At 43.6% G+C, this 544,482-nt stretch overlaps 17 protein-coding genes across 45 annotated transcripts; 10 read left to right on the forward strand and 7 right to left on the reverse strand.

The window, feature by feature from the left end:
- Positions 1-12,234: 12,234 nt before the first annotated feature.
- ADORA2B (adenosine A2b receptor) lies at positions 12,235-34,541 on the forward strand. Its single transcript, XM_084651219.1, has 2 exons — positions 12,235-13,225; positions 29,720-34,541. Exons 1-2 carry the CDS (start codon positions 12,255-12,257, stop codon positions 30,408-30,410), a joined length of 1,662 nt encoding a protein of 553 aa, XP_084507345.1. The 5' UTR covers positions 12,235-12,254; the 3' UTR covers positions 30,411-34,541.
- ZSWIM7 (zinc finger SWIM-type containing 7) lies at positions 14,044-54,337 on the reverse strand. Of its 9 annotated transcripts, none has more exons than XM_084651225.1 (9): positions 53,716-53,866; positions 52,663-52,783; positions 52,233-52,331; positions 48,701-48,722; positions 44,730-44,900; positions 44,382-44,484; positions 36,538-36,642; positions 35,350-35,451; positions 14,044-16,812 (listed from the first exon to the last, which is right to left on the reverse strand). In XM_084651225.1, the coding sequence occupies exons 1-9, from the start codon at positions 53,836-53,838 to the stop codon at positions 16,741-16,743; spliced, it is 918 nt and encodes a 305-aa protein (XP_084507351.1). In that variant the 5' UTR covers positions 53,839-53,866; the 3' UTR covers positions 14,044-16,740. The 9 variants fall into 9 exon arrangements, with proteins under 9 accessions (XP_084507351.1, XP_084507353.1, XP_084507352.1 ...); XM_084651227.1 differs by lacking the exon at positions 53,716-53,866 and adding an exon at positions 54,011-54,337 and having other exon boundaries at positions 14,048-16,812; positions 35,350-35,526; XM_084651226.1 differs by lacking the exon at positions 53,716-53,866 and adding an exon at positions 53,894-54,019 and having other exon boundaries at positions 14,048-16,812; positions 35,350-35,526.
- Positions 54,338-54,478: 141 nt separating this feature from the next.
- On the forward strand, positions 54,479-61,042 carry TTC19 (tetratricopeptide repeat domain 19). Of its 2 annotated transcripts, none has more exons than XM_084651221.1 (10): positions 54,479-54,702; positions 55,546-55,649; positions 56,175-56,285; positions 56,671-56,709; positions 57,137-57,193; positions 57,530-57,591; positions 58,321-58,415; positions 58,978-59,129; positions 59,515-59,677; positions 60,677-61,042. In XM_084651221.1, the coding sequence occupies exons 1-10, from the start codon at positions 54,537-54,539 to the stop codon at positions 60,808-60,810; spliced, it is 1,083 nt and encodes a 360-aa protein (XP_084507347.1). In that variant the 5' UTR covers positions 54,479-54,536; the 3' UTR covers positions 60,811-61,042. The 2 variants fall into 2 exon arrangements, with proteins under 2 accessions (XP_084507347.1, XP_084507346.1); XM_084651220.1 differs by having other exon boundaries at positions 54,487-54,702; positions 58,975-59,129.
- A 2,555-nt stretch (positions 61,043-63,597) lies between these two features.
- NCOR1 (nuclear receptor corepressor 1) lies at positions 63,598-178,200 on the reverse strand. 13 transcript variants are annotated; one of them, XM_084651207.1, is made up of 48 exons: positions 178,068-178,200; positions 155,353-155,529; positions 152,285-152,424; positions 151,741-151,800; positions 149,827-150,022; positions 147,159-147,341; positions 144,906-145,019; positions 137,589-137,645; positions 136,379-136,431; positions 133,395-133,461; positions 131,414-131,586; positions 129,212-129,302; positions 128,496-128,674; positions 127,896-127,950; positions 126,989-127,090; positions 116,200-116,327; positions 115,131-115,336; positions 110,649-110,711; positions 105,984-106,123; positions 105,019-105,145; positions 101,777-102,332; positions 97,683-97,812; positions 96,784-96,979; positions 93,490-93,663; positions 92,412-92,572; positions 91,436-91,556; positions 91,246-91,347; positions 90,448-90,548; positions 89,401-89,569; positions 87,848-87,991; positions 86,547-86,630; positions 85,228-85,484; positions 84,479-84,839; positions 79,864-80,088; positions 78,747-78,956; positions 78,379-78,528; positions 77,559-77,720; positions 76,902-77,067; positions 76,144-76,643; positions 75,381-75,509; positions 73,722-73,879; positions 73,252-73,469; positions 72,593-72,730; positions 71,582-71,727; positions 69,899-69,952; positions 68,497-68,718; positions 67,038-67,220; positions 63,598-66,154 (listed from the first exon to the last, which is right to left on the reverse strand). In XM_084651207.1, the coding sequence occupies exons 2-48, from the start codon at positions 155,458-155,460 to the stop codon at positions 65,967-65,969; spliced, it is 7,647 nt and encodes a 2,548-aa protein (XP_084507333.1). In that variant the 5' UTR covers positions 155,461-155,529; positions 178,068-178,200; the 3' UTR covers positions 63,598-65,966. The 13 variants fall into 13 exon arrangements, with proteins under 13 accessions (XP_084507333.1, XP_084507336.1, XP_084507334.1 ...); XM_084651210.1 differs by having other exon boundaries at positions 76,902-77,061; positions 87,848-87,988; positions 116,200-116,330; XM_084651208.1 differs by having other exon boundaries at positions 87,848-87,988; positions 116,200-116,330.
- A 4,941-nt stretch (positions 178,201-183,141) lies between these two features.
- On the forward strand, positions 183,142-269,856 carry PIGL (phosphatidylinositol glycan anchor biosynthesis class L). The gene is made up of 7 exons (XM_084650761.1): positions 183,142-183,434; positions 188,455-188,554; positions 242,333-242,423; positions 252,001-252,068; positions 260,770-260,801; positions 267,170-267,303; positions 268,245-269,856. Exons 1-7 carry the CDS (start codon positions 183,182-183,184, stop codon positions 268,341-268,343), a joined length of 777 nt encoding a protein of 258 aa, XP_084506887.1. The 5' UTR covers positions 183,142-183,181; the 3' UTR covers positions 268,344-269,856.
- A 1,330-nt stretch (positions 269,857-271,186) lies between these two features.
- On the reverse strand, positions 271,187-277,814 carry CENPV (centromere protein V). The gene is made up of 5 exons (XM_084650696.1): positions 277,419-277,814; positions 275,070-275,168; positions 273,029-273,098; positions 271,822-271,936; positions 271,187-271,454 (listed from the first exon to the last, which is right to left on the reverse strand). Exons 1-5 carry the CDS (start codon positions 277,691-277,693, stop codon positions 271,330-271,332), a joined length of 684 nt encoding a protein of 227 aa, XP_084506822.1. The 5' UTR covers positions 277,694-277,814; the 3' UTR covers positions 271,187-271,329.
- An 11,879-nt stretch (positions 277,815-289,693) lies between these two features.
- Positions 289,694-292,403, forward strand: UBC (ubiquitin C). 2 transcript variants are annotated; one of them, XM_084650693.1, is made up of 2 exons: positions 289,694-289,842; positions 290,649-292,403. In XM_084650693.1, the coding sequence occupies exon 2, from the start codon at positions 290,655-290,657 to the stop codon at positions 292,254-292,256; it is 1,602 nt and encodes a 533-aa protein (XP_084506819.1). In that variant the 5' UTR covers positions 289,694-289,842; positions 290,649-290,654; the 3' UTR covers positions 292,257-292,403. The 2 variants fall into 2 exon arrangements, with proteins under 2 accessions (XP_084506819.1, XP_084506820.1); XM_084650694.1 differs by having other exon boundaries at positions 289,753-289,871.
- A 2,767-nt stretch (positions 292,404-295,170) lies between these two features.
- Positions 295,171-318,025, reverse strand: LOC311532331 (uncharacterized protein). Its single transcript, XM_084650695.1, has 13 exons — positions 317,943-318,025; positions 316,914-317,052; positions 316,277-316,419; positions 314,823-314,940; positions 313,986-314,114; positions 312,903-313,002; positions 312,499-312,573; positions 308,262-308,337; positions 301,486-301,514; positions 299,312-299,403; positions 297,984-298,082; positions 296,486-296,580; positions 295,171-295,681 (listed from the first exon to the last, which is right to left on the reverse strand). Exons 1-13 carry the CDS (start codon positions 318,006-318,008, stop codon positions 295,511-295,513), a joined length of 1,332 nt encoding a protein of 443 aa, XP_084506821.1. The 5' UTR covers positions 318,009-318,025; the 3' UTR covers positions 295,171-295,510.
- Positions 318,026-322,668: 4,643 nt separating this feature from the next.
- LOC311532329 (transient receptor potential cation channel subfamily V member 2-like) lies at positions 322,669-339,812 on the forward strand. Of its 2 annotated transcripts, none has more exons than XM_084650692.1 (17): positions 322,669-322,982; positions 323,377-323,544; positions 325,186-325,479; positions 325,899-326,032; positions 326,601-326,753; positions 327,590-327,730; positions 328,276-328,574; positions 329,006-329,182; positions 329,662-329,820; positions 329,949-330,044; positions 330,776-330,846; positions 331,860-332,025; positions 333,569-333,635; positions 333,723-334,030; positions 335,104-335,225; positions 338,065-338,159; positions 339,057-339,812. In XM_084650692.1, exons 3-17 carry the CDS (start codon positions 325,241-325,243, stop codon positions 339,143-339,145), a joined length of 2,316 nt encoding a protein of 771 aa, XP_084506818.1. In that variant the 5' UTR covers positions 322,669-322,982; positions 323,377-323,544; positions 325,186-325,240; the 3' UTR covers positions 339,146-339,812. The 2 variants fall into 2 exon arrangements, with proteins under 2 accessions (XP_084506818.1, XP_084506817.1); XM_084650691.1 differs by having other exon boundaries at positions 322,670-322,982; positions 325,896-326,032.
- A 25,043-nt stretch (positions 339,813-364,855) lies between these two features.
- HASPIN (histone H3 associated protein kinase) lies at positions 364,856-368,114 on the reverse strand. Its single transcript, XM_084650762.1, has one exon. It carries the CDS (start codon positions 367,952-367,954, stop codon positions 365,117-365,119), a length of 2,838 nt encoding a protein of 945 aa, XP_084506888.1. The 5' UTR covers positions 367,955-368,114; the 3' UTR covers positions 364,856-365,116.
- A 29,541-nt stretch (positions 368,115-397,655) lies between these two features.
- On the forward strand, positions 397,656-420,742 carry P2RX5 (purinergic receptor P2X 5; the record flags this gene model as incomplete). Its single annotated transcript, XM_084650766.1, has 12 exons — positions 397,656-397,792; positions 401,866-402,016; positions 405,375-405,446; positions 407,781-407,856; positions 409,731-409,827; positions 410,383-410,463; positions 411,737-411,875; positions 413,037-413,173; positions 413,933-414,026; positions 414,717-414,782; positions 416,256-416,338; positions 417,530-420,742. The coding sequence occupies 12 exons, from the start codon at positions 397,656-397,658 to the stop codon at positions 417,636-417,638; spliced, it is 1,242 nt and encodes a 413-aa protein (XP_084506892.1). The 3' UTR covers positions 417,639-420,742.
- Positions 420,743-420,890: 148 nt separating this feature from the next.
- Positions 420,891-425,478, reverse strand: EMC6 (ER membrane protein complex subunit 6). Of its 3 annotated transcripts, none has more exons than XM_084650773.1 (3): positions 425,457-425,478; positions 423,892-423,963; positions 420,891-421,839 (listed from the first exon to the last, which is right to left on the reverse strand). In XM_084650773.1, the coding sequence occupies exon 3, from the start codon at positions 421,796-421,798 to the stop codon at positions 421,466-421,468; it is 333 nt and encodes a 110-aa protein (XP_084506899.1). In that variant the 5' UTR covers positions 421,799-421,839; positions 423,892-423,963; positions 425,457-425,478; the 3' UTR covers positions 420,891-421,465. The 3 variants fall into 3 exon arrangements, with proteins under 3 accessions (XP_084506899.1, XP_084506897.1, XP_084506898.1); XM_084650771.1 differs by lacking the exon at positions 425,457-425,478 and adding an exon at positions 424,749-424,883; XM_084650772.1 differs by lacking the exon at positions 425,457-425,478 and adding an exon at positions 424,634-424,761.
- Positions 424,880-437,509, forward strand: TAX1BP3 (Tax1 binding protein 3). Its single transcript, XM_084650770.1, has 4 exons — positions 424,880-425,016; positions 429,599-429,718; positions 430,055-430,132; positions 435,856-437,509. Exons 1-4 carry the CDS (start codon positions 424,978-424,980, stop codon positions 435,991-435,993), a joined length of 375 nt encoding a protein of 124 aa, XP_084506896.1. The 5' UTR covers positions 424,880-424,977; the 3' UTR covers positions 435,994-437,509.
- On the reverse strand, positions 436,902-451,250 carry CTNS (cystinosin, lysosomal cystine transporter). 3 transcript variants are annotated; one of them, XM_084650767.1, is made up of 11 exons: positions 451,100-451,250; positions 449,910-449,992; positions 447,708-447,786; positions 446,378-446,462; positions 446,160-446,260; positions 444,899-445,030; positions 441,736-441,835; positions 441,528-441,647; positions 440,495-440,665; positions 439,929-440,046; positions 436,902-439,437 (listed from the first exon to the last, which is right to left on the reverse strand). In XM_084650767.1, the coding sequence occupies exons 2-11, from the start codon at positions 449,974-449,976 to the stop codon at positions 439,307-439,309; spliced, it is 1,104 nt and encodes a 367-aa protein (XP_084506893.1). In that variant the 5' UTR covers positions 449,977-449,992; positions 451,100-451,250; the 3' UTR covers positions 436,902-439,306. The 3 variants fall into 3 exon arrangements, with proteins under 3 accessions (XP_084506893.1, XP_084506894.1, XP_084506895.1); XM_084650768.1 differs by lacking the exon at positions 451,100-451,250 and adding an exon at positions 450,863-451,093; XM_084650769.1 differs by lacking the exons at positions 449,910-449,992; positions 451,100-451,250 and adding an exon at positions 448,799-448,858.
- A 149-nt stretch (positions 451,251-451,399) lies between these two features.
- Positions 451,400-465,383, forward strand: SHPK (sedoheptulokinase). 2 transcript variants are annotated; one of them, XM_084650765.1, is made up of 7 exons: positions 451,400-452,031; positions 453,394-453,535; positions 458,008-458,191; positions 460,299-460,451; positions 461,671-461,846; positions 462,467-462,577; positions 463,754-465,383. In XM_084650765.1, exons 1-7 carry the CDS (start codon positions 451,837-451,839, stop codon positions 464,146-464,148), a joined length of 1,356 nt encoding a protein of 451 aa, XP_084506891.1. In that variant the 5' UTR covers positions 451,400-451,836; the 3' UTR covers positions 464,149-465,383. The 2 variants fall into 2 exon arrangements, with proteins under 2 accessions (XP_084506891.1, XP_084506890.1); XM_084650764.1 differs by having other exon boundaries at positions 451,403-452,031; positions 462,467-462,667.
- A 1,313-nt stretch (positions 465,384-466,696) lies between these two features.
- LOC311532369 (transient receptor potential cation channel subfamily V member 1-like) lies at positions 466,697-486,487 on the forward strand. Its single transcript, XM_084650763.1, has 16 exons — positions 466,697-466,761; positions 474,714-475,040; positions 475,672-475,838; positions 476,172-476,324; positions 476,839-476,979; positions 477,830-478,128; positions 478,793-478,969; positions 479,615-479,779; positions 480,065-480,160; positions 481,158-481,228; positions 481,997-482,162; positions 482,692-482,758; positions 483,252-483,568; positions 484,233-484,360; positions 485,451-485,566; positions 486,141-486,487. Exons 1-16 carry the CDS (start codon positions 466,745-466,747, stop codon positions 486,290-486,292), a joined length of 2,559 nt encoding a protein of 852 aa, XP_084506889.1. The 5' UTR covers positions 466,697-466,744; the 3' UTR covers positions 486,293-486,487.
- A 26,509-nt stretch (positions 486,488-512,996) lies between these two features.
- Positions 512,997-542,017, forward strand: TRPV3 (transient receptor potential cation channel subfamily V member 3). Its single transcript, XM_084651237.1, has 19 exons — positions 512,997-513,056; positions 517,246-517,290; positions 518,998-519,120; positions 523,286-523,390; positions 525,133-525,219; positions 527,829-527,986; positions 528,669-528,845; positions 529,067-529,207; positions 530,327-530,607; positions 531,854-532,030; positions 533,048-533,206; positions 533,749-533,850; positions 534,546-534,619; positions 535,433-535,598; positions 536,254-536,320; positions 536,756-537,027; positions 538,437-538,549; positions 539,257-539,327; positions 540,448-542,017. Exons 2-19 carry the CDS (start codon positions 517,250-517,252, stop codon positions 540,540-540,542), a joined length of 2,409 nt encoding a protein of 802 aa, XP_084507363.1. The 5' UTR covers positions 512,997-513,056; positions 517,246-517,249; the 3' UTR covers positions 540,543-542,017.
- Positions 542,018-544,482: the final 2,465 nt, after the last annotated feature.

The following is a 544,482-nucleotide window of genomic DNA, read 5'->3' on the forward strand; positions in this document are numbered from 1 at the left end:
GGTGTGATGAGGCTCAGTACATTAGAGAGTCTGATGAATGCACACTATGGTGGTGAGGGCCACAATACCTAAATCAGGAAAACTCTGTGATTGTTTCTCATCTTTTGGTCCTTACCAGCATGTTGGGAAAGGAGGGACCCTCCAGACCAAAGCCTTTGGCTTCAAAGGGTCTGGGCCCCATTTGTTTGGAGAAACTCCCAAGGGATATTAATGCCATCTGTCTCCTTTAGAATTTGAACAGAATTATAAACAAACAGTACTTGGGTTGCAAAAATAATTCAAACTCCCCTCATTGCATCCATTTGAAAATCCAATTGTCACTTTTTTTCAAACACCCTTGAGTGTGGGGTACAAGCATACTTTTCTCACTGCCAGGGTGTGGCAAGGTGCAGAAATGCTTCTCTTTATTCCTGCTGTGTGGGGTGGACTGAAAATGAAGTTCTGAGTCACCTTTCTCGAGCAGGCATTCAGCTACTTTTCTTAAGGTCATGAAGTTGTAAAGGTTTTGGCCAGGAAATAGCTCTAGCTGTGAGTGAAAGGACCTCCAACTGTTTAAACTGCAAACCTAGCTGCCTAGCTCTCTATCCAGTCTTAAAAAGAAAAGGAGGACTTGTGGCACCTTAGAGACTAACCAATTTATTTGAGCATAAGCTTTCGTGAGCTACAGCTCACTTCATCAGATGCATGCCGTGGAAACTGCAGCAGACTTTATTTATACACAGAGAATATGAAAAAATACCTCCTCCCACCCCACTGTCCTGCTGGTAATAGCTTATCTAAAGTGATCATCAGGTGGGCCATTTCCAGCACAAATCCAGGTTTTCTCACCCTCCACCCCCCCCACACAAATTCACTCTCCTGCTGGTGATAGCCCATCCAAAGTGACAACTCTTTACACAATGTGCATGACAATCAAGTTGGGCTATTTCCTGCACAAATCCAGGTTTTCTCACATCCCCCCCACCCCCATACACACACAAACTCACTCTCCTGCTGGTAATAGCTCATCCAAACTGACCACTCTTCAAGTTTAAATCCAAGTTAAACCAGAACATCTGGGGGGGGGGGGTAGGAAAAAACAAGAGGAAACAGGCTACCTTGCATAATGACTTAGCCACTCCCAGTCTCTATTTAAGCCTAAATTAATAGTATCCAATTTGCAAATGAATTCCAATTCAGCAGTTTCTCGCTGGAGTCTGGATTTGAAGTTTTTTTGTTTTAAGATAGCGACCTTCATGTCTGTGATCGCGTGACCAGAGAGATTGAAGTGTTCTCCGACTGGTTTATGAATGTTATAATTCTTGACATCATACCACACAGACTATGCTGACAGCTTGTGCCACACGCTCTCAAAGAAACTGCGGAACCACCTGATCAACATCCTCTACAGCAAACAGGGAAAGATTAAGAATGAGCTCTCAGAACTGGATACTCTCATAAAAAACCAACCTTCCCCACAAGCTTCCTCGTGGCTGGATTTTATTAAAACTAGACAAGCCATTTACAACGCACACTTTGCTTCTCTACAAAAGAAAAAGGACACTAAACTTTCTAAACTACTACATGCTACAAGGGGCCACAGCAATGGTTCCCTCAACCCACCTAGCAATATTGTTAACCTATCCAACTATACTCTCAGCCCAGCAGAAGCAGCTGTTCTATCTCGGGGCCTCTCCTTCTGCCCCTCCACCCCCACGAACATGATACAGTTCTATGGTGACCTAGAATCCTATTTTCGACGTCTCCGACTCAAGGAATATTTCCAAAATACCTCTGAACAGCATACTAATCCACAGAGTTCTCCCTACCAACACTACAGAAAGAGGGATTCTAGGTGGACTCCTCCTGAAGGTCGAAACAGCAGACTGGACTTCTACATAGAGTGCTTCCGCCGACGTGCACGGGCTGAAATTGTGGAAAAGCAGCATCACTTGCCCCATAACCTCAGCCATGCGGAACGCAATGCCATCCACAGCCTCAGAAACAACTCTGACATCATAATCAAAAAGGCTGATAAAGGAGGTGCTGTTGTCATCATGAATAGGTCGGAATATGAACAAGAGGCTGCTCGGCAGCTCTCCAACACGAGTTTCTACAAGCCATTACCCTCTGATCCCACTGAGAGTTACCAAAAGCAACTACAGCATTTGCTCAAGAAACTTCCTGAAAAAGCACAAGATCAAATCCGCGCAGACACACCCCTGGAACCCCGACCTGGGATATTCTGTCTACTACCCAAGATCCATAAACCTGGAAATCCTGGGCGCCCCATCATCTCAGGCATTGGCACCCTGACAGCAGGATTGTCTGGCTATGTAGACTCCCTCCTCAGGCCCTACGCTACCAGCACTCCCAGCTACCTTCGAGACACCACTGACTTCCTGAGGAAACTTCAATCCATCAGTGATCTTCCTGATAACACCATCCTGGCCACTATGGATGTAGAAGCCCTCTACACCAACATTCCACACAAAGATGGACTACAAGCCGTCAAGAACACTATCCCCAATACTGTCACGGCTAACCTGGTAGCTGAACTTTGTGACTTTGTCCTTACCCATAACTACTTCACATTTGGGGACAATGTATACCTTCAGATCAGCGGCACTGCTATGGGTACCCGCATGGCCCCACAGTATGCCAACATTTTTATGGCTGATTTAGAACAACGCTTCCTCAGCTCTCGTCCCCTAAAGCCCCTACTCTACTTGCGCTATATTGATGACATCTTCATCATCTGGACCCATGGAAAAGAAGCCCTTGAGGAATTCCACCATGATTTCAACTATTTCCATCCCACCACCAACCTCAGCCTGGTCCAGTCCACACAAGAGATCCACTTCCTGGACACTACAGTGCTAATAAACAATGGTCACATAAACACCACCCTATACCGGAAACCTACTGACCGCTATTCCTACCTGCATGCCTCCAGCTTTCACCCTGACCACACCACACGATCCATCATCTACAGCCAAGCTCTGCGATACAACCGCATTTGCTCCAACCCCTCAGACAGAGACAAACACCTACAAGATCTCTGTCAAGCTTTCTTACAACTACAATACCCACCTGCAGAAGTAAAGAAACAGATTGATAGAGCCAGAAGAGTTCCCAGAAGTTACCTACTACAGGACAGGCCTAACAAAGAAAATAACAGAACGCCGCTAGCCGTCACCTTCAGCCCCCAACTAAAACCCCTCCAACGCATTATTAAGGATCTACAACCTATCCTAAAGGATGACCCAACACTCTCACAAATCTTGGGAGACAGGCCAGTCCTTGCCTACAGACAGCCCCGCAACCTGAAGCAAATACTCACCAACAACCACATACCACACAACAGAACCACTAACCCAGGAACTTATCCTTGCAACAAAGCCCGTTGCCAATTGTGCCCACATATCTATTCAGGGGACACCATCACAGGGCCTAATAACATCAGCCACACTATCAGAGGCTCGTTCACCTGCACATCCACCAATGTGATATATGCCATCATGTGCCAGCAATGCCCCTCTGCCATATACATTGGTCAAACTGGACAGTCTCTACGTAAAAGAATAAATGGACACAAATCAGATGTCAAGAATTATAACATTCATAAACCAGTCGGAGAACACTTCAATCTCTCTGGTCACGCAATCACAGACATGAAGGTCGCTATCTTAAAACAAAAAAACTTCAAATCCAGACTCCAGCGAGAAACTGCTGAATTGGAATTCATTTGCAAATTGGATACTATTAATTTAGGCTTAAATAGAGACTGGGAGTGGCTAAGTCATTATGCAAGGTAGCCTGTTTCCTCTTGTTTTTTCCTACCCCCCCCCCCCCAGATGTTCTGGTTTAACTTGGATTTAAACTTGGAGAGTGGTCAGTTTGGATGAGCTATTACCAGCAGGAGAGTGAGTTTGTGTGTGTATGGGGGTGGGGGGGATGTGAGAGAACCTGGATTTGTGCTGGAAATGGCCCACCTTAATTATGCACATTGTACGGAGAATGGTCACTTTGGATGAGCTATTACCAGCAGGATAGTGAGTTTGTGTGTGTGGTTTTTGGGAGGGGGGTGAGGGGGTGAGAGAACCTGGATTTGTGCAGGAAATGGCCCAACTTTATTATTATGCACATTGTGTAAAGAGTTGTCACTTTGGATGGGCTATCACCAGCAGGAGAGTGAATTTGTGTGGGGGGGTGGAGGGTGAGAAAACCTGGATTTGTGCTGGAAATGGCCTACCTGATGATCACTTTAGATAAGCTATTACCAGCAGGACAGTGGGGTGGGAGGAGGTATTTTTTCATATTCTCTGTGTATAAATAAAGTCTGCTGCAGTTTCCACGGCATGCATCCGATGAAGTGAGCTGTAGCTCACGAAAGCTCATGCTCAAATAAATTGGTTAGTCTCTAAGGTGCCACAAGTACTCCTTTTCTTTTTGCGAATACAGACTAACACGGCTGTTACTCTGAAACCTATCCAGTCTTAGAAACTTAAGTGCAGAAGAACTGCCAATGAATTTCTCTGGGGCACCAGGCTGTACCACCCAAGTCCAACAAGGGCCCTAGTTCTGTGATAGGATCTGCGAGTGAACCCTTGCCACTATCCTGAGCCGAGGGTCAGGCCTTAGCATGGTGGGACTGTATAGACCAGGTAAATCATGGCAGTTCCTCCTGCCCGAACTGAAGCTTCCATGTGAATGGCTCCTGGGAGAGAGACATGGTTCTGCAGCATGGAAGGCATCAATGTGGATCACCAAATGCAGGGAGAAGTCAAAACTTTCTTCACCGTGGTCTAAAAATTCCACCAGCATCCGCTCAGCCAAAGCTCCCTCCTTTTTAGTTAATTTCTGTGCTGGTCATGCTGTTTTTCAGTCTTGTGATGAAAGGTTTTGCTCTGATTTATGATACCACCTTTAAAATGTCACTTGCAAGTTTTTGAAATTTTCCAGAGCTTAGATAGTTGCAAGACATGCACCTTTGAGCAGTTTTGTTACGAGCTTTAAACTCCTGGAGAGCATCCATTTATCATATGCCAGTGGCGCGGGGTACTGAGAAACCAGAGCTCTGTTGCTTGTATGTATTTTGTCATCTTTCTATAGCCTTTCCTGCCTGCTGCCATCTCCCAGCCTCCCGTTCACACGCTGAAGTGTCCTCTGTGGAGATACATGCAGTAAAACCCCCATGGCTGGCCTGGGTCAGCTGATTCAGGCTGCAGGGCTATAAAATTTAAATGTAGACGTGCGGGCTCTGAGATCCTATAAGGGTCCGAGAGGCCGGGCTCCAGTCTACACTTCAGTGCAGGGAGCCTGAGCTAGCAGGCCTGGGCCTGCTGTGGGGGTGCTAGTGTAGATGTACTTGCAGTTGCCCCCACAGTCTGATGCTCTGGTCGCTTTCCCAGCTTCTGGAGAAATGCCTACAGCACTAGAACTTTACCCTTCCCCATTCACCTCCGTGATGTGCTGGCTTTGAAAGCCGATCTGGAATCGCTGACTTGCTAATGCTCAGCACACCAGTCTAGGCAACAAACGTTGGGGTGGAGTCAGAGTTCTTGTTTCTCCTGCCCACGCCCTGATTTCTCATGGAAGATTGGTGCTCCCTTCACCTGCTGTATGATGTCTGTGCTGTGCTGAACACGCTGGGGAAATCCCAGTTTAGACCAGGCTCGCATGCCTGCTGCAGGTCTCTGGGTTGTATCATGCCAGAGGCACAAACCCAGGACACAACTGTCTCTTGTCCCATGAAACAAACCAATTGTGCCACTGGGGACCCGACAGGCTCGGGGGACTCAAAACGGGGCTGAGCTAGAAGTGCTTCAGCACCGGTTCAAATCCAGCCTGGGTCAGTAGTGCATGCTGCCGGCTGCTCTGCAGTGGCCTCTGTGACGTAAACTCATGGATCTTAGTCCAGTTCCTAGTGCCTGTCACAAAAAACGCCCTCAGAGGTGGCACTAATTGTCCCCCAGCTCACACTCCCTGCAGAGAGGCTGAGGACTGGCGAGAGGTTGGGGATTGCTCTAGCCAGTGCTGAGGCATACTGGCAGAGCATGGTGGGTAAGGGCAACCCTTGCCCATTGTAGTAAACAGATCTATCTCCTGGGCTGTGTCACAACCTGCATTCCAAAACAAGACTTTCCTGCCAAGCCACCTGCACTGAGAGGAGATGGGAACTTTCCCTGCCCCCTTCCATTCCTCGGTGTGTTTTCTTATTTCCCAGCCTCCCTTCCCTGGTGGTAATTTCACCATGGAGTCTCTCCTACACCCAGTAGACAGGCTTTGTTTGGGCCCAGACAGAACAGTCTGGAGTGACAAGGCCCTTTAAGGCCACAGAGCCAATTCCAGTTTAATTGGCAGGACAATAAAGTGTTACCAAAGTCAATACATCAAGGACCTGTCAGGGCAGACGTCCTGGTGCTCCAGGTATAGGGGCCGCTGGGTCTGCTATTTCCTTTCTCCCTTTGCACTTCTGGGGCCGGGTGAGGGGGAGCTGAGATGACCTTGGCTCTCCCACTTCACTGCATGCTTCTGCCCCTCTTGCTTCATTGCATCATTCAGTGGTTAGTGCAAACTGTTGGCTTTACTATTGTTGTTTGTATCACCATAGCACCGAGGAGCCATGGTCATGGACAATGATCCCACTGTGCCGGGTGCTGTACAAACACAGAGCAACAGGCTGCCTCCATCCCAAAGTGTTCCCCTCCTTGGCAAACATGTCTGTAGCAGAGGTGACAGAGTCCCACCTCTCGTGCTTGTGCTGGGTGTTTATAGAGTGCCCCTGTTAGTGATATCTGGGTGTATATCCAAACAGCCCCTCTGCAGCACGTGGCTGGGTATCTCAGTGGAGCTCCTCGTGGGTTCTCTGCAGCTGGGGGCGAGAGTGCGGAAGGTGGCGTGCGCTGCGGCCCTGAGTTGAGGCCAGGTGAGAGGTCCATGAGAGAGTCATAGTGAGGCATGAGAAGGGGTCAGGTGCACAGAGTAGCTGAGTAAGAACCCAGAGGGGGAGAGATCACTGACAGGTGCAGACGCATGTCGCCTTGATGGCAGCAGATCTGCTTCCCCAGGGACCACAAGGACTGAAGGAACAGCATGTAGCAGCCTGGCCAACTTCTGCCAGAACGTGGACATCCAGACTGTGGCTGCACCATGCTGGCCAGAGCAGTGGTCCTGTCCCGCACTGTACTGTCACTCATATGGTGGGGCCTGTCTAATCCATTCCCCATACCACACCCCAAACAAGAGGTTACAGTGAGAATAAAGGCAGCTGGACTTCCCTGTAAGAGCAACTAGTCCCTAGCCTTGGAATAAGCATGTTGGGCCCAGTGTCAGTTCCTTTGGCGTGCGTGGGAAGCAAGTGCTTAGGGCGACATAGAATACGATCCAATAATAATAATAAAAATCCCCTTCTCTCTGTATTTGACCTCCCACCATCTGTCGTTGCTCTGAGTGCACTGATGCCCCGTACATGTTGCTGTGTTCCAGCTCTTGCATGGATTTCACAAGCAGCAAACCCGCCTTCCTAGGTAGAAATCTTCGCTCTGCTCATCTTGTGATCTCCCTGCTCCTTTGTTTCTGTAATGTACAAAGATGCACCTTGCTGAAGGCAGAGCTGATGTAACATCAGGGTCATCACCCCTGAGCAGTAAGCACAAGGACTGCAGAGGTAGCAGCTTGGCCAAAAAGAGGGCATGTTACCAGGTTAGATGTCCCTCAAGCATTACCTGCTGAGAGGTTATATACCGCTGAAACCAATGACTCCAGTTGGTATGCAGTTTGCTTGCAGGGTCTCATGTGCAGAATCCTCTGACTTAGGCAGTAGTGACTGGGATGGCCTCATGCTGGCCTCTCTGCAAGCAGCTGTTAATCTTGTTTTCTGACAGTGCTGAGCACGGTTTGCCCTTGGCTACGCTTGCAGCGAAGCTGTGTCCAGCTGCATCAGTTGCCAGCGAGAGTCTCTTTTGTAATGAAGACAAAGCTTTTAATGGCAATCGTCAAATGATGCTGTAATAAGACTGGCCTTGGCTGCCTGCTTCCTCTACGTAGTGGAAAGCGTACAGCATGCGTGGTGATTTATCACAGCTCTCACACGTGCACAGAGCTTGAAGAGACAGATGCAGAACAACTGATTTCACATCATCAGGGATCGTGGTGTTTCTGCATATCTGACTTGAGGGACCCTGTATTTCTGCTGCTGGATCAGTCCATTAAAAAGTACTCACCAAGATGGGGCCATGCAACCGATATAAGATGCATGCAGATTCTCCAGCAGCAAAATGTATCCAACCCAGAGCTAGCTCAGCCTCTTTGCACTTCCTGCTGCAACATCATCGCCATCAGAATCTATATGGAACAGCTGAGGGCTTGTCTAGACACTTGTTTGCGCTGCACCAATGAACTTGCTCCAGGACAGACCCCTAGTGAGAATTCACTGCCCTGGTTTCAAAAGGGACTTTTGCCAATGCAGCTTGCCATAGTTCCCACGTCTGCACTAGGGTTAGTGTAACGCTGACAGACCCTGCTCACCGGCAGGTGGGATCGAACCTGGGACTTCTGGGGCTTAGTGCATGAGCCTCTACCGTATGAGCTAAAAGCCAACTGGCTAGTAGCTAAGGCTGTAGAGCAGACGCATTTTTCTCTCTCTCTCTAGGTAGTCTCGGTGCCACTAGATGGGACGGATACCACACCCAGACGGTGTGGGGGTTACATTTGCACTGGTGCAGCTGCACTAGTTGAAAAGAAAAGAAAAGTGCAGGCAAGCTGTGGTGGAGAATGGTAGCCCAGACTGACCCCTGGGCTATGCTCCTGGAAGGCCCGAATGCTCATCCCAGCTCTGCCATCATGGTGGTGGGCAAGTTGCTTCACTTCTCTGAATCTGGTCTGTAAAGATAGGACTCGCCTGCCTCATGTGATTGCTGTGATCCCATCACAGCTGCAAAGCGCTCTGAAGGTGTAAAGTACTCGGCATGATTACTGAGGTTAGGGTTTTGTCACGGTTATTATTAGTAATAGTCATGGACAGGTCATGGGTGACAAACAAAAATTAATGGAAGCTTGTGACCTGTCTGACTTTTATTCAGAATCATGGGAGGAGGGCCTGACGGGGGGCTGACTGAAGCCCATGCTGGGGAAGAGAGCCTGAACCCTACTGCGGGAGGTTTGGCGGGGTCCAGCACCCCACTGCTGTGGGGGCTGACAGTTCTGGGACCCCTGCCCCAGTGTCTGGGAGCCCTTCACCATCCATGGTCGCTGAGAGCTCCAGGGTCCCCACCAACTGACAGCTCTGGCCCCGGTGCCCTGGGGCCGAAGTGGACAATGTCAGGGAGGTCTCTGAAAGTCACAAAATCTGTGACCTCTGTGACATAATCTTCTCCTTAATTCCTACTAGTCAGTTGGGGTTGGGGTGCGGTCGTGTAATTAGGGAAATGCAGAGCCATTCACCTGATAGGAGCAAGTGGCAGAGGGAGCGTTGCAGGTGCTCAGGCGTTGGCTCAGACACGCCTCACGCAGTTCCCCCGCATTAAAATGTACCATGGAAAGCAAACGTGCTTCAGGAACCTAGTCATCTTGGAGCCTGCACGGGGCAGGTGTGTCGCTGTGACCTGCAGGAGCTGGCTTCCTTTAGTATAAGTCAGGAGTTCCTCTCCCATAGAGCCTGAGCATCAGCCACTGAAGTCAAGGGGAGTGTTTCCATTGACTTCAGTGGGCTGGTTCAGGCCCACATTGCTCAGGGACACTCTCTGTTTTCATTTTATGGCCCAGTCCTGTTTTAATTTCTTATCCCCATGTCGTTTTGTCGCATAGAGCCTCCTCCCACTGCTAGTTTGATCTAGTCTACACTAGAAAAGATTTGCTGATGTAGCTATACTGGCAAACCCTACCAGTGCAAACACAATTTGTACCAGTAAAAGTATTTTTGCCACTCTATCTTACTCCAGTTCCCCAAATGAAATAAGTTACATAGCCAAAAGCAATTTTATGCCAGTATAATCACATCTACACTATGCCTTTTGCCAATATAGAAATGCCATAAAAAATAATCACACCTCTAATCTGACATTCCTATAGCTAGCTAAAGTTTTAGCATCAACCTAGTGTTAGTCTAAGAAACAATTGGAGATTTGTAGTTTCAGTTGGATACAGGAGTCCCTTTTGCTTTCTGTCTTAAGTTATTGTTTAGTGTTGCTGGGTGCTGCTAAACTGCTATCATGTTCCATCCCAGAGCTGGCTGCATTTAAGTGATGGATTAAATAGCTCCTGAACAGTGTGTAACACAGTTTGGATTAAAGATTCTTTAGAAATGTAAGTAGTTCTTAATTACAAATAATTATCTTTGGAATCTCACATTTTGAACTTCACCAGTTTTGGGAGGAATCAATCTAAGCCCATTTGCCACACACAAATTTCGGGGAAATCTTTCAGTATCAGGTTTTGGTTTAACTCCCTGGACCTAGGCTTCTCCACTGTAGCCCCATGAACCACATTCAAACAGTGTAACACAGTGTGTTCTCTAAGCGTACGTGGCATTATGCTGTTTCAGGAAATTTCATAATGTGTGATAAACATTCTTAGACCGTATGTGGTCATTACTTTGTAAAATCATTCAATTTTTTAGCCAGTGTGATCTCATTAGGGTTGATCATAAAACAAAACTGCTGTAATCTTTACAGTAATGTCCCCACATGCTGCTGTAACACACTTGTAAGCCAAAGTTGTATTAATGTAAATGAATCCAGTGTTCATTCTGTAACACAGAAAGGTTTGCAAAAAAAATTCCATTTTGCAACAATTACTGTAAACCTTCCCGGATGCCTGTGGTGTGATCTGTGATGGTAAACTAGGGTGCTTGCAGACTTTTCTACTGATACATTGCTGGCTTTGGTTTTTAAGAAAGCAAAACCATCCATTTCACACCACCGAGTCCTTCCTTTGGTAATTAAAGGGGTGTGAAAAACCTCAGTGCAAAACGAACCTGTTGAAAGTCTGAGCAACTGAGAATGGGTTAAAATAAAATTATTTCTCAGTCACTTCAAGCAAATGCTAAACTACTCAGGGACTTAAACTTGCACTTGCCCAGCAGCTATTTGCTATTTTCCCTCCGGTATCAATGCCATAAAAGCGATGCCAGCCCAAGGAGCCCCTGCAAGCCTTGGGGCCCAGTATGTCCCAGAGCAGGGAGGCTAGAATGGTCTGCAGTGTTCCCAGCTGGCACCTGTTCTGAACGTTCCCATGCCGCTCTAACCTGGGGTGGCAGTCACTGAGACACCAATACAATGGGCACTGAATTCAAATCTTGATTCCAATCAGAATCTCCTACAGATGCTTATCAGGGTTGTGTTACTATTGCTTTTCACTCTTCTGTGCCACTGTATTTCCCAGGCCCCCTCAAGATCAGAAAGGAAGGTGGTGTTGGAAAAGCTCCGAGACACAACCTTCTTTGACAGGTTTCAGAGTAGCAGCCGTGTTAGTCTGTATCCGCGAAAAGAACAGGAGGACTTGTGGCACCTTCGAGACTAACCAATTTAATTGAGCGTAAGCTTTCGTGAGCTACGGGGCTGCATCGGATGAAGTGAGCTGTAGCTCAGGGAAGCTTATGCTCCAATAAATTGGTTACCCTTCTTTGAGGGGCTTCAACTCCCCTTCCCAGGGGGTGGGTCCTATTCTTGAATGAAGGAATGTTTTTCCTCTTCAGGTGTATGTGGCTTTAAGGTGCAGGGTTCGAGAAACCAAGGGCTTGTAGGGTCCAGTATAGGTTGTGGGCATTGGTCTTCCAGTCCGTGACCAGAAAGAGGAGAAAATGCCTCTCTCGGCGTTGCTGTAGAAACCTGCTCCAGGGTAAGCGACGTGCAGCTGGTCCTGAGAGTGTGAGTTGAATGATGTGGTTGGAGCCGGGGCTCAGGATCCAGCCTGACTTCAGAGGCAATACCCGCAGCAGCTCTGCTTTGCCTTTCCCTACTCTCACTTCTAGTCTGTTCATACTTCCCTTTACTCCTTCCTTCCCCTGCCCTGGAAACCTGCTCCCCAGGCCCCAGCGCCCGGCTGGCAGGTGGGCAACTCCCTCCTCCGCCTTGGGCGGCTCTGTCCGGCCGCTGCAGCGCCCCCGAGTGTGAAATCCGAGCCGGGGGGGACTTGCAGCCTGAGCAGCCAAGGGGCCGCCGGAGAGTGTAGCCGGCTGCTGTCGCTGGTCTACGCCCGCCACCTGCGCGGGGCAGGGGTAAGCAGCCAGCGCCGCGGCGGTGCAGAGACTCCTCGGTGGGACATTACGGTAAATGCGGAGGGGTCCCCGCCCGGGTGCCGCTTCCTCCAATCCCGCGCGGCAGCCCCCGCCCCCGCCCCAATGGGCAGAAATAGCAGCCGAGCCGCCGCGGAGCCGTAAGTGGGCGCAGGAGCCGCTCGCACCGGGGCCGGCCGCGGACACACCCGCCGGAGCAGCGCCCCGGGGCCGGGCAAGAGTCGGCCGGAGAGCCGCAGCTGGCAGCCCTCGCTCAACGCGCCGGGGCGCTCGGGGAGTTCCGCGGCTCGCGGGTCCCGCGCCGCCCGGAGACCAGCCGTGCCCCGAGGGATGCCCCGGCGGGGGGAACCCCCTGCGCCCCGCCGGGCGCCGCAGCTGGGCTCCTGACTCCCTGAGCGGGGAGCCCGGAGCCCAGCTCGCCGTGGAGGGGGAGCCCCAGCGGTGGCGCTGCCAGGGGTTCTGCCTCTCCAGGGCGCGCAGCAGGTGTTTCCCAGGGGCGTTGCTGAGCCCAGCCGCAAGGGGACCATGCCCTCCCGGCGGAGCCAGGGGCGAGCTGCGCCCACCGCCCACTGACGGGCCCCTCCCTGGGAAAGACCATGGTAAGGGCTCCCAGGCCGGGGCTGCTCATCGCTGGGGACTGCCGCGCCCTGGACAGAGCCGCCTCCACATGAGCCTCCCACCCCTCATGATGGACACGGTCTACATCGTGCTGGAGCTGATCATCGCCGTGCTCTCCATCGTGGGCAACGTCCTGGTGTGCTGGGCCGTGGCCATCAACAGCACCCTGAAGAACGCCACCAACTACATCCTGGTGTCGCTGGCCGTGGCCGACATTGCCGTGGGCTTGCTGGCCATCCCCTTTGCCATCACCATCAGTGTTGGCCTCCACACGGATTTCCACAGCTGCCTCTTCTTCGCCTGCTTTGTGCTGGTGCTGACCCAGAGCTCCATCTTCAGCCTGCTGGCCGTGGCCATCGACCGGTACCTGGCTATCAAGGTCCCGCTCAGGTACGGGAGGGGATGTGGGCACTTGGCGTTGCACGGCCCAGCGCTAGCGAGCCCCGAGCCCGCTAGTGCGAAGCCAGGAGAGTGTTACAGGTGGGGGAACTGAGCAGCCAAGGACTGACTGCAGGCAGGCAGGGGCTGTGCCGGGGAAGGCGCTATGGGAAGACAGGACGCTGGACTAGATGGACCATTGGTCTGACCCGGCAGGGCCATTCTTCTGTTCTTAAATGCAGGAGGCTTTGTCTGTGGCTGCCAGGGGCCCAGGGCCAGACTTTCAAAAGAGCTCCGTTCCCGTTGGGTTGCAAATCTGCCCACCTGTTTTGAGTGCCTAAAGGGGAGCGGAGCTCTTTGGAAAATCTTCTGTGCCCAAGGCCACAAGGCCGTGGGAGAGCTGGGAATAGCTCTATCTAATCACCTCGGTATTTTTATATTCTCCATCAGTGCAGTGTCTGAGCATCTCCCAAGTAATGAAAGACAAGACCAACATCTTTCTCCTGCTTCTCCACGTATTTTAGAATAGCTCGAGTCGTTTATCATAGGTTCTTTAACAATTCTCGGCTCCCTTGGTCAGCTCAGCCCTTGCTGCCTATAGAGGTTGGAGCTGCCAGTGATCTTATAAGTGAGCTTACGAGTTACTTTTTAGTCCAACTATCACCTTCCACCTAGCTCAGAATCTCCACCTGCCCTTGAGCCCAAAATAGGCTGGTGTTTTTCGCTGTTTAGAAGGGATCTCTCTGCCCTGGGTTGAAGGGAAGGGAGAGTAAGTGTACAAATGCTGAAATCATATCTCGCTGAACACAGGTACTTCTTATGTATAATTGCTTTTTATTTAAGCAAGGAAGTGAATGTATAAATTGTAAACCCAACAAGATATCAACTCTACAAACAGAAGGCGAAATACGCAAATCACATTTCCTTAGCCCCAGCCACTAGCCCGTTCACACAATGTTCTGAGATCACCAGGCTGTTATTCCAGAACAAATATGCTTCTGCTGAAAGGCCAGCTGCCTGGGGTGCAGGGTTGCGTAGGGTCTGACTATGTGGGTTCTGTTTTTTAAAAGAAACCCACAACGCCTGAAGGAGGATTGATTGGTGTGGGTTTTGTTTTCCTCTTTTATCCCCCAATTGACCACTAAGAAACTAATCAAAATTGGATCACAAGAGACCTGAATTGGTCTCACACTAGTTCTGGGGACAGAGGAACATACTGGACAAAGCACAGTAAATATATTCTTTATCGAGGCTTCCACAATGGGTTTGTGGAGCAGCCTCCTGTCATCTGGAAAAGTGCATCCAAAACCTGGATTTTCGGGTCACAAGTGAAGCAAATCGCAGGTGTGGGATAATCTCACCCTTGCATAGGTGTCACCCTGGTTTCTGACAGAGATTGTCTTAAACTGGGAAGCACGAGGGTTAATATCCCTTCCAGAAGGTGTTAACAAGATTAAACATTTATCCGTAGAAATGCCCAGTCCCTTGCCTCAGTCTTGTGGAGGGCTCACCTGTCCCTACTGCACAACCACCGTTGCAATTGGTCTGACGGGATGAGGACCAGGAGAGCGGGGGTTGGGTCGGGCTTGCGAGGCATCGGCGGAGCTGTGTTGGGGAGTCCAGGCCTGGAATGGCAAATGGGAGCAGGAGTTCGGAGAGAAGAGCTGGGGGGAAGGGGGTCCGAGTAGGGGCGTTAGGGGATGCAGCAGGTTTGAAGTGAGGTGCGTTGGCCAAGCTCTGTGGCTCTTTTCTGCCTACACTCTGCTTGTTTCCAGTGTCTCATTTTCACGAGTAAAACATGCTCTCCGACATAACTTTAAAAGGAATAACCAGACTCGCCTTTTTCTCCCACCTTGCCGGAGAGAATCTCAGTGCACGTGACAAACATTCATGAATCATCCGGCAGGTGTGGTACAAGCCTCTCGGGAAACGGCGGACAGAGGGAGGGTGTATGTGTCGTCAGCAGATTGATTCCATGGCGTGTACTGGAGCTGGGGACAGATCTGAAGCTTTAGTACTTCTGGATAGAAGCATCTGAATCCTTGTCAGCTCATCTGAAACCGGCTAATCATTTACCTTCCAGCCACGGGGGTAATCTGAGTAAATTGGTTTTTGGCTTCAGACAATGGTTCGATGTCTGCTCCATTTATTTATTTTTTTCTAAATTGACCCAGAGCACGGGAGCAGCTGCAAGGGAGTCTGATGGCTCTTTTCAGCCAGACGGTTACTCAAACCACCCATGGCGCGCAAGGCGCTGCAGTGTGGGCTGTTCATTCTACTCGCTGTCTGTGTACCGCGACTCTTTTCTGTGGCGCTTGGCTGAGGAAGTTGAGCAGGTGTGAATACAATTGCTGCCCCAGGTGGAAGTTCAGCTGAACGTAACAGAGCAGATGTTCTTGGGGGATTATTGCGAGCCCGATCCTGGGTGTGTAGATGGAAAACATTTCTGACAACTGATGACAAGGAAAATATTTCTTCTCCCTCTTTTTGTTTGTTTGTTTTTCTTCTCTATTTGCAGCAGGTTTATGGTGCAACTCCAGGCTGGGTCAGGACTGGGTTTATGCACCTCTCTGAGCTGAGATCCAGGGGCCTTGGTTACAAGGTTTAGGGAAATCTCCTAGGCAGTGGCTCTGGGGTGAAGTGAGTGAGACCTGGTCCAAGCAGCTGTGCTAGTTAGACACACATGCTGTTTTTTGAAGGAGAGTTTTGTTGTGGAAACGGAAAGTTGGCTGTTAAATTACAGGGGAATGAACTTGCGGGGAGCTGTATTTCCAGCTAAAAGGCTTGTCCAGGGGAGTGACTCCGGAGCTCAGTGAAGTCTTTTATCTCTGGATTGGGTGCCAACCATTTCCTTAAAGGCCATCCTGTTTGGTGGATCATGTGAAATGACGCGTTCTGTCTCAGTGGACAAGTGTCCATGCCAGCAACGCAATGGGCACTACGCACCTCCCCGGTGGCAGAAGCCAAGGACTGAGTGGGCTGCAGAGTTTGGAGTTTGTCCTTTGTTCATTCGCATGGGAAGGGCGGAGGGTGCTCATCTGCTTGGTTGCTTTGCTTAAAACACGCATGGTGGCTTCTGGCAAGTGGGCTTGTTCTTCCTTCTTCCCCTTCCTGTGTGCCTGCCTGCTGTCACTGTGGGAGGGCGTCTTGTTCCTCTTTCTGCCCCAGCCTTGCTGGGTATTGCAGGAAGCACCTTTCCTCCTGAATGTCCTGAACCTAGGACATCTGGCAACAGGGGCAAGCCCAGGCTACCTAGCACCCATGCAGGTTGTGCTCTACACAAGGAGCAGGCAAGTGCGTAAAGCCCATCGGCAGGAGTTTGCTGGTTTCTGTGGGGAAGTTTGTGCCAGTCCTGTTCTTCCTCAGTGTAGATCCTAGCAGCCCTTCCCAGCTGGAATGTAGGAAGACAAGGCTCCTTGTTTGGGGTCAGCTCCACTCCCAGCAGAACATGGACACCTCATATTGATCTGATCAGGATATCTCAGTACCACGAAGTTGCTGGTCAGCCTGGTCGCTGCCCCTGGACATCACACTGTGCGTCTGCAGGCCCAGACAGCTGCACGGCGAGGAGAGGAGTCACACAGGCTGCAGGGGCAGAGCTGGGCATGAAGCACAGAAGAAATGTGTCCCCTGTGACTGCTCTGCCATGTCCCTTTTAAATCCCCAGCACAGACTTTGGGATGGTGAGAGAGCGCAGAACAGCTCGCTCTGTCAACGGCCACAGCCTCCCCCACCAAGCAGCCAGCAGGGTGCAGCAGATGTGCCAGGAATTAGCAGCCCCAGCTGTGTCTTAGAGGTGCACTCTCTTCCCTCCCCAGCCTGCTTTCCAATTCAGAGACTGGCTCAGGGGCTTTGCAAGTGCTAAAGAGCAGATTATTGCTGCTGATCCTGTTAGTGACGTCAACCCCATGGCAGGAGCCACAAATAACCTGCCAGTCCATCTTGTGGCATCTTCCCTTTGCCCCGTAATTCTGTTTGTAGGACCGCCAGGTTAATGGAGTGAACTGCACATCTAGGCCCAGAGCAGAGAAAGCCTTGCCTTCACCCAGCCACTCCCCACGCTCACATATGCAGACACTCGCATATCCGCACACATACTCCCCTGGCACAGTCACACTTGCCGGTGCATGCTGCATTCTCTGTCACGCTCACTCCCACCCCTGACAGTACCATGGATCACAGACATGTTTGAGGTAGAGTCCATCTGGGATGACTCCCACCATGTCCCTGTGGGTTCATCACAGTCATTGGGCAGCACCTGGTCACTGGCCACTTGCCATTCATTGCTCAGCTGGCCCATCAAGACAGCTTCAGGATCTGGCCCCTGCTTGGAGTCATGCCCTGGGGCACTGCAGGGTTTGAGCAATGCCAGATCTAGTCATGGGAGGGAGGTACCTGATTCCTAGGGCTTCCCCAGCCAGCTGGAATGCAAGGAGATTCCCGCTGCTAAACTGTGCCCACCTGAGGTGTAACTAGGCCGTGTGGGATGCTGGTCAGGGCTCTGTGCAGGATGGACTGGTCATGGGGCTGGCATGCAGAGGGCTGTGCTGGGAGCTAGAAGGCCCAGATGCCTGCTGTTTTTGTGGGTAGCCAGGACTAGATGAGACCTTTCCTGAGGCTTTTTAATGTGCTGTTTGACTAGATCCTCCCCTGGCTAGGGGAAGGACTTGGATTATCTATTGCTCTGGCATCCTTCTGACCACTCTGCTCCTTGCTTGGCTGTAGTGGGAAATGGTGTGTCGGCAATGTGTAGGTGCTGCACTGCCCCTTACAGGCTGGAATCAAACTCACTCAGCTGTGTATCATAATTCCCCTACTGCTAATAGCTAATGGCTGTTCCTTTCACTCAAGCAGCAGGGGATCTGTGCTGTTGTAGCAAGAAGATCTGAGTTCTTTGCATGCTGCTGTGAGGTTTGGAGTGGTTAACTCACTGCCTTGGGCACCAACTGGGCACTGAGAGTCGGTGTCTGAAGGCATCAGCAGGCCAGGGGGCAGTGAGTAGCACACTGACAGCAGTGAGGGTCATACATGGCTCTAGCCCCTTTGTTCTCGCCCCTTCCAGCCCTGCAGACTTAGACACGGTCAGCCACACAGTCGGGCTCCAGGAGTGGGAATCTTCCTAGAGCGAGAGCAAGTCAGGGAGGTCTTTTCAAAGCCTGACTAAAGGAATGGTGGTGTGCTAGCTGTATTCATAGAACTGGAAGGGACCTCGAGAGGTCATCTAGTCCAGTCCCCTGCACTCATGGCAGGACTAAGTATTATCTAAACCATCCCTGACAGGTGTTTGTCTAACCTGCTCTTAAAAGTCTCCAATGATGGAGATTCCACAACCTCCCTGGGCAATTTATTCCATGGCTTAAAACGACCCTGACAGTTAGGAAGTTTTTTCTAATGTCCAACCTAAACCTCCCTTGCTGCAATTTAAGCCCATTGCTTCTTGTCCTGTCCTCAGACATTAAGAAGAAGATTTTTTTTGTCCCTCCTCCTTGTAACAATCTTTTCTGTACTTGAAAACTGTTATCATGTCCCCTGTCAGTCTTCTCTTTTCCAGATTAAACAAACTAAATTTTTTCAATCTTCCCTCATAGGTCATGTGTTCTAGGCCTGTAATAATTTCTGTTGCTCTTCTCTGGACTTTGTCCAATTTGTCCACATCTTTCCTGAAATGCGGCGCCCAGAACTGGACACAATACTCCAGTTAAGGCCTAATCAGTGTGGAGTAGAGAGGAAGAATTACTTCTCGTGTCTTGCTTACAATGCTCCTACTAATACATCCCATAAAACGTAAGAATGGCCATACTGGGTCAGACTAAAGGTCCATCTAGCCCAGTATCCTGTCTTCTGACAGTGGCCAATGCCAGGTGCTTCAGAGGGAATGAACAGAACAGGTAATCAAGTGATCCACCCCGTTGCCCAATAGTGTTACACTGTTGACTCTCATTTAGCTTGTGGTCCTGGACCTCCAGATCACTTTTCGCAGTACTCCTTTCTAGGCAGCCTTTTCCCATTTTGTATATATGCAACTGATTGTTCCTTCCTAAGTGGAGTACTTTGCATTTGTCCCTACTGAATTTCATCCTCTTTACTTCAGACTATTTCTCCAGTTTGTCCAGGTCATTTTGAATTATAATCCTATCCTCCAAAGCACTTGCAACCCCTCCCAGCTTGGTATTGTCTGCAAACGTTGTAAGTGTATTCTCTATGCCATTATCTAAATCACCGATGAAAATATTGAACAGAACTGGACCCAGAACGGATCTCTGCGGCACCCCACTTGTTATGCCCTTCCAGCATGACTGTGAACCACTAATAACTACTCTCTGGGAACAGTTTTCCAACCAGTTTTACACCCACCTTATAGTAGCTCCATCTAGGCTGCATTTCCCTAGTTTATGAGAAGGTCACGTGAGACTGTATCAAAAGCTTTACTAAAGTCAAGACATACCACATCTATTGCTTCCCCCGAATCCACAAGGCTTGTTACCCTGTCAAAGAAAGCTATCAGGTTGGTTTGATGCAATTTGTTTTTGACAAATCCATGCTGACTGTTACTTATCTTCTAGATATTTGCGAATTGATTGCTTAATTATTTGCTCCATTATCTTTCCGGGTACAGAAGTTAAGCTGACGGGTCTGTAATTCCCCGGGCTGTCCTTATTTCTCTTTTTATAGATGGGCACTATATTTGCCTTTTTCCAGTCCTCTGGAATCTCTTCCGTCTTCCATGACTTTTCAGAGATAATTGCTAATGGCTCAAATATCTCCTCAGTCAGGTCCTTTATTCTAGGATGCATTTCATCAGGCCCTGGTGACTTGAAGATATCTAACTTGTCTAGGGCCTTGTTTACACTACAGGGGAAATTCAATCTAAGCTACGCAATTTGAGTTACGTGAATAGCGTAACTCAAATTGACGTAGCTTAGATCTACCTACCACGGGGTCCACACTACACGATGTCGACAGGAGAGCAATCTGCAGTCGATTTAGCGGGTGTTCACTGACTGATCTGACCTGTTGGTCCATCCTGGCCCAAGCACAGACAGATGGAACAGCAGTGGTGAAAAGTACATTAGATTTGTCCTATATTCCTTCGTAAGCTCAGCAGTTATTGGGGGCAATGGCAAAGTTAAACACATGGGGGCCAGATCTTTGGAGTGCCGATGGGAGCTGGGAGTGATCAGTGCACTGCTTCGCATGTGATTCTTACCTGCCCCTACTTGTTCCCATGGCGAACATTAGCTTCCGCTTCAGGCTGTGGCTTCCACTGTCTCTTTGCTTGAAAGGCTGGGTGATCTCATTCCCATGTCAGTGCCCACAGTGCCCGCCCCGTTCTTGCGCAATGGTGCTAGGAGCATGTGGGAGGGCTTGGGTGTGTTCTCTAGGCTGTCTAAGCCAGAGCTGGGGCAGGCTCTTCCATGCAGAGCCTCTGTATCTCTCAGTCCAGCTGTGCTTGACAGCATAATGCATGGTCTTGTTCCAGCTCCGTCTGCGTGTTACATCGGCTCCTATCCCCTGGTTATAAGGAATTATGGGTAAAAAGTCTTGGTCTGAGCTGCTACAGGAACTTGCGCCCAAGTGGCAGAGCCTGGGGAAATGGATCTTAATAACCATAATACTTAATGTGCTGATTGTACCTTCCATCCAAGACTCTCAAAGGCTCTTACTGCATTAGGCCTCACCTCCCACATGCAAGGCAGGGACATGTCATTGCTCCCCCGTGTGTAACATGGGGATAGAGGAGAAGTGATTTGCCCGAGATCAAACAGCAGAGCCTCCTCCCTCCTGGGTCTGTGCTTTGACCACTAGACAGTGCTTCTCCACACTCACTCCCACTTCAGATTCTTTTCCTGTTAAAAGAAAAAAGTGGCTTGTTTCCCCCCTCCAAGTTGCCACTCCTGATATCAGCGTTGGACCACATGGGCAGGGAGAGATGCTCTCAGAGGAGAGGAGAGCACTGTTTATCTCCACAGAGTTTAGTGCACCCAGGTCTATGGAGCTAGAGCAGGGCTGAGTTTGACTCCAGGGTCTGTCTTCCGTCGTTGCTGTCTCTGTGCAGCATTGTGTTCTTGAGGCTCAGCAATGTCACTTTGACAGGGACAGTCTTGTCTCCACACTGAGACGTTTGTGACTTGCTGTCTGGATTGTCAGAGACTGGAACTGCTCAGTCTAAGGTCTCGTCTGCACCGCTGGGGATTATCAGTGGGCAGCAATCAGTGTCACTCCTCCAGTGCAAACTCCTAGCACAGATCTGAAAAGCAGCGATTTCCACCAAGGAGCTCTTCTCTGCTCCAAACAGTGTTTGCTCAATGGGGCAGGTGCCTGGAGCAGACATCGGGGCAGGCTAGTTTTCCACTTGAAAAGGAAACCCTCCTACTGCAGACACCGTTCTGCTGGTAAAAACAGGGTCTGGGTATGCTGGTTCAGTGAGCGGAACCAGAAAAAGGACTTTGATGGCGATATAACTGCATTTATGCTAGGGCTTTTGCCAGTATAGATGTAAAAAAAATCATAGAGCTATACAGTAACTCCTCACTTGTCCTGGTTAACATTGTTACGTCACTGATCAATTAGAGAACATGCTCATTTAAAGTTGCGCAATGCTCCCTTATAAGGTTGTTTGTCAGCTGTATGCTTTGTCCACTGCTTGCAGGAAGAGCAGCCCGTTGGAGCGAGCTGGTGGGTGCTTGGAACCAGGGTGGGCCGGCAGCCCCCCATCAGCTCCCCTAAGTTCCCTGTGCGGCAGCCACCCAGTGTCTCCTCCCTCCATTCATGCTGCCTTGTAGAGTGTGAGGCTACATTAACAGCAACGAGTTAACCCTTGAGGGCTCAGCCGAGTGCTAGTTCATCATTGAGCAGTAAGGCATTCCCTGGGAAATATCCCCCCCTCTGACTCCACCACCTCAACCAAGCTACAGTCATCATTGCTGTGGACAGTATTAAATTGTTTGTTTAAAACTTATACTGTGTGTGTGTGAGAGAGAGAGAGAGAGAGAGACTCTTTTGTCTGGCAAAAAAAATTTCCCTGGAACCTAACCCCCCCATTTACATTAATTTTTTATGGGGAAATTGGATTCGCTTAACATCGTTTCACTTAAAGTAGCATTTTTCAGGAACATCACTGCAGCCTTAAGCAAGGAGTTAGTGTATTGGCAAAGGTTTCTAGTGTAGACTTGGGCTTAGTCAAAGCATGTAAGGGCAGGAGCCCATCCCCTTCCTGGGCCATGGATGACCCAGAGGCCAAGGCTGGAGCTGCAGGGGGTTGAGCGGGAGGCTCTGTTACTGTGGTGATTAATGAGCCTGGAACGCTCCAGCATGGTCAGGGAGAACTCGGGGTGGAACAATTAACCCGGGTACTTAAAAACGGGGCTCCATGTTCGAAAAACGAAGCAAATGTTTAAACAAATCACGTCCTCTGATGCTCTGCACCAGCACAACCTCCCCAGCTCTGCTGCCACGGCTCTTGGAACAGAGGCTGCAGGAAGACCTGATTAAAGCCAATGGCCTAAGCTAGGGTTTTTTGGAGACATCATTCCCTGGTGGAAGCTGTACCCTTGACAAGGCTCAAACCGGCTCCTGCTTTTTGTTAGGGTAGCACCCGGAGGCTCACAGTACAAACCCCTAGGAAGACCCAGCCTCCTACCCCAAGGAGTTTCAGAAATACAATAGCCAGCCCCTGCCTGGTGCTTTACAAACATTAATTTTTTTTCCTCATCACACCCACCTTACAGAAGGGGAAATGGAGGCACAGAGGCCAAGTGACTTGCTCTTGGTCGCACAGCGAGGTGGTGGTTGAGCACTATTCTCAATGCACTAGCCCAGAGTGCCTATTGGTAGTTTGGTGTGCAGGGTGTGACAGGGTTGATTAGTGCAATGCTGAGGGACCTGGGGGTGCTGGCTTAGTCACCTTCCATCCAGTCTTCCTGCTCCTGAGCATTTGGAGGGTTCTCTTTGTACAGCACCTAGCACAATGGGTCCGTTGCACAACTGGGGCTCCTGCTGCAGTAGAAATAATTAATCATCGTTCAGTGTGATGTACCAAAGCACAGCAGCCAGCTGGCAATGCAGCCTGTGCTGCTGGACAAATTAAACAATCAGACCTATTAGTCTGCCGCAGGTTCTGTCTTTGCCAATCTCAGTGTTACATACTCAGCAGATTCACTCCAAGGACATGGACAGGTGTCTTTGGCAGGACCTAGCGGTCTGTTCTGGGATAGATTCTCCTATGTGGCGTCACCAGTGGGCCCGAGCTGGTCTGTGAAAGCAAATGCACTTTGCCCCAGGGATGTGACAAAGTGAAACCGGGGCCATTTAACTGGGAAACGACTAGTGAAATAAACCGCTTTCGCCATCTGTCAGGCAGCTCCTGATGGTGTAGGAGCCATATGCAGGTGAGATGCTGGTTCCCTTATGCCACAGAGAAAATGCTCTTCACCAAACTAGGCGCTGTAGCAAAGGTGGCAGCAGTGTGAGAGGTGCCGTTACTGGTTCGAGGGCGGAGCTGAGATGCTGAATGACAGCAGGATGATCCCAGTGGCTGGGGATGGTGTTGACATGTCCAGCAATGTGTCCATATCATTGAACAGTGGCAGAGCTAATTATCTACTAATTGATTATTAAACCTACCTAGCTGCGTAAAAGGAACCAATCTATTGCCAGGTTGTTTAACCGCAATTATCACTCTTAAATAACCAGCTAATATTGACATTACAATAACTCGTTACTTCTAGGCAGAGACATCAAGTAGTTCCAATATTTGCTGTGGGTTAATTGAGCAGCTTTAGGTGAGTAAATTTACTTCTCTGTGTAATAATAGCAAACCTCAAAAAGAGAAGGGGATTTGATCGGAGCCTGTTAAAGGAGTTTTCAGAGCTTGGGACACCCCTGGCCCCTTCCTGCTTCTAGTTCTCAGAAGAAACCTCAATCCAAAATCAGTTTTCCTACAGTTATTCCCCCCCCTCCATTGTGCCTGGGTACTTGCTGGTTAGTGTGGGGTTGTGAGCATATTGGGTTGTTAGTCTAGAGTTGTTCCTGGGCAACGGGCTGCCGACAACTGTTCTGAAAGAAATAAAACACCTGTATCCTGATCTCAGGCTTGGCCTTACCTTTAAGTATGTGCTTATCTTCCACTGAAGTCACTGTCCTCAAGTGCTTTGGCCCAGACCTTCAAAGGGATTTGATCTTGGTGGGAGTTAGGTGCCTAAATACCTGTGAGGATCTAGGCCTTTGTCCAATGAGGACTGTAGAGATTTGTTTTTTTGTGGGAAATACATATCTAAAGGCTTCCTTGAAAATATGGGTGGGGGAGGGGGAGTAAATCCAGGTTAGGATTGCAACTGACCTTGCTGAGGTCCATTGAAATATCTGTCGAGTCTGTCAATTAAGACTGAACCTAGGTGATCAGTGAAAAACATTTTGACCCTGAACATTTCATGACTTTGCTTTGGCCCCATTCACGCCCTAAGTTCCCTCTAAGCTGCGCAGCCGTGGAGCAGGCTGTCAAGAGTCGTGCAGGCGCACAGCCACAGGGGCTTGGACTGGAGAGGAGAGGTAGGGGGCATGCAGGGCTGTGGTGGGGAGAGGCACCTCTCTCCCGGCCCTGGAGCTGCCATGGTGAGAGAGGGCTGGGGGGAGTCCTCTCTCCCCTCCACAGCCCCGGGGCAGTCTGAACCCCTCATCCCTGGCCGCACCTCCAGTGAGACCCCTCACACTCCTCTGCACCTCAACCCTCTGCCCCAGCCTTGAGCCCCCTCCCACACTCTGAACCCCTCGGCCCCATCCCCACCACACATCACCTCCATATTGGTGCACATAACAATATTCATTCCGCACATGGATGTAAAAAAGTAGAGGGAACACTGTAATCATGCCCTGTTTGTGTCTGCTTCTCACCAGCATCTGAATGACACAACTTCCTCGCACAAATGCTCACGGATGGCACATGTACAGTGCTGCTCCTGCAATCGGAACAGAATCAGGTTTTATCAGCCTAAACACAACAAGGCAATGCAGCAAGAACACCGTGTTACTTACAGTCAGTCCTGCACCACCCACCAGCAGAATGAAGAGTTCGCTCCAGGGGCAGAGGGCTCACCATGAGCGGCTGCCTCTGGTGTAACTGCTACCAGCTCTTTCCTGAGCCTATGCGGCCTGCAGCTGTTGGCATTGTTCTGTTCTGGCTCATGCAGTCAGTACGTTTTCCATTCTCTTCCATGCACTGGCAAGAGGGCTCTGGTTAAATCTGGTTTTGGCCACAATCGTGTTTCTCTTCTGGTTAAGAATGAGCAGCGCTCAAATAAACAAGCCATGGTTGCAACTTCTCAGCAAGATAAGCAGCTGCTTAATTCACTTTACAAACCTTTGGCAGGACTCATCTGGGGTATGTTTTCAGGAAGTGACAGTACTTAACGTCACATGCCCAGAAACAGCGTGTAGGTCAGTGGTCTCATGGCTCACTGGGTTTCAAGACCCTTTGGTTGATGGGCTATGTCTGCTTTTCATTACCCAGCCTAATTTGTTTGGAGAGAGACAAGTAGGACTTGGGGAGCGCTGTGCTGCAAACCACCCCTGACTCCCATGTTCTCTCCACCTGTACAAGCCCCATTCCCCTCGGTTATTACAATAAACCTCACAACACCCATGGGAGCTGGGTCAGAGGAGCAAACTGAGGCTAAGTGACTTGCTCAGGGTCACACAGTTGAGTAAGCAGCAGAATCAAGAACAGAACCGAGGAGCCTGCTACCTAGTGTCCTGACCACTGTATGCTCTCCCCTCGGAAGAGTGCTGAGATCTCCCCATAGAGCTGTTCCAGGTTGGAGAACAGGAATTTACACTGTGGGCTCGATCGCTTTTCATCAGACTGCTGATCCAAACAAACACAGAAAGTGCCCAGCTCTCGGAACCACAGCTGGGGTCTCCCAGTGGGGCACCACCATGACGGCACTCCGAGTTAGTGGGTACTTTTGGAAATGTTGGACATAAAGTCACTGGTCCTGTTTATTCCATCTGTGAAACGGGCAGTAATTACTGAGCCATCTGGGGTACTGGGAAGTTAGTGGGCAATACTGAGAGGAGAATCGAGCCCAGATAGCTTCATGCAGCAGAAGACATGGGTATAGTACATGGCTTGCAGTACACATTCCTTCAGCGCATGATGATCCCTTCTTTTCAATCTCTAGGCTATAGCAGAACGTTAAAGCCCACACACACCTGGGTGACACTGCTGTTTCCTGGTGGTTTGTATTTGACCTGTACACTCAGGACAAATCTGGCTGAACTGACTGTGTGTGTCTGTCTTCCACGAGGACGCAGAGCTTGCTCCTGTGCAGTTCATATGCAGCATGTACAGCTGCAGTTCTGTGGGAACACGGCCCCCTCCCTCCCAGCCAGCCAAAAATGAGAACATTTCTCTTCCGAAAGGCGGGGAGAGGAGGCCAGAGTAAACAAGAGCAAAGCGAACAGAGAGAGGGGCATATCAAGCCAGGGGGTGCTAAATTATGAATGCAGCCTAATTGGCTGTACACAGGACTCTTCTTGGCCTCTCAGATTCTTTCTTGCCTCAGGCTCCCCCCATCCCCCAATACCTCAAAAAAGCAGGCTTTCCGTAGCTCTGGGCTCAGCTTGGGGTCTGTTCTAATTCTACCCAGAGCAGCTGGCCGTTTGCTGTCTGGGTCTTCATGGGATCTGGCTGTCAAGCTAGTTCTCAGTGGGACAGAAGCGGTTCCCTAGTGGGGCAGCGGAAACGAGGCTGTGTAAAGTGCTTTCCTCCCTTGGGCCCTAGGAGGAACCAGACTCCGGTGTGGGATTGAGGTTTGTTTGCAGTAATGGGATTCCAGAGCATAGTGATAAGCCTGGGCCTGGCTAGCAAGAGAGGATTTCCCTGCCTAGTTTGAGAATCCTGCGTCAGCGCCCCTGGGGCTTCAGCTTGGGCTAGGGCTCTGAGTAGCTCTTAGCCATCCGAGCTTCGTGAATGTTGACCGGTAAAACCATAGGCGCCTAGGGGGGTTAGGCGGCAGCTAAGCAGGTGGAAGTAGAGGCCTAAATACCTTTGTGGAGCTGGGCCCGAGCAGCCTAAGTGTACGTTTACACTGCAGTCGGAGGTGTGAGTGCAGCCCATGCAGGTAGACCTGAGCTGGTGAGAATACCAGTAGCAGTGAAGTCACGGCAGCATGGGCTCCAGCACGGTTAATAGAAACCTGCCTGGACCCTGGGTACTTGAGTGGCTAGCCTGCACTCACGTCCATGGCTTCACTGTTACTGGTAATGGCTATCTAGACAAAAGCTAGTGTCTATGTGTCTACGTGAGCTGTAGTCACCCCTCCGACTGCCACGTAGACCTACCCTCAATCTCATTGAACGTCAGTGGGACTTAGGCACTCTGGAGCCTAAACTTGTCTGTCAAAATCACTTGGGCCTTGCAACAGCTTTTAAAAACTCAGGCCTTGGACTATATTCTGCAGACAGGCCCCTCTATGCTGCTCTTCCTTTGCATGTATTTACAGATGTGAGGCCACAGTCTCCGCGAGGCAGGGAGGTGACATGGCTCCTGTTCTGAGAGGTGGGGAAGCTGAGGCAAGCCCACAGGGACAAGGACCCAAATCCACATTTGTAAAACCTTCCACTCGATCCATCAACAGTCACTTCCAATTCCTGGAGTTGTGCAGCCCTTCCGGGTGTCTGTTTATCCAGCCCCAGAAACACTGTGTGGGCTGCAGCATGGTGCTCATACTCCAATGAGCCCATTGTTTGGGGTTTGCCGTTTCCATAGTTTCCACACATTTCTACTCCCTCTGTTAATTCAGCAGCTGGGCCCTAGGGAGGGATGTCACATGACTGGACGCTGTTCCATCAGACAGTGCAAAAATCCTGTATAATGGAGTTAAAAGCTGTCTGTGCCACTGCAGGTTGTCTTGGGTCCGTTCCATCCCTTGGGTCACTTCAGTGCATCCTAGGGACAGGCGTAATGAGAGACAAGGTAACACAGTTAATCCCAGAGCCCGCTGAGGCCCCCTGTCTGGGGCTGCCACTGAGACATCATAGGAACATGCTAAGATGTTGGAGGTGAGAATTAAATCAGCTCTTGTCACCTCTGCTCTATGTATCATACTAGTGACTTGATTTTGGTGCTTGGCAAATTTTGATCATGGGAGACAGGACAGACTGAAAAGACCCAGTTAGTTACTGCAGGATCGTTTCATTAGCTTAACAAGTGGCACAATTAATCTTTACAAGCGTAATGCAATCAAGTCCTGGTTATGTCTGTACAGGCCAAAAAGCAATGAAGGCTAGAAAGATGAAGATAGGCACCTAATGAGATTTTTTCAGAGTCTAACTCCCATTGAAATCAATGGGTGTCCAGTGCCAGTGAGATTTTCAGAGGTGCCCAAGGGTGCAAGTGCCTAAATACCTTTGAAGTCTGGCCCTTAGTGCTGGGCCTGCCAGATGCAACAGAGGGTGTGTCTACACTACACTCAGAGGTGAGACTGCTGCACGTGTCGGCCTACCGGAGTTAACCTTGCTACTGCTCGGGCCAGTCCCCGGATACAGAGCCGAGGTGCTGGGTGGGGCTGGACAGCTCATGCTGCTGCTGTTTAAACTCGCTGGATCAAAGCTAGCTTGGGTGTATCTACGTGTGGTGCAGTCACACCTCTGACTGCAACGCAGACAGACCCTTAGGCCTGTGGCCTGCAGGCATTTATGTAGTGACTGTGTACTTACAAAGCACCGGCATACCAACTGGATCAGACGGTGCAGCTGTCCTGTCGCCAACAGTGGGCTTCACCTGCAGGCACTAATCCACTCCTCCTTGGCATGTACAGTGTAAGGTAGGGAGATGGATGTGGTCGGGTGGGGGATGAAGAGGCCTTCCATGCAGCCTGATCTTCGTTTCCCTAAGCCCTACCCTCCTCTCAGGCACAGAGGGAGTGGCATGCTTAGGATGGGTTTAACTAGTCGCTCAGTGGGATTGGAGTCTGACTGGGGCTGCCCAGTGGGACTGCTGAAGTCATCTTGACCCACTTTCTAGGGTTCGTTTGCAGCCACAATAACTCCTGATTTTCAGGACTAAGTTGATCTTGGAAACAGGAGAGGCCAGGGGATGTGTGAAACTGTCACCATATGCATGGGAATATTGGAAGCCCTTAGCTAGGACTATCCCATGTGTTACCCCAAAGAGGTGGGATTATCCCCTAGTAATGTAGGCCAAGAATTTAGGCCTAGAAATTGTGGATACCCACCTAGACACCTGAAAAATGGGTGTGATTTTTTTTCAGAGGGTGGGTGCTCAGCACTTGCTGACAATCAGGCCCTGCAAAGGTACCCAAAATCACTACACATTTTCAAAACAGTTTCAGCTTTGGTCTACACAGGTGATCAGTTATGGGGTTTTGCTGGTTGGGAGCGGTAGAGCTGCTGTAGCCTTGTCTGGGGTTACCTTGCAATTGAAGCTTTCAGAGTTGTGACTGCTCATTTATTTCATGGAGTGATTTGGTTTTTGTTCTTGGTGTGTAGATACAAGAGTCTGGTGACCGGGAAACGGGCAAGATGGCTCATCGCTGTGCTCTGGCTCCTGTCCTTTGGGATTGGACTGACCCCACTGATGGGCTGGAACAGAGCCACTGCGGGGCTGGAACAGATTGGCTGCCCGAATTCTACTAATAGCTCACAGACCCAGCAGGGCTGCTTAATCAAATGTCTCTTTGAGAATGTGGTCACCATGAGCTACATGGTCTATTTCAACTTCTTTGGCTGTGTGCTCCTCCCACTCTTCATCATGTTGGGCATCTATGTCAAGATATTCATGGTGGCCTGCAAGCAGCTGCGGAAGATGGAGTTGATGGGTAAGTCCAGGACTACCCTCCAGAAGGAGGTCAATGCGGCCAAGTCTCTGGCCATCATCGTTGGGCTCTTTGCCTTCTGCTGGCTGCCCCTGCACATCCTGAACTGCTTCACCTACTTCCACCAGGACTTTGCGGACAAGAAGCCTGATTGGGTGATGTACATGGCTATCATCCTGTCCCACGCCAACTCGGTCATCAACCCCATTATCTACGCCTACAAGATCAGGGACTTCCGCTGCACCTTCCGCAAGATCCTTGCCAAGTACATCCTCTGCAAAACGGAGGACGTCCCCAAGGGCTCCAATGGCAACAGCCGGCACCTGACTGTCAGCAACCTCAGTTCTGCTCCTGTATTTATCTGAGCATGCCAGTCATCCTGTAGCCTGGCCCCGACCAACCCAACCCTCCCCACCCCTTGTGCCTATGTGGACAGTAGACCAGGATTCTGATGAGTCACACTATATATTTGTACAGCTGTATTTTTTTTTAATATATATTTTTTTAACCTAGCGCCTCATAGGGGAATAACATTTCTGGGGAGACAGTGCCCTGCTTACCCTGTCTCCTGACCTTCGAGTTATGGAGTGCTGGTCATTGTATTGCATTTCCTTCTAGGTCAAAGGTTGAATGTTGGAAGCCGCATGTCCTGGGATGGGTTTCCCCAGCTGGGCTGCTCATGTCAACTCCCGGCCTTTTGGATTTTATTTATTTATTTTTTTTGGCTCACTCAGAAGGATTTTTTGTTGGTGGTTCATTTTCTACATACTTGATGCCACTTTGGTAAATACCCTATTTTTTCCATCAATTATTTGATGCAGCTAGTATTCTCCCATGGGAAATAATCTTATGTAGCCCAGATGCTGGTGTAAAACTGAAGCCCTGACCCAGAGTCAGAAGGGATCTGCTGGTGTTAATGGGAAAACAAGGCAGTTAAATGGTGATCCAGCCTCATTCCTCAAAGACTGCCCTGCTCGAAGTCTGATAGTTGAGAGGAGATAGAGCAGCCTCACAATCCTGAGCTCCCCCCATTCCATAGGACTGACTACCCCCCCATGCTCCATGGAGTTTAGTATCCCAGCTCTAGCAGTGAACACCTGCTACTTGACCAAAAAGCCAAACCCTGCTGCTATTCACACTGAGGCTGAATCTGTGGCCACTGAAGTCAATAAAAAGACTTCACTGATTCATGGGCTTTGGGTCAAGTCCATAGAGCTGGTCCTGTTACCCCTGCAGTCAAGGGCAAAGCTCACGCCGCCTTCAGGCATGCAGGATCCAACTGGATGCTGCTCTGTGCGCTCAAGTGCTGCAGCTCCTGTTGGCCCTAGGTCTAACTGCTGTTCTGATGACCGTCAGCCCCCAGGGCCATGCTGCATTCCCGGTGCACTGTGGGGTGAGTTCAGGATGTTGAGAAGCCTGTCTCCTAGCTTTGGGAGGTTTATGTCTGTTTAGCTGAAGGTCGCGAGTGGGATTGAATTTGCCTGTTAAGTTAGAATGCTCTTGTGCAAACAACGGCCCCACAGAACAGCACAGCCCTTTGGAACAGGCACTGACATGAGCACAAGGTTTGTTTCTCGGGTGGTTAGACTGGGTCAAAAATTGCTACACCCACAGCGCTGGCTCAGGGGCTAATTTGCACCATCTTGGCCACTGACTGTTCTATAATTCCACTGAAGGGCAGAGAAGCCTTAATGTGCACTGAGGCTTAATAACTCTCTGTAAGCCTAGCTTTTGGGGATTTTAAATGACTAAGCCTATTTAATATGTGAACTGTGGTACATACAATGACACACAGGTGGGGAGAACTATGGGGCATTTGCTCCAAAGGGGTTGAATGTGTTGAAGCTGTCATTGAAGGTGCAAGGAGCAGTAGTGTATACCTGGTATGCCCTTCGGGGGGGCCTTTTGTTCTAAGGGGGCTCAAAAATTCCAGTAAAACTAGTCCCCCTCGCTCCCCAAAATCTGACTTTAACAGGCAGAGCCTCAAGCCTACAGCTGTGAGAGTGTATGACACTGACAGGGAGAGCACAAATGGCAAAAGGGCCGGATTTCCTACCAGACTCCAGATGGTCCATTAAAAATTATACCCAGTAACAGTGCTAATGGAAAGAAGGAACTGGCTTGTTACAAGGCAAACCACTGGCTAGGTCTGGAAACTACAGGCTTACGCAAGGGCTGGGTATCCACCTTGGTGCTGCAACCCTCTTCTAAACTGGAGCCTTAGGAGAAGGTTCTTAAAGTGCCAGTGAAGTGGCAAATTTAATCTCTGAACCACTTGGTACCTTGACATGTGACCACCAGAGAGCTGTAGTTCATACCTGTGTATTTAATATGGTCTCTGCTGGGCAGCGCTCATATGCACAGCCCATGCTCAGAGACAGGGATGGGGATGTAGGTTCTCAGAGCTGCCCCTCTGTGCCCGGGGGAGTCTGTTGGGGAGGAAGTGCTATCAACGTGAGCGGCAGAAATGGAAGCCAAAGCCCTCTCCTGCCATTCTTCGCAATGCGGTTGCTGTGAAGAGGGCAGGTATGGGAAGGCTAGAGCTGTCTGTCATTGGTACTTGAATAACACTGTAGCCAGCTTTGTTTCTCTGAGTTTATTTTGTACTGCACTGCAGGGAATAAGAAAAAATTCCCTCCTATTTCTTACACTAAGTCTCTGACCTGACAGGGTTCAATGTGGGAGGTTGCTATAGGGCAGCAGGTGTGAGACTGGGGGTTCCTGGGACTAGCGGACTCTAACCATCCGTTGTGCTAGGAGAAGGTTTAGCTGCCCTTCAGCTACAAAGGGCCAGATCCCAACCTGAGTGAATCCCAACTGTGATTTTGATGGTATTGCACCTGCTGCCATCAACTACTATCCGGTCCCAACTTTAGCTCCACTCAGCCTGTTACTCCTTCAGCCAGTATCACAAGGGTTAAATTACGGCCGGGTCTTTATCCTTCCCTTTGCAGATCATCTCTGCTGCAACTTCCTTGCTCCCTGTCTGTCCAACAGATGTGACCACTTCCTGCCTTCTCAGGAGGACTCATCTCATTTCAACTTCTCTGTTGTCTTTGGCCGTATTGCTCCTATTAATCATGGAAGGGAACAGCCAGAGTCTCACCTGTGGGTCGGGGAGGGTTGCAACCCAAATATGTGATTGCAACACAAACCATGAGTGCTGGCCTCCTTCTCCTTAAAACAAATCGCAGTCTGGAGTGCATGAAAGAGAGAGCATAATGCAAAGTACTAAAGCAGGGTACCAGCAGTTAGTTAATGACTGATCAAGGAATATCTGTAGGTGACAGTTTACACTGCAGGCCAGGATCCACGACAAGCCAGACTCACTCAGAGGGACCTTTGCCATGTGCTGATGTCACCATTTCCCTAGCTGGGATGTGTCACTGGGGGGTTCTTTTAATTAATTAAATAAGTTGTTTGAAAGAAAAAAAAAAAAACAGAGCACTGAAGATTTCTAAAAACGTGAATCCAAGTAAAATGGCAGAGGAACCCTGCACTGGCCGTGTCTGTAGCTGTTCACATGTCCCTTAACCCATGTGTTCCTGATGTATATAGGATGGATGGTATTCGCCACATGTTACTTGGGCTGTGTAGTTACAGTAACTTTGTTATTTGGATACAGAATGAATACTTACATTTACCACTGAAAACAACCTAACTCTGTGCCGTGTCATTTCTTTGGGCACACCCTTGCACGAGTGAGACATAGCCAGGTGCCCCACCCTACCGAGCTCCGGCCAACAGACCCAAAGCTCAGTGTGGAGTTGGGCTCTGGGTCATTTGGCTGTGGGATGGGACAGAGCAGTGGCTCTGTCCCTACTGTGTCACTAAGGCCTATAACTTGAAGAAACATTGTTTAATTCTGACCAAAATTGGCAGAAAGCTTCCAAATACTGTTGATAACGTGACTCTGTACTCAAAATAGGGCTGGTTGGGAACTACTTAGCCCCTGGGGAGATACTTTATGTATTTCCCAGTACTCTGCTGCCGTCACTTAAGGCAAAGTCTGTAGTCACATGACAGGATGAGCTTGTTTGCACCATGTAATACATCAAAACAGTTATTTTCAGAATGGACTTTTAGATGCCTAGAAAATCATCAGCACAATGCTGGGATCCCCAAAGCTTGAGTTAGATGCTTAGGCTTGCTCTGCGCAGGCGGGAAAGAGCTGGGCAGCTAAGACTGGGACTTCAGAAGCCAGCCCCCCAGTCAGGCAACTGCCTGAGCCAGCCATGCGGTGGGGGTGCTGAACCCTGCCATTTATAGAGCTTGGTGCCTCTCTCACTGAGGGATCCACAGCAGGAACCCTGCTCCTGGACTTGATCAGGTGAGTTTGGTGCTAAATGGGGGAGCTCCCTGGCTTTCTTTGGAGGTCTCTGCCAACAGTGTATCGTATATGCTTGTTTGGCTTAATGTCACCAGCTGAGCAGCTACCATCAAAAATATGTTTTATAATTAAGGGGTAGGAGTCTTATTATCTACATAACTTCATAAAAATAGCAGACAAAAGCATTTCTCAAATGAGTCCATTCTACAAATACTGTGAGGTATTACATGGTACAAACAAGCTCATACTTTCACGTGACTACAGACTTCTGCTTTAACTGAAGACAAAAAAGTATGGGAAAATGGATAAAATATACATGGGGGGGGGCTAAATATTTTCCCACTTTCCATACAGGACTATTTGGAGTACACACTTGCATTATCAATTGTATTTAGAAGCTTTCTGCCAATTTTGGTAAAATTAGACTGGTTCTGTGAGTTTCTGATTTTATGCCCCAAACATTTAAACATGTGATACAATAAACCTCCCACTAGGGCTGCATCTACATCCCCCTGGGAACGACCACCGGGTCTGTGCCTAACTTGAGAGCAGTGACATTTTTCTACCTGCTGGTTTACCCTTAAGAGCCCGGATGGATCTGGGCTGGTATACGTGTAAAAGGCCAGCCCCAAAAGATGTGTTGAGGCAAAGAAGCTACTGTAAGAGATCAACCCTGCACTAGGGAAGTAAGAGGAAGGGCCAAGAAACCACCATAAAAGCTGCCACTTCTGTGTTCATAGCCCTTCTCCCCCAAATCCTCGAGGCCCGCAGGAACCACAGCAGCAGGTGACATGAAGGGCACGGAAGTCACAAAAATCTCAGCCTCATGTTATGAGGCTCCGTAACATTTATTACAACACAACGGTGCATGGCTGCTAAATAATTTCCAGCCTAAATTCAGCTTGGGAGGAAAACTAACTGCCTTGATCAACGCTTGCTCGCCTTAGGGATGTTAGTAATGCTTGTCGATGTACCTCAGAGGAGCCAGGGAGGCGTTGCAGGAGAGAGGGTGTAAGCACATGGTCCAAAGTCCTTCTTCCTTCCTCCTCTTCCTCAGCCAGTAAGATGCTTGCCAGCTGCTGGTCAGAGACAGATAGCTCTTGGCATGTGCCGGTGGCCTGGCTGAGGTACATGGCAAGGATGTGCTTACACTGCAAGACACGGATGTGAGCAAATTTGCAATAAAGGTGACGCATGAATGGCAGGCTGGCTGCAAGGCTGGGGCCCAACCCCAACATGTTCCAATCCCAGCAAAGAGAACACGGGCACAAGCTAGAGAGCGTGTAAAGAATTCTACCCCAGGCAGTAGCCAGGCCCAAGTCAACTGTGTAATCAAGGCAATGTTCACCCCAAGGTTTTGGTACAGCCAGCCTGGGGCTCCTACCTGCATCAGGTCTGCTGGGTGTCTTGTGTGCAGTGTGCCCCTGGTGCTCACACAGCTGGCTGAAGGGCCCAACTCACACTGTGTCCCAGGAAAGACCCAGGCTCACTAATGCCTGGCCCGACTGCCCCACACCTGCCATAGCCAGGATCATTCCTGGTCTTTCCGTCCTTGCTTAGCTCCTGCAGGCCCTTGCCCAAGTCTTTTCAACTCAAAGCCACATGGTTCCCATATAAACACACCATGGGCCTGGCCCCTCTATTTGGAGGGCAGGAGATGGAGACAACAGGCCTCCTGCTGACTCTATCAGCTCACCGATGTGAGATGCCTTCTGCTCTAGGATATTACCCAGAGGACTGAAGGGTCTTCCCTGTGGAGAAGTGAATTATGAAGCACTGCTGTGCCCTGCACCCTAATCCCCACATCAGCCCCCACACAGACTGTTCCCCTCTCCTGTAGGCAAGTTCAGTGCAGAGGAGGCTCCCCTTTGGGATCCATTAAAGACTTGGTTATAACAAAGGCAGCCTGAGAATGAGTCCTGAGGCCACTGATCTTTACTGTCATAAATAGTAACACTTCACTGCAAACCAACACTACCCCTTGAGCCCGGCTGCTTACACACGACTCCCCACTGTCAGATCAGGGCATGGTGGCCACAGATTGCCCCAGCATTTCAACACTTGCATGTTTCTTCCCTTGCGCAACCCAGGTGTATGAAATCCAGCTCAGGGGAGTGTGTCGGTGCTTCCCCACTCCCCCTCACTCAAGGCAGGCAGCTTACCACCAGGCTGTCGCTCTTCCGCAGCACGGAGAAAGCAAATGCAGGGCACGTGCAGAAGTGGCAGGAAGCATAACAGGTGTACAGTTTGCCTGAACTCCCGAGGACCTGGAATAGACAGAGTCACAGAGTGGGCCTCAGAAACGGGGGGCTCTGCCTGCCATTTTGCTCCCGACTCCCTGGCAATCGCCAATCCTACCTTATTACCCTAGCTGCCAGGCAAACTGCATGGGGATGGGGAGCTTGGAGCAGCACATCCTGAAAGGGGCCACCTGAAATCCGGCACCTTGTGCCTGAGCTTTCCGTCTGGAACCTCGCCTCTCGCAACTGCAGGAGACAGGCTCCCCCGGCCACGCCCTGGCCTGTGCTACGCAGGGGCCGCTGGTTCAGCTCCTTCAGTGCTACCACAGGGTGCCCCTGAGGCAGACACAGCTCCCGCATTAGGGTGACGTGCACACGTCATCTCTCCCACTGGTGGAGCTGAACCCAGACCGGGACTGTTTTAAGGGAAGAGAGGCCAGTGTCAAGCCCGCCTGCCTAATGGATAACAGCACGGTGAGGCATTTGATAGTTCCGGGGGCAAAGGAGCCAGGAGAAGTGAGCCAACCTGGCCCCGATGGTCTTGAAAACTCTGTCCGACAAAGGCCAGAGACAAGGGGCTGGCTGTGCTCCATCCCCACTGCCCCAACTAACTTCCAAGCATGCCCCAAAGCAAAGATTTGTCATAATACCCTGCCTATTTATCCACAAACGTCCCCTGACTTACAACCTGTGCACTGGGGACGAGGGCTGCAAACTGGGCAGGAATGGGCCCACAGCACGCCTCTGCCCCAGCTGAGATTCTACTGCCCAGGGATGTGACTGTTTAAGAGAACTCTGCTGCTGCTGAGCACATGGTCCCTCACACACCAAACCGGAGCGAGGCTCCAATCTCTCAGTGGATGGAGAGGAGTGTAAAACTCCTCACAGTCACCCCAGGTCTTCAGACCATCCCGCAAGTTCCCAGCGGCTAGAAGGGGCGGACAAACCTCTTGCATCTTATGCCGGACAAAGGGAGTTTGTGAGCCCCGGGCCCCAAAGGACAGGGTGGGAAATAAACCAGAAGGCAGCCCTTGCTGGGGACTCTTCTCCTAGCCAGCTGCAATGGCTGGAAGCCATAAGGGGGTCTGGCTGTTTGGCTGCCACAAGCAGCTGCAGTTGTTGGATTTCAGTTTTCTTGAATAAACAAAGTTCAGGTCTCTAGAGAAGGGGCCTCACTGTTCCATCTCTGTGCTGGGACCATTTCAGGGGAAAGTCTCTGCATCCCTTTCCCAGGTGCCGCTCCTTCACTGGGGTTGGGAGACACCACTAGTGGGGATTATGCCCCACTCGGCAGAGGAGGGGCATGTTTTCCGTTCAGAGAAGCAGACAGGCAAGATGCGCTCTTGGCCACTGCTGGGACTGATGTGAATGGCCTGAAAAAGCCATCCCAGAACCTCCTACTTGTAACTTCTGGCAGGCAGGAAAACGGCTTGTAGGAGTTAATCCCATCCGGTGCTCTCCCCTGAGCCTCCTGCTCCTCTCCTCAGGTGCTGCACAGGGCGGGGAGAGAAATCTGGCTACAACAGCAGTGCCCTGGTTTCCGAGATCTGACTCCAGTCCAGCCTGCATGTGCAGCTCACAGGATGCCCAAGCGGCATCTGTCAGCCCTGCAGACACGGGCAGGGGACTTGGCCTGGCCTTAATGCCAGGGAAGTTCAATAGTTGGCCCCCTCTGGTAGCCTGTCTCTGGCCAAGCTTTCCCTGGGGAATCCCCTCCCTTAGATTTATCCAGAGCCAACTGCACAAGGTTATTTAGAGGGCCTGGGTGGGTGCGAATCTCTTACCAACCTCAGGGGTGGGCAGACAAGACTATTATTGTAGTCCATGCTTCATAGAAATCAAAACCAATCACACCTGCCTCTATCCCGATCTCCTTTAAACCCCACAGTTATTGGACTCGGGCCTGATCCCCAGCACAACTCCACTGATGTTGAAGGCCTTGTCTACCCGTACGAGGGTTAGAGTGATCCGTGCTGCAGGGTGAATGTGAAAGGCTAGAGTTATGTCGGTGTAATCCCCATGGGAATGCTCCTCTTCCAGCACGGGCCTTTTCCAGCACTGGCTTATGTTGCTTCGGAGGGGTTTAAGCTAAACCAAAAAAGCCCCACTCTTGTCCTGGACTAAGTGTGTCCACATGGGGTTTATATCAGTGCAACTTGGAAAGCTCTGCTGCGTAGATGAGCCCGAAGGAAGGGGCCCTGATTGGATCCAACGACTCCACAAACACTCTTTGCTCTAGTCCCACAGAGCAGCAGGCTTTGGCACCCCCTGGCTTAACAGTGAGCAAGCAGCAGAGACCGTCCGAATTCCGTGCACTGACACCCATCCTCAGGAAACCGCGCTCCTTCTAGCCTCCTCCTAGTGCCCACGCTATCCTCCCTCCAGATCCAGTCCTGAAAGCAGCTCTCCTAGGAACGTCTCTGCATCACAGCTCCACTTTCCCTGCACATGCTGACCGACTGACTGGGCCGGGGGCTGGCTCAATAGTTTACTTAGGAGCACTCATCTCATCTCCCCCCGTCCCCAATCTGGTTTTTGGATTGCTTCCCAGCTGGATTGGGCCTGGCGTCTGGAAAGGAGCAGAAATGGTAACTGGGGTGTGTTTACACTATGAAGAAGACTGGGCTTTGATCAGAGACTGGTTATTCACCTTGCCTGCCCTGGGCTCCCCTTCACTCCACACTCTGTGTTTGTTTCACTTGCAGTAGGTTTGTTATTCTCTGTCCCGTTTGATTGTTTGCTTGCAAGATTAAGTATTTTGATGGCAACTTTCCCTCAGCCGAGTTCAGAGGCTGCCAGCGTTGCTCTGGTTGAACATTTCCCCCGTGGTGCTGGCTGTCCCTCCCAGAAAGAACAGGCCTTTCACGTCTCTCTGATTCAGGTGGAATCTCAAATCCACGGGCCACGCAGCACTGAAATGCAGCGGACAGAACTAGAGGGTGCCCTGCTCCCCTCTGCCTGAGACGCTGTGCTGTCTCCTCCCATCGTCCTCTCCGGTCTTGGGGAAACAAGGGCTGCTTTGCAAACTCCCAGGGGGCTTGTCCATCCCCTCCTTGAAGAACTCAGGAAGATCAAAACCAACCAAAACGCAGCTTCCGGAAGGAAACCACTCTGGTGTTCCTGTGACGTACATCGAGCCAATGGCGTGAATAAGGCTGGGAGCTGGATCCTGACCTCAGAGACAGGAGCACATACCGCGCTTGCATGGCCGGTGAGCGCCAAGAGGTGGAAATCCCCAGACATGCAGCCAGGCTCTGCTGTGGGTCCCACGGTAGACAAGGCTCCTGAGCACAAAGAACCAAGGCAGATGGGTGCTAGTTTTTAAACGTCCAAACCTTCCTCTCTTACTGTGTCTGTCTGTGGCATGGATAAGACAAGATCCAGGGGAAACCAGCACAGGAGGCAGGGATAGTGCGGCGCTGGGAAACTGACTGCACAGACATTTGGGGAAAAGTCAGGTGAGTAGTTGTTCCATTCCAGCAAGTGCCGGGTTCCTCTATCATCTGGCAGCTCTCCCTGCAACCAGCGTCTGATTAACCAGCACCATATGGCTAAGCCCAGGAGCTGAGCAGACATTTCCACATGAGCATTTTAATCTGTTTACAGACAGCGTGGCAGGCTGCCATAGAGTTCTAGGAAATTAAAATGAAAATATATTTAAACAAATAATCTAATAAAGATACAGGATGTGAACGATCAACACTAAACAAACAGATCAGGCCAACAGCTGAAGGCAGAAAGGGGAAGTTAGGCAGGAGGGATGGAACAGGCCCAGTCTGAGCTTGACCTGTTGCCATGTCACCCCATTCCCGCTGGCTGGCTTCACTTCCATGGCCTGCTGAGTACCCGTCGCTGGTCATGCTGGGTGTGGCTAACCAGTGCCCAGACTGTGCAACATCAAGGGCCGTGTTGGCAATTGCCAGGATCACAAAGGTTGCATCTATATTTGCATATATTTTAAAACCCCCAAATAAAGGCTTGCAGCTCTGGCGCTGGCTGGTGCTTGTGTCTCCGCTGACCAATTATGGGAAACTGCTTATTTAGGCCACCAGCGGGTTTGAGGCATCCCCACTCCGGAGCTCCAGGGAGCTGGGTTTAGCCCACAGGCTGCAGTTCAGATGAGCACTAGGAGAGCCCTTCAGATGATGGCTAGAGTTGTAACATCAGGCCTGGAGCTGCTAGCCGCTGCGATCCCTGCACTGCTGTACTGAGCAGGAGGGGCAAAGAGCTGCTTTCATTTGAATGGGGATATTAAGCTGAGGCCAGTTTCTGCCCCATCTCGGCAGCTGGAAGGGGAAGTGACCTACGCTGCAGTATCAGGTGTGTGTCCGGGAGGAGGCTGTTTCTGAAGCAGTACCCAAGATGACGGACCATAGGCAGCACTGGGGGGTAGTATAGTCCATTAGCACTGACATCCCTTCCCATCCGTGTCCGAGCCCTGGGCTGCAGGGGCACCATTCCTGAGGGCAAGTCCAAGACTTGTTTGTCTGATAGGTGGATCTATGCATTATCTAGCCCCGCTGAGGACTTTCCCCTTGCTCCTAGCAGATCCTCTCCTCTGCTGGGAGTAAACGCTCACATCACAGGTGTGCCGCATGGAAGTCTGGCCCACTGACACGGCTCTCCTCAGTTGGTTACATCAGCACTGAGCTGTCAATGGATCCAGCCCAAGAGAGGGTAATGAGCTGTGAGAGAATGAGCTACTCCGCGGGCAGCATGCCACCTCAGTGCCATGGCTTTGACAAAGCCCCTGATCGCATTCCCGTCTCGGTTCCAGTCACAGTCCCTGGGGGGCTCTGCGCCTTGCCTCAGCACCTCAGAAATGGCAGCTACAGCTGCAAGGAGGAGTGTTGCAATGGGGCTTCAAGCCCTCAAAAAGAACAGCTCTCCACAGCAAAGACATTACAGCAGCAACAATCCCGTGCCTCAGAAAAGGAAACCAGCTGAGAAATGCACGCCTGGCCTCCAGGCTATTTATCAGCTGGGAAGATGTCCTCACTCCTCTTTGCCAAACCACTCCCATCCTCCTCTCTGATGCCGCTGGAAAGACCAGACTGCTGCTGGGAGCCCCGTGGTGCAGGGGCGAGGCTTTTTACTTACTAGCGCCTGTGGGTTGGCCACTTGGCTTGTGTGTCTAACCCTCGGATCGCTGGCCAAGACTTGCTGCTCCTTTCCCCTACAGGAACCAGCCTCCGATTCTGCCTCCTGAAGTGGGGAGGAGAGCAGCTCTGAAGTCTCTTCTTGTGAGTGGAAATTAATCCATTAATTGGGCTACGTTAGCAAATGATAATCCATAAAGGAAAATTGTAACTATTGTTTGTTCCCACTGGTGATTGTCAAAGGCAATCACATAGCAAAGAGCCTGGTCCATCTTGCCCTGAAGTCAGTGGGGTTTTACTCCACTCAATGGGAGTAGGATCTGGCCCTCAGAGGGGCAAACACATGAGAGAGCATGTGCACTAGCTAGGTAGGCGGCTGGGGTGTTTGCCTGGCCAAAGCACCCAGAAGGGTGAAGCTGCCCCTTTGTAGGACCTGGTAATTGACGATCAAGGCTGGGAGCTCTTTGGGGCAGGGACTCTCACTCTCATTGTGCACTGCCCGGCACAGTGGGCCCTGCTCTCTGCTGGGCCTTCAGCACTGGCCATAGCACAAAGAAACGCCCCAAGTCACCAAGCCAGTGAGCAGAGCTGCTCGGGTGGAGGGAGAAGGATCACCTCCAATGCAGCTGTTCCTCACAGTGGCAGCACTGGTGGCCAAGGCGGGGGAAGAGCTCTCCATCGCTGCCAGGAGACGGGAGGGCAGCAGTCAGACAGCTGGCCACGCCACACACAAGGCATTAACACCACATACAGAGCACGCATGCTCACTGCGCTGTCCAGCCACCTCTAAGCAGAAATCGGGACCAAGCCCAGCTTGTCTCCATCACTTTCCTTCAAGGGCTTCCTGAGAAGGAATGTAAACCCAGGGGCTCGGAGAGGTACAGCACGCGAAGTATCCAGCCCTGCTGGCCGCGAGGAGCTGCTGCAAGATGAGCTGAGGATGCACTGAGCCTGCATGGACAACGAGAAGCACTAAGGCCTCCCCACGGCACTGTCTCTGCTTAATGGGGGTTCACTTCAAAGGCTGACTGTAGCCACGTAAAGGAGAGGAGTCCAAACTTGGGCTCAGCGAAGGGCCCAAAGGTTGCACGGAGCTGGGATAAAATGGTGCACATTGCTGCTCCCCTCAGCCTTAATATGTAGGTACATCTGGTTAAGACTTTACATCCCAGCCTGCAATGCTCCATCTTAGCCCTAAAAACACACTGCACAGAGCTTGGGCGCTCCCAGGCTGGGCTTTTCAGGCTGGGTATTTAACAAGAGCAGCAACAAGGAAAGAAAAGCCTCAAGGCCTCCAATTAATAAAGGAGACGTCTTCCCAAAGAATCACTGGAGCCCAGAGACACCAGTGGCCTCAGAGCACTGGAAGCACCAATTAGTCCTTGTGAAACACCAACAAGCAACCGCAACCCCTCAACTCAGCCCAGAGGCCGTGTTCCTAGGCCCATGGGTTTTTGAATCAGGTCTTACAGGTGGGTCCCACTCACTCTCCAGAGTCCCCAAGAGCAGTGAAAGCTCCTCACGTGACTCAGACAGCCCCATAACATGTGACAACGATCACACCCTTATCCAGGGCAGAGGGGCGACTGGGACCACACCCTCCTCTTCTCCCCAGTTAAACAGAAGGGTCTGTGGCAACAGCACATCCCAGCCCAGCCCTGGCCGGAGGGAGAACGGGACCGTTTGCAGCTGTAGGAAGGACAGCTGGGGATGCCGCTCAGGGCTGTTCCAACACCCAGGGCACAGTTTGTCGTTCTTCAGAGGTGCATTGAGCCTGGTGCAAGGTTCAACTGGCAGTGACGGGAAGGCAGCCCTCTGTTTATCCCACAACAGACACAGTGTGGGGAGCCTCCACACATCAGCCCCTTCTGCTAATAGGTCTCAATCCTGGCCCTGGAGGACTCCACTCTGTGGGACAAGGGCACTTGGATCGCTGTGGCCCATTCAGACCTTCGCTTCTCTACCAAAGATGCCAATTTTAGGGTGGTTTTTGTGATACAGAGACTTGACCATTGTGAGCTGGACTCCGCCCCTTGATTCAATTCACACCAGTTCCCTAAATAGCTTCCAGATGCAGCAGAATCACTAGTCCATCGCCCCCAGCTAGGCAGAGAGTTACCCCCCTGTTGGTAGTACACCCTGCTAGACCCAAGAATTCAGGACACTCGGGAGACACATTGTGATGGGTAAAAATGGGATCAAGGCTTATTCTGCAGAGACGGGGCCCTGTCTGAGAGTTCCTGCTTTTTCCCAAGGGACAGAAGTGATACAGAACTTTGAGGGATATGATGAAAATTCTAAACTGAAATCAGTGATCCCCAGAAAACATCCTCCTAAGACTGGTACCCACAGGAGCACAGGGAGCTGCTAGCTCAGATCAGGCGAATGGCCTTGTCTCTGGGAGAAGCTGGATGCTTCTCGGGGAGGTGTAATGCAACAAGTGGCACCATTCTATGCTGCGGTGGTTACATTAACACTTGGCACGATGGCTCTTCTGTCCCGTTTAAGATGCGGTATGTTTCCATGTCACATCCCTCTCCACCTAAGGAGGTTCTGAAACAGTCAGTGCATTTCCTTATTCTAGGAGGCACAGGGCCACATGGGCAGACAGCAACCAAAAGGGACTAGATAACTTCAGAGTGACCCAGGAGAAAGCCTGGTCTGTACCTGGTACACAGCCCTTCCACTAGAAGACACGATTCGCGTGACTGAATGTTGATCAACCAAATCCAAGGCCGCCACAGCAGATGAGCCAAATACAAATTTCAGCCTAGAAGAGAAGAAGTCCCTGGGTTAGACTGTGTTGCAAAGGTCTGGACTGCTCCAGCTCCTCCTGAAATCAGTCGGAGTCTTGTCACTGGCTCTGATGGGAGCAAGATTTATCTCTTAAAGGCCATTGAGCCAAACAGAGCCCATGGCGCGTGTGGCCAGGGATCCCCAGGGCATCTCTAAAGGTGTTCTGCAAAAATCCCAGCACTGCATTAGTCTGCCGTGCTCAGCGCCCCCATATAAAACCTGATTAGGAGCAGCGAAGCACATTGGTCATTCTCTCTCCTTTCTTCAGGTTCTCCTACGGGACAGCCAATCCCAGCCCCAACTTCAGGAGACAACCTAGACACTGGAGACAGCTGCTGGCATGTGGGGCTGCCTCTGAAGGGGATCCGTAAGGTTTTCATATTCTCATGTCTAGGGTGGAAGATAAGAACATGAGAGAGAACTGCCCCAGTTTCCATCCCAATCACAAACAATCCCCCAAGATTTTTCAACCCCCCAACCCTGAGTAAGATTTAATTTGAAATAAATTATTTTTAAAGTTTTTTTCTTTAACGCTGACAAATAAAAGGTTCTATCTGGGGAGGCCAAGTCCCTTCTCCAGTGTTGTGACCCACAACCCAGCAGCACTGGCCAAGTGCAAGGGGCCCGGAGAGTGAAATGGTCGCCGTCTCCAACTAAAGTGAAAAAGGAGCATCAATTCCAGGCCTGGTCTTTGAACTCTGTGGACACAAGGCGCTATCAGCCACACAGGTAAGGGTTTGGCTTTAACGGGGGATTTTTAACTTGGTAGTGTCCTTTCAAGGACCACTGATTATCACAAGTGGGGCATGAGGGAAGGGGACACAGGCTTCCTTTATCCACAGCGTGTCCACAGGAGGCTCTCAGCATTGCTATCGCCAGGGCAGCCTTTGGCAGTTGCAAGAGTGGAAGCCACAGTGCAGCCAAGGCACTAGCTTTTAAACCACTGTGACACCTACCCCTGCTTCGAACGGGTCTAGATAACACCGGGGTAAAAAACACCGGCAACTGCCCTGTCTACATAAGACCTCCCAGCGGGGGAGTTGCATTACTGGCACCTGCAGCGGGACAGGTGGTAAGAAAAACGTAATGTAGGGCCCTGGAAAAGGAGCCAGGCTCCAGCCCCCCAGCAGCCAAAGTTGGCAAGAGGAAGAGCTACATACCCACCAGCTGCACTCCACTCTGACAGACAGCAGAGAGCCACCGTGTTGTCAGAACGGTTATCAGTGAGGATGCAAACAGGAGCAGCATTAGAAAAACCAAGCGTGTGGGCATGGGGAAAAGGAACTGGTGTTTCTGGCACACAGAGCAGCGTAAGTATGCACGGGGTCACTGTCCCAGGTGGGAACATTGGTCCAGTCAGTCTGGAATCCTGCTCCAGTTGTGACCAACACCTGATGCCTCACACTAAGGAGCAAATGAAGTAGTTTGTTGTGCAATAGAGGATGGGGCGAGGGGACGCCTTCCTGACCCCAGGAGAAATTAGCCCATGCCCTGAAGCATGAGATCGAATTAGCTTACAATGGCTGAGTCTCATAATTGAGGTGTAAGTCAGTGCTCTGCTTCGCCCCAAAGCAAGCTGGGAAAGTACGAAGCTGAGGGCCAGGGAGAAATACTTCACCCTCTCCCCTGCATATGGCTATGCCCATGCACAGTCTAGCATGTGATTAGTCCCCTATCTAGATGCTTCCTGCTTACATTCCAAGGACTGGAGATGACTAGAGATACTATTCCATTGTGATGGTGCACATTCATCAGCAGGGTGGATGCTCGTGACCCCCACTGGGAGACTAGAGTTTCTGTATTCCTTCTGAGGTGTTTACATTCAGCCCCCCTGCAGAAAGGCTTTTATCTGCATGTGTTAGACATCACGTAGAGGTATATGATTAACTGTGTGCCAGCTATGGATACCTGAGCCATTAACCTATTGTCCAAACCGCTCAGAGGCTTAAAAGTTATTTTGGATCTGTACATCCTGCAGATTTGACTGCGTTCCAAAGAGTTCAGAGGTAATAAAGATAAGCTTTATAGACCCTTTGTCCACAGAGAAACACCCATGCAGTCTGGATCAGTCACAAAGGTAAACAATAAACAAGGAGATGTGTGAAGGAACAGATTGCTAAAAACAAGAACAGAAGGAAGCAGAAAAGCCTCTTATTCTGGGAAGAATGTGCTTGATCCCCGTCAAGACACACAGAATCCGAGACAGATCTGTATGTTCTCAGCAGCACAACCGGCCCAAGGTCAACCCCATTGATTACATGCCGCACAGCCAGACCTACTCTTGGAGGAGAGGCAGAAATTCAAAGCAAACAGAGAGTGATTTCAACAAAGGAAAGGGTGGGAGGGTGGGGAACGATTCCCTGCATGACACATTCCTTAATGATTAGATTTACAGTTGCGGTGGGTTGATTTGAATGAATTTCAATGGCTATTGTAGAGATTTTGGAAATTTTTCCCTAAATATAGTTTTATCAATGTACATCTTTGTACTAGCAGGAAATAAATCAGCAGCCAAGTTGAAATGCAGTGACTGGAGGAGGTGAGATTCAGAACAGATTCAGGAATAGAATCAGAATATTCCTGAGCCAGAGGGCATTGGTGGCAACTAAGCGGGGCAGCGGGCGGGGGGGGGGAGGAATAGTTAATAATCAACAGTTATTAAGTTATCTATGGGATTCCACTAAGTTATCAATGGGATTCCACTAAATTTACTCAGTTTACAATGAGATTCTTTCCCCTCCTCTTCACTTTTAGATTGAGAAAGAAATCAACAGTTCTGACACCTATCAATTAACATCTAACCCTTCCAAGCCCAGTTATGGTCCATTGAGGACAGGGAGCCATGGAGTAAAAACGAATGATTCTCTCAACCTACAGAAAAGCAGTGAGACTCTTACCAGTGTAGCTGAACCAATAATTGATTTTTAAGTTTGGGGGTCAAGCCCCCCCAAAATTTGGTTCAGTTCAAGCCAAAACGGATTTTTGTTGTTTTTTCTTGCCGAAACAAAAGTGCCAAAAACTTTATTTTAGGTTGAACAAAATGTTTCATTTAGCCTCAATTTTTTTTTGTTTTGTTTTTCATTTTGTGTCATTTTTGAATGTTTTTTATCCCTGTTTAATTAGCTAAATTTCTAAACGAAATGCCCCTTCAAAATGAAAAGTCAAAATGCTTTATTTCGAAATGGCCAAAACAGACTATTTTGACTTTTTTGAATTTTCTCCATAGTTTTTCACCTGAGACTATTCACAAAAGTCAATGCCAACTTGCGAATAGTTTTGATGCCCCCCCCAAAATGCATTTTCACCAAATTTACTATTTGTCGAAAACATTTCACCCCATTCCACCTACCAGTGGTACACTGCAAACTTCATTTTCAAGGCCAAAGAGGCCTGAAAGATTCTGATCAACCCCTGCCTGTCTGAAACCACAATCAAGTCAGCATGCAGCATCACAGTGTGACCGTAACAGTGTCTTTTCCTGCATATGTTGCTTCTGAGGGGTGCGGGCTGTGTGCCATTCAGTCCCTTGGCTGTGGGCATTGCTGGGTTATGGCTGACACACTCCCAGGCTCAGCTCACAGGGATGGTATTGAAAGCCAGCCCTGGCCTTCCATTTCCGCAGGCATCTTGGCAGTAATGAGATTCTCAGCATGACCTTCAAGGTGCCAGTTATTTTGTGTGGATACATTTATAGGTTCCTTTCTCTTTCCCTCTTTTACAACCACCTGTCCCTCTGGCTCGGACACAGAGGGCAACCCGAAGATGCTGCTGTGCTCACAACGGCATAAAGGCATCAGGAGATGTGAAGTTCTGGAAGGGTGGTTTGGAAATAAAGTTTTGGTTTCACTGGAGTCAAATCTCCTTACACCTGGTCTGAATCTGGCCTTAAGACTCTGGAGAGACCTCCCAGGTCCCTGGATGTCCAATCCATCCTTGCTTAGAATGCTTTACAACAGAGCTCAGACTATGGCTGGGAGACATTGGGGAACCCAAGGATCCACGAGGAAACCCCCCATATAAGGTGTTTGTACATCCAATCCCACCACCTGTTACAAATTTAGCTACATTTCATGAGAAACGCCTGCTGGTCAAACAGAAAGACATAAGGCAGCAGAGGGAAAAAAGCAAACTATAAAGTACTTGAGAGTGCCCTCTAGGAAGGGATGAGGAGCAGAGCAGAAAGTACTTACGCCAACAGGAGATCATCAGGAACTGCAACAAAAAGACAAAGAAATTTCATTTTGCTAAAGATCCTCTGAAATCAGAGACAAAGAAGCCCTGTGGGCTCCACTTCGTCCATCCTCGTAGGTCATGCAGGGTTGTCCCCTACAGTGATCAGTCCAACCTCCCTAACCACAGAGAGACATAGGAAGCAGTGTAGTGGTTTGTTAGGGGAGAGAATTCATAATACATGACCCCAGTGATGATGGCATCAGAATCACATGTAGACACTGGTAGTGAAGAATAACCCTCCTACCTCTTAAAGCACAATAGGTAGCCCCTGTTCGCTCAGATTAAAAACTCATGGACAATGCATTGCGGGAAACTCTGTGGGGGTGCAAAAACCGATGTTGATTTTTGCTGACTCCTGGGCTCACCAATCGGGGATGCTGGGCTGGAATGGTTTCAGACTAGTCATCCACAGACCCTCATGGGAGGGAGGGGGCAACAGTCAAGTTCCTAGGTTCTAGTTGCTGCACAAGCTGCACCAGACTTGAAAAAACTGACGTGTCTTTTTGTTTCAGCAGAAGCACCCTTTGCTATTTCAGTCCTGGGTCCCTCACACACAGTTCTGCAGGTGCCCCTAAATCTTGAGCTGCAACATTCCCCACTATTCCAGTCCTGGTCCCTCTCCAGCATCAGATCTCAACCCAGATATGCACCCCTGAGCAGAAGCCAGTCACACTAAGCTGGGCTCTCCGCAGTTAATATAGCCACAAGAGTCTCCCAATGCCTTTGAAACATTTCTTTTTAAACCAACCTAACAACCAATTGCCACTCACAAACAGAACGGTGCACGTTCAATATGACTTCTTATATGTAGGACCTACATTAAGTGCAGACATTTTTAAAAATGATTCAGAGCTGCAGTGATGAATTTTAAAGAATAATATGGAGCCACAAATATATATACTTTTCTGATATCCTATATCTAAAAATTGTAAGAAAGGCCTGAAGGTTTTAACAACTTGCACTTCACATTAACAGGCTGATTCCCTTGCAATTTTACCTGGGAAACAAACTGTCACTTGATAAATTTGTGGCATATAAATTCTAGTCTTTTAACAGTGCTTTTCCTTTCCCAGTACAGTCTTGGATGTCTCTGATGTTTTGTAGCTTTTGATTTTGATTTGGTGCATAGAAAAAGGTCTCCTCTTAACAGGGGCACTTGTTAAAACAGGTAATTATATTAACAAAAAATCCTCAACCTGGTTTACTTAACAGGTTAGCCCCGATCCTGCAATCTGATCCTTTGGTTACCTCCCGTGGGATTCAGGGTGGGTGTGGGGGTCTACCCACATAGATGTCACTGAGGGATTGGGACTTTAGATCATTACAACTGTAAAGATTTTAACATTCTAATGTATTCTCCATGGCTGATGTTAGCTGACTTCCAACCTTACTCAATTTGGATAATGAAACTAGACTGGTCAGTTTCATTTTGTTCTCAGGTCCCAGTACAAAAAAATCAGCATTCCAAGGGGATATTTACATCAAAAAGCCCTTTTTGATTTTGTTGGTTTGTTTTGACATTACTTTTGTACAAAATCCTTTATAAAACAGAAATCAAACCCAGATTGTGGACCTAAACTATCCTGACAATATCCATAATGCACCCACAGTGAGCTCCATGAAGATCAGTTCAGTCACTGGAGCGGTTTCGATGCTAACCAGCCACCCTGTGCCATTCCTTTAAATAGTCAAATGGGCTTCCCCGTATTTCCGTTTCCTTTGGTTCTGGCTCAGACAGAATATATTATTTAAATAGACACTCCACTTCTGCAGGCGCCACTTGGTCTATTTGCCATATAAACACACACAACAGGACTCTTTCAGCGTGGGTTACAGAAATATCTCAGTAACGCAGCGTGCAGCAAACAGCAATTGTTCCATACTAGCTGCTCTAATTGACCAGGACCTAACTGTTGGCTCTGGCTGCTTATTGCCCTCTGAACAAGAAGCCCACCATGATCAGTAGTATAGCCCCCTCTGCTGGTTAACTGGGACAACTCTAACATTCTGTATCATGACAGGTTTCAGAGTGGCAGCCGTGTTAGTCTGTATTCGCAAAAAGAAAAGGAGGACTTGTGGCACCTTAGAGACTAACCAATTTATTTGAGCATGAGCTTTCGTGAGCTACAGCTCACTTCATCGGATGCATCCGATGAAAGCTGATGCTCAAATAAATTGGTTAGTCTCTAAGGTGCCACAAGTCCTCCTTTTCTGTATAGGTTCTGTTTTGCTGTGGCTTTGAAGTTAATGAGACTGTGAGCACACAGAACTACTGTAGCAATAGCCATGAACATGAATTCTGGGTAATGATATGCAAATTAGCACCCCCATTCACGTGTCCTATCTCCAGCACTGACACCACAAGTAGCTTTGACATTGAAGCAGAGTTGCTTTGAGCTAACCGTGGGGCCATAAATATGGATTTCAACCTCTCAGAGCAGAGGTGGGCAAACTATGGCTCGCGGGCCAGACCGTCCTGCCCAGCCCTGCCCCTGCTGTGCCCCCTCCCTTGCAGCTTCAGCACTCTGGCCCGCCGCTCCTGTCGGGGAGCGTGGCTGCAAGCTCCTGCCACTCTGAGAGGCATGGTAAGAGGGCGGGGAGCGGGGGTTGGATAAGGGGTAGCGGGTTCCGGGGGGCAGTCAGGGGACAGGGAGCAGTTGGAATGGGGCGGGGCGGTCAGGGGGCGGAGAGTGGGGGTGGGGTTGGATGGGGGTGGGGTTCCAGGGGGTGGTTGGGGTGGGGTCCTGGGAGGGGGTGGTCAGGGGACAAGGAAGAGGGGGGTGGGGTTGGATGGGTCAGGGTTCTGAGGGGGGCAGTCAGGGGGCGGGAAGTGGGAAAGGGTGGATAGGGGTCAGGCTCTTTGGGGAGGCACAGCCTTCCCTACCCGGCCCTCCATACATTTTTGCAACCCCGATGTGGCCCCCGGGCCAAAAAATTTGCCCACCCGTCTTAGAGCCTCAGAAAGTTGGCCTAGCATGGGTAAAACTGGAAGTACGGATGACCCACATGCAGTAAAGTGAGGGGGTACTGAACGAAAAAGCTTCACAATACTGGCTGTACAATGTTGCTGAAATGAGATGCTTATGAGTAACTACAAGATAGCCTATATTTTCAAAAGTGACTATGGATTTTGGGTACCTCAATTTTGGGGCCTCCCATTTGGGTCCCTTTAAAAGAGCCCCATTTTCAAAGGGCAAGAGCTCAGCATTTTCCAAAGCTCAAGTCCCTCTAAGTTCTTTGAAGGTCACATATTAGGGCCTCAGAAGAACTGAGCAAGGTTACGCTGAATGCCTGACCCACAGAAAGCTATGACATTATTGGTATTTATAAACCACAGTGGGTGGCCACGTCTCTTTACAGAGAGGGCAGGGCACCACAGGGCAGGAGTGGGTTTTTTTCCCACATAGGATCTCCAAGCTTTTCAGCGTCTTATCCAAGCTACGAGTGCACCACAAACACCCCAGTATGACTTTGCTTTTCTCCACATACCATGCGCGGTCTCCTGGAAAGCCTTTTGTATCTCTTTCAAAAGCTGCTCTGCCACTGCTGGCAAAGTGGCCTCCATCTCCCTTGACACCCAAGTGAACCCTGTAATCAAAACAGCAGAGGGCAGGGAGAAGCTGGGAAATCATTAGCGTCACCACAGATACAGTAATTAGAGATAGTTTATTCGGGTGAAGGCTGATTTCAACCCCCAGATAAGGCAAAGAGAAGGGCACTGATTATTTATCAGCATTTCTTATACAGTAAAAGCTGTTTTATCCGGCACTTCATCAACCAGAAAGCTCTATAAAGCGGCATTTCTGATCTTCATTGAAATTCTGGTTTATAATTCAATTGGCATGGGGCCGGCAGAGCTTGGGGCAGGGGATTGGGGCGCGGGAGGGGGCTCAGGATGCTGGATCTGAGCGACGCTCACCTCGGGCAGCTCCCTGCAAGCAGCGACCTGTCCTGGCTGCTCCTAGGCCGAGGCTGGAATGCTGAACTTCTCCACTGGGAGGCGGGGGAATCAAACAAAGGATTCCAGTCTTATGGAAATCCTATATAAGATGGGGGAGGAAAACAATCAAGGTCTTTAGTTCCTTTCTCCTCCACCTTCCCACCCAGAGAGATACTTGAAAACGCCTGGAAACAAAAAGACTGGAACTGGGGGGAGGGGGGGAACTGCTTACCCCAGCTGGAAAGATATCTGGCCTGTGAAGGAATCTACCTAAGACAGTATCTAAAGTGAGGAATTTTTATTTGTAACCAATTTATTTAGTGAATCAAGCTTAGTTTGCGTGCTTTGTTTTATTTACTTGGTAATCTCCTTTGTTCTGTTTGCTACCTCTTTACCACTTAAAATTCACCTTTTGTAGTTAATAAACTTATTTCTTGTTTATAATATAATCCAGTTTATGTAATTTCTAACTGGGAGGGCAAGAAGTTGTGTATATCTTCCTCCACATTGAGGGAGGGGGCAAATTTCCAACCTAGCTTTCCAGTTAAAAAACGGGCACCTGTCACCCCTAAATGGCACCCAGGCACAGAAGCCAAAACCCAGGCTGGTAGTAATCCTAGCAGAAACAGCCTAATTACTCAAGTGATTCCACCCTAGAAACCAAGGATGAGGGACTGGAGAATTAGGGCTTCACAGGACAAAGTCTCCAGCCTCAGCTATCAATAACCACTCTGTCATCGTTACTGACAGCTGGGAATTGTCCACAAAGAGGCCTTCACACTCCCATCCACCCAGAGCATCGTCTCTTTCGGCACAGCAAGTGCATCACTCTACTCCTTGCATGAGCTCGCCCTGACCTGCTTATAAGGGGGCAGGCAGAAACATCTGCTCCATTCAAGATGGACCACGGCATGCTGGGACATACCTCTCTGCAGGGCCGCACGGCATGCTGGGATAGTAGGGTTCCCAATTTTGGTTGAATGTCTGCCTGGAGGTTCCATCACATGACATAATCGTTAATTAGAGATTAACCTTGAATTGCTGGAGACTCCAGGACAATCCTGGAAGGCTGGCAGCCCTAGGGCACGTGCCTCTCTGTGTGCCCGCACGGCATGCTGGGACATGGCTCTCTTCTGTGGGGGGGCCGCACGGCATGCTGGGATAGGCTAGGTCACTGCGGGGCCGCACGGCATGCTGGGAGGGGACATACCTCTCTGTGTGGCCGCACGGCATGCTGGGACATGGCTCTCTTCTGTGGGGGCCGCACGGCATGCTGGGATAGGCTAGGTCACTGCGGGGCCGCACGGCATGCTGGGAGGGGACATACCTCTCTGTGTGGCCGCACGGCGTGCTGGGACATGGCTCTCTTCTGTGGGGGCCGCACGGCATGCTGGGATAGGCTAGGTCACTGCGGGGCCGCACGGCATGCTGGGAGGGGACATACCTCTCTGTGTGGCCGCACGGCGTGCTGGGACATGGCTCTCTTCTGTGGGGGCCGCACGGCATGCTGGGATAGGCTAGGTCACTGCGGGGCCGCACGGCATGCTGGGAGGCGACGTGCCCCGCACCACCACACATCCCATGTCTGGGGCCTGGCTCGGGCCCAACCCCCGCCGCGCTACGCCCCCCACTGCCCCCGCTGAACTGGTCACATGACCGTCAAACGTCCCTTCCCCTTGGCCACCTTCCTGGTCACATGAACTCGCTACTTCCGCCGGGCGGGGGACGGGGACGGGGGGGCTTCCGGGCGGGTCACATGATCAGAGCCCGCCCCCTGGCGCCTGCGCCCCACGTCCCCTGGCACGTGACCGAGCGCCGGGCCGAGGGTCTGAGGGGGCCGGGCCGGGCCGGGCATGCTGGCGGCGCTGCGCCGGGGGCCGGGCCTGCTGGCGGCTGCGGGGAGGCGCTGCTCCGGGGCGCGCCTGCCGGCCGGGAGGGGCACCGCCTGGGGAGCGGGGTCCCTGCGGGGGCGGAGCGGCCCCGGCCCGGGCCCCGGGGGCGTCCTGGCCGCCCTGGCAGGTGAGAGCAACGGGAGCCGGTGGTCGGGGGCGGAGGGGGTTCGGTTATGGGGGGCTGACGGGGTCAGTTACTGGGGTTTGCTGGGGGCTGGATGAACAGGAGCTGCTGGGGGGCTGGCAGGTGGGGGCCTGGCAGCGGGGGGTTATTGACGGGGGGGCTGGCAGCGGGGGGTTATTGACGGGGGGGCTGGCAGGTGGGGGCCTGGCAGCGGGGGGTTATTGACGGGGGGGCTGGCAGCAGGGGGTTATTGACGGGGGGGCTGGCAGGTGGGGGCCTGGCAGCGGGGGGTTATTGATGGGGGGGCTGGCAGCGGGGGGTTATTGACGGGGGGGCTGGCAGGTGGGGGCCTGGCAGCGGGGGGTTATTGATGGGGGGGCTGGCAGCGGGGGGTTATTGACGGGGGGGCTGGCAGGTGGGGAGGTGGCTGTTGGAGGAGACTGGTAAGTAAGGGATTATTTGGAGTCAGGGTGGGGGGAGGCGATGTCTGGCCTGTTAGGTACAGGAGGGGAGGGCAGAGCAGAGTAGGCGGGGTGCTGACAAGGAGCTTGAGCTAGGGGCAGGACGTGAGATGGAAGTGGAGTGGAGGTGATGGGGCCAGGGCACTGCGGGATATGGGAAACCTCCTTGCATGTGGGTGCAGTGGAAATAGGGGTCTGTTACAAGTCACTGTGGGGTAGAAGTGGCACTGGGTGAGTGACTCCAAGCTGTGGAGCCAAACCTGCTCTTTGAAGGGATTCCCAAGTCCGTGCTCCCGCTGGTAACCCTATCCAGCAGCCCTGGGCAGGGAAGGACAAAGGTCTCTCAGCTGTCCAAGTTCATCCAGTCAAATGTTTCTCTTCCCAGCTTTCACCTTGTTCTCTAAAAATGCTGAGGAAGAGAAGGAGACAAAGGAAGGGGAGAGTGCAGGAACTGAAGACACCATTATATTCCTTTTGAAGAAAGCCAAGGTAACGTCACAAGGACCTAAATTACGATTAGTTGTATTCGTACAGCCCCAAGAGCTCTTGTCACAGACTAGGACCCTCAACTTGTTACCCACTTAGCTTTCTTATTAAATATACTAACTTCAATGAAATAAGCATGCTGGCTTGGTGGCGAATTGCTGGGCACTTCCACTGCAAGAGCCTAATGGGAGGCCTTTTGTGAGATGAACTCAGCACTCTCAGCCTTGCATCCTACTGATGAGCCAGTCCAGACACTTGGAGGCATGGATGGGGGGAGGGAGCCCAAGTATCAGCTAGCACTGAGGATCCCATAAGGAGAGCAGAGATGAACTGCTCTTCCCAAGTCATTGATCAGGGCAGCAGCTGGAAGTTCATGCTGTTCTGTCTCTGCTCCTGTAAGCAGCATTTGCACAGGTCTGTTCACCTGCACAGTGATGCCCTTGCTTGGCCTGCTGATACCCTGGGGTCAGCATTCCCACATACTGGGATCTCTAATCATTGTAGGTTTTCCCTTCTTTCCACTTCTAGCTCAGCATCTTGAAGGGGGAGCTTGAGGAAGCAGAGCGGATTCTGCACGAAGCCGTCCGACTCTCCCATCAGTCAGACAACAAGAGAGCCATCGTCTATACCTATGACCTGGTAATACTCCCAGGAAAGCTGTGTGTGAGACAGGGGTCCTTACAGCTGCTGTGGATGTGGTCTCGGTCTCTCTGTCCCAGGCATGGGCTCAAACCTGTTCTAGCAGCCTCTGAGCTTGATAAATGTATGACTGGGATTATATGACATGGCTGGCTTGGATTGCAGGGGCCTGGACTCCCTTGCAGTCTTGTGTTTTTACATTCCTGTTACTTCCCTTGCCCTCCACTGGGCAGTAATTTCAGCAACTGGTAACACGTGTTTGCTGGGCAGAAGTTGCAGGTTAAAAGAGGGGAAACAGCTTTGTGCAAAGCTAGCCCAAGGTCAGCAATAGCCTCACATGGGGAAGCTTTGGCATACCTGAGATCTTTTCCTGCTTCTTTTCTAGATGGCAAACCTTGCGTTCCTGAGGGGTCAGCTGGACAGCGTGAGTAAAGTCCTATCATTTGAGTCTGTGAAGAGCCCCTATCTTCAGAGGGCTGCCTACAATGTTAAGTATTATGGCCCACAGCTGGGTTATACTAAACCAGTAGTTCTCAAACTTTTGTACTGATGACCCCTTTCACATAGCAAACGTCTGAGTGCGACCCTGCCCCCCCCATTAATTAAAAACACTTTTTTATATATTTAACACCATTATAAATGCTGGAGGCAAAGCGGGGTTTGGGGTGGAGGCTGACAGCTCACGACTCCCTAGGTAATAACCTCACGACCCCCGGAGGGGTCCCGACCCCCAGTTTGAGAACCCATGTACTAAACAATTCTGTTAAGGCCAGTTTCAGGCATAGATTGCCTATCTATCACCAGCTAAACCTGGGCGCTGGCTCTTTAATATACTTTCTCTTTTGTTTCAGGCAGAGAAGCTCTTCAAAGCAGCAATGAGCTTCTTGCTAGCTGGCGACATGAAGCAGGTAAGGGCTTCTCCCCACAGGCTTCCTGCTGGGCGTGAGGTCTCCACAGCTGCTGTAGCATTCCTTACACTACCTCTTGTTTGGGGAAGATGTGGCCTTGCTCCATTCCCTACAGTTCCTCCTATGGGGAGCTGCTGGTACTGGAGTGGCAGTGAGCTTCCCTGCCATTTAAGCAGCATCTTCTAGAGGTAGCAGTTCATTTACACCATGTATAGGGCATTATCTTGGCCTGTGTCTGGTCTCTGAGGAAGCAGTGGTTCTGCTGTAAGGGTCAAAGAGAGGAGTGATTGTGGCTGCCCCCTCTAATGTGCCTTTGACTTCTCTCCCTCCTGACAGGATGACAATGCCATCATTGAAATGTCCCTCAAGCTGGCCAGTATCTATGCTGCTCAGAACCAGTGAGTACCAGGGGGAGGCTGGAGTGCAGATTGTTAGCTCCAGGATACCAGTGGTGATTTTGGGGCAGAGGAAGCTCGCTCTTCTGATCTGGGAAGGATAAGAGGTCCTATGTTGAAGGGTTGGGGGGTTACCCATCCTACAGGGTATTCTCAACATGGAGACCTCAAAGTCAGTGACTTTCATGAGCTTCCTGTGTGTGAGTCACATATGTGGCACCTGTGTCCCAGCAGCAGGCAAGACCCAGCTGATCTGCATCATCCTCTCCAGCTAGGTCTCTGCCACTTAGATGGAAATACCTGCAGATAGCTGTAGGGACAAGTCCCATTGATCTGACAGAGAAAACCCACTGAACGCCTTTGGGCTCAATTTCTGTGTTTACAGATGTAGTTGGTGGCTGTCTGGTTTGACAGCGCGGTAGGGGAGTGCTCTGTCTGTAGGCCAGGGGCAGCAGCAGGGCACACTCCATACCCTGTGGGCAAGAGAGAGACTACTTCTCCAGAGCTGTCAGAACCCTGGGCCTGTTTGCTGAGGTGACCAAGAACCAGGCCAACAGAATGGGAGGTGAGGGAAGGGTCACAGCAGGAAGCAACTGACCCCCAGGGTAATGGTAATGTGGCTGTCTCCCAGAAATGCCCAGTGTGTGGTGGTAGTGAGCTAACGCTGCCCTGGCGGTGTGGGAGGAGTGGCCTGGATTTGCTGAGCTCTGACCTTCGCCCTTTATTGTGCAGACACAAGCTGGCTCTTGCTGGCTACGAGTTCTGCATCCTGACCCTGGATGAAAAGATAGCCAAATACAAGGACTTGCCTGAGGATGTTCTCCCAGGTAGGAAGCTCCTGGGCTTTTGCTGTTGTCAGTGTGGCTTTCTGCCTCTCTAGGGATCTTCCTGTGTTGCCATTGGCATCTCTCCTGCCTCTTACAGCCCCTTCCTCCCGTTCCCTCACTGGCTTCTCCTTTCGTGAGCTGCATTCAAGCTCTGTGTCCTTCCCTTCCTGTACTTACATCTGTCCTCCTTTCCTCCACCACCCTGTCACCTGTGCACTCCCACCCCCGGTCTCCCTGTGTCTGCTCTGTCTCTAATGCTTCACGCTGGCTCTGTGCCCATGGAGCCCTTAATCTATTTTACTGCCCAGCTGTCCTGCCATTTGTCACAGCCATACCCACTACCTGTGCCTCACCCTCTGCATTTGCCATTAAGCTAGGTGGGGCAGGGCAGAGATCTTGTCTCAGGAGTGTGCAGGTGTTGCTCTGGCAATATTACTCAATGCTGATCCTTTGACAATGCTTGCACAGGTGTTGGTAAAAATCCCCTGGGGGTGCTGTCTAGTTTCCATTCCTGAGAGAAGAGGGTAGTGCTTTGATCCATCTCTTTTCCTGCTCACAGCAGAGGAAAGAGCCAACACGTATCTCCTGCTTGGTCTGTGCCTGGACTCGTACGGTCGCTACCTCCTGGCCAACAAACAGCTGCCTCGGGCCCAAAGAATGTATGAGAGGGCACTTCAGATCTCCAAGGAGGTCCAGGGAGAGACCCATCCCCAGGTGAGTGGGAACTGATGGCTGGACTCAGAATGGCACTTGCTGGAGCAGCAGCTATGTGCTCATGTCCCTGCATGGGGTCAAGAGTAAACATGTGCCAGTGCCCAGGGAGGGGAGGACTGAGCTAGATCTGTCCTGGTCTGCCAGCATTGAACCCTCTGTTACTATTGCACTGACCCGTTCATCTATGGGGAGATGTTATGAGATCCTCTCCTTTGTGCTGCTTGGCACTGGTGTGCCAGAACAGGCTAAGCTGGATATTCAGCCTTCCATAGCTGTAGGTCAAGACAGGACCCTGTATCTGCATTGCCATTGGTTAAGTTCTAAAAGCAAAAATCCTCCTCCTCCTCCCCCAGCTCTAAGACTTCCTCTCCCTGTCCTGGTGCAGACTGTGGTACTGATGAATGACTTAGCAACTGTGCTGGATGCCCAGGGGCTCTATGATGAGGCATATACACATGGGAAGAGGGCATCTGAATTGGCAAGGCAGACTGAGCACCCTGAGGAGCACATGGTGCTGAATAACCTTGCAGGAATTCTGATGCACAAAGGTAAGTATTGACACCTAGCCAAAGCAGCTTAATCAGGAAAGGTGATTTCTTTGCTCATAACTCTCCTGGCTGCAGTAAGGGAGCAAGGCCTGGGCTGTGGCAGTGAACATGGGACAGGGACTTCAGCACCCTGTATCACTACTCTCCTTCCCATTCAGTGCAATAGCTCTGGCTTGTCTTTGGCAATGGTCTATGCTGCCTTCAAATTTTAACCTGTCAAGGTGAAGATGCCTGTACTGATTGATTGCATTGCAGCGGGGGTGTGTGTGTGAGAAAGGGAGTTAGTGCCTTGGAGGCAGGTGACTTTAAATTGAGGAGTTGAATTCTTACCCACCACTCCTTGACAGCCACTAATTGCCTCACTACCCCCACCCACCCCACTCTCTATTGGGCATTGGCTGTAGTGGTAATTGCCAGAGAACACTGCAGCAGTAATATCCCAGGCCTGAGATTTCAAGCTAGGGGTAGCTGTGTTGGGCTGGCTGCAGCAGGTGCTCCATCCCTCATACAGTTGGTTCCATGGGTTGAAGATTGTGCAACCCTAGAGCAAGATTCATCTCTAACCCTTAAATTCTGGAGCCCAGACATGGCCGCTGCCCTGCCTGCACACACTGAGTAGCTCCAACCAGCAAAGCACAAAAAGCCCTTGGTAAAGCTCGTGTGTCTTACGGCTGCCAACCAAGACTGAATCATTGGGTTCTAGGCTGGCAGGAGGGAGGGGACTCTCCCCACCCCCTTCATCCTCAGATCTTGCCTGGGACAGGCCAGGTGAGCTGCTGGTCCTGTTAGTGACAGCTGCTCATGCACAGAAAGCATGATGACAGGGAAGGGAATGAGACAGACCTGGCCTTTATTTTCTAGATGAACAATTTTCAACCCTGAACTAAACCCTACTCCTCCCTGGTTTGTGCCTGACTGTTCCAAGCAGCACTTTAAGTGTAATCACTCAGAGGGGCTGGGTGTAACATTCACCTAACCTTCTTCCTCCACTAAATGCAGAAGACTTTCTGCAAGCAAAACAGGTGTACAAAAAAGCCCTGAAACAGGCAGAGCTGAAAGGAGACACTGCATCCAGGCAGCACATCCAGGAGGAACTAGCAGAGCTGGCCAGGAGGAGAAAGCACTCAAACTGAACATATGATGCACAAATGAGGGAGGCTTGAAGTATCTTGGACTGAATGAACTGCTGAAGGCAAGGTGGTGGATTACACAGAGCACAGGAAGACTGGGACCTGTTGCCATTTTCAGTGGGAACTAAAATAGGTAACGATAGGTTCAGTACTGAGTAAGTACAAGGGGGTGGGAGGAAGGAGGTACTGCTCTTGATGGCTTTGACAAACTCAAAATAAAGCTTTGATGGAATTGTGGGAGACTGAAGGCTCATTAGTCCCTTGCACTGTGAACACTGAACTGTATTTGAATTACCAAGTTTAAATGTTAGCCTCTGCTTTAATCTGTGGTCTGTGGCTACTATGGGAAGTGGATTCACTTGAAGTGTTGACCAGTGCCTTTTAAATATTACAACAATCATGGGAGCTCCTGCTGAATGCCTCAGCTGAAACAGTAAAATTATCACTAGTGCTGTCTCACTTTCCCTTTGTCCTGCTAGTGCACCACGAGGGGCCACACCACCATGCAGAGACACAGAGAAGGAAGGAGAGCAGAGGATGGTAGTAAAAAGCAGTTTCATTTAGCTTTTAAGGGAAAAGGGATGGAATTAATACAGGCTGAACCTGCTTTTTTTTTTTCTTCCAACTGCAGGGAAGCAATCAACAGCTAGACTGCTGGGAGAGGCTACTGTAGAGAAGGATTACCAAGTGGGTAGGGTATAAACCCTGGGATTCTTAAGTCAAGCAGGTACTGCTATAGAGGGGGGTAGTCTGGAACCCATATGGTATCCCCCTTCTCCTAGCCATGTGACTGTTACAGTAATTGAACCAGCTGCAGGAACCAATTCAAGCAGGGCCTGAGGAACAGAAGTATGCAGTGGCTTTCCTGTAGTCTCTCCCACCCTAGCCCCACTGAAACGATTAAAAAAAACAAAACCAGAAAGTTGTGGAACAAACATTGTGCCACCATTGCATTGTTCACAGGGCTTCTGTTATAGTACTTTCTCTTGTCTGTGTACAGTGCAAGGGCAGGTGGAGAGAGACTGGCACAGGCTTAGTCCACAGGGGCTTGCACAATAGGATCCATTCACAGTTGACCTTTAGGTACTGTGAATCACGTTTAGGATTGTCATTAACTTAGTCTGGTTCAGTTCCCCTCTATAAAATGGAAATGAGAGCCCTTTTGAAAGACTTGGCAGATCTCAGTTTCCATTTTTGAAAGGTGCTATCTGTACTGGAGAACAGATCTGTGTCTCCTCTAGCCTAGACCACAGTAAGTATCCACAAATTCACCCTTTGTGAGGGAAAGATTGTTCTGTGGTCCCAAGACCAGTCATTTGTTTGTTCAGAAATCAGATCTCCTTTGCCCAGGGTGCACTTACTAAGCCAGACCCAATTAACTGCTTGTTAAAGAGCTTCCTTCCAAAGTGTAAATTTCAGGTTACAAAACTCAATTATTGGCTGTTGCTAAACACCCAAAGATTCCTGCTGCAAGAGGAAGTTGTTCTGCTCAAAAGCAATGGCAGGAGTACCTCCCCAACCTAGAGCACTGTACTTAGTACTGATGGGCAGGTGGTGGGGTGTAACACAAATAGCTTTTGAACAGTTTAGAGCAAGCCTACTGATGAGGGAAGGCTATAATAAAGATTGTTATAGCAATCCCAAGGACTGTTAAAGAAAGTAATTCTGCCTACTTAAGTAGTGTCAGACAAGTGGAGCTAGCTTTGGGGTTTTCAGTAAGTAGAGTGGGTAAGAGGTTTGTTTACCATCATATTCAAAAGCACACCTAGGTGAGATGTGCACACCTGAACATTGTTACTGTTCAGATTACTTACACTAGTGTTGGGCAGCAGATCAGTTAATCTTCAGTGCATTCAGCTTTAGTCCTCTCTAGACTGTGTAGCTTGGCCTCCTAGCAGGCATGCATAAACTCTTAGGCCAGTTTAGTGAATAGTGGGGCTAGGGGCCTGATTTCTAAGCTTAGGCTTCCAATATTATGAGTGCAGGTTTGTCTCCCCCATGAATTGCTAAGGAAAGAAAACACACAACAATTACAGGCTCAGGTGTGCTCACAGAGAATGAAGGACTAAATAGCCTATGCATTTTATATCACATTCACTGTCATATGAGCATGCAGTTACCAGATGTGTGTTTTTGGCTACATGGACATCTACTTCCTAGAACTGTAATGGTCTAGTCTAGTGTTGTAATCTGAGATTACTTGAATTTCAGTGCCCTAGGAGGGTGCTTCAGCTATTTCTGTAGAGTGTTGTCTGTCATTCTCATCAACACAGCTTGATGCTGCAAAACAAGAGGGACACAGAGAAAGAGGAAATGGATCCCCTTTATTGATTGGTCTGAATCTAGAAGTCATTGTCTACTGAAGACATTTTGTGGAAAAAAATTGAATTTTAGCATGACACATGGGTTTTTTCAAGTCTTAAATGTTTTCATATCAGAATCACTGAACATACCAAGATGAAAACATTGAGAAAACGCTGATCAGAAATCAACAGTTACAAATTTGTAGTAAACTACTTTTGTAAACAATGATTTACAGACACCTTCCTGTTTGAATCAGACCAGGTGTAATTCCATATTCAAAGGCTACTGGAATTTAAAATAATGCTTAGGCTCTGGGTGTTATCAAAAATTAAAACTTAGGGAACAACCCTAAAAAAATTGCTTCACAATAAGAAAAACGAAATTAGATGGGTAAATGCCACTCTTATCCTATGCCTGTGAGGGTTATTCCTCAAAGGAGAGGCTGCTTGACTACCCTTATTTAGTTAGGATACCTTGCAGCAGCAATAAAGAGAACACACAGATTTCCCTCCTTTATGTAAATTAGGCTAAAGAACAGATGTTCATACAGTACAATTAGCTACAGGCTTTGCAGGTACAAGCCTCTATTTCAAACATACTATGGTTTTCATTACACTGAGGACAGGAGAAAAGAACTACTTTGGAAAAGCACTCCATTTTTCACTTTCCCAAATTTAAATTCACAACATGGGGAGACCAACTTATAGCAGTGTGTCCTTGAAGATGAGTTAAGAAAATAAAGGAAAGTTAAAATCAGGGGGATAGGAATTCCAAACACAGTTGTTCACTTTACACCTGACATGCTTCAGGGTTTTCACGTTTTCAGGAAGTCTAAAGATTTTAACACTTCCAACCAATTTTAACTCTGCAGGATACAGCATTTAAAGACACCAGCAAAGCAAATCTGCAATCCTTACACCTCATGAGGTTTCCAAGACAGTTTGCAAACTAGCAAAGAGGAGTCAAATCTCTTGTTGCTTTCTCTTTCCTACAGTTGGGGCAACCTGGGGCTCTCTTCAATGAACACCATCACACTTTAAAAGATTTACAGCACAAAGGGTTCTGTACCTCTTCCCATTTGTTAACTACAGGCAAAGGGCATCACAGACCTATAAAACACAGCACTTGCATGGACTCCAAGTTACAGCTAAAACAAATTTTTATACCTTCCAGACATAAGGAATTGCAAATACAGGTCTAAAATTAAACCTTTTTCAGTAGGCTGAAAGATCGTGATAAGTTTGACACCCTCTTCCTGAGACAAATGCTGAACATGGTCTTGTTTCCAATTGCTGAAGGGTCACATGCTGCTTAAATGTTTCATTTAATATTTGACTTTACCACCCACTCATTCAATAGTTTTCTCTTCATATCAATACTTGTCTCCTTGTACCCCAGAGCACTTAAACTCATGGTCCTGGGGCCAGTGCAACCATATAAAAGTGAAACATGGCAAACAGATTTCAGCTGACACAGTGGCCATACTAATCAGATGCATGTATACATGTCCTACATGTATATTACTACAGTAGAGGCCTCCAATTCCAGCAGGCACTGACAGATGAATGATTAAAAAGACCCTCTTCTAGTACCATAAGCAATTTTTTTTTTAGAGAGAGAGTCTCTCTATCAAGTAAAGTTTAGGGGTTGGTTCAATATAAAAAATTAGGTTTACATGCAAATCATTTTTCTTACTGGACTAGGTTTTAAAATGCACGTTAAAAGACGTTTCAAAATTCGAATGAAGTAAGCAATAATCACAGTATCTTTTTCAAACTGGCTGTCAGAGCCCAGAAAGTTGACTCTTACGTTCCTTGATTACAAAGCTCAGAAGTAGCTTTATTTTATTTTATTTTTTTAAACTAGAGCAGTGGATATATTTTTCTTGATGGACCCAACAACCCACCCAGAGCCTTTGTTCAGTTAAGCAATCTGCTGTGATTTATATGGATATATATGGTAGTAAAATTTGTTTAAAATAGTAGCCTTTTTCAGCTGCATACAATGCAGAAACTGAAAACCTTAAAATAGTCTTTTGGGGCACAGTTAAATTACCAGTGTGCATAACAGTGAGGTATGACTCCAGAAGCTGCTTAGTTGGTTTTTTTTGTTTTGTTATTGTTTTTTCTTTTTAAACTGAACCATAACATACCCATGCAATAATATTTCTGCAGTGTTGCTAAATAAAACTGACTGCACTGAAAATTTACAATGTGGCAGAAATTTAAAAATCAAAGAAATATAATCTTACCCCAGCAGACCTGACTATGTTAATGTACAGAATTTGTTAAGGGGTCAGTCTTAAAAATCAACATTTTCACAAGAGCTTGAACACCACTGTGTCTACGGAAAAATTAGATTGAAGCACACCACCAGTAAGAGGTGGCATTGCATTAACGGGCAATGATGCTTTGTTGGTTGGGAGAGTAAGGTATGAAGAGTACTCTACACTTGAGAAAATGCTTTAAAAAAAATTACAAAATGACCCCCAAGGTTTATGCAATGATTTGAACGTAAGTACACCAGAGACTATAGCAAGGGAAAAAACACTGCAAAAAGGACTCTCTATTTACAGAAGAATGATTTAAAGACATTATGGTTTTCTTTACAAATAAATGTAGAACAGGAATAGTCCACTTCTTAAAAAGTCTTTACATATTTATCTTTAGTACGTCAACCCTCCTTGATCATGATCCTCCTACACATGGTCTGTGCAGACGGAATCTTTTCGATTTACTCTAATAGCTCCCCATTATTTCTTCGTGTGTGGCCCTTGCTCTCTTGGGAAGTCCCTTTGGGCATAAGTCAAAAATAGAGTTTTTTCGACCCACAAATAAAAAAAACCTCTGCATAGTTCAGTCATCACTGTCAGACAGAGTCTCGTATTGTGCTGAAAGCAGTGGTGCAGGCTCTCGCTCCCATATCCTGTTCTGTTGGTGAGTGGCTGCTTGGCTCATGGATGGTGGGGCACACGCAATGGACGTTGGTGGTGTACTGCTAAGCATCCGCATCGTCAAGGGGTTGTAAGGAAACTGAGTTGATCCTAAGTAAAAAAAGTTTAGCTCAAATAAGACAGGCATCACTCCAACCAGATCTTCAAGACTTAACTTTGTTTTGTTAACCAATATTGTGAGGTTCATATGCCAAAGAAACGTGGTGAATGGACACGTGACAGATCAGAGGTCAACACTAGTGTTTTCCACCAACATTCCAGAATCTAATAATTTTAACACCAGACCCCTGAGAAAGGGAAAGTTAAATTTACTCCCTAAAATTCCCATTAGTTTAAAACAGCCAAGATCACATGCAATTTGTTTACATGGAGGCCAACTCTTGATTACCATCATCTTAGTTTACGTGTACAGCTTTAACTCAGAACATTGCAGTAAACAAAACAAGTCATTCACCACATTTCTTTGGCATACGAACCTCACAATATTGGTTTTATAGTACACTGGGTTTCAGTTTCAGGGATTAGAGTGATCCTTCAAGCTCTGTGGATCAAAAATTTCCCCAAAACACTGATGCCTCTCACTGTACAGTGAAGAGTTAGTTGCAAGGATCAGATTGAAAACAGAAAAAAAATACTTCCTAAGTTAAAAAATAATTTCACTCATCTCAGGTGACTCAGCTGCTGATAAAGAATATTACAATTTTTGAGAGGACTAATTAAACCACTTGTGGTGTGAATGATCTACTTTGGTGTTAAAAATGCCTGGTAGAACATTCTCTTCCCTTGTAAAGAGATGGTTTGCTACTCTGCACGTATCTGATTCAAAAAGATCCCTGTTTAATGAATCTGGATACTGTGATCCATTTTAAGTGGTCCATACACTTAAAATGGGTCTTTCCACATCTAACCTTACCATACGATTCCAGTTCTAGTTCTCTTATTTTTTAGTAGTATTTCTGGCAACATTTCTCACCTGTTGAAGAAGGCCTGTCTTCCCAGGCCCACACTGGAGTCTGCCTGTGGTAATCTCCTTCTGAATGTACAGATGAGACAGAGGAAGGTCTTTCAGTTCCTAAGTATCCCTGCCCAGGAATAGGAGATTTAGACTTCCTACTATTAGACTTGCCAATTAACTTCTGCTTGCCAACTCCCCCTCCTGAAAATGGAAGTCACAGTAAATAGATTATTACAAAAATACAATTTAGACTCAATAATAAATTTATAACCAAACTGCCATATAGCAAGCTAAGTTGTATAAAGAGATTAATTACAGCAAATCAAATCTGGATTTCTTCACTTGGAGAGTTACCTTTAACCCTCCGGTGGTAGCAGCCTATAGCTTCTGTTTGCTGTTCATGCACCATTGCTGAGAAATCCCCAGAGCCCTGCGTGGATACAAAATTTATATCCATGGATATAAAAAGGTATCTGCAGAGCTGCAGGTCTTTACCAGGAACCGCAGCAACGAAAGCAGCAGTATATCAGGCCGCCGCTCCCAGAAGCCGGCCCCCCGTGCTGGCAGGTCCTCTGGCGTGGCTCTACTGCCCCCAGCTCTGCCCGCTGAGGTGAGCACCAGGCTCACTGGCAGCTGTCCCTGGTCACACTAGTGTGTACAAGTGGCTCGCATGCTCCCAGACAGGTTCTGCAGACTGCTGCATGGAAGGGACTCCTGTCTGGGAGTGTGCAAGCCGCTTGCACGCACTAGCGCAACCAGGGACAGCTGCCGGTGAGCCTGGTGCTCGTCTCAGCGGGCGGGGCTGTGGATGGTACAGCCACACCAGAGGAGCTGCCAGCACAGGACGCTGACTCCTGGGACTGGTGGCCCAACATGCTGCTGCTGTTACGGTTCCCGATAGAGACCTGCAGCTCTGTGGATACAGATTTATATCTCTGGATATACATTTTGTATCTGCACAGGGCTCTAGAAATCCACACTCCTATCACCAAAGGGTTAATTCTTCAGTGGAGAGGCCATGTAATGCATTTCCTTTGTTTTGAAGAGACAGGTTACTTTCACCTAATGCTAGCTACAGTTACCATGCATTAGTCAGCCATTTTGCAAAGGTTTGTGTACACTCTTTAGAGGTGCTGTTCCAGGTAGGCATCTTTCTATACCACAATGCTATGCAGGTGCACCACCCCACCCATTCCATCCTTGCCTATCATAGTCCCCATGTTTTCATTAAAGGAAACACTGGCTAAGACTCTGGAGTACCAGCACTGCTTCTTTGAACTGGAGGGGACACGGCTGAAGAATGAGGCACCTGTCCCCAACCCAAGGGGTGAACATGTCGCCTCTATAGCACTGTCAGGGAGCATGGATTTCTCAGTTTTCATGATTTCAAGCTCTCTTAACTACTTCAATTACACCCCACAATTACTACCCGTCTCAAGGCCTTGCAATTCTGAGGACCTGTAAGATGATTTCTCACCTGAATTGGGTGATGGATTAGCTTCCTCTCTACGGGCCTCGCTATTAGCTGAGACTGCAGGGTTGGAACTACCAGGTGCTATCCCCATAGGCTGGGACATTACAACTCCATGATCCTCCCCTTTGTCATCAAAGTTGCCCATCAGTGCCTTCCTAATAATGTCTTCCAGACCCAGATTACTGGCAGGATCTGCGAAGGAATGACCCCTAGAACTGACTGCACCTGGGAGAAGAAGAAATTGTGAGGGGAAGGATGGGAGGGGACGACAAAATACACCTCAAAAGAATTATAACAAAGTGACAAGGGAGAAGATTTTAAAGGGACAAAGGAAGAAGAAAAAAAACAAAAAACAAAGATGAGCAGTTTATGCAAAGCTTCATGCACCAAGCAGCTCACAATGGCTACAATTTAGACATGCCAGCACCAAAATTAAAGAGCCATGTTAATTATGTCAGACTGCCCTTTGGACGAGGACAAGATACTTACATGTGTATTAAAAATTAAGAGCCAAGGCAGTTAAGGATGCCAATTCTGACAGAATATTAATCAAACTGACAATCATTAAAATATGTTGGTCATAAAAGGAGGAGACCCAGAAAACAGGATTTCTCTCATGATGAAACATACAAATTCTATGTTGCGACAATTATTTTACAAGTGAAATACTAAATAAAGAACACTGGGCAAATATTGATCTTCACAACCTCTCCCCCCTCATCAAAGGAAATCATTATTTTAAAGATAGGGAAACGGAGGTAGAGTGGTAGGGTGATTTGCCCGAAGTCAGAGAGGGAGTTTGTGGCACAGCTTGGATTACTACCTCTGATTGCCTCTAGAAGTGACAAGTTATGAACTACACAGTGATTAGGCAGGCGACTGGAAGTGTTTAATAGTTACTAATGAACGAGGAGTACTTTAGGACAATTTCTTACTTGATGTGAAGTTACCCGAACTTAATGTAAATACAGCAAATACTTTAATAGCAGCAAAGTTTCTTCCTTCTATTTAAAAAGTTTATGATAATTCAGAAAATAAATTTAGCTATGAACTGTTTTAGTAGAGAACTCTGTTGCAAGTGTTCACAATTTTGTTTAAATGAGATGCTAAGGAAAAGATATTTGCACGATTATAACATCAGTGCAAGAAAATTACAAGCCAAACTATAGTACAAATTAAATTTCTGCCTTAAATTGCACTTTAGACATACATTCAAATTTCCTTTTATATTCATTTTGCTTTTCCTTAGTCTACTGAAACCGGAATTTCCACATTTAGGGCTCTACTGGCTTATTTCTGCATTCGCGCACCCCACCCCTTCTTATTTCGGAGTTTCCCAATGCGCCTATTAAAAAGTATTACACTCAGCAAATTCTGTTACAAGATACGTTTCAGGAAGATTTACCTGAGGTAGTGACTGCTGGCAAATTAAATATTTCAGTTCCTGGCTGAGCAGTTGCTGCAATTAAAACACAACATTAAAGTTTGTTTTATATTACTGGTAAGCACTACACGTGTACTGATGTGTGTGTGTATTTGAAGAGTCTTCTCTCATTAATCTGCAATTTTATCTGCTTTCACTTCACCTTTGGGTTTTAGTGCTGTGAATGTGCATCACAGGTTGCTCAGTAAAGTAAAACTATGTGTAGAGGTTCATCTTTAATGTTGGTCCAGAAACACAATCTCAGACAATCTGTCTGTTAGCTTTCCCTTAAAAATACTCTTTCAGACCCTTGAAGGTTTTCCTGGTCTCAGAGGTCTTTAAAATGTTTTTGCCTTTTTTTTTTTTTTTTTTTTTTTTTTTTTTTTTAAAGCGGCTATGTTTATTTCCCTGGTTGAATACACATTTTGGTGAATGTATCATATGAATTTTGATACCACATATGTATTTACTTATGACCATTTAGAACTACTTTGAAATGGCTGGAAAAAATTAATTCAAAATTATTGGATTTATAACACCAACATTATGTAATATCTTTACTGATCTGCAATGGCAGATTGACCTGATACTGACATGTAGCGAACAGATAATCAGCTAATGACAGGGGTGGACACTATATTTGCGTTCTAAAAGTCCAGATGAAAGTTTAGCTGAAATGCACCAAAGCAGGATCTATCACACATGCCCAGCTGGGACTATTAAAAGACAATGACAATGTTTACCACACTTATTTACACATTCCTGGTACTTAATGTTCTCACAGAATGAGACAACATTGGCTTGACATGGGTCTAACACCACAAATAATGCCAGCATCACTGACCCTACTTATGTAAATAAGAGATTTTTGTGAATTTGGGTGTCCTTGCTTTTACATCAGTTTTAAGAAAAGCAACATTTATAAGATATTCCAAAACAACGAGGTAGATTTCTGTGAAACAGAAATTATCCTCTTGCTCACTGCAACATATTCCACTTTTAGCAAACAGATGTGCTCTAATCACGAGCATTAAGAGATTAGGAGCCAAATTAAATTCTCTTTACGGCTAACTGAAATCCCCATTTTGCTGGAATACGTTCATTCAGGGAAGTACAACATGGTGTTAATAGCATGTTTCACCGTGTTGATATCTGTTTCCTAAACTATATACAACTTATTTGTGATTTAGAGGTTATCGTACTGACACCCATAATTACAAGAGCAAACAACAACAAAAAGGAGTCTTTGAAGCCCTCTGGCAGCATGACACCTCTTCAGTAGAATACATGTAAGGAAGCTTATGTTTACATATCTTATACATCAAATGGAAAACCCAATAAATCATACATTGATAAGAGTGCAGGTTTTTGCCCAATGTTTTGTGGCTCCAAAATAAAACGCTTGCCCTTAGTTTACAGAATATGTTTTCCTCTCTCAAACCAAATATTAACCTTGTAATTGTAAAATAAACTCCTACATACATAAATACGAGAGCAATACATATATATGGCAAAACTTCAAGTGTTTGGTAGTAATTTTTTTAAAAATAACATTAAATAAAAAAAAAAGTGTATTTGAAACAAGACTGGGTTAGGCTTTGCATTATTGCCATCCAAAGATACACTATGTTAGAAAAGGCAATGAGAAAGTGAAGTCCCACTTACCCATGTCAGAGTCACTTCCACCAGAGGAGTTCAACTTACGAAATATCTCCTGTTTCTTGGACTTCACCATTGGAGAGGTGTTTTCAAGCTTGGTGAAAAATGAAGGCAGGTAACTTATACTCCCCGGAGAGCGAGAGTCAGTCCTGCTGAGACCAACATGTGTCAAAGATGAACTACACATCAACATGCATTGCTTTAAAAACCTTCCCATCACTTCTAAACTCTGGCATGAGTTTACACCAGGGGCCCAAATTCAACATATTTTATAACCCCCCATAAGTAATTTTATGCAGAATAGATCTATACACTCAACTCAACTAGATCTATACACTCAACTATTGTCTCCATTACCTTAGGGTCACCCAAACTTTGCCCAAGTGAGTGCCAGACTGATGACTTGCCAAGCATAATCACTACCACCACCTCAATGCATTTGATTGGTATATCTTAAAGCAATTGACAATGGAGGTAAGTATCAATATTTCTATTATACAGAGAATCTGAAGCATGAAGTGGTTAAGTGACACGCACAAGGTCAGTGCCAGAGTCAGGAACAGAACCCAAGGCTCCTGACTCTTAGTCCTGTGCCTTAGCCACTCAACCATATTGCCTCTGAAAGTTAAGAGGAGATTCAATTTTCATCACTCTGGGGCCTAAACCAGTTGATTCTTTTAAAGCACATTAGTTGCAATGAGAAACCCAAAGATTGTATTATGATAGGTGGTTTGCACATATGGAGTCTTTCACCCATGCCTCTCCAAGCGCTTTACATAGTGAATTTCAACATCTCTGGGAAGTAGGTAGGTACACACCCATCTGCAAACAGGGTAGACAGAGAGTGGCTAAATGATTTGCCCACAGTAGCAGAATCAGGAACAGAATTTATGAGTCTTGACTCCTACTACACTGCTCTTGCCATTAGACAATACTGCCTCACTTCAGAGATTAGAGCTGCTGCTGACCACTCAGAGATACAAGTTAAGATATAGTAAGTTCAGTTTTTAGACATACCTTTGTTCAGCAGGCTCAGTTCTTTGGGAAAGCAATATAATATTGTCTTGTTTCTCATGTACAACTGGGACCTGAGGCGGTGAGATTGGCTCATAGGGTTCTGAAGAGACATGACTTCTCTCTGGGGACTTCCCAGGTCTAAATTTTTAATACAAAAAAGAGGTACTCTTCAAATGTGTAACCAGCACAGTTAAAAACAAACTCCAGTAACCAATGATCGAGACTATATTGCTTATATATCATCTAAGTCTATGGTATCCCTTGGGATAAAAGATATTACAGAAACAAGACTTCAGACTATCCACATAAATTATTAATTTCTATGAGCGCTACGTATTTATGTATCTTCCTTCCCTCAAAGCTTGGAGATCAAGTGCAGATAAATCTAGTATAAATGTGGAGATGGCTATAATCTACAATGCAGCACCAGTCAGTATTTATCATTTTCCTTACTACACTGTTAGAAAGTTAAGCCATATATTCCTTCAATTTGTTGAAGAAAGTAGACCAAAAATTTAAGTTGCCTTTGGACAGCTAAGAAAGGCTGAAGGATAAACCTACTTCAAATCAATTAAGCCTAATCCACCGTTAATTTTTATTGGCTACTTATACAGGCATTGGTTGAATTTACAGTTAAACCAAAAAAGCCACCACTTCACCTTGCTCTGGATTTGTCAGAGAGATTTTCAGGAGACACTCTGGCACTTGGCCGTTGATGGTGAACAGACTGTGACTCGGGGCTGTAGCGGTTTGAAGCCTTTGCCCGAGTAGGGGTAGAAGCTGAAGCAGGGGCCGAGTTCTGGAATGTACTAGTCGGAGGCTGCAGGGATGCCTGTGAGGCTGCTTGGTTTCTAGCAAAGTCTTGTGTAATAATTTGCTGTTTGGGGGCAAAAAACAAACAAAAAGAGTGGTCAAAAATCTGGCCTACATTCTCTCATTTTAGGAACAAATGCAACTGGCATCACACACACCAAACACGATACAATCTGAACTTCAGTCATGTGATATGTAACATGCCATGGTTTCACTACCAATATCGTAACCTATTATAACTCTCAAATAAAATGTAGCATTTCAATGTTTTGAAAATATAAAATCAATCCCAAAGTTACTTGCAAAATTAACCTACACAGATATGGTCAGCAAGTGTGATCAGACGATGGGTCCTAGGTACATGTCCGATCCCTTCTGCCTGAGAGGAAGGCAGTGGAGGCTGCTGGGGAGAAGGAGATTCCTGTTGTGTCCTATATCGGTGAACTGGACCTTCATACTGCCTGTTGGGATCACCTAGTTTCCAAAAAAGCATATCACTCTAATAAGACATTTCTGAAGTTTAAGCTTTGAGAGTTTTTTGAATATTTATAAGTAGATATATGAAACATTTCTGCATGAAATTTTAAGTAGCTTGTCTAATACAGCTTTCTTTCCTTAGTATTTAGACCAGTGGGACGCATCCACACAATATAGCGGCCCACGGGTTGAGAACCTCTGATTTAGACCATTTGATTCAAACAGGCAACAGAAAGTTAAGTACTAGTCTACAACAGCACTGCATCCATATTTTTGGACTGATTTAATTTCACCGTACTTCTTTGACAGCAAACTGAGCTGACGTAACTTGCACCTCAGTCTCTTTCACCAAAATGTAAGTGTGTGCACCAACAACCAATACAGTGAGATTTTAATTATTTTTTTATAACAGAGCATTTTTTCAGTTAATTCTAAATCAGAGCATATGACAATAAAAAGCAGCACAGTTGAGTGCAGTGGTGTTCAACCTTTTTTCATTTGCAGTCCCCTAAAAAATTTCAGATGGAGGCGCAGACCTCTCTGGAAATCTTACACATAGTCTGCGGACCCCCAGGGGTCCATGGAGCACAGCTTGAAAACCACTGTTCTATGGTAATGACAACCTTTCACGGACCCCTAAGACATAGTCTGCAGACCTCCAGGTGTTCGCAGACTAGAGACTGAAAAACACAGGTCTAGAAATCAGGAATTCTCAAATTCTCATCCTGGCTCCGCCTCAGACTAGTTGTAGGGTCTGATCAAGTCAGCCTATTTATCTCATTTTCTCCACATGCAAAATGCGAATAATGCACCCAACCTCCTAGGTGTAGGGAGGTATAACTGATGAGTGCTAAGTATCATTGCATTTTCAATACATTTAATCAAATTTCCCTACTTTTCACAGATCACAATTAAGTATATGCTCTAGAAAAGCTTCTGAAGATTCAAGAGTTATGAGGAGAGGCTGAGGGAGCTGGGATTGTTTAGCCTGCAGAAGAGAAGAATGAAGGGGGATTTGATAGCTGCTTTCAACTACCTGAAAGGGGGTTCCAAAGAGGATGGCTCTAGACTGTTCTCAATGGTAGCAGATGACAGAACGAGGAGTAATGGTCTCAAGTTGCAGTGGGGGAGGTTTAGATTGGATATTAGGAAAAACTTTTTCACTAAGAGGGTGGTGAAACACTGGAATGCGTTACCTAGGGAGGTGGTAGAATCTCCTTCCTTAGAGGTTTTTAAGGTCAGGTTTGACAAAGCCCTGGCTGGGATGATTTAACTGGGAATTGGTCCTGCTTTGAGCAGGGGGTTGGACTAGATGACCTTCTGGGGTCCCTTCCAACCCTGATATTCTATGATTCTAAGAGTGTTTTTAGTTGCAACTTAAAGGCTGCTAATGTACTTTATATACGTAAGTGTATGAGTTCATAGCAACTGTTCAAAAGGGAATATATATTTAAGATACTTGGACATAATTTCTTTATCTACAAAGAAACAGACTTACTTTCTGCCTGGCTTGGTTTGGGTGCCTCTTGTTGATAGGGTTGTAGTTTTTCTTGGGGAGGTACAGGTGAATTTGCAGGGCTAATCACCTCAATGGCATCTCCAGGTGCTTCATATCGGTGGGAAGATACTATGAGTTCAAACAGCAGAGATGTTTTTAAATAAAATGCAAATTTGTGGAAGTGTGAAACCTTAATATTAAGAGTTAATATTAAGAGCCAATAAATCTTGCTAAAAATTGTAATGTATGGAATCTATTTTATTTTCATGACTGGGACAGATCTATTAGAGCATTTAAATAAGCATTTCCTCCTCATTTTCATAATGCATTTACTACTACAAACAGAAAGCTACTATTTTTAGGAAGTATCTTGTGATCTGTAGTGTGGTTAGTTTTGTTTTTCTGTGATTCAAGATAGCCATTCCCTTCTACATCTAAGACTTCCATAAGCATAAACATTGAACGTTCACTATACAGGTGATAATGAGTTTTGTACTGAGCATCACAAGATTCTTAGGAAAAACTGTGTTTGGCTGTAAAGTGGTATGCATAGCTAACAGCATTGTATAAATGAGTATTGTTTTATTTCACGTCAAGCAGCTGTCAGTTATATAAAAGGGAAGATAGTACAGGGCCTGCACTCCATTAGTAGCAACAGGATAAAACAAATCCATTCAGATGTGCCATGTTCTTTATGGCCAATGTAGTAAGTGAAATGAAAAGAGCACATGAGGGAATAGTAATTAAGAGTGAAGACACGTACAACTGCTAGAAGAATCTGAACTCTGTGAGCCCCGATCCCGTGCATCCTTGTCCGAAGCAATCTGCCGAGTGATGATCACATCTATGAAGTTAGCAGCAGTAATGGTGGTCTTCCCACGAGTCCTTAACTCTTCCTCATACCGGGATTTAGGAGGAGGCCCTTTGTCTTTACCAGCCTCTGAATAAACTACCGATGAAGACGGACCCTGGGACTTGCCACTGGAAAAAGCTGCTGACGTGTACGGGCACTGAACAGACCTCTTTTCTGCTTCCAGTGTTTTCTGCTCCATCTGTTGCTGCTGTTCACTAACCACCGTTGACCTGCGCCCCATGTTCTCTTCTATTCTGGTTCCTTCATGCTTATGCTCTTTTGCTTTGACAACTTCCATCTGAGGAGCAGAGGCTGCAGCATCCACCAATGCAGCTAGGGCATCAGCAGCAGTGTTGTAACGGGAAGCAGGCAACCCTGGAGTTATGGAGGGGGCTCCAGGCGTGAGCTGCCTGTTAGCAAATATCAAAAATCACTTGCATTAGATCATACAACAGCAATTAAATGATTTCAGCTGGCTCTTCCAGGCTTCCTACAAAGTACAGCTTTTGTGATGCTAACACCTTTCCCTTAAGTCATTTCCCATAGGCCAAAGACCTAACAGATGGTGGTACTTTTGGTCTCTACTATTTTTCATGCAAAGTAAATAGTTTAGTAATGAGCTTAATCCCAGGACGTATTTCTTTGTAACAGGAGTTTAAGAAACGTACATGATGCGTAGCTGAGCAGCAGGATCCAGAGGGGTAATTACACTTGTCCCATTGGTTCCTTGGAAAATACTGGGCCTTTGCTGCAGCATGTTCTCTTGGGTTCTAACAGAAGGAGAAGGTGAGCGAACGTATCCATGACTGCCAGGTCTACCAGGTTGCTCTGTACCTTAAGTGTGTGGAGAAAGTTAGTGAGTGGGGGAAAATATAGACTGTTATAACGTGTAATAAGTATGTATATAACAATGCATAAGCAAGTATCATAATGCTATCGCCTCCTCCACACTCTTTTTCATATGTCTATGCTGCTGTCAGGCATAGACCATATTTAAAGCTTTCTAAAGAACAGCATCCTCCAATCTGCACTGCACTGAGTGAAAGGCCAATTGTAACAGGACTGCCTCGGTTGATTCCATCCTTCAGATTCTACATCATTACAACTGAACAAAGATAAAAAGAACATACTACCTACCACTGTCAATTACAGCAAAACCTCCACATCTTAGGAATTACCCATTTAGATCATATTAACAATAGGTTACACAGCACTGTTTTTTATTTTTTAGAAGTCAAAACAGAAGTGCTAATGGTGGTTGTGGAAATTGATTAGTTATATTTTGTATAAACAAGACTGATCCAAATGTGGCAATGTACACTCACCAGGCCGAAGGTAGTGCTCAGTGGGAACTGCAGCGATTCTCTCCCTCTCTCGTTCCCTCTCCCGCTCCCTTTCACGTTCCCTCTCCCTCTCCTTCTCCCGTTCCCTCTCCCGCTCCCTCTCAGCGTTGGCAGCTGCAGAAGCAGCCAGATGCGTAGGGTGTCCTATAAGATGCACAGGAGATAGGAGAACTTCAAAACAGCAGTGAAAAGCGTAAGACAAACACTGAAAAGCTCAGCAGTGTGTATTACTTGACACACCCTTGATGCAAGTTGACGCCAGAAAAGAATATTTATGAATGCCCCAAACCACTTTGATTTCATTGATAATTATACACTGGACTATGATGGTTGAACCCTAAAATTCACTGTGAGAGATGGGGTTGGGAAACAACCTTCCCAAGTCACTCCACTGCTTTAATACACAGTGATAGGAGCTATCCAGTCGTCAGATAATAGGAGCCAAATTCCACCCTCGAACAGAAATTAATGGGTTCATGTATCAGATGACAGAATTTGGCCCACTGTATTTAACAAAAACACCAAACTTTTTATTTTTCTAATTGTTTTCTCTTCTTCAGGGCTTCCAGCAGATAAATACAAAACCTATCACAATGGGGCCCCAACCCTGTCTTGGGTACCTCTGGCTGCTACTGAAGCAATAAAGTTAACAATCATCTCTCCCATCACCCAAAGTGAATGGCACGGGGGTTAGCTATTTGAACAGCAGCAAAACACTTATCCAGTGACTAGTGGATAGAGAGGGTCACTATCCTAGAATGTCAATGGATTAGGGATAATACAGAACAATCAGGATTTTTACCTGGTGACATAGATGCAGGGTTGTAAGGCCTTGGCGGGAATGTGAGCTGGGTGCCAGGGATATAAGTGATTCTCTCCATAGGAGGGGTACTTGTTCCTCCTGGATGAGGGACTAAGATAGTGGGAGCCATATTGTTCAGATCAATAATTCCTGTTCAAAAGTTATAATGGAATTAGGATATATTCCCTAATCTCAACAGTTTACAACTACTTAAAAAAAAAAGGAGATATGCATCTAGGCTTTCTACTAGTGTTATACAGAGTTTTGTTTTGCATATGCAGAGACCAGTTTTAAAATGCACCCATTTATATATAAAACTCCACCCTCCAAAACATATTCCAAAGAAAGCCTGGAGAAGGCAGACATACCTCGAGCTCCTGCATATGGGAGAGCTAAAGTTTGTTCTCTAGGAGATAGTCCTCTGGTTACATCAGGACGTAAATTAACTTGCATCTGCTGTGAGGTAATATAGTCATTTAGGATTGTCTGCCGTGTGTTCTCCATTGCATAAAGCTGATACTGACTTGGGTAACCTGGGGTAGGTGAAAGCTGCCTTTGGAACAGGTATGCAGCAGCAGCTGAGGATGAGAAAAAGAAATAAAGGGAAGTTTAGTGTGCAGCAGAGGAAGAGTTTGGAATTTATAGTTAAAATATTTCTTAAGCTTTAATAAGTGTTGCCAATCCTCCAGGGCCAGCTCTGACAGAATCAAAAACTAGTCTTCTCAATGCCGATGTTCCACTGAAAACATGTGTTCTCATACTTAAGCTAGGAAAGGTTAAGCAATCCAGACTGAAGAAATCTGCTTTATGGAAAAAGTCATTAGAGGAAACTGTGAATGTAAATCCTAATGTTCTTTAGAAGCGAAGCACTGAAATATGCACACAGGATAAGGAGAAATACAGGATAATGAAAGGAAAAATACAGGATTAAAGATAATCAGTGGAAGCGGATTGATCTTTGAGTTACAAATCAGTTTCCTGTTTTCAATACCATCTGAGTAGATTCTAAGGGCAAAACAACATACAATCTGGTAATCTCTGAATTACAGAGTGTTTCTCTCACAAAACCCTGAAGGATGGTGGTCCTCAGCATGCTTTTGTTTTATCCCCCAGGGTATATGTTTTTCTTGGATGCCTGCCATTCTTTTAACAAATACTTTACTTTAAAATATCCTCTGAACATCTCCCATTTATGATAAACACAAAAGATAATTTGACAGCTTCTTCTATAAGATCTTTGAAATGGAAAGGGAAAATCCTTTTGTTCTAATGGAGAGAATAGGTAGTATTAACCTAGGAATACTTTAAGAATATTTTGATTAAAAAAAATAGAAGAGGCCTCTTAGTAAAGTGTTGGGCAGAAGGTATAGCTCATAGTAAATAACTTTTTAATTGTGGCTCCACTGACCTTTGCTTTTAACACACAATCTTTTCTGTATATTACTGAAGACCACAGTACTGAAAGGAAAAACAAAACACATTTACCAGGATCCAGAGCCCTGTGAAATTGCATGGCTGAATCTAAATGAGGGGGGAGATGGCTCCTGTAGACTTCTGGAGTAGATCCTCTATGATGGGAGTCAAAGGGACTGTGAGTTACTACAGGATCAACGCCTGGGACTGGAGATTTCGCTGGTACGCTCTCTCTCTGCGTTGGGGTAAGTGTGCTTTTCCTTTCATGATTAGCAGGCTTCCCAGAAGATATTCCAGCTAGAAAAAAAAACACTTGTAAGAAATACACTCCTAATAGTTGGTGAAGCTGTAAATGTTAATTAGCTCAAAAAGGGATCAGACACGACTGACACACTTCAGACTCCTGCACAATACTACACCAGTCAGAAAACACACCTTACACACCTAGAACAATTTGTGGAATCAGAATTTAGTGACTAAATTAATTCAGAAGGACACTATTAGATTTCAGATTAACATACCAGCTCAATCATCCACATATTTTAGTGCCTTAAGTGAGTAACAGTCCATATTCAAAAAAAAATCCACACTCCCTGAAGAAACACCTTTGAAGTGACCCAGTATAAAGTATGAGTGGAGACTGAATTACCTCCTACCTCTATAAAAGTATGTTTGCCTTGGGCGAAAGTTTAGTGGTAGAAATTTGAACAGAGGTGGAACGCTGAACAGTCCACCCTGCATAGTCCTGATCTGTCTGATGCCTGTAGATAAACAAAAGGCCTCAGGCTCTCATCCTAAGAGTCACCAAAATTCAATTTACATAGAAAGAATGAGCTGTCTTGACAAAAACAAACACAGGTGGGCTGATGTAACGACTTGATATAATTGCCCTTTTTTTTGTTTCAGATGTGTGCATGGTGGTGGTGGTATTTTTTGATAATCTGAGGCCCTTCTGGGAATAGCTCTGGGAACCTGAAAAAGGAAAACTTGAAAAAAAGCCAGTGAAATTGCTCAACTATGTCAAAAAGAAAAGACAGCTAAACTTCTTCTGAGGAAACATAACATTTACTTTAATTGAAGAGAAGTGATATGTCCCAAACAGAATGAGACTAATAATTTGCCAAAAAGAATAAATATTTTAAAATTTAGCCATGGTAGAAAAATTGAAAAATTCAATTCTAAAGCTAAGTTGGGATTTTCAGACAGGACAGAGTAACATAAAACTGTACTGGATTTACATCAGTCTTATCTTACCAAGTGCCAAGGTATTAAGTAGTGCTGTTATAATATCCTCTCCCTCTTTCCCCTCCCTCCCCCGCAAAAGATCAATAATTTTCTTTAACACCCTCCACTACTGAAATTCTCTACTGGATGCTTGAAAATGTTCCCACTGGACAAAACCCATTCCCTCCCTCCCCTTGTATTTTAGGAACAAAATGGAATATACCTCAGATTGATTTAGTGACATACGCATAGAAATGTCACCAAACATCTAACATGGCTCAACCTGTTTCTACAAAGCAGCAGTCCTGAAGATTTTTTAAAAAATCCTTAATGATTTGAAAGAGGTATTTTAAAATATGTAATCCTAAAGGCATTCCTTTACCAAAATTACAATAATTTTAGAGCTATGTCAAGTTGGTGAGGCCTCATCTGGAGTACTGTGTCCAGTTTTGGGCCCCACACTACAAGAAGGATGTGGATAAATTGGAGAGAGTCCAGCGAAGGGCAACAAAAGTGATTAGGGGTCTGGAACACATGACTTATGAGGAGAGGCTGAGGGAACTGGGATTGTTTAGTCTGCAGAAGAGAAGAATGAGGGGGGATTTGATAGCTGTTTTCAACTACCTGAGAGGTGGTTCCAAAGAGGATGGTTCTAGACTATTCTCAGTGGTAGAAGATGACAGGACAAGGAGTAATGGTCTCAAGTTGTAGTGGGGGAGGTTTAGGTTGGATATTAGGAAAAACTTTTTCAACTAGGAGGGCGGTGAAACACTGGAATGCGTTACCTAGGGAGGTGGTAGAATCTCCTTCCTTAGAAGTTTTTAAGGTCAGGCTTGACAAAGCCCTAGCTGGGATGATTTAATTGGGGATTGGTCCTGCTTTGAGCAGGGGGTTGGACTCGATGACCTCCTGAGGTCCCTTCCAACCCTGATATTCTATGATTCTAAGTTTTGGGGAAGACTACATGACGGTGTTTCTAAATATTTAATGCCGATTGTAAAAGTAAATTATTGAAAACAAATTAAAGTTTTGTTTATTTTAAACAAATTTTTTATTTAGCTGCGACCTCTGTATTATATATTGAGCAATGGCTATTAGGTGTGGTTTAGAGACACTAGGCTAATTTGTATGTTAAGATGCTTTTTGACTTTTCCTGGAATTAATTCATGGTTAAATGCCTGAAAAGAAGAAACAACATCCTATGCAATTGGGCCAGAACTGGGAGCGGATGGGTCATTACACAAAGTAAAAACTATTTCCCCATGCTAATTTTTCCCCCCTACTATTACTCACACCTTCTCGTCAACTGTTGGAAATGGGCCATCCTGATTATCACTACAAAAGGTTTTTTTCTCCTGCCGATAATAGCCCACCTTAATTGATTGGTCTCATTACAGTTGGTATGGCAACACCCATTTTTTCAGGTTCTCTGTGTGTATATACATACCTTCCTACTGTATTTTCCACTGCATGCATCCGATGAAGTGGGCTTTAGCCCACGAAAGCTTATGCCCAAATAAATTTGTTAGTCACAAGTACTCTTGGTTTTTTTAATTATGAACATACACACAGCACCCAAAACATATTGGGTGCTTTCCAGACACAAGAGTCTTTGCCCTCTAGAGCTTACAGTATGAAAGACAAAAGACATGAAGAGTGGGAGACCCAGATACAACAAGCAAGGAGTGTGGCCAAGTAACGAATGGCACAAGTGAGTTCCAGCTATTCCCTATTGGGCTAAGTTCTTGTAAGCACTGTGGCAGAATCAGATCATCAAGAACAATCTGAATGCATAGAGCAGTGATATTAAAGACCTGCTCAAGGAAATGCATTCTGAGAGACAGAAACAGAGAATGTTGGGGGATGCAATTTCTCCAATGATGAGATGATTGTGGAAGAAACTAACAGTAGTTGCCTAGCTGAAGACTGGGCATCTCAGCCCTCCCTGCTTGAAGAAATGTAACTGTTCTAAGATATCTTTACAAAACTACTTTTATTCTGATGCCTGACCAGTAAAGCAGATGAGAACTGACAAGGTGTTTAGCTTAGAAAAGAAACAGCTTTTGTATGGAGAGCCTGGTAATGGCCTTAATTCTCTCTTAAGCAAAGGGGGTCACAGATTATCAAATTGACTTCAGCCAATAAAAAACCCACTCTTGAGCAGAGTGGCTTTTTCAAAGTTATTTCCAAGTCTATAACCTTTTACTAGCTTTTCTTTTTTAAACACAAGAGCTGCAAGTTGTGCTGGGGTCCCATGTTTGTGAATATAATTAAGTTAGTGTGTCTTACAGGCTATAGCTTTCTATTACTTAAGCATTACTTGGCAGACAGTACAAGACATTTAAAATTTGTGACACTACAAAACAAACCACTAAATAGGTTATGACAACCAACCTGGCAAGGACACTGGCTAATATGGCCAGCTTTCTGTTAAACTGTGCTTAAAAAGATTTTGCTAGAATGGTGAAAAAGTGGTCTTCCAGGCAGTGTAAACCATGGCCTAACAGAGATCCACATCTTACAGGCAGCAAAACAACTTTCACGGTTTTAAAAGTACCTTCCATACTAGTCTGATTTGCTTTTTCTTTGGTACTTATTCTCCAGACCCCAGCTCTCTTTCAAAACTCCTCCTAAAAACTTACTTTTGTGGAATTGCCAAAAAACTCATTGGTAAGAATGAGTATGTGAAGTAATATTTAAAAAAAAAACAACTAAACTATTAAGCAGTGTACATGACATATCAGTGTTATTACATAATCTATTTATGTAACCTTGTCCAACTACACTCAGGAAAATTAAAGATGTTATTAGTTTTACTATTGATTTCAATGGGGCTAGGATTTCACCCTAGGAGTCAGAACTCCTGTGGCTTTAACTCCCTGCCTTATCACAAATCTATTGTGTGGTCGTGGACAAGTCACTAACAACTTTATGTTTCATCTTACCCTCTGTAAAATAGCTATAATGCTTACCTTACAGGGGCGGTGGTAAGTTCAAGTGAGACATTTTCAGTTCCTTGGGATCAACAGCATTATAAAAGCAAAAAAGATCACTAAGGGAAAGACTGAACCTTTACTGTAGTGAATGTACACATATATCAACCTTGCTAAGAACAGTAAACATGAAGCACATTCTAAGGTGTTGAAGCCCAAGATTAACACTGTGGGAGGGTTACAAAACCCAGTGTGAACAGAAAGGTTTTCATTATTTAATTTCAATTAATGTTGGTTTTTTTTTAAGAACACTCCTGTTCATGGCTAGCAAACCAAATCCAACAGAACTGTGACAGTTCCTAAGAACAGAGTGAAGTGTTCTATAAATAAATTTAATAACCTATTTTTAAAAAAGCAAATGTCCTTGTATGCTTTACCCAAACAGTGCTCAATCTACAGAAATAAGACATTTTAAGAATTGTTATGATTTTCAATGGTCAGCTTATACTGGGCAAGAAAGGATAACATACCTTCAGTAACTCTGTTCATCATAGGTGAACTCCTGGACATAGGGCTTTGATAGTTCACAGGAGTCCTCCTTGCATTGGTGTCATCATAAATCCCAGGGCTCAACTGTGATTTGGGAGTTTCATGAAGAGTTGACCTGAGGACAGAGGTGCCAGAACTGACCACCGATGTATGACGGGAACGTACAGCCTCCCCAGTCTTTACATCTTCATATTTTGCTCGTTCTACCGCCTTCACATTTTCCGGTACCATTTCCAGCTGAGGCATTCCACGGGGCAGTTTACTTGGTCCAGTGATTAAAGATTTTACATTGTGTTTGATAGCAGACTGGCCGGAGTTGCTTTCATATTTTATGGGCGTACCCTAAAGAGGAGCAGAAGACCATCAGCAGCCAAGGTCATCCTATCAGCTTTCCACTGATGCTAGGAGATCATCTTATAATTTGTTTTTAATCTTTTGTGTTACATACTTACATGAATTTCATGGTATTTGATGCAACTGGATGTTGAACACAGCTACAGTACTTGCTATATCTTATACAAACTGCCCAGCACTCTTGTCAAAATGATACATAATTCCCAGGTTTTTACCAATACATGGAGAAAATGCTTTCAAACTTAATTAAAAACACATAACTGTCTGTTTTCAGCTAACGAGACATGTATTTCTTAAATGCAACAAATACCCTGAATGGAATTACCATTGAGTACCAAGGCAGCAGTAAGAGTCCAGTCCTGGTTTGCATTGTTACCTGAGAAATGGAGCCTTCCATAATTGGCCTTGCACTTTGTACTATTTCAGGAGTCTTGCGACTTTCTTGGCTTAAAAGGTCCTGTCTTGGGATTTCGTGGATGGAACGGCCCATTTCTTTAATGGTAGTGACTCCATCATACGGCTTTCCCTTGGTTATGGCTCCTTCAAACGTCCGTATGGGAGGAGACTCTCTCTTAATCTGTTTAGGATACTTCAGGCCTTCTTCAAAACTCTCAGCTGTTGCTCTTGGTGTACCTTGTGTGGAAGGAAAATAAGTTAACCAAGTCTTTAGTATGTTAACGGCCACTGAAAGATTGTTTTGCACATTTAGCAAACTGCAAATACCAATCACAAACTGGAACTCTGACCTCCCTCTACAAATGGGTCTAACCCAGAGGTGGGCAAACTACGGCCCATGGGACCGTCCTGCTTGGCCCTTGAGCTACTGGCTGGGGAGGCTAGCCCCCGGCCCCTCCCCTGCAGCCTCAGCTCACTGCGCCGCCTGTGTGCCGGCCCCCTGCTCCGGCCGGGCAGTGGGGCTACAAGGTTTTTTTGCTCTGAGCGGCATGGTAATAGGGCGGGGAGCAGTTGGATAAGCGTGGGAGTCCCGGGGGGCCTGTCAGGGGGCGGGGGTGTGGATAGGGGTCGGATCGGTCAGGGGACAAGGAGCAGGGGGGGGTTGGAGGCTCTGAGGGGGGCGGGAAGTGGGAGGGGGGTGGAGGCCAGGCTGTTTGGGGAGGCACAGCCTTCCCTACCCGACCCTCCATACAGTTTTGCAACCCCGATGTGGCCCCTCGGGCCAAAAAGTTTGCCCATGCCTGGTGTAACATAAAGAACAGAGAAGACTGCAATATAGAAAGAGAAGCAGGAAGTACTTTTTTTTTTTAATGAACTAATTTTACCACTAAAAGCCATAAGGGAACAGTACTAAGCAATGGTTTAAGACACCGGATGGGTCAGGCGTGCTCTCATATGCTAAAAGCAAAGGCAGCAACACACTCCTCAAATGCTTCCTTATAAGATGATGTTATTTTTATTCGGCACCTGAAGATGCAAAATGCTAAAATATACTTCTTTCAATTTTACAAATTTCCTCATGTAAAATAGCTCCCCATCTACCAATTCTTGCACAAAAACTTAATGTACAATATGTATCAATAACTAACAGGAAGCTTATGCATGGAAAACACTCATCTCTCTACTAAAAGGTTTTAACTTTTGCATGGCTACCATTGTCAGCAACTAGGTAGGGTGCAGCAAGTCAGACTTCTAGGATCAATAAGTTAATGTCAGCCTCTACACTACTGAAAACTTTACCTTGCATTATAGAGCCAGACAGCACAGTCCTCTCCTTCAGTTCTGCATGAGGGCTGCCCCTAGGCAGTGTACGGCATATTAACCCTAAAAAGGTTATTTGGCTGAGTTAGAGAATTAAATACAAGAATGATAAAGTACATGCTACCTACCTAGCTACTGACATAATTTACTATCTGCACTGCAGTTGTGACTAGAGGCCCCAGCCCCATTCTGCTAGGCACTGTACAAGCTTAAGAGACAGTCTCTGCCCTAACAAATTTAAAGGAAGCATATGCCCCACCCCATTACTATAGTATTTAAACATATACAAGACACTGGTCTTGGGGAAAAAGAAGAGTAACGCTTTCCAAACTGTAGTAGTTGCTTTTCCTGCACTCACCCTAATCCAGTCTCCTCACTTGGTGATGCAGAACATTTAGGAGACATGTGAAGCAGAACAATGACTGGTTAAAACCCCCATTCTATCTTTAAAGATGACTTAACATGGGGACCATCTAAAAGAAGCTGAAATGAAGAGCCAAAGAGAAATTTAACTCAAACATCAAGACCCCCTAAAGCACAATTCTGCATAGGCTGTGGAGAAAAAGTGGATCAGAGAGGTATAAGACTGGCATTCAGTACCAGTCTTAGGTTCTCCCACTCCAAAGAAATCAGGAGTACACACCAGAAAGTTAAAGCTAGCAAGTAAATATTTTGGGATATAATCTGTAATCCTCTCCGAACTGCATTTCTCCATCTCACTAAGAGGTATTCAGATGTTCCCTACAGGTTAAATGAAGAGGGAACTAAGAGTTCATGTGACTGGTAAGGAGGGAGTCTCTTCCACTTGGTTCTACAGTGCTTAGAGGAACGTTTCTTTGCCTCTTGTACTCCCAAAAGGCACACAGGAAAGTTAAAGGCTTACAGTTCAACTTCACCATTACTATCTTGGGTCATGGTTTAGGAAATCAGTCATTTTGCAACAAACCAAAAAAATCCAGTGATGCTCTGTTATATAAATATTGGCAGCTGCACAAGTCTTAATTAATAGATGTCAGGCAAAACAAAGTAATACAAAGAAGTATTTGTTGTATTGCTGCTACTATCTAGTCCGCTACTTCTATGCTACTAGTTATCTCTTCGCCAATAACAATAGCTCTAAAATGCTTTTACACCTCTGTTAATATCAAGTTACAGTGATTTGATTTCTATCTTTAAGTCTCCTTTCTCTTCCAGTTTACTGTATAAATATCCTCTTGATTTAGATCTACCCCAATGTACTTGTTATTAAGGCACATAGTATATTTAAAATAGGTGCTTACCCTCTAATGGTGCAGACACTGGAGACTCCCTCATTGACATTCCTTGTTTAATATTTCCTTCCATCGTATCATAACTTCTCTTTAAACTGATTTCATGAGCAGTCCTTGGACTCCTGGTTCCTTCTCGGACGTTCTTAATAGCTGCTAAATTATACAGATGTGTAGTAAGGAAAAGGTGAGAACATAACATAACCAAGCAATCAATTACACAGTAGAACCTTGATACAGGATACCAAAAACTTATTCTAACAATGTTTACCTTTTCAATACTGTACCCAAACATATTTAAATGCCTTTTTAACACTCATCTTTTACTACTTAAATCTTGTAATATTACTTTAGCAAATAAATATTTTTGTCTACAATATTTTGATCTGAAGTTTGAATTTTAATGTTAAAAGGATAACTTATTTCCTCTAACTCTCCTGAGTTTGTAATACTCTCTATTCTTTAAAGGAAGTGTTATTTTGACATTTTCACATTTGTCAACTAATTTTTTAAAACTAATGTAGAAATTAAATACTAGTGTCAGTTTTTATCTCCTTCAGTTATACACTGTGTAAGACCCATCACACCAAGGTCACCTTTCTGGATGATTCTAATAATTTATGATCCCAATACTGCAAGCTGAACTAGGCAGGTGGACCCCTCAACCCACATGGAGTCCCACTGACTTCAGGGAGGCTCTGTGAAAGAGTCTTCCTATGTTAGATCCAATACTCCAGTGAGGTTATGTTAGTTATGGGAACAGCTTGTTTGATGACTGCTTCTGAAAATCCACCAGGGAAACTGCAGGTTTTTTGTAGGTCTTATAAAAATACCGTGTTTGGGGGTTTTTCATTCTTCCAAGTGGAATGGAAGAACAAAATATTGAGTATTAAGGAACTATAAAAGCCTTCTCCACTAAGATTAGAACAGTCTTAAAGCAGTTTAAATTTTGGCTTAAATATATGGATACTCTCCCTTTATATAAGAAAACCTATTATACATTATTCCAACACACACACACACACACACACACACACACACACAATGTTAAAATGTTGGTTTGAAAAGGTATCTGTATTTTAAGGATAAAATCCTTACAAGAATATTGTAATTATTTTTTAAAAAATAAGAAGCCTGGAAATTCAAGGCGTAGGGTAACTTTAATTTAAGGGTTTGGATAGTGTGCAATAAATAATGCATGGGGGTTATATATTTAATGATGAAGACAAAACAAATATTGAACTGCTCAGTCAATGAGGCAGCTCTGTCCATCCTGTGTGGAAAAACCATGATCTCATAACGTACTATTATCATTATACACATGCACAATGGGGCAGAATTAAGGTTGCATAGGCAACCTTCATTGACATTTCCTAACTTTCAGGTGCTTGACTTTGCAATCTTAGCATTCGTTTAGCTGAGTGGTTTTTGTATGGAATTATATGTAAAAAAATAGAAAAATAATGGATTCCTAACCTGAAATCCACAGATTTGATAGAAGAGGAAACTCAGTTGCAATTTTAAACTATGGACCAGTTATACTACTCCGATATATAAATACTTACTATCATATGATAAGATATGCCCACTCTTGCCTTCATAAATAACATGGCCTTTGGCTGCAGCTTCCTCTCGGCACTTCTCAGGGCTGCTGTCTTCGGTAGCCAGTCGGGTGATGGTTCCTTTCAGCAATGCATCAGCAGCAATCCCAGACTGGGACAATGCTGGTGTACCCTGCAATCAAATCAATTAAGTATAATTCTGAACATACGTAAGATACCGAAAACTGGGCACCAGAGAACAAGAAGTGTAGCTTCAGGCCTATAATCCTGATTCCTCTAATCAGAAATTTCAGGTACAGTTCCTGGTATTTCATGTAATAGTACTAGTGCAGAGGAGTATATTTTGCACTGCCACTTTATGAATTTTTTTTTTAAAATGACAATGGGGAACGCTATATTACATCATTCCTTTGTGACCGGGAGCTTTTTTTTGGACATACTACAACAACTGTTTTGGGGGAAATGGAACATCTACTTAGCTATACTATTATCCAAGATCATTAGGCTGTACTTAATCTTCAAACACTACATACTAATGTATCCTCAGACTCTGATTATAAAAATCAAGAAAGGGAGTTACCAACTCAGAGGGTGTTCTGTTTGCTCATTAACTGTGCCTACTCCCTTTGTATGCACAAGCCACCATAAAACTAAAAATAGAATGTTACTTGTATCTTCGCATTAGAAAGACAAAGGGATTTAAGAATTAGTTATGTTGTTCCTGGGATTTTATAACATCTGTGCAAAGCTGATTACCAAGATTTATTTCTTAATTCTTGCACTGCAAGGATTTTACTCAGACGTGAAGTAAGGTACAGCTAACAAGTCTTCATTTAGAACTACTACAAAACCTGTGATATTAAGCTAAAAGTTAGACATGCATGATAATTCTTTGTCAGAGGTGATATCCTGGCATTACTGACTTCAATGGTGTTGGAATTTCACTCTTGGAGTGTTTATATTTACCTATGCAAAGATGTTAAGGATTATTTTTAAAAATAAGTACCTCTGTGCTAGTACCAAACAATAGAAGGTAAAGGGGAAAAAAACCTGAGTAATGGAGCCTCGCAGAGAAGGGATGGTTTCAACAGGAACTTTGTTGGCTGGAGTTCCTCGTGTTATACTTCCTTCTTGTATAGCTGTTGTGGTACCTGAATCAAAATTAAATGAAAACCAATAAATAAGGCCCCCATCAATTCAACTGGCAACTAAAACAAATTATTTGCTTAAAATAATTGAAAGTTCTCTCCAAGGTGACAACTTAAAAAGTCAAACTATCTGAATTTTTTAAAAATGTATTATTGCTATAGGTCTATATATAACAGAAAGATGAGAAATAAAATGACAGTTTTCTTACAGTGGGTCTTTATCAGTATTTTTATGTATAGTCAGTTTCACTGTTTTACCTAGGTCTTCTAAACAAGAAGGGAGAGCTAGTGGCAGGCTTATTCCTAAAACATATTTTAACCTGTGGTTTTTATTTTTACTATTAATTGACTACATTTTAAACTAACAGTACCCCTTTACTTATTATTTGTTAATTTCACATATGTAGATATACCAGATATTTCAAAGAACATTTGCAAGGCAGAAAGACTCAAAATTAAAATTTTTAAAGACTACTAATTATAAATGCTTTTTGTAAGACATATGCACTCACAGAGAACAGTATATAGGAAGCCTGGAATAGCACTTGGATACCCGGCCTTGAAAAGGCCAACAATAGTCAGTAAATCTCAAGAGATTTTATGGCAAGTCAAGTAGTGAGGACTATAAAAATTAACTGACTCATTTTCATCATCCTTGACAAATTAAAATTCATTACTCAACACATGAGTATTTCTTTACCTCGGACCACACCTTCATGCTGTGCCCTGACCAAGAGGCCCTCAGGCTGGGAATTCTGGCTTCTGGGAGAGAACTCTTCTTGCTTGATGTAGGGTATGGAAGCTAGTTAGAAAAAAAGACAAAATTAATTTTGCCACTATTAATGCGCAAAACTTGCATATAATGTTTATGTTGGCTTTAGTTTTCCTACCAGGTTTGGCAGACTCCTGTTGCCTCGGCAGGCCAAGAGATATGGATCCCACAGATGGCTTTGCTGGTTCTTGACTATAAGAAGCTTGACTATGGGATGTTAAGTAAGTGCCAGGTGTTCCCTAGAAGAATAAATCATTTTGATAAATTTTATTTTTGGGTAATGAATAATATTAAATTACTACTCGCATATTAACATTCTAGACTGTGCTTTAGTTTTTAATTATTTAAATGGAAATAAATGATGAGCTGACCAAAATATCTTGTACTGCTACATAATTATAACAGGAACTCTAGACAGCCTAACACATCTCCTGCAGTATTCAGAACAAATATTGAACAGGAATAAATAAGCCAACTCAGCCAGTGAGCAGCTACAAAAAGTTCTTTCCACCCCCACAGGTTGCCCATGTGACTCCTGGCTGGTAAAGGTTTGGGATGGGTTCAGTTTCAATACTGGAGTAAATATAACACTGACTGGACACCATTAGCTTCATTGCCAACTGTCATTCTGTAGACAGTATAAAAGCAAATGGCATTTAATGCCATTCTGCTGATAGAAGTCACTCATTTTTAGTTCTGTACTACTCAGATGTTATACAGTTTTTAGCACTGGTTTACCTATAAATGAACTAGTGCATTCATTTTCTATGTGGAAAGATGCCTCTGTCTTAAGAATTTAGAGCAAGGGTGGCCAAATGCAGTCTACAAAATTCTACTGTGCAGATTACCATGGCTCTCATCTTTAGTTCTTAGGTGCAACCCCGGGAGACTACAGGTCCTAGCCAACTCAGTCTATTAAAGATGAAGGCTACAATCTGCCTCACTTTATGAAAGGAAACTGCAGTTCTTGGGTTTTTGGTAGGCTGGCCACGTGGCTCTTAGTTGGAAGAAGAATAAACACCATGCTGGAGATATGAAGTTGGGAGCAAGAATATATTAAACTTAGAAGTTGCTGCTGAGTAATGTTCTCTTACTTGTGAGATTGAGCCTCCCATAATGAATGATGGTTTTTCTGATGGCATAGTAGTTTTGGAGGATGGAATGAGTGGAGGTGGTGGTCTGGTTGGCCGGGTCGTTGGGAGCCGGACCCCTTCAGGTATATTTGTTATTACTTGATGAGGAGCAGGCTGGAGAACTTTTAAAGAAAAAGTTTTGTTAAACAATACAGCCCATTTCTGGCTCTATCATTCACTACACAAACAATCTTAAAAACAGAAACAAGTGTAATACTTCATCTTACTGTATACAAGAAGAACTGCTTAGTGGTATGTCCTACAACATTTTTAGACGGATTTTTCCTCTGCAATTCTTCATGGCGTAATTTAGTGGAATTAAACTTGGCATCAAAGTATAAAAATAAATAGCAATATCTACATTTTAAAACAACTTTAAAATTTAAACTTTCAAGCAAGGTGGACCAAGTTTTCACCGTACAGGTTTTTTTCCCCACAACCATTTTTGTTCTTAATACTTGATTAGATTTGGGCTTAATTTCATTTAGTCTTTCCTTAATTTGTCCTCTGTTACGGTCCAACATCACACTCTGGGGAAAAAGAACTATAACAAATGTTATACACATTTCTGGATTGTGGGTTATTTTTCCATAGTTGACAGAATAGCTAGAGTCTATTAAAAACACTTCTTATCAGGTACTAATGTATATTTTAACAGGTTCTACTTTCCTTTTTCCTTCCCCCATTCATATCATATTGGAGAATTCTTTTTTGCAAGTTAAAATAAAATCCTCATCTGCCATTTTGGCTCTACGCTGGAGCTTTAATAAATTTCAAAACCCCAATACCGTAAGATTTCATATTTGGTTAAGAAAATACATATTAGAGAAGAGAACCAGCTGATGCAAAATGAAAACATGAGGGTACATGTTTTTCATGACTGGAAAATCCCAAAGGAAGGTCTATTTACAAAAAAGAAAGTCATTTTCAATAGTGCAGATAAGCCTTTAAAGAAAGTTTACTACTACATTAAATCATGGAAGTCTAACCTATGAAGGCAGACCGCCAGTGGCTATTGTGCAAAACAAATAATATTTACCTGGTGGAACACTATAGCGAGCTGCATTCATATCAGGCTGTGGAGAGGCTTTACTGACTTCTCTTGGAGATAGCCTGTATGGCGATGCCGACCTTGCTGCTGTGTTTTGCACCTGTGCTTCCTGTTCTATTGCTCGTTTCACCTCAACGTAAGGCATATAAGCAACTGATTTTCCTATAAAAGTTAAGATTATCATGAGAGAACCACCCTATATTAAAATACTTAGTGTGAAAAGAACTGGATCACAATAGCCAAGTGACAAGACCATTGGTCTTCTAAAGTCAAGTGTACTCTTGTCAGAAGTTTAAATGCTTTCATTCCAAAAGAACTTTTCAGACCACATAAGTAAAGACTTCCATACACAATACCACTTAATCACAGCACTGATGCAAATGAAAGACTTCACAGTTAACAACAACGGGTCTTCTTCCCTTCCTGGAATAAAAGGAGCTTCCAGATCAGTTACCCTCCCACACATGACAAAACGTCTGTAGGAGTTCAAGATCAATAAATATCTTTGGATCAGAAATTACTGAGACTTCAGACAGTTTTGCATATTAAACCACAAGTGTACCGATTCCTGTACCAGCTTTTTGGCATTCAATTTGATTCAAATGTTACCCCTAGAAACTGAGTGTATTTAGCCTTGTTAGTCTTTTTGAGTCTTCCAGATTCAGACACGTTTAAAAGTTGACAGTATATAAATAGAGCTGAACATCGTTGAACAACTGACCTTGGCAAATATCATAATTTAAAAATTATTACATAAGTTTATTACTGAAGAAAAAAGCTGGTGAAATATTTTTTGCAACATTATGCACATTTTTTCTATAGGAGAAGTAAAAGTTAAAAAGATTCAGTCTCTTCCCTGCTTCAGTTTTTATCAATAAAGTTATTCACTTTGTACTTGATAATGTACATTTTCATAGATGCAGACAAAAAACTTCCAACTGTAATTATATTAAAAACAAACAGTACCAAGGAACTCAAGCCATGTGAGAAAGGTTCAGTAGAGAAGCTGCCAATTTTTATTTTTAAATCCTTAATAAATATTTACTTCTAAATCCTGCCAGCAAGATTTAAGAGTAAATATTGTTTTAGACTGAAGACAACTCACTACTATTGATCTCCGTACTCCTGACCACCAGTTAAGGGCTGCTCCTAGTCAATTTAAGAGCAGTAAATCTATATGGTCAATGGCTTTGGGGTTTCATAATTAAAACAATGACTAGGAAAAGGGAAGAAAATTTTGCACTAGAAATAACAGAATTAAGATCAAGATTTGTCTGTATTTTAGAACCTCAATTTTGTTTCACAAATATAAGGGGAATGTGAAAGGATAATTCAAGAATACCTGATTATGAATCAGAACCAGCCTACTGTAGCTGAGGAAGTACACCTTTAACCTCATCAGTTAAACAGTACTAATCATACTGCAAAAAAAATTACTATGTCTACCATTGTACGTCACAGATAAGTTCACTGCGGATTGTCAATAAGTCTGTGCTATTACATGGCCTTTCATCTGGCCACTTGCCTTTAACTCATGCATCATGTGTAAATATCCTAAAACCTATACCGGAAAGTTTAAAATAGAATCTGCGGGTTGTCTCCAATGCATTGAATACAGTGGAGAAATCCCAGCTGCAAAACAGACTTAAAGGAACAGAAACTCTAGAATAGTTTGGGATGTCTACAACTCTTTAAAAGTTCAGAATTTAAATACTAAATCCTTTAGGACTCAAATACATTTTATCAAATTCTTCCCGGCACCCACAGAAATCTTGAATTTTGCTGGCAGAGAGCTTCATCCTCAAACTTTCCAATACTTCATCATAAACTACAGCCAATGCCAACTATTATTCAAAGAAATGGTATTTTGGCTAGGTAGCATTTGTAATTGCAACCACAAGTTCTTCCACCTATTCTAAAGGAACAACCTCCAAAAACAGTTCTCTACAAGCTCTCTCCTCACTATTGTGAATGGAAGAGAACAGGTACACCACTGTTCAAAACATCTGTCATTCTCAAACATACCAATGCTTCTTTTTGCTTTGGCAAAAATTAATATGAAGGTTTTCAAGAAAATGTAATTTAAAACTGTAGTGTATGCTGAAAACTCAAAACTGTTTTCCAAAAATCAAAATGTTTAAAGATGTTTCATGTTATTAGTGCTGGTTATGTCACTGTAAGAGTCAGATGTTACACAACATTTGTTCTTACAACAAAAGTAGTGAATGAGGATGTACATTCCAAGGTATTCTAAATCAGAGGTTCTCAACCTTTCCAGAGTATTGTACGCTTGCAGGAGTCTGATTTGTCTTGCGTTCCCTCAAGTTTCACCTCGCTTAAAAATTACTTGCTTAAAAAAAATCAGACAAAAATACAAAAAGGTGTCATAGAACACTGTTACTGGAAAAAATTGCTTACATTCTAATTTTTACCATATAATTATAAAATAAATCAACTGGAATATAAATATAGTACTTACATTTCAGTGTATGGTATATAGAGCAGTATAAACCAGTCAATGTCTGTATGACATTTTAGTTTGCACTGACTTTGCTAGTGCTTTTCATGTAGCCTGTTGTAAAACTAGGCAAATATCTAGATGAGTTGATGTACCCCCTATATGACCTCTAGGTACCACAGAGATACACGTACCCCTGGTTGAGAACCACAGTCCTAAACAGTTTTACGTTTAACAACATTCTGAAGAGGTCTTTGTTCAAGAACTTAGTGGAGCTAAAAGCGTCTCTTTCTCCAGCAGAAATTGGGCTACAATAAGAGATGTTACCTCACTCACCTTGTCTCTCTTTTGTTCTCAGAAGGTTAACTCAATAAGTTTGATTTAAGGATCTAAGTTGGTCCACCCAAGGACGTACAACATTAGAAGAGATTTTATCACTGACTCTCAAAGCATTCGCGGACCAGACGACAGCACCTCTAGCATCACTGCATCCACCACATTAATTCTAGACCAGTTTACTGCCTTGCCACAGTATCAGGTTCTTGATACACCCTTTCCTAACAGAAGGGCTTCCAGTAGGATGCATTTTTCTCTTCACACAACTACATGTAAGGTACTAAAGGGCAGTTTGTAATTTGCTTGCTAATTACTTTATGAAACCTATTCCATGAAATTGGTGATCAACATACACAGAGATGAAACATTAGCAAAGGGTCTAGTAGATTCCAGTAATTGATTCTTGCAGTTTATAATCCAGAAGTTGACCCATGTTTCAATATCTAGGGTTGCTTAGTTCTTGAGTTTTCAAAAAAGACGTCGCCTACCTTCCCACTCAACATTAGGGCTCTTGGAGGTGCCACATGGGCTTGCAGAACTTCTATACTCCATATCGATATGCTCCTGCCTCTGGCGCTGCTCCTCCAGCAATGCTGATTCATGCATAGCTTTAATGTGCCGCTGATAGAGAGCATAACCACTAATGGGTGTTCCAATAGGCACATTACATGGGCTACAAGAGACCTAAAAGGGAAGAAAATAAGTACATAATATCTGTATAATACATATCAAACATTTACCAAAGTAGCTCTCTTTTGCCAACAACAACTCATGTCTACTTGCTCCATGTCAAAGGATGTAATCTACTTCTACATACTTCAAAGGCAGCATCAGAACTTTTCTGGGTGTTTTTAAAGCTAACTGTTCTGCATTTATCATTGGTTTCAGAGTAACAGCTGTGTTAGTCTGTATTCGCAAAAAGAAAAGAAGGACTTGTGGCACCTTAGAGACTAACCAATTTATTTGAGCATAAGCTTTCGTGAGCTACAGCTCACTTCATCGGATGCGTACTGTGGAAAGCGTAGATAATCTTTTTATACACACAAAGCATGAAAAAATACCTCCCCAGGAGAGTGGGGTGGGGAGAGGTATTTTTTCATGCTTTGTGTGTATAAAAAGATCTTCTACACTTTCCACAGTACGCATCCGATGAAGTGAGCTGTAGCTCACGAAAGCTTATGCTCAAATAAATTGGTTAGTCTCTAAGGTGCCACAAGTACTCCTTTTCTTTTTGCATTATCATTGTAATTTAAACTCAATCACAAATGTACTGTGATAAAACAAAAACAAATTCTCTCTTGTTCTATGATATTTTTCATAACAAAATGTAACATAAAACAAATTATGGATATTGCAGATTCCCCTTCAAATGACATTAAGAACGTACCATAGGTGGTATGACAGCAGCTCGATGGTGAAGTTGTTGCAAATCCATCTGCCCTTGTTTTATTGTGGAGGATACTAGTATAGATCCAGTAGGGTTTAACAGTGAAGGCTTTGAATCCATAGTGAAGATTCTGGAGAAGGAGAGAGCAGAAAATTAAAACTAGACAAAGTGCAAGATCTTGATAGGATTACAAACAAAAGTACTCCTTTATTGAATTAAATAACTGAAAAGCAAAGAGCAAGTAAAAGCAAAAAGTTACATAAATACCCACAAGACCAAGCCTGAATGGAATACATGCTGCAACCACTCGAAAAAGAGCATAACCTTTTGTACATCAAAATAGCACACAGTACAATGCACACCAGAGACCAGAACAAGTGGATGGCAACATTTCAATAAGTCTGCTTATGTTCTAATTTTAAATTCCTTAATTCTGCATCAGTAATAAGAATTTGTCTGTTAATTTCTTTAGTTGATATTAGATGGGGTGGGATCTGAGTTACTACAGAAAATTTTTTCCTGGGTATCTGGCTGGTGAATCTTGCCCACATGCTCAGGGTTTAGCTGATCGCCATATTTGGGGTCGGGAAGGAATTTTCCTCCAGGACAGATTGGAAGAGGCCCTGGCAGTTTTTTGCCTTCCTCTGTAGCATGGGGCACGAGTCACTTGCTGGAGGATTCTCTGCTCCTTCAAGTCTTTAAACCACGATTTGAGGACTTCAATAGCTCAGACATAGGTGAGAGGTTTTTCGCAAGAGTGGGTGGGTGAGATTCTGTGGCCTGCGTTGTGCAGGAGGTCGAACTAGATGATCATAATGGTCCCTTCTGACCTTAATATCTATGAATCTATAAATAAAATGGTGATTGTTAAGACAGAAGTCATGTTATACATATTTTTTCCTCTACATTATATTTTTCCAATTGTTTATCCAAGTTAGTTTTAAATATTTCCAGGGATAAAGCCTCCTTCACATCAGAAGACTATCAACTCTTGCTCTACATTTTGAAATTCTGGGAGCTTACAGGACTTCTATGAAAAGCCTTTCAGTGTACAAATATCTGCTGAGAAATCAATAAAATGAAGAGAAAAATCCTATTTAACATGGTAGAACTTCCACTATAAAATGCATCAACAAATTATAAAATTTAGAGCTTTGATCATGACTGTAGCAGACTACCTAAATTCTCAGAGGAATAAAAAAGGTCTAATATATTCTTTGCTTAAATCTGAGAGGAAGATGTGCTTTATCATCACTTGTACATCACTAGTCTGAACTACTGGCTAAGTGTAGGATGACTCCTATGCAAGTTAAGATTACTTCCCGTTACACAGGATGTAGGAAGCAATAGAATTGCCCTAAAAATTATGACAATACCTATTGAAAATCCCATTTTGTAGGTTCTTCTCAACTTTACCATGTTAGGAATTATTATGCTAATTAAAACCCGTCTAGTGCATTTGTAAAGCACCCTTCACCACAGTTTTTACTCTTCCTGTTTTTCAGCCACAATTCCTCGAGTTCAACAAACCTATTGTCACCATTTAGCCTGGTAAAAGATCAAGTAGTCACTGTCACTCACAATATGCCTGAGAGAGGTGGCAGGAGTCCAAGGTAATGCGTTAAAATGGTTTGAGTCTTTCTTGGAGAGACACACCCAATAAACAGTGATTAGAAACTTCACCTTCACCACTAGACACCCTCAATTGTGGAGTCCCACAAAGATCAGTTCTCTCTCTGGTCCCATTCAACACCTACATGCAGCCACTAGGTGAACTGGTCAGATGACATGTACTTAAGTGTCAGCAATATGCAGATGACACACATCTCTACCTATCCGTCACAACATGAGACCACACTGCTACCACCATAAAAGCCCCATGCTTGGACAAGATCAGCTCACAGATGAGGCTGAACCTGAGCAAGACAGCGGTGATGCTGGCAGGCAAAGGAAAGCAATTAAAGAGTTTGCAGTCACAGTGCAGTTTCCTTTGGCTGAAAGTACACAGCCGCAATTGGTCAATTTGGTCCATAGTCTAGATCTGAGTACTGATTCCTCACGGACACTAAGCTTCCACATAGCAGCAGCCACGAGTAATGCTTTTTATCATCTCCAGTTGGCTAGGAGACTCTGTCCCACCCTGGTGGACAAAGAGTTGGGGTTAGTCAGTCAGACCTTTATCACTTCTTCACTGGACTACAGCAATGCAATATACCTGAGCATGAAGAATACAGTATTTAGGAAACTCCAACTAATACAGAACACTGCAATGTCTCTCCTCAGCAACACAGGAAACCTCAGACACATTAGACATGCCTTCCACTCCCTGTGCTGGCTTCCCACAGAATTTCTTAACTAAGTTCAAGGTCTCAGTCCTTATTTTCAAGGGACTCAATGGCCTGGGCTCAGGATACCTAGAAGACTGTGGTCAACAACATCAATCCTCTGGTACAATAGAACTCTCTACAATAAAGCCTAAAGCTTGTCTGTGCAGAGACACAGCTTTCTTGGGGACCAGTCCAAGACTCTGGAACTAAGACCAATCACCACCACCTTCCGCTCAAAGTGCATGGTGCATTTCCTTAACCTTGCCTTCTTTAATGTAATACATAGTAACAAGTACATTTAATAAAACCCTACCAAAACAAGACACTCCCTAAACACACTTCTCCCCCTGGGGAGAGGATATGAGAATAAATATGTGACAGATGTTACGTCAGTTGCTTAATGCACTATTGGAATGTGCTCAGATACTAGAGCGATGAGTGTGGTATAAGAACCTATACAGCTTAGAAGAGGGGAAATTCTGGGTCTCTGCTTCTTCAGGTACCCTGTGACAACAGTAACATACTGGCACAACTCAGAATAATCTCTTCTATGAATGAGGAATCATTACGACTTTCCACATAAAACAGAAACTCTCCATTACATCACACTCTTAAACTAATTAAAGTTATAATAAAGGAGATTCAAAATATATTTTTCTGGATTTGTACATTGTACATAATGCATTGTGTCAAAACCACTTTACAGTTTAACTAAAATGAGAATTCTCTCCAATTTTTTTAGAAGATACATGTGGGGAAGACTTTCCAAATTACCACTTTAGTTTTGGGATAGATCACTGCCTCAATTGATTTTTGAATAATAGTTTGTTCTGTGCCAGAAAATCTTGAAGCAACAATAGTTTCTCCCCAACCCTCAGAAGAGGAACACAGGATTACATATCATGGAGACCCTTGACAGGAATATCTAGCCTTTTGTTTTGCTTTGGAAAGTTTCTCTCATTGTTTTCAATAAGGTGCTATCCTTTCCAAAAAGCTGCTTAACATGTACATGTAGCCTATTCTTGGCACAAACCCCAGATGGCTTAATTTCCTTCCTCCTTTAGCTTTCCAGGCAGGAGTGTGGTTTTTGATGGCTGGCCATCCACCAGACTATCATAGAGAATTCAGGCTATAATTTGCCTTGCTGAAGGCAGATATTTTGTCTGGGTTTTGGGCATACTGTTAGATCAACATTTCCCCTCACTAAGCATTAAGACTCTCCTTTCTGAGAGAGCATATACCTTTCTTTCTGAAAGCCCCTTTTCCCAGTAGGAGTTGATACTGCTTGTAGAACCAAGCATCACCACCACTCATGACACTTGTCCACATTCCGGAAAGCAGAATTCAAAAGAACATGGTGCCAAATAAGCCATTTGAAAAATGGGTGTTAATGTTTAAACTACAAAATATTTGTATTGTACATGCATGCACACATACTAAAAATCTCAAAGTTCAAACCACGGAGTTGAGTGAGGGTTAGTGGTAGAATGAAGAACACACAAACATAGGAAGTGTTCCATATTTTGCTTTAACAATGTGTCTTCCAGTTACGTAATACGATTTTTAAAAAAGAATGTTTTGTGTGCGCGCGCGCACGTGGAGATCTCTAGTAGTTTAAAAGTAACTGAATATCCTTTGTCACAGACATCCCAAGTAGAATTTGGGTTGTCTCTCTCACCAACAGAAATTGGTCCAGTATATTACCTCACCCACCTTCTCTCTAAGGTTAAATTAATGTTTCTCTCATAATTGAATAATTAAACTCACCTTTGTCTTTCAGGTTCCCCATCAACATCTTCATCAGCACTACAAGTAGCACTAGAATCATTGTCTGAATTGGGCTCTGGTCTTGCTGGATTAGTCTGCTGTGACAGGCTGAAATCCATTTCCTCAGGTTCTGACTTTTCCTTGGGTTTCTCCAAATCCCTCTCTTTGGTATCACTCTCTATTTTCACTTGAATGTTCTCGGGTAACCTTATTTCAGCATCTACAGGTTCTGCTTTAGTATGCACTGGAAGGTTGAGCACAGGCTTAGCTTCAGCTGGGTGGCTTCTACTGTCCATCTCCATTGGCTCCTCTGCCTCATTACTTATTTCTTCCTTAACTTGGAGCTCAACATTCTGATTTTCAGCTGTTTGTGCACTTTGGGCTGCTGAGGAGGGGGATGTGCTAGGTACGGTTTTAATGGCAGATTCCTGTTCTGCTGTTGTCTCAGTGGTTATCCTAGCAGCAGAGCTCTCAGACATCGCATCTTCACTGGGTTTGGATGCTTCCACTGGTGAAGGAGATGGAGCACTCTCTGTATCTGAACTATTTTCAGCACCTGAAAGACATTATTCTTGCATAAGCACTCAAAATATAATTAACACGCTCTGACTGGACAGCAAATAATTGCTCTCATTTTACAGCACCCACAAATATATGAGGTATCCCACAGTACAAATAAGACTACAAGCCTCTGCCCCAAAGATATCATTCACCACTTAATTTCACACCTAATGCAATGATGACTTTACATGGGAAGCTTTTCATCATTTGTGAACAATCCAAGCAACTCATTTTCAAACATGAATTACACAGATTTATTGCTTAGCGCAGAAATCTCTCTTTCAAAAAACTTATTTTAGTTTTAGGTATTAGCCACAGACTATACATTTAAAATTTCTTCATTTTAAGAGTCGATACACTTGTAGAATTGGAATCCAGACACTGAAATACAGGCTGCAACATGAAAAAAAGTCTGCTATAGGCTTTCACACAGCAGAGTTGACAAATTTTCAGAAAACAATGCTGTGCATCACAGCTAGTGACAAACTAGGGTTTTCAATCTATAGGAAGAATTGTAAATTAGCATTATTAACAGCATTTTGTACCATTTTAAAATAAATGGTAACTTTTATTCATCTTTCATTCTAATCATTGTCCCACAGAAATAACTTCAGTAAACTGGAATCTTAAGGCAAAATTCCCTAACAAACATTTAATAACAAAGTTTAATATAAACTACAAATGCTAAGAGAGAACCATGGTTCCATAATATAGCACAACAGATTCTATTCAGAAATCTTATATTACTATATCAATCCTTATTCCTTAAAAAGCATTTTTACAGGAAATATTTAGTTCAAATATAACATCCTCACAAGCTTTTGGTATTTTTAGAAGGAGCGTCTACATGCCTTTCCCATTCAACTGATGTCTACTGCAGAGCAGATAGAGCACTACACAGCCTACCGGTTAACTGAAAGGTTTAGGTTCTCTCAACTGTCATTTAACGTACGTAACCTTTTATAGACAAAGTACACGCCTGGTAAAATGCTTAAACAGAACCAGAAAGCAAAGGGTCTTCACAGGTTTTAATGGATAAATTCACCAAAAGGATTTTTAATCTTTTATGTTAAACACATGGATCTGGTAAAATTTAAAGATTCATCAATTCTAACTTGTTAAAGCTTCTCTATGATTTGAAAAACCTTATTACTAATTATTATTGGCTTTTATATAGATGAACAATTTTCTGAATAACATGCAGACATCAGCAGCTTGAGACATTAAGTCAAATACTCTGATTCATAGTTTATGAATGTTACTGGATACAGTTCTACATAAGGATGGCCAAATACAGATTTGATGGGGAGTCTAATTATGAACAGTTGCAGCCAACACAAAAAGCTGGTAAGTATTCCCCTGCCTGAAACTTTTCAGAGGCTAGTTACTAGCTAAAGACTATAAATTCATGATTCACCATGTTTTTTTTTTATAAGGGCAGTTTTATGTAGCCATTTGCTGTCAGTACGATCAAGTTAAGAACACTGGGTCAGACCAATAGTCCGCAGAGACCAATATCCTGTCTTCCAACAGTGGCCTGTATCAGATGTTTAGAGGGAAAGAACAGAACAGGGCAATTTATAGAGTGAACCATCCGCCTGTTGTTCAGTCCCAGTCTCTGGAAGTTAGAGGTTTAGGAACACCCAGAGCATGGGGTTGTGTCCCTGACTATCACAGCTAATAGCCATTGATGGAACTATCCTCCATGAACTTACCTATTTCTTTTTTTAATCAAGTTATAGTTTTGGTCTTCACAACATTTCCTGGCAATGAGTTCCATAGGTTGACTGTGTGTTGTGTGAAGAAGTACTTCCTTATCTTTGTGTTAAACTTATTGCCTATTAATTTCATTGGGTGACCCCCTAGTTCTTGTGTTATGTGAAGAGATAAATAACACTTCCCTATTCACCATTCGTGATTTTATAGATCTCTATTATATTGCCCTTTAGTCGCCTCTTCTCTAAGCTAAACAGTCCCAGTCTTTTTAATCTCTCCTCCTATGGGAGATGGTCCATACCCCTCATCATTTTTGTTGCCCTTCTCTGTACTTTTCCAATTCTAATATACCTTGTTTGACATGGGGCAACCAAAACTGCACACATGCAGTACTCAAGGTGTGGGCATACCATGGATTTATATACTCCGTTTATAAAACAGAAAATATCATAATGCATCCTCTTTCCTAATGATTCCTAACATTGTTAGCTTTTTTGACTGCTGCTGCACATTGAGCAGATGTTTTTGGAGAACTATAGACAATAACTCCAAGATCTCTTTCTTGAGTGGTAGTAGCTAATTTAGATCCAGTCGTTTTGTATGTGTAGTTGGGATTATGTTTTCCAACATGCATTACATCGCACTTATCAGTACTGAATTTCATCTGCCATTTTGTTGCCCTGTCATCCAGTTTTGTGAAATCCTTTTGTAACTCTTCACAGTCAGCTGCAGAATTAAGTGTATTCAGACATAGATATAGTAATCCCACCTGCTAAACTTCAACCCCAGAGTAAGAGTCTGAAAACTACACTGGACTATTTTAAATTAAATAGAGTGTAACTTTTTGATCATTTTAAGTGACAACTTCTGCAGGTGATCAAACATCACAGGCAACTAAAATGGTGGATCATTTTAGTGCTAGTAGGAGTTTCCTTCCAAACCAATTCTGACATTTCAGTAGTTACCCTCACTGTCTTCTGGATTCTCTTCTTCATTGGATGCTTCGATATCTTCATCCTCCTGAGCAGAGACCGTTGACGCCACGCTTTCACACTGCGATACATCGCGCTCCTCACGAGGCCTTCGTGAAGACTAAGACAGAAAGAATTGAGATTTACTCAATCTTGAAAACTTCCATATATTAATTTTAAATGCACTCTCTCTCCACTTTATATCAGATTCAGAAGTTAAAGAACCCCCTAATTAGCAATGATGTTTCTTTCTGCACTGATTTACACCTTGTTTTAACTCAGGCAGTACTGCAGGGGGCCAAAGAGGAATACAGTATTGTCAAATGCACAAAAGCTTTCAGATACAAGCAGAACCAGTAGTTATTTCACTTGTTAAGATATGTAACTCCAACTAGCGTCACTGTGCCATAATCCACTCATTTTCCAAGGCTGTAAGCACTGGCCTAACTCTGCTACCACTTAAGTCAAACTACTCCTGCTGATATTAAATTAGGCTAGCACTGTGCTTTTGAAAATCCCATCCTTGGTGTTTTACTTTGGCTATATATGCAGCAACATTCAGTTGCTGATGTTCCACTGGCTATCCTAACCTGTTTTGCACTGTTGGTGTTGTTTAATAGCTACATGTTTCAGTCCAAAGATATTACTGGTGGATGAAGCCCCTCTATACAAGTGAGTTTGCAAAACACTTTGAAATTCCTCAGGAGGAAATGTATTACACCAAAAATGCAAAATAATATTACTACTGACCTTTACATTTAAAGTGACTACTACCTCTAAACCGTCTATCTACCCGGGCAATGAAAAGCGGCATCAAGTGCTAGAAGGTACAGAGCAAAAACAGGTGAAATGAAACAAAATGGGAGGCTGAAGAAGTTTCTATTGTGAGCCTCAAGGCCTAACTTTAGACCAAACCCAATTATCTCCAAAAATTATTTAATCCAGTATGATTTACTCACTTTCTGTTTGTGCTGCTGAAGGAGGTTGTCCAGATTATGTCTCCTTTTATAGTTGAAGTAGAAGTTTTTACACTGAGCTTCACTTTTAGTTCCAACCATTTTGGCTATTGCTGCCCAGTTGCGACCATGTTCCACTAACCCTATTTAAACAAAATGCAAGCTTAATATTTACCATGATAAATAATCAGGCTCACCAGAAATCAATTCAACCACACACAAATTCCACTTTAAAAAGGTCTGACTTAAACACAGACACAAGAAAATGGGGTAAATCACACTGTCCTTAAAATGACTCTTGTTGCAATAATGAACCCACCCAACAGATGGAAAAGCCCTGCACTTCATAAAGCATAGCAGGGTGCCTCTGAAGCTATTCCATTCAAAAGTTTTGCCAACATCTGAAACAGAACCAGTCAGCACATTCCCTCCCATGTGCTCATTAGCTAGGTTTTCAGACTTACTATAGAAAAAGTAAATTAAAAATGTATTTAGCAAGAATTAACTAGTGCTGTTAGAAAGCTGTCGGCCCAGTTGCCTCTCCAGAGGACAATGCTCAAACAGCTGTTGTGATGACATCACCCCAGAAACCGGTAGCAGCACCAGTACGATAACATGAATGGTGCAGCTTAAAGACTTTATTTTTGGTAAGTAGTAATCAGCTGGTACAGTAACATTTCGTAAGAGAAATATTCTTTTTTAATACTTTGATATTATGAAAGCTTCACATTTCCTTCTACTATTGAAATAACATCCTACTAAGCCTATTTTGTTAAACTTTCATAAGAAAACAGTAAAGTCAAATTTCCTTGCAAATGACAGATAAAGTACTACTACATAAAATTTCCCATGACAGATCGCACCACTGGTCTATCAAGTCCAGTGTTTCCTTTGGCAGTGCTGATGCATCAGAGGAAGGTGAAAGCTTCATAATGTCCTTGCTTGAGTAAATGTGTAATACGACGCAAGGGCAAATGATTCCTTCCTAACCCCTACAGTGATCAACTGTCAGACTGAAGCATGAGATTTAATTATCCTTATTTCTATTTGTAGTTAAGCAGGCTACTGATCACAAATTATTGAGTCTCAGCTGAGTCTATCTACCCTCCTGTGGCAGTGAATTCCATTTCTGGCTACATGCTGCGAGAAGGACAATGAAACCATCTTTGTAATGGCACACCCGCTCCCCTTATAACGTACGCACAAGGTAGGTTACAAAGACTTAAGTACTGCAGTAGCTACTATCATATTTTGTGCAAGTAATGAAGTACATAAAAGCTACGTTTTATGATGCAGAATCCCTGTTTTGTTTCCTCAATTGGTCATTTAGGGTCTGATACGAAGTCCATTGACTTCAGTTCGTTTGGTTCAGGCTCTTAACAATTAAGACTGGTTCTGCAGTCAGCGTATATTAGCAAGGTCCTACTGTATTTTCTTATTTTGTTCTATATCTATATAGGCATAAATTATCAAATGACTCTTCATCTTGCATGATGATAAAGACTGATCAGTTTATCAAACTTCATAACTGCCACCAGTATAAACCTCACCTTTAAAAATTCTACAGTTCAGGTGTGACTGGAAAGTTGAGGGCTTGAAATCTACAGTGTGGGGCTATTGGCTGTTTGGCATAAATGGAAGAGAGGCAACAGCAATGCTTGCCCCTAAAACCATGTTTCTCTGGGAAAATAATTTCACGAACATTTGTTTACCCTAGCTACCAGTCATCAGCGACATAAGGACAACCAATGCCCCACCAAAGCACTGCATTTCAGTACTTGCATTCCAACAACACCTGGTTAACCTTTACGATCTAGATTTTCAAACGCAGTTTCTTATACAATATATACCTAACCCCTTAACATTTGGCACTGGTGAAATATGAAACTACTAGTAGATTAATGCTTAAATGCTGCCTCAATACTGCCATGTCTAACATGTTCTTCTGAAACATCCCTCAAAAAGAAATACTTAGTGTTGTATCAACCATCTGGAACTTGCTATACTTGTGCAATTAGAATGATTTGGTTTTGTAAACTGCATAGGAAGATATTTCTTGCTTAAGTAGTTTTTAAAATTCATCAAGCATCTCTTTCTTCCACCATCATCTTAGTCTGATATCTTAGACATGTGTGACATTACTTGGATGACCTGAAGCCAGTTCATAGCTGCTCAAGTGGAGGAAGGCAAACTTCTAGGTGATCATTTAAGGCATTTATTTTACAATCCATAGAATATAGCTTTACTAAGCAGAGTGGGGACTGCGTATGTTAGTATTTTACATAAAATCATGCCAGGTATAGTTTTGACTCTAATGAGACAAAGCAGAAAACAAGATCTTAATATAGTATAGATATATTTTTGTGTGTCTCATCAATACATCCAGAAGCTCTTTATGAAGGTGAGTTTTAGCCTTCTTTTCCAGACTGAAAATGAAATGCAGCAAGAGGTTGAGGTTGTACCTAATGTCACAGAGAGGCAGTGGCAGAGCCAGGAATAAAACACAGGTTTTACTCCCTGTGCTGCATCCTATCTACTGGCTCATGCGGTCTGCCCTGTTAGGATAACCGACTTCTTTTCTTTCTGGGACATAAAACTATTGAACCCACATCCACTACTACTATGCACATTTGAGAAAATGTGTAAAAATCCCACACCACACTACCTAGAATAAAAAGGATAAGAAATTCACACCGAGATCATGAAGTATTTCAGATTGTGAAATTCAAAAAGGTTCTTAATCTTATAATATAAGCATATTTTCTCTTAATTAAGTTACCATTTCACAATGTTAAGTATCATCTGAAAGGCAAGATTAAAGAGTAAACAAGCCAGGTACTCAGTAAAATATGATTCTGAAAGCTAGAAATTCTCCCCAGTATAAGTATCAGGATGATCGTGGTAGCTCTGTCTACAAGATAGATACACATCAAAAAAAATTACCTAATCCCTACTAACCTCTCCCATTTCTTAAAAATCTACTATAAATAAATATTTGGAATACTGCTGCTCTGCTAATGACCTCCGCACTATTTCTAAATACACTAAGAAAATATCTAAGACTAAAAACTGGATAGTTTTTTCAAAATCTTGGACTCTGGATTCTTGGCAAAAAATAGGCACACAGAGTGACTAAAATCTCTAGAAGATCTTTGAAAGTGATCTTTACTATACATACAGATATACACAAACACAAAAATTAAAGGAGAGCTCCAATGTAATATAAAATTTATTCTAGCCTTTATCTCTGCTTTTGAAATTACAAAAACTCACTTAAGTGTGTTATAATAGTTTTAAAAGATTAAATGACCACTCTCTTGATCTGATTACACAAAACATGACCGTAAATTTTGCTAAAAAAAACTTTGGAAATCAAAAAGTTTAATTTATTAGGAAGCTTTGTAAATAAGGGAATTTTTTTTTTTTTTAGTTGCAGAACTAGAACTGAACAGATTTCCAGTGCTTTTACTAGGAAAGCCATTTTTTTCAGTCCTGCTTTACACCAAACCAGGCCTGCGCCAGGAAGTATACTTGAAGTGACAGCTCTGCAGAGACAATAGCACCACTTGACTGAAATAATAAACTGTTTTGAAATGCTGATACGTTTTTATTTAAAACGTACACCACAGAGCACAAATATCAGTAATATTTCCTTTAAAATCCATGTTTAGGGGTACTTGAATCAGGTACAATTCAAGTTGCACTTGAATCAGAATACTACCGTTGCGAAGGGTCCTTTACACTTTTACAGCACCCATTTTCTATTTTTAGAATTTGAACATAACTTGCAAGCAGTAAGTAGAAACAGGATGTGTTTTGTATTAGGCAGTAGCATAGAAGCAATTTTTATTTTACTTTGAGGGCTATGCAACACCTATAAACCTGGGCAAGCAAAGAAAGCATCAAGCCTGATTCTTAAAAGTAATTCAAGTCCCAAACTTGGAAGTGTACATACTAAAATAAATTTTTTTTGCATGGTATATTTAGAAGTCTTTCTATATGGTGTACAAACATTTTCAGCCATAACTAGAGAAAAACAAAGCCTACAAATTCTTGTGATATGTTTTAGCACAGAGCACTAAAGAACCAAGCGAATTAATAGTTCTTGCAAAAAAAATTTATCTAGTGTCTGCTTGTACTCATTTAAAATTTGACTCCCTGTTGAAGCTAATATCTATCACTAAGCTTTGCCAGAGTTCGAATTATACGCACAATAATGTTTTAATACATTAAAATTTGCCACTCTCCTTGCCAAGTTACAATGCAAACTCACATTTCAGATAAAAGAATTCATCTAATGGAAAGGATATTGATGTGACTTGTAAGAAGGTGTTACTTAGTGCAAATTTCAGATGCAAATTTTCATTCACATCAGTTTCATTGTTATATAGAGACTACTTTGTAAAATCGTTTTCTATCAGACTGTTGATGGCCATAGCTGTAAACTGAAATCAAATAGCTTTTCCAACAGATTGGGAAAGCCAATAAAAACATCTAAATCTGCATGTTTGTTTGGAAGATTGGTTTGTTTTGTGTGGATATCTGCTTCTAAGAAAAAGCTCCTTTCAAACGCAAAATGAAAGTGAGTCCCCCACCTCATTAATTCAAATTAGCACCGCAGAGACTAATTAATAACCAGAATTGAAACCAAAGCTTTAGAAGGATCACCTTTTTTAGCAATTTCCATTTCTTCTTCTGTCCAGCGAGAGGTCTCCACAGGCTCTGCAGAAGCTGAAATAGCAAATGGTGAGTCCCATTAGACAGAGAAAAGACCAGGATATGCCCGTTCAGCACCAATCACACATTAATCAATTCATCTGTTTACATTAAGGTCTATTCAAGCTATTTGGGAAAGCTGCCCAGGACCATGGGAGGCGGTCAGTTTCTATCACACCAAACTAGGGGTGGGAAAGGAATCTTCATGCTCTCATCAGAGCAAGATGCTAATGACTAGCTTGTTTTGAACCACCAGAAAAAGTGGAATTTTTAAAAATCTAATTAAACTCAGATTAATTCTACTGATACCAGAGTCTGAGCCATTTTAAAATGAAGTTTACTATATATGTGAACATGTGGCTTGTTTTTACTGCAAAGTATTCTGGACAATAAATATTCTAAGAAGCCAAGCTATTTCTAAAAGGTTTGTCTGCATTCACCCACTAAAACCGTCAAAATCTTTGTTGCCATAAATAACTGTCTGTTCTGCCTGATTGTACAAAAGAGCCAGTCCACCGACAGGACTTGGGATAAAATGACAACATCTAAATTCTTGATTCTTAGAGAGTATTTTGGTGGCAGATTTTAATCTGAAGATTTTCATGCAAAGTAGGAACCCCTTTTTCCTCATACATCTGTAAATGCTGGAGTATTTCACTTCCCATGCTACACATCATGGAATCACTAAAATATGTTTATGTAATATTCTCTCCAAAATTACTTCAAACACTGAGCAATGCTCCCAACATCCAAATGATATAAGCAAATAAATTCTTATTTCCATTTTATAGATGGAAAAACAGATGTTAAATGACATGCCCTGGGCCACAATGCAAGTCAGAGCCATGCCAGAACCATCATTAGAAGTTGGGAGTTTCTGATTCCCAGTCCTGTGTTCAAGCCCCAAGGTTCACATTGGTCTGCCACACTCTTGAACTATAAATTGTCCAGCTACACACAAGGCCATGTTATAGAGAGGTCTAACGGGAAACTGTCACGTATTAAAGTGTCCAGACACGATCTCTGAAAGAGCCTTGAAGGCTGAACTAGCGTTCCTGCGCAATAGATGGTACCCAATATACCACAGAAAACTCAGAACCCACACAATTATTTGCGAATGCTTAAAGTTATCAATTAAAACAAAATCATTGGAAAATATTCCAAATTCCAATTTCTGCCAAGTGTCATGTTAATGTTATGCTAGGAGAAAAACCAAGTATGGTCTTGGCACAAGTAGGCTGCTGAAAGTCTCAGTCAAAGTCAAAGATAACAAATGATTTTGCATTTCATTTTTTTTTTAAAAAGTCATTCCTGTAAAATACTTAGCTCCTATATAGCCCTTATCTGTATAGCTCAAAGTTTTGTTTTTTTGCTTTTTATTTTTTTAATCAAGGAGGATGTAACCAGCCCCATTTAATACATGGGAGAAACAGAAGCACATGAAGGTGAAGTTACTAGTCCAGAATTACACTGCAGGTCACTAGAAGAACCAGATATAGAACACTTCTCCTGACCCCCAGGCACTAGAGCACACAGCTTGCCTTAAAAGGCTAAAGAGAGTTGAAAGACGGAAATATAAAGAAATGGAAATATAACCAGCACTTCTATACCGTCTTACCTTTTCCAAGTGCTGTAGCAAATGCTAACTAGTACTTAAATCACCCCTGCAAGATGGTTAGTCCCATCTCACAAGTAAGGAAATAAGGCAGCAAGATTAACTGATTTGTCCAAGGCTGTACACTGACAGTAGCAGAGCTGAAATTAACTCCAGAGGTTCTGGCTGTCATCTCAGTCATTTCACTAGACCCTGCTACCTCACTGCTTTCGCAAAATACAAAATCCCACCCTCTGAAAAGTGCTTGGAGTCTAAAGGTTTAAAAGCAAAAACGTTCAGCACTATTTTATTTTAGTGCCACATATGTATGATACCCTACAATCACGTTAGCCATTAATATTTTCTAGATGTACATATAGATTTTATAGACGTATACAGAATATGTAAAAACACAGTAGGCAAGGTCCCTTCCTTAAGGACTCTTCTACAGTCCGTAGTGAAGCAGTTTCTTGCCTAAAACTATACATACTGTAAGGTAGATAACATGTTATATTCCTTTCTGCAATAAAAACATGCAACTATTCACAGTTCCCCTCAGTATATCTATCCATATGCTTTGTCCTTCTAATCATAATTTAGACATTTAAGTCATGAGAAAAGGGCACTGGGTTTTAGGACACCCTGAGTCTAGCCCTACCTCTACTTTTGATTTGCTGTGTGATCTGGAGTAAGTGACAAGAGTTCTGTGCCTCTTTTCCGTGTCCCAAGTAAAATTTATAAAATGGGGATCGTAGCCATTTTTTAAAGTGTACTGAGATTCAGATATAAAAGATGTAAGACTTAATTAGCATCTATTGTAATATACTTCACACAACTGATTTGTGGAAAGCGGACAAGTTTAGTGAAAGCAGCTGGACACTTCTCTTAAAAGGAAATTTTGTACTTTTCATATTGTCTTATTCTGCTCATTATATTCTGCAACACGACAGGCAGCAAGGATTTATATATAAAATATTGTGAAGGCTCTGAAGGGATTTTATAGAGCCTCTCAGGCTTTTTCTATTATAAATCTATTTGCATGCTGTAACAGACACACTATTGAACACAAACCAAATCGAGAGAATGAAAGGGGTTGCAAAACACCACAGCATGCTGTGGAAAAAACAAACAAAAAAAAACCACACAGCCCCAAATGCTCTAAAGCATTTAAGGGGTTCCTCTGTGGAGGGAATTATTCCACTGACTCCTCTGGAAGAGAATGAAATAGTTAATTACTTAACATGCTGAAGCCTCTTCTCCTACACTCATTTCCTGCATATCAGTCTCCAACACTCATCTGCGCAAACAATCATAAGCAAAGAAAAATGAATGAAAGTTTAAAAAAAAAAATCTATGCTAGTACAAAAAACACCCTATCAGGAGACACAATGCAATCAACAATTCTCCACCTGCTTTATTTCACTGGATTTGATGTCACTCACGTTTAATATTGTTCTGAATGATGTTCAGCCACTGCAGACAGCTCAGCGTCTTCACAGACTAGAATCCTCCCCCCCAATTTATCCTTGCTTTATCTGCCATTGTGCATAATATAGAAAGCATTAGCAGAAAATGGAATCAGCAAAACAAAGGTTGGAAGATGGATAGGGCAGAAAAGTATTCAATCCACTCAAAAGTTTTTAATGTGGAGTCCGGTGGCACTTTAAAGACTAACAGGTTTATTTGGGCATAAGCTTTTGTGGGTAAAAAACCCACTTCTTCTCTGTTAGTCTTTGAGGAGTCCAGTGGAAAGAAAGCTCAAGTAATAGAACAGTGCCACTTGCTGACAGGTATTTTCCACTGAATGCATTCAATGAAGTGAGCTGTAGCTCACGAAAGCTTATGATCAAATAAATTTGTTAGTCTCTAAGGTGCCATAAGTCCTCCTTTTCTTTTTGCGGATACAGACTAACACAGCTGCTACTCTGAAACCTTGCTGACAGCTGTCACCTTACTTTAATACTATTTTAAAAATCCTCTCCATTGATAATTTTTCTGTATTTCTATTGCAGGAGTCAGCGTGGCTCTGTTTTGTTTACCTCCTTTTTTCTGCATCATCATCAGATTATGGCAGTAGGAATGTGCACTCCTTTAGGAACTCAGCCAGCAGCAAGAGTCTGTATACGGTCTACTGGTATATGCCACCAAAATAACACTTTACAGAAAATTCCTTAGCTACATAATGGATTAAGAAACAAACCAACCAGCGATCCACTCCAGATAATAAATATTGAGATAAATCAAATTCTGGGCCTAAATTGCTTGTTAGTAACCATCTAGGGCTAGGTCCTGCAAAGGATCCATGTTAATACAGGGGTCTGCCTGTGATTTGCAGGATCTAGCACTAACCCTGCAAACTAAGAGAAAAATAGTCTTTGTATAGGTTTCAGAGTAGCAGCCGTGTTAGTCTGTATTCGCAAAAAGAAAAGGAGTACTTGTGGCACCTTAGAGACTAACCAATTTATTTGGGCATAAGCTTTTGTGAGCTACAGCTCACTTCATCGGATGTATTCAGTGAATGTAGCTCATGAAAGCTTATGCTCAAATAAATTGGTTAGTCTTTGTATAAGTAGTCTTATTGCGTAAGACAACTACTGGTGTTCTCTTATATAGTTTTAAGATCTGATCTGATTTTATTTAACATTCACTCATATAGATGCATATTTTTAGAAGTTTGATAAACTTCTTGATGTCTTGTTTGTCAATAAATTACTAGACTTGAAAAAAATGTCACTGTATCCACAATGGAAATGTGTTGTATTCGCAAAGAATGATCCCATATTGACAAAGTGCCTTTCTGCCAGACGGATCCCAAAGTACTTTCCATAAATGCTACTCACAGGGTTCTGGAGGTGGAGGAAGAGGTGGTGGTGGCTCTTCAGTAGCAGCAGCAGCAGCATTTGCTGCTGCAGCTTCGTTTGTCATTGATCTGGTGATCCTGCCCTTACGACGACCTTGACTGTTGGCAGTTTTTCGTCCCCTAGGAGTAGCCTGCTCTGTTTCCTCTGGTGCAATTTCTGTTTTGTCCTTCTCTTTGGTGTTCTCTCTGGAGTGAAGACAAAAGTTAAAAGAAAAGCTTCAGCGCAGATATTAATAAAGCATATACTACGTAGGCAGGTATTGGTGAAACTGAATCACAGATATAAGAACTAAGTGTAAGCTTGTTTTTCAGTACCGATGGAAGGAGTAATTCTTTGTAAAGCAATTTAACAGTAAAATAGGCTCCTCATTTGTTCCCCAAAAATCAGAATTTATTTAAAAACAAATGGAGCTACACTCCATTATTAACTAAAAATCAAAAGAAAAAAATCTACCATTTCCTTACTGATGGTACCAGGTATGTCCTTTTATTGGCTTTAATAGAATGTCCATTTTCATATAGAAACAGAAGCACCAGAACTTCACCTTGAATGGTCCCTTGAAATGCATTAACTATTTATGCTAAACAATCTGTTCCACCTGGTATTTACCTCTCACACGCCTGAGTACATTTCCCAGACCTACTGAAGAGTTCTGTGTAAAGATATTACCTCACAGTACATTGTTTTGCTAATATACTGTAACCTACACAGCTACAGCAACACTGCATACACGAGCAGCAAACACTGTAAGTTAACACAAAAAACTTCAGAAGGGCAAGAAAAATTCCATCCAAACTTTAGGGGTTTTCCATTGATCTGAATTGGTCCAAAGAGTCTGAGAGAAACAGATATGCCACAGAACAATTATTTATGCAATCAGCAATAATTCAACTCTAAATATGGAAATTCTATAGTGAAATCAACCATCAGGTTTATTGCTTTCATTTAATACCAATTCCCTAAATAAATAGTAACAAAAAACTAGCAAAGAGCAACTGCATTAGGGAAAAAAAAAGTCAAACAGTTCATTCTCATTACATATACTCACTTAGATTCCTCCTTCTCATCCTTTTCCTCTTCATCTTTCTTTTCTTCCTCTTTTTTCTCTGTTTTTTCTGCTTTCTCCTCTTCTACTTTTTCTTCTACCTTTTCTTCTTGAGAAGGACGTGCAATTTGCTGCTGAAATGAACCATTGACACACTAAGGCTATATAAAACACTTAACTGTGTAAAGGATATGCATTTTTCTCGTAATAGTATTAACACCATCCATATTATTGAAAAGAAGTTACCAAGATTTTACATTAGAATCTTCATCACAATTTACACATCAATTTAGAAGTTGGGCTTGGATTACAGAGGTTTTACAGCAATAGGAACATCTGCAAATTAAAAACATAAAGAAGTGGTTTGGCAGACCAGTTGGCATGGAACAATCTGCCTGTAGCCTTGAAGTTTGTTTCAACCACCACATTTTGAATGTTTCCTTCAGTCCCTCTCAATAAGTAACTTCTTTTCTCTTACATTTTGTCTGATTTTCAGTAACCTTTATTTGGGAACTTACTGCATTTTATTTTGTAGATTCCATGGATGTACTGCCTTCCTCACTAGAATAAGTACAGTGATAGTGAAGACACAGTACACAAGTTATTCTTTGTGCTGTCTTCATAAACAAGTCTATACACGGTATCAAATATAACATAATATGGAAGAGAGTTATGTTAAAAACACCACTATGGGTCCCCAACACATGTAGCCTGAAAATTAACAGCTGTAACAAACAAGTTTTAAAATAGTATTCAGGAGATGTCTAACCAAAAATCTTGAAAAATATATTTCAAGAGTAGCAATGTTAACTTGCTCTATTTTAAAATAGTAATACATGATAATTTACAACTTGGAAACAGAAGATCTACCACCATGAACATTATGTACAGCTCTAACCCTCCTAAGGGTAGTCAGCAGTATCAAGCACTACATTAGGAATTTCATATTTCACTAGATTAGCATATATACTCGTTCATAAGCCGAATATTTTTGGTAAAAAAATGACACATCAAAGAGCGAGGGTTGGCTTATAAACGGGTCTACACCAAAATTTGATGATTTTAAACTCTATGAAATCATTGAATTGAGGATCCAATACACTGTTGTTTTGTTTACCTGGAGCGTCTGTAGGCATGGAGCCCCTCAGCTTCCTGTGGCCGTGGTTCGCTGCTCCCAGCCAATGAGAGCTGCAGGAAGTGGCTTACAACAGGGAGCTGACGGGCTCCATGCCTACAGATGCTTCAGGTAAACAAAACATCCTGACCTGCCAGCGACTTACCCTGATGGGCCAGGAGCCAAAGTTTGCCAATCCCTGAAATATAGGGTCAGTTTATGAAAGGGTCATACAGTTTTTACTATTTTACCTATCCATCTTGGGGTGGGAGGGTCGGCTTACAAACCAACGGGTTAATGAAGGAGTACATATGGTAGTTTAAGCAGTTGAGGAGGAAAGGTATAGTTTAGAACTGTGAAGTTCTTTACTATATTTCTCTATGACAGCAAAAGATACAGTTTTACAATCATGTGGGCATTGACAAAGAAAAACAGTTTGCAAATATCAGAGTAATTACAAATGGGCTCCCTGACCCTGAACAGAACAGCTAAAAATAGTACATTTATGCAGTCCTAAGTTAAATGGCAGTTCTAGCCTTAACTTTGTCTTGAAGCCTGGGTAAGTATCTGCTTCTGCCAAGGTAGCATGATGCCATTAACTTCAACCACCAGTAATACATTTGATATAAACCAGCATCCTCTTTGTTGCCCTTTTCCTACAACCACTCATGCAAGAATCTGTTGTGTACTAATTCTTAAATATAGCCATAGTCGACATTTACTGAGCAGGGAAGACTTAATATCCTGTTTCAATACTCTCATGGGGCTACTGCCCCTAAAACACTTCATAGAAACTAAACTGTACTTGTTTCTTACTGGCTCAAATTGTATGTACAACTCAAACCCACCTGAATCACTTTTACTGTTCTTCATTTACATGACACCATCAGTTATTTTGATGTAATGTAAGATATCTACATTCATATTTTACAAGTTTACCTTTGATGTCCATGTCCAAATCTCTGCAACCAGCATGGTAGTAGCAAGTGCTCAAATCTATTTACATTTATTATGTCATCACAGGTTTGGACAGATGGATTATTCCACTGGTAGTCTGATAGAAGTGAAGATATTTAAAGGCACTTTCATTTTTTCCTCCCTATTGTTTTCAAACATACTATTTTAATGTCTATTATATCGCTCATAGCTATTTCCATTGTTACCTGTAAACCTATGTTACCTATGAATCTATAACTGAAAATGGTGGGACGAAATTTGTGTCACCATCCCTACTCCTCTTCCCCCCCAAAAAAACATTCAACTTCCCTGCATGGCTTAGTTATTAGGAGTAATCTAACATTTGCCAACTCAAATTTCTCATACTGTTTCCAGATGGGCTGAAGAATGTATAAGATGTGTTCACAGAAAAACATTTTATACTAAATTAAAAGAGATGGACCTTTAAAGGTGGCTGTAAAAATATTTTCTTCACAAGCATAAGCTTTTATGTCCCTATGCTCCCTGCTGTGTTATTGCCTTTGTTACAGAGTGCTCTCAGAACTTTCTAAAAAAGGAGAGCGCCATGAGTCAAGCAAAGCCAAGCAAAATCTGAGACAGAGGTTTCTTTGCATTTTACTTATGTTACATTTATATACTGCAGCACATAAATGTACATATTTCATTAAATTTTAGCATTTGTATCTACACAATTCATGTAATTATACGAGCAATTAAGCTTCACACTTGAGGGTTGTAAGCATGTGATGATCAGGAAGAAATTCCCTTGCTCTCAGTGCACAGCATTGTACAATTATTATTATATTACTATTATTTATTAGGTGCAGCGTGGGGGTAGTTCACCTTCTTCTGAAGCAATGCTTAGTTACTATCCAGACACTTAGCTAGATGAATTGTGCAATCCAGTATGGCAATTCCTACTGAATATTATGTATTAGCAGTATTGCGATAGCACCAAGAGATCCCAATCAGGGTCCCATTATACTATGTGCTGTACAACTAGTCAACTCCATAAAGACTGTTCCCACCCCCAAGGGCTTGCAATCTAAGTTGCAGTCTGGGCAGTACTCCAATGTGAGAAACCTGATCTCAGATCCTCAAAGATTCTTCCCTTTGACAACATCAAAATATTTTTAAAACAGTATCAAAAATGCATGAGATGGCATGTGAGTAACACAGAGCCTACAATTAAGTCACTACGTATGGTATCGTTTGGAAAACATGCTCATAATTATTGATTAATGCAGGAAAAATTTCTGTAAGCAAATAGCAAATATGGTAAGAATGCTTGCTTTAATCAGTCAATTTCTATAAACTAAACATTCCAAAAAAGAAATTATAGGGGGTAGCTTGTAAATGTAAACCAAAGTCTGGGTGCAGGTATTGTAAGTGTGCACATTATACATACACAAACAATAAGAAGTCTGTTAGTCTGTTTAAAACCCTGGAAAATTCATTGAAGGCTAAAACCAACTCTCTCTTTCTGTTTGCACTTAAGTAGTGCACCACACAAATCAAATATTATCACTGAGAGAACATTCAAACATGCATGGCACTATAAAAAAACCCAAAGACTAAATCTTTTCCCCTAAGAGTTTACAATTCCGCAAACATTTGCTATTGTATATATGCTTAATTTTATGTGTAGTCATATCTAATTAGTGAAACTACAAAGGGAGTAACTCCATGATCTAACAGGGGGTTACACTAAATGACCCTTGCTGCCCCTTCTAACATGATGATTCAGCCCTAAATTCACATAACAGGAGGAAGTAACAAATGGAAGGGGAATAATACAATATAGGCTTGAGTAATTGAGGAGTCTTGAAGGTAGTATTGTATTTCTATACACATTATGTATTGCATATACATGAGTATAGTTCAAGTGCCTCTTCAAAAGGGTGTCCTGAGAAGGGACTTGAGAATGAAGAAAAAGGTGAAGTGTCAAACAGAGTCAAGAAGGGGGGAGCAAGCATAGGTGTACACACTGGAGAAAGACAAAGGGGATAAACATGCGGCTTTGGCTAATATAAGTCATGTACAGCTCAGCAATCACACACTCCCCTCCCTAGACCCCAAACACCCAGATGCCTATAAAGCATGGTAGTCAGTTCAAAATTCCTTGCTTGTGCGGATTAAAATCAGACTCCCAGATATACTTTAACTGCAAAACATGCTTAAACATTAAACTCTTCGGGGATTTTTCTCTTGAGTGCAAGGAACAATTTACCTATGTTTTGCCGAAGTCTTTGAACAAAGTCAGTGTGCTGTAATGCGTAGATGCAACACAGTGTCAGCATGATTTTTGCTAGTGGGGTTTTAAGTAAGGCCCTTAATACTAAATCAATGTGTGTTGCTGGATGTCTAAATATAGAGCAAGACAGAAACAAGAATTTTGGTAACTATTAAATGCCTTAACAGTATCTCAAAATTAACAGAAGGATAAGGAGAGAGTTCTGGGAGGTTTTTTCCTAGGAGCTTACATGCTGTGCGTTAACAGGATTAAATTTTATCTAGTCCACTGAAAAACTCCTGAAAATAGGCTGCATAAATGCTAAAAAGCTCCTTCATATAGCAGTGGCAGCAGGTGTCATTGGTACATTACCAAATTAAGGTTGGAAGTCACCCTGAATATATTTTTAAAAACTAAAATGCTTTTGACTTTTTAAAAATATGAACTGGCGTAGATATTAATAGCAAACTATTATTTAGAATCTTCCTGCAAAGTATTAACATCTCAATATTGGTACTAGTTGGTTCTCTCAAGTATTCCTTTAACATGTCAGGGAGACATGCTGAGGTAAATGTTTTTTGATTTTGCTAGACAGGACAGTATGAGAAGCGAAGTTTAGATGAACCGCAGCTTCAGCAAAAATCTGGATTTTGTATATAATTTGCCTGAAAAAATAGCTGGATCACCAGAACACCCCCCAATTGCTTTTACCTGCCTCATTTAACACAGCACATTGTCAATTACAGGTTTAAATCTGTTTTTCCACAGTGAATTTTTCTAGCATGCAATCCTCTATAGGGCAAAGGCAGTTTAAAACACAAACCTTAAACAGCTGAAGCCTCAGTCAACGACGTACCTGCACATTCATCTGTTGATTAAAACTCTTACTATCCACAGCACAGGGGTCGGGCTCTAATGCAAAATAAAACTCAAAAGCACAAAGCCTACAGCACCATCAATAGCTCCTTAGCATGGGCTGGCTGACCCAGCAACGTGTTTATTCCAGGAAACTTTGTCATCCTGCCACTTAAACTGCCTACAGAAGAGTTGCCCATCTCACGTGCAAGCTTCTAATCTCACAGGGGTTACTCAAGGTAATCCCCACTGAGCTGTGCTTGATTGGCTGTCACAGAAATACAGCAAGTTTCTGTCTGGTCAAATCACTGGACTGTACCACCTGCTGCAAAGACATATGGGTTGGTCCACAGACATTAGTTTATGCTGACAATGCAGCTATACTATGGAAAAGTATACATTTCCAAATTATTGACTAGCATTTCTCTCCAGCCCCCTTTCAAATTTCATTCCAAGACAGCCTTAAAAATACTGCTATCCACTCAAATTAATCTTCTGCTTTTCTACTAAAGCAGACTTTATTCAGTCCATCTAAATTATAGATATACACATTACACCCATCAATGGCCAATTTGCAGAAGGATCTGTAATAAGATGATTATTATTTCCCTCTCAGTTGATAATTTTTCTTCAAAAACTGCTGGTGCAACCAAACAATCATAAACCATTGGATGGTGTTCTGAAATACAAGCAACTAGACCCTCTCTTGTTTCATTCTGAAGTGGTTAATGTACTGCTGCTCTTCCTCTTCCTACACGTGTGCAAATCATAAACAGAAACTGTTTGTTGCTGTGCCTTGATAGCTGTTACTTCTGGGTTTCCAGTATATCTCAGAATTCACATAGCCTGTAATCGTCACTTCACAGAAGATAGTGATAAACTGGAAGTTCTCTGGTGAGCATCCTTTTTTAAGAACAGACCAAATTTTGAGACTTGACTATCAGAATATCCCTTCCCACTAGTTGGCAGTTTGCAACCAGACTTTGTATTTGCATCCATGCCACTTTCTATTCTGAAGTAAAAAACAGATTTCCCTTATTTTAAAAAAACTTATACACATGCTACAAGACAGACACTTGACACGTTACCTCCCCATGGAGTCTGTTAGAGAAGTTTAAATTGTATCTTTATTAGAAGTCTTTCCCCTTCTAGATTTACTTTAAACAGAAACATCTCTTACAATACAATAAACTCCACATTTCTTAAGAACTTCATATGCTATAATCCAATACTCAGGGCCTTCAAAATAAACATACGTTTTGAGACCTATGCTGATGTTGGCCAAGTTTAAATGGTCGCAACTATACTGGCTAAGAAAATATTTAGGTTTTTAAATCATAACCATGAGTAATAGCGGTGCCAGTGTAACAGCTTTATGCCCTCTACTGGAGAATTGTATCCTGCCTGCACTTGCTATCTGTTTCACTGCACTATTTGCCTCGCTTTTAACTTCTATGACCCTGTATGCTGGGATGCTTCTTTTGAAGTTACTCTATTACCAGTACAAAAAGATCCTGGAGTGCATCCTAAACCCCACTACCTTGCTGGGGAGCTGGAAAGGATAAGGTCAATTAATAGAGGAGAAGGGTCTCCTATTTGCTCTAATCTTTTAATGGGTACTCATGAGTAGTTTTTCATTTACAGTTAAAGATATCACCCTCCGTTGGGCTGAAAAAGTGACGCCCAATGATGTTTAGTGTGTTCATCATGTTGTTTCAGGTATTATAGCCCAATAGCAATCATTTTTTCCAAAAGGTGAAAAATAACTACATTTACTCCCATAAAACAAAGGCTCCAGGCAAACAAAATAACATGATTTCTCAAGGCTTTCAATTGCTAGAGAATACAAGTGTCCACATTGCAGTTATGGCTAAAGAAATATTAATAACCACAATAACTATACGCATAAGTACAGGTATTTGACAGTTCTGTAACATAATTTTCTGTAATTTACTCTATAAACCGAAATCCTTACTACAAATTGGTTTACTAACTATTAACACATTTTAAAAGAAAGCAACACAGTTCAGAGCTGAGCAAGATAGGATTCAACAGAAAAATCTAAAATATATTTTAGCATTGTTCATATATACCATGATTCAGATACCAATGTGTTCTTGCCGCTTCATGTATATATAAGGCTCACTAACAGTTTCCCATAATTCTGATGTTTATAACTTGTCCATAATATTTAATCTGGGCTGACAGCTGGCAAACTAAGGCCCCCATTTCTAAGAATTAGGCAGTATTTAACTGGACTCACACAAATAGTCCCAGTGCCTTCCATGGAACTACAAGTCAATCATCACAGAATGAGGGCCAGAATCTGCCAGAGCAGAGTTTTGTTTAACCATATTTAACTTGTACAACTTTAAAGGAGCAAAAGCAGTGTAAGTAAAATTTCCTAGTTCTGACAGGTTTTGGTTCCTGCATACTTCAAAAAGGGTTTTAAAACCAAAAGTTAAAATTTGACAAACAACTAGGTCTACAATACGCCTATTTACTTTGACATTTTTTAATATTACTTTGGTGTATCTACACAAGTTTTCAAACTGACTACTGCACAATACAGAGTAGTTACTTTTAAGGGACCATTACTAGGAGGTAAGTTATGTATTTTAATCAGATATTTAGGCAATGGGTCAGAGCTAAAAGACATTAAACGTACAAGATCTGGTTTATGAACTTTCATGTTGCCCTCTATACCACAAATTGTTTCACCATAAAAAAAAAGTTTTAAAATTAAAAGCCAGTTACATGCTTGAACACAGAATATGAGCTTAGCAAAATTGGGTTGTAAAGTTTCTCTTATTCAAATCAGTGACAGTTTAAAAAGGTTACAGTGAGTTATCCTGCAAATAGCAGGTCCTGACTATAATAATAGTGACACATTAAACACTGTACACAAGAACTAAACCACTACTGACTTTAGGATGAAACAGCATATACCCCACCCTCATGCTCAAATGCACTTTGCTAGTTCTGAAGACTTAAGTGTTATAGAGCAACAAAAAAATAAGATCAAAAACTGTCTCGATTTTTGAAATGCAAGTCATGTCTAAATATTAATCATAATCAGCAGCAGATTGCTGGTATAAGGTGTATAAAAATTCCTCCAGCTCTGCGACATTGTAAGCTGGTATCAGTAGACTCAGACAATTTTGCTCACCAACCTGAGTAATAACTACTTATTGGCAGTAGTCAATATTTGTACATGAGAATGAGAATGTAAGTTAACCTGTCTTGTGTATTTTCATTGTTCATGTTGAAAAAGTTTCAAACCATAAACAGTGAAAAAGTAACAGTAAATTAGGATTTTACATTCTCCTAGTTTTAATAATTTAAGATATTTAACATTGTTACTAAGGAAATTTTTGTTATCCCTTGAGTACCTCAAAACTTGAGCCTACGTTGTCTTATGCTTCATCACACTCAGTAGTATCTTACTCCCCAAACAGTCCAAACAACTTCCATTGGAACTATTTGCATAGCAAAAGCATACTCAACACCAGTAAAGGTAGCACAATCCAGCATTTCCAAGTAGCTTGTATATTGGTCTGAGAAACCAGCCAAAGGCATTTTCTGGGCTTTATTTTCATGGTGACTGCATACATTTTGAGAAAATCTGACTTATTTTAAACAAGTCAATACTCCCCACTTGGAGTTCTCAGAATCTCAAGCCATCATAAGTCACACAGTGATGGACTTCAATACAGTTTGTAACAAAATATCCACAATGGTTAATGTTTTCAGAGAAGAGCTGGCAAAGTATGTAAATGTCTCAACACAATCTCCTGATTTAGTAGTCAATGATTTGTTACAGAGTGCTTAGCTCTGATCAAAGATCTGTTGATGCACACTGCCTACTCTTGAGATGTGTGGCCACTGTGGCAAGAGAGGAAAAAACCTCCTGTGAGATGGCCATTTTTTTACCCCAAGGATACTATCAGGAATTTAATTTAAACAGCTTAACCGCAATAGTGAGGACAGACCTATGAAGTGTTGCCCATTTTAATAGGCATGTTGGAGCATGTTTTCAGCGGGTGTGTTCCAATCTGTTTTAATGCATGAGTACTTGATGTTAATCATTAATTAGATTAACTCTCTCAGCAAGAGAATTCCTTCCCTCTTTCCTTCATTCAAAAAGTTGTCCAAGTCAATATGCCAATTTAAAATTTAACAGAATTTTACTGCATGGATTCTTATCTATCTTACACGACACTAATGTATTTCAATACAAGAATGAGTTAGAACACCTCTGGATTAGCCATTCCAGGAATAGTTAAATGCTCTGGGCACAAGGGCACAGTACTACAGGATGGTGTGAGAGGGCAGGTTTCTTGCAGTATGTCACTACAAAATCTGCCTTAACTATCAATGATTGGCTAAACTGCTATCAAGAGTTTTGTGTCTCCTATTGGCAGCTAAATCTCCCCAGATCTGTGCAGCCACACTACTTCAAAGTCTCACCAATTCTTCCTTTTCAGTAATGTTACCAGGATGTGACTGATTTCTGCAGACTACTCATTTCTGAGACCAACTAAAGACTGAAACCTGGGGTCTTCCAACCGCAATAGTTCTATAATTTCATCTGTCTAAAAAAGACACTGAGAAGCTGACAAAATTGAACTTCAGTTTCCATAAAGTGTTTCATATTTTGTCAAGGAGTTTTGTCCACTATCATTTCTGGTTGTCAGCATCAGCTGAAGGATTCAAACGTTTCAATCTTTGCCATTCATGCAGTCTTTGACTATTTATTTTACAGTTCTTTGACTATTTATTTTATCTGTAGACCATGCTTTCTTTAGTATCCTGCCTATGCCAACACATTTTGCTTCCTCTCTTGATACTTTTCAAAATGCTTTTCAGCTAAATATATTCTCTGCTCTTCTGAAATGGACTTGTCCCACATCCAATATAGTGTTCTCCTCTCCCCCGGCTCCCATTTTCCAACAAAAATTTTAAGTCTCTTCAATTTTCTTTACATCAGTTTCCAATTTCCATGTTAACTGGCAGCCTACTAAGTATTTCTCATAATACATTACTTTCTTCCTCTTTAAATAATTCCAATACTTCCAAGTGAATTCTTCCTGAATCAGCAAATTGGTTAATTTACATGTATTAACGTAACTGGTCTATTTTTCTTCTTGCTACAAAACGTCGGTTTGACTTTCAGCCTGACCACCAGAAAATTATCACTATTAATTTCTGCTTTTTGACAGACATTGACATGTGAAGTGGTTATGTACTTTCCAATGAACATCGTATGTCCGACCTAATTTCTATTGGCTCCATCATATGATTTACTAATAAATCTGACCTCAATTTGTATTGTTGGGTGCTCAAACAAAATGAATTGTCATAGTGAAAGCCACAAATGAGCAAAGCAAAGATTTATGAAGACAATACTTTTATATAAAAGTTATTTGAAAACCCAGAATTACGGAATCCATTTCTTATTTCAGAAAGGACTAAAAATGGTAGGATTTTAGAAACTATGTTTTCCTATTTTTAATCATAATTTCTTACGCAATGTGCTTGACCACTCAACAATACACAAAAAGATAGTTCTAATTATTTTACTTGGTTCACAGGTGCATTCAAAGAGTCACTCTGAAACATATGTAACATACCTGGTTTCTTCCTCTACGTTTGCCATAATTTCTTCGCACAAGGGCTTTGTAATTCTCATTTTTCTTGGTCAAATAATAATACAAAACACAGTCTGGAACATTCTAAAATGAAAGAGGAAAAATCAGTTTTTGTAACTCAAAAGCCAAACCCCATTAAATACATTAAATATGATGTCATTCAACTATTTATACTATTCTAGTCACTAGATTCAGAGAAGTGTTAGAATTTTGTTCAGCAATTAAGTGGATTAATGCATACAAACAGGAAAAAACAGCTATCCTATAACATTAAACCTCAGCCCATGTATACTCATAATACCCTGCAGCTAGTTTATTCTTTATGATTTAACCTACATTATATAATTACTAGTGGGAAAGCCGCCATTTATCATAATAGCTATAAGTATTTGAGATGTTCTGTCAAAAGTTTCTTGATTGGTCCTAAATTGGGAATCACTTCTTACATAGGCTGCGCAGAATCTCAGCTCTGACTTAAAGGCTGACCCTGCTCTCAGTGAAATACCACTGACTTTAATGGTGCAGATGCAGGACCTTAGAGCAAGCATGCTAGCAGGCAGAGTCAGTTCTGTTGCTAACCAAAAAGTGAGATGAACGGTTAATGCAACTTACCTATTTCAAACAAAACAAATTACAAAATGCCATTTTCTTTTTCTTTTATCCATGAAAGTAAACACTATTGAGCTTTGTTAGATGTTTAACATGCAATTCGTTTTGCATCATCATTTTATTTCTGCTGACATATAATTACTGCCTTTGCAGCTAATAGGAGATTTGGTTTTGGAAGTTTTAATTCCAAGAAGAGAAAATATTAGCAGGAAAAGTGACTTACATTAGAAAAGTAAGAGACCACACCTTACATAGTGTTTACATTCTAAAAATGTCTTACCTTTCTTTCCAGGTAGGAGGCAATTAGACCAAAGTTCTTGGGATGTTGGACAAACCTTTTATAAATCAGAAATTATTTTTAAATTCTAACTATATATAATCACATAAAAAAAGAAGTCTGGCAAACAATTGTGTTCCATCAGGAACTCTTTCATTTCCAAAAAAGAAGCTAGTTTAACCTACGTGTATAGTTTTCACATTACTGATTTAGGAATATTCAAATTAAATCACGCTATAGGTTAATATAGTGAAAAACTACAACTACTTGGCTTAATTATTTTAATCTGTTCAGTAAATTAAAACATCTTTTACAAAGTTTCCTGTCTAAAGACAAAGCAAAAAGCAGCAGAAATAAGCAACTGGTTGATGCCTGACCCAATAGGAAAATGCATGAACAAGTCTAAAGCTACATGATATTCCATCCACACAGAACATTCTGCTGTAGTAATCAGAGAGCGTTGGGTTCCCTGACAAAATATCATCACGTGAGTTTTTAACAGGAGTGAGCTGAAAATTAATATTGTTATTAATGTTTACTATACACTTCGACATTCATCTGTCACCTGCAGTGTAATAAAAACAAAGGTAAAAGACTAATTACTTTTCCTTAAATATCTCCTTCTCATGGTCTGTCCAGACATTCATGAACTGTCTGTCTTTATACACCTTCATGGGGTCCTCCATCAGACCATTCATATTAATAAACTTCACTCGTCTTTGTTCTGCATCAAACATCATGGGAGGAATGACAGAGAGCTGACGCATTTGTTTTTCGTTGTTCTATAGACAAAATAAGACAAAGTTTCTATGAATGTTTATGGTTCCTATGTTATTTACTAAATGGTTCTAATGGGCAATACAATACAGTACACAGATTCAGCCCTCTCCATTCATCTTAATCCTTTCACATGGTTTTATTTTTTCTCCTCCAGAAGTTGTGGCCATCCCAATTAATATTCACATAACTGAAAGGGATGAAGGAATAGTACTACACATCACTAACAGCTGTTATAACAGCAAAGGCTTTTAAAAGGAAAGGTTTTCAGGAGTCTCTTACAAGTAAGGAGAAATCAGATGTCAAAGGAAAGTTTCACACCCTAGGTCTACCACAGCAGAGGTGTGATGGTGAAGTCTAGCCCCTAAAAGGAAGATACACGAGAGCAAAGATCCAGGTCATGATAAAACTCACAAAGGGCATCTTGAACTAATCTAAAACAAGCTCATAAAGGAAGAATATCCAAAGTGGATTATCAACATCTCAGTAGAAGGGTCAAATAAATAATTTGCTGCATTGATAAATTGAAACAATGGCCTCACCTCTTGCTCAGAGAGTCCATCAATTATTTCAGAAATCTCATGCTCGCTTCTAGCAATAGTTGCTGAAAGGCCAGCCCCTCTTTGGCCAACCCTAGTTTTTGAAAGAGATCCATAAGTTGAGATTTCACACGAGAAAACATTTCAGATTAGTTTAAATACAGCTCATTTGGGAGACAGGTAACTAGAAAAGTAGCATCACCGAATACCCAATGTAGGCTACACACTGCACTTTTAAATGGCTAATGAATTTTAGATGTGGACTTGGGAGGCCTCATGCTCAGCAAGAAGGCACACTGGAGAATTTCTGGTGTCAATACTCCAAGAATCAGAGGAGTTTTATCTTTACTTCAGTGGGAGCAGTTAGGCCAAAGATGAATGCTTTTGAAAATCCCACCTTACACACACACTTATAGTTAAGTATTAGAATTGTTATAGCAGTGGTATGGAAACTGTTTTGTCCTTAAACAATGCATTCTGCAAAACAGTTTCAATTTCACAAGAGACACCTGGGAATATGTTCAAATTTGCCTTGCACAGATTTAATCAATTAATTACCGAAACAAGATACCACTAATGCTCACTTTAGTAAAGAAAAAATACTGTAATTTTTAATTTGAAGAGGTGTTATAAATTGCAGACCATTTCCCAATCAGTTCTCTCTCAACTAAAAATCATCACACTAATCTCTCCAGAAAGTGGACTTTTTGATAGTGTCAATATTTTAAAGTTTAAGTCACTAGAACATGTGCAACAGAGAACCACCTGTCCCCAACAGCAAGATGGACAAAAATCCTAATGGGCCTTTTCCATCCTGAAAGTATTAATGAAACCAGTCAAATGTATTAAATTGGGTCCAAATACTAATTGGGTCTTAACTGAGGTAACACTCAGAGACCCCAAGCATAGGCAAGGATCTCATTATGCTAGACACTAACACACACAACCAAAAGACAGTCCCTGCCCCCAGGAACTTACAATCCAAGTATAAATAGTATTTATCTTATTTTTTTAAAATAGCTCTCTACCTATAAGAGGCTTCTATTTTTATCTTTAGTAATGCAATAATTTGCTTTCCCCTGTCCTCTCTTTGATCCATTGGAGTTCAGAGCAGGGGACCTCAAGAATACACTATAAGACTTGTTGGCTTCTGCAAGCTTTTTCTGAAGTCATGAAAGTAGATTGTTTAGGAGAGAAGATGGGATGAATTCTTTATGGGGCTGGAAGATTTAAGTCTATTTTTCTGAAGTCTAAGTTTTTGAAATTGTTTTAATATATAGAGAACTTAGGTGCAATTGAAAATACCAAACCAACTTGGTCTATTTTTAAAGCATTTTTTAAAAATTTAAACCCACTGCCTACAAGTACTATAGAACAACTGTCATACTCCCCAAAAAAGTGACTTGAATTGTATTCATCTTACATTGTCCTTTTTGTACAATTTTTCTTAATCTTAACCCAGATCTCTCTTAAACAGCAAGGAGTTAAATTACATCACTGTATTTCAGTAACCACAGCTTCCTGACAGATGAAACATATGGCAAGTTTTACACAAGTCACTTAATAAAAAGAATTTAATTAAAAGAAAAATCATGTAATCTTTGTCCTTTGTGTGCATTAGTCTAGTGAACATCAATTGTCATGAGACACAAAGGAATGATACAGACATCTGACAGAAAAATATTAGCTACAAATTGACTTCTAGGCCTGAAATTAAATTTCCCCATGCAAAGCTGGAGCTCTGTATAATTTACAAAATTAAGGTCCACTTCTGCAAATACTTATGCATGTGAATAGCTTTCCTCATGCAAGTACTCTTACTAGTACAATCTATCCTTCAAACTAACCATTATGAATTAGCCAATTTCTTACAGGTATCATGGCAGGAGTGAGGTTTGACGACGGATTTGAAGAGCAGATGACAGGGAACTAGGGAAAAGGTGGAAGAAGGTAGAGCAGTCTAAGATGCCAAACAAACAAACAAACTAATGAGGCTAGCATTGTTGACAAAACAGAATGGGGAGTTGTGGTAAGAGACAAGAGTAGTCTAAACCGACTTCAAAATTTAACAACCAGTTCACGCAAACCAGTGCGAACTGGTTTCAGCTCACCACTGCCATTAAGCTGAAACATTTTGTATTTGATAGAATTTAGAAACAAATTGTGACAGTATTTGAGAGGAATATTTAGGTTGTGTGGTATTACCTTTGAAATCGTTCTTGCTGTTCTCTTTGCTTTCGGATTTCTGGGAACTGTTTCTCATAGTACTCTCTTGTTTTACTTTCTTTAGCCTTCCTGCGGGGATTATTTTCTATCCTGTCCACTTTCTTCTCCCATGCCTCCATCAGTTGATCATAACGTTGACAGATTTTCTGTTCCTGTTAAATTCCAAAAATAAAAGTGATGGAATTAAACACTAATATACTATCAGTATTTCACTAACTCAGAGCTCTGATATGTTGCCTTACAAGAGATGCTCAGTTCAGAAGTGCATACAGGAGTTTGCTACTAGTCCGGTGGCTCTTGACTTTATAGGAAATGTGCCCAATTTTAAGGAGGTAGGAGAAGTGGTTTCATCAGTGCAAAAAAAACCTGCAGATTTAATTATTTAACTAGGTTCTTATACTGTGCACTTCTCTGTGGTATTTGCGAAATGTTATTGCTGGTTCCTCAGTAACTGATGTTGTCCATACCAAGGTTTTTTGGGTGTTGTCTCCTAAAGGGATGGGATTGGAATAAGTGAAATATATCCCTGACCTCAGTGTTCAGGAGAGGAATGGCTGCCCATAGAAAACTAGAGCCATCTGAAGGAAAGAATAATGTAAATGCAAAGAGATTCCAGGATGGAGATAAAGTGATGTTTAACCTCTTTCATTTTTTAAAGAAGTGCTGTTTCAGACATCACGCAAGGCCAAAAAGGATGTTACTCCCTATAATGGAATTTGCAAAACAGTGCTCTGATAGTAACACTGGTATCTAACATACACACAGAGGAATAAAAATGCTCTTGGATTTTTTAAGACAAAAGTTTTGAATGATGTTTTATCTCTCCATCAATAGTTACTATATAGGGAAAGAAGTCTGGGGGGGGCCTGCCACAGCAATTACTATAAGACATTGGAAACTGATCTTAAGCCCCCCCCCCCTTTTTTTTTTTTTTTAATTTTTAAGCATTTAAAATTTGGATTGCTTGTTTGCTATTTCACAGAAAGTTAACTAAAAATTCTTATTTACTTCAAAATGAACCCTTAAGCTTTAATCATAGTCATTTTATAAATTGGATTTCCAATCAGATAAATAAGAATTTTGATTCACAGTCTTAATTTTCAAATTCATCGGATTTAGAGGGTACTAACAAGTAATTTAGGCCTAAAAATTAGATTTTGGATAAAAAGGGTTTTTCATAAAAGAAGCAAAATTCACTGAAGAAAATTGTCTGATTCTCTATAGTATTTGCAAACCAAAACCTTGCTGGTTTGTGCTAGAACCTGAGAATGAGAAGTGAAATTGACTAGTTTATTTTCGTCACCCAAAACAAAATTAAAGGTAAAGAGTGAAATAGATAAGAATTTTTTAAAAATAATCTCAGATTTTACTAACACCACAGGTACAGAAGTTAGTTTTATAAATGTATTTTAACTTGCCTGTATCCCTTTAAGTTTAGGTTAAGGAGGAGAGCATTTAAAAATTAAAACTGGAGTATGTCATTCAGTTTGGAAAACTCTGCTGGTGAGATACAGTGACTATTTTACACTGTTCACCAATGAGTTGTCTGGTATTTATTCAGAAAGTGTTACATCAGTCATCATTTGCTCCATTGAACACATTATGAAATAAATTTTTTCCCCAATAAGATTTCCAACATATTTACTCACTTTCTAGCAGCAGTATATAGATGCACAGTAACTTGAACAGAACAACATTTCATTCGTGAGCAAGTTACCAAGTACAAATGTAGCCCTTCCACTTCAGTCTGCATGCATATTCCTGATACAACTAATATTTCTGACATAGCCTTTTGGTAAACACAAACATGCAAAGAATACTAACATTAACCTGGAATGTGCAGATTTATATAAAACTGATTTGTGAACATATATGTAAACAAGCATTTGAGTCAACATGCCCAACGTGACACCACATATTTGTCAATACTCTGACTTCCACAAAGATATTGCAGCATTACCCTTTGTTTCCTTGCATGATTTCTTCTCTTAAAAAACAAAATCAGCTTTTTCCTCATCACCTGGTTTCTAGAAAACAAGAGAATTGGAAAAGTGTTTAAAAGTTACATTTTAACCACAGACTTTATCAACATCAGGATCTCAAAGAAGTTACTGAAAATATACATAGAGGTATAGAAAATATGGATGGTTGATTCATCTAACATTTCTTTTTCTTGCTTGCACCTCAGAAGGTGTTTGATATTGCAGGAAAAACGCCATGAAACTAAAATCCTATTATATGCAACAGAAGCCATCCCTGAAGAGGGAGGGATTGGCCAAGAGACTGATTAAGAGGATCCCAGCCAACCTATGTAAGCCTGGGATTCTCCTCACCACAGATGGACAGGATGGGACTAATAACTGAATATGGCAAAGTTCTGATGACTTGGAAATAAGTGAAGGGCCTTTTATACCTTTTGAGTGAATGAGTTGCAATTTACAAGTACATGTAATAATCACCTAGGTCATCAGGATTTGGAACTGGTATACAAAGCTAACTAAGCTGTGGCACTGTTATATACTTTACTTTGTAATATATTATTCCTGAAAATTCAACGTCCCCGTACACAGTTTTTTATTATTATAATGAATCTATCTTTTGTAATTTTGTCTTCTACATTTAAAGATATAGCTACGATGAAAAATTCTAAAAAATTCACCAACTTACTTATGGTCATATGCACGTTCCACACTCGCTGAAAGTTAATTTTTTCATAACGTTTGCAGATATATTCTTGAATTTCCTCCCACATGTATAAAATAACTTTCTGCTTTGCAAATTCTACTATTATATTTCACTTTCAATACTGTTTTCCACTTTGTATTTCAAGAAAATACAGTATTTAGAAGAGTTGTGTATTTAAGTTTAAAGTATTCTCTTCCAAACCTTTCTCAAGCTAATGGGAAATTTTATACTGAAGAAAGAAACATCAGCATGCACACTAAACTGGGAAATGTTGGTACAGCTGATTAGGAAATGCGATTTTTTTTAATTATTAAAATGTAAGGGCTAAACTGTACCAGACATGGCTTATTTTTAGAAATCTCCACAGTATCTAGAAAGTAAATATTGGAGGACCACTGGTCGCATATGCAAAAAAAGATTTACCTCCCAGAGAGTGTCTTATGAAGAAGGTACAGTTTATCAACAAGACTTATTCTGCCTATATACTGCAGCTAAAGTTAAGGTTGTCTCAAAAACTTCACAAGTGACTTTCTTCCAGAGGGCCTATATCTTAGTTACAAAAGCCTGATGCAGACTACAACTTAAAAATACATAGCCCAAAAAAGAAGAAGTGCAAATCGATCATCTAGTCTGACCTCCTGAATAGCACGGGCCATAGAACTCCCCCAAAATAATTCCTAGAGCAGAGGGTTTAGAAAAACATCTAATCATGATGATAAAAAAAAGAGATACAGACAACAACAAGAATATGTATTTGACAGTAATGCCATTCATAGAAAGTCAATCAAGAGGTTTAAGTTTCCTAAGCACTTATAAAACAGTTCCTGGAAAGCATCCCACTCCTCAATGCAAACAGCACCTTTCCCTAATTCACAAGACACTCAACAGAAAACATTTATATACCCAGCATATTATAAACCATTATACGTAACCTCAGGATATCCTAGCATCAAATATATTCATTATTTGTACAAATATCAAAGCCACTTATCAGTAAGCAAGTGACCTTACAAAAACCATTCCTAGAAAAGGGTAATTTTGACTTAAAAAAAAAAATCTGTATCCTGCTACAAGTATCACAGTAAAAACAAAATATTTTCCCAACAGTTGGTTGTCCCGAAAAACAGGTATAAATTGAAAGCAAAGTGCACCCTCTGTGGAATCCCTCATGAATACTACAGATAGATAGCCTGGAGACAGAGGAATTGTATATGAGACTCTCCGTATATAGGCACAGATTGTTTCCAGTGACATTTTGGAATACATAAGAGCCTTTCAGTTTACAACAAAACATAGGGCTAAAGCCTCAATCATATTGATATAACAATGACAGTTTCTGAAATTCTTCTCTATTTTAGTTATGGCATTTTGTAGGGAAAAAGAAGGTAATGTTGCCTTCGAGTAGGATGGAAGTACCATTGTATCAACATTTTCTTTCTTCACAGCCTGCTCACCATGATGTCTGCAGGGTGTTGAGAGAAGGGCTCAATACTGATTGGGCATGAAGCTTAAGATGATTAACCATGCTAAAGAATGATTTAGCCACATAAAGGTACTCCTTCAGTTCCTTACTGGATTATAAAGTATGAGGCTATTACTATTTTGACAAAGAAATAGCAAGAAATTATTGAATGTTAACTTTCAAAATCCACACTTTCTACCAGAAGACATAGCAGTCTACTTCATGCAGCCGAATTTAGTTTGTCCTAAGTAACAAATAGTGGAGAAATATAGCATGCAGTGACACAATTCAGGGTCTACCACAGAAAAAGGAGGACATCATAGTGTCTGCACAAAACAGGACTCCTCTGACTCTGTTAACAGTGGCAACATTTAAAAGGCTTCTTGAACACTTTGTTCATGAAGGAAAGGGACAAAGAAATTTAGGCCAAATCAGGCCTGAATTTTAGTTTTGGAAAAAAAAACTTTTCCAAAAACCTAAGACAAACAAATGTTTTCTTTTAAAAAAATTCCAGTGGAAAAGCGTTTTTCATTCTCTTGCAGTAGTTGCAAACCAAATGTTGCAGGATTGTTCTAGTACACAAAAACCTGAAAACTGAATGGGCTAGAAATTGTCTATTTTCACTGAGCTAGCTAAAATAATTGAAACGGAAAATGTTTCATAAATCATATAAAGCAAATGAGGGATTTTGAAGTTCCAATGTTTTGTTACAATAAAACGTAATGACATGGATATGTAAAAACTAGGATGTTTCACTCCTTTTAAAACAGCAAGATTACAAGATGTTTAGTACTTACGTTTTGATGTTTTCATGGTACACCTTTGTGTCTGATGGTTGGTTGTAAAGTGGCTACAAAATGGATTGGCATATACATTAAGAACATTACACTTGTGTTTAATTCTACAAATACATAACATATTAAAGCAACATTTTAAAGCAAACAGAATTCCCAACCTGTGAGATGCAGTGACCTAAAATGAACAGGAGTTGAAGGTGCTCAGCAACTCACAGAAGGGTTTCTCTACTTCACTGGATTTATAGTCTGAGCCTATAAAGTGATCACTAGCCTAAAGAATTCACTTTTAAATAAAGTTGACTCAAACATTTAAAAAACAAACACTTCTATTTCAAGTTTATTAAAATTTGCTTACAAAAAATTACAAACTGAGCCAGTCAGATCACTGAGCCCATGATTCAGCGGGGTACTTATGTATATGCTTAAGTCCCACTGAAATGAATAGGACTGCTCAGACTTTTTAAGGGTTACACGCTTACATGTTTTGCAGGAATCAGGATGAACGTATGCATGTGCTTAAGTTCTTTACTGAATTGGCCAAACAGCTGACAAGTTTTAAAAGAGATCTGTTTTAAGTAATGTTCAACAGACTGCTCCCATCAGTGGTCTGGCCTGCTAGCCCATTTTAAAAAAAGTTATATTACATCAGCCACTTTAAATTTCTGGCACATAACTATATGGTCTCTCCTGGCCTGTGCCCATCATTTAATGTTTTGAAACATTCAAAGAATCCTCTTAGGCCATGTCTACATTTACCAGAGATCATGCTGCTGTGATCAATACAGCGGGGGTTGATTTAGGTGGTCTGGTGAAGACCCGCTAAATCGACAGCAGAGCACTCTCCAATGGACTTTACCGGAACGAGAAGAGTAACACAAGTCGATGGGAGAGTGTCTCCCACCGACGCAGTCCGGTCTAGACACCGCAGTAAATCAACCCAAGCTATGCCGTTACATTATTCATGTAGCTGCAGTAGAATAACTTAGGTCGACTTACTGCGGCAGTGTAGACAAGGCCTTAGCTACAGAAATGGACAGGCACATGAGCCCTCAAGACCAAATACACAGTAAGTCAATTATATTAAGAAAAAAATTAAAGATTTTTTTTTTTAGCCACAAGTTTAAGTCATGCAATCATACTTTCTTATGTCTGTTCATCTTGGGAGAAGAATCTCAGAAAGAAAAGCAAGAAAGGCAATAAAGGAACTTACCAGTTCAACTTTTGGACCAAGACCTTCAAAAATTTTATGAGCTTCTTCTGCTTTTTTCTGTGAAAGATATTTTGTATAGTCTAAATATTAATGCAGTTTTATTCAGTAATAATGCAAATTGGACTGTCAAAACTATATTTACCATCTTGCCCCAAGGTCATCTGCAAAGATAAATCCCCCATCCACATTTAAGTCTCTCTTAACCAGCTTCTGCCATATTGCCTATAGTGAATCTGTGTAGCTAGAAAGCTTGTCTCTCTCACCAACAGTTTTAAGTTGGTCCAATAAAAGATATCCCACCCAGTCTCTGTAGTGAATCGAGTTAACATATATAAATTGTCTATGGTTATTCCCCAGACCTTTATCTACTTGTCTGACTTTAAGCTGTGAGCTCACCTGAGCAGGAACCACCCTTCTTAGACATTTGGAAAGCAACTAGCACACAGTGGGTCAGACTGCAAATAATTATCTGAAGGGGAGGGAAGTGTGCTCCATAGCCAGGGAAGCATGATTTAGAAAGGCTGGGTTAAGGTAGCCATTAAAGTAAAGGCAAGGAGAAAATATACAAAAAATAAATCAACCTGTATGTCCAATATGCCTTTTTTCAAAGCTACACTTCACTACAGATTAACCCAACACATCCACCCACAGTACTTAGTGAAAGGGCAAAAAATTGTCTTGTTCCTAAGGGAACAGAGCTGAGTTACTCACCCAGCTTTCACAAGTTCATTTAATCTACCCATCCTTTCTAAACCCTTTCTTTAGCAAACAGACTAAGAGACTATGCAATACACTTATTTTTGAGCTGCTTCCTCTCTACAAGTTAAAAGTTCTACAAGCTATTCCAGGAGGTTCACATACCAGCAAAAATTAAAAAAACAAAAACAAAAACCCAGGTTATTTTTAGAAAGTGTGCTCCGCTAAATTCTACTACTTTTCTACATGTACTATTCTGAACTCAGAAAAATGACAAATATTTTGGAACCCACAGCTGTGCAAAGTAATTACATATCAGGAGAATGGTACAAAATTACCCTAAGAAAAATGGTTTGTTTGGTCTCAGAACACAACTAGGGACTGAACTTTATCCCTCTTAGTTGAGTTAAATTCTCTAAGTACAGCTGAGCATTAAAATCAAGAGTTATATCCTTACAATGTCCACCCTCTAACCATGATGCTGTAAAGGTGACTACCTTCTTGCAAAACTGCAGAAAGAGATAACCAAACAAGTATTGCATACACAAATGTCACAATATTTGTATAGTAGGCAGCAGAAATAACTTCGTTATAACTGCACTCTGCAAAATGCATGCCAAGTTATGCACCATCAATATGCTTAGGATTGTACAATGAAGACAGACCCTGCCCTTGCTGAGTTGAACAAACCTTTGGTTTTAGAATTGTTAATATTTCAAATTCAGCATTTCCTCCACCGTGAGTCAGTTTTGAAATTTAAGGATCAATTTAGGCACAAGAACACTCAAAAGGGTACTAAATGCCCAACACCCTATTAATAAAGTTTTCCCATCTGCTGTCAGACACACAACATATGGTAGTCAACAGTAACCTCAGCATATTGTTAACAGAAGTAAGCATCTGTAACCAAAATTACACTACATTTTTCCATTCAATCCCCTGCACAGCCCACTAAGTTGTTTGCAAATTTCTTCAATCATTTCATTTTTGTCATCCCTTCGTGGGATTCAATGATTTGAGGAAATCTCATAATAAGCACTAGATTAATTTAGAAAGAACATTTCAGTGCTAGTTGTCTAAGAAGAAAAAGCGCTGTTTAACAACTAAAAAGCATGCTTGCTGCTTATTTAGAGCTTATATCAGTTACATAATACATTTTACATAGGGCTTTTCAGACAGTAACTAGTGAATCCTGAAGTAGTACCCCCATTTCCACAGACAGATAAACAAGGAAGACACTTTTCTTTAACAGGGTAAGAAAACACTTCCACAATATGTAATACAAGTTAGTGTGGTAGGGCTTTTCCATCTTTAACGTCTATGATAACTACTCTGAAACCTATGATAACTGAGTGTCTTTGTAAAGCTCAACTTCGCCAACCTAAAAAATGTAATTGGGACAGAGGGTGAGAAGGAAAAGAACCTCTATCTTTGAAGAATTAAAACCATCACTGAAGAGGTCCACTGTTCTACATTTTCTTACTGTTTTAATTTATAAAGAGGTATAAACACCTGTCCAGAGTTCTGAGACCCTTCACAACTGTTTTAAAATGCACAGGAAGTACCATTAAACACACTAATATTTTGCCCATGTAACTAACCAAAACAGTAAGGCACTCTTAGGCCTGGTCTACACTACGAGTTTATATCGGATTTAGCATCTTTAAATTGAATTAATTCTGCACCCGTCCACACAAAGCCATTTTTTTCGACATAAAGGGCTCTCAAAACCAATTTCTGTACTCCTCCCCAACGAGGCGATAAACTGAAATTAGGTGAAATCGACATTGCCGTTTCAAATTAGGGTTACTGTGAAGGCAGTTCAAAGGTATTGGCCTCTGAGAGCTATCCCACAGTGCACCCTTGTGACTGCTCTGGACAGCACTCTGAACTCGGATGCACTGGCCAGGTGTACAGGAAAAGCCCCAGAAACTTTTGACCTCATTTCCTGTTTGGTCAGGCGAGCTCATCAGCACAGATGACCACGCAGTCCCAGAATTGAAAAAGAGCTCCAGCATGGACAGAACCGGAGGTACTGGATCTGATCACTGTATGGGGAGAGGAATCCGTGCTATCACAACTATATTCCAAAAGACAAAATGCCAACACATTTCAAAAAATCTCCGAGGCCATGAGGGACAGAGGCTACAGCAGGGATGCAACATAGTGCCGCGTGAAACTTAAGGAGCTCAGACAACCGTACCAGAAAACCAAAGAATCAAACGGATACTCCGGGACAGAGCCCCAGACATGCCGCTTCTACGCTGAGCTGCATGCAATTCTGGGGGGGGGGGGGCCACCACCACTACCCCACCCCGTCCGTGGACTCCGATAATGGGGTACTCTCCGCCATGCCTGAGGATTTTGCGGATGGGGAAGATGAGAAGGAGGGACGAGCTTGAGGAGAGCACACAACACACCATTCTCCCTGACAGCCAGGATCTTTTTATCACCCTGACTGAAATAACCTCCCAACTCAACGAAGCCGGAGAAGGGACCTCTGGTGAGTGTACCTTTTTAAATATAATACATGTTATAAAAGCCAGGCGTCTTTTAATGATTAAGTAGCCCTGAAGACTCGGGATGCATTTGTGGCCAGTACAGCTACTGGAAAAGTCCGTTAATGTGTCTGGAGATGGAGTGGAAATCCTCCAGGGACATCTCCATGAAGCTCTCCTGGAGGTACTCTAAAAGCCTTTGCAGAAGGTTTCTGGGGAGAGCAGCCTTAGTCCATCCTCCATGGTAGGACACTTTACCACGCCATGCTAGTAGCAGGTAATCTGGTATCATTGCATGACAAAGCCTGGCAGCGTATGGTCCCGGTGTTTGCTGGCATTCAAGCAACATCCATTCTTTAGCTCTCTGTGTTATCCTCAGGAGAGTAATATCGTTCATGGTAACCTGGTTGAAATAGGGGAATTTAATTAAGGGGACATTCAGAGGTGGCCATTCCTACTGGGCTGTTTGCCTGTGGCTGAAAAGAAATCCTCCCCGCAGTTAGCCACGCCGGGAAGGGGGGGGGGGGGCGCGAGAGGAAGAGATTGGCACTGAGCTGTTTGCATTTGGCTAGCAAGGATCTGATATCTGCCACACGGTGGGGGGAGGGGTAAAGCGATCATCCCAGAGAACTGGATGGGAGGAGGGGGTTAGTTTGGTTTCTGCTGCTGCACGTTAACAAGAAAACCACAGCACTAAATGGCCAACTCAACGTGCTTTGCTTGGTATGGGAGAGGAGGGCGCTGCTGTTATGAGGGTTGCAGAAGCCAAAAGACTATGGCTTACCATGTCCACCTTCTGTTGCCGAATTCTGTTGCCTGGCACTGCGTATGTGATCTCCAACACCAAAGCCGGTGCATCCGATGAAGTGAGCTATAGCTCACGAAAGCTCATGCTCAAATAAATTGGTTAGTCTCTAAGGTGCCACAAGTACTCCTTTTCTTTTTGCGAATACAGACTAACACAGCTGTTACTCTGAAACCAAAGCCACAGGCACTCAATATAAGATGCAAAATGCGACCTTGTACCAAAATCACATGTGCTGTGTAATGTGAATAGTGTTATTCACCGTGAAAGAGTATAGCCATTGTTCTGTAAAACGTCTCTTTTAAAATACTTCACTCCCCTTTTTTCCCCTCCAGTAGCTGCAAATGTTTCAAGCCTCCCTCCTCTGTCCCAAAGGCTATCTCAGATAAGGCGGCGAAAAAAATACACGCGCGATGAAATGTTCTCTGAGGTCATGCAGTCATCCGGCACTGACAGAGCTCAGCAGAATGTGTGGAGGGACACAATAGCAGAGTACAGGAAAGTGGCTGACGAACATGAGGAGAGGTGGCAGCAGGAAGATCAGAGGAGGCATGATGCAATGCTGGGGCTACTGCGGGATCAAACAGACATGCTCCGGCGTCTGGTGGAGGTTCACGAACGGCAGCAGGATCACAGACTGCCACTGCAGCCCGTTTAACCACCCTCTCTCCTCCCCAAGTTCCATAGCCTCCTCACCCAGACACCCAAGAACGCGGGGGTGGGGGGAGGCTCCAGGCACCCAACCACTCCACCCCAGTGGACAGCCCCAGCAACAGAAGGCTGGCATTCAACAAGTTTTAAAGTGGCCTTTTCCTACCCTCCTCCCACACCCCACCCGGGCTACCTTGTGAGTTATCTCCCTATTTTTGTAATCAATTAATAAAGAATACATGTTTTTTAAACGATAGTGACTTTATTTCCTTTGCAAGCAAGCTGTGATCGAAGGGGGTAGGGCGGGTGGCTTACAGGGAATTTAGAGGCAACCAAGGGGGCATGTTTTCATCAAGGAGAAACGAACAGAAGTATCACACAGTACCCTGGCCAGTAATGAAACTGGTTTTCAAAGCTTCTCTGATGCACAGCGCTTCCTGCTTTGCTCTTCTAACCGCCCTGGTGTCTGGCTGAGCATATTCAGCAGCCAGGCGATTTGCCTCAACCTTCCACCCCGCCATAAACGTCTCCCCCTTACTCTCACAGAGATTGTGGAGCACACAGCAAGCAGCAACAATGAGAATATTGGTTTCACTGAGGTCTGAGCGAGTCAGTAAACTGTGCCAGCGACCCTTTAAATGTCCAAATGCACACTCTACCACTATTCTGCATTTGCTCAGCCTATCGTTGAACAGCTCCTTACTACTGTCCAGGGTGCCTGTGTACGGCTTCATGAGCCAGGGCATTAAGGGGTAGGCTGGGTCCCCAAGGATAACTATAGGCATTTCAACATCCCCAACAGTTATTTTCTGGTCTGGGAAGTAAATCCCTTCCTGCAGCCGTTTAAACAGAGTTCCTGAAGACGCGAGCCATCCCATGTTCATGTTGGTGAAACGTCCCTTGTGATCCACAAGTGCTTGCAGCACCATTGAAAAGTACCCCTTGCGGTTTATGTACTGGCTGCCCTGGTGGTCCGGTCCCAAGATAGGGATACGCGTTCCGTCTATAGCCCCACCACAGTTAGGGAATCCCATTGCAGCAAAGCCATCTAGTATGACCTGCACATTTCCCAGACTCACTACCTTTGATAGCAGCAGCTCAATGATTGCGTTGGCTACTTGCATCACAGCAACCCCCACAGTAGATTTGCCCACTCCAAATTGATTACTGACTGACTGGTAGCTATCTGGCGTTGCAAGCTTCTAGAGGACTATTGCCACTCGCTTGTGAACTGTGAGGGCTGCTCTCATCTTGGTATTCTTGAGCTTCAGGGCCGGGGAAAGCAAGTCAAAGTTCCATGAAAGTGCCCTTATGCATGTGAAAGTTTCAGAGCCACCGAGAATCATCCCAAACCTGCAACACTATGCGGTTCCCACCACTCTGTGCTTGTTTCCCGAGCCCAGGATCGGCATTCCACGGCATGAGCCTGCCCCAGAAACACCATGATCTCCAAATTGCTGGGGACCGCGGTTTTAGAGAAAACTGTGTTCATGTCCTCATCACCGCACTTGCGTCGCCTCCTGTCCTGGTTTTTCAGGTGCTGGTTCTGCATAAACTGCACGATAATGCATTAGGTGTTTACAATGGTCAGAACTACTGCGGTGAGCTGAACAGGCTCCATGCTTTCTGTGCTATGGCGTCTGCTCAGACAGTCCAGGGAAAAGGGCGCGAAATGATTGTCCGCTGTTGCTCTCATGGAGGGAGGGAGGGTTGACCGACATCATTTACCCATAGCCACCCGTGACAAATTTTTGGCCCCATCAGGCATTGGGAGCTCAGCCCAGAATTCTAATGGGCAGCGAGGACTGCGGGATAGCTACCCACAGTGTACCGCTCGGAATGTCGACGCTTGCCACAGTACTGTAGACGCACACCACCGAATTAATGTACTTAGTGTCGACACATGCACTTGACTTTATAAAATCTGTTCCCAAAAATTGACTTCTGTAAAATCAGAGTACTTTTGTAGTATAGACATGGCCTTTGTTACCCCCTATACTTATAGTCCCCTAACCCAGAAATTCCTAGGAAAACCAAGGAATGGACTTTGAGAGCTGTTCAACAGATTAACAGACCAGGGATCTGGTAGATCAGAGTTGCTGCAGTTTTGGGGTCACTGAACTTCTGCTTTTTATTAGCCACTAATGCAGCATAAGCAGCTCTAAAAGTTTGCCCAAATATTTCATCTTTACATTCATCCAAATCCTTAAGTGTCAGAACTCAGATTTTTTTAAAAAGGCATGGAACCCCATGTTACACCCCATATTACTCATCTACAAAATTTAAATGAGAATTTACCACTCAGTCAGGCGTGCCAGTATTTATGTGATTAAAGACAATGCAGGAGATCAAACTCCATGAGGCACTAAAATGTTATCAAAGCACCAATCCAGAGATCAGGGTCTCACAGACTCATTTTCATTGCTTTTGTTTGTCACCTTCAAGGCCCAAAACATTCTGAGATTTGGAATGAAAATCTCATGCAAGCATTTGTCATTAAAAAAAGAAGTTACTACGTTCCAATTGAAAAATAATCAAAATGGTTAAAATATGAAACGACTGCAGCATATTTAAAAAACTGAAATAGCGCACAAAGAGGAATGTAGCACAATGTGTAAGATTACATAGAATCATACTCAGCCAACCAAATCTAAGAAGCAAGCTTACCCGATTTTCATCATAAATAATTTGGACAATACTGCGGTGTTTCTGTTCCACTGGAGGAGGGGAGACAGGCCTCTCTGGCTCTGGAGGTTTAGCAGCTTCTTCTTCAAGTTGTTGCTAAGAGACGAGAGAAAGAAAATCAGCCATCCGCACCATGTTACCCTAACCAGTAATTAGTCACCAGAGATAAAATATGCATCTGATCAACAGTTTGCTGTGACTGTCATTTCATCATTTAATTTGCAAGGTATGAATGAACAGGGTTTAGTGCCAATAGAAGTGGCAAAAAGACAGTATTTTTGCACTAATATTTGTAAACTAAACCTTTTTGAGATGCACCCACATCTGTCAAACTGAAACAGGTCTGATTCAATTAAATGCATAGTGCTGTGTTCTGGTTTACCAATAAAAATATTTAACTTTCAACCAAAATATTAAAGCCAAGGAATACCAATTGTCTCAAGCTTTCATGCTGAGGCAATACTCCCCCAAAAAGTCTGACAGTATATTAAAATAATGTACTTAAAATCCTGGTTGCTGATATTCTTTTGAACTCCTTATTTGAAGTAACTCCTGTCATTATTATTCTGACAATCCAAAACCATACTTCATGGCAGAAAAAAGTTACTGAACACACACACACACACACACACACACACACAGAGAAGTTTAAAAGGTTATAGTAACATCAAACAACCAAATATATGCAATATTTGTTTTTCACAGCAATTAACCTCTTGTGATTTGCCTCTCTTACCAAAACATTCCTTTATATATGAATCAATGTCAGTTTAATCTTTGTGCTGTAAATATCCTTCCCTCCTGCAAGCCAGAAACATACAATAAAGATCAATATACACCTCCAATGTAATGGCTATGTCTACCCCCTTATACATGATTTGCTGTGTTATAGTGTTGTGTAAGAAATCAGCTTTTAACATTTTATAAAATGCCACGTACTCAGAACAGGATTGAGTCCTAATTTTACAGTTCATTTAAAGTATCTAAGAACTTACAGTACAATTTTTTTTTAGTTTTAAATCAGGGATTCAATTAATGGTCCTGATCTAAAATATATATATATTTCCAAGAAATCTGCATGATCAGTCACTGATTTTGCACCCAAGGAAGTGACAGAGGCAGATCACAAGTGCTAATGCGTGAGTAAATATTGTAAGAGAACCAGACAAGTTCTCTTTTGCTGTTCTAATCTAAGGTATAACAAGCTGGAATAAGAACTCATAAGACTGATTAAATGCTCCAAGAGCATAATGCAGCATTTAGTTTGAAGTTATTGCTCTTTTACTATATAGCTATTCATCTAAGCAAATTTACAGCAGAATAGTTACAAAAGTCAGTCCTGCATTAAAATATACTGCTTTACTAAAAAAAGTAAGGTTTAAAAAAAATCATTCTTAAGATTAATGAAGTCACGATCTTAACATTTAATTTTACCAATGTTTTTCTAAGTAAATAGTTTTACTCTTAACATCTCTAGATAGTTTTTCCAAGGATCTTGTTTAAAAAAAAATAAAAGCCAGCATTTATGAAGTAGATCAAGGTTTCCCAAACTGTAGTACGTGAGATATCTTTAGGGGGTACATGGAGAAATTACGTAATGGTGGATTTATTATTTTATTTATTGCATTTTCATAATAGGCTACTCAGATGAAGCTTTAAAACTCTGTGGGAATTTGTTATATAAAATATGGTAGTTAATTTACTTCAAGATGTAACAATGAGAACATAGATATGCAGAGATGCTGATGTACACAGCCCTTACCTCCAATCACCATACAGAGCGGGCTGAGTTGCTCAGCAACTCTCCAGTCTAACTGAGCTCAGAACTTAGTGAGGGGTTTTTTTCGGTTGTATGTGTCACACTATAACTATATCTATACGTAACAGTGAAATAGGGACAGATGGCTAAAGACAGAGAGTGTTAAGAGGAAAACCAAGTATCAGTGATGAGAAGGGTAGGGATATGTAGGCATCTGGTAAATCTGGAAGTGGGTATGTCAGCAACTGATAGATCCGGAAGGGGGGTACACAATAAGAAAAGCTTGGGAACCTCTGAACTAGATTATAACATCCAACCCATTTACGTAGTACACATTGCTTACAGAACAAGAACTTTGACTCAAACTGTAATTAAGCAGTTTAGTTCATTTATTTTTTGCAAACACTTTAATATTGTGCTCTGCCAACTGAAAATAAAAATAGCATTGGTTATGGTGTTCTTTGTAGCTGACTTACTTGTTTTTTCTTCAGTTTAAGGATCTGCTGTTCCACTTTTGCAATTTCTCGATCTACACGATCCATGCTCTGTATCAACTCTTCCTTTGACAGTTTTGAAGGTGATGCATTCTGGTCCTCTCCACAGGGCTGACCAGAGACTGGAGAAGACGGCCCTTCATGCTTGCCTCCAAAAGCTGGTTCCTTAAATAAACAAGGAACAATTTGATCATGTTTTCTTACATAATACTTGAAGACAGATAAATTAGTTATGTTACAATCTCCAGATGTAGTCTCAAATCTTAATACATAAAGTTGTCCAAGTATAAATTAAGATAAAATTGACCAGAGCTTTCAGCCATCTACACTACCGCTTAGAATCACTTTAACACTGATAATTCTGAAGTTTAATTTAAGTTTCTAAAAGTACTCAGTTTTTCCTGTCATTTTTACTTCATGCAGCCTGGAATTAACAAAAGATCATGATGTCACCCTTTTAAAATCCATCTTAAATAATTTAGTTTCTATTTACATTTACAAGTATAGGTCCCCATTAGGGCCATCTTCAACTCTTCACAGGCATTCACGTTAAAAGGTAGATCTCTGAAGACATGTTTAAAGACAAAAATGATGAAATCTTGAATGCACCAATGACTAACTTGGAAAATGAATGCCTTATCCAAACCAGTCTCACTGAAACAAATTAAGTGTTTTAGTTCCATATTTCCTGAAGGTACCTTAAATTGCATATAAGATTGAGACCATGTATTTCAGTACACCACTTGGATAAAAATTATTCATAACTAAATGAAAACATAACATTGTACACATCTGACTGGCTCCTCCAATGCCCCTTTGAGCTTATCTTTGCAATGCAACAGAGCAAGAAATTAAGATGCTGTATCATGTTAATATTCTACTTTAGCTCACAGAAAAGTGCTATATTTAGAATATGAAAAGCCGCAGTAAATAATTAAAGGCAGTATAAAAATACACTATCCAAAATTTGTTTAAAATGGGTACCAACTATTAGCTTTTGAATCCATACTTAAGACACCTAATAAAAACAAATTGCCTCATTTTCTAAAATGAGAAGCGCCTAGCATATTCCATTTAAGCCAATTTTCAAACTCGGTCCACTTTTTTAAGAGTTTAAGTATAAATTTAGGAAATATGGGGTTAGTCACTACACACAGAAATTGCATCAGCTTAACTCACATTTCTACCACAGATGTATCCAAGCTTTATCTAATTTAAGAGCATCCACAGAGGGGAACCACATAAATTTAACTAGACTGACTTTTAGAAACAGATTTAGTTAGTGCAATCCGAGTGTGTAGACCAGGCTTAACTTTAGGCACACACATTTTTAAATCTTGGCCATTTTTTGTAAGTCATGCTCAATCTAGAGAAATACTTCACCAATTATACTTTATAGAACCTTCCAGCTAGGGATTAAAGCATCTCATTCATTAAACCTTAACACTTGATAGGTAGGTTGCATCATTTTACAGATGGGAAAAATTTAGGTACAAAGAGGCTAAGTGACTTGCTGGGTAACCTTGAGCAAGTCAATGGCACAGTCAGAAACAGAACTCCGGTCACCTGATTTACAATCCCTTGCTCTAGCTAGCAGAGAATACTATCTTCTCCTTAACATGGTTAAACTGTCAGATGAAGGAGATAAGATACTGTAGTCAGGTTACTCCCAATATTTTCTGCAAAAAAGGAACTCTTACTCATACAGGGAAAGGTAGTCCTTTGTATTACCTATCATGAACCGTGTTATTCTGGATCAATGCAGAGACCTATTTCCATTGTGAAAGATGGAAAAAAACTTAAGGTTGTTAAAGTAAGAGGTTTACATTATTTATTATTTGCTTTATGGTAGAGTCTAGAGACCCAATCCAGAGTGGGGCTCCATGTGCACAAACACATTAGATACCATCCACCTAACGAGCTTACAATCCAAGCAGACATGTCATATGGTGTGAAGGGAGACAGAGGCAAAGAGAGGTTTAGTGACTTGCAGAATAGTGGCAAAGCCAAGAATAAAAGAATAGGGGTACTGAGCCCCAATCCAGCACTCACTGGGCAACTCTGCCTCTCAAAGTCTTTCATGGAAAGTCACAGAAGGGCAACACTTTTCAATTAAATAAATAGGCTGCATTCTACGCCTATTATATTTTCAAATACAAGGAAGTGTCTTGGAGATTTGCAGAGGGAAAGGCATTTCAGCTGTTTTGTCTGTCACCATCTGCTGGCGGTTTAAGACTGGAGCAGAGATCACTGCACTAATACTTTTTCAACAGAAGCCTACATAATATTGCTGAAGCGATGTTTTTTTAAATTAAACTCAAGTGGCAGCTATAAGTTAAGTGTTCCAACATTCTGTACAAGAAACAATTAACCTTCAAGCATATTATGCAACTTACTGGGATGGTTTTTTACTACTCCAACACATAGCTAGTGAGCACACTACTATAACTTGCAACTATACTAGTGAACAAAACATGTTTCTAAATAGTGAGCAGTCAATATTCAAATGCTCATCACAGAAATGGTGTAACTTGATACAGTTTTTAAGTTAATACTATTTTCAGCCACAACAATCTTTAAAATAGTCATCTAATCAATTTTCTAACATATTAAGGCACACCTTCAATATTGCAACAAAAACTGTCTTTACCTTCTTAATATCTGCAGATCGTAATCCCTCCTGTAGAGGATGTACTAAAGGCAGGACAGCAGCAGCACTAACACGCTGAAAATGGGAATCCGAAACTTGTTCAAGACGTGGTCGCTTAGATTCCAATGAATCATGATCAGTCTGTGACGGACCTGGGTGAAATTGCTGCTCATAGCCAGTTCTCCTTTCTTGAGGCCTAAGGAACAAAAGAGATTGTAAAAGCAATTAAATTAAAAATATATATCTATCAAAAAAACTCTATATGGTGCATTATTTAATGGTTGTGTCCCATTTCCAAGACTATAGGGAAGAGTGTCACAAAACTCTTTCTAAATAGTGAGAAGGGCAAAAGTTTTTAAGTGATATGTTGCAGAAAATTGGCTTTTATTTTTAAAATGGATTTTGACTGAAAGTTAATTAAAGCCCACAAAGGTACTATTTTAAATGCCCATCACTTCACAGCAGGACATGAAACTTATGCCATTACTACAAGTATATCAGAAAACAGGTTTGGGTCAAGAAAGAGCACCAAAAAGCCTTCACATCAGTAAGTTTAGTATTGCATTCCACAGAATTATGCAAAAGCACAGTAGTTCAATTAATTATTTTTCTTCTGAAGAAATTTCAAATACATATAAAAAGTATCTTAATTAGAAATTGAAGTTATTTGGAACTTGGTCTACACCACACTCTCAAGTTCAAGTACTTGTCAGTAGTGCTCTACCATCTATGCTGGGGGCTGGGAAGTGATTTGGTGGCTCTTCCCACTCATTTTTTTCCAAAGCAAAATAGCAGCATCACTAGCTTCTTTGCAGTGAATTACACAGGATGTCAATAAGATATCTCATATGCTTCACCACCTTCTTAGAAGATTTCATTAGAAGAAATGACAGTAGCTTTCTGTATTTTGCCAAAACTGGTGAATGAGCTTTTCACAATTTGAGAACAGTTTTTTGTCCTTTTACCTGCTGCAGGTTATCATAGCACTCTGGTACTTTGATGGCACTAAACCAAATCCAGCTGTCTTCTTCATAAATTGCAAGATGAAGACAACTAGTTAACCTCAGACCCAGTATTAGGGAATTATTTCTGGGAATATTCCAATTTAGCATCCAGAGTTGGGGAGCTATTCATTTATTTTACACACTAACTATCACCAGAGTAATGATCAGCACAGACCACTTCTGATCTGTGATCAGAGTGAGCTATGAGCAACAACACTGCATTTGAAGTAGTGTAAGTGCAAGGCAGGAGTACAATTTCACCTCACTGCAAGGAGTATCATATGCATACCTCTGTGCATCGGAATGTGATTATACCAATGAGAGAGCAAAACAATCACAATACTTAAACTTTCCCCTACACAATTGGGCATTCCCAGTATCTAAAATGTATTCAGATTATTAAAATTTCATTGAGATCTGTGGCTGAATTAATCTTTATGATTATTTTCAAGTCTGCTATTCAAAGCACACTGCATACCTCTTAGTTGAAAATCCGGTTAAATACAATTATTTAATAAACAATCAGTATTTAGCTGGCATTTACTGCCTTAAGTTACATCAATGCAAAGCATATTTAGTTGATATAAAGCAAACTATTTTTTATTTAAAAAAAGAAAGACAGCAGCTTTCACGACAGTAACAGCCAACTATAGCACTGCAGTATTAATCTGCTGGAGCCAAAACAGTAGTCGTATCTATTTACCATACAAGCAGGACTGGTTTAATAAACAAACTTGCAAAACAGTCCCAAGAACATTTGACTCTGAACTATGTCAAGTGATGTAAATTGTTTTATTCCTTTGTTGTCAAAAATCACCACCAATTGCTTGCATTTTAGCACCACATTTAAGTATTTTATACTGTTATGACAAATGAAACAACCCAACTAGCTCTGCTGCTTCTTACTTACCTAGACAGACAAATACCCTCTGCTGAATATTCAAGTGTATGAATTTTATCCCAGTGAAATCTAGGAAACATGATGGATAATATTCACACTGTGATGATTCTTTAATTTTGCTGTATAACTTCACTTGTCACTGTATCTCAAAGAAACAAACGTTACACACTTATGGCCAAAATATTTCTGAAGAACTAGTTTGTGATATGCACGAGGGTTCTCATTGCTTGCTATAAAAGTTGTTGGGAGAGGTGGGGGGAGGGGGGGGAAGTGAAGCACAGGTGTCACTTCCTATCTAGGAAACAAACATCTTATTTAAGCCAAGTGGGCTGGGGAGTTGTGCAATGGGTTTTAAACAAGGCAAACCTAAAATATTGTCAAATACCGTACACAGACCAATACGGTTAGTTAATGGAGAACCCTGTGCTTAATAAAGCTAAGTCCTTAAGCAAGAACTGTGGAAGCATACTTTTTAATTATCAATATATACCTTTTATAAAGTCTGGTTCAACTCGTAACAGATTTCTCTTGTATCTAAATAGAATGCCCTTACCTGTCAGAGCCTGGGTGAAATTCAGAAAGTAAGGAAGGCCGTCGACGAAGTTGCTGCTGCTGCTGCTGCTGCTGCTGCAAGAGTTGAGTTGCCTGACTGACTTCCAGATGAGAAGAACGATAATCAGGAACTGCAAACTCCTAAACGAAAAACAGTCCTGATATTTAAGCAAGAATGAAAATTCAAAAGCTATGAGACTGAGCCAAAGTACTCAGGAGATGAAGGAATCATGGTTTCTGAAGAATTCTTGCAAATCAAGACCGGATTATCACAGCTTTGCTTCAAGCCAACATCTAAGTCTTAAAATGGGAAGTTTCTTTTACAGACATTTTTTGGAACTCCAAAAAAAACAGATTAGAGAAACAGAGTCATAAAATCCACTATCACAGTCATCACAGGAACTGCAAAGTAATTTGGAGCCCAAAAAAAGAGAGGTGGTCTGGGAATGGGGAGAATATAAAGGAAATAAGAATGAAATTCACATATTCATTCCTAGCGAATATATTCAAACCTGTCTAGGGAAAAATGATTGCATCTATACACTAGCAGACACATATGGTGACTGAATTAGACCAGGACTGAGCTCCAGGACTCAATATGCTCAGTCCTGGACAAGTGCCAGAAGAGCTTTGTTAACCAAAGCTTGACACAGATTTAAACTCCGAGATTATGAGAAGTGAAAGCTCTGTGCCATATGAAAGCTTGGAATCAAAACTTGCAAATGGTATGACATTAATATCTAGCTCCAGTTGTTCATGGGAGATTAGCTGCTACAATCACATGGGAACAGTTGCAAAGATGCAGTACCCATATTCTCAGGACCAGTAAACTTTTAAAACCATTGTTTCAGACATGATTAGAAAAAAAAAGTTTTATATCCCCAATATTATATCATGAGTACAGAATACTATCCACTGAAATATCGGAACTCAACATACAAGTGGCTTTAAACTGTCCAGTTACCACACAACTTCTCCATTTTTGAAGATCCTTTCATAAGAGCTGAAGTTTAAGGTTTCAAATGCAGCTCAAGATATTTTGAAATGTGATATTAGATTCAGTAAGATACAGAAGCGACCCATGGAGTTTACAATCAAAGGGAGGTCTAGGAGACACTAATCTAAACAACATTTATTCTAACATGGGTCTTTTTATAGATTTCCATTTTCTTTAAAACGCAATGAACACTAACTCTTAACATGCAAAATAACCCTCAACAACTCATCAACCACCTCATTAGCCAGGAGATTTATCCTACTCAGCACCAGTGACCAAAGAGCACATAGGAGGCCAGATCTTCAATCCCTCGAGTCCCCTTTGCGTTACTCCAGTGGTGCAACCCGGACCCAAAGCTACATTAAGGCAGCCGCTAAGGATTTCCCTAGTGTAAGGGAACCCTAATATAGCCAGCCCTACACCAGTCCTTCCTAGCCAAGCAGGCATGGGGACATTCTAGGGCAGGTTGGGGATGAGTGAGGGCAAGACCAGAGTGCAGTTCATCTTGGTAATCCTAGCAAGCAGAACAGCACTTTGTAAACCGCTATTCATGGACACAAGCTAGAGCTGCCCCAAGTTGAATAACTTGTCCGAAGGGCCAGTTTGGCTCCTGCTACCCCTCAATGATTGGGGATGCGGTGGGGGAATCAGTGGGATAGTAGTATTGTAAACACACCATTACTCCCCACACACACATTCAGGTGTACTAAGTATTGCTCTGACCTACCCAGGGATCTAGGGTTCTTAGAGGGAAGGAAGAGGAGGAGCTAGGCAATGGTAAGTTCTCATGGAGAGCTCCTGGGCCCCACAGTAGAGAGACTCCCTCCATTCCTGAGACTGACCTCCTATGGCACTTGTAGGAACCATTCTGTCACAGCAGTTGACAGGTCACTTTTTAACTCAGAAAACGTTATTAGATTTGTCAAAGATTATACAAGTCATCTTTGCACACTGTTGGAAAATTAGTGTTTCCATTCCAAATCCAGCCTCTCTTCTATGTTGGCTACACCTAGCCTAGTAATTAAGCATTACTAGATTAAAAGTAAGACTAAAAAAAGAACATAATTTTCAATTAGTTCCTCAGGGATTGTGTGTTCCAGTTAGGACAAAACCAACCACAAAAATAGAAAAGTTGTATTAATTTCACAATATATGGTACTATATTCAAAAGACATTTAAATCTTCTTGATTTTATCTTAAGAGAGCCAAGCCAACAAACAGAAGAAGTGTGCAGTTTATAAAATCTAAGGTTTTCAGCAAAAAAAAATTTTGACCAACTATTTAGCAAGCCAAAATTGGCAGCAGCATTGCTCAGTGGTCAAAATGTGTCCTCTGTCACTCCACTCTGGTTTACACATATTTACATTTGAGTTTTCAACATTAAAAATAAAACCAGAGGAAGTGAGAATCAAAAAAGACTGCCTTATTTTAGAGAGAAGGTTCTCTATTTGCCAAATATATATTGCTACTCCACTCTCTTCGTACACTAAGAAACTAACTAAACACTGAAACATATAACATTTTTCTTGAGGGGATTTACAGAATTGAAAATAGGAAGTAGCATATAACTGACAATTTGAACATTTCACTTAGGATGCCTGCATGGTTTTAATATTTTGGTAGACTACTACAACGTCATCATAACAGTCTTACCCCCTTGGGCTGGGATCTCACCAGATTTCACAAACCACAGTGCTGCAGGAAGTAAGGATAAACTCAAACTCCTGTGAATCAATATCTCGTTAGGGAGTTAGGAAGCAATATAACACTAGAAGGGACACCTTTTACATAAGGCATCTAAATATGGCCAGAAACATTTCAAACCATATCTCACATTTTGTTTAATTAGAGGTATTAACCTTGGTGCACTGGCCAAATTCCATCAAAGGAAGACAGAGCATAAGTATGTAAATTCCCCTCATCAGTTTTAATTAGGTTCAATACTCTGAAATTTCATTGTTTTTCAAAACATATTTGACCTAGGATTAAGTAGGTAAAAATACACATTTGGCATGAGCAAAATACCCGAATGACAGGTTCAGATTGTAATCTGCATGGTATCTGCTCCTTACCTGCTGATGTCGCGCGTTAGGGAAGGTGTACTGGACAGAGTGAGTAGGATAACGACTCTGTTCTGTGCTGAATGCTCCTTGGTTAGGAGGGTAGCCCGAACTTGACATTATCAGAGAAGGAGTCTTCACAAACTGTGAGATCAACACCAGCAAGCAATCATGTTTCTAGGAAACCGCCTAAAAGGAAAAAAGAACACTGATAAGTAATGAAGTACCAGATGTACTTCCAACACATTATAACCATAGTCACCTAAGCAAAACAACCATTACCAGTAAAAGCTTCCCCACGCACACAATACATTTATTCAATAGGTTGCTCTAGTTTGAATCCTGCTAGCTGTTCTTAAATGGGCTCAAAAACAGAGGGGTCAGCATTAGCTACAAAAGGATTTGAGAATTATATTGTCAGAGTACATCCTTTTAACAGTCACCAATTTAATTAGAAAGATTTTACTTTTTAAACAGGTCACTTAAAGATACTAAAGGAGTTCTTATATAGCCAAGCTGTATCGTGATAATTACCTTAGGATAAGGTGTAATGAGCTAAATTCACCTCTTTTCTTTGGGAACTTTTTTTTTTTAAATGGATATGAATGGTTCCGTACATCCTTATTAAGTGAACCTTGAGGCCAGATGGCTCAATATTCACTATGTCACCAGTTCTATTGGACCCTACAAGAAGTTATTACTATTGAATGGCAGCTTGGCAGCCTTAGTTCTTAGGTAGGTAGGCACGCATAAAAGCCATCATTAAAAATGGCAGCCTTGTTAGCAGTCTCAGTTTAGGTCTACACTCCACTCCAGTATGGACTACAGGGATGTGAATTGCAGAGTGCTCCGAAGCGTTGTACTCTTAATGCCCTGCGTAGATGCTGCTGGCACAAACTAAAAGGTATCTAGTTTACACAGAACCCACCCAAGATTGAGGCAATGCTTGTAGGAAGAAGCTTTGAAGAACTAGCCTTTTTTAAAGAAAACAAAACAGAAAAACATCCTCCATTACCAAGAACCTGCCTGAAGATCATTTAAATCAGTCAGCAGTCTTGGAAATTCTTACTGCTACTGGATAGCCAAATAGCTATGGCAACAAAAAACTACCCACTTTCATCTGCAACTAGCTAGAAGAGCCTGCCCCCATCTGGGGGAGCGGACCTGGACATGGTTATGCATGCACTTGTGACCTCTGTACTCTGTTCTTGGATGAAAGTGATAATTAAGGCACACACCTTGAAAAAATTCCAGCTGAGAAAATTCAGCAGCCCATCTGCTTAGCAACATAAGCTGCCATGAACAACTAACCTCAGTATTCTTATATAGTCTCTACAGTCTTACTTGTTATTTAAATACAAAACACATACACATGCCAGCCTTTTTTCCCTTAGTACCACTCTGTTGCCCAATAGTGTAACTGTAGTATGTTGTTCCATCCTGTTTGACAAGTGTGTTTCATGCAGTATGTATCTTTAGTCTTGCACAATATTACACATTGAGTGTTATGAGTATTTAACATAGCAGGAAAAAAATGAGAAAGTGATCATGCTTTTAAGCACTACTTTAATCCACACATGTGTGAGGGTACAGCTGAGATATAAAATCCTTGAATGCTTTCCTGTGTTTCCTGATTTGTGGGTGTCTAAACGAGACTTAAAGTTGAATCCAAGGGATGCTTCCTGGGCCAGATTTGGGTTTTTGAAAACAAACTTCCATAAAACATAAAATTAATTTTTTTAAAACCCACAAATATTTAAAAAGCTAGGTAGACATTACATGATAGCTTTGGCAACTCAAATATTGTATTGTGCTAGAGATGCACATGAGGCAATGGTCTGACAAAATGCAAATTAAACCTGACCACAAACTGACTTATCAAAGGGAAGCGAATAGTCTCTATTTAGTATCTCAGCTAAGTGAAATCATGGTGTAACAAACAGCATAAATGGGGAAAAATTATAATTTTTAAATTTCCATTTTTAGTAAATTAATTTGACCACATTCCTTTAAGGCAACAGGAAAACAAAAAAGAAAATAAGCAAAAAAACCAAAATCATGTGTGAAAACTTACAGGCAGCACATCTTGTCTCTGTTGGTTGAGCAATGGCATGCAAAGATGCGAGTTTTATTAGGGGAACAGAATCTGCGAGTCTCAAGTTGAGAGTGGCGGAAAGGAGTGGCGTAGAGAAGAGAGGCATGACTATCCTCTAACTCCCCAATGGTGTTCAGACTCCATGGCAACATCAACAACTTTAGAAACTTCACATTGTACATGTGAAAATGCTCAGTCATTTGTTTTTTCCAGTGACTTCCTCATTGTGAACTAGAAACATGCCAACTTTCAAGTTCTCAAGCTGAAAAGCTATATTTTATTATTGTCAAAATTAGGAGTAAGAGAAGAGGCTAGAGAAGAGAAAAGGAAAAAAAAAGTTGCAGAAATAGTGTCAGGAGTAATCCAGGTCAAGGTGATCCAACAGGTGGAGAATGGAGACCATGTCTACTCCACAAGCTTTGGCCCACACAATTTACATCATAATACAGCCACTGAAGTTTGTACTTCACCTGTGCATGTGCATATTTGGCTGATTGCATCGGCAATTTACGTACTCACCAGGAGTGCTTGCATGGATATAAAGCATGGTGCACCATGAGTAGGGTTATCCCAGTGTGCCATGCACTGCCATCTGGCACAATCCCTTTCAGGATATTTTCACAGTTTTGTGGGATAGCAAGGATTCACCCAGGGATTTTTGGGAGATGGGGTCAAATACCCAGCATGCAATTTTTTCCACCCTACAATATCTTCCACATTCCATAATTTTCAAGCCATTTTTCAAAAATTCCACATCGTGCTTTTCAGCCTCTGCCATCTTTGCCGGACGCATGGGGCCCAGAGAGCTCAGCCCTATTAACATGAACACTGCTAACACGACAAATGATTCTCCTGTATTTGTAGACCTGCAGGAAGTACTGAAACAATGGGATCACAATGGGGAATACGAGGATATTGTCAAGAAGAGTTTGTTGATGGATTTAGTGAAAAAAATCCCAGGTTGCTGGTGGCATTCATGGAGCAGCTGCAGATGGCGGAGCACTAATTCTGGTGCTGAGAAACAAGCATTTACGGGTGGAAGCACATTGTAATGCATGTTTCGGACGACGAACAGTGGCTGCAGAACTTCCAGATGCAAAGAGTCACAGTCCTGTATTTGTATGCTGATCTTGCCCCAGCCCTTCAACGCAGAGATAGCAAAATAAGGCCTATATTGACAGTGGAGAAACAAGTGACAACCACGACCTGGAAGCTTTCAAAAGCCAGACTGCTACTAGTCGGGGGAAATCATTCTGGAGTTGGAAAATCTACAGTGCGGGCCACTGCCATGCAAGCATGTAAGGTCATTAATTGCCTCCAGCTGTGCCAGGCTATGATAAGTGGAAGGCAAGGAATAGTGAATGGATTTGCAACTATGGGGTTCCTGAACTGCTGTGGGGAGACAGATGGAACAGATCTCCCTATTTTGGCACCAGCCAACCTTGCTACTGAGTACATCAACAAAAAAGGATATATAACCATGGAAAAGTAAGTGCTAGTGGATCACAGGGGTTGAGTCACTGATGTCAATGTAGGTTGGTCAGGGTAGGTGCAAGACACCTGCATCTTTAAGAACACAGGACTGTTCAAGAAGTTGCATTTAGGGTCAGCCTTTCCTGAGCAGTGGATTAACATTGGAGATGTGGAAATGCCAACAGCGATTCTCTGAGACCCAGCCTTCCACTTACTCATCAAGACGTATTCTGGCCATCTGGACGGCACCAAGGAAAGATTTAAGTTTCAGCTCAGCAGATGCAGAATGTCTATGGAATGTGCTTCTGGTACACTGAAGGGTCACTGGCATTGTTTACTCACTAGATTAGAACACATCAAGAAAAACATCCTAATGGTTATATTTACATGTTGTGTGCTGCATAATGTATGTGAGAAAAAGGGAGAAAAACTGCCACCAGGGTGGAGAGTAAGGTGGAACATCTCTCTTCTGAATTTGAACGGTCAGACACCAGTGCTATTAGAAGAACCCAGTGTGGAACTATGTACTTGAGGGATGCTTCACAGTCAGCCACTGTAGTGTTCTCTGGCATCTGTCTCATGTAATTTAAACAACATATTTGGGGGGGGGGGGGGAGGTTTGCCTGCTAATATATATTGTGTTGTGCCTCCTTCAAGTTATAAATACTGTTGGGCCTGGGGCTTTGCCTGTTACTATGAATTGAGTTGTGCATACTGTACATTTATAAATATGGCTGCATGTTTTACTGACGTCACGAATTCTGTGGTGCATTTATAAGTAGTTGGCTTTCTTGACTGCCATTATGCATTTCATAATACTTGTTGTGAATTAATAAACATAATTTGAGTGAAAAAATTAGGTGCATAAAATCAGAGTACAAACATATACATACATTATACAAACTTATAACTTAATGGGGCAAAACTTAAAATTCTGGTTGAAAAGGAAGTCAATATTTACGTCCATTTGTGTAAACAAAAAGGTAGTTCAATGTAGTCAGTTGCGGCTTCGCATGCACCAATCTGTGGTTTTCACACGTCTCTCTATATGAAGCTGCATTTTCCTTGTTGTTCCTCTTGAGTAGACTGGTGGGGGTAAGCAAGTGGTCCATGATGCCACATGTTATCTTGGGGGTGTAGGGAGCAGAAGCACTGAGTTCTCCAAACAGTGCAAAGGCTGATGAGTCTAGGATTTTTGGACCTGTAAGTGAGCCAGGGTCTGCACCTCTTGTGTTTACTGTCTGTGAAGACCCATTACGTCACAGTGCATTTTCCACTACTTGTCCTTCTGGCACGCCTGGGCCTTTTGCCTATCCTCTCTGTCCTTCTCATGCTCTTGTCATACTGGCCCTCCAAGACCTTTGTTCAGTCCAGTGAACCTCTGGCTTGCAGGATCTCGCCGAACACATCCTCCCTAGCCCTCTTCCTTCTCCTCACCAAGGTCAGGCATTCTGCGTGTGTAAAGGAGGTACCTCTCAAGGCCACCACACCAGAAGTTACTGATAAAAAAAAAAGACAGATGCACCATTAAATTTACAGTTCCAATGGAATGGGAAAGATGGGAGTTCCAAAACTCCCTTCTCTTATTCCCACAAATACTTTAATGCTGACTGACAGTTCAGCTTTCGAGTACCTCACCACAGTACTGCTCTCCAGCGCCAGCCATGTTGAGTACGGCCTGGCATAGAGGATGGGGCCTATTTTCTATACATGAACCCATACATTTTTGGACCCTATTCCATGGGTACAAGTAGAGAGCAATGGCAGTGAATACTGGCACTATTTTTCACAGTTAGTAGCAATTTTAGCTGATAGCTCATTCCTGAGGGTCACAAAGGCACAGGGAACCAAGCTGCTACTAGCATCCCAAAGCTGCCCTGACCAGTATATCGCTACCCTGTTTGCTGCAATGAACCAGGCAAACTTGTAACAAAACGGCATGGGAAAGTGTCCTATCACAGAAGAAGAAATAAGACTGCCATCCCTAGAAACCTTCAGGAGATGATGGCAGAATATCTCCATTCAAGTTTCGTCAAGATCTGTTACGAAAATAAGAGGGACATCCCTATTCACATGGCCAAGGGGCTCCTCATAGCCCTCCTGACTATTCCAACAAGGGAATGAAAAGCAGATGGGGATTCCACCACTGTTTGTTCTATCTGTACCTGGGCACAGGACACTGAATCAATGTGGATTGTGTAATCTGAATGTTGGTACTGTTTGGGAAATTGTTTTGAATCTATTTCCGAACCTTATTTCTCATAATATAATAGTAAAACAATGAAAAGTTGATCCCATGGTCTTGTACACTAGAGCTGGGCCAGGCACCATCTTTAAATGATCACAAGGGTTGGGGGAGGAGGGAAGCAAAAGCAAACAAACATTGTAAGGAAAACTGTGCAAGCACACTTACCTCCTTTCCCCTTCATCAGCAGGCTCATCTATGCTCTCCTGGTGGGACTGGCTAGACTCCTGTGGCATTCCAAACAGGTCCTCCTGGCTCGCAACATAGTTGGTGTCCCCCGTCGCGTCACATCGCCTCCCTTTTTCTCCTCCTCCCTCTCCCTCTTCATGGCAGAAGTCTTCACTCAGGCTCCTCCAAGGTGTCCACAGAGCTCTGCAGGGTGCCGGTGGGGCCACCGTCTAGTATGGCATGAAGTTCATTGCAAGTGTGGCAGGTCTTTGGGGGCAGCAACAGATTTCTTGTTGCTCTCCCTCACCTTACGGTATCCCTGGCAAAGTTCATTTGTTTTCATGTGGTACAGCTGCTGTCATAAACATACAGCTAAAGGTAGCATAAAATCCCTCCTTTACCTGTAAAGGGTTAAGAAGCTCAAATAACCTGGTTGGCACCTGACCAAAAGGACCAATAAGGGGAGAAGATACTTTCAAATCTGTGGGGGAAGTTTTTTGGGTTTTTTTCTGTGTGTTCTCTCCGGTTCAGCGAGGAACCAGGGTACGGAAAATACATCTCCTAAAGCCATATATGAACTAACCATCTAAGATTACAAATTGTAAGTAATAGGAAGGAAATGTATTACATTATCTTTTGTTTTAGCTTGTGAATTTTCTCTGTGCTAAAAGGGAGATTTATCCCTGTTTTTTGTAACTTCGAAGTTTTGCCTAGAGGGGAATCCTCTATGTTTTAAATCTTATTACCCTGTAAAATGACTTTCCACCCTGATTTTACAGAGGTGTTTCTTTTTTTTTTTTTTTCCTTTATAATAAAGTTCTGTTTTTTAAGACACTGATTGGTTTTTAGTGTCCTAAAAACCCAAAGGTCTGGTCTGTGCTCACCTTGGTTACCTAGCTGGTTGGTAGATTATTCTCAAGCCTCCCCAGGAAAGGGGGTGAAGGAGCTTGGGGGAAATATTTTGGGGAAACAGGAACTCCAAGTGGTCCTTTTCCTGAATCTGTCTAACTCACTTGGTGGTGGCAGCAGTACCCATCCAAGGACAAGGAAGGATTTGTGCCTTGGGGAAGTTTTAACCTAAGCTGGTAGAAATAATCTTAGGGGGTCTTTCATGTGGGTCCCCATATCTGTACCCTAGAGTTCAGAGTGGGAAGGGAACCCTGACAGCTGCTAATCCCTGATGCATCCCTTAGCCTACATCCCCCGTGATAGCCATTCTTACATGTCCACGTTTCTACAGCTGTTCCACAGCTGTGCTTTCAGTGTCTCTTTTTTTCCCCCACAAACCCAGGAGATTTAATTCTTCTTGCTTCTCCATGCAGACGTGTGTCTAATGCCTGACTGTATGTGGAGCCATGGTATGGCAGGCACAAACAAAGGTGAGTTGCTAGGTATGCTTGCCATGGCACACCATCAGGAAAGATATTTCAAAAACATGTGGGGGTTTTTTTGGGTGGGGAAGAACAGGGTTTGGAAGTGTTCCAGTCTATGTTACTCCTATGCAGTGGAGTTTAAAATTGTGAGCAGAGTGGTCACTGTTTCAGGGACTGAGGCACTATGGAAGAGTGGCTGGAAGACTGTTCGGTCAACAAAGGTCACTGTGTCTACGCTCACATTGCATTGATCAAATTAGGTCTACCATGGCTCTACACTGTTTGGGGAGGTGGTTTTATTCAATCACTATAACAGACGACATTTATGCTGACCAGAAACAAGTTTCAGTGTAGACAAATACATAAATAGATTGACAAGTTGATTTGCGTGGACCTAACTTTGTGGTGTAGATGAGATAGTGGGAGATGAGGTTGTATGAATAGTACTGCATTTTTGGAGGTTGTCCTCCCCCCCTTTTTTTTGATGGACTGAGTATAGAGGGAGATGGGAACAGGTATGAAGTGAGAGGGGGGAGAATCAGTGCCAGGGAGGTAGTGCCAGGGAAAAGTGTGGTATAGATGCAGGTGTCACCAGAGAGACGGAGACAGCAAATATGGAGAGTTATGGATCTGAACTGCCAAAAGGGGGCTGGGGAAGATAGACGGGGACAGGGAAATAAGAGAAGCTGAAGCTGTTGGGAGCAGCAGAGGAGGACGACAAAAAGGACAGGGAAATGGTGATACTGCGAGAAGGGGAGTAGGAGAGCTGTGGCCAAAGCCACAAGGAAACTATAGGGGAACAATCAGAAAACTAATTTAAGTTTAAATTCAAGCTGCCCAAAGTTCCTGATAGATGCCACATAACATTGACTGTTGACATTACTGTCTAAGTTTTAAAAGTATGAAGGCATGTTCCTGTGCTAGTTATTTGTGCAAGAAAATGATTTCACGATGCGTGTTGCAAAGTGGAGACCTATAAAATCTGGTTATTACAATACAATACAGAATTCTACACCAATAAGCTTAAGAGGTCTAGAGCAGTGTTTCTAGAATGTGGCCACCAGGGGCTTTTCTCGTGGCCCAGCCTCCGGGGGGGGTGGGGTGGGGGGGGAGACGACGGACACGGAACAGGGGGATGGACCAAAGTAGCAGCCCCTCCCCTCCCCATTGCTCCTGGATACACCATCTTGGTGTTGGTTGCTGGGGCCACCAGTAGGGGTTGGCCCTGCCACCCTCTGGAGACACCTGGGACACAATGCTGGAGGAGCAGGAGCTGGTGAATTCCCCACCTTCCAGGGGTGGTGGGGCTCAGGCTTTGGGCTTTAGCCCTGGGATGGCAGGGCAGCAGGCTCTGGCCATGTAGCCTTCAGCTCCAGCTCCAAGCTCTGGTTGCGCAATGGCAGGCCCCAGCAACCAACACTCCGTCCCTGGGCCCAGGCTGCAGGGCCCAGCCCCCAACTGCCTCCCCTGACCTTCCATCCAGGGCTTAGTTTATCTCCAGGCTTGCCAGGGCTAAGTAAGTCTGCTGTAAAATGTGATACTTGTATGTTTGTAAGTATCACTCTTCACAACATAGTTACTAGCTAGCAATAAATAAATTACAATGATTTGGATATGTCTGTGCATATTTATTTGATTTTCCTAAAGCTATTTAAGTATTCTAGGAAAAAGCTTAAGAGGTCTTAAGATGCAGAGTTAGTGGCCACACTCTGAGACCACCAAAAATTTGTCCTGAAAACCCCCAGTCTAGTGTACCATCAATATGTGTAAAGTTACACAGAACTTTATTAATGCTAACAAGAGTTGCATAAGTAAATCACACAATTTGGGTAACTGATAGGTCTTGAAAACAGGATACATTTATTTACCAGAAACATCCATTGGAAATGTTTCCATATTGACAGCTAATCATAATCTACATCTAATGAGTAACGCATAAATAGCAAATTAACATCTCTGAAAGCTACCCAATACAAAAGGAAATAGAAACAGTAAAAATCAATTTTAAAAAATACCAATTTTTTGGTGGAAGTTGGATCAATTATCTTCCCAAAGCAAGAAATATCACGCTTGGACTTTAGCTTTGTAATACAATTAACACTCCAGACTGATGAAAACTCATCTTTACCAGTATCAATCCGTTTATTCATAGTATTCAGAATCGGATATATTTCATGCAAGTTATCAGCTCTGCAGTCACCAGTTTCCTGCCTCATTATCAATGGAGTCATAAGATGGCTATTCAAGAAAAACAGCAATGAAGAATTTTAGTGAAGAAAAAAACCCAAAAAACAAACAAACAAAAAAAAACTCAACGACACAGATAGTGAGGGCTCCCACTGATCGCTGTTTCAGACCATCGAGTCTTAGAACAAGAAACCTCCCTGCTAACTATCACAGAAATGGACAAGAAATTAGTCCATTTAGCTACAGAAACATTAGCATAAGAGGCCAACTCCAAAACAGAGTACTCTTTGCTTTAACTCATAAACCAACTAGAAGGTTGGTTTCCAAATATACACTCATTTATACTGTGCTTTACATACAAGAAACGCAGGAGATATACTCCACTTGTAGCCTTGAGACCCTTCGGTGTGCATTCTGTTGGAGACAATGACAAGAGATTAAGGATTCTTTTCAAAGGACATATAAAACTTACTGCACTTTTTTAAAATGTAACTGATTTCTTTAATAGATCAACATCAATAATTCACAAAGGCAACAGCCAATTTAGGAAGCTCTGTATTATAAATGGGAAAACACTTTTGTAGAACAAATAAAAATGTATTATTTAAAAACGTTAAGATCCTTTTCATAAGTGCTGGGGATCATTTATTACTTGGTCCTCAAAATCTCAGAAGTGACATGTTCATGTCCAGGGCACTTGGACATATGCTATCATGATGAATTAAAATAATGCATTGTCATTTTATTTTAATTAGCATTTTATTGCAAGCTACTTGTTTTCTTTTATTGTAATTCATAAATTTGTACTGCCTTCTTCGTTTTCTGTGACAAGAAACCTAAAAAAATCTAAACTGTCCCTTGAGAACCTTAGTCTTAAATAGTTATGGACAACACTTTTTTGTAGAACGGGTATCACAAAAGTTGCCATTCCTATCTCTATTAAGATACCAAGCTATGAGGCACATAAGGCCCTATTAACATTTTATAATCATGCTGCTCAGTTAATTAGAAATGTCTTAATCTTTAGGGGCCCCCAAAAGCACCACTGGGAATAGTACTATATTGTCCGAGAAAGTCATACAAAACAACGCTGTTGAGTTTTTTTTCCCCCATTACTCAAGGAACTTTAAAGTATATTAATCAAATCCAGTTAACAAATTTAAACTGAAAATAGTAAGAAATCATCATACATGAAGAAAAAGACCATCCATACTGACAACAATTATGTTCCAGGGAAACCCAGAAAGAGCAGCTAGAGTTTTAGAAAGAGTTAAGTACTATAATAGCATTCAGAAGGTATTTATACCAACATTCTAATGTAACTCATTAGCAAGAAGATCTTGGACTTTCAGACTTGGAATATATTTTATTTAGGGAGGGGGAAAGAGGTGAGTGGGTGTGTGGAGACAGCTGATTTAAATCTTCATTGAGAAGAATTTGGAGAGAGTCCATTTAAACTACTGAGAATTCTCTCAGTCCAGCTCCTGAAGTCACAACGGGACAATTACTAAAAGTAACTCTTACGTCTAAAAGCTGAATATAGCGATTCACAGTTAACTGCAACATGTAAATTGAAGCTTTTTAAAAATAAAAAAAATATATCACAAAAGATTTTCACATTTCCACCCCCATCCTGTCAATGACAGGATTCTACTTTGTGGTTTGAAAAATGTTACGTTTGATCTGTTCACCCTAAACCATTTTTATCTAGGCGTACACAGAATCAACTGGAATAGAATTTTGTGTCTGACCAATATTTATACAAATAGCCTGACATGATTTAATACTGCAAACATGCTGTATGTTTCCATAATGCCAAAACGTACGTTCCACTTGTCTCTGAAGAGTTGGTAAGCAATAGCATTTTCAGTGTCAAATCTAGAAAACCGGCATGGCTCCACAGTATTCTCTCTCCACTATACTTTTCATCTTACATTTATATTGCTTCTGCAATCAAGTCTAAACTTAATTCCCAAAGATTCTACACTAAGGCCTTGTCTTTATGGGGAAACTGACCACAATACAGTTATTGCCAGATAAGCTATTGTCGAAGAGTTCCCTGTGTGGACGCTATTCTGGGATAAAAGTCACTTTATTCTGGAATAATTACTGCAAAATGATACCAGAATAAAGTGTCCACATGGGGAGCTATTATGGAAGAGCTATTCCAGTCAATTTCCCTAGGTAGATAAGACCTAAGAAAAGTTGGATAAGCCATTTAGTCACAAGAACTTTACTTACAGGTAGCTCCTTTCCCTCAAAATTTTCCTCTTAAACCTGTAACAAATATGAGGATCTTATTGACCAAGATTAACTGTGTGTGTGCGCGCGCGCGTCTGTGTGTGAGAGAGAGACAGTGCAGTACATGCTACAATTACAGCCTTCCTGTCTTGACACAAACCTTTCCTTTTCTTACTGACTTATCATTTCAGCACTAAAACTGAATTTGACTGACATTTGAAAAAACGGTAATTTCAGTCTCAGTTTTTGTGGTACAATGGGTAATGTCACTCATCCTTACAAGAGCTGTTCTTGGACAACAGAAAGTAATCTATCTGTAACACCACCTGACAAATCAGCCTTCTCTTGAGCTACCTAAAAAACATTTTTATAGCTTAGAAATGACAGTGACTTACTTTTTTGAACTACAGAAACCTGACCTAGATTCTGTCTGGTATAATTAAAAATATAACTAGACGCTTTAACAAAGACCTCAAAGATCTCCCTACCAACTCAGATATACTATTACTCCCTCTCCATCCTGCAAACTTATTTCTAGAAAAACTGGGAAAAATATTATGAGCTCTTATAGACTGCACTGAAGGTCACCTGATGTGAACTTTCATGGACCAAGAAATAGCAAGTACCAGGCACACAGTTCGGCAGGAAGTCCCAGCTCTGAAACAACCAAACAAGTGTATCTTTTAAAAAAATACATATTTTAGTCCCAGGTCTCAGTCACCCATCCTGAGGGAAAAGAAAAAGAAAAGAAAAAACTTACTGAGTATCTACTCAGTGCTGGTAGAAAAGAGGGGAAAGGTACAGCCATGGGGGAGGGCAGACATTTATAAATGATTTGGATTTCTATGTGTTACAGTGAGTCCAACTGAAATTAATCAATGCTGCAGAACATCACTGGGCTAAAGTCAATAACCAGTATCAATTACTTATTAGAAAGAAATTATTACTGTCCTTTCAAAAGAGGTGGGTTCCTGGTCCATGACTAGTGCTCTAGGCACAATAATACAAATAAATAACAAATATGGTATTATCTGAGAGCAGCTGTGATGTGGGAAAACAAAATCAAGTAATTAAATCATGAGCAAAATACAAATTCTTTGCTTTTAACTGCAGATTTGGAAGGGTAAGTTAGAGCCCATACTGTGTGATATTGGTACATAATGGCAAACACAGATTGAGAGTTTTGCTTGAATCCTTCAGAAGTTGTTCAGTTTTTGGGCATTCTGAACTATGGAATACTACACATTTTTGTTTACCACAAATAAAGTTAGTATTCTCCTAACTGCACTGTAGCAGACTGTTCAACTAAAGGACGTACACTGCCTTCAATCCATGGCAGAACTCCCACTGAAGCCAGTAGGACTTGTGTTCATGAAGGGAGCAAGCACATTACACAACTCTGCTCCTTTTGGAGTCTCTTCCATTTATCTTAATTCATTCACAGTAACAGCATCTCTTATTTTCTGTCCCTTTTCCTTGGACGTAATACATAGCATTTAGAAAGTAGTTCTCTTCAGAGTGTTTTCAAAACACGAATGAACACTTTACAATATTCCTGTGAAGGGTTAAGTGGTAAGGCTATTTTATAGAAAAGGAAAATGGAGAGGTCAAGTGACTTGCCCAATGCCAGTAATCAGTGGAAAAAGACAGGATTAGAATTGGTCTCAGTGGCTGTGCTCTCACTACAAATCCATCTGTTTACTGGACATAATAATTTTCTCATAAATAATAAAATGTGTACACACACCCACACACAAGCAACGTTCAGGCAAATTAACGATTCCACAGAGAACTCCGAATAAAAAGCAGTATAGTAGTTATGGATTCCATTGTTCAGAGTCACATCGTACTGTCTTATGTAACGAAATCTCTTGATGTAATTATGTTAAGAAAAGTTGCTATCCAAATGTGAAACAAAACTAAAGTTTACAAGAATTCCTGAAATTTTGGCCGGGTAGGGAAAAAATGAAGAAACTTCTCTCTCTTTCCCCAAATAATTGTTTTCCTCTTTCCCCAATGAAAGCTTTGACTATGTAGTTTTCCTTGCATATCCATGAACTACTCTTCTACTGCTTATTGTAGTTTGCAGATGTAGCCAGCAGGCAAAATTAACTTCTTAATCAACAAACATGCATTTGTATCTCAGCAACAAGAAAGTTATTGGGAGCATGGAGGTCTCCTTGCAACATTTAACTCATGGGTTACTCTTTACAAGAATCTCTTCTTTAAGAAGGCAATATTTTAACAATAGCTTCTAAGGCCAAAGATCCATAGTGAGGGCCCTTTATGAAATGGAGAGATTATGTATTCCACACTACAGCAGTGTTACTGTACTCCTCAATGCCCGAAGTACTAACTACAGATTGTGTCTGGTTCACATTGTAGGTGACATGAGAAGAAAACAGGGGAGACTTTAATACAGCTCGTGACAGGAATGACAAGAGCCAAAGAGCATTACAGCAGCCAAAAGTAAGATGTCATGTATTATCTGTTATCAGCAAATATGGAACATCAGCATGACTTTTCCAGCTACACTAAGACTGCAAAATATAAATATATAAAAATTCTGATTTAGGAACAGGAAGTTTCCACGAACACAGACTACAGTACTGTCAAACTCCTAATACTCTTTAATAAAAATACTTCTGAAATATTATTCAATCTTAATATTAATAATTCAAGTTTGATTAAGAACAAATTTTTGCAGCAATTGTGAAAGATGAACGCTGGTTGCACGTTAAACAATTAGGACCAATTTTACAGGATTTTTAAAGCTATAATATAATTTAAATGACCAATTTAAGTCATTTCTGGAAAGTAACTACTAAGTTAAAAGTAATGTTCCACCAAAGCAAAAGTTACTGAGTTAATAGAGTGCAAATTACAAATGCTCTTATCCAGCAAAATTCTACTCTAATCTCCATGCTGTAATTTAGGATGCTAAATAAAAGTTGTTAATGTGAACAGAAATGCAAGGCCTGGGTTAAATGAAGCTATGATGCATTAAATGGAAGACCACATGAAAGGTAATTAGGCCATGTAATGTTTGAAACATAATCTGTTCCTGAGGAAAGGGAACTCAGACTGTATTAACATCTGTTAAGTAGTATCTAAATCAGCAACCCTCTTATCTTGAAAAAAGGTGTGCTGTTCTAGAAGAGTATATATCTCAAGCAAAAATAAACATTGACAGATACAGGCCACTGGCTAGCGAACAAGAGGTACAGTTCAGTTTTTAGTTTCTCATTTGCTGGCTGCAGAGACAGTCTCTGAGGGAGGAAACACTTCATCCCTCTTCAGCTACGCCTGCCTCTGGCTAATGAAGGACTGGCATTCATACATCCTGAAGGAACTCCCGACTCAGCTCTCATTGGCCAAGGAAGGTCACCACAACATGAAACCATGATATCAGGGGAAGTCCTCCACTCACTGGTTAGAGTGAGGGGGAATAAAATATTTTTTTGATTAAAGTATGGTTAAATTTGTGCTAGGTGATGGGTTAGGTACAACCAATGAGGGGATAATTCAAGACCTGTAGTTAGGGATTATGGTTTTAAAATTTCATATGAATTTTCATATGAAAAGCATGCAATACTAGAAAGCGTTCATTGTGAAGACATTTTATGTATCTCCTGGTCTCCTCTCCACCACATCTCCACTCCCATTGGTTCCAAATAGGAGAAAAGCATATAGCTGAATAGAACCACGAAAGAGCCCTCATGAACTCAAAACTGGAAGCCATGCCTGAAAAATTGCTATCTAGAAAATAAGTAATAATAATCAGTCCAAAAAGCATGATGGCAAAGTTCACAGAACTTTATATTTGAACATGAATTGCTCCTGTTTCATCTGGCCTGAGAAGCATTGTGTCACATGATCTCAATCCTCATAAATAAGAAATATACTACACAATCATCCTTCCTGTTTAAGACTCACAGTCTGCTTTTGCTATGCTTGACCAAGAGCTTAGGTACATATCAAACCTAATTATGACATAAAGATTGTTTCTCTAATGACAGGCCATCTCTAGCTAAAACTGCTTTTAAATAAATGGGACATGCAGGAAGTTCGCTGTGTGGCTACAGTTCTCCAAACTGCATCCTCCTACCATGCTCCATTTCTCCCCCTAATGGATATCAAAACTACCAGATTTTAAAGACTATTTGAATTTGACTATTAAAGAGATATTGACTTGACAAATTATGACGTAGTATTCATAAACTAAGCATTTCAGAAGAAAACAGAAGATGAGGCGTAATCATACAAAGTGACTAACCATACCACTGCACTCAAATAGACCCAATATTGCCCAAAACGCTAACCCAGAGGATCAGATGACTGGAATTCTTTTGATAAGCCCACCAACTAACACTTGGAAAAAGACCAAACAAGACATTTAGATCAGTAGTACTTATTGCTTTAAACAATTTTCTGGAGAGAAATTTTAATTCCGGATATGGAAGATGCTCACTAATGCCAGTTCATACACTGTGAAAGTACGTTTTTCTATTATGAGCTGCCTGGAAATATACTTTGAGTGCTAGGAAAATTTAAAACTATGACAGCCATTGAAGTTATTCCTGTTGTAAATACATTTTTGCCCAACGTTTCAAACTATAAACTGTTATGCAGCAGGTTTTCTTCATTAAAATGTAACAAATACTTAAAGCAGTTTCTTACTAGGAACTCATTTAAAAGGACTGCATTAAGCGTACAATTAATAGACTTAAAATAGTCCTTTAGGAATCTGACTTATCCCAACCAAAGAAATTAAGGGTTAAAATAGCTACTCCATCCTGAAGTACCTCATAATTCAGCACTGAGTAATTTATCATAGAGCACTCTAGGACAGGGGTGGGCAAACTACAGACAATGGGCAAGATCCGGCCCGCAAGCCATTTTTAAACCAGTCCTGGAGCTACCGCTAGGGAGTAGGGTCTGGGGCTTGCCCTGCTACAGTGCTCCAGCTGGGGAGCAGGGTTGGGGGCCGCTCCATGTGATTCCCAGAAGCAGCGGCATGGCCCCACTCCAGCTCCTACGTGTAGGGGCAGCCGGGGGCTCCGCTCTGAACGTTGCTCCCACCGCTGCCTCCTGCACATCTCTCATTGGCCGGGAACTGTGGCCAATTGGAGCTGCAGGGGTGGCGCCCACGGACAGGGCAGTGTGTAGAGCCATCTAGCCACAGCTCCGCATAGGAGCTAGAGTGGGGACATGGCCTCTGCTTCCAGGAGCCACTTGAGGAGAGCACTGCCCAAAGCCTACACCGCATAGCCTCTCCCTGTGCCCCAACCCCTTGCCCCAGCCCTGATCCCCCTCCCGGCCTCCAAACCCCTTGATCCCAGCCTAGAGCACCCTCCTGCACCCCAAACTCCTCACCCCCAGGCCCAACCCAGAGCCCACACTCCCAGACAGAGCTCTCATCCCCCACCCCCACGCCCCGAGCCCCTTACCACACCCTGAACTCCTCATTGCTGGCCCCACCCTGGAGCCCACACCCACAACCAGAGCCTCACCCATTCCTGTACTCCAACCCCAATTAGTGAGGATTCATGGCTCGCCATACAATTTCTATTCCCAGATGTGGCCCTCGGGCCAAAAAGTTTACCTACCCCTGCTCTAGGACTACTGCAATCATTAATTCACATTGAAGCAATTTAAGAATAAAATAGCAGTCCCCAAGTGTAAACACCATTGCCTCTGTTGGTTTACTAAATTAGGTAAAATAGTGTATCTTGAAATAATTTTCTTGAAAAAATGGAACTTTCAAAAATTATAGCCTTTCATTAGTACAATAATAATCTCGAGGTCATATACAGTATATTGCACCCCATCCACAAAAAGCTATGGGATTAACACTTAATAGTATATTTAAAATACTATTAAGGTCTACAATAAAAGAGTAAAGAAACCACAAAACCTTTACCACTAATAAGTATAGATAGTTGTCCTTTCAAGAGATATGCAAAGGCATGAAGAGGTGGGCCCTTGGGTATCGAGCACACAGTGTTTCACAGAGTGCAGAGGAAAATACAAGTTCAATTAGGCTCAAGACAAATTCAGGCTTACACTCTAGATACACAGACAATATTCTTTAAAATTAGAATTTTCAAAGAATTTAAAAGCAATACCAAACTTCTTGTCAAATACTCTATACCAAATTGAAAAGTGGCATGCCAGAGAAAAGGATTATTTCTATTTATTGTGTTAAGTACCGAGTTTGAGGCATGTGCTATTTAACAGGAAGAATGAACAGATACACATACAACCCTTTTGTAAGGATCAGACCAGTAGAGGTACTATGTTGATGGTGTGACAAAAAATAAATAAGGCCACAAGTTATACTCTTCTTACATGTTTCAGAGTAGCAGCCAGGTTAGTCTGTATCTGCAAAAAGAAAAGGAGGACTTATGATACCTTGAAGACTAACAAATTTATTTCAGCATAAGCTTTCATGAGCTACAGCTCACTTCATCAGATGCATTCAGTGGACACCCAGTATATCAGAACAAAAGCATCTAATAATTAGACAATATTTTAAAAGAGTAGCAGCCGTGTTAGTCCGATGAAGTGAGCTGTAGCTCACGAAAGCTTATGCTCAAATAAATTTGTTAGTCTCTGAGGTGCCACAAGTCCTCCTTTTTTTTTTTTTTAAAGTATGTATTAATCCAAGATAAAAATCTACAATGGATACCAATCAAGGATGTGCTTTTTTTAACTGAAAATATTTCTCCTAAATCTTGTCATGACTAAGAATACTAATTAGTTGTAGGTTGCGGTTTTGCACCATTACCCACTCACCCTTTTTTTTTTAGATGAATAGAGTTTTGTAGTTTTAATGAATTTAATCTTCTAATGTCTCCAAATAAAACATGAATCAGTAGGTATACACTTTAAGATGAGGGATAGGTAAGTAAGTTAAAACCATGTTCAGCATTTGTTAGTCATCTGCCTTGAAATGAGGATGCTCTCATAAATGGTCTGCCAAGTTGTTGCCCTTCATGGCAGCTTCAGTAAAGTCTCTACAGAAATTCTTCTGATAACTTACCACCAGTTTCCCTAGAGCAAAATAAGTAAACAAACAAACAAACCTATGGAGGCTATTTTTCCCCTCTTTCCCCAGGGATGAATACATACAGTATCACTTCAAGATGACTGCTGACAGGATTAAGCAAATTCACTTCCCCTGAACTAGCAGAAGGAAACAAGAAAATGACTAAGAAGCCATCACACCATGATGGACAAGTCTTCTATTTCTTCTAGAGGTATTCACACAAGGACAGTGAGAAAGTTCTTATTTTCAGCTTTAAATAATCTGGTCAGCCAAAGCACCCAGGATTTTTAAGTCCAGCCAACAGTGATTAAATTTTATTTGTCTGGACTGAGTTTTTCATTGTTTCAAGCAGTTGCACAATAGGATTTTTTCAGAGGTTGACTAATGCACCTTCATACAAATATAAGATCTCTATTTTGCAATAACCTTTGAAGTCAGTCACTTTAAAAAAACCACAGACCAACATCCTCCTCAAGCATTAAGAAACAAAAACATTGCATATCAAAGCAGTCTAGGACTAATTGGGCAGCACTGTTTAAGTGTTTTGGACATGTGGTGATTCAAGGACATACAAGTTCCCTCCGAGTATCCTGAGATCCTTAGCTCCAAAGTAAATTGGAATTCTCTGCATGTAGACTAATACTCCAAGGTGACAGGTTTCAGAGTAACAGCCATGTTAGTCTGTATTCACAAAAAGAAAAGGAGTACTTGTGGCACCTTAGAGACTAACCCATTTATTTGAGCATGAGCTTTCGTGAGCTACAGCTCACTTCATCGTCTGCATCAAGGTGAAGCTCCATAAGGTCCAGGTGACTTCAAACTCATAGCAATTTATCAGTGAGAATGGATAAAAATCAAGGCAACATAGTGAAGATTTTAGCATCGTACACAACATCGTTTCTAGACAGAGAAGCAGAGAATTTCAATGAGCACATTCCGGACTATTTGCATAATTTAGAAAAAGACCAAAGTAAATATTTACAGACAGCAATGGTGCACAGGTCAGAATTTTCATCTGGATCATTTACAGTGGAAGGACTATGTGGCACATTAAGTTAATTTATTCATTTTTCACTTGTGACTTTGGTTCAGATTTGACAAAAGTTCAAAAATGAGTATAAGAGCATCAGACTAACATTCAGGAAACATTTGTTCATGTTATGGAACCGCTATACAGGTAGTATTCTTACTTATTACTGTGCTGCATTGCACTTGCATGCATTGTACCTGGCTTCCAACTTCAATGACCATTAACTTTTTTTTTTTTTTTAAAGTTAGCCATATGTATTAAAAGAAAAACTGAATAATATTTTGGCTACTTCAAGAAACCCCCAACGAAAAAGCAAATTTAAGGAGAGCACAAAAAATAAAGAGAAAGACCAGCAAAACATACTGCACACAAAAATGGCCCAGAGCTTTTAAGGAAAATTAGACCCACACCGAACGAAGAGAGATATGACTAATGTTATGCAGAGAAAAAGTTAATGTGACGGTCAATAAAAACACAATTCTGGCTGATTTTAATTTACTGTTACAAATAACAATTAAGAAATATAACTGAACGATTGAGAGAATTTTTTTTTTAATTGTGCATTTGACAGCACTTTGTATGGAGTCCATTTCCCCTGTTTGTAAAAGTCTCTCACTCACACTCACTGGGAAGATAGAAAGATGTAATTATAAGGCCACAACAACTGGTGAAGAGAAACTGAAGAAAGAGATTCAAAGGCAGGTGTAGCTACTATGACCTTATTTTTTTGAAATCAGATTTCTAGTTGACAGTATCCCTTTAAATAAAAAGACCAGATTAACAGAATTCTAATGCAAAATTCAATTCAAATATCAGAAAGCCTGGTGTGGATGACAAAATAAGTAACCTATATGGGTTCTGAGAGCATTTAGAATATATTAATTTCTATCCTGCTAAGACTATGATATATTTTGATATTTTAGCATCAGCCAACCCTTCATTACACGTTCAAAATACATTCTGGTCATATATTATCTATATTGTATTCTAACCTATTGAATACATTAAACTAAATAGGAAAAATATTTTAATTGCAGCACTTTCTCTGTCCACTTCCAAATGCAAGTTATAACTCCAACAGCAAGAAAGCTCCCAAATGTTGCTCATTCCCAGGCATCATTAGTACATTTAGACGAGCAACAACATGCAATACACTTTCAAATGAAAAAACAAATTGCCCTGCAGATTAATTTATATCAAAAATTTAACCTCACCAGGGAATCTATATGAGAGAGCAATCCCAAGAAAAATTAACGGCACATTCACAAATAATTTCAATTTAAAATAGCTACAAAGAATCCTCTTCTCTGAACTTTCCTAGCTTTAGGACAAGTTTGTACCTTCCCGCAACACACACACAAGATTTCAGCAGACGAGAAATCCACTTCAAATATTATATACTTTTTCAAACTTCATGGTTGTTCAGGCAAGAAGAAATAGCAAAACAACTGGTGTTCTACTATACAGACTAAGGCCAACAAAAAATAAGATCTGGACACAGTCCTTATGTAAACAAACATACTACCATAGTATCTTTTTTATTGAGGTCCTCATCACAAACTTATCACTATGTTAAAGAGATAATATAGCACAACTTCTCCTCAAATAATAAAGTCTACAACAAAAAATAAAATGAAATACATAAATCCAGTACAGGTCCAGCACTCTTTACCCATGGACTCCATAGGTTTAAAATAGCATACAATGTAAATATATTGACACAAAGCCGACCATTCCAAGTTAACTCACTAGTGACAAGGAGAAATAACTACAGCCTGGATCCACTATTGTTTTTTTACTTAGGTTACATAGCTTTTTGCAATGATGAAGTAAATAGGATTGTTAAAGACCACCTTTTTCTAAGCATGAAAAACAAGAACTTCAGACAGCAATAACAGTTTATTCAGCCCTGCATGTGTATTTACGCTGGTTTAATATTAAGAGTGGGTAATGTTAAACAGGACTGATGACCAATTACAATTAACACAATATACTTATACACAATAGCAATAACTAGTTTTGAAGAGCAGCAACTGACTAGGCACAGTCTACCATCAACTTTGGACAATTACGATAAGCCACCTCCATTGTTTCCTGCAACACCACACAGATGACAGAGACTGGGGATATTTACAGATCCTGCCTGAATCAACAATTCAGTGTCGGCATCGGCAGCAGCAACCCCGCCCCCACCCCAGTGTGGGACTAGGGCAGGCAGCTCTGGGGCCGTAGCTGCACTTTCCAATCTGCAGCTTCTGTAACCAGGACATCTCCAGAAACTACAGTACATCGAACAATCCACGCTCCTCTCCGCGTTCCCAGAGGGTTGAGTTTTCGGCACCCCCTCCCAAGGAGGGACCAACATCCAGGAGAAGAGCGATGCTCGGGACTGTCTCCAGAAACCTCTTGGTAGTAGCCAGCCCTGCTACACCCCAGGCCTAATTCCCTCATCCCCAAACACCTACCCCACCCCCGCTTCATGCTCGTCCCCTGCTACCCCCACCTCCCCCCGAGCCATTCACAGCTCCCCCCCCCCCCCGCCACCACCACCTCCCTATGGGCGAGCTTCTCTAGCCCCCCCCCCCCGCTGAAATCCCCTCCAGCCCCCCTTCCTCTGCAGCCCTCCCCTCCCCTCCCCCACCCTGCCCCTCCCATGCCGGCCCCACCCGCTCTCCCTCCTCTCCTCGCCCCACCGCTCCGGGGGGGTGGCAGCCGCACATTACCTGTTCTCTGTCCCCGGGGAGGAAGGGAACGACCAGGAGCCCCCGCCTCCGCCTCCTTACAGCCGCCGCGCTAGGCCCCGAGGCCCGAAACGGCGGCAGCGCCTCCCCCGCAGTTGCCCGGAGAAACCCTCCCCCTCTTACCGGCAGCGCGGCGCTGGAACGGAGCAGACGGCCGACTCGAGCTAGGGTCGGGACTCGCGGAGTCTCTCACCTCAGCCTCAGCTCCTCCGTCGCCGCCATCTTGTTTCCCCTCCCCCCGGCTCGGGCGGCTCCTCCCCCTGTGGCCGGGTCCTAACAGCTACATAACAAACCCGCACAGCCAGGGGCCCGTTTCTCGTTTTCTGCCCGCTGTCAGGGTCAGACCACGAACACTCGGCCTTTTCCCAGTCTTCCTGGGAGCCCCAGTAACACCGGACCGGGTCGACCCGTTCCTGGGCAGCGGAAGGAGGGGGTGTCACTATACCACTGCCAGGACCCGTCGGTCTGTGCAGCGGTAAAGGACTCCCCCCCCCTCATGGGGGGGGAAGGAACGGGGTGCCCGCGGCATGGCCATAGGGGAGACTCGCGGAGCGAGGGAGGCCGCCTTCGCTGTTTAGTGGGGAGAGGCCGAGGGGGGCACTGACTCTGGGGGAGCTGAGACATGGCCAGAGGGTGGGGGCAAGGACATCGTGGGGAGCTCACCGTGGGAAGGAGAGAAAGGACATGGGGCAGGTGCCAGCCATTGGGAGTGGGTGGGGACACTAAGCGGCGGGGGAGAGGGTTCCAGGGTGACACTTGCGGGGGAGGAGGGGGGTTGTAGTCATCTGTGGCCTTTCACAGGACTATGTGTTGCGCCAACGCGACCAGACCGAGTGTTGTCATCTCAAAATTAGCAATTCTAGCGCCTGATGATGCGACCTGTGCATTAGATATTAGCGGGTGAGCGGTAGTGCTGTTTGCCAGGGCCGGGCGTGCAGGAGCAGAGCCTGCAATAGACAGATGATCCTTTTATTTTTATGGCGATATTTTATTCAGCTAAGGGGATCATGCCCAGAAAAACTGTCTTTCCACACACACTCCAAATAAGGTCAAATTAATATGTTTTATAATAGGTGAAATGTTTGTCAATGCTGTATAGGTTGGGGCTGGGGGTGGGGGGTATAAACAGAGAAGGCAAATCCAAGTACCAAATCCAAATCCCATACATGCACAATGCCAGTGTGATTAAAATAAGAGTGAATACAGCAAAGGGGAGAAAAGAGCTTTACATGTTATCAATGCAAACAAGATGTTTTTAAAAATCCATCTGCAAGGCTGTTAAGATGTGAAAAATTTGAATGAGTGAGAAATTAATTACTCCAATGAAAGGAGCACAGCAAAATCCTTCAACACAAGTGAAATATCATTTTTAGAACTACCTTAAAAATGAATCCTACATTAAGGGAGTCACGCTCTGAAACGGAATGAGACTTGGCAAGTCTTCAATATATTTTACACCGTGTGAATGTTTCATACATGCTGTATAGGTTGAGGGGCAAGGGAAGAAAGGGGAAAAAAACCCAGAAATAGTCCTGCCAAGTCTCAGTTTCAGGAAGACTCACATTTTGTAATGAATTTTGTGCTATTTTTCTCAAGCCTCTCCCTCTAGTGAGGAAGGGGTTTTTTTTAAATGTTTTAGTGAGGCAATTAAAATGTCAGTTTTTCTTTTTAAATATTCCTTTTTCAAATTGCCCACTGCAAATAAATTATCTGATTTTTTTTTAGCATGCTATTTTAATTGTGATAACACCACAGAGAGGTCCCAATTCTCAGGCATTCTTCACAGGAAAAAAAGGAGTGAGAGTCTCTGTTTCCATGCTCACATAAGCAGCACTGAGTGTGAAGGGCCCTGTTTCAATGTTTGTGGGGGGTGAGGGTCCATATAATTACTGCAGGTATTTATTTTGTGGTTGACACTGTAACAGCTGGGTGTACTTTATTATTTTTATTATTATTTTTATTATATTTAAAAGTATTTATATTGCAGTATTGGGACCCCATTGTGTTAAAGTGCTGTACCAAGTTTGAGATCAGACAGTCCCTGACCTAAAGAGTTTACAAAATATAATACCAAACCTGCAAACACTTACATGGTTAATTTTCTGGACTGTGAGTGGTTCTATTGATTTCAATAGGTTTACTCACAGTGTGTAGAGTTAAGCATATGCACAAATCTTTACAGCTTCAGGTCCTAAATAGACAAGATAAAACAGTAAAAACAAGATAAGTTACTGGTAAGATGTCAAATGTACATCTGTTTTTAGTTTTTGGCTTTTTTAATGTTGGTTTTCCCCCAACTGTGGTCCTTATCCTGCTCTACAACCCTATGTCCAAGTGGTTCAGACCTTACCCTTGCTGACTACTCTTCTACCTTGCACATCCCCAGGAAAAACATTAGTAATATATTTTATTACTTTTCTAATGATAATTTATATCTTTTTTCCTGTTTCTCTATTCCCTCCATCTCCTTCTCATGGTAACTTCAACCTCTAATCAGCACCCAAATGCCTTCTATTTCATGTTGTCACAGTTAAAATAGTTGTGCATCACAGAGGTCTGAACACATGTAGAATCTCTGAAGGCGTACGCTCCTCTTACCTTTCTGCTCCTTCAGCTCTATATGATTTAGAAGATTACAACCAACTCACAGGGTTTCTGTAATCTACATTAGAAGGCAGCAATGGGATAAACAAATTATATGACCTCAAATCCTACATTTATTATATATTATATTTACTATTATTTAAGTGTCAACTTCATGTATTTGGTGCTGTCCAAGACACAAATAATAAAGACAGTCCTTGCATCAAAAAGTTTACAATGTAAGGTCATAATCCTGCAACTAGATCTGCATGAGTAGATCTTAGATTTCAGTACAGTTCAAGGGTCCATCGACTTGGCCCTGACTGCAGGATCTCATCTGAGCCTCCAAAGCAGGAGGGAAGAACTTGGTGTGTAAGCTCTTTGGAGCGGGACTGTACTTCCTATGAGTCATAGAATCATAGAATATCAGGGTTGGAAGGGACCCCAGAAGGTCATCTAGTCCAACCCCCTGCTTGAAGCAGGACCAATTCCCAGTTAAATCATCCCAGCCAGGGCTTTGTCAAGCCTGACCTTAAAAACCTCTAAGGAAGGAGATTCTACCACCTCCCTAGGTAACGCATTCCAGTGTTTCACCACCCTCTTAGTGAAAAAGTTTTTCCTAATATCCAATCTAAACCTCCCCCACTGCAACTTGAGACCATTACTCCTCGTTCTGTCATCTGCTACCATTGAGAACAGTCTAGAGCCATCCTCTTTGGAACCCCCTTTCAGGTAGTTGAAAGCAGTTATCAAATCCCCCCTCATTCTTCTCTTCTGCAGGCTAAACAATCCCAGCTCCCTCAGCCTCTCCTCATAACTCATGTGTTCCAGACCCCTAATCATTTTTGTTGCCCTTCGCTGGACTCTCTCCAATTTATCCACATCCTTCTTGTAGTGTGGGGCCCAAAACTGGACACACTACTCCAGATGAGGCCTCACCAATGTCGAATAGAGGGGAACGATCACGTCCCTCGATCTGCTCGCTATGCCCCTACTTATACATCCCAAAATGCCATTGGCCTTCTTGGCAACAAGGGCACACTGCTGACTCATATCCAGCTTCTCGTCCACTGTCACCCCTAGGTCCTTTTCCGCAGAACTGCTGCCTAGCCATTCGGCCCTTAGTCTGTAGCGGTGCATTGGGTTCTTCCGTCCTAAGTGCAGGACCCTGCACTTATCCTTATTGAACCTCATCAGATTTCTTTTGGCCCAATCCTCCAATTTGTCTAGGTCCTTCTGTATCCTATCCCTCCCCTCCAGTGTATCTACCACTCCTCCCAGTTTAGTATCATCCGCAAATTTGCTGAGAGTGCAATCCACACCATCCTCCAGATCATTTATGAAGATATTGAACAAAACCGGCCCCAGGACCAACCATTGGGGCACTCCACTTGATACCGGCTGCCAACTAGACATGGAGCCATTGATCACTACCCGTTGAGCCCGACAATCTAGCCAGCATTCTACCCACCTTATAGTGCATTCATCCAGCCCATACTTCCTTAACTTGCTGACAAGAATACTGTGGGAGACTGTGTCAAAAGCTTTGCTAAAATCAAGAAACAATACATCCACTGCTTTCCCTTCATCCACAGAACCAGTAATCTCATCATAAAAGGCGATTAGATTAGTCAGGCATGACCTTCCCTTGGTGAATCCATGCTGGCTGTTCCTGATCACTTTCCTCTCATGCAAGTGCTTCAGGATTGATTCTTTGAGGACCTGCTCCATGATTTTTCCAGGGACTGAGATGAGGCTGACTGGCCTGTAGTTCCCAGGATCCTCCTTCTTCCCTTTTTTAAAGATTGGCACTACATTAGCCTTTTTCCAGTCATCCGGGACTTCCCCGGTTCGCCACGAGTTTTCAAAGATAATGGCCAATGGCTCTGCAATCACAGCCGCCAATTCCTTCAGCACTCTCGGATGCAACTCGTCCGGCCCCATGGACTTGTGCACGTCCAGCTTTTCTAAATAGTCCCTAACCACCTCTATCTCCACAGAGGGCTGGCCATCTCTTCCCCATTTTGTGATGCCCAGCGCAGCAGTCTGGGAGCTGACCTTGTTAGTAAAAACAAAGGCAAAAAAAGCATTGAGTACATTAGCTTTTTCCACATCCTCTGTCACTAGGTTGCCTCCCTCATTCAGTAAGGGGCCCACACTTTCTGGTGTGTCATCTAGCACATTCTTGGGACTATAGCAATACCAGTTATTATAAGCATTGTTAATCATTTCTTGCCAACAAAGCAAAATACATGCATTGGTAGAGGTGATTTTAAAGGGTGGGGTGATAACCACATGCATGTGAGGCCCATTGTGGCCTTGGTGTGGCCTTTTCTGATGTCCCAGTGGGAGCCTGTGTAGGGGGGGGGATATTGGTGAGGCTGGAGCTCTTTTCTCTGTGCATGAATCTTTTCTGGGTGGAGTTCCCGCAAGGGGCTCATTTTCCCCTCCCCAAGGGGGGGCATCTGGTGGGCCAGTTCTGGGGCAGTGAAGGAGGAGAGTGACCCCTGCGTGTTATCCCTGTCACTCCCTTCTGGGTTCACCCAAAGAAGAGAGCCTTGCTCAGGGAAAAGCCCTTTCGAGGCGCGGAACCTTTCTGCCGCTCGTCCTTGTTCCCGCCCGGAACGACCTGGTCCCTTCCGGTTTCGGTCGCTATGGCGCTGGCGCCGCTGGGTTCGATCCTGGCGGCGCTGCTTGCGCTTCTGTGGCTGGGCTGGCGCTGGCTGCGACGACGCGGCGCGGGTTGGGGACACCGAACCCTGTGTGCGGCGGGACCAGCGCGGGCCGATGACGTTCGTGCCCTGGTCGTGACGGCGCACCCTGATGACGAAGCCATGTTCTTTGCTCCCACAATCCTCAGCCTGGGCAGGTTTCGGGCCCAGCTCTGGCTGCTGTGCTGCTCTTCAGGTGAGGAACGGGGAGGGTGGGTCTGGCCAACGTTGACCGGCTGAGGGAAGTGCCAACACACGGCACCCAGTGACACCACATGCTGTGACATCATCGTGCCGTGACGTCATTACCCGGTGTTGTATCCCATGGTGACATCACCCAATCAGGCTTTTGTGTTGTAGCCAACATCCTCATGATATCACCCGGCTTGACAATGATACAATGTAACTGAGTTGTGTCATACCCAAGGTTGCCAGTTTTGCTTGGACGTATTCCTGGAGTTTTCATCACATGATATAATCTTTAATTAAAGATTAATCTTCAGTTCCTCGAGCCAACAGGACAATCCTGGAGCGTCAACAACCCTAGTTTACCACATCAGGACTTCAGGACACCACGCTGTATGTTACAACTTCACAATGTTATGTGTGGTAGATGTGCACTCCATTATGAAGTCATTGTCCCATCATGATACATTGTAGCATTGCTTCCAAAATATCAGCACAGAGTGACAAAACACAGTATTGCATGCATTAAAACGTCACCATGCTATTCAGTCCATAGTGCTCAAGAAATCACTGCACTCCAGCTAACCCTAGTTTGATGCAATCCCCACTTGACAGCAGGCTAGAACATGTATCATTTAATGGAAAGTGGGCAGTGGTAACTCATGGGGACCAGTTGAGAGGCTAATGATTAAGGTGTGGGAGGGTGGGTACATCCAGAGGACCATTCCACAAATCCTGAAGTACTAGTACTGTGATAGATATCAGTGGTTAGGAACTACTGGTAAGAAGTATAATAAAACTATATCTGATGTAGTGAGTTCCATGCAAATTGTACCTCCCAAAACACTTTAAAATTAATTAGATAATAATGCAAAGAAATGAAAAGAAAGACATTTAGTTGTGTAGACGCACAAACATATGATTGTTTATAAAACATTATAGTGTGAATGGCGCTGCACAGACATAAAAGATAGGGTTCCTGTCCCAAGGAGATTATAATGTAAGTTAAGGATCAAGAATCTTTTTGTCATGAATTTCCTTATTAGAAACTATATAGTGTCAAATGCACATCTGAGTCATTTTTTGATGGGAGAAGGGTCCCTCTGTAGGTCTCAAGACTCTAGGTAGCTCAACTCTTCTGTTCCCAATTCTCAAGCCTTTAAATCATTAAACCTCTCTAGGTGAGAAGACCTGGATGGAGTATTTGGAGCCCGTGGGTGTTACTCTTTTATCAGTCAAAGTCTGTCACCCATCCAGAGCTGAATATGCAGCCTCCAGTGTGTTGCTTGCTGGCTTGGATCATGAGAGACCAGAACTGGACCCCATTTGGCTTTCTCACAACTGTGCAGAGAGGTTAGCACAGTGCCACCAAGCCAGCTCAGTCTAGAGCATTTCTTATATATAAGGCTACACACAGGCGTTTTTAGTAAAAGTCATGGACAGGTCACAGGCCATAAACAAAAATACACGGGCCCGTGACCTGTCCATGACTTTTACTAAAAATACCTGCCCTGACTAAAACTTGGGCAGGGGGCTGTGGATGCTCTGCGGGGGAGGGCAGTCCAGGAGCACCGCGGGTGCTGGGGAATGTGGCTGAGGGAAGGGGGGGTTGGTGGGACTGGCAAGGGCTTCCTACCCAGCTCCGCATTCCTGCAACTCCTAGGCAGCAGAGGCAGGGGAACCACAGTCAATGGGAGCTGTGGGGGCCTGGCCTGCACGTGCGGGCAACTCCCGGAGTCCCTCCGCTACCTAGGAGCTGCGGGGAGGCCATGCAAGTGGAAGCCAGGGAGCCCCCCACCCCGAGGTAAACTCCCCCCCTACATTCCCCAGCCCCTAGCCCTGAGCCCGCTCCCACACACCCAAATTGCTGCTGCTGGCCCAGGGGTTGCCCGGATTGAGCAGCCCCTGAGCAAACATCAGCCACTGCAAAAGTCACGGAGATCACAGGAAGTCACGGAATCCATGACCTCCGTGACACACTTGCAGCCTTACTTATATACAGGTATACTGCTATTACACACGCCTTTCCCAAAGAAGTAAATCTTTTTTTGTAATCAATTTCCTTAAAATCATTGACAATAGTCTTGTTATAGAGATTTCGCACATATCAAAAAGTGTCTTTTGTGCTGCTTCAGATTAATCACTCATGTTTTTTGAAAGGGAACTGCCCTTGCAAGGAGATGGACTCACAGATCTTTTTCATTTCATAGTAGGATCCTGTGATCCAAATGGTTGGTCCTTCATTTGTTTGTGCAATAGATGAGGCCGATCAGATACTGTATTAAGGTTCCCATTATTTTCTTCTGTGAAATTTTAAAACGGAGGCAAAATGGCTATTTAGAAACCATCACACTTGCAATTGTCAGATCACAACCAAAAATGCCGCTAGAATGCATTGAAATTAGAGCACTGTGAGCAAATTGTTATTGGTCACACAGTCCAGGGTGAATAACTGGTGGCACGAACACCCCAATAGCTCTCTTTAGTAGCTGCCATCCTATTGAGAGAGTTCCATGGATGAGGTTCAGGAATACTCGCCACTCAATGCTTTTCAGTAGCAATGGCTGCCCAATAATGCTATTTTGCATTTATGTAGTGCCTGTCATCCTAAGGTATTTCACAAATGGTGGATCACATTCTGTTCTCAGATATATATGAATCTCACCCCACAACTTCAGTGGAAGTTGTGTGCGTGTAATCCAAGGACAGAAATTGGCCCTGTATACATACATTGTCACTGAAGCATAGCTCTCTCTGCAGTGGAGGTCAGCAACTCACTAGCACACAGCACATTGCATAATAGCAGAGTAAATTTTGGCTGAGGAAAATCCTCACTCCTTCCAGTAGTATCCTGGGATCATTAAGACCCAAGAATAAGAGACAGAGATTCTGCTTCTAAAAGACTCTCACCCAGTAAACTGTACAGAAGTATTTAAATCTACCTAGGAAGGATGTAGGTTTGAGTTGATTCTGCTGGGATCTGAGCCTCTGCCTCCAGGAAAGCTGTAGAGTTCCAACCTGATGTTTAGCTCAGTAAGTCATCCCTTCCATGGATGATCAGTATCAGAGCCTCCTGAAGATACACATTTCTGGGCTGCAGTAAGAGTCTAAATTTCATTGTGATAAGAAAAGTTGTCTCTTCTGAGGTTAATGTTTCACTCTGAGCATCATATGAAGCTGATTTTGGCAGCTCAGATTGTAGCACTTCACCAGATGAATGCCAGATTCTGATGACTCACCTCACAATAATAAAAAGTTCCGTGTAGTTCAGAATAGCTGACTGCAAACTGGAATCACACATTAAAACTCTGCAGTATTTTTTCATTGTATTGCTTGGAAGTTATAAGCTGCACAGGGCAGCACGCCTTCTGAGGCCAGCTGAGCTCTAACCTGGACTTTTCATGATTCATGCTAACAAACAGACCACATAACATGAAGGCAGAATGAGAAGAAAATAATTAAATCAAGAAGCAGCCTGTATCTTAAGTTAATGAATCCTGGTTCCATGCTGCCCTGGGTCCCACTGTGGCAATTATAAGTTTTCCAGAATGCTGTTTTCTAAATGCGGTTTTAACATATTTTAACATTCCTTTCTTGGTTCCGTAAATGCTTTTTAATTCTGCTCTATTACCTCCTGCATGAACGTTACTTAGTACATTTGTTTTAGAAACAGTCCAGACTTCTGAGGAATTAGTTTCTTGACACAGAGACTATAATGATAGGAAATCTCGTACGTGTCTCGTTAATTTTGACAGTGCTTCATTATTGCAGTATTCTAGTTTTAGGTGAATATTCGTGCTCATGAAAGGTGCTCATGACCACACTGGAAACTTAAGCCCTTCAATTGTTAGTTAAATCACAAGCATTAGGTAGGAATGTTTCTTACACAGTACTGACACTCTGCTGTTCTGAAGTCTGAGGACCTAATCTTGAGCTAGTGTAATTAGTATAGTTCTGTTGAAGTCAGTGCAGCTACACTGATTTATGCCAATACAGAGTCTGACCTACCACCTCTAGTAGTGAGGGAGGAGTTCAGTTTTTGATCTCTCCTAAGGAGTCCAATTATCACCAGTTGTGTTATAGATACTTGACTGCCAAGAACTGGACTGCAACGTACCATCTCATTTAACGGAGGCCACCTAGCTATTGTCAAATAGTAAGTGCTTTTGGCCCTCTCTCATTGGAAAGGTGATTTCCCCTGTATTTGTAAAAAGATCTTGACCAATAGTTTTAACATCATGAGATATCAGTGATTTCCATACAGGTAATGTGAGAACACAGACATCCATTTATGTACTTGCTAGAATTTCACTAGTTTACAAAGATAACATACTTTTTTACTCAAAGCATAACTAGCCTGTGGAACTCACTGCAACAAAAGATCATTGAGGCCAGGAGTTTAGTAGTAGTAAGAAAGGGATTAGGCATTTATTTATATGGATAATAAGATCATTCACTGTAACACTAAAAAGGATAAAAACATAAGAGAGCTATAAACCCTCATGCTTCAGGACATAAGCCAGCCATTAATAGATTGGGGAGGAGAGAGGAAAAAAATTCTCTAAGAGTAGGTTATTCCATAATTATCCATTATGGGCTTTCTTGCATCTTCTGTTGAAGGATCTGATACTGGTCACTGTCAGAGACAGGATACTGGACTAGATGGACCATTGATCTGATCTGGTATGGCAAATTCCTGTGTTCCAACCAAGAGAGCTCATTAATTATAAAGAGTCAAACTCTGCTCTAAGAGATGACTGTGCAACTCCATTTGGAGTCAAGGCACGAGTGTGGCTGTATTGGGTCCTAAAACTTTACACTGGGCCAAAGGGAGTGTTTCCTGAGTATAAGCTATAGGATTTGCTCCCCACAATGTACCTCTTCCTCAGGTGGGGAACCCTAGTACTAAGTCTTTTCAGACCTTACATGTGGTACCTACATATGCTTGATTCTTTGAGGATTTGAGGACAGAGATGTTCCATGCTAAATTGAAGTCAAGTAGATAGTGTTACTGTATTTGTTATTTTCAGGAAATTACTACAATCAAGGGGAGATTCGTAAGAAAGAACTCATACAGAGTTGTGCTGTTTTGGGGATCCCTCCTTCCAATGTAACAGTTATTGACCACAGGTAACTATTTTTTAATTATAGCAGAATCCCATTGTTGTCTGTAAATAGGAAATATCAACTAATGCACCCTGGACTTGGAAATCTAGTAAAAGTTTACTAGTTTCCCATGCTGTGAACTTCATTATCAGTCAAATGGAAGTGTAGTGTAACATTTATTGGATAACTCTTTAGTACTGTGTAAGGAAATCTAGGTCATTTTGACATGAATTCCAATATATCTTGGTGCTCAGATCATTTCAGTTAAGGTCTGCCCACAAAGCAACTGAAAATATGACAAGTTCCCAGGCTAGCTGTATTCTAGCTCAGTGGGTCTGGGCAGCATAGTTATATTATTTTTCCCCTGAGTACTGTGCTAGCCAAACTGTTATAGATGACCCCTCACACCAAGTCATCTATGAGCAAGTCTGTGCCACAAATATGACTATATCAGGGGACTGGTTACAGCATTAAAATACAGCTGTTCCCTGATTTGGTTACAATGTAGTTACAATGAATAGTATAGATGGTTCCTTAACTATTCTCCATAATCAAGCTAAAGATTTGGGCATGTTAGTTAAGATCCTGTCTATGAATTGGAGTTATGCTGGGACTGGGCCTCTGGATATTTGGATATCCGATGAAGTGAGCTGTAGCTCACGAAAGCTCATGCTCAAATAAATTGGTTAGTCTCTAAGGTGCCACAAGTACTCCTTTTCTTTTTGCGAATACAGACTAACACGGCTGTTACTCTGAAACCTGGATATTTATGGTGTCTACAATTCTTTAAAAGAATTTCTCCTGTCCACGCTGGTCAAGGGAACCATGGTAACAACAACGGAGATTAAACAGAATTGTTGTTAGCACAATTTTAGTCATAGTGTCGGCAAGGCATTAGAGGCATGTCTGTGCTGACAGTACCATTGGCCAGATCCTCAGCTGGTGTAAACTGCTGTAGCTTCATTGATTTTAGTTATGCTTATGCTGATTTACACCAGTTAAGTGCACCTTGCCCCAGATTGTGGAATCATGTTCTAATGTGGTTTGATCTGGTCTGCATATCTGAGACCAAATTATAGCCCTGTAGAGGCTGGGCTATAGCGATATCCCATAACATATTTATAACATAGCATAGTCCTACCTACACATGCAAGAATGAACTTGGTATTAGAGTCAAGACATCACATAATTCCCTGATGCTATGGACTAAATGTCTGCACAAGATCCTTAGGCTGTGTCTATGCTTACAAGCTTACAGCGGCACAGCTGTGCTGCGGTAAGAGCACTCCTGTAGCCACGTTATGCCAATTGGAGAGAGCACTCCTGTCAACATAATAAAACCAGCTCAACGAGTGGCAGTAGCTATGTTGGTGGGAGAGCGTCTCCTGCCAACATAGCCCTGTGCACACGAGCACTTATGCCAGCAAAATTTATGTTGCTCAGGGGGGTGTATTTTTCACATCCCTGAGTTTTGCCAACATAAATGCTAGTTTAGACATGGCCTTATTCTTTTCAATGCTATGTGGACATGATGGTAGATGATGAAGTCAGCCTTCCTGTGTTTATGATTACTTTAGAAACTTTCTTCTGGAGATTTCAGAGTAACAGCCGTGTTAGTCTGTATTCGCAAAAAGAACAGGAGGACTTGTGGCACCTTAGAGACTAACCAATTTATTTGAGCATGAGCTTTTGTGAGCTACAGCTGAAGTGAGCTGTAGCTCACGAAAGCTCATGCTCAAATAAATTGGTTAGTCTCTAAGGTGCCACAAGTCCTCCTTTTCTTTTTTCTTCTGGAGAGGCAGTTTAACATGCTGAATTAGTGAATCATAGAACCCAGTGATTGTAGAGACCCATTATGTCACTCATTACAACTCCATGCAAATACAGGCTGATGGCTGATACTAGAAATGGAGGAGAAATGTACAGGCAAACAATGACCAGGTGGTTGTTTTTAGTATTGAAGAACCATAATAAAAACAATAAAAGAACATTTTTTATTAAAAACAAACAATTAACTAAAGGCATGATTTAAACCCACAAAAGCTAGAAAAGCCAGACTAAATATCCAGGCCCCAAACTGACCTTTGTTCTTAACATGCAACAGATTATTAAACAATCAATTTGTAACCACGTAGAGGATAATGGAGTTATAAGGAATAGGCAGTATGGATTTGTCCAACACAAGTCATGCCACACCAACCTAATTTCCTTCTTTGACAGGGTTATTGGCCTTGTGTATAGAGGGAAAGCAGTTGATATTATATATCTTGATTTTAGTAAGGCTTTTGACACAGTCCCACATGATACTCTCATAAGCAAACTAGGGAAATGCAGTCTAGATGAACTTATAAGGTGGGTGCACAACGGTTTGAAAGACCATAGTCAAAGTGAAAGTCACTGTCAAATTGGGAGGGTGAATCTAGAAAGGGCGTCCCACAGGAGTCAGTCCTGGGTCTGGTACTACTTAATATTTTAATTAATAACTTGGATAATTATGTGGAGAGTATTGCTTATAAAATTTGAAGATGACACCAAGATGGGAGGGATTGCAAGTACCTTGGAAGACACGATTAGAATTCAAAATAACATTGGAGAATTGGTCTGAATTCAACAAGATGAAATTCAGTAAAGATAAGTGCAAAGTACTTCACTTAATGCACAACTACAAAATGGGGAGGAGGATCTGGGGATTCTAGTGGATCACAAATTGAATATGAGTCCACAATATGTTGCAGTTGCAAAAAAGGCTAATATCATTCTGGAGTGTACTAACAGGAGTGTTGTGTGCAAGACTTGGGAGGTAATTGTCTTGCTGTACTCGACAATGATGAGGCCTCTGCTGGAGTACTGTTTCCAGTTCTGGGCCCCACACTGTAAGAAAGATGTGGGCGAATTGGACAGAGTCCAGAGGAGAGCAACAAAATGATAAAAGGTTTAGAAAACCTGATCTATGAGGAAAGCTTTTAAAAACTGGACATGTTTAGTCTTGAGAAAAGAAGATTACGGGGGGGTCAGCCTGATAACAGTCTTCAAATACGTTAAGGGCTGTTATAAAGAGGAAGGAGATCAAGTGTTCTCCATGTTCACTGAAGATAGGATAAGTAGTAAGGGACTCAGTCTTCAGCAAGGGAGGTTTAGGTTAGAAACATTGGGAAAAACATTCTAACAATAAGGGTAGTTAAACTCTGGAACCAACTTCCAAGGGAGGTTCTGGAATTCCTATCACTGGAGGTTTTTAAGAAGAGGTTGGACAAGTACCTGTCAGGTATGGTCTAAGTTTACTTGGTCCTGCTGCCGCATACAGGGCTGGACTAGATGACCTCTCAAGATCCTTTCCAGTCCTATATTCTTATGGTTCTTTGTTTTCTCTTGAGGTAAGGCCCCAGAGTCAACAGGCCTGAATTCCCTGGCTTTTGAGGGTTTAGGTCTGACTTTCTGTTTTAGTTCAACAGAGTTTTTTGGGTCAGATGAGGTAAGTGTTTATTGGGAGTCTCCCTTTTGAGTGAATGGAGAGCTGCTCCCCTTCCCTTCTCTTGAGCTGCTTTTGGGTAATTCTGTTTTGCAGTGTTGCTGTATTGCAACAGTTAGTACTGTGGGGGGAAAAGTCAAGTCACTGTAATTGTCAAAGTATAAAGGAACAGACAATATGCTGTAATTGAAGCAAGTGTCTCTTGAAATTTACAAAAAAGATGCTCAAAAAAATAGAAGTGGTGGTCCAACTGGCTGGTGATTTCTCCAGTGCAATGTGCAATTGGTTACTATATGATGCAAGCTTCCTGACACTGGTCACGCATTCTCACCAATATATACAACCCAGAGCACTGTTTTTTGCAAGAAATACCTTGGTTTCCTTAATTGATAAAGTGCAGGTAATTTAAAAAGAAGAGCCTTGATAACCTCTCCTGATTACAGCATATGTAAAAAATGATGGATGTGTGATCTTCACAGTGGAGGCAAGTGTCTGAAAGGCACAGAGGTAGATATTAACTTGAATGTGAGATAAAAAGTTAAGACCTTATCTGTAAAGACCTTACTTCATCATCAGATACTGGCAAATAGGCTCACTTTTTGCCAACAAGTTAAAAGGCCAACTCCTGAAGTTGTTACTCAATTCTTACTCAGAATCAGATCCCTTTTTATGAGCCAAATCCTGAGTGCAGCAGAGCACTTGTAACTCGCGTTGACATTGTTAGAAGCTGAGTGAAGACTGAGTTAAGGACTTGAGGATGCTGTTTTTAATACTGTCGATACACAAGCACATCAGAGTTCCCTACTGTGCCGAGTTTACTTTCAAGATGTATATTCCCTATTTCTGTGAAACAAAATGGTTAGAGGAGCAGGAATGTTTTTCAGACACTTAAGATTTATAGAGAAGCTGTTTTGTCTTGCTATTAGAACAAGGCAATGGGAATAAGGATTCCTGAATCTTATTCCAGCTCCACCAGTGATTCACAGTGTGACCTTGGGCAAATCAGTAACCTCCCTATGCCTCAGTTTCCACTTCTGTAAAATAAGGTGAGGCTTAATGAATTCACGTCTATTCAGTTCTTTGATAGCCTCAGATGGAAGTCGCTATAGCAGGACAAAGCGTTATTTATTATTATTACTATCACTATTGCCATTAACTTCCTTGAAATTCTATAGCTAGGAAGGAGGTGACATTTTCAGAAGGTTGCTCCTCTTTGGCAGTTTGTCAGTGGGTAAATTCTGAGCCCTTCTGTATTTTGTGCTTTCTTCCTAATTCTGCAGCAGAGAATTTCCCATAAATGTAAATAGCTCCTGCTTGACTAAAGGACCAGGGCAGGCTCACTGACTATTTTGCGTTCCTTACCCAAACACTGCATGCTTTACATTACCCAAGTGCAACTTTGTATTTTGGTAAGGAAAAGGAAAACCCAAAGGATTGCTAGGTCTGGATCTGCTCCAGCCATTGTAGCATGAAGCTGAGTCATGCTATTTCCTCTTTCTTTGCTTAATCTAAAATTGAGTTAGTAGAATTTTCAGTATACAGAAGGGAAGCATATTTGAAGTGTAAAGTTGATTGACATGCTCAGTGTTCTCACTTGGCTGGGGTTGCATATAAAACCATACATGACACTTTCTTTTTACATTCTCACAGAAAACCTAAGCATCACTCAATCAGCCTAGAGTGGAACTTACACCAAGGACCCAACCTCTCATTAGGCAACCCTCTGATCTTAAGGAATCCTTTAAAGTAGCCCCGGGATTCCAGGACAGTGTTTGTTCAGCGTTTAAAAAACATCTCTACTAAGCAATTGCTTTCTACTGATTTTTGGGTGGGCACTTAAGGCAATTACTGTACATGCTTCCTCAGTTAAAAACAGCCTAAATCCAGTTTACAACTAGTGGCCCTAATTGTTGGCCACATTCCAGCATGAAGAGTCTCCTCGCTGGGGAATCGCCCTGACGTAGCAGCATGCCCAGGAGAGGGAACAGCCAACAGACCGCCCGTTCAAGACACTCATAACTTAGATGGTGACAGGTTTCAGAGTGGTAGCCGTGTTAGTCTGTATCAGCAAAAACAACGAGGAGTACTTGTGTACCTTAGAGACTAACGAAAGCTTATGGTCAAATAAATTTGTTAGTCTCTAAGGTGCCACAAGTACTCGTTTTTTCATAACTTAGAGCAGTTGTTGGGGCTGTTAATTAGTTGTGCTGGGCACTACGGGCCAGGTAGAGAATTCAGGGGGGCAGATCCTCAGCTGGTGTAAATTGTCCTAACTCCAACAATTTACACCAGCTGAGAATCTGCCTTAGAGGACATAAAGATGGCTAAAAGCTAACTTTGCCCCACACCCCAACCAGGTTTCACCTCCTGAGCTGCACAGGGTTCAGACTCTAGGATTTCCAAGTTAATTTTTGCAATTTAAACTCAATTTCCACAACCGAGGAAAAAGACATTTGGAGAGTGGAACAAAAACGTGTAAATAAAAAATCATTTTATTAATAATATGTAGGGCTGTTGATTAATCGCAGTTAACTCACATGATTAACGCAAAAATGAATCTTGATTAATCGTAGTTTTAATCGCACTGTTAAACAATAGAATACCAATTGAAATTTATTAAATATTTTTGGATATTTTTCTACATTTCTACATTTTCAAATATATTGATTTCAGTTACAACACAGAATACAAATACACTGCTCACTTTATATTATTGTTTTTGATTACAAATATTTGCACTGTAAAAATGATAAACAAAAGAAATAGTATTTTTCAATTCATCTCATAGAAGTACTGTAGCGCAATCTCTTTATCATGAAAATGCAACTTTCAAATGTAATTTTTTTTTACATAACTTCACTCAGAAACAAAACAGTGCAAAACTTACAAGTCACTCAGTCCTACTTCTTGTTCAGCCAATCGCTAAGACAAACAAGTTTGTTTACGTTGACGGGAGATAATGCTGCCCACTTCTTATTTACAATGTCGCCAGAAAGTGAGAACAAGCGTTCGCATGGGATTTTTGTAGACAGGATTTCAAGGTATTTACGTGCCAGATATGCTAAACATTCGTATGACCCTTCATGCTTCGGGCACCATTCCAGAGGACGTCTCCATGCTGATGACGCTCGTTAAAAAAATCATGTGTTAATTACATTTGTAACTCCACTCCTTGGGGGAGAACTGTGTATCTCCGGCTCTGTTTTCCCCACATTCTGCAATATATTTCATGTTATAGTAGTCTCGGATGATGACTCAGCACAAATCTGAGAGGGATGAGGTGTGGCGCATGCTTTCAGAAGTCTTAAAAGAGCAACATTCCGATGCAGAAACTACAGAAACCGAACCACCGAAAAGGAAAATCAACCTTCTGCTGGTGGCATCTGACTCAGATGATGAAAATGAACATGCGTCAGTCTGCACTGCTTTGGATTATTATCAAGCAGAACCTGTCATCAGCATAGATGCATGTCCTCTGGAATGGTGAATGAAGCGTGAAGGGACATATGAATCTTTAGTGCATCTGGCATGTAAATGTCTTGCAATGCCAGCTGCAACAGTACCATGTGAACGCCTGTTCTCACTTTCAGGTGACATTGTGAACAAGAAGCGAGCAGCATTATCTCCTGCAAATGTAAACAAACTTGTTTGTCTGAGCGATTGGCTGAACAAGAAATAGGACTAAGTGGACTTGTAGGCTCTAAAGTTTTACATTGTTTTATTTTTGAATGCAGTTATTTTTTGAACATAATTCTACATTTTTAAGTTCAACTTTCACGATTAAGAGATTGGACTACAGTATTGTATTAGGTGAATTGAAAAATACTTCCTTTTGTTTTTTACAGTGCAAATATTTGTAATAAAAATATTAATATAAAGTGAGCAGTGTACACTTTATATTCTTGTTGTAACTGAAATCAATATATTTGAAAATGTGGAAAACATCATAAAATATTTAAGTAAATCATATTGTTTAACAGTGCGATTAATCGTGATTCATTCTTTAATCGCTTGACAGCCCTAATAATATGAATTATAATGTAAACAATATTTGAATTGTTCCTGTAGCCCACATAGATATTTGGTACATTTTAATCAGGCCTTGCATATTACAACAATAGAGTAATTATAGAGATGAAAGATCGCAGGTTTTGTCTCATTTATGTTGTGATCCTAACATTAAAAGAAACTGAAATGACTCTCTGAAAGTCTGTGATCTGAGTCAGGAGAGTGTAATTATGACTTTGGTAGAAAGTGTAACAGCTAATCATTTTAACACAAACAAACTCAGCTAACATTTCTGCTGCCATGATGTATCTAAAATGGCAGGCACATCAGGTGCTGGAAATATCTACGGAAGTGGACAGAGCTGGCTCACAAATTGTTTAGCTCTCATATAATCAACGAAAGAGATCCTGATTTTTGCCAAAAGAGCTTTCGTTCCTCCAGTGTGTTCTAGTGTCCCGTGCCAGACTCAGCTTAAAGTCGAAATTGCTTTGATTAATTTCCAAGGGAATGATCCACTTTAAATCATGTAATGGCAGCTCTATTTCATGAGCCTTCAGACAGACAGACCTACCCATATATCGCAAAGAGCAAATTCAAATTACAAATTTTCTAATCCCATTGAGATGTCAGTTCTCTTCTCATCAATACTATATAGGCAATTTCTGTGCCCGGGGTTCCTGTTAATGTGCTGAGTATACATAGGGAGTCATTACTCAGAGAGATTGTCCTCACAAGATGGAGGAGGGTTACCAAATGATCTTGAACCACTGAGCTAATTTTCATAATGTGGAAGTTTGTTACTAGCTGAATGGTAGAATGCAACTATAGAAAATGCTACACAATTACTAAGGCCTTACTGCTTCCAAGGGGTGTCTCTTTAGACTGCAGTATTTGGAAGACCAATACAACCCCATTATCAAGCCAAGTGATCATTCGGCAGTATTGCCAACCGCAAATGTTTCCAAACCATGAGACTGGCTTGCCAAAAATCATGAGATTGGCTTTAAAATCATGAGATTATGTAAAAATAATAGATTTGGGGTATTCTGTTTATTGGGCTTCTGGTTTTTGAGCTTATGGCTCTAATGAGCCTCTGCTATACTGAGAAAAGCTTTTAGACGTGAGCGCTTCAGTGCAATTTAGCTTTCCCAGATATTGTAAGACTGCACCATCCCTGCTTTCAGGCACTGAACGGAGATGTTAATGTGGTGATGTGAACTGGGATGGTCTTGTAATCGGCTTGTTCACAAGTAAATCTCGATCAATCCGTATGAACTGGTGCTAATCACAGGCACGCCTGCCTCCCGCACCACACCTCCTACCTGTGTAGCAGACTGGAACAGCACCAGTTAAATGGATTGTAGATCAGTCCTTCTCTCTGAATTCAAGGCCTTTATGTCTAAGTTCAGGCTGACAGGTAAAACAGCCTGAGGTGATGTAATAGAAACCAGGAATATATTATCAGGTAGCCCAGTCACATTTATTAATTATGATTTCCTAAGGTGATTGCAAAGTATTTCCTGGGTGATTTCTTTCTTGGGAGGAGAATTCTCATTTAGAAAACCAAAACACCACTGAAGAGAATGCTGTTCCCCTGATTTAATTTTTTTATATGTGTATCTCTTATATATTACTAAAATACTGCTGAAGGTGGAGTAGATCCAGGATCACAAGTTCTATATCTGCCCTTGGTACAGTAAGAACAGTGAACTAGAATGGGATATTTCAAAGCCATAAGTAAAGATCAATGTCTGACTTTGGTGCAGTAGCTGTTATTTCAACAAAGCTAAAGATTTCCCCAAAGAATCATAAAAACACCGGCAGCACAAACCTCAATTTTGTGATTAGTATGCAGTTCACTGACCACAAGACTGTGGCTAGCAATAAAGAAAGCTAAAGCTCTAACCTGTCAGGCATAATTTTAGGATGACAAAGGGCATCTTTTAAAGCTCATGAAATATAACAGTTTTGATACATTCGCTCAACTAATTTACCTGTAAATATAGGTCCTGAGATTGCAACAATGTGTGCCTCACCTCATGGTATATGGAAAGTATTAGCATGTAATTGACCTAATATGAGTAACTAGTTAAGTTCCCATTAATGCAGGGCACATCTGCCAAGGCTCTGGCTGACTGCCAGTCTGCGGTGTCAGATGTAAACAGGAGACATTTTCTAGGTTGCTTTCACCTTCTGTTGAGGATTAGCAAAAAATAATTCCAAATCTTCTCCTTTTGCTAAGGGAAGTTTTGTTGGCTTCTGGCAAAAAAAATACCAAGCCTCTAACTTTATGCAGACAGTCGTGCTGGACAGAAGATACAATCGACTGGCACCGCTTTAATGTAACAATGTTTGGCCCAAACTTGCGCTGCAAAGAAAATAATAGCTGGGATTTGTGTAAACTAGAAGACATTCCACTTAAAGTACAAACGCTTGTACTGCAAATAACACGAGACCTGCTTCCAAGTTTCCATGGAAATTCCATTTCTTACTTATTTTTTACTATTCCTCTCCAGTCCAAAAAGGGTTCTGATTAAACAGTGCAGCACATTTGCCCAGGCAAATCACAAGGTTTCTCCAGGTTTGAGATCAGGTTGCTGAGAGGCTCAAACTCATTTTTCATGTAATGGTTCATTGTTGTTGGATCTGTTTTTTGTTTTTTGTTTTCCCTACCAAGGTGAACACATTTTACTGCACTTCCTCCTGTTTCATTTCTAACGAGCTCCTCTTTTTTGGAGATTTGGTGGAAGGAAGCGACTCTGTAGGGTCATGGGGAAAATATATCCTGAAGTAAACAGTGTGTGTGTCAGATTTGTGATGATCAGAAGAATCTAAAAAGTGCTCAGAGGATAAGCTTATGTAACTGAAAATGTGAACCTTTGGATTAGGATTTGAAAATTTTTATCCAAAAGTAATGCATGTAAATAATAATGTGTCAGACTCTACCAATTTAGTTTTATTGTGTTTATCTCAGTTGTAGATGGCCTTATTGATTTGAATTGCTCTAATGTGCCTAATGAACCAGTGCTGGAGACACACACAATATAAATATGATTAATTACTGTGAGTTAACAGGATCTGCCTAAGAGATGAACAATAAAGCATGCCAGTGGAAAAGAACAGGGGTGAAATCCTGGCCCCATTGAAGTCCCACATGAAAAACTCCCATTTGATTTCAGTGAGCCAAAATTTCATGCCAGCTCTTTCCTTGCTCCTTCTCAAACCTAAGGCTTTCTCACTGGATGTGTTTGTGATTTTTTGGGGAGGGTGGGAAGGGTCTCCTCAATTTCCTCTGCCATTTCCTTTTTTCTGACCCCATGATCTGGCCAGGGAAGACAGCACATTGCTCTCTCTTCAGTTTACCAACTTATACCTTAAATTGGGCAAAAGGAGTCACTAGAGAGCAACATGAGACCCTCTTTCCTTGGACTCTAGTTTGCATTGCTTTCAACACATTAAGGGCAGTAGGAATTGACAGTGCTCTGTACCTGGCAGGATCAGCCCTGAATACTGGGTGGATAGACTGCTAAACCACTCCCTCTAACCCAGCAGTTCTCAAACTGTGGGTCAGGACCCCAAAGTGGTTGCAACCCGTATTTAGTGGGGTCGCCAGGTCTGACTTAGATTTGCTATGGCCAAGGGCTGAAGCTGAACCCCGAGCCATACCACCTGGGGTTGAAGCCTGAGGGCTTCAGCCTTGGGTGGCTGGGGTCAGGTTACAGGCCCCCTTCCTGGGGCTGAAGCTCTTGGGCTTTGGTTTTGGGCCCCCTGCATGGGGCGGTGGAGCTTGGGCTTTGGCTTTGGCCTCCCATCCTGGGCCGTGGGGCTTGGGTGGGCTCAGGCTTCTGTCCCCACTCCTAGGGTCATGTAATAATTTTTGTTGTCGGAAGCGGGTCGCGGTGCAATCAAGTTTCAGAGTCCCTGCAATGGGGTACTCTCCAGGAGCACAGTTCAGTTTATGCTATCTTCCACCTTCAATGTTGCCATCCTGACCATGCACTATTAAAGTCAATGGGATTTTTGCTACTAAGTGATAGAAGAATTGGGCCCTAGAATTGCATCAGTTCCAATGGCTGCATATTTCCGGGAGGAATTAAGTGTTTTCTATATTCATTATTTACCTCACAATAGTGCTGAGAAGCTTCTTTAATATTTGTAAATATTTCTTTAATTAATAAGGATATTTGTAGTAAAGATTAGAGATCCTCAGGTGAAAGGTGCTGTAGAAATTCAGTGTATTATAAAGTAAGCAACCTCCTGGTTTGAGACTATTTCATAATAACCCTATTCAGCTGAGTACAGTTTTGTTTCACCTTTATTAGAAAACAGCCTTTGTTAAGCAAGTGATTTGTTGAGACCTTATGTGATCGCTTCAGACAGGTTTCACTTAAATGTGGTGTAGGACTCTTGAAATTTGTATTCAGTTTTGTTTTGGGGAGGCATTGTAATAATGTGTGGTTTAAAAAAAAACCTGATTTGTCTGTATTAAAGGATCTAGGCCAAGAGTTTCAAAAATCGATGCCTAAAATTATTCTCCTAAATCCTTATTTAGGCTTCTAAATAAATGGCCTGGTTTTCAAAAGTGCTGGGCATACAGCACCTGCTGAAATCACTGGCAGCACTTTTGAAAATCAGGCCATTTATTTAGGTGCCTAACTTCAGTCTCCTAGTTTTGAAAATCTTGATCCTATTGATAGTTGGTTTTTTTAAAGCTCTTTTTGGGGTTAGGAAGCTGTCCTTTGCCCACTTTCTTTATTACTTTCCAGTGCAATGGCTTTGTTTTAGTAAGTTTTATTTAACCATTTTGTCATAAGTTTGATGTTTTTCCCAGAATAGAAACCTGCCCCTTTGACTTCACTGGGGCTCTTGTGAGCCCATCTCCTTTCTCAGCTTTCCAGCATCATTAATTTCCTTGATTTTTCACAAAAGAGAAGGGGCTGTGGCAAAAGGGGTAGCCACCCTTTCAGTGTTAAAGGGATACGTCCCGCACATCACTCTCTGGGAGCGATGAGCTCTCATTTATCAGTCAGGGCTTTTCAAAATATGTGAGAACCCCACTTCAGATGTAAACACAGACCTTGTCAGACCCTGTTTCTGTAGAGTCACAGCAGGGCTTAATATAGAGCGAGTAAGCTAGCCAAAGAGGCCAAAAGATCTGACTAAAAGCAGGGGGGAAGTGGAGGAGAGTTAATAAAAGACAAAGGGAGTTTGTAGAAACCCAATCAGAACAAATGCAAAGAACCACATTTTTTACTTCTATGACTTCAGCTTGTTAATGCTCAAGATTATTTTAGCAAAGTACTGGTAAAAACTGCTAAACACTGAAACAAAATATTAAATAATCAATATAGAAAGTTGCGATGGAAAAATCTGTTAGACAACTAGTCCATAGTCCCTCCCTCCTCCCCCGGCCCATGTAGGGTTAATAATAATTGAGTTGAATCAAGGTAGTCAGCTCTGGTAAGGCAATATTAAGAAAACCTAACAAATGTGCTTTAGAAATCTAATAAAGTTGGCCTTTGCCTTCAGGGCAGAGGGCATGGGGCAGGAAAATCCACTAACTTCCTGTTTTTAAGATAGCGATAGAAATCACACACAGACCCCCTCATTGTTTATTGTGGTAACTGTTAAAGCCTTGAGATTTTGTAACTATTGTTGATTTTGATCTCCCCACAAGTATTCTATGTGCTTTAAAGATATGTAGAAAACAGGTCTGAGCTCTGCCTGTCATTCTCTGTTTTCATCTTTCTGTGACACAAACAAATGAACTTCCCAGGACCTAACAGGATCCTGTTTTGTTAACTTAATCAACTATGCCCCTGAGGAGAGGAGTGTCTTTTTGGTTTTGCTGATTTCCAATAGACTACTCAGGGTTTCAACTGCTGTCCTCCTCCACTGAATATAGCCACGGCAGACTTTTTTGATGATGCCAGTAAGTTGTCCACATGGACACTGTGAAGGCCGCAAAGTGACAGTGAGAAATGCTATGAAAAATGATGTGCTAAATTTAAATTCTACATTGTCACAGTGAAAATAGCCCCTGCTTGGTACAGTAACACATCAGTAAGACCAAGTATTCCAGTCCGAACTTGCAGCATTGTCCAGTGCTCAGAGAAGCAGGGCCAAGAGTGAGGATTCCCATGCTCTATTCCCAGCTGTGCCACTGATTTGCTGGTTTCAGAGTGGTAGCCATGTTAGTCTGTATCAGCAAAAAGAACGAGGAGTACTTGTGGCACCTTAGAAACTAATAAATTTATTTGGGCATAAGCTTTCATGGGCTAAAACCCACTTCATCAGATGCATGCAGCGGAAAATACAGTAGGAAGATATATATATATACAGAGAACATGAAAAAATGGGGGTTGCTATACCAACTCTAACAAGACTAATCAATTAAGGTGGGCTATAAGTCACTTGTCCTTTCTGTCCCTCAGTATTTTCATCTGTGAAATGGAACTCATGTTTACTTATCTGCCTCGCAGGAGGCATGAGGGGTGTTGGGTGTGTGGCTTAATTAATGTTTGTTAAGTACTTTGAAATACATTATTATTCTTCCAAAGGTAGCCACAGACAGGCTGAGATGCAAAAGGAGGTGGCCTGGCCTTTGTCATGGAGATAATCTGAGTGTAAAGCATATTTGTTCATAAATGGAAAGTAGTAAATCATAAGGAAAGGTATTCCTGTGGCATAGAACTGGTGTAACTCTTAAAGGCCATATATACCATTCCATTTTATGACCACATTCACTTACAAAACCAGAACTGCTTTGGGAAGCAAACCTTACATGTTTTCTTAGCTGTTGGTGGTGGTAATAATTCCTGTTGAGTTGGGTGACTTCATACAGAATTATTGAGGCCAAAGGTTCATGTGCTCCTCTGTTCTCTCCTTGATGTTGATTAAAATGCAATTATAGCCCAGAGCTGAAAATGCTTGTGGTTTCTCGGAGCTATTGGTGCTCTACTTTTTCTATGAAGGTAGTTGCTTTTATTGAATCTGCCTGTCCCCATCAGGGCTGCCTGATACCACTGTTCTCTAGCAGCATAGTGTTACATGGGATAACGGGCTCCCTTTCCCTCTGAGACTGACACAATCACCTCTGTCATATATCGAACCCCATTGGGTTTGCAACCCCACATCTGTCTCCTAAACTGGCTCTTGCTTTTCCATTTACCAGTGCAACATGCTGTTGCTACTTTGCAGAAAAGATGGGGCTGAATATAACCATGCCTGTGGAATGGCTCCATAGCATGTTTAAAAAGTCCAGCAGGATGATTAGAAATCCAGCAATAATTAAAATAAATAACAGTAAAATATTTACATTTATGTAGCCCCATTACTCCAAGGAGCCAGATTCCTTTAAAAACTCTCATCGGTATGTAGATCTTTCTGTGGCCATTCACGGTCTCTGTATTGTTTTCTCTGTCCACTTGGTCCTTAAGATCCAGGTATTATGCCCCATTTCTTCCTCTGTTTTGGACAGGAAATGAGGAAGAAGACTGTATTCAACTGAAGCCGCAGGGGGAATTTAGGGAAGCAGGGTAGAGATGCCCTTGTGGGAATTTGGTCAGGACACAATAGTTTAACATCCCAACTCTTGCAGAACCTGCCATGGGATGTTTAATGGTCAGGACTCCTGTTTTATCTCTCATCATAGAAGTACCTCACTTCTGAGTAGTGTTCAGGATGTTCTCTGGGATCCTGTTATGCAGATAGAACTACACAGGATCGTTTCAGGGGACAAGACAAGATGTCACGTTTATTATAACACAATTTGATTTACGACCAATAACTAATATCTAATACCTATGTACACACACACACGCATCAAATGTTCTGCAGCTGCTAGATAGTTACCAGTCCTGAATGTAGCTTGAGTTCGTGGCTTGGGTTCGTGGCTTGTGGCGGCTAACTGGCCAGGAAAGCTGGGCACAAGGAAGGGCTGGGTCTCTGTTGGGCGCGCACCAATGCCCTTCCATGTTGGCAGCAGAGTGTTACCCTCCAAAGTCTTCCATCTCACCCATCCTTTTTGTAGGCTTTAGTTTGAATCCAGAGTCTATAGGTCTTGCTGTGTCACGCTGCCTCTGGGTTCGGGGTGATTGATCACCCGTCAATTGTAGACATGACTTTCAACCCGGGACCTGGCTTTGATGTTTCTTCAATTGTACTTCTGTTCTTTTCTTTTGAGGGTGGACTCTTCTTGCTTTGTCAGGGCTGTTGTCTGCATCTTCAGTCCTTGGTGTTTACACTTTATTTCATCAGGACAGGCTGGGGCTGGAGGTTGATTCCATCATCCATACATACCTCATTCACACATCTAAACTACACTAATAAGATTACATCAGGGTTTTGCAAAATGAAGATTGCAGCAGGGTTTACAAAATGGAGTTAGCATTTTAAAATGGAGTTAGGGACAAGTTAAAATGGAGTTTGAGTTACAATATGGACAAGTGTAAGGAATGGCAAACAGTGAGCAGAAGTTACAATGTTGAAACAGTGTAAGTTTCAGTGATTTAAGCAGCAATTGGATTGAAAGTGAAACTCAATTAGCCAGTTATTGATTTACCTGGTTTTATGAATGAATGTAGTTTCATTCATAAAACTTTACTTATGAAGTTATATTAATAAAGTGAACAATTAAAAACAATTTCATTGATCAGTTCTACATTGTCTCACTCTTCTCTGCCTCTTTGCTTTCTCCAGCACTGCTCTCTCCAATGCCCTGTGTTGTGGCAATATTGCCTCTGTCTGGTGGGGGTAGATAGCGGTCCTATTTGTCAGCACATGGTTCGCTGGAGGGCAACACAAGGTGTTCCTCATGCTAAGTTGAACACACTGCCTCCCCTGTGTTCCTAGTGCACCATCTGTCCTGTATCTAAAATTATCCTCAGCTCCACTCCTTTCTATTTCATCCAGCGTATTCAAAATATTACTGAAATTGTTTATCTCCATCCAGCCCTATAGAACTTCTACAATTGGCCCAATTAAAAGAGTTAATTGGGAAGCACCAAATTACTTGAGATGGACAGTCATCAGATTAAAGTTGTTTTCAACAATTATACCCAAGAGTCTCCTTTTAAACTTGACTCATTGTAACAACCTATTTATTTTCCCAGTTATGTTGTGAAACAGTAAAGCATGTTTTGCCAACAGTCCCCAACTACAAACACAAGGAATGACAGCTGCAGAATGAAAAGTGCTTCCCTTCCACACTTGGAAGATTTGCTACATTTACAGTATATGCTGCAATGTTTGCAAACATCTCTGCTAGAGACTCCTGTTAGCATCTACCTGAAGTGACAGCACATCTACCTTGGTGTTGGGATGATTCAACAGAGAACATAAAATGGTCCCAGTCAGCAAGATCTTTCCTTAAGGGAATAACATTTATAACAGGCAATCACAATGCATTAGCATAAGCAGAAAGAGTAAACAGAAAATTCCCTAGCCTGGGATTCAACCCAGCCCTGTAAGCCCCTTGGCTAGAAAACTTACCCAGTGGGGGGAAAAAGACATAGATACCTATCTTTCTCTTCAATAGCCACTCTTATTGTCCTATTCCAGTGCTTGTGCAAAGAGTTTGAGTTAACTCCTTGTTCACCAGGAGCCATGTAGTTCCCTTGCATCTTATCAGCTCTGTTTTAATAAGGTCCCAATTACATTATGAAATGAGCAATTGCAAGGTCCAGGGCTATAGCACAGTCCAGTTGCATCTACACTGCACGACTGAACTGCATGTTTACTGTGTCGAGCAGCTACCGTGTTGCAAACAGGACTGACTTTATGCAATGTGCAGTTATTCACACCCCCAGTTCAATCCAGTGAGGTGCTGAGCTGCCTCCATTCCCATGGTGCTCAAGGGTCAGAATTCTTAGAGGATTTGGCCCTTCCTTCTAGTTAATGTATTTGTTCATTTGTTTGTTCGGGAAATTGTGGAGATTATCTCTGTGCTGCCACATAGACTCTGGGAGTCTAGAAGTATATAGCTCTGCCCAGAAGCCTTTATTATTAATGCTATATTCTTCATGACATTGAAACAAATCTCTTGTTATAGTGCCTATTTATCGTTGTCTAACTTTGGTAGATACGAGAGAGTCATTAGAGATTTTACTGTTTATAGAATAACCTTCGGAGAAGAGCCTTGGGAGTGAAGCTCTTATTAGGCCAGTTAATGGCTAAAGATTATCTGTTTTCAAGTATGCAGCATGATGTTGAAGACAGTAGAGCTGCTTTAAACCACGCAACCCACTGTGTGGCCAAGTGCCAGCAACATCATCCCGACTTTCTTCAGTTTATTTTCAAAATTCCCATTAAAAACACAAAGCATCTCCTGAGTTGGCCATAGTGCCCCTGAGGAATGGGTGGACGCACATTGCAATATTCTCAAGTAAACCCCTCTCCAGCTGAGTAAAGGATCAGAGATGATGAGCTCCAGAAGGAGGGTCTCCTCAACCCTGGGGCCTTTGAGAGGGGGAGTAAAGGGTGGGGGGAATGGAGGAAATTCCTTAGCGCTTCCCATCACCCTGAAAAAGTTGCAAAGCATTTAATCGGGGACTTTTCCAGTTCTTTTATTTAAAGAGACAATGTTGGGTTAAAAATCGTATTTTAAAAATGGTTGACTGTGTACATTTCACTCATCTGGGATCAGAGAATTAGACCAGGGTCTCATGCAGCAGTACAAATTCAGGGTTCAGACTGGAGCCACGGCAGAAACTTTTTTCTTTGGGATTTTAGTAGCAATGTTTCTGTTAATCCTGAGTTTTATTAAACCTTATCTTTACAAAGCCTACCTCTTGACCTACATGGGGCCTAACTGTTTCTTATAGTAGCCCTCTCTGATCTGGAGAATCTTGCACAAAGCTTATCTCAGACCTGTATTTCTTTCCTTAGGGCACTTCCTGGTCCAGTTGAAGTCAGTGGGAGTTTTGCCATTGACTTCAATGGGACAAAGATTTGGGATTCTAGCAGTCAACTAGAGGAGACAAAGTCTTGCTTTAGAAATGTTAGTGTAGATAGAGTTGGAAAAGTGACTATACAATGGACATTGCATAAAATGAATTTTCTCATAATGACCTTCCTGTTCCAATTGTCTCTGTTTACATACAACTCAAACATTGGTTTGTCTAACTGCCAGCACTGCAGACAGTCTGGGATCTGAAAATCCAGCTGTGTCTTTCTGCCCCCAACATCCTTACCAGGAATAAAGGTTCTGCAGTTGGGATTTGGCTAACATAGTTGATGTGTGAGCCAGAATTGAATCCAGCCTGTTCTTCCCCTGAAAGGCAATAGGAATAAAACTTTTTTCTGTCAATAACATGAGCAGATACAACTCAAAGCCCCACAGGAAGTAGATGGGTTGAGTGAGAAGATGCCCTTTTTCTGTAGTCACTTTTCAGATTCTAGCCAATGTTAATAATGAGGCTTTGGAGAACTTAGGCTCTTGTTTCTTCAGGAACCTTTAGGGGGTTTACCTATGTAAAATGCTGCAACCCTGGAACAGACTGAACTATGTCTCTCATTGAAACAGGTACATAGTCTCTAGATTTCCCATTCATCACTTTCAAGTTAACAGAAAGAACCAATGCTAGTTGCTGGGTTTTAACTGGTCTCTTCCGAGCCAGTACTCTCTTAACAAAAAGAAAAGGAGTACTTGTGGCACCTTAGAGACTAACCAATTTATTTGAGCATGAGCTTTTGTGAGCTACAGCTCACTTCATCGGATGCATACCGTGGAAACTGCAGCAGACTTTATATACACACAGAGATCATAAAACAATACCTCCTCCCACCCCACTGTCCTGTCTTAACACACAGAGATCATAAAACAATAACTCCTCCCACCCCACTGTTCTAACATCTTTCTCATGTCAACTCAAAAAGTGAGGACAGAGGGGTATCATAAGAACACAAGAATGGCCTTACTAGGGCAGGCCAGTGGTCCGTCTAGCTTAGTATACTGTCCTCTGACAGTGGCCAGTGCCAGGTGCATCCAAGGGAATGAACAGAAGCATTCTTGACTGCTCCATCCCCTGTCGTCCAGTCCCAGCTTCTGGCAGTCAGAGGTTTAAAGACACCAGGATTATGCTTTCCAGTGTGCATTACTTTGCACTTATCAACTTTGACTTTCATCTGCCATTTTCTTGCACAGTCACCCAATTTTATGAGATCCCTTTGAAACTTTGCAGTCAGCTTTGGACGTAACTATCTGGAGTAATTTTGTAGCATCTGCAAATTTTGCCACCTTGCTGTTCACCTGCTTTTCCAGATGTTTTATGAATATGTTGAACAGCACAGGTCCTATTACAGATCCTTTGTGGCTCCGTTAATTACCAGTCTCCATTGTGAAAACTGACCATTTTATTCCTACCCTTTGTGTTTCTATCTTTTAACCAGTTACTGATCCCTCTTATCCCATGACAGCTTACTTTGCTTAAAGCTTTTGGTGTGTGATCTTGTAAAAGGCTTTCTGAAAGTCCAAGTACACCAGATCAACTGGATCACCATTGTCCACATGGTTGTTGACACCCTCAAATAATTCTAATGGATTGATGAGGCATGATTTCCCTTTAAAAAGCCATGTTGGCTCTTCCCCAACATAGAACCATAGGACTGTAAGAGACCTCGAGAGGTCATCTAGTCCACTCCGCTGCACTCATGGCAGGACTAAGTATTGTCCAGACCATCCTTGACAGGTGATGGTCTAACCTGCTCTTAAAAATCTCTAATGATGGAGATTCAACAACCTCCCTAGGCAATTTAGTCCAGTGCTTAACCACCCTGACAGTTAGGAAGTTTTTCCTAATGTCCAACCTAAACCGCCCTTGCTGCAATTTAAGCCCATTGCTTCTTGCTCTATCCTCAGACATTAAGAAGAACAATTTTTCTCCCTCCTCTTTGTAACAACCTTCTATGTACTTGAAAACTGTTATCATGTCCCCTGTCAGTCTTCTCTTCTTCAGACTAAACAAACCAAATTTTTTCAATCTTGCCTCATAGGTCATGTTTTCTAGACCTTTAATCATTTCTGTTGCTTTTCTCTGGACTTTCTCCATTTTGTCCTCAGCTTTCCTGAAATGTGGCACCCATAACTGGACACAATACTCCAGTTGAGGCCTAATCAGCACAGAGTAGAATGGAAGAATTACTTCTTGTGTCTTGTTTACAACACTCCTGTTAATACATCCCAGAAAGATGTTTGCTTTTTTTTTGCAACAGTGTGACACTGTTGACTTATATCTAGCTTATTATACACTATGACCACCAGATCCCTTTCCGCAATACTCCTTCCTTGGCAGTTATTTCCCATTTTGTATGTGTGAAACTGATTGTTCCTTCTTAAGTGGAGGACTTTGCATTTGTCCTTATTGAATTTCATCCTATTTACTTCAGACCATTTCTCCACTTTGTCCAGATCATTTTGAATTATAATCCTATCCTCTAAAGAACTTGCAACCCCTCCCAGCTTGGTATCATCTGCAAACTTTATAAGTATACTCTCTATGTCATTTTCAAAATCATTGATGAAGATATTGAACAGAACCAGATGCAAAACTGATCCCCATGGGACCCCACTCAGTATGCCCTCCCATCTTGACTGTGAACCACTGATAACTACTCTCTGGGAACAGTTTTCGAACCAGTTATGCACCCATTTTGTAGTAGCTCCATCTAGATTGTATTTCCCTAGTTTGTTTATGAGTATGCAAGACAGTATCAAAAGCTTTACTAAAGTGAAGATATACCACATCTACTGCTTCCCCCCATCCACAAGGCTTGTTACCCTGTCAAAGAAAGTTATTAGGTTGGTTTGAAATTATTTGTTTTTGACAAATTCATACTGATTTTTACTTATCCCCTTATTATCTTCTAGGTGTTCCCAAATTGCTTGCTCCATTATGTTTCCGGGTACTGAAGTTAAGCTAACTGCTCTGTAATTCCTGGGATTGTCCTTATTTCCCTGTTTATAGATGGGCACTATATGTGCCCTTTTCCAGTCCTCTGGAATCTCTCCCGTCTTCCATGAGGCCCTGGTGACTTGAAGACATCTGACTTGTCTAAATAATTTTTAACTTGTTCTTTCCCTATTTTACCCTGTGATCTTACCTCATTTTCACTGGCATTCACGATGTTAAACATCCAATGACTACTAACATATTGTGTTCATCTGTATGTCTGATAATTCTGTTCTTTGTTATGCTTTCAACCAGTTTGCCTGGTACTGAAGTTAGGCTCACTGGCCTGTAATTGCAAGGATTGCCTCTAAAGCCTTTTTTAAAAATATGTTAGTTTTCCTCCAGGCATCTGGTACAGAGGCTAATTTAAGTGATAGGTTACATACCACAGTTAGTAGTTCTGCAATTCATATTTGAGTTTCTTCAGAACTCTTGAGTGAATACCAACTGGCGCTAGTGACTCATTACTGTTTAATTTATCAATTTGTTACATAACTTCCTTAATTTATACCTCAGTCTGGGACAGTTCTTCAGATTTGTCCTGTAAAATTAATGGCTCAGAAGTGGGAATCTCCCTCACATCGTCTATAGTAAAGACTGATGCAAAGAATTCATTTAGTTATTCTGCGGTGGCCTTGTCTTCCTTGAGGTCCTTTAGTACCTCAGTCGTCCAGTGGCCCCACTGATTGTCAGGTGCTACCCTTGGGCTACTGGCAAACTGCCAAGAGAAACCTCTTCAAAGCAAAGTTTGGGGGCCTCTGTTTTATGAAACAAGAATATACACCAGATTGATAGCCTGCTATTTGGAGACAACAAAAATTGGATATCAAATCCTTCTGAGGAAAATAGAAAGGAGCATAAACTCTGGCAAGTCAAGTGTAAAAGTATAATTTGGCAGGCCAAAAAAGAATTTGAAGAGCAACTAGCAAAAGACACAAAAACTAACAGCAAAAATGTGTTTAAGTACATCAGAACCAGGAAGCCTGCTTGTTCTGAAGCTGACAGCTGAAAGCTGCAATAGGGAACCCTATGACTCAAATTTGATCTGCTGGTTGCACTCGGGCCACTCCACTGTACAGGATTTATTTTTTAGAACTACATAAGGGTTAACCATAGGAGTTGTTTCCTCCTTTCTTTCCCTTAATGAAAACCTGTCTCAGCAGGTGATTGAAAGCCTGTCTGGCTGCTTGACTAGATGCACTAATGGAGGGTGTTCCTAGCCTCTTTCAGAATCAAACCATGCTTCAGAATCTCCATTCCCAAAGTGCCTTAGTCTTTTACTGGAGTGCGTGTTCACCTTGTTCCAAGCTGCAGCATGATCCAAGGCCTGACTCTGAAGTACCCTGTACAGCGAGACTTCTCATCTATATTCTCTTGGCTGGGTTTTGACACCACACATCCGTTGTTTGTGCATTCTGTGACCATCCCAGAGCTCCCCCAGGCATCCCCACATATGAAATGTTGTATCACCAAGGAATTTAATCCATTAAAAGTGAACGCTTTAATTAAACAGTTGGAGCAAATACAGTAAGCTCTCATCTTGTGAGCCCATGCCAGATAGTTGGGATTACAAAATTTGGGAAGAACAATGGTCCTTTCTGTAGCTGTTTGACTAAACTATATTGGAAAAGTGAAGCTCCGTTGTTTTTTCCACTAGAATCAATGAAGAATTTATGTTTTCAGAGAAAGAGTATATGGAAAGGCAACATTGCTAGATGGTTAGAGCACAGGGCTGAAAACCAGAAAGCTTGGATTCTCTTCCCAGCTCTGCCAAGCCGTGTGACCTTGGACAGCCCCTCTTTGCTTCAGTTTTCACATCTGATAATTCCTACCTTTTGGGGTGTTGTGAAGATTAATTTGTTATTGTTTTTATATTATCTCAAAGGTGTGAAATTGCTACTTAAATACTAAGTATCGTCACTAGGTTTTTTTTCTTTATACTCAAAGGGTTAATTTCTTTCTGTAAAGAATGAAATCTGATTTAGGTTTGAAATGGGAGCAGGGAAGGCAAAGAATTTGATTCTGCAGGAAACTAGGTCAGCAGGTTTTTATTATCATGGTTGACAGACCAATATGGTTTTCATTTAGGAATGAACTCAGCTGACATTGTGTATGGTCAATTTCCTCTTCCCAGAAACCAATCCTCAAACATCACTCTGTACATTATGGCTTTCACATATCGAACGTAAGGAAATATTTACCCATAGGAGCTCAAGCACTAGTGAGTTTGTAAAACCATTTTTAGAGCTGTCTGTCACAAGTGATCCAGAAGCTTAGAAGGCTCTACTGTATTTGGAGGAGGGGAACAGTAAGATTTGAATCTCCTTGGTCACAAAAAGTGTTTGAAGAGGGACCTTCTTGATTTTCATTTTTATCCTGACACATCTACTAATGATGCTTCTTATATCCCATATGATTTATTCCATTTGTTTGGACAGGGTCTGATTCTGATCTCTGTCACACCAGTGTAATTTTCTGGTAACTCCATTGCTGTCACTGGAATTACATCAGCATTATGGAGATCAGCATCTGGCACTATGAACTGCATTTGGCTGGGGCCCATTCTGTCATACTTTTCTATCAGCAATGCTATACAAAGTCTTGAATTGCCTGATGTCTTTCAGCCTCTTCTAGACATCACCGTTTGTTTACAGATTTCTTGGACATCAAACCCTAGTTAACTGCAGACTTTGGAGTGTATTCTCTTTGTAACTCCCTGTAAATACACATCTGTGTTCTTTATATCTGTTTACTCAAGTAATTCTGGCAGACATTATACACATTTGAGAACTGGGCTCACTTTCTTCACGGATTCTCTTAACTCTGCTAAATAAGGATTATTGAGAACCCCGGTGTCTCTGATTTTTAAAAAAATCCACTTTGGTTTGAAATACAGTCATCAGGTAGAGGTGGTGTAATTTAGAATGGCTATTTTAAATATTTAGGAAATTCTGAGTTTAGGATTTAAGGCTGAATATTATATTTCCAAATTTATGCTCTCATTGTTTTACAAACTTGAATATGATTTAATGGCTTTTCAGCATAATAAAAGCATCTAATTCTGTACTGTACCAGTCTTTATTCAGTTCTGGCACTAAAAAACCCAGACATTTTTGCAAACCAAGTTTGGCTTTTAAAGCTGAACAAGAAAAATACAAGCAGTACTGAGAAGAACAGACAACATTGGCTTGCCAGCAATTCTTGGAAATAATGGAATTTCACAACCATCCCCTACAAATGGGACATTTAGGGGAGGGGAAATCCTTGTGACTTTCCCAGGCAGAATAATGACAATGCAGTACCCAGTGTAAAGGTTTATTATGGTGATAATGCAAATGCCTTTCTGGGATTTAAACCAGAGAGAAGAATATCAACTATTTCTTAATGATGATAGCTTAGAAACAGAAGTGCAAGTGAATATGGATCAGAAAGAACCACAAAAGCTCTCCCCTGAGCACACTTTTAATGTGTTACTGGGCTGCAAATTTCTGTCACTCCATGTCTTTAAATGTTTAAATGGTTTCACTGTTTCAGCTGAAACAAATACGATTATGTTAAACTGGAATGGAGAAAGTTGGACTTTGCTAATAAACATTGTACTTATGTTCAGCTGACATCTGTAACTGAGAACCAAACCATTACTCCCCAAACTGGAATAAGGGCCTTATTAAACCTTTAACTTTCCTAACTGACCTTTAATCGCAGAAACTAGAGATGGAAAAGGTCTCCTAAATAATCCACTCTGAATCCTCTCTTGCTCAGCCAATGGAAGGTTGTCTTCTAGACTTTTGAGGGTGGGCCACACTATATTCTCTGCATAACTCCCATGAACCTTATAGGCAGTGCTTCCTGTTGCTTATTGACTCCTCTCACCAGTTAAAGTGGACCCTTGGCTGGCTCCTCTTCCAATCCTCCTTAGCAGAGGTCTTTGGTGGCTGTGACATGGGACCCTCAGCCTGGTGTTTTAAAAGCAGGGGAAAGTGTTGAGCATCACCAGGCCTTTAATAGAGATGCTGACATCTCCTGTGGAACAGTAGCATGGGAACTAAGCATGTGTTGGATTCCTTTCTCTGTATAGAGGCTTGCTGGCTGTCAGATAGCAAAGCAATGTAGTCAAATTATAGTACTATAAAGAATTGGAATAAAATCTTACATGTATATGAAGACTCTCTTCCAAAGGAGTCCAAAAGTACAAAAATTTGTAAATTATATACAGATTAGAAGTACTTGTGCACCTTAGAGACTAACAAATTTATTTGAGCATAAGCTTTTGTGAGCTAAAGCTTATGCTCAAATAAATTTGTTAGTCTCTAAGGTGCCACAAGTCCTCCTTTTCTTTTTGCGGATACACGGCTGCTACTCTGAAACCATAGAGATTAGAGTCACCACTGCAAATCCAACAGCCTCTGGGATGGAACACAGCAACTGTTTTAATAGCACACTGAGTAACTGCCATGCATCTCAGAAAAATGTCTTCTGTTATATTTTTGTGTTCCTTCAAGTAAATACACTGTTCAGTTCCTAGACTGAAATGCAGAACAACACTGCATCTACGTCAGCAAAAGAACAGATGCTTGCAGCAGTCTGCTTGGTAAACAGATGTCAAATAATGCCAGTGACCAAAATAAGCTTTTTGTCCCCATGTGGGAGCTCTGCTGCATAAATGATGCAGTCTGTGAGTGTAAGTAGGTTATGATGTTCTCTCCCATGGCTAGGGTTAAAGGCCAGGGTAGCTAACTGCCGAGTATTCACTTTGCGGAACAAACATTAGGGCATAAACTACAACTGTTTTTCAGGGAACAATACTGCAGGGTTTTTTCCTGTTATTTTGAAGTTTGTTAGTTTTGAGTTGGTTGGTTTGTCTTTGTTTGTACCTATCTTTACTGTGGAAAATAACTGTTTTAATGGTGAAAATGCGATCAGTAAGGGCATGACTAGGATCCTCAATTTCCCTTCAGCTGGGATAAAATAAGTTCAGTCTTGCTTCATTTGTAGATATTATTCCTCCTCAGCATTTTACCTGGTAACAGGCACCATCAGCAGTTTGTTTACGGCTATATATAGGGCAGATAACAGTGTTGTTCTTTGTTTTGCTACGTGGTGAAATGGTACCAGTACATCAGGTAGCTGACCTCTGTCTTCTTCCCAAAACTGGATATATATTTCCCTGCGGCAGTCCCTGCCCCCAACAGTAGTCTTATCTTGAACATAACACCTCACATGGTGGAAGGAATCTGCTGATTTGGAATGAGACTGTATTGCTGGTGAAAGATGCTGGATTGAAAGCCCTCGAAATTCAGAGCACAAATCAAGTACATAGGGAAACCTTCATGCCCTTCCCTCCCGCTCATCTGTGCCTTGAATAGAGTGCCTGTAGCCAGGAAAGGACCAGTGTCCATTGTGGTCAATCTTTGCCTCTTTGACTGCCAACATGAAGGCCAGTTGGAATGTGGATGCATGCACCAGGAACTGAACAGAGACCCACCAGCTCATTCCCCATACCATCAGATGGTATTGGCTTTTAGTCACTAACCGTTTGTGAAGGGCTCAGTATTGCAATACCATCACCCAGAGCCACCCAGTGGTAATACTTTATTAGTATTTAATGGAAAGCAGTTGCATTTTTGGACCCATGATTCTTCCCTGATCTCCTCCGTCTCCAATTTCACCCTAGTCCACTGTGCACTGGGACACAAGGAGGCCCTGTGGAGCAGTCTAATGGAGGGAGAGAGATTTCAGACTCCCTGCACAGCAGGACAGTGGGGTGGGAGGAGGTATTGTTTCATGATCTCTGTGTGTATATAAAGTCTGCTGCAGTTTCCACGGTATGCATCCGATGAAGTGAGCAGTAGCTCACGAAAGCTCATGCTCAAATAAATTGGTTAGTCTCTAAGGTGCCACAAGTACTCCTTTTCTTTTTGCGAATACAGACTAACACGGCTGTTACTCTGAAACCAGCCATCATGCTGTTTCTCTTGCACTTTGAGCGCTGCAGCTGCAGAGTAGTAGGGAAGAATTTACCCCAAATGAACTCTACATTCCCCATTTCAGATAATTCAGTATGTCCCTGCAGGAGCCCTTTCTGGAGCTTTCTGGAGCGATGGCCTATCAGCATAAGAACATGATATCTCGCCTCCTGAAACTGTTAATCCTATTAAGAAAAGGAGGACTTGTGGCACCTTAGAGACTAACAAATTTATTTGAGCATAAGCTTTCGTGAGCTACAGCTCACTTAGCTCACGAAGGCTTATGCTCAAATAAATTGGTTAGTCCCTAAGGTGCCACAAGTCCTCCTTTTCTTTTTGCGGATACAGACTCACATGGCTGCTACTCTGAAACCTGTTAATCCTATTGGTACTCACACTGCCATTCCATAGAGAGCTCACTGCTGCCTTCACATAGTTCACAAGCTGTCCCCCACCCCCATTTCAGGATTTGCTTTATTACCTGGGTAACAAACACTCAGACCTGGCAAATGAACTTTCTCACTGGCCGGCATTTCTTAGAAATGGATTGGCTTCCCAGTCCTGCCATAGGACTTCCATTCTTTACAGCTACAGTAACTAACTCCTGACAGGTTTCAGAGTAGCAGCCGTGTTAGTCTGTATCCGTAAAAAGAAAAGGCGTACTTGTGGTGCTTGTTGCATCCGATGAAGTGAGCTGTAGCTCACGAAAGCTCATGCTCTAATAAATTTGTTAGTCTCTAAGGTGCCACAGGTACTCCTTTTCTTTTAACTCCTGACATTTATTCCAAGCTGCTGCCCTGATTGCTGAGATGCAGTGCCCATTAGCATTGGGGCCTTCAAATAACACAGGCATTTGACCTTTCTATTCTTAACGCATTAACATTTAGAAGAGCAGCTCTCCTCATTCAGCCAGGCTGTGTTTCCTCCCAACCCTCACCCAATATCCTCCATGCCTGGCCTGATAAGGTTACTACTGAGTTATATTGGCTTAGGAACAGAGTTGCAAATGCTGGCAACACCATCTCAAGGACAAATGCTGAATCCACATGAGCTAGTTCGCAAGCTTTGACTCAGTGGTAGAAAGGTCGTGAGCAATGACTTTCGTATGGCTATTGATCCAACCTGTTGGCTAATGCCTGGCTTGCTGCTCCATTAACTGTTGTTTATCTAGACCCTAAGACTTCTGGGAACGCTGTGTGGGAGTTTTACTGGTACTGTCTGCAAGGCATTTCACTTCGCCCTGCATGACACTCCGTTTAAAAAAAAATAGTACTATACAAAATGAACATATTAAATGGATGAAAAACTAGCTAGGTGATAGATCCCAAAAAATAATTGTAAATGGTGAGTCATCATCCAACTGGGGTGCTTCTCATGGGGATGGGGATCTGTTCTTAGTCCAGTGCTATTCAATATCACTATCAATGGTCTGGAAGAAAATATAAAATCATTACTAGTAAAATTTGCAGATGACACAAAGATGGATGGAGTGCTAAATACTGACGAGGATAGATCAGTTATATAGACTGACCCTGGGTCACTTGGTAAGATGGGCTGATTGGCACAACATGCATTTTACTAACACCAAATGCAAGGTCATGAATCTAGGAACAAAAAAGGTAGGTCACACTAACAAGATGGGGGATGGTGCCCTGGTTTGAAATGAAACTGAAAAGGCCTTAGGGTTAACTGTAGATAACCAAAAAGAAAAGGAGGACTTGTGGCACCTTCGAGACTAACAAATTTATTTGAGCATAAGCTTTCGTGAGCTACAGCTCACTTCATCGGATGCATTCAGATAACCAGTTGAACATGAGTTCCTAGTACAGTGCTGTAGTGGAGAGCATGAATGTGATCCTCAGATGTATAAGCAAGGGAATAGCAACTAGTAGGAGTAGGGAGGTGGTATTACCTCTGCATATTGCATTCTTGAGACCATTACTGGAATAGTGGGGCCTGTTCTGGTGTCAGCACTTCAAAAAGGATTTTGAAAAATTAAAAAGGATTCAGAAAAGAGCTACAAGAATGATTCAAGGTCTGGGAAATATGCTTCATAGTGGGAGGCATAAGAAGCTCGACCTATTTAGTTTATCCAAGAGAATATTAAGTGGTGACTTGATCGTGGTCTACAAATACTTACAGAAGGAAGAGATGTCTGATAAATGATGTCTCTCTAATCGAGCAGAAAGAGATCCAATGGTTGGGAGCTGAAACTAAACAAATTCAAACCAGAAATAAGGCACGCATTTTTACAGTGAGGGGAATTAACATTGGAACAAATTACCAAGGGAGGGGAGGTTTTAAATCAACATTGCACATCTTTCTGATATATATGCTATAGCTCAAACAGAAGTCATTGGGTTGATGTAGAGCTTGTGGGGTGAGGTTCTTTGGGCCATCCTATGCAGGTGCCCAGTCTAGATGGTTTCATCTAGCCTTAAAATCTATGAAAATGGGGAGGATGGTGATAATTACCCAACCTCCATGAGAATTAATTTGCTCAAAGGCTTTATTCTCCACTGTGCAATCAAAATGTTCACTGTCAATGGGGATTTGAGGTGCTGGTGGAATGTAGGATTGGGCCCAACATTTGTAAAGTGCTTTGAAGGTGAAAAGTGTTATTCCACTACAGAGGATTATTACTGCTGTGTTGAGCACCATTCAGACTGCAGTTAGTTGAATTTGCCTGGAAGGAAGTCACTTTTGTAGAGTCACAGACAATCATTAGGCATTTGAGGAGCCTAATTGAAAGAGACAAGGCATAAGAAGTGAAATACACCCTGCGACTTTTTCCCCATGGATCTGCAGATTCTGATTTATTGTGGCTGGTTTTTTAAGTGCTCCATGAAGTAAATTCTTTATAAGTGATTCAAAGAAAAAATACAATTTCAGATTTCTGTGATAGGATGTTAGACGTCTGGGCAAGTCTTCAATTTCAGTGGTATTTTGGCTTATGCCAATGTACTTTTCATCCTGAGCTGTGAAAGTGTGATCCTCTATCCATGATTAAAATCCCCAAAGCATGGACATAAGAAGCAAAAAAAGTTTAATAGTGCTCATATTTGGGGGAACTTTCCTCAGTTTTTGTGACTATATTTGAAATAAACCCAGACATAGGAGTAGAGATATACTGAGCCAATCATCTCTTAAGCCTCAAATGAACAGAAAATTAATTTAAAAGGGAGTAGAGAAGTTTAGTGTTTAAGAAATGTAATTTAGATTATTTAGTTTAAGATGAGCTCTGCATTCACAGAGATCCCACTGGGAAAGTTTAACTATAAGAGTTGCAAAGATGTTTGTGTTTGGGAGATAATCTTGTCTAGCAACAGTGTAAATTGCCAGAAGCAGTGAGTGGACAACAGGGGACGTGGATCACTTGATGATTGCTTCTTCTGTTCATTTCCTCTGAAGCACCTGGCATTGGCCACTGTTAGAAGACAGAATCCTGGGCTAGATGGACTGTTGGTCTGACCCGATATGGCCATTCTTATGTTGGTGATCGCATACCACGACTGGAACTCAGAACTTCTGGGATCTGTTCTTGTGTCTGTTAGTGACTGTGTGTGATCGTAAACAAGTTATTATGGGTTTGTCTGCAGTGTGTGATTGCAGCACTGGTAGACATAGCTGCACTAGCTTTACCTGTGTTAGCACAGATAAAAATAGCAGAGTGGACATGGTGGCACGGGCTTCAGTGAGGGCTGTGTGAGCACATCAGGAATCCCAGGAACATACTCTCATTGCTAGCCCATGCTGAAGCTCGTGCTGCTATTTTTAGTTGTGCTAGCGTGGGTCCATCTATTTGTGCTGCAGTCACATCTTGAACTGCAGTGTAGGCATGTCCTTAGGGTGAAATCCTGGCTCTGCTGAAGCCAGTGGAAGTTTTGTCATTTACTTCAATAACACCAGGATTTCACCTTTAGTTTCCCAGTGCCACAACTTCCCACTCTGAAAAATGGGGATAACGCCTCCCGTACCTCAGGGGAGGATAGGGAGGCTGACTTCCAGAATGTTTGTAAAGCACTTTGAGATCCTTAGATGACAGATGCCCTAGAAGTGCCAGGCATTATTATTATTAAAGTGTTTGTTTCTTCTCTCCCATTCGATAAGAACAATGGGCAATACAGAAAACCTTGTGCTCCTTGATATGTGATGGAGTAATATGTGCAATGCGCAAAGTACTGTAGGTCAATTTTTTTACTTCTAATCTAACAGACTTGATCTAAGCTTTTAATCAAACCCTGTACATCTTTTCTTGTCTGACTGGTCTACTTGTAGTTCTTGTCTTTTGCCCCATTCCATTTCAGGGTTCCCATTTTGGTTCAGAGATTGCCCAGCATGATGATTGTATTAACACACAGGAGATGGCTGAATGGGACAGCTGTGTTGACAGTCTCTCCTGCCTTAGGGCATTATAGCCTCTCTGTAGTCAGCTGAGATTTGAACACGCTCCAGTGCTTTAGCAATGAACTGAAATGACCTTTGTCTGTTTTGGACGGCAAAGGAAGTAACCGAATTTAGAAATTTGGCAGTCTGTTTGTGAGATCCTGTAAAGGACATGTAAACTGCAACACCAAATAAGGGTGTGTGAGTCCACACCTTACTGTATTAAAGTTCATAGTGCAGTGTGCAAAGCAGGATAGTCTAATGTCAGGACAGAGAACATAAAAGGGACATGATCAACTTGAAATCAAGTCAATAATTTAAAAAAGGAGTTAAAAGTGGTTTCAGATCCTACAGCTGCCTCTGATGCCCTCATCCAATTTTATGGTTTTACATTTTTCTATTTTTTAAAATGTGTTTTCTTCCCCATTTTGCTGTGTGAAAGATGCACATCCAACAAGGAAAACTGACTGACTAACCTATTGTTATTATTTAATATTTTCATGGGGATAGCATCTACAGCCTTCAGTTAGTGATCAAATGTGCTAGGCATGTACACACGCAAAATAAAAAGTGAATCTCAGCCCCTTAAAGCTTACAGTCGAAGTTAAGGGAAACAATGAAACTGACTATACACAAGGTGCTGGTAAAGTCACTAAGTAAACAAACACAGTATAATTTTTCCTTAATCTCTTTCTGTTATAGGAATCATAGGAGTGCAAACATTTTCAGACAAAACTGTGATTTTTAATCTGCCAATATACCTTTAAAATGCAGCTCACCTAGTAATTACTCAGCTCCCTGGCAGATACCATCCATAGCATCGGTCAGGTTTGTTTCACACAGCATGAAGTTTCAGTCCAGTGAGTCAAAATTCTGTATTGAGTCTATTCATTTAAATGAATAAAAATGCCTCCATTCAGTGCTTAGTATAATTATGATAAAAAAATATTATTATACAATTTTACTAGGGACTGTTTGCTTAAATGCTTCAGATGATCTCAGCTGCTACAGTCTGATACATGGAGAGAGACAATCTCTAAAGAAACAAGTACCCAATCCGTATAAGGCTTTCTAGGTGAAAACACACACTGTAAATTGCACCCCAAAACAAAGCGGAAGCCATTACAGATCCTAGAGCTCTGATGTAATGCACATACCCTTTTACAAACAGAACACTGCGTTCTGCCCGAGCAATTTCAAGGTGCTGTCCGTGGCACAATATATTGCAGTGATCCAACCTCAAGGGGACAGTGGTGTGGATTGCCATGTTAAAGTCCGGATCCAAAAAAGGGGACACAGCCTGGCCAAACAGAAATGCTGAAAAGCATTGTTGGTACCTGGGCATCCAGAAACAGCTAGAAACACAGCAGGACACTATGTTGTGAACCTGAGTGACAGAAGACAGGGAAACTCCCCACAGCGAAGGAACCTATCTTAGATAGCTCCACTAATTCTTCCAGTTGCTATTCACTGTCACAAACTCAAGCTGATCTGGGATTAGTTTCAAACAGCTCACCCTCATCCAAGCCCTGATCTTGGCAAACTAGTCACCTGCACTGGCTGGGTCTGTCAGATGAAGAGGTAAAGCAGAGTAAAATCAGCATTGCGGAGATGCTGCAGTCCATGCCACCTCACAGTTTCCCACACCAATCTTGTATACCTGTTGAACAAGAAGGCCAACAGAACAGAACTGTAGTACCCCACAGGAGAGGGCTTCTGGTGAAGGTGAACAGTTGTCCACACCACCCTCCGGGTTTCCTCAGCAAAAAATAAAAAGTGGACTAAGTTCAGGCCCAAAACTGGAGTAATGGTGGTCAAGAAAATTTGTGAACTCTAGAAAGGACATTAGATTGGATATTAGGAAAAACTTTTTCACTAAGAGGGTGGTGAAACACTGGAATGCGTTACCTAGGGAGGTGGTAGAATCTCCTTCCTTAGAGGTTTTTAAGGTCAGGCTTGACAAAGCCCTGGCTGGGATGATTTAACTGGGAATTGGTCCTGCTTTGAGCAGGGGGTTGGACTAGATGACCTTCTGGGGTCCCTTCCAACCCTGATATTCTATGATTCTATGATTCTAGAGTCTGGGCAATAATCTGCAAGATTATCAATGTCATATAATGGTTTCTTGAGTAAGGACCTAATAATAGCTTCTGTAAGAAAAGGTGGCATCTTGTTCTCCTGCACGGAGGGTTTGACAATCCCCTCTAATAATGGACCCACTGTCTTTGCCACTGGATTTTTGCAACCAGGAGGAGCTTGGGTCCAACATGAATATGCTGGCCTGAAGTTCTTCTATCAATACCCCTGGTGTGGGGTACATCAGTATGGCATAACAGCAGTGTTTTCCAGGACCTTCTCCTCTCTGTGTTCAAATGGAGAAGCAAAGTGAATTCAAGAGTGACTTTGGGCCTCTCTTCAAATGAGTGTAGGCTTCAAACTTCACATAATAGGAAGTCTGTCTATTCCCAGTGCTGATTGTTAGGTATCCCATGTGTCATTCTTGTTCCTATTCGCAGCGGCCTGCAGGAAGGTGTCAGAGATGCAGCTAAGCAAGAGGGCAAAAGGAGCAACTGGGATTATAGTGGAGAAGGCAGTGCCATAGTGAAGACCCCCATTGAGACATCCCTCCCTGTCCAACAGTCCCTGGTGACTGATGAGCTCTCCCCTGGCACATGCCTCAGGGCTGGAAAGGACAATGAGGGAGAGCTCTCATGCCATAAAAATGATAGAAAAGCTCCCTCTGTAACCATGTAAGTTTCTGTAGTTCATTTTCTCTTAGCAGAGAAACTTTTGTTGTTTTGACTTCATGTGAAACTAGCAGGTTTCATTCCCCTTGGCCAGAGCTCAGTTACCCTGTACTGAATAATCAAGTTTCTCAACTCCAGTGCAAAGTTTAAATTAGAAATGACTGTGTACAAAGATATGGGCAAATGCCTAAAAATATTTCTTAAAGGGATTGTCTCTGGGTTGGGGATACATTTAACATCCTTTTTCTTCTTAGAACTGTCTGCAAAGTATAGATGTTCCTTCTCTACCTCCTCAAAATGTTCATTTTCTTTAAACAAACAAACCAAAACTATCAATGCCAGCAGCCCAGAGTTTATGAGGAACCCTGTAATAACAAACCAATGTTGTTCTCCACATAGTAGAGGGAAACAATGAGATATCAAGAGGCAAATTATGTTAATGAATTGTTAATAAAATATATAGGAGCCTTTGTTACACTGAGTAAAAGGGTGATAAAATGATACTTTAGAGGTAGGTCAGTGCTTAGTACTTTGGAACCCCCAAATATCCGTACAAGCAGTTGTCACAAGACCTGCTATTCACAGTGCAGGATAGAGCTTAACAGAATAAACTATCGGTATGTTTTCTCATTTGCCACATCCTCGCATCTATTCTGAAGTATACTAGAAGCAACAAAGATTTAATGTTGTCATTTTGTTCCAGAATCTTTTTTCTAATTTCATTTAACTAGAGATCAGGTATGGAGGAGATGTGAATGCTTTGCTGGAAATTGCTATGCATCTTCCCTCCTGTCTCCTGCTTCTTCTTTAGCCAGATGTGATGAAAACCCCGCTTTGTCTCTGCAGTGTGGGAATCTGAAACATCAAACTTTCATTGACTGAGTGAAATCTTGGATGGTTTTTATTATGTCTGACCCTTCAATACCAACTGGCAGGGTATATGAAAACATTGCACACTTATACTTTAACTAGAATTGCATGCCAACTGTCATCCCCTTCTTCTGACACCTCATATATCAACTATGTCACAGGAAACACACGATATACATGCTATGTGCAGTACCTTCTCGTTTTAATCAGGCAGTTCATTTCCCCACAGTTAAGTAATTCTCTCATCATAGTCATTCAGCACAGGATAAGCAGCTCTCCTGCATTACCTTCTTTAAAGTATCTATGATGTGTGTGTGTGTGTGTGTGTATAAAGGGTTATCAGGTCTTGGCTTGGGGCCGTGTATCATTTTGTATTTTAGAAATAGTTAATATTTTACTAAATATTAATAAGGATTTAAGTAGTCCATAGGGCCTCTGCTCCTGAATGAATTTCACCCTGTAGGAATATGGTTATTTTCTGTGTGAAAACCTGGACACAAATGCTGAGAAGACCAAAACTGGAAAATTCATGAAGAAAGTTCGGCTCTTTCCATACTGCCTTATAGAGCATAGAGCGGCTACACGAGAGACCTTACGGCGGTGCAGCTGTAGCGGTAGTGTAGACATAGCCTGATCAATTCAGGTACAGGTGCCATATACTGGTGAGGATTGAAAATCCCAGTGGCCAGGCACCCAGTTGTGCCAGAGCTCCAGGCAGTTTAGGCACCCAGAAAGGAGAGTAGATTTTTCACAGAACAAAAACTACCCACATTTTGCTTTGAAAACTCCCCGTGCCACCTGAACACCCTGAAACTGTCACCCCAGTCCTCTGTAGGACACCCACAAGCGGTCTTTTGAAAATCCTCCTGCATGTGACTTGCTCAAGGTAGCAAAATTTCCTTCCTAAGTGAACTAGGGTGATGGAACTCTATGGGTTGAGGAGTATTGTGGTGCAGTGAATTGAACGGGGAGCCAGGAACCTACAAGTTCTACTTCTGATTCTGCCACTTACTCAGTGAGGAGCCTTGTCCAGTTCCCTCGAGCTCCCTATGCCTCTGTTATAAAATGGGGATGATATTACTTTCCTACTTTCCAATACCAGTTTCACAGGGTGTTGTGATTAATTGGTTATTGTCTGTGGAACACTGAAAACATAAAGGGCTATAAAAGTGCTCAGCAGCAGTAGTGCTGTGTATACACTGACTCATGGCTATAGCTTAGAGTTACTGCCCTGTTTTGGGCTTTTCCAGTAGGAACATAGTAACAGTTTTTAATAGGGCATTCATAGATTACAACTTCCCCGCCTCAGAGGTGTTGAATAGCTTACTTGATGTTTGTACAGTACTTTTAGAGCCTGGGGTTAAAGGTGCTATAGAAGGGCAAACTGTGAATAGTAATATCTTCTTTAGTTGGGTGTCATCTTATCCTCCCGTTCCCAGGTATCCAAATAACTGAGGAGTGTGTATCCCTAGCAGACAGTGCTTCTGATAGGAAATTCTGCTCCCACCTCTAGCTGGTTATTCCTTGCTGCCATTTTTTAAATGGCTTTTTTTTCCCCCCTAATTTAAAGCTTATTGATTTTTTCCCCATTGCAAAATAAAGTCCTGAAATGAAAAATAATTTCCTACTGCCGCTCAGGTCCCTGCAGTGCTGCCAAGGGGGAGCTTTGCCTCAAGTGAAATATCTTTGACACCGTGCAGGATTTCCTTTTCCTGGACCCTTCGCAAGCCGCCTGAATGAGTTAATCCATTTGAACCCTTTGGCAATTCTGGCTTGTCCCAGACATGCTGCTGACTCCTGATAGGCTGCCAGAAGCCTCCCTCTCCCCCCCATCACATGACTAAAGTAAACAGCCTTTAAAAAGCCTTGCCAATCAAAGTAGGAGGCTTTATAGTGGGCCAAAGTTCAACAGCTACATCATAGTCCCTGCGGCAATGAGATGTTTGCATTCTGGAGCGGCAAGCAGCAATGGGGGTTACTATAGATCATTGGAGCTGTTGCTGTAGCAAAGCCATTACATAATGTTCCCATTAAATCAGATGCAGAGAGTGAGATGGCCTAATAATAAAGGCCATTCCATTTTACTCTCTTAATTCATTCTTGCTGAGTCCCTCTTAGCTGTTACGAAATGAAGTTACGAACATTGGATCCGATCAGGTTCCTGTGGAAGTCAATGGCACAGCTCCCAGCCAATGGTAGGGGTCCTCCCAGTCAGTGGCAGGACCACACCAGTCCTTACTCATGTGACCGTACATCAGGGCTACTCACATGAGTCAGGCTTGCAGAATCGTGCCTGCGATGGGGTTGCTTATATGAGTAAGGACTTATCGTGTCAGTGAAGGTTGCAGGATCAGTCCATTAGTGGGTAGGGATTTCATCTCTTTGTATATGCAAGTGACTCTGGAGCACTGGTAAAATGTGTGACCAGCTAGAGAGATCTCAGCACTTTGTTTTTAGTTCTTCACATATATTATGATTTTAACAAATAACATTCCCCTTTGAGACAGTAGATCAAATGGTTTCTTGGCTCTGCATGGCTTAGGGCTAGCTAGCATGGCTAGCACTCCTTGGATGGAGTCAGTATAGAGCAGGGATACTAAAACATTGTGAACTTGAGGGCTATGTTTGGCAACTTGCCAGTGCCCTGCAAGGGCTACATCTGATTTTCATGTAAATTTACATAAATGTTGACATCAAATATAAATGTCTGTGACCAGAATGTATGTTTTCTGGTGCTTTTTCTTCCTAGAAAGATAAATCAAAATTGCTGATGGCTAGATTTGGTCGTCAACTAGTCAGCTTGGTCAAACAATCTCAGGCTGTGTTTTTATTAAGACTCGATGGGTAGGGCCCTACCAAATTCATGGTCCATTTTTGTCAATTTCACGGTCAGAGGATTTTAAAAATCGTAAATTTCATTATTTCAAATATTTAAATCTGAAATTTCACGGTGTTGTAACTGTAGGGGTTCTGAACCAGCTCTGAAGGCGGCAGCATGGAAGTAAGGGTGGCCTGGTGTGTTATTGCCACCCTTACTTCTGCGCTGCTGCTGGTGGGTGCTGCCTTCAGAGCTGGACACCCGGCCAACAGTTGCCGCTGTCTGGCCGCCCGGCTCTGAAGGTAGCTCAGAAGTAAGGGTGGCAATACCGCAACCCCCCTACGGTAACCTTGCGACTCCTCCCACAATCCTCTTTTGGGTTGGGTCCTTCGGTTTGATAAATGCTGGTTTCCCCCGTGAAATCTGGTCTTTTATGTATTTTTACCCTATGCTATACAGATTTCACCGGGGAGACCAGATTTCACGGTCCGTGACACATTTTTCACGGCCATAAATTTGGTAGGGCCCTAACGATGGGCCATCTTTGGGCCAAGAGTGGCTGTGCTTTAGGGCCGCTTCAGTCAGAGTCCAATCCTGACCTTCAGTGGTTGACAAAATTCCCCTTGACCTGAATGGTGGAGGATGAGACCACTGATGGCTGCCTGTATAACACAGTGTATTTATTATTCAGAGGGTAAACAGGACCAGTATTAAGATCATGATGAAATGCTTGTTGAATTTGCTTGGCACATGTGGGATGCTGTTTTTCAGTCATTCTCTTCACCAGGATTTTGCTGGCTGCAATGAGAGACTTCCTGTTCCTTCCCCTGCAGTTTGTCCCCCTTCTCATGTGGAATATTGAGCACATCATGATGCAGGGCAGGATCCTGTTCAGGACCATTGTGTGCCAACCTGGTAGTAAAAGGCCAGTTAGAACACACTGGGTTCCTGTTCCACCTGACAAGGTACCCCCCCCCCCCCGCTCTGTGTGGTGCCTGAAACTGCCTGGTATGCTGAAACTAGAAAAGTCTGTTTCAAGAGGAAGTGGTGCCAGGATTCCAAATCCTGTTTCCACAGTGGGTTAACTCACTCTGCCCCTCTGCTGCCAAAACTATTTTGTTTTCATTTTTTAAGGCTTTTACTGGACCAGGTTGTGGAAGGTAAGAGCAATGTATATACCTGATGTCTGCTCAGCGGGGTCTAGGTTTTATTTTGGTTTTGAAATATAACAGTGCTTAGATTGTGAGCTCTGTGGGGCAGGGACCATCTTTTTGTTCCGTGTTTGTACAGCATCTAGCGCAGTGGGTTCCTGGTTGTTATGGTAATACAAATAAGAATAGTGACTGATTATGTACACTGTTCTTGGATGGATACAGAACCGCTCAGCTGTGTCTCATAGACCCAATAATGCTAATAATGAGACTTCTCCTTTAACTCAAATGGTAGGCTAGGGCCTGTGCTTTTGGAGCCGCGTGATCTGAGTTCTGTCCCCACTGTTTTCAGGTAATTGAGAGTGGTTATAGGTAAGCAGCAAAGTGACCACTATGGCATTTGGCAGCCTTAACTTGTTAAAATCAGTTGTTGATTAGATTCATCCACCTTTTCTTGGTTTAGGATCAACTCTACATGCTCTGAACTGAAGGGTCATGTGGACAAGGGGGAGTGTATTTTTCATTTGTTTCTTGGGCATATAGGGCAAAATTCACCCTAGGATAGGAACCCACACAGGTCTCTATGCACCACTTGAGTTCTGTATCAAATACTTTAGTGGCACTTTCTACCTTGTTTCAGAGTAACAGCCGTGTTAGTCTGTATTCACAAAAAGAAAAGGAGTACTTGTGGCACCTTAGAGACTAACAAATTTATTTGAGCATCAGGTTTTGTGAATTTCCACTGAATGCATCCAATGAAGTGAGCTGTAGCTCACTAAAGCTTACGCGCAAATAAATTTGTTAGTCTCTAAGGTGCCACAAGTCCTCCTTTTCTTTTTGGACCTTGTGTGATTCTCCTGTATTGGAAGCAACTCTCACCTGTAGAGTATGTTTAATTAAATAATGTCCACATGCCCTGAGATGTGTGTTTTAGATACTTGCTCCATAAAACAAACAGATGAATACAAATGCTCACCTACTATAATTCCAATGTGCTGAACACTTCTGAGTAATATTTTCTATCTATAACTAATATAGTGTTACAGGCAGAATTGTATAGGGTGTTGCATGCCCACTACATTGAATGTCAGATGTGTTAATGGGGATTAAGGTTATTACAATAAATAGAAAAGGTCTTACTAATGATTAGAGCTGAGTGAGAGGTGATGGAACAGATGGTTGAAATCCCTTTAGTTTTATGATAGATGTTTTGGAAGCAGCAAGATAATGTGACAGACCTACATCTCAAATGTAATTTCGGCCCTAGGAAGGCATTGAACTGGGGTGCTGTGTTGTGTGTTCCTTTGCCCTCCAATGTTGCTTTAAGGTGCTAAACAGCTGAGTATTTCAAGACATTTCTCTTATTAGAAGTCTGCCAGTGAGATCATTGAATGATGCTAATGGATCTGGTATTTGTCAATGACATCAGGCATTTTGGAGAGTGACCACTACTGTACTTTCCCAACAAACACACAAACCAAGACAGGGTCAGCAATCATTAGTGTTTTGTTTTCCTGGTATTAGCGGTGCTTGTTATATGGAGTGGTAACCATAATTATCTGCTTTGTTTTATACCTTTTAGAGAGGTGAACCGTAGAGAATCTCCAGCTTATTACAGGTCACGGTGTGATCTACAGGCTAAAGCACATTCCAGCAGGCTGGAGGAGGAAGGCTTTTTCTAATTCAGCATGGCAGCATTAAACCTCATGGGGCCAGAAGCTGCTTTACTAAGGGCATGGCTACACTTGCAGATGTAGAGCGCTTTGAGTTAAACGCGCCTTCGGAGAGCGCAGTAGGGAAAGCGCTGCTGTCTGTCCACACTGACAGGAACAAGTGCACTGGCGTGGCCACACTTGCGGCACTTGCAGCGGCATTGGGAGCAGTGCATTGTGGGCAGCTATCCCACAGAGCACCTCTTCTCATTCTGGCACTGTGGCTTGTGGGAGGGCGGGGCATTCTGGGTCCTGTCCCAACGCCCCGTGATGCATCGGTTCGCATCCCAGCAATCCCTGTGCTTCGGTCCACATTTGGCGCCATCTTTCAACGTTTTTTTTACTGCGCGCTCTGTCTTCCCTTTCGGTCTGCCGGAATGGAGCCTGAACTGCTGAGGAATATGCTGACGAGTCTCGCCAGCACATCATGTTTGGCAGTCAAGTTACTCCTTAAGATCCAAAGTGACGGTGAGGACTCCGATGATGATATCAACTTGAGTAACGCATATGACACAAGAGTGCTTGTGGCATTCACGGACATGCTCACCACCGTGGAACACCACTTTTGGGCTCGGGAAACAAGCACTGAGTGGTGGGATCACATCATCATGCAAGTCTGGGACGACAAGCAGTGGCTGCAGAACTTTCGGATGAGAAAAGCCACTTCCATGGGACTGTGTGAGGAGCTCGCCCACAGCCTGCGGCGCAAGGACACGAGATTGAGAGCTGCCCTGATGGTGGAGAAGCAGGTGGCTATTGCAGTCTGGAAGCTGGCAACTCCAGACAGCTTCCGATCGGTCGCTAACCAGTTTGCAGTGGGAAAGTCGACTGTTGGAATTGTGTTGATGCAAGTTTGCAGGGCCATTAATTGCATCCTGCTCAGAAGAACCGTGACTCCGGGTAACGCGCATGACATTGTGGATGGCTTTGCACAAATGGGTTTCCCTAACTGCAGAGGGGTGATAGATGGCACACATATTCCAATTCTGGCACCAGCCCACCTAGCCTCCGAGTACGTTAATTGGAAGGGATATTTCTGTATGGTTCGCCAGGTGCTTGTGGATCACTGTGGGCGTTTCATTGACATTAACGCAAGCTGGCCCAGAAAGATGCATGACGCATGCATCTTTTGGAACGCTGGCCTGTTCAGGAAGCTGAAAACCAGGACTTTTTTCCCAGACCAGAAGATTACAGTAGGGGAAGTCGAAATGCCCATTGTGATCCTTGGAGACCCCTCTTACCTTTAATGCCATGGTTCATGAAACCCTGCACAGGGAGCCTTGACAGCAGCAAGGAGCGGTTCAACAACAGGCTGAGCCAGTGCAGAACAACTGTGGAGTGTGCTTTTGGTCATTTAAAGAGCCGCTGGCGCTCTCTGTATGGGAAGCTGGACCTGGCCAATGACAGCATCCCCGCAGTTATATCCACGTGCTGTGCCCTCCATAACATTTGTGAAGGGAAGGGTGAACAATTCACTCAGGCATGGAACTAGGAGGTCCAACACCTGGAGGCTGAATTCGAACAGCCAGAGAGCAGGGCTATTTGAGGGGCCCAGAGCGGGGCTGCAAGGATTAGGGATGCCTTGAGGGAGCCATTTGAGGCTGAAAGCCACCAGTAATGTCTGGTGCCCTGCACAGGAGTGAAGTGCAGTGGTTCCAATGTTAGTAGGAATCTGTGTTTGCTATGCTGACTTGCAGTGCCTGTTTCTTTCCTGGGCTAAGGTATCTTTTACTTTATGCAATACTAAAGAATGTTTTCAAAGCTAAAAAATCCATTTATTGAAAAGAAACACAACTGCTTGGGAAACAGAAAGGGCAAGGGGGTGGGGTGAGGAACGGTACAATCACAGATTTGCATATGTCTTGTTATCGTACTCAGCCTTCCAGTCTGGAGTGCTGTGCAATGAGTGCTGCACTTCAGGGTGGCTGTACTGCCTGGTGATGGGAGTTGAGTGCAGAGGGTGAGGGTCGTAGTTTTCAGGGCTAGGGGGTGAAGCTACAGGTGTTGGAGGTAGGTGGTGGCGGTAAGAACCCCGGATGTTGGGAAAAGTAGGTTGGAGGTGACATGGGGGCACAAGGGAAAGAGTTTTGGGACAAGGTCTGCAGGGGGGATGTCGAGCACAGTAGTGCTTCGCCTGCATGGCTACGAGTGTCTGGATCGAGTCCAGTTGGCGCTTCATTATGCTTATCAGCCAATCTGTGCTTTGCTGCCGAGCACCGCGCTTTTGTGCCTGCGCTCCTCATTCTGCTGGCGGATCCTCCTTTCACTGTCCTGCCACTCCTGCACTTTTCGATTTTCATTACTTGAATGCTGCATTACTTCATGCAACATGTCTTCCTTGCTTCTGCGTGGCCTCTTTCTGATTCTTTGGAGTTTTTCGGCCGGTGATAACATGGATGGCTGAGATCTCAAGGTTGCATCTGTAAAGGCAAAATGCAACACTTAACAGAGGCAGCATTGTTCACACCAGACAGAGCAATGATTCCCCCGTACTTAAGGGCAAGCACAGTCTACACAATAGCATAATTTGTCCATCCCAAAGCGAGCGCACATAACCCACAGGAGCCCCAAAATGGTGAGTAAGCACAGGGTCAAGCGTGACTGATTGTTTCATGGCTATACTGTCTTCTGGGTTTCTGTGCCTTGGGGAGAGTCAACAGCGGCAGGGGGCCCCTAGACTGAACACTGTCCCCACATTTTCCACAGGAGTTGGTCCTGGAAGATATCTCGCTGCTGACCTGGGAAGCAAGGGAGGGTCTTCTACTGCAATGCGGATTCCGCCCTGGCCCATATGCAGCTTGCCTCTGTGCAGCAATGGTCCCCCCACCCCTCACGGCACAGTGGCACGGACAAGTTAGCCTTACTGGGACAAGGACCACCGTGGCTCTCCCACGAAACCTGCGCAAGTGCATTGCCCAAGTTCTGGATGAGACCTTTGAAGAGATCACTGAGGCCGATTACTACAATGTGAGGGAGCACATCAACGCCCCATTCCACATCTAGGCATGCATGCAGCCCTAATCCTCCTCACCCCAAGAGCCCACACTGAATAACTTACTTCCCAAAACAAAAGTCGCTTACCAGGTACCTCCTCTGGTGTTCATCCTTCCCCAAGCACTGGCCACCGTGACTGGCTACCTTCCTCCTGGCTTGAGAACAGCTCCTGGCTGCATGCATCTAGGGATTCCGGAGTGTCTTCCTCCATCTCAACACCCTCGCTCCCGCTTTGCTGCTCCTCCTCCTCCTCCCGCCTTGTTGAACTGGGCTCTGAAGTGTCCATGGTGATACTCAGAGTGGAGGTGGGGTCAGCCCCAAGTATTGCGTCCAGCTCTTTGTAGAAACGGCAGTCACGGGGGCAGCACCGGAGCAGCTGTTTGCCTCACAGGCTTTGCGGTAGGCATTCCGCAGCTCCTTCACTTTAACCCTGCACTGCAGTGTGTCCCGGTCATGACCCCTTTCCATCACGTCCCTTGATATCTGCCCGAAGGTATCATAATTTCTACGGTTGGAGTGCAGCTGGGACTGGACAGCTTCCTCCCCACAAACACTGATGAGGTCCAGCACCTTGCCATTGCTCCATACTGGGGATCACCTGGTGCGTGGAGGCATGGTCACCTGGAAAGATTCGCTGAGAGCACTCCATGCCTGGCTGAGCAAACAGGAAGGGGATTTTCAAAATTCCCAGAGAATGTAAAGGGCGGGTCTGACGGTTGGTCACCTGAGGGCAGGGCAGTAGAGTTCAAAGTGATGACCAGAGTGGCTAGACCAGGCATTGTGGGACACTTCTGGAGGCCGATCAGCACGCACTAACAGACCAGGGCGTCCACACTAGCACCGTGGTGCTCCAGCGGGGGCGCACAAAATGTTATTTCATTCGTGGAGGTGGAGTAGTAGGAGCGGACTAGCCGCGGAGTCAGAGCACTCTACGTGCCTTGCCGTGTGGACGGGTAGTGAGCTAGTGCGCCCGGGGCTCCTTTAATGCGCTGTAACTTGCAAGTGTAGCCAAGCCCTAAGTCTTATGTCCAGTTGGTGTTTTCAGTGAACTTTGGGAGCCAGACCAAGCCAATGCTTGGTTTAATGTTGTCTGTGGTGGCCCCAGCAGATTCTGCCGACTGTAAGCTTTTGTAAAACGAAAGTGAAGCTTCCAGCCCTTCAGCATACAGCCTGCAGCAGGGCTGTCTTCCTGTGTGTGCAGTTGTATCGGAAACCACAGGCTAAACTGAGACCTGGTGTCAAAGGTGCCATCGGAGTCTTTGGGCCAAATTCAGTGATGAGGTACGTGGTAGTGTAAGCTGGCCAGAAAATGGCTGTACGTGGTAAAGTAGCATAACTGGCCCTGATTTGGCATTCAGTGGGTGAGCAAAGTGAATGTTAGTCCATTTGGGAGCAGGAAGTGTAATGAGGAAAAAAGTAATGGACGAGAGTATAAGATAAAGTGTGGGAATCTGGTTTTTTTTTTCAATTTATTAAATTATTTTTCAGTAACTGTACTTGGTTGTCCTCTTACTGCTGTCCCTAGCAGAAGTAGCCACCATGTTTCCTTGTGTGACCTGTCTCATTGTGCAGCTCACGTAAACAATCCATGATAAATTTTGGCTGGGCTAAAGCTACTACCTCTGATGATGGCAGGTCAGACTGAATGAAACAGACCCCTCCCTTTCTCTGGCAGCTGAATTCCAAATCTATGCAGGACACAGAAGTACTTGGTCCTCCATTAGTTATGCAATAAATTAATCAGTAATGCCTCCCAGATTACTATGCTGTTCTATCCAGGTTTTTACACTGCTCAACACCACAGTATATAAGCACCTCCCACTCGTGTATTAAGCAACATGACTAACATCTGTCACTTGTTTGGTCTTTCATTATTGTCCCAGGGAGAGAGGCATGTGCAATGGATTTTTTCTTGTTTTGGATTTTTTTAAATAATATAACACACCCGCGCACACACATACAGACATGTTGCTATATGTTTATATTAGAGACGCCTGCTCGAAGAAATGCACCTGGCACTTGAAGTGCGAGGTGCTGAGGTTTGGGATGGTCCTAAATTCCTATGGGAGTTCATTCCAGTCTTGGGTCGACCCCTGAGAAAGCTGTGTCTCCTGCACAGACGAGCTTTACCCTTATGGTAGAGAGTTCCATTGTGCCAGAGGAGCACAGTTGTCGACCACAGTCTTCATTCTAGCGCTTTAGGCAGTCTTATGGATATGCTGGGCAGAGGCCATGGAGCACCTTGAAGAGAGGGACTGAGACTTGGACCTTGATTTGTTATTCTATGGGATGCCAGTGTAGGGAGCGCAGGACAGAGCTGGTGTGCTCATTCTAGCCATGTGGCTGAGGAAATGTGCTTTTTCCATAAGGCCTTTCCAAGTGCATGATATAGGTGCATACACATTATTATTCCCATTTTACAGATGTGGAAAGTGGGGCATGAAGCACTGTGACTAAAACCAGTGACTGAGTCAGGAATAGAATCCAGTTCTTCTGACACTGTCCCCTGCTCTAACTGCTAGACCAGCCTACCTCCTCTCCCTCTACAGGCTTGTCTACACTTAAAATGCTGCTGTGGCACAGCTGCACCTCTGTAGCGCTGCAGTGTAGATACTACCTATGCCGATGGGAGGGATTCTCCCATTGGGGTGGGTATTCTTCCGTCGACCTAGCACGGTCTACGTGGGGACTTAGGTTGGCTTAAGTACACCACTTGGGGTTATGGATTTTTCACACCTGAGTAACATAGTTATGATGACCTAATTTTCTAGTGTAGACAAGGCCTAGTTTTAATATATTACTTTTTAAAGGTAGCTCTTACAACCCTGAACTCTGTACATTTCTACTCTTGCCAGCCAACACGGGTTTTTTTCTGTTTAAAGCCAATGAATATGAACTTGTTCCTGCAGAGCTTTGTGCTGTAATTTATCAACAGGGCTCTGAGGTACAGACGTCAAATAAATACCAGATTTCAAATTACGATAAGCAATTGTCTCATCTCCATGAATAGACATTAAACTCTGCTGAGAAATTGTCAATAATTCATTTTTAAAAATTAGACAAGTACAGGGACGCTTGGAGAGCTTCCTACGTGACAAATGATCCTGTGTGTTCTAGCAACCTTGTTAAATTTAAACTACAGCCCACTCTTATTTCTCAAACAGAAACTTATGATTATGCCCAAGACAAAAGTTTATTACTTAAAGATCTAGATCACCATCGGCTTTTAGTAAATTTATGGTAGGTACATGGATTACTGACTGACACAGCTGCAGTGGGATTTTACATAGACCAGTGGACAAGAACACACAACTCTTTGGACTTTAGATGAAACTGTAAGAACTGGTATCCGTGAATAACGTCTAGATACACCTATCCTCTCCCTTCACACATGCGCATTACCCAACATATTCACATTATTTAGGTCAGTATTGACCTATGTAGTATGCACCAAGGCTTGAAAAATTCACCATTGAGTGTAGACCCTTAGGTATAGATCACAGAAGTTAGAGATGGAAGAGAACTATTATGGCCCATCTGGTCTAGCCTCCTTCCTTTGTGAGATTGTTCTCTCCAGTATTTTTAGGGGTTTGCCCTGTTTTATTTCAAAATGTTTCAAGCAGTGGGGTTTCCACCCCTCCCCTTGGGAGCTTATTCCACAGCTGGGCCAAATCCTGAAGCCTTTACTCAATTCTTAGAAATATCCAACTGGAAGTCACTTGGAATAAAGATTTCAGGATTGGCCCCTCAATAGGTTGCTTGTCATTGGATAGTCATTGCCCAGCCCCTGTTTTATTCCTTATGGTCAGTGTGCCACTGTTTTTGGCTTTAATTCTGTCAATAATTTCCCAATGCCCCTCCTCAGATATTTGTGTTTTTCCAGACTCATCCCAGCCAGGTGCTAAGCGATAGGTGTATACCTTTCCAACAGCCATGCAGCACCTGTTCTTCAGTGTAATGTGACACTGCAAGTATGTTGGATTTGAGTCCTTCCTTCTTCTTACTTGAGTCAGATATGTGTATGCACCCTAGCTATGCTATTGCCTTCCTGTCTGTAATTGTCAGTAGTGGGCTGTGATATTCATAAGTACCTATTAACATAGGTGCATGCAAGTTCTGCCTGAGACTCTAAGGCTAGCCCCTCTCCATTCATCTCAGTATAATCTAGAAAATAATTTCACATTTCACTCCTCAGAGGCTGACATGATCATTCCTGTTAATTCAGACTTTCCAATAAATTGACAGTGTGGTGTAAAAGTCACTCCCTGATTGCCTCTGGTCATCACACAGCCTCTTCACTAATTGTGTGCTAGCCTCATTTTATTTTGTGGGATCCTTTGCTTTCTGGTCCAGATTCAATCACCCAGATGTTCAGAAACTCCTTTATCTTATTTTTATACAAAGGGCGTCCTTTATTCAAACAAACACACTGCGGTCATTGTTCTCAGCTGGGAACTACTGAACAGCAGTTCACCTGTTTCCTATGTAGTCTACCATTAATCTACCAACCTCTGTGCTGATTTAATGTAACATCATTCTTTGAGGGGAAAATAAATCCATGCAAAAGTTGTTTCCTGGTCACTAGCCTTGCATTGATTAGGGTCATGCTGGAGGACAAAGAGCCAGTGAGGAAGTTAGGCTGAATGGGCAAATCCTTTCATTTTTATCCCGTTGGAGTTCAGTGGAATGAAAAATCAGCTTAGCCAGAGTATCTGGAAGGTTTTGCTCTGGTGTTTGATCTGTTTGGTGGGGGGAGGAGAGTAGTTCTTCCAGGAACCCCATTTCCGCCCCACCCACTTTCCTGTCGCTACCTGTAAAGGCCCCACAAGGCTGAGAAGGCTTCCGGACAAACCCCCGTCCATACTGCTCTCTCCCCAAGCAGTCTGTCATACTAGAACACAGTGTCCCAGAGGCCTGGGCATTGCCTAGTCTCAGCACCCTTGGGGAGTGACAGACCCAAGGGTATCGTAGACACAGGTGTCCCGTGGGGGACAGCCATTTGCTCTTTATTAAGCCACATGGACTTCACACAAACTGGCCGTTTGGTTCAACTTAACCTTTGAACCTTTGATCACAGGACCCTGGCTCTTGATCAGAACAAATTCTGTAGAAGACTCTGAAAAAAGGTGCACACACAGTGCATTGGGTGCAGCTCTGTTAGAAGCTGAACATAAGAAAGCTGGTCAGGAGGCGAACAGGATGTCTTAGAAGAAAAGTAGAGCTGGGCCATGTAGAGTAGGTGAAGCTTTTAAAGTTTCCATCAGGGACACAAACGAGTCCCTCCAACATGGGTGTTCTTCTCAAATCTGCCTTCAATGTGAAGTTTGTTAAAATATAAAAGTTATCTTATAAAAACTAACCCCTCTGGCAGGGCCAGTACTGCTGGCTTCATGCTCAAGGTTAGTGACGCTCTGATCTAGAGGTCAGATGGTCCAAGCCCTGAAGCAACAGTAAACAAGGGACAACATCCAGCAGACAAAAGCAAACAAGAGAAGGGAGACACACAAACAGGGTGTAGCATACAATGCTTCCATTCTCATTTTTTCCATAGAAATTCATTTAATTCCTTTTGTTATGAAGATGCAGCTGTGTATGGTGCACAGGTTGAGCTCACTGGGCAAAGTCTACCCAAAACAAAGAAATTGCCTTTTTATTTAATTTCCTTTTGTGGTTTGCTGTGGCCCACTGGTGGCTCTCAAATCCCCTGGATGCTGCAGCCAAGACTAAATACTGTGTTGTCCACCACTCCGTTACTTTGCCCTATGGTAGTGCCGGTGCAAGAACAGGGGTAGTAGCTGCAAGGATGTAATTATTCCATGGGGAAACATGGAGAGGACAAATACAAGAGGGAGAAAATTAGAAACCAACAGAGGGTCTTCTCCTCCTCCCATTGGAGTCAGTGGCAAAGCCCATGATAGATAAATGGAGGACTTATAGGTAGTTTTCAGAAGCCCTCAGAGTTGGCCTGACTGCTCCTGCTAAGGTCAGTAAGCATAGTTAAGCCAACACTGGGTGCATTTGAAAATCCCACCTCTGGGTACATCTATGCTGCAAAACAACATCTTCGGCGGCGAGTCTCAGAGCCCAAGTCAGCTGACTCGGGCTCACGCTATGGAGCTAAATATCGGAGTGTAGACATTCCTGCTCAGAAGGGAGCACAGGCTCTGAGACCAGCCCCCCTCACCAGGTTTCAGAACCTGGGGTCCATCCTGAGAAGTTACATCTACACTGTTTTTAGCCCCGTAGCATGAGCCCAAGTCAGTTGACCCAGGCTCTGAGACTCTCTGCTGTGGATGTTTTTTTTGCAGTGTAGACGTACCCTCACTCTCCAGTGCTCTCAGCAGAGCACTAAATACACTTGACAGAGCAGCCGCAAAACTCTGATTCACTGAAAATGTTATAAAAGTGGGAACAATCTTAATTCTGGGGCAAAACCTTCCTACTGAATGACAAAAGCCTTGCCCCATTGTGGCCAGCTGTTCATGCCCTCAGTCACTGAGGCTCCCTAGCTATGAACAATCCTTTGCATTCAATGTCTGTGATTTGGAATGCCTGTAAATGTCACTTCTTGGACAGAAGCCTTTGGCTGAAATCAGGCTGCTTGACTGAACTCTTCCTACACCCCCACCCCTACAGCGATTTGATCCAGGAACCCTTTCCAACATGTGATTTATATCTTGATCCATCACGGTGGTTGGCAGCACCAACAAGGAGCTCTCTGGGATAAAGGACAGAGAAGGTCCGGGGAGGGGGTGTCTCCTGGCATAGGCTCCAGTGGGCTCCAGGGAATGTGCTAATTTTCACTCCATTACAGCCCTTTATCTCAGCCTTGCAACCTTGAGCTCAGAGACATTATCAGCTACAGTCAGAAAGCTAGAGTTAACCATTTAAATGCCAAATGGCTCTGATCATCAGCCCTGAAGTTATTAATAAACAATAAGATATAACCTGTTTTTATTGTTCAAAAGGTCACTGTGCTTGAGCATAAGCTTTCGTGAGCTACTTATACTAAACAATTTCTTGGCTGGGAGTACTTTTCCCAGACCTGAAGAACAGCTCTGTCTAGCTCCAAAGCTTGTCTCTCTCGCCAACAGAAAAGTTGGTCCACCTTATTGTCTCTTTAATGTCTGTCTCAAGTTTCTCTGTCTGCAAAATGAGGCTAATACTAGTTTGGGGGGTTGTGAGAATTAGTTAGTTACAAACTGTGTGTGCATCAGCTTTGCTGTCTTTGCTGCTGGCAGGTGATATGATGCCGGAAAAAATTCCTCTTAGTTGCAGGGCATGAATGGCCCGCTTCATGGGGCTCTGGTAAATGGAGAGAAGCATAGCTGCCTGCAAAATGTGCTCACTTTAATCAGTTCAGCATGCACAGGGTTAATTTCTCTATGCCTTCAGATTGTTTTGTTTTCAGAGATTCTGAACCATTGCCTCCAGCTGTTGATTTTCATTGAACTCGGGTGACCTTTGTCTGTCCAATCTAGTTAAAACCTGCTCCATTGCCCAGAGCCTCTTCAGAGAAAGCTCAGTAAAACCAAGCACAGCTGCTGGGATACTAACATCCTTTTAAACATTGTCATTTCCAGTTGCCATGTTTCCTTCCTGACCTCTTACGGGTTGGAGCTCACCTGGTGTTTTCACAGGATACTTTTCTCTGTCTCCACTTTTCTACATCAGTTTTTAGAGAACTGCCATTACAAAGTCTGGTGAATGAAGAAGGAACAAACTGCTGTGGGCAGCAAAAAATCCCACTTAGCCGAACGCACAACTTGAATATTAGGTTTCAGAGTAACAGCCGTGTTAGTCTGTATTCGCAAAAAGAAAAGGAGGACTTGTGGCACCTTAGAGACTAACCAATTTATTTGAGCATGAGCTTTCGTGAGCTACAGCTCACTTCCTCAGATGCATATCGTGGAAACTGCAGCAGGCTTTATATATACACAGAGAATATGAAACAATACCTCCTCCCACCCCACTGTCCTGCTGGTAATAGCTTATCTAAAGTGATCATCAGGTGGGCCATTTCCAGCACAAATCCATTGTGTAAAGAGTTGTCACTTTGGATGGGCTATCACCAGCAGGAGAGTGAATTTGTGGGGGGGGGGGGGTGGAGGGTGAGAAAACCTGGATTTGTGCTGGAAATGGCCCACCTGATGATCACTTTAGATAAGCTATTACCAGCAGGACAGTGGGGTGGGAGGAGGTATTGTTTCATATTCTCTGTGTATATATAAAGCCTGCTGCAGTTTCCACGGTATGCATCCGATGAAGTGAGCTGTAGCTCACGAAAGCTCATGCTCTAATAAATTGGTTAGTCTCGAAGGTGCCACAAGTCCTCCTTTTCTTTTAACTTGAATATTAGTATCCTCAAATGCACCATTCAAGCTACTGAAACAATTTTCCACTGTTGGTAACACCAGTGCAGCTCCAATGAGGGTAGCAAGAATGAGAACACTCATGGAGAAAAAGCTACCAATGCTGTTGGTACTTTTAACACCATATTATTTAAATCAGCTCTGAACAGGGCTAAGCAGCACAGTGGTGAAAATGCTGGCAGCCAGTCTATAGGGCTCCCCTTTTTGCCACTACCAGTGTTAACAGCGGTGGGGAAATTTTGCCAAAAGTCCCATAGTATAGACACAGTCTAAAAGCTTGACCTTGGAAATGCGCTGAGCTGTGTGCTGAGGAGACACTTTTCCGTTGCTCTGATGCAGATGTTATCATCCCTGTCGTCTTGGGAACCGTCAAAGAGACAAGTGTACTGGGAAATGGGACTTCTACGCTCAGCAACAAACAGCTGGGACCATTCTGAATCCAAATCATTGTGTCAGTGCGAAAAGGTTATGCATTCACTTGGCTGCTAAGCTGCCTCAAGGCAATAATCAAACTATTACCGGACAGGAAGAGTGAAAGAAGGGTTTAACGGATCCTCATGGGTCTTTAGCAGCCTTAGGGTATATTATTGCTAATGAAAAATTATTATATGTACTATTAAAGTAGTGAACACCAACAGTGTGCGTGGCACCTGACAGTACATAATGACTGGGGATCATATTCTGCTCAGTTACATCACAGTAAATATGGAATAATTCTGTTGACTTTAGTAGAGTGACTTCTGGATTTACGGCAGTGTTACTGAGACCAGTGTTTGGCCCATGATCTCTGCCCCAAGGAACTCACAATCTAAAATACACAGATAGAGTAGTTAGACACAGTGCAGATACAAAGCACACGAAGGTAATGGGGTCAGAGAAGAATTTGATCTATTACTTTTAATATGTAATTCATCAGTAGATTTTATTGGAAAGGCTTTCTGGGTAAATTGTGTTTTAAGGAAGTATTTGAGTAAAGAGAGGTTGGACGTTTTCTTTCTGTGCGGGGGGTGGAAACTCTGATGGAAGGGAGCAGAAAGCAAGAATCACTGAACAAATAGACGTTGATCAAAGAAAATAGGTGGTGGTGGTGCTGAAATCTAATTTAAAACCAATAACAAGTTAAACTCTTAACGAAGTGGGGAAACTATTGACCAAACTGCCGTGCTTCCCTTCCAGCCCTACCAATATACCAGTGTTCCTTGTTCAACCCTGGGAAACTTGCAGTGCTTAGTTCGGATGGTTTTCTTCAGTTGATAAAATTAACTTGCTTCCAATCTCGGAGAAGATGAGATCTGTCCTTCAGCATATTATGGATACAGCAGGGAGCCATGACGTGACTGATTGTGTTTTTCATTTCCAGGGACCTTCCAGACGATCCAACTGTTGACTGGGACACACATCTCCTCTCTACTTTTGTGCTAAAGCACATAGAAACCAACAACATCAACCTGGTAATGTGCAACTTTCTACAGCAAAGGGATTTTGCCCACAACATTCTATGCTATCACTATTCCAGATTCTTTGCTCCCTTTTAAAAAGGTTTATTTTTTGTAGAGTTTTGCTTAGAATTTTACTATTGGAGGCTCCTTGGGGCAGGTGGGGAGGGGAAAGGAGATGGTGTCTACCCTGTTTTGAATCAGGTACATTACAATCTTTACCCATTGCTGTAATTCAGCCCTACAAGGCACCTTTATGTGGTCATTTTCCCAACCTTCTCTAAGAAGTCAGCAGCCTTCACTGAAATTCATTGTCAAACAAACTCAAAAACTCGGGGCAAAGCTCCTTTGAAACTGGTAAGTTTCACCATAAATGAGCACCAGGTTCATTAATTTAGGGAGCCTGCAATGCAGCCCAAAATTAGGCTTGCATCTTGCGATTTCAAGTTTATGTGTGAGCATTTGTGCAGCTTTTGTGTCTATTCCTCTGAAGATTCCAGAAACTCTCCCATGCCTCTTTTATAGGTAAAACAAAATCAGACTAACCCTCTTCCAAATACTTTAACACCTCCAAAGAGACCAAAACAAATAAAACAGCCTTATAAAATAAAATGGGAAAGGATGACACTGTAGGTTAATGGATGGATCTTTCACCTCCGGAGACCTCAGGTCAATTCCCGACTGTTACACAAGTGAAATGAGCTTGGAGAGGTCTTACCCTAGTCACTAGTGGATGTTTGTTTACATTTTAAAAGCAGTTTGTCACAGCTGATAGTCTTCATCTATGAAAAACCCAGGATTGTCTGAGAGTCAGGGTTTGAGATATGTTGGCAGAATTCTGTGTTGGGACCCAGGACTGGAATCCCAGGGGGATCGCTGGTCAGGACTCAAGTGCATTGGAAGATCTGTGTGGGAGCCCAGGACTGAAACAGTAGGGTTTCTACAGAACAGGATTAAAGCACTATGTAGTGAGGAAATATGCACAAAACCCCTCTCTACTAAGTGTGGCTGTAGTCTGGCATGATAGTCCCTGTGGTGTGGTGGCTGCCCCACACAGGCAGGAGCAGGGTTAAGGCAGCCGTGGAGAGGCTGCGCAGCATCCAGCCAATCAGGAAAGGGTTTATTGAGAGAGCCAATCAGGAGAAGGCTTGCTGGAGCAGCCCATATATAAAGGGCTGCTCAGCAGAGTAAGAGGCAGTCTCTCCCTGGAGGGCAAGGGGTAAGGACTGTCTGCTGGCCAAGGAGCACTGGAGATACTGCAGTGCTGGGCAGGGTAGCAGAGCAGTAAGGGAGCTCTTGGCTGACCTTGGCTAGACTGAGGCCCTGAAGCAAGGGCAGGAAGATGCTAGGGCTATGGGGGAAAGTAGGCGGGGGAAATAGGAGGAGAGGCAGAAAGTGGCTGCCAGCTATAGGGTCCCTGGGCAGGGACCCAGAGTAGCAGGTGGGCCTGGGTTTCCCCCTCCTTTACCCCTACTTGCCAATGAGGAGATTGGCCTAAATCCAGACTGCAGTTTGCCCCGGAAGCCAGGGGCTAGATTAGAGACTGCAGTTGCTGCTGAGGCAAGTGAAAGAAGTTGTCCCCCAAATTGGGGAGACAGCAGGCTGGGGCACAGCCGGAGGGCTGGGTCCCGAAGATATCATGGTGGAGAAAATGGAAGTAACGGCAAGTGAGACACCGCTAGTAAAAGGCGCCCTGGTGGTCCAAGAGAGCTTATTCCCAGCACGACCAGCAGGAGATGCCGCAGCGATGGGTCGACACTGTTACAGTCCCTCATGCTTCTTTAGCACCAAACTCACAAAATATTGAAAACAAACCCCACGGCAATATACAAGACAACAAAGGAGGGCAGAGACTGTGAATCAGAGTCACTCTGAGTCTTGTAACACAGGAACTGAAAGCTCTTTAGCAAGAGACAGCTCATGCTTCCAACTCTGTATTGATTCTGAGGCTAATTATCCATGAAATTCATTGGTGTGCACAGGGAAGTCAGATGCAGCTTTCCTACAGTCATTCAGTGTATTTCGGCCCTGTGAATAGTCAGGAGTTTTAATATGATATGAAAGCTCTTAACACAAGAGGACTTGGATTGCATGTTCTTGACTCTCTTGGGCAGCAGCGCAAACCCTTTGAAGTCCCAGTAGAAATCCTGAATCCACTAAAACTTCTCCTGAATAACGAGGAAGGGTTGGAGCGCTGTCTCAGAGGAAACGAAACGCAAGTTTTGTGTGGTGCGGAGGGCATAGGAGGCTTAAGTCTTGCAGTTATGTAGTGTGAGTTGAAAAATGACGTGCATTGGTTTCAAAGCATGAAACATGAACATCACAAGTGCCCTTCATGCTGTGCAGCTAGCATGGCATGTAGCCTTGTTAATGATGAAAGCAATGGACCCTGACAACCTGGATCCATGGCTTTTGGGACCCACTGCATCCCTCTATCTGGACGTGTTCAAACAGTTCACTGAACTGCTCTGAGCTTGGTCTGTGTAAATGGAGGAGATTTGTTTCCCAGACAAATGAATCTTTGTCACTGCCATAGAGGGCCACCTTGGAAACTTGCCAGGTGCCAGTGGCATCAGATTTGCATCTAGATTTACATAATTTTAAACCCCCAGATAAATGCCAGTGGCCCAGATAGTCGCTGGTTCTTGTAACTTCCCTAAATCAGAAGTAGGAGTAGAGTTTGCCAACAATGAAAACAAGCGGTTGATTAGTTTAGTTGAGCACCTACAACTTGGGTGTCTTCTACATTGTAAAACTCTGTGGTGTGGGCTACAGGTAGCTCTTGTCCACACATTGGGGGTGTTATACCAATAAAATAAAAACCAGCAGGATCTTATTAAAGGGGAAAAGGCAAAATGCCACATTTATTGTGAATACAGAAAGAATCATAGTAAGCAGTTAGTTATAGCTATAACATTCCATTCAATCTCATATTTATTCACACATTCATTCATACACACACACACACACACACACACACACACAGGTTCTGCAAGGTTGTTATCATAGTTACCAGCCTTAGAGTTGCTCATGCCAAGCCACTGGACAGGTGGCCTGGACATGAGGAGGGAGCAGGGTGTTGTCAGATGCTCATCTGATGCTCCTGGAAGTTGGTTTGCAGAATCAGACCCCAAACTTCTTACTTTCTAGAGTCCATTTTTATAGGAATTTCTTCCTATGCCAGTCTATGGGAATTGCTTCATCATGCTGTTGCTGAATCGATCAGCAGATGGCACATTCCTGACGGCTCCGTGCTGCCAGATGTTATCTTGTTCTTTGGTTCTCCCATTCTTGAGGCTGTTGGGTGGATTCCAGTCTGCCCTCCGGGGGTCCTCTAGTTATTTCCACTTGACGCTTTCTTCAGCCGATGGACACTGGATTCTTAGGCTGGCACCTCCCTGATCATTCAGTTATTATCCACACCAAGCATCCATCCACATACATCCTCTATCTCTATTTTAATCACAATTGTTAACAAAGCGAGATGAGTACAACAAAAGGGCAGGAAGTCTCTGGGTGCTGTTTCTGTTGTTACAGAGTATTGCTTTGAGTCTCTCCCTGTGTGAGTAGTTGTTGTTACAAAGAATTGCTTTGAGAACAGACTCTGTCTTAGAATGTCTAACACAATTAGCAGCTTGCAAGTTTCACACATAGAGGGAGAGAAACACTACCAAAAACCAAGAGACCTCTTAATTAGTAATACCCTGGAATTTAAACTATGGGGAATCAAACTCATTTGTGATTTTAATACAGAACTTCTTTAATATGATCCAACAGGGGGCCCTCCTGTCCAGAGACTAGGGCCCTGGCCTTGACGGGCAAAAACATTGGGTGTTTCAGCCACGTTGGCTTGGCTGACTTACCTTACCATGACTGAAAAGCCTGGTTGAGTTACAGGCTAACATGGCTACACTCAGTTGACTTAACATGACTGAAAAACACACACCCTTTTGCCCATTAAGACAGGCACCAGACCTTACCCCAGCTCTTCTCCAGAATTGTTGCACAGAGAACTATATCTCGTATTTACAGAACTCCTGTGTCATTTGGCCATGGGGAGACATGCTAGAGTTTCAGCATGTCTGAAAGGAGGGATTGTGGGAGAGGGAGTCACACTATGTTCTGTGTATTTCTGTTCTATTACATAGTTACTCATTTCCCCAATTGCCCTGGAAGTCAGCGAGTAACTCAATCTCTTTGAGAGCTACAGGGACATGTGTCATCCTAGCTCAACATTAAATAGTGGAGACACAGAAATTAAAGGTTGGTGAACTCAAAGCCAAAACTAATTTATAAACTTTGGAAATAATTTCCTGCCTGCTAGATTTCTAAGTAAAAGCCAGTAGTGCAGGGAGTATCAGCCAAAGCCAGTCTGTCTCGATCTGGATTAGAAAGTACCTAGTGTATGTACCGCATGTTACATGCTATTGCTTGGGCCTCAGACAACCTCTAGATGATGCAATGCCTGTTAGTCAGGATCTCAGGCAATAGTGTTATTGGAGGCTTGGTGAAAGCAGAAATGGGATGAGGAGCTAGCATTCAGATTGTGCTGGGGCAGAGCTAGAGCTGGGTTCAAAGGTACCAGAATCTTATGAGTTACTCTCCACTTGGGACTGGTGGAAATCTCTCAACTTCAACTGCTCTAGAAAGATTCCCATCATCTTGGGCCACCTCCAAACCAGCCAGGCCCCCTCTAGTTTTGGAATTCAAACTCTGGACGTTGGGTTCAGATCTGGGGTTTTGAATCAGAATCCCCCAGCTCCTGAAATTTAAGAGACTCAAATTTGATATTCTAGTGTAGAAAGGACTTTATATGGCTTTGCAGGACACTGGGAACATAATGCAGCATGCACAGTTTGAATGCGCCTCTTGCAAGAATCTCTGCCATCCCTGCTTTCTCCCACCTTTCTTTGTGCTGTAGTTTTATCAGGTGTGCTTGAGGCAGGCAAAAGAATGAAAGGTCCTGTGGGCTTTCCTAAAGAGCTGGCACTCACTCAGACATCTGCAGCTCCAGTCCAGCCAGCACTGCGATGCAGACTGTGGTTTGATTTTGGCCCAATAGCCCATTATTTTAAATTATAGTTTCTCTTGTTTAACAGCATGTGGGAGGGGGCCAAAGTGCTCTCCAAATCCAGCTGGATGTCTTCCAAAAACCTGCCCCACAAAGGACCAAAGAGGAGACCGCATAGGGTGTAATTTCTAATGACCTTTCCAAGCCCGTAAAAATTATATGTGGAGGAAATGGGGCTATAAAAGCAGGTTGCTCCTACAGTGTTTTCTTGGATGGCCCACTTCCTCAGAAAGAACAGAGAATCTGCTCCACAGAAAGGAAAATATCTATCCCGTCGGTCTCCTTGAGCAGAGGTGAGCTGCATTTTAAAATATTAGGCGGTGCCAGCAACTGTCAGGAGACCCAGTGTTTTTCTTCTCCAGTGTGCTTGATTTGCAGAGGAAGCTCAGAGTCTAGAGCTCTTAGCTCTTCTTCTGGTAATTGAGCAGATTTCCTCTGTGCTCCCCGCCCCCTCCGGAAGGGATTTCTGGTTCCTTGTTTATGTTGGCTGCATTGCTGGCTTCCACCAGTGAAAGTTCCATCTCCTAGATACCAAGATCATCTGGAAAAAGAAAACCCATCAGCACCAACAGCCACAGCTCCCTTTTCAGAACAGATGTGGAGAAGGAAACCCCCAAAGATTCCACTGAACAAGAATATTTCCTGTTCCAGCCTCTTGATCACAGAAATAGTCACACCCGTGTTCCAGCCCAGGCAGAATCAAGATGTGCAGGTTGTTCTATCTTATCCTGATTGATTGCTTGCTTTCGTCATCAGCAGGTTGGGTTATGTTTTTAAACCAAACATGTAACTGGTGCTGTCAGGGTTCCCTCCCTACTCTGAACTTTAGGGTACAGATGTGGGGACCCACTTGAAAGACCCCCTAAGCTTATTTCTACCAGCTTAGGTTAAAACTTCCCCAAGGCACAAATTCTTTGCCCTTGGAGGGTACACCGTCACCACCAAGTGATTTAACAAAGAATCAGGGAAAGGACCACTTGGAGTTCCTATTCCCCCCAAATATCCCTCAAAGCCCTTACATCCCCTTTCCTGGGGAGGCTTGAGAATAATATCCTAACCAGTTGGTTACAAAGTGGTCACAGACCCAAACCCCTGGGTCTTACGACAATAGATGAATCAATCAGGTTCTTAAAAGAAGGATTTTATTTTTAAAAAAAGGTAAAAATCACCTCTGTAAAATCAGGATGGAAAATAACTTTACAGGGTAACAAAAGATTCAAAAACACAGCAGAACTTCTTCTAGGCTTAGTTTCAAAGTTACAAAAAACAGGAATAAACCTCCCTCCAGCAAAGAAAAAATTCACAAGCAGAACAAAAGATAATCTAACACACCTTGCCTGGCTTTTACTTACAATTTTTGTAATATGAGAGACTTTTGGATGGTTTATAGGAGAAGGAGTTTTCTGATCTGATGCTTCTCCGCTTCCCAAGAGAACACACAAAACAAAGCCTTCCCACCCACCCCAAGATTTGAAAGTATCTTCTTTCCCCATTGGTCCTTTTGGTCAGGTGCCAACCAGGTTATTTGAGCTTCTGAACCCTTTAAAGGTAAGGAGGAATTCTAGGCTACCCTTAGCTGTATGGTTATGACCGATGCACTGTGTGGAAGGAGCAAAAGTTCCTCTGTGAAAGTTATCTCCAGCATGTGAAACACAAACTGGGAAGTCAGATTATAAAATAAATTCCCAAGGGCCAGGGAATGCATTGAAATGTGATTGCGGCGTACTTTCAGAATACTAGCAGTAATGAATACAGCAACCAGACTATATGAAATCAGTGGCCTGTGTGATAGACCCTAAACACTACGGACAGATGAGATGTCACTGCCAATCATAAGCTGCATGTCAGCAGTGAATGAAGTGATACCTGTGAATACAGGGCCAACATTTCAAAGGTAATCACCTAAGTTATACAGGTAAAATGTATACCCATATGCCTTTCTCCTACAAGACAGGTCACTGGATGAGTACAATGAATAACTGCACACACATCTGCATGCTTGTAGGCACAGTAGATTCACATACAAATATCTTGGGCATGAGTTAAGCAACATCATTTGGAAATCAATCCCGTACAGTCTGTCTAGCACATTCAGATACTATCCCAATTTAAGCTATTTGTTATTTTAATTATGTACGGTAGACAGAGATTCTTATCTCTCCCCCATCCCCCCAGTATCTGAGCACCTTCCAGTAGCACATTTTGGCGATGTCTACACTGCACAGCTTTTAACGACCTGGCTGTGTTACCACAGCCGTGCCGCTAGAAGTCACGCAGCGTCGCTGCTGTTTGTCGGCTCTCCTGCCGCCAAAAAACTTCTACCCCCAACGAACGGCGTTCACGTTGTCAGCAGGTAAACGCTCCTGCCAACAACGCACGGGTCACACCGGCATTTGTGGCGGCAAAACTTGTGTCTTTCGGGGGAGGGGGTTAACACCTCTGAAAGACAAAAGTTTTGTCGTTCAATTGCCAGGGGAGACATAGCCTAAGTGACGTGACTAACAGTTGTCAGGGGTGGCTTATTCTCTCATCCTCTCCCCAGAGGAAGATGCGTGCATGCAGTGAAGTATGTTTTGTTTTGGTAGGTTTTTTAAAGTACATGCTGCTCTGTGCGTCTGTAAATATGTCCTGTCTTAGGGCCAGATTCTCCCACTCTGACTTATGTGGAGTAGCACCTTGCTACTCCCATTAAAATCATTGGGACTAATTGTGACCTAAGGAATGTATGACTTGGTGTAAAGGTGAATTTAGACTGTTAGTTCTTTGGAGCAAGGACAGTGTCTTATCTCTGGTGTATAGAGCTCCATGTGAATTCATTGCACTGTCTGGTGTTCTATCGTAACTCGATCAGCTCTCTGCCTTAGGGCCTGAGTGTGTGACATACTGTATGAGCTGAAATCCAGGAGGATCAGGCAAGCTCAGTACCTCACAGAACCATGCTTGTAGTGGGAATAGCCTCTCAAAAAGATGCCAAGTACAGAAAAAGGGGCAGTACTGAGTTATGCAAATTTACTCGGTGTGAAAGAGATACCAAGGAAACAACTCGTAATGTCTGGCAAAAACCAGTGGGGCTTCCACCAGACACGTTCTAAAGAGTCAAATAATGACCAATTAATTCTCCTGCTGGGTAGCCAAACTCATTGCACCAAATTACAGCTGCTGAGCAAAATGAAAAGTGTAACTGGGGACTCTCATAGGGTGGAGAACCTTTACAAAGGCTTGTCCAGTGCCCGTGTTTTCTGGATCTTTCTCAGGGTATGTCTTCACGACCCACGCCGCGGCAGCGCTTTAATGTGGCTTGTGTAGTCGCAGCCCCCGTCTCCCAGCGCTGTAAAAACCGCCCCCCCACCCCCGAGGGGAGCACGGCTCCCAATGCTGGTGCACTGTCTACATTGGCACTTCACAGCGCTGAAACTTGCTGCGCTCAGGGGGTGTTTTTTTCACACCCCGAGCGAGAAAGTTTCAGCGCTGTGAAGTGCCAGTGTAGACAAGGCCTGAGTTTGTCTTTGACTGTTGTTCACAAAGCACCTTCTGTGTTTGAAAGGGATGCCTGGGCTGCTCTTCCTGTAGGGTGGGTGGCGCAGCAGGTTGCAAAGCAGGTGGGGAGACTGTTTGATCTTCCCTCAACCTTTTACCCAGTGCTTTGGGCGTTGCCTGTGAAACTGAGTTGGAGAAAGGAACAGTTGTGAGTAAGCAAGGCTGTGGCATTTCCTCCCAGTACTAAAGGGACAGAACAGGCTGGGCAAGGAAGGAGACACTAGGGAGGTGTTGATTTCTTTGCAGCCCACAGACCACACTACCTTTGAATAATGAAATAAAACCTTTCCCTGTGCAGACAAATAATAGTATATTGTTCCAACCTGACCAAGAGCCTGCCTTAGCCAAACACAGGACACTGTTAGCTGGTTGGTTAAAATAACATATTCCAGAAACAGGCTGTTTTTTCACAGTGTGATCCTGAAGTGCCTTCCCATTACAGGCACAAAAGTGATTTATGGAGCCTGCTGTTCCTGCCTGAGTGATAATGTCATGGTCTAGGGCCTAACAAAGCACAGTCTTGCCCTGCAGTTCACATGCACCCCAGTAATCTGTCAACTCCAGGAGAAAGGGACTTGTATAGTAGATTCTCCTGGATCCAGTAACCAGGAGTTTATGAGAGAGAACTTCTTCAGAGTAACTGTGAGGTCTGATTATTATTAGTAACGTGTATCCGGATATTTAGGAAGTGACGCTTCTCATCTTTCTGTCTAGGCTTTTACACTTCTCTCAGCACCATGGGGTCTGAATTATTATTATTATTTTATTTTATGTATTATTTGTATTACTGTAGAACCTCAGAGCCCTAGTCATGGACCAGGATTCCATTGTGCTAGTTGCTTTACAAACATGGGACTCACTCAAGCCTTCTGGCTAGGACAGTGCTGAGTTACACAAATGCCCAACCCCCTCGAATTTAGTTGCAACCTTTTACTGCACTCTGCTCCTTTGCTAAATAACTGTGTTCTGTGGGTTTTTTTGCAGCTGATAACCTTTGATGCGGGAGGAGTGAGCGGCCACGCTAACCACATCGCCCTTTACGCAGCTCTAAGGTACAGCGATGTTGTACAGTCCATTGCGCGCCTTGCCGAAATGCTATTTGAAACAGAGTGCATGTGGTGCCTGTGGAAGTAAAAGATTAATACTAGAGCCAAGCACTGCCTGGACCTCACCGATTCACCTCAGTCCCGACCTGCAGCACCCTCTGCTATTCCACTTGTGGGAACTGCCCAAAACTCTGCCAATGCACCCGTGACCAGTGCACCCCTATCTGTTCTACTCCTGTGCTCTCCCAATATTTCTTCGCTAGTGCCCCTCACTGTGGGCTTGCAAGCCCCCACTCTGCTGATCCTGTTCTGGGCCCCTTTGTATCTACACTTTCTGACTCCTAGCTTTGTGTTATGAATGCACTTTCACCAAAATGTGATGCACAACTCACATCCCATGTGCACTGATGGATTTAGAAGAATGTTTGAATGGAAGAGACTCTGGCCCCTGAATTCCATTCCCTGCAGTCTAGCAGGCCTGCATCTCTTTAACATCAGAGGGGTAGCCGTGTTAGTCTGTATCCACAAAAACAACGAAAAGTCCAGTGGCACCTTAAAGACTAACAGATTTATTTGGGCATAAGCTTTCGTGGGTAAAAAGAAGTGCATTTTTCCCCCAGGAAAGCTTATGCCCAAATAAATCTGTTAAGTCTTTAAGGTGCCAACAGACTCCTTGTTGTTTTTGTTCTCTTTAACGTGTCTTCCCCCCAAATACAGAGTCACTCTCTGCTCTCATTCATTTAATCCAGCAGCTCCACAGCTACTGAGGGATTAAGTTTTATTTTTAGTGGCTGCTGCTGTTGCTTCTTTAATTTTTTTTGTGGGGGCAGCCTGTGTCACAGAGGAACTAGAGCATGACCACATCACTCATGGTTTCTGTGCCCTGATGAGTTCTCACACACACTGCTTTCAGACAGAGCTGCAGAGCATGTGCGGTGACCTTTCACACGCATTGATGTTCCTGCCTGCTGCTGTTCCCCATATGATTGTATGGGAAAAAAAGCAGCAAAGAGATCGAATTAACCCTCTCCCCTCCCTGTCTCTGTGTCAGCTAGTACCACGTATGGTACTTGCATTGGACTAACACAGTTAGCCTTTCAAACTGTCTTGCAGGATCCCCCAGGCACTCTTGTAGATGAAAAAGGTAAATTGGGGTGCTATTCCAGTTAATTAAATGATTTTGCACCCTGTTTGACCCTGTCACTTCTGCCTCATGCCCTCCAAAGGCAGGGGTCAAGTGGGCTGCATGACCAACCCCAGGATTCTCTCATATACCAGTCTCCTGACATACTGCTTTTGTGGCTGGTCCAGTTGCTGCTATTTCATATGTGTCCAAGCCCCAGATTTGTGGATAGCTATAAAATGTCAGGGCTTGTGGGGAGGATTTGTTTTTCTGCAAGAAATAAAAAGCATACATTAGCATTTTGCTTGAAATCCTCCTGTGGGGATTTTGAAGGCAGCCCCAAACCAACAGAAAAGAAACTTTTTTTTACAAAATTCTTTTCACCTAAGAATGAAGTGATGGACACAGTCCCTGTAATGGGCCCCACCCCATCATCTTCCCATGCCAGTGCTTTGGGATTCTTTGGAAGGAAGTCCGGGGAGAGTCCTCTCTTCTCCCCAGCATGCTTAAAGCTCCCATGTCCCAGTAACCACTCTCTGGCCAAGAGGGGCTGGATGTTTCACCGTGTCTCTGTCAGAAGAGGTGGCTCCAGAAACGTACCATGGTTCCTCGCCCGTTTGCAGAACTCCAAGCCCTTAATGGCCCAGTGATTAAGCCACCTGCCTTATCCCAGTTTTTGCCTTTTAAATGAGTAAGTATGCGAGAGTCTGCTACTGAAAAGTTTCAGAGTAACAGCCGTGTTAGTCTGTATTCGCAAAAAGAAAAGGAGGATTTGTGGCACTTTAGAGACTAACCAATTTATTTGAGCATGAAAGCTTATGCTCAAATAAATTGGTTAGTCTCTAAGGTGCCACAAGTCCTCCTTTTCTTTTTGCTACTGAAAAGTGTTAGTTTGACAGTCCTGGAAGCTGAAATCCTTCCACAGAACAGGTACAGTTTGGACAGCAGCAGTGCAAGTTATCCCATTCTGCCCCCTGCACCAGCCTCTAAAGCATGTGAGGTTGAAGCTTCATCGCCCATTCGATCTGGGGAGACTGCCAAGAATGCTGGGGGTGGGGTGACATCTGTGGCTGATTTGAGACTCGCCAGACCCATTTTACACCCATCAAATGGCACTGATGGGCTTCGTTTTATAGCAGGATTTCTCAAACTGTGTTCTGTGACTAACTGGTGGCCACAGAGCACTTGCTGGTGGTCCAGGAAGAGCTGGCTAGTCACGTAACAATGGTTACTCCCGAGAGAGACAGAGCAGTGGAAAGGAGAGACGAAAGGAAGATCAAAAGGAGAGAATGTGACTATTTTATTGCACTGAAGCCAGCTAACAATACATCTCTGCTGTCCTCATACGCCACCTCCTCCTCATAAGCTACTGCTGCAGTCGCCACAGGGATGCTTTGGGATCGGAAATGGGAGGTGGTTCCAACCCATCATGAACAAGGGGGGAGGTGACCATGAGACAATCCCCTTTTAACATGAAGTTATTTAGCTTGTAAAAAGTTCATGGCATGGACTGTACACTACTCTGTTGTACTGTGCCCAGCACAATGGGTTCTCAGTTGGTCCCTACGCACAACGAGGGTAAACATGATTACTGATGAGGTGCATGCGATGGACAAGTTTGAGAACCCGTGTTTTAGAAGACGATGATTAGAAGCACTTTTGTTTTATAGAGATGGGGTTGTACACTGATGTCATGGATGGCATCGAGGTGATTTTGGTTTGCATGAGTCTCAGGGCATTTCCATTTTAAACAGACCCTCCTGCCTAGCGAATGTGTGTTTTGTTGGCTTAAGATAAAATGGAATGTTCTCTACTGGGGTTTGCACACCCACTTCCTCTAGTGAAATCCATCTCTTCCCATTTAGAATATGAAAGAACAATCCCTTCGCTGCTTAGGCCAGAGCAAACTGAGTGGAAAATAGGAGCTGCTAATTTAACCATTGTGCATTATGTTGTTATAGCAACTGCATCCATAAAACTTATATCAACGAGGCCACGTAGAAAGCTACATCAAGGTATCATTAGTTGAGCAATTCTTGTCAATTCCATTCAGAAAAACGATCTAACTCCTCCAGTTTGTTTCCAAATGGCTGTAAACTCAGCGGGGGGTTCTAAATGAAGCCCTGTGGAGATGGTATTTGGGAGCTTAGTGTTTTATCATTTATGAGCTGATAATGATGCTGTTTGAGTGTCATTGATGCTTTGTTGTGGTTAAGTGCCCTGGCTTGAATCTTTCATGTGCTGTGTATGGCTGCCATGGGAGAGTTGATTTGTATTTGGGACATATGTACAAAAGAAAAATGTATTTGTTGTCCCATGTACATTGTACTGGGACATATTCAGATATGGGGTTTAATTGAATGCCAATTGCAAATAGGTAAAGAAAATGGCTAATATCCAGCCAAATCCTGCAGACCTTACTCTGACAAAACTCCCTTTGAGGCTGAAGACTGCAGAATTTTCTTGACTTAGGAATTCCAGCTCATGCTTAGAGACACGATGTGCAAGGAGCAGGTTCCTCTTCAGATGATTAGGTGGATGATGATGGTATGTGGCACCCACTGCTCCCTTTGTCTTGGACGTCTTCCCACATTGATGGAGAGCTTGGGCCTGATTCTGATCTTACACCCGTTTTACACAGCTGTGCCCCATTAATTTCAATGGCATTACTCCTGATTTCACCATGTAAGTGAAAACATAATGTAGCCCTATGTTTTCCCATGTCACCCTCCTCCCCTTTCCTGGACGCCTCTTCACTCCATCCTGGAGAAGGATTTCCTGGGATGATTCATTTTGAGTGATTTAGTATCTGTCTGTGTTCTAGCTCCAATCTCAAGTGGTGATGAGACTTCCGAAGGAGGAACGGGTGAGGCCTGAACGTTTTCCTTCTGGTGCTGGGACCTCATGTTGCTGTCCCTCCTTGCAAGAGTCAAGGTTGTTCTGTATTGTACATGTTCCAGTGTTTTTTCTAGCCTCGTTTTACTAATTCCAGGGGATGGGGAGAATCAAGGAGGTTAGAGACAGGAGTGCCATCTAAGGTCCATGCAGCCCATCTCCATGGAGTCCGAGTAAAATGGTCTCTCACTATATGTTTTTCTAGAGCTCTGTTCAGTCTGGTGTTTGCGGTCTCAAATGATTGGGCTTCCACCACTTTCCTTGGAGAGTCAGCCCACAGCTATAATACATCACCTTGATTGCCAGCTTATAAATTCCCTTTCTGAATCTCACCTCTTTCCTTCTTCCAGCCTTTTCCTCATTCTTTATTCTGACGAGGTTGTTCTGATGTCTCCCCCTGAGCGGAGAGCCACAAAAATAAACTGAGCAGAAGGCACCAAATTCGTTAGTACTCAGCAAAGCTATTTCCTTGGTAACAGTGACCATGCTTAAACAAAATAATAGATCCCTCTGGGAATAGCCTCCCCCAGATCGTTAAGATTTTAGCAGTTTGTTCATGTAGTTGATTGAAGCTGTAACCTTTCCACACTCCACCCCCACACAGTACGGAGGCGAAAGCAGTGTCAGCGATGAAGCAGCTCCGTCATTTGTGAACTGGAAGATCCCTGGGTCACCCCTTCTCCAGATTACTTTGAATTGGCGAGGCCCCATCCTTTGTTGCTGAAATATGAATGAGCATAGATTGTATGAATGTTTTAAACTGTGTTTTGCCTACACAGTGCGGTTCTGGGTGCAGGGGAAATGCAGCTGGCCAGTCCAGTTAGGGTGGGGGAGGTATTTCAGATTGTAAACATTCAACATCTGGCAAATCTCTCACTGTATGTAACATCCCTGGGACTCCTAGGAGACTGGCTGCTCTTCCTGCTCCACATCTATTTCATCAGATTAATTGGGCAGATTAGGGGACAGGAACCTAAATGGAGCCCCAGCTGCGCCTTGCATTCCCTGCTATGCTCCTGCAAACTGTATTTCCTCAGTATGCCTTAGCAGATAGCCTAGTGAATACAGTGTAGGGTTTTATGTTCCCCACAGTGGGACCCTCTTAGAGTGAAGTCATGGTTTTCATGGAACAATTTCTCTCTGAGCAGAGTGTCACCAACACAGCAATCTACCCACTGGGACTTTGACTCTGCTTCCCTCTCAGTGGAGTTTCCTGCTCTCTAAATTCCCTGTGAGCTAAACCCTGAAATCCTCACTCACTTTTTACTCACGCCTTATTGACTTTAGTGGAAGTTGCTTGTGCTCAGGGCCGCTCAGGAGCTGGCTCATACACTTCACTGGGAGGAGTATTGACTGAATAAAAAGAAGGACCTCAGGATTTGGCCCAATGGAAACTTTGCTTAAACAGTGAGGTCCTAATATTGCAAATTCCTGAGCACCTATGATGTGCCAAGGGCCCTCAATTCCCATTGATTTTAAGGGGAGCTGAGGCTGCAGGTCCCTTAGGAATCTCAGGAATCTTTTAATGCAGAGAGATTTCTTGGGTTCCCTGCAGGACTTCAGAGATTCTTTGAATCCTTTGCTGCAGGGATCCTGCTTTTCCTCCTCCTTCCCCTAGAAGGGGATATGGAAGGTGCCCTGTCTTGGAACTTGCCACTAGCATAACAAAGAAGCACAGCCAGGAATCCCCTGTCGCTTGTAAATGGCTATAAATCGGGTTGGGGCATTTTGGTGCTCAGTGGATGAGTTTCAACTATTTCCGTCTGTGGTTGCTTTCACTGCAGCATCACTTCAAAATAATAATAATAATAAAAATCTCTCAGGAAACAAACCATGGAAAAAGCTCCCGAAGGAGCCCATTTGTATCTTTTCTTGTCATGACCTCATGCCAGACTCTTACATTTCACCCAAACCACAGCACGTCCAGTATGTAAAACAACATTCCCAAAATGGCATCAGCGAAGAGCTGCAACCTCTCCCCTACTTGGAAGTGTTCCCTGGAGAGAGCTGCAGGAGGGGCGTGGGAGGGAGCTAGAAGATTGATTTGCGAGAGGAATATTTGTTAGTATATAGGGGCTTGAGTGGGAGGTAGAGCTTTGCCTCACTCTCTCTCGCTTTCCCTGCAAGCACAGTTCCTTCCCATCTATAGTCCTAAGAGGTATGAATGGATGAGCCTGTTGATTTCTCTGCAGCATTCCAACCATGTGAACCTTACAGTAACATTGCACTGTACCTTGCTCAGCCAGTGCTGTAATGTTGGCTCAGGATGGTGGTACTAAGGTCATCAATAGAGCAGCTCTTCCAGGTGAGAGCAGGGAAGGGTTGCAGTACCAGCACTGAGGACCTTCCATGTTAAAACAGAACTTGAATTTCCAATGGTGCTTTTTCCTCCTGAACCTTTGTGTGCACAAATCCCCTATTCTGCTACTGACTTGAACCTTCCTTCCCTGCTGATTGTGCCGCTGCTCTTAACTGGGGCTTCTCCAGGCAGGCTCCTTGCCGCTATAGTTTGTGGCCAGTGATGATGATTATTACTAGTCCACTCCTGGGGCAGCTCTTCTGTTTGTTACCTTAAGCCTCCCTTTCGATGCCTTTTATTTATAGGCGTAAATATCCTGACTGTCACCCCGGTGGCAGAGCAGAAAGTCCATAAGAGCGGAGTCTGAACAGAGGTGGGTGACTGAAGAAGTATTACAAGGACGGTTTCCTAGACTGGAGGTAGCAAAGGCTGTCATGCGATGGACCTTAGGGCTCAAACCTTGAAAGCACTGCTGTGGGAGCGCTCCCGCGGCAGCGCTTTGAAGGGTGAGTGTGGTCGCGCGCACACGTGGTCCTCCGCGAGGGGATCAGCGCCGAGGGCTGGGAGAGAGCTCTCCCAGCGCTCCTGGTACTCCACCTCCGCGAGGGGATCAGCGCCGAGGGCTGGGAGAGAGCTCTCCCAGCGCTCCTGGTACTCCACCTCCGCGAGGGGATCAGCGCCGAGGGCTGGGAGAGAGCTCTCCCAGCGCTCCTGGTACTCCACCTCCGCGAGGGGATCAGCGCCGAGGGCTGGGAGCGCGGCTCCCAACGCGGGGGCACTGTTACACTGGCGCTTTACAGCGCTGTAACTTGCTGCGCTCGGGGGGTGTTTTTTCACACCCTTGAGCGAGAAAGGTGCAGCCTTGTGAAGTGCCAGTGTAGCCACAGCCTCTGGAGAAGGAAAGAACAGTCGTGGAAGAATCTGTTTAGGGGATTGGTCTCCTGATCACTGCTTTTGAATACAGCCATGTCCTGCATTTCTGGCTTGACTTTTGCTTTGAATTGCTTTGCGTATTCATCACCCAGCGCTTCCTATTTTGTCTATCCCTGTATGGCTAATCCCTTTCCTCGAAACTAGCCAGTAACTAGAGATAATCATAGTTTGAAAATGACTAGAGGCACAATGCAGTTTACATACAATATACGTTTTGCCCAGGTTGATTTACACATGAAATGCACCAGTAAAAGACGATAACAATCTCTTTAAATATTACACAGGGTTAAATAACCTTTTTTTAACCCAAATGGTCCATTTTGTTTTTCCTTCAACAAGCACAAGCCTAGCTATGTAACTCCTGCTGCCATCTACTGGAAATCTGCAGGTCCAGCCAGCAGCAGGCTGGGCCAAAATCAGTGGAGATGTAAATGGTGTTACGTGTAAGCTGTTGTGAGTTACACACAGAGGGGGAAGGCAGAGTTGTAGCTGGAAAAACAGGAACGTTAAAGGGGAATGAGGCTAACCACCCTCCCACTCCTTCAGCATGTGACACCCACTCGGACTTATTGATGTAATTAACACCACTGTTTAGATCTCCCCTGAACTGCGCCCCATCTGCTCTGTTTTCTAAAGACTTTTTTTCTTTTGAGAGGTCCTTCTGGGTTGGGATTGAGGCCCACTGTGGGGACAGCATGGGGGAAGCATGCCCTACCGTTGCCCATGCTGTCTCTGCGCTCTGTGGATAACTAGAGGATAACTGACTCCCGGGCTCTCGATCGGGCACCTCTCCCCAGAATGAAGTCACTAAACCTGCAGACTCTGTCACTGAATGAAAAAGAGAGCAGCTATTCTGGGCAAGGCCAGAACCAGTGTCTATTCACAAGCTGGTTCGAACAATGGAAACAGAAGTGGGTTCAAACACTTGCGCTTGTGGACAAAGTGACATGATTAGGTTAACTATGCAGAGCCCTGTCTACCTGGGCTGGGGAAACCTGGCTAGCACTTCCCTAGCAAGTCCTCTGTTCAGCATGGCTTGCTAGAGGAGTGCTACTGCTGAGCCAGTGTCCCAGGCCACTAGAGACAGGACCCTAAAGAACAAGTGGTATTTGGTAGCTTCTTGCAGAGTTTCCTATATTGTAGCACTAGATGGTGAGAGCCAATTGGACATGGGTGGGGAGTGCTTATGTCCTGCCCCACCAGCCATCCAGCAATGAGGACAAGGAAAGTAGTGATGGATTAGGAGCAAAAGCATTTGTGGGGAACCAAACCTGCTATCTTCCAGGGTCAGTGGGAGCTGGGACATCCAGTCTCTGCTCCAGAAAGCTTATTTTAGGGGCTGGCATTGTGAGTTTTCATGTGTGTGTGTTATTTAGCCCTTAGTGCTTATACGTATTTAAAGAAGGATTCAAGTGGCCTCACTATATGTTCACCATGGTTTCTGTTTCAATTCACAGGTATCTGCACTCAGAGAGGAAGTTACCTGAAGGTACGTCACACATGTTTAAACAAAAGCATCAGTGACGCTGCAGACATGACATGTCTATTGACTTGCATGTTATGTCCAAGTCCCCATTGGAATAATTCACCTCTTCTTTGCAATGCAAATGAAATCTATAGCTGAACTCCTGGTTGCTCTTTCATACTTTTTCCTGAGCTCATGTTCCTGTACAGTCCCTTCTTCTGGGGCTGGGCATTAGCGTGACTCAGGCTGGTTTCCCTCGGGAGTCGGGTTAGGTTCAAAGGCACCCTCTTCTCATCCTGTGTGTTTGTCCTGTCGGGATTGTGTGACACCAACTCTGCTTCTTGGCCTCTTGCTGTGTGCACATAGCTGCTGTTTGCAGGCCTTTGCCTTGCTCTCCAGTTCTTTTGATTTGTCTGTTTTTAGATATAATATTAGGCCTAGACATGAAGGTGAAAAGGGCTTTAGCAATGCAGTCAGATGAAGAACTCTAACTCAATAACATTGTTGCTGAGAATGGTTTTATAGCCAAGTTTAAACGCAGTCCTAGCTATATTATCCTAGGTCAGGTTCCCTCACCAACGTGGGCAATATGAGAAGCACATATTAAAACTGTGCTATGGATATTATCTGGAGGAATGGTCCGTCATACTGTTTGGCTAGGAGGGGTCTCAGCAAGGCCCCTGTCCACACTGCGGGACAACAGTAGCCAAAGCAGAGGAGAGGAAGAGCAACATGCTTCCTAACTACCCTCCTTCTGATGCTTTTACTCCATGCTACCCAATCCCAGAGCAGATCCTCGGCCCTTATCTCTCCCCCACTCCTCCCAGTGATCTGCTCTGGGAAGGAACTCTTGGAGGAGTCAGCTCTGCCCCCAGGCACAGAGATCCCCAACCAGTCCGGTCATCCCCACCCAGCATCCAAAAACCATCCACACTTTGCTGCCGTTACCTTAATCTCAAATCCTTTTTGGATGAGAAGGGTTGTGTGTCATACAGATTTGTGTGTTATACAAGGATTTGAGTGTGTCATACAGAGTTGCTTTTGCTTCCCTAGTGATTAAAGGTTGAGGGTCATCCATGTGGTGGAGCAAGCGTGGGCCCAGAAGCCAGAATCTCCTGCTCTTTTATCCTGACTCTGCCATTCTGTGGCCACAGTCAGGTCACGTCCCCTGGCTGTGCCTTGAGTGTCCCATCTGCGAATGGGAAGGTTCACACTGACCTCTCCCCATGGGGGATCTGGGGGGTTATGTCTGTGCAGCATTTTAAATGGGCAAAGAGCTGTGTGTGTACTGAGTATTGTCCAGAGATTGGGCACAGCATGAACAGCAGGGGTAGCTGCAAAGTGCTGGGAACAATAAAAAGCAAGTGCCTAGGTGTTACTGCCATGCTGCAAGGAGACAAATATGTCAGACCCCATCTGTGATGAACCCCCTTCAACAGGCTAATGCAGTTTGACTAGACTTGCTTTAAGCATGGTTTGGCCCTGCCCTCTCAGGCCAGAGAGACCATGTCTAAAACTGGTTCAGATAACCAATGTAAGACCAGCATAGATGGCGCCTCAGTTTCTCTGGCAGCGCCAGTGGGCTTCTGAAGATATGCATCAGGCTAACTGCTCTGATTACATCACATCTTACATGACCTACAAATGCCAAAGGAGTCGGGAGCTCCCATGTTGCTGCTTACATTAAGCCTTTCCAAATATAGTTCCAGTCTCATTGAAATTCCCGGTATTTATAATTCGATCTGGCAGGCATGCAGGGCCATGCATCAGAAGGGCTTAATGAAATGATAGTGACGTCGGGCCCGCCTTGGCTGTCTGGAGCACAGCTGAAAAGCATACTCAGCCCAAGGAAAGGGCCTGCTCCCTTGCCAGGAACTAGGAACTGCGTGCATTGAACCTGTGTAAGCCCATGGGATCAAAGAGCCCACAGGAAATGATTCTGCAAATAGTCTTTCACTGGCATTTTGGGTAGCGGTATGCAAATGAGTACCCCGAGCATCCCACTTTGCTTCCTAATTCCCATATTGAATGTGGCCACAGCAGGAAGCTGAGTCCTCCCGGCCAGCTCTGAGCAAGCAGGCCTGATTCAAGAGCTGGGGACAGCTGGTTTACACACATCCACGGTACATCCACCTCCTGGCTATAACCAGCTCCCAGCCAGAAGAGCCAGTGCACTAACATCTAGCAAAAGCAATGCAAGCCCCCTGTCATAGATAGCTCTGTAAGAGCCTACGTCATTCCAGGCACACTTGTTGCATACGTTTGTTGAAACAGAAAGCCAAGCTGACTGGGCTTCAGAACTCCAGCAGCTGATCCGCTAGCTAGAGAGGTCACACTAGCCTGGCCAATTGGTAAAGCAGCTGACTAACAATCTTAAATCTATCCTGAGGTCACAGTCACGACCGTCTCCTCCACAGGTCTTCGCCTGAGAGTGTCACAGGAGCAAACCCATCAGTAGCGCCACTTGACATTCCCTTTCTTTTACCCTGGCTGGCAGGAAGGGCTTTGAATCTCTGAGCCCTTCCCATCTGTAGCTGGACTGTACATTCCCTACCAGCTTCGTTTCATCTCTTCTTCTCATTCAAAGTGATCTCTGCTGGTGGTGCCTCATGACCCTGGTCGTATTGCTAATGCAAACAACTCCTTTATTTAAGGTTTAAATTGTGGCTGCCTAAGCTGTTCCCGCTCTGTGCATAGAGGACTTCAGCCTGTGGGGCAGTAAAACTGGCACCTTTCACTAAATTCACTTGCAATGATTTTGCTTTCCAGTAGCAATGTAGTGAGCCTTCCCAGCTGCTAGGGATCGGGAAGCAAAGGGCAATGTGGTTGCAGATGAATTAGTATTTCTTAGAAAAAGATGATTAGGGAATGGGGGAGCAGCCCAGACTTCACAGTCCATCAGTGTTTAACCCTAGGGCAGGCCATCCCTCTCTTCCCAACTTTGCACTTAGGAGCTCCGGAGGCTCTGCCAAGGCTTGTAAACAGTGACCCAGGTAAGGAAAAGGCCCATTGCACTATGTTTGCTTTTTGTACACCCCATTGAAAAGGGCTGAGATGCAAACAGGTGGCTGATGGAAATGTGGAATACCAGGGCAAGGGAATCCATTTCAGTGGCTCTCCTCTGCTCTTCCACACAGCAGGGCATGATCCAGACCTCTTCAGCTGGAGTTACCCAGCAAGCAGATTTCTACACTTGAGCAGCCCAGAGGGTCTCCGTCCACATCCCCTACTGACTGAACACAAAATGGATCTGACAGGCCAGGCTTTCATGGGTCTCCTTAACTGTGATTGCAGAATGGGTGGGCACTGCTGGTTTGCACACACACAATGGATGTGCCTGCAAATTTTCATCGGCACTTAAGGACGGTCGACAAGCCCTGGAGTTAAAGAACAGCAAAATAATTCACTTCTTGGAAACAAGAAATTGACTTTCTTGGAGGTAAATGAACGGAAGCCACTTTCCACACCACCAAGTCACTTCAGTCTGTACCACTGTCCCCTCTCGCTGGGAGCCACCTTCGCAGCATTGAGCTGAATACGCTCAGCAGCCTGAAAGGATTACACACCTTCTATGTTGATGGCAATGACCAGGAAGATGAGCCAGAAGTTAAACTCAGGTCTGAAATGAGGTTTGGGCCTCATTGTCAGGTCCAGGAGAAAAGCCTGAGCCCCTGCCCCCCATTCTCACCTTGTGTTTCTCCTGCACCACAGAGGGTCTTTGGTGCAAGGGAAGGGGAGTGGTACAAAGTATCCCTGGCACACAGGTTTCAGGGCTTCTGGTGTCCAATACTTCCACGTGGTCTAGTTGTAAGCAGCCTGGTAGGACAACAGGCCCCTCCACCCTTCCCTAACCACCTGTGCAGGGAAGGCACAGTGACCTTTAACAGGCCAGTGTTCCACTGAATTGCTGCCTCTTCAACTGGAATGGATCAGGTACATGGTACAGCTCTGACATGACGAATGTGCTGAAGGCTTCTGAACTTGCTGCCATCTGGTAAATTGGCACACTAGCTTGTATATGATGGTTGCTTTCTTCCAGTTACAGTTACCATTGGAGAGCGCCATCTGCTGGAAACGTCTCTTTATGACCTGGCTATTTTTCTAATGTCAATATTAACGATTTATCACCTTCTGGACAATATTTACTCTGGCTTATCTGCTAACATCAGACTTCCTCTGTCAGGTCAGAGCCTGCAGCAATGTGAACTGATGTGACACTTCTGTGAAAACTCCAAATCATATACCTTGTGTCACTCTCTATTCTAGCACATTGGATCAGGATGGAAACCTGCTGTTGCCCTCTGACCCTCTAGCCCTGCCCACTTGCAGATGCAGAAAGTAATGCTGAAAGCTATCTCAGCTCTGTCAAGCCTGCCAGTGACTAACCCCTCAGGAACAAGTCAGCTGCAAACCCTGCCAGAAAGAAGACTGGGAGAGGTTAGTGCTGATCTAGTTAGATTGTATTGGCCAGGCTTTAGTCATAATCAGGCAAAAATCATCTAATAACCAGGGACTAATGCAAAAGCAGGAACAATTATGATTTTTGTCTTTGGGAGTGCAAAAGGAAATAGAGAAGGTGGGGAAAATCCCTTCACCTTTCCTTTGGAGGGAGGAAGAGGAATTGAGGGGCCTGGAGGCAGTGCTGGAAGGAGGGGTTTCCAGAAAACCTACAGTGGTCGTTCACTGATGGCCCCTGATGAAATAAGAGCAAAGTTAAAAAGTGGGTTGGTGCCACTCCTAGGAATAGGTGAGGGGCAAGCATATGCTCCGACTCATTTGTGAGGCTGGAGAAAGTTGGAGGTCTTGCCCTGTCTCCATTCTTTGTTCCTCGGCCCAGAATATTCCACAGCTTCCTTCTAAATGTCTTTATCAGCATGCTGCTCCCCTCATTCTACACCTCAGAGACCTCTGTGTGGCTTCTCCCCCTGCCTGTCTCCAAGAATTCCACAAATAGCTCGCTCAGGGTATGAACAAGAGTTGTTGCTTTCCCACCCTGGACCTGAGCCACTTTTGCACTACAATGCAGGTTTTAGTGAAACTAACTTGTGCTTGATCCTGTGAAATCAGTGGGAGTGAGACTGTTCTGCACCCCTAGCACCAGGCCCTTAGTAAGTAATAAGTGTCTGTCTAGAGAACTCACAGCACAAAGGCAGCACCCCAAGCTGCCAGCTACTTGGCGGGCACAGAATGAGGAATGCACATTGCCTAGGGACTTTTAGGAGGGTCTCTCTTTTCTCCTTGTCTTGGAGTCAGTCAAACCTCAGCTAACTTCTTCCCTCAGAGAACAGTGAGCCACTCCTGGATTTCAGCATCATGTCCCATTTGTCTGAGAACAATCAATTGCTTCATGTTCACTTTGTGATCCTGAATCAACTTGCTTCATGTTCACTTTGTGATCCTCGTGCCCTGTGAGAACATAATGACAACGGAGAAGGACCTCAGTCCCCAGCTGAAGCTGTATTAGATGTGTGATCTTGGGTTCTCCTAGGGTTAAAATGATACAGACGTTGTGACAGTTCAGGCCTCCCTTTGCACCCTCCCTTCAGAGTTTCATTGAGATTGCAGGGGCATGCTGCAGTGCATCTGATTGCGGAGCCTACTATGTCTATACAAAGTGACTCTGTTCTCATCTGTCAAACTCCAAGTAGTGCCTAAAATAAGGAGCATAATTACTTCAGCTTCTGAAGTGTCAGGAAATCTCAAGGCACTTTCCCAAAGAGCTACATTTCCTTAATGGGACCATCAGCTGAGCTCATTAATAACTACAGTTTAGCCATGAAAGAAATTTAGCAATTAACTTTTGAGTTCAAAGATTTCTTAGAAACAGGGGAAAGAAATGAACCATAGCTGAATCTGTTCTGCATGCTCCTTTCACCCCCTGCATGACAAACATCTCGGTGATGGGTTTTGAGCTCCTGTTAACATGTAATCACCTGCCTGTGTCAATATCTCCTGCAGTCATTCCTGGACACTGAAAACACTCGTTTCTGTAGCAAAGCATGTTGAAAATTGGAATAGAATGACAATCAAATGAGCTTGTTTAACTACCTTCAAATGATACAGTGTTGGCATTCAAAGGGCCTTCCCATGCATTTCAATGGGAACAGGACTGGGCTCAAATAAGTTCAGAAATAATTGAGATTGTAATAAAAAGGCATCCAACCTTTAAACCCAGGTTTTCTTCTTGGGAGTCCAAGTTTGCTGTCAGCAGAATAGCTAAGAAGCAAACAGAATTGAATAGAAATTCACATGACACAAAAGTAGGTTCTGACAGAATTTGGACTCCTGGTGGGCTGTCGTACAGGAGGCTGGGGGCTTTGCCTACCCTCGTGATGCTGTGAGCTTGTAATCATCTTGTTGTCTTGCATGCTTTCTCCTGTTGCTCTGCTCAGGGTGCCGGGTCCTTACGCTCAAGTCAGTAAACCTCCTCCGGAAGTACATCTCCATCCTGGATGTCCCCATTAGCTGCCTCCAGTCCCAGGATGTTCTCTTTATACTAACAAAGGAGGAGTCTGAACAAGCCAAGGTGAGATGCACTGTTCCTGCCCAGTCTGTTTGATCATTTCAGAATTATTGTGAGAGCTTCAACAAAAAGCGCCTCATGCATGTAGAACTTAAAAATATATATACTGCACATGGAGTGTAATTGTCACATTTCAAACAGTCTTTGATTTATGAAGCATCAGTGGATTTGCTTTTAGGACTATTTGCTTGTCAAGACAAATTGCTTTGTACGCCGTTCAGATGGTGGGATTGGGCAGCTCTTAGACCCTGGGTGGCCAGAGTGCACTCTTATATTTGATACAGTGATGTGGACTATAGAGACTACAGTTCCCAGCATGCAGTATTCTCTCTTGATCTGCCCTCTGCGTTATATGACTACTTGTGGCAGCAGGCTCTTAGCAGGTTGCCCTGTCTTTTGGGCAAACTTTGGGTTATTCTACTGTGTGCGATCGCTATACATTCTTGTCAAGAAACATCTAATCACCATATGATTAGAGCTCCCTCCACAATATATTAAAGTAAACATTACAGAGCAAACAGTGCTGCTAATCTACAAGTAACACCCACAGCACTGTCATAGTTGTGAGGGTAGTAACAGAAGGTTCCAAGTACAAAAATTCCTCTGATATTTCAAGCCACAGTGGCTAGAACCTTGAATCTGACCTTCCTACTGACACTTACTTTCCAAGTGGCATCTCATAAATACATGAAATGGGCCTCAACTAGCAACATCTGGTCATATGCAACCACTTGAAAATATCCCCAGTGATTCCAGTATAGCACTGTTTGAGTTTAGTCAGAATCCCACCGCTGCTAAGCTGTGTTTGTGCTGGTCCTTTGGTGGGTCTCTGAAGATAGGTTTCACTGTAAATCTAGTAGTGAACTTTACAGAAAGCCCTGAAAGCTGTCTTCCGAATGGGTTTGGAAGGTCTAATGCTTTCTCGCATATTTTTATCTTTCTAGAGAGCCATGCGGTGCCATCACAGCCAGCTTCTCTGGTTCCGCCACACCTATATCCTGTTCTCACGCTTTATGGTGATCAATTCACTTTGCCTTCTGTAAAGGGAAGGAGAATCGTACACACTTCCAGGGGGGTATTGAGAGACCAGAGAAGGGAGACAAAGAAAAGAGAGGCTCTTCTTGACCAAGCACTGTTGAAAGCTCTTGCTTCTTTATTGTCTCAAGAAGAGGACAGAATTCCACCTTCTGTGTGCCCTGCAGCCTTTCAGATTGCAGAAACAAACTGTATTTACATCCTTCTAGGTGTCCTTTGCCTGACAGCCTGGGAGATGCCTGGGTTCAAACAATTACTGAACTCCCATTGTAACAGCTTAAATGGTCTTAGAACCACCAGCAAATCAGATTGATCTGAGTCTAATTACTAGTGAAGTAGAATTTTGAAGGTGTTTAGAATACAGCATGTACTTTATGTGCTTTTACAATGGGTGTCCCCAGGGAGACAAGGCCCAGATCGCCACCTGGTGATTCCTGCGTTTTACCCATTTCCCTCTGCTGTAAAGATCAAGCACCAGGAGTGATTTGTCCAAGGATACACATTGTCCCTTGGGGTTTGAACCAGGATCCTCACAGCCCTCAGGCTGTAACACTGAACCACCCAGGACTGCCTGTCAGTCAGCCAGTTCCTGCTGATGGAGGGCTGGTTTCTTGACTTTAAAATGCCAAAACTTTAGGAATAAAATATTAAAAATTAATAATATATAACTAATATAATTGCACTGAACTCTTAATGTTCCTTCCCTCTCGACCCTCCCAGCCACCCTGTGGTGCGAGCTTTACTCTGCTGGACTGTACCTCGTGAAACACTAGTATTTATTCCTGCTTCCAAACAAAGTCTTTGAGATCCGCTGAACCTAAGCTGTTTTTTATCAGGATGTGCAGGGTGTACAAATGAAGTTACAAGTGAGAGGACGCCAGCCAGTCCTTTGACAGAATAAATATATAGACATAAAAATTCCAGATGCACTATTTGAAAAGCTGCCCCCTTCCTCTTAGCTGCCAGGAGGAAGTGCTGGGTTCTGGGTTTTGCAGCCCACAGATTCAGCAGGTAAGTGACAGAGAGGTCAATTTTCAAATATGTATTTGTAATTTTTAAGTCTACACAGAGATTTTAGTAATAATTGGAATCTTAAAGGAGAACTTTCACACCGGAGCAAACTAAATAATACTCAGCATTTACAGAGCACTTTGCACTCATCATTGAGTTATTCCTCACCACACCTGTGGGAGATAGGGATGTAAATACTATAAACCCCAGTGTAAAGATGGCAAAAGCAGCTTGCCCAAGGATACAGAGCAAGTCATTGCACTGCCAGGATCAGAGCCCAAATTCCTGGCTCCTAATTCCTTACTCAAATCACAACACCCTCCCAAACATAGCTATTAAAAAGATACTAGGGCAGAACTGTACTCTCAGTACTTAAGCACACAGCTAGGGTTGCCAACTTTCTAACTGCACAAAACCGAACACCCCTGTCCCGTCCCCTGCCCCACCCCACCACTCACTCCATCCCCCCTCCCTCCATCGCTTGCTCTCCCCCACTCTCACTCACTTTCACTGGGCTGGGGCATGGGGTTGGGGTTTGGGAGGAGGGTGAGGATGAGGGCTGGGGATGTGGGCTCTGGGGTGGGGCTGGGAATGAGGAGTTTGGGGTGTGGGAGAGGGCTCCGAGCTGGAGCAGGGGGTTGGAGTGCGGGGGGTGGGGGGGTGGGTGAGGACTCTGGCTGGGGGTGCAGGCTTTGGGATGGGGCTAAGGATGAAGGGTTTGGGGTGCAAGAGGGGGCTCCAGGCTGTGGAGTGCAGGAGGGGATGTGGGCTCCAGCTGGGGCTGTGGGCTCTGGGGTAGGTCTGGGAATGAGGGGTTTGGGGAGCAGAAGGGGGCTCAGGGCTGGAGCATGGTGTTGAGGGGTACAGGAGGGAGTTTGGGTGCAGGAGGGGACTCCAGACTGGGGCAGGGGGTTCAGGGTGCTGAGTCCTGGCAGCACTTACCATGGCTCCCAGAAAGCAGCTGCCAGGTCCCTGCATCCCCTCGGTGCATAGGTGGCCAGGGAGGTTCCACGTGCTGCCCTTGCGCTCGCACCCGCAGCCCCCATTGCATTAACTTCAATGGCAGTACTCTTGTGTTGAAAGTTAAACACGTACGAAGAACTTGCTCAATTGGAGCCTGTTATGCCAGCATCGGCCTGGTATAGCTCTAAATCCAGAGTAACTTCAGTGAAATCAATGGAGAGACCAGTGTAACAGAGCAGAATTGGGAGACGTTATTTCACGTAGTACAGTTGTGTAAACCAGGGGTTCTCAACCTTTCTCTTTCTGAGGCCCTCCCAGCAAGCATGCTATGAAAACGCCACAGCCCCACCTGGGCCACAACAACTGGTTTTCTGCATATAAAAGCCAGGGCCGGCATTAAGGGGTAGCAAGCAGGGTAACTTCCTGGGGCCCCATGCCACAAGGTGCCCTGTGAAGCTAAGTTGCTCAGGCTTCTACTTCATCCCTGGGTGGCAGGGCTCAGGGCCCCGGGCTTCAGCCCTGCATAGCAGGGCTTAGACTTTCTGCCCTGGGCCCCAGTGAGTCTAACACTGGTCCTGCTTGGCAGAACCCCTGAAACCTACTCATGGTCCCCAGGGGGCCCCGGACCACTGGTTGAGAACCACTGGTGTAAACCAGATCATAACGCAACTGGGATGTGTCTATACTAGCCAAAGACAAGATGGTACAATCTTGCAACAGATGTAAGAACCTTGTTCTAACTAATGTGATTTGAACTCTGCTGCAGATAGGGGCAGCGTCAGAATAAGGCAAAGAGGAAAAATCCCAGCTGTTGGGTAGGTTATGGAACTGGTGTGGTCTGACAACTGAATATAAAATGAAAGGAGGGAAAAAAACAGGCAGCACAGAAAGATTTATTTAAAAAAACAAAAAAGAGATACTTCCTGAACAGCTCGGCACAGGGGAGCTTGAACTAAGAGGTTACATGATGGCCTGCCAATGGCAGTGCTCCAAGCTGAGCACTTTGGTGCAGAGGCTGTATCATGGTTTCGACATGCTCCTGATGGTCTTATGTTCCTTCACGGCCTTCTCCCACTCTTTGCCATTTATCTCCTCCATGATGGTGCTGCGCATGGTGCCCTCATCCAGGCAGTGGGGGGCTATTCCTGGAGAAGAGGGGGAAACACAGAGAGAAGCTCTCCCTTTGAAGCCAAGGAGAGCTAGTCTCTCAGTTTCATGGGCAGTGAATCTCAGAGGGTGGTGATGGTGTCGATACAGCTGCAGCAGGTGAGAAACCGTAGATGGCCAGTGGCCCATTGGTCACAGTTAAGACTTACACAATAACGAGCTGCTACTGAAAGTTGCAGCTTCAGATGTTCAGTACTTTAGAAGCAAGCTGTATGATGCACAGTTATTGTGCTACTGCTCTTGGCAGAGTGCTAATGGTCATCATGGTCAGTATACAAGAGCAGCAGGGGTTGAATTTGTGTTGCCGTATGTCTACCAGGTTTCTTCCCTGTTCTGTTTACCTACCATAACCATCTGGGTTAGAACGAGGAGTGTAAAAGCTCTGCACACCACAGGTCTTACAGAATGTGTGCTGGGCGCGGTGCGTGTTGAAGGTGTACGTTGTTATGTTATCAGCACCCTAGGCAAAAAAATACATGATGAAGGTTTGCCAAGTACCCAGAAATGGGTCATTTTTTGTCACTTACATCCCACAGGCTTGTAATTAATAAATGTAAAATTGCAGGCACAAGAGCAGAAGCCTAATTAAGACTAGTCTAAAATATCACCTGCTATGTCTTTATGTGAGTTACAGTTAAGAATACTGCAGGCATGCTATTTTGTTCCATATATTTATCTCCTTCCCCTACCCTCTGTGCTTTATTTTCACATACACCTTTCCGCCAGACAAGCCTAACAATTGCCATGGCTTTACTTTCTGACCACTGAAATGCAGTCACTGAACTCTCTCTATTACAGCAGGTCTATTACAAAGTGCTTAGTTTTTTTTAAATGCTCCAAAGTAAACATAATTGGAGCTTTTCCTCCTAGAAGCAGTGGACAAATTTCTGTGTTTATCTGAGACCATCCAACTATAAAAGAAAATCAAATTAAATGATGCTAGAAGCTGAGAAAAATTAATCTAAAAGCTACAGTCCTCAGAAAACTTGGAATCCAAGAGCCTAACCTGAAATATGCCCTTGTAACAATTAAAATGTAAAAGAATTAAGCCTGTAATCAAAATTTAAAAATCAAGTTAAGGAAGTCTGAAGCTGATCTAAAATAGAGGCAGAATGCTTTAGAGCAATGTGCTTGGACCTAATCCACAGCCCAATAAGTCAAGACTCACACTGATTGCGATGGGCTTTGGCTCAGGTCCTTAGCCCATTAGGAGTATGAGTGTGACAGTAATGCTCTTTATTGTCGTCAGTGTAACACGGACTTAGCATATTTACCTGGTGTACACACCTCCTGGGGTGTACATACATCCCTGCCTCATCTTTTGAAGAGATATATTCACTTTTCAAACATGGAACTTCCCATTCTGAGACACGTTAACATACACATACAGCCAGGCTTCTAGGATCCAAGTGGATTTTTCGTGTCTCCAAACACATCTCCTCAGACAGACACAGACAAATTTAGGATACAAAGCTGACCACCATCTGAATCTTTCAGAATCAAATATCTTGACAGGTACCCATACCCACTGCACTCATAAACCCTAACCTACCTTCAGCAGCTTGAAGTGTGAAGCCGGGACAATGAAGTGTCTGTTCTGTTTCTTTGTGCAAATACTGCAACTGTACGAGGGGAAAGAAAAAGGAAAAAACCATGACTATTCTATAGGCAGTTATAACCTGCAATGTAACAATCATATCTAGCCTAAAGCTCTCAACAAGTTAGATTTCACTGAAAACTATAATCATTTTTACCTAGTTGTCATCAGGGTGGATATTAGAGAGACAAGAGATTCAATAGAAGTTGGTCCAATAAAAGATATGACCTCACCCACGTTGTCTCTCTAATATCCTGGGACCAACACAGCTACAACAACATTGCAAACATTAGGTTTGATGACAGGAGTGGACAGACTGCAACTATGGCATATGTATTTGTGTATGCGTGCATTCCGTCTAGAGACTTACGTTTCCCTGTAATATGGAAAGTAAGCTTATCAAAACTGAGCTATATAACTGTCTTCTCTCCACAATACAACTCTCAGTGGATAGATCAATGCTGAACTGTGGCCTTGAGAAATCCATGTAAAGTTTGCCAACTTAATCCAAATGCTACCAATATTAATTACTTTGCAAACCAGGGAAACAGATTTGTAGTGACATCTGAGCTAGAAAGAAACTAATTCTGAGTCTGTGGAAAGACCATACTGAAATTAGACTATTTTATAGGGCTTCAATATATATCCCTCACCACATGTTGGTAGTAATGTGTTCTCCGTTTGATAAGAGAATGCCAGGAAAGGACCAAACCCCACGACCTTGAGAGATCTGTTGGAAAGCATTTTGTTTTGATGATGTATAAAATGCAGGTCCTGAGCATTTCTGGTTGTTAAAACCTTGACAGTTTTTTTTACAAGCACAGGTATGAATCATGAAACTGTAGCTGAATTCCAATGTAAGTTGTTGCATTCTGCTTACCTATATTTCCCTCTGCAGACCCATATGGAGCTGGTATTCTGCACTCCTTGTTGTGCAGAATCCTGTTAAACATCTGCCATGTTTTACTCCAGATATGGCTACATTTTAGTATTGGGGTAAGTGGTTCCTGTATGTATAGGAGTTTGTAAAATTCTGTATATATGTAAGATATTGTTGTTAATAATGATACTAAATATAACACTTTGCATGTGTTTAGAACCTTCCATTCATGGATCTCATTAAATTTATTTAGCTTCACAGCATCCCTGCAAGATATCCAAGTATTACTGTCTTCATTGTGTGGCTGAGGAAACTGAGGCATAGATATAGTAACTTTTCAGGATTACAGGGGAAGTCTGTGTAATTATTAACTGTAGTAGTTGTAGACTGTGTAATAATAATCATCACATCTTACCAAATTGTAATGAGCAAGTCACTTTGATCTGCATTTACTCTTCATAAAGGACATTTAATATTTTCCGTATATAGAGCACTTGAAGTCAATGGAATTTCTCATCTGGATTTAATTGGACCTTGTACTAGGGCCATAGCTAGTATTCCACAAAATTTAAAAATGGGGTATTTCTTTGACTTTTTTTATGTCTACTGTTTCTGGCCTATGAGAGGCAGATCTCATCCTCAACAATCTGCTAAAATTGCCTGTAATCACACACCTAGTAGCGATCTCAGTAAGGATCCCTGTAACCCCAACACTGCTACAGTCTCCCTGTTCTCAGCTGCTTTCCAAGCACTTGTTATCTCCCTGACAACTGCAGCTTTTGCCACAGCCTCACCCTTTCAGCTAGGGCATAAAGAAAACACGAAGTTGTCACTGTGCTGCCCAGAGAGAAGTGCACAGCACCTTCCTTTCTCTGCCAATCAGCACATTGTGCACTTGCAGAACCAGCACCAGAAATCAACAGTACTGACCTACTCAGCTGGGGCTGCATCCTACAGGAAATAGGTTAGACATCGGTCCTGCTACTATACCAACTTCCAGTGGATTTCTGTTTGGTAAACACTTTGAGATCTTTGGATGGGAAGTGCTAGAGAAGGGCAAAATATTTGGTTATTCAGATTTGGGGATGGCAAAATAAATAAATAAAAAACACCCACTTGCAGTCAAAAATGTGCAGATCTGTTGATGCCCAAACCTCGAAGCGGATAGCTCTGCAGTGACAGCCTCCTGTGTACTTCACCAGGCCTTTGTACTCACTGGATGGAGAAAAGGCGCACGCACACAAAAAGAGAGGATTTGTGATCAGACAATTCTAGTTGGCCAAGGAAGCACTGAGATTTCATAGTGTCCAAGTCAGCTCTACCAGAGTCATTATCCACTCAGATTACTTAGCAATGGGGGACAAACTGAAGCAGACCCACCTTCCCCCAAACACATGTCCAAATTCTGACCTCAGTTACAGTAGTGTAAATCTACTGTAGAGTAACCCATAGAATTCAGTCAAATTATGTAAGGATTACACCAGTGAAATTAAGACTAGAATTTTCCCATGTTCCCACCAATTCTGCTCCAGGATGATGTTCATTCTAGATAGAAAGCATCACTAACTTGCTTCCATTTTAGAAGCTGGAAACAGAGACGATAAGTAGGATTTAATTAGTTTAAAACATTTTAATATGTTTTTGAAGTCTCCCAGCTGCACTCACAGACTCAGGAAGCCTCTGCTTTTTGTATTTCTTTCACTCCCTTAGGACTTTGCCATGGTAACGTAGCTAAATCAACATGCTAGATCAGACACAAAGATACGAAGTCCCTTGCTTTTCATATTATCAATTGCATGTACTGACAGTTTGTTCAGATCTATTAATGGGAATACCAAAAAGATAACTATATTACACACACGTTCAGATGGGACAGCAGGATTAGAATATGAGCTTGGTAGATGCGTCACTGTAAACAACAGAAAAGAACAGGATAAAAGGATTTTTACTTCCCTTTCATGTGAGGTCCCTGAAACATGAACAGATTAAGAGTAACAGCCCACAGATTCCATGGGAAGAAAATAAACTCTGTGCTCCACAGAAGCCAGTGTTTATCATTGTGAAAATGCTGACAAGAGGAATATTACACTGAATAATTATATGGACAGGCTTCAGGTACAGCAACTGTGGCACTTATGGGGCAGAGATTCTGGGCTGAGAAACTGCCGAAATACAAAAGAAAGTCTTTTTGAAGATAATTAAGTAGTCTGACTAAATCCAACGCTGTACTTGGCCCCTAAATCTGAATACAAAGCAGAGATATGTGTCCAGTCAGAGCTGCTGTATGTCTAGCCCTTACCACTTCTCTGGATGTGATTATAAGATGTGTGCAATGAACCTCCCACATTATTACCAAAATCAACACCTAGATATTACACTGATAAGCATTTTAGAAACACTTAGATAAATCTAAATGTAAGAGGTCTGGATAACACTGCCAGGTAACACTTATTTGCATTGCCATTAAGAATCAAAAGAAAGGTGGCTGGGTGAGCCTTCCAAAACCATGTTTTTGGAAGGCTTAGCCTCCATGTATTGGCTTGCTTATTGAGCAAGAAAAAGTTTGCTGTTAATTTCCCATAAAATCCACATTTTACTCTACACATGGATTCACGAAAGTCATTTATGTGGCTAAAGCAATACGTGAAGGAAAAACTGTGGAAGGCCCTACTGTCATTCTCTCTCTCCAAACCCAGAGAAGCATGGTTTGTAGATGTATGACCCTTCTGACTCCATTAATTATTAACCAGGCACTTATCAGACCACATTGATAAAGGTCCACAGGGAGCACTAGCCTGGCTCGAATCAGCATTTCTAATGAGGGTTTGTATATTTACATTAGTTACATTAATGTCCTTTGTCTAAAAGTACCTAATTGTAGGTTTATACCAAACACAGAATGCAAAGATGGAGAGAAGGTCTATCAGGGCATCAGTCATGTGGGTTACACCCACCTGAGCCCAAGGGGGAGCAGCCCCCTTCAAAGCCACAGGGTAGATGGGGTCTAGGGGAGAAAAATATACTGTCCTAACTCCAGCTCTAACAATCATGGGCCCGCTCCCACTGACTTCAGAGAGAGCGGGTCAAAAACGTACAGATGGGTCACACAAAGTAACGCAAATAAAATAATCTGCACAACCACATTGTTGGCTGCCGAGAAATCCTTGGGCGTGAGAGATCCTGTCCAAAGCGATGCTGCACTCAGAGAGGCCCCTACCCCGGAGGCCAGGAGGGAAGATTTAAAGAAATGCAGGTGGGACCCAAGCAGCATGCAAACCTGCACCATCCCAACTGCAACGTGCGCACCAGCCCTTAAACGGCAGCAGCACGCCGCAGTGACAGGATAAGCTCGCCGGGGGGAGGGTCGTTTCTGCCCGCACCGGAGCGAATTGGAGAGACGCTGCCCTGCCTCGGTGGGAAGAGCTTAGTGCCTGGCGACTCCCGCGTCCCCCTCCTTCTACTCACAAGGTGTCCAGGAGGAGTCTGGCTGCCTCCTCGCAAGTCAGGCGTTGCCTCTCCTGAAACTTTACCCAGCGCTCCCCCTGCGCCCCCAGATCGAACCGGCGGAACTCCGGGGGAGGCAGCGGCGGCTCCCCTGGCCGCTCCCGGGGAGCCGCAGGCTTCTTGCCTACCCACGTGCTCTCTTTTCCCCGGAGAGAGCGGGCGGCAGCAGCCGGAGACGCTGCGGCTGGGCTTCTCCCCCGAGATTTCCGTGCAGAGCCTGCCTTGGTTTTCCCCATGCTCCTGGCCCTGCACCCCCGTAACCACAGAGCTTGCGGCTGGGCCCCTCTGCCTTGGGGCCTTTTGCTCCGTTGTTGTGATCTGGAGTTTAGGTGCAAAGGGACACTCTGGGGCTGCTGCTTCAGAGTCCAGAGCCACGTGGACTGGGAGGGTTTGGAGCCAAGTCCTTGGGAATGAGGAAAGGTGGGGAAGGAGAAAGCTGGATCCTGCCAGTTTTTGACACCCCCCCTTCTCCCCAAAATTCCACTGCTTACACGGAGAACAAGCGTAACCCCTCCTATTGCATCCAGTGCCCAGATCCTGAGGAAACCCAGTACAACGGTGCCACAAATACCTAGATCAGGCACCTGAATCCAGACAGTGATGAGACCCCCTAATTCTACTGCATAGGCCAGGGTAGATGTTCCTTTTACACCAAACACATAACCCATCCTGGTTAAGGACACTGCAAATACCGAGATCTAGCACTTGAATCCTGCCAATTTTTGGCTCCAATCCCTAAAATTTCACTGACTATACAGAGATCATCCAGGTTTGTGCTGCCCTGATGTGCCAGGGTTTGGGCATGTGTGGGAGGTTGGTACAATAGCAGTAGCTAGTCTTGTCCGCCATACAGATAGTAGAATTTGGAGTGGTGGGGCCCAAAACTGGGAGGAGTTGGTAACATTAAGGTGGCTCCAGTGTTTAAACTTTTTCCGAGTGGGTCGTGACCCCAAGGGGCAGAGCCCAGTGTTACTTCAGCTTGAGGAATCTCATACCAGCTTTATCATCACCAAAGCCGTACATCAAAGTTGGCTCCACTCACAGACCAGTCACAGTGAGGCCTGGCCCAGCACTGAATGATTAGAAGGACTGGTCGTCAGGACTGAGCCATAGTGTGTGTAGCAGGAAAGCTTTGCCTGCAGCTATCGTGCGTAAAGAGGATTTCAGTCTCCAAGGCCATCAATCAATCTGACACCAAAGTTACCCCTTTTCAGAGGGCAGAAGAGCAATGGTGCTTCCCTTCAAGCTCTCAGCCCTTCTGGTGAAAAAAAAATCATATTTCTGAGACTCACGTTTTTTTTACTTCACTGAACTGGTCCAACCAGCAAACAATCTAATTCAATGGGAACCAGAATGAGCTCCCTCCAACCTCAATTCTTCCCTACGACCATCACCTACCTTCTCTTGTGTTAAAAATTCACATTGATTATATTTTAGAGCCATTTCTTCCAATGAACTGAGTTCTGCCCACACCTCCACAGCAAGATTTGACTTGATCTGTTTTTCACAGAGGCAAGCTGGACAATTCCTTAAAGGGAAACATTCTCATATTTAAAACTATTTTTCTCCAAGGGTTACCTGAATCAGTCTGGGCTTTACAGCAAGAACAGCTGCTGTCCCTCTTTCATACTGTAAAAAAAGGGTGGAATTTGTATAGTTTTCAAGATTTTCCCCAGGAAGGATCAGTTTGAAATGCCACGTCTAGTTTCCAGAAGTGTAATATACGCTCCTAAAATAGCATCACTCAGGTGCAGCTGGGCAGTGCTTCCTCATGGGCTTCTGTGAAATCTAGGGACAATCCAGTTTGCTGGGCCTGAATTTAGAAGTTGTAGGCATCACTCCAGAATTCCCCATGTCAGCTCAGGTACTGCCACCTCTTTATCTAGGGAGTCATTTTTGTAGGTGCAATGATCTGTTATGAGGGGTTCCTATGGAAGTTTGAGAACCAAAGAGGTGAGATCTTATATAAAGCAGATGTTTTGTTTTCAGAGATCAGGTATAATATTAAGCCTGGTGAATTAGAAAACCTTCCTGGACAGAAAGGATGATCTTGTATTTGAAGCACTGGACCAGGAATCAGGAGATCTGAGCTGTACTCTTAGCTCTCCCAGCATGTGATCTTCAGCGAGACGTATAGGCAAAAATGTTCAAAAGGGGCCATTGCTTTGAGGTGTCTCAATTTTTGGGTGCCCAAGATCAGACGTGTAGGCCCCATTTTTCAGAAAGGCAACCACATCAGAAGTCAATGGGGCTGAGAGGATAAATTAATTAGTGCGGATGAGATACTCTGACACTACAGCGATGAGCACCACAGAAAAGTCTATATGTAAGTAAGAGCAAGACTTAGTCTGTGGCTAGAGTTTCACTACTCTGACTTAAAGCAGCTGCTGCAGGCTGCTAGCTCCCAGTTATGACTGGAAAAAAAAACTTTTTTGTTTTTTCAGCATAACACCTCCACGAACAGCCGTTCTCCCCCCACCTGATAGTGATGACACATCACTAGTTATTTTAGCTGGGATACTGTAAAAAAAACAAACAGGCAGAACTCCTACATGAATGTGGTGTCTGCAGTATCATGTAATATCACAGGGCCACACTAACAGCAAGACCTGCCTGTGCAAGCCAACAGGAGGTATTTTTAGTTGCAGACTCAGCTGAACCATGAGTGAAGGCTATAGACAAACAGCTCCAGACAAGCAAATGTTACTCGGTGACCCCAAGGCAGAGACTGAAGGAACAGTGCACTACGTTCAAAGCCTCCAGAGGAGCCAAATTCAGAGTCACTTCACTGTGGGGTAAAGACAGGGTCACTCCGATTGCTGGATTTATTCAGTCCACACATATAAATCCTCAGTCCTGAAGCAGCCCTGGTAGTGACCATTTTAGGTTTGAACTGGTTCCCTCCCTCCAACTTGTCCCAGTTCTTCACCTGCTCCCTCCCACTACCTGACTCTCTTCCACTCCATCTCCAGTGCCAGAGATCCCACCCATTCCCTCCTGTGGCTCAGTTCCTTCCTTCCACTCAATCCTTGGTTCTAGAGACACCTTACACACACACACATTGGCTCCTTCCCTCCATCCTAGCCCAAGAGACACCCTGCACTCTCCCATCCCCATGTATTCCTAACAGCCCAATAGCACCTTCTTTCAATGTGACTAGTTTGGAATGTGAGGATCTGACCATTCGCTTCCCAGCTTATTGCTGCCTCTGCTGCTTAGCCAAAGGCCTTAGCCTAAGCATAGGGCCTCAAACTGTCACAGTAAGAGAAGGCCCTTACACCGGCAGACAGTGATTTTGATTCTTTCTTTTGTACCTCTATAACTAGTCAAGTGATAAGAATACACCTAAATTCTTAGAGTATAGGCCTTTACAGACAGACCTGAATATCTATATCCTAACAATAACCATTGTCTATTACCTGACTAATCCTAGAAAAGGGGACTTGTCACATCCCCTCATGTTTAATGCTAAGACACGCCCAGCAAGGCAGTGGTGATTCAGCATTACGTATAGCTGACGTTGTATACAAGCCTGTTTAAAACAGGTGACACCAGTGAGTCCTGTACAGCATGTTTCAGCATAAGCAAGAAATTAACCCTACTTGCCTAGTTTAATGGGCTAGAATAATTAACACTGATGGGATCTGCATGCCATGAATATGAAAATGAACCTTGAAATCCGTAACAATAAGCTCACATCCCATTTTAATTACGGGAATGCCACTAACCTGTCATTGTTGTGTAAACATTAGGGTGGGATATATCCTTTCATTATAAGTATATCCTCACATCCTGAAGAATTCCAAAGTTTTTTACAGACCTGAAGTGATAATACATACAACATGCAGGGATCATTTCACCCACATCTGGTATACAGCCACCTGTGATTTGAAACATGGCAGCTCTTTAATAGCACACAGTAATACTGCACAGCAGTTTAGGACAGGACATCAGGAAAAAAACAATATCTTTTGGCCCTGCCTACCCTGGGATTAGAAACCAGGTTGCCGTCTTTCCAGAGAACTGTGTTTAACCATAATTCTTGATACAAGGGTTCCCATGGTCACAGTCAATAGAGCTTTAGAACTAAAGAATAAAATCTCAATCAGGAGAATATATTACATTTGTTTAAAAAAAAAGCACTGGAAGATTAAAAGGCACCAGTCAGAATTGTGCAATTATGACCTAAAAAAATCTTATGACTGAATATCTGAAACACAAAAAATATATGTGATGCAACAAAACATGGGTGGATGGGAGGGACTGTAAGAACCTATCAGCATTCAAACTGGTTTAATTAAAAAAAAGTTCACCGGTAGGCTAAACCTTCCATACCAAGTATTGGCTGGGAGTGGATTTGTCTTACTTGGGTTATACCCCAAATAAAAATTTGTGTTTACATCTTAAAAGCACTGGAAGATCCTGAAAGTTTCATGAAATGGAACAGAGACCACTAAACACAGCTGAGCTGCCAGTCTGGTACTCACTATATACCAGAGGTTCTCAAACTGGGGGTCAGGACCCCTCAGGGGGTCATGAGGTTATTGGGGGGTCATGAGCTGTCAACCTCCACCCAAAACCCTGCTTTGCCTCCAGCATTTATAATGGTGTTAAATATACAAAAAAGTGCTTTTAATTTGTAGGTCGCACTCAGAAATTTCCTATGTGAAAGGGGTCACCAGTACAAAAGTTTGAGAACCACTGCATACAGGCAATATAAACAGGACAGGTCTGCTTAACTGTAATAGTTTCTCAATCCTGAATATGTTTGAGCAACTGAATCATGATTAAACCACCATCAAAACTGCCTGACCTGAAAAACAGCTCTGAAAAACACGTGACCCTGCAAAGTATGCATTGCTTCCTGAAACAGTACATGGCAGAACTAGAATAACAACCCCATGGCTCAACTGCTCGGTTTTTCTGGCAGACAGAAAAGGTTACTGGAGGAATGATTTCCTGTTATTTTCATTCCTAGTATTGAACTATATACTGGTTACTAGTTTATCCCAGCTGAATCACTGTAAATATACTGCATGTGACAAATTCTGACCCACACCAGAACTGCTCAGCTATAGCTACTTCTCTGAACCACTCCCAGATCTTTACTTTAGTCATACTCGATTTCATTTTAGTCACATCATATTCTGGGAGGAAAAGTCAGTGGGGACAAACTGGGGCCCATGAGCCAAATGCAGTCGATGGAGTTCTACAATGTGGCCTCATTCATTTGTAATGTGGGGTGCGGCCCATAGCAATTGCAGGGTGCTGTACAGAATGCTCCATCTTGTTCCGAGCAATAGTGGGTGTACTGAACTCCCATGAATGCATGCAGGAGTCAATAGCCTGATGGGGAGTACTTTGCTTTAAAATCTGAGACAATCGAGAAGGAAAAGTGATCATTTTCAGAAAGATGTCCTACAGGGCAGGGAGGAGAACAGTCTGGAAAATTCATTAAACGCTCTCCTCTTATCTTGTGACGTTCAAAGTTCACTCCCAGGTGTAGCTGATGTGTTTCATTGTTAAAGGTACAAAGGTGCCTTTCTGTACTCCCTTGGCTCTGAGTGTGTAATGGTGACTTAGCAGAACACTGAGTTCTTGGAGTTCAGCCTGTGATTCTGTGTGCAAGGGAATTTACACTGGAGAAGCCTCACTGAAAGCAGCTGGATACTAGTGGGCTAAAGAGAAAACTAGGAAATATGGATACTGATTTTCACTTTCACTCTAGAGGCCAGAGTATTAGAAGTAGCCTATAGATAACAACATACTTAATAGATAAGAGGCATAAATAATGGGAATCAGTACTACAAAACCTGCACGCTGGAGGAGAAAAACATTGCCTGAGATTTAATCATAATATGGGGAGGGGAGTAGGGGAAGTATTTTGGGTGATTCTCTCTCATCAAGAGGGATATAATGAGTCAATCTGTCCTGGCTCAGGAGGACAAAATACAGCTTCCTCCATAAGCCCCGTCAATGGAAGAAGGCTGCTTCAGAATGGAGTTATTTTACTTTGTTGGACTAGCTCTTATTCATTGTTAAAGAGGTATCAACTTGAAATCAACTTAATTAACAAAAATTAAAAATGGTTTCAGATCCTATGCTTGCCCAATTCCCCCTCACAATTTTGTGTGTTTTACAACAATATTTTCCTATTTTTAACAATGTATCTGTCTCCTGTTCCTGGGTAAAAGAGCCACACAACTATAGGGTTACTTAGTTACTTAGGGTTACTTATTACACTTAGTGCCTGACCCAACTTGCATTAAAGTCAACAAAAAGTCTTTCCTAACTGCAGCAAGTTGGAGCACATCCAAAGTGCTCCCAAGAGCATGTAGTAAACAAACTGAAAGTGGACTGTAACCATTATCACAGTAGGCACAGAATATTAACACAGAAGTGTGCTATAAAGTTGATGACATCTTTATTAATCTCCTGGGAGCACAAGTGCTACAAATACTTGTACAAAGATTTGTAAAGATTTGTAAAGGCACTTTCTTGTTTATACCAAAGTGGAACTTTGTATAGTGGAACTTTGGAAAGTGGGTTTCGAAGGAAACCCATAATGTACCCAACTAACTGACCATCTTGACTATCAAACAATGATATTGTCACCTTCAAGATGTCAATGTTTTAAAAATCTCAGGCTTGTTGAATTGTTAAATGTTATTTTATACACAGCTTAAAGTCACAGTATGAACAGACCATATAATTAGGCTTTAAAATGTTTTCTACAAATCTTGTTCAACGTTATACTGGCCAGCATGGATGGGTACAAATATACTAACAGAGACCTGAGAAAGGCTTTTTAAAATGGTTTAACACAGCTATACTCTGCATGTAGTAGCTGTCAACACCTTGTTTAACCCACATTTAAAGGAAATGGTTTAAAAACTGTACAGCTGATGGATCTTAAATGTTGCTGGGATACAACACTATCCCTAAGTCTGAGAGTGCTCAGTTCCAATACTTGCATAAACAGTCACCTATTTCACCTTCCACTTATATTCTCGGTCCTTCCTTTCACTCACTTCGTCCCTCACATTTCGTTAGTCACACATAAGCCTTTACTGCACTGAGATTTTTTTTAAATATCCCACTATTATAGCACCAATCCTAGCCATGACAGATGCACTAATGTAAATTAGCTGCTGGTATTTTAGACTCTGTCATCTAGACCTATCCAGACATGTTTAAGGCTTTAGCATAGATCTTAAAAAAAGGATAGGTCCTATTTCCACTGCAAAGTGGAACTATGCGTAGTTAATTAGTCCTCACAAGTGCTCCTATGACATAGGCAGAAGTGATTATCCTAATGTTATAGAAAGAGGTGTTTAGTAAGTTTAGGAGTGAACTGGGAATAAATACTGGTTTTCCCTTGTGGCAAAATTAATCAGAGAGTAGCCCTTCCCTGCAGGAAAAATACTGCATTTACGGTAGTCACACTCAAATCTTCCAACAGCCTGCCTTTCACAGGTTATGCCATTGTAGGTACAAATAAACTGCTTGATTTTGCAATGTCCCAGCAGATAGGATTTGCAGTTGCTCAGGCTCTACTGCAGGATAGGTCACCTATGATTTGTGCTCCGGAATGTACAAATCTGTCTGATAAATTTCTTGTGATCATGGAGCCCTCTTTTCAGCAAGTGGGTTGCTTTGTAGTACTGCCCAATGACCTACTTTTGAAACCACTATACAAGGAAGCTGTGTTCCTAGCTGTGTCCCATGATCCGGCAAATGTTGTAGCCACCTGTGCAGTCAAACCAGTCACAAGATCTGGATTTTTTCCAGACTCACATTTCTTTATATATTATTCAGAGTCAACTGCTGGTTGGTGATACTTTTTCACATAAAATTGTCAGCACAACATATGAAAAAATAAAAAATGCTTATACTTTGTAGAAAGAAAATTATGTTACCTGAAGAATTAAAGACATCCAGACCTGCCTAATCTGTGTTTATCGTATTTGTATGCAGTGTTGTTGTAGGCAGGTTGGTCCCAGGATATTAGAGAGGCAAGGTGGGTGAGGTAATATCTTGTATTGGACCAACTTTTGTTGATGAGAGACTAAGGGCTTGTCTACACTGGCACTTTACAGCGCTGCATATTTCTCGCTAAGGGGGGTGAAAAAACACACCCCCGTGCACTGCAAGTTTCAGCACTGTAACGTGTCAGTGTAGACAGTGCACCAGCACTGCTGGTAGCTACGCCTCCTCGTGGGTTTTTTCGAGCCACAACTACACAAGCCACATTAAAGCGCTGCCATGGCAGCGCTTTAACATTGGTAGTGTAGACTAGCCCTAAGGCTTTGTCTACATTTTGCACCTTTTGGAGACACAGCTGTGCCGCTACAAGGCACGCAGTTTAGCTGCTGTTTGTTGGTAGGAGAGAGCTCTCCTGCAGACAAAAGTCTTCCAGCCTCAATGAGCGGCAGCAGCTTTGCTGGCAGGAGAGTACTCCTGCTCAGAAAGTGCTGTTCACACCGGCGCTTTTTGTCAGTAAAACTTTTGTCATTCAGGGTGTGTGTGTGATTTTTAACACTCCGAGCAACAAAGTTTTGCCAACAAAGTTCCAGTGCAGACAGAACCTGAGACAAGCTGTGTAAGCTCGAAAGTTTGTTTTTCTCACCAACAGAAATTCTGAGCTAAGGCTGAAACTGTCATTTACTAACTCACGAGACCAAACTCTGTTTTCAGCTATATACCAGACTCCAGTGGAGTTGTCTGGATTCACATTGTTGTAAATGAAACAGAATCTGGTATATTACATGTAAAACACACACAAGCTTGTGACTGCCATAGCAAGAAAGTGCCACCCAGAGTATCAAGATAATAAAAGGGCAGAGTTAAATCCTCTGTGCATATAGGGAATGTGTCCAGGTCCAGAGTGCACCATGTCAGCCCTGGGGCATGTCTACACTACAGCTGCTACAGTGGCACAGCTACAGCTAGGAAAGGATTTTTCCAGCTCTCCGAGACGGGATAAAATTCTTCCATTGACCTAGCCATATCTACATCAACTTAGGGTTAGGTTGGCCTAACGACAACACTCAGGGCATGAAATTTTTCACAGTCTTGAGCCACATAACTAGGTTGACATAATTTTTAAGTATAGAACAGGCTTTGAATTTGCTCTGCACAGAGAGGAAAAGAACGGAAGGGTGGGTGGGATGACACATTTAATAAGAGTGGCTGCACAAGAGAGCTATCTCTACCCTCTGCCCAGCACAGAGGAGCATTCTGTGGTGATTCCAAATAAGATGGAACAGATGGCCATGGTAGAAAGGTAAAGGGAGAGGCCACTGAATCCACAATTATGGGGCTGCACAAGAGAGCTATCTCTAACCTCTGCCCAGCACAGGAGGGTTCTGTGGTGACTCCAAATAAGATGGAACAGATGGCCATGGTAGAAAGGTAAAGGGAGAGGCCACTGAATCCACAATTATGTGAATCCAGTGCACCAAATCAAGGAGGTGCAAAGCTGGAACAGACACTAATCCAGCCCAAAGCTGGAATGGTGGCTGTGTGGCCCACATGCACGTTGTGGGGGTCAATTCCATTCCTCCAACCTCCACCTTCCCCACACCAAATTCTTTGCACAAAGCCCACGTAATTGTTTATCTTATTTGGACATCTGGTTATCTGAGAAAATCAATTGGGGGTGCGTGTGTGTGTTGGAAGGATAATTAATTTCACCATAGTTCATATAAACACCATTGTTATTTTGAATGTGGAGTCTGCATTTTGTGTGGGCATGCAGATCCCTGTAGTAGCTTAATAAAATGACACTTCCATGAAGCATCAATTATTCTGAAACAGCAACAAGTTATTTTAAGATCAGACTATGGTGAAACTACTGAGACTTGATTCTAATCTGCTGTTTTGAATAGGTAAAAAGAAAACCAACAGTAACTGAGGGAAAGCAGTTTAGCTAATATTACTGGGAACCACACCTAGAAACAATAAGAGAGACTCTGGTGTTTTCTGGTTTATTAATCACAGTGAAACAATTATAGAGATACCTCCCACCCACAGATACTCTGCATCCCTACCAGAGCCCTAGAGATCCAGTTTCCTGCTATTTTCTAATAGATTCTGGATCTTAAAAAGTTATACTCATATTTCCTGACACTACCACTTGGCAGACTCTATACAAAGATCTTTGTTCTAATTTTATTTGTTGAGGTTGGATATTTAAATTAAAACAGTTTAAAAACTCTTTCCTGCTTCTTCCATGTTTATTCCATTCTACACAGAACAGATGTAGGTTGCTCATTATGTTTTATGCTGAGTTTTAAACCCTTTAATTTAGTTCAGTACATACAGGGCTCCCATGGATCAAACATTTAGCCCATTTTTAGCACTATATACAGGAAAATAATAACCTACTAGGAACGAAACACAAACAAAAACAAAACACCTACCCATCCACGAAAAATCAGAAATTTTAAAACAAAATATAACATTGCTTAAACATTTGTCATACATCTACGTAGTTATACCAAAGTAAGTGTGTAATGTACACAAAGCCTCATATATGTTGGGGACACTGGAGCATGGTAACTCGAGGGGATGGAAGACCACGAGTGTCGATGAAGCCCCCTCGCACTAGGCCCAAGTGTCCTTGGTCCCCCCCGGCCTGGAGGCACTCGCAGCAGCTATGTGTACTAGGCCCAAGTGTCCTTGGCCCCCCACCTGGAGATACTCACAGCAATTATGCTGAGGATCTGCAACAATATGTTGCAGAGTCAGACTGCCTGAAACTAAACAAGGCCAAACAGGGCAGATATGGAAGAAAAATGCTGAATAAAGCAGCTTTATGTATAGTTTAACAAATGATACAAAAAACAAGGGAACGAGCAGGTAGCTATTGGTTGGCTATATGGATACTCAGGGCAGCTTGCTATTGGATAAGTATGCTGAAGATAGGATGTATAAAAGCCTGTGTAACTTCCTGCTCTGTGTGCAGGATTTGAGATTCTATTCTCCCTGTACCTTTCTGAAGCTTCAAATAAACTTTTCTGCTTCTCCACCCCGTTGTGATTATTGGGTGAAGCACACCGGGTAGCGAACCAAACCCTGCTGTTGTTTTGCCTCTCGGCACTGGGTGCCAGCAACATATAGATGATGACCTTTCACACCAAGTTTGTGCTGGCATAACTACAGGAGGTGCAAGGCAACAATGAATCAGGTCCAAGAGAAGGAGCAGCTTGGCTCTTCACTACTCAGAAGTGCCAGGCCTTACTTACATGCAGAAGTTGCACCGGTTTAACTTACAGGAGTGCAAACCCATTGAGTTCCCCACTCTCATTTGGGTCTAAGGGCAGGTTATTTGAGTTAAAATAATAAACCAAGCCCAGTTTTAACAGACCCAGGTGCGTCCACACAGCAGCCCCTTAGAGCCAGTTTAACTGACGGGCTGACACATCCCACTGGACATGACACCGGCCCAGTGTCTCAGCACCACACGCCTTGGTGCTCATCACTCCAGCTCGAGAAAGGTGGCCGGGGGCCAGAGCAGTTGGCACGAATGGTTTCCGGGCCCCTGCTCAGGGCAGCCGTATGATAGCGTATGGGGGGGGGGGTTCCCCCTTCCAAAGCCCAAGACCTCCCCCATCCTGGCTGCCAGGGGAGGGGAGGAAAGCCATCGCTACCCACAGGCCATTGGCCTTGTTGGGCCCCAGCCTCCCCGTAAGGGCCCACCCCCATGAAGGCCCTCGGTGCCCCTCCCCCACCACTGCAGACCACTGTTTTCCGCGCGCTCCCGCGCGCGCAACACCCCTTCTCTTCCCCCGCCCGGAATCTGCTTCTCTGAGGCGGCACCCCTTAGCAACAAGGCTTACCTCACCCTGTACCAATCAGCGACGAGAATCACCCCTCTCTCCCCGTCCTGGTTCCAGAGCTTTCTTCGTGGCCTCGCCCGCCTGACTCTGTGAACCAATCAATGGCCCGTCCCTCTTCCTCTGCACCAATCAACGCCGACACCTGGCATAACCCCGCCTACCGTCCTCTCAGTCTACGAAGCTTCCAGAGCTATCTGGTAGCTTTCTCACCGTACCCCGATATCCTTCCGCGCCTGAGAGATTTCGATTATTCGGAGGGAGAGCTGTGGATTTCTCACAGGGAGGAACAGACATACCCTGAGACTTCAGGAAAGGATTTGTGACGGGGAAGGGCCTGTATCCCTCCTTTGGTGCAGGGCCATTGCTTGGGACTATTTTCTGCAGCGGACTGACACTATCTGTGCGTGAATGGGTGGGGCGTCTGGCGTCCCCAGTCTTATAAATAGGAGCCGGTGCGCAGAGAGCTGCGTAGTTCACAAGCGGACAGTGTTGTTATAGTTGAGCGGTCTCGGCGTTGACAGGCTGATTTTATAGCCTTCCACGTAAGTGTCCAAGCCGCGGGAGGTTAACGGTAAGAAGCGACACAGGGCAGTGTGAAGGGGAAAGTGGGGAGGCCACTCGCTCGGGAGAGTAGGGGCGATTAGTGTGGGGACGGCACAGAGCCGCTTAGGGGAGTTGGGGGCACAGCCTCTGGGTTTTGCCCCTCTCCGCGTCTGTGCGGGAAGGGGGCCCGGTCTAAGATACCGGAGGCGGCGGCCGCCATTGCGTTGCCTTCCCGGAAGTGAAGAGTGCTGAGTCACGGGCGCTCATTGTGACTGGGGAGGGAAGCGGGGCGGTCCCAAGCTCCGGTAACCCGCGTGTGTCGCCCAGAAGGGTCGCGGAGACCGGGATGGGGGCGACCGAGTGAGCGCTCGGGTAAGTAAAGGCGCCGAAGAGCGCGGGTGGGTGGCGCGGCGTTCCCTCCCCTGAGGACGGGAGCGCTGGTGAAGCCGCGAAAGGGAAGAGCTGGGTTCCCGGCTGCCGGGGAAAGGGCTTGAACTTGCTAACGTCTGATACCACCCCTTGTGGACACGAGACAGACATGTTCTTAAGCCAGCAACATAGGGGCTGGTTAGGGTCCAGGGAACCAGTTATGGAAATGTCTCACCAAAACATTTTCTTTATTTAAATATAGAGACCAGGGAAGAGTTCTCGGTATTCTGATTTTACTGATTACTGAGCTTTAGTTTTCTAAACTGAAATGTTGATGTGAAGCTTAAGGGTCTGTGTTATGGGATGACTTGTGTTCTGTAGCAAGTTTAATCAATATGGGAAGTTAGAACTCTTTCTGATACCTCTTTCTGTATAGTTCAATATGCAGATCTTTGTGAAGACCTTGACTGGCAAGACCATCACCCTAGAGGTTGAGCCCAGTGACACTATTGAGAATGTCAAGGCTAAGATCCAGGACAAAGAAGGCATCCCACCTGACCAGCAGAGGCTGATCTTTGCAGGCAAGCAGCTGGAAGATGGCCGTACCCTGTCTGACTACAACATCCAGAAGGAATCCACCCTCCATCTTGTGCTGCGTCTGAGAGGTGGTATGCAGATCTTTGTGAAGACCCTGACCGGCAAGACCATCACCCTAGAGGTTGAGCCCAGTGACACTATTGAGAATGTCAAGGCTAAGATCCAGGACAAAGAAGGCATCCCACCCGACCAGCAGAGGCTGATCTTTGCAGGCAAGCAGCTGGAAGATGGCCGTACCCTGTCTGACTACAACATCCAGAAGGAATCCACCCTCCATCTTGTGCTGCGTCTGAGAGGTGGTATGCAGATCTTTGTGAAGACCCTGACCGGCAAGACCATCACCCTAGAGGTTGAGCCCAGTGACACTATTGAGAATGTCAAGGCTAAGATCCAGGACAAAGAAGGCATCCCACCCGACCAGCAGAGGCTGATCTTTGCAGGCAAGCAGCTGGAAGATGGCCGTACCCTGTCTGACTACAACATCCAGAAGGAATCCACCCTCCATCTTGTGCTGCGTCTGAGAGGTGGTATGCAGATCTTTGTGAAGACCTTGACTGGCAAGACCATCACCCTAGAGGTTGAGCCCAGTGACACTATTGAGAATGTCAAGGCTAAGATCCAGGACAAAGAAGGCATCCCACCCGACCAGCAGAGGCTGATCTTTGCAGGCAAGCAGCTGGAAGATGGCCGTACCCTGTCTGACTACAACATCCAGAAGGAATCCACCCTCCATCTTGTGCTGCGTCTGAGAGGTGGTATGCAGATCTTTGTGAAGACCCTGACCGGCAAGACCATCACCCTAGAGGTTGAGCCCAGTGACACTATTGAGAATGTCAAGGCTAAGATCCAGGACAAAGAAGGCATCCCACCCGACCAGCAGAGGCTGATCTTTGCAGGCAAGCAGCTGGAAGATGGCCGTACTCTGTCTGACTACAACATCCAGAAGGAATCCACCCTCCATCTTGTGCTGCGTCTGAGAGGTGGTATGCAGATCTTTGTGAAGACCCTGACTGGCAAGACCATCACCCTAGAGGTTGAGCCCAGTGACACTATTGAGAATGTCAAGGCTAAGATCCAGGACAAAGAAGGCATCCCACCCGACCAGCAGAGGCTGATCTTTGCAGGCAAGCAGCTGGAAGATGGCCGTACTCTGTCTGACTACAACATCCAGAAGGAATCCACCCTCCATCTTGTGCTGCGTCTGAGAGGTGGTATGCAGATCTTTGTGAAGACCCTGACTGGCAAGACCATCACCCTAGAGGTTGAGCCCAGTGACACTATTGAGAATGTCAAGGCTAAGATCCAGGACAAAGAAGGCATCCCACCTGACCAGCAGAGGCTGATCTTTGCAGGCAAGCAGCTGGAAGATGGCCGTACCCTGTCTGACTACAACATCCAGAAGGAATCCACCCTCCATCTTGTGCTGCGTCTGAGAGGTGGCTGTTAGTTATTGTGGACCATGCTTTACATGATTGCCAATAGCATTTGTTTTTGCACTGTAGCCCTTTAATGTCTTAATATTGTAAGTTAAATACAAGTTGCAGTAACTGCTGAACAGTCTGTGAATGCTAATAAAGTTTTTTGTTGCACATTACCTGATGGTCTTTGCTAACTGTGAAACTCTAGTACATTTTACCCAATCTTCATGCAATAAAAAAACTTGTTTCATGGAGGGGCGTGTGGAGGTTTAGCTACTAATTTCTGATGTTGATCTTACTTTCAACAAGTCAGAATTATGCAAAGTAAGGTTGTAACACTTATCTAGACTATTCTCCGTTTATTATGGAACTTCCTTGGTATGTTTAAGGATGTTACTACTATAACTCCTTCGGTCTCTTGAGCAGAGTCTGGTTCCTCTGGCTATAAACAGTTGAATGGCTTGTGTTCTTATGCAATGCTTAGTAGAAGCTTTTTTTCCTCTAGATTATGCCAACTTTAATAATGTTGCTTACACTAATCTTTTAAGGAAAAAGCCAAGAGTAAGTCTTGCTGTTTGACATTTGAATTGTTTCCTTAGTGGGAACAGAAGGGACTGGGAGAACTGAACATATTCTCAGTTCTCTGCTGTTTCTTCTTTTCAATCTGTAGATTGCATCAACAGTACTGAATTAAGAGGAAAACACTTCACTGGATTTTTACAGTTTACTAATAAAAAAATCAATGAAAATCACTCATTCACACATGGGGGTATTAAACACATACATGAAATTTTGGCCCTGATTTTGAGCAGAGACTGAAAGTCTTTCTAGCTTTGTAAGAGCTAACAGTCATTTACTAGTGCTACACTTATTCTTATTAACTAATCTGGTATTAGTTAAATAGTGGGCTTTAGTTTTAAGTAAAGGTGTTGTGATATCTGGAGTGTTTCTATGCCCGATAACTTGCCTACGACTACGTCATGCTTTCATGTAAAGCACTTTGTTTTTTCTCAAGTATAGCAGAACCAGTGTTAGCTCCAGCAAATGTGGGTGTTGAAAATATACTGTATAGCAACTCAATATTGTGTAATTTATGGTGCATAAATACACAGAACTAAACTCATAATGAAAAGCTTATAGAATATAGTGTAACCATATTCACTGGTGCTCTTGTTGAGGAAACTTCACTGTTTCAGTTTGTGGGTTCTTCATAAATAGGTGGGATATTTCCTGTAACAACTAAATTCTAGGTTGAGGGAGTTTCAACCTTAAACATTTCTATGGGAAGTTACATTATCAATGTTAGCATCAAATGGTGTGTTATCCCATTAACAAAATACATTTTAACTCCTGCTTACAGACTCCTTAAAATAACTTCTACACCAAAGGGTAAAAGTTTGATGTGACTCCCTTTGTAAATAGTTTCTATCAGCAAAACATTGACACAATGGTAGAGAAAATTATTTGATTCCCCTCTACATAAGTAAACATAACTGAAAATGATTTGGTCTGGTAATTTGTGGTGATTGGCTTATTTTACGCTCTCAGTGACTTTGCTGCATTCAAAGTGAGTCACTTTATGCTCTTTTCCCAGAAGTAAAATTGTAGCATTTAATTTGTAAAGTGCTTTGGCAGCCAGCTAGTAGTATGATACAGTTCTTGTACTGAGTTTGTAGCAAAACTGATTGTTCCTAACTATAATAGGTCTGTTGCAAAAGATGCCTTCTAAAACAGGTCTCCAGGCTTTTCTGGGATGTTGTGAATTTTTGGAGATACGTACATGTGCACAAAGTTAAAAGCAACTGAAAACTGGGTCTGTAATGGGAAGTGGGCAGGAACAACCTTAACATGCTAGCAGCCCCATCTATAATACAGATTTATTATTCTCAGAGCCCAGTAATAATGGTAGGTTAAACTGAGCACAAGATTAGTAGCCAAATTGTGATATTCCCCTCTGGTACCTGGGCTGGTGATCTGCTAGGTCACTCTAACCCTTGACTCTGGGAGCCAGCCTTACCCTGCTCTGCTGTGAGAACCCCCACTCCTGGGCTGTTCACACACAGCCTCTGGTATGTAAGTTCCTCGCAGCTACTTGCAACCGAATGACTAGCCAATATCTTAGTCCCAGACAACCCTAGGAACCTCCATCTTGCAATGTTCAGTTGTGCCTGCTGGATGCTGCAAGCTTATGAGTTTGTCAGTTTAACAAATTGATAATGTACCAGGCTTGTAATCCCAAAGGGAGTCTCTTGACACTTCAAACCAAATGCATTGCTTTAGGTGGAATAAATACAGATAGTTAAATATAAAAAGATTTTAAGTGATTATAAATCAGATTTGGTCAAATGAAATAAAAGCAAAATGTATTCTAAGCTGTTAACACTTTCAATGCCTGTACAAACTTAGATGCTCCTCACCACAGGTTGGCTGGTTGCTCTTCAGCCTGCCTCTCCCCTTTGATCAGCGCTTCAGTTGCTTAGGGCTTGTCTACACTTATAGTTTATAGTGCTCTAACTTGCTGGCTCTGGGGGGTGAAAAATCACCCCCCTGAGCGCAGCAAGTCAGTGCTTTAAAGCGCTCGTGTAGACAGGCTCTGAGCAGTGCTCAGAGCAAATCCCCTTGTGGATGTGGATTACCAGGAGTGCTCTCCCAGCACTCGAGCATGACCATGTTAGCACTTCAAAGTGCTGCTGCAGGAGCATTCCTGCGTTCGCTATTTGAAGTTTCCAGTATAGACTTACCCTTGGTGTGGTGGTGTCTGGATGTAGGTGGAAGAGCATAGCAAATCTCTCCCTTGGCTTTGTGCATGTGTGTACCTCCCCCCCCCCCCTTCAGTGTCACGTGAGCATTACCTCACTGCAGTTCCAAACTGACCAAAGGAAGGGGGGTGACTCCTTTGAGAGTCTAACATTCTTTTCAGAGTAACAGCCGTGTTAGTCTGTATTCGCAAAAAGAAAAGGAGTACTTTTATTGCTGTTTAGGCCAGTGTCCTTTGTTCCTGTGAGGCTGGGCTGGGTTTGTCCCATTCCTGCCCTGATGAGGTGTGAACTGCCTCTCTGCTCTTGGAGAGTTTTTGCCTGGGCTTATTTTAAGCCGTGAGGATACGTTTTCAGCCTCATAACTACATACATGAAATTATAACCTGTAACATTATTGTAACAACAATGATCAGTGCATCATGAGCCTTCTGAGGACACCCAACATGACAAACTTTGCATTGGATACCACACAATCATTTTACAAGGATGGACATGGGGGTGCTGTTCTCCCGAGGTACAGAGCATTATACCATATAATCAGGCTCTGATAACATTCTCACTGCTTCAAACTGCGCTTTGTAACGGGCCTCTGCATTTCTGCTGATAGCTGTGGTTAATTTTTCCCTTAGTTGTCTTTTGGGTTCTGGAATTTTTTCTCTGTCTTCTGTGTTTATCTGATGCCCAAATACTTCAATCTGTTAAGGCAAAAAAGGAACTCTTAAATTGAAGACAATATTGTAGCAATATTTAATACTTTACATCTTACTTAATGAAGACTTTGAGTTGTAAAAATAGTAAAACAGGCTTTTTAAAAGATTTGTTTGGAAACATCTAAAAAAGGACTTTTACTATTCTGTAACAATCTCAGAATGTAAACTAAGACTTTGATAGCAGCAGGGTATTTTTTTATCAATGTTTTATGAAACAACATTTGCGTGGACTCTTCGTGCGTATTAATGGCCTACTTGCATTAATATGGATTGTTTCCCTCTTAGGCTACCAACTCTCCCAGCCAGTCGTTCATTTCCTAATGCAAGATTGTTTAAATATATATCTAAATCTAAAACATTACCCTACACTGTTACTTTTCAGGAGGGGCATTAGTATTGAAACATGGCAGATTTTTTCCTGACCTCAGGAACTTGTTTTTGGGACATGTGCCTTTTTTCTTGGGTTTCCTTCCCCATCGTTTATGATGCTTTAAGACTCTGTGTTGTCGTAACCTTACATTATTAAAGATGGTTGGGTGAGTCTAGTCCACCTGCAATTTGTGCCCTGTTAAATCAGTTTTTAAAAAAATCACACCCTTACATAAACTGCTGCAACTTTGTAGTCCAGGCGTGACAACAGTATGAGGATTAAGTGGCTGCATCATTTACACTGCTGCAGTAGTCACTGATAGAAGATAAACAGTACTTTCCCCCCTAAATGTACACTGCATAACCATAGGGTTATAGCATTAAGGGGAGAGGCAAAGGGTGAGTAAGCATATGTAATACCTCTGCATTTTTGCAGTCCTGGTTGTAGTTCCAAAAATGTTCTTTGGTAGCTGCATTCAAAGAGTCATGCTCAGCTGCATTGCTCCCATTAGCAACTGAAAAACACAAAAAATAAATTCCTTTTGGACACTGGGCATCAGAAACGTAAATTTACAACAATTTTAATTCCTTATGGAATATAATTGTATCCTTGAAGCTTATTTGGAATAGTGCTGTTTTAAACAAGACAAGCTGTTAATACCCACTTTAATGCTAGGAATAAATCATTGGAACCTGTTCTCTCAGTGCAGGCCTGCAACTCTCTTTGGGGTTAACTAGACACATGGGCTTAGAGAGTCTCCCCCGAGGGCCTATTTTCTTAAGCAGAAGCAATTACATTTTAAGCCACAGGATGTCATCATTGCTCCACAGAGGTGCTGATTTAAAAAAAAAACTTCATTTTTATATTTTCACTGACATTTGATTTTCATTGCAAGTTTTGTTCAGCAGGCTATAAATATAGAGCCAGAAAGAACACATCAAGTGAAAGGACATTTTTACCTAGAGAAGAATGCAGTTACCCTCTTAACCTTACAGATGGGTGGTTCCTCCAGAACAGGCACATTGGTGGGGAAGTAGAACTAGATAGAAATGCTGTTTTGGATAATTGGGACCTAGAAAGACTTTTACGCTTTGTCTATCAAGATATGCACTGCCCAGCATCAGAAGCTTATATCATCTTGAAAATAGTTGGGAAAATGTCCTCTACTTTATAATCCTTTCCTTGGATAGCCATGCAGAAGAGAGCAAATCATCCTCCAAGTAGTTTTCTATCAAAATAATTCAGTCAACTGATAATTCTTGTTAGCATGTAGCTAGATTAGATAGACGTAGTAATAGGAGTCCAGATTAGGAGAGGATTGGGTTTGGGAGCTATATAGATGTAGAAAACTTCAAATATTGTAATGTAATGCTAAAATTTGATAGAATTTTATAATTTAAATTAATACCATGAGAGGTTAGAACCCTGGAATCCAGTCCTGACAGAGGATATATTTAGTAATATCTTAATTTTAGATATGACATTCACTGGTACTAGTAAAGGGATATCCTTATATTTATGATATTTATGTAAATCAGCTTTATTTTTTCAGTGCAGTGACCATAACAGGATTTGTCCAGAGCCATTATGTACCTGACATCCATGGTGTAGAATTATTTTTTGGTCTAATCTCCATTGGGGTGCACAAGTGGAGCAAGTCTATAGCAATCACTGTTTTGGAGATGGTTCTGAACCACTTACCCATGGTATAGATGGATAGAGGCAATATACTTAAACTTCAGTTACTGGTAAGTCACTTTTCTGTACTGCAAACAGCATATGCGATATATATATAGTATTAATCACAACAGAAAACTATATTTGAAACTTATTGGTAAAAAGAGGAATATGATCAGTCAACAGATATTTCAGGGACTTTATTTGATTTCTAGCTTTTCAGAAAACCATATTACTTACTTGTGTTTGCAGCCTGCATTAGTTGTTCAAGTAGATCCAGTGTTATGGTTTTTGCTGTTTTGCCATGAATTTCCCTGGTCCTATTTGTGCCATCTGTAACTAAAGCAAAGGCTACAAATGTAGACTCACCACTTTTCAGGCCAGGAGTAAATTTCTTAATCTCTTTAGAGATAAATAACGTATGGGTGATGAGGCTCAACCCTGATGAGGAAAGGTTTCCATGAAACTCCCTGATGGACAGTTATGGAATGATCTTACACAAAAGTTTTTCCTAATCCCAGGCTGTTAGTTGCTGGTTTATGCTCTAAAACATGAAGGTTTATATCTTGTATATATTTGTATTTGTCCCTCTCTCTTGTGCTTCATTAAAAAAAAATATCTCCAGCTTAATCTTTCCATGCTAGTGAAATAGTGCACTATACTGTACCTAAAGCAGCTGCCAATCGTGGTGGGTGAGTTAAGGAGCTATCCTGGTTATATTTGGTAACTCTAGACCAGCGGTTCTCAAACTGTGGATCAGGACCCCAAAGTGGGTCGCAGCCCCTTTTGAATGGGGTTGGCAGGCTTGGCTTAGACTTGCTGGGGCCTAAGGCTGAAGTCTGAGCCCCTCTGCCCAGGGCTAAAGCCAAAGCCCGAGGGCTTCAGCCCTGGGCAGCAGGGCTCAGGTTGCAGGCCCCCTGCTTGGGGCTGAAGCCCTTGAGCTTCAGCTTTGGTCCCCTGCCCAAAGCAGTAGAGTTTGGGCTTTGGCCCCCTCACCCAGGGCAGTGGGGCTTGGGTGGGCTCAGGCTTTGGTCCCCGCTCCTGGGGTCGTGAAGCAATTTCTGTTGTCAAAAGGGGGTCACGGTGCAATGAACTTTGAGAGCCCCTGCTCTAGACTAAATAACCCCCTCCAAGGAAAAATGCCACAAAAGGAATAGGGAAATCCAGCCTAAGGTAGCTGTGGATGTTCTAATTATTCATATATAATGCCTGATACTTTAAAAAAACAAAACAAAATACCTGATAAGCTCTTGGCTTCAGTAATATGTTGTAGCAATGAGTTCCACAAGTTAATTTTGCAGTATTGTTAGCCCTTCCTGGGAAGAGAAACACCTCGCTAACTCCTCTGGGATACTGAAGAGCAAGTTTGACTGATTTCAAAGGCAGCCCGAGTCATCAGCTGATTTCAAAGCTCACCCCCAGTCCTTCAAAGCTGGAAGGAATGTGGAGCATCACTGATTATAAAAATAAGAGCCGATCAGATTTTTCCCCAGGGTACCCTCCATGTTCCCATAAAGCCTTTATGATATAGATGTGTACGTGATAAGAGCCATGTAACTTTCACTAACCTGTAGGAGGTGGTGTTTGTACTGGAGAAGGTTGAGGATGCAACGTCTGAGATGGAGTCAGGGACTGCAGCGAAGGTGCAGGTGCTGTGAGGCTATAAGAGAGGAAAGACACATTCTCATGTATTCCAGAGGCATACTCCATTGTGACACATGCTGTATTTGTTTTCCTGAAGTCCCTTTGCTGCTTCTTTCTATCACACCTTTTTGCTGATACTGAGGCAATGTGTTTTCTGTCTGAACGGTGGGTGATAACCTGCCTTTCATTGTCAGACCATCCCCTCCTTTTCACTCCCTGTCCTTTCTTTGTCCTACAAACTTGTGCATAAAGAGGGACAATAACAGAGGTGAATGAATTCCAGATCAGGAGATACCTGAGTCCTTCCTTTTGCTTGAGGCATAATATCATAAATAACATAAAAAGGATCCTATGTAAGCAATACAGATTTTCAGTTTTTATTTTTAAGTGAATTTGATGCTAATGAAACACGTTGGCTTGACAGTCCTGAAAACTGATGTCTTCTCTTATCCACAGAATGGGTACAGCATGGTCAGCAGCAGTGCAATCTTTCCATGCACTCCCAACTAGTGTACCATAACCCTCAGCTGAAAGAAACCATATAGGGGCAGTGGATAGCTGAGTCTCCGTGCCCTTTGTGAATCACACTCTTAATCCTTAACCTCTCTGTTTAAAGGTGCCAGTTAGTGCCACTTATGTTTAGAGCCCTGCTCTGACACAAATTTATATCCACGGATGTAGACTGGTATCCGCAGAACCTCAGGGCTCTCCCAAGAACTGCAGCGGTGAAATGAGCATAATGCGGGGCTGCTGCTACCAGGAGCTAGCGCCCCATGCCGGCAGCTCCTCTGGCACAGCTGTACCGACCCCAGCCCTGCTTAGTGGGGCGGCACCAGGATCACCAGCAGCTGTCCCTGGTCGTGCTCTTGTGTTCAAGCGGCGCACACGCCCCCAGACGGGAGACGCAGATACCTGCATGGATGGGACGGGGGCAGGGCTGGGGGCGGTACAGGCACACTGGGGGAGCTCCCAGCATGCAGCGCTAGCTCCTGGTAGCGGCAGCCCTGCATTATGCTCATTTCACCCCTGGGAGAGCTCTGCAGTTCTACAGATACCAATTTATATCTGTGAAATATCTGCATCCATGGATATAAATTTGTATCTGCGCAGGGCTCTACTTATGTTGTTGGAGTTTATGAGGAAGACTCCATTCCACCAGCTCATTTAACAGGATTCATTCTACAGAACTGTGGGGCAAAATTTCCATAGAACTGGAGGACTGAATGGCTCAGGGGATTGGTAATGATATAAAGCCACTTTCAGTCATTGGTTCCACTCAGAGACTACAAAATGTGTATCAGGTACAATAAGTACTTAGATAGTAATGACTTTGAGCTGCTGTCATCTTCATCTGTATTCATAGATTCCAAGTCCAGAAGGGAGCCCTGTGATTATCTAATCTAACCTCCTGTATAACATGGGCTAGAGAACTGCTCCAAAATAATTCCTAGGTCATATCTTCTAGAAAAACATCCAATCTGGATTTAAAAAGCAATGATGGAGAATCTACCACAGCCCCTGGTAAATTGTTCCAATAGATAATTACCCTTACTGTTAAAAATGTATGCCTTATTTCTAGTCTTAACTTGGCTATCATCAACTTCCAGCCAGTAGATTGTGTCATTATCCTTATTTTACAGATGGAGAAACTGAAGCCCAGAGAGGTGAAATGACTCGTCCTAGGTCACCCAGCAGCAGCCTGGTGGCAGAGCCAGGAATAGAACACAAGTCTCCTGAGTCTAGTTCTCCATCTACTAGGCCATACTGTGTGAGTGGAACTCTGACTGAAAGTGGCCTTATATCATTACCAATCCCCTGAGCCATTCAGTCCTCCAGTTCTATGGAAATTTTGCCCCATGGTTCTGGAGAATAAATCCTCTTCCCACTTTTGGTCATATGACTTAGAAATATTTGGTTGGAACTGTTAAAATATTTGTTACATTGTAGTTTGCTGTATTTCATTTGGGATTTTTTTAAGGCATTAATCACTCTGGTGCATTACAAAACCACTCTGGAAAGTCTTGGGGATGTTATCTTGACTAAGATCATTTTTCCCCCCTGAGTGTTCTCTTTGGTAACATATTGCACAGCATCTTACCTTCCCTCTGAGTATGCATCAATAGAAAGCTACAAGAGAAACAGAAAGCAACATTCTAAATCAAGATTTTTTTAAACAGCTTTGAGATTAGCTCTCTGCCTTCACTATGTCTCCAACTGAATACCCATGTCAGAGCTGTGGCGGGCCAGCTTTTCAATATCAGACGAGACAGAGTGGGCCTGGGAGAGTTTCACTCCTTCCGCAAAGGTACCTCTCCCAGTCTATTGAACAAGGGTTCTCTGAGCTACCTCTGGAAGGTTGGGCTGTTTGGTAGTATTGTTGACAGAACATTCATTTGCATCAGTGTTAGTACAAGGCAGAATCAATGCTGCACCGGATAAGTACGTTTTCTCTGTGGGTAACTAATAAATCTAGAAGATTGAAAGGAATTAAATTAGGTTATTTATAATAAATTGCTTTTCTATAATGCCCTTCATTCAGGTATCTTAGAACACATATAAACATTAAACTTCATAACCCCAGTGGGATATGCTGTAGTAGTTATTGTTCCTACTTTGGAGATGTGTAAACTAAGGCATATAAAGGGATCTGTGACTTGCAAAAAGACATATATTGAGACAGGATTAGAATCCAGGAGTATTGAGCCCCCAGCCCTCTGCTCCAGCTACTATAAAAGACTAATTTAATTCAAATATGGTTTCTCCATTGAATGGAATCCCTGAAGACCAAGACGTAAGACACAGATGCTAATCAGAACAACCCAAACAAACAAACTTTACCAGAAGTTTCTGAGGATTATAAACTGATTGATGTGGAAATGATTGTGCTGTCACAAATGGAATTAAAAACTAAGATGGAGAATAACAAAAGCTTAATTAGTAAAGACCTTGTTTTCATGTATAAGTGCCTGATGATAATGAAGGAAGAAAAATAAATTATTTAAGCATCAACTTTTCTAAACAGAATGTTCTTAAGAGTTGGCGATGAGCCCTCATGGGCTCTTTATGACCTGTAGTACTTAGCAGTGTCCATTTGGGCTCATTTTAATAAATTCAGCTCTTTTATTACCCTCTTCTCCATGAGTCTTTTGATTTCAGCTTGCAGCCCATTGATCTGTGCCTCTGCCTTCCTCTGTATTTCATAGCGCTATTGTTTCTCCTGGAAGATGTAATTTGAGATGGCAAAAGTGAGTAAATAATCTAGACATCAAAAGCCATTTGTGTCTTCTGGCATCTAGTTTACCAGCAGTGATCAGGAAGGCAAAGGTCAGTGAAAATTCTGTTGCAACACTACAAGAGAACAAGCACAGAAAACATTTCTATTAGGGCTGTCACGCTATTAAAAAATTAATCACGCTGTTCAACAATCATAGAATACCATTTATTTAAATATTTTTGGATGTTACAACACAGAATACAAAGTGTACAGTGCTCACTTTATATTTTTATTATAAATATTTTCACTGTAAAAAACAAAAGAAATAGTATTTTTAATTCACCTAATACAAGTACTATAGTGCAATCTCGTTATCAAGAAAGTTGAATTTACAAATGTAGAATTATGTACAAAAAATCTGTATTCAAAAATAAAACAAATGTAAAATTTTAGAGCTTGCAAGTCCACTCAGTCCTACTTCTTGTTCAGCCAATCGTGCATACAAACAAGTTTGTTTACATTTGCAGGAGATAATGCTGCCTGCTTCTTGTTTACAAAGGCTCCATGAAAGTGAGAGCAGGCGTTCTCATGGCGCTGTTCTAGCTGGCGTCTCAAGATATTTGCGTGTCGGATGCACTAACGATTCATATGTCCCTTTGTGCTTCAACCATAATTCCAGGGGACATCCGTCCATGCTGTTGACAGGTTCTGCTCAATAACCATTCAACATAGCGTGGACTGACACACATTCATTTTCATTGCCACCAGCAGAGGGTTGGTTTTCTTTTTTGGTGGTTTGGGCTCTGTAGTTTCCGCATCTGAGTGTTGCTCTTTTAAGACTTCTGAAAGCATGCTCCACACCTCATCCTTCTCAGATTTTGGAAGGCACTTCAGAGTCTTAAACCTTGGGTTGAGTGCTGTAGCTATCTTTAGAAATCTCACGTTGGTACCTTCTTTGCATTTTGTCAGATCTGCAGTGAAAGTGTTCTTAAAATGAACAGCATGTGCTGGGTCATCATCCAGGACTGCTATAACATGAAATATATGGCAGAATGCGGGGAAAATAGAGCAGGGTCACACAATTCTCCCCCAAGGACTTCAGTCACAAATTTAATTAACACATTATTTTTTTAACGAGCGTCTTCAGCCTGGAAGCATGTCTTCTGGAATGGTGGCTGAAGCATGAAGGGGCATATTAATATTTAGCATATCTGGCACGTAAATACCTTGCTACAAAAGTGCCATGCAAATGCCCATTCTCACTTTCTGGTGACATTGTAAATAAGAAGAGGGCAGCATGATCTCCTGTAAATGTAAACAAACTTGTCTGTCTTAGCAATTGGCTGAACAAGAAGTAGGACTGAGTGGACTTGTAGGCTCTGAAGTTTTACATTGTTTTGTTTTTGAGTGCAGTTATGTAACAAAAAAATCTACATTTGCAAGTTGCAAAGACAAAGAGATTGCACTACAGCACTTGTATGAGGTGAATTGAAAAATACTATTAATTTTAGTTATCATTTTTACAGTGCAAATATTTCTAATAAAAAATAATATACACTTTGATTTCAGTTACAACACACAATACAATATATGTGAAAACGTAGAAAAACATCCAAAATATTTAATAAATTTCACTTGGTATTCTATTGTTTAACAGTGCGATTAAAATGGCAATTAATTTTTTTGAGTTAACTGCGATTAATTGACAGCCCTAATTTCGATAATGATGCTCGGGGTTGTGTCCTATGGGAATTAAAACTATGTTGGGCAGATTTCTGAGGTTCTTGCTAAGAGTTCCATATGAAGGCAGTGGAGGATGGGGGGCGCTTATATGCTATTGGAGGTGGCCTCTTTAGACAACAGATAAAAATTAGGCCTCAGCAACTTGTCATTAAATATTTGATGGCCTCTTTTGTAAGAGTAGACGTTAACCGTGACATCCGGGCCACTTTTGAACTCGTGCTGCCTACAGTAACTAAGTTCCTTCTGCAGCTTCAGTTGGAGAAGCTTTTCCTCTCTTCCTAAGGACCTCGTTGTGTGGTGCTACTGCTCGAGACGGACGGCTGTGTCCCACCGCAGAGAGACTGTGTTTCTGTGAAGAGGAAAGTGACCCTGCTACATTGCAGACTAAAGCCTTTTAGGATCCTTCAGAATAAAGCTCTGCAGAGATGTAAGGGATTATGGCTGAAAGCATGTTATTTCCATACAGCTGCTGCTGCTGTGGAGGGGGTGAAGAGGTAATTACAACTCCAGTTTGACTCATATCCTGTATCAGCCATGCAGTTCCTCTTCCTCTCCGTTTCTCCAAATAGTGCCTGTGATAGTTGTTCTTCCAGATAGATCCTTTGTGCTTCATAGGTTCCTTTAGTCTCTTCCAGAAGCTGTAGTAGTCTGCCCTCTTGTTGCCTATCATTCCATTAAATAGTTAATTTCAGATGGTGGGACTATTTTTTTTAAAAGTATAGCTCACTTAACATACACAGGTTACATAACTTTCCCAAACTATGCATCACGGGAGGGTTTTCAGACAGTGTTTAAGATGTCCCCCCGCATGACACTGTATATTATATGAAAAATGAGTGCTTGGAGAAGGGGTACAGCTACCTCCATGCTCCTAGTTAGCAGTAAAATAGATTCTTTGGTGGAAATCAGACGAGGGGGCATGTGATGGGGGAGCCAAGGGGCTAAGAGTAGAAAGTCATAAAGGCTGGAGCAGTGTGATGGGGAAGTGCTATTGTAGTCCTAAATCTGGGAATACTGGGATTGTTTTGGGTTGGGCTTTTTTTTGGGGGGGGGGGTGTTTTTACCTCTTTTGTTCCTCTTCTCTAAACCTTTGCAACCTTTCTTCCTGTTTCAGTCTCTCCATGTGCTGCCTTTGAAACATCTCACATTCCTCTCTGCAAACCACAACATATTGATTTTTTTTTAAAAAGGTATGTGTGGGTTTCCACCTCTACTCCTACATCCGAGACAGAGCCCCAAGTGTACCTTTTCCTTCCCCTTACAGTTTTATTCCTTTCAGTGCCTCCAAGTCTTATATCTGGCTTCAAGGGTAACCATGCACCTGGCTTTGAAGTTGGTGTTCTTGTTTAGATTGTCTTTTCTTGGTCTGCTCGTCAAGAAGGCAAGCACTGCTGGCTGGAGGCCTGGGGACCCAGTAGTGTGCTCTTGGGCTTGATCTCCTTATTGGCACTTGCATTAAGTATCTGCACACCACTGAGGTGATGCCAGTGAATGCATTAGTCTTCCTTAGAACCATTTCTCCTGAAAGGAAAGAAGTTATCCCCTCACACCTTAGTGTAGTAGGGATACACACCACTAACTGCAAACCATTTAGGAGTTAACAGTGCACCCACCCATTGTGAGTCAGATGCCTCAAGCTTACATCCTGATACAGTCACAACAACGGGACCGGTGCGTGCATGTGAAGGAGTTGTGTATGTAAACGGGCTCCACTGATAAGCACTTCTACGAGCCAGGAGATGAATCTTAGAATTGAATTAACCACATACACCCAGTGCTACTGCTGCTTTGCTTTCCCATGTCCCTTTAGGAAACTATAGTGCATAGTGCTCTGTAAAAGAAGCCACTGATCAGCAGAGCAAGCACAAAATAAATTTTATTGAAACTCTCAATTTCTCCCTTTTCTAGTTGAGAGTGAATTTCCTTCCCCAAAATGTGCCTGGGAAAGGTCTCCAGAATTCCACATTGTTTTGGTTCCTGGAACATTTAAGATGCCGCAAGCTTGCAGAGAGTACCCATAAATGCAGAAGACGAAGTAAAACTGCATTTAATTCTGATTAAAGAGACAAGGTCAGGGAGGTAATATATTTTATTGGACTAACTTCTTCAGGTCTTCTTTGAGCTCTGTGTATACTCAAAAGCTTGTCTCTCTCCAACAGAAGTTAGTCCAATAAAAGATATTACCTACCTTGTCTCTGTAAAATCCAGGACAAATACAACTACAACTTTAATTCTGAGTGTTCTGCTAGCGTTAGGTTTAAATATAGTAATGTGTAAATATCAGGACTTGAGCTCACTCATCTGCTCCACAGAGAGCATTAACCTGACAAAACCACAGTGGGTAATGATTTGCTCATTAGCGTACTTATAGCATTGATGATAAAGTGGAGTATGGGAGGTTGCCAGTGGATGGTGCTAAAGTTTTTGTTAATGATTGTATTTAGGGAAGGACTCTCTAGGAAAATGGGAGCAGAGGGACAGGAAGAGAAACTTTTAAAGTCAGTGGTTGAGACAGCCTCTCTAACTCCATCTATCCTCAGGGTGGGTAGGAAATCACAGGCCTGTATTCCAGGGCCTGCGGTGTGCATTATCCCCTAGGCTCCTTAGAGGTAAGGCTGGTAAATCTGTTTCAGTTCCAGGTATAAAGTGGGAATCTTTGTATACTTTTTGCTGTTCATGGAGGTTGGATAATAATGAAGCTAGAAGGATCAGTTTCACTGTTTACAATCAATGTCATTCTCTGGCTGTCACACACTTAGCCCAGTGCTGTTGGGTTTGTGACCCAAACACCTTAGGAAAAGATTTAAATTCCCCTTTCCCTTCAACTCTTCTTTAAAATTTACCAAAAGAAAAACTGTGAAACTACTCCTAGGCTTATGCAATGAGCTCTCTGTAGGCCTCTGCCTGCATGAAGCTTATTGCAAGATTTGTGTCAAAATCTAATTCAAACTGCCCCCCCCTTCTAATAAATTTTACAGCTGATCCCTTAAAGTTAGGCACAAAATACTCAGTGTGCTGGGAGGTCCCACACTGAATCCAGCTGATGGAGAGTTAATTTCTCTGATCAAGTCTCTTATGGCTCGTAGCTGCACAGGTGAAATCTGTTGGTATAATAAGGTGGGGCTCCTGAGGGGAGCAATCAGGAACCAAATGCAACAGAGTGCCATAAATGTGGCTCACAGGCAGAAGTGTGAGATCTAAGGTTAGCAGCAAACAGACTAAGGCAGGCCTCTCCAAGGAGGCGGAACAGGGCACTAAGCTTTAGAGGATTTTTTTTTGGTGGTAGCACATCAAGGATTTTTGATAGTTGTTGGCTTAAAATCATTTGATAAAACCTGTTTACCTCCAAATTCTGCCAGTAAACACTTGGGAGGAAAACCCCATGTCTTTGGAGTACGCTGACAGACTCTGTTGGCTTACAGTTCTCTAACCCTTTTTAATAGGTATCCTGCATCTTCTCTATCTCAACCCTGAAGGTAGAGTAAGGCAAGGATGGAGCTGCTCTGCACCCACTCTCATGTATGGTATAGTGCCCCCTGCAAAAATGCAAACATGGTTTCTTCTGTAATGTAGAAACGTATATTTGTTCCCCTTTGAAAACTGCTCTTGGTGCCTTCCCCTCCGTGCCCTTGCTGGGCTGTGTCATTGATAGCACCCCAGGTCTGTACTGCTTCACTAAACAAAACATGATTTGGGTCCATCTGCACAGGTGAGACCAGACTATGCTATAACAACTCCTTAATAGTGGTGGTTTTGCTAGTTGTGACACATGGCTAGAAAGGATTAAACAGGGCCATTTGAGATGTTAAAGGCTGCAGTCTTGGAGTGACCTACCCATTTTAATGGTCACAGCCCTGGCAGTAATGTCGAGAAATACATGAGTACTGTATGGTGACAGTAATGCCCAATAGAGCTACCTTGCCTGTCTTCTGTCCTGAGGTCTGGTTCTTGGAGATACTGGTAGTCTGTACAAGTAGTTCCAGGGAGGCAAAACTGTGGAGAAGAAAATAAAAACCGTGAGAACATGACAATTGTCAGCTTTCTGAAGAGCACACAGAGATAGCCAGACAACTGCATCAGTTCCCACAGACGTGTTCGACATGAATCCAGATCTGAGTTGATAAAAGTTCCATGCTGAGTACATACTGCTTCATCTACACGTGTATATATTCCATAGCCTGATTATAGAATTCTCCAGAAGAAACATTTAGAAAATATTGTGAAATCTGCTAACAAATCACTGGTAACGTAAGTGCTCATCTATCAAACATCAGCTATTGGGGCTTCCTATCCAGGTTGCTTTAAGAGCATTTAGTCACCAACTTCCTTCTCTATTGGCAGGATAGCATTCCCGTGGAACAGGAAGTCAGGGTTTTTTAGGGACAGTAGTGCTGGTTACATTTTCTATGTTCTGCACTTTTACATTTGTAAGAACTGTGCCTAAGTGCAGAGGCAGTGGCCATTTTCTTCTCAGAGTTGCTGCAGCCTGTACAGAGGAGATGCCTGCATTGTGCTCTCCCTCGCAGAGACTTCACTTTTTCTTTCTTGCTGTTTTTCCTGTAATCTGGAATAAGACTGAGAGCATATGGTTCCTTTTTTGGATATAGGAGAAACAGTACTTGTCTATAAACCAAGATCTATCACGTCTTGTTACATCATGGTAGTGTTCTGTCTTATAACTAGGTCTGCATTTGCCTGGTATGAGCCTGTTACTTGAATTGTGTTATGGATCTAATAGGAGCCATAGCACAATCCACTAACAAGGTTAAAACATAATTTGGGTCCATCTGCACAGGTGAGACCAGACTATGCTATAACAGCTCCTTAATTGTGGTGGTTTTGTGACACATGGCTAGGGTTAAACATCCTGCAAAATAAATAACCCTCAAAAGAGGGTGGAGAGATGTTTGTGTTTTTGTGTGTTTACATATGCATGATTAGAGTCCACAGTGTAATCAGCAGTCCCTGTCTGTGCTGTATTCTGATAATTCAGAGGTCAAAAGAACATCCTATCATTTAAATGAATTGTAAACACGGGATATCTTGGTATTCATCTCTTTTTTTAAATGTACTGTGAATGGTGGAGGAACAAGCAAATGGTCTTATGTTAATTCATATAGCTAAGTACCGGTGATGGACCTCCTTCAAAGTTATTCTAATGACCTTTTGTTCCCTGAGGAACCCCAACTTGTCAAAAGACATGAAATTGTATAAAAGATCTTTGGGTTCTGATTCTGTCATCTGAGATCTGCTTTGGCTTCATCAGGGGAAGTTTGAGTCACAAGACTGAGGTCCCAGTTATGCTGGTACGCCCTGAATGTGAGATTTGGACATTGGACTATAAATTATGAACTATTTCTGAAAGAACTCTTTGCAACTACAAAGCTCACCATTTCTGCTATGAATCTGAACCTCAATGAATTGAACTTATGTCTGTATGTATATTGATCTTTTAACCAGACTCCCTCTCTCTTTTGTTTTTTAATAAATTTTAGTTTAGTTAATAAGAATTGGCTGTAGCGTGTATTTGTGTAAGATCTGAAACATTCATTAACCTGGGAGATAATGTGTCTGATCCTTTGGGGTTGGTAGAACCATTTCTTTTATATAATGAAATAAGATTTACAGAAATTTTCATCATATTTGATGTGGGTACCTGGATGGAGGCCTGAGGCTGGATCACTTTAAGGGATCTTTGTGGTTTGGACTTCTGAGTGTAACCAGTAAGGTAATAAAGAAGATGTTTTATGCTGGCTTGGTGAATCTAAGTATTGGAATATCCACCAGCTTTATGGGCATACTCAGTGGTGAGCTGGAGCCGGTTCGCACTGGTTTGCTAGAACCGGTTGTTAAATTTAGAAGCCCTTTTAGAACTGGTTGTTCTGCAAGGGACAACCGGTTCTAAAAGGGCTTCTAAATTTAACCGGCCAAAAGTGGCGCCTTAGGTGCCAACTCCATGGGTGCTCCAGCCCTGGAGCACCCAAGGGGAAAATTTGGTGGATGCAGAGCACCCACCAGCAGCTCCCCGTCCTGCGCCCGGCCCCAGCTCACCTCTGCTCTGTCTCCTCCCCTGAACGCACCGCCCTGCTCTGCTTCTCTGCCCCCCCCCCCGGCTTCCCGCGAATCAGCTGTTCACATGGGAAGCTGGGGCGGGCTGAGAAGCAGGCGGTGGCTTCACACTCAGGCCCAGGGAGGCGGAGGTGAGCTGGGGTGGGGGTGGGTGGGTGCGAGGAGGGCTGTCCGCACTGCAGCAGGTAACCCGGGGAAGGAGGGGGGGTCGTGCCGCAGGGGAACCGCTTCCTGCCCCAGCTCACCTCCACCACCCTCGGCCTGAGCAGGAAGCTGCCGCCTGCTTCTCAGCCCTTCCCGGCTGCCCCAGGTAAGCATCGCCGGGACTCCCCACTTTGCCCCCCGGCAGGTCTCTCTGGCTCTTAGGGGTGTGGTGGGCACCCACTACGGTGGCCCACGAGATCCTCCTGCCTGGTTCTGGGGGCAGTCAGGGGGCAGGGGAGGGGGGTGGATGGGGCACGGGTCCTGGGGGGGGGGTGTCAAGGAACACGGGGGAGTTGGATGGGGCAGGAGTCCCGGGGAGTGGGGGTGGGCAACGACCCCCTTGTGGGGTGAAGAGGAAACCGGTTGTTAAGATTTTGGCAGCTAATCACTGGGCATGCTGCATCTAGCTGGGTATGTTGTTTTTGTGACACCTATTCCAGGTGCAAGTCTTGTGCAATGCCAGATGCAGGATGTGATCTCACCTTGTGTGGGATCATGGACTGGGAAGGGGTCACTGTCATCTCTGTGTAGCTGGCTGGAGAGTTCTCTGAAGACGTGTTTTCTGATCACGTCTTGAAATTCTTGCACAGACAGAATTGGCCCTTGAGTCCTTAGAGCTGTTTCCACCTGGCCTGGCTGAACCAAACAATAGGCAGTGATTTATGTCCCAGGAAAATGGATTGCAGTTGCCGTGAGATTTGTGGCATATCCTCGCTGCCCTTCCTTTATATCTCTGCACCCTCTTCTGTGTCGGGATGCGGTTGAACTTATTTTTTTAATCTTTCTTTTTGTCACTGACTCACCTCCTAGCCTCAGTGTTAAACAGTCTTTGTCTCTTTAGCTCCACATTTTATCTACCCCAAACTATGATTTCTGAAATAAAAGTTATCATGGACTTGAATCTTATGAATGAAATTGCATATTTTGTGAGAAAGGAAATGTGACACTTACTGACTGACATGTCTTCAGATAGTCCCGAAGCAATAAGATGAAGGCTGTGCTGAATGCAGGGAGGCAGTTATATGCTGGCTGATCAAGTCCAATGATTACCTGGTCCCAGACATAAAGCAATGTACCCATGGTCAGGTAGCCTGTGAAAAGGTGCAGAGTAACCCTTTTACTACAGGCAGGGATGTGTGTATGCATGAGATGCACCAAGTTTGGAAGATCTGTTGGTCATTACAGGAATGAGTTGCACAATTACTGCTCTGCCAGGAGACTCTGGGTAACTGAGACTCTCGTTTTATGTCTCTGTTTGCTAGTGGTTGCTTGTTGTTCCCCAGAATGAGTAGGAAAGGGGAGAATGAAAGATGAGCAAATGTTAATTACTTTCTAAATTGCTTCATCTGGGTGAATTTGTGGACAAATTGACTCTTTTTTTCCTTTCTAGAGATGATCTGAGGTGTGATTGTCTCTGCTAGATTTAGCCTTGCAAGGCTGGCTAAAAATATTAGTGGAGATGCAATGGCATGGACATTAGCACAGGCTAGCATTGTGAGTATGTACCTAGGGTCCTTGGTGTGATTATACAGCTGGAGTTGAAGCCCACGCTACTGTGTCTACACTGCTGTTCTTAGCCATGCTGGTGTGGGTAAAGTCAGTATGAGTATGTCTACCTGTGCTGTAATTACACCAGAGACTGCAATGTAGCTACACCCTAAGGACCAAATAAATGACTTCCGTTTATTAATATCAGTGATACATTTGGCCCTATCTCGCTGTCTTCCCTCCCGTTGGAGGGAATATCTCGTACCACTGTTCTTAATACACAACATCCTTTGTTCTCTTACAAGCTAGACCTTATGTGGAAAAGCCTGATTCATTTTAGGATTGGAAGAAGTTGGCTTGTGACTCATTTAAAAACCTCAGTAAGGGCCTTACCTGCAAAGACCGTACTGATGGCTGGTTGGACCATGTGCTGCAGTGCCTTCTGCAGGGGTTCCTGAGGTTCCTCTGCTAGGACACAATGAAAGAGTTCAGGGTAAATAGATTCTGCATAACAGTTGGAATTTACTTGAAGTTTCAGTCAAGCTCAGAGACAAACATGCTGGTTGTCTCACGAGCTGGTGACTGTATTTAAATTCTACAACTTATATAGGGCCAGATCCAGTGGAGCTCTACTGATGGACACCAGCTGAGGATCTGATTGATAGAAAAGCTTTCCGCTGAGATGATGAACAGAGTATCTTGAAGGAAGATAAGGCTTTGTGTTTCACCTCCTAGGGAGTGGGCAATTATTACCATATAATACTTCCGTTATTTTATTTACTATACAGCACAATTACCTGTCTGACTGTAAATGCCTCGAATGATGTTTGCCAGGTCCCTGTCCTTTTGCTCTAACATTGAGGTTGCTTCCTCCAATATATTGGCACTGGCGGGATCCTAGAACAAGAAATAACAGCATCTGTGTGAGAAATTAAAATGCATTGAGGAGAAGGGACACTATGTCCTATTGGCATCTTTTCTTTATACAGTTCTCAGAAAAGGTGCTGTACAGAACTAAGGAAAATGCCTGATGCTCCATTCGTCTCTCTAAACCCAAGCTGTTTTATTCTAGGGAAACAATTTCTAAGGCAAACTAATGGCCCAGTGACAGGTTTCAGAGTAACAGCCGTGTTAGTCTGTATTCACAAAAAGAAAAGGAGGACTTGTGGCACCTTAGAGACTAACACATTTATTTGAGCATAAGCTTTCGTGAGCTACAGCTCACTTCATTGGAGTGTGGCAACTCCTTGTCTATACAGGTCATGGAGAGAAACTGAAGAGGGTGAGTGCACGGCTTTCCCCTGATTCTACATGGGGCACGACCAGTGCAGATTTTATCTATGTTTGTGGGGGACTATGCGTGTGGCATAGGAGCCTGTGCTGTGAGGTGCAGCCAAGGCTGGAGCTCCATGAGGGAGGATGGAGAGCAATGATTTGTCTCTGATCCCAGACACATGGACTCAATGAAGCCTCTGTAGTCAGCTGCACCCTCTTTCTCCAGAGATGCATAGCCGGCATCTGACTCTACCTTGGTGGAAGAGAGCCTCATTAACTGAGGTCGAAGGTTCAATGAAAGTGATAAACTCTTCAGCCAGAACAGCAGAAATGGAGTCCAAGCATAGGCTGGGGGCAGCAGTGTCTAGGACGACTTGCAGCAGAGGCACCAGTAAAAAATACTCTGTGTCAGGCAGATTCGTGGCTGTGCCTTGAGGCTTATGGTAATAAGAGAGGATGTTCCTCAGGGCTCATGCTGCAACTGAAATAAAAACCCCAACTTTTTCGGAGTCCTTTTTTCCCTGGTGTTGTACACAATCTTTTATTAGTTGCAAAAAGTAAAGGTCATGGCTTCACAATCACAAGATAACCACATATGACTTCACCTTTGTTATTTTTCAGGTGCTGGAAGGTGGGTTCGGTGGACAGCAGAACCTGAGACCTCAGGAAAATCTCCCGCTCCTTTGGGGATTTAGCTTTATTCACTGCTACTTGGGACAGATACTCCATACGTGCTGGAAAGAAGAAGAACAAGGGAGGCCATAAAGGAGCCACAGCATTCACTTTTTGCGTGAACTTTAATGTGTTCTCATACTTCACCACATTTCTTATAAAGACACTACTAGATCTCTCTGTGCAGTTGAACCCACTTACATTCTTGATGATCTTTGTCTAAACTTTGTACTGAGATATATGCATTGGTTTCAGTGGGGCTGCACAGGATGCAAATTATCATAGAATTTGACTCCATGTGTGTAATGACTGCGCTACCCTGAGAGATCACTTCTGAAAATAATTGGAGCAAACTGATCCACTCCAAAGGCAAGAAAGGTACTCTTCAGAACTATTTTATGAGCCCCTGGAATAAATAAGGGAGGGAGATTGCTCCAACCCTCTCTTCAATTTTGTGGCAAGAATTTTAGCAAGGGCCTCCAAGGAGCCCCTTCGAGTGTTTCATTTAAAGGAACAACATCTCTGCAGACCAGTGAAAACCACTGGATTTTCATCATGAGAGATGTGAAGCTGTTTACACTCGTCATTCAGACTGTGAACAGCAGTCTCCAGGTATCCTGTCTTTTGTGGTGTGGATAAATATTAATCCCTATGTGTCATACCACACATGAATGGCATAGATAGGATAGATTGATTTCTAAACGTGCCCAGAAGTTGGGATGGTCAAATATTTTAAAACAAAAGAAGGAACCATTGAAATAAATAAATACCTTCGGTATTAGACAGGTGCAGCCTCCCGGTGAGCCTTCTCAAGTCTGCAGGGAGGGACTGGTTGAAAAAAGCTTGCAATTTCCCCTTCATAGCTGGCCTTTCCTCCAGCAAATTCATCTGAAAAACAATGCATAATTGACAGCAGCTAAATTCTAAATTAAAGCCTTTCAGTATAAGGACAAAGTGTCCCTTCTATATGATATGGACCCCTGCTGTAGTCATGGAATCCAGTGAAACCGCTCAATGGGAGTTTTCAGACATGAGGTATATAGAAGCAGGCCTAGTATCTGCTTCAGGCCTAGAGGGAAGATGGAATTTCCTTATCTATAAAATCACTTAGAATAAGGAGGATAATTAAATTTAGGGTTTCAGATCTGTCTGTCATCAGCTATATTTATAGATAAAGCAAAGGACAGGAAGTCAGACATCTGGGTTTTATTCCCAGCTCTGCTACCGATTTGCTATACTGTCTTGAGCAAGTCACTTAGCCATTTATAACCACTGAACTATTTACAGTTTTCAAAATCAAGAGTGTTACAGCAGGAGGAAAGTGAACTCATTTCAAGCATAAGAATAAGGACTGCAAATGGGAAATCAGCCTGGTTCAGATTTTTCCATCCTGCCTGCTTCTGTCTGGTTTGCCCATTCCTGCCTAAGTTAGTTGTATACAGCAGCTGTCAGGCTGGTGTGCAGTAAGATGAATGACATGCAGGCACTAGGCAGGACTGTTGCTTTATAGGTCTGTGCACTGCTCCATCGGTGTAAGATTTGTTAGGGAATGGATGAGTGGATTTATTCTGGTTCAGCTTGTGCTGGGGAGTGGGTCGTTGGACATTGATAGTTTAGAACTGGCCAGGTTGCTGGCAGCACTTCTGCTGTGGATAGATATGAGATAATCAGAGATTCAATGGACAGGAAGCACTGATTTACCTCATAGTCCCTTTAGATGGGCTTATGTTTGGCAGGTGACCTGTCCACCTAGCTGAGTGACGGTGGAGAGAAGATCCAAGATCAGAATGGAACTTTGCCAAGTGCTAAGGAAAGGACAGGGTGGCACATTCCAGTGTTTGGAGTTGGGAGAGGAGGTATTGGTCTTTCCTGAGCAGAATGAATGGATGCTCTAAAGTGCAAGTCAAGAGGGACTGAACTGGGACCTCTGCACTTATGATGTTGAACACATCTTAGCTTGCACATAGAAATAGAGAGCCCTGAGCCACTTGGGTCCCAGAGCGGCAGTTTTGGTCTACAATCTGAGGACAAAATCACAAGCTGGATTCTTGGCAAATTTCATGCCATTGGAGCAATATAGATGAAGGGCTACAAAGGAAACTGGTTTGTCTTTAGACTGTGCAACGATTGCATCAGGTTGGAACAGCTGCAGGTCACATTAGTCCTTTATTTTGAATTTTCATGCAAATAAAATAACCCTCTTAGAAAAAGATAGTAAATGTACCACTCCATTCTTGATGTGACTCAAAACCAGGGCTGACTTGTTTTTCAGACGATCACCAGCTTGCAGTTCATGAGCAACTTGAATGTACAGCTGCTCCTCTAGGCAAGTGCTAACTTGAGACATCAGGGCTTTACACAGGTCTCCTGAAACAGCCAGAAGGTTTCTTCAGTGTTTATCAGGATAATGGTAAGACAACCAGAAGATAAGTAGGGCGGTGTAAGTCAGTGATTTAGCCATGAGTGTATGGCTAACATTTAACTATTGTAACAAAACTACAGTCACCAGATATTGCTGAAGCAGGGCTCAAGCCTTTTGGCATTTTCTCTTGCAATGCAGCATTGGAGTTACACGGCAAGTAAAGTACTAGCAGAAGCTGTTGTGCCAACGCAGGAGAAGCGTGCATCTTGCCCTGATTACTACCCAGCTAAACTCAGTGTACTTGGATACAACAGTGATGGGCATGGTGTAAATGCCCATACAGAGACTAGGAAAGAAGCCAAAGTTTCATGGGCACTTTATTGAGCTGCTCAGCAAAATAAAGTACTTTGATGACAGGAAAAAAATGAAACAACCGGGTGGTAACCTAGAAGTTGAAGGAAGAGAGAGGCTGAATATTCTTCCCTTCCCAAGTTGTTACCTCCTTGGATGGCCTTGGCAGCTCGCTGAAGGACGAAAGCCTTCTCTGCCGCAGAGAGGTCAGTGAAGAAATGGACGTGGCTCTCAGTCATCTGCTGCTGGGCAGCATCACATAACTGCACTGTGAAGTCTCGCCATTCCTGCCCAACATAGAGGGGATTCTGTTAGGCCAGCCTCCCTTGGGCCTGGATGTTCATCCCAAATGTGTGAAGACAGCCACGCTCTCCATGGGTCAGGAAGAGGGATACAGAGGTGGACGTGTGCAGGGGGGGCCTCCACAGACTCCCTTCTGGCAGGCATTCCTTCAACCCTAATAATAATCCCCCTGAGATTGACAGTATTCCTGTCAACCGCCATCTCTGGCAGATGTTGTCACTGCAACAGTGTGTACAAGATCTAGAAAGTGGCAGTGCAGAGGCTTTATTCTTGGGCCTCCAGGGGACTCAAGCGTTGTAGATGATTTCATGAGACAGACCCAGCAAAAGCCCAGATGCTGTAGGCACAGCACATGGGGTCACAGAGGTCATGCAGGTTAGAGAGACTCTCCATCAGGACAGCTGCTGCCTTCTTAGTAAGTACAGCTCCAAAATGTCCCTCTATGACTCCGACCTTTGCAGTAATCACATCACTGGGTATTTTTACAGACAATTGTCTTGCTTGTTTCTCTAGCAGGGGGGCTTTCTGGCTTTTGTGCTGGTTGCTCTATGTTTCTGAAGCTTGCTCACATCAGATTGCCTCTGGCTTTTCAGAAACCTATAACCGACTGTTGCAATTCAGACCCAGTGGAGCAAGACTCATGTATACAGTCCATTATTTTAGCCCAAGGTGCAGAAGGCTCAGCCACACGTCCCCCAAACCCCTTGATATTAACTGCAAGACAGTCCCTCCTCCCAGGGCCGTGGGCTCAGGAAATGTGAATTCCAGCATTTGGCCTCAGCTCTCTGGCCCAAGATCAACAAAGTCCAAACTTTAAACCCCTTCCTGGCCCATCAGGACCTGTCCTGACTTTCTGTGCCTAATTCTACCATACCTGTGAGTTCTCAATGTGATTTCGGGCTTTCTGTAGCCATGTCAGAGTTCCTGAGCCACCTGCCATTGCTTCGGATTGTCTCAGCAGAGGAGTCCCACCGTTGCTAGGGCCTGTTGCTACAGCAGACTTTACAAAGGCTGTTTCTAGTCTGGCTGTAGCACTAGCCACAAGGAAAGTCTATTCACCCCTCTCTCTATCCCCTCCTCCTCCTCCTCCCTCCCCCCACCCAAAACCGCAACCTTCTAGTTATCTGTTGACTGACATCAGTTAAGAGCTGGTTTATTTCACCCTTTGCTTTGCAGCATAAATTAAATTCATTCAATCTCTTAATCAGTTTTAATTTTATTTATTCTACACTGAGTGTTATGATGTTAAAAGGATCTTGTTAAAGAGTTCTTTTTGTGTGAACTTGCTTTGTTTATTCGAATAACCCCTTTGAAACCTGAAACTGAAATCTCCTGTTCTTCACTGGCGCAATAAGCAATGACAGGGTGTATTTGCATTAGTCGGCTAGTGATGCACCTTTAGGTTCTCTGTGTAGGATGAGGTCAAAGGACAGCTGTCCAAGACAGGCACTGGTTGCCTGTTACTGGGCACACTGGTGTGGTTTATGCTACAAAATTCCCATGAACATTAAAAATCATTTTAAAAACTAAAACTCTGTTAAAAATGGATGTATGGGTGTGGTGTGGACTGTGTGATGTATCCTTCACTGTGATGTATCCTTCACTGATAGTTCTTCTGGTTTGAACTATAGTTTTGTTTGAGAGAAAAAAGCCCTCCTCTGTCCTCCCGAGGCTTGGCTGCCCTTTCAGTAGCAGCTTTTGGCCCAACAGCCACTTTCAACCAATTTCCTTCCATGAAATGAAATACTGAACAGTCTGAATTTCCCACCCAATAAAAATGGCAGCAGGACCACAACTTGCTTCTGAGAGGCCGCTTGGCACTTTGGAGAATGTGAGCAGTTTAATGGCTCCTTTTTTCCTCCCTACAGGCTGCTTCTATTATCTTTGTCGCCCGTTAACTCTTTCTCCCCAGCTATGACAGGCATAATGATTTTGCTTTTCAGGGGCAAGGTCCCAGCTATGCATTACTGGGAGCTGGTGCACAGTATGACACCATCCGGAGGGCCCACAAGCCAGTCAGAATGCAGCTTGAGACAGTCATTTCCCAATAGTGATTCTCAAGAGCTGGAAAGTCCAGTGCATGATGCCTTTTGTGGAGAAGCATCCACATAACATGCTTGCTGCATACTGCAAGGCACTACACTGCATCTCTGCCCTCATTCAGTGGGTGTCTCCTCTGCCCCTCTAACTGCAAATAATTAATAGAGATATTGGGTCATGCAGCAGCCTGTTGGTGATGGGCCTCTTCTGCTGCTCATTCTGGACCATACAAGACAAACCAAAATGAGCAGGAAGCTCAGACCTGCTCATGTTAACTATTTAAAATAGTTCTAGTTGATATTGTGGCTCTGGAATATAACAGGAATCAGTGCGCACCACTGAATCCAAAACCCCTTCTCCTTGTCCCTCTTAATCCGGGCTAGATGTGAGGTTTATCTTCTGTTATAACTAACTTAATTATTTATATGATGTTGTTTCAAGGGTTGGCTGAAAGTACCATGTACAAGGCAGAAGAAATGATCCTGGCTGCCACCTGCACTTTGGTTCTGCTCTCTCAGAGCGCTGAGTACAGTTTAAATAAATAGAAATTATTCTTTCATGAGCTTCCTTTTTCCACAATCTCTAGAGTCTGGGAGGGCAGAGACAAGTGATGTGGTGTAACTGCCAGCTGGTCACATGGAAACATTCAGACTCGCAAAGTGAAGGTAGGGGATATTCATGTGATGTCTTTGTCATAACTATGACCTTGTGAAATGATTCACCTTGGGGCAGAGGGACAGTGGCATGAAATCTTTATAGTCTGTTAAATTCCTTTGACAGCCGTTCATGTAAAAGAACTAAAAGTTGTGCTCTAGTTCAAACAGGAATTAATTCCAGGAAGTTCTATGGCTCACGTGATACAGGAGGTTGGACTAGATGATCACAATGATCCCTTCTGACTTTATAAAGTATTAGCCTATTATTTATATCCCCACCCTTTTTAATGGAGTAATAGAAAACTGTCCCCTCCATAGACTCCAAGTTCAAGTGTGAAATTGTTCACTAGTGAAATAAGTTTGTTGGCCAGAAATCAGTTCCACTCAGACAAGTCTTGTGACTGGAGCCAAAGCACTGGGAGTCAGGACTCCTGGGTTCGATTCTTGACTCTGACACAGACTTGTATAAACCTGGACAAGTCATGTAACTTTTCTGTCTCACTTTCCCACTCTGTGAACTATATTAACACATACCCTGATGTTGTCTACGGGTGTGTGTAGTGTTGCAGTGATTGAAGAGAAGTATTTGCTATTGTGATAGTCAGTCTTTGAATTCTGTCCTTCCTAAATCCTATGTCAAAAGTTTCTATTTTCCCCGTCCTTCCTCAGCTTCTTTGAGGCATTGTGTATTTTGCTGTTCTGACCCAACAGGTGGACTCCAAGCCAGTGGAGTTAAACCAGTGTAAAGTTGGTGTGAAAGAGAGAGGAGAACTGAGCCCTGTTTGCATCTCTCTGCCTGTGCCGGATTTCTGTCATTTACTAGAATCTGAGTACTTGTGGCACCTTAGAGACTAACCAATTTATTTGAGCATGAGCTTTCGTGAGCTACAGCTCACTTCATCGGATGCATACCGTGGAAACTGCAGCAGACTGATCACTTTAGATAAGCTATTACCAGCAGGACAGTGGGGTGGGAGGAGGTATTGTTTCATGATCTCTGTGTATAAATAAAGTCTGCTGCAGTTTCCACGGCATGCATCCGATGAAGTGAGCTGTAGCTCACGAAAGCTCATGCTCAAATAAATTGGTTAGTCTCTAAGGTGCCACAAGTACTCCTTTTCTTTTTGCGAATACAGACTAACACGGCTGTTACTCTGAAACCTGTCATTACTAGAATCTGTGGCACAGTCAAAGCTACTAAGCAGGAAAGGAAAGCAAAAATAGCTTTACATCATTATAGAACCAGCTCTGTTTCTCCCCAGGGATTAACACAAGCATCTGAGAAACTGGCTTATGATTTAATTCGGTACCATTGAGCAGGTGGGTGGCACTATGGCTTCTAACAGGATTTCTGTTAGAGGCAGATTCTAGCTAGATGCTAACTTGGAACGTTTCCCTGGGGGATGGCCAAGTTTGCCCCTATGCTGTCTCGTGCCTGCAGTCCTTCCAGCTGAGAACTACTTTAGACTTGATTGGGCCTCTGGCAGTGTTGGGTAATGAGAGATCAGAACCTGAGCCCTGGGTTCAGTATCTTGCATGGCAATGCAGAATATAGTGACCACTCAAGATATTGGGCCTCGAGAGTGTTGTAGGCCCAGCTAAGCGGTGTGGTGATGTGGTTGCGGAGTGCTCTGAATGTCATCCTGCACCGACACTGCTGAAAATAGAGGGGTTACACTAAATCCAGAGGCTTTGAATCTGCTGGGGGGAGGAGGAGAAAGAACTCAAGAGACCACAGGGTGCTGGCTGAAGTGCTCTGCAACTGGTGAATGTGAAGTATACCATTGTTGGGAACTTACTGCTGGGCTGATCAGGCTACGCAGACCACATATTCGGCTGCACCGGCAATTCTTGCACCAAAGGTTCCCTTAATAAGATGTCAACTGATGGAATTTCCCTTCCCACAGTTGGACCCCACTATCCCACAGACGGGCAAGATATGGCCCACAAAGAAAAGACCACCGTCAGGATCTACCACCCTAATCTCAGATATGCAGCTCAGCAGTTTCGCTTCAGGTCTGGCTGGGATGAGGCGATGCAGACCATGTTGGAGAGAGGAATGGAACAAAATTCCCCATCTGCATTAGAGGAAGGAAGCTGAAAATGAACAATCAGTATGAAGTCCTTCACCTGTGCATTAATTTTATTGTTAGGAATCTCTTCTCTAAGTTTTGCCAACTCGCCTCACTGCTGCTTTGCAGCACCCCCAGCTGTTCCAGTCCTGGGTTCACCCACAGTGTAAGTGCCATGCAGTGTAACTGCCCTGGCGTGGCAGCTGTGTTCCCTATGTATCATACCTCTGGAGTGGGAACTAGGGTTTGTCCCAGCACCTTGCTCTCCATCATGATGCACCGAAGTTAGTCCTCCATCAAGAAGGAGCATGTAGATGAGATCAGAATTTCTTTAAAGACACAGCATCAGCTAACAACAATAAATAATTGAGTTGGGGTCTCTGACTATCTGCAAGGGGTCTTGTCCAGTGCTGCATCTCCTGGGAGCAATGGGGCATTGAACTGTGCTGCTGAAAAGTGGAGCAACAGAGCCCAGCTCTTTAGAACTGGGATGCCTTTGTGCTATCCCCTGGCTCGTGTTGTGCAGCTGATACTGTGGGTCTTTCTTGTTAACATTGTGGTTAAGCTGGTTCTTGTTTCATTCTGATCTCAGCCTTGCCACAGCTTGGGCATGTGAAGCTGGGTGCAGAAAAACTGACACTCCTAGGAAGTGGGCTGCTGGTAGACATTTCCGTGACAACTTCGCTCATTTTGCGGCTGATCCCTGAGCCTTGTGACATACTCGTGAGGAAAACCACTGGCTACAGAAAGAGTGGAGATAAAATTTACCAACCTCCCATCAGACCTGAGCCTGCTGTGGTTGACAGCCTCAAAACTCTACCCCGCCTCCGCCTGGGTGACCAGGGGTTAAGCATACAACCTGCAATGTACCCAGTGAGCCAGACATTGCCAGTATAACTGCCCTCATTGGCTCTCTAATATGGGTTTCTTTCTTACTGCAAAATCCATCTAATCACTTCCTGCTCAAGCGCTTTGCCACTCTTCTGTTATTTGCTGAGTGGCTAGCCAGTGCAGAATCAACATTTACTCCCTACAAGAAGCCTGGATTCCTCATAGGCACCAGCCAGGATCTCCGCCTAGGGATGCTCTTTCTCACTATCAGCATGCAGTAGTGAGTGCTAAAAGGAGCACAGTTTCTTTTGCAGGGTAAGATTAATCTTACCTCTGGGTAAGAGCTTTTTCAAATCTTCATTTAACCTTTGCGCTTTCGCTAGTGATCGCTGGTATTTGCCTTTGCACTGAAGGGGGGTCAGCCTCTGAAAGCTTATCTGGGACCCATCTATCAGGGCAGCAGCATTTCTTGGGTGGAGCCCCAGCTCAGAATATGTGCTGTGCTTTTCATTTGGCTGCAGGTCTTGCTTCGTGCTGTGCAATTCAGAGTGGCTTGGTAGTTGACTAGCAGCCTGCTAAGGGGTGAATACACAGGGGAAAGCTCAGATGGGGACCAAAGAATGCCCTCTGGATTCTCCAGGGAGCCAGAAGGGGGATGTATTTCTTGTAAGATCTTTTTTTAGGACCCATTTTGCTTTTGTTTTTAAAGAGAACCTGAAATGCCTTCTGAGTAAATACGACTGTACATCTTTAAAGCACCAAGAAGGGATGGAAACTGCAGCTGAAAGAGAATTCAGGAACAAGAAGCCACAAAAACGCAACCTGGGTGTGGTATGAGTAATAAACACAGCTTTCTGAAGGCTTTGTGGCTGCCACAGTAAGTGTTTGTGGGGAGGGCATGAAGGGTGTGCAGGGGACTATGGGGTATATGTTTGTGTGTGCATAGGGGTCCTTGGCAATAGAATGGGGCCTAAGCTGCATGACTGAAGCCTTCTTATAACTTAAAATAAAATGGTTAATATAGACTTTCTTTGCATGTGCCTTTGGCTTTCTCTTGCTGTGAACTACATGAAAATTGCTTTGTAAACATACACTGCCTAGATCTAAATAAGCATCTCTGCATCCTAATCTAGAGCACAGGGCTTATACTGTGTTCCTCTGATGCTGCCCTGACATAGAATAGGGAGCGTGGCTTTCCAACTCTGCAGCATGATATTCCTGAGGAACTGTTAACTCTTTGCAGACAGCGCATATGCATAAGGCACTGCTGATAAAGGATGTTTAGCTTGAATTGGTCGTGGGTGTTTCCTTGCCTTCTCTTAGACTGCATGTAAACAAACCTTCAGTCATCTCTTCCTCTCCCTTTTCGCGTGTGTTCAGTGGGAGCTTGCACGGATGGGTCTGAGATCTACCCAGATATTTGTAAAGAGAGGGCTCAAAATGATGGAAAAAGAATACCAGAAATATTAGATTCCGGTGGGTTGGCCTGGTACTGTAATGGTTAGTGCTCAGCACTGCTATACAGCAGATCTTGCTTCATTCTCCCTGGCTGGGAGCGATGAGGCTGCACTGTGCTCAGGCCAGGAGAGCAATATTTACCGGAACAGCAGCTGTACATGGTGTGTGTGTGTGCCCAGGTTGTTGATCAGCGGGTCAGAGCCCATGCGCATGTGGATAGCAGTGGCTGGAGCACACCACAGCTTTCAGGAGATGTTAGGTCATACGCACTCATGCCCCAGTATGTGATGCAGCAGTGCACAAGGAACATACTGTTTGTTAGGCATGAGTTTCTCCTGCAAATATGTCCCCCTCCCCCTTTCCTACTTCCAAACAAAGAACTGGAGCAAACCTAATGCTCTTTTCCAATGAGGGCCTGTTGTTAATAATCTTATCTTCTTGGGCCACTTGATAGCTAGCCTGTACTGGGTACATTAAGACAAGGACAATGGTGTCCGTGTCCTAAATGTTGATATTCGTCCCCCTCCTTTATTGCTGAGTCCTAATGGACTCCACACAGTACATTTTATCTAAGGACGCCATCCGTCAATTGCAGGTGAGGTTATCTCCCAAATGTGACACACTGCTTAGCACACCCTGCTGGTCTGTACTCTCTAACCTGCTTTTACAACTCTTTGGTTATTTCCCTGCCCCAAAGACTATTTAAGGACTTGATCCTCCCGTCTGATGGGTGCAGGCAAGCTCATAGACCTGGGCTGAGTCCCACTGAAATCAGCAGGTCGTTGAAGGGACCCACCTGTATAGATACAGTTGCAGGTACAGGCCCTTGAATGGTAAAAGTCTTTGGGGCAATGACTGTGCTGCCTTCTGCACAGCACTGAATAAACTCTAGGTGTTCAACAAGTAAATAACGAAGTTTCACTGGGCAGAGGGTACTAGACCATAGATCCCTGGATGATGGTTTGGGAATTTCTAGGAGGGAGCAGGGTTGACAGGGATGGACTGCAAGTGAGAGGTCTAATTCAGCTGCAATATTGAATGAATTCTCACTCTTCTGCAGATCTCTACTCTTACAGGGAGCTCCTTTGATGATCTGAAGCATCGTCCTACCAGACATGGATATCTCAAACGCTATGGTCAGGAAGCCAGGCCTGTCACAGAACAGGCTGATGGGTGTGTTAGAAACAGATGACAGCATCCAGGAAAGTGCAGCTGGTAAACAGGGAGAAAGCAAAGGGGCCAAAGGAGGGAAGGAAGAACCACCACCCCTGGAGACTCCTTACAAGAAAGAGAGCAGTGACTTTGATCCAAAAATCAAGATTAACTTGAATTATCGACCAGGACTTTCCAGCAAGTAAGTAATTATGGGATCTGCCCTTGGGAAGCCTTCCATTACCAAGTGAAATTCAAGCTGGTGCCAGAAACTTTGCAAGAGAGTGAAAATGCACAAGTCCTGCATTCGTCCTGGGGGGGTGGTACACAGATGGAGAGGGATACATACTACCCCTTCCCCCCACACTCAGAGTGTGCACCTCTGTCTGGAACCAGAAAGTGCTGAGGCCAATACAAACAAACAAAAAGGGTTGGGGGAGTTAACTTTTTTTTTTTTTTTGGTCTTTGAGCTGAAAGAATTTGATTCTTTCTTTTGGCAAACTGCCGTGCCCATTGCTCTTCTTGCAGTGAAACCACGGCAGCTCCTGCATCGTGGGAGATTGGTACATACTCTCTTGTTGAGTGTCTAGAACATGGTTAACTCTTCCATTTCTCCAGTAGCCAAAAGGACGCAAATCGCTTTGAAAGAGATCGGCTCTTTGGTGCTGTCTTGAGGGGTAACCCAGAGGAGCTGGATGGTTTGCTTGATTACTTGAGCAGGACCTCCAAATTTCTCTCCAATTCAGAATATACAGGTAGATACAAGCTCAGTACTCTGGTGATTTAACACAGGCATGCCTTGATGGTGGCCCGCATAGCTCAAAGGGTTTGTTGCTCGCGTTGAATAAGCACCAAACCAAAAGTCTTTAGGCTCACAACTCCCCCTGCCCACAATACACCCTTCCACCAAATCAAAAGTTTGGACTCTGAACCTCTTGCAGCCACAAACAAGAGTTTGTGTGGTCTAGGGCTCGAGCACGGGTCTGGGTGCTGCTCCCCGCTGTGCCCCTGGCTTTGTGTCATGCAGATCACTTCCTTTCTCCGTGTCTGACTTTCTCCATGTGTGAAATGAAGCTAATGATACTTTTACCCGCCTGTGTGCAAAGCACTTTGAGATCTGGGGATGTAAAGTGCTAAGCAATATGGGTTTTTTTTAAGCTCTTTGCTTCTAGTGCAGGCTGGAAATACCATGAGAAAGGGATTTTTAATTTAATGTGTTTAATGCTACATTGACAGTTAAGTTCTGGGCAAGACGAAACTGATGGTGCAGTCATGTACAAAACACAATTATGCCCCGCTCCATGCTGTCTCTCTCTCTTCCAGATGCCAAGACAGGTAAGACCTGCTTAATGAAAGCCCTGCTGAATTTAAAAGACGGGACAAATGCCACTATCCCACTGTTGCTAGAAATAGACCAGAAGACTGAGACTCCAAGGCCACTTGTCAATGCTGCATGCACCAATAGTTACTATGCAGGTAAGGGTTCTCCAGCACTGTGTGACTGACTTTGAAGTCAACAATTAGCAAGGCAGCATCTATGGAAAATAACAGGAATTGGATGGATGCATAATTGATAGGATGTTGGAGTTCTTCGTTTGTGGAATGGGTATACTGATGGCCTGGACACAGAAAAGGGAGCTGGGCATTTCTGAGTTCTAATTCCATCTCTGATACCTACTTCTCTGGCCTTGAGCAATTCACTTAACCGCTCTGTGCCTCAGTTCTGTCATCTGAGAAATGGGGGTAATACTGGCTTATTTACACAGGATTATGGTGAGGTTCTGTTGTTAAGGTTTGTAAAGTGCTTTGGAGAAGCAAAAGGATTACGTAGTATTATTCAGTGAAAACAAGTTACATTTAAGAAATGAATGAGTTCTGCTAAGCGGATTTATCCTTTTAACAGCAAATATTCAAAAGAAACATACCTCTGTGTGCACGTATATTACCTTTATCTTTCTAGATCATTATTACTGCTTCATGGTCTTGAGGTCATGGGTCAGATCTGAGATCTTATCGTAACTCTAAGAGAAATTACACTGTCCAGCTCCTCGTAGTCTTGGGGGAGTTTGTGTCTGACAGCTCACATGCTCTGTGTCCAAACTGCATTTCCAGCGGTCGCTGTTGCAAAGTCAGCATTTGCCACAAGTTCCCTGCACACCGTATGTCTGGGAGTCCATGATTATTTCACCATATTGACAGTATTGCTGGTGGTGATTTGATACGTTGGTGGGGTTTTCTGGAAAGGCCTTTCCTGCTCCATCTGTCCATGGCACCATCGCAACAAGCTCTGACTGCAAAGCCTGTTTTCTTAGGTCAGACTGCACTCCACATTGCCATCGAGAAGAGGCACCTAGGTTTAGTGAAACTGCTGGTAGAGAATGGAGCCGATGTCCATGCCAGAGCCCATGGTGAATTCTTCAGGAAGAAGAAAGAAGGAGTGGGTTTTTATTTTGGTAAGCCAGCACTGCAGGCTCCGGCTTGCTATCTGGGAACCCTGCAGTATGTGGAGACACTGTCCCATCCTGGGTTTGCCCCTCCATGCATTTGGTGTAATCTCCTCCATCCCATAACCCTGGGTGCCCCGTCCTACTAAGGGCGCTAGACCTCTTCACCAGACTGAGCTCTCCTCTGCACCAGTCGGTGCTTGCCTCCTGCCGTTCAGCGGTGTGCACTTGTCCCTCTCGAGGGACATGGGACTGCTTCAGACCCCCCACATGTGTGGACTAAGCCCAAAAATAGATGGAGGGAGTGGATGCTGATGGCGTGCTGCCAAAATCTGAGTCTGGCAAAGTGGTCCAGCTGCTTCCAGAAGTAGCGAGGGATTGTTTTTCTGTACCAATTAACTACAAAACATCCAAGCCTGACTACAGAGATTCAGCCAGAAAAAGCCCACCACTGTTACAGTAACAAGACTCTGCAGAGTAAGATATAAATGTTCCTCCTAAAACTACTTTTTCTTTTTTTGTATTTTCCCAAAACCCTGCCTCTATCTCTCCAGGTGAACTTCCCCTCTCCTTGGCTGCTTGCACCAACCAGCTTGATGTGATAAAATACCTCCTTGATAACCCCTACCAGAAAGCCAGACTCCAGAAACAGGATTCCCTGGGCAACACGGTTCTCCATGCCCTGGTGATGATCGCAGATGACACTGAGCAGAACACTGAGTTAGTGAGCAAGATGTATGATGAAATCTTAAAGGCAGGCACGAAGATTAACCCAGCAGAGAAGCTCGAGGAGATAGTGAACCGGGCTGGGTTAACGCCACTGAAACTGGCTGCCAAGGAGGGCAAAGTAGAGGTAAACGCAATGAGAGTGGTTCTCTGGGCATGGCTAGAAATAGTGAGGACAGTGGAGTGAGTCCCCTGCCTAGAGGCTGGGTCTGATGTACGTGCATCCTACGTTACTGCACGTGAGACTCTCCAGCAGTGCCACTGCAGGAGGCATGAAAAAACCCTCTTCCAGACCCTCCTGTTAGGAGCTGTGCTGATGTGATCACAGCTGGGAGCTCCTGGGCTGGGTTGAGAGTTGTTACTCCTTTGACTGAACTTTTAGAAGCTGTTCTTAGTTTGCCTCAAGTTCTTGGCCGGATCATATGTGTGACCAAGAACATACCTGCAAAGTGTATGCAGGCAACAGGTTACAGGCTTGAAGACAACTCAAGTATGCTGGGAATTTCATTTTACATTCTAATGTATAATTAGTATAATAAACATAAACTTTCCCTTCAGATCTTCAGACACATTCTCCAAAGAGAGATCAAGGATCCAGAGTACCGGCACTTGTCTCGCAAGTTCACTGAATGGACCTATGGACCTGTCCATGTATCTCTCTATGACTTGTCCTCTGTAGATAGTTATGAGAAAAACTCTGTGCTGGAGATCCTTGCTGAGAGCAGTGACACACCAGTGAGTCCTGAAGACTTATTTAAAATCAAATATAGAATGGATTTGTCCAGTTTTTTATAGTGTTACCATAAATTATGTAAATCATGTAGATTAATTTGGCATTTCAGATTGTTCTATTTTAGGGGGGGAAATGTGTGAATTTGTTCATTTTTTAATGATGAGGAATTTACATATATGGTTAATGTTATTAAACCCCTTCAGCTTTGTTGCTAATCTGCAATAAGGAAGGAGTTTGGGACCTTTATATTCTGTTCCCTGATGTGGAGCAGTGACTCAGCCTGGGTCTCTCCAAGTACAGGGCTATAGGACTCGGGCAGTATCCAAGTCCAATAGGATGCCAGCGTCCTTTCATGCTGAGAGGTCCGATGAAAGACACATGCAGGGCTTCTGGCCTCTGAATTCCAACACTGGATGAAGAAGGCTTTATGGTGATTCTGGATCCCTGATGACGTGTTATTTTTTTCTTCCTTTCACCCTAGAATCGATACAAGATGGTGGTTTTGGAGCCGCTGAACAAACTGCTCCAGCACAAATGGGACTCATTTGCTGCCAGGAGATTTTACTTAAGTTTTTTCTCTTATTTTATATTCATGGCCATCTTCACGGTCCTTGCCTACCATCGTCCCCTGCAGTTACAGGTAGGGCTGGCTTACTTGGATGGGATGGAGTGAGCTTGAATGCTGGGGCTGTGGTTTAAGGGGTTTAAAGGGCTTTGGGTGGCTACAGCTCCCACTGCTGTCTTCACATTCTTGTTTTTATCTTGCAGTCTCCGTTTCCTACAGAGTTCACAGCTATCGGCTTCCTGCAACTCACTGGACAGATCGTTGTTTTCCTGGGAGGCTTTTATCTCATAATTGCTCAGGTACAAAGATATCTAAAAAAGAAAAGGAGTACTTGTGGCACCTTAGAGACTAACCAATTTATTTGAGCATAAGCTTTCATGAGCTACAGATGAAGTGAGCTGTAGCTCACGAAAGCTTATGCTCAGATAAATTGGTTAGTCTCTAAGGTGCCACAAGTACTCCTTTTCTTTTTGCGAATACAGACTAACACGGCTGTTACTCTGAAAGATATCTAACTTATCTGCTCTGAAATAAAACCACCACCCCCATGGCATTGGTACACCACTCTTATTTATTTCCATAATATCATAAATGTGCACAAAGCTTCACAGATAAATGGAAGGAGAGGTTCCTGCCATCAGGTGCTTGCAATATAAGCAGGATATAGCAAGCAAAGGATGACACAAAGGGAGGATTAGTAAGATGGACACAACGTAAAAGGTCACAAGAGGGGTTTTATGTTGTACAATAGCAAATGTACATTAATGATTGGATAGACTATATTAAAAAGACACATACAAGATCTGTGGCTCTGTTACTATTTCTTTATTGGCTCTGTGTTACCAGGAGCCCTTTTCCATCCCTGAAGAGGGATAGTCTGAATTTTTCTATCATTGGAGCAAACGGTATAAATATAAGAGCTATGAAGAAACCATTCGCTGTGCAGTAGATTATCCCAGCAGGGGCTGGACTCATATGTATCTTGCTGCGTTAAGGAACTGTCCCTGTTGATTTCTCCCTTTTCTGATAGGGTCTGTACTTTTCGAGGAGATGGCGGAACCTGAAGAACGTGTTCTCCGATGGCTGCATTGAGGTCTTTCTGTACGTTCTTTAGGTTGTGGGAAAAGAAAGTTAATATAAAATCAAACAGCTGTTAAGAGGCAACTGAACTAGCAAGAGGTAGCTAGGCAGGTGGTGAGCAGAAATGACCCATTCTCTCTCACAGCATGCTTGTTCTGCTGTTATGTCATCTTTCCAACCAACTCTTTGCTTGTTTCTTCCACTGGTTGCCTCTTGTCATAACTCTAGATTGTGAGCTCTCTAGGTCTTTCTCTTTTTTTTCATCTGTACTGTGCCTGGTGCAATAGAGCCTTGACCCTTGATTGGGGCATCAAGGTGCTACTGTAATACAGATGATGATAACATGAACTCATATGTGGAATTGCTCATTTAGTGACTGAGATTTGGCGATGTGGCCTAGTGGACAGAGCACTGGACTGGGATTCAGGAGACTTGGGGTCCATTTCTGGCTCCACCAGTGGCTCCCATTGAAGTCATGGCCTTGGGCAAGTCACTTCATCTTCCCGTGCCTCAGTTTCCCAGTCTGTAAAATGGGATAATACACTGACCTCCATTTGTAAAGCACATTGAGATCAATGGTTGAAGATCGCTGTATGAGAGCGAGGTGTTTTTGTTAAGGGGAAGAGACTTTATAATTTTCGTGTGTGTGTGTATATTTCTATATGTGATGGGTCTGATTCTCTCCATTTTTACACCAGTTATACACGTGTAACTCCACTGAAATCAGGCCTGGTATATGTAAATGTATCTGGTGAAAAAGAGATGAGTCAGGCCCAGTATATCTGAGATTTTCCGTAATGTGAACTTCACTAGTGTCTAATGAATCTGCAATATACTTGTGCAGAAAGTATGTTACAGATGGATTTAGATACTAACTCACCTATAACTACAGGATCTGATTAGCTGCCACTTTATACCCCATTGGGTAACCTTGCAAGATGCAGCTGGCTGTGCCCAGTGTGGCACAAAAAGGATTTGGCGTTCAGACTTTCAGCTCACTGTGTGACTATGATTGTTTCCTCCCCTTCCCCCAGCTTGCTCCAGGCAATCTCGCTGCTGCTTTCAGCTGTCCTGTATATTGTGGGTTCAGAAGACTATGTACCGATGATGGTATTCTCCTTACTGCTGGGATGGGTGAACATGCTGTACTACACTCGGGGCTTCCAGTGGACTGGGATCTATTGTGTCATGATACAGAAGGTCAGTATGGAGCAACAGCCTGTAAGAGATGGTCAGGGATATCAGGCATTGTTCAAATGCTGCAGTTTCTGTTCTCCCGTCAGGACCATCAGAAACATGAAAGGAGCTAATACTTAGGCTGTGGACACTGAAATTCCATCCCGTTTGAGTAAATGTATTCTCTCGGCGGAGGTGGGATGCTGCATGGGGCAGACCAGTGGCTCAGTTTGCAGCAGGTTTTCAAATATTGGCTCAGGTGACAAGAAAAAATGAGTTTGTTGGGACTCATCCTGGTCCCCCACAGTAGCTGACATTTGCCTGCCTGTCACAACCCTCCCTCCCCCGCCAATAAACAAAGCACAACACAAAACACAGAGTGCGAGTCTGTTCAGGAGATGTTTCCTAGCATTGGAAAGTCTGGATTGAGGCACATAAGCAGATTTGTGTGTGCTGCTCAGGATTGGAGAAGCAGGGGATGCTCCATATCAGAGATGAGGTACATCAGCAATGGGGGGAGGGGGGGAGTGAAAAAGAGAGGGGGAGGGAGGGCTGGCATAGCCAGATGTGTTGTAGCAGTTCACAGCCCTGAGATGAATTTATAATAAAAAGAGAAAAAGTGTATTTTCAAAGAACAGAGAATCACAGATTCAAGTGACCAAGAATTATGGAAACAGATGGTTATAATAAAACAGAAGCATAACATGCATCTAAGAGACTAATCATAACCTTGACAGGCTACTCTCCTGTATCTCAAAACATTTCTCACAGTCATGCAGAGCCCTTATGCAGAGCTTGCTGATCTTCATTCAATTCAGGATCCAGGTTGTTGTGATCCACCCCCCTCTGCCAAGGATGTTCCTCAGTGAAATAGATCACAAAATGTCCTTTTTTTTTCTCCAAAGTTTGTCGTCCTTTCGAGAGGCAGGAAAGCCCCTGGTGCTCAGATTCCTGTGTGCTCTCCCATGTTTGTTTCACCCCCTCACCCCACCAGTCAACTTGGTGACTTCATATGCAAATAGCACTTCCTGTGTGTTGGTTTAAAAATGCTTAATTTACATGAGAGACAGGGCGGATAGGTCTGGTGAAAGCTGCTTATCAACCCTGCCTGGAACACAGATTCTAAAAATATTTTCCGTATATACGTACAACTTTTAAAATAACACCCGTACTTGCATCTCTCAATGCTTATGGTGACCAGTATGGCCTAAGCTTTCCTTTGGTACCTCACACAACATTCTTTATAGATAAATACAATGACAGCAATGAGTTAGGTGTACTGAGTTTGTCAGGCCTAATAGGAGTTGGTGACTCGGAGCAGTGAACCACCAGTGGGCCTCTGTATCACATCCTCATCTATTGAATGGGAGTAATAATACTTCCTGACCTGCCTCCCTTGCGAGGGACTGTGAGGATTAATGAGTTAATGTTGCCGGAACTGGTGCAGAGCCAAATATATTTATTTGATAGGTGCGCTAGTTTCCTGTTGTCCTGGTAATTTTGTGCTGTAAAAATATCATGTGAAGTTATTGGTGATTAATAACGCTGCCTTTTGCTCTGTCTCCAGACCATCCTGAGGGACCTGCTGCGTTTCCTCATGGTTTATGTGATCTTCCTCTTTGGCTTTGCAGCAGGTGAGGATTGACTCAGCACTGTGTTACAGGCAGAGCTGCCAGGAGGAGACTTGCCAGGAAAGATTAATTGTTCTGCTTTCGTTACAGCTCTGGTCACCCTCACAGGGGATGCTCCTCCAACTTCCCAGAACAAGTCTGTTACCCAAGAGGATGGCGATAAAGGCCACGTTGTGTACAGTGGGTTGCTGAGCACCTCCTTGGAGCTCTTCAAGTTCACCATCGGCATGGGGGACCTGGAGTTCCAGGAGCATGTGAAATTCAAATACTTTGTCCTGCTGCTGCTGCTGCTGTTTGTGATCCTGACCTACATCCTCCTGCTTAACATGCTGATTGCTCTGATGAGCGAGACTGTCACCAGTGTCTCTGGTTACAGCAAGAGTGTCTGGAAGCTGCAGGTATGTCCGTTGCACCACTCACCTGGTCTCTAATATAGGCCTTATATTATGTGCTAAATGTGGGCCTGAGAGAGCCATTTGCAACAAATTCTCTCCCGCTGTGCATGCACTGGGATATCAGATTTGACGCACGTTTTCACTGAGCTCTAAAGTTTTATTTAAAGTAGTAAAAGTGTAATGAGATTTTTCTCTCTCCACGTTTCTATAGTACCCATCACCTTAGTATCTAAAGTGCTGAGATATCTGCCTTCCAGATCTACTTGTAAAGACTGTGACCTCTTTACTGGGTGGGACTGTACATTTTAAGTGCTTCTTTGTCACTTCCCTGCCTCTGGGAGAGAAGAGGAAGTGACGCTGTGCTGTGGTGCTTGTTGAGGGAAATTAACAGCTGAGTTTATTGGGAGATTTATTCCAACTCCTCAACCTGGGAGAGCTGATTCTGGTCTTCCAGAGGCTCCATGCAAGCTAGCTCTCCTCGCAGATTGAGTGACAATAAAACACTGGATAAAACCCCGACAGCATCACAATACTTTCATTGGTTGAGCATACCCTGGGAGCAAAACCATGTTAGGAGACAGACGTTTAACCCTTTTGCAGGTGTCATGCCTTTGTTACTTGAGATGTTTCTGTTCTCGTGTGTGGGGCTCTGTGAAGATTTGTCTGTGTTTTATACCTTCTGTTGGCTTAGCCCAGTTTGGAGGAATTTCTAATGCAGTTAGCAGCTCCTTCCTTGACTTGTAAGGTGATGCTAGGCTGTGCTTAGTCAGTCTGGGAGCTAGAGAGAACTACAGGATCTGTCAGAGTCCAAAATCCTCTTTTATACTGATGGCAACCCAGTCCTCTCTTTTGCTCTATCTAGAAAATTGCAGAGTTTAGAGTAATTTCTTAAGCCTACAGGCCTAGGAGACTTTAGGGTATGTCCTGACAGCAGTAACAGCCAAGGAACATTCACAAAAGTGCCTTTCCCAGTCATGACACTGGTGGATGGGGAAGACTTGACTGGAACTTAGGCTAGCTCCGCGACTGGGTTTTGGCTGCACCAGTTCTTCTCTAACACGGACTTGTACCCTCAGAGAGCCATTGCCATTCTGGAAATAGAGAAGTCCTGGCTGTGGTGCCCAAGAAGAAGGCAGAGATCTGGCTGCTTCTTGTCTGTGAGCCTTGATGATAAGGAAGATCAGAGATGGTGTTTCAGGTAAGATAGAAAGTGGAGGCAGCTGCCCACATTCTGAATTCTGTGTGTTGGCCTTGTGTGTGAATGGGGGAGCCTGGTTTGTTCATATCTGTGTGTATGTATCTATATGTATGTATATGAATGAGAAATGCACCTATGGACACTCAATTATCTAGGTTTCAGAATAGCAGCCGTGTTAGTCTGTCTTCGCAAAAAGAAAAGGAGGACTTGTGGCACCTTAGAGACTAACCAATTTATTTGAGCATAATCTTTCGTGAGTTACAGCTCACTTCATCGGATGCATAGAATGGAACATATAGTAATATACACACAGATAAGTTGGAAGTTACCATGCAAACTGAGAGGCTAATTAGTTAAGATGAGCTATTATCTGCAGGAGAAGGAACTTTTATAGTGATAATGAAGATGGCTCATTTAGACAGTTGACAAGAAGGTGTGAGGATACTTAACTTAAAGAAATAGATTCAGTATGTGTAATGACCCAGCCACTCCCAGTCTCTATTCAAACCCAATTTAATGGTATCTAGTTTGCATATTAATTCAAGCTCAGCAGTTTCTCCTTGGAGTCTGTTTTTGAAGCTTTTCTGTTGCAAAATTGCCACCCTTAAATCTTTTACTGAGTGGCCACAGAGGTTGAAGTGTTCTCCTACCCGTTTTTGAATATTATGATTCCTGATGTCAGATTTGTGTCCATTTATTCTTTTACGTAGAGACTGTCCGGTTTGGCCAATGTACATGGCAGAGGGGCATTGCTGGCACATGATGGCATAGATCACATTGGTAGATGTGGAGGCGAACGAGCCCCTGATGGCGGGGCTAATGTGATTAGGTCCTATGATGGTGTCACTTGAATAAATATGTGGACAGAGTTGGCATTGGGCTTCGTTGCAAAGATAGGTTCCTGAGTTAGTGTTTTTGTTGTGTGGTTGCTGGTGAGTATTTGCTTCAGGTTGGGGGGCTGTCTGTAAGCGAGGACTGGTCTGTCTCCCAAGATCTGTGAGAGTGAGGGATTCTGCCCCCCCATCTGTGTGTGTGTGTGTGTGTGTATGAGAGATGCGGGTGGGGGGAAATCAAGACATTACCCTGCTCACTCCTAGATAATCGAGTATCCATTGGTGCATTTCTCATGCTCCCCCATCACCTTTTGTATCTAGGCATCATGTAGTGCTGGTACTTCTACTGCCTTGTGTTACAGCCAGGAGACTGTCCTCCTCTCTTCCACGGCCCCTTTCTCCTGGAATGGGGCCCTTTGACCTGCAAGCTGGATCCTGAAAGGAAAGCAGCTGGACTCAGTCTGAGTGGTTTGTCAGTTGCAGTGGAATTACCAAATCAAATTCCCCCTGGCCTTGCCTACGCTGGTACTGTACTATTTCCAGCATTGGTTTTGGATGCATGCAACTCCACTGATGTTCGCAATGCTGGATGCTGTGGTGTAGTCAAGCCTCAGGCGTTTTGCTTGTCGTCTTGCGCTACTCCTGAGGAGGTGAAACTGCTGGCATCTCCTCTACACTTGCGCTTCCACTGGTGGTACCAATGGTGGAGCTGTCCCAATGCTAGCCCAGCTGTGGGAAGAGCACTAATGTCGACACGCCCTCAGTTTTCTGGCTGTGTGAATGCTGCTGCTAACCCTCTGCAATGTGCTACGTGAACCACAAAGTGGCAGCACTCCCTTTGTTCATGTAAAGCGTGGGAGACTGGGACCTGGAATACCCCTTATCCTCATTCAACAGGGGGAGCCAAATCTGGAGCGCTCCGATAATGACACCAGGACCTTATGAATTGCATTGTGTCATTCCATGCGTAGGGACTTTGCTGTGGGAAAACTCCGTTAGTTAAGTGCCCCCCCCCTTCCAGGCACTGGGGTGTTAAACACCGGCACTGTTCACAGCACAGAGGAAGACACAGAACTAGCGCACTCCACAGGGCGTACGAGCTAAATAAGAACTCCCTTGGCAACAAAGCCGCTCCTGATGGTGCCGCCAAGTCATTAGTGCTGTGGCGATAAGACCACCATCCATCGGAATAAGAAAAGGAGGACCTGTGGCACCTTAGAGACTAACCAATTTATTTGAGCATGAGCTTTCGTACAGCTCACTTCATCGGATGCATACCGTGGAAACTGCAGCAGACTTTATATACACACAGAGATCATAAAACAATACCTCCTCCCACCCCACTGTCCTGCTGGTAATAGCTTATCTAAAGTAATCATCAAGTTGGGCCATTTCCAGTACAAATCCAGGTTTTCTCACCCCCTCACCCCCCTCCAAAAAAACACACACACAAACTCACTATCCTGCTGGTAATAGCTCATCCAAAGTGACCACTCTCCCTACAATGTGCATGATAATCAAGGTGGGCCATGTCCAGCACAAATCCAGGCTTTCTCACCCCCCCCCCCTTTTTTCCCAAAAAAAAAAAAAAGGGGTGGGGTGGGGTGAGAGAACCTGGATTTGTGCTGGAAATGGCCCAACTTGATGATCACTTTAGATAAGCTATTACCAGCAGGACAGTGGGGTGGGAGGAGGTATTGTTTTATGATCTCTGTGTGTATATAAAGTCTGCTGCAGTTTCCACGGTATGCATCCAATGAAGTGAGCTGTAGCTCACAAAAGCTCATGCTCAAATAAATTGGTTAGTCTCTAAGGTGCCACAGGTACTCCTTTTCTTTTTGCGAATACAGACTAACACGGCTGTTACTCTGAAATCCATCGGAATGGATGTCACTGGGATGCCACAGATGCAGCCTTGGTACGCAGCTGTGTGGTCAGTATGTTTTGCCCCAGTGCCTCATTGTCTACTGGCTGATGGGGGAAATTGTTCTATTTTCTGTCTCCAGAGTGGAGGAGATTAACTGGGCCAACTGGGAAAAGGAGCTGGGAGTCATCAAGGAGGATCCTGGGAACTCCAGAGACTTGGAAATAGAATCCCTAGGTAAAATATCCCAGGGCTGAGCAGAGGATGTCAGCCCCTTTTCTACTACCTGCTGGGCAAATGCTTTATGCACTTTGCCTGTTATCTCTTTGGTGGACTCTGTGTGCCAGAAATTTCAGGTGGATTTGCCCTCACCCCCGATACACCCTGTGAAACTGCTGTCTATCAAGTGTCTTGCAGCCATCGCACCTTCATTTGTGATCTGGTCAGCGTGCACAATCCAAGTAAGCTTGGGTCTGTTCCATACTTGAATGGAGGACGCCTTAAGAAAAATAATGTTCTGCAATAAACACTGTTGAGGATTCAGTTAAGTGCCTTCAGGTCCAAACTAAATCAATGGCCCAGGTGTTTCCTTTTATGGGAAATGTAAAACTAAGGTCCAGCCCCAGTGTGGTGTTAAAGGTCCCAGGGCACATTCAGCAAGAGTCGGGGTGTTAACCTTGGCATCGTGGCCAAATTCTAACTTGTAGAATCACATTCTACTTGCCTGAACATCCTCCGCACTTTCAAGTGGATACAGTCCCATCCCCCTTCACCACCTCCTGTCTTGAGCTGTGGTGCAGCATACCTGTGCGTGGTTAAGGAGCCCTACACTGAAAACAGAGATTTGTTCCTTTCAATGAAAATATATTGTTTGCTTAATCTGCCAGGTCTTGTGTAGGAGCCCCATCAGGATTAACCTGACCCTTTCACTGTTCCATCTTTGGTTGGTCTCCAACTGCTGGCCTAAAGGGAGTGGGATGGGGAGGTTTACAGCACTTCAAAAATGCCTCAAATAGAATTTTTTTAGTTTTATGTAAACCTGCAATAGCCCTAGGACCAGCTCAATACCCTCTTCCTTATCTTTGTCATCTCCCTACTAACTAAGGGCCACCATTGTTATGTCTCGTGTTACAGTGAAGAGAGTGCGGGACAGGATGTCACAGGCGCAAGCAAACTCAGCAGAACTGGAGGAGCAGTTGCCATTACATCCCATCAACCAGTAAATGAGAGGAGGCCACTAGAAAAGGACAAGCCAAGAGACTGTAGCATGTTCTCGGCATTGGGATCCCGTCGTTGCTCCCATCTGTAACGGAATTCTTCATTCTATGGTGCCACTAATGTTGAGATGGAAAAGTAATCTGTATTAACATGTCTCATCAAAGACTGTGTTTCAGTCTGTGTTTTGTGCGTACGAAGTATTTCCTTTGAAGAAATAATTTCTGTTCAACTTCTTCTGCCTGATACTTTCTTCCTACAATGCTTAAAAAGAGGATGTGTGTGTGAGAGAGATTGGGGGTGTGTATCCTCGATGGGATGGTTTTGTAATTGAAGCCTCAGGTTTGAAATTTCTCTCTGGAAGGCCAGGTTAAAATTTCATTTGAGTCAATTTAGCCCTTCATGCTTGTGAGACAGGAAAACTTAGTTCCATGCAGCTCAATATGTGTAGAACTTTTGGATGATACTTTTCCAACCACAGGACCTGTCTGCTGTGTACTGACAGTATGAGATACCAAGTACTTTTTGTGAGAACAGAACTTTGTCCTAGTGTTTGTGGCCAGAAAAATGTTCTCTTCTGCACTGTTATCCTCAATCCCACATGTGACTGCATTTCAGGCAATCTATCTGGGAAGTGCTTTGGAATTAAAGGTGTATAAAGCATTGTTCAAAGTTTCTGATGGCATGAGGTTGGCTTGTATGCAAGACAGTGTGTGTCACTTTGGGAGGTGTGTTAAGAGGTATTCAAGCTGAAACATTAAGCTCAGTGCTACGGCTTCTGTCATAGCAAAGGTAGCAAATCTTGGCATTTTGACAGCCTCAGAACCATTAACCTGTATCTGAACGGAAGGTGGCAAAGTCACTTGAAAGTTGTATGCTTTGCTAACAGCTGCACTCCAAGCTGTTTCTTATTGAAACTGTGACTTAGAAATGCAAATATATATGGCATCCCTTCCCCACAGGTGTGCTCTTCTTCAAATGAGAGCTGCTGAGCACTGCATATCAGAGCTTCTTGAAGATGCAGGGGCTAATACAACCTCTGCCATTTTCACCCTTCTTAAACAACTTCCTGTTCGCTTCTGTGGACTTCTGTCATGCTCCAAATGGTTCCTAAGTTTATGTTGATTTTCACATGCTGACCACCTCAGACAGGGTGAGACGCATGCTGTGAAATTCTGCTGGAAAGCAGGAAGAGAAATTTAGTCCTCTGTATTAAAAAAAAGTGGTAGCTTGAAAATTTTCCATATGGTATCCAGTGCACCAGGGACGTTTCACTGAAAGAGTTTGTCTCAGGGGTTTCTAGAGCTCCACATACACACTCCTGGAGCGGGAGACCCAGGAGTGGAGGAGCACAGGGGATGATGTGCTCTGAGTCAGGGTTGGAGAGTGTTGGCAGAGTTGGGCGCAGTCTCTGCTTGCCCTAGGCCAGGCTCAAACCAGTGCTATCGGACCCTTGTTTTCATGAGCACTGAAATGTGACAGAGACCTCCAGCCAATTCCCGCATCCATCTTTGAAGTTGTAAATGCATCATCTTGGTTTCCAATGCATCTTTGATCAGAGGGAACAGCCAAAGGCAATGTTCAAAGAAGCATTTTAATACTAAAATGTTGGGGAAAGTGAGTACGTACTATGGCAGATTAGGCAAAACAAGACCTGCCATTTCAGATCTCTGCCTGGAGGCGGAACAGGGAAACCAGGCAAGTTGTCATACAGAGATGAATCGACTCTGTCCTTTTGCTGAAGTGATACTTTTGTGGATTGATTTCTTTCCCTTTTCCCCACCCTGGTGGTATATGACTGTCTGGTGTTCTTACCACTTTCTCAGCTGACTCTCCCTGTTCATTCTCAGACCCCTGCTCTAGCTACTAGATCACACGTCCCCGGGCATCACCGTCTGCTGCCTCTTACTGGTGAAGGTGGCAAGATCACTTGAAAGTTGTATGCATTGCTAGTGGCAGCACTAAGGGCAAGAAGCTGTAGCAGGATTTCCTGGTGCTGGGAAAAGTTCTGTTTCCTTAGTTCCTGTCTCCCCATAGAACCATGTAGCTTGAAAGGCAGGTCCATGCAGAATCGTAAATGTTTTACACATTCATTTATTTTGTTGATTCTTCACATTTTACAAGTTGAGCTCTTAGGTGGAGGAAGCTAAAGGTGTATCTGTCACACCAGCAGGATTAACATCCTCTGTAAACAAACCATAACTCACAATAAACTGGGGTGGAGAGCTGACTTTTCTAAGGGAATCTGCTTCCAAAGCCCTCTGAAGAAGACCAGAGCAATAAATTATTAGGAGCTACAGTTATCCTAATGCTGAGTCAGAGCAAGTGTAATCATTTAACCTCCCACCCTGAAATCTTCTGAGGCAAAAATAAATCAGTTAATCACTAAGGAAAAACTGTAAAGGGGGAGAGAAATGGCTCTTTAATTCTCCTTTCAGGAGGTCAGAGTGCTGTAGGATTGGCTATTCTTATGTAGAGCTTCAGAGAGCTCCTCCCACTCTTATTACAACGTACTTTCCATTCTGGGGTCTGTGGCTAGCGGAAGGAGGCTTTGAAACTCGGCTCTCAGCTCCGAGAGAGAGGGGGGGGGGGGGCTTTGAAAAACTAGATTCTGCAGCTAAGTGTGCACAAGCTGCATGGAGTTAGTTCTGCACCAGTTCAGCTTGCAGACCTCTGATGCAAGTTGTTTTGTGATTAGCAGTGAGCTTTGAAACCACCAGGAATACAATTATATTCTAGAAAACGTTGGTTTTTTTCTAAATGGTTCCTCTGGAGCTTTTTAAAGCTCTTCATTTCTGAGAAGGCTTTACGCCTGCTGGCTGTGTGAGTCACAGTGTGGCCAGACAGACGAGGATAGTGTGTATGTGTGACTGTCACATGCAGTGACTAACACATGCTTCATGCTCTCTTCTGATGTAATTTCTTCTCTGTGCAAAAGGAGCAAGCAAATATCTGTGAAATTGGAATAATGCTGCCCCTCCGTGCCATGAAGCTTAGTTGTTGAACGTTGATGAAGTACTTTGTGACCCTTTTGGTGTAGGGGAGCTAAAAAAGGGCAAGGTGGTAATATACTAACCTCCTTTGGTATTGGGTACGTTCTTCTTTCCCCAGAATATTGGGTATAATAAACACAGATGCTGCAAGCTGGGAAAGACCAGCCTGTTTCTAGAAACGCTTCCTCTACTTCCCTGTGAACTTCTCTAGCCCCCGAGCATTGCCAGTCTGTGAGGAAACCAGGTTTCTGCCATCATGAACCAGTTACTTGGGGCTATTTCTGTGCAGCTGGAATCCAGTGACAAAATAGGTCAGAGCAGTGTTGGATTAGCCACTGGGCCAATGGGGCCCATGCCTGGGGGGCCCCTGGAAAAATGGGCACCCCATGCCCTGACCCACTCCACCCAGCGCTCCTGTCGGGGAGTGGAGCAAGACCCCATGCCCCGACCCCACTCCCTGTCAGGAGCCCCGGGCAGGCAAGGCAGGGCAGGGCAAGCCCCCATGCCCCAAACCCTATTTCTCTGGCAGGAGCACCAGGAGGGGGAGCGGGAGGGACTCCAGGTGAAAGGGGTGGGGAGGGGCTTCCACTTACTCTGACCCAGGGTCCCACAAACCCCTAATCCGCCTCTGGGTCACAGTAGAATGCAGCACGGGTATTTAATGAACACATACTGACCCTTCCGACTCCTAGGCCTTGCCCTTATGAAATGTGGTACAGACACCCCAAAGGGGGGGACACTAGGAGCAAAGGATTGGCAGCAGAGGGAGTGGAAGTGATAAGGTTTCCTTTCTTTAGTGTGCCCTACATTTTCAGTAAACTTTCCTTTCAAGAGCTAACATTTCTGATAGTAACAATGTACTAACCAGAGAGAGAACAACAGCGTTGTGTGGGAAAGAGGAAAACCTGGGTCTAAAGTGAGCGATGTCTGTCATGAGGCACATCTGAAAGGTGACGTACCTTTTAAATCCCTGCTTGAGAGCATTGAAGTTTATTCCACTCTGTTACCAAGACATTTCCATAGGATGACGACACCTCCAGGTAGCTAGCATGGAAAGTGGAGATGCATAGTGCAAATACCTCACTTAGCAGCTTTCAAAGAGAAAAGGAGTACTTGTGGCACCGTAGAGACTAACCAATTTATTTGAGCATAAGCTTTCGTGAGCTACAGCTCACTTCATCGGATGCATACTGTGGAAAGTACAGAAGATCTTTTTATACACACAAACCATGAAAAAATGGGTGTTTACCACTACAAAAGGTTTTCTCCTCCCCCCACCCCACTCTCCTGCTGGTAATAGCTTATCTAAAGTGATCACTCTCCTTACAATGTGTATGATAATCAAGGTGGGCCATTTCCAGCACAAATCCAGGGTTTAACAAGAATGTCTGGGAGGGGGGAGGGGTGGGACAAAACAAGGGGAAATAGGTTACCTTGCATAATGGCTTAGCCACTCCCAGTCTCTATTCAAGTGTTGGATCATATTAAAGAAGTTCTGAATTAAAATCACAAATGAGTTTGATTCCCCATAGTTTAAATTCCAGGGTATTACTAATGAAGAGGTCTCTTGTTTTTTGGTACCGTTTCTCTCCCTCTGTGTGTGAAACTTGCAAGCTGCTAATTGTGTTAGACATTCTAAGACAGAGTCTGTCTCAAAGCAATTCACAGAGAGAGAGAGAGAGACTCAAAGCAATACTCTAACAGAAACTCCCCGCCCTTTTGTTGTATTAACAATTGTGATTAAAATAGAGATAGAGGATGTATGTGGATGGATGCTTGGTGTGGATAATAACTGAATGATCAGGGAGGTGCCAGCCTAAGAATCCAGTGTCCATCGGCTGAAGAAGGCATCAAGTGGAAATAACCAGAGGACCCCCCGGAGGGCAGACTGGAATCCACCCAACAGCCTCAAGAATGGGAGAACCAAAGAACAAGATAACATCTAGCAGCACGGAGCCGTCAGGAATGTGCTATCTGCTGATTGATTCAGCAACAGCATGATGAAGCAGTTCCCATAGACTGGCACAGGAAGAAATTCCTATACAAATAGACTCTAAAAAGTGAGAACTTTGGGGTCTGATTCTGCAAACCAACTTCCAGGAGCATCAGATGAGCATCTGACAAGGCCCTTCTCTCTCCTCATGTCCAGGCCACCTGGCCAGTGGCTTGGCATGAGCAACTCTAAGGCTGGTAACTATGATAACAACCTTGCAGAACCTGTGTGTGTGTGTTTGTATGAATGAATGTGTGAATAAATATGAGATTGAATGGAATGTTATAGCTATAACTAACTGCTTACTATGATTCTTTCTGTATTCACAATAAATGTGGTATTTTGCCTTTTCCCCTTTAATAAGATCCTGCTGGTTTTTATTTTATTGGTATAACACAAGCCTAAGTTAATTGTATCCAATTTGCAAATGAATTCCAATTCAACAGTCTCTCGCTGGAGTCTGGTTTTGAAGTTTTTCTGTTGTAATATCGCAACTTTCATGTCTGTAATCGCGTGACCAGAGAGATTGAAGTGTTTTCCAACTGGTTTATGAATGTTATAATTCTTGACATCTGATTTGTGTCCATTTATTCTTTTACGTAGAGACTGTAGAACCTTTTGTAGTGGTAAACGCCCATTTTTTCATGGTTTGTGTGTATAAAAAGATCTTCTGTACTTTCCACAGTATGCATCCGATGAAGTGAGCTGTAGCTCACAAAAGCTTATGCTCAGATAAACTGTTTAGTCTCTAAGGTGCCACAAGTACTCCTTTTCATTTTGTGACTACAGACTAACACGGCTGTTACTCTGAAACAGCTTTCAAAGGTAACCCACAAGGATACCCTGGTAATGGCTACAGATGCTGGTAGACAGATAGAGGCACTGATAAAAATGGTCTGCCAGTAGTTTGCCGCATCTATATTTCAATGTATTTCACTAGAATACACACTGAAACCCCAACTAGGAAATCCACAACAGACTTGCCTAACTGTGTCTCAGCAGCCAGCAGTCCTGGGAGAGTCATCTGCAGGCAGAGTGAGATATTGAAACTACAGTCCTGCATCGTTCACGTGAAAGCCAGGAACAGAGTTATGAGGTCCCTTCCATGCCTTCTCTTTTTAATAAGTAAGTGAATTTTATTTATTTTCCACCCGCCTAAATTAGAAAACGTAAGTCTTGGACTGTGAAAAGAAAGTTGTGAATCTGAGGACTTGAGGCAGTCACTTAAGCTGACGAAGTAAAGTGCTTTATGCCTGCAGCGTATTTTGGAAGTTTCAAGGTTTCAGCACTTACTGTAGATGCACTGTATAAAAGTCCTTGTTGCAAAATTATTGGTTTTCTAGTATTTCAGCATGATCAGTTAATCGTGGGGGCGGGTGGGGGCGTAATTTCAGTGTCTTGTAAGTTCTTGCAATTCTCTAGAAAAAGCTAGTGTTCGTGAAATCCACTGGGCTCAACTGTATTAAGGGGACAGACAGGTAGGGGCTCAGATATTATAGTGGTGAGGATCATATAACTGCCTGGGTATATAGATAGACTGCACTATATAATCACGATGAATCAACTGAGAAAATTCTGTTCTCATTTACATAAGTAAAAAGCTTTATTTAGTCAGTGAGGTTAGTGTCTTTACACTGTTGTAATGGAGAGCAGCGTGTGAACCAGTGTCTTTATGTCCATGAGCTCTCCCTTTTATAAGCATCCTGAGAAATACATGTCTGTGTGCCAATCAGGGAATGCATTGAGTAATTCATTGCCCATGGAGATTTGGCTGGCTGAACTCTGATCAAGTGTTCTGAACTTAGTATTTAGGATAAAAAGAGAACCTCTTTCTCAGCCCTTTATTTGGAAATAAGGATTGATATAAATAAAGAGGCAGATATGAATTAGAAAATTCACTTTGAAATTCTGGAAGTAAGAAGTTAAATATAAATGAGGACAAATAGCTGTTTAAAAACCTACTCACTTTTGATACTGGCAGGATGCTTCATTTCCAGGCTGCTCCCTGCAGCTACTCCCCACATGAGCTAGGAGCTCTTTTGTCACCAAGCACCAGAAGTGAAACCCAGGAGACTGTCTTCTGTGTTTTCCATGCCCCTGCTGTTGGCACCCAAGCAGCTTGGAGGAGAAGGTGGAATCAGCCTGACCCACATGAAGTGGGGAAGGAGGGGATAAGAGGGGAGGGAGTAGCAACCTTCATTCAGCCCCTTCTTCATATGTATTTTGTTACAATCTTGACGTGATCATATACAGTTTCCTCCACAAGACCCGTGCCTTATTCAGTGCACTAACTGGACCATGCTCTGGGGATGAATCAGGGTTGTGGAGGAGACTGTTGTCTATAGAACCCCTTCCTCATTTGTTGCAGAAGTTGGAAGTGAATGAGGCAGGGGATTGCAGGAAGAAAGAGGATGGTTGCATGGTTAAGGCAGTTGATTGCTGCCCTGGAAAACTGGACTAGCCACTAACTATGTGTTCCTTATTTTATGGGTGCTCAACTTGAGACTGTGTGGTCTGATTTGCAGAAGCGCTGGGCACACAAAACTGCAACTGAAGTTGTTTGGAGGAGGGCTTTGAACATACAAAGTACTATAAAAATGCTAAACGCACTGAAAAATCAGGCCCATGGCATCTCATGTTAGGCACACAAAATTAGTGGACGTTGACAATTTTGGCTTTAATCTCTCTGTGCTTCAGTCCCCCATTAATAAAATGGGGCTAATCCTACTACCGCACCTCACAGGTGTGCGTGAAGATAAATTCACGGATGTTTGTGAAGCACTCAGATAGCACGGTGAGGATACCTTAGAAGAGTCCACAGGGAAATAAATAATTTGCAGGGTTTGGCTGGTGTGTGGTGAATATGTCTTGAGACCACACAGTGAACGATGAGGATAAAAAGAAATATTGCATAACAACCCAGAGTGAGCATCCTCCCACCTGCGCAGCGAACAAGGCAGGGTTCTCTTGGAAAAATCAGTATGTGTATCAGAATGCATAATCATAAGGGGGGCGAATTAGGGGTGCACAGCTAACATTAATTCTGGCATTTCCTAAATTGAGTGATTGGCTTTGCAACCTCAATGTTCTTTAAACATAATTTTTGTGTGCGTGTGTTGTGTGTTAGATTGCATGCATCTGAAATAGGTTTTATAGGTCAGCCATTGAAGAGTAGAGTATTTGTCTGTTAGGTGTATTCTCCTAGGATACTAACATTAGGTTAACATACTCAAGCTCAGAGTTATAGGTGACTTTCATCTTTATTAACCATGTAAACACTGCATGGGGATTTCTACAATTCTAATTAAAACTCCCGAACTCCTACTCTGCCCGGATCTAACTCATGTAAACTTAAACTAAAATGGAATAGCTGTCAGTGACCTCTATCCCATCTTAGCCTACAACAGAGCTCCTCTCTTCAGTGCACTTTGGTATCCTCTGTCACCCTTTTCTGTGCCTGTGGGTTTTATCATCAGGTGTTAGCCTGTAGACGCTGGGCTCAGCTCTGGGTCTAAGCATGTCCTGGTTATGTGCTGAGGAGCTTTCTGTCAGTTCTATCCCTTGTATATAAACTCCATAGCTATTTTGCCCATACAGAAAAGGCCACGTCCATCATGCATCAGTTAATATGTGATGCACACGGCTTTTTATTTATTTTTTTCGTGAAAACACCTTTTCAGAGCCCTGTTTGAACATTCATTCCTCAGAACACCCCTGTGGGAGGAAGATCAGTTTTAGCCTCCTTTTATGAGTGGGGAGATTAAGGCACAGAAAGGAAGTGACTTGTTTATACAGCAAGTCATTGGCAGAGCTGTGTTTAGAATTTAGGAGTTCCTGGTTCCCAGCTCTGTGTTCTTTCCTCCAGCCCTTGCTACCTCCCAGTTTTAAGCAATTCCATGGCATTATTCGTAAGATTAGAGGTTTGCCCCATGGCTGTAGTTTTGCCTTTCCCTTCTGCTGGTGTGCTGTGTGCACTGGTTGTCTGCGTGACTACCCCAGAGATGGCTGCATTTCAGGGGGGAAATGATTCTAATGTAGTTTTATAAAGCATTTCTGACGGAAGGGGCCTTATAAACATACTGTATTATTAGACATGCACTACGCCAAAAGATGCATGCACAATTCAAGAAGCATACCCACCCCCATCCCTACTCCTGCTTCAGAAGTTCAGAGCCCTGAGATACCCCCCAACCCACCCCCGAATGCCACAATCTGCTCTAAATGGCTCTGGTATGAGTTCTGGAGCTACAGTCTCACTTAAGCCCCGTGTCTCCTCAAAGTGTGATTGTCTGTCATAGAATATCAGGGTTGGAAGGGACCTCAGAAGGTCATCTAGTCCAACCCCCTGCTGAAAGCAGGACCAATCCCCAACTTTTGCCCCAGATCCCTAAATGGCCCCATCAAGGATTGAACTGACAACCCTGGGTTTAGCAGGCCAATGCTCAAACCACTGAGCCATCCCTCCCCTAACGGAGTGGCTTTGCAGGAAGGAACCCATACAAGCCTGATTTTGGCAAAGCCTGTGACACACATGCAAAGCCAAAGATAAACATGATATAGACAAGCCGTGGTCTCTGTCCCCCTGGCAATCTCAGGAGAGAAATCAATGTTCACAGGTTTGCAATAAGTACAGATGCCTCTCCAAACCCAGCCTCCCAGCCTTTTGAATTTTGCTCATGGCTGGTTCTGTTGGCAAAGATTTCACAGCACATTGCTTACAACAGTCTCTAAGCTACCTTCCCTTCCTACATAGGTGGACAGATTATCTCATAATTTTCCACAATAGAGTTTCTTGCAACTCTCTCTGAAGCAGACAGGCTACTAGACTAGACTTCGTTATTCACCTTCAAGTCTCTCCTTAAAAAATCTCCCCTGGCCTGATGGCTAAAATACCCCGACAAGAGTACTCCCAGCTATCTTCGAAACACCACTGACTTCCTGAGGAAACTACAATCCATTGGTGATCTTCCTGAAAACACCATCTTGGCCACTATGGATGTAGAAGCTCTCTACACCAACATTCCACACAAAGATGGACTACAAGACGTCAGGAACAGTATCCCCGATAACGTCACGGCTAACCTGGTGGCTGAACTTTGTGACTTTTGTCCTTAACCCATAACTGTTTCACATTTGGGGACAATATATACCTTCAGATCAGCGGCACTGCTATGGGTACCCGCATGGCCCCACAGTACGCCAACATTTTTATGTCTGACTTAGAACAATGCTTCCTCAGCTCTCGGCCACTAATGCCCCTACTCTACTTGTGCTACATTGATGACATCTTCATCATCTGGACCATGGAAAAGAAGCCCTTGAGGAATTCCACCATGATTTCAACAATTTCCATCCCACCATCAACCTCAGCCTGGACCAGTCCACACAAGAGATCCACTTCCTGGACACTACAGTGCTAATAAGTGATGGTCACATAAACACCACCCTATACCGGAAACCTACTGACCGCTATTCCTACCTACATGCCTCCAGCTTTCATCCAGACCACACCACATGATCCATTGTCTATAGCCAAGTTCTACGATACAACTGTATTTGCTCCAACCCCTCCCCCAGCACCTGCCGTGAGATGTGATGGCATAACTGGCCAGAGATTGCCGTGTTTGTTCTCTTGGGTTTGTGGGGGAACAGCAGTTGGTGTCTGTGCTGATAGGTGGATAGAAGGGTTGTCATGGAGACAGCCTAGATAGTGTAGGGGAGAGAGCTAGAGTAGCAGTGTATCTATAAAGGAGGAAGGGTTGGTTTTAGCTTTGGAGTGTTTAAAAAAACCAAAACCAACAAACCCCCAACAATGCCCTTGCTCATTTCAGCAGAGAGTGAAGTAGACAATACCCCCAGCATGTGTCATTTCCCAGTGCAGTGCGGGAATCTCTTAGGACTGGGGGATCTGCCTTACTGCCCACTACATAGATGAGTTGGGCTCCCCTCACTTCCAGTGAGGGAATTGGGCAAGTCCCCTTGGGACCTATTGCTTGGTCGTGGCCCACCTGACCTGACTCAGTATTTCAGACAATATGCTGCTTGCTTCAGCGCAGCGGGGGTAGAGAATCAGATGAATGATGTCTCCCTGCCCCATACCGCCAGCTAAGGCAACTGGCATTGCTGTGGGTAATGGTTGGACTGGAGGTGCAGGTGACTAGGGTAAGGTGGAGCATATTAAGGTGGAAGCCTTCCCTGTCCATCTCTTGTTAATAGCACAGGAAGGGATCCACTGGTGACAATGACAGGATGGTGGGAGGGAATGGTAGGAAGACTTCCCCCTTCCCTCCCCACCCAAGAGTCTGCAAGAGAAATTGGATAAACCTGGCAGATGTTGCCATATGCAATGCAATCCCAGGCTCTTCCCTAAACTGGGAAATGTCGGGTCTTGCACCATACTGCATCTTGTCGAATAGCTATTGAGAACAGTGATGGTTATTTATATGACCAGCCGCTGGTTGGCACTGTCCACATACCCCATGGTATTGTAATGGGAAAAGCTGTAAGGCCAGGCACTAAAAGCTGGGCTGCGAGAGCTGCTGCCAAGCTAAGGTGGTGGTGGGGAAGTAAGAGACCTTTCGCTTCCTTTATTGAACTGCGAAATATCTGTCTGGCTGTGATGATCATAGAATCATAGAATATCAGGGTTAGAAGAGACCTCAGGAGGTCATCTAGTCCAATCCCCTGCTCAAAGCAGGATCAATCCCCAATTTTTGCCCCAGATCCCTAAATGGCCCCCTCAAGGATTGAACTGACAACCCTGGGTTTATCAGGCCAATGCTCAAACCACTGAGCTATCCCTCCCTCCCGATGATGAGTTAAGTCTACCCAAGGGTCAGACACAACAGTGACCTATGGGAACATAGAGGGGAAGCCAGCATGGTTGGCTTGAGCTGATAGTTACATAGATTTCTCCCTTGTACTTTGCAATGAGAACAGACCCCGCTTCCTCATTCCCACCCTGCCCTTCTTATTTCTCCATTTTCTTTAGGGTTTTGGCTACTTCCTCAGTGGAGGACAATCCAAGCAGGCAGCTCGGTAGGCTGAATAAGTGTACTCTTACCTCCAATGGGCTCCACTGCGAGGAAGTTGGCCTGAGAGGTACAGTCTGGCTCAGTCTTCCCAGTAGTTGCTCTGAATTGGTTTTGAACGGGATGGGGACGTTGCAAACGCTAGCAAGTGCCATCACAGAGAGACTCGGGCAGGAGGCAGAGAGAACTTCCTGACGCATGAAGGATCTCTAGGTCATCACTCAGCTTTGATGGGAAAAGAAATCCAAATGCACACTGCCATGGTTTGGGGGGAAGCTTATCTTAGTGTTTGGAGACCGTCTAACTTGAAGCCTACTTCAAAGCCCATTGGAATCCATGGGAAAACTTGGTGTGTTTCCATGGTGCCCATCACCACAGTAGTTGAACTTAGCATATTAACAGATGGATTAACTGTATAGGCTACTCCTAAAGCCCTCACACTGAATTAGCAGCCTTTGTCTGAGTGTATCATGTCTGCCCAAGGATGAGAAATGTTGAGATGACCGGTGCTAGGAAACCTACGAGGCATATTTCCATTTAATTAAATTCCCCCCCTTTCTGCTTGATTTATTTTATTTTTTTAACACTATTTAGGAAATATTCAAAAGTCAAAAAATATCCAGGATGGTGGCATAGTGATAGCCAGAAGCGCAGAATGGATCCTGGTAAGTAGATTGGCAGATCCTCAGGGCTTGGAATGTCTGTTTGTAATGTACAGTATCCATTTGCTGCAATATATAAAGAATCAGAACTAATACTGCTGTGTACTGATGGCATCCTGGCAGTCAGTGGGCCTCTAGCCTCAAGCATTATTGCATTGCCATGCAGGTGACAAGGTTTGAGGACCTCTCTTCAGTTGTGGGGAGGGCTGTACCTTTGAGTCTTCAAGGGGAAACGGTGCTTGGCAGATGCCATCCCTCCCGAGAGGAGGCGGAAAGGAGGCTAAGCAGAAGGTGTTTGAACTGGGCAGAGACTTGGACTTGGCTGATGTGCTGCTGTTATCTCTGGAGCCCGGTTGACTTGTGTGTGTTTTAAATCTAACACCACTTCCTGGCTGTCCTGGATTGAAGCCTCACCCTTTGCTTTGGTTAAGCATTGAAGTCCAACACAACCCAGGCATGATTATTGGTCCCCTGGCCTGATTGATTCTGAAGTGTTGCCAGTTGGTTTCTTTGCACATCTTTGGTCAGTTTGTTCATTACTTATCAGCGTTGCCCTCCCTTCCCCCACAGGCTTGCCTGCAGAAAAAGTGGCACCGGGCCCTTAGCATCACAGAAGAGTTGAATGGAATTTGTACCCAGCTCACAGCAGACTTCCAAGAGAAGGCTTTCCTTAACCTTGGCAATATCAGTATGGAAGCAAAGCGAGCAACTTGTCTGTGGGGAGGGACCTTGACAATGGGAATTGCCTCTGTGCTGTCCATGACTTCAGTTCCATTCCAGCTCCGCTCCCCTGACACCAGATGCCTCTGAGCACCAGCCAGGTGGCTTCTATTGCCTGCTAGGAGTATCTAAGAACCAGAGTTTGAGCTGAATTTTGCCATCTGTTATACAAATGTGGCTCTGCGGATTTCACTGGGGTTGTGCGGGGGGACATCAGGGTAGAATTTGGCCCTAGGCATTCTTGAATAACTGTGTGTACTTATGTTCTGTTACATGCCTTGTGCATCCTGCATGATCAGGCACTGAGGGACAGATTTTTAAATGCATTTAGGTGTCTAAGGATTCCAGCAGGCATCTAGTGGTATTTTCAAAAGTGCATAGGCACCTAATTCCCACTGATCTAAATCTTTAGGGATCTAAATACCTTTAAAAATCTATCCCCTAGCATGCTGGTTTGGGAGACCCTCTGGGGGTGGGTTATGATAGAGAAATATATCTGCATCATAACCTGTTAGTTAAAAACTTGTGTTTCTAAAAACTATTTTATTTTGGTTCTGTAGTTGAGACCAAATTTAACAACAGGGACCAAAATAACAACAACAACAAAATCAACGTTACGGACACTGACAACTTCATCGGTGCAGACAGTGCCCTGGGCATCAGCACAGCTGTCGATAGCACCTCCAACAATTCAAGAAGCAGCCATGCATGCGAAGGTATGTGCTAGCCTAGGTGGTCTCATGAGTCAGGGGAGTAGGGTGGAGAGGTGTGTTAGATGGGAGCTAAATAACTTTCAACCCACTGTTGGGAGTGAGCTGGGTAGGAAAAGGGGGAAGATGAAGGCTGATTTGTGGTGATGTGTAGTAATCATCGTAGTAATTTAGTCACTGAGCTTTTCCTCGAAGTCTCTCAGTATTGGTGTAGCACTGGTGGAGTTCCCAAGTGTAAACCGCCATACAATATCAACTAGATCTACTCTGAGTGTGGCTGGATGACATGCTGGTAAAATCAGCGGCTACACCAAATTGGTGCTCCCATCGTTGCTAGCACTGATGAAGCTGCAGAACCGGGAGTCGCTTCAACAGAAGCTGAGCGAAAATGCAGCCGTTTTGGACACAGGTTCCAGAGCCCCGGGTGTTGCATATGATTTTGGGGAAATAATTCCTGTTCCTCTCCCCTTTTTCATTATTGCTAATTATGTGGTTCCCAATTTGCAAAGCTGGGGAAGGTTGGGGTTCCTGACCTCTTGCTTATGCTGCTCTGTCTTGTTGTCCTTTCAAATGTCTACTTTTAACTCTCCTAGCAGACTCAGGGACAGAGATCGCCATTGTTCTGGATGGATCAGGAAGCATCGAGCCTGAGGATTTTGAAAGAGCCAAGGGTTTCATCTCCAACATGATGACGTCATTCTGGAGGAAATGCCCAGAGGTGTGTGCTCTGCTCTTCCTCCTGACCTGGGCAGGCGTCTCAGAGTCTTGTCATGTTTCAATAGACAGAATAGGCTGTGATTTCCCAGGGATACTGAAAAGTCTTCTGGGTTATGCACAGGGCTGGGAGTCAGGAGATCTGGATTCCAGCCTCAACTCTTGCCTGACTTAGTGTTTGAGCAGTTCACTGACCATCTGTGCCTCAGTGTCCCCTTCTGTAAAATGGGGTAATTCTTTTTATACTATGCTTACCTCCATGCTGTCTGAGCACTTTACCAGCCCTATGAGAAACTATGCTACTGGAATCTGTGTTCCTTGCCCTCCCTCCCTCCCACTCCTGTTCCGATTTGATTGTGGAACAGCTATGTTGAAGCAGTGTGGTTTGTATTTTGCCCTGGTTTTGTACCTTGCAGAGTTGTTGTGCTGATCGGCTGCTTGATGTTAAAGTGCTCTCAGATCCTCAGATGCGTGGTGCTAGTTAAAGGGCAAACTAAAAGTTTGACTAAATTTTAACACGATGGATTTTGAAATATCCAGAGGGTCTGTATCAGTCTGTCTCTCCTGAGGGATTTAGTGCAAGAGTGAAACCACACAGACACAAGGAGAACTGGAGCGTGGAGACTGGTTGGAGGAGCGACTAGATCAGCATGGGGGTGGGTTTTCATTCTTGCTTTTGGGTTAGTCTAGGTGCTTTAGACGGCTTATCACGCAAAACTTCCACGGTACTTTGAAGCACAACCGAGGAAAATAAACTACAAGAGAAAGAAAGACATCTCAGCCATTACATTTAATTACAGTGAACATGGTACTTGGGAATGTCGAGAGGCTGACGACAGGGCCAGGGAAGATTGGGCCAGATTAGAAGTTCAGATGGATAAAATGGATAAAAATAGCAGCACTTGAGCAAAAGAAATTGCACGCTGTTCTCCGACCTGTGGAACTGTCCAAGCAGGGGCTGCCAGAATACAGGGTGTGATGAAAGCAGAGGGATAAAATGGGAGGGAAATAGATCCATATGCTAGCTACTGTGTGCTCCATATAGAGTCAAGAATAGCTGAGGAGACACTTCCCATCCACTGTACTTAATGCCAAGCTTGGCACTTGGAGAAAGTGGTCTGGGGATCGCTGCCTTGGCTCTTGCCTGGCCTCACTGGTTCTGCCTTTCCCAGGGTACGTTTGCTGTGGTACAGTACGGAGCAGAGATCCAAACTGAATTTGACCTGCAGGAAAGCAGCAACAAGTCTACTGCTCTCTGCAAGGTCCATAACATAATGCGGCTGGGCTCTGTGACCAAGACTGCATCTGCCCTGCAGCACGTGCTGTGAGTTACACGCCCTCGAGAACTCTAGAGCCCCCCTGGGATTTCTTCTGCTTCATGCTCGTGGCGTATCTCTCCTTAAATTGCTCCCCGCAGACACCCTCTGATCCCGCCTTGTGTCTTCTTCTCACAGCCTGGAGCCTCTCCCTTTCCTCCATTCATAATGCATCCCTGGCCCAAAGGTCCCACTGACAGAGGGGGTCTGGATGTGGCTCCCCCTGGAATCCATCAGGTCTGTTCCAGGTATCCTCCATTGGAGGGGTGGTTAAAGGGCAAAGCTGGGGTTCCCTCCCAGCTGCCTTAAGAACATTAGAACCTGCCTTCAGATTCAGAGTTCCCCTTGACCTAGTGGGGGGAGGAGGGAGTAAGGCCTAGTGGATAGAGTACAGGACTGGGATTCAGGAGACTTGCGTTCTATTCTTGGCTCTGTCACTGTTCTGATGGATGACCTCAGGCAAGGCATGTCTCCTCTCCATGCCTCGTTTATAATGATACTGACCTGCTTTGTAACGCGCTCTGAGATCATTTGATGAGAAGCGCTGTTTTAAGAGCTAGGCATTATTACCCTGGACGGAGTGATCCTGTCCCTGAAGAGCACAAACCCATCTGCTAATGACTTAGTGTCCTCCACATGTGTTAGTGCAGTGGGAACTTTCTCGCATGCTGGAATTTCAGGGAGCCACCATCAGCCCGTTGATGACCTTGACAGACATACAGCTGTGCACATGTAGCGTGTTCCATAAAACGCATCCGGGTTTGCATTCCTGCAGAGATGCGATCTTCAATGAAAGCCGCAGTTCGGTCAAGGATGCTCACAGGATGATCCTTGTCATGACCGATGGGGAGATCTTTTTGGACTCACTGAGCTTAACGGATGTGATGAGCTCCCCGAAAATGGCCACAATCGAACGTTACGCCCTTGGGGTAGGTGTGAAGTGACGCGTGAGCCCAACTCCTTTGCTATAGCTCGTTTCAAAGACAAAAAGCAATTAGAGGGAAGTGGAAAGGACTGCTAGGACCAGCAACTTCCACGGATAACAATGTGAGTAAGGGCTACCTGTTTAGAGTGACATTCCTCTGTTGATGCGTGTACTCAGAAACTTTGGTAGTGAGCCAGGGAATAAGGAGAGGGTGAGTGGAGAGGAAATCTAGGGTGGCCTAAGCATCCAGTCTGAAATACCCAGACTTCCTTGACCCAGTCAGCCTTCCATTCTTCTGGGTGCCGTAGAGTTTATTGTGTATAAATAAGATCCTAAACCCTGAGGTGCTGTCTGCTCTGTGGGAAATCCTGGAATCCACATGGCACTTCTCTCAAGAGCAAGGGAAAAGCAAAACTTTCCCTCCCCTCACACTCCAGGGTGTGACACTAAATTCTTGGGATCCTCTGGGAGAAAAACCTTTTTATCAATGTAAGAAGGTGGCGATGATTAATGAATTAGCTAATTTATTGTTATGGCCCCATCTGCTGTTCAGTCTGGTTACACTCTGAGCAGAACTTCACAGTGATGTAGAATAAAGTCTGCTGGCCCAGTGAGCTCAGATGAATTCTTGGGCAGAAGGGTTTGCATTGGCCTAGGGCCTAAATTGGAAGTGGTCTGTGAAACTGGATTACTCTCTTGCCTCTTGGTATAAGGATGGCTTGGATTAGCTATTTCCTTGCAGATGAATAATTCAGAATGAGGATTCCCTCTGGAATCCAGGCTCCTGGCTGCAAACACCTCACTCTGTTATTGCCCTGAGTGTTTTTGGATCTCTTGGGCATTTGTTTGTTTTGTGCCTCTGTGTGAAAACTGCTCCACTTCCCTGCCATAGCCTAGTGGTTGGCTTCTTCTCCATAGGTCCGGTGACGTCTTCAGCAAGCAAAGGGCCTTGAAAGAGCTGCAGCTCATTGCCTCAGACCCTGATGAAGATTACTTGTTTAAGCTGCCTGTGAAGCCTTGGATGGCTTCCTGTCAGTGCTGGACAGAAATATTTTGGGTACCTCAGGTAAAAGGCAGTAGTGTCCTGCCACTAACAAACGCTCCCGTTCTCTGTAGCCTGCACAATGAGGAGTGCTGTGGTTTTGTAAATGTAAATAAAGCTCCAAACCTCAGACCGTTAAAGACCTTGTTCGTTATCTGCCAAAGCATCACAAAAACAAAACAAAAATCAAATCAGCTGAAATTCCCTGGGTAATAATTTCCCAGAGGCTTCCCTTGCTTGAGCCACACCCTTCCCTGTTTGATCCAGCCTCCCCTTCCTTTTATACTTTGCCCCAAGTGACCTGTAACTACAACTCCCAGTTTTAAGGGACTCGAGGGATGTAGCAGGTTTTCTGAGAGGCTCATGCGCACCAAGATCCTCTGCTCACGTGCTGGCAGATTGCTTCCATTGAATACTGTTCTGCTCCGAGTTCTTGTCATGTACACAGTATGTTGCAGGGTTACTACCGACCCTCCTTCTCAGAGACATATCTTCCAGACGATCCTTTAACGTACTGCCAGGAATGTCTGCTGTGAGCGTAAGGTAAGTTACACCTGGCACCATGTCACGGCTGAACCGCACAGCATTCCATTTCCGTTCTGAGGTGAAATCCTCCTCCCACTGAAGTCAATGCTAAAACGCCCATTGATTTCATTGAGGCCAGGGTTTCACACCTAGGCTATCTCTACACTGCAGTTCCGAGAGGCATCCAAGCTAGCTGGCTAAAAGTACCCATGTAGGTGTGACAGCACAGGGTGACCGCCCAAGTAGAATCCCGTCCAGGACCCTGGGTATATCCTTCGGCAGCTCGCCCATGCTGCTGCGCCTTCAGTGCTCTCTTTAGTGAGCTAGCTCGAACAAAGCTATCTTGAGGATGCCTGTCCATGCTGCACTTCCCAATTGCAGTGTAGCTACTATACCCTTGTCTTAAGCCCGTACTTTAGTCTGACCCATTATGGGCTGAAAGGACGCTGAATGTGTGAAGCTCACGGAGTCCTGGCCCAGGGCACTGCTGCTAAGCATATTTTCACTTTTTATTTCTTTTCTTCCCCTTCTGCTCCCTCTTCATTTCTTGTTTCTGGCGGCATATCTTCTAGAGGCAGGATCTGGCTATGAAAACCAGAACAGCAACAATAACAAGATCAGCTCTGACATGGAAGAGGATGACGATGACTCATGTAAGCGATGAAATACCTTGTCAAGGGATTGTGCTGTTGAATATCAATGACTAGCATAGCCTAAAGTCTCCCTGTGTTGCTGAGGACAGCTGCACTCTGAATGCTGACACTGCAATTGCAGCTTTGCAGTTTCACGCCCGTTAGCTGGCTATTGAGATGCATTTCTCACAATGCTGGAATAATGATGGTCCTAGTCAAGAGCTCTGAGCTCCTGACCACCTTCACCTAAATCATGCTTTTCATGTCTCAGCAGACTCAGGGACAGAGATCGCCATTGTTCTGGATGGATCAGGGAGCATAGAGCCTGAGGATTTTGAAAGAGCCAAGGCTTTCATCTACAACATAATGAAAACATTCTATGAGAAGTGCTTTGAGGTACTCTCTTCTTCACTTATTGGTCTGCAAATATGGCAGCCATGGCACTTCATTAGCATTAGCAAGGAGTACTTGTGGCACCTTAGAGACTAACCAATTTATTTGAGCATAAGCTTTCGTGAGCTACAGCTCACTTCATCGGATGCATACTGTGGAAACTGCAGAAGACATTATATACACAGAGACCATGAAACAATACCTCCTCCCACCACACTCTCCTGCTGGTAATAGCTTATCTAAAGTGATCACTCTCCTTACAATGTGTATGATAATCAAGTTGGGCCATTTCCAGCACAAATCCAGGTTTTCTCACCCTCCGCCCCCCCCCCCAACTCACTCTCCTGCTGGTAATAGCCCATCCAAAGTGACCACTCTCTTTACAATGACAGGTTTCAGAGTAACAGCTGTGTTAGTCTGTATTCGCAAAAAGAAAAGGAGTACTTGTGGCACCTTAGAGACTAACCAATTTATTAGAGCATAAGCTTTCGTGAGCTACAGCTCACTTCCTCAGATGCACTAATAAATTGGTTAGTCTCTAAGGTGCCACAAGTCCTCCTTTTCTCTTTACAATGTGTATGATAATCAAGGTGGGCCATTTCCAGCACAAATCCAGGTTTTCTCACCCTCCCCCCCCCCCAAAACACACACACACACACACACAGGTAATAGCTTATCCAAAGTGACCACTCTCCCTACAATGTGCATGATAATCAAGGTGGGCCATTTCCAGCATAAATCCAAGTTTAACCAGAACGTGGGGGGGGGGGGAGGAAAAAACAAGGGGAAATAGGCTACCTTGCATAATGACTTAGAATCATAGAATATCAGGGTTGGAAGGGACCTCAGGAGGTCATCTAGTCCAACCCCCTGCTCAAAGCAGGACCAATCCCCCAATTTTTACCCCACATCCCTAAACAGCCCCCTCAAGGATTGAACTCACAACCCTGGGTTTAGCAGGCCAATAGCCACTCCCAGTCTCTATTTAAGCCTAAATTAATAGTATCCAATTTGCAAATGAATTCCAATTCAGCAGTTTCTCGCTGGAGTCTGGATTTGAAGTTTTTTTGTTTTAAGATAGCGACCTTCATGTCTGTGATTGCGTGACCAGAGAGATTGAAGTGTTCTCCGACTGGTTTATGAATGTTATAATTCTTGACATCTGATTTGTGTCCATTTATTCTTTTATGTAGAGACTGTCCAGTTTGACCAATGTACATGGCAGAGGGGCATTGCTGGCACATGATGGCATATATCACATTGGTGGATTTGCAGGTGAACGAGCCTCTGATAGTGTGGCTGATGTTATTAGGCCCTGTGATGGTGTCCCCTGAATAGATATGTGGGCACAGTTGGCAACGGGCTTTGTTGCAAGGATAGGTTCCTGGGTTAGTGGTTCTGTTGTGTGGTATGTGGTTGTTGGTGAGTATTTGCTTCAGGTTGGGGGGCTGTCTGTAGGCAAGGACTGGCCTGTCTCCCAAGATTTGTGAGAGTGTTGGGTCATCCTTCAGGATAGGTTGTAGATCCTTAATAATGCGTTGGAGGGGTTTTAGTTGGGGGCTGAAGGTGACGGCTAGTGGCGTTCTGTTATTTTCTTGATTTTCATACACATTGATTTTCATACACCTTGATTTTATACACATTGTAAGGAGAGTGATCACTTTAGATAAGCTATTACCAGCAGGAGAGTGGGGTGGGAGGAGGAGGTATTGTTTCATGGTCTCTGTGTATATAATGTCTTCTGCAGTTTCCACAGTATGCATCCGATGAAGTGAGCTGTAGCTCACGAAAGCTTATGCTCAAATAAATTGGTTAGTCTCTAAGGTGCCACAAGTACTCCTTTTCTTTTTCTAATACAGTTTACCTCTTGCCTTTGAACACTTTCTCAGCATACCCCTTAACTACTGGTGCAGGGGTGGGAGAATCCAGCATTCACAGAAAGCTTCCCACCTACAAGCTCTTCTTGTTTATGGATAGATTTCACTTCAAACCCCTTTTATTTTAAAAGGGTTTGCAGTTTTATTCTTCAGTTCATTATAGATATTGAAAAGTGGAAAATTCCCAGTTGCCTCAGTGTTTTACCACGAACTCTAATGGCCCATGATTTCTCTGTTCCTGGATTGTGCAATGAATCGTTACTTGAGTCCGGTTTTGTGTAAACATCTGGCTTGGGAGATGCCTCTCCCTGTCTGATTGCTCACCTCCCTGCTGTGAGATGGAGCCAAAGCTTATGAGCACAGTTCTCTATGTACACAAATACATACATTCATAACCACAGTCTCTATACATATCTCATGATAACCATCAGTTTCAGACCAGTAAAAGCTTCTGTAAAAGACCATAGTCAATATACTTTTACAGTAAAATAACATAGTATGCAATCATTTGGTTTAACTGCTTCTTTTTGGGAGTTTAAACCCTCTGTTTTCCCCTGGGGGTGTCTGGACCCTGACTGTCACACTAGCTATTGGCATATATCTGTTCCTTGGCTGTTTTTTCATTATACATAGTGATACATATGTATCACATACTGGAGAGAAAGTTGGACAATAAAATTATCCAACTAAATCTATTTTAAAAGTAGCAAAGTGAGAATTAAAAAAAAAATTTGCATATATTCATTTTGCTTCTTTTGTTTAATAATCTCTTTCTTCATAATAGGCACATTTTTCAGTGATTTGGCAATTAGATGAAGCTTTATTTCCAGATAAGACTGCGAACATCACTATTAACGTCACAAAGTAAGACATGCCCTTTCTCACTTGTCATATTATAGACAGAAAACATAAATCACCTCCTATTTCCTTAATACTTCTCCATTAATCAGCCTGTGGGAGCCAGTTCCATGGAAACCCTACTTATCCGTCCCTCCGTTCTTTTAGAAATGTCCATGTATGTACAAATTATTCCCCTACCAGCTGAGGATTATATTTTCTCTTTGGAAATTAGAGAGAGAATGGGAAAGCCAACAAATTTACTTATTACTTAAGCAGAGTCCTGATTTACTACTTTTTCCTGAAGGATACCTAGTACCCCTTCTTCATCAGTAGGAAAAACAGTGTATAGTGTATACTTTTTTCAAAAACACAGGCCCAGTTATGTGCCGAGTGGATTTTTTGTTGAGGCCCCCATCAATTTTAGGGAGGCAAGGTATGGTGGGTACTAAATTCCCTCCACCCACTTAACTGGGGCCTGGGAAAGCAGGTTTTCAGAGTCCTTTGCTATCCTCTCGTATTCTTTTGGGGGTGGGGGGGGGAGGGGAGGGAAGTCTGTGACTGATTTCTAGGGGGTTGGGGGGAAGGCAAGTAAGCCTTTAAAAATAAAAAAAGCTGAGGCCATATTTATACCCAAGTAATGGGCACAAAATTGTACTTGACTCATTTGTCAACATTTTCAAACAAGATAGGAATATAAACCTATGATTTAGCACCTAAAAAGCTGGACTTAAGTGTGGAAAATAAGACCACAGGAATGAGCAGGTGCTCAGCATCTTTGAAAATCAGGAAACTGATGTTAGGAAACTAAAGATTTTATTTGACTAACTTTAGACAGCTAAATCTGGAATTTTTGCCTTTCAACTCTACTGCAAGCATAGTTGAAGGGGAAGGTTTTTGTACATGTTTCTACCATGCCAGCAAGCTTCTTGCACATGTGGAATCACCCTTAACTATGACAGATGTGAGCATTGCTGTATGCTCACACACTACACTTGTATTTGAAATATGGGGAGACAGGAAATGCTAAAGGAAAGGTCAGAATTCCTACCATATTATATTTATGGAGTTCAGACCGCTAGTAGCTCTGCAAAAGCTGCTCTTGACTGTACAGTGGCAATAATTCTCTTCATTCTCCTTGTATAAAGTCACTGTCAGCAAATGTCAAACTATAGAAGCTTTAGCGACAGTGAAAATAAATATACCATATATACACACCAGGTAGATAACTAAATGTGTTGTTTTACCCTTTATTTTTAGTGTAAATGAAAATAGCACTACTTTTGATTGAAGAACACATACTTGATATCAGATATGCTTTCAGTGCAGTTCTTACCAAGTAAGTCTTACGGAGTAGCCAAGTGCTATTGATATTCTCATCACATTTACAAACCTGTGTTGGAGGTAAAGTGAAGTAGGGGAACCCTGTTAAGACTATAGCATAATTTGTTGTTTATGAATTGCTGTTCCTCTACAAAAATTTTAATTAACCTTATTGTTTAAAACAGTCCACTATTGTTACAGTAATCTTGTGATTCTTGTAATTGATAGATCCTAAGATTTCTTACTTTGTGTGTTTGACAACACTACATATAGTTGGTGGTTCCCATTTTGTAGGAGTCTCACATATCACCAGGGGAGGGAGAGATTGAAAAAATGTGATAGTTAGTAAAACCACCTAACTGGCAGGGAAAGTCAGGGGCCTCTTTAGTACCTGGTTTCAGAGTAACAGCCGTGTTAGTCTGTATTTGCAAAAAGAAAAGGAGTACTTGTGGCACCTTAGAGACTAACCAATTTATTTGAGCATAAGCTTTCGTGAGCTACAGTTCACTTCATCGGATGCAGTGATGCGGTGAGCTGTAGCTCACCGATGAAGTGAGCTGTAGCTCACGAAAGCTTATGCTCAAATAAATTGGTTAGTCTCAAAGGTGCCACAAGTACTCCTTTTCTCTCTAGTACCTGAAACTATTTAAATAGATTCAAGATTCTTTCCCTTTAAAATAAGTGTAGATAAACATGACTTTCACTAAAACTGGATGTGTGATAACTTCCCTTCTATTTGAGGGATATGTCTCTATCAGTTACAGCGTGAACTAATTTGCAGCAATAACAATGCAAGATCCATTTAGTTTGATTTATCTTTTTGTCTGCAGGCCAACTCCAGTGGTATATGTGAATGTTAGTCAAGGACACTCTGAGAACAAGGAGTTCCTTTCATGTAGGTACAAAGTTAATAACATCGATGTAGCTGGATTTTTTAGGGCCAACTGTTCACCCTTTCTCATGTGCATTTGCTTTCGTAGATCAATGGGGAAAACCGCTTTGGAGCTCAAATTACGTTACAGATTTTGGTTCCTATCAGCATACAAAAGAATCGTATTACAAACACAAAAAATATAACACCACCACAGGTATTTTTTTTTTTTAACTTTTTCAACGTGCAATTCCTGTTCCACAGACTTTCAGGAGAGCAGGTTTAGACCCTTACTGATAAATAAAGGTAAGATTGTCGTGGAGGTTGTGGAATCTGTGATCTCCAGCAACCTCCGTGACATTGGGAGCCCCCACAGCTGACCAGCTGCTGCAGGCATCAGGGGACCCAGCAGCAGCCCAGCCTCCAAGGACCCTCTTGCAGCTGCAGGTAGCAGGACCCATAACTGACTGGCTGCTGCCACTGGTGGTGACCATGGTGGTGCATGGTAGAGGGACCCAAGCTGCTCAGTGGCCATGGATGCCTCCCCAGAGCTCCCCTGCCATTATGGGTGGTGGGGGACCCCCACCCCCCACAGGGCAGCAGGGGCGACTGGGCAATGGGGTCTCTGCAGCTCCCAGCCACTGCGGGGGGTTGGGAGGGACACAGAGACAGGGTGCTGAACCCTTCTCCCTCCCCATTTTGTCAGGGATGTTTTTAGTAAAAGTCAGGGACAGATCACAGCTTCTGTGATTTTTTTGTTTATTGCCCATGACCAGTCCATCACTTTTACTAAAAATATCCATGACAAAATCATAGCCTTACTGATAAAACATATTCAAGCAGGGTTTTCCTACAGCATCCAGGAGTATTTTCTCTAATTTTCTATTTCAAGGTTTACATATTGTAACCTGTCAAATTCATTCTGCTAATCTAGGAAGTTTGCCAACCTAAGAGCATGTGTTTAAAGCTGGGTCTATACAAGTGCTAATTAAAAACAAAAAACCACATTTTTTATAAGGGAATGCCTCAAATGTATTAGCAATATTAGGTCAGGTCTTCATTTTCCAATGTGAGAAATGAAAAGTAGGCTAGATTTTACTGTAGCTTATTTAAGTCATCAGTTTTAATGATCTAAAAGTGGCAAAGGAGCTTAAAGTTCAAAATAAGGACTTAACATATGTAGAACCATTTTTAATATTTCAACTGTGAAATGTTTCAATTTTTTTTTTGCAATAATGGATCTTCACTTATTTTAGCTGAACACTTAGAAATTATTCAACTCATGGACATAAGAGGTCATTTACCATCTGAAACATTGGCACATTTGGCATGGTGAAGTATTCCAAAAATACAGCAAAGGGAGTGACAGTACAAGGACATCATGTTGTGATCACTCATTCAAAGGTCCATTTCGATCAGTGGAAAAGGCTGCTATTGAGCAGAACATCACTTGCAGAGGTAAAGTTCAGGACTTCTCTGTGGAACTTTCGGAGCTGTTTATGTATGCCTTTCAAGGCAGAGGATGATGATAGCTTTCTTTTGTAGTTTACCTCTTTCAGAAGTTTATCTGCCAAATAGTGCAGCCACAGGACGTTGCTATGGGGGTGATAGTCAGCCCAGTTGTTGGAATTCTCTTCTTTCATCTGCCTATAGATATCAAACTGGTAGTCACCTCTTCCTTGGAACAGCTCTTTGTCAGTAGAAATATCACAGAAGACCGTTAACCCATCTTTCTCCATCCTAGACAGGGTGTAATCTATGATGTTCACATGAATTCCTTTCGTGGGGATTGTATAAACTGCTCCATTCAAAGTATAACGGAGCTCTTTCAAGTTGGTTTTCTTCACCAGAATATTCCCCCAATGCAAGTCTCTGTGCTCAAAGTACAGTCCCTCCTCTGCCACAGCCAAGGAAGCAGTAACTTGATGCAGCAGGCTTTTTGCTGTTGCCACTGAATTTAGCTGATTCCTCATATTCTCCAAGTTATTGCCTCCAAATTCAAATTCCAGGATCATGAACAGCTGCTCTTCTCCAAACAGGTCGGGCCGGTCATTTTCAGATCCATTCAGTTCATGATATTTGTCCCAGGCTTTCAGAAGATGCTTGGGATATGCCCCCTGGACACAGTGCACAGAGTACAAGTCAATGAACCCTACAGTCCTGTGTTCTACCTCCTGAGATAAAAGGCTGAGCTCCTTTGAGATTATCATCTCTGGCAAGATCTCACTGAAGCTCTTCTGAGCTTCTCCATTGACCCTCTCAGTCCCCTCAACAGGAATGATTTTTAAAGCCACAGCTCCTTTCTCACTGTTCGTTTGGAACACCTCCCCAAATACTCCTTCCCCAATCTTCAAACAGTTCTTCATCTTATCTGGGGGAATACATTCCTCAAAGGAGATAGGACCCTCCTGCTGGCATTCCCCATACACCTTCTCTGCATCTGTAAGCATCACCTCCAGAACAGAATGGGACTTCATGGGAGTCAGCAGGAGCACGGAGGAACTGGGCCAGTTAGAGTAGCCGACACTTTGAATGAACAGGGATTTATGGTACCCTGCAAGCTGAGATTTGGAGGAAGGAGTACAAGGGATGCTGCCACAGGCACTTTCCTCAGTGGAAACTTTCTTTTTCTTGTGAAGAGAGAGAGATGCTCGAGCCCTGGCCCACCACTGGGAGTCATTAAGGAAAGAAAAGTCACACAGAAAAGACGACGACATCTCTAGGGCATTTTTCTCCATTCCTCTTTGCCTCATTTGTTCTTGAAAGAAGGAGCCATCAGCCTGCTGCCATGGAGTTTTTGAATTCTTGCGTCTGACTGGGCGGCGCCTTGCCTGTTTCCCCCATCGGCTGGAGCTGAACCCACTGATACAGGCCTTTTTACTGGTGCCTCTACCACCATCTCTGGGAATGACCTTGCTTCTTCTGGACTTCTTTTCTGAGATTACAGACAAGGCAGAGGGGGAAACTGGCTGCTGACAATCGTTTTCCCTCCAGGAGGGCCAAGCATCCAACTTCTTATTAGCAGCCAACCAGTTTGGTACCACTTGAGAGCTTAAGACCACCAAGGGCTGAAGGTGGTGTCTGCTTTTGTCTGTGCTAAGGTTCCAGCTCCTTTTCTGAGAGCTTCCTCTCAAATCATCATGTGGCTCATCAGGACTGGTATTACCTTGTACCAGGACATGGGGCTTCCCCGTAATGGGCAGTGCAGCCCCAGGACAGCTAGCACGTTTCTGCAGGCCTAGGCTAGTTTCTAGTGGGCACGGCCCCGGTGTAGTCCGCTGAGCCCTCTCTGCCTTTTGTGAGGTCAGTCTTTGGACATGATCTCTACTCACAGTTTTATGAGGGGGTGACACAGGCTGGCCCCGAGTAGGAACAGACGGTCTGTGTTTACCCGGAAATGATGAGGGAACAAGCTGGATCAAGTCCCCCTGGGCGGCTCCGCAGGGTACGAGGACACACCGGCTCTCGGATAACCGGCAAGCAGGCGGCCTCGGGGCCCCGGGGGGAGATGCTGGGCGCGCCGGCTGGCTCCGGCCCCGCCAGTCTCCCGCCAGGGGGCTGGCGCTGGGCCGCTGTGGGCCACGAGAGACCCGGTCGCCGGCCCCGGCCAGGGGCGGGGAGAAGAGCTCCAGGCTGCCCTCCAGCCCTGCCGCGGGCTCCGCCGCGCTGCTCCCCGGCGTCAGGGAGCTCAGCTCGGCCAGCAGGGGCCGGGGGGGCCCGTGACGTCGGCGGGGGGCCCGGCCCGAGGCCGCCCTCCCAGCGCCGGGGGAGCGGTTCTCCTGGCCGCCGCCCAGGATGCTCTCCTCCGCGGGGAGCGGCCGGCTCTCCGCCCCGGCCGGCGCCGGCTGCTGCGGGGTGCTGCAGAGCAGGGGGGGCCCCGCCCTGCGCCCCGGCGACGGGAGCGCCCCCCAGCGGCGCCGGCGGGTGACGTGCCTCCCCGGCGGGGTGGCGGGCGCGGCGCAGCCCTCGGCGGGGGCCCGGTTCTCCTTGGCCGGCCGCGCGCTGCCGCCCCTCCGGCGGGCGGGCCCCCGGCGCGGCCGGCGGGGGCCAGGGGGCTGGAAGTCGGGGTCCTCGGAGCCGGAGGACGAGGCGGCGGAAGCCGAGCCGGCGGAGGCGGAGCTGGAGCCGAAGAGCCGCTCGCGGTCCTGCGGCGGCGACAGCCAGGGCGCCGGGGGCGGGAGGCGGCGCAGGCCGGCGCCCCGGCGCGTGTAGGTGCGGAGCAGCCGCGGCTGGGGCCTGGCAGCCAGCTCCATGGCGCGGCCGCGCCTCAGCCAGAGCCGCCGCGCCCGCCCGCCCGCCGCCCTTTCAAACCGCGTCTCGCGAGGCCGGGCGAAGTCCCGCCCACCGGGCCGCTCCTGCCGCAGCCGCTGGCGGGGGCGAGCGCGGGCTGGGCCCGGGCTGTCGCTGCTCCGCCCCCCGGCGCCGACGGGAGAGGCGGTGCCAGGCGCCCCGGGTCCGTTGACCCTCGTCGCCCCTCGGTGCCCTGTGCCCGTCACCCCCCCGCGCCCTGTTTCCCTGACCTCAGCCCCCCGCGTGCCCGTCGCCCCTCCCATGCCCTGTGCCTGTCACCTCCCCCCCCCGTACCCTTCACCTCCCCCCCCCCGTACCCTTCACCTCCCGTGTGCCCTGTGTCCGTCACCTCACCCCCGTGCCCTGTGTCCGTCTCCCCCCGTGTCCGTCACCCCCCCCCGTGCCCTGTGTCCGTCACCTCACCCCCGTGTCCGTCACCCCCCCTCGTGCCCTGTGTCCGTCTCCCCCCGTGTCCGTCACCCCCCCGTGCCCTGTGTCCGTCACCTCACCCCCGTGTCCGTCACCCCCCCTCGTGCCCTGTGTCCGTCTCCCCCCGTGTCCGTCACCCCCCCCCGTGCCCTGTGTCCGTCACCTCACCCCCGTGTCCGTCACCCCCCCGTGCCCTGTGTCCGTCACCTCACCCCCGTGTCCGTCACCCCCCCTCGTGCCCTGTGTCCGTCTCCCCCCGTGTCCGTCACCCCCCCGTGCCCTGTGTCCGTCACCTCACCCCCGTGTCCGTCACCCCCCACCGTGCCCTGTGTCCGTCTCCCCCCGTGTCCGTCACCCCCCCCCGTGCCCTGTGTCCGTCACCTCACCCCCCGTACCCTTCACCTCCCCCCCCCGTACCCTTCACCTCCCGTGTGCCCTGTGTCCGTCTCCCCCCCCCGTGCCCTGTGTCCGTCTCCCCCCGTGCCCGTCACCCCCCCCGTGCCCTGTGTCCGTCACCTCACCCCCGTGTCCGTCACCCCCCACCGTGCCCTGTGTCCGTCACCTCACCCCCGTGTCCGTCACCCCCCCCCGTGCCCTGTGTCCGTCACCTCACCCCCCGTACCCTTCACCTCCCCCCCCCGTACCCTTCACCTCCCGTGTGCCCTGTGTCCGTCTCCCCCCCCCGTGCCCTGTGTCCGTCTCCCCCCGTGCCCGTCACCCCCCCCCGTGCCCTGTGTCCGTCACCTCACCCCCGTGTCCGTCACCCCCCACCGTGCCCTGTGTCCGTCACCTCACCCCCGTGTCCGTCACCCCCCCCCGTGCCCTGTGTCCGTCTCCCCCCGTGTCCGTCACCCCCCCGTGCCCTGTGTCCGTCACCTCACCCCCGTGTCCGTCACCCCCCCTCGTGCCCTGTGTCCGTCTCCCCCCGTGTCCGTCACCCCCCCCCGTGCCCTGTGTCCGTCACCTCACCCCCGTGTCCGTCACCCCCCCGTGCCCTGTGTCCGTCACCTCACCCCCGTGTCCGTCACCCCCCCTCGTGCCCTGTGTCCGTCTCCCCCCGTGTCCGTCACCCCCCCGTGCCCTGTGTCCGTCACCTCACCCCCGTGTCCGTCACCCCCCACCGTGCCCTGTGTCCGTCTCCCCCCGTGTCCGTCACCCCCCCCCGTGCCCTGTGTCCGTCACCTCACCCCCCGTACCCTTCACCTCCCCCCCCCGTACCCTTCACCTCCCGTGTGCCCTGTGTCCGTCTCCCCCCCCCGTGCCCTGTGTCCGTCTCCCCCCGTGCCCGTCACCCCCCCCCGTGCCCTGTGTCCGTCACCTCACCCCCGTGTCCGTCACCCCCCACCGTGCCCTGTGTCCGTCACCTCACCCCCGTGTCCGTCACCCCCCCCCGTGCCCTGTGTCCGTCACCTCACCCCCCGTACCCTTCACCTCCCCCCCCCGTACCCTTCACCTCCCGTGTGCCCTGTGTCCGTCTCCCCCCCCCGTGCCCTGTGTCCGTCTCCCCCCGTGCCCGTCACCCCCCCCCGTGCCCTGTGTCCGTCACCTCACCCCCGTGTCCGTCACCCCCCACCGTGCCCTGTGTCCGTCACCTCACCCCCGTGTCCGTCACCCCCCCCCGTGCCCTGTGTCCGTCTCCCCCCGTGTCCGTCACCTCCCCGTGCCCTGTGTCCGTCACCTCACCCCCGTGTCCGTCACCCCCCCTCGTGCCCTGTGTCCGTCTCCCCCCGTGTCCGTCACCCCCCCTCGTGCCCTGTGTCCGTCTCCCCCCGTGTCCGTCACCCCCCCTCGTGCCCTGTGTCCGTCGTCTCCCCCCGTGTCCGTCACCCCCCCCCGTGCCCTGTGTCCGTCGTCTCCCCCCGTGTCCGTCACCTCCCCGTGCCCTGTGTCCGTCACCTCACCCCCGTGTCCGTCACCCCCCCTCGTGCCCTGTGTCCGTCTCCCCCCGTGTCCGTCACCCCCCCGTGCCCTGTGTCCGTCACCTCACCCCCGTGTCCGTCACCCCCCCTCGTGCCCTGTGTCCGTCTCCCCCCGTGTCCGTCACCCCCCCCCGTGCCCTGTGTCCGTCACCTCACCCCCGTGTCCGTCACCCCCCCGTGCCCTGTGTCCGTCACCTCACCCCCGTGTCCGTCACCCCCCCTCGTGCCCTGTGTCCGTCTCCCCCCGTGTCCGTCACCCCCCCCGTGCCCTGTGTCCGTCACCTCACCCCCGTGTCCGTCACCCCCCACCGTGCCCTGTGTCCGTCTCCCCCCGTGTCCGTCACCCCCCCCCGTGCCCTGTGTCCGTCACCTCACCCCCCGTACCCTTCACCTCCCCCCCCCGTACCCTTCACCTCCCGTGTGCCCTGTGTCCGTCTCCCCCCCCCGTGCCCTGTGTCCGTCTCCCCCCGTGCCCGTCACCCCCCCCCGTGCCCTGTGTCCGTCACCTCACCCCCGTGTCCGTCACCCCCCACCGTGCCCTGTGTCCGTCACCTCACCCCCGTGTCCGTCACCCCCCCCCGTGCCCTGTGTCCGTCACCTCACCCCCCGTACCCTTCACCTCCCCCCCCCGTACCCTTCACCTCCCGTGTGCCCTGTGTCCGTCTCCCCCCCCCGTGCCCTGTGTCCGTCACCTCACCCCCGTGTCCGTCACCCCCCCCCCCCGTGCCCTGTGTCCGTCACCTCTCCCCCCGGGCCCGTCACTCTCCCGGGCCCGTCACCTCCCCCCTTCCTGTCACCCCCCCCATGCCCTGTGTCTGTCACCGTCACCTCCCCCCCATGCCTGTCACCTCCTCCTCGTGCCCATCAGCCCCGTTCTCCCCATGTGTCTCCCCTGTGCCTGTCTCCCCTTAGGTGACCCGTGCCCATCACCCCTCGGATGCCCTATGTATGTCACACACACTGTGCCAGGTGCCCTGTGTCTCTCACACGCAGTCTGCCCATCTCTGTGCTCCCTGGGTGACTTTGTCTTGCCCTCATGAGATGACGAGGCCCCTTCACTCTCAGTGTTTCCCGCAGGGCACTTGCGTCTCTGTGGGGAGATGGACCAGCCCTTCACTGGTTCCGCTCCATTGAGCCCCTGGTGACAATGGCCATATTCTGTATTGAACCAGCTAAGGCCTTCAGGCTCTCACCTCCTGGGGCAGAGAGCTGTGTCTCCAGGACTGGCTGTACAGCACAATACACGCTGAGCGGATAGCACTGTATAAACAACAGAGCACTCACCCTGAATATAGTGAGTGCCGAAATGTTGACGTAGCTTTGGCTTTATCATATAATCCAAAATAGTGTCTATAATCCATATAGTCTCTGCTGTAGTGAATTCTGGGGACTCCACTATTCTACAGTGCAGATGAGTCCTTTGTGCTCCAGGCAAATGCTTGGGGATAGCTCTCCAATACATTTGCCCCACATACTGCAAGTAGGTTGTGGTCACACATCTCTAGGTGAAGACCACCAGACCAGAGACACTTTGGAGTTCATCTCTCCTAAACTGACCAATTGGTGGAGTCGTGAGCAATCAGACCCTGAGCCTCCCTTCCTCTGCTGGTAGCTGAACATGCCACCACTACAAGTATCACCAGTCTTGGGAAGAAGGTGGCAGACAATGGGATTGGGCTTCTGGGATTCTTTGGGCATTTTATTAGGCATGCTCTGGGCAAATGGTGTGTGGGAAACTACCAAGATTTTCTACTACTCTCTTTCCAGAATACAACAGTCTGCACAATAGGGAAGGAATGGTCTCTTCCATTCGGTACTAGAGAGACCAAATTATCGGTGAGTGGTTTCTTGGTATCTGCTGTTACACAGATGTACTAGGGAAACACAAACTAGTTACTGTTGGTCTTTCCAGAAATGGGAAATGCAGCACCCAGCAGATACTCTGTTAGTAAATCTGTAACAACATAGGCTCTCTGTGGTGCAAGCAGTGAGCTAAGTCCAAGATTCAGTTTAGTTTGGTTTTAACACACAGGCGCATAATGGTTCTGGATGTTAAAAAAAAAATAAGTAAAAAAAAATTGAAAGTCCTGACCTGATAGACTATATTTTCCTAGATCCATATAGCGATCTTGTAACTTTAATGTTGGGGCACGTTTTTGTGTGTATCTGATTACTTGATTTGAGCCTGTCATGGTGCTTGGTATGTGGCCCTTTAGTTCTCTTGTTTTATATTAGGGTTGCTGGTGGTAGTGACAGCTACTGCAGGGCTGTGCTGCATCTGCTGTGCCATGCATATCTAAGCGCTAGAATAAATTGCCTAGGGAGATTGTGGAATCTCCATCATTGGAGATTTTTAAGATCAGGTTAGACAAACAACTGTCAGGGATGGTTTAGATGATACTTAGTCCTGCCGTGAGTGCAGGGGATTGGACTAGAAGACCTCTCAAGGTCCCTTCTGGTCCTGTGATTCTGTCCTGGGACATTGGCTTTGTAGTGACCAATGCAGTGAGTCATACAGCATTATTGAAAAGTGGAGTAACAAGTGTTGCATGCTGTAACCAAGAATGGCTTGCTTTTAATACACACACAACATGCATTTAGTGAAATGGCTTGTACATTCTAGAAGTCTCAAACTATTTCCATGCAAATTGCAATCGTGAAGCCCCTGCTTAGAGTGAAATAGTTTGATTCCATGCCATACATTTTGCTTTGAGAAATATTTTCAGTGTTGATATCCCTTTCACTTTCAGGGCAGCAAAGAAGTGCAGTACCAATGTGTGGAATGTGCTATCCTGTCCGACAGAGAGAATGTTACTGTGATAGCTGAGTTGCCTTTAACTGATTCTCAGCAGGTATACACAAAAGCTGTGCGTGTCTGTCTTTTCTTGCTAAAAATCTGTTAACCCACATTTGTGGGATAGAATCTCTGCAGAGACACCTATGAAATCCTTACCCTGAATGACATTTAGGTACTAAGTTATCTCCTGACTCTGCAGAGCAAGGGTGGAGTTTTAATCATGGTGCTTTCAGCTCTCAGGAGAGACTCTGCTCCTACAAGACATGTTGCCATCTCCGCTAGTTATCCACAGAGGCTATTCCTCCAGAGGATGGCATTTCCAGTGCTGCAAACATTGATTTTTCTAGGTACCGTCTTACTATTGATTCTTCCATAAATCCAAGCAGAGCAGGGGGATGCTGGGTAACACAACCCCAGCACATTAGAGTCTCAGTTGTGTGAGTGGACTGCAGTTATTCCATTTCTAACCCTCTGGCTAGAAAAACATCCAGCAGGTCTTAACAGACTTTGAGGTGAGAGGTCTGAGATGTAGGGGGAAGAGATAACTCCTTCTGTGAATTTCTTAAATTGATGAGCAGTCCCCATAACCAGAACTGCAAAATCTGGACATCTTGGGTGCAATCCTATCTGGAATTTGGTCAGTCCGAGCTCCAGTACGGGTTCGAACACACTCCGTTGATTGGGATGCAGTGGGAACTGGCTGATGCAGCTGAGTTCTGAGTTTGGAAAACCACTATGTTTGTGGAGGAGGCAGAGGACCTCTTTGCTAGACTATGATTTTGCCAGCTTTTCTCTGAAGAAATGAAAGGTCTAAAATAATAATTTGCTTTGTCTTTTCCTTCCCTCTTTTGTAGTTCTTAGAAGATAGAACTGATCTTCTGGTCATTGCGGAAATCACCTTCAACAAACATCTGTATGAGGGCCTGAAGGAAGAGAACCACAAAGCTGAGGTATCCAAGCACCATGTAGGCAGCTAGGGCCCTTTCTCAGGATGGAAATGAAGGAAGCAACTGAGGGGAGGAATGCAAATGTTTCTGCTGAACTCTTAAAATAGAGTGATTTAGGAGGGCCTGGACTCATTGGCTGAGTTCAATTGAACCAGGATTTGGACCACAGAGAGAACAAAAGGGAATGAAGAGAATGTATTGGTGTACACAGAGAAGTTATCTGCCTGGTTGGGAATATGCATACTGTATTCCCAGTCATGCAGAGAACTATCCTAAGTCCAGAAGGTAATTTCTAGTTGGAAACACAAATATATGTCAGCTTCAAAGAAGTTTCAATGATAGTAGATACATTTAAGCACCTCCTGGAAGCCTGATGGGGGTGGGGGAGTGGGGAATACAGCCAATTAGGATGAGCAGCTGTTTCATCTTAGATGGGCTGCATTCACGTTCCCTCTTAATCATCTATTTGAATCTAAATCCCAACATTTTTATAAATGTCAGGTGGGAAATTGGCCACTTGATACAGTTATATTTAATAGGCACATTTGTCCTCTCACGTACATCAATGTAATTCAGGAGAAACCCCAGGGAAATCAGCGGGCTTGCGTCGGTGTACATGAGAAGAGAATTCATGTTTCAGGAGAGGCTGTTAAAGTAGTGAGATAAATCTGAGCCGTGTATAACTGTAGTGCATTGAGAGAAGCAAGAGGTCGTATCACAGGGATTATCAGAAATATAGCTCTGCTCGTGCTCTGATGCCTAGTGTGAAGAAAGACAAGGGGCAGATACAGTGGTACTGGAGCATCATTTCAATACACAAAGTAACCTCTGTCACTCAACTGTATTGTCTCTATTTTTCAGTGTTTCTTTTTAGTTAGCAAATACTTGAGCCTTTTCCTCCCATTGGTGGAAACCTTTACCAATGAGCTCGGCTCAATAGAATCTCCTTTCTTGCCAGCATCAAAGCAAGAGGGGTTTGAGGTATTTACTTCATCCGCAAAATATGGCCACATCTGTATTTGGAAAAAAGGTGTATTTTTAACAAGTTAACGAGGCTCCTTGCTTGGCTTCAGCTAATGTATTAAAGCTACAACTGCCTTGTCTTCACCAGGATTTCAATGTGTTAGTTAACATGTTTTAAAGTTGCACCTTTTCCCCACAGTGGAGACAAAAACTATATTATAGTGGGTTGTCATTAGGAGACACTGAGACAATCACTTCACCCAGAGACTTCTTAAGGAGTCTGAGTGAGTTTAACTAGAAGTAGAATGATACAAAATTAGCATTACGCACATTAAGTGGATTAAAATTGGCTAATTGAAAGGACTCAGATTGGAAATGGGAATCTTCATCAAGCAGGTGTTATTCTAGTTGAGGCCCATGAGAACTGGTTCTTGGCCCTGCACTGCTTAACATTTTTTGTCAGTGGCCTTGAAGAAACAATAAAATGATAAACATAAAACTGAGAAAGTTTACAGATGACCCAGAGATTGAGGGAGCAGTAAATAAAGAAGAGGACAGGTCATGATACAGAGTGATCTACATCGCTTAGTAAGCAGGGCACAAGCAAATATTATGAGTTTAAGATGGCCAAATGTAAAGTGTCCCTTCTGGCGTTATAATCTGTGAACTCACTCCCCTAGTTAAGACAAAGCAGTTATACTGGAGCATTTGTTAAACCACCCTTGATTCTATTCTAGATTACTGTCATCTTGCTGAAAACGCAAGTAGTCAATTCCTTGCCTGTTGTCATAGGAAGCTCTGTTGGTGGATTTTTGCTGTTGGCTTTCATTATTTTCATCCTTTTTAAGGTAAATATATTTGTTGACATAATTACAAGCACATGTTATTCTTGTTGATTAAGATCCCAGCAGTCCAGCGACTATCCTGTCCTCAGTGAGAGTTCACATTCAGCTGTGGATATTCTGATATGTTTTACTGAGGGAGGGAATGCAGGACCATTGGGGTTCTCCCTTACAGTTTTTTCAGCAGGGTAATTAATTAATGTGAATTAATACATTTTTAAAGTTTCCCTGAGTTATGAAATAATTTGTTTTAAAAAACAAACAAATCCTGAAGGATCCCAAAGTCTTTCTCAAGGCCTTACTGTCCTGGCCAGATTACAACTCAGGCAAATGTGTACAGCCTCTTAAAATTTCCTCCACAGTTTCAGTTGGAGAAGGTATTCATTTTTATTTTCTCTTAAACTGCTAAACAGCTGCCACGTTCCACTCCAGAAGTGGCTTCATTTTAGTAGAGTGTGGGTATGTGGAGGCGGGAGGAGAAAATCATGGGAGGGGGTGATTCCATAGCTACATGCCAATACCTTTTGAAGGGTTTAAGGATGTAAGGTGCTATAGAACTGTAAGAAATTATAATTGGGACAAATTCTGAGTTCCTTATTCAGCTTTTGCTCAGTTCCTTATTCAGCTTTTGCTCAGTCCTTAAACTTCCTCTGACTTATTGCGACTTTAACTGAATAGGGGGAACTCAGAATTTAGCTCATTGTTATAATGTATATACACAAACATAAAGGACACAATACATGTTTTTAATGCTCTTCTTGATGTCTTTCAAAAGACTTTTGAAGAGACTTTTTGTGGCTTTTTCAAAAGAAACTATAAAAATATGATGGTGGACATGATTCCTGAGGATCAGAATGAGTAGAGCAGGATTCTGTACAGGAATTGTACACTCTTCCTGAGAGCTCCAATATCAAAGACCAGCCGGAAGCAAAGCAAATCAGTCTGTGAGCTGGGATGGATCTTGAGACTGCCATGGTTTGCTCCTGGTTTAATTTAGGGACCTTGCACAACCCAGTCACCTGCTTATGCAGCTAGCTTGGATTTGCTGACTGTTTGTCAAAATTGGATTTTCCTAAATTAACAAACTACAGAATCCTCATTTCAAATTTTGCCTAAATGTAAATGTAAATATGGAGAAAATTTAGTTTGGATTGTATGTAATTTATGCCTTGTTATCACATTCTTTGTTGTTTTGATGCCGAGTTGGTTTTAAATGGACTTTAAGAGCATGCAACCGCAAACTAGTTTGAAAATAGAAATGGTTGAATGGAGGCTTCACTCTGGTCATTGTGAGTGAAGTTAGCAAAGCACCTCAGATGCATGCATTCTTGTACTTGTTTGATTTAACACAGCAGGGCAGTCTCGTTGCTCTCAGCCATTATTCAGTTTGTGGGATACGTGGATTCTTGCTGATTGGAATCATAAGTGTGTCCAGAGGTGACCATGTAAACAAGCAGAATGGTATAGGAGAAAGACTCTCCTCCCCACACCCAGAACAAAGAAGGTTCTTGTTTGGCCTAGTAACCCAAAATGCTTTTGTGTTTTCCTTTGGGATCTCCAGACTCTCGTGAGAACAAAGGGTTAATAATCAGATTCATGCCTTTCAGTTCTGGGTTAATTGTTTTCAAATTCTGATTAGGTCACAAGTGAAAATGTGTTTGCTAGGTTTCATACTAGGTCCCGATGGACTATTTCCGCATCAGAAATCACTGCACCATGATGGCATGATTGGCAATGCCTGCTCAGAAGAGTACAAGAACTGGAATGGTAGCAGTGTTGCAGGTCTTGAGTCACTGGCAAGTCTGGAGTTGAACAGAGCAGGATTGTTGCAGGTCAGGATTGTGCTTTATTGCATAGCAATGTGGAGTCCCAAGACTGGAACAGCAGGGGGTGTTGCAGGTCAGAGGTAACTGCATTTACAGAGCAGTGTGCGTGGGAAGTTTGCTTAACAACTGCCTGTCCCGTGGTTGGCTCTAGTCAGCACCTTCAGTCCTTGTGTTTTCTGAGCATGAAAATGACCACTGACCTAAAACATTTTTTTGAAAGCAAAAATATCTTTAAATATTTCCACATCTGGCTGTAGCTGTCCCTACCTGTGTAGTTTGCTGTTTTATTTCTGTCACATTTACTTCACCTAAAACCACTGAAACTTGAGTGTGTGTTCACTTGAAATGAACAGAATTAACCTAGATGTTCATTCCAACAAGAGGAAAGCAGATTGGCCCACCACCTGCTCATGTCTTAGCCAATACACACCATTTCATGGGTAGCTAACAGCTTCTACGTAGCCTGTGCTGGTGTTTTTAATGTCTCAGTGTAGCAGTCAATATGTACTGTTTCATGGGAAACTAACAGCTGCCCTGTGGCCTGCACTGGAGTGTCTTTAATATCCTGATGTAGCAATTGGTCGGATGGCAGATGGCTGTGATGTGGTGGTGGTGCAGCATGACAAGTACCTGAGTTTAAGTGCAATGTTGGGTCTCCTCAGTCTACGCAGGTCCGAGAAGGTAACAAGATACTCTGCAAAAGCACGTCCTAATGGACAACTCACAAAACCACAGTGGTAATGGTTGTTGAGTAGACAGCACGTCTGTTCCCTCCAAGGTAGAGCTTAAGCAGGAGTTTTGAATCTGTGGTCCCAGGATATAGAGGAGCTTCAGAAACCTGCCAGGCCTTTGGTTAGTGCCAGAGTTGGCAATCCAAGAAACTCATTTGTGGATGGTTTGGAGGGAGGGACAGACCACCTCTTAAAATCCCCATAGAACATCAGATCAGAAAAAGGACAGACTGTTTCTTTCTCTTTGGGTTTTAGCTGTGTGTCACAGTTCAGGACAAGCTCTCCCTCTCCCTTTCTGTCCAAGTGCCTCCCCCTTGAGGTCTCAGGCTCATGCCTTTACCTCCCTGGGATGGAATCCTGTGAGTCTCCCACACTTAAATCAGGGTACTAGGTTACAACCCCGCTGTGTACAATCCATGCTTACTCAGCACGCCCAGCGGGACAGAGTACCTGCAGTTCTTCCCTTCAGGGGTTATGACCAGTAGTGAATACAATGACCCAAACAGCCTTCTAAAGCAAAGTATTATTTAATCTGAACAATAAGAACACAGCATAACAGGAGAAAAGAATTAAAACAACAAAGGGCCTACACACACATCTTTTTTATTAGGAGTCATTCCGTCTTCTACATAGGGAACCTGGTAGGTCTGTCCTCCTAGACATCTCCAACCTCTCCTGGACTCCCTTTTAGTGAACTGAATTCTTGAGAGCCTTTGTGTCTTTAAACCCTAGTGAGTCTTTTGTTCTCCCCCGTTTCCTCACAGGACTGAGACATTGCTGGAGAAACCTGTTTAGCAAGCCTACAGAGGGATCTAGCCAGTTCATCACAGCACTGTTCTTCAAATGTTTGTCCCTCTTTTCTGGGAACATTTCTTGACAAACACGATAGTGAATTATCACAATTTATTAATGCAGTACCCAACTTTACAGTACTAAGACAAACTCATAGCACATATAGTATTTATAGATTTATTGCAGACAAATCCAAAACCATCATACTGTACGAGGCATGTGTGTGGTCCAGCTGAGTCACCTTTAATAAAGCTCCTGAGAGACGCTGTCAATTGATGGATGTGAACACTACCTATGAAACAGAAAAGAATAATTCTCAGCCGTCTGATTTTTGGTTGACATCATAGGGAGTTGAGGGTATGCATCACCTCCCAGGATCAGGCCATTAGATTGTATGACCTTTGGGGCAGGCACCTGTTATCTGTTTGGCACTGAGCCACAGCTTTATAGTGCTGTGTGCTCTATAGCACTACATAAATTATTAATAATAAAAGCGACATTATTTACTGCATCAGTATTTCCAGTGAAAATTGACCAGCAGAGGATTATTCATTTTGGTTCACAGGAAGGAATCACATCCATAAAACAATAGCATCTCTTAGCATAATTATATGTGACTCAGCTGGCCACATGCACATTTCTAGAGATCATTCAAACAGATGGTAACCAGAGAGGGAAATGGCTTCCTCCACCAAGGAGAGCTCACAAAACGATTAACCTTGTCATTTTCTGGGGGGGATAATGGCTTAACATTGTCACTAATTACAGTCAAAATAGATGTATGCACCATTGAAAAATATGTACCGGGAATACTGCAAATAGCTCTCCAGGGAGGATATTGTGGTGGATGGGAAAGAGTTCTATCTTTTGCTGACTCCTTATGGGTTTGGAGCTAATCTGTTACTCCCCGTTCAGTTTCCTAGAATGGTCTGTTAGTCAGCCCACAGGAGGCACTTCTTTACCGTGTCTGTTACCTTCAAAGACTTGAATAGACTAGAGGCACAAGGTTGGTCCCATGTTGCACTGCCACCAAACTATGTTCACTTCTTCCATACAGGTTTCAGAGTAGCAGCCGTGTTAGTCTGTATTCGCAAAAAGAAAAGGAGGACTTGTGGCACCTTAGAGACTAACCAATTTATTAGAGCATAAGCTTTCGTGTGAGCTGTAGCTCACGAAAGCTTATGCTCTAATAAATTGGTTAGTCTCTAAGGTGCCACAAGTCCTCCTTTTCTTCTTCCATACAAACTACCTCTGTGGATGAAAACTGAAGGTGCTCAGCGTGTTGTAAGTTTGGTCACTCGTGGCAAAAGTGCAGCCAACCAGAACAAGAAAAGATCAAACACAGGGTCTGAACATGATCTCACTTACACTGGAGTAAATCTAGGGTAACTACGGTAGTTATACCAGTGGGAGGCTAGCGTCAGGAACCCTGGAGCAGTGGAAAGATCTCTGTGTGTATATAAAGTCTGCTGCAGTTTCCACGGTATGCATCCGATGAAGTGAGCTGTAGCTCACGAAAGCTCATGCTCAAATAAATTGGTTAGTCTCTAAGGTGCCACAAGTACTCCTTTTCTTTTTGCGAATACAGACTAACACGGCTGTTACTCTGAAACCTGGAGCAGTGGGTATTGTAGTGAATGTTGATTCTGGTTGACTTATTTGTGTGGCTTCCAGGTGTCATGCCCTTGAGCAGGGACCTGATCACTGAGAAGAGAGGAGATGCTGTGAGAACCTATAGTGTAGATGAGCCTATTTGTTTGCAAGTCTAAAGATTTATTAACATAGCCATTCTGCTTAACTGCATTTCTGTGACCATCACCACAAGCTGTTCATATAGGCCGCAGCAGAGGGAGTTAATGGCTAATCTAGCCTGCTCCCCACACTGGAGCAGGTGGAAAGGGTTGAGTTAACGAGGCTTCCTAAGTGGGGACTCAGCCAAGAGAAAACAGTTTAAGTGAGGGAATCAACTAACTTAGGTTCTTGAGCAAAAGTGGCTCTGTAGCTGAGCTTGGAAAGCCTGTGTTTTTGTTTATCCTGAATGACCTTATTTCTCTCTTGGTATAAAATCTCCTGTTTATTTTTAAAATCTGTTTAACTGTGGCTTCCTCACAATAAAAACCTGCAAGAGAGCTCTGTTTGTGCATGACTTTACTGCTGGCTCACACTGACCTAACCTTGGGGATATGCTGGGCTTATGCAGAGCAGATGAGCTGTGCTGTGACAACCTGTGGTGCTTCAGGGTAACTGAAATGAAGACTGTAGGAGAGGTACTATCCACACTAGTACTTGGAGTGGGGGAATCATAATGGGCTGCCTTGTTTTGAGGTTTCTTAAAACATTTTTTTAGCCAAGAATCAGATTGACTCATTTTGGGAGATGGGAGTCTGTTCTCTGCTTTCTCTCCAGCAATCGGCAAACCTCGCAGCGTCTGGAAGTTCAGTTCGGACGTGCATCTATTAATATTTGACTGTGAAGGGACTGAAAGAAGCCACCAGTTCTTCCAGCATGGTCTCCTTTTTTCCAGCTTTCCCTAAATCACTCAGCACCTTGTTACACTCTCCATTTCTCACAGAAGAGATTGCTGCTGTGCAGTGCCAAAGAATCCTGAGTGGGGTATCTACAGTAAGATCATATCTGGTAAGTCTGGAGTAAAAAAACCCAACCCTGATATATGCCTCTTGGCTGCTCATCACATGAAAGAAGGTTATTTGTAGAAGGACATGCTAGGAATAGGAAATGAGGAGTTTGTGGTGCAAGTTGGGGTCATTTGGTCAAGGGGTTTCTCAGATACAGTCTCCTCTTTTCCCAATAAGCAGATGATGATGATAATCTAAGTGCCCTAAAACTTACATGTGTAGGGAGATTGTCTTGAAAACTGGTATGCTGCAAGAGGGGCTGGGGTAGAGTTTGACCCTGAATGTGAGTTCATCTGCGCTTAAACCTCTAAAAACCAGGAAATACATAGTTAAGGTGCATTCCGCCCTCACAACTCAACCTTAATTCTGCCTTCTTTGAGCAACACACCAATAAGACACATACTAGCCCTCTACCCTTACAGATGTGATAGCATTCTTCAGGAACAGAGCACAGGAACACTAGGACAAAGTAACACCTCTTTGCTAAGGCAAATCTTGAGGTTAAGTCAGGCACAGCAATCGATAGTTAATTGCACCTGGCCTACACTCAGACACAGAACTTACTCAACACAAACCACCCCAGACTTGCCCTGAGGATTCCTCTGAAACATTGCCTTCACTCACCTCTTGCTAAGCCCTGGAGACCACTGTCTTGTATCCCAGCCTGATTGTCTTCTTGCCATGGGGATTGTCAGCACTCCTGCGCACCTCCGCTGACACAATATGGAATATGGTGTTGAAATGAGGCATACTTACACCACTCTGCATATCACAATGACAGCTCTTCCAACTTGCTCCAACTGATCCCAATACAGTTACGTGGCATGGAATGCAGATAAATGATGGAATTCAAATTTGTGGAGTGGAAAACAACACAAAGAAGGGCATGTTCTTATGGTCCTTCCTCATGTCTGCTTATTAATGGCACCACCCTTTCTGAGCCATTCCCAGTGGCTATTGCTAGCTCAAGGGGTCAGTGTTAAGGTGGCATTGCAAGGGTGGTATTTACCTTAATGTTGTATTTCCCTGCTTTTCAGAGATTTTGAGGGTATCCGCTCCCGAAGTTCTGGAAGGGCACAAGGCAGCAATGGTAACCCTGAGTCTGTTAGCAATGTTTTTGGACAGTTAGTAGCATCTTCGCTATGGTGTGGCCAGTTGTCAACTTTAGAGATGATCTAAAGCCCATTGAAGTCAGTGGAAAAGCTCTCATTAATGGGCTTCATTGGGCCTGGAATCAAGCCTTTCCTGGGGAGGAGAATAGTAATTTTCTACTAGTGCTGTACCTAAATGTTGCCGACTCCAAGGGTCGGGAGAGGAATTCTTCAGAGTCATTCAAGGGGTTGTAACTACGAGTAATGGGATAAAACTAAGCAAAGGAGAATCTAGTGGGGGACATAATGGAAAAAGTCCTGAAAGTGAGATCTGCATCACTAGGGAATAGCTTCCCAAGGGAAATAGTGGGTACCAGAATACAGGCCATATTCTGGTCTCAGTCACATCAGTTTATAACATTCAAAAACCAGTTGGAGAACACTTCAGTGTCTTTGGTCACTCCATTACAGACCTAAAAGTTGCAATTCTTCAACAAAAAAACTTCAAAAACAGACTCCAACGAGAGACTGCTGAATTGGAATTAATTTGCAAACTGGATACAATTAACTTAGGCTTGAATAGAGACTGGGAGTGGATGGGTCATTACACAAAGTAAAACTATTTCCCCATGTTTATTCCCCCCGTCCCCCCTCCGTTCCTCAGACGTTCTTGTCAACTGCTGGCAATGGCCCACCTTGATTATCATTACAAAAGGTTTTTCCCCCCTGCTCTCCTGCTGGTAATAGCTCACCTTAAGTGACCACTCTGGTTACAGTGTGTATGGTAACACCCATTGTTTCATGTTCTCTATGTATATAAATCTCCCCACTGTATTTTCCACTGAATGCATCCGATGAGGTGAGCTGTAGCTCACGAAAGCTTATGCTCAAATAAATTTGTTAGTCTCTAAGGTGCCACAAGTACTCCTTTTCTTTTTGCGAATACAGACTAACATGGCTGCTACTCTGAAACCTTTAAATCTGCAGTAACTCCATTGACCTACTCTATAACTGAGGTTATACAGGCTTTCCAACTGAGGTTAGTCCAGTAGTAATACTGTAAACCAGTCTTCCACTGGGGAAGTGGGTGCATTAGCTCATTCAATCCTTATAGGCCTTGCTCCTCTCTAAGAGCTCTGGTTCTGTGCTCTGGTGTTCTTGCATCTTCACCAGGGCTTTGTTTTAGATTGTGTCTCTGGAGTTTTGCTCTATGAATCCCCAACCTTTAACTTCCCTTCTGCATCAAACATACCTTTAGTACAAATGCATCTGTTGTGCTGTGCATTGATTCTGTTCTATCCATCATGTCTCAATATCTTTATGTACCTTGGTGATATTGGTTATGGATGAATGAGGAACAGTGTACCTTGATCTTTCTAATGTCTGGAGTTCCTGCAGCATGAATCCTGGCAAACTGTATCTGGCTGGATCTGGAGTTTCCTCCATACAGTAGGAAACGGGCTTTGCTAAATGAATGAAGGACTTATTCTTCGAGTGCTTGTTCACGTCCATTCCACATTAGGTGTGCATGCGCCACATGCACGAGTGTCTGAAACTTTTTCCCTTAGCAGCTCCTGTCGGGCCCGTGGGCCCCCTGAGTGGCGCCACTGTGCCCCACATATGTACCCCAGCCGGCCCGACCCCTTCCAGTTCCTTCTTACCATCCGTGGCGGCGTTGGAACAACCTCTCTCTCTCTCTTTCTGGAAGAAGAGCAGTCCCTTAGCCTTTAGAGTACCTGTTAGCAGTTCGTTTACATATCAACTGTGAACACTAAAGTGATTAGGTGCTTGGAAGCCTCCAGCACCGGCCCCGGGCCGTGGGGCATGCCGCAGGCTCACGGCTTCAAGGCTTGCGCCACATGCCGCAAACCTATGCCAGTTAGTGACCCCCATGTCTCATGTCTACGTTGCCTGGGGGATGGACATCAAATTGAAAGGTGTAGGATTTGCAAGGTGTTCAAGCCAAGGAGAAGGAAAGAAAGAGACTTTGGCCTAAAACAATCGTTGATGGAGGCCACATTGCAGCCGCTGGGCCCAGAGCACCCAACGCTGGCTCAGGCTTTATCGGTGCGTAGTGCCCCGGAGCCGTCATGAGACCCGGCACTGGCGAAGCACCGTAAACTGTCGGCCCTGGAGCACCAGGCTAGGCCCCAGCACCGATCGTCCTCCCTGGTGCAGCCCCCAGTGCAGCTTAAAGGAAGGCGTGGTCGTTCCCTGAACAGGAGGCTGGTGCCTCCCAAGGCACCGAGCACCGACAAGAGCAGGAAGGCCGCGGTACTGGTGCTGATACAGGCGGTCCCAGCGGCACAAGCCCCACCGAGCCCAGACCTAAGTGAGCTCAGTGTGGATGATGGGCTCGAGGGCATAACAGATCAGCCCTCTATGCCTGGCACCTTTGAGGCCGCAAAGGACCTCATCAAGCTGTCGGTGGCGAGCCCCCTCCAGCACCCATGCCTCGGGTGCCGTCGAGGGGTAAGCCGGCAATGGTGTGCCACTCAAGGAGACCATCCCGGCACCACTCCCGGACTTGGTCCCGGTCGAGCTCCGACTCCGCAGACTCGCACTTGCCAGCGGCCCAGAAGAAGGTTGCGGCACCAGCAGCAGGTCGACACAAAGAAGCGCCAGGAAGGGCACACCGCTCTCTGGCACTTCCCAGAGACTGGCACCGGGAGGAGCTGAGATGGCCCTCGCCAGAGGTCTCCCGCAGACGGTCCCGGTCCAGGGAACGCCGGCACTGGTCCCAGTCCCAGTCCCGCTCAGCCAGGAGCCGCTCGTTCTCCCGCTGGTGCAGATCGTTGGCACCGCCATGGCCTTCGCGATTGGCATCGCTGCAGTCCGGCGCTGGCTCCAGCCGCTATAGCTACCTGCACCTGGGCCCTGACAGCAGGGACCCTTAGGGGAGCTGGCAACGTCAATGGGGGCCGCCAGGCCATTGGCCCTTCTGGACCCCCTGGGCCTATCAGGAGCTCCAAGGCACCCCATCCAGGGGAAGTTACTCAGTGCGGCAGTCCCGGTCCCCGCACTGACGCCAGACAGTGCCGGAGGCAGCAGTATCCAGGCTTCCAGCATCCCCCCAGCTTAGACCGTCCCATGGACTCCCACCCCAGCCTGAGCCGGGGGCCCCTGCCACGGGAGATGGGGAACAGGAGGACCAACCAGAGGGGGTCGAGCAGCAGCTAACCTCCTCGTCTTCCCCCGATGAGGCGGTGGCAGGTACAGAGGTATCCGGCCCTCTGCCAATAGATCATAGAGCCCACCAGGAACTGCTGCGCACAGTTGCCCAAAATTTGGGGTTGCAGGCCGAGGAGACGGTTGAGCAGGAGGACCCCATGGTGGACATTTTTGAGCCCCAAAGGGCCATCCAGAATAGCGCTCCCGCTCATTAAGACCATTCAGTCTATCTATAAGACTATATGGCAGACACCGACCTCCAATGGCTAAAGGAGTGGGGCGTAAATACTTTGCTCCATCTAAGGGCTATGAGTTCCTATTCTGCCACCCGAGTCCATGCTCCCTAGTGGTTTTGGCAGTGAATGAAAAGGAGCGCCATGGGCAGCAGGCTCCGGCCCCTAAGGCCAAGGAGGCGAAACGCCTGGACCTTTTTGGTAGAAAGGTGTACTCATCTGGGGGCCTTCAGTTGAGGATTGCTAACCAGGCCATCCTCAACAGGCACAATTTCAACTCCTGGGAGGCCGTGGGGAAGTTTAAGGACAACCTCCTGCAAGGTTCCCAACAGGAGTTCACGGCCCTGGTGGACGAGGGCAAGGCAGTAGCCAAGACCTCTCTCCAGGCCTCCTTGGATTCGGCAGACACGGTGGCTAGAAAAATTGCGTCAGGGGTGGTCATGAGGCGCTCGGCATGGCTCCAGGAGTCAGGCCTGCCCCCCGAGGTCCTGAATACGCTCCAGGACCTCCCCTTCGAAGGCTCTTCTCGGATTAGACAGATGCGAGGCTGCATAGCCTCAAGGACTCGTGGGCTACACTCAAGTCGCTGGGTATGCGCACCCCGGTGACCCAGAGGAAGCCTTTTAAGCCACAGCCTCCCCCTCAATGCCAGTACCAGCCTCGTCATAGGCATGAGCCTTACCATAGGCGAGGCAGGGATAACAGGCAACGGCGCAATAACAGTAATGCGCCGGGCCAGAACCAAGGCCAGCACAAACCCCAGCCAGGTAAGCCAGGCTTTTGAAGGTGCGCTCAAGGACAGAGTACCAGACTAGTCACCAGATCTGTCCCTTTGTTTCCTGAACCGCCTGTCCCGTTTCTCCTGTGCGTGGTCCACCATTATGTTGGACCGTTGGGTCTTACGCACGGTGCGGAACGGGTACTCGCTGCAGTTCGCCTCCCTCCCACCCCCCTTCCCTGTCCCTCTTCAGGGACCCCTCTCACGAACATCTCCTAGAGGAGGAAGTCCGCTCGCTGCTACAGGCGGGGGCGGTAGAGGCGGTGCCTCACGGCCTAAGGGGAAAAGGGTTCTACTCCCAGTACTTGCTCATGCCCAAGGCCAAAGGGGGCCTTCACCCAATCCTAGACCTGCACAGGCTCAACAAATTCCCAGTCAAGGCCCGGTTCTACATGGGCTCTCTGGGTACCATCATCCCTTCCCTGGATCCGGGGGGACTGGTACGCTGCCCTCGACATGAAGGATGCGTACTTTTATATCGCCATTTTCCCAGCACATCGGTGGTTCCTACACTTCACCGTGGGCTGAGAACGTTATCAGTCTGCGGTTCTCCCGTTCGGTCTAGCCGCAGCCCCAAGGGTGTTCACGAAGTGGATGACGGTGGTGGCGGCCTTCTTACGGAGGCAGAGAATCCGGGTGGACCCGTATGTCGACGACTGGCTCCTGGCGGGCCGATCCGAGGCAGAGGTGTAGGGCTATGTGGAGGTGGCCCTGAGATTGTTCTGTGAGCTGGGGCTCCTGGTCAACATCCCCAAGGCAATGCTCATACCCACGCAGAGAGTGGAATTCATAGGGGTGGTCCTGGACGCAGTGCAGGCCAGGGCAAGCCTTCCGGTATCCCGATTCTGGGCTATCCAACAAGCAGTGGCCTCCCTGCGCCAGTTTCCAACAACAACGGCCAGGTGGTACCTGCGACTGCTGGGCCACATGGCAGCAGGTACACACATGGTCAGGCATGCCAGACTGAGACTCAGGACTCTGCAGGCGTGGCTTGCTCGGGTGTACCGCCCAGGCAGGGACCCCCTGGACTTGGTAGTGACAGCCCCAAGGGATGTGCTGGACTCCCTGCTGTGGTGACAGTTCCAGCCTGTGGTTTGCGAAGGCATCCCCTTTGCCGCCCCACTTCTGGACCTGATGCTGGTGACAGACGCGTCAGACCACTTGGGGGACCTCATGATGCAAGGGTTGTGGTCCGAGGCAGAGCGGTCGCTCCATATCAATGTGAAGGATCTCAGGGCGGTTCGTGTCGCCTGCCAGACCTTTCATGCCACTCTGAGTGGTCACAGCGTGACAGTTCTGACAGACAACACTACTGCCATGTTTTATATAAACAAGCAGGGTGGGGCTCGTTCCTCGCCACTCTGTCACGAGGCTCTCCTCCTCTGGGACCTTTGCGTAGCCCATGCGATTCACTTTGAGGCGTCCTTCTCCCGGGGGTGCGGAACGAGCTGGCGGACTCCCTCAGCAGGTCGTACCATATGCACGAGTGGACGCTTAGGGTGGATGTCGTGCTTTCGCTCTTCCACAGGTTGGGGTTTCCCCGGGTAGATCTGTTTGCCACCAGGGCCAACGCCCAGAGCCCGCGGTTCTGCTTGTTCTAGGGCCGCAGCCCGGGCTCACTCGCGGATGCGTTTGCGATCGCGTGGAGAGGGGATTGATGTATGCCTTCCCCCCGCTCCGCTTGGTGCACAAGGTCCTGCTCAAGGTGCGCAGGGACAGGGCGGCAGCGATCCTCATCGCCCCAGCCTGGGCCCGCCAACACTGGTACACATCGCTCCTAGAGCTGTCGGTGGATGCCCCCGTAGTCCTGCCCCTACACCGGGACCTCATTACACAGGACGGCGGGTGGCTTCTCCACCCCGACCTGCAGTCACTGCACCTGACGGCGTGGAGGCTCTGTGGCTAAACGCCCTGGAGAGCCAGTGCTCCCTTCCTCTGCAGCAGATTCTGCTTGGCAGTAGAAAGCCCTCTACCAGGGGGGCCTATATGGCCAAGTGGAAAAGGTTCTCATGTTGGTGTGAACCCCGACAGGTGCGGCCGGTGCAGGCCATTCTGGAGTACCTCCTGCACCTCAAGCAGCAAGGGCTAGCCCCGTCCTCACTCAGAGTGCACCTGGCGGCCATCTCCGCCTTCCATCCGGGGTTCTCGGGGGGGCTCGGTGTTTTCTCACCCAATGGTGGGGCGGTTCCTTAAAGGGTTGGAGAGTGTGTTCCCGTACTCCTGCCCCCCAGTCCCTCCATGAACCTTAACCTGGTCTTTTCTAAACTCATGGGACCCCCTTTCGAGCCCCTTACTACCTGTTCTCTCGTCCACCTTTCCTGGAAGGTGGCGTTTCTGGTTGCCATTACCTCAGCCAGAAGGGTGTCCAAACTGAGGGCCCTCACTTCTGAGCCACCATACACAGTATTTCACAAGGACAAGGTGCAGCTCTGGCCGCACCCCAAGTTCCTCCCTAAGGTGGTCTCCCAATTCCATCTGGGCCAGGATATTTGTCTGCCGGTGTTCTTCCTGAAACCCCATACGGACCCGAGTCACTGCAGCTTGCACACCGTGGATGTGCGTCGAGCGCTGGCGTTCTACTTGGAGCGCACCAAGCCCTTTCGCAAATCCGCGCAGCTGTTTGTGGCTGCGGCTGAGAGGTTAAAAGGCCTCCCAGTGTCGGGGCAGCGGATTTCGTCTTGGATTACAAGCTGCATCTGGGTGTGCTATGAGCTCGCAGGTGTTCCGGCCCCGGCGGTCACGGCCCACTCGACCAGAGCACAGGCGACTTCCACGGCATTCCTGGCACAGGTCCGGATCCAGGAGATCTGCAGAGCAGCCACCTGGTCCTCGGTGCACACCTTCACAACCCACTGTGCGGTCAACCAGCAGGCCAGAGAGGACATGGCAGTTGGCAGAGCGGTCCTCCGAGCAGTTGTTCCATGACTCCTACCCTCCTCCAGAGGTAAGCTTGTAATTCACCTAATGTGGAATGGATGTGAACAAGCACTCGAAGAAGAAAAAACGGTTACTTACTTTCTCGTAATTGTTGTTCTTCGAGATGTGTTGTTCACGTCCATTCCACCACCCACCTTCCTACCCCTCTGTCGGAGTCGCCGGCAAGAAGGAACTGGAGGGGGTCGGGCCAGTGGGGGTATATATGCGGGGCGCAGTGGCGCCACTCGGGGGGCCGGGGGGCCCGCTGGCTTGACGGGAGCCGCTAAGGGAAAAGGTTTCCGACGCTCGTGCACGCGGTGCGTGCGCACACCTAATGTGGAATGGACGTGAACAACACATCTCGAAGAACAACAGTTATGAGAAAGTAAGTAACCGTTTTTTTCCCACTCTCTCCTATAGTCATGTGCACTGTAGTACTGCAAGAGACTAAGGGCTTGACCAGAATAAACTATTCTGGAAATAACGCCCCCATGTGGACACTCTGATTCTGGAATAAGAGTGCCTTTTTCTGATTTAGCTAGATTAAGTTAAATTGGAAAGAGGCACTCTTATTTTGGAATAAAAGCGTTCACATAATTGAATTATTCCAGAATAACTATAGTGCTGTAAATTCACATCCTACCTTATTCTGGAATAATTTCCCTGTGTAGACAAACTTGATATTGGCTGTCATAAGGTGTTCTGTCCCCAACAATGGCCATTGCTAACTGCTTCATAGGCAGGAGCAAAGCTCCATTTTATGCTGAAATGTGCTAATGGTTTGTCTAATAGGGTTTGTTGATGTATAAGTACCCAGATGAGATGCTCATTAAGGAGACTTGTGGGGGTTAAAGTACTTGCCTTTGTGTGGCACTTAAAGCTCTGAGGCTCCTTTGAATTCCAAAACAGCTGCACAAAAGGAAGGCTGACAATCAGGTTCATCTTGGAAGGCCCCCCCAGAGGAGGAGTTTTGAGTTGCAGGGGTTTCCTAGGGAAAATCCTCAGGAGTTGGGGGCAGTGGGAGAGAACTGTATTTAATAGTTAGTTTTGCGTGAGACCCTAGAGAAACATAGAGGCCCAAGGAAGCTGCTTCTTGGGATAAGGCAGCGGTTCCTTTCTCTAGGGCTTCTGAAAGAGGGGAGTTGCCCGTTTGTTACCAAGGAAATAAAACTAGTGTAGATCTTGTAAATTGCCCGTTTGTTACCAAGGAAATAAAACTAGTGTAGATCTTGTAAATAAACAAGCTATAAACAAAATACTTGATCCTGTTTCACCGATTTCTGCTTCAAGCTGGAAACTGACCTGTGACATCCTGCGTCTGCTCCTGCTCAGCAAAGGTGTAACAGCTCTACAACACAATTAACACTGCAATATTATCCTATGGAGGAAATGCATGAGTGGGAGAAGTGGTTCCTAACTCCAGCTGATGATCAGCAGGTTATGCCTTGAAACATGAGGATTTTTGGTGTTTGTGTATAACTACAGAAGCAGGGGTTTTTTAGGCGTCTAATATTTTAAAAAATATTTCTTTGCCATTTGCCTCAATGACATTCTGCAACAGAGAGTTTCACAGTTTAATTCTGTGTAGCTTTTTAAAAAGTAGTTCCTCTTACTGGCTTTGAACTCGCTGCTTTTTAATTTCAGCCTGTGTCCCAATATTCTTGTGCTATGGGACAGGTTAAAGGGGACCCAGCCTTCTCCATACAATTCATTATTTTATTATATCGCCTCCTACTCTTCTCTTTTCCAGTGTCCCCTTGTATGTAACTTCCCTGATGCCTCCAGTCATTTTTGCTGTCTTCTAAAGCTGTCTGGGAGCTGGGAGTGTGGCTCTAGCAGAGTCCAACCAGTTTTTCTTTCAAGCAGCTTTTCTTTATTAAATGCATTATAAGGCTCCTTGACTTGTAAACCGGACATGCCCTATCTGATGATTTAATTCCCCACAGTTGCTGTTGCTGTAGTGGATGCCAAATCCATTCACAGTGATTGGATAGCACTAAAGGGATTAGCCAGGACTGCCAAGATCTTGTAACAACCCAAACCACAATCATGTATCTCATAGGATCCTGTGTTTTCCCCATGGAAGCTTTGCTGCATTTTTTTTTTTTAATTTTACTTCCTTCAATTACAATAAAAAAAAAACAAACCTCACCAGCACTGAGGTTTGTACATACATAGTCCCCAAGAGTGTGGTTAAAACCAATTCCAAAGCCTTACAATCCACCTCGTCCTGCAGGAAAGGGAGCATTGGGCTGTTGTTACATTTTCATTTTGCATGAGCTCACTGTTATTCAGTGGAATTCTCCCTCCCCACAACCCCGCCAGACGCGTGGACCACATAGGGAGGGGTTAAAACAGGAAAGCCAACTGGGCAAAGGTTAAGAGCCACTGACCCTTGCTTTTTATTGCCTTGTCAGTACTTATGTGCACACACAAGGCAACTGTACCATTATAACAGAGTGGATTTGTGACATAGTCATATTACCATTTGGGATTAGACTAAATTCACCGTATGTGCTTGTGTTACCTTGCCCTGGACTCTCTTGGAGCAAACGTAGCCAGTTGGTGGAATCCTCATCCCATGGCTGGACTTGCTTTGCGACCTGCTGCCATCTGAGCCAAGCCTCAGTTTAGGGCTCCCATCGTCTATAGGTGGGTGGCAGTGACGTCTTTCCCTGCTTTGTCTAGGCTTTGTCTGAGGGCCATTGTGCACCATCTCATTAGGTCTTCGGTGATGTCAGACTGATTCACACTCAACACCTTATTCTCCTATCAGTCTTATTCAGCCATCTTTCCCTATGTGGGAATAAACACTCTTTGTTTATCCTCAGGTACCTGGCGAACCACCTCTGCATAAGCTAGTTTTGCCATTCATTTAGATCCTACTGATAGCTGTGCGGTAAGTCAGCCTGGTAATATAGATTTGCTCAGTCCTGTCAATACAGTGAGGATCCATTCTAAACAGAGCAAAAGGAAAGAGGCTGCTCTATCTGCTGAAGTTGCCATTCAAGAACAGAGCCTTGCAAATGACATTCAGCTTCTTTAATTGCCGGACCCTAGCTGGACTCGCTCTCAGCTGCTTGATTTGGGTCTGTCCTCCCTGTCCCTCTCCCCTTCCCCCATCCCAAGTATTGGTAGAATGAAAAGATATGCCACTGTGGAGATCCTGGAACTCCCTAAGCATTCAGCAGGGTTTGCAACAGTGCAATAGGGTGCTACCCAGACCTCCTGCACAGGGTGATGCAGGGCTTAAGCTTTCCATGCAAAAAGTGTTCTTGATTCCTGAGTGAGGCACAAACAACCTGTCTAGACTCTAGTGTGGGCCATACCTTAACTCCATTTCCTGTGGAGAATACAGTCTGTGCCAGGTGACTTAGAAGAGTATATGCTTTTTAAAGAGCAGCCCAGTAATCTACAGGGCACCTTCTGTTCAGAATTCCCTGAGAGCACTTAACAGTGCTAAGAGGTGACTCAGCAATGCTAAACTTCCTGGAAGCCAGTGCTCAATGCTGCATCTGTGGGGTGATGAACATGTGTGAAACTAATTGGAGAGCAGAACATCGTCTGTAGTGCGCTCCAGAGTTCTGTTGCAACTGGGACATTTGAGCTTCTTGTAGTGATTCAGTGGCATGTAACTTGCTCATTGCAAATATTCCACCTCTGATCATCACTATGCATAGTCAGACTCCAGGTTTGAGACGGGATCAGTCAGAGGGGACTGATTGGCTCAGAGGATTGCTAAGGAGACAAGAAACTTTTTCTTCTCCAGGTCACAGATTTGAGTCCTGCCTAGGCTGAGTAATGACTGGAATGTGTTACTATCTGATGGTAGCCTGTGATGAAGGAGTTTGGTGAGCCTCAGTCCAGTTCCTAGAAGTATAACAGGACTAAAATCACCACTACTAGTTTGGGCCACCTTGTTGGTCATCTTAACAGAGCAGCCCTGGGTTGCATGAGCTCTGGGGACTGGATTCCTTTCTCATTCCTACATGTCAATCATGAAGCATGTTGGCAAAGAGCCATTTGTGTACTAACCAGTGGAGCAGAGACCTGCCACACCTAGCCAAGAGCAGGATTTTTGCTTTGAGTTATTAGTTTAACATGAAGGCAAGTTTTTATTAAAAACTGTCAGTTTTCAGGCCATTGATTTAACATTTCCCCCAACAAGGCTTTTGTTGGCTGGCATTAGGAGGTCAAAGCACTGGAATGCAGCATTGCAAAATGCTGACTGTTCCGTCTACTGCTGCACTCAGTCTTCCAAATGATTTTGTATGTGTATTTTTATTTCATTTCAGTTTCCCTTTATGGTGCCAGCAGTTTAATCCATCAAGCACTGTCTTATGAGAACTTCCTCAGCTCCACAAGATTTCCCCACCATTTGTTCGCAATCCTTCTCCACTGATACCTTGGATCCTTGGGAAGGGGGAGGGGAAGTAGCAAGTACTTCAGCCAGTGATGATGCTAAGGCCGTGTAGGATGTGCTACATGCAATACAGATCATTCAAGGACTAGGAGAGCACTGGAAGAATGAGGAGATGATGTAACCTGAAAGCTGGTTAACTATAAGGTAGCTATAAGGTTCCCCCCCAACCCCGCTCTCCTGCTGGTAATAGGTCACCTTTCCTGATCACTCTTGTTACAGTCTGTATGGTAACACCCATTGTTTCATGTTCTCTGTGTATATAAAATCTCCCCACTGTATTTTCCACTGTATGCATCCGATGAAGTGAGCTGTAGCTCACGAAAGCTCATGCTCAAATAAATTTGTTAGTCTCTAAGGTGCCACAAGTCCTCCTGTTCTTTTTGCGAATACAGACTAACACGGCTGTTACTCTGAAACCTGTCATTAGAAGGTAGCTTGTTCTTTAGGGCAGGTCAGCTTGTACCATAATTAAAGGATGTCAGCGCAGCTGTTGGTGAGAGATAGTTGTGTCACCGGTATTGTTTCACCAAACCAGAGGGTTAACAAGACTGGGAAGCAACATGCAGAGTTGAGATTCAGTTCTGCTCTCTTGGAAGCCAATGGGTGTTTTGTCATTTGGTTTAATGAGAGCAGGATTGGGGAGATAAATCGAACAGAAAATACCTGGCTGTCTCCTGGAACCTGGATATGTTCCCATTTCCCCACCCTCGCAGGCAGGTTTGGGTGCCCCCTGGGAGAGATGGAATCCCAGGTTTTATGGCGTGTTGCCAGTCCCTTTGCATGGAGATGCCAGAAATCATATTTCCAGGTGCTCCTTTTCCAAGAGTGTCTGGGAATGAGAGAAAATAATTCAGTCTGCCAGCCAAGGTGGAATTGGTCCCATTGGTTCAACACTACAAGGAAAAAGAAAGAAATTATTCAAAAGGTAAAAATGCTCCAAACACCTTTCCAGTGTTTCTCTGGGATTCTGTCTCCTTTTCCTTTCAGACCCCAGGATTCAAGGACATGTGCCTAATTTGGGTCGACACTAGTTAGAAGGACAAAGGTTGCAGATGATTTTATCAAATTTCAAATGCTATTTTCATGCCTCTGATTTAAAAAATAAAAATCCTTCAACTTGTTTATAACCATGGCAACTTGCAGCCTGATTCTGATTTTCATTTTGTTACACTGCACTGACTGCAAAGCCACAGCAGAATTAGAGGAGAAATCTAATGGATTATATTTGGAAAATTCTGCCTTGGCAGATTACAGTTGTATTTTTCTCTTTGCGCTCTATTTCAGCCAAACATGTCCTCTCCAGAGAGAACCAGCACTGTGCACTTGACGCTGCTATTTTTCACCCTGTTTTATATTTCAGTATGCACATCCTGTAGTCTTATTGCAGCCATCTCTCTCCATCCTAAAAAAATCACACTGTGTGAAGAAGGAAAAATCACTAAGGAGGGAGCCTCAGCCATGGGTGTTGGTCCCTTGCCAAGATCTGCAGCTCTGGACCAATGTTGGGCACAGCAGTGTCCTAGATAGAGAAAATATGTGACAACTCCCATTTACATGGGTCATGTTCTCTGCCTCCCATCATCTCAGTAACCAATCTGCTCCCCACCTGTAACTCCCTCCTTCAAAAAAGTATCCCTGTTTTGGTCAGTTATTTGTTGCAGGAGCCTTTCTTGCTCCTAGAAAGCCTCAGACTCTCTTATCCCAGCTGCTGTGCCTCTGAGGCCCAAAGTTGGCTGTTAAATGGACTGATCAGAAAAGGGTGAAGTGAGAACCAGGCAGAAAGATAACATATGGCGGAGAATGGTTTTGGGACTGTCCTGAGTTCCCAGTACTCATGATTTATAAGGCTCCAGTTTATAAACAAGGTCAGAGTTGGAGTGGTGTTCTACTGTGTGCCTCCCTGGTGGCTGCTTGGTTGACCACAACCAGAGTCTGGTTCATCTCAAGCCATTGTCATAGAAAAGAGCATCATGCAAATGGGGAAAAAACAATTGGAAGAGTATAAGAATAGTATTTGGATCTTAAGACCCCAAAATGGAAAATGAAACTCATCCGCTTTGTCATGTTTGTGTCTTGTTTCGGGGCAGGACAATGATGATAGCTGTAGTCAGAGAAAACAGAATGAGAGAGAGAATTGCTGAGGGAGTTTTTATTGCATTTTCAGGGTATGCATTTGGACCAACATTTAAGTCTTGTGAAAAACAAGCTTTTATAAAACCAAAGACCTATAGAAACGTTTCCATTATTGTTTTAAAATTATTCTATCGGAAACGGTAATTTAAAAAACAACCATTCCCCTGCTTGTCTGCAGATCTGGTATTCCAACATTCCTCTAGACAGTTAGAAAATCATATTGACTAGACACTGACTAGTTTATTTTCACCAACTAGTGCGAACAGTTGACCTACCAAATGTACAATAAAATACTTTTGTTTGGTAACCCAAGTGCTGATTGTAATATAGGCTAAAATAATGTACTTTTCAAAAAATGTTTTGTAATCTAGCCATATTTATTTTTATGGTTTTCAATTCTGGTTGTTTTTGCTACAGATAATCATAAAATCAGTTAGTCTTTAAGGTGCCACCAGACTCCTCATTGTTTTTATAAAATCTGTAGGTTAGTCTCCTACATTGCTCTTTGTGCTGGGAGAGGGCGTTTCTGCCATTGTGAGATTTTGGATTATTCCAGATGGGCCAAATTCTCCTTGCCTCAGCACACTCGCAAGGAAGTCAGTGAGAGTTTTGCCAGAATAAAGACTGAATAAAAGTGAGCAAGGACTTTAGGATTTGACTCCTCAGGATGAGAGAGAGAGAGAGAGAGAGAATACAGCTCTCTGGTTTTAAAGGCTCAACCTTAAACCTGTTTTAAATTACCATTGTTTCTGGACTGTGGGGAAAGGTACAAGAGAATCATCCAGCACTTTCTGGGGCTGACTGAATTTATCAGGGACTTGTGCCTGGGCAGATGAATTCAGTGAGAATCCCTTTCTTGTTACTGCAGTACTGGCTGTAAGGAAGGTGCTTCTGCTTGCTTAACAGCAGCTGAGAAGGAGGGTGGAGATCTGCAGTTTTTTACAGGGATTGGTGTAGTCAGGTTTCAATGCAAAGCACGTGTGAATGATCCAGTGCTGCCTTTTCGATCTGTCACTGATGCAGAGTGAGCCGGGAGAATGGGGCAGGTCGGTTGGAAGGGTCTGTGTCTGTCGCTTTTTGATTATAAAACCGAAAAATATGTCATTGCAAAGAACAAGAAGGTGGGGATTCTCTATCGAGTGGTGCAGCTGTCCATCCTGGCTTACCTGGTGGGGTAAGTGCGGTCAGGGTCACTCTGTGCATAGGATACTATCTCAGTTACATCTCAATGGAGCTTGGTGCCGTGGCTGTTATGAGAGACTGTATGTACAGGGAGGGCTCTATAATGCTTTACCTGCCTGAATATGAATATTTGAACTTCCTAATCAAAATAGGGATTTTGTGTAATGTAAGAGGCTAATATCTAGATTCCCCCAGTAGAAATATTTAGCTTTCCCCTCCCCCATTACAATTAGGTTTAAAAATAGAGCAAATGTTACTATTGCCTTATGATGCATTATTTATATCCTTATTTCAGTATTCTGTAATTATGGTCCCAAACCACTGTAGCTAACCTCTTTTAGAAGCTGAAGTGTTTGTGGCCATTATTGCTGACAATCAGGATATACCAGGTGAGGTTTGACTCCGTGTGACTCTATTAAATGCAGGATTGTGGGTGTGATAGTGGCTGTCTGAGTGAACTGAGAGCAAAATGGGCCCATACTGAGTGGCAAATTCCTTAGCTGAGCAAGCCGGAATGGGGGCAGTCATGGGAACGCGGAGAGAGGTGGCATGCATGTCTGCTGCCTCACGAGTGATTCAGAGCAGGACTGGCTGGCATGGTGATGGCTCCAGCACTGCTCAGAGAGGATCCAGTCCTGCTACATCCTGAGCGCTCTCATTGAACTCAATGCTTCACTCCTCACAGGATCAGGCCCTGAATGATCAAGTTCCATGTCCCAACAGGCTGATGAATTATGTGTAATGCATGTGCTGTTCCTCCTGGAGTATCAGGGGCTTCCCAGAATGATCCAGGATGCTATCTGGAAGAGTCTCCAACCCAAAAACAAGAGCTGAGCTGTTTGTCCTTTGAGTGCCTCCTCCCTTCCCCCACCATAACTGAATAAATATAGCAGAGTCACTCTCCTGGTTGGGTTTATTTATAGAAAGTGCACAGTTGCTGTCTGTTTGTACATCTGTTAGTGGAGGAGGAGTGGAGTCTCAGAAGCCTGGCATGTTTTAGCTGTTAAAGGAGGAATCCTATAGATATGATACTCCTTCCCCTGAGAAAAGAGGATACTAAAGTGACTTCTGCCTGGGAGACATTGAACGCACTGGGTGAATGGGCTGCTCCCTTTCATTGGTGTGTATAGCTCCATGCATCCCTGTAGTACCATATAACTAAAGGTGATTGTTATTGTGTTGACCCCTTTGCTGCCAGGCTGGGCTTGCATCTCAGGCATTCGTATGATGGTTTTGTTATTCACCAGTGTCCGTTCAGATGAGCATCCCTGGAGCTCGGGCACATCTGCCCACACTGGATGCCCTGTTACATTCGAATGGGGAAAGCTAAAGACCTGCCTCAAACTGGGTCACTGTCAAGTCCTCACTGCAAAGAGCTGGTTTTCTTGGGAAGGCAAGAAAGTCTGAGAATTTTCCAGGGGGGGGCGGGGGGGCTTTCTTGGTTTATTCTTAATCTGCCTCTAAAAGCAGGCATGAGTTAGGCATGTGATGTTGCTATCCCCAGCCCTCATGGCAGCTGCTTGCACATGCTGCATTCAGTGGCATGCTCAGTCCTTAGTGCATTCCAAGGGTTCCTACAAACATTGCCTGCTCCCCACCCAGTCTGTAACCTGGTCATTTAACTTGCCAGAGGTTCTCCACTGATTCATTGTCTTGGTGACTGACAGCCCTAACTCTGGGGCAGTCCTATAGAGGAGCTGGCAGGCACCTCATTCAGTTCTACAAGGGCTTTACTTCTCCATTCCTCCCAGAACAGTTGGATCCTAGTGGGAATCAGTGACAGACCCTTCTTTCCAAACAGTAAAGGGGCCAAGGAGGGTGAGGAAGGGAGGCTAGTTTGAGCTCTTGTGTGCAGTGAGAGATTGCAAAACTGAGGATTAGGTAGTTTGGGAAGGAGAAATCAGAGGGGATGTAACAGCAGTTTAAGACTGTGATGGGCCTAGTGCAGGGTTTCTCAAGCTGGGTCACAACCCTGTTTTAATGGGTTTGCCAGGGCTAGTGTTAGATTTGCTGGGGCCCGGGGCTGAAGCCCAAGCCCTACCACTTGGGGCTGAAGCTGAGCCAAGAGCTTCAGGCCTGGGTCGCAGGGCTTACAGGCCCCCTGCCTGGGGCTGAAGCCCTGGGCTTCGGCTTTGGGCGCCCAGCCCCAGCTTGGGGTGGTGAGGCCTGAGCTTTGGTCCTCTACCCAGGATGCCAATGCCGAGGCAGGCTGAGGCTTGGGTCCCGCCTCCTGGGGTCGTGTGGTAATCATAAATTCTAAGGTACAAGCTGAGCCCTGGCATAAAGCGGGTACAGTTCTCACTGAAGTTCAGGGGCACCTAGGTGCCTTCTTACACCAGGATTGTAATTGGCCTAAATACCAGAGCTAGATTTAGAAAGGGGCTGGATAGTCCTGTGAACAATGCTGCAGGCTAGGAGAGAGGCAATTGGACCTCAGGCTTCACGGTGCCAGCTGAGCAGGGCAGGAAGGAACCTTGTGCAGTGGGGCGCAGCTCACCGGGTATATGGTGCTCGGGGTGGGGGGATTGCTTCTCTGGTATTTCCCACTGCCACAGGTAGGAGACCAGATTTGCCAGACCAGGTCTCACCTGGGGTGGTAAATGCTGCAGTTCTGTGAAGCTCCCTTTGTCTTTGTCCATGACCAGCAGCGTTTGGATTTTCCCCACCCCTACCTATGCCTCTATGGAGATGTTACACTCTCCCCACAGCCAGAGGTGTCCATATGGCTGCTGCACTCCTGCCGCAGTTGGCCCAGGGCGCAGTTCATGAACACACAGATCTGACTTCTGGGTATGAAAGGAGGGAGTGGAGTGAATTTAATGCTCCCAGTTTGATCTGCTAAACCCCACTAAGCATCCAAGCCTGGAAGCCCCACTTCAACATACAATGGGATCAGCTGCTGCCAGTGTACTGGGCGACACTCTCCAAGCACTGCCTGGCACACATCACGTATGGCCTCTGCTAATTGCTGCAGCTCCCTCGTGTGCTGCAGGGGTGATCCCTCCTCAGCGGTGCCAGTTCAGCTTCCAGTCCCTTTGGTCTCAGGACTCCTGTTTGCGACACAGTGTCTTGGTGGGTGGGACTCACGTTCCCAGTCTCTCGAGGAAGGTCTGTGCCACACTCTGAGAGTTGTTCCTCATGCTGGCAGCACCTGAGCCAACCGAGATACGCGCGTTGCTCAGAAGATGGCATTGGTGCTGAGGTGACAACTTTAGGATAATGCAAATATTCCCTGTGGATTTCTCTAAGCAAATCCCTGCTCACCTTCCTGGGTTGTGTCTCCCTAGCATTGACCCGCTGCAGGGCTGGCAATTTTGTGGCAGGTTATAAAATGTGTATTATTTATCTGTATGATCAGGCAGAGTCCTGGGGGCTGCTTGGGTCTCTCCGGTAAATATGTCTCCCAGATGCCAAAAAATGACTCTCCCAAAACATATGTCATCGGTAATAGGAGTCTGTAAATCCCAGGTATATAGCAGAGCAGGATGATACTAACAGAGAGCCAGGGCCTTCACTCTTTCCTATAGAAGTCAATGGGAGCTTTGTCTGCGTAAGAATTACCTGGGCTTGGGCCATATATGCTACCAGATACACAATAGCAGCCCCTTGACCTGGCTGCGGATGGTGAGCTGAGCGACCAAGAGTCTGGAGGCCTGGGCTGTAATGCCAGTTCTGCCACGGAGATAGTGTGATGCGGGGCAAGTTGCTTCCCTTCACTTTTCCCCATGTGTTGAATGAGAATAATGATACTCTGACCCCTTGGCAAGTGCTGTGAGATTGATGGATGGAAAGCGCTGCATATTCTATTAGCCATAGTGTGTTGGGTGCATTGGAAACATTCAGGAGTTGAGGTCATTAGGGGATTTGCTGGACAGGTGACTTGCATCAAAGGGCTTAACCTAAATTTGGAGCTGTGGCTGAGAGGGGTTTGGTATCACTTGCATATTCTGACTTACCCTTGAACTGTGCTTTACCTGGGCACAACCCTTCTCTAGCTAACTTGCCACATTGGCCCATTCGGCTGGCCATCCTGGCTAATGCTGCTGCCTGCTGTGTTGTTCACAGATGGGTATTTGTTGTCAAGAAAGGCTACCAGGACTCGGACACCTCCATCCAGAGCTCCGTCATCACCAAGCTGAAGGGCGTGGCTTTCACCAACACCTCGGAGCTGGGGGAGAGGCTGTGGGATGTCGCCGATTATGTCATTCCCCCACAGGTTTGCTGAGTCCCCTTTGCTTTATTTCTCACTTTCTTTAGCTAGAAAGACTAGGGGCTAATTCCTGCTTGGTCGCTATTGGCGAGACAGCGATGAAGTTGCTAGTCCCCATAGCTCTGTGAATGCCCAGGAGAGGGGCTACCAGAGAGTCTCAGCTCTGTGCCTCCTTTTCCAACAAATGTTCAGCCAGCCTCCTTTCGGCCTTGGATGGATGTCAGGCCAGGGTGCTGATCCAGCAAAGCGTTTAAGCATGTGCTTAAATTTAAGCAGGTTAGTCGTCCATTGACTTAATTGAGATGGCTCACCTGCTTAAAGTTAAGCCCATGTTTAAGCAACATGCTGGATTAGGCTCTACCTGAACAGAGCAGGCATGAATAAATGCAGTGCCTATCTGAGAACTCTAGGGGAAGCCCAGAGGAGGAGGCGGACGAATCAGATGATGATGGTGCTGAGTATGTGAATTGCTTAAATGAAGGGTCTGGTTTAACCCTTCGGGCTCCTTGCTCGATTCAGTTCAAATGTCAGATGTGCCCATTTCCTTGGCCAGCTGTACCTGCAAATGTGGGCTGGCCCCTGTCTGGGAGCACCTCTTGTGAGTGCACATACTGGATAATTGAGGACTGGATTGGGAGCTGTCTGACTTGCACTCACCAGTGGCCGTTTGCATGTCCACTTTTGTTTGCACAGTCAGTTGCATGTGCACAAAAGCATGTGCAGGAAAAAAAAAAGGGGGTGGGGTGGGGCTGAAAGTCTGACCCTTCCCAGTCTTTGACAGACTTTTACAAGACAGCAAACACTGAGGCAGTGCAGAGGACAGTAAAGCAAGAGCAATGTACTTGGCAGCGTGTTGCAGTCCTCTGTTGCTACCCTTTCTATGCAGTGAAGTTGTGCATGCCAGTAAGAGCTTCCATCTCATGCCCCAGTCTGCACTCACTCAAATTTGGCACCAGTGCTCTGCACTGCTCACTAGCCCACCCGCACTTTAAAACCAAATCTCATCGCTGATGTGAAAAACGTGGCCTCCAGTCAGATGCTCGACATGAAACACGCAGTAAGACTCTGTGTGATAAATGGTTGCACTGCCTGAAACTCTGTCTGCCCTAGGTGGTGTCCAGGACTTTCATGCCCATTGGACCAGGTGTCGTGTGTACGCCCATCCGCATAAACCAGGCAGGGACGCTGATAGTTATTTTCCACAGGACTCATGCGCCAGGATTTGCCACTGGCCCTCTTACTGTGTGTCACTCTGTTGGGGTGCCGCCTGGTGTACTCTAAAAACGTCCACCCCATCTCTAGCGATGGCACTCTACAGTACAGGCATTTGGGCCCAGGCGTCATTTCTCTGCAGTGGTTCAGTGGATCAGAGTGGGATGAATAGGGAAAAGCGGGTGTATCTGAAGCAAGCAAAAGCTGCAGGTTACTCTCATGGCTCATTCCCACGGTTCCTTATGTTTCGCTCTGACACTGAGCTGCCTCACGCAGTTTGGTGGAGGGAGGGAGTGGTTCGCTCTGCAAAAAATCATAAAGCAAAATATGCTGTGGTTGATTCCTTTATCACAAATACTGCAGTCTCCTGCAGTAACGCGGCAAGCTGCTGCAGCGCCAGTTACTGGATTGTTACTGGAAAATACTGGGAGACTCCCACTGTCATAGCAGCAGCATTTGTGGTGGTGAACCTTGAACACACATCCTTTTCCTTCCCAACTTGTTCAGTTGTCAGATGGAAGCTGCTCATAGAACTGACACAAGAAGGGACTGTACTTTGAAAGGAGAGTGAACGGAGCTGGTAAATGCTGCTTCCCAAGGTCTCCAGAGCTTTTGGTTTATCCTCTTGATTATGCTTCAAGGTTAATGCATTTCACTCAAACCCACTCCCAAATGCCCCAGGTGCTGCTGGTTGCTGGCCCCAGTAATAATCGATGCAGCAAAACAGGATGCGATGTTAGAGCCAAATGTATTTTTAAAAGCCAAGTAATGTTCCACTAAATAAAGTGTATTCCATCGGCTAACCATGCAAACACAGTGCATCACAGAACCCCTCTCTGGTGTGGATATAGAACATCTCTTCCAGCATGTTTAGCCAATGCCATTAATAATACAGAACCAGTATGCTTGTGTCTGTATGTCAGTGCAGCAATCAAATCTATTCTGTCCTATATAGGTTTTTATCCCGCGTTCATCACTATAGCATCTGAGCACTTTCCAGCAGTGCATTAAGTAATGTGACCAACATCTGATACACACTTTTCTGTCATCCTCTCTCGACAGGGAGAATTGTATGTGCAGTGGAGCATTTTGTTTTGGGAGCGATTGTTTGTTTGTTTTTAAGTGCCTGTTGCCCTGAGTTTATATTGGAGAAGGCAGGTCGGAGAAATGCAGATGGCATTTGGAGCAGGAGGTGGTGAGAATTTGGGATGGTCCTCGGTTCTGGGGGCATTCATTCCAGTCTGGGACCAGCCCCCGGAGAAGCACTGTCTCCTGCACCGGTAAGCCTTACCTGTGTGGCGGACAGTTCCATCAGGCCTGAGGGGTGGAGTTGTTGACCACAGTCCTTATCCTGGAGCTTTAGGCTCTTTTACACATGCTATTGAGACAAGCCATTGAGCACCTTGAAGATAAGGACCAAGACCTGAACCTTGACTTGCTGTTCTATAGGATGCAAGTGTAGAGAGTGGAGGAGAGTTGGCATTTCTTAAGTACAGAAGGCTTCGTGCCCAGGTCTATCACATTGCTGTAGTTCAGATGAGAGGAGACCAGGGTGTGTATAACCAGGTCATTGCCCGCTAGGATGGGACAGAGTCTTCTCATCACCTGGAGATGGTAGAAGGCATTACTTGCAGATGCTGCTATGTGAGAGCTCAGGGCTAGTCTACTGCAACGTGGTTTGTGTGGTCGCGGCAGAGCGCTGGGAAAGAGCTCTCCCAGCGCTCTAAAAAAGCCACCTCCACGAGGGGCGAAGCTCCCAGTGCTGGGAGCACGGCTCCGAGGGCTGGCGCACTGTCTACACTGGCACGTTACCGTGCTTAAACTTGCTGCGCTCAGGGTCGTGTTTTTTCACACCCCCCACCCGAGTGAGAAAGTTGCAGCACTGTAAAGTGCCAGTGTAGACAAGCCCTTTGTGCCCGTGAGGACTCCAGGAGCAGGAGCCTCCTAAACTATGGACTGAATCAGATTAGTGGGAAAAACTGATCAGCCGAAGACGCTACCACCTGAGCAGTGCTAGATAAGAACTCGGTTTTATTATTATAAAACAACACATCTGTTGTGATGGGTTCTTATTAGCACTAATGTTTTAAAGCGGATCCTAGGAGTTAAAAAGGGTTTATAAATTTTCTTTTCTTCTTTTTTTTTTTTTTAGGGTGAAAATGTTTTCTTCGTTATGACAAATCTGATTGTGACCCCAAATCAAAGGCAGGACACATGCCCTGAGGTAGGAAGAACTGCCCCCACTTCCTTCATTTCCCCCCCCAAAAATATGGATACGAATGAACAAAGAGGAAAGTTGAGAAACTTGAATACTTGAGAGGCTGTGAACATCGCTGGGGGGCAGGTGTTTTCTCAGGCCTGTAGAAGAGTAACTTGACCAGGGAAGAAGTGGATTAGCCCTTGGGGAGTGCAGAATCGGCTGGCTTAATTTTCAGAGGTGCTGAGCACTTTATATCCTCTATTGACTTCAATGAGAAGTGCAGGACCTCAGCACCACTGGAAATCAGGCCATAACAGCATACAGTCATTAGAGAAAGGTAACCTTTTAGCTAAGGGAGAGTGGTCATATGAAGAGATCAAGTGGAGTCCAAATGAAACAATCCTGGGTTTCGTGTAGAGACGACTCTCTTGCAGTAATGCCAGAAGAAAGAACCTGTGGCTGGGGGTGGTCTCAGAGCACCCCCTCATGGCATGAGGTAGCCCTGCAGGCACCCAGCCTTATATCCCTATTAGTTCTTTACAATAATTTACAGGCCGGAATACTTAAAATAGGATCTCCCTTTGTGAGATCTTATCTATTTAATCTTCTCCCAAATACAAACTCTTTTAGCCCGTTGGGCCAACAACACTTCTCCTTCATTCTGGACTCCCCAGCCTTCCTCCTGGGGCCTATGTGCTGATTCAGACAAGCTTCCTCTCCTTTGTTCAGGAGCCACACAGACAATCTCTTGGGGCCCGTGTGCTGTAGCCTTAAACCAGCTTCTCCCAGCTTTGTAGTTTAGTCCTTTTCTCCCTGGGCAGGCAAAGGGCAGCAGTCCTGCTATGTCTCCATCGTTATGAGGGAACAGGCGCACAATGTCTACTGCCCTCGTTCCCAGAGCTTGCCTTGATTGGCTAGGAGAGAGGGGATCCTGTCCCCATCCTACACTACAAGAGACAGTACCCTGGATTTTCTGCAAACACTAATTATTCCCTGAGATCACTTCCTCTCTCCCAAAACTTACCTGACCCCTAGTCCCTGCCAGCCTTAAAGGGGACAGTTCCCCTGTTACAGGCCCCAACCTGAGAGGTGCTGAACACCTGCAGTTCCGACTAACTCCGGCTCAGCACCTTTCAGGATTGGGTCCTAAATTAGGCAAGGAACAGGAGTTCTTTCCAGTCCTATCATAAAAGACTGTTCGTTAGTGCCAAGAGCCTGAGCTGGCTGGGCTGCTGTCGGTCATAAACATGTAGAAATGTTTTGCTCCATTATTTACCATCTCACCAGTATCCTTACTAACTTTGCCCTATCCTGGGCCAATTTTTGTAGCAAACCCTCAGGCAGTTGGGAAAGCCAGTGTGTGTGTTGGTAACAAGCTCTCAGGGCTGAGGCCTAGTTAATGACAGTCATTTCCTCTGGCTGGGCTCCATGTCTGTCTGAAGAGGTCATCTGAAATTAAGCACTCTGGAGGCCTACCAAACAATGGAGCTTAGCTGGGTAAGACAACACTGCCCTCAAGTGGCCAGGTTAGCATAGCATGCAGAGATGGAAGAGGAATAAGAATGTGTCCAATCACACAGGATGTCTCTGCTTTATTTCAGAGTGAGAAAGTTTTTTAGATTAAAGCAAAGGTAGCGTTATCCCATCATTTTAATAATAGTTTGTTTCCTCCTGCTTGTTTTTAGAGACCTGTGGGAGCCGGGGAGTGCAATCTGTTTTCCTCTCATTTTCCTCTCTCTCAATTGTTCAGATGCGAGTGATTGGCATGTCATAAAAAATAACATGATAGATAGACCCAGTCCCAGGGTAGGTTACTGCAGGGCTGTTCTTGAGTGCTAGCATGCACACCCCATTTGTTAAACTGTACATTTCCTCCAGGACAATGTTTTATATGTGGTCCCCATTGCGTAAGGGATGCACTTGGTGGCTCTTTGTAAAAGTGACCTAATTACCCTACTGAAATCATTCATGTAAACCTCATGGAAGTATGCCAGAGAGAAAAGATGGGATTTCCTAAAGTACCTACATGACCTAGGAGAACAAGGGACTCAAGTTTCTAAATCACTTAGGTATTTTTTGAAAGTCTCACCCAATTACTGTGATGAGGAGGAAGAAGAAAATAATATTTTACTCTCCTATCAAAAACCTTGTTCATCCAGCCTGAGTGGATGAGTGAATTTTGGGAGGCTGACATGAGTTCAGATGTATCCCTTTCACTTAGTTCTTCACCCCCACAATGCAAATCTAAGTGTTTTTGGGGTGGCGGGTACATGAAGTCCTATGTGGAGGAGCGTTCCAGTGAAAGCACACTATGCTTTCTATCACATGCCTTACTTGCTGCAATCATCTGCTTTGCAGAGTACTGGCATTCGAGACGCACTGTGCAGCAAGAACAGGGACTGCCCTGCGGGGGAAGCTGTGATAGCTGGCAATGGTAAGAGATGAGATCATCCCCCTGCACATCCTGAGCAATTAGCTTGCCTTCTGAGGAAGACAATTCTCCACTTAAGAACTTAGCTTGAGAAGACGATTGGAGGAGGAGAGAGAGATTTATGGGAGTCTCTGTCCCAGAATAACAGGGGTGTTGCAAGTCAGGACTGAGGTGTCTTGGCAGAGCTTTATGGGAGTCTCTTAGTGAGTAACGGGATGTGGCCTTGGGAGAGCTTGAGAAAGTGGCCATAGAGGTGGACCCAGGACTGGAAGCTGGGGGTCCTGCAGGATGGAGATGCATCAGCAGAGCTGTGGGGAAATCGGGTGCCACACCTGCCCACAGTGCACCTGGTCCTAACCAGTGTTCTTAGTCTTCTCTTTTCAGGAGCACAAAGCCGACATCAATTACATTAATAATGTAAAAAGAACAGGAGGACTTGTGGCACCTTAGAGACTAACCAATTTATTTGAGCATAAGCTTTCGTGAGCTACAGCTGTAACTCATGAAAGCTTATGCTCAAATAAATTGGTTAGTCTCTAAGGTGCCACAAGTACTCCTTTTCTTTTTGCGAATACAGACTAACATGGCTGCCACTCTGAAACCTGTCATTAATAATGTATTTTACCATTGGTTGACTTATATCCTATCCTGCGACACACATTGGTAGCAGCAGCAGGGCAGGGTCAGCTGGCTCCAACACCTAGCCTGGGCCTAACAGGATTCTTGGTGCTTGGCATTAAATATATTGCAGAATCCCCAAGGATCTCCCCGGGGCAGAGATTTCACAGCATGTCTATGGTTCTGAATGCAGCCAGTTGGGAGTCTGGATCAAGAGGAGTTGCCCAAGGCATGTGGCATGAGTAAGAGCCGTGGAGGATAGGTGTGCTGGAGTAGTGGCACCCCCTGGGCACTGACTTGGCCAGTCAGCAAAACTCTTCGGAGGCCTGGCTGAGGAAAGCAAGTGGGACAGGAGGACTTGTGGCTCACTTCATGCTCAAATAAATGTGTTAGTCTCGAAGGTGCCACAAGTCCTCCTGTTCTTTTTATGATATTGGGAACACTCCCTTTTTAACAGGAGATAGCAAGATAGGGATGTGTCCATTGATCTCCCTGGGCACTCCAGAGCAGTTGGGACTGTGACCTTGGGTCTGGGCCGTAACCCCAGGAGGTTTTTTTTGTTTGTTTGTTTGTTTTTTTTTGGGGGGGTCACTGCATATCATTACACATCTTGTTGGCCCTGAGCCATAGATGTTCCTGCTCCCCTCCTCCCTGTGTGCTGTAAAGGGTGGTTGATGATTCACAACAGCCCAGCTCTTGCCTTTCAAAGTGACCTGGCTTTTTCAAATGGAATCGACTGTTATCAGGAGCCCCAGCCTGAGCCGAGCACTGTAGCATGGTCAGCAGTGGTCCCCCAACAGCCCTGAGACTGAGGTCAGCAATTAACAAAGGACCCAGGGCTCCTTGGAAAAAAGGGAACCCCTGGATGTGTCATGGTGGACTGCTGTTGAAAGCCAATATCATACTGAGCTGCTGGGACTGTCGTGGTCCCGGATGTCTCCAGTCAGTAACTGAGAGGGAGCAGCAGTGACTTCACTCTTGCTTAGCCATCTTTATTTGAGATCATTGACTTGTTTACAGCCCATTTAAACAGAGCTCTGCTAAACCAAATGGATCACAGTCTCCCTGCCAAGATACCCTGAGGCTGCTAGGAAAAGCAACAACAGAGCAGTTGTTCAAGCAGGGAGAGAATATTTCACAGCTGGGAGGATTTAGGGTTACAATGAAGACAAAGTAACATTTCATCTGCTCTAGTGGGCCAGGAAAAAGGGAGGTATCAGCCTTGAATGACCTTTTCCATGACCTTGTCTGCACCATAGGGGTCAAGACTGGCCGCTGTTTGAAAGTCGGGAGCAACACCAATGGGACGTGTGAAATATTAGCGTGGTGTCCGGTGGAGAAAAAGTTCAAGCCCAAGTATGTTCCCCTTCTGGCAATTTCACTGAGCATGAGTTGCCTGTCTTTTGTCTTATTTTGAAGCATGGCTTCCGTTTCCTAACAAGCAACTGAAGATAAGTCGCTGGGTTGTATTTGCAGAGATTCCCGTTGGCTTGAACGCACGAGGTCAGAAACATCTGCTATGTTTAAAATGTGTCAGGGCAGCAGGAAATTCTGCATGAGGGTGCCTTGGGGCCCACACCTTGCTCCTTCTAAAGATGGTGCACATGCTTCTTGCAGGGCATCTTCCAACTCTTGCTATTGCCTGACTCCCTCTAACACTGCCCTTTTCTCAAACAACTCCCCGACAAAACATGACAACTGAGGGAGACTGGCCAAAGGGGAAGAGTGTGGAACAGAACTGATTCTCAGTAGGAGCCAAGGGTCTGTGCAGCAGCCCTTTCTCTGTCTTCAGGGGGCATTCTGCAGGATTGGATTCTGCTTCTGCTTATTACATGAACATGTCAGTTAAATGTCAATGGGCAGAAGAACAATGAGTATAAACCCAAGAGAACTTTGCCCCCTCTCTTTCAGGAAACCGCTTTTAGCGAATGCAGAAAACTTCACTGTTTACATCAAAAACTCGATCCGCTTCCCTAAGTTTAAATTCTCCAAGTAAGTGTGTGCCTGTCTCTGTTTCTTTCTCTATCAGCAACCTTTCTTTTGTCAATAATCCAAATAGCTCCTGTGTTTTTCTCCTCAATGCATGTTGGCATGTGATATGAACACTCCTGTCTAGGATGGTGACTGTTTCCTGTTGGTAACCGGAGGACAGTATTTGGTTTCTGGCTATGTAGGAGCAGGGAAGGTAATGAAGGATTTGATTTTAGGGGAAGATTTTCAGTCTGGTGAGAGCTTCCCAGCCAATGGGAAGTGGCTGGATTTAGACCGTCACTTATGGAACGTAATCTTTGACAGTTGTCTGGCTATGTGTATCCAAGCTGACATTGCACTGACCAATGGGATGAATATGACCCATTATTTCCATCATAGGATTTTTATTAATCTAACTGGATAACAAGCACATGTATATGAATATTGGGGTATTCCCCTCTCATGCCTAGAGTACAACTGGGCTGGCAGCCTCCCTAATAGCCTACATGATCTAAACCCAGCATGTCCATCAACCAGCAGTATTCGGGGGAAAGGGGAGTGGGGTAGTTGGGCCTTCATTTAGAAAGAAACCAGCTTCCCAAGCTGGGGGAAGTTGATGGGGGATTGTGTTTTCACTGGTTAGGTAAAAAATAAGAACATTTTGGAGTTTCACCCCCAAATTATTATGCTGTAAAAATGAAATAACCTGGGCAAGTTGAGTGGAAAATGCTGATTTTCAATATTCCACTTGTAAGGATGGGTGTGAAGGTGGGAACAGGAGCTATTGGCTATGGCTCTACTTACAGAAATCTCTATCAAAACGAGCATTTTCCCATCACCACTCTGGGTAGCTTCAGTTGTGCATTTCTAGCCTATTGTTATGAGAGAGAACATGAGACAGAATTGCAACAGGAAGCTCTGCTTAAAAACTGAAGGAACAATCCAGGTGTGGTTTCGAAAGTCACTGCCTGAATGAGGGTTGCATCCTCCTTTAGAGCCTGATCTTGCTGTCAGGTCTGCATGGGCATAAATCTGCCTGCGTGGATCTATGTGCAGGCTCAGGGTCTGTTTGCATCCAAGCACAGCAGAATGCATTCATTGGGGGTGGCTGCAGAGATGCTCACAGGATAATAGGGTTAGTGGCAAGAATGCCCTTTCTGTCCTATTGGATTATTATGGTGGGTGTCGAAGAGGAGACTCATCTCTGTGGCCTTGGAAGAGAATCTTCCTACGGCTGTTCTGTAGGGCAGGCAAAGAGAAAGGTCAGACTGGTTCTGTTGTTCACTATATGCAGGACTAATGTGCTAAACACTGATGATGAATTCTACCTGAAAAACTGCCACTTCAGTGCACAGCACCTTTACTGCCCCATATTCCACCTGGGCAAACTCGTGAGCTGGGCTGGGAACAACTTTCAGGACATGGCATCTAAGGTATGAACATTCCTTATTCTCCCATACACCACACCAGCTAAACAGACATTCCTCTCTGGAAAAGCTGATAATCCTTCCAGTGACCAAAACTCCCCCTCACCCCTATGAGGACTTCTCATATCCAGAACTATGGCAGGTCATTGAGCTTTAAAATCATCTTGTCTCTTGCCTATAATAACCCCATGGAACTGAAGTATTTCCACCTGCCCAATTGTGCATTACTGTTGGGTACCTTGTACATGTCTGGCTGAGCACCCTAGTTTGTTATTGTAGGGCTGTGTGTGAGTTGCTCACAGGATGTTCTTTTAAAACATGGTTGAAATGTCTGTTTTGGATCTATGTAAAGAAGTCCTGAACCTTACATGTTAAAATGTCACCATCCCTGCCACAGCCAGCTTTAACAGTGTCCCTTGAAGGACAAGGTGGGTGAGGTCATATCTTCTATTGGACCAACTCCTATTGGTGAAAGGGACAAGCTTTTGCGTTACACAGAGCTTTTCTTCAGGTCCCTTGAAGGACTACATTTAACTATACTCCCTAAAGGGAACGTAGCTTTCATGAATATACCATTGACTGATGATTCCACCTGTGGAACCCTTTCAAGTCCAAAGAAATACAGAATATTTTACTGTTAGTGCTGAAATTTACTGTACAGAGGAGCCAGCGCAAGACCTAAGCCCCTCTCAAGTCCCCGCATAATTAGGGCTAAGTGCTCCACAGTCCTCATGCTGACCCTCTGCACAGGACAGAATTTTACCACTAGTGGACAAAGGTCCTCTTCGCTAAAGTGAACACGTCAGCTAACAGGAACTTAACGAACACCCTGGGCATGAAAATCCTCATTACAACAGAGAGTACAGATGGGCCCTTCTAGGTGGGGTTGGAATTGGTGTCAGGAGCACTGTGAGGAAGCTGTCAGTGAAACTGTCTCCAGATGCCCAGCATGGGAAGAGCCAGGATGACTGTAGAAAAATATGATTAACCACAATTGCCTAAGTTTGGCTCATCCTGATCTGAGTATGAGTTCAGGACCAGAGGAGCCTACTTCTCTTTTATCTCCCTCAAGGGACACTTGGCAGAGGAGCAGACATGATTTAAAAATGAACAAACCAAGCCAAGCTACAAAAAAGCACACTGAAAACGTGTCTCTCTTTTGTTAAGGGTGGTGTGATAGGAATTCAGATTGAATGGGACTGTGATCTTGATAAACCTCCTTCTGAATGCAACCCTCACTATTCTTTTAGCCGTCTGGACAACAAGTTTGCGGAAAAATCCATCTCCTCTGGATACAACTTCAGGTAATCAAAGGCAATGATGGGACTGGGTACCACTGTGTAACTCTCAGGCACAGGGGCCCTTGAAAATGCCACTGTAACAGTATCGGCTCATAGGTTAAATCAGATTCTGTTCCTAACTATTCCTGGCTAACTCTTTCAGCTGAGCCTATGCCGGTTCCATGGTATATGGCCTTTTAAAATTTTCATCGCAGTTTACTTACACACACACACAGTCTCTCTCTCTCTCCACAAAGCTAGTACCATTCACACACTGCAGACACCGAAGTCTTGATGTATTTGCAGTGATTCCTAATCTAGAATTAGAGATCTTCTATGAGTTTTGCTGAGTCTTTCATATTCTGCATTAAGCACTGCTTCTGCATCATCACCCCCACCACGGTCAGCCAGCCACTGAGAGTGATCCATGGAAATTGAACAGGTTTAGGGTTTTTACCTTCCAGTCTCCCACTGTAATGATAAGGAAATGTACGCTGAGGCCATTACAGTGATTTCAATAGGCTTAGAGCTACCCAGCAAGAAAGGCTTTCCTATTAGTCTGGCTAAGGCTAGAAATGAAACATGATGTCAAGAACTGGCTGATACAGAACCCATCCACATGCTCCTCTGAGACCTCAAGTTTAGGACATCAAATATACCCCTGATTTTTAAAGGGAAATATACCTGGGTTTGAACAGAGAGGGTGAATTCAAACTTGTTCTTACGTGAGGGAGGCAGGTGACTGGGTTAAAAATCAATGTTCTTGCATTCTCTGCTTTCTAGATTTGCCAAATATTACAAGGATGCTGAAGGAGTCGAGTACAGGACACTGATAAAAGCCTACGGAATACGCTTTGATGTGATGGTGAATGGCAAGGTGAGGAGCCTAGACCAGGATATTTCTGGTCCTGGAAGAAATAAGGGTGGAGTCAGACTTTTGTTGTTGGGTAGGTACCACCAGAGTGGGAAAGGGCAGCACTAGGGCGAAACCACCCCCTTGTTTGTGAGGGGGGAGGATTCTTGGCAGGCAATGTTTCATTGGCACTAGCAAGCTGCCTTGATACACAAAGGGAAGAAAAGAGCCTGGAGTGCAGCTGAGGCTGAAGGGAAGCACTAGGCTGCTCAAAGTAAGATTAATAGATTAGTCAATATCAGCCAGCAGGATCCACTCTACACATCTCATGCTCATTGAGGAAACTGGTTCATGTGATGTCCAGCAGTAAGAGGACTATGGAAGATGTTATTGGGTTTCCTGTCAATACCCACTGTAGTATGAGAAGTAGAGCTGGAGAAAGAGGATCAGCATACAGGAGAGACCTAGTCTGGTGTGTCACCACAGCCCCAGGAAGGCAAGCAGGGCCAGGCTGCTACCAGACAAACCCATGCCTCTTAGAATGTAGCCCTAGTCTCAAAGCTTGCTCAGTAACTCTGCCTGCTGGCTTCCATCACGTACTGCTAATGAAACACATGCATCGAGCCAAATTTACCCTAAGTGTAACTCTGGGGCCATCAGTTCAGCTTGTGGTAACTGCACGGCTAACACGAAGTGTTTTATTATTTCTTTCAGGCAGGTAAATTTAACATCATTCCAACGATAATCAACGTGGGCTCAGGACTTGCGCTTATGGGTGCAGTAAGTAAATGTATCATCCTATTTACGGATGAAAGAAAAGCATCAGAACCTGAACCATGTCCAAATCCTGCGGTTGAGATGTTTCCAGGATAAACAGTTGGCCTGAAAAAATAGTCAAGTTCTTTAGAAAGGCTGATCGGTTGGGATTGTGCCTTTAAAAGGGAGCCATCAGTTAATACACTTTGTGCTGTGGGCACCCCAGCATGGCAGAACACATTAGGGAGAACAGACACTGCGGTAATGAGCACAGTATAAATGCTTAGATTATAAACTGTGCCATAGCCTTTGTTTTCCTCCTTTAACCAGTGCCTGCTGCAAATTAGGCCTACTATTGTACTTGAAAGATGCAACGCATGCACAAGGAAGAAGCTGTGATATGCTGACATCTCTTAGCTCAGATACCATGGTGATGACTATAATGTGAAAGCCTAGACAGACAAAGCAAGATTAATCCCATTATCACTGAATTATTACTGAGTAGACTTTATAATAAGCCCCCTGTGAATTGTGACTTGGTGTCTTTTTCCTTCTCTTGTTTGTCCCATTGTCTGAAACCAATCTGGGCAAGATACTCCTGCTGAGGGAAATTGGCATGTTGCTGTGTTAATGAATAATAAAAGCTAAATAGAATCACATACCTGGTCCATATGTAGCAAATGCGGATGTTGATGTTTGTGAACCCGGTGTCTTTTCCATGCTAACATGTACCAGTCTTAACGCTGGCTGCATTTCTTGGTAGCGGAAGTCACCAGTTATTTTTGGGTAAGCAGATATGGATGATACCGAGAAAGGATGGTGCAGCAGTTAGGGTACTAGTCTGGGATTTAGAAGACCTGGTTTTAATTCCTGCTTTAGCTGCAGACTTCCTGTGGAACCTTGGGCAAATCACATATTTCCTCTATGCCTCAGTTTCCCATCTGCACAACGGGGATAGATAATACAACTGTCCTGCCTCACAGGGTTGTTGTGAGGTGCTCAGATGCCCTGGAGCTATCTAATTAAGTTATATCTAGTAGCCTCGGGTATTCTGGCCCCACAGAGTGGAAACAATTGCTTTGCTAAAGCCTTTCATATGCAAGGTTGGGATTGAAGACATGATTATTTGCACTGCAGTAGTGCCTAGAGTTGCCAAACAGGACCCCAGTGCGCTAGGTGCTCTATGCACATCAGGCAAAGACAGTCCTAGCCTCAAAGAGCTTACAGTCTGAGCGTGAGAGAACAGGTGGATGCAACACGCAAACGAGAGCACAAGGTGACAGTGGGAGGATCACGATTACCATAATAAGCAACAGTCACGGTAGGCTGGCTGAGAGTAGCCATTGTCAAACATTTTGTAGGCTTCACAGCACAGGTGAGTTTTCAGGAGAGATTGGGAGGAGGACAAGGTAGTGGCTTTGGGGATTTTTACAGGGAGATTATGCATTTGCTTTCTGTTGCTTTTTATAGTACTGTGCTGCCTCCAATATTTTGCAGGGGGCTTTCTTCTGCGACGTGGTGCTGCTGTATTTGATGAAAAAGAGCAACTTCTATCGAGGCAAAAAATATGAGGAAGTGAAGTAAGTGGGACTCTTGTTGCATTTATGTGTGTAGCATTAGACCGTCCAGTCATTAAATGGACAGAAATATAGAAACACGGGAAATTTTAATTGTAGAGGAAAGGCATTTGCTTCCAGGAAATTACATGCATACAGATGAATGTAGCCGAGCTGCTCCCTCCATAAGTCATTTCTGGAGTCAGGGAAACTGCTGTGTCATTGTTCAAGCTGCAAATGGCCTCCTGCCTCTTCATCCATAATGATGCCAAATGGAATCAATGGCAACTACTAAAAGTATTGGATGCCTTGTCCTTTCACTTATAAAGATGAAAATTACAACTCCAGCCCGAGAGCTGCTATGTTAAAGGGTGGATTCAGTGCTAAGCTGATGTAGGCCTGGCAGGGATGCAACAGGGGCCATGTCCTCTCAGGTATGGCAGACTTAGACCCTGTAGATCCATTTTCTGTGCCACTGGAGTTCAGCCAACTGAGAAGGGCAGCGTGAGTCACTGCTGCACCAGCATCCATCTAATAAAACCTCGAGTACACAGTCCCTGTAATAGAACATTGTCACAGTGCCAGAGCTCCATTGCTCTGAAGCCTGAAGTCTGAGCGTCACGTTGACATTTATTTTTCATGTACCGTCTAAGCTCCTTTTGATTATATTTGTGTGCAATCTACTTGAATTAACAGGGAGTTTACAGATCTACATCAGTGGAACAACTGCCCCCTCTGTTTCAATCATGAAGTTGCCAACAAATTGTGGGAAAGATTTTTTTCTAAAAAACTTGACATCACAAATTCAGTATGAGCTTCGTGGAATAGATAAGGTTATTTGTGCATGTGGCTATGTGAGGAGCTCCTACTGGAGTTACAGCAAGGTGCCCTGAGGCCATTGCTGGCATTATGCAAAAATCTATGACTCAACTTAGCTTCTGTGATGTACAAGTGGACCTTAAAAAACAATCAATTGAAACAACAAACATTTGTTTTGAACAGTTATAGTTTAGTCAAAACAGACTACTTATGAAAATGGCTCAGTTCTGTCCATTAGCCAAGCCAGGGAGAAATTTACCCATCTCTAGAAACAATGGTTTAAACATTCTTTGTCTGTGTCTCCTGGAAATGCTGAAGGTCCTACCAAGACCCCTCTTCTGCTTCACAAGGTAAATAAACTCAAGGTACTGCCATTCTTGCCTTTTGTTCCCACAGGTCCAGTTCAAGGAAGTCTTTACCAGGTGGAACAGTGAATGGGAACCAGAACTCAGAATCACTGGCTACATTAGAGCAGCAGAGACAACTACAGACAGTTGAGACCTAAGGGTCTGTCAATTGGAAAACACGTTCCATAAAGACTACGGTGGTAAAACACAGCAACCAAACTTTGAGGTGGAGACACCCCTGGTCAGGTCTATTGTATCATTTGGATGCCCAAAGAAGTCAGTTATAGCTATTCTGTTCAAGAGAGCAGTTTGCTAAAAATATCACACCTTCTGACCTAAGGCATTCTTCCCTATCTTGAGCTGATGACACCTGTCATTGCTACAGAATTTTTGTATTATAAAGAAAAATGTAGAAGAAACCAGGTGACATTTTTATATGCACATACATAGATAACCAGCATTATTCTCTAGCACTGCATTGCTTTGCTAGTGAAAGATCACTATCAAAGAACACGTGGCATTTGACATTGTTAGGAGGGTTGAGGTTGGGAAAACAGAATCACCTTCTGTTCAGCTGCACTGCACACCAGTTCCCAAGTCTTGCATGATCTACCAGTAAGAGTAGATTGAAATAATTTGGGCTGCTGTTGAGATAAATGAGATCCAGCGTTCCATTCAATTTGTCTGTAGTTCAGGTAACATCATACCACAGGTAAAGTGACTCTAAAGATGTTTTCACAGGAAGAGCACTTACTATATAGACCATGGTATCCTCCTATTTCCATAGAAGCACTTTACCAACCCCACTCCAAAACCAACCAGGCTCAGTGATATTTGCAGTTGGCCTGGCAAAGCTCTCATGAGCAAATAAATATAGAACTTCTGTTAAATCTAGTGTTTAAAAATACCAGAATAACCTACAAAGGGATGGGGTTTGTCCCCTAGTAATTGGTCCAGGTAACTGGACATTTTGGGGTACAAGAAAGCATAGTGTGGCACAGCAGTTAGCTGATTAGGGGAATATTTTGAAACAAGTTGGGTGATACTTCTTTCTAAGGAAGTTGACAAATGCTTGCATAACTGGCCTGATAACACTTTTTTGTTTGAATTTTCTTTTGAACAAACTGCCCTTGGAAGCTGAATGTGGAAAGAAAGTATCAAACATTCAGTGTGTTAACAGCATGCATCAAGGCACCTGTCAATGACAGCACATTCAATGACCAAGCCTCCCTTCCTTTACCAGTTGGTTTCATCTGCTTTTCTCAGCAACTCCCTTTTATTATCACTGTGCTTTTTGTTTAGCTCATGGATGATTATCCTCTCTACCTTACTTACTCATTCCTGAAAGAGGAGGAATTTGATACTTCTGCCAGTAGGAATGGATAGTCACTGTTACTGGGTCAGGCAGGCTCTAGTGAGGGACAGCTACTGTGTCTGCTCTTTCGTTATCCATAGTTTAAAATGTGGGGCTGTGGGAGGGGAATAACACCAATTGAACTTTGTTTCCCAAGTCATTCTGTATCTCCTAACCCCACAAGTTACAGGATTTATTTAAAAGTTAGAAATCTAATACTTAAAACTTTTTTTTTTTGCTTCATTGGTTTTTGACTCTCAAAGCTCTGTGGCCTAAATTCAGATGGTCATATAACTTCCCAAAGAACACTAGGAAGCAAAAGCACAAAAGTCAATTATACTTGGCTCTGTGCTTCCTTAGGAAGGATTTGGCTCACTAGCCTTGGATGAAAATGGTAGGTGGTGAAGATTAATCTGCCTTGTTTTGAAATATGACATTAATAGTCCTACATCAGTCTTTTCACTCAATTAAAAAACTGGTGAATGATGTGTTAAGGTGAAACCTGACAGCATTAGCTTGATGCAAACAGGACTGTGTAAACTTACTAAGCCAATATAACTATCTTAACCATCTATACTTAAGTAGTTTTTGAAGCTGAAACAAATATAATACAATGCTGTGTCACCTCATACTACGGTATGATTCAATCAAACAGCTCATCAGAAATAAAAACAAGGCTAGGCCTGCTTTGTAGTCTAATACTTTAACCTGCCCAAATAATGCTACCTTGTTAGAAAGGACCTAAACTCACTTCCAGAGTTGAAGACTTTAGGTCCCTCATCACAAAATTTGATCCCCATTTTTTTTCTTTAAACTCAGTACAGAGATTATTCATAAACAGTAACTACCGGATTCTCAGAGGGTTTTTTTTAAATAGAGTTTGATATTTTTCTTGGAGTTAATATACAGCAGTGGAATTTGTCTATTTTAGGACAATGTTGCGTCTCTTCTGTAAGTTGCATTATTTTAGATAATGGTGATTAACCATATACATGCTGGTTTCTCCATTTTGTTTTTAAAAGCATGCACAACATTTGAACAAGCAGCCAAGAGTCCTGTGGCACCTTATAGACTAACAGACGTATTGGAGCATAAGCTTTTGTGGGTGAATACCCACTTCAGCGGATGCAAGCATCTGACAAAGTGGGTATTCAGCCACGAAAGCTTAGGCTCCAGTACGTCTGTCTAATAAAGTGCCACAGGACTCTTTGCCGCTTTTACAGATCCAGACTAACACAGTTACCCCTCTGATACTCAACATTTGAACAGTACAAGTATATTAATAAAGCTGCCCATCTAAGCATAGCTAAAGTGCCCATGTTTAAAAGATGCATGACAATATAGAAAAATAGCTCTGACAGAATTAAGTAACTAGACCATGTTATTTTGCAGGAGACCAAAGATAAAACTATTGTAAATATATAGTATGGCTGACAATATTTATAGTATCATTGTCAATTTCCCTTTATCATATATAACGTCTTTGTTTTAATATTAAAGTTTAAAATAGAGGGAAGACTACTTTAAAAAAAGCATTTCAAAGTATAAGTGGGAAAATGTTTTACACTGACTGTTCTGTCACTGGTTAGTAATTTGTTTTAGAATAGGGTGAACTGCAAAAATGCTACTGACTATTTGATTTTCTCCTTGTATGGAAATACTGCTAAGTGTATATCAGTGTGCTTCAGAGCCCTGTCACCATACAAGTGCAGAGACTATATACCCATTCACTAAGAAAATGGATGAAGAGGGATTGCAGGGTCTATCCTAGAGCTACAGTTTACAGCTCAGTCTGTCCTTGATTTTCTTGCAGAAAATGAAGTATATTACCACAATAATGCATTGTATGTTTGGGGAAATACTAAGAGTGAGTCTATTTCAGATTTCTGGCTGTGGGTTTGTTCACATTAGCTATAATGGATACTGATTCATAGGATACTGTGGTTTCCTTTGGCATAATGTAGTATGGCAGTGGAAAGCATTGTGCTACTTATTACCTTTTATATCTGCCATTAAAAAAAATGCTCTGCAAAGTCAATGCATGGAAGAGACTGAAATGTTTTAGTAGCTTTAATTTCCTGTTTATAAAGTGACTGCACCCAGGATTACTTACACGAATGATCCAGACAAATAAGATACTTCTGTCCAGAGTTTCATGTACATTTAATTATATATTACTGTGAAATTAACTTTGTCAGTGTTGCCTTTCAGATTTCATTGCATTAAGCTTCTGGTTAAAAATACTTTACCAATGCTTGTACGCTGGTGCAAACGGTGACAGTAGGAACACACAGTAAAATATAGCTGCTATTTCTGATCTTACAGATGCAGAATGTAAAAGGAATAAAGCCAGCTGAGAATAGTGGACAAATGGCGATTTTTAGCGATTCACAGGATACTTATAGAAGCGTGGGAAACAATTTAAGGGACTTTTCCGTAAGACATTTTACATTCAATTTACTTAGACAAATACTACAGAATTTTGTTCTCAGACATAAGTTACTGACCGCCTTAACAATACAAGCAGTGAACAACAATTTAAAAAGCTGGTATAGTTGTTTAGATGAGTTTTTGGCAACAGTCCTCCCATTTCATTAAAACCCATTGCAGCTAAAGTGGTTACTACTCTTTTTAGTAGACATGCACCATGCCATAGAGGAAAGTCCAGAAGAGGACATACGTGAAGAGGCCTCCGATAAGCCCCCCAGTGAAAAGTGGCCTTCGGGATTTAAAGTACTTATTCCACCGCCGTCCAGCTTTTAATACCAAAAGCACTGAGAGAAGGACAGAAGCCAAGAAGTAGAAGATGAAGCCATGTAAACCAGTCAGGCCAAGAATTCCTGCTGTTGCTCCTGACAAGGCAGAAACGGATGTCCTGCAATAATCCAGAATGGCTGCATTCCCTCGGACTGCTCCTTCGCTGATGAACTGAGGCCCTTCTCGCTTAGCCACCATGGTAGCCATTGCTCTGGTTTGGAGTCAAGGATTTCTCTCTCCCAACGAGACTACGTCAAAGGAGAGAAAAGAAACTATTATACTAAGTCAATTTCATTTTATTTGGGAAGATGGGACAGAACAATTTTCCCTCCTGTGCATAACTAACAACAGGAACTCAGAGTGAAAAATGCACTGCTACTTGGAAATTGTCCTCTTTAGCAAAAATCACCATCAGTAAATCGATAAACTGAAGAGTACCTATAATCTGTTGCACATTTTGGTAACATCACGCCTGACAGCATATGGAATGCATCAGTCATCAGAACATTGTTCATACCCTTTGAAAAAAATTAATTTGAGTAGTGTCTTGGACAGACTGTATTCCCAGTTATCTGCACTAAAAATAAGTGGTGGTCTTTGAAAAACTACAAGAAATCAAGGAGCTATTCACATGTCCACTAGCTGTTATAACTGATGGTATTCAAAGAGCTGCTAAAACATTCAAGCAAATCAGGTAGTCTGCACTTGGACTCTATGCAAATATAAAATTAACTTGAGTTAATCAGGTAAGTTTACATCTAAAACGCAAAGCCTTTTCGTCATTAACACCACACACATAAACAAAACAGTACCAATCTCATTACATATGTTTACAGCACACAAATTTACTTGTTGGAGTAAGAAAAATTTAGGCCATCTGAAAAAAATAGAATTTTTGTTCCAATCAATGTTCCCTCTAATTTTTTCCACCCATGTGCGCAGAATAAATTGGGGATGTGCATCTCCAGTAGAAACAGAAAACCCATATATATATATTTTTAAGAGTAACTATAGGGATAATTACTCCAGCTAGAACAGGTTAGGCATTTTAGGACTCACTACTCAAATAATTTAAGTGTAAGAGAAATAAAAATTATGAAATGCATAGACCAGTCAAAACCCTAAAATAACACGTTGAAAGAATAAAATTAGAGACTATATGTGCATTGCAGGAAGTACCAAGTAGTAACACTAATACAATTATGTGTTGGGAGGTGAGTGTGTGTGTGAGAGTGACAGACTGGGTGTGTGCTGGCTGCTGGGGATGATTCTGAGAGATGCCATGCGCTCTCTCTTTAAGACACTCACTGAAAGCTCTCCTGCTCTGTCCTGAGCCCTCGTCTCCCCTTCCCCACTCTGCAGAGATGGGGTATATGGGGGTGGGGGGAAGTGTGAGAGAGCTGGCTGCTGGGGAAATCTCAGTGCACTGTCTCTTTAAGAAAGGCACTCATCATTCACCCCAGCAGTTCCAAGTCGTTCCTGAGCCAGACTGTGTCCCCTCTGCCCTGCTCTGCAGAGATGGGGTACAGGGTCAACATCCTGACATCAGCAACACGCCCCCCCCGCAAAGCAAGTAGGAGAGGAGCAGCTGCAGGACAAGCACTGTGGGGGGAGAGGCACATGAACACATATTGCCAGGGTGTAGATGTTCAGCTAATCACCTGGGCAGCCACTTGGCCCAAGCATGCAGGGAACCTAGCTTCCAGTATAAGACTTGCAAGCCCAATTTAGAGATGAGTAACCTCATTATATGGCCTTTTCCTGCAACATATTGTTGTGTACATACACATAGTTCTAACAGCAACTCAACTTTTAAATTCACATCCTCCTTTTCCTTGTTATCCTCCTTGTTGTAGCACACAGAGTTTGGATAAGATTTCCTATTTACACTTAATTTCGATCAGTCTGGTCTGTTCAACAATGCCACCTCTTTAGCTAACTACCTAAATTTTGAAGTTGTAATTAAATCCAAGGAAGTAGTATCTAGACACTACAGGACCCAATTAACCAAATGTAGCTGCACACTGCATTAAAACCACTACTTGGCATTTCTATAGCATTTTTTATCCAATGATTTCAGTGTGCTTTACTAATATTAAAGAACCCCTCCTCCACTTGGCTTAGACCCAAAATAACTAGATACAGGGATCACTCTACTCAACAGTGTAACACAGCTATCACTAGGGTGGAACATGCTAGTTGTTCAATAGCAACACTACCTAAGACTTCAGGACTAAAAGCAAAGGGCACTGTGCTTAATTGAAGCTTCTGGGAAATTTGGAGTGCCTCAATGTAATTACCTGAGGTGAAATGCAACCAGAACACAAAAGCGAAAGGGCTTGTCAAGCAGTTTAGACTCCAACTGTAGCTTTCTGTAAAAGAAAGATTTCACAAACTTTAATATTCATAGAGATGTTATACAAAATGGCAGTAAAAGCAGATTTACATCCACATCTCCTCCTTTCCCTGGTCCGAGTTAAAGCAAGCTAGCTCCCAAGCTAGCTCCCTTTTCCCCATGCTTAGTGAAGCACAGGTGAGGAATCTGAAGTTTAAACTCACCCCTCATTTAGTGTTCTCTGGGGTCACCGACTCCAGGAGGGACTAAAAGAAAGCACCGCTTTTACCCCCAGCCTAGACACCAAGTGCAGCTGCAGTTTAGCCCTGAGCATGGCTGGGGATACAGGATCAGCCTGGGGGATGGAGTCCGCAGTGCCATGGCCGGGCCCGCGGGGACACCACCCTGTGCTGCAGAACCAGGCTGGCCCCAGCTCGCTCCTGCACCTTTATGGGGCAGAATATCGGCCTCGAAGCTACTCTGCGCCCCTTCCCGCAGCCCGGCTTCCACACTAGAAACAGCAGGTCCCGAGCGCATCACCAGCGGCCTCCAGGGCGGCGGGGCGAGCCCCCCGGTCCCACCCCGCCCCGGGGGGGGCCCCACCGGAGCCTCATCCCCACCCCGCCCGGGGGGCCGCCGGAGCCCAGCCCCCGCCCGGGGTCCAGGCCTGGACGGGGGCCGCCCAGAGCAAGGCGCAAAGGACATGCCTGAGGCAGCGCCGCCAGCCTCGGTTTGACCCGAGGGTGAGGCCGGGCCCGGGACGACGTCACTACGGACCCCCAGCGGCCGCCCGGCCCCGCTGAGGTAACGGCCGCGACTCACCCGCGCCTACCGCCGGCGGCCGCCCGCCATCTTGGCTCAAAGGCTGCTGGGAAACGTCGCCCACCCCCCCCAGCCCCGCTCTCGATGCGCACGCGCCGTTGCTCTCTCGGCCGGAGGCGGCGCCCGATTGGCTCCTCGGCTGCGGAGCGAGGGGCGGGGCCGGAGGGACCTTTTGTTGGCGAGGCGGCGGGCGCGCCGGCGAGTCGGGCGCGAGCTGCCGGGCGGGGCCATGTCGTACATCCCGGGGCAGCCGGTCACCGCCGTGGTGGTGAGTGGGGCAGGGGCCACCCCCGGGCGGGGCCGGGGCCGGGCCGAGCGCTGGGGCGGCCCCTGCCGGGACCGTGTCCCCGTAGCGCCCCCCGCCCGGAGCAGCCCCCTCAGCTCTGGCGGCGGGTCGCGAACCGCTCGGGGCAGCGCACGGGGCAGTCCGCGCTTCCAGCCGGCCCGTGCGGAGCGCGGGAGACGCCCCGGGGCAGCGCTGCCCGCCCCGCCCCGTGCAAACACTCGGCCGGGCCGGGCCGGGCCGGGCGAACCTGCCCGGCTCCCCGCCGGCTGCGGGGCCGAGCTCCCTACCCCGGGCGGGGCGCGCCGCCGCACCGGTCACGGGGCGCGAAGGGGCGCGCGCGGGCTGGGTTCCTGCCCCCCACCCCCCGGGGGGAGAAGGGGGGAAAGTCTCCCTCGGGCTGCTCGGCTGCCAGCAAAACCCACCACGGCGGGGGCGTTTGACAGCAGCGCAGCGCGTGTGGGGACGGGCGCTGGGCTGAGGCGGCGCGGGAGCCGGGGTGGGCGCGCTTGCTCTGGCCGCGCCCCGCTTCAGGGGAGTCGGAGGGAGGTTCCGAGCTGCGCTGCGGGGAGCGCCCGGGCCGAGGCTCGCGCGGTGAAAGCGCCGCCTGGCGGTGGAAGGGGCCGAGCTCTGGGAGAGCTGAGTCCCAGTCTGCCGCTGGGCGACCTGGGGCCGGGCCCCTCCCTGCTCTGTGCCTCTGTTTCCCCCGTCTCTAAAACGAGGCTGGTCGCGACCTCCTTTATAGAGCACTCCATAAGAGCTACCTAGTCTGTACGAAGTGAGCTGCCTCTCACCAAAGCTCATGCTCCCGTAAATTGGTTAGTCTCTAAGGTGCCACAGGTCCTCCTGTTCTTTTTGCGGATAGAGACTAACACGGCTGCTACTCTGAAACCTGGGCAGTCGAAACGTGGAGCGAGCTAGTGTACTGGAGGCAACTCGAAGAGACCCCTCCAGTTCACTGGCTATGCTGAAGCATGTAACAACTCTTTCCCCCATCCTTGATGCACCTGCATGTGTGCATGTATACACGTACAGCTAAGTAACAAGGTGGTAAAACGGTATTTGAAAAATGTGCTCTGAAGCAAAAGAACCGTAGCATGTTTATAGATTTGGGGTAGGGGGAATGGAAAAGTCAAACTAATTCATTTTGGTGGTGTGAAAGGATTGGGTGACTTAGCTTCCCTTATTGTATTTTTTTAATTAAGGGTTTTACTACAGATATACTTTAGGTTATACCATTTTTCTTACCACTTTCATCCAAAGATTGAAGTATCATTGTCCCCTCTGTACATCCAGGAAAACTGAAGCACAGATGTGATCTGACTTGCCCAAGATCATATAGTGAGTCAGTGGTAGAGCAGGGAACAAAAGCTAGCTGTCCTGTCTCCCAGGTCCACTGGATTATGCTGTTTCCGCTATTTGCTTATGGTTACGTTTCTGATGTGCACAAGACTGCAGCGATGCATGTCACTTTGTGGTAGCTGTAGTGGAGGGGATGAAAAAATAACCTTTTTTGCACAAAGTCTCTGACAGTCCGATGAGAACAAAGAACTTAGAGGCTGTGTGAGCTGGTGTGAGTTCTGCCACTAATGCAAGCCAGTGCAGGTTGGATGGGGGCTGATTTGACTCCAGAATCAACCCTTCTCCGTAGAAAATAAGCCCAGTAAAACGTACCATAAATGTAGAGGTGAGAATTTGCCACATATCGGTGTGGTGCACACCGTGGCATGCACACTAGCTGTCCAACCAAGTGACTGTCAAACAAGTCAGATTTCTGACATCTCCCTGCAACGCCAGGCAGCCTAACTGAGCGCAAACTGGGATCATGGTACGTGTTGTGATTTAAGAGGCATAGCATAGTCAACTTGCCACTTATCAGAGGACTTCACCTCAGATGTCAGACCTCTCTAACAGTATTTTTCTTCGAAAACCATTGTGATCTTGATGGAAAGTGTTCACTCTTTAGCTTGGCAGATGGTGCCTTCTGTTAAGGTGCCTTCTGGGATAGAAGATGATGGTGCACAGATTACAATGGGTTACTTTTCCTGTGGGTAAACACCCTGCACACCATGTTGCTCAAGGAGCATAGGTTTTCTTGAGCTGGAATCTCAGTATCACCAGTTAACAAAACAAAACCAAGAATGTCCTTGTTCAGCTAAAGTTGTGGTGCCTTAGCGCCGCTCCCCCACTTCCCCCCCCCACGCATGCTTGATAAAAATGCCATGTGACTGCACGCTGTTGCTGTTAGCCTTGTTCTCAACAACCTGCCTCCGAGCCAATTCCAGTGTTGAAGACAACATAAAAAGATACCAAATCTGCTGCCATCCACTTGTTTGGCTGCCAGCCTGGAGTCTGTTCCTTGTCTGTCTCTTATTATGGTATGCTGCAATTTTTAGTTTGTCTGTGGAAGTTGTCAGTATTTCCAATGAGCTCATATGGAGTCTCACTCCAATTAAAATGATTATTTGTTTACTTGGCTGAGTTAGACACCTCCCTCTTCTATTCCAAATGGGCTCACTTGACCCAGGGAAGCATTCTGATGAATGGAAAAAGACAGCCGTGCAAACTTGAGGGAAGAAAAACTTCAAAAATCATACATGTAGCCTTTAGAGTAGCAGCTGTGTTAGTCTGTATTCGCAAAAAGAAAAGTACTTGTGGCACCTTAGAGACTAACAAATTTATTTGAGCATAAGCTTTAAGAGCTACAGCTGAATACACTGTATGCATCTGATGAAGTGAGCTGTAGCTCACGAAAGCTCATGCTCAAATAAATTTGGTAGTCTCTAAGGTGCCACAAGTACTCCTTTTCTTTTTACATGTAGCCTGTAATTTTGCCCTCAACCCATGCTTTCTTTCCAGAAGTTGCTGTCAGAAGGGAAAGCTAGTTAACATACCCAAAATTACCTAGAGGAGATAGGTTGTTTACATTTTGGAGTATTTCACAAGGAAGAACCTTCCCCTGAGCAGGGAAAAACAGTTTCTAATCTCTCAATGCAAAGTGTCACTCTGGTAGCATGACAAGACTTACTGACTGTTCTGTGTCCTCCACTAGACAGTGCTGCATGGTGCTCTTTAAAAGTTGAGTGGCATCTGCTTTAGCTATTCTAGTCTTGTGAAGTAGATTAAAAAAATTTAATTTTGTACTTCACTAGCTAAAACCCTTGTGAAAATGAGATGCCAAGCAAGCTTTTGAGAATTAAATCCTTGTTTCTGGTTTTATCTGTAATCTGTGGGTTTGCAATGCTATAGTTAAGAGTTCTGTTACTATAGAGGCAGTAAAAAACATAGAACTGTAGTTGGTCATACTTGAGTTCATTAAATTAAAATGTTCTAAGATAGTAATGTGAACTACTTTCCTTGATGAAACAAAGATTGCAAAGCAACTCACTTTGAATTACTAATCACACTTAAACCAGGCTTCCTGGTGATGTGTATGATAAATCTCATAATTTTGTTGGAAGTAGGTCATGCAGCAAAGGCTGCACAAATCATTTGTTTGGCAGAGCAGTTTGTAGCCTGGGGGGATCTGGGCCTAATTCAAGAGAAAAGACTAAACAACTTTTTTTTGCAGAGAGGCCCCGGCTGGACAGGGTTCTGGATGAGATCATGACTCCCCTTCATATCTCTGTCACTAAGAGCGCCTCTGCTGTTACTCATACGATTTAAAATCTCTTGGTGTCTGAACTTTCTCATCAAGACTTTTTTAATACTCTTAATGCCGGGGCGACTTTACAGCTGGTCTTGTGAACCCTTTGGTAGTTGGACTCTCTTCAGCCGAGTTAGTGGCCTACGTTCAGAGTACTTTAAGTTTCTGAACTTGTTGCAGACAACAGAAGTCTCTGCCCCATTATCTATTGTGGGTGAGTGACAATAGTAGGATACATACTCCCATTGGCAGAGCGCAAAGGAGGAACTCGCAGTTTTTCCATGGACAAAACAGAACAAGATGTGTGGGTTTGAGAGACTGCTCGTTATTGACACTTGCATTTTACTGGCTTGAAGGAAGCTGATCTCCAATATAAGTCTACTGCTATTGGAGCCATCCTTCCTTCCATTTCAATTGTGGTAACGGAGATAGAGGCTAAACTCCTTTAGATGCTGAAGTGCCAGGTCCTTTAGGGATATGTTTGGAGATGCTTATTTCTGTTGTGGCTTACTAGCAAGGACAACAGAGTGCTCCTCAGTTACTGCTGAAGGGCAGAAATGGTTCATCTTAATGATAACTTTTAAACAGGATCAATTAAAACAAACAGCTGTTGCCCAAGTTAAGTTTGCTTGTCTCTTTGGGATAGATAGCAAATGCTCCCATCCACCAATGGGTTTTAGATCCAGAGATCCCTGCTCTTTGTCTAAGCAAATATAAAAAACATGCTTGTGATATGGCCTTCGTTTGTAAACTATCTTATGTGCTCCCTTTGTCTGGAAGTTACACAGTAGCTCACCAAACAAAATCTGTTGTCCTATGTTCAGAGATAGTTACATGTAATAAAGCTAAACTTAATCTACTCTGGCTGGAGTAGAAGAAGGGATGTGAATCCTGCACTTTTCCCCCTCCCATCTCTTTCAGCAAAGAGTTGAAATCCATAAACTCCGTCAAGGTGAAAATCTGATTCTTGGATTCAGTATTGGAGGTGGAATTGATCAGGACCCTGCTCAGAATCCTTTCTCTGAAGATAAAACTGACAAGGTCAGATTCTCTTTGAACTTAAATAATTAAGACCCCCAGTAAGAGGCTGAGTGCCCTCAACTCACCTTGAATTCAGTGAGTGGCACACACTTTTTGTAAGCCTATGCCTGGTCCTCCCTCAGTCTGATTGGTCCATGTTATACTCCTTTCCCACTTAGTCAATGTAGCCAACTTGCACTGCTGCTGCATTTGGGCTCTTGTGTGACTCATCTGTTTTCTAATATCAGATTTGTTTTTTAATGGAATCCATTTTTAAGGTGCTGCTAAGTAAAGGTTATTGCCTTGTGTGCATTTGTAACCATTCCAACTGGAATAACTAAAACGTGACTCTTACAGGGCATCTATGTAACAAGGGTGACAGAAGGAGGCCCAGCAGAAGTTGCCGGACTCCAGGTTGGAGACAAGATAATGCAGGTAAATTCAAAGGTAGGAAGAGGAACATACTGGAATGCCTAGATGCAGGACAATCCCAGCCCAGAAGATCCCTAGGGAGCACTGCTTTCCAGGCTATTTCAGAGGTAGGGTGATGGTGAATCTCATCCACTTGCTCTGTTCTTGACTGTTTCACCTACTCATTGTTCCACGGCTGTATGTGCTACCCAAGGAAGTTTATAAAAGGTCACTGCCTTCCCATATGGATTGTCTTGGGAATCTGTCTGGAAAAGCTTCCCTATCTCCAGACAAGAGGCTTCTGGCTGTAACTGCCAGCATGAATGCCCCCTGCAGAAGAGTGACTTATAGGTAGTTAGCTATAAGTCACAATTGAGCACGTGGTCTTGAATGGTCATGAACTCTTGTGAACCTCAGAGCTCTGAAAGTAGTGCCTGGCAACCATTCTGCAATACCAGAACTTGAGGCAGATCCTGAAGAAGCAGACTGACACATGTTCTTTCCCCCAAACACGCCTTTGTGGGGCTGGGCTTTTAATAGTGATCCATCCAAGGTACTAAGGGTAACCCAGCAGGTAGAAGAATGTCATTGCTACCACATTAGGCACATACCTGGTGGTCATCCCCAGAGGGGATGTAGATGCAACCCTCATGGTGAGGGTTTTTTGTATCACGTGTCTAAATGTTGTGGAGTATCCAATTTGAAAAATTGATAAAATCCAAAAAGGGCCTTTACTTGTAGAATCATAGTCTACTTTTAACAAAATTGGCAGAAAGCTTCTAAATACAACTGATAATGCAAGTGTGTACTCCAAATAGTCCTGTATGGAAAGTTTTTTGGGAAATATTTAAATCCCTTTGTGTATAGGTGATGCAATCTGCTCTGGCTGGAGTAGAAGGAGGAATGTGAATCCTGCCAAAAAAACCCACCCCCCCCATACTTTTTTGCCTTCAGTTAAAGCAGAAGTCTATAGTCACATGACAGTATGAGCTTGTTTGTACCATGTAATACCTCACAATACAGTGTAGAATGGACTCATTTGAGAAGAGTTTTTGTCTGCTATGTTTATGAAGTTATGTAGATAAGACCCCTACCCCTTAATTATAAAGCATATATAATTTGATACCTGCTCAGCTGGAGACATTAAGCTAAACAAGCACATACAACTATAATTATCGTCTTACTGTCACTGAGTACAATGACAATACATGTATACTATTTATATAACCGTAAGGACTCAGTAGCCAGGCTATAGAATGTCTTGTATGACTATCTTGTGAATAACAAACTAGCACTCTAATGTAACCCCTGTATACAACTGTGAGCTACTGGATATCTAATGCAATGCTCCTTTGGGCCGTATTAACTCAAAAAATAATCACAGAAATTTGCAGACTGTTGAAACATTTCCACTGCCCCTCGGAATCTGTCTCTGATGTGCTCAGTCGCTGCACTTGTTACTGTCACAGCTGCATGCATCAAGCACACCAAATCTTCCCTGCAGCATTTGCATCTCCTTGTTGCACAGGTACTCCCACCTACACTGCACAAAGGTGAGGCTGGCTGCTGGAGCAGGCAGCTGGACCATTGTGTTAGGAACTACCTATCACCCAGCCGGTGCTGACAGGGGATACTTGAGGATACTGAACTGCAGCATGATTCTGTATGTCTGACTGATCAGTGGCATGTTTCAGGTGCTGCCTGAAGAGGCTACACTTGGCAGTTTCTCATTTGTTTTGTTCTTGGCAAACAACTCAGCCACATGATCCAGAGATGGTTACTTCTTTCCCAATACAATAGTGAGATCTGTTGACTAAAAAACAGCAGTTGGCTTGGAATGCAGTTACCTACCTTCAAATCTTGCTAGTGATACTGAGCAAGGACTATTGACTCAGCTAATGCTTGGTTCTTCATTACCTCTCTGGTTAGGTCAGAATTGTCCATGCTGTGAATTCAAAGTAAGGGTCCTAATTTATAAAGCCATTAACAGGCAGAGATATAGCTACTTCCTAGACCGGGGTACTCAAATATTTTTTGTCAAGGTCCAGACTCCAGAGAAAATAAGTAAATAAAAAGACTTAAGGTCTATTAAAAAAAGTGTCTGGTGGTCTGGATTTGGCTGGCAGTCTGCCTATGGACTACCCCTGGCCTAGACTATCAGATAATCTTTGATGGGTGACGAGGTGTCAGCATTTCAGCTCTTTGCCCTCAAACTGCTCATGCTCTAGGTAACTGGAGCAGGTTTACACATGCCCTGTCTGTCTCCCTGGTGGGACTCAGTCTGTAGGCCTGCTTAGGGACTGCCTAAGGCCACACATAGCAGGCTGGGAGGAGCTGGCCTCCCTTTATCTCCATGGTCAGGGTACTCACCTGGGATAGGGGCAAGCCTGGGTCAGTTTCCTCCTCCTGCCTTATGAGATGGGATTTGAATAGTGAGCTGCCATTGCTCGAGTGCTCTGAGAGGCAAGGTAGCTTTCCCTCATGACTGTTAATCCAGTGGTTACATAAGAATGGTCATATGAGGCAGAGAAAAGGTCCATCTAGCCCAGTCGCCTGTCTTCTGACAGTAGCCAATGACAGGTGCCCTAGAGGGAATGAACAGGTAATCAAGTGATCCATCCTGTTGCCCATTCCCAGCTTTTGGCAAACAAAGGTAGGGACACCATCTCTGCCCATCCTGGCTAATAACCATTGATGGACCTATCCTCTGTGCACTTATCTAGTTCTTTTTTGAACCCTATTATAGTCTTGGCCTTCACAATATCCTCTGGCAAAGAGTTCCACAGGTTAACTGTGTTGTGTGAAGAAATACTTCCTTTGTTTTTAAACCTGTTGCCTATTAATTTCATTTAGTGACCCCTAGTTCTTGTTTGAGAAGGAGTAAATAACACTTTACCTTCTCCACACCAATCATGGTTTTATAGACTCTTTTCCAAGCTCAAAAGGCCCAGTCTTAATCTCTCCTCATATGTTCCATACCCCTAATAATTTCTGATGCCCTTTTCTCAATTCCAGTATCTTTTTTGAGAAGGGAAGACTATATCTGCATGCAGTATTCTAGATGTTGGTGTACTGTGAATTTATATAAAGGCAATATATTTTCCATCTTATCTATCCCTTAATGATTCCCAACATTGTTCGCTTTTTTGACTGCTGCTGCACATTGAGTGGATATTTTCAAAGAATTATCCATAATGACTCCAAGATCTGTCTTGAGTGGTAACAGCTAATTTAGACCCCATTTTATATATATAGTTGGGATTGTTTTCCAGTGAGCATTACTTTGCAGTTATCGACATTGAATTTTGGTGTGTGCATCTTTGTGAGAGCTCCTTTTAGTCATGCATGTTGTTGCATGTGTGGTGTCTACAAAAAAAAAAGTGAGATCCCTTTATCTATTAGCAGACTGCTTTGGACTTAACTATCTTGAGTAGTTTTGTATCATGTGCAAATTTTGCCACCTCACTCTTTTGCCACCCCTTTTATGAATGCTGAACAGGACTGGTCCCTGTACTGACCTTAGGGGACACCACTATTTACCTCTCCATTCTGAAAACTGACCATTTATTCCTACCCTTTGTTTCTGGTCTTTTAACCAGTTACTGATCCATGAAAGGACCTTCCCTCTTCTCCAATGACTGCTTACTTTGCTTAATGACAGGTTTCAGAGTAACAGCCGTGTTAGTCTGTATTCGCAAAAAGAAAAGGAGTACTTGTGGCACCTTGGTTAGTCTCTAAGGTGCCACAAGTACTCCTTTACTTTGCTTAAGAGACTTTGGTGAGGGATCTTGTGAAATTTAAGTACACTATACTTGTCCACATGCTTGTTGACCCCCTCAAAGAATGCCTGTAGGTTGGTCAGGCATGATTTCCTTTTACAAAAGCTGTGTTGACTCAGACCCAACAAACAATGTTCATTGATGTCTGATAATTCTGTGTTTTACTATATGTCAATCAGTTTGCCCAGTACTGAAGTTATGCTTGCCATGCTCCCCTCTGGAGCCTTTTTTTAAAATGGGTGTTACATTAGCTCTTCTCCAGTGGTTATGTAGTAGACTCTGGGTCAGTTCCCCCTTGTGCCTCATGAGAAGGGATTTGAGCAGGCAACTGCTATCTCCCCAGTGAGTGCCCTAATTGCTGCACTAAGGGACAGTCTGATGTCAGTTGCTTGTATTCTCCTGTTGAAGCTCTTCCACTTTAATTAAATAATAATTAGGTTAGACACCATAAGAATCACTTAACCCACCCACTGGAGTATAAACTCACCCAGGGTGTGGGAAGAGTCTGGTTAAAGTCTCACTTTGTCTCCTGAGAGGGGATTTGAACAGCCATCTCCCTGCCATGCAAGTAACTGCCCTAACAGGTAGGCTATGAGGTATCCTGCTGTGAGGGTTGCTCAGTTAGATGTTAATTAGGCCAAAGCAAAGATGGGCTGTAAGGCGCCCTTGGTAGTGTAGTGGTTATGCTGCCACACTGTGCTGGTGGCGAGCAGGGCTCAAGTCCTGAGCCAGGAATGAGCCTCATGGAGTTCAAGTCCTTTTTCTTGAAGCTGTTCCACTTTAAATATTAATTGGGCCAAAGCAAGATATAGCAGCAAAGAGCCCTATGTGGTGCAGGTGTAGGGTAGGTGCCTAGAATGCAGGAGACACTGGTTTAAGTCTTCCCTCTGCCTGGGGAGCTTTGCCACCTAAAGTTCTATTTTTAAATTAAAATTGATCTGCATAAAACTCAAACCACTCCTTCATCCCCAGTTGCTAAGTTACTCACCCAGGGGCCAGGAGACCTTAGACCACATCCCTTGCTCTCTGAAGGGATTTGGATGAGGGCCTCCTGTTGCCCTGGCAGCTTCAGGGGGGGATGTCCCCTCCCTTCTCCAGGACAAGGGGATTCAAACCAGGAGCTCTCCCTCACTGAGATGTGCCCTGGAAGGCTGGGAATCCCCCTACAGATCCCTTCTTCAAATCCTGGTTCTGCCTGTTGAACCAGAATCCCCCACCTCCTAGGCAATATCCAACCACTGGACTAGGGAGTGATTCTAACTCCTGGCCTGGCCCAAACACTACTTAAGTAAAGGGTCAACAGCTCCAACAGGCAAGTATGAGGCCACCCCCACCCAGTATAGCCTACACTCCAGTGAGCAGGCAGAGGGTCAATTGAATCAGACTCTCCTACAGCCTGGGGGAAGAACTCAAACCACTGGGTTATACAGCAGTCCTGATGCTAGCTGTGGCGCATTTACTATGTAATTTTTTTAAAGTGTACCAGCTTCAGCAAGAGCAGAAGAGAAATCCACCCCAGACCCTCCCTTAGTTCTGCAATGAGGGAACTCACCTGAGAGCCAGCAGAAATGTCTGAACAGATTTTCCCTTGGGTAATGAAGTGTCCTTGAGATGGTGAAGTGATTGGGTGCTGTTCATTAAGTCTGTGCTTCCACTAGGTTTTCTCTCTGCCTTCTCCACATCTTCAAGTCCTTCAGTGCATGTTCAAACTTTCTCTAAGCTAAGTCTCTTCTCATATACTTCCTCATTCCAGGCGACACCAGGACTCCTGCAGGTATGTTTGTCGTACTAGCAGTTCTTAAATTGTCTGGTACTTCTCCAAAGCAAACCTTTGAACCTTAAAGTTCACCCTATCTTGACTTAACCCACTAGTGCCAAGACACTGACAGACAGGCCCCAGCTTGCTAGTCACCTTCACAGGGCTAGCTCCACTGACAATATTGTTTCCTGATAAAACTTCTCTTGTAGGTGAACGGGTGGGACATGACAATGGTAACTCATGACCAAGCGAGGAAGAGACTGACGAAGAGGAATGAAGAAGTGGTACGGCTCCTGGTGACCAGACACTCCCTGCAGAAGGCTGTTCAGCAGTCCATGATGTCCTAATTATGCAATGGGCTTGGGGGAGGGGGGCAGAGGGAGGGATGGATCTATAGAGTGACACTCCCTTTTTCTAAGGAAGCAAATACTAGACCTGAGTTGTTTGCAAACACTAGTGCTGCCCAACAAGGTAAATATGCACCATTTTTACTCTAAACTGAGAATAGTAAATTCTAGCCATTTCAGAAGCAAGTTTCTCTTTCAGAAAGGCTTCCAGTAGCATATGCTGCATAAAACAGCACCTTACCCTACTGTGTATGCAAAGCTGTAACACTACAGCGGCAGGGGAAGTTAGCAGTTAAGAACATGCAAAACACTAAATACTTCTCTTAGGGAAGAAACTTAGTGGGAGATGATTCTCCTATAGTGCAAGAGTTCCCCATTGCTTAGCATTTAAAGCTCTGTTAGCTGCTTCTGCAAAGGAGTGAATGATTAACAGTGGGGAGAGGAGGTAATGTTTTTACTGTAAGTTTTCAAAATCTAATGTTAAGGGTTAGATTGTTCCTTACTAGTTCAGGCTCAGGTTTTTAAGATGCTACATTTAAGTAAAAGTTTGTAGAAAGTCCAATAAGGACATCTCTACACTACTCTTAGCATCAAGTGCTACCAGAAGTTAAGCAGAATATCTTGCAGTGCTTGAGGGATAGTCTGTCCTGAAGAGTTCACTGCAAGATTTTAGTCTGCTTCACTAAGCAGCTCATCATAAAAGGGACACAAGTTTGAACTAGCAGTTGGTGCAGAAACAGATTATAATGGAAGCTGTGTGGGATTCAGTAACAAATTCCAAGACTTTATGAAGCAATCATAATTTTGTCTTGTAGAGAGGTACTTTGCAACTGTAAAGTACTTGGGAAACAAGGCCAGCTTTAACATGCCATAATTATTGCAACTCTAGGGCTTACATTTTTTTAAAAAAAATAATAATTGGGAAAGAGATGGAAACCTTTGTCATTGCTGACCATACAGGAGACATTTACAAAGTTCCACTTCCTCATTCCACATTTAGCAGAGAGAATCTTCAAATAGAAGGGGCAGCTGGTCTGTTTTGTAGTGGGAGACTTATTTAAATCTTGTATTAAGTAGAAATGTGCAAACAAGCTTGCAAACATCTATTGTACCAAAATTCCTATCCTTGCACCTGTGGTAGGCAAATATACACTACAGAAATCCTTCACAAAGGCCAAACTATGGAGTTGTAGGAGCTTTTGCAGAAGATTCCTACAAATCCTTAAAGTGTAAATCAGTTTCACTGAAGAGTATAAAACCCTTTAAGGCATTATACAGGCTAGCTTTAATTATTCAAAAAAATTGCTTCATTGTCCAGAACTAGTTTTAATGACACTGTATATGACCTCTTTACTTCAGCTGTCTTCAGACCAGTTAAAATTTTTTAACTAGAACACTGAAGAGGTTGTAGACTAACTTATTACTGCAGTGCTATTTAGGTTCTGACTTGAATGAATTTTATAAACTTGATAAATGCATCTCAAAGAATGTTCCACTCTATCTCGACATACCAGCAGATGCCTCTTTTTATACTTTTTTACCTTATTCAGTAATACTAAAAAATCCAAAAGGAATTTTGGACATTTAAATTACAAATCCTGTGGTAGTAAATAGCTTTACAGATAGGCCTTATTTTTGTTTACTGTAGAAAAAAGTACACTGCTATTTGTACTGTGGTCTTGATTTTACACAATAAAATGAATTTAAGAAACTGTCTCTAATAAGAGGACAACTTATGTATTTACACCCTTTTTGTGCAAGCTTCCTACCCCTCCAATTCTTCTGATTTAGAACAGGTTGAGTGCTGCTTAACATTTAGACAGCCACATTCTGCTGAAGTAAAGATATGCTAAACAGCTAACAGTAAAGTGACAGTCAGCAAATTCTTCACCCATTTACAACTTGGAGCATCTCTTGGGGAGAAGTACATTCCCTTCTGAAATTTTACCATCTTAAACTTTTCAGTGAACAACAAGTTAATTTTCCCTCTGGCAGGAGGGTCACAGGATTAAGTAATCAGACCTTGAACACTAGTGATTCTAAATCATGTGTTTGAGTCCCTTTTAGTATAAGCTATTCCTTACTCCAGTCAAAGATAATATAGTATAGTGCCAAGTTGTACAGTTTAAAGTGCAAGAATGTTCAGCCCTGTTTAGAGATCAAATATCTTACATCCTTTGCACGCATACTACAGAGAAAGCAATTCAGAGCACCAGAGCAAGTTTTATTCCCAATTCACCACCTTCCTGCATTACCTTGTGTTAAGGTCTTGTTATTTACTTAAAGACCTTATTTACCCCAAGCCACCTACATAAAATGGGTGTCTACCTTGCAGAGGGAATCTTGAGGCTTTGAAATCTTTACCTGGAAGGTGCCATGTAAGTGCTTATCAGCTACTGCCTAGATTACTCAGGAAATGGGAGGAAACAAAGATTAATACAAATTTTAATCATTAGGCTATTGAACAAGATCAGACTTAACATAAAATTGTTCCCTTGCATTAACAGCACAGACTAGGCACTTCAATGGAACCCAATGTGAATAACTACAACTTAGTGCAGTAAATATTCAGAAGTTTGGCACTAGATTTAGCACTTTTACAGAAAGTGCTTGGTGGTATATGGTAGCAGAGATCACAAAAAAGTTTTTTTTATTTAATGTTTAGGTACAGCTTTTGACACAGTCATATGAACGTGCTGTGAGATTAAATCTGATGAAGACTGGTCTGGTCTTCATGCTTCTTGGTTAGTGCCTTCATTAACCCATTGTACCTACTTGTAACAGTATCTGTTGTTACCAAGCAGTCTTTTCCTGAGCCGCCGCCTTTCACTTACAACTTGGTTTGGGAGAAGATGAAGTCAGCAGCAGTAGAGTTAGATTTTACTGTCCAGTCCGCAAAAAAAACAAACCTGTTTCTTGGTCACTACTTTATAAAGGTACCTGGTTCGGTTTTTCACCCTCCAGTTGTGTTCAGCTGAAGGAAGCCCAGCTCTTTCCTTGCCCCACACAAAATGCTGTATTGGTCAAAGATAGCCACTATTACTAGGCCAGCTCAAGACAGGCTGGCTTGGAATTAGCTTCCAGGGTTGCAAATCTTTTCCAGCTGCAAGGGGTAGGGTAATGGAGTATCCATTAAGGCATTTGCCATTAAGCAAAAAATAAGTTCAACAGTCCTATACGGTAGAGGAATTATAAACAACAGCATGACTCTTGCACTACTCACGTGGATACCTGGTGAGTAGTCTGGAAATCCATCAGCCAGTATAGAGGTAAAACCAATAAATCCGTACTGTTGTCTATTCAGGGTGGGGTCTTAGTTCAAAGACTCATAGCCTGATGTTCTATATAGACAGTAATGCTGGATGATAAAGACTACATCAAAGGTGATGGAGAAGAGGCCCAGTCCAAACTTAGTTGGATCTCCAAAGATTAATATCCATTCATCTGTCAAAAATTAAGGTAGTCTGAAAATCTGCATTGTCACCCACATTAACTGATTTAATAGTCTTAAAACTGGTCTTGGCTATCCTTAAAAGTCAAGGGATAATGGCTATCCCATAGTTATGGGTCTATGAGATAAATTGTTCAAGTTTGTCATTACCGTAGGTTGTTACTAAAATGGTTTATTTTTAACAGCACAGGCGTTATTCATCAACTTTAGTTTGATTTCATGACATTGTACGGTTAATGCAATAAGGTATTCTGTGCTGTTGTATAGTTACACAGAACTGTGTAAATAGCTTACATTAGAAGACAGCCAAACACTTATTCTTTACCACATTTTTATAGCACTGATGGCTGCATGTATTGCCATGCAGGACACCTAGGTTTGGGAATGACCTTAAGTGGGTCTGGACTGGAAGAAAGTGCTTTGTGGCAGGTTTTTCTTTAATTGAAAATGTAGGCCCTAAAAGACACTTCAATTTCATTCTTACCGTTGTTGTAAGACTGCAAAAACATCTGAAGGAGGCTGAAACTTCCACCAGTAAAATCTAGTAACACATTTCCAATGCTCCACCCTTCAGTACTCTTCCGCCGAAAATTCATGTATGCCTACAAGGGAGTCAAAGTGAATTTAAATATGCTGCAGCCTTTGATTTTTACCTATAAAATGCAAATATTTTTGCAGATCGAGCAGTCAAACAAGCCAAAACTTTTTATTCTACCCCAGCAATAGAGAATTCTCCACTTATTTTGACCTCAGATAAGCAGATTGAGCTTTCAATGCCTCAGTTAACCCCAGCTGTAAGAGAAAGCCTCGCTGGTTTAACAAACTACAGTTTTCAGACATTGCAAGTTACTTGCATGCTTAATCAGCACAAGAGCCATCAATCAAGTGATTGGTTTTCTCACAATTCTAACATAGCATAGTCAGCATTCTAGAATCATATGCACTACAACATATTAAAGAACCTACAGTGCTCTTCCAGGTAGCCTCCTATATTAGGATGTGGCCTCTTGCTATCTGCCTGAGTTAGGAGACATTAGTGCCAATTTTTACCTGTGGAAAATATTTTATCAGTGAGATTCCCAGTTTAATGTAAGAAAAGAAAAATAAGAACTGTAGCCATGTGATTTCTCCAGCTGCAGCCACGGACAGTGTGGTAAATGTGAAGATCCATGCAATCACAAGTAGCCCAATAGCAACTCTGGACACTCTTTGACTAGCTCGCTGAAAAACAAGACATTTTATACATTTAGAATTCATTATACCCAGCTCCCTCCCACCCCAGTTACCATAGGATGCACAATGCTAAGCATAACATACAACCAAAGCCCATTGTGGAACTGGCTAGATTGACCCCTCCTCCTCCTCAAGGATCCCCACATTGTTTTAGTATCATAATAGCTTGCTACAGGTTTAGGATAAAACAGTGCAATTTCCGAGTCCCAATTCCCATGGAAATCTTGTTCAGAATGTTAGCATCCAGGAGGAAGGGGTCAAAGTCTTTCTGCAATGTTTTTGTGGAACTTGTTTTATTACTCAGTTCTAAATTAAGACTATTTGTGGGGCTTTATGCTGGTAATAGCATATTTGAGATGGGCACAGAGAAGCTTCCAAAGTCACACTTGCCACATACCCTGACCTTTCCTGAAAGCATCCCATGCTGGTAGAGAGAGCAAGGAGCGCACATACACCCCCCCCTCTTTCACAACTTGGTAATCCAGAAGAGGTAAGAATATTTTTTTCCACCTAGCAGGTTTACTGCCTGTAAGTGATCATCCACACACATTTTGTAATTGGGAAGGCAGTGAACTGAGCACAGAAGTGGAACCCAAGAACAACTCCCACATTCCGAACCAGATTCTGCCACTCCGCATGGCTTTGTAAGAGTAATACAAATTGTGCCCATATTTTCTGCTGTAATGGCAGTTGTATTCTCCTATCTGAGAAGGATGTTGAGAATTAATGTTTGTAGAGTGCTGTGAAAATGAAGAACCCTATAATTGCTAGGTATAATTGCCTCAAAGCTTAAACATAATCAACGGTTTTGACTTCATTTGGACTATAAGAATATCCTAGGTAAACCCACCTCATATATACAGCACTGAAATATTGTAAAGAGAGTTAAAGCTACTGCATGGAGACTGAAGAAAACATCATTGCTGTCCACAGGGTTCACTCCATTGGGATACTGGCGTAGGAACTGCTCCTGTGTATTAAAAACCCAAGCAAGTCAGCTACCGTAACTCTGTTCTACAAGTAATGAAATATTTCATTGAAAGAACAAGTGCACTTACCTTGATATAGGCAATCCAGAAAAGTCCTACATTAAATACACTGTATGCTATGAAACCAGTGAGGTTGAACGCTATGTAGTCAAAGCTTAATCCAACAACACTAAGAAAGAAAGAGAGACACCACTTTACATGTAAAGATTCATCTGCGGAGCAGTATGGTCAGTGCCATAGAGGGACAGACTTTCTGGCACTAGAAGGTTCTGATTTAAGTGTTTTTTACAATTACTGTCCCAAGCAGAAACTGCGGCTATACCACTTTATAAAAGAAGTAATTTGTTCGCAGTGAGGGTTGCCCCTCACACATACTATATATTTTGATAGCGTTTACAATAAAGTTTACTTTCAAAATTCATATTCCTATGTTAACTGCAATGAATCAGATAGCATTTTAAATTAGATCCACAACCAGAAGCATTACATCAGAAGGAGTCCATTCCTGCTGCCCACTGTTCTGTCCTCACATTCCAGGTAAGAATTTAAAAAACTTCTAGACAATCGTTTGTTCACTCACTAAGAGCCTCAAGTCAGAGGCAAGATAACCTGTCATTGTTAAAGGCATGCATTCTAAATGAATTGGTTAGAAATACAGTGTCTTCTACAACCCTGGGGGAAAAAGAAATCTTGTCAACCATCCATATTAAGTCATGGTTTAGCGTTAGGTCACTGGAGGACGCACTTAAAGTTCCATTCTCCCTCCAATTCACGTGCTATTGAAAGTTCATCAGGGCTCAAATTCACATGTAGTCACTTGCACTACAGTGTGTGTGCAGTGAAGCTGTGTGCCCTCCCTCCAAGCCAGAAGGAACCACCCACTCTGCCCAAGTGGACGGAGCCAGATCCACCTTGTCCTTCCCACCAGAAGTGGATAGATAGGACAGGAAGTATAAAAGGTGGAGCTCCAGCTCAGTTAGGTCTGAAACAGTGAGGGAGATAGATGCATCCTGCTCGTGAAGGAACCTGTGTCTACAGGGGAGCTGCCAGAACTGCTGCTGGCCACCTATCCTGGGGAGATAGAGGACACTCCTTCAATCTAGGTACACCTGGAGGGGAGGAAGTTGCCCAGGACAGCTGACTCTAGTCTGCTGTAGCACTGCCTGAAACATGGTCAGCATGTTGCAGCTAGATTCCCCACTGCAGACCACTTCAAGATTGTTAGAATCAGATCCAGTGATGGTGGGCCTGGGTCTCCCTACCATCCCAGCCTAACGTGGGCCAGGTGGTAGGTGTTAGCCTACTGTCGTCCAGAGCTAGGATGACAGGTTAGCCCTGCCCTTGCCTGAGCCCATAGACTCTTTGGGGTTCTTCCCTGTTAGACCAGTCAGGACACTAATGCCTGGTCTGCTAATTCCCCCTGATACTAGGCAGTGATACTGATGATGTAGTGAGGCCTCCCTCTGACCCAGAAGAGGAGGGACATCACCACTGCAGTGTGTATTTTAAACACACTCCCATCTTTCCAGTAACTTATTCACATAGTAACTGAAATTGAGGTGATGGAGATTAGGGGTAAATTTTGCAAAAGCACGTGGGTGATGTGGTCTTGAAAATAGGTCTTTGGTTCTTAAGTCAATTAGGCATTTAGAAAATTACTCTAGGTGTCTAACATGCAAAAAACTGTACTCCCTGCCCTGGAGTAGACTGTATGTTTTACATATTTGAACAGTGCTTAGTAGAATGAGGCTGCAGTCTCCAGCTGCCACAGTATACATACACACACACACACACAATATGAATAAGGCTAAGTTTTAGTCACAAGTATTTAGTAAAAGTAACGGACAGGTCACAGGATGGAAACAAAAATTCAAGGCCCATGACCTGTCCATGACTATTACTAAAGATACCGTGACTAAAACGTGGAGGCAGCGTGCGGCCCGGGTCCCTGGGGGGGGCTGGCTCCCTTCCCGGCTCTGTGCTCTCTCCTGCCCCTGCAGCAGCGTTTGTGTGTGGGAGGGGTCAGGGGCACGAGATGGGGTGAGGCGGGCTCTGGGCAGCACCCACCTGGGGGCCTCACCAGAAGCAGCGATATCTCCCTTGCTCAGCTGCTAGGCAGAGGCGTGAACAGGCAGCTCTGTGCACTGCCTCTGCCCAGGGCACCGCCTCTGCAGCTCCCATTGGCTCGCAGCGCTGCCTGGCCACGCCTTCGACTAGCAGCTGAGCGAGGGGGATGTTGCCACTTCCGGGGAGCCCCCCCAAGGTAAGTGCCGTGCAGAGCCCGCCTCACCTTGTCCCATGCCCCAATCCCCTGTCCCCTTCCACACCCAAACTGCTGCTATGGGGGCGGAGGCCTGAGACTGCCCTAGCAGTGGCCAGTATGCCTGACACAGGGGCTGCCTGAGCTGCCTCTGAGCCAGGCGCACCGGCTGCTGCAGAAGTCACTGAAGTCATGGAATTCGGAACGTCTGTGAAACTTGCAGCCTTAATCATGAATAACCATTCATTGGAACAGGTGAGAAGTTGTGGAGTTAAGCAGAATTGTGACTAGGGGAAATTACCCTCCTATGCATACATAATAGGCATAATCTAATTTCCATCGAGATGAGTCTGTTCAGGAGGCATACATACTAGTGAGTGCATTTTTCTTTGAACCCTATTACTCAATTTTTTTAGCTACAAAGTTGCCAGTATGTTCATGAGGCTACATGGGCTCCCTCTGATGGTGAATTTAAGATCTGAAGAGTCCACGATTGTGCTCAAGGGGAGAAAGAAGGGTGGCGGGGGGGGACCCAAACTGACAGGTTACTTCTCCAGCAAAGAGAGTTGTTTTGTTTGAATGGTCTTTTAGTATTTTTAAATCTTTCAGTGAGTTAGGTCTTGATCCTGCAATCGGAGCTACATATGTGAACTGCTGCCCATTGACTTCAATGATACTTTGCAGGGGTCCATTTGGACAAAACCAATTGCAGGGTCAGCGCCTTGGAGTTCTGACTCAGACAGTTGTGAGGAAAGTAGCCTTCTAGGAAAGGTACTTGAGCTTGCCAGAAGAGACTTTATATTAATGACGTTAATGGACTCTTGTGATAATGGGGTATGGTTTTCTTCTTTAATGGGAACTAATTACATTAGGGGGATCTCTGATAATTCCCCAACCTACTCAGAAACCAGTCCACATGACCATTTGTATCACTGCTAAGAGACACACACATTTCACAGCTAGTCTCCTTACCTTTTTCGTCGCCAGTTTTCGAAAACCTGAGGGTAGAAGGAGATCGACCAGGCAAAGAAATAGATCCAGCCAGTCACCTGGTCTATAATCCTCAGTATGTTACTATGAATCACTTGGAATCGAATCCTGGGGCTGCAAAGGAATTTGTACTAATCAATCAGTTTTTAAACAGTCAGTATATTTATTCTCTGCACTTTTCCACAGATCATACTTCTTCATTCTAATTTGTGGGGCAGAAAACTACTCAGTTACTCAAATTTCGGTTTGGGTTTTAGTAGAGCAATAAAGCTTTCCCCCTTTTCACACACCCTTGTGGTCTTTCCAAGATTTCTACAAATCCTAGTGATTTGCCTACCCTCAATCCTCCTCTATTCTGTCATTTTCCCCTCCCTTATACAGGCCTTCTGAAGCCTCTCATCTTCCTCTCTTTCTTCTATGCCTCTTAGTATGTTACTGTTATGCAACAGCAAGGTTTTACTCTTCATGCTTGTCAAGCAAAGCCTTATTATCTGGCTTGTCTTGTGTTCCTGGATATGTTGTGATGTGGGTAACGATAGCCATGATCAAGACAGTTAAAAGCAGAAGTGAAATGAGGAAGTGACAAGACCATGCATTATCCTGCAGAGCTGTGGTATTAATGGCAACAAGCAAATGCAACTCAGCATTCCCCATCTCACCAGTTTCTGATCTCAAGGAAGAGAGTTCCACCTGTGAACACATGATTCCTTAAGAGACTCTTTAAGCAGGAAGGTTTGTGGATGTGCTAAGTACTTGTGGCTTGCATTGAAGTCTTGTGAAAGCTGTGGGTGTGCAGAGGAGAGTCAGGCTGTTAACATTCAAGGATATGAATCTCAGAAGCGTGTTCGCAAGATAGGCATAGCAACAAAGCAGTAGCCCATGGACTTTAGGGCCAAATGGTATCCAGCTTGAGTAGTGTTGTCATGCATGCTTGGAGCCTTTTCTTGTGTAGTTTAGAGCATGCTGCTGAACCCGACCTATGAATGCTTAGGAGGTTAGGTTTCATGATTACAAGATACAGAAGCTACCAGTACCACTTCACGGATCTCAACATCTTTTTTTTTTGGGGGGGGGGGGGAAGAAGGAGAGATAAGAGAAGATGACTATGTTTATGTTAATCAAGGGAACTTGCAGTGTAATTAGTAGGATACTGGGAGATGGTGTAGGGGCGGGGGAAATTATTATACTACTTTGGATACCAAGGAGTTGCACATGATCTGGGTTGAATAGTAGTTTAACTCACCCAGTTTCATTGGCATTACTGGCATGAAGATAAACTGTAACTTGTCCAACATCTTTAGCTTTCACTTGAAAGCTTGAATTTAGACCTGCAGGCAATATTACCTGTCAGACAAGGAAAAAAAGGTTACATGTAATGACTAGTCACATGTTTTTAATGAGGTCAGACTATGACCAATTGTAAGCTTTAGTATAAGGTCTGAAATCAGTTTTGTTACTCACTTGATCAGGTAGTTCAACAATGGTTCCATTTTTTGACGAATATGTGATATTAAATGTTATCACCAACGTCTCATTTAATGGGGCACTGTGAAGATAGACAAGTCAAAAGAAGCCTATAAATCCATGTGTTTAAAGGAGGTTTCAGGCCTTCTGGGAGAATTGATTCCATGCAGCTTAGGCAATATTGTTTTGGATGGACCACATACAATTCACACTTAATCATCACTTGTGGCACCAACATGATACTCTAGAAACAGATACTGTCCTTTACTGACAAACCAATCTGAACTGGATAGAACTTGTATGTGTCCCTTTGTGCAGCCACTAGTCAATTCTAACAGGGGTTTGAAAGATGGATAAACACCTTTAAAAAAAAAAAAGTCTGATATTTCCCTATTTCTCCTCCCACTTTGTAAACACCCCACCAATCCCCACCACTGCAGTCTTCTCTGAAGTCTTCCTCTCTCTCCCCACAAGTCATCTCACATTGAGAGGAACTTTCCATTCTTGGGAAAAGTCTCACTATTAGTGAGAGACTGAGAAAATGAGCACTGGACTATAGTAAATATCTACTCCACAGCTACAGTGTGTGTTTCAGCTCTGAGATGGCTACACTTCTGTGCTGGGAACAGTGACACCTGTTCAATTTATAAAACATTTAGGTGTCCTTCTAGATAAATTTGTACATGAAGGATGTTTGTTAGGCTCATAGTAGTTAGAGCTAGAAGAGACTGAGTCCATCTTCCGGCAAATGCAGAATTCAATACTCCAACAGAGGACATATGAATTTGAATCTTACATCTAGCCAAAACTTATTGATACAAAAATACAGACTTATCTGAGCTTGTACCTAATGGTGAATTTTCATCCCCGTGAGGGCCAGTATGAAGGCTATGTACCACAGCTCAAGTGGAATAGTGGCCTTGTACTAACTCACTGCACACAGATGAAACTCACCTGAAATCAGTGGTTTTCAACCCTCCAGTGGTGGGGGTTCACAGACTATGTCTAGGGGGTCCGTGAAAGGTAGTCATAACCGTAGAACAGTGGCTTTCAACCTCTGGTCCACAGACCCCTGGAGGTCTGCAGACTATGTCTAACATTTTCAAAGGGGCATGCACCTAAATTAGATGGGGGAGGGGGGAGCCCACAAATGAGAAAAGGTTTAAAACCACTGCCCTAAATGAACAAAGCCACCTCATCTTTCCTGCAAATCTAGTTAGTTATCTGAACAAGTTTTGTCCATTCTCTGTTCTGGTCTGATGCCTGCGGGTGTAACAAAAGCAGAGAATTAAAGGAAGAGAAACTGAAAATGATGCTCTAACCTTACCTTAGAGTCACAGTGATATTTGTCAAGCTACCCTTTTCTACTGAAACCACTTCAGGGACAGAGAGCATGATGGCTCCATCTGGAAAAAGAAAAACATTAAGCTTAGATTTCTACAAAAGGAAAAATCTCCTTCCTGAAAAGAGGAATTGTTTTCTTGTGTGGCAGAAGAAAGCAATTTGAGAGTACAAACCAGTTAGACCAGCTCCTAGGGCTGGTTAGCAGGAAGGGTTAGAGTGGCAGACAACTAGCAACAGTGTGGAAGTAAGCATTGGCATTTTTTCAAGTGACTGAATAATTCTGAGACATTAATGAGAAAAGTGCAGACTGAAAACAGTAAATAGGCCAAACAATGGTCTCCTGGAACAAAATTAATTGCATGTGTATAATGTGTTTATTATAAATACTTTAAACTCTAAGCTAATTATAAAATGCTAAGTGTTATTGTTTCTTGCTATGATCAGCAATGGATCCTAATTACCTGTAAGAATCAGAACTCTTTAAAGCTGGTCTTAAAATTGCTACATGATCCACATGAGCTGTCAAGGTTCCTTCCCTACTCTGAACTCTAGGGTACAGAAGGGGGTCTTTCATGCAGGTTCCCACAAAGCTTATTCTTACCAGCTTAGGTTAAAAACTTCAAGGTACAAACTTTGTCTTGTCCTTGAACCCTATGCTGCCACCACCAAGCATGTTAAACAAGGAACAGGGAAAGAGCCCACTTGGGGGGGATATTTTGCAGGAAGACATCTCAAAGCCCTACACCCTTTTTCCTGGGGAAGGCTTGATAAAAATCCTCACCAATTTGTACAGGTGAACACAGATCCAAACCTTTGAATCTTAAGAACAATGAAAAAGCAATCAGGTTCTTAAAAGAAGACTATTAAAGAAACGGTAAAAGAATCACCTCTGTAAAAATCAGGATGGTAAATACGTTACAGGGTAATCGGATTCAAAACAGAGAATCCCTGTAGGCAAAACCTTAAGTTACAAAAAGACACAAACAGGAATATACATTCCATTCAGCACAGCTATTTTACCAGCCATTAAACAAAAGAAATCTAAACACATTTCTAGCTAGATTACTTACTAACTTTTTACAGGAGTTCTGAGCTGCATTCCTGATCTGTTCCCAGCAAAAGCATAACAGACAAACCCTTTGTTCTGCCCCCGCCCCAGCTTTGAAAGTATCTTGTCTCCTCATTGGTCATTTTGGTCAGGTGCCAGCAAGGTTCTTAGCTTCTTAACCCTTTACAGGTGAAAGGGTTTTGCCTCTTGCCGGAGGGATTTAAAGGTGGTTACCCTTCCCTTTATATTCATGACACAAGCCCAGCAGAATACCAAGAAATTCAAGAACTTCAGCTCATTATCCTGCCCTTGCAGTACTCAAGCAACATCTTGCTATTGTGCTTGAAATTGTGCACCATGCAACAATATTCATATAAGGCATATGAGAAATAAGATTATGCTTTTCTTGCTTGTCAGTCACTTTATTTAAGTGACTAGGGTGTGGTTACATTTCATACACAAGCAAGTGCCACAGTATAGCTCAGCCTCCCACAGACAGTTTTTCCACTCCCCTGCCCAAATTCCGACATATGACTAAAGCCTGCCCAGGAATTCACCACTCATACCTGCTAATATCAGAAGCTTATAAAAGCAAAGAATAAAGACCTCTTAATTAGGGGAGAAGGGGATTATTTTAACTGCAATTTTTAGAAATCTTTTGTTAAAATTCTATATATTACAAGTGACTGAATTTGGTGGTCTTATCTTGTAGATACTTCTGGCACCTATAAACCCAATAGCTAGCACAGACAGGATCACCAAAGTCATCACTGACTTCAGTATAATGAGGACTAAACCTATAGAATCTAGCCTACTGACCTACCCTAGTCACTTACATCAATAATGAAAGAAGACATGCTGCGCTGTCACTACAAAATAGTCTGAAGGTAACATATATAAGGGAAGAAAGTTTCCCAACACCACAACAACAGCTGGAGCAATTCTTTATTAGAAATTGTTACACCGAGCCAATACCCTTATAAACACACCACTATTTCACACAGGTCACCTTTAACAGGAGACTATTTGGTTTTCAGCACAGATACCCTTTTCTTTTACAGCCATTTTAGCGAATAAATAACCGACTGCTGATCTGGTGCACAGCTAGATAAGCTTCCCTATTTGGAAGACACTTACCACAAAGTTTTAGCAATGAGAGCGAAAAACACAACACAGAGAGAAGTAGCCATCTTTTCACCATCATGCTATTCTTCAGACCGCTACAAAGCAAATGAAAGGAAGTTTTGTTTAGGCTCCTGCATAATTTCAGCAGCAGAACAGTCCCATCGAGCACTCTTTTTCCACTGTGCCCTGCATCCCTTCATCTCACCCATCACTTCCCCACACACCATGGCCAGCCCAGCACTGCCCCTTCACCTCCACACCTAGCCCCCACCCATCCCAGGGGCTGGGGCCACCTTGAGCCTGGCTTGCCAAGCTCCCACTCACCACCGAGCGTGGTGCCCACCCTGCATCACCATTTCTGGCCCCCCATCCACCCCAGCGGCCAGGATACCTGAGCCTAGAGCCCTCCCTTCCCCAGCCCCCCTCACCACCCTGCCTTGCCCCACACCCACCCCGGGGACCCCTGAACCTAAAACCCTTCCCCCACCCACCTACCTCACCACCCTGCCTTGCCCCACACCCACCCCAGGGGCCCCTGAACCTAGAGCCCTTCCCCCACCCACCTACCTACCTCACCACCCTGCCTTGCCCCACACCCACCCCAGGGGCCCCTGAACCTAGAGCCCTTCCCCCACCCACCTACCTACCTCCCTCACCACCCTGCCTTGCCCCACACCCACCCCAGGGGCCCCTGAACCTAAAACCCTTCCCCCACCCACCTACCTACCTCACCACCTTGCCTTGCCCCACACCCACCCCAGGGACCCCTGAACCTAAAACCCTTCCCCCACCCACCTACCTACCTCACCACCCTGCCTTGCCCCACACCCACCCCAGGGGCCCCTGAACCTAGAGCCCTTCCCCCACCCACCTACCTACCTCACCACCCTGCCTTGCCCCACACCCACCCCAGGGGCCCCTGAACCTAGAGCCCGCCCCACACCTCCCCCCTCACATCTCCTCACCCAGCCCAGCGCTCTAGGGAGGGCAGGGGGAACAGGCGGGGTGTCTCAGCGCCCCAGCCAGGGGGCGGGGGAGATGGGGGGCGGGGAGGGCTCGCACCCACGCGCCCCCTCAGTCCCACGGCCACGCGGCGCAGTGCATGCTGGGAATTGTGGTCCTCATGGGCCACCCCTCCGGAGGGGATCCCCGCTCCGCTGTACGCCCCGAGGGCAGAACAAACCCCCTGGAGAAAGACCGACCCGCTACCGCCGAGCCGCTCTGTCCGACTAGCGCTCTGCCGGCTCCTTCCTCCCTTGTGAGGCGACCGCCTATATCAGGCCTCCCGCTGGCTCCCTCTAGCGTGCCGTAGAGCCGCAATGGCCGCCCTCGGCCGCCATCTTGGGTGTGGCATCTGGTGCTGGGGGCGCTAGCGATGACCTGGGGTGTCTCGCTCTTGGTTTAATTAAAGTAGTGTTTAAAACTCTTTAGATACGGGTTTTTTTGGGGGTGGGCCCTGGGAAGCGCCAGACGTGGGTCGCGGGCGGGCGTGTTGCCACACTCAAGATGGGAGGCTCCATCCCTCCCCCGGCTCTACTCGGGCAGCGGCTCCCGGCTGCTGCGGCTCCGAGATTCGCAGTTCAAGGGTCAGCGCAGCCCAGGGCTTAGCCCAAGCCTGCCTGGAGCCGGATTTAACCCTCAGGCGGCTGCTGCCCCAGGCCCTCCAGCCCTGGCCTGCCATGGGAGCCCGGAGCCAGCTGGACCTGTGCCCTGGTGCTGCCTGTGCGTAGGGCAGAGACCTGGGCACCCGGCCGGTGGAGAGACGAGTAACCGAGAGCCACCCCAGGGAGCAGGGCTGGAGAGTGGGAGCCAGGCTGCCGGGCTGAGTCCCTGCGCCGGTCCCTTACTGCTGCCTTGTGCTGGGTGTTTACTTGGGCAGCAGGCGGACTGAACGCATCCCCGTGGTGCAGGAAGTGGCCGCTGCCACAGGACAACACAAATGATGGCTGATAACCAGGCTGTGGGGCTGAGTCCATGCGCCACGCCTGGAACTGTGTGTGTGTTGGGCATAGATCTGGGCACCACCTCAGTGAAGGCTGCCTTGGTCGTAGAGACAGCGCAAGGGCAAATTGTGACCCAGAGCTGCTCAAGGGAGACACAGGCCCAGGCTGATAGCCCGGCTGCTGGAGCACAGGTGAGAGAGAGCTCAAGACAGAGGTGTTGTGTTTTACCAACTCAGCTTTGCGCCACCATGTTACGTCAGCTTCAGTGACTTATCAGCGTTGTTTTAATGCCTTGCAGGATGCCGCTTGGCTCTTTAGGAAAAAAGGGAAAGGAGGCATGTGTGTCTGTCTGTATGTCTCAAATCTAATTTAAAAAACTTCTCTTGTGCTGTATGAAAAAGCCAAGCCAAGTAAGAGTAAGACAGTCTGTTTCTAGAAGGGTCAGTTTTTAAAAGAATCAGTGGTTAGGTACCTAAATGGTTAAGTCAAATGAAGACAGAATTAGTGTTGATTAGTGTTTCTGGCTGTCCAGTGTGCAGTGGTTGTGTAGCTGTGTTGGTCCCAGGATATTTGCGAGACAAGGTGGGTGAGGTAATATATTTTATTACGTTGGTCCAATAAAAGATATTACCCCACCCACCTTGTCTCTCTACTATCGGCAATGAATACTTTTTTTTTTTTCCTAATGATTTGTGGAGTTTCAAAACAGACATAGCTCTGAGCACTTTCTGAAATGGCACCATAGTTAGCTGCCATAGTGGTCTTTGCTCTAGCATGATCGAGTGAAACTTACAGCCCAAACCCAAGTTATGTACTTCGCCTGAGAATCTAGAAAACAGCAGAAAGCCCAGATACTTAGATCATGTTTATCAGAACCTTAGAAAAACCTAAAATAGATCTTTCCCTGCACCTTGATCTTGTATGTGATGCTGCTTCACAGGGGACAGAGGCAAACTGCCCTAGCCCATTTTGCACTTTACTTCGGGATACAATCATTAGCTTCATGAAAGCACTGCTTAAGTAGGGCATGGTGTGTTAGAAAGAAGCAACAAGATCCTTTCATCTTAAGGGGCTTCTGGTCCATTGTGTCTATTGATACAACCTGGCAAAAACCAGGGCAGAAAGATAGAAGGTACATCTCTATGCTCTTAATGGACTTGTTATGATCCTAGGCCTTGCCTTTTTTAGTAGTGAAGACAGGCACTACGGTAATACAAATAATAAGTAATTATAATAACAGCAGGTAAACATCTTGTTTGTTTATACAATCAAAGTTATATGTTAATAGAATAATTCATATCTATTTGTGTGTGGGTAATTAAACTTTGTTTCTAATGTATATTATTTAGCCACAAATCAGCTAAATTAGTGTGTGTTGAAATTTTGAACTATGTAGTAGTAACTCAGTAATTCAGCTATAGTAACAGTATATTGTTAAGCTAAATAATAGATGGTGTTCACTTCTAGCTTCTGTTTCACTGCTTAAGTAAATGCAGTACATGAATCTAGTAGATTATGTCTCAACACCCTCATAGCTGATTTTACGGTTGCAGGGAATGGAGCAAGATGTCCAGAAAATAATAAAAGCCTTGAATGAATGTCTTGCGGCTTTTCCCCAGGAGCACCTTCAAAGGGTTAGTCGCATTGGTATTTCAGGACAAATGCATGGGGTTGTGTTTTGGAAAACAAACCAAGGTAATGTCCATCTTTTGACATGTTTGCTATAAATATTGTAGTATAGAAGCTAAATGGCAGAAGCCATGGAAGATGGGTCTATTGATGTTGGAGATCATTTTTAGTTCTGGAATAATTTGCAGAAAACTGCCATAAAACATCTTGATGTTTTATGAAATATAATAGTCAGAAAAAGTCCTGTTAAACATGCATTTCTCCTTAATTGTAGTAGACAGACATTTACAACCACTCATTCCGTTTAACCATGTTCTTTGTTGACATACTAATTAAGGATCTGATCTTGTGAATCCTTATGTGAGCAGTCCCAGTGAATTCAACAGGGCTATTCACGTGAGGAAGGTTTTGCAGGATTGGGATTTGGAAGGGAATTGGGCCTTTACAATTATCTATCAATTGTCCTCTGTTTGTTACCAAATGAAATGTGCTTATGGAACACACAGTACTCTTTTTATCCCATACTAGTTGTTTCCCAGTGAGTTGTCTGAATACCTTTCAGTTAATTCCTCTTCAGTACAGAGGTTACTGAGTCTATCCTGCTGTGGAAAGTTAGCTAGCCTTACACTTTATGGAAATGTACATAGCATTACCCATTCTGCTCTGGAATGTTGTTTTTAAAGATTCCAGTTTGAATGCAAAATACAAGGAGTGAAATTCAATAAATATTTGAATTGATGTCAGATGTTTTTAAAAAGCCCAAAGCATTAAATGAAATAGTTTTCTGATAAGCCACAGGTGACAGACGCACAATACTCTTATTGCTGTTGACTCCATGAGTATCTGGGAAATGGAAATGCAATTCTGCATGTGTAAGTAGTTGTAGGATCAGCATCCAAGTCACAAGCAACCAAGTCGACCTCTGTGACTTATTCACATAGGCCCCAATTCTGCAAATACTCAAGTAAATGTCAGGTTTCAGAGTAGCAGCCGTGTTAGTCTGTATTCGCAAAAAGAAAAGGAATTTGTTAGTCTCTAAGGTGCCACAAGTACTCCTTTTCTTTTTTCAAGTAAATGTGTAGCTGCATGCATTTGTTTACAAGATTTTGGTCTTAGATTGTAAACTCTCTAGGGCAGGGATTATAATATAGATTTTTCCTCAGCTACACTAGTGTAAATCCATTTTGGTCAGTGGCATTACTCTGGCTTTCAGAATCTGATTCCATGTCTTTATTCTCTCTATAACTCAAAATACACACATATAGGCAATAATAAAAAATATTAAATAATAATAGCTAATGTTGAACTCCGTAGTTGAAGCAGAGATTTGCTGTAGACCATAAAACTGATTTTCTGAAAGCACTGGTCATTGTCTGTCAGATATTGGCAGGATCTCAATTGCTTTAAGAGATCCTGAACTATTCACCGCTGTGATTTTATTTTAAATACTAAAACCATCACCAAGGAGTATATCCAAGGACTGATGGATTCATGGGTCTGTTGCCCACTTTCTAGCTGTCCCATGAGTGCTGCATAACAAAACCTCATGACTCCATCAGCCGCATAAATTCTCATGTGGAGGTGTTTAATATTTCATTTCAGAAAGCTGTATGTCACTTTTTGTTTTAAATTGCTGTATTCAACAAAATGAAGGAGAATGTTTGTTTGCTCTCACTACTTTGAGTAGATTAAGTGAAACCGCATACTCAATGTTGCAAATTACATTTTTAATGGCATCATTTAGGGTTAGCTTTGTGGTTAATAATAGTTCTTAGAATCAATTTGAAAACTAGAAAATAGATGAAGTGGAAATACAGTTGAAATAGACTTAAAGGAATGGGTATCAAAGAAAAGGAAATAAGACAGACATGGACTTTGGACGCGTCACATAATACTGTAACTTTTACATTTTGTTTAAAGTTGCTCTGTGTGAGAGTGAAGTTCAGGAGCTGTATCAAAGTTTCAGTTCAGACTAGTGGAGGCACTGGTCGTCATAGAATGATGCCTTCTGCCATGTTTGGTATAAGCTCCCTCTCTGCCAGTACGGCTTAACTTCTATGGGTGAGAGCCTCACTCCCACTGTGGCTCCTTTATGCTGTGTAAAGGGTCCATAAAAGCCCTCTGGCCAGGGGATAACTTCCCCAGCACAGGAACTGTGCAAGACACCTGTAAGCTGCCTTCCTAGGACTCCTTCACGACGCCCAGTATAGGGAACACACTGGAGTGGGGTTGAGGGCACAGAAGTGGAGCATCAGCATGCAGAACTGTGGAGATTCTGGGCAGCCCTGGGTGGCTGGCATAATTTAGACTGGCCCCTCCAGGTGGCCTAGGATTGTGAGGCACTTAGAGGCACAGCACAGAATCCTACCTTTTGTATTTAAAAGGAACAAGATAGGAATTACCCTGGCAATGAAGCTAAAAAAGAATATTGAATCAATATAAATCCTAATGAAGGCAGTCCACCTTCTCTATGAGGCTGTGTTACAGAGCTAGGATGTTCTATGAGCCTGTGTTACAAAGCTAGGATGGCATGTACTCTTTACTGCTTGGTGGTTACATGTCTCTGTTGATAAACCCAGATGTAAGTGATACATAAGTTATATATCACTTACATATATAACTTTTATATATATTACATAAGTGATGTGCCAGCAGTGCCCCTCTGTCATGTACATTGGCCAAACCGGACGGTCCCTACGTAAAAGAATAAATGGACACAAATCGGACATCAGGAAGGGTAACATACAAAAGTCAGTAGGAGAACACTTCAATCTTCCTGGACATTCTATAACAGATTTAAAAGTAGCTATATGTGAACAAAAAAACTTCAGAAACAGACTTAAAAGAACTAAAATTCATTTGCAAATTTAACACCATTAATTTGGGCTTGAATAGGGACTGGGAGTGGCTGGCTCATTACAAAAGCAGCTTTGCCTCTCCTGGAATTGACACCTCCTCCTCTATTATTGGGAGTTGACTACATCCACCCTGATCAAATTGGCCCTGTCAACACTGGTTCTCCACTTGTGAGATAACTCCCTTCTCTTCATGTTTCATTCTATAATGCCTGCATCTGTAATTTTCACTCCATGCATCTGAAGAAGTGGTTTTTTACTCACGAAAGCTTATGGCCAAATAAATCTGTTAGTCTTTAAAGTGCCACCAGACTCCTTGTTGTTTTTGTGGATACAGACTGACACGGCTACCCCCCGATACCAGATGTAAGTGGTACTTTGTATTAAAAAATAGACATATTCATGAGCTATCTGTTGTATGAAATTGAGCCCAACGTTAGAGCGAGTGTAGATATTTCAAGGCTAGAAAATGACACATCCAAGTCATACTCTTAAAATTTGGGCTCAAGTGATTGATGGATTCCAGGGCAGAAGGGATTATTGTGATCATCTAGTCTGACCTTCTGCGTAACACAGGCCATACAACTTTCGCAAAATAATTCCTAGAGCATATCTTTTCGAAAAACTTCCAATCTTGATAAAATTGTCCATGATGGAGACTCCACCATGACACTTATTAAGTTGTTCTAATGGTTAATTACTTTCACTGTTTAAAAAAAAATATTTACACCTTATTTCCAGTCCAAATTTGTCTAGCTGCAACTTCCACTCATTGGATTGTCACGTTATTTCTTTCTCTGCTAGATTGAAGAGTCCATTATCAAATATTTGTTCCCCATACCTATAGACTGTCATCAAATCCCCCCTGAAGTCTCTCGTTAAGCTATGTAGATTGAGCTCCTTGAGTCTGTCACTACGAGAGATTTTTTTTTTTTAGTCCTTTAATTGTTTTTGTGGCTCTTCTCTGAACCCTCTCCAATTTATCAACATCCTTCTTAACCTGTGGACACTAGAACTGGACACAATATTCCAGCAGCAGTCGCACCAGATCCAATTGCAGAGGTAAAATAACCTCTCTGCTCCTACTCAAGATTCCCCTCTTTATGCATTCAAGGATTGCATTCGCCCTTTTGGCCACCACGTTTAACTGGGAGCTCAGATCCATTACTTCCCCGGATAGAGCCCCCCCGTCCCCCCGTAAGCACGGCCTGCGTTCTTTGTTCCTAGGTGTCCTACGTTTACATTTAGCTGCATTAAAACATGTAGCGTTTGCATGCAGTTCTAAAAGTTCAGTGCGGTTCTAGCAGCCTTTTGCTCCACTTCTCAGGGCACTTCTTAGCTGCATGTTTTTGGTGGGTCATGCTCAGTTTCAGATGTCACATTCTGTCTTATCTCCATCTGTGCCTGTTTGGATGGATATTATGGGTGCTAGGAGGACAGAGATAAAGCCTCTGGACAGAATGGTTTTTTTCTTCATCTCAGGGTAACAGTCTTTGAGGCAGATTATTCAGGGCTAGAAAATATGATTGGTTAGTTTGAGTAGAGTCAGTACTGCTGTATTTTTTTTTTTTTTTGAAGTGTTAAATGTGTTTCTTTGTGGAATATTTTGAGTCACAGGAGTTGAAAGGTACCAGACAAACTGCGGTTAATTATGCTGTGCTTCTCAAATACTGCCGATTTCAGGTTGCAAATGGGCCGAGAGTGGAACTGGTCACACCTTTCAGCCTGGAGAAGTCAGTCATCTGATTACGTGGCAAGATGGCCGCTGCAGCAGCAGTTTCCTCTCTTCTCTTCCTCAACCACAGTCACATCTAAGCGTGGCTACAGGATTTGGATGTGCCACAATCTACTGGTATTTGAAGAACAGGTAGAAGCACTGTAACTTCAGCTGTATTCATTAGATTTTCTCTATCATGCCGTTTCCTTAGCAGTTTCTTGGCTGGAATTCAAGCCAGTCAGTGTTCTTGTAGAAGGCTAATACCAGTTCAGGGTCTGCAGCTGTATATTTCTTCCTATCTGTCATAATGCACCAGCAGGAGGAGACCTGTGAGATGAAGCAAAACTTCCCTTTAATCATAATATTAATTAAATGGCTGAAGATCATTTCAAATGGAAGTATTAAACATTAACCATATACAACTGAGTTTGATATTCTCTCATCCTTCTACTTAAAAATACCACAGAACACTTAACAAGAAAAGAAACAGCTCTGGTTATACATGAACGGAAACATCATCAGTTAATATAATTTGAACCCTATAGCTGTGCTTTAAGCATAGTTCCTATATATACTTATGAAAATCTAAAATCTGTTGGAGTTGTTTTGGGCCAATTCCCGCAACATGCTAAGAAAATTGGGCCCTACATTAGCTGCTGTTCCCTTCCCTTTTAGGCATTAAGCTGTCCTAGCAAGCCTCTGATGAGGTTTTATACATAATCTGCTGGGTTGTCACATGCTTTGCATGGGACAGTTTTTCACTTACAACTTGCCTTTAGCCATAGCAGGGTGTGGAATCCACAAAACCTTTGCGTAGATTCTGAAACCACTTCAGCTTCAATAAGCTATTACATCTCCCAAACTGTCACCATCTTCCACATCAAGTAGGAGTTCCGTTTTGCTCAAAGGAATAAAAGACTCTCTTGATCTTGCATTCCTCCTGAAGTTTGTTTAGATGGTATCTGGAACACAGTTGATCTCTCCACACTCGTTTTTATACTGTTATTTTCATCCTTGGTACTTTTGCTTTAATGCATATATTGAGCACCCTAATTCAACTAGATGGAATTAAGATTTTTTCAGATGCTCCAAAGCTGAGAGCAGGACATCTCTGTGCAAGTCTGCTGCTGTTTCTCTCTTTATAACAGGCTTTGCAGCTGTGCACTTTGCCACAAAGAACTTGTGTGTTCAAACTGTTTCCCCCATCTCCCTGTAGGAGTGAGTATTATGCATGGTAACACACCATAAATCCAATTCTATGGAAAAACTAGGACTTGATCACTGAGGCAGTCTTTATAGTTGGTTCCATGCAATTTTAATTGTGAGATTCTGTGTGTTTCTAAAGTTCTCTGGAGTGATAGAAGCAATCTTGTTTTTTATAAAGGATGCAGTTACTGATGGGACAGAGTTAATGTAATATTTTACTAATATTAAGGAGCCTTAGGAATTATTTCTCATTGTCTTTACTTAATACTGCTCTGCATCATTTGACTTTCATGACAAAGATAAGAAAAGAGATAATACCTACCTTATTTATTTCCTTTTATATACAGCTAGGAATTCAGCAATACTCATCTGCAACAGTGTAATTAAGTTTTATTGCAAAGTAACAATTCACTGAAGAACATTAGACACACTGTTCAATTTTTTCTATTTTTCTTCAATAAGCAGCTTTTTTGTTTTCCCTCAGACACTCACTGTTAAATCATTTTTACAGTAAACCTCAAGTACCCTATTCAGAATATTTGGAAAAGATCTAATTGTATTATTGGCCTCAAAACCAGGTGCCAATGGAGTAACTGCAGTGTTGGAGGTAGATGCTAGAGATGGTTGAAATTTTTTGCTTGAAAGGTTTTTTTATCAACAAAGAATGCTTTCTTTACTTTTTTTTTTTAATTGAAACAAATTTTTGCAGGGAAATGTCTGATTTCTATGAAATTTTTGAGTTGCCAAAAATGATTTTTTTCCTTAATTCGGATTTTTGGTTTTTCTATAAAATCCAAAAAGTTTTGAAGAAAGTTTTTGACAAAAACAATTATTGTAGTATAACGTGTTTTTGTGGGGAGGAAAGAATGTTTCCTAACCAGTGCTAGTGGACACTTGTTTTCTAAGGATTTCTCTCATTCAGTTAATTGACATGTTTCCAGAAGGTTTCTTTTGTCATGTGTTTCCAGTTTTGTCCTGAATATCAACTACAAATGGAAATGGTTGGCAAGTGGACGTTTAACAAAGCAGCTGTTGTTTTGTTGTTAAATAGCCCAGGTTTTCTGAAGCCTTTTGATGCAGCTGGTACCATCCACGACTACGTGGTTGCCATGTTGTGTGACCTGGAAAGGCCATTGATGTCCGTCCAGAATGCTGCCAGCTGGGGATATTTTAATTCCAGAAGTAAAAGCTGGAATACTGAGATGTAAGTGACAGTCATCCAATGGATTTTATTTATTGTCTGTCCCAGATGGGGTGAATACTCCTGTAGACCATAAGTATGATTATAGCCCAGGAAGGGGTGATTGAAAGCTGCTATCTCTGATGGTTGTTTGACCCTTTGCTGAATGAGTCTGTGTGACTCAGTGCAGTTTGTGGTGGGCAAGTATATCATATAAAACCTCATCACTGTTGGCAGTCATTGGCATTGTCATTTTTAGAAACCCTCAGAGAAGGCATTATTGGCTGGCTCAGCAAAGAGGCCATGGATACTGAATTATTTGCTTCCTTCCTGCTGGGGTTCTCTCTAGGGCACGGATGAGGTACAGCAGTGAGACAGAGTGGGTCAACTGTCCATGCTCTATCTACATGCTGGTTAAAGAGAATTTCACTCTTTAGTGCCTTCAGCTGAGCTCTTTCATAAGCATTAAAATTTCCTCACAGTGTCATTTAAAAGGTGTCCGGCTACCGGGCATCTGATGAGACATCAGTTTTATTCTTTTTTTAAAAACGACTTGCTCTTTCAGGGGGTGGAGTCCAGGGCCCTATACATTTCAGGGATCGGTTTGGGCCACGACTCCAGGGTGAAAAGATCTTCTAACAGTGAAGGTAAAATATTTTCTAGCCCATTGAAAGGGTAACAGGACCTTGGATTTGGCTCACTGAGCTTTTTCTGACTTGAAGTAGTAGTTGTTGTGAGGTAGCCCATACTCACGTTGAAGTTTGGTTAAGAAGCTTGTTGTAATTAAGATGTTCTGGTTTGTTTTTGACATGCTAATCCTCTGCATGAGAGTGTCCTGGGAGTCAGTGTTCTTTGGCACTTGAAAATTGGTTATATTTCTGTTCTTTTGATTGTCCCTTACCATGCTGCTTGGCTATGTGACTTTGGTGGGTTGAACATGTGATCCCTGCTAGATCAAATCAAGTATAAATGTAGGTGGATTTATTTACTCTTCTGGGCTATTTTGTACAAGGTTGTTCTAGTTCCATTGGCTGTGTTGGCTAAAAACTAAAAGTCTGAACTTGTCCAAGGCAGAGCTAATTGGGTGGGCAAAAGAATCTGTAAACCCAGCAGCCACAAGCACATGGTCAGGCTAGCCTGTGACCTCAGGGATGTTCACATCGCCAGGTTGCATGCTGTCGTATTGACTAATCCATCTGTGTGTGTGTGTGTGTATATATATATATTTTTCTTTTGGTTGCAGTTTGAGAGAATCTGGCTTTCCCCTTGACTTGCTTCCTGAAGTGGGTGACCCTGGTGGCATTGCTGGGAGGATGCCCCATGACTGGCATGGAATACCAAAGGGAGCGGAAGTGGGAATTGCTCTGGGAGATTTCCAGTGCTCTGTTTATTCTTGTATGACTGAGAGGACTGATGCAGGTATTCTTATACAGCTGGGACACAACAACTACAGTAGAACCTCAGAGTTACGAACACTTCAGGAATGGAGGTTGTTTGTAACTGAACAAAACATGGTTGTTCTTTCAAAAGTTTACAACTGAACATCGACTTAATACAACTTTGAAACTTTACTCTGCAGAAGAAAAATGATGCTTTTAACCATCTTAATTTGTCGCACAGAAACAGTTTCCTTGCCTTGTCAAATCTTTTTTTTAAACTTTTGCCTTTATTTTTTTGAGTGGTTCAGGTTTAGCGCAGTATTGTACTTGCTTTTTTTTTTTTTTTTTGTCTCTGCTGCTGTCTGATTGTGTACTTCTGGTTCCAAATGAAGCATGTGGTTGACTGGTCAGTTTGTAACTCTGCTGTTTGTAACTCTGAGGTTCTACTGTCAGACCTTTCAATAGGTCTGAGTACCAGTTTCTAGTCTGTGAAAGGACTAATAAAATTTTTCCATTAATACCATAGCACTCTTTTTTGCCTGACTGTTGTTCCTAGCTCGGTGTTTATATTGTGCTCAACACCACGGTATGTGGATAACTTATTTTCCTCTTTCAGGGTAGCTTGCTAAAAGATGAAATCTTTTCTTTCTTGTGTTGCAGTTCTCAATATCAGCACCTCTGCTCAGCTGACAGTCCCCATGCCCTTGGGATTCCAGCCCCCAGAGACACCAGATTCCTTGTCAGCTGTTGCCTATTTTCCTTATTTTGATGGTAACTATCTGGCAGTGGCAGCATCACTCAACGGAGGAAATGTGCTGGCAACATTTGTGGATATGTTGGCCTGCTGGATGGCGGAGTTGGGTAAAGTATTTTGGGGATAGACACAGCTTAATATGGGAGTAGATCAGCAAGATATGAGGGACTGAGTCAAAGCAGCAAGTCTTGTACTGCAGTGGTTTTCAACCTGTGCTCTACACCTCCATTCAAAATTTTTTAGGGGTCTGCAAATGAAATAAGGTTGAAAACCACTGTTGTACAGTATGTGTCATCTGAGCAGAAATCATGACGCATGCGATTTGTTCCCACTGTAGTGCTAGAATTTCCTACAACAATTAGGGGACATGCTGAGAACAACACTAACTGGAACCTGCATTTGGATTATGTCTGGGTTTTATTTTTGTTTCAAGCACTTAAGTGAGTGAGAATATCTTTGTGGGTTCCATTTCAGAAGGAAAAATTTTCAAAGGAAAAATTATAGGTCAATAAATCAGAAGTCAGTCACTAATTTCCATGTTCATAGAGTCTTAAAGAGTGACTTGATTATGTTAATTGCCTGGAGTTGCAATTTTCGCAGAACTTTAAATGCCTAATGGACTTTAAAGAGCCAGGTTTAGTGCAGTATCATATAAGACAATCATGTCATTTCCCCAAAGTGCTTTAAAATGTGTTGTCACAACTTCTTTGATATCCTTCCCTTGAGTTGTCTCAGTGCAACAGTAAATTCTAAAACCCTTCCAACCAATGCTTGAGTGACCTTTGCACTGTCAGTATAGGAGGTGGAGTCTGTGCTGATTGCCCCTATTAAGAAAAGGTCACTAGTTGGTTAGTTTCCAAACATGCAAAATTATCTTTACTGTTGCTTTTTCATTTAAATTGAGCCAATAGCTAATGTTTCAGAGAAAACTGTTCCATTATCAGAACTGCAGTGTTTATAATCAGAAAAGACTTCTTGGATCAAAATACTCTGGATGAGGAGAGTCATATTCCTGCAAAAGTGATCTCCTTAGGGACAGGAGAAGCCAAATACATAGTGTTCTGTTGAGCCAACATACACCACTGAAACAGCACCCAGCATGATTAGCATACTTTAAGCCTCCAGCATTCATCTCTGACAGGTGAAAGGGACACCAGGCTGACAAAATTAGTAACACCATTTCCTTTTGGCAGGGTATGACGTTCTAGAGTCCCGTGTCTATACACAAATGATCAACGCAGCCTTGGCCCAAAATGCTACCAGACTCTCAATCTGCCCAACTGTATTTGGAGAAAGGCACATGCCTGAGCAACTGGCGTCTGTGACTAGTATCGCTGCTTCTGAGCTCTCTCTGGGTCACGTCACCAGAGCTTTGTGCCATGGGATCATTCAGAATCTGCATTCCATGTTGCCATTTCAACACCTGAAAGAGGCAGGAGTGAAGAGAATTCTGGGAAGTGGAAGTGCCCTTTCCAGGAATGATGTGCTGAAGCAAGAAGTGGAGAAAACTTTTCCACTTCCTGTGATCTATGGAAAGGATGTGGATGCAGCTGTAGGCGCTGCTATGGTGATGCTGCACAGAAGATAAATCCATAGTTCAGGATTGTCTGATACAAAGTTGTTTTTTTTTCTGGACATATCAACACTTTCTTTCTATTTCCTCATCATTCCTGACGTTGCTTTTAATCTACCATTCCACTCAGTATGGAGAAGAACAGCTTCCATTAATGTCCCTCTCTGGTTCCATATGTACTCAGGGCCCTGCATGCTCTTATGTTGTCATTCCTAATTGTGCAACAATTTACCATATGAAATTTGGCTGTGTGAAGGGAAAAGCTCCATTACGTTTGGGCTGAAGATAATACTTCATCACAGGCTTATTTTCCTGTTAGGAAAGAAGCCTGTGATGGCTAAGAAGAGCCAGTGTCTGTTGGTAATGGCATCTGTAGCCTTTGTTAGAGATGTTTTGTGGTTAAACTATCTCTTTCCATATATATGTGTATACAACACAATGGAGCCTAAAGGTGCTACTGTAATACAAATAAAATAATAATTTACCATATCTTATGCATTGAAGAGTCTCTCTCTGAAGGGCTGAGCACCTTTTTGGCTCTTAAGTAACAATAAAATGTTAAGAAAAACATATAGGAGGGAAGGTGGTAGGATCAGTGAAGTATATTGCTGCTGATCCAAGTTAGATTCATGACTAGCTCATAAATGACTTCAGTGCTCACGCTTCAGAGTGCCAATTGGTTACCAGCTGCGGGGTCAGGAAGGTATTTCTCTTGTTTATTTACACTCGTGTGTGTGGATTGGAGCTTCCTCTGAAGCATCCCGCATTGGCGGGATATTTGAATAGATGGTTCATTGGGCTTTTCTTTTGTTCTAGAAAGGTTATAGTAACCCTCCTGATAGATCCGTTCCCCTCTCTTCTTACCGCAATGTGACTTGAAGTACAATCAGTTGTTGCCAGTGAGAGGTGAAATGTGCTCACGTGTGTCAGCCCAAGAACGTCCTTTCAGGTTTCCTTGATATGTTCTATTTTAAGGAGTTTATAACTCTCTGCTTTTTATATATTGGAAGGAACTGAGCCTTGGCATAGCAATTTGCAGGCTGGATTAAAATCTTTTTTCAGTTTTGAGCATTGTTCATGTGAGCTTGCCATAAGTCTCTGGGTTTCTATCCCATGTGCCATGGTCCTAAAGCACCTCGCTGATCATTCTACCCACTCCTTTATTTTAAAGTAAAAGCATTTGTATTTTATTTTATCATCCAGGAGAAGTACTAGAGAGAGAGGGAAGTAAATAAAGCGGTTTCATATTATCTGTGTACAATTTTATTAACTAGAAGCATCTGTTTTAACTGAAATATGGACCTGCATATTCATCTTGTTCATTAGCAGCATCGAGACTGACTCATATTGTCTTAATGAGAAATCTGCTTCCTATCCCAGAGCTCTAAGTCCACAGACTTTAATTAAAGTGATAGATTAATCCCCTGCCTCCTCATGACCAGTCTTTTCCATGTGGTGAGTAAAGAGCCATTGGTGTAACCAGGAAACACAGACAAAGTGTAGAACATAAGAATGGCCACACTGGCTCAGACCAAAGGTCCATCTAGCCCAGTATCCTGTCTTTTGACATTGGCCAATGCCAAGTCCCCCAGAGGGAATGAACAGAACAGGTAATCAAGTGATCCATTCCCTGTCGCTCATTCCCAGCTTCTGGCAAACAGAGGCTAGGGACACCATCCCTGCCCATCCTGGCTAATAGCCATTAATGGACCTATCCTCCATGAATTTATCTAGTTCTTTTTTGAACCCTGTTATTGTTATAGTCTTGGCCTTCACAACATCCTCTGGCAAGGAGTTCCACAGGTTGACTGTGTGCTGTGTGAAAAAATACTTCCTTTTGTTTGTTTTAAACCTGCTGCCTATTAATTTCACTTGGTGGCCCCTAGTTCTTGTGTTATGAATAGTTGAAGGTTATGATAAAACACCCTATTTTGTAGCACTTTGTTTTAATTTTGCTAGTTATATTGTTTGTGTGCATCAGCAGGTCTTCTTCCCTTTTTTGAATGATACCGCTAGGAGCCAATAATATTTCCCCTTAAAAAACTAGGTCTTTGCAGCTGCCACTTAGTAATCCTTGAATCCAGCTAAACCAGTTTCAGGGAGCTGGTAAAATCTGGAATATGGTTCATTACTATGCTTTATCAAGACAAGAATTTCCCTGATTAATAGACGCCTAGACTTTAAGGTCAAAGGGGACCATCATGATCATCTAGTCTGACCTCCTGCACATTGCAGGACACAGAACCTCACCACTCCACTCCTGTAATAAACCCCTAAACTGTGGCTGAGTTACTGAAGTCCTCAAATCATGATTTAAAGATTTCAAGTTACAGAGAATCCACCATTTACCCTAGTTTAAACCTGCAGGTGACCCGTGCCCTATGCTATAAAGGAAGGCAAACCTCCCCCAAGGTCTCTGCCAATCTGACCTGGGGGAAAATTCCTTCCTGCTCCAAATATGGCGATTAGATAGACCCTGAGCATGTGGGCAAGACCTACTAGTCAGATACCCGGGAAATAATTCTCTGGAGTAACTCAGTCCTCCCCATCACCAGTTGTGTTTGTTAAAGCTCCTAGCATATCTCTTGTCACTTCTGTCTTTTGCCACCTGATGAGAAAGGATATTCGGTGAGTAAAATTCATTCCTGTGTGCAGAGTTTACTCAACACTGAGGCACCATTTAAGCCTCAGATGTATGTAGGACCCATTGCACAGGGGTAAATTTCACCATTTTATTATTTATATGCTGCTGCAAGTATACTGATCACGCTATATGATACACCCAAACCAGGTCCCTGCCAAGTCTAATACAAACAAACCCAGTATTTAGGACAACAGCTGAAGCGTGGGAAGGTGCAGAGACCTGTAGGTGAGGCAAGAGCAGGACATTGTGAAGAGCAGAGCATCTTCACAAGAAAGGGAGATCAGAAGGGGAGGGGAGTTCCTTGATGCACAGGAAATGGGAGGGTGTTCTAAAAATGTGCATCCATGGGGTAGGAAGGGTCAGAGAAAGTCTGAAGCCAGGAATGGGAGATGGAGACAGAAGAAGTACTTAGCAAAAAGAGATGAAGAAAAGCCTAGGAAGCGAGAGGGGGCATGAGAGACATGGTCACAGCGCCTCCGGGGTGTTGTTTTTTTGGAAGTAAAAGGCAGTAATAGGGATAATTGAATTATGACTGAAAATCTAGCTAGTGCAGCTGAAGCACTTAACTTTCCTTCCTCATAGTTCTGAAAAGCTGGATGTGATTATCTTAGTGAACAGTCCAGCATAATGAGGTTTACTGGATGTTTCACTGTGCATTGTAATTCTCTTGTTTTGCTGAGACTGACTGCTGTGAGTCATGACAGCAATGTGCAGAGCAAGGATATGAGAGGAAATATGGCCCTGTGGTGGGGGCACTAGCCTGGGATTTGGGACCCATGTTCAATTCCCTGCTTTGCCGCAGGTTTCTCGGGCAAGTCACTTGATCTCTCTCTATTTGCCTGTGGTACAACCGTAATGGGGGCCATATAAGTTGCTTAGCTCTATAGATAGCATGTTGTACTCACTCTGAAGACTCCTGTTCTCTGCATGATGGGTAGATACCGGTAGGCTTGGACCTCACTGCAGTTCTCCATTGTTCAGATGTAGTAGGCCTGATTATGTACTTTTCCTATGCTGGTGAAAAATCTGGAGTGATTCTTTTGGACTGGAGCTACCCCAGTGTAAGTGGGATCAGAATCAGAATTCAAGCCACTTTGGCCAGCCCCCCCAGACTTATGCTGAATGCATCTCATCTGATCTGGAGAATCTATCCTGTTTACACTGGTGTAATAAAGATCAGAATTGGGCCCTAACCTGCCATTATTTTTTAATTTAGGCGCTTCAAAAATCATCCATTGTGAAATTGGCTTATACAATTTCTGACACTGTTGAAAAGCTTTGGTACGTGGTGCATTTTGGTATAAAACTGCAGTGTTTCATCTGTCCTCGAATTGCCTAGAGCCGTGGTTCCCAAACTTGTTCCACCGCTTGTGCAGGGAAAGCCCCTGGTGGGCCGGGCCGGTTTGTTTACCTGCCGTGTCCACAGGTTTGGCCAGTCGCGGCTCCCAGTGTCTGCGGTTCGCTGCTCCATGTTGCCCTTTTTTCTTATCTAGAAGTGCTGGATACATTTCAGTCTTTTTCCTGTTTGGAATCAGTAAGTGTTAGTCCTTCCTACATCAATTGATTCAGCAATTGTGAGCTCATCACACAGAGCTGACAAACAGCCACTACAGTTCCAGGAGGTTTTATTTTAAATGACTTTTCCTTTGGGTTATCTATGGAAATGTGGTATCTTGCATAACAATCTGCTAGGCAGAGGCCTGGCTGCAAGATCAATTAGGGACCAAGCTGTCTTATGTCCTTCAATATGTGAATATTTCCCATAGCAGACTCTATACTGGGGACAAGTGCCCAGGTTTGTTTTATTTTTGTTTTTTAAGTAGAGGATCCATTCGATTCTAAAGAAATTTTGCCGGAAACTTGCCTCCAGTGACTCCCTGAGCAAGACATAAATAGGATAAGTTGTAGGTCACACATTCCTGCAGGCAAGCTCAGATTCTGCCGTCTTCCTCTTGTTATGTTAATCCTCTTTCCCGTGTGTGTTGTCCCCTCACTTCCCCCCAACCCTCTCCAGCTGTACCAAACTGCTACTCTGTCTCTGGTTTCATTCACTCCTCTGGCTGCTCTAATTTTCCTTTATTGATACACTGAGAGTTTCTGTTTCCAGGATGTCTGAAATCTGGAGATGTATCTATGACTGAATGTGGACACTGGGGTGCTTGACTCTTCTCTTCTCCACTTGTTTAACTCCATTGACTTCAAAAGGAATTGCCCCAGATGTATTGTTGGGTAAGCCAGAACAGAATCAAACCCTGCTGTTTGAATATAAACTCAAACTCTGATGGTCAGTGGTAGATCAGGTGCTAAATGCTCACCTTTTCAGGAAATGCACATGTTCCTACAACCAAATACCTAGTTCGCTTATCAAGTCCAGCTCTGGGGAATCAGTGAAGAAGTAGTTCCTTCCAGTAGCACTATCCGAGGATCTGGCCCATTGTTAATTTATGCTTCAGCATTAATAAACAGGCATTTTATTTGTTCTGAATAAAATGTCGTAGGCTGTTCTGATGAATGTAATTCAATTTGCTGTGAATATTGCAGCATCCCTTTTCATACATGTTAAGGCCAGAAAGGGCCATTGTGATCATCTAGTCTGATCTCCTGCAGAACACAGGCCAGAGATTTCACCAGTGATTCCTGTATCGAGTCCAAAACTTCTGGCCGGGCTAGAGCATATCTTTTAGAAATGCTTTGTCTTTCTAGCCTATTCCTTGATGTAGATATCCTAGACAGAAGGACAGATTAATAAAACCAGCCTGCCTGAAGTAAGGAAATACTTCAAGTGTTCAAGCTGCACTTACATTAATTTTTCACAGCTGACTAAGGTAAGCATGTATTATTTCAATGAAACGCGGTGCATAAACAGATTAATAAAATGGTGTTTGGATTTTTTTAAATTGGTTTTCGAAGTTCATCAACTCTGATTGTAATCAAACTCTTCCTTGGACAGTATGTAGATCTTTATTATAACATCACTAATAGTCACTGCAAAGATGAACGATCTCAGAAAAGATCTCTACAAACTTTCACGTTAAGTGATGTGTACAGCTGAACCACAAAAATAACTGACTTTCCCAGGCTGAATGTATCTGTGAAAAGGAAATCTGGAAAGGAGTGTCCATTGCTAAATGTAATTTGAAAAAAACAAACTGGGATTCTTGTAAAGAGCTTTGATACACTCTCGGGAATAGCTGCTGCTGTTACTTCTGCTTCTAGGATAGTTCTTAATTATTATATTAGTCAAGTTCATGTTCTAGTGTACATCCTCAGAGTGTAGAACAATCCCGCAGACAACCGAAGTGGAGGGAAGATCTGTGATGTTGCTCCAAACGAATCACCTAAGAAGAGAGGACTTGTAGATCAGATAGTACTTATTGAGACGGGATTATTTTGCAGAAGGTGGCATTTTTTTGAGCTTTTGTAAGTCTTTGCATGTATATTTGAATAGCATACTTGTGCATTGTTTGTAAATTACCCCTTGGTATTTATCACTAGATGTGGTTCGATTGGAGTCTCTTGTAAGCAATATTTTCTTTTATCTGGTTGTTGTATAGGATTGAATTTTGATATACACTGGATTAGAAGAGCCCAAATTAGGTACATTTTATCCGGATAGCACATGAGAAATTTAAAGACAAAATATCTTTCCAGTGAATTTTGAAGTCTCTGTGGAAGATTTTACATCTTGCAAATTCAGACCTGTATGAGGCTGAGTAGTTTTCCTATCATTATTGCAGTTTCTACCAAGCGTTTTTAAAACTAAAGCTTTTGGAATGATGAAAATAGGGTGATGGCGTATTGATAAGGCAGTGAGAGAAAGGTCATTGGGCTGCTGCCTATACGGTACCTGTTCTGTGGAGAAATAAAGGTCTCCAGGTTCCAGTCTGGCATTTTTTGCCAGATGTGCATTCGCTTAAAGGAGACACCCCCCTCTTCCCTGAAAAAAACCCAACCCCAAACCAAAAACCCATGAATATTTTGTTTGCCAGTGTTTTTCATTCTTTAAACCCACTGTTGATTATTTCAGGGAACATTTTATAGTTCTTAAGTATTTTAATATCAAACTGTAAATGAAAAGGTGTTTTTTTTTGTTTTAGTTGTTTGTTTGTTTTTTGCATTATTTCTTGTTTGCAGAATCATTTAAGATATTAGGAAAATTTCTTTTCTATTTATTTCAGTTTATTTTTGTGAGGGACCCACAGAACTGGAAATTTAAGCAAAAATGTACCCCACAGCTAAATTATGGTAGATGTCATTTTAACAGTTTCTATTTTTGTTTTATGGTTGATGCTGTAAATGTATATTTATGAATATTTTAAGAATTTGTTCGATACATATTATGTATGGTTATTGAAAAGTCAAACCGACGACAACATTCTCATTCCATGTTTACTTCCATAGAAAATTGTACAGGTGCCATTGATTTAGAGGTTAATGAATCCTACTGAACTGAAGATCCTGGTACAACTTTACCTGTGGTCTTGCTAACTCGCCTCCATAAGCACGTATGAGGTCACTGGTCAGCTATTGCTTGTATACATAATAATTCTTAGCATGAAGGTCTGTTTATAGCTGAGGAGGGCACTTGCTGTTGCAGGATTTCAAAAACCCTTATTTTCAAAGCATTAGATTTTCCAGACAATTTGGGATTTCAGGAAATGTTTTGTAAGAGGACATTCCACACACTCTCAAATCTGGCTGGGTCAGAGTTCAAAAGGGGTACAGTGAAATGCTTTCTCTACTTCTGATCCTCCAGAGTATTTTATATCTAATAATGATATGAACAGTAGTTCCTACCTGCATGTCACGTTCACCTCGATGTATCAGTGTTTGCCTCATTTCCTCTTGATCACACTGCATGTACACATGGCTGTTTAAAACACTTTAATAAGAAAACAGTCTAGAAACAGTCTTAATTTTAGCATGACAAGGTGGATGAGGTAATATATTTTATTGGACCAATTTCTGTCCAATAAAAGATGTTACCTCACCCATCTTGTCTCTCTAATATCCTGGGACCATCACGGCAACAACAACCCTTCATTTTAGCATATCTGTTGTTATCGTAAATCAAACACGATCAAAGTGCTGGCCTTCCGAATATTACTCATCTAGAGTAACCTGTCCTTTTTTGCTTTCTTAGTATCTCTGAGGTGACTATCAGCTTCCAAGGTCCACCTGTCTAGTGGCTATCTTACTGGAACCGGTTCTCCAGTCTTTTACACCATTTAGACATCACTGTGACTCCACTGAAGTCAGTAGGTGGTAATTTCCCATGTTAGCCAAACATCTCTTTGCTACCATATGGCTGAGATGCAGCCCTCATGCACAAAGACATTGGTTGAGGCCCAGTTCACTGGCTAATAGATCAACATTTAGAGTAATATCCTTAACCTCTACCCACAAAGACTAATTACTACCCCTCTAGTTATGTGCTTTTAACAGGCCCATTCACAACAACTTAGCGTCTTCTTTCAGTCCTGTCCTCCAAATCTCTCTCAGCAACATCTGACATTTCAAACTTGCTGGACACCTGTTTCATTCATTTCTTTAGCACACCTTCTTTCTCCATTCCTTTCTCATTTGCTCTCCCTAGTGTCAGCTCCTTACTTTGTCCTGCTTCTCTTGATTGATGCTTATCCTGAAAATAACACAACTTTCCCTCTCCCCTTCTTGTGTCCCCTGACTCTCATCAGATGGGCAAAAGGAGAACAAGAGAGCTTGTTTGTGGTAGATGCCATGGACCTGATTCTGCTGTTACTTACCGACTGGTGCAACTCCTTTCATATAAATGTGTTACTCCCGATTTACCCTGGTCTGAGAGCAGAATGAGCCTTGTTGTTGCCAAACAAAGAAATTTACTTTGAGCTTTAATCATTCATGTGCAAAGAGGTGTGAGTTGTTTTCTCCTTGCCAGGGATCTATGATAATCTGAGGTGATGTAGTTTGCTCCTATGATCCTGTGTAAAATTTCACTCCTGGGAGAATTCTCCACCACTGTGCAGTGAAGAATTTTGCAGAAATTGAACACGCGTGCAGAATTTTCTATCCCCCACCAAAATGGACTGCAGTACTGCTAGCTGCCACTAGGGGCCACTGGACTCGGCAGAGCCCAGCTTGCACATAGAAGACACTGCTGGAGGGAGGAAGAGGGAGTTAGAGGGTTTCTGGCAGCGGCAGTTCCCTGCATGCCCTAAGGGAAGGAGAGGGCCGTGTGCAGGAAACTCTGTGCAAGCCTGGGACCAAGCATCAGGCTGTTTCTCCCTCTGGATCCCTGGGCTCGGGGTGGGGGATGGGGCTCTGTGGGGGGGAGGGGATGTGGCTACTTGGGCCGGGAGGGCCCCGCAGGTGGGCTCTGGGGAGGGGTTGTGGGTTTCTGGCCCCACAGCTGGGCTCTGAGGGGGGAGAAGGGGACAGAGAAAGAGGAGCTGGGTTGTCATAGGGGTTTCTTTAACACTCTACTCCCAGGGGAATTTTTGGGTGTGTCTGTATTGTTACAGGCATACTTGCTGACAGCTATTTTGAAATAAATTACCAAAATAATTGAAACTGGCGTGATTCTGCAGAAGTAGTAAAAATGATTTTCCATATCAGTTGGTTTATTAATCAGTGCTGCAGCCTCTTCTTTGCTGGATCATCCCAGAGGGAATGTTGCTGTGCACTGATTTCACATACTGAGGATATTTCCTTCAGGTTAGGAGCTATTCGAGTGAATAGTTACGTTGAAGCATGCGGAAGACTCAAGCTGCCTGCCTAACAAAATGCTAAAGGACAGGACAGTGTGAGCTATGAGTCAATTTCCAAACAGTTCAGTGCTTCACCTGGTGGGGAGTAGCCTGTTTGCTGAGGATGGCTTCATGGCTGGTGAAGACGAGATCCTTCGTGTTAGGTTTCTCCTCTTCATGTTCATAGTAAGATATTGTAAAAATTCTTTCATGAACAAAGTAAAAAATATATATAGATGAAGACATGAACAGTGAAACCTTATGCTTCAGGGCATCAGTGGATTGCTGCAGGGGCGAAGAGGAAAATTTCTCTTCACAGTACCAGATACTACCTTGTTAGTGAGGTTTTCATTTTAGATATTGGCGTCTTCCAAGACAGGATACCAGGACCATACCAGATCAATGTGCCTATGTAGCAATTTGTACCTTTCCATAAGCCTTACAAGAGCTACATGTGTCTTGGTTTCCTCTTCCTCCCCAGCATGCAAAAGGACCTGATATTGGCCCTACTCTCTTTCCCTCCTAGCATGTATATATTTTTATTTGCTCCTGGCTTTGTAACATTCTATAAGTCTGCCACACTATTTCCCAGTGTATGCCAGGTTCTGGCTAGTGGGGTGGGGGGAGAATCTCTGTTGTTGAATTTCCTTCAAGACCTTACTCTTGATTCTTTTACTGTAAGTCAGAGCTTTGCAAGCCAGAAGAGGCTTGGTCTGTCTGTGAAGCAGAATACTAAATCAGTGTTTATCACCAGAACGGTGGTGGTGGTTGAGCAATGTACCATCTGATAGCTGTTTGATGGGCTTGTATGAAACGAGTTGGAGGTGATGAGGTCAATGAATAGAACAGAAAAGATACAGCCCCAGCCTTAGTGAACAAGTGACCACATCACAAGAACCATGACCACAATTGGCACCAATTGACCCCCTTATTGATCATATCAGCAGACCGGCTGAATTCCTCTCTTAACCCAAAGCAGTGGTTGGTCTCTCCAGATCAGGAATGAGGCTGAGAGGAGCAGTGAGTAGAAAGTGTATATTGCTACTGTACCTTCCCAGGTAATACAGAATGGCAACCAGCACCTTCACTTAAAAGAAAAAGAAAGCAACTCCCTTTCTAACTGTTACTGGTGAAGAGTCCTAACCGAAGCCAGACTAAGCTCCCACATAGTTTATCAGGTGGCAGTATTAATGTCACTGGGTTCCCTGCAGCCTGCTGGCCATGTCATCCATCCTTGGAAAGATGAGGAAACTTGGCAGTTCTGATGTGGAGGACTCTGAAGTCACGGACGAGCACACAGATGGTGAGAATTCCTTTCTGGGAACCCCTGACAGCCTTCAGGGTAGCCAGAGCACCAAGGTACAGCAGCTGCCCAAAAGCAACATCTTTGCTAGACGAGGCCGCTTTGGGATGGGGGACAGCGATAAGAACATGGCGCCCATGGACTCCTTGTACCAGATGGACCACCTGGTTTCTGCTCCCGTCATCAAGTTTAATATCAATATGGAAAGGGCAAAAATACACAATCAGTTTGCCAAGTAAGTTCCTGATATATTGGATATATATTATGACAGGGGTTGGGCTGCATAACTCAGCATTTACCCATTGCACCAAAGTATTTGCTTTTACAGCAGATATTTCAGTATTTCCTACGCTTTAAAGAATGGGAAGTATCCCAAATACTATGGTACATTTAATGACTATTGCCCATCCTGGAGTTGTATCTCTGAATACAATCTACTCTCCAAATGAATCAATAGGAGTGAACTCAGTGCCTCCAGGAATCAAACCCTTTGGTGTCTTTCTCAAAATTAGTGGGCACCTTTGAAAATGTTGCCCTGAATCATTTACCCAAAGCTATACAGTGAATCCGTGGTAGAGCTGGGGTTAGAACTTGGGAGTTCTTAGCTCCCAGGAGCGTGATCAGATGTTAGACTTAGTTGCTTAACTGGATTTGAGTTCTTGTTCTTAACTTTTCACCAGTAAAAACATAATTTCACCAGTAAATCTGTTTGTCTAAACATTTATGATCTTATAGACTGTACAATTCATATATGTAATATTCACTAATGTGTGTGCCACTGAAAGCCAGTAATGGAAGTATAATTGGTGGTTTTTAAGAGACTTGCTTAATCCTTACGTTTCAGTAACTAAATTTATCTTTGTTAGGCTCCTATCTACCAATTCCATTGCAAGCTGCTCAGAAAAAGCTTTCAAGTTCTATGATCGCAGAAGGATCTTTGATGCTGTAGCCCAAGGTGACACAAGTGATCTGAATGACCTGCTGATCTATCTCCATGAGACCCGGAAGCATCTCACAGACAATGAGTTCAAAGGTACCCAGTAGTGTCAGATACATCCAAATGCCAATTCCCTCTTCCAGCAGCGCTGCTGAGGTTAAAAGATCAGCATGGTGTTAACTTAAATACATGGTAAGACATGGCAGGGAGTTCTGTGTCATGCAGGAGTTTCCCATAGACTGGGCAATTCTCTATAAAGATGCTGGAAATTTCAGAAAAGTTTGAGAGGTTATTTGTGAAACCCTAAATGTCCGTAGGTTCTTCCATCCATTCAGAAGATCCCAGATCCCTTGTTATTACTGCATGCCTAGGTGTCAGAGGGCAGGTTTGTAATGCCCCCTTTTATAGCTGTAACCCTTTGTGTTACAGAGCCGGAAACTGGGAAAACCTGCTTATTGAAAGCCATGCTGAATCTGCATGATGGGAAGAATGATACGATTCCCCTGCTTCTGGAAATTGCAGAGAAGACAGGCAATCTGAAAGAGTTAGTTAATGCAGAATATATTGACAACTACTACAAGGGTAAGAGAGGCAGCTGGAAGAATGTCTGGCCTTGCCTGAGCCTAAGTCTGTATAGAAAGACTGAAGATTGGTTACACAGGACCCCTGAGCCCTTTAGACGTTTCTCTGTATGTGACCAAGAATGAAGCTCTGGTTCTAGGAAAGCAGAACCACAAAGTGCCAGAGAGCCTGACGATTAGTCAGCACTTGTGTTCCTGAAATACCTGGATCACACCTGCTATTTATGCCAGTGACATGTTTGGTTAATGTGGTCTAATTTTCTTCCCTTTCTAGCTGCACGTTGCTGGAATAGGGTTGGGAGCACATTGGCAGGGGTGCAAGGAAGCCTGTGTTTGCTGCCTCTGTGGGCTCCATTCTGTTGATAAATAGAGCACTTCAGTCTCCAGTGATGTTCAGTTTGTCCCTTTTCACCAGCATTGCATTAACCTCTGAAGGAAGAGCCTGTAGTGTCTGGCAGCTGTTTCTCTGTGTTATGTGATGTGAGATTTTCATGGTCTGATGCGTGTTTCCCTAGGTCAGACTGCTCTCCACATTGCCATCGAGAGGAGGAATATGTACTTGGTGAAGCTCTTGGTCCAAAATGGAGCAGATGTTCATGCAAGAGCCCACGGAGAGTTCTTCAGAAAAATCAAAGGGAAACCGGGCTTTTATTTTGGTAGGGAAAACAAGGAGCATGATACATGATTTCAGTCACTGATCAAGTAACCAAGAGAGTTGTCCCAAATGTGAGCTGTTCAAATACTCCTGATTATGGGGGACTGGATGACCCACAAATAGCAAGGGGGCTAATCCAACCTTCCCTAGTATTTCCCTAATGGGGACTGGGATTACAAAGGAGCTAAGGCAGTTAGGCATGCATTTCCCATTGATATTCAGTGCAAGATGGGTACCTAACCTCATTTGTCTTCTGAACTACCTCTGTATCTCTTGATGGGTTGTATCATTATTAAAGGCACCTTCTAGCCCTGCACTCAATATTTCTATAGCCATCTGTTTTCAGTGGGAAGAGGATATTATAATCCAAGCACTTTTTTTTTCTGCCTAAAACTTAGTGTGTGAGGTCCCAACACAAGAAGTCTTTTTGTGTGTGTGTGTGTGGAAAACTCCCTTAAGACATTCAGTCCTTTTAACCAAAATACATAGGGACCATTCAGTGTGCATTTCTAATTCGAGAATTCTTTTTTTTTCAACTCTTCGTATGCTGGGTCCAGATAACCCCAGTCTATATTGATTAGCAAGGTATGAACATGTTCCCTAGTGAGTGACATTCATCCATGTTTAGAGGGCCTGCACAAGTTTTATGCAGTGCTTAAGTCGTATAGGGAAATACAATTTTTACAATGAGACTATGATTTGGTACAGTATTTGATGGAGAACTCTCACCCCTGTCTGGTCATGGTGGGAGGTGGAGACTTGTACATTCTCCTTCGCTTTTAGGCTCATAAAGGTGACTTTTGTACATATGGTGAGTTTTCTGACCAGTGGTTCATGTTGCTTGCCATTAGGTGAACTCCCTCTTTCCCTGGCTGCCTGCACCAACCAGCTAGGCATTGTGAAATTTCTCCTGGAGAATCCGTATCATCCAGCCAATATAGCTGGCCAGGACTCTATGGGCAATACAGTTCTGCACGCCCTTGTGGAGATTGCAGATAACACCAAAGATAACACCAAGTTTGTAACAAAGGTGTATAACAACATTTTGATCGTTGGTGCCAAAATTAACCCGATGCTGAAGCTGGAAGAGATCACTAACAAGAAGGGACTGACTCCTTTAACCCTGGCTGCAAAGAAAGGGAAGATAGGGGTAGGTGGACACATACCTGTTACCCTTTCAAATGACACACAGTATAATCAAAACATTTACACTGGGTCCATGTCATTACTTGCTGCCTGGGCCTCGCAGACCGAGATGGTGGAAAACTTTGCAGGACTTAACACTGGAGTTTAAAAAGCAAAGCTTTGGCATAGTCTAGATCATGTATCCAGAGGGAGTCATGTAGTACCACTACATGTATGTCAGCTTAGATGGAAACAGTAAAAGTGCCCTGGCTGCTATCTCAGGTGGAGTAGGAAGCGCATCTTTGATTGGCTGACATGGCCAATTCCAAAATATTTCCCATTCACCAAGACAGTGACCTCAAAGGGATATGAAACAGGTGCCTCTAGATGTCTGTTTTAGGTTTCAGAGGCCAAAGATAGTCCCAAATCCTAACTGGAAGAGATCAGAGACACTTCTTTGTGTTACTGCATTAGCCCATTTGCCACATTCATATTGCCCATTCTCCAGAACCCAATGAGATCACTGGCTTTTGGATAGTGCAAGCTGTGAGCTGTACAGTATCCCAATGGCTTGATATCAGTGCAGTTAAGCCAGGGAGGAATCTGACCTCCTGTGTTGTTGAGAAACTGAGTAACAAAAAATCTACCACAGCTGAAATGTTGGTCACATATTATTCTTTTATGATTAGATTTTCGCCTATATCCTTAGACGAGAGATCAAAGAGCCTGAGTGTAGGCATCTGTCTAGGAAGTTCACCGAATGGGCCTATGGACCCGTCCACTCATCTCTTTATGACCTGTCCTCCATAGACACATGTGAGAAAAACTCAGTGCTTGAGATCATTGCGTATAGCAGCAAAACACCAGTGAGTATGAAACCTCCTCTACACGTTCTTACTGGGTTCAGTGGTCAGCTGCGTTCTGTACAGTGCATGTCTCTGAAGGTTTGCATCCTTAGTTACAAGTAAATAGTGATCAGGAACAGTGCAGAGATGTAATTTTGTTCTTGGCACGAGTCTATGCATTGACATTCCTTTTGCCCACCTGACTGTGGAAGCTAATCCCAGGACTCTTTATTGCAAACATTCCCCTTCGGCTTGAAGCCAGCAGTACTGTTCACAGGAGTGTTTGCTCAGACAAGTAAGAGTACGGTCATGCCATACAGCAAGCCCCTGTGTTGTATGTCATTCCCTGGCACTCTTTTGGGTTCCTGAGAGAAACATTTTATAGTTAGAGCAGGGGACTGGGAGACAGGCCTCCTGGCTTCTGTTCTCAGCTCTGCTCCTAATTCACTGTGCAACCCTGGACAAATCATTCTACTTTAGTTTCCCTATCTGTGAAGCAGGAATAATGACACTTCCCTGCCTTCTGGGGATTGGAGAATGTGTTCGCTATGGTCAATGAGGTTTCATTTACTGTTTGCAAAGCCCTTTGGCAGGTGCTCTCTCATCTTATGTGTGTATTGGCTTCTTTGGGACTCGCATTTCTTCTCTTTCTCGTCCCCCTCGCAGAATCGCCATGAGATGCTGCTGGTGGAGCCCCTGAACAGGCTGCTGCAGGACAAGTGGGACCGATTCGTCAAACGCCTATTTTACTTCAACTTCTTTGTTTATGCCATGCACGTTATCATCCTCACCATTGCCGCCTATTTCAGACCTGTGGAGAAACATGGAAAGGTACTTCACTGGTCATGCTCATCAGTGTGACCACCCCAGAGATGAATTCCCAGGCATGCCTGCCATGTTCATGGTGCCAGAGCTTAAAAGGTTCTTCCTTCTTTTCTGAGTGAGGAAGAGAAAGGGCGTAGAGGAAGGATTCCTCCTCCAGCCCCTCCTTGGAGAACGGAGGAAGCAGTGCTTTTAGGGACCAATCCTAGGGGAAGCCAAGCACCTTCAACTGCTCAGCAGACAGGTCCTTTTCCATCTTCAGCTGTGCTGACCCTTTGCTCCTGTGTTATGCAGCCTCCCTTCAAATTTGAATACACCACTGAGGAGTGTTTTCGAGTCACCGGAGAGATCCTGAGTGTGCTGGGAGGTCTCTATTTCTTTTTCAGAGGGGTAAGAGCTTTGAAATGTCTCTTTAGAGCCATGTGGATAGGTGGGAGCCAAAAATAGGTGCCCCCTTTGATTTGGGCTACTTGCTATTCGAGTCCATCCCTCACTCGAAAGCTGCAGATAGTTTTCAATGGCATGGCCAGGAGCTGTCAGGTTTCTACTGAGCTACAAAGCTAAAAGAAAAGGAGTACTTGTGGCACCTTAGAGACTAACAAATTTAGTTAGTCTCAAAGGTGCCACAAGTGATCTTTTTCTTTTTGCAGCTACAGGCTGCAACACGGCTGCTACTCTGAAACCTACAAAGCTAAGGTGCAGTTGCCTGTCATGCTACTGTGTGAGAAGGAAGGCCCTACAAAGTCTAGGAGTGCCTGAGCACAGGAACTAGCCGAGACAAGGTTTAACGGGGTACTGAATATAGGCCAGGGCCTGCACCATTAAGGACTTTAGAGATCATCAGTGCTATTTTAAACACAAACTGTTACTGTGTGAGCTGTAGCTCACGAAAGCTCATACTCAAATAAATTGGTTAGTCTCTAAGGTGCCACAAGTCCTCCTTTTCTTTTTTCGAATACAGACTAACACGGCTGTTACTGTGTGGTGGCCAATGTAAAGAACGCACAGCAAATACAATGTGATCACAGTTGCTCAAACCAGTGTGCAAATGGGCTGCTGTCTTCCACCCAAGCTGCAAGCTCCAGAGTAGTGCTACACTGAGGGGATAACCCTAATTGAAGCTCATGCTTACTGGAATGTGTGTTTCTTTTGAGAGGTCCTTGTGGTGAGCTAACTTAGGGTGAGCTGTTTTTCTTTTCCCAGCTTGGCCCTGGCTCAGCAGACCTCCCGAGCACTTACAGGGGCAATGGTTGCAGTAGCATTTCCAACAAGTGTGATCCAGATAACAGTCAGCACTTAGATACAGAGTGATGGGTCCCCCGGGCAGATTCGCAGTGGAAATCTACTTGCCAGCCTGAAACTGACTTTTCTTCTCCTTTTTTTGCAGATACAGTATTTCCTGCAGAGGCGGCCCTCATTGAAGACTCTGCTAGCTGACAGTTACAGTGAGGTTCTTTTGTAAGCTTCTCAGCAACTTCTTTATTTGCCTTTGAATGTGGCATTTAGGAGCCTGAGGGACTCATGGCCTTGGCTTGAGCCAGGCAGCTCATGTACAGGCTTTGAAATAAGCACAGTGCTTTTCATCCCCCAGTTCTCCTAGCACTTTACACAGGTGGCGCCAGGTCATAACCCTCATTTACAGGTGGGGAACGTGAGGTGCTGAGAGGTTTACTGACTGGGTCCCGCAGCAGAGCCAGGAATAGATCCCAGGACTCTTGACTTGCAGTCCAATGCCCTGGGCACTGGGCCAAGCTGAAACCTCTCTTGTCCCCAATGGTACCTTCCGCTTTACTCTATTGGAGCCCTCTGCCTTCTCCAGTCGGAAGGCTGCTACACAGGGCAGCTTCCTGAACTGCTGCCAGTTCTGTGGTGAGAGAGAGGGAGTACCAGAGAGAGCAGCGCTCGAGGACAACACAGAGAATTGTGGCTTGTCTTGCTGACACCCTGCAAGGCAGAAGAACAGCAGTGGGGTTGGAGAAACAGGGATATGTGGGAAACTTGGGAGTTATCAAGGGGAGAGGAATTGAGGAGGGTGCAGAAAACAAGTGAAGCATGAAAGGAAAGAATCTTTCAAGGGATGGAGGTTGGCCTAGGAGGACATGCCTGTCCAGGTGGGTTCTAATGGGCTTTTGGGGAGTTCCTGAGCCCACTGCTTATGTCTTCATCCCTCCTTTCTTGCCTAACTGGGTGGATCTGCACTCTGCTTGGACCATGCTTGTCTTTCAGCTTTGTCCACTCGTTGTTACTGTTGAGTTCAGTGGTGCTGTACTTCTGTGGCCAGGAACTTTATGTGGCATCCATGGTGTTCTCCTTGGCACTGGGCTGGACTAACATGCTGTACTACACCCGAGGCTTCCAGCAGATGGGAATTTACTCTGTCATGATTGAGAAGGTCAGTCTAGGGAGCAGCTGGCAAGCACTGCTGAATTTTCACAGAGCCACCGACTCAACCTTATGGTTTAAACCAGGGAGAGCAGCTTTATTTTCACCGTGTGGGGGAGGGGGGGGAATCTACTAACTGTTCCAGTGAGTCTGAAAAGGCTCATGTCCGTTAACTCTCCTCTCCTCCATTATTTTCAGGCCTTCTCCACAAAGAAGTCTGACCTCTTCATGTGGTCTAGCCAAGCAGCCTATAGAGGGGGACAAAGAACCACACTGTCTTAGCTTGATTCACACATGAAAAGTTGAAAATATATTTGGCATTAAATATATTGCATATGCATGTAATAGGTTTTATGAATAATGCAAAGGAAATGTTCTCTATATTGAAAGCCAGTACTAGGAAATGCAGTCATGGTGTAAGGCAAGGGCAGTGAGTTCACACTGTATAGTTCCTTCTTGGAGCCAAATCAGGACCTTCCACCACTCTTGGTTGCAGTTTGTGTTAGAGTCCTATAAAATGTTCTGTTTCCATGTTGCAGATGATCCTGAGGGATTTATGTCGTTTCATGTTTGTCTACCTAGTATTTCTCTTGGGATTTTCCACAGGTAATGTCACCCTGGGAGTTATTTTTTCTTAGAGAATCAATGAGATTTAGCAAAAATTACCTTTTCAGTTAATTTAGAATTCCCTTTACCAACTAGAAACTAAGAAATCTACATCACGCTCCCGTACAAAATCTCTACCACATAAAAAAATAAAGAATACTATTACTTAGCATTTAAATGGGGCTTTTTACCCATAGATCTCAAAGTGGCTGGCCAAGCAGCATTATTCCCATTTCACAGATGGAGAAACTGAGACACCACATTTTCAAGTAATCTCTAATTTTGGATGCCTCCATGTTGGGTGCCCAACTTTAGAATCCTGGGGACTGATTTTTCAGAGCTTCTGACTCCCCACAACTCCACCTGCAGTCGATGGCCGTCAATATATTGTGTCTAATCAGATACATCTTTGCAAGTTTTTCATTGTTTGCAAAATGAGCATGATCTCTGAGTAACTTTTTCTTGTATACATGGCTCCTCCCATCTGCAACAGCTGTGGTGACTCTGATTGAAGATGACTATGAGGGACAAGAAAATAACAGCTCTCTCTGCACCCGATCAGTCCAGCTGAAGCGTGGCCGCATGTCATACAACAGTCTGTATTACACCTGCCTGGAGCTGTTCAAGTTCACCATTGGCATGGGAGATCTAGAGTTCACTGAGAACTACAGGTTTAAGTCTGTCTTTGTCATCCTGTTGGTCCTCTACATCATCCTCACCTACATTCTCCTGCTCAACATGCTGATTGCGCTGATGGGGGAAACTGTGAACAAAATCGCACAAGAGAGTAAGAGCATCTGGAAACTCCAGGTTTGTCGATCCCCCAAGGGTTCTGGTTTTATGTTGGAACTAGAAAGAGAACTTGGGGGATAAGCACTTTAAGGGGAATCTGGAGGGATTGGTATGTTTCTAAACTTGCAGATTTTCATGGCTTTCGATCTCCTGATTCCTTACCCATGAGCACAAGCCTGTATGACTGTCCTTGGCCCCTTTCCTCATCTGGTGTATGATGCACTGTTTAAGCAGATGTTCTCGATATACACTGAATATTTCACAGATGTTTGCAGTTTAAGAAAATAAATATTTTTATTATTAGACAATAACAAAGTCAAAAACCAGAAGGCATTTAGGCTCTTGACACTGGAAAACTATGATCAGAATATGAAAAGATAGAGATTATGCATTGGATGAAAGTAAGTGCCTTCTGCCAGGTTTGCAGACAATGTCATGTCAGCTTTTGTGTACTAAAAGAAACCCTGTAGTTCTAACTACATAACAGTAATCATCCATCGTTTTAAAAGACACACTTCTAGAGAAATTTCCTGTGTTTGTGGTTGGCGTGATCATTGCCCTAGGCTGACAATGCAGGTGAAAGTTCGGGGATTCTTGTTTTATAAAGAAAGGACTCAACATTTGTATAAATATAGTTAAATGCTAGCTGTTCCCCACTCCCCTTGCTTTTTTCAATTGGTAGAGAGCCATCACCATCTTGAATATTGAAAACAGCTACCTGAACTGCATGATAAGCTCATTCCGATCCGGGAAGCGAGTCTTAGTGGGAACCACGCCTGATGACAAGGACGATTACAGATGGTGTTTCAGGTAACCTGGTTTTATTTTAAATGGACAATCTTTTACAGAAACATATCTACAGGCTGGGACGGCTCAATAACTGGTAATGGGATGCAGAGCTCTTAAACTTAGGATGACCAAAAATTACACTAAGTGATAGCTGTTCAGTGGCCTGAGTGAAATAGGTTCTTAGTCCAATTCGCAATAGACTTGGTCCAGCCTGCTGGGTCTGAGAAGGGCCAGAATGCCAAGCAGACCTTCTATGTTAAAATAGCAGCATTGTGTCCTCTCATTGCTGTCAGACTCAAAGCAGCATCATAATTCAACGGATAATGAACAGATACTGCAACTGAGCCTTTTTCTTTCGATATCTGATTCTACGTTGCTTTACTTCTTGGGCCACTGTGACGCAAACTGCTCAGTGGGGAGAATCCTAGTGGAGTGCAGAGATTGAGTATCTGACCTATGCAACAGGGACGTCTATGGCATTCCCTGCCAAACCGTGAAGCGTTGGCAGAACTGTTACACAGCAGGCCTGCGATAGCCGGAACTCTTCCTTGTGTGGTGATTGGTTAGTGGATCTGCATACTCATGGATTCACCAGCCCACAGCCAACCCTCTGCCCTGGGACACAAGGACAGAGTGTGACCATGGAATCCATTGGTGTTTCTCTGCATAGTATGATATAAATTTAATTGAGTCAGGCTGGTTTCTCCTCAGGTGAACGTTACAGAATTCTTTGTGGACAGTTGCCTCGGTCCTCAGGCTGAGAGTGGCCTTTTGCAAATATCCAGTAGATGGAGAATTTTATTTGGTATATTAGGGACTTTAATACAGAATATTAAACCCACAGGAGCTTTAATCAGCCACAAGGATTAGGCCAGCACCATTCTACAACACTTTACTTCACAAAAATTCCAGGATTATTGCTGTGTACCTTGAGTACTTCAAGAGTAGTAATTACTATTCTACAAGAATTATCTATGAGTAATTTGTCCACACAGAGAACTGGTTGCGTGACAAAGTTATACTGTGCATGAGGTCCTTGAGACTCTCGATCCCTTTTTGGAGAATAAATTAGATCCCCTTCAACATGACATCACTCTTTTTCTCTCTCCAGAGTCGATGAGGTGAACTGGTCCACGTGGAACACTAATCTGGGCATAATCAACGAGGAGCCCGGATACAGCGTGGGCTTGAAGCGAAACTCAAGTTTTTCTTTTAAGTCTAGCAGAGGTGAGGAATCCATGCATGGAAACACTCTGGTTCTTCCCATATTCTGACAATAGTAGACTATACATTTGGTTATAAAGGCAGCGTAATGTAGTGCAAGTTTATACATCTCTTAGTGAGACTTCCAATAGCTACATGAACTGCTGTTAAATGAACACAGTGGGCAAAAGGATTAAAATGAGCTAACCCTGTATTCATTTTGCAGTTTTATTTTTTGGAATTCTCTAGCTCCCTCAAATTCCTCACTCTGGATGTTTTTGGATGGTGTGTAATGAGTGGCACACCTTGGTGAGCTGGGTAGAGATGGCAGCAGTGTATCATAGGAGCCACTCTCTGATGCCCCAACCCCACAGTTCAGTAGCTCACTAGCCAGCGCAGAAGAACCCCAGTTCATAGATCAGTGGATGCACTTGTCACCTTAAAAGAATGGAAAACTGACAGAAGAATAAAACTCTTAAAAGAATAAAATCTTCACTTGTGCTTTATATTTATATCAGCTTTCCTCTGTTTTGGAAACCAGGAATATTCTAGTCTGTTTCTATAGGAAAAAAACATTAATAGCCACTTTGCTTATAAGTTTCAGGGAAAAACTGGAAGACCTTGGTTCCACTTTTGAGAGATGGGAGCAGGCGAGAGGAGGCACAGAAACAGCCAGAAGAAGCCAAGTTAAAACCCATTTTGGAACATGATTATGAGCCTGAAGACTCTGGGGCAAGGAAGTCTGTGTAGTTTTTTTGTTTGTTGTTGAATATAATTGTTCTTAAGACGAAAGTTAATTATAATTGTTTTTAAGTGTATTGTCTGTGTTCACAGACCATGGACTTGGAGCCCTTTATGAGAATAGGGCATTACTGCAAAAGGACTGAGGAAGTTACTGTATGTAATAACTCGTTAAACATGCTAAGTAAACAGCTTGTTAGTTAAGACCATGTTTCCATAGTTATTTCCAACATAAGTCTGCCAAAAATTGGTCGTGTCTCCATTACTGGTTAGGTATTTATCTCCAGATCAACCACACTAGAAGGCTCTCTCTTGAGCTTTGTACATCACACATGCTGGTTAAAAGCAGGAAATAAACTTGAGTATTTTTGCCCACAAGGAGTTTTCCTCACCTTCCAGTGCAAAAACTACAGATGGCCTAGACCTTGAGGTTTCCTACCTGGCCCAAACAAGAGACATAAAAGTCTCTATTGGATTTCACTGCTTGCTCCCCATCTCCACATCCTAACTGACCCTTGGGAGGCTCCTCAACTGCTTGGTGGAATGCTCTATAGCAGTCTTCTGCCTGTGGGACTTCTCTGGGATAGAAAGAATGTCACAGCTTCTAACACGGGTACTCAGGCTGCAGTGAGTTCGATTTAAGTTTTCAGTCATCACACAGTTTGTAGCACTGATACAGAAATATGGTTTTATTGAATAGGTTTTAACTTAATCTTTACCATACCCCAAAATTACAGCAATCACTGTTGTTTTGGTTATTGGACAGAATCTATTATCAACTCCCTGAGAAACAGTCCCCAAAAGCTAACACATATTATGCCAGTACAGGTATGCAATATCGGCGGGTATGATTTGTAGAGCCCTGCATGGATACAAAATATATATCCGCGGATATAAATCAGTTGCTGCGCAGTGCCCTGCACTGGCAGCTCCTCCAGCATGGCCACTGGGGTGGGCACCTGTGGGCAAGGAGCCCCATGGGCAGGGCTGGGAACAGTACAGCCATGCAGGAGAAGCTACCAGTGTGGGGCATTGGCTCCTGAGAGTGGATAAGCTTTCGTGAGCTACAGCTCACTTCATCGGATGCATACTGTGGAAAATACAGAAGATGTTCTTATACATACAAACCATGAAAAAATGGGTGTTTACCACTACAAAAGGTTTTCTCTCCCCCCACCCCATTCTCCTGCTGGTAATAGCTTATCTAAAGTGATCACTCTCCTTACAATGTGTATGATAATCAAGTTGGGCCATTTCCAGCACAAATCCAGGATGGCCCAACTTGATTATCATACACATTGTAAGGAGAGTGATCACTTTAGATAAGCTATTACCAGCAGGAGAATGGGGTGGGGGGAGAGAAAACCTTTTGTAGTGGTAAACACCCATTTTTTCATGGTTTGTATGTATAAGAACATCTTCTGTATTTTCCACAGTATGCATCCGATGAAGTGAGCTGTAGCTCACGAAAGCTTATGCTCAAATAAATTGGTTAGTCTCTAAGGTGCCACAAGTACTCCTTTTCTTTTTACGAATAAAGACTAACACGGCTGCCACTCTGAAACCTGTCATTAGTGTGTATGTTTCTAATATAGCAAAACTTGTATGTCTTGTGATCTGTATTCTTTTCTGCCTTTGTCAGAGTGATCTCATGGTCTTGGATTGTATCATATTCCAGTGGCTAGTAGTGTGATCATACTTACATTCTTATCCATCAAGTAAATGGCTACTATAAAAATGTAAATTTGCCCCACAGGAAGCCAGAGGTTTCCACCTTCTGCCTCATGGAGAGACTGCTGCAAAATAGGTACAGTGGTGTTGGGAGCTGCCATCTGCTGAAAGAAACCGGGAAGGAAACAAGAGAAAAAAGTTAGACTGTGAGAGAATACTGTGATTCACAGTCCTTTGTCAAGGGGTGACTGATGAATATAAGAGAGGAAAGCACTGACAAAGAGCAAGTAGGGTGTCAAAGGTAGATTAAATCTCTTTTTATTTCTCTAGTCAAGGATCAGTTAAGTAAATGGTCTCATATGCTCAGGGTTTTTATTCAGAGACTGATGGTAAAAGCTAAAACTAAAAAAAAAAAAAAAAAAGCACTTTCATCCAGGTTGCCTTTATAAACCAAGGCTCTAGGTTTTCTATAGTTGCACTTTGTCATTTTTAGCTAATTACAGTGTAATGGGTGTTTCTGTATTGAGAATGTTCTCTATCCTGGTTACAAACAGTGGACAACTCAGAGGGGCAGTATAAAATCTTCATCAGTGCTCTGAATCTTATGGGCCCGCAATATCAGACAAGGAAGTTATATGTGAGGCCACAACTGTGGGTTGGGGAAAAAGGGACTTCTAACTAGAGAAATACCCCTTTAGGCAACACTAACAAGATTTGTTTAGTTCACAGTGTTGGGAGCTACTATAGCTTGTGGTGTCTTTATTTCCCATTCATTTCAGTGATCTCTTTCTGTCTTTTTTGTTGCTAGAGGCCCCAGAGATCAGAAAACTGTCTCTCCTTATCACTGTCTTATCAAGTGAAAGAGTAAATGGTAAAGGAACAAGCCCAGGAGCATATAAGTTTATATTCGCTCTATTAATGTGAGTCAGCATTTCCTCCTTATAGAGTACTCTGGTCCTCTTCTTACTCTCTGCAGCTTCCTCTGACATCTGAAACTAAGATGAGGTTTGAAGGTGTGATCTAAAACTCACTGAACTCATTGGAAAGACTCTCAGTGACTTGAAGGGGCTTTAGATCAGGTCTTTTAGGCGGTGTTAGTTAAGCCTTCTCATCTCTCATAGTGCTCACTGACACACCATGCCTGTATTCTGAGACTCCTCCCAAACCCACAGTGCAATACCAGCCATGGCCTCATGGCCAGTATTTTGCATTGCTGAGTATTATCTCTCATGAACATAAGATGGCCACACTGGATCAGACCAAGGGTCCATCTACACCAGTATCCTATCTTCTGACAGTTGCCGGTGCCAGATGCTTCCAAGGGAATGAACAGAACAGCCCCTGGGGGATGGGGACATAGCCAGGGGTTGCTCTTGGGCACCTCCCACCCACCCAGGGCAGGTGGAGGGACCAGGGCTCCCCACAACAGCCTAGGCTCCCTGGGTTGCTCTTACCACTGCTCAGCTCTGGCTTCCGGCCTGGCTGGGGGAGGTGCCACCGAGAGGGGCAGGGCCTCATGATCCCCCAACTTCTACCAACGTTCTGGCACTCCTGTTCCCAGCATCTGCCAATTAGAGGCTTAGGGAAACCCAGAGCATAGAGTTGTATCCCTGGCTATCTTGGCTACTGGCCATTTTTTAACCCATCCTCCATGAACTTATCTAATTATTTTTTTGAACCCAGTTATACTTTTGGCCTTCGCAACATCTCCTTTCAATGAGTTCCACAGGCTGACTGTGTGTTGTGTGAAGAAGTACTTCCTTTTGTTTGTTTTAAAGCTGCTGCCTATTCATTTAGTCAGGTGACCCCGGTTCGTGTGTTATGTGAAGGGGTGAATTACACTTCCTTACTCCGCGCTATTCATAATTCGATAGACCTCTACCATATGCCCCCTTAGTCGTCTCTTTCCCAAGCTGAATAGTCCCAGTCTTTTTAACCTCTCAGATGGAAGCTGTTCCATACCCTTAATAATTTTTGTTGTCCTTCTCTGTACTGTTTCTAATATATCTTTTTTGAGATGGGGGATGCACTGACACTGTCAAAAAAACAACATCTGTATAAGGAAGCTAGTCTATGTTCATACTTTTCAAATCTATTATACTTTTTCAGATACACATATTTTATCTGAAGGGCCAAAATCCATATGATGTTTATGTAACAACCTGATATAGACCATGTTAGCTATTTTTACAGGCCCAAAGTCCAGAGTTTGGTCAAGAGGCCAGAGGCCTAGCAAATAGTGAACAATATTAGCTAAGAGAGCAGAACAAACAAAAGACAACCTTGCTTTTTGCTAAGATAAGCTTGGTCAGCGAAATGCCAGGTGGGGAGTCATAACTGGTGTCTTTATTTGAAGTTGAAAACAGACCAAAGGAATGAAAGGGGCCCTGTTCCTGCTGTAGGAAGAGATACCTTCCCACACATCAACCTTGAGTTTATGGAAGAGGTTCAAACATGTCAGTATGAGATATGACATCCTCCCTCTCACAGATGCACATCCCTCCTCCCAAGCCATTATCAGTGCCTGCCTTAGAAACACAAATGAGCAACTGAAAAACAATCTCTATTGCCATGTAATTTTCATTTGTCTCTTTGCTTTAACCCCCAGGTATGTACCTGTGGACAATCAAAGGAGCTACTTCATTCCGATGGACCTCTAACTGAATTCAACATATATATTTTATACTAATATACATTTTATATATTGTTTGAAGTACTAATTGTATGTTATGTGTTAACTTGAAACCATGGGCAGAGACCTCATGTAATCTTTGACTATTGGCTACTGTACTTGTCTTGCTGCTAGACCTATCCAGGGGTTTGGGACTACCTACTGTGAGGGGGCTTATTCCTTCACCCACTTACTTCCCTGGTCCTTCTCGCATGAACAGAGAAGAAACAATTCAATGTTTATTAGGGTGAACTTCCAGCAAGCATGATTCTAGTTTCCTTCCTTAGCATCCCCCTTCCCAGCTTTGACACCACAGAGCCTTACCTGTGTCCCTGTTCCCATCCCCCCCCCTTAGCAAAACATGATTCCAATTCCCCACCCCATCCCCTGTTCCCATTTCCCCCCCACCCACTCATGTCCTGATTGACTGCAGACTATATAGTAAAACTTGAGTTCTGCTTAGCTATACCTTAACCAATCATTTTACTGAAATTTAACTAACCAATCCTAACATATTGTAACATGATTATTTAACCAATTATATCCTACCACCTTAATTAGTTTACACCCAGCAAAATTAATTATATAGCAGACAGGAACAATCACAGAACCAGACAGAGATTATGCAGACAAACAATAGGGAAGCGGGGACTACAGTGATAGAACAACAAAGAAATGAGGATTTCACATCCCAGCTGTTGATAAGTGAGTTCTTGCCAGACAGGATGCTATCAAACTAAGTTTCCTTTTACATCTTCTAGGCACTTCCCTTTCTCTGGAGGCGATAGGCATTATCAGGACAGGATTGTATTCCTAACAGCCCAATAGCACCTTATTTCAATGTGACTAATTTGCAATGTGAGGATCTGACCATTCACTTCCCAGCTTATGGCTGCCTCTGCTGCTTAGCCAAAGGCCTTAGCCTAAGAACAAGGCCTCAGACTGTCACAGTAAGAGAAAGCTCTTACACTGGCAGACAGTGATTTTGATTCTTTCTTTTATACCTCTATAACTAGCCAAGTGATAAGAATACACCTAAATTCTTAGTGTATAGGCCTTTACAGACAGGCTTGAATATCTATATCCTAACACCTACCCCGTCATTTCCCTCCACCCATGGAAAATCCATATAATTCACTGTAATCAATTGATTAGCAGTGTCTCTGAGCCTAATAAGCAAGGTGACACTCCACCAGCACTGTGCGTAATACAACCTACGTGCTTGATTCTACACAGTGTCCATTTTGGTCCTTTGTTATCATATACTTTATATGCTTTTAAAATGTGAATTAATGTTTCAATTTCAATTCAGATTTCCAAACAATCACTAAATTGGCAACACTGCATGTAACTAGTTCACAAAAATGAGGTGTGGGGGGGTGTTGGGGAAATCCCTGGAAGGGACCTCGACAGCACAGTACTCCTGCATGTATTTCAACTCTGGGGGTTCCCCACAATAGACCTTTTTACAACTGCACAAAATACCAAACACCTTCATTTTTGTTTCAGTGCAGGTCTCTGTGTGCAGTCGTTAGGCGATGCATTCCTCCTCTAGTGAAATGCTCCCCTTCTCTATGCCTTCCTTCCTATTCCTCTCTTGAACTGAGTGATCCACAAGATCAGGCTGGATGGGCCACAGTAATTCTACTAGCATGGTCTTGCCAAAACATGGTATCCTTACCCCCTCAGCATGACTGTGCATCCATGAATCGCACTCCCACTTCTGTCTCATCCACTGTCCCAGGACTCAGGCTGTGTCCTGCATCCACAGAAACTCCATCTCAGAGCATGGCTCCTTCATGGCTCACGGAACCTGAGCTGACCTGTTCAGAAGAGATACAAAATATACTGTTACACAGTTGAACAGAAATGAACTGTCACCCATACACCCTGAAAGGGAGACAAATTAAGGCCTGGTGCCAACTAAAATGGATGACTTCCATCCCAGGGACATTACCCTCTGTACTGCGTTACCTATTGGAACTCAAATGGTCAGACCTATCCATGAGCTCAATAAAAGTGCATCTACCTGCCATCACAACATTCCACCCCAAGGTGGATTACCATCCCATCTTTACCCATCTACTGACCAAATGTTTCCTCAGAGGACTCAATAATGCCTACCCTAACCTATGTTAGCCTACTACACCATGGGACCTGAACCTGGTCCTTCGGATCCTCACCTCTTCCCCATTTGAACCCATGACGACATAATCACTGCTACACTGTTCTATGAAAGTAGCATTCCTTGTGGCAATGACATCTGTCAGACGTATGGGAGAACTGGGGGCTTTCATGGCAGAACCCCCGTACATGGTCTTCTTTAAGGATAAAGCCTCCCTCAGACCACACTCCTAAATCCCACACAGATAGAACACATTACACACTTCATAATCTTGATGTTCGGAGGGCACTGGCTTCTTACATAGACAGGACTAAACCATCCCATAAATCACCCAGACTGTTTCTATCCATCACTGAATGCTCCAAAAGGAGCGCCATCTCAAAACAAAGACTTTCCACGTAGAACCATAATCACACAAAACTCTGCTATCATCAGTGCAACTGCCAATCCCTCATGGGGATTCGCTCACATCACACTAGAGCCTTATCAGCCTCCATGGCTTCTCTGCACAATGTACCTATCACAGACATTTGTAGAGTTGCTACCTGGGCCTTAGCCCATACCTTTAGATAGCACTATGCCTTAGAGCAACAGGCAACATCTGATACCTCCTTCGGACACTCTGTACCATAGGAGGTCACGACTTCAACTCTGAAACCCCTTCTTCCATCAGAGGGCACTGCTCTGAAGTCACCTAAAGTGGAGCACCCCCAAGGACAGCACTCAAAGAAGAGGAGAAGATTACTCACCTTGTGCAGGTTCTACCCTCCCTCCTCCCCTCTACTTCGGAGTTTCCTTATTAGTCTCTGCAGTAGAGAAGGAACGGAGTGGGGGTTGGTCGCACAGCGTCGGTTAACTGCCTGCAGCAGCGCGAGGCAGGGACCACGCATATCCGGCCCAACTGGGCGCTGCTACCAAAAGTCTCCGACTACGCGCACAGGGGCGCATGAGCACCCACAGGCACAGCCCTCGAAGAATCTCTGTTACTGCACAAGGTGAGTAACCTTCTCTTAGTAGTGTTGAGTTTAATGATGAAGAATTATGGGTATCTGTTTGATGCATCTTTACCCTGCCAGCCACCCTTTTCTGATTAGCAGAAAGGAACAGCCTGGAGGTGTTGTAAAATATGCATCGGATAGGCCTGCCAGTGCCTACCTCCGACACTGAGGCAGGAAAAGGCTAGAAAAATCTCTGATCTAGTATGGTCATTTCTTTTATCTTAGGACAAGGTTTTATTAGTGTTTGCTACAAGGTCTTGCTTCTTGTCTGCATTACGAATTAAGTTGTGCTTCTTGTCTGTATTGCAAACTAAGTTGCATAAGGTTCTTTTGTAATCTCTTTAGTAGCCATATGTAACCCACCCTTTCCTCCCTGGGTTACTTGGGAGCAGGCAACACTCGTGTATCTGGGCGCCTGATGTTGCTGACATTAAAGGAGATCCTGGGTATCCCAGTGGTGATGTTGGATAGGTGGGAATCCTCTATCTACCCCTCTGTTGCAGTCCCTTCCCTTGCCAGAGTTACTCACAGTTCCCTTCACTGCAGGCCCAGCTCAGTCAGCTCCAAGCACAGCAAAAGTCTCTGCTCTGACCAGGGCCAGTGCAAGGATGTTTTGCACCCTAGGTGAAAGTTCCACTGTGCACCCACCACCGGGAGCCCTGCGGCAGCTCTCCACCCTGCCCTCCGCCCTGAGGCGCCCCCCCCCCCGCCCCCGGCGGCAGATCTCCCTCCCTCCCCTTGGCCCGGGGAGCCGTGCGGCAGCTCCCTGCCCCCCCACCCTGTTGGCCCGGGGAGTCGTGCGGCAGCTCCCCACTCCAGCTCACTTCTGCTCCGCCTCCTACCCGAGCATGCCACCACTGTTCCGCTTCTCCCGCCTCCCAGGCTTGCAGCACCAATCAGCTGTTTGGCGCCGCAAGCCTGGGACAGAGAGAAGCAGAGCCGAGAGCGGTTCCTCTGTGCGCCGCCCCCCGCGTCACTTGCTGCAGGCGGCCTTCCCCGCGTCCCCCTACCCCAGCTCACCGCCGCTCCACTGCCTCCCGGGAGTGTGCTTTTGGCTGCCCCCAACCACTTGGCGCCCTAGGTAGCCGCCTAGTTTGCCTAGTAGTTGCACCGGCCCTGGCTCTAACTCCACTGAAGCTACTAACAGCCTCTGAGGCTCCCTGCAGATCAAAGCCCCTACAGGTTCTCAGCAGCAGCTTCTGGCTTCATAGCAGCAGCTCCTGGCATGGCCAGAGCTCCACCACAGCAATCTCACTTCCGTCTTCAAAATGGAGTCCCCCTGCCTGCTCGCTCTCCCACCTGGCAGAGAGAGACTCTCCCCTTTTCCCAAGGCATAACTGGAGTTGTAGTCTCTAAGGCTGCATTGCAGCACACAGGATCTTCCCCAGAACATTCCCAATAACGTCCAGAGGCCTTCTCTAGTAAAGGGTGCCTACACATATAATCCTTTCTAAAATGTAATCCTGTCTAAAATTCTCTGTAAAATTGTTTAGTGTGAATGAAGGATGTGTGCGTGGTTCAGGGTAAGTGTGAAAACCATCACAGATGTCCAGATGGTCAGGAAGAAGTGAGAGACTTGGAGACACAAGGAAACAATCAGAAAACATCCATTGTACTCAATGCTAAACAAGTTAGTAGAATTGACAACCCTGGAGATGAGGCAAATATTCCCGAAGGGGAGACAACAAATAAGACATAAGGATGGAAAGCCTGACAATACCCATCAAATGATAACAGCGGAAAACCTAGAGATTAACGCCACTTAAGGACTAACAATTGTAGGATGACAGTGCAGAATCTACAGACTCAAATGGAAACTTACAAGTATAAAGATGGGGTGTTTTGCCATGGAACTCTGGGGTTTGTCCTGCAAGGCCTCAGAGCATTGGATCATGTCCAACTAAACCCGGCTCCTCCACTCGTGTCTGACCTAACTGGCCACTAGGTTAGTACGAGGTAAATGTAACATCGTTAGCAGGATGTATGTACGTGTGTGAACGCTAATTTTTAGGCTGTATTCTTAATAAACGCAACACATTGCCTTATCTCCTGGAAAAGATGCTGTGTGCTTCTTATAAGCTTAACAATATGACCAAAGTTCTATGTTGAAACATACACACAGATAGAGTCTCTAATCATTCTTAGTAAATTTCCATACCAACTGTCTGATGCTAAGAGAACCCTGTTCCCAGAATTCTCTAGCAAATTCAGATGTACCAAGCCATACCAGATTCATCTTCATCACATTCACTCATGTCAATCACAGTAATAATAATAATTTGGCACTGTCCCAACAATTACCAACTCAAAAACTATGTAGTCGTAAGAACATAAGAACGGCCATACTAGGTCAGACCAAAGGTCCATCTACCCCAGTATGCTATCTTCTGACAGTGGCCAAAGCCAGGTGCCCCAAAGGGAACGAACAGTCAAGTGATCCATCTCCTCTCGCTCATTCCCAGCTTCTGGCAAACAGAGGCTAGGGACACCATTCCTGCCCATCCTGGCTAATAGCCACTGATGGACCTATCTTCCATGAATTTATCTTCTTCTTTTTTGAACCCTCAAATAGTCTTGGCCTTCGCAACATCCTCTGGCAAGGAGTTCTACAGGTTGATAGTGCATTGTGTGAAAAAATACTTTCTTTTGTTTGTTTTAAACCTGCTGCCTATTCATTTAATTTGGTGGCCCCTAGCTCTTGTGTTATGAGAAGGAGTAAATAATACTTCCTTATTTACTTTCTCTATACTAGTCATGATTTTATAGACCTCAATCATATCCCCCCTTAGCTGTCTCTTTTCCAAGCTGAAAAGTCCCATTCTTATTCATCTGACCTCACACAGCAGCCATTCCATACCCCTAATCATTTTTGTTTCCCTTTTCTGAATCTTTTCCAATTCCAATATATCTTTTTTGAAATGGGGCGACCACATCTGCATGCAGTATTCAAGGTGTGGGCATGCCATGGATTTATACAGAGGCAAGATGATATTTTCTGTCTGATTATCTATCCCTTTAATGATACCCAACATTTTGTTTGCTTTTTTGGACTGCTGCTGCATAGTGAGTGGACGTTTTCAGAGCACTATCCACAATGACTCCAAGATCTCTTTCTTGAGTGGTAACAGTTAATTTAGACCCCATCATTTTATATGTATAGTTGGGATGATGTTTTCCAATGTGCATAACTTTGCATTTATCAACACTGAATTTCATCTGCCATTTTGTTGCCCAGTCACTCAGTTTTTGAGATCTGTTTTTAGCTCTTTGCAGTCTGCCTGGGACTTAACTATGTTGAGGCATTTTGTATCATCTGCAAATTTAGCCACCTCACTGTTTACCCCCTTTTCCAGATCATTTATGAATATGCTGAACAGGACTGGTCCCCATACAGACCCCTGGGGGACACCGCTATTTACCTCTCTCCATTCTGAAAACTGACCATTTATTCCTACCCTTTGTTTCCTATCTTTTAACCAGTTACCAATCCACGAGAGGACCTTCCCCCTTATCCCATGACTGCTTACTTTATCCCATAAATATTGCTGAAAAACAAATGGGTGTGTGTGTGTGTGTGAAAGTATCATCTAAATAATGTCCAAACACAATCAAAATAATTTATAGTAATTTCTTCCTATTTAATAGAATTATATCCAATCATACCATCTAGTTGATCTTGCTACTGGCTACCTGCCTGTGGGGGTCATCTTGGCTGCTTAGATTCTAGTTAAACACTAAGACTAAAAAGTAAAATGTGTGACTGTTTGCAAGTTGTGAAATAATTGGGAATCAATAGTCCCATTTTTTATATCCTCTATTGCAGTGTGGACCGACGCATGTTCATTTTCATCATCTGAGTCAGATGCCACCAGCAGAAGGTTAATTTTCTTTTTTGGTGATTGGGGTTCTATAGTTTCCACATCAGAATGTTGCTCTTTAAGACTTCTGAAAGCATGCTCCACACCTCATCCCTCTCAGATTTTGGAAGGCACTTCAGATTCTTAAATCTTGGGTTGAGTGCTGTAGCTATCTTTAGAAACTTCACGTTGGTATCTTCTTTGCATTTTGTCAAATTTGCAGTGAAAGTGTTCTTAAAATGAACACCATGTGCTGGACCATAATCCGAGACTGCTATAACATGAAATATATGGCAGCTTGTGCGTAAAACAGAGCAGGAGACATACAATTCTCCCCCAAGGAGTTCAGTCACAAATTTAATTAACACATTTTTTTAACCAGCGTCATCAGCATGGAAGCATGGCCTCTGGAACGATGGCCGAAGCACGAAGAGGCATATGAATCTTTAACGCATCTGGCATGTAATTATCTTGCGACGCCAGCTACAACAGTGCCATGTGAATGCCTGTTCTCACTTTCAGGTGACATGGTAATTAAGAAGTCGGCAGCATTATCTCCTGTAAATGTAAACAAACTTGTTTCTCTTAGCGATTGGCTGATCAGGTAGGACTGTGTGGACTTGTAGGCTCTAAAGTTTTACATTGTTTTGTTTTCTGAGTGCAGTTATGTAACAAAAAACCCTAAATTTGTAAGTTGCAGTTTCATGATAAAGAGATTGCACTACAGAACTTGTATGAGATGAATTGAAAAATACTATTTCTTTTATCATTTTTACAGGGCAAATATTTGTAATCAAAAGTAATATAAAGTGAGCACTGTACACTTTGTATTCTGTGCTGTAATTGAAATTGATATATTTGAAAATGTAGAAAAACATCCAAAAATATTTAATAAATTTCAATTGGTATTCTATTGTTTAACAGTGCGATTAATCATGATTAATTTTTTTTAATAGCAATTAATTTTTTTGGGTTAATCGCCTGAGTTAACTGTGATTAATCGACAGCCCTAATTATCACCCATTCACTTCAAAACCTATTAAGATTTGCAAAATTACTATGTTTCCAAAAGATAACAGTATTTGAGAACAAACTTCCTTTTCACTGGAAAATAAACTGGCAAAAGCAAGTCCACGTTTTATAGATTCACATTGTTCCCTGAACAAACTAAAAGTCAATATGGTCCATTCTTCCCTGAACTCTCAAGTTGGAAAACTAACTGTTCATTAGGAAGTTACAGTGATTTTCCCATTCCTTTCCTGGTGTGTGATTTTCTCTTTCACTGCATGTGTTGCCTCTCTGATGAGTGAGCATCCCCAGGACACACCATGCAGCCCACTTCACAGCTTTCACACTGCAGCTCTGGAGCTCTTCAAACAGACCTGGGGGACCAGGATGTGAAGATTCCAAGGTATTGAGAGGTTTTCAAGTTTTTCCTGGTGTCCTATGTAATATTCTTTGTACTCCTCTTAAGCGTGTGTGTTGATGGGGGAGACAGTCAGCACAGAGTCCCAAGAAAGTGAGAAAATACAGCAGCTCCAGGTGAAGCTTTTTCCTTGATTTAACTAGATTGTCCGAGTTCAGGGGTGGACAAACTACGGCCCGCGGGCCGGATCCGGCCCGTCAGGGCTTTGGATTCAGCCCGTGGGATTGCCACCCCTGTGGCGCTGCAGGCCCTGTGCCGCTCCCAGAAGTGGCCAGCACCATGTCCCTGCACCCCTGCCTTGAGCCCCCTCCCGGACTCTGCACCCCCTCCTGCACCCCAACCCCCTTCCCTGAGTCCCCTTGTTCACCCCGCACCTCCCCCCACACCCCACACTCCCTCCCGCACCCCACCCCCCTGCCCCAGCCCTACATTCATGGCCCTGCATGTAATTTCCCCACCCAGATGTGGCCCTCGGGCCAAAAAGTTTGCCCATCCCTGTCCTAGTTAATATAAACACAGAAGCACTAAGTCACAACTGCCACTGAAACTTGTTAGTTTTGAATGCCTCCCACAATCCTTTTCTGTTAGTTCTGTTTTTAGTTGTTAAAATATTATTAAAAAACAATAATACTCGGGCCTAGATCCTCAAAAGTATTTAGTTGTCTAACTTCCAATGGTGTTCAATTCAAGCGTAGCCCAGGCCACAAGGAAGCAGAAATTGTTATCACCCAATACTGCCCACTAGCCTATGTGAAAAACATTGTTTGGGGGTGAGGGCAGGTCTCTGTCCAGTTGCTAGGGGGTTGTTATATCAGAAATCATCATGGCAGCTGGCATTCTTATTCGCAACCTCAGGAGAGGCCACAATTCACAAAACTCTTAAGCATATGAAGTGCTTTGTGGAGTTGAGATGGACTTAAACACATACTTTTGAATTACCACAAATTTTGAAAAAATTCATTTTTGGTTTTCCCTAAATGATCCTCCCTCCTGGAATTGACAGCAAACTGGAAAATCCGTTACTCACACAGCTCTAAACAGATCCATTGGTTCTGGCCAATTCTTTGTTTTAAATTTGAAGGAAGGCTTGAGATTAACAAAATGAAGTAAATAATGCACCTCTGGTAAATGGCCACTGGGTGATGCTTCGTCACTGCGGAAAGCCAGCCCAGTGCTCTTTCACAGGACTGCTTACCTATGCCAGATTTTGAAAGTATCTTCATCTGTCTTTCCTTGCTTTTATGTTATATTTTATAGCATATTGGCTTGTTTTTCTCTCCATGTGACATTGTTGCAGTTATTTGAATATATGAGACTAGTTCTTTGATTCCTAGAGAGTTTTGACTGTACTGGATCTGGAAAGAAACCTGCCAAAGTCCTTCAAAGAATGGTTTCATAAAGGAAAGATTATAGCCAACAAACTGGTTGCCTTTACCCAGATGGGCAGGGAGAGCGAAGAAGATGTTTAAGATGGGCATTTTGAGTTTCATAACATTAAAAAGATTACTACCTGGAGGTTCCAACTAAGATCAGGGGCCCATTGTGCTAGGCACCCTTCATAAAACATATGTAAGAAACAGTGTTTGCCTTGAAGAACTTACAATCTATGTAGACAAGACTGACAAAATGTGAAATGAAGAAAGTGTGACTTCCATTTTACAGGGAAACTGAGACACAAGAAAGATTAAGTGACTTGCCCCGGGGCACAAAGGAAATCTGTGACAGAGCCAGGAATTGAATCCAGGTCTCCTGAGTCCCAGGCCAATGCTCCGATGACAACACCATTCTACCTACCATTCATATGCTCATAAAGGCCATATGACATATCAGATGAGCTGCAGACAGTCATGGAAGCAACTCCACAGTGTCTGTGCTACAAAATGACTATTGGAACCAATAACTGTGCTAGTAATCATATAAACATAGTAATAGTGATAGACTGTGATGTCACAAACACAGGATTATGGTCTTGATCTGGCAAACACTTGACATAGGGAATTCCTGATTGGACTGGGCCCTGTGGCTATGGGTGAGGCAGAATAAAAAATTGGGCTAGGAGAATGAAAGCTCTTATTACAGCATAAATACTAATATGAAAGGGAATTAAGAAAATGATTGGCCAGAGAAATGGACTGTTAGTGTTCTCTTTTCCTGCACTGGGCTCCAGTGTGAACTCACTCTGTAATATATGCAGGGTGAATGAAGTGAACTGAAATGATTGGAATATCCAAGTAGGAAGCATTCATGAAGATCCTGTGTCATATACAGATGCAAGAAGATTTAACATATTTCTGATATGTACTGTACTATACAGAGCCCTAATCTTATCGATAATATCAGGGCAAATTCTGCCTTGATTTATATCTACTGAAGTCTCCACAGAAGTTATTTCACTTGCATTGGTAAATTAGACTAGAATTTAACCCTGAGTTTTTAACTCTCATAAACATACTACTTCCTGCTTCTAAGTGCTTAAAAAAATCTATACTGTACTGTACTGTACAGTATACTGTTACTGTATTTTTTAATAAAAATGTGATTTATACTAAAACCCTCAGTGAACACATACATTAATATAATGCCATAGTTAAAAATTTAAATGCTTTAAAGCTGTGTAATAAGGGTTTTATTTCCTTAACATTGCAGTTGCCAACATTGTCTGAGAAAGCAAATGCAAAGTTCTCACTTTTAAAAAAATAAGCTACGACTAACCACACCATGTGATCACTCCTTTTCTGCTATGGGCCCTAATCAGCAGAAATTAATTTTCTACAAGTTCTGGCCATGAAAACTCTACTGGCTTCAACTTGACATCCTTGCACACTAATTCTGATTCAGTAAGCAAAACCTCTATGTGCTGTGAATTGCTTACTTCATCTTTCTTTAGCCACATCCAACAAATTGTTTCAGAAAAGGAAGGTGTGTCCCTCCTATTTTAGTGTAGGGATGGTAATGCCTCTGGAAGATGTGTTGATCCTCCAATGGACAGAACACAATGACGTACTTGTATGGGGAAGGGCTGACCTAATATACACGAGGATACTTTAAAGGCAAATACATAGTGAGATAGTACATGTCTACTCTCAGAACAGATATTCCCAGGCTCTGCATCCTGATATTCTCAACTAGCTAATCAGACATTCTAGCCATCATGGGCACACGAAGGAGAGTAAGAGGAAGAGAGTGGTTTGTAACAAATTTTCTTTTCCCCCTTTGGTTGTCCTTGGGCGATACCATTGAACTTGGACACAATATTTTCCATCAGTTGTTTTCTGATAACAGGATAATCATGTGCAAAATCCAGATCAATTCCATGGCCTTGGGGAGCTGCTTTAATGTAAAATTTGTATATTATTGTCATTGAATAGGATCCTATGACATTACCTTGTTCTTGTTGGAAATCCAATTATTAAATCTAAAATCCATGTGTCACCTGACAATTATATTTCTGTTATGTAGTATCTTCAGTGGGTATTTATCTCAGTGGAGTAGTATTTAATTGTACCTTATGTGGTTACACCTTAAATTCTTAGCTATTTGCACCCAGTAAAATAAATGCCAGCTAAAATTATCCCTTATTTTAAAGTGGCTGCAGGTAACATGACTGGACCATGATTATCACCACGACTGGTGATAACTGCCTACAAGTATTTGAAGGATGGAAACAAACAAGGGAGAAGAACTGTTCTGAGATTAAATTAAGATATAGAAAATTTAGGCTGAATATTATTAAAAACTTCCTCACGGTGTGCTCCATTAGGCTGTAACATAGTCTCTCTCCCAAGGGGAATGATAGAAGATCCATAACTCAAGACATTTTAAATTAGGCTGGAAAAAGTAATAGAAAATATTTGGTGGGAACAATCCTATATTGCCTAAGGGATGGACTAAATGAGCCTGTAGAACTTTTCGCTCTCTAATGTGTCTATGATTCTGTGAAAAACCACATCATTATTAATAATAATACCTTGCACTTAAATCGTCCTTTACACCTGCACAGCACTGTAAAAACATTAGCCAATTAATATCCAAGAAGATCAGCTGAAAATTCCAAGGTAACACAATCACCGTGTAGGTAGGGGAGTGGTTTCATTATTGTGGGGAACTTTCATGGTTTATATACTACCTTGGTGGAATTGGCTAGCAAAGGATCTGAGTCCTCACTCCCACTCCCTTTAGCCAGAGGCCTGCCTGACCTTGAGGGCTCCCCTTCCACTGTCCTGTATGGCAGAGTCCTTGTAACCCCTACAAGGCTGGGCTCAGGATTCCTGAGGGACTCAACCTCCAATCTTGTTATGGTAATTCAGGACAGGGGTTAGGGTGCCTCCACTCCAGGGTACTCTCTCCACTCTGGATGCTTCCCTGACCCACTGATCACTGCATACTTTCAAAGCAAATGCAATTTATTAAACAGGAACCAGTTAAAAAATAAGGAAAAAACAGGAAACGTTAAAGGAAAACACGTAACCCTGCCCTGTGGTCCCAGGGACACCACAAACAGCATCTCCGGAATGTCAGGGCAGTTCACAGTCTGTTCCTCACATGTCCCAGGCCCCTACCCAGGCCCTGGCTGTGCTTCAGGGATGTTGCAGGTCAGACACTTGCTCTGGTGGTGCCACGCCCTCAGGCTCTGGATGGCAAGGCCCTTCTCCCCAGTGTTGGCCCTCCCGTCAGGGTTATCATCCCCCTTCAAGTTCAGCCTGGAAGGCCGCTTGGCTGGGGGTGTCTCCTTGTGCTGGTCCTCTGCCCAGGCTCCCCCTCGCTCTCCCAAGCTGCTCAGTGCACCTGGCTCCAGCTGGCTCCAGCCCCAGCTCCACTCTCCAATGCACTGCTGCTCTGCCTCCAGCTCTGCTCTCTGGGCTGCTCCTCTGGCTGGCGTGGCTCGCTCCCCGGCTCAGCTCAGGCTCCTGCTCTCTCATTATCTTGCACCTGCTCTGGCCCAGGCAGCTCCAGCTCACACGAAGGATGGGACCCCCAACCTCCTGATTCCTTCCTTTGCCTGCCTGCCTGCTCTGTCAGTCAGGCTGACTGAGAATGTTGGCCTCTCCCTATTGGCCCTGAGGACTCTTAGTCTGAGAGTCCTGATTTCTCATCAGCCCTTTCTTCTGGTACTGGGAGGGGGCCAACCAAAAATCCCAACTGTGTGTCAGTAAGGGACCAACTGTCCCCTAACAACTGTACATTTCAGAATGATGATACCCCCCACTCTCACTATAAATTCAACATCAGAGGCATTTTTAGGATTAACAAAACTCTAAAGTGAAAAGAAAACTCTTCGTCAAGCCATCCTCTTCAGACAACACAAACCAGCATTTTTCCATTCATCACTAAGCCAGGTGGCTCCATGGCCTTTACCAGTTTTAACTTAGTCAGTCAACTGATGGGCAGCACGAGATAGCAAACCTACCCAATTAGGGGACTCAAAGGAAGCCTCCCAGTGGCTCACTCAGTAAAAGCAGTTTTTAGCCTGTCTCAGCTAGAAGGAAGTCGTTCTTTTCAAATCTGATGCAATAGGTTTAGCCCAGGCATTTCCTTTTATTCCAAAGGAGAATGCACATAGGGAATCACACAAAGCAAAAGGATTATTCAACTGCCTGCCATTAGCATGCAGTTAGTCAGAGATGAAAAACCAGTCGTGTATAAATGGGGTGGAGGAACTGCGTGGGACCAAAGGTACCGGAGCATTCTATTTTTAGAGAGAGTGTTATTAGAATCTGGTCATTCAAGAGAGTCAAGTGTGCAGTTTGTTATTAGAGAGACAAGGTGGGCGGGCTAATATCTTTTATTGGACCAACTTCTGTTGGTGAGAGAGACAAGCTTTTGAGCCACAAAGAGCTCTCAAAAGCTTGTCTCCCTCATCAACAGAAGTTGGTCCAATAAAATATATTACCCCGCTCACCTTGTCTCTCTAATATCCTGGGATGGACACAGCTAAATCTACACTTCATATAGTTTGTTATTGCCATTCTTCTGGTTACAATCACTGCATTTAAGAATCTCAGAAATACTAATTATTCAGGGATCTGTGGTGCTTTACACGTGAAATCAGATGAAACATACCAAAACAAGCTAAATCCAGATTTTTAGCATTCATCAGAGTTCTTCTCCCCACCCTTCTCCATGTAAAAAATGCCACATGGTTGTGGATGTTTAGCAGAATCACAAATAGGAAGCTGATAAAGCTGAAAAACAGCATTTGTGAGAATGTCCAGGGCAATTTAGAAGTCTTTTATTTTCTATTCACCGATTTGCTTTATTTTCACTCCCTGTGTATTGTTTCTCTATTCTCCCTAGTATGGCAGCTGAATGCAAAGACAATATCTGGTATAAGCTACAGTCAATCATTCCATGTGTCATTTATTTGGATACTGAACACCCTGCTTGTATTTTTTTAGGAAATAGATTGTTGGCATCTGGTTTGGGTTGGATATTTTGTCCCTAGGATCATCCCCGCAACAAGTTTTTGAGAAACGCTGTCCAGCCAATCAAAAGACCAAACTATATTGATAATGCTTTTTATTTATGGAATATTGAAACATCATTCAGTGGCATCCCAAAGAATTTATGAAGTGTATGGATAGATTTACCAATGAACAAATTATTTCATACACCACATCATTGCAGCCACTTCTCCAAATCAAGGAACTTGCTTGATTGAAAGTTGAGCAAATTGCTGTCTGATAACACAGTCTTTGCTCACTCTCTGTGAAAAGGTTACTGTAATCTCTTTGGCAGGAATATTACTAATGTTTTAGAACAGTGTTACTGGTAATCCTGAAAGGGACTTAAGAGTGAGAGTGGACAGCAAATTATACATACGTTTGCAATATATTATGACATCAAAAAGGCCAATGTAATTTTGGGCTGAGGTGTCATATTGGAGAGCACGGAGATAGTAGCATAGATGTTGGAACTAGGAGTGCAGGGGGTTCTGCAGTACCCACTGACTTGAAGTGGATTCCATTATAAACAGGGTTTACGGTTTGGTTCAATAGCTCACAGCACCTCCACTATAAAAATAGTTCCAGCACGCCTGGATAGTAGTCCCTTCTCAATACATCTTTGCTGTGACTTCACCTGGGATACTCCATTCAGAGCTAGGTCCCTCATTACCAGAAACATACTGAAAACTGAAGTGAGTTCAGAGAAGGGCAACAGAAATTTTGAAGGAACTGTTGAGGGACCAATTTTCAAGGACAAAATAAAAGAGTTAATTAACTATAATTTAGGTAAGCACTGATTAAGGTGAATATAGTCTACACCAAAAAGAGAGGAAATAATTCATATTACAAAAGGGGCTTTTATTAGGAGTAATAGGATGAAATTTAAATAAGGAAATGTAGCCTGTAAATATCATGTAATTCTGATATGTGTATACTGATAATGCACGCTCCATTAGTCTGTGGAATTAATTCCCTGTGGAAATGGTGGAAACTCCTTCTTTCAGCACATTTAAGCAACTATTTTTACTGTTGTCACATCTATGGTTGCATGGAATGCACAGGTTTCAGTTCTCAGTTTTGGTGAACCAAAATCAGTGGGTTTGGTTTGAACCTCCTGATGTTCACCTGGAATTATTCATAGATTACAAGGCCAGAAAGGACCATCATCTCTCTGACCTCCTATACAACACAGGCCATAGAACTTCCCCAAAATAATTCCTAGGTCAGATCTTTTTAGACAAAAATCCAATATTGATTTAAAAATGGTCAGTGATGGAGTATCCACCATGATTACGTGAGCTCAAAAACATAAAGAAAAACTTTGATGCAGTTATTTCCATAAAGGGCCTTTTTGGGAGCAGCTATGGGAAATGAGTGTAGTAGGCATGATGAATTCTGTGCAGATTTTAGCTTTCATCTTGAAACATAAAACCAGGCAAGTTTTTCTTGGCTTCAGATTTAAACCAAAAAGTTTTTACAGCTCTAACCAACTTTTCATAGTGGAAGGACTATTCCAAAGATTTAGTGGGGAAGGTGTGTGTGTGTGCAGGGGGAGAGGGCTGCCACAAAAACAGGGTATTTTATTATCTCCAAAGAAACTGCATTATTATCAGTTGAAACTGAGGTTATTGTCATTTCTTAAATGCCCACCCCTAGTTTTGGTAATCATCATGAAAAGGCTGCTTGAGTCAAATGGTAGTAGACTCACTCTGGAGAAAAAGCAGCAGACAGCAAGGTGGGGCATATCCTGCTTGTGTGTGGCACATCCCCTGAGCACTTGAATATTGCTCAATTCTTGACTTCTGCTAAGCATACAAAAAACTGAACAGCACAGTGAAGGTTTACCAGGAGTACAGGCTCATGTTGTAACAGCTCAGGAACTCCCCCAACCAAACCTGTGATGTGATGCATTGCATGTGAGATCTGAGCGATCCAAATATAGCTGATGCTTTGAAAGTCTGATTAAATTGTCTGTCATAACCACATCTGATGAACAGTTTTGGGGAGTGGTTAAATATGTTTTAAAAATCTAATGAAAACAATGGGAGGTACTTGCCTAAGTGATTTGTTTTTATTTGTCCCTGAAATAGAAGCACTCAAAAATCTTGAGGCCAAATTTTCAAAAGCATGAGTTCAGATTTAATTGCATATGCACAGACCCTGATTTACACATGCATATGGGTTCCACCATAAATTGCAGTTTCCATCTGCACAAGCTGGGTGCATATAAAAGCACACTTTGAAATATTGGCCCTTGATGTCTGCAGCATGGTATGACATTTCTCCCACAGATCAGGCTAAGGAAGTATACTTTTTTTATTTACTCAATAATGCTCAAAATGTGCTAAGTGCTGGACAGACATATAGGAAGACACAATTTCAGCCCTAACTAGCATATGATCTAAAAAGACAAACATCAGACAAAGGAGAAAGGAAAGCACTTTGCAAGCAGCAGATTTGTCAGGGTGATGACTGGTACAAGTCTTGTTAATTCCATGTTGTTATTTTTATGATGTGGGGACAGAGGGAATGGTGTGTGTATGCTGGGGTGGGGGGAGTTAATAAGAACAAAGAACTAGGAAAAAAAGAAAAACAGGATTAACAGAATAACTGCTGCCATCATTCTTTCTTTCTTTCTTATTATTATTATCCTCAGTTTATTCAGTTCCCAGCCAGTGCTTGCGGGAGCAAGGGTTAAAAACAACTTCAAGTCAAATTCTGGTGCCACAAATGTCAATGGGATTTTTAACCATTGATTTCAATTGATACAGGATTTGGCCATCTGTGTCTGAACATGGGATTGGCAACAGGTGCCTGCCCTCATTGCAGGGATGGCAGTGGAGTTCAGCGATGGGGGGGAAATGGCTCTTGGCACAGGTGGGGATAATTGTGCCATCTGAAAGAGAAAGCAGTATAAGAAGAGAGAGGGTGGTACACTTTTTTTCTTTTAGCAACCTAGCTGATATAGGGAATGAATGCTACCTGAGATATAGGACTAAGCTTTTCCTTTTCTTTTTAGAACTTTGGCTATGTGAAGCTATTTGTCTTAGGCCATAGAAAGATTGGTTGTAGAATGTAGCAGCTAATTAGGGTGCATAGCCACTGCTAGTTTGTCACTGGTTGGCCACAAGCCTTTCCAGTAATGCTATGTTCAAAGTTTATTCCTTAAAGTCATAGATTCCAAGGCCTGAAGGGACCATAGTGATCAGCTAGTCTGTACACGTAGACCATACAACCACAATGCTAACCAAATGCACTAGGTTCACATTCAATTCTTATACTTTTGATTTGTTTTAAGAATAAGTGCTTTCACTCCAACTCAATCACAGAAGGTGTAGCTGGGGGAAGCACAGAGAGCAAATAAGTGCTAGAGGCCTCACAGAACATTCTCCACTCCTTAGTGAATAGGGCTTTGTGTTTTCTCCTATTTTGTGTTCATGGCAAAAATTCTTGAGGAACAAAACCTAAAGGCAAAGGTGCTATAAAGCTGTGCTGATGATATTGCTAGAGAGTGCTGATTTGTCTTTGCAATCTACCAGATTACACAAAATGGCAGATATTATTACCCCACTTTAAGATTTCCCTAGAGTCTATCTCCTACTCTACAAAATTCATACACAGAGTCTGATGTCTGCTGCCTTACAACTTAGCTGTGCAAAGTAAAATGCTATTTTCTCTATCCACGCACAATGGAGAAACAGGGCCCTACGGGATCACCTTGCTACCCTTAAACATTTTTCAGAATGGAACTTCTTGTTCTCAAAGCTCATATTCGTAAACAGACACCTCAGTATGTGCCAGTATTATTCAGTTGGTCAGGGATGAAAAGCTCTTCATATGTGTGTGGTAGTATCCTATAAGAATGAAATTAATAGCGTGGGGATTAAGGGAGTTTTATAATAGGGAGAATGTTACTAAAGCTACATAGTTATTACATAAACAAGTCTACATTATTTTCATTCTTCTGATTGCAGTCATTGCATCTGAGAATGTATTAAGTGCTAGTTCCTTGGGGATTTCATGCAATGTATATGCCAAAAAGTCTGAAGCACCCCAAAACCAGTCCAGTACAAATTTTTAGTATTCCTCAGTCCCTTTTTACTTTCCACCCTTCCAGGTGAAAAGAACAAAGTAACTAGTGTGACTTTCAAAAGGGGGCAAACAGGGCAGAAATTGATGAAAAGGAGTCAAGTACTACATAAATGTGTGAAATGAACTTTTTCTTTTATTAGAGGGTGTTTATATTATTGATGTGAGAAACTGACTAGCAAGTCTTTTGATAAATCAAAAATATTATTTGCCAGAGAAAAGCCTAATCCATCTCAGCAGGACTCTAAAGGAATGTACACATTGTATGCATAGAGTATTGTCATGATAATAGGAGTCCAAACAGCACACAGCAAAAATCCTCTACTCTGTTTCAAGCCAGATATATTTGTACTGGATTGAGTAGTCATTCATAATATTGTCTTAAGGGGAAATGAGATGTTTAACAATGTTCATTTATATAAAATCTTCTTCATTATATTTTTCCTTAAAATGTGGATGTAAGATGCCATATGAAGGAAAGTGTTATGGAACAAGATAAGTTTGACAGTATAGGATGGGATGACATACGTTTTGCCACTACTATGTTTTCTGATGGCACAAAAGAAAAGTTTCTTCTGTTGTGGGAAACAGCTGGTTGCTTATACCACAGTTGACTAAAGATAAATCAATTACATGAATTCCCTCAGTGTTAGGGTGGGATGTGTTACTGAGAAAATTCGATTCCAAGAATCGAGAACTTGATACTAGAAAACAAACTGATAAAATTTGGGAGAAGTCAAAATTTTGCCTTAGTTTAACAATAAAAGCACTGTGGGTGGAATTAATACAATTTTTATACCTTCTAAAAGCCTATTATAAACAATGGACCCATCCAGCTGTGCACATAGCTAGCCTAGATAGCAGTGTGATCTCATTGCTGTCACCTTTACACTCTTTCCCCACTTCTTTCCTACTGTCTATCTGTAACACTCACTTGTTGTGTCTTGTTTAGATTAGTTGTAAAATCTCAGGGGAAATGATCTTCCTGTTGGCTTATACAGTATCTAGCACAATGGGGCCTTTGGGTGTGACTGCAATATATATAATACTAATAAGACTACAAAATCATTTTTAAAATCCTTTAAAAACCATTAGAAGTTTTTTCTTTATTATTTGTAGATCCCACCCATAACACACACAATGTCCTGAACTGATTTGATTTCCACGTGAATAAGGTTAAATAAATGCCTGCATCCTGAGTGAAAAATCACAAAAGGCTCTTGAAAATCAATTAAATATTGAACTAACAGGAATTTGAAAATATTATTTGGAAAGTAAGGCTGTGTAAAAATAATGAATTCAAAGGTTAAATTAAGCAATTTCTCATACAGAAGGCACTCTTGGGAATAGAATGCTGACAATAAGTAAATGAGAGTTATCCTCAGTTTGTTACTTTATTAATGTTATAATATATTTTAGACAATGGTTCTCCTTTTAACGAGTCTCTCTTGGGGAATGGAAAAGCAGAGAGTTAAATATAAAGTTTGACCAATTCCCTTTGTGTTGCATGAGTCTGACTAGGATCATGTCATGGAAAAGCAGAACTGACAATGCGACACTGATTGTTTGATCTAATATGGCAAGAAGTCAAACTTTCAGCACCTCCCACAGAGGGCCCCTTTTGCCCTGTTTATTCTAGTCCCCAAAATGTAGCCCTTTTACTTTGCCCATAGACCACTTGCCAGAATAAAAAAATAAGAGTTACACGTCAAACAAGATCTATAGTATTAACCTCTAAACTGCAGAATAGCTACTTTTAAAGTTACAATCTGAAAGCAATTTTTTCATAAAGGATGCATGAATAATTATTCATGCGGCTCGGTCCTTTATGGCATTATCATTGATAAGTGGTAAAGAGACAACAGATGGATACAGGCAGACAGATGGGAAAGTACAAGGAAACCAACGAGAAAAGCATGAGGGGCAGCATGGGAGAAAGTACAAAGGTGCTTGTTTGAAAATTTTACAAGTGTGTGATAGAGGCTGGTACCATGGACCCACTTAGGGTAGGAATTGCCATTTTGATAGGGAATGAGAGAGATAGAGTGGGGATAGACCATCATAACGGGTCTTGAAAGTGAAGAAAAGTATCTTATAAGAATGGCCATACTGGATCAGACCAAAGGTCCACCTAGCTCAATACTTGTCTTCTGACAGGATACTTATGTTTGATGTGATAGAGAAGGGGAAGCCAGTGGAGGGATGTGAAGTCTTTCTTCAGACCTCAAATGGCTAATCCCAGGAGTTACCTTCTTAAACTATTTATAAGCTTCCATTTCCAAATCCTCTCCTTATTCATTTTTTTGTTAGCTTTTCAAACTTCTGATGCCTTCCAGCTCCCTTTTATAACATAAGCCATTTGTCCATTAGACTCACCTGGTTAAGTACACAACTCCCAAGCTCCAATGGAGTTGTCACTTCAGTGAAGTTAATTGATGGCAGTTTTAGGTATATCTCCCAGGCATGGCTACATATACACACAAACTTTTAAAAATACCGTTCCCTGATAAAGGTAAAACCAAGAGAAGGAGAGGAAAACTTAGGGCTACACTGGTATAGGTGCCAGAAGGAAATAAGTCCATTGTATTAATTATCACTCAATTGCGAAAAACAAGCAAGGTTGCAAAATTGCATTCCTTGCAATTGGTATTACACAATAAAAATGAAATCAGCATTGTTGATACAAAGCATGCCAATTCATATCCTCATGAAGCCTAAAGATGCATCTTAACTGAATCCCTTTAAAGACAGGTAATGCTTTAAACACATCTACAGTATCGTCACTAACATTACTGTTTGGAAATGAATGGGACTCTAAACCCTCCATGTGTTCTGAAAGTAATATTTAACAATATATGTTTTTGCTTCCTTAGCCTCTCAATTTGGAGTGCTCTCAATTTATCTTTTCACTTTTGTTTTGTGCTTTTTGAATAGGTAACACAGTTACATAATATACAACAAATGAGGCATGACGTAAAGAAACATGATTTACAATGTCAATGGATATGTTTTAACCAAGTTCTGACTAATACAGAATATGGAAACTAAAAAAGCTATGGGTTTCAGATGTGTATCCTTTTACGTATTCTACAGGTGTCATTATCTCATCATTAAGTGACTCAGATTAATTAGCAACTCTTTTTAATCTATAATTATTGGCAGTGTTTTATCTTCCCATTTTGTCAGCTGTACAGCAAAGAAATTGTTGTCTAGCAAGTTTGTCTGTCTCCTGCCAAATTTCAGGCGTAACCCTGTGGTGTTGCAGTTTAAGTACTATACTTATACACGGAAACTGCACCCAAACAAACCAGATGACACAAGAAGGGTGCCTCACATTTTTAGGATGGTTTTAAGATTCAAGAGACATTTTTTGTTTATTGTGCTGTTTCATCTTTTTGGATATAATAGCAGCATTGGTGGCAACCACTTTGGAGTTATTTCTTACAACTATAAGCCACCTTTTCTATACATGAATGGGAGCTTCCTAACCAGGGTAAGTCATCTTAGAGCTCAACTGGATACAGATTGCAGTATGATGCTCATATGGAGAATGAAGGCTTTATGTGACTCTTCCATTCTTTAACAGGCAAAGGGTAAAAGGGTTCCTGATTTTTAAATGGAGTAATTTTTTTGTGTGATTTATTAACCCAGGGCTGTGTGACATGACAAATCTTGACTCCTAAGTGTATAGAGGTGAAAACAGATAAAGTGCTTTTATGTATACTTATCTGATCCATGGTGACATTTTGTAATTTGTAATCTAGTGAACATAGCTTTTCACAATTGTTTTGGGGGAAAAAACACCAAAAATGTCCCCTGGACCAAACTAAACTTTAAAAATATCTTTTTCTGAAGGACTCAAATGTTACGTTCACTTCCAGAAGCAGAATGGTAGTTAGATCAGATCCTTAGTGCATCTATAATGCTAAGATCTGTTTAAAAAAACCCCCTCTGATTGATAAATCCTGTGTTCCTTAAGGAAGAAATTATTTTTCCCAGAGGATTCTGCCATTTTTGTAAAAACAGATTTTCTTGGGAAAACTCATTTTCCAATAGGGAAAAATTGGGTTCTAGTTTAGTTTGTCAGGGCCCAACCACAAAACCTCAAAATACTCACTCCAAAAACAGTGTGAAAACGTTAAGGAAAGAGGAAAAACAGGACCAGATTCTTTCCCCAGTGAGGGTTGTTTTGTACGTTTACAGTTTATGCTAGTCAGTCACATATTAGAGAGTTCCAACTTATGAAAGGGAGTGTGAATATTGTTGTGCAACACCTAGCACAATGGAGCCCTGATCCCTGATTTGGGTTTTTTTGGGTACTGTGGTAATACAAATAATAACAATAACTGAAGAACAAAAAGAACGGCTCTAGGGCAGAAAAGACTTTTTTAAAAAATCGTAACAAGAATGAATAGAAATCATTGCCAGTAGTGTTTTTTTTTCTTCTGATAATCTAAGGAAGAAGAAGAGGAGTCTACCATTCCACGCTGCCCCACTTCACTGTTTTTGTTTTTTATTTGTGTTTTCTATATTTCTTAACCAAGACGATTGTTGTTACACTGTGATTGATATATACATAAGGTTACTCAACGTGACTGCTTGCAGGATAAGGTACTACTCACTGTAAGGAATGCATAATCAGGTCTCGGTATAGTAAATTATGCCCTTACCTCATACCTAAAGTACAAGAGATATCTACTGTGCTCTAAGTATACTCCACTTCAAATTATTTCTTAATGCTAAGAACCAGCTGAATATTTTTATTGTCACATTCAATTCTGCAAATAAGTCATGAAAGAAGTGGCTGATAAATAATGATAGAATAGATGGTCAGAGTAAAAACAGAAATTCACAGAGAATCTGGAGCACATCTCCTGTCAGTTTATGACAATAAAGTAACCCAACTTTAGTTTGAATAGCATGCATCATACAAACTGTATCTCCAATCATTTTACAGATCAAAATTATGTAAGGTACTGGAGAGAGTATGGTATAAATTACAGAAAATAATAGTGAAGGAAAGGGTATTGAATGGTAAAGAGATTATCACAATCATTAGACCAATAACACAGAGAGGGAGAAATTAAGGACACATGGGCATCCCAAAATTAATGATGCACACATTAAACTTCTACTGTCTTGAGTGAAAGTTGCATGGGTGTATCTAAGTAGAGAATTGAGTTCTATGGGGCATATTTTCAAAGGCCCCGATCTGGCCTCTAATTTTCATGCTTATTTTCAGTTGATGCAATCAAATATGGGCACTAATGATAAACTTTAAATCTTTAACTATCTACTTCTCAGGCACAGTAGTTAGCTATTTCCATTCTACCATTTGTGCCTTGCCTACATTCAATTACTGGTGCAAAATTAGATCCCTCATTTAAAAATGTGGCCCTGTGGATGAGATTGACCATCCAAAGCCCCTAAATAGTTTTGAAAATTCTCAGCTGAGATATCTAGAAACTTTGTCTCACCTTTCCTCCCAGATTCTTTCTTCTGTCTCCTTTCTTTAGCACCACTGACAACTTCATTATTCTCCCCATCACCCAGATATACAAACTTAATGTTATCTTTGAGTCCCCACTTTCATCTGCTCCACCCCCTAGTATTTTGGCTCTTGCTAAAACCTGTCACTTTTAAGGGCTTGTCTACATGGTTAACCACTGTTAAAATTTGTCCTTTCCTCTGTAGGTCCATGCCTTGGTCATCTTTCACCACACCAACTGTAACTACCTCTTTGCATCTTGCCTCTCATCACTCCAGTCTATACAGAAGTCCATTGGTAAATGGACATTCTGATGACATCATTCTCCCTCTGTTCCCCCTCTGTTTCATTCCTCACTGGAACAAAAACAAAACCTTTCAAACATTTTTGTGAAGCAGAATTGTGTTGAAACAATCTGCTTTTGGATTGAAAACCTAAGCTTTTTGATTTTGTTTCTTTTGTTTCTCTCTCCCTCTTGAAGTGATCTGAGAGTCTTCCCTGGACCTTGGAAACCTTCCCATCTAAAACTTCATCGGAACCAATACATCTCTGTGAACCATTTTGGCCTTGATAAAACAACATAATATGATGAAAAAAACCTCTGTACCAGCTCTACAGAGCTTTGGCTATACTCTTATTTCCTCCTACTCTTAGCCTTGCTCCCATAACTGCTCTCTTTGTGTGCTTCTTCCACTGTCAATTTAACATCAGCTTTCATGCTGGTCTCTATGCTTGGAACACTCTCCCTCTTCTTTGTCTACTAGCAGCTCTCTTCTTTTTACTTTAAGTTCCTCCTTAAAACCCATTTCTTTTATGAAGCTTTCTAATACTAATCTCCATATCTGTCCTTTCACTAACTTATGTTTGATTTATTTATTCCATGTATCATATTTGTCTCCTCCTCAGGATAGAGATCATGTATTTTATGCATTCATAAAATGTATTGTTATGGCACTCCAGAATAGATACATAACAAAATAACTTATGAACTAGACAAGACAGTAATCATTTGTTCTTGGCTGGGTTAATATCAAATGTATCAGTTTAATAACTGATAAATCATGTATCTGTGGACTACTGTATGTACTATATTTGCAAGGTGATGGACAATGGCCTATTCTTTCCCTCATCTAAGTTCTCTGAGCTCTTAAGTTCTATTCCTATGCACCTTTAGTACCATAGGGGATAGTATGTTTATATAACAGAAATATTGAGTGAATAATGCTGCTATTTCTCTTTATGAATGATTTCTATGCAGGTATGATTTGTATTTATGATACTTATCCAAATGTTGAGTTTTTGAAGTTGCATTTGTTAGACTACACATTTTTCCTGTAAATATATATATAACAAAAACAGAATATACAATAATATTTTATTTCTGTTTGAGTGTTAAACCCAGGCTTGCTGGGGCAGGGAGACTACTGAGCATTTCTGACTTCTTTTACACTCCATCTAAAGACAAAAGAAACAGCAAAAAGAGTTTATTTACAGGTGTTAGAATTTGCAACTTGTCTATTCCCTATACATGCTTCCACACATAAATGCATATTTACCTCATTGATTCTTCACCCAGCTATTCATGTATGCCACATGTACGCCTTGTTTATCACTCCAGCCATCTTTGGTTTTCATGCACTCTCTACGATCTCATTTTCTTATTTTGTTATTCCCATGTTAGAGGAATCACAACACTGAAGGAATGCACTCCCACAAATGTAAAATCCACCTGTACTCCTATCTAGTCAGGGAGAGTTGAGGCCAAAAGTTGGGGAGAAGAGATCTTCTTTAGGTTCCCCAGAACCATGAAACTCTGAGATGAAAAATAATTGTTATTTGTAGCTGATCTTGTCCATCTCCTGCCAGTCAATTTTCCCTTCAGTACATTCTTCTTGAGTACCGAGGGCGCTTTCACCATTTTCCTGGAGAAACTACTCTGTCACATCATTGAACTTTTTATTTCTATTTACAATAAAAGTATATCTTAAAAGATGCTAAAATTAACTTCTTCATTCGAAATTATCCTTAGTGATTATAAGTGGTAACCTAGAATATTACAATGACAAATAGTTATTACTTCTTATGAAATCAGTGTTCTGAATGTTGATGGGCAGATGCAAGCACCAAAGTCCTTATGCTACATTCTTCATGTATAACAGGGCCATAACTTGTCTTCATCTTCTCTCTGTACTAGTTTTATGGGAGTGGCACCAGAACTCAGGAGTCCCTGGAAGTCCAGGTAAAAGGCTTAATTTTTCATTGAGCTCTGCCCCTGGTGTTAGTAGTGTCTACTCAGACCTTGCTTCTGCTGATCCAACACTTTGCAGAGTTTCTGCTTTCATCTAACTTCAGCACCTTTAGTGTCTGGCACCAACCTTCCTATATTAGGACCTAACAGAGTTAATATTGCTTGACTGCTAAAACTTATTGGTTTTCTAAAGTTATCTAGGTTAAAGTATAAATAGACTTTTACATTAATAGCAGACTTCAAAACCCTCAGTGTTGCTTATAAAAGTTACTCTGTTCCTTCTGATACTTGAAATAATATCTATTGCCATATAAATGGATGGGCTCCCTTCAATTACATACTGAGAATATACCTAAAAAGAACAGGAGTACTTGTGGCACCTCAGAGACTAACAAATTTATTTGAGCACAAGCTTTCATGGGCTCCAGCCCACTTCATCAGATGCATAGAATGGAACATAGATATAAATATAGATATATACACACACACACAGAGAACATGAAAAGGTGGAAGTAGCCATACCAACTGTAAGAGGCTAATTAAGATGAGCTATTATCAGCAGGAGAAAGAAACTTTTGTAGTGATAATCAAGATGGCCCATTTAGACAGTTGACAAGAAGGTGTGAGGATACTTAACATGGGGAAATAGATTCAATATGGGTAATGACCCAGCCACTCCCAGTCTCTATTCAAACCCAAGTTAATGGTATCTAGTTTGCATATTAATTCAAACTCAGCAGTTTCTTGTTGGAGTCCGTTTTTGAAGCTTTTCTGTTGCAAAATGGCCACCCTTAAGTCTTTTACTGAGTGACCAGAGAGGTTGAAGTGTTCTCCTACCAGTGTTTGAATGTTATGATTCCTGATGTCAGATTTGTGTCCAATTATTCTTTTGCATAGAGACTGTCCGGTTTGGCCAATGTACATGGCAGAGGGGCATTGATGGCACAGGATGGCATATATCACATTGGTAGATGTGCAGGCGAACGAGCCCCTGATGGCGGGGCTAATGTAATTAGGTCCTATGATGGTGTCACTTGAGTAAATATGTGGACAGAGTTGGCATTGGGCTTTGTTGCAAGGATAGGTTCCTGGGTTAGTGTTTTTGTTGTGTGGTTGCTGGTGAGTATTTGCTTCAGGTTTGGGGGCTGTCTGTAAGCGAGGACTGGTCTGTCTCCCAAGATCTGTGAGAGTGAGGGATCATTTTTCAGGATAGATTGTAGAATTCTGATGATGCGCTGGAGAGGTTTTAGTTGGGGGCTGAAGGTGACAACTAGTGGCGTTCTGTTTCTGAACTTTTCCTGGACTTGTGGTATCATGTCATGGGATGGGTTACCTAGGGAGGTGGTGGAATCTCCTTCCTTGACAAAGCCCTGGCTGGGATGATTTAGTTGGGAATTGGTCCTGCTTTGAGCAAGGGGTTGGACTAGATGACCTCCTGAGGTCCCTTCCAACCCTAATATTCTATGATTCTATGTCATCCTTGATGCTGCTCATGTTGGAATCTATTTTAATCAAAGATACCACAATATATAAATCTCAATCCCCAATATATTAAATAGTACATCTTTTGCAAATGAAGAACCTTGAAAAATATTACAATTAAGATTTGTGTTAGTGTACATAAGGAGTAGAAATAGTCAATCTGATCATGTGATGTGTTAAAATGAAGATAAATAACTATGAATCTATCTATTACAGAAACATGATTAAAGATAACAAAGAAAATATTCCACTCATGGCCAAGAGAACAAATACATCAGGTCCTCCCACTACAAACCACCAGGAGAAAAAGCCGACTGAAAACACTCCCACAAAGAAAAGGTAGAACACAATACTTTCACAAGACCAGCCTTAGACAATTTATTAGACATGGCAGATTGGTGCTATTTGTAAAACCTTTTATTATCTTTCATACAGCAGATACTAACATTGAAAGAATTGCTAACAGCACACATGGAATGTATGAATGAGAGAGTTCTGATGAACGTAGTGTATGCTGAAAAAGTAACTGATGTACTTATGATACTATTAGTAGTAATAAGCATTTATATGTAAATGTATACAGTGCTTTAGGAAATGTGGACAAAGACATAGTGCTTGCTCTGAAGAGCTTACAGTCTCAGGCTCCCTATCTGGCAAGCTCATGCCTCATGTCAATGAGGCTCGCTCTCTGCAGGCACTGGAGTCAGCCCACATGTATGAGCTTGCAGGATCGGGGCCTCATAAAGATCAACAGTTCAAATATGGGAAGGTTTAGAGTGAGTTTGTAATTAGATCATTTAGGGAAAATCTGGGTTTTAAGGAAGCATTTAAAGAAGAGAGCAGTGTTGGCAGAAAAGAAATGAGAGGTTCTCTCAAGTATAGGGACATATGGATTGATACAAGAAGGTGTGAAGTCAAAAGTGGAAGGAGATGAGGAGTGGTAAGGAGTGTAGCATATGGTGAGAAATACCCAGAAAAACCTTCATACATGGAGATTTTCTGTAAAATGTTCAATTCACTCTATTTTTCATGCTTAATAACCCATATCACCCATATTTATTTTTATGCATATTTTATACTAGTTCATTAATATTCTGATTAAAGATTTTGTCTATTATGAATGGAGAAATACAATACAAGTGATTGTATTCATCCTTCATATAATGCCACCGAAGTCACTGAAGTTACTGCAAGATAGGGATTAATTTGGCTTATAAACTTTGATCCTGCAACTGATTCCTTTAATTTTGTTGACTGCACAATACAAAATATAGCCCAATCAGAAAGGCCCCAAGATAATTTAATATTGCTTTAGCATCCATGATAATTTTGTTATTGATCTGAGTGATCACCTTAAGCAGAAGTGATGCAAGCAGCTGTCACAATCTGAAAACTCATGGGCTGGCCTGACTTCTCACTCTATCATTAAATCCAGATGGGGAAATAAGACCAGTTGATTTTCTTTTTCCATGTCCCCTTCATCTGGCATCATTGGCCCTCCAAAGTACAAGGGTAGTCCTGCATAAGCCTAAATTTGAATCAGTGTTTGTAGTGCAATGTGGGCAACAGGAAGGATGTCTGAATTGGTCACTATATATACCTAATGTTTCAAATAGAAGCAAATTTGCAGAAGACTGGCAAATATGTGTGGCCATTAATCATAAGTTGCTTAAGTTCATTTACCAGATTCAGGCTTTTGGCATCCATAGTAATAACCTTAGGCTTATTACTAACCTCTCCCATCTTACATTAGGAGCTAGGGTGTGGCACCAAACATTCCTGCTATATAAGAAACAAAGATCACATGAGTTTTAATTACAAACATTAACATACTCCATTTAATTATATGTTTCTGTACTGGTATATGTCTAATGCTTTTAAACATTTCAGTCCTTGGGTATACCATCACTGGCAAGCTCGGAGGTGATTTCACTCTCACCTAAGCAACATGTCTCATTCTCTTATACTTTATTTTGGCAATATATATTGTAAAAAGTACAATTTATTTCTACCTTTTTTAACTCAATGAGATATGCGTTAACTAAAGGCACATCATTAAATACAGGAAGATCTCCATGTGGACTGGGAGGAGTGCTGCAATGATGTTGGAGCATAACTAGGTTGCTTTCATGGCTAGTGTTTCCTGTGGCATGGTTTGAATATGTAAGTGTGACAGAGTGGGGAGGGTTGACCTGGGGATGTTGCGGGGGAGTTTTAGTGGTACTGTCTGCATTGGTGGTAGGATATCAAGGTGTGACTTCACTTGAGGGATGATACCTGAGCACGTAACCTGAACCCAGGACGGGGCTGGGGCCAGGTGACACCTGCTGCCTGGGAAAGTGGACAAAGGCTGGAGGAGGAGCCGGGGGTGTGGTTAGAAGAGACTGCTGGAGGGGGTTTTCAGTTTGGAGCTGGCTGGGGAAACAGAGGGAGACCCGGGGCCAGGGTCCAAGCTCCCTGCCCCCCAATATGGACTTGACTGAGAGGGTCCTGTTGTCTGTACCTGCAAGCTCTGTTTTGGACTGTGTTCCTGTCGTCTAATAAGCCTTCTGTTTTACTGGCTGGCTGAGAGTCACGGTGAATCGCAGGAAGTGGGGGGTGCAGGGCCTTGTCTCCCCCACACTTCCTGACAGTAAGGACATAGGTATTCGTTGGCAGTTACTAATTTTTTTACTCATGGTATGTCTCAGAGAATCCATTTTCCCCAGAGAACAGAGGAACGGCTTCAGGCATGACGTTATGCCAACCTCCAAGATACATGTGACCCAATTCATTACTGCCTTGTGGCTCGTTTGTGCCAGGTATATTGACATAAAGGAGCTGTGAAGACAGCAATTCTGCTCTGGGGAATTCCCCCAACATAGGACAGTTCTCTCTTGGTGTTGAGCTAACATAGTCAGCCCTTGAAGGAGTTCCCACTCCTCCCACCCAATGCAGGGACTGTATCAAGGACAGGGCCATAGTGCTACGTGAGTTGGGCATTCCTTTCTGCCCTCAAGGTTCATTGAGGCCATATACAGTTGGTTGCCAGTCAGGGCCGTCCCAAGACATCCCAGGACAGGGGACACAGAAGAGTGGCATAAAGCCACCTTTCTTCCATCCTTTGTCAGCCACTGTGCCAAGCTCAGACTTCAGTGGAGTTATGATGATTTACACCAGCTGAGAATCTGGTTCATGGTGTGTAAGTAATGGCAAAATAGGGACCTGTTTCAGTCTAGGTACTTCCTGTGCTATGAACAACACTTATCCTCAATATAACTTCTGATACACATTCCTGTTAAATATAATGGGTATTTTAACCTTTGTGTTGTGGAATACGCTTGCATGCACATACAAAATGATAAAAGGTCATTTAAGTTTAAAATACCACATGCAGTGTATTAACACTTTCCTCCTCCAAAGACGGAAACTATGTTAACTAGGGATGATATTACATCACACTATTTTTGACATACATCCACAGGTTGCTAAGCAGCAGCATAGCAGCATTTTGTAAATTGACACTAGGGTGCTTGCTTCAACTGCATCGGAATATTTTGAGAGGGGAATTAGAAAAAAGGAGAAATAATTAGTACCCTACTGAGTATGTCACATATTATGTGAACCAGTATATTTTTCAAGGTGACTCTCAAAGCATTTTAGAAATTTTGAAAGCCAATTTACAAATTATAGCTCATATAGAAGTCATTTCACCCTCCAATAAAATTCAGCCATCATAGATAAAATGTGACAGCTGTTTGAATGGCATCTAGCAACACCAACCATTTACTTCTCCCTACCAATTCTCCATGCTTTTAGAAAGCTGGCCATCAGAGTTCCTCATGAACCCTTATGCTATGTTGTTCAGCATTTCATTTATTTTTTCCACTCTGTCTATAAACTGCAATGCACTAGCTAAATATAGTTTATATTCTGAGGTAGCACATTTTAGTCCTAGATGGTGGAAAGGCCTTGTGTTGTTTAATATGTGCTCTCTGAACCTTTCTGGTTCATTAAGTGTTCATCAGTGTCAGTGGGCTGAGGCGGGATTCCTCCCCAGTTTTTCTTGGATGGAAGGATGATGGCTACAATGCAAAGGATTCAGTGAACAGATTAGAGTGTGCAAGTGTGTGCATTTTATGCGTGTGTATTCTTTGGAGTTACAGTAACATTTTGTGACCTGCACAAAACCCAGATAAAAGTTGTCTCTAGGTTGCAGTGGTGCCTCTGATAATGTCCGGATTTGGTGCCATGTCTCCCAAAGACCTCTCAGAATCTTTTGCCTTGTCTGCCAACACAAAGGATTAAAAATGCTTGGTTGGCCACATGTGTTGGTAGGGGATCTTCCAGTACCAAAAAAGGATAAACACTATTTCAGCACCTCATCGGATGTGATGCTATGCAGCATATCACCTGTACCTAAAGCTGGTCCGAGCTGGGCATGTGCACAGTTTTTGTGTTATGTTGATATTACATTTTGACATGCTTTTCCACTAATAAACTTTCAACACAATGTATCCAACAGTTCACAGTTTTTCTTTGAAATTGAAGGCTTTGAAAGCAATTCATCTCCAAGACAGACATCTCCTCCTGTATTTTCAAAACCCATGGATTCAAATATTCGCCCATGGTATGTATAATATACAGTATATTCATTAACCACATTGCAAACATGGTTATGTTTGAACAACTGCTTGAAAGTTCTGCATAGACGACAAGGCTAAAATGTCAAAAGTGGCCTCTCATTTTGGTTGCCTCAAGGGCAAAATTTCCATTGACTTCAGTGGGCTAGCATTTTCCCTACAGTGACTGCCTTAATCCTGAATTTTCACACTTCTGTCATTATTTTAAAAGGGCCACAGCTAAATAGTTTAGGCCCAAAATTTGGCCAGTCTTAAAATTGATATAGTCCCCTGTAGTCTGAATGATTTTTCTTTTTAGCAACTTGTTTCTAATTAAGAGGGGGAAAACCCCACTGTTTACTTGGTTGTGTCGGGCCTATGGTAACCCGATTTGCCGCAGAACCAGCAGAGGGAGCACAAGTAAACAAAAATCCCTGTTAGATCTTTTCTGCCATCATCTGTATTGGTGATAGCCAAAAATGTTTCAAACAAAAGAGAGACATGACTGTACCCAGGAAATTGAAAAAAAGCTATTTATGACAAATATATAAGAAAAATGAGTGCAGAAAGACCCATTCTATTTTCAAGATTTTCAGTGGTTATTTCTATTAGGTGTCAATGGGACAAATTTAAAATTATGAAAGGAGAGGCTGGATGGCAAAATAAAAATTGAATCAAAGCCAGCTTAATAATGACCAATTGTTTTTTCAATGACTATTTGGTTGTTTATATGGAATTAGTTGACAAGCTTGTTTTCGTTCCCAGAGGACTAGAGCCCAAATCACCACCAATAAATAAATAAATAAATCATCATAATTATATTCCTTGTTTTTTTCTGCAGAGTGATCAGAATGAATGGGAATAGAATGTGAAGCACCATCTTTATTTTAAGGGTGGTCCCTCTAGGCTAGGGCAGAGGAACATTTGTAGGGTAGTGTGGGAAGCCTCACACTATTGTCTGTGTATCCATTTTGTAGATAAATAGCAGATTTCAGTCTTCTGAATTTTTAGGCTGGGATGTTTCATCAGCATTCAATATGTTACAAAAGCAAGTTAAAAAGAAACCCAGCCTATGAAAAAGAAATTGCTAGTGGTCCTTTAAGTCAGACCCAACACTGAGAAAATCTGGAAAGGATGTACAGTATTTACTAAATACAAACTCCATTGCAGCTGTTGTTTTATTGTACAAACATATATTTAGCCCCGTCTTGAACTGCTTATAGGCAAAGCTTCCACCAAAGTCAGCAGTAAACACTGAATGAGCGACTGCCACAGAATACTGTATAGTAAATCTTTGTGTATTTCAGTTCAAGTGTGCGTGTGTATGCAACCCCTGTAGAGTAGCCATTTCAATATTTGTCTTCTGGAAAATGTCAAATTAATAATGAACACATGGAAAAAAGAAGAGTGTAGGCTTTACAATGTAGTATCAAGAGTGATGTGATTAAAAACAGTGTGGAAATGACAAATACAACATTAGGAGCCTGAGTGAAATAAAAAGAAAAACACAAAGTAGGGTTTCAAATATGAAACTTGTTAACATGATAAAATCCTGAAAGTCTTTTCATTTTTGGCCTATATTTTAAAACACACAGAGTGAGTTAAATGATGGTATTAAAAAGCACATTGTCAAATTAAATTAATTTCAGCTTTTTTGTTGATATCGCCTCCCATTATGGAATGAGTCTTAGTGCAGTTTGCCAAGATGTCCTCCTACTTAAGCACTCAACCTTTTCTGTATTTTCTACAGTGCATCTGTAAATGGGGAAGATATGGATTCCCCACAATCTCTTCAGGATGATATTACTGAGTATGCCACAAACATAGACAGTTATTGGTAAGTGGACATAATGTATTTCTGTAGTGTGTTTTCTATGGATTAAGTATATGACAGAGTAGATTTACGGATTTTTTTTTTCTTGTCGTGGTTTAAAAATGAGCCCATAAGACTTCAGGGGATATTGATTTATACATTTGAGCCTTATCAGCAATAAATAAATTCTTTAGAAAGTGTATATCATGCATCCTCATCTTAAATATCTGAGATCAGAGAAAGCCAGAGCCTATAAAATTGCTGATTCCTAGTTCACTGAAGAAAATGCTGCATCTAAATGCCATACACATTGAGCAGTGAGCAAGTACAGTGCTCAAATACCACTACTATTTGTTGGTAACTGAACGCTTTTCATTGCAGAATCCTTTCTTAAAAGCAAACTACTTTAAGATGTTATCTACATAGAAAACTATTAATTTGGGTGGAAGATACGGATGTGGTCACAAGCAGCAAAATGAGGACACACACACACACACACACACACACACACACACACGGATTTAAGCAGCAGGCCACAACTTTTATTAAATTTGTAACGCAAGGGAGGGATACTACCCGCCCATATCCGTACCCACCTATATCAGTCATTTAATTGGTCCCAGTTGGCCCATGGGAGAAAAAAATTCCTTCCTGACCCCCTAAACAGGTGATTGGCTAGACCCACAGCATCTGTCCGGCTGGATTCCCATTCCTAGTTCAAGTGGGTAGTGTGGGGTGCTGGAATGGAGCTGAAAGAGGCTTCACATGGCCCCTGCACTGGGCTAAATCCTGGGAGCTGGGGAATGCTGTCCAATCACCACCCCTCTTCCCCAGCTGGCCAATGGGTGCCAGACTCTCCCATGAGAGGAGCTACCTATTGTCCCTTTGCAAGTGCCTCCCTTCCTTGCTACTGGGACTGTCCATCTTTCACCATCAGCCCCATCAATTTCCCCCACCCAGTTGATGTAGGTAGGTGGCATTTGCCCTTCAGTTCAGCCATCCTAAGAGACAGAGGGAGAGAGAGAGAGATGTATGGGAGGATGGAACAAACAAAACATCATATTATTTAACTTCTAAAGAATAACCACATATAATTGCTGGGGTGATTTTTGGAAAACCTCATTTGGTAGTGATGGGCTTAGTCAGCACTGGAACAGGAAACCTCCAAGGATACCCCAGAGTGCTGAAGGAAGAGCTGTGCTGGTGATTCAGTAGGTGGCAATGATCCTCCAGAGTGGTGTTAGGAACCTTTGTTCTGTTGGATGTGCCGTCTAAACCTGAAACCCTAACTTTGGCCACTAAAGATCCCATGTTGCTTTTTGCAGCATAGAAATATTAGCCACAGAGTTGGCCAAATTCTAATTTGGTTAACTAATGTATCCTGCTTACTTAAATTCCCCCTGCACTTGCAAATGGATATGGCATTCCTTACTACTTCCTATCCTAAATTGTTGTATAGTGTTGTTGCGCGCTGTTAAACAGCTGCCACATTCCACCCCACAGGCAGCTGCATTTCAGTGGTGGGTGAAGTGATTCCTGTACATATAGTTTGTAAAGAGCTCTGGGATCCTTTGGGATGAAAGACCCTATATAAATGTAAGTTATTATTATTTTAAAATAGACTTTGTGCACTAGATATGAAGAAAATCCTATGAGTTTCCTCTCACTTTAATTACTAGGTACAAGATTAATCAGTAAAAGCAGGACTTCAGGGATTTTATATACTGAATTTGGTAATATATTCTTGGAGAATGCTTAGACAATCTTGGAACAGTGTTCAGATAAATCCAATAGTCTGTGACAGAAATTTGTCATAATCTGCAAAATAGAAGGACCTACCAAGTGATTCATCCAAATCTCAGCCACACTGGTGTGCATACTGGTGGAAACAGGTCTCTTCTCATTGATATAGAATATCATCAAGCCATATCAGTTTTGTAATAAAACGTTCAGCAAATATTCTGAAAACTGATGAAATTTCCTTCCACCATCTCAACAGCAGAACAAGTACTTTGTGTACAGTGAAGATGGGTGCAAGTGGAGTGGTGGTGTAGGGAGGACTCTGAATTTACTTATTACTGTGGTGGTTGATGAAGATGGGCCAGGAAGAGGCTATTGGATTTGCACTTACATGGATCCAGTAGCCTAACACCTCTACAGAGGGGTTGCAAAGAGGCAACAGCCCCTACATTCTACCTTCGAGGCTGGAACAACAGTTGTGGAGAGGCTGCACCACTGCCCTGTAGTCTCCCCTTTGTTGTAGGATTTGAATTCCACTCTGTCTCTTCTGAGCGCTCCCCAGAAAGCCAAATTACTTTAGCTTTGAGTGCAAAGGGCTGAATTTTATTCTCATTACATGAGAATAAAAAAAAATCACTTGTAAAAGGTTAACTATATACTACATTAAGTTAAAAATTGCTTTAATAGCCATTTCTCACCAAATAAATTATTTGTAACTATTTTTGGAGGAACACACAAACATTCTTTTGTAATGATGACATGTTAACCTGTGGTACATAACATTTATTTTTCTAAATAAACAAGAGATGATGGAAATGAAATTAAACACATTGGTATTAGCTAAATTTAACCAAGAATTATGATTTTTTGGTTGTTTGTTTTTGTTAACTCAGTACAAACATGTTGCAAGGAGGTCATCGGAACAATGCCCGAAAAAAGCTGAAGAAATATATGTTTAGGGCAGTATCTGAGGGGAATATAGAAGAATTACAATGTCTGCTTATGCAAGTGAAGGAAAGGTCAAATGCATGTAGAAACATGACTGTGCAAGGTAAGCTGTATAGAGTATCCACAGTCCCTCATTTTGTACCATATGTGTGGAAGAGAATTGAGTAATGGTTTTATACATGAGCAACTAAGCTCTGCATCCCAAGCTGGTGTTTGGTGAATATCATGGGTAGCATTAATATAATAGTCAGGTCAGGCCCCCGATAAGCCACCTACTGGCAAACAATTGAAGCAACCTTGAAGGTGATTTCTGAGGGCACAGCACACCAGCATGAATATTTGTACCTTTTCAGGGTGGATTTGACTGAATGCTGCAAAAGAAGCTAATTAAATATAGCCAGCTTCTTTTCCCCCTTCTTGCTGAACTGAGATGCATGTGATCCTGAGGAATGAACACAAAGCTGAAAGTCAACCTAGCTCAGCCAATGAGAGTTATGACTGAATAAGGACTAAGGACTTCAGGGTTTGTTATGTATTGGCAGAATTGTAGTATGTCAGTAATGTATATATCCATCTAGTGTTTGTTTGTTCATGAATACATATGTCCTTTCACTAAGTACATATGGAATATAAAGTTAAATTAATAGCGTGAATAGATGTAGAATAGTTTGGGGAATAGTCTATATGCATGTGTTTCCCAATAACATGAGGTTGGAATTCTTCCTATTCCCCTTAAAACATAATAAAACCTAATGTAATTCAATCATAAAATTCAAATTTTGTAGATTATCTGATGAAAAAATTAACAGATTCAGATACTGGTAAAACCTGTCTGATGAAAGCCCTTTTGAACATCAACCAGAACACAAATGAAATTGTGAAAATGCTGCTCTCCTTTGGAGAAGAAAATAGTTTTTTGGAAAGGCTTATCAACGCAGAGTACACAGAAGAAGCATACAAAGGTATTTCCATCCAGTAGACATTTAGAGTATATTTTTGCATGTATTTTAATGCCTCAACATATAGTTAATATTTTCTTGAAACATTCTAAAGACAATTAAATGATTGTTTATTACTATTAATTATTATTGCTATTTGTTATGCATCATCATTGAGCTCAGCACTGTACAAGATACAAAAACTGGACTTTATACTCTAAAGATTTGTGTCTATGTTGTTGCAGGCCAGACAGCTCTAAATATTGCTATTGAAAGAAGACAATACGATATTGCTCAGACCCTCATAGAAAAAGGAGCAGATGTCAATGCCCATTCACAGGGTGTGTTCTTTAACCCCAAACACAAGCATGAGGGATTTTATTTTGGTAAGTAAAATGTGATCTCCATGGAAAAATTGGGTTGGGATGCTAAAACAATGAAACTATCAGGCAATAGGGGAGGTTCAGGAGTGCAGAAGGCACGTCTGTCAAACTCCCACAAGATCTAAAAATGGCCATGGGCCTCATCATTTTCAGAACTAAATGCAAAACTAATTTCATAACCTTTGCTTTACCTCAATAAGTTTCTTGTACCCAAAACACTCAGTTTCTTTCACCCATACACAAATTACCAGTTAATCAAGTTATTTCTCCTACAGGCTCAGAAGGAAAAAAGCAAGATTGATATTACTCATAAGATGCTCAGATTCCACTGTGATGCACGCAACATAAGCAATAGGTCGATAATAACCCAAATTACATCTATTGTACATACAAAACTAGACCAAAAGTCCATTGAAGTCAATGGGAATCCTTTCCATTCATTTCAATTGCCACACTAACTAACTAAAAAACCCCACCTAGCTGAAAAACAAACAAACCAACAATCCAAATTCACAGGGAAACCTCCGTTCCAGCAACACTGCAGTTCAGAATCCTGGAGGACTAATTACTCTTCATACTTCCAGAATGAATACTTGCCTGAGAGAAGAGAGAATTTGATGAATTACTTACACAAAGTACAACTAGTGGGTAAACAGAGTGCAGGCTAAAATATTGTTGTCCATAAATCTATTCATATCACATAAAGACAAGAAAGTGTGTATATTTATCTTGTTAATTGGGCATTTAGTGTAAGTGCTGAAATAACATATCAAATATTGGGAAATGTAACATACAGTAGCAATTGTATTACAAAGAGCAACATAGTAAATAGAAAGCAATTTTCCACAGTACAGTGAATTACAAATATTCAGAAATAGCTGAAAGGCAATTGTTTGTAAAGACTGAAATCGTCAGTAAAGTGCATTATTGTGTAATTGTAGCTTTTCCTCAAATAACAATTTCATGTAAACTGTTTCTTTGTAAAATAATGTAATGTAATCAATCTTATCCTTAATTTGTAAACATGTTTTAATCTCGTAAAAATGTCAAAATCATTCAAATACATTTCTGATACTCATAATATTTGAAAATTAATAGTTATTGTGCATTGTATTTTCTTAGGTGAAACTCCACTGGCATTAGCTGCATGTACTAATCAACCAGATATAGTTCAACTGTTGATGGACAATAGGAGGACTGATATTACCTCACAAGATTCCCGAGGAAACAATATACTGCATGCATTAGTCACTGTAGCAGAGGATTTTAAAACACAAAATGACTTTGTAATCAGAATGTATGACATGATTCTATTGAAAAGTAAGAGCAGAACTTTAGAGACAATGAAGAATAAAGATGGTTTAACTCCATTGCAACTAGCTGCAAAAAGTGGAAAATTAGAGGTAAGGCTCTATTGTAATATCCTACAAAAGAAATTAAATAGAGGGACAGAGTCTAGGTTGCCTACATGTACTTAAACCAGAGGTACACAAATTTGCAGTCCACCATGGTGATTATCTTGTATTGTAAATTAGTGGTAGTTGGTTGGGTAAGATTATTTACTGTAAATCACTGCTCCATTATTTCTGTTGTTTCAGCCTCTCAGATTCTCACAGGTTTTCCTCAATGCTCATTGGGTATTACTACAAAATACAAATGCTATTTAAAAATCAATCTTACGCACCCTTGATGATTGCATATCTTCCTAAGAGGATAATTATCCAACAGGAGTCCAAGGTCATTTGGACCTAGTGAAGCATACATGGTGAGAAACAGGTGTTGAAGCCACGGACCACAACTCTGATACTCTGAGATTGGGGGTTCCCCCTTGAGCAAAGTGGAGTGGAGACCCAGGAACTATCACTGAGAAGGGTATACTCCCAGAAAGACTCTGAAAGAGTCGGAGGCGTAGCACACCTTATAATATCATGACACTTCCATTAATAGAAATACTTTAATGATAAATAAACTAAAAATCAGTTTTGTTTGAATTTAAACTTTTTCCTGCAGTATTTGCAACTCAGCCACCGGAGTTCTGCAAGAGCACATGATGACCTGAAACTAAATAGTCTGTTAGCATGGTCTGAGCTGAAGTACAAAAATTAAACAAATAACATAGCATAAATGGTGAACAGTAATTTTTTAAAATTCTTTTGGTTTTAATACTATCAAAGGCTGTTGATAGCACACATTAATATTTCTTAATTATATAATGTTCTCTCTTACACAGGTGTAACTGTAGGGTAATAAATGGAATTAGTCTGATTTATAACAAAAAGTAGAATTTGGATCTCTGAAAGCAAAAGCTTGGAGTACCTGGTTAATGATTAACAAGGGATAAATTAGAAAGTCACCAGTTAAAGAAAAGTTATACCAAAGTATTCAATGGAATGCTTTCATTAGGAAAAACTGCAGATCTAATAGAAAATTCAAGGCAATTAAAGAAAACTGTATTTATTTCCCAGGGATGGGTCATCTGTAATGCCTCCCCTCAATTACCGAAAGGTTAATTGAATTACAAAATACATTTAATTGTGCCATTTTGGCAAATGTGTTCGGAAAAAAGTACATTTTTGGCAAGTGTGCACACATTCTCACTTCCATTTAGAAGACTTAATTTACTTACATGTGATTCTGTTAATGTTTTAGATTCTGAAATACATTCTCAGTAGAGAAATAAAAGACAAGCCAAAAAGAAGCCTTTCCAGAAAATTCACAGATTGGGCTTATGGTCCTGTTCAGTCTTCTCTTTATGACCTGACAGAACTAGATACGACTGCAGACAACTCATTACTGGAGATTATTGTTTATAACACAAATATTGGTGTAAGTTGCCTGTCATTTTTTTAAGTCAATATATTTTCCAGCAATACGTTCACTTACTTTTTTAACCTATAAATTACCTGGAGAACTTGAAAAACTAGTAAAAATATAACTTTTAGGTCTCAGTCTTTCAGCAGGAGCCACTAGCATAAATCCTTGTGCTCATGCAAAGTCCCATTAGGAATGCACCTGGGTCCAGATCCCAAAGAAGAACTAGAGAAGTAGTTTGGCCTGCATCTGGGGCATTAGTTTGTTGTACTGTAGTTTAAGTTTAGTTTTCTTCTTGGGACATCTAAAATGGTCAGCACACCTCATTTTGTCTCTAAGATAATCAATTGATATCCTATATATCCTTTATTTAAAAGAAAATATTATTGGGAGGCAAGGATACTATAATAAGCAGTAAACTGTAAATTTACTGGTTTCAGAGTAGCAGCCGTGTTAGACTGTATTCATCATCCGATGAAGTGAGCTGTAGCTCATGAAAGCTTATGCTCAAATAAATTGGTTAGTCTCTAAGGTGCCACAAGTACTCCTTTTCTTTTTGTAAATTTACTATACGCATAGGTGTTTTATGCATAGAAGCAGTGCATAAAGAAATTGTCACTATTTAAAAGCAGAATTTGGCATGTTGCTAAAATTCAAATTATTAAAGTGGCAATTCCTGAAAAATAAACATACTTTGTTGGGAGACTGGTATGGAAGTTAACACTTGGATTTTAACACAATCACATTTTCCCGAGAACAAGATCGAATTAATTTGGCAGATAATCATCTCAGGCAGATCTTCATGGTGTAAACTGGTGTAGCTTCACTGGATTCAGTAGAACTATACGCATTCGCACCAGCTGAGGAGCTGTCGCACGGGTCATTGAGCAAAGTGGTATTTCTAGACTGACAAGAAGAGACCATAAAATGAAATGTTTAAAATACGTATAGTTGATATTTTTTTTATTTGTCCTACTTCCAGTTTTCTAACAAGTCACAAATTTGGCTTTCTCTTTGTTTTTTTTTCTACAGAACCGCCATGAAATGTTGACTTTGGAGCCCCTGCATTCACTACTGAGAATGAAATGGAAAAAGTTTGCAAGGCACATGTTCTTTATGTCATGTTGTTTTTATTTCATATACAACATAATGTTAACGCTCGTTTCCTACTATAGACCCCGAAGAGATGAGGTATGTGCAGCAACTAAAAATCTCATAGAATTTTGTTTTCAAAATGCAGTAACATTCCCTAACTCAGATTTAACATGTTTGGTGAATCAAAAATAGAACTGGAGATTCTAGGATGAAATCATTGCCCCATTGAAGTGAATGAGAGTTTTACCATTGACGTCAGTAGGGCCAGAATTTCCCTCCAGGGATTTATCACTTGAAGAGGGAACAAAACAATGAGGAGAGAAGAGAAATTCATTTGAGTTATTAAACAAACAAAAAAAACCTGTTTATGCATAGCAGTGTGTGGACCTGGCTGTGGTTTTAAAAATTATATTTTTTAATAATTGAGAAAGAATAAGTATATATATTAAATAATCTGACTTCATTTTGAGTTTGATCCTGCAAGTCCTCCATGGAGAGCACTTGCTTGAATTCAATGGAATTTCTGCACACAGAGGGCTATAAGGTCTGGGTCCTCTGTCTGGGACCTTTTACTTTTATTGTGCCTTCAAATACCTAGCTTTAAACTCCCACAATTCATTTCTAACCCTCTTTTCCAGGCACCGCCCTACCCCTTAGCTTTGACTCGTAACTTGGGATGGTTGCAGTTGCTGGCACAAGTGCTTATTATGATAGCAGCAATATTTTTAGCCATAAAAGAGGTGAGACACTTTCAGAATTAATATAAAATAATTGTATGCATAAAGATCTTTTGTGGATTTGTAAAGATTCTGACAATTTTGATGATCATTTTATAAGTTATATGTTTTATAACTTATATGTTTCATAATGTCTCTCGTACAATTACTAGGCTAATGGCTAATTGTGCATAAATGTGTTAATCATTCTTGATGGTCCAAATGTATACTAATATAACTGTAAGATATTATATGAAATTGATGTGAGGCCTTCCTTTTTGAAAGACTGAGAACAAAATGGGATTTGAAATATGATGATCATGCTAAATTCTTACTCCGCAACATACTTAAACTATGTACTTTAAGGTCATGAAGTAAATAGGATTGTTCATGCACTTAAAGTACTGTGTTAAGTACATTATTGAATAAGGATCTATATCAGAAAGGACAAGCACATCTGACTTACTTTCCAGGAAGACATTTAAAGTTATTTATTAGTAACATCTATTAGTAAAGTTAACTGTTAAATTCTTTTAAGTGCAGCAGAAAATCAGGACACATTTAAAAAATCTGGAAAAGCATTTCAGAGGCACAAACAATATAGAAAGAATGAAATTCTAGATATTGTAGCTGTTTTTAGTAGACTAGTTGGTTTTGAATTTTTATTCACCTTTTAATTTTTACTTTTTTAATCTGTTTATATATATCTGTCTACACAGAGTGTAGCCATCTTTCTGCTAAGACCCTCAGATCTTCAGTCAATTCTGTCAGATGCATGGTTCCACTTTGCATTGTAAGTCTGGCATATAAATTGTTGTTTCTGAAATAACATGCGCTCTGTCAGTTACATTTCCTTGGTTCACAGAAAATGAATTCTTTTAACCGTTGTTCACTTGTTATTTTAGACTGTCAGTTGTCAGAGGAAAGAACATAATTTTATACACAGTTTTACTGTAAGACACCAGGTATATCTCTGGCATTCACTGACCAGTAACAATATTGTGGATTGGTACATACAAACTATTTTTATCTTTGTAAGCACTGCAAAATAGAGAATTTTATTTTGTTTATAAAGAAACAAGTCAGTTAGCCAGATTTTGATTACCCATTCCATCTTCTATGTGTTGCTCTGTTAACAAAGAAATGGCTTAGCCAGCTGCTAGGGATGCCCCCAGTGTACAGGAATCCCTAAGTGGCTTAGAGCCAGCATAGCTGGCCCTATACTACCCCTTCCTATTCCTGGCATAGGAGGTATGACTGGGGAAAGAGGGTATAGTCAAAGTGATGCTGCGTTTCTGTGATCCCTGACTCTGGAATGATCATTTGGGGGACATTGCACAAGGCGTAATTTAGAACAGTCCTAAAGTTGCTCTAAATTACGCTGGGGGCTAGGCTGGCCCCAGGACTGAGGAAAATAAAAAGTGATATAGAGCTACCTTTATAGCTTTCCCCAGCCACAACAAGCACAGTTTGGATGCAAGGTGGAAAGTGAAATTGGAAGTGAAACTTGAAATAAGGAAGTTCTGCATTATATTTTCCACTATATTTTGTACATTTCTGTGTTGTTTAAGAGTATTTACAATATTTATGGGTTTTTTTTCAACAGTTTTATACAAGCAGTGCTTGTGATCTTCTCTGTTTTCTTGTACTTGTTTTCCTACAAAGAACACCTGGTGTGTCTTGTCTTGGCTATGGCACTAGGATGGGCAAATATGCTGTACTTTACCAGGGGTTTCCAATCCATGGGAATTTATAGTGTCATGATCCAAAAGGCATGTATATAATTTTTAACTCTTGTTATATTATCTATTTACTCTAGTTGTATTATCTAACTCATGTACATTCTGCAGTTTAGATATTGCTTATATATTAAGTAATCCACACTGAAATTTCCAGTTTCTTCTCTTTAAGATGTGTTTTATTTCAACAGAATGTACTGTGTAATTTAAAAAAATGAATAGTGATAACTAGCTAATTTGTTCAAATTATGCAACATTTATTTTTAAATCTCTAAATCGTATGGTATTTTTCAGCTAATGGAGTTATGATATTTAATTGAATCAGACAGTGTAATGCTTACTCTAATCAAGAGGTGAATGTAACTCTATGAAAAATGTGTTTAACACACATTAATGCATAAGACAACCGGTCAAATCATGGAGAATCAGGCCAACTAACTTTTCAAAATGTCCCACTTGCTAATAGAAAAGGAGGACTTGTGGCACCTTAGAGACTAACAAATTTATTTGACCATAAGCTTTTGTGAGCTACAGCTCACTTCATCGGATTCTAATGTGATCACTTTTAAAAATATAAGTAGATTTAACCACTCTCGTATCGATTCTGGCACATCTTCATCACTGCAAAACATGTAACTGAAAAGAGAACTTTCTGAAATTGTATTAATCATAACATTTTAACTTTTAGGTGATCTTACAAGATGTGCTAAAATTTTTGGTTGTATACATCGTGTTTTTGCTGGGGTTTGGCGTAGGTAAGTATAATTTATAGACTGTTACTGGAGAAAAGCACTGATATCTTGTGTGAGTAAAAGCTTTTTGCACTATTTTGAATAAGAACAACATTATTATGGTCAGAACATTACTTCTTTCAAGCTGATGTCAAGTGCTAGTTGTGGATATTAAAAAATCCATAACAATTTTTGTAAGAGTGTTTAAATCTAGTGTTCTGGCTAAATACTTATTAATATAATTACATTCTGTCTAGCTAAACTGCCCATAAATTTCAACTGAATATGGTATTCTTAACTTCCTTTGCAAAACTGTCATCTTCTGTTGCTGTGTGTTGCTGGACAGTTGCTACATTTGTCTCTCTTTATATTGTACTTTATTATTTGGTATAAAAGATGTTATATAAATGCAAAATATTATGATAACTAAAATGGATTTTTCATTTGCTTCTTATTTAGCTCTTGCTGCATTGATTGATACATGCCCCAATGACAGTAAATGTTATACCCACAGCAGTTTGGGCGCCGTTCTGATGGAGCTTTTTAAACTTACCATAGGACTGGGAGATCTGGAGATCCAACAGAATTCAAAATATCCTGTGCTGTTTCTTCTTATTCTCATAACTTATGTATTATTGACTTTTGTTCTCCTTCTGAACATGCTGATTGCATTAATGGGAGAAACAGTGGAAAATATTTCTAAAGAGAGTGAACACATTTGGAGACTCCAGGTTTGTTTGCAATATTAAACCATAGACCAGGGGTAATCAACTATTTTTTAACAAGGTCCAAATTTTTCTGTCAAGCTATAGTCAAGGTTCAGACTCCAGAGAAAATAATAATAATGATGATGATGATAATAATAAATAAAACAAATATTTTCTGGTCCATTCAAAAGCGTCAGGAGCTCTGAATTCGGCCTGTGGTCTGCCTTTTGACTACCCCTGCCATAGACCTTAGTTAATTCTTTGGCTTGGTCAAGACCCAGATGCTTTTACAAAGTTTCACTCTGAAATCAGAAAATATCAGATCATGATGATGATATTTAAAGTTTAATTTGACAGGAACCTCACCAGCCACACAGTCTTGTTCTTACTTATAAATTATAGATGCTGTAGGCCAAATTCACCTCTGAGTTACACCAATGTAAACTTGGAGTACCACCAATGAAGTCACGTCGCTTCAATAGAAACCACAGTGATAGATACTATATGGACAAGTTGGACAAAAACCATTAGAGTACTCAACATTTACACTAGTGTAACTGTGTGAAATATTTGATCTTGTAATTTGGCATAAGCCACTATGAACAAAAGTTTAATAGTAGTTTTATGGTTCAGATTTTAATGCCATACACTCCCATGCAACTCATGATTTTCGCTCTTGATGTGCCAGCCATTTTGGGCTTTGTTCCGGTAATGTCTCCTCCCACCTTTATTTTAGGACCTACAGAATATATAGATTTACTTTGATTTCATGTATACTGCATTAACTTAAACTCTAATTCAAAGCCATCCATATAATTTTCAAAGTCCCTAGTTACCAAAAGGGAGAAAGACAGGACTTGAGTTGTTTCTCCACCAGTCCCACTGTTGGAAGGGTTGAAAGGGTCTAGTGGTAAGTTGCTTCCTCTCCTTCTGGTCCTGCTACTACTGGAGATGGAGATAGTACCAACCTAAGAGTTGCAAAATTCGCACTGCCGGGATAGGGGTGTGCATGTTCTTCAGTGCCCTATGTAGACTGTCTGGATCCTCATTCCCTGATAGGGAGGCGCTGCTGTTCCAGACAGTTGCATGAGGATTTTAAATTCTAGTACAGGTTCCAGACTAGGGATTCCTGACTCCCATCTGGGTGTAGCTCCCCGAGCTGAGGGTAACTGGGGAAATTCTAGATTTCCTGCTTGTACCGACCAATGGTACGAGTACACCATTTGTACTCAGTATTAAATTATATTTACTACTGTTGATGTCAGTATTCAATATAAAATTTGTTGGTGGATGCACAATATATAATAATGGAACATACTCTGAAAATTAAAATAATTTTAAAATATGAAATAGCTAATATGAAGCAGAAAATATTAATTTTGAATGTGGTTAAGAACACTCCAATACTGTTACTAACTATTTATTATTACTAGAGAGCCAGGACCATTTTGGAATTTGAAAAAATGTTACCAAAATATCTGAAGAAAAGATTCCAGCTGGGAGAACTGTGTAAAGTGGCTGAAAATGACACAAGAGTATGTTTAAGGTAATACTACACTCAAGCACTGTTTGGTGAGTCTGCTCTGAATGCACTGTCAGGGTTGTCTGTTCAGAACAGCCACTGTAAAATATTTTTCGTTTAAATCTATAAAATAATATTTCTGCTTCTTTTGTGTCGATTTTTGTAAGCAGAATCAGAATTGGTGACTATGTGCAAAAATCCAGTTTGGGATATTCTGCAGTGAACAATTGCTAGTAAAAGATGGGAATATATAGTTTTATAAATACAAGATTCATCTTTTTGTAGGCAAAAAGGGGAATTTCCTCATATATATACTTGATTTTAATACACGCTTACTAAATCTCTATTTGCTGTGAATGTTAATTTGTTGTAATCTCTTATAAATGTTAATTTAAAACTAATTATATTTACAATAGATTGTTCTTTAACATGATTAACATACTACAAAATAGTACCAGAATATTTTATTACACATATTCACATCTGAAATGTGAGTTCCAAACATATGCTTGCAATGAATGAAAATATAAAGTAGCTCAATGAGCAACGTTCTCAGCTAAATACAATGCATAATGCTGCAAAATACATAGATACTTTCCATATTGGTAAAATGTGTATTGATGAGTTACCGTGGCAATTCCAAGAAATAATTAAAAAACAAAAGAGGAAGTGTAGCTATGAAACTGGAGATAATTCATGCTAATAACACAATTTATATACAATATAAACAGGATTAATGAAGTGAAATGGACTGAATGGAAAACACATGTTTCATTTATTAATGAAGATCCAGGGCCAACAGGTACTGTTAACTTAAAAATATCTTTATATTAATATACTAGTGTATTAAAGATTTTTTTTGTTCTTTTTAGGGATTAAATATATATTTTACATCTTTAAACTTGAATGTTGCTAAAATCTAAATTCTAACAATACTGAGATTAGAAATATATACCAGATAAATAAACATGAATTTAGTAAACAAGATGTATTGACATCAATATTTTGGGCAGGTGAATTTCAAAGGAAAATAAAAAGTTCCACCAGGCCTGGTTCCCTGCTCCTCACAGATTTATGGGAAGCTGCCTTCTTTCAAATTTAAGTTGACTTAAAAGCTAATAGGTAGGAAACTTAATATGCTTCCAGTTCAGCTTTATAAATAGAAATTTAGACCCTGATCCTACAATTTGTTTTGGGCAGGCTCCATGGGGTTCAGGGATCCACGTATTCATAACAAGTTTCAGGATTAAGGTCATAAATATGTAGGTGCCAGATTTTCAAAGTTATTTAGGTGCCTAAAAATGTAGATAGGTACCTAGCAGGATTTACAAAAAAACCCTAAGTAAATTAGGTACCTTACTCCCATTGAAATTAATTTAGGTACCTAAAATACCTTTGAAAATCTTGCTCTAGGCCTCTTGCAAAGATTTGATTAGCAGGACAGGTGTATGTTACAAAGGAAAAAAACAAACTATTTTAAATAACCTGCTATGTACTCTGCAGCCACTTTAAATACATTTTCATAGGAGGTTAGAACATTTTGCAACAGGTAAAGACCAACAGCAAATGCAGTATACCAGATTAGTTGGACCAGTGGTCTGTTTCAGTATGGAAATTCCTCGATTCGGTACTATTGGCTAACCTTCTAGCCAATTGGCCCCAGTCTTCGCTATGTGAGTACATGAAGGTTAGAAATATTTATAATTACTAGGTGGGGAAAAAATCTCAATAATGGCCAAACGGACAGGGATAAAACAGTTTCATACAAGTTATGGTACTAATCTACAATTTATTGATTAAATAAATGAATGTGTTTTAACAAATACAATATTCCATTTTAAAAAGTAAAAAGAATATATGCAAAATTAAATTATTGCAAAAAATAATGTAAATAGAAAGTTTTTAAATTTTTTTTTTTTTAGGTTACAACAGAATTCAAGATACATCAAGAAGTAATAGCAAAAACACCCTGAATACATTTGATGAAATGGACTATTTGCTAGAAACCACTGTTTAGTTACATGGTACTTGATATTTGGTTGTTTAAGAAGGTTAAGAGAATGAACAGTGGATATTGAAATCCTACATTTATATACTGGACAGCTGCAAGCAGTCCGAGAACAAACTTTCTTTGATGATCCAATGACTTCAACCCACATATCAAGAGAAAGAAGCCAAAGGAAAAGGGGACTATTGCATTTAGCTCTGTTTTAGAATCATAGAACTGGAAGGGACCTTGAGAGTTCATCTAGTCCAGTCCCCTGCACTCAAGGCAGGACTAAGCCTTTTGAACAAAACCCCTGGTGTCAAAGTTTGTGTGATGGTGTTTAAACAGAGTTCTTTACTTTCTTTTGGTTAAACAAATCAAACAAATGTAATATACAATATTTTTTCCTTTTGGAGAAATTCTTCCAATCTCTTTGATGTCTGGTACGGTATTTTCTATTCTGATATCTCTAATCCATGAGAAATCATTTTGTGTACTGAGAATAGTTAAGTTTTTGAAAATATGAAAAAAGACATTTCAGCTTTGAAGTAGAACCACAATATGAAGTATGTAATTTTGAAAGTTCTGGATATAGTGATGTTTTCATTTTGGCTACCAGTGTTATTATCCTGGACCTTATTCTACACAGTGTGGTGAGCCTTCTGTGAAAAGATGAACTCCTTCAACTTTCACTGACCTTGCAGGATCTGTTTTCTGGTCTATAATGCTCAGGGTAATTTTGTATGTCTAGTTCTTTTTCCTCATTTGTATGTATACATTCCCTTTCATAAGAGCAATAGGTCACTACAATTAATTCATTTAAGAGGGATTATTGTTTGGGTTGATTTAATTACTGGGTCTTTGGCCTTTTACTATTGCCACTTGAAAATCCACCTCTTGTCATGTTTTACAGCTTAAACAGAATACTTGTTACCTCATGAGTGTTGTTCTTGGGTTTAAATTAATGCCCAATCCCTGCTACTTAGGCGAGATTAGCAGTAAATATTTATCTGTGAAGAAATTATTTTTTAAAAAATCAGTTGAATGCACTGTAATTGTGAACTGTTAAGCTTTTCTGTATTCAAAGTACTGTATGTTGCACTTTCTGTAGCACTTTTTATTTGATCAGTCCTCAAGACATGTAACTTTGAATTATATATATTTTTTTATTTTATGTACGTGTGTGTATATAAAAAGAAATATTTTTGCTCTATGTATGTTCAATATTTGTTAATGTATTCCTGTAGAATGTGTCTTAATCTTCATGGATTCTGATCTAGTATATTTAATGATGAAAATATCTATTTTGAGGAGACTATTCAGAAAAGGTACAGCCAAATCTTGGTCTGTGTTTGTGTGGTAGAAAGAGATGCATTAGATCCTTACAATTGCATCAATTATCTCCACAGTGGGTCAGCTGATCCACAAGACTAATATCTTAAGGCAAACAGACATAAAGGAGGGAGCAGGGTGCAGAACTAGTTGGGATGGTAAATGTGGTTGTCACTAATTAGCTTTCTATAGATCCTGTATCCTCTGTCTCTTTCTATGCACAGATGTCAAGCAGAATTTAAACAGACTCCACAGAGTTGAAATCTTAGAAAACAAAGCTTACTTTTATTGGAGGAGATTCCTGGGTGGTATCAATCTGATGACTGAACCCTGTTTGGCCTAGTAGCACATGTGAGTAAGAAATCAGAGTCTTACAGGAATATTTCTTAAGTGCTAATAGCTTTTTTTGGAAATTGTCAGCCAAGAATATTGCAGTAGGGCCACATGTTTGCCTTTTGGTTAATTCACCTATGCCTGTCAGTTACCTGGGAGAACGCTCCTCTTCATATATAGAACTGAGAAGGCACAGCACATGCACAGAACCTTACTCTAGTCATCTTGTGTGGTTGCTTCTAGTAGTTTTCCAATCAGGATACACTTATGCCATTGTGGCCAAAGAGCCTAGCTAGACCACACAGAAAGGCTCCAGGGAATTACACTGCTTCATAACCTGTCTGGGGTTGACGGTGACATAGCACATGCCTTGTCTCATTTTCAGGTCCACAGATTTCTGGAGTTGGCACCAGGAGCCAGCCAGGAACCCAGGCAGATGCCACTAGTGTTATGGAACCTTGGCGTAGAATGGTTGTCAGTGTGGTGCGGAGATCAGTTGCTCCATGCACGTGGAAAGGCTGTGAGAGAAGTTTTAACGATTTCATGCAATTTCAGGATTAGGAAGGCCAGTCAGCGATATGGCCCATCACAGAGGAACAGGTGCTGTGGTACATGCTGTCACTGGCAAACCATCAACTGGCGTCCTCCACAATCACGAATCGCCTTTCTGCCATTACATTCGTTAGTAGGCTAAATGGTTATCCTGATCTTTGCAGTGGTTTTTTTAGTTGGAAGGTTTTTGGCTGGGTGGTCACATACCAGTGGCCCCAGGGTGGATTCCCGTCGTCCCATCGTGGCTTACATACTTAGGGATCTCGTGCAGATCCTCGGCAATGTATGTCATAATGGACAGGAGGCGGCCTTGTTCAGGGCTGCATTCTTGACAGCAGTTTTTGGTGCTTTCAGAATCAGTGAGCTAGTATTTGGGTCCGGTAGGGACTCAACAGGAAGGGCTTTGCAACTGCGGGATATACAATGGCAGGAGCATTCAATGATATTACACTTGCGACGGTCAAAGACAGATCAAGTTGGCCGGGGTGAATCTGTGATTCCCCAGCAGCGTGGTGAGCCTGGGGTCTGCCCAGTTCGGGCTTTGAAGGCCTACAGGGATATATGGCCAGAGGGAAAAGGCTCCCTTTTTATGCATGGTGATGGGAGTCCCCTCACAGCATATCGATTTGTTACCATATTGAGACGGGGGCTGATGAGGTTGGGGCTGCCAGCCCTTGAATTTGGTTCTCACTCATTCAGAATCGGGGCAGCAACGGCAGCAGCACAGCTAGGTATGGGAGCAGAGGCAATCGGGCATTGGCATTTGGATGTGTACCGAACGTATGTAAGGCCTGAGGTGGTAAATCAGCATTAATCTGTCGTAATCTAATTACAGATATTGGAGGACCAGCCATGCAGACAGTGGTATGGATCTGTGGGCATAGTATTGTCTTTTGTGCCCATAGGCACATGTCCAGGGTTGCCTGAGGGTTCGCAGCTGGGCTTTGGCGATGAGGCAATATTCTTGGCATGCAAGAAGGGGCAAGTTATGGGATCAACTAATACCGATGCTATATGCTGTGCGGGCCCATCAGCAGCCCCCAGATATAATGTGGTGCATTTTGGGGAAAACAACTGGGAATGCTTAAAGGGGTGGAACTAGTGCTCAGAGCAAGGAGGGACTTGGAGGCTGATCCTTGAACTTTTTCCAGGAGTTAACATGATTTGGTCAGACATGCTTCAGTGCAGGGTCTGGTGGGGAGCTATGAGCCCCCCCAAGGAGGACAAGGCAAGGAGGTATGTGAACAGGGAGGTGGCCAAATTTGAACCCGACTAGGTTTGGGGAGGAGGCAGCCAAGCTAATTGCTGGTGCCTCCTTGTGGCAGATGCCCAGTGCAGGTACTCCACAGGAAAGGTATACAGTGACCAGATAAACGGCTTGGAAAAGGACTTAAAAAGAGGTGTTCATTGAAGGTTGGGGAGTTTTATGACTGGTATGTCAGGGAGCCAACCCCCCATTCTTTTATAGCCAACCTTAACCCTCCTAGGAGGCGGAGGTGGATGGTAAAGTCCCGGCAATGGATTTGCTGGAGGGACCGGGAGGGAAAAAGAGGGGGAGCTGATGGAAACCCCTCACCCCAGGTATGGTAAGGTCCCGGCAATGGATTTGCTAGAGGGGCATGGATGGAAAAAGAGGGGGAGCTGGTAAAAGCCCCCAGGGTAATTATGGAATAAACATGGGGTTACCTGCACTGTACACTGTTATCTGCCAGGTAGTCCCAGACATCTAATAATAAAGTTGTGGCCTGATTAA

The sequence above is a fragment of the Lepidochelys olivacea genome (genome assembly GCF_965140295.1).
Source record: "Lepidochelys olivacea isolate rLepOli2 genome assembly, chromosome: 17".
Taxonomy (NCBI): domain Eukaryota; kingdom Metazoa; phylum Chordata; order Testudines; family Cheloniidae; genus Lepidochelys; species Lepidochelys olivacea.

Bases quoted from the DNA above. Each gene is read 5' to 3' on its own strand.
- ADORA2B (XM_084651219.1), top strand. From the start codon at position 12,255: ATGCGGAGGGGTCCCCGCCCGGGTGCCGCTTCCTCCAATCCCGCGCGG. The intron at 13,226-29,719 runs GTACGGGAGGGG...CTTGGTGTGTAG, and splicing joins GCTATCAAGGTCCCGCTCAG to ATACAAGAGTCTGGTGACCG.
- ZSWIM7 (XM_084651222.1), bottom strand. From the start codon at position 53,838: ATGCCGTGCGGCCCCCCCACAGAAGAGAGCCATGTCCCAGCATGCCGT. The intron at 52,784-53,715 runs GTTAATCTCTAA...CATCTTATATAG, and splicing joins GGAGTCTCCAGCAATTCAAG to GATTTCCATAAGACTGGAAT. The intron at 44,901-48,700 runs GTAAGTACTTTC...CTTCCACCCTAG, and splicing joins CCTGATGATCTCCTGTTGGC to ACATGAGAATATGAAAACCT.
- TTC19 (XM_084651220.1), top strand. From the start codon at position 54,537: ATGCTGGCGGCGCTGCGCCGGGGGCCGGGCCTGCTGGCGGCTGCGGGG. The intron at 54,703-55,545 runs GTGAGAGCAACG...TTCTCTTCCCAG, and splicing joins CGTCCTGGCCGCCCTGGCAG to CTTTCACCTTGTTCTCTAAA. The intron at 57,194-57,529 runs GTAAGGGCTTCT...CCCTCCTGACAG, and splicing joins TAGCTGGCGACATGAAGCAG to GATGACAATGCCATCATTGA.
- NCOR1 (XM_084651201.1), bottom strand. From the start codon at position 155,460: ATGTCAAGTTCGGGCTACCCTCCTAACCAAGGAGCATTCAGCACAGAA. The intron at 133,462-136,378 runs GTAAGTACTAAA...CTTGTTTTCTAG, and splicing joins TACCATGAAAACATCAAAAC to AAACCAGGTGATGAGGAAAA. The intron at 89,570-90,447 runs GTTTTTTTCCCC...ATTTGATTGCAG, and splicing joins TGCGAGGCTCCATTACTCAG to GGTACACCAGCATTGTCCCA.
- PIGL (XM_084650761.1), top strand. From the start codon at position 183,182: ATGGCGCTGGCGCCGCTGGGTTCGATCCTGGCGGCGCTGCTTGCGCTT. The intron at 252,069-260,769 runs GTACAGCGATGT...TTCAATTCACAG, and splicing joins GCCCTTTACGCAGCTCTAAG to GTATCTGCACTCAGAGAGGA. The intron at 267,304-268,244 runs GTGAGATGCACT...TTATCTTTCTAG, and splicing joins AGGAGTCTGAACAAGCCAAG to AGAGCCATGCGGTGCCATCA.
- CENPV (XM_084650696.1), bottom strand. From the start codon at position 277,693: ATGGGGAAAACCAAGGCAGGCTCTGCACGGAAATCTCGGGGGAGAAGC. The intron at 275,169-277,418 runs GTGAGTAGAAGG...TTCTCCATCCAG, and splicing joins AGACTCCTCCTGGACACCTT to TGAGTACAAAGGCCTGGTGA. The intron at 271,455-271,821 runs GTAGGTAAACAG...CCTCTTCTCCAG, and splicing joins TTCTAACCCAGATGGTTATG to GAATAGCCCCCCACTGCCTG.
- UBC (XM_084650693.1), top strand. From the start codon at position 290,655: ATGCAGATCTTTGTGAAGACCTTGACTGGCAAGACCATCACCCTAGAG.
- LOC311532331 (XM_084650695.1), bottom strand. From the start codon at position 318,008: ATGGCAGGTGGCTCAGGAACTCTGACATGGCTACAGAAAGCCCGAAAT. The intron at 312,574-312,902 runs GTAATTGTGCTG...ATTGTGTCCTAG, and splicing joins AGGCATTTACAGTCAGACAG to CAGAGGAACCTCAGGAACCC. The intron at 299,404-301,485 runs GTAAGATGCTGT...CCTCTCTTATAG, and splicing joins GATGCATACTCAGAGGGAAG to CCTCACAGCACCTGCACCTT.
- LOC311532329 (XM_084650691.1), top strand. From the start codon at position 325,241: ATGGATATCTCAAACGCTATGGTCAGGAAGCCAGGCCTGTCACAGAAC. The intron at 330,045-330,775 runs GTACAAAGATAT...CTTTTCTGATAG, and splicing joins TTTATCTCATAATTGCTCAG to GGTCTGTACTTTTCGAGGAG. The intron at 333,636-333,722 runs GTGAGGATTGAC...CTTTCGTTACAG, and splicing joins CCTCTTTGGCTTTGCAGCAG to CTCTGGTCACCCTCACAGGG.
- HASPIN (XM_084650762.1), bottom strand. From the start codon at position 367,954: ATGGAGCTGGCTGCCAGGCCCCAGCCGCGGCTGCTCCGCACCTACACG.
- EMC6 (XM_084650773.1), bottom strand. From the start codon at position 421,798: ATGGCTACCATGGTGGCTAAGCGAGAAGGGCCTCAGTTCATCAGCGAA.
- TAX1BP3 (XM_084650770.1), top strand. From the start codon at position 424,978: ATGTCGTACATCCCGGGGCAGCCGGTCACCGCCGTGGTG. The intron at 425,017-429,598 runs GTGAGTGGGGCA...CATCTCTTTCAG, and splicing joins AGCCGGTCACCGCCGTGGTG to CAAAGAGTTGAAATCCATAA. The intron at 430,133-435,855 runs GTAAATTCAAAG...CTTCTCTTGTAG, and splicing joins TTGGAGACAAGATAATGCAG to GTGAACGGGTGGGACATGAC.
- CTNS (XM_084650767.1), bottom strand. From the start codon at position 449,976: ATGATGGTGAAAAGATGGCTACTTCTCTCTGTGTTGTGTTTTTCGCTC. The intron at 446,463-447,707 runs GTAAGGTTAGAG...CTATCTTCACAG, and splicing joins AATATCACTGTGACTCTAAG to TGCCCCATTAAATGAGACGT. The intron at 439,438-439,928 runs GTAAGAATGAAA...AATTTTTGACAG, and splicing joins TTTGCAGTCTTACAACAACG to ATGAATGGATATTAATCTTT.
- SHPK (XM_084650764.1), top strand. From the start codon at position 451,837: ATGATGGCTGATAACCAGGCTGTGGGGCTGAGTCCATGCGCCACGCCT. The intron at 453,536-458,007 runs GTAATGTCCATC...TGCCGATTTCAG, and splicing joins GTTTTGGAAAACAAACCAAG to GTTGCAAATGGGCCGAGAGT. The intron at 458,192-460,298 runs GTAGAAGCACTG...GTTGTTAAATAG, and splicing joins TACTGGTATTTGAAGAACAG to CCCAGGTTTTCTGAAGCCTT.
- LOC311532369 (XM_084650763.1), top strand. The intron at 478,129-478,792 runs GTAGGTGGACAC...TTTTATGATTAG, and splicing joins CAAAGAAAGGGAAGATAGGG to ATTTTCGCCTATATCCTTAG. The intron at 482,759-483,251 runs GTAATGTCACCC...CATCTGCAACAG, and splicing joins TCTCTTGGGATTTTCCACAG to CTGTGGTGACTCTGATTGAA.
- TRPV3 (XM_084651237.1), top strand. From the start codon at position 517,250: ATGGGAGTGGCACCAGAACTCAGGAGTCCCTGGAAGTCCAG. The intron at 519,121-523,285 runs GTAGAACACAAT...TGTATCCAACAG, and splicing joins AACACTCCCACAAAGAAAAG to TTCACAGTTTTTCTTTGAAA. The intron at 532,031-533,047 runs GTAAGTTGCCTG...TTTTTTCTACAG, and splicing joins TTTATAACACAAATATTGGT to AACCGCCATGAAATGTTGAC.